Source organism: Canis lupus, chromosome 24 (genome assembly GCF_011100685.1).
Source record: "Canis lupus familiaris isolate Mischka breed German Shepherd chromosome 24, alternate assembly UU_Cfam_GSD_1.0, whole genome shotgun sequence".
Taxonomy (NCBI): Eukaryota; Metazoa; Chordata; class Mammalia; order Carnivora; family Canidae; genus Canis; species Canis lupus.
The window spans coordinates 40,468,030-40,887,164 of record NC_049245.1 but is presented as its reverse complement, the minus strand read 5'-3'; the positions used below and the strand labels follow the sequence as shown (position 1 = coordinate 40,887,164).

General features: G+C 41.2%; 2 protein-coding genes and 4 long non-coding RNA genes across 9 annotated transcripts; 2 read left to right on the top strand and 4 right to left on the bottom strand.

Moving 5' to 3' along the window:
- Positions 1–19,420: 19,420 nt before the first annotated feature.
- Positions 19,421–204,087, bottom strand: LOC111092033. 2 transcript variants are annotated; one of them, XR_005378003.1, is made up of 5 exons: positions 203,658–204,087; positions 197,742–197,984; positions 195,730–195,824; positions 194,815–194,891; positions 19,421–19,528 (listed from the first exon to the last, which is right to left on the bottom strand). It is a non-coding gene; the product is annotated as an uncharacterized LOC111092033 (long non-coding RNA). The 2 variants fall into 2 exon arrangements; XR_005378002.1 differs by lacking the exon at positions 19,421–19,528 and adding an exon at positions 112,585–113,004.
- Positions 204,088–206,821: 2,734 nt separating this feature from the next.
- Positions 206,822–285,256, bottom strand: LOC111092229. The gene is made up of 4 exons (XR_005377410.1): positions 285,169–285,256; positions 283,001–283,194; positions 208,622–208,724; positions 206,822–206,921 (listed from the first exon to the last, which is right to left on the bottom strand). It is a non-coding gene; the product is annotated as an uncharacterized LOC111092229 (long non-coding RNA).
- Positions 281,817–287,877, top strand: LOC119877456. The gene is made up of 3 exons (XR_005377411.1): positions 281,817–282,198; positions 283,713–283,874; positions 287,775–287,877. It is a non-coding gene; the product is annotated as an uncharacterized LOC119877456 (long non-coding RNA).
- Positions 287,878–304,379: 16,502 nt separating this feature from the next.
- Positions 304,380–316,806, bottom strand: PFDN4 (prefoldin subunit 4). Of its 2 annotated transcripts, none has more exons than XM_038572633.1 (4): positions 316,672–316,806; positions 309,169–309,276; positions 307,973–308,113; positions 304,380–304,775 (listed from the first exon to the last, which is right to left on the bottom strand). In XM_038572633.1, the coding sequence occupies exons 1-4, from the start codon at positions 316,693–316,695 to the stop codon at positions 304,644–304,646; spliced, it is 405 nt and encodes a 134-aa protein (XP_038428561.1). In that variant the 5' UTR covers positions 316,696–316,806; the 3' UTR covers positions 304,380–304,643. The 2 variants fall into 2 exon arrangements, with proteins under 2 accessions (XP_038428561.1, XP_038428559.1); XM_038572631.1 differs by lacking the exon at positions 316,672–316,806 and adding an exon at positions 311,977–312,021.
- A 25,863-nt stretch (positions 316,807–342,669) lies between these two features.
- CYP24A1 (cytochrome P450 family 24 subfamily A member 1) lies at positions 342,670–359,435 on the top strand. Its single transcript, XM_038572630.1, has 12 exons — positions 342,670–342,939; positions 343,121–343,311; positions 344,518–344,611; positions 346,474–346,570; positions 348,792–348,883; positions 349,535–349,646; positions 351,086–351,231; positions 354,593–354,759; positions 355,897–355,975; positions 356,454–356,651; positions 356,746–356,866; positions 357,976–359,435. Exons 1-11 carry the CDS (start codon positions 342,682–342,684, stop codon positions 356,854–356,856), a joined length of 1,545 nt encoding a protein of 514 aa, XP_038428558.1. The 5' UTR covers positions 342,670–342,681; the 3' UTR covers positions 356,857–356,866; positions 357,976–359,435.
- Positions 359,213–391,624, bottom strand: LOC111092236. 2 transcript variants are annotated; one of them, XR_005378001.1, is made up of 3 exons: positions 391,354–391,624; positions 369,038–369,623; positions 359,213–360,415 (listed from the first exon to the last, which is right to left on the bottom strand). It is a non-coding gene; the product is annotated as an uncharacterized LOC111092236 (long non-coding RNA). The 2 variants fall into 2 exon arrangements; XR_005378000.1 differs by lacking the exon at positions 391,354–391,624 and adding an exon at positions 386,407–386,656 and having other exon boundaries at positions 359,214–360,415.
- Positions 391,625–419,135: the final 27,511 nt, after the last annotated feature.

The window sequence follows — 419,135 nt, the reverse complement described above, 5'->3', positions numbered from 1 at the left end:
GCCTTCCTTGAGCTTCAGCCTGTCACTATGAGAGGACTGTTCCCTACCCTCCTGGATCTCTAAATGTACAGACAGATGGATTTCAGCTGAGTGAAATTAATCCAGCTGTGCTCAGGACACCCACGGCCAACCCACGCCCCTCATGTAACAAGGGCAGGAGATAAAAGATGTGTCGCTATAGGCTGCTAAGATTTTGGAACTGTTGTCACAGCAGACGTTGGTTAAGACACCCTCTGTTCAGTGTTCTTCTGGCCAGGAATTCCCATGGAGATTTTCTCTCAAATCTCACCGTAGAGTAACATTGCTTTTTGTACAAAGGAGACCAGATTTCCTAGCCAAACACATCATAATCAACTAGGACACCGGTTATCAACTTAAGTAGTCAAATCAGTTGCTTTTTAAAATCTTTCAGAAGAAAAGAAAGTATTTGTTAATTTAAGAAAAGACACTCTGAACTAAACTCATCTTTCCTACTTGGACCTTAAAGTGTTGAAGAGTACTCAGCTTTTTAAAAAAAAACACTTGCTTTTGTGCGGGTACATACGGCACCCTGGTTTATAACTTGGGCTACTGCTCAGTGCAGTTCTGCTTGAGACGCTCAGAGCAGGAATTCATGTATTAGGACCTGCGGATCAGACACACACAGTCAAGGACAGAAATCCTGAGAAGATAGCCCAGTGCATCTTTATGTGCACACACTCCTGTGTAACCCACCGCACATACCGGGTCAGAAAAAAAAAAACATTTTAGTCACTACCACCACTCCCCAGGTCAGTGCTGCCCACAAGTAAGATCACTACTCTGATCTTCATCACGGTTGGCTAGTTCCTTTTTTTTTTTTTTTTTGGTAGTTCTTTTAAAAACTTTATATAGATGGAATAATATTACATATTTTTCGGTGTCCAGATTCTTTTACCCAACCTCATGTCTGTGAGATTTTTTCCATGTTGTCTTCTATATAAGAAGTTTTGGTTTCTATATGATATTCCATTGTATGAATGACCTTTTTGTTTTTAAACATTTGGTTGGCTTTCATTTTAGATGTAGCTCTTATAGAAATATGTGATTTTGGGATACCTGGGTGGCTCAGCAGTTAAGCGTCTGTCTTTGGCTCAGGATGTGATCCCAGGGTCCTGGGATCGAGTCCTACATTGGGCTCCCTATGAAGAGTCTGCTTCTCCCTCTGCCTGTGTCTCTGCCTCTCTCTCTCTGTATCTCTCTCATGAATAAATAAGTAAAATCTTCAAAAAAAAGAAATACGTGATTTTAAGAAACATATAGTTGGAATATTCCATTTTTATTTAATCTTATCCATTGTCTCTTGGTATAGGTGTTAAATCAATGTAAATTAATTCTTACAATTGACATTTTGGGAATTAGTTCAGTCCTCTTCTACTCTTTTATTTTTTAAAGATTTATTTATTTATTATTTATTTATTTATTTATTTATTTATTTATTTATTTATTTATTTATTTATTTATTTATTTATTTAGCATGAGTAGGGGGCAGGGGCAGAGGGAAAAGGAGAGCATCTCAAGCTGATTCCGGACTGAGTGTGGAGCCCAATGAAATCAAGGCTTGATTTCACACCCGTGAGGTGAAATCACCTCACACCTGAGCCCAAATCAAGAGCGGGATGCTTAACTGACTGAGCCTCCCAGGAGCTCCAGCCCTTTTTTATTCTTTCTAATCCCCTTATGCTTTGTTTTTTTAAAACAAACGTTTTGTCTTTGCCCTTTGCTTTTTGCTCAGGGAATTTTGCGTTATCATTCTCTTTTCCAAAATAATACTGTGAAGATTTTCAAGACAGAGAAGCTGAAAGAATAAGACATTGGGCTCTGTCACCTGGAATCCACAATTATCAACATTTTGCCACCTGTATTTAGTTTGCTTCACCTCTCTTTACATTTAAATATGTGGGAGTGCAAGTGTGTGCGTGTGTACATGCACACTTGTGTACACATTTGGTTTGGTTTGAAGTATTTGAAAGTAAATTACAGACAGAAACACACATTAACCCTACAACTTTGCAAACCAATTTTAAAAATAGCAGGGTTCACTCACATCACATCAGTGCCATTTTTACAACTAAGAAAATGGGCAACAGTTCCTTGTATTATCTAATTTCCAGTCATCTTCAAAGTTCCTTAGAAGTCCCCAAAATGTCTTTTTAGAACTGTGCCCACATCCCTCCACCACCACCCAGTCTAGGACCCAACAAAGACTAAGGCATTGCATTTCTTCTTCTGAGTGTCTTTCCATTTGGAAGAGTCCTCACATTTTACAAATGATACTATCATTTTGAAAAGATGATGTCCGTTTTCTTGTAGAATATTCCATTTCTAGATCTGTTTATTTTTCCATGATGATCTTAATTTTTCTACCCCTTGTATGTCTTCTGAAATGGAAGCTACACTTAAAGGGTGAATGAGATTCAGAAACAAATACTCCGGAAGACATGCTGTGGGCTTTCCACTGCATCATATACATAATGTCAGAATGCCCCTCTTTTAGTGAGGTGCAGTTTGATCACTTGGGGGTAGCCACCATTTCTATCATAAAATAGCAATTTTTGGATTTGTATTTAAGCTGGGTGACACTTTGGCATCCTGTGAATATCCGGTTCCTTCAACTACTTCCAGGGAATTATCTTAGCATCCACTGAAGACTCTTACCTGCAACAAAATGCTATGCATTTATCGTGATGACCACATGATGTATAGAATTGCCGAATCATCATATATAAGCTACTATAACACTGTATGTTAATTATATCTCAATAAAAAATTTTAGAATGCTATTCTTTTTAATCTAATTAGTCTGTCAACCTAAGCCCCTATGTCTACGACTGCCAGAGTCAAGATAAATATTGACAGAGGATGATTTTAGTGTTCCCATCCCCATACTGCTTTTTATTAAAATAACCTGGAAGCACCACAAATACTAATAGAATTGCTATTACTAGTCACCTATTATTTCAAAATTGTGTAACTACTGCATTTGATCAGGTGAGCAAGTTCATTGATCCAGAATTTACTCTGTATGTTTAGCGGCTAGAAGTGCCTGCCACACACCCCTTATGGTATATGCACTTGGGTGCCCTGATCCTCACTCTTCCACCGAAATGTGCCAATAGGTGAGCTGCTGTACACAATCGGGTAGCTTACGTGGGAAGAGACTATGCCATTTGTGACTTGACACCATCATCAGTCTCTTCCCAGGTCTTTCTGCGGGGACAACTAGCTAACTGTTAGCACCACTGCAAGTCCTCACTGTAGTTAGTTAGGATTGAGGAAACCCACGTAGAGGTGAATGTGGGGGTCCATGGAGGTCATGCTTCCCAAGCCTGGTGAGAAGGGACATGGGTGATTCTTTGCTTCTCAAGCCTCTATTGGCACTTGCGTGCCATCTTATCGGGACTTCAATCTGCCTGCAACGAGGCAACCTTCCTTCATCAGAGACTCAAGGCAGATGGTGAAGGCGGTCCACCTCGCCCTTCCTGGACCAGCACAGGAAATGACAGAAGGCTACCTTGTTGGTGGTGTGCTTTTTGGCTCCTGCATGTGATTATGTTGGATGGCGTGGCCTGAAAAATCAATCTGAACAACTTCGATTGACTTTTCTCAAGATATATTCCAACCATGTGTTGTCCTCCCACAGATTCCAAATTCCTCTAAGAGAAACAGATTTTTTTCCGTAGCTGGAAGAAATACAGTTGCGCACTGAATTATCCATGTAGGTCCTGCTCATCCAATGGACAGTTCTTTGGAGCTTTCAGACTGTTTCTCTACACCTTTCTACAAATATGGTCTATTGTAGTGCTAGAGGTCATTATACTGAATGGTCACAACTCTCCTGAAATAAAGGCAATGCCCAATTTATTGTTTTCCTGAGCCTAAAAGCCCAATTGAAGATCATTTCATTTATATGGACTTTTACTTTTCAAATCCCTTTAAGCAGGACCACATGGCACTTGCTCTTCTTTGCCTAGAAACACTCTTCCTGTAGATACCTCCATGGCTCATTTCCACCCCCATCTCCTGCTACTCACCTCATCTCAATAACACCATTTCTGATTCGTCTATCTGAAATTGCAAACTCTCATTCCATACTTCCTATCCCTTTTCTCTACTTTAATTTCTTCCTTAGCATTTATCAGTTGCACCAACATACTATAGATTTTACTTGTATACTTCCTTTATATCTGTCTCTTCCCCATTCAAGTAAGGGCAGAGCCACACAGGTGGAGTGGATGAGAATGGCCCGTGGAGCTGAGCTGCCAGCAGCTGGCTTGCCCCTACACTGCAGTCTTAACCACAGGAAGGATGGGAGCATGGCATGAGGGTGAAGGTAAAAGTCTGGGGAGGTCAGCAGACAACCAGGTGGTAAGTGACTCCACCTTCAGACCAGGAGGAAGAAGACAAGGAGGCACCTGAGAGCTTCCCGACCCCTATGCAATTCCTGGTTTTTAGTTTTCTGAAACTCAAAAACACAAAGTACTATGTAATGCCACCAAAGGAAAGAAATATTCAACACTCCCCTAAATTTCTGATAAATCTTTAAGTATGCCACCCAATTAGGAACTACCCCCCCCCAAAAAAAAGACTGCCAAATTAACTTGGCTCTTTAAAGCCATGCTCCAGATGTGTTATTCATCATAAATGATAGCGTTCATTGAAATAAATGCTTAACAGCCAGCAATTAACAAAGTGGGCACACTTTAAAAGTTTAATTTGCTACCTATATAGTTTTGCATTAACAACTTGGAAAACAATTACAAATTGCACAATTCAATTTTCCAAATGGGCTATTTTGTAACCAGATGAAGAAACTGTTGAAATTTCTTCTGGTGTTTCAAGGGAAGATTAATACAATCAGGTTTTTAAAAACGTACATATATTCCCTTGAGGAATTGGTATATTCCTGTCAGAATTATGCAATTAGCCAGCATTATGTGGGAATATTAAGCATGTTTCTGGTGTGCTGCAAAGTCAAAAGCCATTTAGGAAAACAAGGATTTGATTTCCAATTTTTCTCCTTCTTTTGCTGAAGGTAATTTACAGATGATGATTTATTTATGTTTACAGAGTAAAAACAGACCACTACCTAAAAGGCAATTTTCTGCCTTGCTTTTGTAGGCTGTATCCTAATTATTTTCCCCTTGTGGGACTGAATGAATTAAGTAAGCAATTCACTTTGTATATGCAAATGGCAAAGCTCTGTGGAAGCTTCAAATTGCTTCATTCTCAAAAATAAATAAATAAATAAATAATTTAAGGCCATTATCTTACTGAAAATGAAGAGGCATAAGCCCCGTTAACGTCTATGGATTGTCTTTGAAAATAAAACAACATGGAAACAATCCATTTTCTGGGTCCCTAATGTTTCTCAAGTATTAATAAAATAACTATTATTATTATTGTGGTTATGACATTATTATCTGTTGAAAATGTTCAAAGTAGTCTAAAAATACCTTCATAAACATTTCTGTTAAACATTTCCAAAAAAATTCTTATGACATGTTCCAAACCTTTTAACTTTTTTTAATATTGTCTTTCCTAAAAAAGCACCAGTAGTTTGAAGTTACAGTGCCAGGAAGCAGGGACAGGCACATAAGAAGCGACATGCTCAGTTCTGTTCAAAAGTCACCACCCCAGACATCTCTGCCCACTAGCTGCCCCTCAGGATCCTGAACGTGACAGTTAAGCAAATGTTGTATAAAAGATTTCTTAAGAAAGAACCAGTCTAGACAGTTATATCCCAGTCCCCATATAGATGGTTTCATTCTTTCCAAAAATACCTACATGCCCTTGGTCACTTAAAATAAATTGGGCTAGTGCCTGTCTGAGTTTAAATTTGGATTGTCTCCCCAAAGAAAGGATCTTTATTTGTCCACGTGAAATAACTGAAATAATCCAATTGTTGCGTCTTCCTTAAAAATAAAAAGCTACACACACCAAAAAAAGGTGCTTACACTGAAAAGTCAGAATGTTGAAATTTATAGAGAGAATGGACTTTGGAGTGAAGGGCACTTTCCTACACTGTCAGTGGGTATGTAGCTTCATATAACCTATCTGGAGACAAGTTGGCAGTAACTATAAACATTTTAGAAGTGCAAGTTGTTATCTGAAAATACCACTTCTAAGACCTTTCTTCCAAAAAGATTAGCATGAGTGCATAAGATAGATGTACACGTTTTCCATCATGATAGAATCTGTAATAGCAAAAAATTGGAGACCATTTCATCCACTAATTTGGGTAGTTTTTAAACAGATTTGGGTCTATCAATATTAAAGCATACTCTTGAGCTATTAAATTAATGAGGTGTAACCACTAATTACTGACTTGGAAGTAGAGTCAAATGTGAGGGAAAGGAGACTAGTGTAATTACGTAACCCATTTAGTTTCTCTCATATACCAGAATATTCTGAATGGGAAACGAACTCCTACCAAAAGGTATGCAAGGCTGGAGGCTCACTGAGAGTGAATGTCCTTGGGGAAATCTGTATTTTCAGTCTCCTGAAACACAGTATGTATGGCATATAATGAATTATTCCATTTTTTGCTTTAGAAGTATCATCTGGGGATGTCTGGGTGGCTCAGAGGCTAAGCATTGCCTTCTGCTCGGGGCATGATCCTGGGGTCCTGGGACTCTCTGCACTGGGCTCCCTGCAGTGAGATGCTTCTCCCTCTGCCTATGTCACTGCCTCTCTCTCTCCTTTCTCATGATAAATAAATAAAATCTTAAAAAAAAAATCACCTGTGTATGTGTGAGAATATGCTTCTGTCTGTATAGGTAGAGAGAAAAGAGTCTAAAAAGTACACATTCTAGTAGTATTTTTTTCTGAGGACTGAGGCTAGGTTTAATAGGATTATTTTCTTTTATTTTACTCCATACACTTCAGAATTGTTTAAATTTGTTACTATGTGGGATCCCTGGTTGCTCAGCGGTTTAGCGCCTGCCTTCCGCCCAGGGCATGATCCTTTAGACCCGGATCAAGTCCCGCGTCCGGCTCCCTGCATGGGGCCTGCCTTCTCCCTCTGCCTGTGTCTCTGCCTCTCTCTCTCTCTGTATCTCTCATGAATAAATAAATAAAATCTTAAAAAAAAATGTTACTATGTGATGTTATAATTTTAAAAAAGAGAAAAATAAAAGGAAGAAATCTGCCAAAAAATTTTAGATGAAGGAAGTGGATCTTCATCCTTTGTTTAACATATTTCCTTCACTAGCGCTCACTTGAACAACATTTGGTGATTTCTTCCTAAAAACCTAAAAACCATTTGACTAGTTTTCACCAACTTGAGAAAATCCATTTTTTTCTCTTGACATCATTTGCAGAGAGCTTTTTAAGCGCTTGAATTCTAGTTGAGTGTTCCCACCTAGATCAAGTCCTAAAGATACATGCTTTTAAGGAATTCATATATGGCATGAGGATAAAAAAGTATTTACAATCAATGAAACTTTTGTAGCTAATTTTCGGGTCTCTTATTTTGGTAGGTGTTTATGTTTCTTAACAATATAACTAAGTCAAACAAACAGATGGTGATAGAGTAAGCAGATTTAAATTTTTCATAGACCCTCAAAAACTATGGATTCTTTCCAAAATGTAAGGATAACTAATCATTTCAAATGATAAGTCAAATAACTGTGGGATAAGAAAAAAGCCATTTAAACTATATTATTGTTTTATCAGGTCATAAGTCAAAAATGGTTTGCACATGTTAACTATTTAAAACAAAGGGCTCTGAACCTAATTGCAAGTAAATGAAAGAATCAGGCATAAAATTAATGAAACATGTGCAGGGGTATGAAGGCTGAACATTACAAAATACTGATGAAAGATATTTTAAAAGATTCAAAACAAGTGTGAGTGACATACCATGTTCATGAAGTGAGAGACTTGACATAAAAAAGATGTCAGTTCTCCCACAATTGATGTGTAAGTTAATATAATTCTTCTCAAAATCCTAACATGGGTTTTCTTGTAGATATAGGCCAGCTCCACTTAAAATTTATGAAAAGACATGAGAATAGCTACAACAGTCTTGAAAGAGACTAAGTGGAAGCATCATTTTATCCAATATTAAAGATTATTACGTAGCTACAGTAATCAAGAGGGTATGATATTCGCAGAGAGATAAATACATGGCTCAACGGGAAAGAATAGAGAACCCAGGAATAGAGTCATGCTAATATGCTCAAATGATTTTTTGACAAATGTGCAAAAGAAATTCAATGCAAAAGAATAACTTTTTTTTTTTTAACAAATGGTTTTGGGAGCAACTGGAAATCCATAGGTAAAAAGAACGAAACTCAACCTACCTCTGACACCTCATACAAAAAAACTAAACTCAAAAAGACTCATGGAGTTAAACATGTAACATAAGTTGATAAGATGTTTGGGGAAGAACAAATAAACAAACAAATGGAGAAAATGTTTAGCATCTAAAGCTAGGCAAAGGGTTTTTACATTTGATACCAAAAGCATATTCCATAAAAGTAAAAATTCAAATATTGGACATCATCCAAATTAAAACTTTTGCTCTGCAAAAATCCCTATTAAGAGGATGAAAAGACAAGCTGTGGAATGGGAGAAATTATTTGCAACCACATATATGATGAAGGAATATATCTAGACTATATTAAAAAAAAAAACAAATAAATAAAATAAAAAACTTCCAAAACTCAGTAGCTAAAAATTGGTGAAACACATGGAAAGATATTTCATAGAAAAAAAATATACAGATGGCAAGTTAACTGTACAAAAATATGTTCAACATCATTAGCCATTAGAGAATACAAATTAAAGCCAACATGCGATACTACTATCAGAATGACTAAAATAAAAAATTGTGACAACACCAAATGCTGATGAAGATGCAGAAAAAACTGGATCACTCATATGTTGCTGGTGAGAATGTAACATGCTACAGCTACTCTGTAACAACGTTTGGCAGTTTTCTTATAAACCTAAGACGCAGCCCCATGTGATTCTAGCAATTGCACCTCTTGGGAATTTATCCCAGAGAAACTAAAAGCTTTATTGTAATAAACAAAACTAGAAACCCAGATGTTCTTCAGTGGGTGAATATAAACAACCTGTAGTGATCCATACTAAGGAATATTGCTTAGCAATAAAAAGGGCTATTGATAAACACAAACTTGGATCAATCTCAAAGAAAATTATGGTAAGTGAAAAAAAGCCAAACTCAGAAGGTTATGTACTGCATGATTCTTGAAAAGAAACATCTATTAAAAAACATATTAATGCCTGCTGGGGTCAGGACTGGGAGATGTAATTACAAAAGGAACACATGGGATCTTTTTGCTGATGGAATCATTTCTGTATCTAAACTTAAAGGTGGTGGGTACAGACGCCCACAGGTGATAAAATTGCACAGGAAATAAATACACGTGAGTACAAGTTTGACTATTTGACTATTTTATTGACAAATTTGACTATTATTTGCCTATAACTAGGCAAATCTGAATGAAATCAGTGGATTGTACTAATGTCAGTATCCTGGCTGGGATTATTGTATTACAGATTTGCAAAATGTCCCAATGTGGAAACTGGATAAAAGATACACATTTTTTTCTCTGTAATTTCTTACCACTGCATATATATGTCTATAATTATCTCAAAATAAGATGAAACACTGAAGAATGTAAACAAATAGTTTTAAATGTGTTCCTCGGAATATCTCTATGAGTCTCTGGCAACGTGAGGACAAGTAGGAAAGGATAAACGTCCAGATCTCTCTTCTCCACTTCCAACCTCCATTTCTGCTCCTGAATTTCCTCATCTGTAAAATGGGAATAATACTGTCTGTGTTGTGTAACTGCTGTGGAATTTAACTAACATATCAGAAGTATTTTGTTCAGTGCCTTTTGGGACAAAGTAAGCCCTCCATAAATATCAACTATTACAATGATCAAAGGAAAATCTCTAGCTGAAATGGTATTGTCAAAAGCACATGTATTTTTTTTAAAAATATGTATAATTTATCCCAAAGGGCTTACAAAGTATAAAGTGCCATTTACATTATTTAAAAAAAAAAAACCTCGTGAGGCCAGTCTCACTATCTTTTTTCCCAATTTGTAGTTTAGGAACTTAAGACACAATTTAAATGTGGTGAACAGACTTTTTGTCCCAAAACCCATGGGGGTACTACTCTCCCTTCCACCACAAATTCAACCAACATTTAATGAATGCTTATTATATTCCGTATGCTGATAAAGATGCTAAGGGCACAACCCAGAATCCCTGGCCTTCAAGGGCTTACTGTTAACCAATAGTAAACAAGTATAGAAATAAATGAATGACCTACTTTCAATAGTGATAAGTGTTACGAATTTAATAAGAAATGTGATTTAGACTTGCACAGAGGGTCCAAGCAAGGCCTTTTTGAGGCAAAAATATTTGAGTTAATTCTAAAGTAAGAGAAGAAACTATGGGGAAAGGCTTTGCAGACCAAAGTTTACAGCAGATGCAAAGGTCCAGAGGACAGAACAAGTTACAGCAAGATGGTGGGTGGCCTGGGATAGTCTGAGATGTGTGTTGGAACAGAATCACTCAAAGCCCTTAATCTGTGGGTAATGGCAATGAGTTTAGATACGATTACTAAGGGTGATGGGAAAGCCTCAAAAAAGTTTCCTTTAGAGATTATAACCAGCTGGTTTTACAACTCAACAGATGATACATGACCCAATGCCCAGGACATATACCATGGTAAGTATTACAATTTGGATTGACACCACCTTCAACCTTGAATCGAGCACGGTTGTACTACCTGATAAACTTATTTCTTCTCTTTGATTTGGTTTGTCTGTGTCCTTCCTCTACTCCTGTAGAGGAGGCATCCAGAATAAATCTGTCTTTACCGTTTCAATGGGTGTTTTTGACTAAAATAGTACTCCGTGACGAATGTGTGTTAGCTCTGATGAAAATCTTACCGTAGCTGAGGTTGCTGGCGATTGTTTTTCATCACGATGCACACATATACACATGCATGCCTAATATAAATAACTGAAAGAAAATGAGATGCTAGGTTCATCACAAATCAAGTATTATGACAGTTGTGTTTGTGGTTTATACATGCTAAAATAGTCCACCTACTAAGTTTAGGGTCGCATGTGGATGCCTGCAAGATTCTCACTTTCTCCTTCTACTCTTGTTCAAGATGTAGCTCAGGGATTAAAAAGAAGGTTGGGTGGGAGAGCCTATGAGCCAGTGCAACCTAGAGAGAGGTTTGGTTTGGTCTATGCTGTTTTAAAAATATACTTAAACATTAGAAATTCTCACCAAAAAAAAAAAAAAAAGTGCATTTTCTAGGTTCTCTTGAAAGAGTGGAATGCCCGCAACAGCGGGCTCCAATTTCTACAAGGCAGCAAGAATATGGAGCCGGATAATATGAGAGCAAAGAAAACCTGACGATTTGGAGCAGAGACAAGTAAAGGGTAAAGGCAACAGTACTTTTATCATATGACGCTATTTGTCAGAAATAGTTCCTAACATGAATGAAGAAAGTGTACAGACGCTTAAGTATGTTATTCAATGCTATACATATAATCAGTAGGACAGTTCTTTAAAATATATATACACCAACATTCATAAGGAAAAGGAAGAGTTGGTGAGGGATTGTATAAATGAGCCACATCATTAGCTTCCTAAGATGGGTCAGAGGTTGGTAAAATAAGAGAGATAAACATATCATTTAGAGTCACAGAAACAACTACCAAGAAAATGAAAGCACATTAAAGAAGGTGATGATTAGGTCTGGGGTGTACGGGTTTCCTAGGGCTGCCATAACAAAGCATCACAAATTGGGCGTCTTAAACAACAGAAAAGTCTTTTCTCTGCAGGTGTAAGCCCAAAAATCACGAAGTCAGCAGGGTGGTTCCTACTGAGGGCTCTGAGGGAGAATCCGTTGTAGGCTTCTCCCCTAGCTTCTGGCAGTGGCCCACAATCCCTGGCATCCCCTGGTTTGTGGCTGTGGCATTCCACAGCCCCTGTCTTTCCCGTGTGTCTGTGTCTTTTCTTACCAGAACACCAAACCCAGTGACCTCATCCTAGATTGATGATGTCTACAAAAACCCTACTTCCAATGAAGGCTGTATTCACAGGCACCAAATGTTAGGATGTAAACATACATAATTCAGCCCACAATTGGAGGGGAGAGGTAAAGCAAGCAAAAGTTAATTTTTATCATAAGCCCTTCAATATCATTTGATTTTTTTTAACCTAGTGTGTATTTTATATAGATTTTTAAAATTTAAATATCTGTACAGCTGTGACAGAGTTGTCTTTATTAATAGTAGGACAAAAGCAAGCAGTAAGTTCCGATGACCGAGAATTTGGCAAGATTCTCACACAGCTCTTTTTATTCTCCATATATCAAAAGGTGTCTTCACATTTCCACTTTGCGGTACTATTGTAACTAGGCCCACAAATCCTTTCCTGGGCACCCTAAGTGTCCCTGGGATCCAAAGCAGCCACTGTGCCAGACACCATGCTGGGGCCCAAGGACACACAAAGATAAATAAAGTACAGTTTCCACCTTCCAGAAAATCACAATCCAACAGAGAGGATCATAGTGGGATACTCTGTTGTAGCAGAGTTCCATACCTAGAGTTCATTAGACAATGAGGAAAATGTATTCTATTGTTGCCACCAGTTAGGGTAAACTCTATCAGTTGTCTGCTGCACAGGAGAGAAAATCCAAGATTAGGAGGTTCGAATATGATAGAAATTATTCCTCTCGCATGAGAGAAACAGAGATAGTCTAGGGCTGACCTGGTGTTCTGTGGCACTGTAAGACCCAAGGTCTTTTCCATATGGTGGGTCAAAGATGGCTAACACCTATATTCTAATCAGCAAGAAAGAGAAAGAGATTAAGGACATATTACTTTTTCTGCTTACACTCAGGCTAGGATTTATTCATGTGGCCATACTTCACTACACAGAGGTCTTTTCTTTGGGTAGCCTTGTGTTCGGCTAAAAATTAGCCATCCACCATCAAGGAAGAAAGTCTATGATTAAGGGGTCAGCGCCAATCAGACACAATCTGCCACCAGCATAGCATGAAAACAAATCACTAATTTCAATATGACTGGTGCATCCAAGTAGAAGGGGCCCAGAAGACAGGCTAACTTGGAGTAGGTCAGGAAGAGTCACGGGGAGGTAAAGGCATAGTAGAGACTTTGAGGGATCAATTAATGTCTGCCACATGGACCAGGGAAGGATGTCCATGCAAGAGCAAGAGTATGAGCAAACGCAATGATGGACTAGACAGGAGAGATAAGGAAGAGGGTGAATCTAGGACAATTCCTTGGTTTCTGACTTGACAATAGAATGGATACCAGTGCCTTACACTGAGACACAGAACTCCAAAAAGGAACCAGGCTTGGGTAGGAAAGATAGTTAATTCAATTTTGAACATATTTCAGGAGCCTCTGGCACACCAATGCATACTTTTACCTCCTTGAGTACTTAAAACAGGAAAATGTGGTTTGAGTATCACAGTTAACCCCTTCACTCAGGTCATGATCCTGGGGTCCTGGGTTCGAGACCCACATTGGGCTCCCTGCAGGGAGCCTGTTTCTCCCTCTGCCTGTGTCTCTGCCTCACTCTGTGTCTCCCATTAATTAAATAAAATCTTAAAGAAAAGAAGCTACTACATACAGTAAGGTTTTGAAAAGATGTATTATAGACAGCCACATAACAAGAGGAAATATTTTAGAAGAGGGAGAAGCTGAGTAAAAAAGAATGAGTCATTAGTACAGAAAACATTAACACACAGAGACACACAAGTAATAAGCTGGTGGAAATTCCAGAGAAATAATTTTTAGGATGTTACCTTACTCTGAGGAACCTGGAATCCTACTTTTGCAGAAACCAAGAACAAAATCTGACAATGGGCTTGGGAGATGGAGAGTGTCCTACTGACTTAGGAAGGACAGAATGACAGAACAAGTAACTCTTTGGCAAAAATAATAATGGTGATTACTCTTTGCAGTGAGAGGGTCTCCCATGTTTCTGATACACTCACAAACACATAACCATTTGATACACAAGTCAATGATATGATTTTGGTGAAGTAAGAATGACCATCCTCAGATGCTCACTGTTGAAAAAAACAAGCCACGTGGACATTTCATAAACAAGGTGACACACATAAGCAGCATATCCAAAACTGTATTCCTTAGAATTAAATTTAATTGTTTCATGGAACATATGATTTAAAAAAAAAAAAAAAAGGCAGCTCAAGGCCCAATCGGTTTTGGAGATGCGGACTCAAAGTTACTCAGGTGTCCTAAACGTAGGCCTCCTCAGAGCCTCTGATAAACTATAGCAGATTATAAATCCCAGGAATGGGTGATATGTTACAGCTCCCAAATTTCTTCGACCACAGAACCCTGGTCCTCCTGGAACTCTCCTCTTCTAGAGTCTCTGACATACATTTTGGGAAACACTCTATTAATGAATCCATTGGAACTGTCCTTCTGGCCCAAAGTGAATTGAACCCTGCAGGCTCAGCTATGTGTGATGATGAAGAAGCCATGATGTGACTTGCCTTGGTGTTACATTCATTAAACAAGGAGACCATTGGACTGATGTGGCTGTAATGCCCTGAGAGCCTATGGAAGCAAACCAAATCCTGAGCCCGTACATGCCACAAGGTTATGAAGTCAACATGCTAAGGATGACCAATCACACCCAACTAGGTTTTAAACCATAGCCAGTCAATAACTGCCTTACTTTGCTTCCTCCATTTCTATAAAAGTTCCCTCCCCAACCCTTTTGGTGGAGGACTCCTATCACTTGCAGTTTGGTGCTGCATGATTTGAATCAATGTTTGCTCAAATAAACTCTTAGAATGTTCAATATACCTCAGCTTATCTTTTAACAGAGGTCACCCTTACACAGAGGTTAAGCAACCTATCATACATGTATGTTGGCAAGCCAGGATTAGGAAGCAGGTTTCCCAAATCTGGGTCTGGCTTACTTCCCACTCCACCATTCTCCTCAGTCTCAAAACAGTAGATGGTTCTTCCTCTCACTTAGATTGCCTTCCAATTGTTATTCATCTTGAAAAAGTAAAATTATTCATAGAAACGCTCAACCCCTTCTGGTTGGGTGAGCAACTTTGATTTCCTGATGAAAACAGTGAACTTGCCTTTAACAAGAAGGTCGGGAACTATATTTAAAGTCACTGGAGTATTAATATTGTTTGCAATTACAGTTAATCAATTTCACAGCCATCTCTGACAGCTGTGGTGCTTGAGGGGAACTTCTTGGAAGAGGTAAAGAAATGAAAATGAATTGCTCTGTGTGTGCATTATTCATGTATTTATTTTCCAATTTTTTTCATGAGATCAATCCTTAGCTACATTTTCGGTGAGGAAGGCACCATGCTTTAAAATTCTGTAGTCAATTTCCTGTTTTAAAACTTTTAATAAGAATCAGATATGCATAAGTGGCTTTTTTTTTTCTTAATAATATCTCTAAGAATGAAACGAAAGAGGCGCTGTGCTCTCATAAATGCTACAGATCTCCTCCAGGAGGGATGTGGCTACATATGCCACACCATCTCTGTACTGATCAAATAGCACAATGGACAGTTCCTCATTTCTTTCAGAAATTGCTTAATTTATATTCGAATAAATTCTGCAATCTGGTCACGGTGTGCTACTTATAACCTCAGTATTTTATTATCAAGATTCATAAATTACACAGCATTTAGATAAAAAATGCATATCGCAGAGTTCTTCTGGCTTTTTATATGCCCCCAAGAGATTAATACTGAATGTATCAGATCTGAGAGAGTAGGGAGGATGAATGGCTACAGGAACGCATCAAGAGCTTGAAGGCTTAATGTAGATAATTCTTCCATTCTAATGCTTTGAACTTTGGTTAATGATTATTATAGATGAAAGAGAATGTGGCTTACCACAGTCCCCAAAGATTTACATACCAAATTCCAAAGCCAGCAGGTAGAAGTCTGAATAGGACAAGTTTGTTCTTAATCTTCCTTTACTTGGCTCACATTTAGGGGGGACCATTACAATCCACTTTGGTTTACACTGGATTCTATCCTCTGAAAACTTCCCAACCCTGGCTTTTTTCTGACCCATCACTATCCACCTCCTATCTTCCAAATCAAGATTCCTTTTCCTGGTTTCAGGGGTCTCAAGCACAGATTTCTTTTGCTAAGCTAAATAAAAGTATGACACAAAGCCATCTGTACCTACTCTATCTCATCTATTGATAATACTCATTGATTCTCAATAAATAGTTTTTTAAAAATGTCTACTATGTATTAGGCAATGATAACGAAGAGTAAACCATGCCGTCCCCTTACCATCAGACAAATAAACCCAAAACTTGCTCTTGTGGACCTTATTTTATGGTGGTTGTGGGGAAGACAGTAAGAAAGAACTAAATAAATATATACATGTAGTGATAACTGCTGGAGAGAAAAATAGAGATGGGCAAGGTGTGCCAAAGAGATCAAGGAACAGCCTGTCTTAGAGGAGGAACTTGAGCATTGATCTGAACAATGCAAGGAAATGAGGTACATGGAGATTTGTGGAAAGAGCATTCCAGAAAAGGAAAAACACACACACAATGCTCTCAGGAAAGCAAAGAGTGCTGGGTGCCTGCAGCACACTAATGTGGGATGGGGAAACTGAGCAGATGATGTTACGGGGGACAAGGGGTCGAATCATGTGACTGTGTAGGCCATTATAAAGACCTGGGCGTTTTGCACAGTGTACCATGATGTGATGTAAGGGTTTTGAATAGACTGTAGAGGGCCAGGCATTAGGCAGCTGAGTGGCTTGGACCACCATGGCAGCAACAGGGGTCATAAGAATGTCTCGAGTCTATGCATGTTGAACACAGAGCCAACACCGCTTGCTGACAGCCTGGATTTGGGGAATTCCTATAAAGTATTCCTCACTTGTCTTATTTCTTCTCTTAGGTATGGGAAGTTCTATAAGCAAAACACTGCCCATTTCTTTATTTTTCTATATTAGCTATAGGGGATTGCGAGGAATCAGTTGTTTCTAGGCTCTATCTGGAACTCTACCAAAACAAGAAAGGACCAATCAATATTAGCAGTCACTCACAATGACTCGACAGGACAAGAATCTGATGGTGTCTTAGTCCATCTGAGCTGCTGTAACACACTGCCACAGATCAGGTGGCTTATAAACAACAGAAATTTGTTTCTCACATTTTAGAGTCTGGGAAGCCCAAGGTAGAGGCACTGGCAGATTCAGTGTTTGGAAGAGGTCCTCACTTCTCGGTTCACAGATGGCTGTGTCTTCACACAGAGCTTCCTGGGGTCTCTTTCATAAGAGCACTAATTCCAATCATGAGGGCTTCACCCTCATGACCTAACCACCTCCCAAAGGCCGCATCTCCAAATGTCATCATTTGGAGGTTAGTTTTCATCACTTGGGGTTAGTTTTCGACACATGAGTTTTGGGGGTGACACAAACGTGCCACCATATGAGGGCAGATGGTGAACTGTAAAGTTACAGACTGGCTGAGGTTCTTAAGAGAAGAGCTAATGCATAACCACAACTTCTGGCCTTTAGATGAAGAGGGGATGAAGCCTTTAGATAATCTTGTTTATAATGAGAAGGCAATGAAGAACAGTGAAGAAAATGGTCAATCATAGTAGGAAATGTGGTCACCAGGATTTGATGGCATCAATATCAATCAGTTAAAGAAGAGAAACAGGGAGAAAAGCTTCTCCCTTTGTCCTATAGGTAAACCAAACATCCCCTCGGGCATTTTGAAGCAAGCCATTCCTGCACCATCATTCACCATCTTATTACTAGGGAAGGTACTGGTACTTGAGGGAAATTGAGATATAATACATGTCCAAAATGTCTGGATGCCAGTAGTTTCCAGTGTTACAGAAATACTGAGATTGGTGAAGATTATTTGCAAGGGTTCAAAGGTGTGCTATCACTGGCTTCATGGATCACTGCCCCTAAGTAATAGATTTGCAACTCAACAACTCTTGCCTGAGGTCACTCTTATCCAAATAGTGGAAATCATGCACATGGAAGATAAATGGTGGAGGAAATTCTAGGCTCAGAAAGAGATTTCCTTGGGTTCTCCCATATGGAGAAGGTAGGCTGGGAATGAGGCTGACCTCAGAATATGGAACTTTGTTATAAGATAGTGAGGAAATAGAACACATGGAAGATACTACTCTTGACTCCCTTCCCTAGTTATCTCCAAGTCTTGCTTTGTGCTTTTCTTCCTTTATGTATGTGCAGATGTTCCTATAAAGCACGGCATATGTTTTATTTCTCTGAATTGCAAAGGAATACAGTCTGCCCTATTGCTTTTCATTATTGGATAAACCAAGGTGTCAACACCGGCCCTTAATAAGATGTTGTAAAGTCACCACCTGTGGAGAATTTGCATAAAAAGGAAAGATTATTCACTTTCTATCATGGAGCCAAATTTCTGTGCTAATGAATCTACTGGCTTCACATAAAATTTTAAAGGGCACGTAGCCCCACTCCTGATAAAATCCCACCAAATAAAGCTAAGAATCTCAAGATAGAAAACCAAAACAATTAAAATGTTCTATCATAAAAATAAACCTAATTCCTCCCTAGACAAGCATAGTATTTTCCCAATATGGAAATAACTAGCACCTGGGGGGAAAAAGGAAGTTAACATGCATTTTACATATTTTCATGAAAAGAGAAAAGACATAGGCTGCCCATTAACAAGAGCCATGAAAAACATTGCCCTGTGGAGGGAAAGACATGTCTAATTTGTAAATCCAAGTATGCCTAGTATTTTCCTTCATTTTCTACTCCCCAAGGATGTATTTTAACACACAATTACTATTTTTAGTGAGGAAAGCTGACTACCACTATTCAAACTGCAAGTCTGAATTAAATTTAGTCATCACGCTTAAAAAAAATAAACTAATGAGTGGCACTTTCTCTTCCTTCACCATTCACCAGCTTTCCAGGTACTTCCCACCTTCTAACCCCACATTCCAAGCACCGAATGAGAATCTAAACCTGCATCAGGTGTTGGATAAGCTATATACCTGGAGACCTAACCATGACTCTCACGGGTCTTCAATGTTGGGAGTTGGGTTTACTATGCAAATTGAAAATTTAAAAAGAACATGGTAAATTCTACACGAGAGACTGGAAAACAACAAAACAAATAGTAGGAAGTCAGAAGAGTAATATTATACTAGTCAATTATTTTTAAACAACTAACGAACAGTAATTTAGAGATGTTTTGTCCTTGGAAAAAGTATTATTTGTACTTTTGTTAAATTATCTAGACAAGTTCTCAGATTCAATGAACTCAGATTACCTATTTGCTAACAGATTTCTAGAAAGCCACAACAATCAAGTTTTACCTTATGATAACACCTAAAATATGCAGCACGTTCGTCAGAAAATTTCTCCAGTCTTTTTGGACCTTTGCTTGAAGCTTTCTTGAATACTAGCCAGCATCGCTGATATATCTGGAAGGAAATACAAAGAGTTCAGCATCACTGACTCAGATATTACTGACATTTGCATTTAAATGTTTTCTTTTTGATGTTTTCACCTGTAAAGTATTCATACGCCATAAGCATGATGCTACTTCGGGAAAATAAAATTTTAAAACCCAAAATTGTTCCCACAACTGGCATATTATGTCATTCAATTACTAGACTCAAATGAAATGAATATTTGAAGGCAAATTTCTTAACTTTTCAATAACAGTTATCAGTAGCAACATTTCAGAAAAATTTCCAAAGATAAAAATCCCAAATCAGTACAAATAATGCAGGCATCTATGGCACATGTCCTCATTTCAAATGGAAATAAATATAGAAACTATGGGCCTGATATATGCTGAAGACTTCACTGACTGCCCAAGAAAGAGACAGCCCCTACGTGTCACCTGACATTCCTCATAATTGAGGGCCAAGGATTGGGCCAGACACTAGACCAGCTAATAGATGACCGATCAAGACCAATCAGATTCCCCCTCATAAAATCTAACCCAGAGACTCAAAGATTAGTTTCAGACTGAGCGCAGGCTGAGTTGAGAGGTCAACACCGGCAGGTTATAAACTAAGATTGGCGACCATGTTGAATCACATGTCTAATAATTAGGCAGTGGAACCTGGTACAGAGAACTAGATAATTTCTACTCCGTGCAGAAGAGACATTTTAGTTCTTTGTCATCTTTCTATTGCTCACTTCTCCTGGTTTTCATGGAAATCATCTCTGTCCCTAGGAATCCACCGCCGTCATCACCACTCTTAGTTGAGTAAGGCTGAGTGGAGTTCTGATCCGAGTAACCAAAGCTACCCTGATTGGAAGAACCAATACAAACTAGACACTAAAACATTAATCATGACAAAGAGAGGAAAGTGCAAAGAGCTAATGAGTAAATGGAAAACAATGTTCTCCAAAAGCAAAATGAGATGTTTTAACATAAAAATTAATAAGGATTTTTATTAATGATAATATTCACTGATAGCATAGTTCTGAGTGGCACTCATACTCTGTTGGTGACCTCTAATGGCTGTCTGACAACAAATATGAAGAACCTTCAAAGAATAAGAATCTATCCTAAAGACAAAGCCCAATGCAGCCCAACATTGAAAGAGGAATTCTGAATTCAAGTGCAGACAGGTGGGTAACTATTCAATCACAATTACCTCCCTGATCCTTAAATCACCTTCTAAATACCATATTTATGTGGTTTTGTATAGTCAACCCATAAATAAATTTTATGCACTATAAAGTTTAAGAACCTCTGAGCTAGTAAGAAGAAACAAAAAAGTCCACATAAAACATGTGGCCATTCAAACCATACTCAATTTAAAATGCCTTCTACAACTTTATTAGTAACTGGCAAGTGGATGAGGAGAATTCAGATTTGCTACTACTTGTCTGAATAGATTCTGTTTTTCTCTTCTCACTCAGTAAACTAAACATTCATTAATCATTTTGTTTGAGGTGGTAAAAAAGAACATGAAATCCACTCCATGTTGAAGTTTTCGCTCTGAATATAGAGGGTAAGATTTGTGCCCCATGTTGCTAAATGTATAAGATAATTCTAGGGTTATTATTTATAATGATGATAAATGGAAATTACTAAAGCCTCAACAATAAGGACAAAGTTAATGATAGTACTTCTATTACATAGAGTAGTGTTGTATGTAACATGATATATAATACAATATAGATGTATGCATCTTCAAGATTATGTAGGCAATCATTTATTAAAAATGTAGTAATATGAATAGTATACAATATATATGTATTAAATTATGCTACACCAGTAATATATATGTTATCTATCTATAGGTATATTATTTGAAACAAATTTCAGAAGGAATTTCTAATGACATGAGAAAGTGGAGGTTTTTTTGCTTGTTTTTGTTTTGTTTCACAAAAATTAATACTGTAAATTAAATGAAAGAGAACTGCTATTTCTTAAATATCCAGAGGTATCAATAAAATACTACAATTAATATCAATTCTACTGGCTTTCATCTTGCATAATCATTAACTTATCAAGAAGTATAAAAGCATGGAGAGAGAAGCAGAAAAGCAATTCAACAGAGAAAGGATAGCCTTTCAAACAAATGGCACTAGAATAATTGCATATCTGTAGGAAAACAAACAAACAAACAAAAGCACAATAAACACCTTAACTGAAAAGGTTCATCTTAAACAAAATGGATTTAAATATAAAACAAAACTGTAAAACCTCAGGAAAAAATAAAAGACCACATTGGGGATTATGGTGTGGACAAAGAATTCCTAGACTTCATACCAAAAGCACAACCCATAAAAGAAAAACTTGCCAAACTGTACCTCCTCAAAACTTAAAAATTTTGCTCTGTGAAAAACTCTAGTAAGAGGATAAAAAGACAAACTACAGACTGGGAAGAAATGTTTGCAAACCACAAATCTGACAAAGGATTAGTATCTGGATACATAAAGAACTCCTACATAAAGAACTCGACAGTAAAGAACCAAACAATCCAATTACAAAATGGAAGGAAAAAAATGAATACACATTTCACTGAAGAGGATGTACAGATGATGAAGAAGCACAGAAAAAATGGTCAACAATATTAGCCAACAGATACATGTAATTTAAAATCACGAAATATCACTACACATCTATCATATTGGCTGAAATAAAAAATATAATACTACCACCAAATGCCTTTTTGAGAAGGATGCAGAGAAATTGGGTCTCATACTTTGCTGGTTGGACTGTAGAATGGTACAGGCATGCTGAAGCAGCTGTGCAGTTTCTTTAAAAACGCTGACCCCACAGTTGCTTTCTTAGGAAACTATCCCAGAGAAATGCAAACTCCCCCCACCCCATCTGAACATAAGTCTTCACAGCAGCTTGATCAGTATCAGTGCAAAACTGGAAACAGCCATATATTCTTCAATGAGTTAAGTACATCCATATCATGGAATACTACTTGGCTATAAAAACTATTTAACTATCAAGACTGCAACAATTTGAATGAATCCTCAGATAATTATGCTGAGTAGAGTAGGGGGTGGGGGGAGCCAAACCTAAAAGGTTACATACTATATGACCCTATTTGTAGCATTCTTGAAATGACAAATTACACAAATGGAAAATAGAAAATAAATAGAAAATAGAACTGTGATTGTCAGGGGTTAGGGACTGCAAGTGGATATGTTGACAAAAGGGTAATATAAGGGACCCCTGAAGCAATGGAACTGTCCTGGATCTTGGCTGCATTAATGTCAATATCTTGGTTATGATGTTGTGTTATAGCTTTGAAGATGTTATCACCAGGGAAACTGGGTAAAGAGTACGGAATCCTTGTGTAATATTTCTTACAACTGAATGTAAATCTACAACTATCTCAAAATACTTAAAAATTTTAGCGGAAAAATGTATGGATATTTATGCAAACTCTTAAAACTACAGCCTAATCTAATAACAGTTATTTACATTCTTCACCAGTCCTTCTTCTATCGCTATCAGACCACAGTCTAATTAACCAGTGGCCTAAAGAACTTTAAGAAGCCAATTTGTAAGAGCCATTGATAACAGTTCAAACATAAAATCCTTTTCAGGATAGAGACCCCATCATGAAAATTAGCATTTCCAGTGCTATGGTTGACACATAGAAGTCTTACCAACATCTCACTCCTGTCTGAATAATGGATGAGACAACTGTGTCCCTTAGAATTTGACCACCACCAGAGGACTGTAAATACAGTGGGACTAACTGTCACTCTGTTCACATAAAGAGTACGCAAAATAGGCTGGCATTCGACTATTGGCAACCCCTTTCTTTTGTACATGCCCCTGAAAATGTTTTAAAAATTGAGCATGCTAAAGGTTTGCAAAAATAACCAGTGTAGCAAAACACTATTTTCACTTAGGAAGATCATTTACATTTCCTAATTACGCCTCAACTTTCAGACTCACTCTCGAATGATATCATTTCCAACTTCCTTTTATACTTGTTCATTTTCTTCACAATCCAACCAGTCTGTTCGTGGCTGATGTCTAAAGGTTGTTGAAAGCAAGCTAAAGACGCCTCAATTTCACCATGCTTAATAATTTCCACCTTTAATCCATCTGTAGTGAGTTTAGGGGTTTTTGTTTCTCACTTTTCTTTTTCTTCTCTTTTATTCAGTAATAAGGGCAAAAGTGCAATGTTACAAGTAAGCTGCAAAAATGCTATTATATAAATTCCTATGCAACTATTGGCTGGGGCATCACCATGGAATAGAGTACATCATGTCGGTTGACCAGGAGATAAGGAAAACCAAAATTTGGTTTATGAAAAGGCTCAGGATATTTGTAACATACAAACACGTGGTACAAAAATAATGCAAAAGTTGGGAGCAATCATGCAATCAAAGCCATTCCTTATTCTGTCCTACATCCCACATCAGTGATCCTCAGTGCTGGTCCAGCATCACTCAAGATAATTGTTAATTATGTAGATTCTTAGAGATTAGCCAAGGTCTACTGACTCAGAACCTCCTGGGGTGGGGCCAGACAAATTTGCTCTTTAACACGTTACCCAGGTATTTTATTTGTAACTTGCAAACCCGGGCCATAAATATTCATAAAGATGCAAATAACACAGTGCTTTCCACTTGGGACTGCCAACAAAGAGCTCTCCAACCAATGCTCCACGATGAGATGTGTGGTTTCCCACAAGTGGCACACAGAGGGCTTTGAAGTGGAGCAGTGTGAGACGCTGTCCTGAGTAGAAGAGAGACAATGAGGCAGAAATAAATCTGTTGAGCTCCAGTGAACTCTCAACTTCACCCCAGACATTCTCTGTCCCAAGAACCCTGGAAGAGCCACTTAGTACCTGAGGGTTAAAAACTCACTCTAAATAGCTCAGTACTGTTTAAAGGGAACGACACAGGACTCCCTGAACGTGGTAATATGTGACTGACTAGTTGGGAGTAACACAGACGTTGTCAAAAAGATGACAATTTGAGAACAATCCCACTTGAGGGTTTACAGTTTTTTTCCCTTTAAATTAATTCATTCAACCATCTCCTTCGTATTTTATATAACATATCTACTTACCATCTGTAGTACATTTTAGTTAACATTTTTCTTTCAATTGTTTTTTTTTAAGATTTTATTTATTTATTCATGAGAGACACACACAGAGAGGCAGAGACATAGGTAGAGGGAGAAGCAGACTCCCTGCAGGGAGCCTGAAGTGGGACTTGATCCCAGGACCCTGGGATCACGACCTGAGCCAAAGGCAGGCGCTCAACCACGGAGCCATCCAGGTGCCCTCAATTGATTTTTTTAACTAATTGTTTTTTAATTTAAAAGAGGAACCTTTTATCCCAAGGATAATAGCTAAGTGTACTTCTCACCAGACATAAAGACTAGATAATCTTAATGATATACTGTTAAGAGAATTTGATGACGGACTAAATTCCCTTCTGAAATATCTCACCTACTGCACGTCAAGGTTCTACAACCTCAGGACTAGTGACATTTAAGGCAAGGTAATTTTTCATAGTGTGAGGGGGTGGGGTATCCTGTATGTTCCAGGATGTTTAGTAGCATCTCTGGCCCTTGCCAACTGAATGCCAGTAGCACACTTCCCCCACTCGGTTGACAACCAAAATTATCTCCAGACATTGCCAAATGTCTCCTGGGGGACGTTTGTCAGAACCACTCCTAGAGATGACTGTACGCTGATCTAAGATTGCACATTTGAAAAATATGAGGCTTTGTGAATATCTTCAAAGTCCCGGATTTGGACAAGTTAATCCGCACGAGCCACTGCTGAAGCTAAAAAGATAAGCACAGCACACAGTTCTGACAGCCTGGGTGGATAGACACCAGATTTCGCAGTTACATGAAAATTTTCTCCAGTGTACATTTTCTCTTGCTAGTTATGGGTGGTGGCTTTATTACATCTAATTTTCAGCCTTAAGTTGTCACCAACCCATAGATGATTTGTACTGTTATTTTTCCATCGTCTTTCTTTACAATTGGATACCCTTAATAACGGCTTAGCTCTGGTTTCAAATCGCTGACGCTTTTACTAGCTTCTTCTCCTAACAAAGAACAGTCTGGTAAATTCACTGAGATTTCCAGTGCCAAAAAGTAGCTGAAACAAGTAAGAATTTGTTTTGGGTTCCTAATTTTATTGGCAGTCCATGACAACAGGCTGCACGACAGAGTCATAAATTCAACTTCTGGAGAATGCATGGGCCATTATAAAGATAACAGAAGGCAAAATTTGGCCACAGAATTTCTGTTAAATGGAAATAATATACTCTCTCCATGTATACTCCAGAAAAAGCAGAAAGCTCAGTAAGATGTGACCATTGAGGTCTCTATGGTCCATTGCCAGTGTCAACAAACTTTTTCCGTAAAGGGCCAGAGGGTAAATATTTTAGTCTTTGGTGATCACAGGTCGTTGCTGGAGCTACCGAACTCTGCAGTCATAGCACAAAAGTAGTCACAGAATATGTATAAGTGAGTGGTGTGGTTATCTTCCAATAAAACTTAATTTAAAAAAAATCAAGCAGCAGGCCAACTTCTGATCGATGCCAGTATTTCTCAACGGTTTAAGCTCATGTGACCTTTTGATGAACAAAGAAATAGGTTGACATGTCCCTCAAGAGAGAAAATGAGGAGGGAATATAGCTCAGGTGAGAATCTCTATATATTCCACAACTCTCCCACAAGCCCAGATTTTACATATATAAAATTATATTATATTAAAATTATATTAAAATGTTGACCTGGGGCACCTGGGTGGCTCAGTGGTTGAGCATCTGCCGGGTCATGATCCTGGGGTCCTGGAATCGAGTTCCACATCAGGCTCTCCCTGCAGGGAGCCTGCTTCTCCCTCTGTCTTTGTCTCTGCCTCTCTCTGTGTGTCTCTCATGAATAAATATATAAAATCTTTTTAAAAAAATGTTGACGTGTGGGATCCCTGGGTGGCGCAGCGGTTTTAGCGCCTGCCTTTGGCCCAGGGCGCGATCCTGGAGACCCGGGATCGAATCCCACGTCGGGCTCCCGGTGCATGGAGCCTGCTTCTCCCTCTGCCTGTGTCTCTGCCTCTCTCTCTCTCTCTCGCTGTGTGCCTATCATAAATAAATAAATAAATAAATAAAATTAAAAAAAAAAATGTTGACGTGATGCTTTTTCTACACCCTCCACCACACTTCTGTGTCCTGTCCACTGTCCAGCATTCTCTACCATGAATTCAGATGCTGTCCTAAAGAGAGACCTCGCATGCACGACACAGATAGCATCCCATCTCCAGCCTTAGGACGTAGTTAGCTTCTGATTATTACCTTTTTCTACGAAGTCAAGGTGCACTTGGGAAGAAAAGGGAGATTTTCCATATTACCGACACCCCCTTCTCTATAATCACGTCGGCTCTTCTCAAAGCATTCTCCCCAGCTGTCAAGATATACCCCCGAGCACACAATACTAAATTAGCCTCACTGCTCACATGCTAACCTACTCTCCAAAACAAATCAAAAGCTCTTCTCATCCAGGAGGCTAATATCAACACCTACCACCGGCTGAACCTTCCTCTGTGCACTACAGAGTGCTGAGCCCTTTCTGTGCATTCTTTTCTTTCAATTAACCACCCTCCCTGCCACCACCACCCCCAGTCCTGTGAAGCACGTCCTGTCACTATGCCCATTTTATAAGGACATACAGCCTCAGCAAGGTTACTTGCTAAGATTACTCGAGGGCATGAAGGTAGCAGAAAAAAAGCCAGGATTTCACTTCGGTTTGCCCCACTCTGGAGAACAAGCTAACCATCACTCCAGGAGTTTCCCAGAAAAGTTGGACTCCTAGAGAGGCACAAACTTATGCCGAGGGTCGAGCCGTCTGTAAGAAGTTTATTTTCAAGCTTATCATAATCTAAAAAGAGACATTTCGTTGTAACCATATGCTCTTTCATCTGGACGAAGACTTTATAGCTTAGCTATTTCAGAGTGACATTTACATTTGTAATGTTAAATTCCCTGGCACCAAGTGTTCATCTCCAGTGATGGTTTTTAATGGAGTAGTTCTGCAGCCGGAGTCTTAACATCCTAGGCTAGGACTCGAAGGTATCCTAGCAGTTTGTCAGAAGTGTTTGCTTTTAAAAGAATTTCACAAAAAATTAAAATAAAATAAAATAAAATAAAATAAAATAAAATAATTTCACACTCTCTCTCCTTAAGAGACAAAGTATTCAGCACTTCTTGACCGAAGTCCAGAAACCCATACATGGAAAGTCTTTTCTTTTCTTTTCTTTTCTTTCCTTTTCTTTTCTTTTCTTTTCTTTTCTTTCTTTTCTTTCTTTTCTTTTCTTTCTTTCTTTTCTTTTCTTTCTTTCTTTCTTTTCTTTTCTTTCTTTTCTTTTCTTTCTTTTCTTTTCTTTTCTTTCTTTTCTTTTCTTTTTTTTTGTGGAAGGTATTTCTAATTACAAGTATCTCACTTTTTCTTTGGCCTCTCTTGCCTTGCCAACCCTCAGGTTCTTGTTCTCAATTAGTTATGGCTGCAGTAGACCAACATCCTGACCAGTGGCTTCCTCCTAGCATGTGTAGTCGCCTACCTGGGGCTGACCTATCTACCTCTCCTGAAGCGCCCGGTCCTCCACTTTGGTGGTGGACACAAGGTATCCAGCTACCTCCTAGAGTCTCGGACTCCTTTAGTACTTTGAGATGGAGGAAATGCCACTATCTAGGGACAGCCCAGTGGCCACAGAGAATGGGGCCAAACGATGCAATCTGGAGGTGGAGAGGAAGAGTCTTTAACGAAGACAAAACAAGAGGTAAGAATGAGCCCAGCAGATAATTCCACCTCCATCCTGTCTACCAGGGTCTGCAAAATTCTCCTTCTGAGCTGTGAGAGCTTTTACTTGGATGATCTCGGAGACCAAGGTGGTTGTAACTTTCCAGGCCTACAAATAACTCTACCGTTATGGGATTTCAGCAGATGACACATGAAGAGTAGACAAGGAGTTATTTGGCATCTTTGAATCATAACTTGTAGGCTGCTACCAATACCACTAACTAAAATAATGAGCTGGTTCAGAATTATTTATTTTATGAAGGGAAGAAATTTTTAATGAGTAAACAACATGATCCCACACCTATCATTTACATATATATACCTTTACTTGTAAGGAAAGAAATGCTAATTTCGAGAAGATTGCACAGTGGGTAGCAAGGTACATTTTAAATTCAGTGCGAAGAAAAAGACCAGCAAGAACAGGATAATTAATCATAAAATAAAATTTGTACAAAGAGGATTAAAAATCCTTAAAAAGCATCCACAGGCAATAAATTAGCTATGTCAATCCTTCGCTAAACGGTGAGGGAAATTAGCACAACCTTTTTAAAAGCAGAATTATGCCTACCCTTTGACCTGGAAATATTACTTCGAAGAACTGCCCCCCCCAAGGGAATAATTAAGGAAATATGCAGACATATGGGAATAAGGTTCTTCCACATAAAAACTGAAAACACTCTAAACGTTCCAGGAGACTGGTTTAATTAATTATGGCATATCTGTAAACTGGAAATTGCTATCATTAAAAATGATACTGTAACATAATATTTACACCATAGAAATGCTATTAGTAAATTAAGTTTTAAAAAGTAGGCTATTCTTGCTTTTTAACAGGTTTCTACTCCAATATATATACCCCTTCAGTATATAGGGCCCTGTTGCTTATGCAAGAAGACTGTGGGCCATATTTGACCCTTCGCCACCAGCCCTCCCTCAGACACACACACTCACACATGAAACTATTGGGGAAAAAATCTGTGCTTTAATGGAAAACTGTGCATTCCATACCATAGCACACACACTTCTAGGATTATCTGTTTCAGATTCTGTGGGAGCCCTTCTACTCCTAAATTGCAGACAACTCCTAGAAATGCAACATAATTCTAGTCCATGGAGAGGCAAATTCTGTCCCTGTCCCATGCAGCAGAGGTCCAACCAACTTCCCTCCCCCACTGCCAGTGAGGCAAGTTTTGCCTCCTTTCCAACACTCATTTCACTTCGCCAGGTATATAAATGTGTGGGTTCTCTGGGCTACCCTACTCATAATATTCTGCTTTGTTCTCTCACTTAACTAATGAGTTAAAGCAGAATTTGCAACGTGTTCATTCTCCATCTGTGAAGAGTCATGATTTTACCTGCTTTGGAAAATCGTCTAACGCAATCCAGCAACCTCATGTCCCCGTGTACTTTCCTTCTAGCTAAGCCTGGAATGTTCTTAGTGCTTCTCTAGGGACTCCCACCCTAACCTAACTCACCGTCTCCGGAGTTTCAGAGATTCCCTGCTTCCATTCTGGCTGCATTCTGATTTCTTTTCCTACAGTGCATCTGGGGTGATCTTTAAAACCCTAATCTGACCACATCAATCTGCTGCTTAAAGCATTTCTGTGGCTGCCTGAATTGCCTCTGGGGTAAAAACCAAAGTCTTAAAACATTCCAGAACCTGCAAGAACTGGCCTCTCCCTACCATTTTAAACCTTATTTTGCAACTTTCTTCCTTTATACGTTTTTCACTTGTAAATACATGGATATGCATATTTTAGGAATGTTCAAACAAGTAATACATATGGTTAAAAGGTCTCATGGAGTCAATATCTGCCACAAACGGTTCTTGTCATCAAGGGAAACCCTTTGGTTGTCAGTACAAAGCTGACCAGGGTCCGGAGAGCCAATGCTCTGAGAGAAAGTTATGCACCTCCTTCCCTCTCTCTTCAGATCTACAGGGTGGGAGGAAGCTGAAGAGTGAGGAAGATGTAGAACAAAAGAATCACCTCAAGAAGCCATTAGCAGTTACAGTCATTTATTTGGCTTTTATTTTTAACTAGCCTTTTAGGGGAAAAAAAAACAAACTATCCTTTAAAAATATGCTGGAAAATCTTAGCTGCTGTATGGGCACAACTGGGAGCTGATATCAATCATTAATTCATCGGGCAGATATTTACTGGGCACCTATCCTGTGCCATGGCTGTAAACAAACCAGAAAGAAGTCTCTGCCTTCTCTGGGCTTACAGATCATCCATAAGACACTAAGATTTGTGCACCTGTGTACGTGTGTCTTACAGGACGTGGATAATTTATCATGTGGTCTTTAGTACCACAAAGGAAAATAAACCAAGTTAAAGTGGATAGAAACTGCTGGTGGTGAGTATCTTCAGTGGGGTAACCAGGGAAGTTCTCACAGAGAAACTGCCATCTGAGCAACCACCCAGAAGGGGATGGAATCCAAGAAGGAGTGAACAGAGTAGATACATGGGGGGAGGGAGAGGAGAGGCTCCAGACAAAAGGAACAACAAGTAGGTCTTGAGCAGAGACATGCCTGCATGCAGAAGGAAGCAGAAGGAGGCCAGGGGAAGTCCAGAGAATTCTGGGATGGTGGATGGAGGTGGTGAGTGCAGGTCACACTGCATAGGTCTCGTGGGTCTTCCTGTAAAGTCACTGGCTTTTTCGCTGCATGAGATGAAGAGTTTTGAATGGAAGTAATAAAACCCGATGTATGGTCAACAGACTGCCTGGGTCCAAAGGCAGAAGGAGGGAAAGCAGTCAGGAGCGGCTGCAGTGAGCCTTGAAGGCCAAGATCCAGGCTGGACCCAGGAAAGAAGTGAGGGGGGTGGGGGGGAGAAGTGGTCAGAATCTGCATCTGTTTAGAGCAGAACCAGCAAGATTCACTGATGGGACTGGATGGAGTGGGAGGAAGGAAAGAGCCGAGGATGATTCCCAGGATTTTTAGCCCATGCAAGTGGAAGTATGGAGTTCCCACACCTTGAGTGAGCCTGGGCGACCAGGGTTTGTAGAGTTGACGTGGAATTTGGTGACGGATACGGTGAGTCCGCCATGCCCGCTGAACAGCTAAGCTCCTATAAATATTAATTATCAAACATAACAAGTAGGCAGTTATGTATACATTGGATACGTGAGCCTGTATATACAAGATTTCATTCTATTTTAAAATGAATTAATAATACTCAGAATTGAATGGATTAGTGCATTTAAAGTGCTTCCATTGCTTAGGAAGCCTCCAGAGCAGTCAGTGGCTCCCTACCACCCTGCTAGGTGGTGGTGACCTGCGTACAAACAAGGACAACACACATTTTGGTTCCTCGTTCACTCATTAATTTTTCAAATATTTACTGAGCATCTACTATGTGCTGGGCCCTATTTCAACAGTGAAGAAATGGCAGTGCGTGGAGCAGAGTCCACAAAGCATACTTTCTAGTCCACAGAGACAGATGATGAAGTCTCCCAGCCCCTAGCACAATGCCTGGCACACAGCGATAATAATTACAGACTATGTTTGCGGAACAGTATCCTTTGGTTGTATGTATCCAACTAAATATTTGGCAGAGTTAAAAAAGAAATGATCTCATTGCGGCTTCCAAAGCGACTTCCAGAGCATTCTTTTAATGATCACCAAACCCACATCACCAAGACTAAATCCCACTTTCATAGCCTGGCCCTACGTCATCTGACCTCTGCCAACTTGCTGGACCTCATCTCCCACCACTTCCTGCTTCACTCATGACACACCGGCCTCCAGAATGTTATATGCCTTTCTAACAAAGGATGACTGAACTTGCCAGAACTTTCTTCCCCTGGCTGTTCAGATGGCCGCCTCCTTTCATCCTTCAGGTCTTCAGTGACATTTGTCTTGTCATTTGACTATTGTTGCACAAAACTCACCGCAGAGCTTAGGAGCTTAAAACAATAACCATGAATCACTCCTCACAAATATGATGGCTGATCTGATCTGGCTTCATTTGTTAATCATGGTAGGCTCATCCACACATGAGCAGTCAAGTCACAGATTTTCTTGAGTGTGCAAGGGGATGACTCAGCTCCGTCCCATGTGGTCTTGGATTCTCCAACAGGTTGGTTGGGGCTTATTCTCCTGGAGCAAGCAGTAGCCCAAGAGAGTAAGCGGAAAAAGGTAAATATTTTTTAATCTATCTCTTCATTCGGAGATAACAGTCATATGCAGTTGAAGCAAATACTACAGAGAAATCTTGTATATTTTTTATCAGTTTCCCCAAAGGTAACAGCTTGAGAAACTTTGGTACAGTATCACAGCCAGGACGTTGGCATTTCCTTCAAGACAGGAATCCTCATGTTGCTCTTTTATGGCCATATCTACCTCCTTCCTACAAGACCCCCTCCTTAAACCCTAGCAACATCTAATCTGCTCTCCATTTCTATAACTGGCAAAATAAGAACGTTATGTAAATTCAATCATTCAGCATGTAACCTTTTGAGTTTGTCTTCTTTCACTTTGCATATTCTCTGAAGACTCATCCACGTTGTAGTATCCCACAGTAGTGACCTACCACAGTTTGTTCAATCATTTACTCATTTGAGGAACAACTGGGTCATTTCAGGTTTCTGGCTCTTACCAAAAAAGCTGCCATAAACATTCACGTACAGACTTTTGAGTGAAGAGAAGTCGTCATTTCTCTGGGATAAACCATATCACCCTCTAGGTACTTTCACTTCTCTGGTTTATAATTATCTTTAAAAAAATTTGTCTACATTTCATTGAGAACTATACCAGAGCAAGGTTAGAATTTTTGCTTCAATCAAAAAATATAATTTAGAAAACTTAAGAGGGGAAGGAAAGCCCATTATGTTTACCCATATTTTTGCTTTCTGACTTCTTCTTTCCTTCCCAATGTTCCAACATTCATTCTTTTAACTGTTCCTTCTTTTTTTTTAAGATTTAATTTTTTTATTCATGAGAGACACAGGGAGAGAGGCGGAGACACAGGCAGAGGGAGAAGCAGGCTCCCTGCGGGGAGCCCGACGTGGGACTCAATCCCAGCACTCCGGGATCATGACCTAAGCCAAAGGCAGACGCTCAACCACTGAGCCACCCAGGTGCCCCTAACCCTTCCTTTCTGTTTTGAAATCCTCCTTTAATTATTTTAGAGTAGATCCGCTGGTGACAAATTCTCCTAGTCCTCTTTCATCTGTGAATGTCTTGTTGCCCCTTCATTCCTGAAGGATACTTCGTTGGTGTAAGAATCTGAGTTGATCATCGTTCTTTTCTTTGGCACTTGACAGGTGTACCTCCTTGTGCTACTTCCTGTCAGCCATTCTTTCTTTCAGCACTCTTTTAGTTCCACCTTCTTTCTGGGCTAGGATGACATGAACGTTAGATCTTTTGTTAGAGTCCCACACATCTCTGAAACTCTGTGAATTTTTTCTTCAGCCTATTTTCTCTCTGTTGTTGAGACTGAGGATTTCCTATTGTTCTACCTCTCCCCTATCCTCTTCATCCTGCTGTTGAGCCCATCCACTAAATATTTTAATTATTGTATTTTCTGTCCTAAAATTTCTACTGGGTTCTCCTTCCTCTCATTTCTTTTGGGGAAACTCTTTCTTTACCGAGACATTCTATTTTTTCATGTGTTTCAAGCATGTTGGTAATTACTCTTTGGAGAATTTTTATCATGGTTCCTTGCACACCTTTGCCACATAAATCTAGCATGTCTGTCATCTCAGTGTTGTCAACCATTGTTTGAGGTCTTGATCCTTGGTACACCAAGCACATTTTGGTATGGAAATGTCGATATTTGGGGTGTTATAGGTTTCCAGATCTTAATTAAACCTTCTATTTTAGCTGGCTTCCTCCAACCCCACTCCAACACAGGAAAGGGTGGGTGGCAGAGCGTGCTTCCCTATTACTGCTGCTAGAAATCCAGGTTTCCCACTCGGAATCATTGATACCTGAGGGGGTCCATCATTACACCTGAGTTGGGATGAGAATTCTGAGTCATCACGTGATCTTCATGCATACTGCACCGGAGGTGGCCTCATTACCTCTGGGTGATAGTGAGAGCCCCAACTCTCCCACAGGCCTCCTCTGACACCACCCCAGTAGGGAAAGAGATGGCACCTCACTGTAGAAGTCCAGGCTCCCCACACAGTCTCCACGGACACCATGATGGAGAAAACCAATTCCTGACCAGTGGGGAAGAAAGTCCTGGCTTCTGACTTGGTCTTCATAGCATCAATTCACAAAGCACCTTGTTACAGATGAAGGGGATCACAATACACCACCCTAAAATACAACACCTTGGAAAAGGATTATTTTGAGTTGAAGGCAGCCAAGAAACAGCAGACACAGGAAAGCTGTCTGTGCTGCCCCCCTTCTGCCTAAGAGCACTCCTTTAGGTGACACAAATTTCTTTTTCTTTTAGGTGTTTCTGCATCCTGTACCAGGAAGAGCTGAGATGGCACTGAGGTGAGTCTGTATATTCAACCTTACTAACCCTAACATACTATACATTTCCTAGTCACCTTCCCACAATTTACCACCCCTGGCAAATCAAATCCCCTTTATTCTTAGTCTAGTCACTTCTCCACAATTTATCACCCTTGTTAAAATGGTATATAAAGAAGATTCCAAACCCAACCATTTCTTTGGATTTTTACTTCTTTTCTGTGAAGTCCCCATGCATGTAAAACTATTAATGATATTTGCATGTCTTTTCTCCTATCTCTGTCTTTTATCAGCTTAATTCCCAGTGCCCAGGTACAGCAGTTAAGAGAGTATAGGAGAAGTTTAAACTCTTCTACACATTTGCACAAGGGGTTAATCTAGGCTCCTTACTCTACCTTTGCTGGTACTGGCTGGGAAGTGGCGATAGTCTATTCTGTGGCATTTCACTAATGCAGAGTAGTTACATTCTAAAAGTTTTCTGTATTGCTAGGCTGCCTCATTTTCTGGTCCTTTGGCCAGAAAAAAAAGTTTTTTTTATTGGTGCTTTTTTGTCTATATGTATGGGCATTTCTGGCTTACTGGCTTCTTTAGCTCTCAGTCTGGCATATATAAGGCAAAAAGAAAGTCCAGGAAAGTCACCACTGGGTTGTTCCTCCATCCTAAGGTCCCTAGCTTGTCTACCTCCTTTCCACCTTCCAGGTTCTTAGGTCTCATTGACATGTAATGTTCAGGGGTCATAGGTATACTTAATAGAAGACTAGGAAAAGGTACCTGTCCCAGAGCAAAGATAAATCAATCTATCTATCTATCATCTATCTATCTATCTATCTATCTATCTATCTATCTATCTAAATGCTTTTAATAAGCCTCTGCATCAAGTTTGCTAATATTTCATCTCACATGGTCAAAGAAGGCAGACAAGGACAATAAAGTTTCAAAGTAAAGGTCATGGAAGTAATCAAGACCACCAATGTACTCACAATTGACCACGATGTCACCTGCTCAGAACACCTTCCCACCTTCCAAATCTACAGTACTCCCCACCACTCCCACACACTAACTTCAAATCAATATCTGAAATTATCTCCCTCATCGAGTGGTCTGCATATTTATGTTTTGCCTTCCTCCCTGGAATGCAAAAAAAATATTTTATCTTAATTACCTTGAATCCTCAAGGCCTAGGAGAGCATGAGGTTTTCATTTATTTTGAATGACTGAGTGAATAAATAAATGAGCAAATAAATGAATGAGGAAAAGTCACACTCAGAACTCAAGAGATTTCCAGAATTTCATAAGGAATCTGACATTTCCAGATCAGCCTTAACATCTTTATGCAAGAGACAAAAAAAAAAAAAAAAGCCCAAGTCATTTAGCATGCAAACATTAAAATGATATTGAGAGGCAGTCTTTTCAAAGAAACAATTATGTAATCACATTTTTCCTTAAAAAGTGCATTCCACAAAATGTTACTTTCTATGCCATGGAGAAAGACTCCAGTGACTATTTGTCATGTCAGTGTTTTCAAACATCAAGGGTTTTGTCCTAAAACCACAGAGCTCAAAATGACTATATTTCTCGATAGACCAAAACAAATATATTCCTATAATTAGAAACAGGCTCTCACCAAACTGGAAAGAGACCTTGACACTATGGCAAAAAATTTTTTAAAATTTAGGGTTTTTCATTAAAAAATGTCCATTCTGGAGCTAAGTTACTGTAATCATTTCAGAAGTTAGCATTTCAATGAGGCTTGCTCCTCCACATTTTTAGGGCAACACTGAGTAAAAGTTATTCTGTGAGAGAGCTCAGTACAGAAAATTAGAATGTCACTCTCCAAGAAAGGAAGAGTAATGAATTCCACAGTTGAGAAGGCACTCTTAAAAAAAAATAACCACCAAAAAACCCCACAAGGAACAGACCATTGCCGGAAAAGGGCAGAGGGGTGAAGCATAACATTCGTGTTATAAAAAATTCTGAGCCAAGAATTCAAGAGAAGAAAACCCCAAGTGGCCACTGAGAAATCCCTCATAGATTCTCACGGGCGATTGACAACAAAGAAATATATTTGCAAAAATTCTTGATGGGAGGAGATGTGAAATTGACAGCAGTTGTAAGGTTGGTTGGTTGGTTTGGGCTTTTTTAAATTTTATTTTGGTTTTGTTTTGTTTAGGGATGAGTGCGGTATTAAACACTTTCTATGACCATCATCTTCCTCATCATCATCATCGTCAACCTTCTGAGCCCTGGCTAACATGGCAGACAACCATTATTCCTGTGTCACCTATGCTGTATGAGCTAGGATCTAGTCAGGTCCCCTTTCCATGGGTGAAACACTATGGTCCAGAGACTGAAGCGATGTGCCTATGGCCACACTAAGCTATTAGCCAATGTAATATGGAGCCAACACTTGAAATCAGGTCTGTCCACCTCCCAGACCATGATCTATACCCTAAGCTCAAATCCCCAACATTGGAACAAAAACAACACTTGAGAACCATCTAAGTTTTATAGCTGGTAGTCCTACCATACTGGTCATTTTCTTTCAGAATCCATTCTTTAGGGATTGAAGTTAATCTTGACACTTAACTAAGTCGTTATCAGAGCAGTAAAAAAATAAGACGAATATCAGAAGAGAAGTTATAATACAGGTGCTATCCACAGACGCTGCTGCTAGAAAACAGCATCAGGGGCAGAAGGAGACTTACTTTTTCTAAAATTATAAAAGTCAATCAAAAATATAATTTTCATCTTTCAGTTTTGACATTTCTTTAGAAAAAATAACCGTTTATCTTGTGGAATAAATGTAATAAATGAACGATGACCAAAAGATATAAAATACAGGTTGTTGTATCACAAATTTAATATTCAGAGAGATACAATGGAAGCTCTAAAAATAGGAAGCCTAGCACAAATCGAGATTAATAGAAATGACATCAGTCCAACTTTGGGCAAAAAAGTCTACCTCTTTCCAGCTTAAGGGTTTCCATCTGATAAATGGTGACACTACTACTTACCGCACAGATTTGTGTTTTTTTTGTTTTGTTTTGTTTTTTTATTTATGATAGTCACACAGAGAGAGAGAGAGAGAGAGAGAGAGAGGCAGAGACATAGGCAGAGGGAGAAGCAGGCTCCATGCACCGGGAGCCCGACGTGGGATTCGATTCCGGGTCTCCAGGATCGCGTCCTGGGCCAAAGGCAGGCGCCAAACCACTGCGCCACCCAGGGATCCCTACTGCACAGATTTGTGAGTAAGGCCGCCCATACTTGTGTTTAATAATCATTATTATTATTTTGTTCTTTATATACTGATTTCCTAATTGTGTTTTATTATTTTATCATTACCATTCATCTTCATTTAATTATAATAGATGAAGAAAGGTATCCAAATCCCTGATTATTAAAATTCTGTGAAATAGATTTTTACTATATATATCACCTGGATTATAAAAAATATCTAGGGGCACCTGAGAGGCTCAGTTGGTTAAGCATCTGCCTTTGGCTCAGGTCATGATCTCAGGGTCCTGAGATGGGCTCCCTGCTCAGTCGGGAGTCTGCTTCTCCCTCTCCTGCTGCCTGCCCGCCCGCCCCCCCACCCCCCGCTCATTCTCTCTCTCACATAAATAAGTAAACATTTTTAAAAACCTATATTTGTTTAGATCAGTGGTTTTCAACCGGGGACAAGTTTACTCTCTGGGGGACACCTGACATTGTCTGGAGACATTATTTACTAGTCACACTTGGGGAGATGTTACTGGCACCTTGTGGGTAGAGGCCAGGGGTGTTGCCAAACATCTGCGAGAGCACAGGATAGGCCTCTACGACAAAGAATTATCTGGCCAAAGTGCCAACAGTGTCCAAATTGAGAAAAAGATGACGTTAGATGAAGGAAAGTATTCTCAAAAATAAAGCCTCGACCCTAGATTTAAGAGTATGAATTGATCAAAGTCAGGTCTGTTAGATAAGGCAACATACAGATCCAAAGTATCTTAAATAGAGTAAAACCAAGTATTTGTCACGTTGGAAACCAAGCGTCAAGATGACCAAACATTCCTGTTAATATGACACAATGCTTTAGGGTCACGTAGACATAGATCCCAACAAGCTGAGACATGTCTGTGGTCCCAGGACAAGATATTCAAAACTTCAAAGAATTTTCCAAACTAGGTGGCAGCAATTAGTTCTGGACCAGGAAGTCTGGACAAAAAGCCTGAGGAAATGCCACCCAGACTGCAGTTCTCCAAGCCTGCTGGCATCTTGCCCAAGCATGAGCCTGGCTAGAAAAGTCCCTGCAACCAAGATACGGAAAACAAGAGAAAAAGTAGCATGGTAAGGATTAATCAAAGAAAAGAAATACAACACCAGCTGTGAACAGCAAACATCTCTGCATAGAAATCCTTGGGGTGCAGGTGATGTTGAAGTTCTGTGCCAAGTGAGGCACCTACCCACCTACAGCCTTCCCCACCCTCAGGTTCCTCTCCTGGCCCCTTTCTTTCTTGTACCTGAAGAACAATCTTCCCATTTCACACTCTATCATTCCTTTGTCATGTGACTTCCTCTAGGAAACCTTCACTAATGCCTTCTCCCTGGCACCCCCAGGCCAGTATCCATACAGACCATACAAAGAGGCACAGACAACAGAAGTCAGGAGCACTGCCTCAAAAACCAACCTGCCTTAGCTCCAATGTTGATTCCAAGATGTACACACTGTGTGGCTTGGGCAAGTTATTAACCTCTCTGAACTTCATGGGATAACTATAACAGCACCCACCTCATTGGGCTTTCAAGAGGATCCAATGAGTTACAACATTTAAAGCACCTTGAAACAATGCCTAGAACACAATAAACCTTTGATAAGTGATAGACACTCTTACTACAGTGCAAGCTCCATTAGTAGAAGGTATTTGTTTATACTCTTGATTGTTTTATCCTCAGCTCTAGCACAATGCTTGCCACATTGAAGGGACTCAATAATTGCTAATAAATTGTCAGAGTCCTTTCTGATATATGCCCAGAGCACTCTAACTTTCCATCATCATAAACGAATGATACCGAAAGGTAATTTTTAATTCTGTCTCCTAGACTATAAGTTCTGGGAAGGGCAGTGCCTGCTTTATGCATCGCTCTAATTCCTGGATCATAGTGAGCCCACAACAAAATCACTCGCAAATGGAATGAAGAAATAAATGAATGCTTAAAAAATAAATAAGATTTGACAATCTTATTTACAGCTAGTAGCTTTCATACAAATTCCTTCTTTTTGCTTCCTTGGAAACTTGTCTCTACACAATTTTTCTAGAAATGTCTTTGCCTTTAGAGAATAGAAGAAAATGAGAGCTTTTCCACTAAAAAGTAATTGAAACCAACTTTCCCAAGACTGTCTCCAACAGTGATATGTGGAGGCAAGGCCTCAACTTTCATCTTCCTTCTACTCTAGACCAAAAAGAAGCCATGTAGGAAGCTGTTGAATATTCCAAGACCCTGGAAAGGCATTCCCACTCTGGTTCACTGTGAAATGAAGCAGAGTTGGCAATTTCTTTCTCTTATAATATGTTTATCCCCAGATGTCCTATTTGTAGTAGATGACACTCAAACTCACCCAAAATATATATCCTCCCTGGCCAATAAGGCAAGTTCTATGGCAGTTTCAATCTTTTGGAGCTCTAAGGTCCAGAGTTCAAACTGAAGGTGACTCATGATTGACTCATGATTCATCTGAATGAGAATTTTAAGATCCAAAGTACTGCTTTTGCAATACCATGAGATAGGCAAAAGAGAAACACTAATATAAAAATCTATAAAACCATTCCATATCCTTAATAATGGGCGTAATATAATACAAACTTGATGAGTTATGAGTCAACGCTCTATAAGATGAAAACAAACCAATAACCAAGGTAAGTCTGGATCTAGTATTAGATCCAGACAGGAATGTTTCCTCGGGGTCTTTATAACAGATGGAACTGCAGTTAAGCCAACTTCCATGAAAGCAATTTGGCAAGATCTTCCCCCAAAATGTCCATATCCTTTGACCCAGCAATTCCAGAAATTGAGCTTACCATTATACACTTATGTGTGAAATAATGGTCGCACAAAAATGTTCAGGTACCATTATTTGTAACAGCAAAGGACTGGAAGCGACAAGAATACCTATAAAGAGAGCTCTGGTCAACAAAACAAGAATGTCATGGAAGACCATGCGGTTGTCAAGAAGAGAGGCTACTCAGAATCTATCAAAATGGTCTCCTTCAGGAAGGGATGCTAAGTGAAAATGCAAAGTGAATGTCCAGGAGAAATTAAAACATATGTCTACCCAAAAGCTTGTACATAAATGTTCATAGCAACATTATACACGATAGTCCAAAGGTAGAGACAACTTGAATGTCCATCAACCGATAAATAAACAAAAGGTGATCTATCCATAGGATGGAATATTATTCAGTCATAAAAAGGAATAAAGTTTCTTGAACATGAATGAAAGTTGAAAACATTACAGTAAGTTAGAAGAAGACAGACACAAAAGATCACGTATTGTATGATTCCACTTATATGCAATATCCCAAAGGTGCAAATCCATAGACACAGAAAGTAGATTGATGGTTGCATGGGATTGAGAAGGGGAAAATGAGACGGGAAAATCAGGGACGAATGCCGACGGGTAGGAGATATCTCTATGGACCATACAAAGAAGCATGGATGCCATGACAACAGATGGTTCTCTAGAAGGAAGGGAGCTACCCCCTGCTTCTTGGGACCACCAGGTCTTTGCCAACGTTAAGAAGCCTCAAGAAATTCTAGGCCCAGGAACAGACAAACTGTATCTTCACTTGTCAAACCAGAAAATAGCTATTAAATTAAAATAAAACAAAAAAAAAAACCCTTCAAAGCTGTCTTTCCCTGAGAGAAGGCAAATTCTTCAACACGGGTCCTGAAGTTTGCCACTGGACCCTGACCTGAGGCTGCATTGTCAACACCCATCTCCTGTGTCATCCAAAGACCAAATCCACGTGTTTAGGCACGTTGCTCAAACCGCCCATTTTACAGAGAAATACCAATGAAGAAAGCTCTCTAGGTTGCCCTTTCGGCTCCAAGTACAGTTACGGCAGCGTCCTTATCAGACCTGTACAGAAACCATGACTATTTGGCATCACTTCACAGGAGGATAAAAGACCAGGCCAACTGTGCCTTAATAAACATGGCCTGTGATAAATAAAATCTCATTATTTCACAGACATTACCCATTTGTGGTAAGCAACTGATTTTTTAAAAACAGCTCTACCTTGGAATAGCTATGCTTGTCTGTCACACTGGGGTTTGGGAAGAAAGAAAGGCTGTTTTCTGAACCAGGCGACTGTCCTGCGCGCTCCGAGTTCAGACCCAGCCGTGTGTACGAGGAGATACCTATTATTGGAAGATGGAGCTGCTCCAGGTATTTCTGAAATAACACAGTTTAATTTAATTACATGGCTCGAGGAGGCATGCTGCAATTGGACATCTTTTCTTGTGTTTTCAAGGTTTTTTTTTTTTTTTTTTTAAACCAACTGTGCTCGGTTTCTGCCAAATACTCACTTGGTTTATAACTACGAGTCAACAGCAAGCAAGTTCATTCCTCAGGAGACAATCATTATTTCTAATGTTCTTAATACCCTAGTTGTCAGGCCCCACATTTCCTTTCACTTTCCAGGAGCACCCCTGGCAGCCAGCTCTGGATCAAAGGGAACAAATACATTTCTTTCCTGAATATTCACCAGTTAGGACTCCAGGAGTCCTGGCGCCAGCCTGTCGGGGTCCCAGCTTTGGGGCCTCTCCCCTCACAATGCAGAGAAAGGACACCCCTCGGACCACAAGTGCTCTTGAAACAGCCTGGCTTTATCCAACACCATCAACAGAGGAAGGAGGAAACTGGCCATTCTGAAACCTGACCTCTTCAAACCTACAAGAGAGGAATGTGGGGAACGGTTAAAAGGCTCCTGGTTGGCTTTTAGGCAGACCTCTGGGCTACAGATCAATCAGAGAAGGGGTGGCCTTGAGTCAGGAGAGGCAGCCAGGTTTCGAGTAAACCCCAGAGCAAGCGGTTGGAACAGAAAGGAAACAATAGGGCCTGTACAGGGAACTGGCCCAGAAAAAAAATCACACGCTGGAGCGCACACATTTAAAATAAAAAAGCAATTCGGTTCTTAGACTTTAACCCCAAATTTGCAGGCAGATCTTCAAAATAAATCAGATCACCAAAGGGGAAGCACAAGAGCTGAACACAATTTCTAACAGATCCCTCTATGATTTCACTCAAGATGAAAGGATGGCCTAAATTATGGTAATAGTAAGTTTTAAGATGCAAAAATAGGCAGCACTAGTTTTCCTCGTGGTTTAATTTCAAATGTGTAATAACGGCCAGTATTTAATGCGAGCCCCCAGCTCCAGGTTTTGACATAAACGGAGCCTATATTAACTCTGTCAACAGGGGTATTATGATCCCTGTCTCCACTTTATTAATGAAGAAACTCCCAAAAGGTTACGCCGTCGGCCTTGACATCTCGAAACCAGATCTGCATGGAGAGTTTTCTTTATTCCCTCTCACCTCACACTCAGAAAGGTGTCCCACAATTATTATAAGCCCCGAAGAAATAAAATAATAAAAACTAACTGGGGTATGTGTTAGCTCCTCTTAGGGGGCACTTCGACGAGTTTTTCCTCTGACAGTAATTGTTCCCTGCATAAATATGTTCAAAGGGAGCATGAAAATAAACTAAGAAATTTAATGCTGGAGTCCAAAAAAATCAATTTGGGTCCATTTCAGTGAAGGTCCCTATGTTCAGGCAATATTCCTCTGTACCCCACAGTCACCTGGAAGACTAATGGAAAGGTTTATCTCAGGAGTCTGTTAGCCAATCCCCCACCCTTGGGGAAAGTGCTTCCTTCAGGGCAAGGACATTCATAATTAGACCCACTATAAATAACTCGGGCATTCAGAGCAGTGCCACTTGGAATATTTAACACGTGAGCAGGGCAAGAGCTTGGCCTTGCTCTCTCACCAGACGGTGACCATCACCCACTCGGGAACATCCTCGGATAATGAATGTTCTTCTCCAAAGAGCTGAAAGCAAACTCCATCCAGGAACCACAAATTAAAAGCTATAAAAACCCAACCTTTTTCATTTCCTTATTAAGGTCTGATTTTTAAGCTGATATAGATGAATGTCAGCTACAAGCTCAAGAGCATGCTAATTATTATCTTAATGAAAATTAAGTTATTAGGAACGATAAGGTAAGACAGCAGAGGGGAAATATCAAAACCCCAAGAAATGACGTGTATTGTGAGTTTGCTTTCAGAAGGGCAGAGAGCAGGGACGCCTGGGTGGCTCAGTGGTTGACTGTCTGCCTTTGGCTCAGGGCATGATGCTGGAGTCCTGGGATCCCCATGAGGAGCCTGCTTCTCCCTCTGCCTGTGTCTCTGCCTCTCTCTGTGTGTCCCTCATGAATAAATAAATAAAATCTTAAAAAAAAAAAAAAAAAGAATGGCAGAGAGCTGAATCGGAAACCCTCACCCTCCTACTATGTGATCTTGGGCAAATAAATTCCCTAATTCCTTGGTATCCCAGTTTTCTCCCAATGGATAATGCAGAAAATTTAGCCAACCCCTTCCTTGCTACTCCCCAGGACAGTTACAGGAGGGAGGCATGCAGAAGACTACTTCGGAGTCAGTCACCGTGATCGATATTCCTAAAATCATATCATTTGAGGAGAGCATGTGGTCAGAAAAGCAGAATTTGGGATTTCTGGGAGCTGTAGGGGTTTCGAGGGCAAATCCTGTTAAGTTTCACTGCATCCAAATGAGGAGACTTAGCGGCAATTCTTTGCTTAGTTAGTGGACCAGACTGATACATGAGGACAAGTGGACAAAACCCCAAGGTGCATTTGCACCTGCAGCAAAGGTGCCCCTTGTGTCGTCTTGCTTTAGCATTCACCCCGCCTGTGGCTCTTTCTCTAGTCCCAGACTTACTGACTCCACCTTTTCTCCCCTCTTCCCACAAAGCTACACTCCTCCCCCCAGCCCTCCACCACCTCAACTGGAGTTGATCTAAGAGGTGCAGGGGGCATGGCTGAGAAGTGAGGGGTTGAGGATATTTCATTTGTTAGAAAAAATTCACTGAGCACTGATCACATGCCAGGTACATTTCTTTCACTCTTCGAGGCTTATGAGGGTTGCACTAGCCAAGGCACTTTGGCTTGCAACAAATGGAAAGCCCATTTACCTTGCCTAAGAAAAAGGGGGATTTATTTACAGGAGACAGGCATGGGACTTTCTAAGTTAAAGAAATTAGAATGTCACAAAGGACTGAAACTCAAACCAGAAAGCTCTTCAGAAAACCACTTCGTCCTCCACCCCCCCACCCCACCCCCGAATTTCAACTCTCAGGGATCATGTGTTTACTCATCTCTGCCTCCCTCTGTGGTCTTCCTCCATTGACTCCTGAATTAATTCACATTTAATTCAATTAAGGATCTCATTCAACATACTTATTGACTATTGACGGAGTGTCTATAGGGCATCAGGCACTGTGCTGGGTGCTGAATCTAAGAGCAGCAGCACAACTGGCGAAAGTCACCTGCTGTGGCGGAGTATAATTCCAACAGATGCAGACCTTCAACATCGAAGTGCAAGATGAAGCAGGCTGGCAGATGTGGTCTAAGCAACAGATATTTCATTTTTGCCCCCAGTTCTTGGCATAGAGTTTCTAAGAGAATTGGAAATTCCTGAGTGACAGGAAGGATGGGAGTTTTAGGGGCATCTTTTATTACCCATAAGCGGCTTCCTTTAACCACGCCTACATTTATGCTACTGGGGTGACTCCTGAGCCCGAGGAACCAACCAGGTGATGAGAGGCTTGCAACTCTCTGCTCCAACTCTCCACTCCCTCCACCTCTGGGGAGGGGAGAGGGCTGGAGACTGAGTTCAAGTACCAATGGCCAATTATTTAATCAATCATGTCAACATAATGAATCCTCCATAGAAGCCTCTAAATGACATACTTTGGGAAGCTTCAGGATTAGTAAACACATCAAGGTGCTGGGACAGTGGCAGGCTCAGAGAGGACGTGGAAGTTCCAGACAGCTCCCCTTCCCCCGCCCTACACCATTCCCTGTTCTAGGCATCTCTTCAAATTAGCTGTTCCTGAGTTATTTCTTTTATAATAATCTGGTAAATGCAAGTAAAGTGTTTTTCCTGAGTTCTGTGAGTTCTTCTAGCGAATTATTGAACTTGAAGAGGGAATCATGGGAGCCCCAAATTTGTAGTCAGCAGGCAGTTGTGTGGCTAGCCTGGGGCTAGCCCCATCTGCAGGAGGGGAAGTCTTGTGGGGTACAGTCCTCAGCCTATGGGGGTCTGTGCGAATTCCAGGAGTCAGCATCAGAATTGAATGGAACTGTTGGACACCCCACTGGTGTTGGAAAACTGGAGGATCAGTGTGGAAAAAGACATGAAGCCAGAAAATGAGGGATAAGGCCAATAGGAGAAGACATGTGCTACTTCAGAGGTTGCTCACAGGTCTCTCTGAGAGGTGTCATTCAACCAAAGGGCTAAATGATGTAAAGGAGCAATTTGAGCCATATACAGAAAAAGAACATTCCAAGTTGACATGAGTGCCAAGGCCCTGAGGCAGTGTGCATGACATAATTAGGAAAAGCAATGCTGCTCATAGAGCAAATGGACAAGTGGGTCGAGGAGACCAACGAAGGAGCCAAATGCATGATTATGTGAAACTTCAGAGGCCAGGGATGGACTCTGGATTTTACTCTTAATAAGACTTGAGACTTGTGGAATTTTGAGCAGAATAGTGGCATGCTCTAACTTACAGTCTCAACTGTCATCTCAACTAAAGAAGCAAGGAAAGCAAGCAAGGAAGCAAGATAGGAAGTTAGGCAGCTGTTGTCATTGTCCAGTAGATAATATATGGAGTTTTGACCTAGAGGGATAACAGTCGGGTATTATGAACTAAATCCTAGATATATTTTGAACATGGAGCTAACAGAAATTGCTAAGGGAGGACCAGTGAAATGTGGAAGAAAGAGAGGAGTTAAGGATGATGTAAAGTTCATGGCCCAGACAACTGGAAGGATGAAGGTGCCATTGGCAGAGATGGGCAGACCTATGAGGGGCATATCTGGGGAGCTGGGTTAGGAGATTGACTGAGGTGCCTTTGGTCCAACTGACCAGAAGAGAAAGGACCCAATGACATGAGCATTACAAGAGTCCGATGTTCAACAGAAACTGTAGGTCAATGAGCATCAGTTGGCAGGTATGTGCATGATAAAAGAACACACCTGATTTTCAAGGACAAAAATGTTAAAAAAAAAAAAAAACACAACAAAACAGAATTCTCTCTCTTAAGAATCTGAAATAGGGTGTTACTAAAAGCCCGTAAGTCAGATTTACCACAGATAATATGCAATTTCTAATGCATCACATCTCCCTGAAGCCAAAACAAGTATTAATTCAAAGATAAAATCAGACAAATTGGTTATTTCACAGCACAGAGCCAAATTCACAAATAGTTACTGAATGCACCATTCACTCTCAAATGAACTGGTATAGCATCATGTTTAAACAACCCATTTCTCTTTCCTAACCAAATCTCATGAGGGTGGTGTTAGAGACTTTATGATATTTGTTTAAAATACAAACTAGTTATTTGAAAAAATGAATGCAAGATATATTTCAACTTAAAACTAAGACCTAAATGAAGAATTTGGGTCTTTCAGTAGATACTATAGCCATCTTGTCACTCCTTCATCTTCACTGATATGAGCATTGCTAACTTTTGTGTCTCTATAGAGAATAAGTAATCTAATCATTTCAAGATGGTTTTTAATGTTAAAGGGAATACAAGTAATGGAATAAGGATTCTAATTGATAAGGAAACACAAAATAAATCTAATGTAATTAAATACTAGTATTTATGTAGCATTTAGTCTGGGACAAATACTCAACATTTAATATCTACTACATTTTTAAAAATATTCATACAAGAGAATGCAGTTCAAATTGCCAGAGGGCAATGAAAACAGAAAATGAGACACCGTACACAATAAACAGTCAAGTCTACCCTGAAGTCCTATGGGTGCTAATTCTTACATAGGTGATTCTGGACACGGACATGTTCATTAATGCCACTAAACCTTATTCTCCTTCCTTTCCATGAACATAAATGAGATTAAGGGTGCTTGGGTGGCTCAGTGGTTGAGTGTCTGCCTTTGGTTCAGGTCATGATCCCGGGGACTGAGGCTCGCGTGGGACTCCCCGCAGGGAGCCTGTTTCTCCCTCTCCCTATGTCTCTGCCTCTCTGTGTGCGTCTCTCATGAACAAATAAATATAATCTTAAAAAAAAAAATGAGATCGCGGTGCCTGGGTGGCTCAGTCAGTTAAGCATCTGCCTTGGGCTCAGATCATGATCCCAGGGTCCTGGGATAGAGCCTGGAGTCCAGCCATCTGCTCAGCGGGGGGTATGCTTCCCCCTTCCCTCTCTTTCTGCCCCTCCTTCCTGCTCATGGGCACATGTGAGCTCTTTCTCTCAAATAAATAAATAAAATATTAAAATAAAACAAAACAAATGAGATTATTATAGTACCCGCCATAGAAGGTCACTGAGGACACTATGAAGTGATGCATGCATAGTGCTCAGCATGGTACCTGCCAAAAGCAATGACTGTGAAGCATTACCATCAACATCATCACTTTGCCATCCCAACCAGCACCTTCATTAATCCTACAGGAAAATCTCTTCATTCCTGTTTTACCAAGAGGGAAACTAAAGCTCAGATATGTTAAACAAATAACCCAAAGCCACGCAGTTTGTGAATGTCAAAGCCAGATTTACTTCAAAGATTCACTCAAAGTCAAATTGTATGACTCCAGCACACACATAGGTGAGCCTGTTTTGGTACCACATGTTGCCGAAATGACAATGCTTCTAATTTACTTAATTTAAATCTGCTATGGCATTACTTTGTTTCATGGAACTCTTACAAAATAGCATTTGATCCTTGTAAGAATCCATAATTATGTCCATTAGTCAGGTGAAGAAACAGGCCAAGTTAACCCAACTGAGTTAACCAAATGTGAACAAAACCTTGACGAGAGACACAGAATGGGTCAGAACTCATATCTATTATACTCAGTGGTTTAACATTGCACAGAGGGTGGGAAGTCACATTTGAATCAAGTCAGTCCTGCTAATTCCTTAGGAACTTTGCAACATATATTTTAAAATTCTCAAACATCAGAAGAAATCGAAAGAATATTACAAAATAAGAAAATATGATATATGAATCTGATATATGTTATATTTAAAAGTGAGCGCATGGCTTTCAAGAAACTTGATATGGGAGGAATTTTGAGGCTGGGAAACAGTTCTGTAAAAACAGAACTTGCTTCTGCAAAAAAACCTGTTTGAAATTCAGTGTTGCAGAATAAATGCGAAGATGTTAAAGAATTAATTGCTGGTTTACAAGTGGGTTCCCCCTACCCTGTAAATTCTTTGAGGGCAGGAACTAAATCTAACTTTTACATTTCCGAGGCCAGCAGAAATTTTTATCTGCTGTATTGTGATATTGTGATAGAAGTGACACGTATTTGGTCTTCATCCCAGTTTCTGAATAGAGTTCTTAAAACCTTTCCTGAATGAAAGAGGTGAGGAGCATGTTTTGTTATTTATAATAAGTCCCTTTCAACCACACCTGAGTTTAGGTTAATGTGGCGACTCCTTCCTTTGGGAGCTGGTTGCCAGGAAACCAACTCTGTGATTGAAGTATTGGAATTTCAGCCCTATCCCCCTCTCCATCTCCAGGGAGCGGAGAGGGGCTAGAAATTGAGACAATTACCAATGACCAGAGAGATTAGACCAATAATGCCATGTAATGGAACCTCCACAAAACCTCTAAACAATGGAGTTCAACGAGCATTCAGTTTGTGAATGTATCCATGTGCCACAGGTCGGCACACTCCATATACAAACTCATGAGGACAGAAGCTGCTGGATTCAGGACACTTCAGGACCTTGCCCTACGTACCTTTTTCACCTGGTTGTTCATTTATCTTCTTTATAATAAACCAGTAACAATACAGTGTTTCCCTGAGTTCCAGAAGCTGTGTTAGCAAATCATCAAACCCAAGGATGGGTCATGGAACCTCCAGTTTGAAGCCAAGTTAGACAGAATTGTGGGTAATGTTGGTGACACACTACTGCAATTGGCATCAGAAGTGGTGGGCAATCTTGTGGGTGAGCCCTTAACCTTGGGTGGGGGGCGCTACACAAACTCTGGGTAGTTGGCATCAGAAAGGAACTAAATTCTAAAAAACTAGCTGATGGCCAGAGGGCTGGAGAACTGGTTGGTGTGGGAAAACCACACACACACACACATTTGTTGTCAGAAGTGTTCTGTGAGTAGAAACTGATCATAGTCAGTAGTAAGTGACTAGTTACTGAATGAATGCATGTGTTATTTTTTCCCCCCCGCTTACCGCTAGGCTAGATCTTGGGTCAGTGTAGAGCACAGATCTGGGTTCAAACCATCTGAGTTGGATTCCCGTCTCTATCACTTAGAAGGACCTGAGTTTTGTGAGAATAAAGCTCTTAGCACGGGACCTGAGAAGGAGAAGACCAGAGCTCACACACCACGGCCTACTCTATCGGACCCAAAGAAGACAAGAGAACGTCCCTAAAGCTACAGTATTCCCAAAGGGTTAAATGTAAATTATTTTCTTCCCTCACTTACAGCTTCCATCTGCTGTAAAAGCCTCTTTAAATAAAGCAGGGCTATAGATACATATACAAATACTGTCTCTCCTAGGAGGCAATCATTTAAACAACTCTGCTCAGTTCTTTTTAGACTGAATTAGAACCTTAATTTGAATAAAATCAACCCCCACACCATATTCAAATTTGTGGGGTTTTTTTCTTACAGTAATTAAATATGTATCTGTGGCTGACAATGGGTTCTCCACATGCGTATTTAAATATAGCTCCTCTTCCCACTATAACAGGGTTATATAACCAGACACACTTCTGCCCACTTAAGGAATTATATACAGGGAAATGAGCATCTGGGGGCTGGATGTGGAGACGCCCCAGGGTACATGACACACTGCAAGTGAACATTTTACTATTATACACACCTTTCTCTTTGTTTCCACTGTCCACTTTAAGAGTCAGAAGTAACGGGAGCTGGAAAGAGATGGGTTGTGTCAGGGATTGCTGTCAGCTGTGGCATCACCCAATTACTGCCGCATCGTGGATTGCATGAGAGCAAGCCCTAGACGTTTATGCCATCACCTGACAAAGCTGGCTCACAGCCAGCAATCTGCCGTCTCTGTGTTACTAGCATACGTTTTGGGTAACTAGCATCTCTTCAAGGGGTACGGAGCCCATCAGGGCACCCTCTCCTTGTTTGAACCATGACTCGTTGCACTGGCAACCAATAGAAGGAATGATCTATCTCCTTGGTAAATACATTAATTTTCAGAACTGGATTAAACAGAGAGAACCCAAGCTCAAAATTCTACGAATCTGCATCCCAAGTGACTTGAGTTGGATCTTCCCCCTTAGAAGATCTCAAAGGAAGACTTCAGTAATCACTAGCAACAAGATACACTAGAGCAGACAAGAAAGTATGCCCACAAAGATGTCCATGTCCTAATGCTGAGATCCCGTGACATTGTTGCCCTCCACGATAGAAGATACTCTGCTGATGTGACTAAGAGAAGGATTCTAATATGGGGAAATTATCCTGGATTATCTCGGTGAGCACCATGTAATTACACATTTCCTTACAAGAGACAGATGAGAGAGAGGGCAGAGTCAGAAAAAGGAGATGTGACGCTAGAATCAGAGGCTGGAGAGATGTGTTCTAAAGATGAAGGAAGGGGCCATGAGCCAAGGAGGGCAAGAAGCCTCTAGAATCTGGAAACGGGGATCCCTGGGTGGCGCAGCGGTTTGGCGCCTGCCTTTGGCCCAGGGCGCGATCCTGGAGACCCGGGATCGAATCCCACGTCGGGCTCCCGGTGCATGGAGCCTGCTTCTCCCTCTGCCTGTGTCTCTGCCTCTCTCTCTCTCTCTCTCTCTGTGACTATCATAAATAAATAAAAATTAAAAAAAAATTAGAATCTGGAAACGGCAGGAAAACAGTCTTCCTGACAGCTTCCAGAAGAAATATAGGCCTGCTGACCTCTTGATTTTTGCCCCAAAAGGCCCAATTCAAATATCTGACCTCCAGAACTCTAGGTTAATAAGTGTATGTTCTTTTAAACCACTAAGTTTGTGATAATGTGTTACAACAGCAATATATGATTTCTTAACAAAATTTCAGACATATCTTTTTGGACTTAATTTCCATTTCTGAAAATCAAATCCACATAGAACTATTTCGAACACTGAACCTGAATTATCGTCACTTAACAAAATTCTGATTCTTAGAACTGTACTTATGTCTTAGTTGCTCATTTATTTGTTCAAGTATAACACATTTATTTATTAACCCATTTAATATTTTTTTTCATTTGTTGAACTGCCCTTATTGAAAGCTCACTGAGCTAAAGATTAGAAAGACACAAATGAAAATGCCAGCTCCTACCCTCTTTTTTTGCTCTCAGTCTAATATAGCAAAAACACATGTCAAAAATTTCAGTATCCTGTCATAAATAATTTGAGGAAAACAGATATTGTGTATAGTATATAGAGAAAAATTTAAAATATATAGTGTATAAATATATATATATCTATTTCATTCTATTGCTCTCTCATTCTTTTTAAAACTATATAGAATTCCATAGTATGCATAATTAATAGCCATTTGGCTGCTCCTCTATTAATGGGCAGAGATACTGTTTTTAATTTATTTTTTGTTTGTTTGTTTGTTTTTAATTTATACCACTATACGAGCTATGGTGCAGTAGTCATCCTATTGTATCTCTGGTTATGCACATGTGTTTCTCTGTAGGTAAGTAAATAAAACATCCTGCAGAACACTCCATACAAGATATCATTTACATAAAAGAACACACATACCAAATAACTATATTTCTGGGGCGACTACATTTATGCATATGCCTAGAAACGATCTGTAATTATTTTATGCAAATTAATAACAGTGGTTACCCCTGGTAAGAAATTAAAGGCAGGATGATATTGCCAAGGGACACTAGCCTTGGCATTTATTTGTAATGTTTTAACTTCCTATAATGAGAATGTGCTTTGCATTATTCATGTAAGGTTAATAATAAAGTATTACAGTGGCATATGTTCCTGAAGCAGAGCAAGAAGACATCAATGGATAGATACTGAGGAAGAGTCTGCTAGACACAGAAAAGAGGAGGACGGGTGATCATGGCATGGGGCTTCAAGGGAACACAAGAAAAAATTCAGAAGAAAAGACAGAAGAGGCCGGCCAATGATTCACCCAATGCAGAGACTCCAAAGAACATTTAGTGAAAGAACGAGGTCATTGTCTCTGAAAGGTTAGATGGGAGCTGATGTTTCCTGGAAGGAACTGTGCCTACAGCATACCTAAAACCGCTGGGAATGAACCCAACCTTTCAGTCAACTATGAATTCATTTTCCCTTCCCTAAAAAACACTTCTTTAAAGTTCAGTGCCCTTCCACTTCTCGAAGACTGAGATTTAATCAACTGGGAAGGAATGTTCTAGGGGCACGGTTCTTGCTCGCCTTGCTCATCATACTATCCTGAGTGCGTCTTCCTGGCTCAGGGATGGCAACTACCAAATATTTCTTATTCGAGTCTAGGTTCCCAGCACTAAGCGTTCCCTTCACGTAAATTGCATTTTCCTTCAGTCTTCTTCCTTACAGGTCAAAGAGTTCCCTGTTCTGGAATATGGGAAGGGGCACTGGGACTATTGGAACTTCCTAGAACCCTCATCATCCCCATACAACTAACTCCGCAAAGTCCACTTATTTCAGCTCTTTGACAAGTCATTACAAACCCGTACTGGTCCAGTAAAAAAATCAGCAATGGTTCCATGGTACCAATTCTACTTCATCCTCATCGATGGTTAATTATCTCCCATCAGATTAAAAGAAGCAGAATTAAGGGGAGGGAAGTCAGTTATGAAATCAGTTATAATGAACTCATATCTCGGAGCCCGAAGTCAGGTCCACAGAACATGAACAGTATCCATGCTGTTTGTTATGGACTGAATTGTGTCCCCTCCCCTCCCCACCCTCAAATTCACATGTTGAAGCTTCAAACCCCAATGTGACTGTATTTGGAAATCAGGCCTTTAAGATGGTGATTAAGGTTCCATGAGGTCATAAGGGTGGGGCCCTAACTCAGTAGGACTGATGCCTTTATAAGAAGAACACCAGCGGTCCTTCTCTCCCCCCACACCCAGAAGAAGGGCCATGTGGGGACAGCTGTCGGCATGCAACAAGAGATGCCTCCCCAGATACCAAACCTTTCTGGTACCCTGATCTTGGGCCTCCAGCCCCTAGAACCATGAGAAAATAAATCTCTGCTGTTCAAGCACTATCCCCACCCCCACCCCTGCCACCCCATCTCTGGTTTTCTGTTATGGCAACTCAAGTAGACTAACACAATGTTTTAAGGAAAGAGGGCACCTGGGCGGTTCAGTGGTTGAGCGTCTCCCTTTGGCTCAGGTCGTGATCCCGGGGTCCTGGGGATCAAGTCCCACATTGGGGTCCCACGGGGAGCCTGCTTCTCCCTCTGCCTGTGTCTCTGCCTCTCTCTGAGTGTCTCTCAGGAATAAACAAAAAAAAATTTTAAAAAAAGGAAGTAAAGATGAACAAACGGATGGATGGAGGGACAGATGGAGAGAAAAAAGAAACAGAATATTTTCATAATTCAGCTCTCTACGATATATTTCACTCAAACCCTACAGCATAAACAGCGATAAACTGATATATGATTTCCTTGAACTTGCTCCTAATTGCCACAGACAGGAACCTGGTGTGACATATTCCCTCTCACATCAGTTTTGTGTGACCTCAAACCCCAAAGAGACACCTTATTTTCATTAATTCCTCAACGAACCCCATCTCCTGTTACTCTTCCCTGACTTGCCAATTCTGTAGGCACAAAAAAAGGAAAAAAAAAAGAAGACAAGAAAAAGCCAACTTCTCTGGCACAGCTAGCGAAGCTGTCGTTACTAGGCAACCCTCCATATATTTTAAAATAACTTGAGGTTCTTCAGCAAAAGGAAAGGGAATATTTAAGGCCCCGTGAAGCTTCAAATTTTTAAAGCACACCTGAACCAAAGTTAGGAAGAAAAGAGATCTCCTGCCATTTCTGGAATCCTTGGAATTCCTCTTCTGTCTGAAAACTGAAGAACGACCATGGACTCCTAAAACCTCCTGACATCTTTTGACAAGTGGAAAAGGCAAATTCTTATGCTCAATACAGTACTGGAATGAGGAGGGCTTTGCAGAGTAATTCAGAATAATAAAAGAGGCCAAAAATGTCAAGTTGGCACCTGTCAAGCTGGAAGATGTGGCTTCCCCGGGGGAAACTCCTTTTCTCAATCTCCAAAAGGAGCCCTGTATTCAAAGCGTGTGTCCATTAGCTGGAGTGGTTCTGGCATATGGGGTGTGCGTTGGGCGGGGGGGGGTGCAAAAGACCCTCTCGAGTAATCAGAATCCAAAATCACTCGGGACTGCACTTGCATTGCACTTGCAATCACTTCCCTTGCATTGCACCCCACAAGCAGTGAGTACAAAAAGTTGTTGGGTGCAGCTACTAGACCCCTCACAATTGTGAGGAGTCACAGCTTCACAATTCCAGATGGGGAGGAGGTCACTCCAAGGTCACCTGAACCATACTAACAAATCCCTCTGACCACCTGTCTTATTTTTAAAGCCTTTACCAAATTAAGGGTTCACAGTCTTTTCTCCTGTTTTATCTAAAACTTACTAACTCAAAAAAAATAAAAAATAAATAAATAAAATAAAACTTACTAACTCCAGTATCCAGAAACTTTTTCTCATAGCCCTTCACAATTTATTCTCCTTCAAAAAATAAACCCACTTTCTTTTTGTACTATTCTCTAGCAAATAAAGAATAATTAGCCAATATCAGCTGCTTAAAATTCCTTCATATTAATTAGACTACTCACAGCCCATTCCTCCGACTTGAATAATCGCTGTGTCTTTTATCTCCCTTTGAAAGTCTTATCCTCTGGCCCTTTTGTGACTCACTTCTGAATTACCTTCAACCTCCCCACACTTTGTGGAATAAATGGGATAAATCAATGATCAGCAGTGACAAAAGGGCAGCCTGCAAATGCGTGCGGAGAATTTTTTGCCCACAGAGCATTAAAAAAAAAAGAACCAATATTTTTATAATCAGTTTTCACATAAAATTAAAATTCGGATTCTGCTTAAAAAATTGACAAACCAGAGCCCAGATGATGGCCAGCTTCAAATCTGGGACAAAAGAATGTAACCAACCTCTCTGCTCTTTACCTGATTACACAGAATGTATGATTTCCATATTCTTCTGAGATGAAGTGCAGTCATAAACATTTCCTAGGAGGCAGAGTGTTTACTTATTTGTTTATTTAGCTTATATTTCATTCAGTTTTACCTACCAATGTAGGTACGGACACAAGCCCACTTATAAAAAGTTGGCTTACATCTAGCTTAAGAGCAGAAGCTTTGCTACAGAACAGACTCTTATTCACACTTAACCACTCAAGGACAAGCTACTTACAATCTCTCAGCTCAGTTCCCACATTTGTAAAACAGGGATACTATTGCAATTATCATTAACTATGTGGTTGGAGTAGGATTAAATGAAATAATGAATTTAAAGTGTTTGGCACTGTTCCTGGCAGGCAGCACATTCTCAATTAAAGCTCAATAAACCACTGTTCGTATTATTTTACTTATTAGGCACTAACTAACAGAAAACCAATTACTGTGGCTTGTTAGCTCGTGGTCCCAAGATGGGTGCTCAACCTCGGGTAACGTATCCTCGTTAACGCTCTGAGAAAAGTGCCAAGAGACAAGTGTCCAGAGGACTCTGCTCATTATTACTGAAGGGTTTTACTAGATGCCCTTTGGAGTGACTGAGCCCAAGCTGAGAAATGGAGTCATTTTAGCTGGGTACACCAGGACCCCAAACAAACCAGGGACTTGCTGGTAAATTAGGAGAAAAGAGTTCTCCATTGGATGGCCAACAATGTCTGCCAAACAAAGCCACATGGTGCCTTTGCTATGGAATAGTTAGTGGAAAACTTCTGAAACAGCCTTACGGACTCCACAAATCCATGCTCCTGCCTCCTTCCTTCATCCCCTTCCATTCTTGTTCTTCCATGTCCTCTCCCAGGGGCTCGTATGACCCTCCCCCTCAAGACCACGTTGACAGTAAATCCATGGCGACTGAGGCCAAAATCTAATAATCATCACCAAAACAGAGTTAGCCTTCCACAGCAAATTTCTTCTAAAGGTGTCTTTTGAAACAGTAGAGTAAGGTGCATATTTCAGTATGAAAGACTACTATTAAGAATGCCACACTTTCACAGCAAACCACTTTTACACCCTCATCGTCCCAAAGGTGAAGAATTGATGGCCTGCATTTAAATCATAGCCTGCTGCTACCACTGTTAAGTAAACAGGGTATAAATGGCAGATTCAAATTCCCAAATGGACCCAAATAACGATGAGATTCACAATTCCTATTTCTTTTAGAGTATATTTGTCCAAGTGAGTCACTTCCTTAGCATTTCTGCTAATGACCATTAAATGTCATGATAGTCTGAGTATAACTGATGTGCCACAATATTCAGGGGACCCACAGAAAAAAAGAAATGTTGCATTCCAGTTGGCTGTTTTCCCTGGAGGATGATAAATCTCTCTTTTTTCCTTCATTCCCTGAGTAAGCATAGTTTGCAGAAAGAAAAGTTTAAGGGAATTGGGCAGCCCGGGTGGCTCAGCGGTTTAGCACCACCTTCAGTCCAGGGCATGATCCTGGAGACCCAGGATCAAGTCCCATGTCGGGCTCCCTGCATGGAGCCTGCTTCTCCCTCTGCCTGTGTCTCTGACTCTCTTTCTCTGTGTGTCTCTCATGAATAAATAAATAAAATCTTAAAAAAAAAAAAGTTTAAGGGAATAGAGAAAAAAGAAGTAAGGAAATAAGTTTCTCTGAAAGTTTTTGGATGGGTTTCTCACTATTCATTCATTCACTGGTGGATTCCTACTGCATACGTCACTTGGCATCCATCCACTCCCACTAGTAAATAGCACTCAAATTCTCCCTGTGAAACCACCTCTGCTCTGCTGCTATGTGCAAGGTCAACCATGCTCAGGTTCAAGACAGGGTCCTGACTAGGACTCACATACCCCAGCACGTGAGCCACATGATTAGTCTAGTGATAAATATATGATCTAATTCTGGCCAATGAGAGCCAAACTCAGAACGTTTCTTCAACTGTTATGAGAGAAAGATACTCTCTCTCCCATTGGATAAGACTCTGAAAGGATATGAGCCATGCAACTGCCACCCTCCAATAACCACCTTCCAATCTCAAGAAGAATCACTTCCCATCAATGCCATCTGGCCTCTGCAACAAGCCACCCCTCCGGCTAGATGCAACCTGGCCTTTGAATCTTATGAGTCAATCCCTTCCCTTCTAATTGGATTTTCTGCCTACTTGCATCATAACTGATAAAAACTCCAGCTATGAACCCTCACCTAGTATTGGTCAACAGTTGATCAAGACAAAGACAAAGGCTGCTGAACTGTGGATAACCCAGCAGCACACTGGAAAAACATTTTTTTTTTTTTTTTTAAGTTATGAGCTACCTGGCACCTTTTTCTACTCCACTTTGTTTTGCTTTATCTTTTGGAAAAACCAGAGGAAATATTGGTTGTGTACGAACAAGTTAGACAAGTTGCTTCTCTTCTCTAGGCCTAAGTGTCCTTATTAGCAAAGCAAATTCAACAACTAACTCTTGCTGAGCACTTACTATGTACCAGGCACTACAATATCTTGCTAATACAGCAGTTCTGGATAGCTGCTGCTATTGTCATCCTCCTTTTAAAGATGGGGAACCATGTCCCTCCAGGAATTAGGCCATTCCCACAGGGTATAATAATGAAGAAACATTCAACCCAGCATTCACGGCCAGGACAGGCACAGTCATCCTCAAAAGTCATGCTACGTAGCTTTCAAGGTCACAGTAAGGCTTTATGAAGAAGTCTGCGAAAATGTTTAGCTTAGTGCTGGGCAGATAGAAAATACACAATAAGTTTCAGCTATTACTGTCAATGTTGTCATTGCTGCTGGAGTCTGGTGGCTCTGTCCCCACACAGAAATGCTATTGTGTATTGTCCCGTGTAGCGCAATGGGCAGCAATGAGCAGGTAGTGTGGATCAAGCCAGTTTTGCTGAGCTGTCTGGCTCATTCCCTTTCTAACGGACTGCTTTTTCAACTCCAGAGGCCCAGAAGTGAAATCCAGCAGATGCGTTGGTAGACAGGGTGTGCTCCCAGTGGCTGAACAGAGAGAGAGTCATCCTGACCCAGCAAGGGCACCAAGCCAGGCAGCCTTCCAATCCAGCCCAACCTGGGGCAATGTAAGTGAACTCAAGCGAAGCAGGACGGGGATGAGCTAACTGGATTTCTGGTAGATCAGGAAGGAGAAATGTTCTCTCTCAAACTAGGCCACGGGATCCCATGCCGAATCCATTTAGAAAGCCCACGTGACATTTCTCCTGACTGTCCTAACAATATTGTCCGTTTTCCCAATTAGTCATTAATGTAAAGTGATTTTCTGAGTATACATCTATGGCTGTGGTTTAAGATTAGCAACAAAACACCTCTCTTAACCATGACCAGAAGTTTAACATGAAAGGGTTTATTGCCTCTTTAATTCTGGTAAGAATCTAAAAATCATACAAGTCCAGAGTATAGAATAGACTGTTCCAAATGTTAAGATATTTCAAGTGCATGTATCTTAGGATTAGGTATAAAGCGTGACTATTCACTACTGAGTTTTTGTGGATAAACAGCCACTCCCACAGACACTCTGCCTAATGAAGGAAGGGAGAAAAGAGAACCCACAGCAAAGAAAAAGAAATAGCTTTGTTTCTTATGGCAGCATTGTTTCTAGGACATTGTGTGTGAACGAACAAAGAATGCAAAGAAAAGGAAATGTAAGTCAGTATTTTAAAAAGTATCCATACTCTTGCCAAAAGCTTCTGGTAGACATTTCTAAGTCTCCAGTATAAGTGGACAGTTTTTACTGGATCAGCCCTGAGGCAGCATTTTTCTCCTAGAGCCGTGGAGGTAGGGACAGGTCAGGGTGAGCTGGCGTGCAGGCTGTCCTGGAATTAAATCTTTCTCTGTGATCAAAACTATAGCCTTTCACCAGCACGAGTTTCCAACTTACAGGATTTAATTAAAGACATAGGGAAGAGGGGAAGGAAAATATTCTAGTCCGTAATAAATAATCTTGCCTCAAACCCTTTCATTTGTTCTCACTCTGTATATGTGAAAGACAAAAAGATGAGAACATGAATGTAAAGTGCTTACCAAAATGGCAGATACCTCTCTTGGCTGAAAGCCCACCAGTGGCCTCCCATCATATAGAGAAATGTCAACATCTTTCCAAGAGTATGTCTGCACTTCATGATCTAGCCTCTGCATAGCTCTGCACAAACAACCCTGAACACTTCCTCACCATCACCCACCCACCTCCCTTCTGACACTCTTCCATCCAGATGTGTTGAGTGGGTGCCATTCCCCACATAGGTCACAACTTTGTTTTAGCCTCACTTCACCTGTGCAATTCCTTCCACCCACAACAGTCATTTTTAGGTGGGGGCGCAGACACACAGAGGGAAACAATATTAAAACTTGTATTTGCCTGTGTGTGTGTGTGTGTCTGGAATAAATAAGAAAACAAGTTTACTAAAGTATAACATTATAATATATGGATTGATCATAGAGCACCTATATAATAAATAATTAAATATAAAGATAGTAGGAGTTGCTTTTTTTAATTGAATGGATTATGTCATTAAAGTTTGAACCCTATGAATCTAAAACATCCTCTGGCTTTATAATCCCATCTCAACCCAACTGTGCCTAGAGAAGTCCACTTTGTGATATCCTTCCTCCAAGCCATCCCTGAAGTTCCAAAGCTGGACTGGATGTATCTCCAATGCCTTGTTGCTCCCCTTCCTGTGTCTTACCATTCCTCTCTCCTCATGGTAGTAGGTGATAGCTTCATCATTTCACTTCCTACTTAGATCCTTCCACTGATTCTCAACACACTTAGAATTTATCCACACCCCTCACTGTTCACTCTAAATTCTGTAAGATCTGGACCCACGTATGACTGTTTCCTTTGTCCTCTGGGCTCTGGCTCCATTGGCCTTATTGATCTAGTCTCAGTTACCACCAGAAGCCCATTTTTGTCCTGGGCTCTTCGCCTACTTCTATCTTCTACACAGAGGGCTTCCCCCAAATCTTTGCATGGCTAGGTCCTTCCGATCATAAGGACTCACTTCTCCTCAAGCACTCAATCTAAAGCAGACACCCACTCACTTGAGATCTGCATTATCCATATGGCAGCCATTAACCACACGTAGTTTCCAAGTGCTTGAAATGTGGCTAGACCACATGAACTATGTTGTGATAAATAAAATGCCAGGTTTTGAAGACTTAGTAGAAAAAAAGAATGTAAAGGGCAGCCCGGGTGGCTCAGTGGTTTAGCATCGCCTTGGGCCCAGGGCATGATCCTGGAGACCCGGGATCGAGTCCCACATCGGGATCCCTTCATGGAGCCTGCTTCTCCCTCTTCCTGCATCTCTACCTCTCTCTCTCTCTGTGTCTCTCATGAATAAATAAATACAATCTTTAAAAGAAAGAAAAAAGAATGTAAAATGTCTCAATAATTTTTATGTTTATTATATGTTAAAATGATAACATTTTAGATATATTGGATTAAATAAAACATATTATTAAACTTCATTTCATCTGTTTCATTTTATTTTTTTAATGTGCCATCTAAAAAATGTAAAATTGCATACATGCAGCTCACAGTATATTTCTATTGGATGTGATGTGTAAGCTCTAGAATAGATTTAATTTTTCACGTGATTCTTAGCCCCATCTACCATTTTCATTTACTCCCCTTGTGTTCTCCACACCTGCCCCCTAGGACCTCCTTGAAGGGAGGTTTTCATCTGTCTTGTTCACACTATACCATTAATGTCATCCAAGTTCCTGGCATATGGTAGATACTCAACAAATATTTTCAAAACAAATGAATGATTTTATAGCACTTTTTATACTAAGCTAATGTTTACTGAGCACATGGGTGCATTATAAAAATAAAGTTGATGTCTCTATTTTATAGATGAGGACAGGGATATAGAAAGACTAAGAAAGCTGCAAATCACTTATCTCATAGAAATCATAATGTGGATCTATACGGAGCCTGTGATTCCCCCAAGCGGCACTGCCCCATACCAGTGAGCTCAAATAGAATTTCTGAGTATTTATCTGTCTCTGCAACAGCACCATGAAGACAGGGACAGGAACTCATTCAACGTTGTTTCTCAAGTGCTGACACATAGTAAATATATATATATAAATATTTATACTAAAATATATAGATTCTGAGCTCTCAGTAACAGTCATGGCAGCAATAACAGTGAACATTTACTGACTATTTACTAAGTGGCAGGCATCCTTGTAAGCATTTACATGCCCACCTGGAAACCTAATGGGCACCTCAAAACTAACATGTTCAATAATCAAATTCTTCATCTTTGCTCCAAAACTTGCTCTAGCTCCCATTTGTCTACATTTCAGTTAATGGCAGTCTCGTTCTTCCAGCTGACCAAGTCAAAATATGGAAGTCATCCCTGACTTTTTTTTCTTTCTTTCCCAGGGCATTTCAACCTGTTTGGAAGTCCTCTTGTTGTTATTTTTACAACATATCCAGAGCCTGACTGCTCCTCACCATGTCCAGTTATAATTGTGGTCCAAGCTGCCCTGAGCATGGCAGTAGCTGCCGTAGGAACTCCCAGCTCTTGCCCGTGCAGTCTGCAGGGCAGCCAGAGTGATGTTTTTGAAATGTAATCCAAAGCACACGCCATTCCCCAGTTCACCGCTATCCAGCGTCTTTCCTCTTGCTCAGAACAAAATGCAACATCCTTGCAATGGCCAAGGAAGTCCTACCCTACTGACCACATCTTCTGCTCCTCTTCCATGCTCACTCTGCTTCGGGTACACTGGCCGACCTGCTGCTCCTTGATCACTCCTCCCCATACTGGTCACCACTGGACATGTATTTTACCTATTTTTTGTTTTGGGGTGGGGGTTATTTTGGTCTTACCATCTGACTCCTCAACTTCATTTGCAAAAATAGGCAGGGCAGAGGTGCCGCTGCCCCATGGATGGACGCTGCCAGGCCCTGATTTAAATCTCACAACTACCAGGGCACCTCGGTGGCTCAGTCGGTTAAGTATCTGCCTTCAGCTCAGGTCATGATCGAGTCCCACATCAGGCTCCCTGTCCAGCAGAGAGTCTTGCTTGAGATTCTCTCTCTCCCTCTGCCCTTCCCCCATTTACTTGCTCATACTCTCTCTCTCAAATAAATAAATAAAATCTTAAAAATATGGCAGTCCGGGTGGCTCAGTGGTTTAGCACCAACTTCAGCCCAGGGCGTGATCTTGGAGACCTGGGATCGAGTCCCACGTCAGGCTCCCTGCATGGAGCCTGCTTCTCCCTCTGCCTGTGTCTCTACCTCTCTCTCTCTCTCTCTCTCTCTCTCTGTCTCTCATGAATAAATAAATAAAATCTTTTTTAAAAATCTTAAAAAAATAAAATAAATCTCACAACTACCCAATGATTTGGAAAGTATAATATCCCCCTGCTTAGCAGGGACTTGAAGTGGCTTGCTCAAGATCACATGGCTGGTAAATTCCAGAACCTATCTGAATCCTTGCAATCAGATGTGGATTTGAGGATTCTGGGAAATGAAAAGATGTCTAGGGAACACCAATGGGACAAATATGAAATGGAAGCATCTCAATGAGAAGCCAGTTCCTGGATGCTTCCATTCATACTTACAAAGGAGGCCTTCAGAATCTCAAAGTCATGAGGTTTTTTCCCAGCCACTCAAAGTTGTCCAATGAGTGGAGATCACCACCAAGTCCTCAGAGATCTGAGCAGATCTGTGCTTTTTTCCTGGCCACCAACTCAAAAGCCAACAAGATTTTGAGCCAATGACCTATGTACTCAGGTGTATCTCTGACAGGTCTTCAATGAGTTGGATCTACAGGTGATAAAATCACATCTGGAGCTTTGCTCTGTTCTCTCCAGCCTATCATACTGTCCTCCCCTTTGCTGTTTCCTTCACTTAAGAAGTAGACATGCAGAGGAGTGAGAGGAGAGCTTGGCATCATCTTTCTTCACCACCACATATTCCTTAAACTGTGGGAAGACTAGCTATACCGGCAAAGGCACTAACTAACATGGAATCTCACGGTGAGTAAGATTACTCATTTTGTCATATCATTCCTTCCAAACGAGTCAAGGAGAATGTTCCAGTCAGTTGCTAGTAATGATTTTAAATCCTCTCCAAAATTTGCTGATCTCCCCTTTCAACAAAGAGAAAGCCTTAGGATCAGTACCACCATGAGCGATGTGTCCAGTAAGAATTCAATAATATTGTTTGGTTTTCCATGCATTTACTTTTACAGTTATCTCTTGTGGTGGATTCATATTATGTCAACTCAGTTATGCTGGAAATACTTTTCAAAGAATTGCCTTCCCTACATATCAGAGTATGGATCACAAGATCTGGAAGGAGGAAGTAAAGCCCTGTATTTATTTTACACCTTGGGGATCCCTGGGTGGCGCAGCGGTTTGGCGCCTGCCTTTGGCCCAGGGCGCGATCCTGGAGACCCCTGATCGAATCCCACGTCAGGCTCCCGGTGCATGGAGCCTGCTTCTCCCTCTGCCTATGTCTCTGCCTCTCTCTCTCTCTCTCTCTCTATGTGACTATCATAAATAAATAAAATTTAAAAAAAAATTTATTTTACACCTTGGAAGCTTAGTAAAGGGTGCCACGTTGACACTCAGGAACATTGTCTGAGATCTGTTGGTTCACATGGCAGATGTGGGGCAACAGCTGGGCTGTAGTTTCTTCAGTCCCTACAAACTTCCTTCAGCTCCTCAGAAACCTGGGCAAGCATCTGTTTAGTTCCTTGACGACGGGCACCGTCTTCCCAACTATTCCTTGCAGGACACCCCCATTGTTGAAGATGGTGGAGGCTCCATCAGAGGCTCCCAGCCCATCCTCATAGGTGCCAGTCTGTTTTTGCTTCCTACTACTTCATGTCCATATTTACTTCTGATGTCAGGCTCCAGCATTAGGCACACCCAGACTCCGTAAATCAGACCCTGAAATTAATTAAGAATGAATCCTGAAAACAAATCCCTGACGAAGTACCTCCTCCTGGATCTGCTTCTCTAATGGAACCCAAAGTAATACAGCTTCTACGTATGGAAGGTGACATTTCACATTTGGTACTTCTGTAAAATTTAAGCATGAAGAAAAGTTAACCATTTAAAAGGAAAAATAATGAGTAATAGTCAAAGCTGTCTGCAATTATGATAAAGATTGTGGAGGGGATCTGTGAATCACTGAGATTTGGGAAATACTTCATTATCTTTCCATTGTTTTAAAGAGTCAGGGATGAATGCAGCCGATCTCTGAGTTAGATCCTACCAGTGAGCAAGATTCATGAGCACACGTACTTTGTGACTTCCTACATTTCACTTGATGGTAGTATGTTCCAATACCCCAGTCTTTAAAAAAAAAAACAAACACAAAGACCCACTTATATCCATATATTGAAAATGGCAGTATATTGGAGAATTACATTTCAATTTTTAACTACGTAGCTAAAATCGAAACTTTACTATTTTTATAAGTAAGATGTTCACATGGTTCAAAATTTTAAATGTCAGATGTATATACTGATGAGCCTGGCTCCTACCTCTCTGTGTTCTATCTCCTAAACCAGTCCCTGTCACCTATTTGCAACTACATTTATTAGTTTCTTATGCAAACACAAACACATACAGAGAAATATTAATATACAGCCTTCCCTCCCACTCCTTACACAAAATATAGTATCCATTACACACTGTGGATCAGTACCTCCAGGTGATAATTTAAAAAATATTTTTCAGTAGCACTAAAACCTCACTCCACTTTAAATTCACAATTACATACAGAAAAAAAAAAAGAGCTAAAGGAACAAAACCTACGTACAAAGATGTTCTTTGCAGTGCTATTTATAGCAATAAAAATGAGATAATAAACTTAAGAATTCAAAGTTAATATAATATTTAACACAGTGGAATAACATGCAGCCAGGAAAAAGAAGAAATGAGCCTGATCTTTAGGTAATGAGGAGAGATTCTCCAAATTTATTAAGCAACACAGGGTAGGTGCAGAATAATGAATATAGTATATTGGGCAGCCCGGGTGGCTCAGCGGTTTAGCGCCGCCTTCAGCCCAGGGCCTGATTCCTGGAGACCTGGGGTCGAGTCCCATGTCGGGCTCCCTGCATGGAGCCTGCTTCTCTCTCTGCCTGTGTCTCTGCCTCTCTCTCTCTCTCTCTCTCTCTGTGTGTGTGTGTGTGTGTCTCTCATGAATAAATATTTTTTAAAAATGAATATAGTATATATGCCATAGATGTGGGAAAATGGAGTATGCAACATAACACATATGTCCATCTATCTGGATGTGTATCAACACATAGAGCTGAAATAGAGCTGAAAAAATATAGTAAGAAACTATAACATTGATTGCCTACTTGGATAATACTGTGTAGCTGTAAGGAGAATTTTGTTTGGGTATCCTTTCTAACTTTTTTTTTTTTTTAAGATTTCATTTATTTATTCAGGAGAGACACAGAGAGAGAGGCAGAGACATAGGCAGAGGGAGAAGCAGGCTTCCCACAGGGAGCCGAATGCGGGACTCGATCCCAGGACCCTGGTATCATGACCTGAGCCAAAGGCAGACGCCCAACCACTGAGCCATCCAGGCAACCCTCCTTTCTAACTTTTAATTCTCGAATTTTCAGCCATGTGAATCCAATAAAAATTTTAAATCAAGTAGTATAAAACTGTTACAATAATATTAAAATTACTGATTAAATGGGGGTCCCTGGGTGGCTCAGCAGTTGAATGCCTGCCTTTGGCCCAGGGCGCGATTCTGGAGACCCGGGATCAAGTCCCACGTTGGGCCCCGGGCATGGAGCCTGCTTCTCCCTCCTCCCGTGTCTCTGCCTCTCTCTCTCTCTCTCTCTCTCTCTCTCTCTCTGTGTGTATCATAAATAAATAAATAAATCTTTTAAAAAATATTAAAATTACTGATTAAATGAATGCATTTATCATTAATCTATCTTCCAGTTTATTCTGGTTGACCACTTCTCTGTTGGCACTAAGACCTGAGCCTTGCACATAGTAGGTCCTCAAGAAAAAGGAGCTGAATGAATGTGTGAAGTGCAAGGACCCACAGATGCAAATAAGTATATGAAATCTTTTAAGCTACAAGAATGATTAGGTCACTAGTATAATGATTATGAAATAGGTCTCAATTGCTAATGGTTTCTGGTTTCTGATAGTGCTGTGCATATACCACTAATACCAGAGGCACACATCCACTCAGGACAAAGCTTACCAAAAGATAGCACGCTCTCACTTTCCCAACTTCAGAGTAGATGCAGATCGATTTATTGATGGAGTATAATTAGGAAAGGGCATAAGCCACAAAACCAAATTCAGTGCTCTCCACTGTTGGCAAGCATAACAAGAACATTGCACTTAGAGTATTAACTGAGGAACCCAGACTTTGCTCAAAATTCAGAAATAGATATCATGTCCTCTCTCCAGTTCTGGAACAAATGAAACCAAAAAGTTCATTGAGATCATTTGGCAGCAGTTATTAATGTGCTCAAGACAGCACAGCTCACCACTACAAAGAGCGTATTTCATTTGTCTCTGGTTATAAGAAAATTCCTAAAGGAGTTAGGGAATTTACAGAGGGCCTAAATTATAGAAGTCACAAAACACTATATGTATTCCTTTTAAAAAAATATTTTATTTCTTTATTCATGAGAGACACACAGAGAGGCAGAGACATGGGCAGAGGGAGAAGCAGGCTCCCTGCAGGGAGCCCAATGTGGGACTTGATCCCAGGACCCCGGGATCGTGACCTGAACCAAATGCAGATGCGCAACCACTGAGCCGCTCAGTCACCCCATATTCCTTTTTTTAAAGTATTTATTTTAATTTCAGTTAGTTAACATACAGTGTTATATTAGGTTCAGGTGTAAAATATAGTGATTCCACACTCCCATACATCACTTAGTGCTCATTATGACAAGTGAACTCGTACCCCCCCATCCCCTAACTCACGCACCCCTCCATCCCCTTCCCCTCTGGTAACCATCAGTGTGTTCTCTGTAGTGAAGAGTCTGTTTCTTGGTTTGTCTTTTTTTCCCCTTTGTTTATTTGTTTTCTTGCATTCCACACAAGTGAAATCATATGGTATTTGTGTTCTGACTTATTTTGTTTAGCATAATACTCTCTAGCTCCATCCATGTCGTTGCAAATAGCAAGATTTCATTTTTTGTGGCTGAATAATATTCCATGGTGTGTGTGTGTGTGTGTGTGTGTGTGTGTGTATACTATCTCTTCTTTATCCATTCACTAATCGCTTGGACTGCTTCCATACTTTAGCTATTGTAAATAATGCTGCTATAAAACTAAGATGCATGTGCCTATTTGAATTAGTGTTTTTGTATTCTTTGGATAAATACCCAGCAGTGTGATTGCTAGATCGTAGGGTACGTAGGTTCCTTCTTGAGGAAACTCCACGCTGTTTTCCAGAGTGGCTGCACCAGTTTGCATTCCTACCAACAACAGTGCACGAGGGTTCCTTTTTCTCCACATCCTTGCCAACACCTGTTGATTCCTTTGTTATTGATTTTAGACATTCTGACAGGTATGAGGTGATAACTCATTGTAGTTTTGATTTGCGTTTCCCTGACAGTAACTGATGATGAACATCTTTTCATGTGTCTGCTGACCATCTGTCTATCTTCTTTGGAGAAATATCTATATGTGTCTTCTGCCCATATTTAATTAGATTATTTGTATTTTGGGTGTTGAGCTTTATAAGTTCTTTATATATTTTGGATACTAATCCTTTATCAATATGTGACTTGCCAATATCTTCTCCCATTCGGTAGGTGGTCTTTTAGTCTTGCTGACGGTCTCCTTCACTGTGCAGAAGCTTTTTATTTTGATGTAGTCCCAATAGTTTAGTTTTGCTTTTGTTTCCCTAAAACACTGTGCATATTCTTATGCAAAGAGCCAAAACATGTACTAAGGACCATAGGTATGACTTTGTTTTATAGCTTGGGATCCTCATTCCAGCCCTATCAGCAGTGAATGCACGACTGCCAAGCAGTCAGCTCATCTGCAGCATACGGACAGATTTCTAGTCTTAAAAAACCCGTCTTCATCCCCTCAGACGTTGCTGACAGTGGTGTAAATTGGTGTGGCCCTTAGGGAAGCTAATTCACAGTGTATCAAGAGCCATAAAGAGATGGCTCCTAATCACCTCCATTGAAAGGGAACAATCCAAAACATGGTCAAAGTTAATATAAGCCTGAATGTTATTTGAATTAGAAAGGATTTAATGGTTTTAACTAGCAAGTAATGAAGTATAATATTCAGTGGAGTATAATAGACTTCAAAATTACGGTTTTAAAGTTTATGTAATCCTTTGGGAAATATTTACAATATAACACAATCCATTTCAGAATATACACAGGATATGACATTTTAAATATGTAATAATTGCAATGATGTGAAATTTTAGATAGGCATGGAAAAATGTAAAGTACATACACTAAAATAACAATTTTATGTTGGGGTATTTTTATATTGGGGTAGTTATATTATTACACAGGAAATACTGGAAAACCCAGTGAAACGGTAACAATAAAAAAAGGGGAAATATTTTATTGCCATTGATACAGTCTTTCCTATTTTCTTTGTGTCTAGTGCTCAAATTTAGTTTGAATGAGATGATCTTGGTTATTAAAATTCTTCTAAAGATTCTGCTTACAGAATCCATCTTAGTCTAGCAGTCTATTTTCTTAAAGGAATAAATAAACTCACAAAGAATGCTCAGACACCCCAGCTGCGCGGTCTTTCCATTGTCTTTCAAGCCAGTTGTAGGACATTCACTCTGTCATATTCAAATGAAGCTTTTAGTCCTTTTCCTCATTAGCAACTTTGAGGTTTCTTCTCATTTTCAGAGAATTGGATAAATAAAATAGGTCAAGAAAATATCTAAAAGAAGCAGTTCTCCAGTCCTATTTCAGCTTAGTCTTATGACTGATACTAAAATTACAAGGTCTGGGCATAAAGACCTGCACTAATAATAACAGGGATTAAGCGGAGAAAGGCATGGATCTCAACTTCTTGCTCCTTTGGTTCCTAAACTGAACAATCCTGAGTAGATTACGATTCTCTATAAACTCAACTCTTTATCTGTAAATTGAGGACAAGGACAGTATTTTCTAAGGGACTGAGGCTGAATTCAAACCTCAGAGGGGCACGATCCTATCCTTCCCTGTTTTATATCATAGTCCTAAACAAAATACGTTGTTGTACAATTTATACAGATCATTGGGACCATAGCTCTAAAATACTAATGTTAATTTTGCTATACAAGAGCAAACACCAACACTTGCAAAATAACACAGAAAACTAGAAGTGAACAAATTATTCCGGTAACTTGCAATTCCAAATCAGCTTGATTGGCTCTGAAAATCTGACCCAACCTCCTTTTCCCATTTTCTCAATCTGATCACTATCTCTCACTGCCAAATCTGCCATATTGAAATATTTGAGCATAAGTACCCAAATCCCATCTTTCTCCCGTGACAAACTAGAGCTGCTATTGTTCCCCTGATAATATGATGCATAAAAAGACCATTTAATCCTCTAATTTATGACAGTGAGTGAGATATGCTGAAACCCTGAGCTATCAATGCTCTTAATTAAAACGACATTAATAATGATCACTAAAGGAAAATATATTTCATTCTAATTAGGAAGATGTCTTATAATGTTTCTGACAAAGCCATAATAATTACGCTAAGGTGCAGAAGTACTGCTGCCTAGCTAGCTCTCTCACAAAGGAAAATACACAGTGAAAGTGACAAATGAATGGCTTTACATATGGATGAACCTGATCCATTGGTGTCTAAAGTCCTAACAGCCACGTAAGAGAAAAGACTGACGTCATTACTGGATGATGTCTTTTAGGACAACGCAATATATAAGTATATGCCCTTATATAAAGAATGGTTTTCAATATATTTTAAAATAAACTGAGTTCATAAAATGTCTCATCTCCCAACCAATATTCTTTGTCTCTAGCCAATTTAGGGTCATAATGTTTGTTTTTGTTATACTACAAAAAGTATGAATGTGCATTATAAAAAAATACATAAACAAATAGATACAAAGATAAAGAAATTGAAAAGCATGAAAGTAAAAAGCAGATGACCAAAAAAAAAAAAAAAAAAAAAAGCAGATGACCACTCACCTCACTTTACCTCCACCCATCCCACTTCTTAGAGGAGATATCTTATAATAGTTACTACCAGGAACCATTCCTTTCTTCATTTTTCTATGCCCATAGTAAAATATTACGTGCACACATTTGTACCAAAATTTCTCTTTTTTTCTGCCATTTGCTTTTTCTCACACATCACAAGATCTCAGGATAATTTTCCAGAAGATACAACAATGGAGTAAAGCAGAATAGATCAAAACATGAAGACTTCAAATTTTCAGTGGGCAGTTTTTCACCTTATCACAGATAACACCACCTTTCAACTGTCCATTCCTCCCTTTAAAGGATTCCCTTTACCAACACTTTAATTACACGATTTCACATCTTAATTATAAGAGTTTAGAAATACATATATTCAAAGAGTAAAATACCAGGTTTGTTCTTCCAATGAAGACTATTTAAATCAACTTTTTAAATGGACCACAGTTTTAGCCTTGGTCATTCCACAGTCTCTCCATATTTCGGCGTGTGGTGTCCATTCCTTGATTCATTAAGGATCCTTGATGTTTCTGGCAGTGTTTGGCTTATGAGTCCATGGGAACGACCAGCCAGGACCTCCAACTTCAAAATCTGCTTTTCAAAGTAACCAACAACCCACAAAATGCACTTCCTCAATTATTTTATGTAATTTTCACACACCCCTATGAGACAGGCACCATAATTATTAACTGAGAAAACAAATTAAGAGATTAAATAACATTAAACAAAATCATGGTAAGTCTGTGGCCTAGAAAGATCTGTGTGCCACCTGTCACTGAGGTTTATGCTCTCAATCCCCAGGTTGTGGACTTCACAGGTCAATTTCTGAGGGGCCAGCACTTTGAAGAAGTCATGAAATCTCTCTTGGCCTCAGTCTCCCCACCAGTAAAATACAAGGATCAGATGAATCAATATCAAATCGCTTTTGTTATGAATGTCTATTTATTCTGGCCCTTCTCTCTATCCTCTGGTTTCAAAACTTGAAGGCGTTACTCTTTTTATATGTTATCCCTTAAATTTAATATAACCTCCACTTGTGTGCCTCTCTAGGTCAGGGTCAGAGAACAGTAAGAAATATTTTTTAATGACCCTTGTATTCTCCTTATTAGTCATTTTTCCAAACAATATGCCAATGGCTTTTTCAGTTTGAACCTTTAGAAGATGAAACAAAAATTGGTAATTTTTAACTCCATGTGCCTAATGGCCATCTGAAATCATGGTTGCATGTTCCCTGGAATGCATGACCTGAACTTGCAGGAAGCCGACCCACCCTTTGAGTTAATATCAGAGCAATTAGTCTAACAAAAGGATTTTTTCATCTTTGAAATATTCAGCTTCATCTATCTCTGAAAAATAAGCTTCAAAGTTAAACACCAGTAAAAATGTCCAATCTTCTTCACACACACTTTATCCTGTATCCATCTCTCTCAAGTGGATTTAACTTAAGAAATTTATTTCTGTATGATAAAGAACTTTTTCAGCCCCATGTGTAAAACTGTCAATCTCATTAAAAGGTAGACCAGCAGCCTGGGGAGATGTACTTCTTTCTAAATCTTTAATCAACCTCGAAACATCTGCCAGTCAGCATATCTTCTATAACTCCATCTATTTTACAAATGTTCCCCAGAAATTCACAGTTGCCCAATGAAATTGACAGTTATGAAAAAAAAAAAAATCAAATCGTCTCCTCTCAGTGAGTGGGCTCCTTGATGGCCAAAGGCCCTGTTCAGGAATAAGTTGAATCAAATCCACACACAAAAGCATTTCTCTTCCCTCTGGCTACAAAGCTATAACCAGCACTCTCCTTTTATGATGGTGTGAACAGGTACACAGGGGGAAAAAAAAAAGAAAAACGTAATCAGGACTTTCAGGCAAGAAAAGCTCAAGTAATATGCATATAAATCTTGCCTATGGTTTATTTGGAGCCTCTTCCTCCCAGAAACAAACAAACAAAAACAAAAATCAAAATAAATGAACAAATAAGTCTGATACCAACAGTTTATGGAGTCCAGATTCAATGTAATAAAGTTGTGAAGGTATTTTCTTAATTCATTCATCAGATGATTCTACTGAAGAGGCTGGCGCATTTTCACAACCTAATAAATGAAATAAGCCACCGCACTTTTTTTTTTTTTAAGATTTTATTTATTCATGAGACACAGAGAGAGAGAGAGAGAGAGAGGCAGAGACACAGGCAGAGGGAGGAGCAGGCTCCATGCAAGGGAGCCTGATGTGGGACTTGATCCTGGAACTCCAGGATCACGCCCAGGGCTGAAGGCAGGCGCTAAACCGCTGAGCCACCCAGGGATCCCTATACCACTGCACTTTTTATGAAAATTAAATGAACGGATCATTTTAGTTTTGAGAACAGTGGGTAAAATACAGAGAATCCATGTACCAATAAATCAAGCAAAGACATATTCTTTCAGGGACCCCTGGCTGGCTCAGTGGTTGAGCATATCTGCCTTCAGATCAGGTCGTGATCCCAGAGTCCTGGGATCGAGTCCCGCATCAGGCTCCCACAGGGAGCCTGCTTCTCCTCTGCCTGTATCTCTACCTCTGTGTGTGTGTGTGTCTCTCATGAATAAATAAATTAAATCTTTAAAAAATATATATATATTCTTGCAAAAGATCATGCATCCTTCTTTGGAAGTCTGAGCTAAAGCTACAGATTTTCAATTACAGATCGGATCGTTGCAAGTTGAGTTTACTGGGAAGCAGATTCTAAGATTAGAATTCTGGGAGTTCAAAGAGGAGGGCTGGTACGCTCTCTACAATCCCTCTGAAGATTCCCCATCCACCCAGAGTCATCCCAAACTGGGCAGCTCTTGAGTGTGGGCTGCGCCCCAAGAAACAGGCTTGGCTTTTGGCCAGGTAACTCTCCTCAGCAGCAGTGTGGGGCTCAGCTGCAAGCTGTCTGTCTACACCACTCTAAGGGCTCCCAGCTGGAGAATGGAATGCTTTGGTCCCAAGGGGAGGGATCTCTGGGAGGCCCACTAAGATGCCTACTGCACAGGTCTAACCCAATCCCGGGCAACCTACAGTTAGGCAATGGATGCTGAAGTATCAAGCCCAATGGCAAAGGTCAAATATTCAAGGATCATGGTGGTATAAGAATTAGGATCCTGCTAAGTCTCCCAACTGGAATGTGAAGGACTGGGTAAAACCATGGAAGGTTCAGCACCTTCCCAGAAGGTCTACTGTTCAATGAAGCACAACCATAAAGTTAAGAGCTTGGAGGAATTCTTTAATTTGCTCATTGATTCAGTCATTGGTTGACTGATTCATTCACTCATTCACCAAACAGTCACAGAATTTCTATAAATGGGAAAAAGCAAGAAGCTGGACAAGAACAAGCTGTGCTCTTGTGGTGCTCACAGACCAGTGGGGGTAAAATCATCAAAGCCATATTCTCAAAACATGTATTTTGAAACAGCCACAAGTGTTAGGAAGAAACATGAGGCAGCACTGTCCAACAGAACTCTCTACAGTGATGGAAATACTCTGTATCTGTGCCACCCAGGATGGTAGCCACTAATTAATGTGGATATTGGACATTTGAAATGTGGCTAGTGTGACTAAGGAATTGAATTTTTTGATGTTTTATTTAATTTTACTTAATTTAAATGTAAAGGGATGCATGTGGTGAGCAGCTCCTCCCACCAGTGAGATGAGGGATGATGTTGGGCATCAGGAAAATCATTTCCAAATCAATGACATCCCAGCTGGGATTTTCAGGATGAGAGAAAAGTAGAGAAAGTAAAAGTAGGAGGGAGAACTTTCTAATCAATGAAACATCTTGTGTATGGGCAGTAATGAAGGAAGAGGCCAGCCAGCGGAAGAACTAAAAAGAGCATATTTGCCTTGAGTACTGATTTGGTGGTAAATGGATCTGAACACTGAGAGGGGCGGTATGAAGTATGGCAGGGTCTACATCACAGAGTGTCTCGAGTACATTACAGAATATTTATGTGTCGGGGGAAGTCATTTGAGAATATTTTAAAGTAGAGGTAGGGTAGGATTAGGTTTGATATTTTTTAGGTGATCAATTTGCAGTAAGCAGAAAAGATTTGGAGAGTGGAAGACTGAGCCGAGGAATGCCGGAGGAGAACATCCTTCAAGAGTCACACACACACACACACAGACACACACACACAAACACACACACACACAAGTCAGGACTGGTAGAAACAAGTACTGCACTCCTGAGCACTCTCAGTGGGAATACACCTGGTGCGACCTCTTTGAAGGAAAACTGGCTCTATTTACCAAAATTGTAAGGCACACCACTTTCCAAGAGAAACTCCTGTTTTAGGATTTGCCTTCAATACATAGTATCATTCAGACAGGTATGCACAAGGATGTTGACCGCTTTCCTGTTTATTCAGTAAAAATGAGATATGACTGTAAAGTGTCCGCTAAGAGTGTTCACTAGGGAAATTGTGAAAACAGCCAAGTAAATGAACAATGGGCATCCACAAAAAGTGCTGAGAAGTGCTCCAACGTAAATTAGAAGGGACAGGGTACACACAACAATATTAAATATGATCCCATATGTGCAAAGCGAACTATACAGGGACACCCAGGTGGCTCAGTGGTTGAGCGTCTGCCTTCAGCCCAGGGCGTGATCCCGGAGTCCTGGGATTGAGTCCCGCATCGGGCTTCCTGCAGGGAGCCTGCTTCTCCCTCTACCTGTGTCTCTGCCTCTCTCTGTGTGTTTCTCATGAATAAATACATTCTTTAAAAAACAAAACAAACTATACAAAAACACCTGCATTTTTATGTATGTCTATGCACACACGTCTGCATACAAATAGACTAGAATCTGCCCAGAATGGTATACCTGGGAAGTGAGACAAGTCTGGAGTAGGAGAGAAGCTGCCTCGTCATTGTATTCTTTTGTGCATTGTTTTATTTATTTGCCATGTACATGTAATGTAAAACACTAGTTACAAAGAACTGACACACGTACACACAGAGATAGATCATCACAAAAGCCATCTTTTGATGTAGATAGAGTGGATTCCCTCCCTCCCTCCTTTCTTCCTTCCTCCCTCCTTCTACCCTCCCTCCCTCCCTCCCTTCCTCCCTCCCTCCCACCCTTCCTCCCTCCCTCCCTCTCTTCCTCTCTTCCTTCCTTTTTTCTTTCTTGCCAGATTTTCAACTCCATATTTTTGAAATTCAGGATAAATAGTAAATTTACAAAGTTGTCTGGTTTTGTTTGGGGCCTGACCAAACAGCACAACAGAATCCGAGTTTTCCCTGCTATTTCCACTCAGGAGGCTGATGGAGGGGGCAATGGGGAAGACCTTCCTGGAACAAAACAGAGTATTTCGTGTGCTTGGGCATGCTCTTCCCATCCACAACTGCACTCTGGCTCAGTGGTGGACAGGTGTCAAGACAGGAAGGACAAACATTAATACCCCCATCTTGCAGCAATGGAAGCTGAAGTGTGAGAGGTTCTGGTCACAGCAGGTGCCTGGCAGCACAAAAGAAAGGACAGGACAGGACAAAAGAAAGGCCTTTTTTTTTTAATGCCAGCCAGGTTTTTCTCCTCCACATGTCTGGCCTGTGCTGAGGACTGGACTTTGAAAACTATAAAAACGGCTGCAACCAAACATCACACAATGGAACTCCACTAACCTCTTGGAGTTTCTTGGGATTTATAAATAGGTACACACAGTTTGCGTGAGGGTTACTATTTGCTTCATGATTTAATATACTGAATGTTATTGCAGGGTTTAACTCATACTTAAATGTCTGCTGAGCTCCTACTATGTACCCAGACGTATTTTAGCCACTGAGAATTGTGCCATTAACAAAACCGAAGATGCTACCCTCTTGATGCTTACAGGCAAAGTAGAAAAAAAGAGAGATAAATGAATAATTTAGAGAATTGTTACAGGGACGCCTGGTAGCTCAGCGGTTGGGCACCTCCCTTCAGCCCGAGGTGTGATCCCGGAGTCCTGGGATCGAGTCCCAGATCAGGCTCCCTGCAGGGAACCTACTTCTCCCTCTGCCTGTGTGTCTGCCTCTCTCTGTGTCTCTCATGAATAAATAAAATCTTAAAAAAAAAAGTTACAGTTGTGAGGAATATGATCCTGGATGAAACAAAAAGGAGATGAGACAGAGAATACCCGAAGGGGACCACCTGCAACTGGATGGTCAACAGTTTTCTGGGGAGGTGACTTTCGAGCTGATGACTGGAGCCAGAGCCAGTCACCAAAGGGCATTACAGATAAAAGGAAGCAGTAGGTGCACAGGATATGCATGCAAAGAGCTTGTTATGTGAGGAACAGATTAGAGAGGAAAGGAAAGAAGGAAAGAGAAGCTCAGAGTGCCTGGGTGGCTCAGTCGGTTAAGCATCAAGTCTTGGTTTCGGCTCAGGTCATGATCTCAGGGTCGTGGGATGGAGCACCACATCCAGCCCTACACTCAGTGGGGAGTCTGCTTGTCTCCCTCTCTCTCTACCCCTCCCCCTGCTTGGTCTCTCTCTCTCTCTCTTTCTCTCTCGGAAATAAAATAAATAAATCTTTAAAAAAACAGATTAAGAGAAGCTCAAGATACTTGCGGTTCTTAATACCCAGGAACCACATAAATGGAATATTCAAAACTGCACCTATCAGTATGCATCTCATCCCGCCTCTCAGCCAGACCCACCTGAAACATCCGACAAGACTGACCAGGTTAATGAAAATATTAACCACATTAATCAATATATATGGGCTGCATTAGTCAGTACTCATTTATTTGATTTGGTAAACACCTTGTTAACCAATTTTCTGATCAAAATTATCAATTTTATAATTTTGTTTTTAGAATAAAAATTAAAAACACAATCACAGTTAACATATGATTTATTGTATCTTCTAAATGGAAGATTTCTGTGTAGCATTTCCCAGGAAGGTGCTTCTCTAATAAAGTAAATCATCTCGTCCATGTTTCTAAATCCTAGTAACAGCTACTTTTTGAGTACCACCCTAAACATAAGAGAGGCCTACAAAACTGAAAAGATTCTAATTCTATAAAATGGCCAAGAACTCAACCTCCGACTGAATTCTCAGAAAATCTATATATAAATGCATCCATCTTTCACCTTGCTGGATTAGCAAAACCTTGAAAAAGCTCTCAAAGCATACTTTTGCAAGATGAGAGGAAACAGGCATTCTCATAGACTGCAGGGCAACTTCGATAAAACTTACATGTAAATACACTTTGGACACTAAGTCCCACTTCTAGGAATTTATTTACCAGTACACTCACCGCTGAGTAAGAGGAGGAGTCATCTGGGGCACTGCTTGTAACAGAGAAGAAAAAGAATTATTAAAATGTTCCACACAGACATAAAGCCTGGATTCAAACTCAGGCTCTGCTACGTACCAGCTGTGTGAGTTGGACAAAAACTTACCCACTCAGGCTCTCAGGCTTGTAATCTGTAAAGTGGGCACAAAAATACCTACTTTATGCCCATACTTAATAATAGATAAAGGAAGGAAGGAAAGAAGAATGAATAATCAAATAAATGTACACAATTTACACACTGGAATCCTGTCCAATTATTGAAAAGAATGATACATTACTGAATACAAAAACCAGAGCACAGAAGTGTATGTAATTATATACCGCACACACGTGCGCACACACATGCACACGCACAAAAAGCTACTTATACGTAGACTATTCTGGAAGAAACTATTCACGGTGGTTGCTTCTCGGAACTAGATTCCTGGGGACGAAGTTGAAAGGAAATCTTATTGTTCAATGTATAAATTTTGTACCTTGACCTGTACCATATATACATATTACCCATTACAAGAAGAAATCGAGTAAGATTTCATTTTAAGGGGGTCAGTCTAAACCTCCAGCATTAATTGCTCTATTCGCTGATACTGAATTTGCAGATTTCATACCAACAGCAATTATGAAAAATTCTAGAACATTCCAGCACTCCAGCACAAAATCTACCACAAAATTAGGTAGGATATAATTAGAATACCCCATTCTATTATTCTGACCTGCAGCAAATTCATCCATTCATTTGGCCAGCAAATATTGAACATTAACTGTGGGCAGAGAGCTGGGGTATACACCGTGAACAAGGTAGCTAAGGTCTTTGGCCTCATACAACTTACACCCTAGTAGGAGAAGAAATAACCTACAAAAATATTATGAAGAAAAATATCTGACACAAAAGTTAAGAAAATCTAAAAATCCTATGCATACTCTTAAATTAGAACAATACTCTAGAGGGATGTGAGGAAAAGACTTTTTAGATGTGGTGGTCATGGCAGGTTGCTCTGAGGCAGGAATTATAAAGTTAAAATCTGGAGACCAAGAGAGAGCGGAGCAAGAGAAAATCAGAGAGATGAAGAGCCATTAATGGAGATCTATTCAAACCCGTGAAGGCCTCTCAGGGCAAACTCCCCGGGAAATGTTCCTTTCAAACCTCACTTCACACCACATTTTACATCTGAATTCATGGATGTTGAGAACTAGACCAGTTTCATAACATCTAGAATTGGGGCCAATGTTGTTAGAATACAACTCAGACCCAAAAAGTGGTTCTTCTGCAAATTAGCCAAAGTATCCGCATTATTTACAGATGAAAACCTGGAACCCTAAAGAAATTGTTCCTGTGAAGAGTTAATTTTGCTAGGGGATTCAAAGAAGTATGATTTCTTGAAGGTTTTTAAAATACATTTCTTTTATTGATTTAACACGTGGTCTTAAGACAATAAAATGCATTTTATTGCTTACCTAAACAGCGCAACTTGTACTAAGGAAAAGCTCTGAAATCAAACTAGTGTTTTTAATTTGAGTTAGTCCATTCATCAGACCGCCTTATTTTTCTTTCTGTTAACCACTAAAGTATTCATTGTAAATATGAATGAAGAGAAGACAAAATAAACGTTTGGGCAAATTTGAGATAAATTTGTGGGAGTTCTTAGGGTGAGAATTGACATGTATACTGTGGTGATACCAGATGGAAGTTTCTTGAGAGGATGGTATTGAGGACATGGGATATTTTTTCTTAGGACTCAATTTTTAAAGTATTTTTATAAAATTGAGCCTAATGGTCACTGTAAGTTTTACATGCAAGGGCTACAAAACCTACTGAAGAAGAGAAGTACAATTGTCGTGAGTCTCCCAAGCTCAGCCATGCATTGGCCACCACTTGGACTTGTTGCCATATCTGAGTTAAACCACCTAACTTCATACTTTTGCCACTCTGTGCCACCTGCACTGTGAGCTAGTTAACCATTAAATAACATTACTTTTTAAATTAAATAAGCTTATTTAAAGAGAAAACTATACTTTTTTATCTTAAATGGAAAACCAATATCACGTGAAGGTAAATGTAAAATTTAATGCCATATAAAGTTAATGAACACAATAAAACATAAGATTGCTAGAAGAAGCCTCTGCACCTAAGTATGGATTTCTCTCTTAAAAGGCATTCAGGGAGTGCCTGACTGGCTCATGGGCAGAGCGTGAGACTTTTGATCTCGGAGGTGTAAGTTTGAACTCCATGTTGGGTATAGAGATTACTAAAGTTAACAGCAAAGGAAAGTAAAATGCCTTCTGTTTTTCATTACCAAAGCCATGACTCTTCTGCTGAGATGAGTAAATTAACTTCTACCAGCTTATTGTTCTTACAGATGAACAAAAAATATCACCTCAGTCTTTCAACAATACAAAAATAAAAATCAACATTCTCTCCCTCACCATTCATTAATTTCCTACAATCATGAGTCAGACACAGGATTAAGAGTTTGATATACTTATCTTTTATGAGAAATATATTACTACCCTCATTTTTGTACATGATGAAGTAAAATTTCAGAAAGAATATGCAATTTCCCTCAAAGCCATAGAGTCAGTAAGTGGTCAAGGTGAGATCCAAGCTAAAGTGTGAGTCTCAAATGTATGCTATTTCCATCATGGAAAAGATAATGCATCAATTCAATTATGAAAGGAAGAAAAAGAAGGAAGGAAGGAAGGAAGGAAGGAAGGAAGGAAGGAAGGAAGGAAGGAAGGAAGGAAGGAAGGAAGGAAAGAAAGGTAGATTGTGGTAGCTACTGTCAAAATTATCCTAAATTTCATATCAAAAGACAAAGGAACTAGAATACCTAAAACAATTTTGAAAAAGAAAAGTAAAGTAGGAGAAATCAGTCTACCCTGTTTCAAGACTTACTCTATAGCTACACATATAGACATATACAGACATACTACTGCATATATACAGGCACACAAAGCAATGGAACAGAATAAAGGACTTAAGAATAGAAACCTATAAATATGCTCAGTGTAGAGAAGATAGCCTTTCCACAAAGGGTGCTGCAGCAATTGGCCACCATAGGCAAAAAATGAACTTAAACCTAAATGTGCAACTTACATAAAAATTAACTCAAATGAATTTTGGGCTTAAATGTAAAAGGTAATACTCTAAAACATCTAGAAAAAAATGTTGGGGATCTTGAGCTGGCCAAAGTGTTAGTACCAAAACCATGATCCATAAAAGCAAAAAGGGAATAAATTAGATTTCACCATAATTAAAAACTTTGGCTCTAGGAAAGACTTTGTTGAGAAGATAGTAAAGAAAAAAAAAAAGAAGATAGGAAAGATAAACTACCTAATGAAAGGAAACATTTGAGAACCACATGTCTGAAAGGATTGATATCTAGAATATATAAAGAACATTCAAAACTCAACAATTAAAAGACAAATGTCCTAACTGGAAAATGGGCAAAAGACATGAACAGGTATTTTACCAAAATGTATGTCCAGATGGCAAATAAGACATGAAAAGATGCTCAACATCGCTACTTATTAGGGAAATGTAAATCAAAACCACAACGAACTATCACTACACATACATCAGAATGTCCAAAATAAAAAATAGCAAGGACACCAAAAGCTGATGACAACATCATGTGATGGCATGGACACAGAGAAACTGGATCAGATGTTCCTGGTGTGAATATCAATGGTACAAACACTGTGAAGAGCAGTTGGGCAGTTTCCTAAAAAAATTAGACATGCAAATACCCATATCATCCAGCCCTGGCACTCCTGAGCATTTACCTAGAGGAATGAAAACCTACATTCCTCTAAAATCTGAACACAGACATTTATATAGAACTGGAAACCACCCTAAATATCCTTCAATAGTTGAATGGCTAAGCAAACTTTGGACCATCCATTCCATGGGACACTGTTTAGCAATAAAAGAAGAAATGAACCATGATACCCACAACAATTATGACAATTCCAGAGAATTCTGCTGAGTAAAAAAAAAAAAAAAAAAAAGATCCAAATCCCAAAAGGTTACACACCATATGGCTCCATTATATAATATTCTCAAAATGATAAAACCACAGAAATGGACAACAGATTAGTGGGTTTTAGGGCTTTAGGGTTGTGGGAGGGGGAGCAGGAGGGGAAACTATAAAAGAACAACAGGAAGGACCTATGGTGAGGGAATGTTCTGTCTCTTGACGGTACCAAAGTCAGTATCCTGGTTGCAATATTCACTATACATTTGAAGGATGTTACCGTTGGGAGAAACTGGGTATGAGAGATCTCTCTGCATTATTTCTCACTGCATGTGAGTCTACTATTATCCAAAAATTTTTAAACTTTTCATTTAAAAAATGAGACAGTGGTTCTTAACCTTTTGGAAGTTGTAAGGCGAGGGAGGTGAGAGGCCTTGGGAGCAGAGCGTTCCGGACTTCCATGAGAATCTGATAAAAGCTATAAAGCATCACCCCAGAAAGGTCACTTGCGTTCTATCCCCAGAGCCTACTTAAAGGACTCCACTCAAGAACATAATACACACAAGCTAACATTTATGTTCTCTGGGAACTGGGGCGTGAAGAGAGACTTAGAACACTAGTAAAATAAAGACAACCCCCCAACTGCTTGGCAAAGATCAGCTTCCAGATACTTATTCAAAATTTAGCCATCTGCATCCTAGAAAGAAGCTATTTTAAAACTTCAACATTCACACATATCTGTGGCATTTCTAAACTCACAATTTCATTTTGAATTTCAAAGGAACAGGGGTTGCAGGAGGGAGGCATCATAATCTCTTCCTGGCTGAGAATCTCCAAAGGCTTAATTTCCACCCAACTGGAATCAAATTCCTGGACTTAAGAAGGAAATCAAATTTGACCTTCTTCATTTCACAAAAATGGAACAGGGAGATTTCTGCAGAGATCCTTGTCCTTTGGTATCTGATCTGTCACTCAGACTAACTCATCTTTAAGTATAGCGAACATTTTAATCTCATGTTAACAATACAAGTCCAAAAACAGACTGTCAATCCCTGGAGGACAGTGACTGGACCTGTCATTCAAGGTGGTTCACCCGGATCTTATACTAGCATGCACTCAATGAACATCTGATGAATGATAAAACAAATGGAAGCAAATATAGTCCACATCTTAAAATACCCAAGGTAATGATTTCCCACCAAAATTACAGTGCTGCTTAAGAAATAAGTATTTCTAGTCAATGAATGAATATGACTTAAAAAATACATTGGCAGATGTGGGGAAAATCATCCCATCAGTAATTTGGTTTATGTCTACACACGAAGTCACTAAATTGGCCAGTCTTTGCTTACGTCGGTTTTGGGAAAGATGATTAAAAGCTGGCTTTCTGCACAATTAATCATTATGTCCACACAGACCATCAAATAAAGATGACTAAAATACCAGCTGAAAAGTACTTCTGACATGGAAACTGGAGAAGTCGATTCACATGGGGCCAAGACACTGAGTGGTCTTGACACAGGCATGTGTATTCAGTGTATGTGACCATAAATTTCACCACTGCAAAATTATCCCCAAAGCCTCTTTGTCATGAGGAGGAAAAACAGTGCTCCATGTATCTTACTGAATAGTTGAATTTTGATGTTATGACTATAACTTTGTCAAGGTCCTATAAAAATGGTGGATCCTCTATGGCTCTTCTATGGATCCAAAAACCCTAAAGGGGAATACTACAGCTGTTTTGGCATCTGGGTCAGGTCAAACAGGGAAACAAAGGAGTGAAAAAAATACTTCTGCCTAAAATCTGGCCATTAACTAACCAATTTTTCAAATCCATTCTCTACCACCCAAGACAAAGACCCTCAAATTAACAGGAATACTTCCTAGTCTGATGAGCTCATTCAAACTGATGTTTCATGGAGATGAGTTTCTTAGTCTCTGATTATCTTTGTCATTTATCTAAGGATCATGAAAATCTTACAAAGGCTAATATTCCTCCTATACCCAGCATCATTGCCAAGCAAAATTTGTGCTTGTACATTAACTACTGAATACGTATTTTGTTTTCCTAACCAAACAGCAAGTTCTTCAAGGATGAGAGCTATTGCGGTAGAAGCAGTAAACATAATAACCACCTAAGCCTCATCATCCCTAACAGCCCTGGTAGTGAGAAAGGGCAGTAATGAACATGAATTGGGTTTCCAATGTGTCAAGCATTGTGTGGAGCCCTTTACAAGGATCATCTATTAGGTGGGTACCAGGAGTCTGCTTATTAGAGTAATGCTTACAAATGGTAAAGAGCTCACCAAAAAGCCACATAACTAGCTGCTGACCTAGGATGTTAACAGTCTCATGTCAGAGTGTATGCTTTTAAACCAGTTTGCAGTGATGGATTTATTCATTCACTCAAGAAATCTTCATCAGGAAGACTGTCGATTAAGTGCTGGGCACTGTTCCAGCACTGGGGTTCAGCTATAATTAAAAGATAGAGAAGTCACAGCCCTCGTGGAGCCTCTTGTGTTGCTACTTGGGGGATACAGGCAATCAACATGTAAAATAAACAGACCAGTACGTGAGGGGATGATAAGTCTAGAGAGAAGAAATGGAAGGGATATGGGGGAGGAGAAATAGAAGAAGATAAGGGGGAGAAGGAAGCAAGAAATAAAAGTAAGCATCTGGAAGGCCTCAGTGGGCAGGTGGCATTTGAGGAAAGACTGAAGAAGATGAGGGAGCTGGGTGGGAAGAGGTACCTGGGGGAACAGCATTCCAAACAGAGGGAACAGCAAGAAAAGGTTCTGAGTCAGCACAGGGCCTCTGAGCCCTTCTAAGGCTCTTCCCCTGAATTGCATGGAAAGGCGTTGGCGGCTTGAGCAGTCAGGGGGACAAATTAGGAGATTTTTTACAATATTACAGGTAGGAGATGATTGGCACTTGGGCCAGAATGGTAGTGGCAGCTAGTATGAAAGTCAGATTGTAGATATATTTCAAGGATAGAGCCCACAGGATCTCCTGATAGATTGGTTGTGAGGAAAGAGATAAGAACAGGCAGAAAGAGGTAAGAACAGAGGTTTGTTTGCTGTGTGCTTGCTTGCCTGATTAATTTTTACCAGGGCAACTAAAATGTTGGGACCTCTAGTGGCTGAGATGCAGACTTCAGGAGAAGCAGGTTTGGATGAAACAATCAAGGGTTTGGATGCATTAAATTTGAGATTGTTAGACAACCAGATAGGGATGCAGGCTAGACGGGAGAAGAGGCTTTTGTTGTGTAAGAGCATCGAGAGCAGTCGAGAGACTACATGTAGATGAAGTGAATAGGTCTGAATTTAAACTCTGAGACATGCATGGCAATTATTGATTAGAAATCCTCTTTGTTGCAACGGAGGAAACCAAGTGAGGACAGTTATATGACACCATCTAAGCCATACACTCAGTCAGGTTAATGATGTGCAAATCGTCTGATTCACCATCCGGCTAAGAATACATTTTTAGTGCCTTTTGTGGATTAGCTAGATGACTGCAGACAATTACTCCCTCCCCCCTCTGGCAGAGGCCCCCAAATTGAGACACAGACATTCCTGTATACTGCACCAAGGGCGCAGCTTGAGACTTTCATGAACCAATGGAGATTATGCTGGAGAATGCAGATGGAAAGATAGTGAAACTTTTGAGTTAAAGGAGTTGAATTCCATTCAGCCTTCTGATGTTTACAGAAAAAAGTAAGTCTCTAGGTAAAATGATTGCTTAATCACTTAAACTATATAGGATCTCGACTAAAAGTGACCATTTATCTTTGATTCATGTGAATGGAGATAGTCTTAAAATGTCTCTGTCCCACTGTAAAATCACTTAAACGTATAGAATTTGTAAAAACTTTATTCAGTGAAAACATCTAGATCTGAAAAAAAAAAGAACATTTATGCCATTAGACAGTCCCAGACAGAAAGATATCTATAATCCCCACAACCTTCTAAAAATCCTAACTCACCTTTGATTATACCAAACAAATAATACAATCGGAACCAATGCTCTGCTTTCACTACATTTCCACAGATACGATCTTAGTCAATACTTCCAACATTATGAAATAATGTTCATTGTACAGATTAGAAAACTGAGGCCGAGAGAGGTCAAGGTCACGGAGCTAACGAGTAACAGCAAAATTGGCTCTTTCCTCCTTTTCCAAGTCTGAGGGAGCATTCCTTGGCACAACAGCTGCTTACCACGAAATGTTGTTTTCTTGTTTAATTATAAACCCTCCCAAACATGGTTCTAATCCACAGACATTTGTCTGGATTCCATTAATAAAATGACTCTGTCATATTAGTTCCTCAAGAGGCTTAGGGACCTGCAAAGTCACACATCACCCTGTAGTTCAACGCACGCATGGGTGCCTACTCTGAACCAGAAGTAATGCCCGAGCCCTGGCTTAGACTGACACACAGCACATGTAGGTCTAGGCAACATGCAGCCTGGATTAACACCACGAACACTGCTTTCTTTGGACAGAGGGTCCCTGTGCCATTCGCTGAAGCGTTCTTTCCCATGACTTGGGGCCTCCATGAAAACTTCAGTCTGCAGTGTTTTCCGACAACTCTGCTATCAGCCCCTTTCATATGCATAAATCATTACATCAAAAGAAGACTTTAAAAAACTGGTTAACTGGTGATGAAACCTAGCGTTAATAAATAAGAGTAGATTTTGTTGATTAGGTCTTTGACCTTTCTCTCCATGAGCAATAACCATCATTCCATAGACGCTCTAAAATCCACTTGAGTATTAACACAAAGTGAATAAATCCCGAGAAAGTAGACTGCTCGCTGGCATCCAACATCCAACGCGTACAATATAAAATGAACACAAAGTAAAGTATATTTCCTTTCCTTCTGCTTCAAATATCTGTCTGTAAACATTGGCACACATATAGGACCATATTATGTCAGCTGTAATAATATAGAAAAATAATCTCAATTACCATAAACTAGAAAGTTATGGTAACTAGTCTTTCAAATAAATCACCACGTGTCACAATTTGGCATACACTCCGATCCTTATGAATAATTCACATTTTGTGCATTAATAATGCATGTCTTCTTCCTACTGGAATGCTCCCTAAGGCAGAATGGATGTCTCTTATCAATTTCCTCAATTGACATGATGGAGTAAATCTAAAATTAGAATGGTGTTTTTCATGCTCCCGTTAAAACTGTAACAGTTCAGCTGACCCATAAGGTTATCAAAAACATAAAGCTCCTATTATCTCTTGCCCTTTGCATGGGAGTCACTAGGTTAAGCACCCTAACAATAGTTGCTCCTGCTGATGAGAATATGTGGATAGCAGAAAAGATCAAAGAAACTTGCACAGGGCCAATAGGGATTGGTTTGCCCTATTACATTTCTTCCTAATTGTATACGTACCTATTCACAATAACACGGGACATAATTGCTAAAACACGGTCACCAGCAGGGACAAAAAGCAAGCAAGCAAGCAAAGGGTCCAAACAAATCAGGCAAGAGTTTCTAATAATTACAAATGTTTCCTGGCGTCCTCTCTAGCTGGTTACCACTGTGAGATTTCTTTTCAATTTTCAGGAAAATTACCCAGCACGTCAAAAAGTACAAAGAGCAAGGAAGAGGAAGGTGCCAGTGACCTGTATTTGTGGAGACAGACTTTCAGGTTGTCACCGTAACTGTACTCTCGGTGTGGTCACTGCACAGTGGTGCTGATATCATCACTAAAGTAAACTTTCCGCCCCCCCCCCCCAATCCGGACACCCAAACACACACCATAAACGAAAACAGCAACAACACTTGACACAAGGCAAAGAGAATGGAGGTAGGTTGGAATGGGGGTGGGTGGGTGGGAGGGGGGATCATTCCAGCATCGTCCCCAGTCTGGAGAATTCCTTCACCATCACTCAACCTCAAAGAGATGCAGAATGAGTTCTCTCTGAAGCCCTATCAATGAAGAGCAAAGGGAAAGGGGGCAAAAGAGAGGGAGTTTTCAGAGAGGAGCCACCCCTATGCCAGCCTCTGTCCCCTGCAAATACCCTCAGGTTCATTCATCCTTCCTTGCGGTACCTCTATTTAAGGGAGCATTTGCTCTGTGCCACGTATCCTGTTCCACCCTAAATAAGCTCCCAGTGGTATTGCAGCAGCAGAAATCCGCCACCCGGATGGGGACCAGAAGAGAATCAGGTCCGGGCATCCACCCCAACGGGCCTGGCCGGAGGCCAACACCTGGGACCGAGGTGGGTCATCGTCCAGGAGTCGGGCCCGAGACCTCTGGCTCTGCGGGCAGCAGTTCCAACCAGGGGTCAGGGGGTCACTGCCCTTGCGCCCCCCGAGGGCGCCTGGCCCCGGTTCTCGGCCGCCCCCCCCCCCCCACCATCCCCCGGAAAAGTTAAGTTGGCGGCGAGCGGGAGGAGGAGGCACCGGGGGCATCGGGCAGGGGTTCTCAGCTCCAACTCCCTCGGCTCCCGGGGAACATCTATCTCCAGGAGACGGGCTCCAGTGGCTCCAGGAGCCAACACGCGGCCACCGCCAGAAAGCCAAGTCATCCGAGAGATAAAGATAGATGCATGACGGACCCGGCGGTGTGGCCCGGGCGGGGAGCGCCCAGCGCGGGTGGCCGGCGCGGCCCGGGATCCCCCTGCAGCCTCGGGGATGCTGGCGACGGATGGAGACCATCGACCGCACCGGCAGAAGGGAAGAGGGGGGGAAAAAAAGGAAAAAAGAAAAAGGATCGATCCTTACCCCTAGGCGTCTGCTCCGGATCCTCACGTACCCTTGCTTCACTATGTCGTTAAAATTGGAAGCCATCCCGGGCGGGCAGCCGGTGACCCGGTCCCCCAGGCGCGCGCACCCCGAGTGGCTCGGGCGCGGGTTAAGGGCAGGGTCGCGGGACGACGCCGGGGTGGAGGAGGAGGAGGAGGAGGAGGAGGAGGAGGAGGAGGAGGGGAGGTGGGGGGTGGGGGGAGAAAGTTGAGAAGGCGGAGCTGCTTGGGCTGCGGCTCGGCGCGGCTTTAGGAGGCGCGCATCACTTTGCGCCCCCAAAGCCTGGAAGTGGGCGGCCGGCTCGCAGCCACTTTGGGGGAGCGCGGGGAGCGCAGCGCCGAGGCGAGGCTGGAGCGCGGCGTCAGCTGACTCATGGGCCTGCCTGCCGGGAGGAGGAGCGGCGGCGGCTCGGGGCTCCAGCCCTGCCTCTTCCCGGGGCCGGGAGCTGGAGGGGTGGGGAGGGAGGGGAGGAGGGGGGAGGAGGAGGGAGGAGGGGGTTGGAGGAGGGGCGCGAGCTGGAGGACGGAGAGGAGGTGGTGGCGGAGGGAAGAGAAGGAGGAGGTGCAGGGGTGGGGGAGGAGGTGCAGGGAAGAGGAGGAGGAGGGCAGCGCAGGGGTGAGGCCCCCCCAGGAGGAGGAGCCCCGCGCCTCCCAGCGCTGGGCCCTGCGCCCACCCCACCCCACCCCATGCAGACTCACAGGACCGCGCTCGCACCTCTCCCCTCCTCTCCAGCCCACCTGGCCCGACCCGCCTCCCCTGCTCCTGCCCCTGCCCTGCCCCTGCCCATTCCCCCCCGCCCCCGCACCCCGCGGCCAGCCTGCGGAGATAATGCCCCCCCTCTTCTCGCTCAGGTGGCTGATTTTAAGGGGGAGGGGAAATTGCACTTCTCAGTCCCCCCCCCCCCTCCGCAAAGGGCTGATTTTTACCTCTGGGCGGGGCGGGTATCTGGGGAGGCGGTGTGGCCGCCCTTAGCCTTGACCTTGGCCTGGGGGAGGAGGGATCTTGCCAGGCTCAAGCTACAGAAGAGTTCGTCCAGTTTTCTAGGCACCCTGCGCCCCAGCTCTCCGTGAAATCATCCGCTACGTTTTCCTTGTTTGAGCCTCTCTTTCCCGCCCCAACGTTAAATTTCCCAAGGGCTAACACTTGGCCTCCTTAAGATGTGAACCCCCAAAGCCTAGTCCAGAGCAGGTGCTTGATGAATTCTGAGTGCCCCCCCCCCCCCCCCCCCCGCGCAGGGCTCTAAGCCTCATGCCCGCATTAACTCACTTAAACCCCCCTGTACCTCATGAAGTGGGGCCTCCCTTATGTAAATACCAGGCCCATATTTATGCCCCGGGAGCCTAGCAGTAGAGCAGATCCTCAGAACCATGAAGGGATGCCACGTGTAGAATAAGATGAAAAGGGGCACAGATTTCGCACTCACTGCCCCTGACTGCACCCCGTCACCCCCAAGCATGCTTGAATTGATGCCCGCTGAACTTTACCGGGCACCAGGCTTCTAGGCATTGTCCTAATCCTGTTAAAACATAAGGAGATACCTACGATCACTCACATTTTATGGAAACTGAAGCTCCAACAAATTGAGACGTGCCCCAGGTCCCACAGGACAGGGACTGAAGGGAGATGGGTGTGATCACAATGTTGCTGGTCAACACCGTCCCATAGCCCTTCTGAAGAGCAGCTGTCATGAAGGGAGGGAGTTTCCTTCCTTTCCAAGGAAGAGCTTTCTAATCATCTGCTCTTATCCACAAAGACAGCAGCTGAAATGGATAGTTCTTGTTCACCAGAGGTGACCAGACCGAGGCTGGATGAGCAACGGTCAGAGAGATGGAGAAGAAAGTTCACTTGGGGAGTGGATTATTTGACCTGATGAAATTTGAAGACCTTTCAACTCTAAGATTATATAAATTTTTCCTTTCCGGCCAAGAATACTGGCCTTTCATTAGTTTGGTTTGGTGGGCATCAGTTAAAGAGAATGTCCCAAGAATGTGTCATAGGAGGGCTGAAACTAAATTGGGACAATCAAAAGGCAAATATTCTGGGAGGAGAACTCTTTTTGCTATATAGTAAATCATTAGCTCGGTCACTGTGTTGCCATTGGATATAAGTGATGTTTTAAGTTTAAATCTCTCAAAAATAAAAAATAAGTTTAAATCTCTCACCAAACAAAAATGAAATGATAAAAATCATTTGGTGAGTTTTTGAAGGCTTTGAACTTAAAAAAAGAAAAGAAAAGAAAAGAAAAGAAAGAAAAGAAAAGAAAAGAAAAGAAAAGAAAAGAAAAGAAAAGAAAAGAAGAAAAGAAAAGAAAAGAAAAGAAAAAAAGAAAAAAGAAAAATGCTGTCCATGGTTGCCATGAAACAGACGTGTTCTTGGAAGGCAGTTGTCCAACACATCTCTGTAGACCAAATCAACAGTATCACTGAAACAAAGGATGAAGGAAATGAGGCATAAGGGCCTACAAGTGAATGGCTCAAGATAAAAGAAATAATTACTGACAAAATCTGAAACTGAGAAATCCACCCCATGATAATTAATCTTGAGTATGATCCACATCCATAAATAATTAAGCGAGACGTGAGGAAACTAGAATCAAACTAGGAAATATCAAGCTAGGTTGTGAAAAGACAAGGGATTTTTTTTTTTTAATCGCAGGGCTGAACTCAGGATACAGTTTTATTTGTTTGTTTCATGTTAAATCAAACTGTTAAACTTGGAAAATACACAGACTGTACTATTCACGGGAAGGACAGCCACTTGCACTTGTCCAAATGTGTAATACACAACCATGGCAGGAGAGGAAAGGAGGAATTCAGAGATGTTCAAGGTAAGTGGTGCTTGTAGAGTTGCCCAGTGCACAACTCACACAACTATACACTGCCAAACAGACGTAATGCCGAATACAATTCAGTCTCCCTGGGGATAAATGTGACACACACGAAAAATCATTATTTTAATCCCTGTTTTAAACTCAATTTCTGACACTTCGAGCTTATTCGTAACATGCATTTCTGTTTCCTCAGCACCCAAACTCCCTTCTGCCAACAGTGGTCATCATGCTCATTTTGAGCGTACTTAATCCCCGGTTACGGGTCTAAGCTGGGGGAGTAAGAGTTGATTGTATTGAAATGAAATGAGCATGAGTTTAAAATGAATTACACGTAGTAGTACTTTTCTCTTACTTGGACATCTTGTTGATATGAAACAAAACTCTGTCACGAATTGAATAGGAGTTTCTAACTATCACATGGCAATGCCAGAAATTATTCCCAAGTTTCCCTACTCCGATATCTTCAAAGTGGAAACCCCCTCTAGCTTGAAACATGAATGACTCATGCCATTCCCTCTGTACTCCAGTCAACCAATTATCACCATCATCGCTATTATAAAGCCCTTTTGGACAGAAGATGATGTGCAGACGTCCAGGGGCTTTTGCACGTCTCCAGAGTGGCTGATGGGCTCCCAGGCTTCACCCAAGGAGGCTCTACTTTCCCCAAGCACCGCAGAGCACCAAGGCCGAGGCCGAAATGGCACTTGTCCAGTATCTTTACCAAAAATAGCTTGAGCCTTGGCCCCATTGCCTGCTGCTCTCAGTGGGAGAGTCACAGAAACAGGCAGCCTTCCCTCTGGCAAGGTGAGCCGGCGCCGATGACAGTGATTTGGCTCTCACCGAGGGCAGAGCTCGTTTGCTGTGTGGCCAGGTCCCCGCCACCAGTCCTTAGCCACCTAAAGAAGGATGGCTTCGAAGATGACGCAGAGATCAGGTGAGAGAAAACGTGGAGGCAGGCCTGCTCTGTCATTCCTTGCTTCCTTGCTTCCTTCCCCTTCAACAAATATGGACAGAGCACCTGCTGTGGGCGGCCACTGTCCACAATAAGCCTTCACTCACCCCTCCGCCCTCCCCACCCCCCACGCACAGAATCCTTGTTCCCATGGAGCTTAAACCCCAGGCAGAGAGGGGAAAAACAAACAAGCAGATAAACAGTTTAAATAACTATAGATGAGTGTTTAAAGCACAGGAAGTGGTGTGCTATGGGGGGGGGGGGAGTAATAAGCAGTGTTCCTTTCAGTAAGTCAGGGAAGACTTCTCTGAGGAGGTGACATTTAAGCTAAGATAGGAAAGATGTGAAGAACCTATGGGAAACTGGGGGAAGTGCATTCCACCTAGAGTGAACACTTGAGAAAGCCAAATGCAGGGAATTTTACTTATATGTTGTGTGTGTGTGTGTGTGTGTAATACATGTATAATATACACATACATATGTGTATATACACATATGTATATATTATTGTATTTTATTAAATATATAATTAAACTGTAATATATAATTTTAAATTTTTAAAAATTAAAAATATTATTTATTTCATTTGAGAGAGAGAGAGAGAGAATGGAGGGGGGCAGAACAAGACGGAGAGAGAGAGGGAAACTCTTAAGTAGATTCCACACTGAAAAAAAAAAAATTAAAAAAAAAATAAAAGATTCCACACTGAGCACAGAGCCTGACATGGGGCTCAATCTCATGACCCTGAGCTCATGACCTGAGCCAAAAACCAAGGGTCGGGTGCTCGGCCGACTGAGCCACCCAGGTGCCCCAGCAAAGTTATACTTTCAAAACATTATTCTGTCTAATGAATAAAAAATAGATTAGAAGGGACTGCACTGGAAATGGTGAGACCATGCACAATTCTACTTGTAAAGACCTGTACCCAAAAATCTTTAAGGAAAGAGAAATGAAGCTTCCACTGAGAATGTAAATTTATATCAATTGATACAACCGTTTTGAAGCATGAGTGATATCTATCAAAAAATGTAAGACTTTTATTACTTATCCAGTTCTGGAAATGTACCCAAAGGCAGAAAGATTTAGTTTCAAGAATATTCACAGTAGCATTATTTATGATAATATCTATACTATCTTCATATTGTATATATTAATATAGTATATATACAACTGTGTATTATATCCTAATATATAATATATATAATACTATAAAACATACATTTTACATGGAAGTGGGGACATACATGTAACCAAGTTTCTGAAGGAACTAGATCTATCAAGTACAAGCATTTCCCAATAAGCTTTGGTCATTAAAAAATTATTTCTCTAAACCTAAATGGAATCTCCAGAAGGTCTTTGACTTTGTTTGGTTTTACTAGGTAATAAAGAGTTATCCCAGCCTAATAGCTGATTAACATTGAGTATCATTCAATTTAGGTTTTATCCCTTACCCCCATTCAGGACAGGGAGTATGGGGGTTGGGATGGTTTCATCACTTGTTTTCTGGCTTCTGGCTTCCACAGAATTGGAGCTCAGGGGAAAAGGAAACTTTTACTTGCTCCAAATCTTGCCTTGGAGTCGATGCCCTGTTTGCAACAGGTATATAATGTTTGCTCTTTCTCTCAAGGAGTTCATTAGAGATGCACCTGCTAAGAGCTCTATCTTCAAGGCCCTTCTCTGCTTGCTGTTTTTACTCCTGTGAATACCCCAGGGTCTCATGTTCCAGGCCTGTGTTGAGTTTTTGCCCTTGCAGGTGATTCTCTTGGTGGATCTATTCTAAGGGAAGGCCTACCTGGCCAGAGGAAAAACTCACTCAGCATTGTCCTAGCCAGTGAAAGACAGTTCACTCCCAGGGCAGGCACTGTCCTTAGCTCTGCCATAAGTCAAGGCAACCAGTTGATCCCAGGCTTCCATCTTTAGAATATTAAGCAGTGGGTCTGACGTCAGTCCTTGTGTCCTTTGCACTTGCGGGGATTCATGGCTAGCCTTCTGAATGATTCTCTTGAAGATCACTCCCCTGCGATAAAGTAAGAGGAAATATCTCCCTTCCTTGTCACATGGGGAGGAGAAAATCAACTGTCTTCCAAATAACCTTCCTTCTTTAATCTCCTGAATTACAATGTCTTATTTAGGCTGTAGGTGGTTGGTCAACTAATGCAGACAAAATGGTTTTGAGCTGCTCTTTTTGCAATTTCCGCACGGATAGTCCAATACCCTGCTTCAGAAGGTTTCCTAAATAGTTCCCCCACTGGGCTTTTGAGGTTTCTGCTGAAAGTGAGTCAATAGGAAGAGTCACATTTATCATTCTGTTACACATCCATATCCAAACCATTAAAATGCATATAAAAGATATTCCCTCTCATTCGTTCATCCAACAAATATTATCTGAGCCAGGCTTGCTGGGCAATGAAGAGCCAGTGAAGCAGATAGGAAAGGACCAGACTGTGCTTGTCAGGGTGATGATCCATCAGGAGCACAGATGTTAAAAAAAAAACCTCAAATATGTATAAAATTATGCACAAAAGAAAGGTATATGATGCTGTTTGAGGAAGGTCAAAGAGACAGGACCTGGTCCCTTTGGAAGATAGGGTACAGAGAAACCAGGGGCCGGAATAGGAAGAAGGTGCTCTGACCTGAGTGAGGGTAGAGAGGATGGTAGGGAGAAGGCCAACATGTGCCAGTGTTCCAGACAGAAGAGCATGTGGTGCATCTAGAACAGAAGGAGGTCAGGGCACTGGGATTTGGAGAATGAGAAGTGGGTATTAGGAGATGAGACCTGAAGGATAAGACGGTTTCTCAAGATGTTATAGATGATCGATGATGTAGGGCCAGTTTTTTAAAAATGAGGTGGGTTTTTTTTTAAACTAAGGTTGAATATATCTACACTAAAATAGTAGTAGTGATTATTATTTTTTTAAATACTTAGAGTTTTTAAAACTTAAATTCAACTCATTAACATGTGATGTATATTGGTTTCAGAGGTAGAGGGCAGTGGTTCGTCAGTCTCATGTGATACCCAGTGTTCAGGTAACCGGGTGATGGACATTAGGGAGGGAATGTGATATAATGAGCACTGGGTATTATTTGTTGTCAGAAGTACTGGAGATGTCAACTTTCTCCTGTGTGCTTTTTAAAAAATAATAATACATTGTAAATGCAATTTTTAAAAGTAGGATGACTCCTTCTTCCTGCACGGATGGACCTCATGTCTTGAGCATTATAACCAAGGACACAAAAGCAAACATAAACTTCTAGTGAACTTGATTTGGAAGACAAAAAGAGGAGTCTTGTGATCATTAGGCTCTTGCAGATAATCGAGTTTCTCTTCTGATGAGAAGAGCCCTCCCCTCTGTAGGTGGATGCAGAGAGCCAACCCAGCAAGATCTAGGGCAACACATGAGAAAAAGACCAAGAGAAGTAAGTAGATGACAAAGGTACTTAGAATTTATAAAGGTACTTAGAAATTATAGAGGCCCCTTTTCAAAATGAAGGCATGTATCCAGGGTTGTCGCAAGAAGATCAGAAGGTCGATATTCCAGAGTTTTCTCAGGGCTGTTGTCCTAGTTCACTGAGTGACATTAATTTCTCCTGCCTCATAACCTGATCTGGAAACCAGAGATAATGGGATCAGCCTCGTTGGTACAGTTTGTTGACGTCCCTGGATAAACTGTGTGAAGAGGGCAACGTCTTAAGTTCAAAATGCTTTGCCAATGTTAATTAATCCTCACAGTACCCCCCTCAAGCCCTGTAATATTATCCACATTTCACAGCTGAGGGACTTGAAGCAAAAAGCCTGAATGACTCGTCTGAAGACACAGAAGAAGCCTGCGTCAGAATGAGGAGGAGCGAGTGACAGAAATGGCATCCGAAGAGGCACCATTCTCACTTCACCCATAAGATACAATTAAAGTAATTGTGTCTGGGGAGTTGTTTTTTTTTTTTTTTTAATACACTCTCTGTGTCGATGAATTCTAAGGCAAGGAAAAAACCAGCCACATTTACCCAAAAACATGACAGACAGATACGTTTGCAATTTTAAGGACTCCTTTCTTGGGCTGGTGACTGTAATTAGCTGGACACACCAATTCTACTTTTATCTCACTGACCAGAGCTCAGTCACATGCCCTTGGCTTCAAGAGATGGGGAAGTAGGGAAATGAAGATTTATTCAAGGCAACCATGAGCCAGGCTAAGTGCAGGAGTTGACAGCAAGGGCAGAGGGCTGCTGGCTTGAGGACTGGATCACAGAAAACCTATGGGTCAAGTAGTGACCCATAAAGAAGCTACCAGAGTCCCTAGTGATTCTAACATCCTAATATCTTAACATGGCTAAAAACAAATTCACAGTCTTCCTGACATTATCTCCCACTAGTATTTCCTATTTTGTCAGTTAGCATGTGTTGAGCTGAAAATAGCATGAAGCTCAGCCACGAGAATCTCAGACCAAAGGCATTTAATGCTGTAGTTTACGAAATCTAAGATGACATTAATTTCAAAGTGGACCGCCACTTTACGTGCTGGTGAGGAAGAAAAATCACTGCCACTTAACTTTTCACATCGATGACCCACCACAACAATTTTTAATAGATTTATTGAGGTATAATTGACATACAGCAGCCTGCGGATATGCAAAATGTAAAATTTCCTAAGTTCTGGCATATGTGAGCACCAGTGAAGTCATCCCCATAGTCAAGGCAATAAACATATCCTGCATCCCCCCAAATATTGTCACGCCCCTGCTGTCTCATGCCACCATGCTGTGGGCTCCGGTGGTAATCATTTTACAATATATAAATGTATCAAATCAACACGTGTACACCTTAAATGTACACAACATAAAATGTCAATTATATCGCAATATATCTTGGGGAAAAATCCTATTTTTCTATACCTGTTGTACTACAAGCTTCCCTTTCCCCCTCCTCGTTTTGTGGAGACCTGCACAGTTGATCTGTGTAGATCTAGTTCATTAAACTGCTGAATCACATTCCATCATTCAACAATAATATGTTTTATTTCTCTCTTCTTTACTGATGGACATCTAAATTATTTCCATTTTATCCCATTACAAGCACTAGGCATTAAATTGTTATGCCTAAAATACGAGAGAAGATCATCACCATAATAATATCTTCCTTTAAAAAAAATCTAAAACTCACTGACGGTCGTTGACACTCAATATCAAAATTCTTAAAAACTATAGGTGCTTGTGGGCTTTTTTTATGAAATCAAACACTCAATAGACCTTCTAAGGAGCAAGTGCAATAAAAAAGGCTGTTTTGCAGAAGCTCTGCAGGGAGAATAAGAAACTGAACTAATATATTTTAAATATTTCTTTGATTTCCCTTGTAAGCTTCAAACTAGAACTCTTACATCAGTCCATTTAAATAACCGCAGACGTATAAGCCTGAGTGGCAGAGGCAGGAACACGCAGAGGCAGGAACATTGCCTTAGTACGTTAGCTCAAAGAAGGGTCACATCTGGCTTCCTCTTGAAGTGACTCCAGCAAGATCCTATTCAGGTTGCACATGGAATACAAGCCACATTCCTCCTTGTCCTACAAGGTCAAACGTGCCCGTGGGTCCTCATCCACCTCCTTGGCTGTCAGCCACCTCCTGCCCCTGCACACCCCCTCCCATCGACAGAGGCCTTCTCACTGTTCCTGAGAGACACCAATTTCCCACCTCAGAGTCTCAGTGTTCCTTGTTCTCCAAACAGTCTCTTTGTTCTCTTGTTCTCACTTCAGTTTTTCCCGTGAACGACTCCTTCTTGTTACTACGCCTCGGCTTGTGTCACCTCCTCTGAGAAGCCTCTCGTGACCTCTGAATTCCAATTCACCTGCTCCTTCCAACCAAGTCACTTGCCCTCATCGAACTCTTTCATTCTTTTCTAAACACTTCTGACAAATGGAAATTCGTTGTTTAGTGATGTGTCAGCAGGTCTCCCATCTGTTCCCCACCCTTGATGAAACTGAGCGTGGGTAGGAACCCTTCTGACTTGCCCGCTGTGAGGCTCAGGGCCTAGGACAATGCCTGGCATTGATGGATGAGTGAATGAACAAATGAATGAGTGAGTGAATGAAATTAAAGCGACACAGCAGTGCCTGCAGGCTACTGTTTATCACTCCTTGTGTCTTGAGATATTGAACAAATGGTAGGAACCTACAAGAACGTCCGCATTGCCTTCACTGTGTCTCTTCGTCTGGTGGGAGCCCCGTGTAGGTAAACACACCTCCTCACTGCGCTGCCTTCAGTGCAGACAGGTACTCATCAAAGGAGAGTACCCAACACATACCTGTTCCTAGAGGCAGTACACTGACCAATGAAGTCCAAGCAAACAAGCGAAAACAACCAACAACTACGGCCATTGGAGTCAAGCAGGTATGGTTTGAATTCCCACCCACTACTTATTCTGTCTCTTATCACCTGGGGGATACTCGTCTGGAGACACTTGGGGTGACTGTGGGGGAAGGGGAGCTGCTTGCATCTAGTGGGTGGAGGCCAGGGCTGCTGCTGAACATCCTATGAGGCACAAGATAGCTCCACAACCAAGAATTACCCAGCGCCCGACGCCAAGGGCACCACAGTTGGGAAACCCTGCTCCAAACAAATTACTTAATCTCTGTCGTATTTCATTTTCACATCTGCAAGTTGGGAATAAATAATATCAGCCATATAGGATTACTGTGGGGATTAGTAAAAATGTGTTTAAGGCTCAGGTCTGGAGCATGATAAGTCAATATGTAAATATTGTGTTTATTCTGCCCATCGCATGGTAGATTGTTGGTCTTTCTCTTTGTTTCTAAGGCAGGTGGCTCCTTCTAGGGCTGGGGTTTTCCTTTTCCTTGATCCTCAGTTCCTAGCAGAGGGCCTGACAATGAGGAGATGGTTAAGGTGGTCTCAACTAATTAAATTCGATATTGAATTGACTGGGATGTTTGGGTGGCTCAGCGATTTAGCACCTGCCTTCGGCCCAGGGCGTGATCCTGGAGTCCCACATCGGGCTCCCTGCAGGGAGCCTGCTTCTCCCTCTGCCTGTGTCTCTGCCTCTCTCTCTCTGTGTCTCTCATGAGTAAATAAATAAAATCCTTTAAAAAATGATATGCCTAAAACATCTTATACTTTGCTCATCTTATACTTTGTCCCTCTCTCTCAAAATGAGTTTGGTCACTCCCATCAGTCTTGTCCCCTGTATGATCAATTTTTTTTCACTATTTTCTCATGAATCCTCTTGCTGGCCTCTTATGTCAAAGATTAAACTATAGGACATGGAAATTAATTATCTGGACCCTATCTGTCTTTGTCTGGCTTATAGACAGAGCGGATGCAGCACAACTGGGTTTCTTGCTATTTCTCGACAAGCCAATCAGGTATCTGCCTCAGGGCCTTTGCACTTCTTCTGGCTAGAATACTCTTCTTTCTAGATATCAGCATGAGATCTTAATGTTCCTTTCTCTGGTGACAGTGGGGTTGAGCATTATTGTATTTTTTATTAGTGTATTCTAGAAAACCAACTTTTTGTCAGTTGTGTTACAAAACCTTCTGGCCCAAAGTCGTCTGTTCTTTTACTTTATGGTGTGTTTTAAGAAATAGAATTTTTCATTTTTAATGGAGTCAAACTTCTTGATCATTTCTATCATAGTCTTTAAGGGTCTTTTTAAATAAATCTTTCAGTATCTCAACGTCATAACATCTTTTACAATACATTTTTCTACAAGGTTTAAGGTTTTGCTTTTCACATTTAAGTCTTTAATTCATCATGAATGACTGTGCCGTGGAAGACTGGAATCCAGTTCATTTATTTCCATGTGAAACGCCTGGCAGTAGCCCTCCTTCCACATAAATCTACAGGGTCTCACCTGTCATGGTTCCAGCTTCCCTATAGTGGGTCAGCTTCTGCATCTTCAATTATATGCTTGTACCAATGCCCACTCCCTTGTGATCACAGCTTCATTTCAATTTTCCTCCCTCATCTCAGGGCTCCTTCTTGGTTTTTTGGTTCGGGTGTTTTGTTTTTTTGTTTTGTTTTGTTTTGTTCGCCCCAGGACCTCAGATTAAGCACACCTCAGATGAATTCTTCTGTCTTGTACGTGTCCAGAGCAAGTGTGAACGCACATGACTGTAGTGAGGAGGGGCCTCTCATACTGCCCTAACCCCAAACTCCACACTCTCCCTTAATTCTTCTTCCTCCTACACTTCTGCTCTTAATACTTCCTGATTTATATATATATTGATGTGCTTTTATTTTGCACATACAGATACATGACTGAATTTCTCATTGAGTTGTGTATCACCAAAATGAAATGAACTTCCTTTACATCAATACTTTGTGCCTTCAAATCTCATGTCTTAGATTAATACATCCTCTTAACATTCTTGTGATGGTCTGAGACATCACTGCCCATCCTTTATTTTTCATCTATAGGTATCATTTTTTTTAAATTTATTTATCCATGAGAGACACACAGAGAGAGGCAGAGACACAGGCAAAGGGAGAAGCAGGCTCCCTGCGGGGAGCCCGGTGTGGGACTCGATCCCAGGACCTCGAGATCACGCCCTGAGCGAAAGGCAATTGCTCAACCACTAAGTCACCCAGGTGTCCCTATAGGTATCATTTTAAAGTATGTTAGTCTTCAGTTAGTATGTAACTGAATGCACCTTTTCACCAGATAATGTGATTTATTTTCATTTTTAACGTTTACAGGTGTGTTTGGCTTTCCTCCTGCCCTCTTAATTTTTGTTTCCTGAGTTTATGCTCTTTTTACTTTTCATCTTTCTCCCGTTTATACACAAGCTGTATTTTCTTTTTAGTTTTTAATAATGCTGATGTAAAAAAATGTTGATAATTGATACTATCTACATCAACTCAGTTTACACTCTGCATTAACATGACTTTATTATGCTAGGAAATTCTAGGTCAGAAAAATGAAATTGCAAATAACTTTATTGTTTGTTTGAGGAACTTGCTGAAAATCCACTTCTCTAAACAATAGACCATTCCCCTTGTTCCCTTCAGTACAAGGAACAATAGTCTCTTCTTCCTACTAAACAATAGATTGCTCAAGTGTATTCGTCAAATTATTGTTTATTCTTGAAGACTCACTTCAAGAGGTTCACCTTGCCACATCCATCATTCCTCAAGTACATCACAAACTCTGCCAAATCCCGATGAGATCTCTGCACTGAAAAGATCCACCTTAAATCAGACCACAAAAACCTCACAAACATCCACTTTTGACTTTCCCCCTAGAGATGGTACTGAGACTCCGCTGTCCCTCACTGCAATAAACAATAAACTTGGCTTTGCTTGGTCTGTAGGTTATTTTAATAATCTCTTTAGGGAGTCTCAGTCAACACTATCCTATTTTTATTACCCTTGGCAGTTAATTTTACAATTTTGTGAATATATTTAAATCTATTTTTGAAAGCCTAACTTTTTGTACATGATAAAAAAATTAAGCAATTTTTATTTCTTCTAGACCCTACCCCTTTCTGGCTTTTGTTAATATGATATAAGATTATAATGCTAAAGATCATAATGAGTTTACAACATACTTGATCTTTGAATAATTATTTTTAACCTCTGTATTAGGTTTTATAAGCATATAAACATCTATGATGGAAAATTTAGCACATTGTTTTATATCATTCCCATCCTACCACTTCTAGTGTCTATTATATAGTATCTGTATAGTCTGAGATTTTTAATTCACAGATCTATTATCCATTTTTTCTGTACCTTGTCAATCAAGAATTATTTTTCAGAACTTAACTATGTATATATATGTTCCTATATTTACATACATGGGCTTGAAATAAAAAAAAAAACAGATAACAGTAGTCATCAATATGGAGGAAAGTAGGACTAGTAAGCAGAACAAGACTGTTTCTTTTTACCTTATTATTATTTGAATTTTTAAGAGAATTATATAATTATGTGAATGTAAGTTTTAGTCAAACTACAAAGAAAGATTGACTGTATTTAGGTAAGTAGCATCGACGATATTCTAATAAAAGTAAATGTTAAAAGTTGGAGACTAATAAAATTCAAGTGCGACTATGAAAAATAAAAGAATTATTTTTCAGATGTATGAGACAGTGATTCAACAATTCCATACATCATCCGGTGCTGCCTGTTAACTAACTAGAATTTAAATAAAAACTTAAAAAAAATATATAATAATACAGGCAAGCAAAAAAAATGAATCCTTTTTAAAATTTGTGTTCAATATTACTATCACATTTAATGAAATCGCATCTGTTTTGATCAGATCAATGGCAGCTTTTTATACTGTCATTTTCCTTCTCCGAAATTCTTTGAAACATTCTTATGAATGGTAGGAGGGGGACTTTAATTTTATTTCTAGAAAAGGTACTTACATTTGCTGCATGAAATGACCTCATGAGTTTAAACGCAAATCATACAAAGGCCATGTGAAGTACATGGAATTCAACCGGATATCATGATCAACCTTTCCATTGGTGGTATGAATTTGAGAATATATATTTTAAAAACAAGCTCATCCAACTGACAAGTCTTTACCCTTGGGTAGAAGTTCTATTTCTATGTTTTTAAAATTCCATCAATGCATATAAGTCTTAGCAAAGATCAAAGTCAAAGTTTAAGATGGAAGGTAAAAACAAAAGCAAAATTAAATCAAGTGACAAACTTGGGTGAGAGTCACAGAGCCTGTGAATAGACATGAATTTAGTAAATGTGTGTAACTTGAATTTAGGGCAATAGGATACTCAGCCACATCCTGAAGTTATGAAACCATGAGGAGGAAACTAAAGGAGGATTTGGTGAGCCCCAGCAGGGTAACCACCAATTGCAGTCTCTGGGCAAAGCCTCTGCTCACAGATCATTCCACTTCATGGGGATGCTAACTATATTACTTAATTGTGAATAGATTTCTTAAACTTTAAAATTAAGTAAAAGAAATTTGAGAGTAACAAAATCATAGTATTGATAGTTTTCTGTAAATGATGAAATTGTATACACTTTATATGTATGCATTTGAAACATATTACAAAAATGAAAGCTTAAAATTTTTGTGAGTTTAAACTTTCATAAATTTCAAAGACTTGGTAACTATTCAGAAAGATGGTTTTTATTAATCCAGTCTCTTGGGGAACACTTAGAGAAAGCGAATATATTGAATTTATAAAAGCTGTTTAAAATATTTGTGGCATTTAAGCTTGTAAAAGAAACCAAATATTTGTCAAAGATCCCATAAAAGTGATTACTACTATATTTGCTGGATTTAAAAAGAGACAAATACATTTATGAGCTAAACTTAAAGCCTAGGAAAGAGTTCATTTTTCTTTTATAACTTCAATCATTTGAATACTATTTTTTTAAACATTTATTTATTTATTCATGAGAGTGACAGAGAGAGAGGCAGAGACACAGGCAGAGGGAGATGCAGACTCCTCGCAGGAGCCTGGTGTGGGACTCGATCCTGGACCCCGGGATCACGACCTGAGCCGAAGGCAGCTGTCCAACCACTGAGCTCCCCAGGCGTCCCAAGAATACTAATTTTTTATAAAATCTTATGAATAGTATTTTCTATGTGTACAAGCATCCCCTGAGGGCACCAAAAAACCTCACATTAATACATCCTTCCTTTCATACTGCTTCCTTAAGCATTTTTAAAATCATTAAGCAAAGATTTATTGAGCACCTATTATAATCCAGGTAATAGTCAAGACGCTGGGTATGTAGTGAGGTATGAGGGAGGGTTACTAGCAATATGTTTAGACAGACACATATTTTTGTATTTTTCTATATTTTGTGAGAGTGAGGTGTTTAAGCACAATTAAGTTGGACTGCTTCCTTCCCCGTCCACTTCCTGCTTGTTATACATCCCTGTCATCAGGTAGTATGAGGATGATTGGATCTGGCCATGGGAAAGATGAATTTAGGACACACTGATTTTGGTTTTAGTGGGATATAGTTAAGTATGTGATTCATAATCGTTGGTGTGTTCAGTTAACATTTTCCTCACTGTTCTGGTGTAGGAATTGCTTCCTGAGAGATTCTCAGGGTCTATTGGGTTGGCTCTCCCTCATAAAGACACAAGCACACAAGGACAGAAACGGTATCAAAGTGGGAACACGTTTCTAACCTCACAAGTCTGTGGGCCATGGATGGGAAACAAGGCTTGGAATGTTCCATAAGATGACCGTCTATGAAAGCTTCAGACACCAAAGGTGTCTACCATTGAGAATCCACTTGATAATATAGCATAAGTAACAATAAACACACACTTTCATTCTTCTTGGTGGGAATTCTGAGAAACAGCATTTCAGAATTCCTGAATTCATAGTGTATAAGACACAAAACAGAGTAGTGGTGTATTAAATCACATCTCAGCTCATCTGAGATGTCCTGTCCTGATGAAGTCTTATGGATCTAGACCAAACAGCACAGAATGCTGCTCTTCAAACAGAAATAACCAACCATTGTAGAAAAAAGACTGAATTATGTTTCCATTTCCCCTCCAGAAATAAAACTGTGAAATCATTACTACATGATAGAATGATCAGAAGCTAGGTCCATAAAAAATGTAGGGGAAAAGGTGTGCCTCAGCTAACAAGAAAATAAATTCTATGCTATTTTGCTGCATTTGGACATATGTGGCTTGTTCTTCATCAGCTTTTAAGTCATCTATGATTTATGATTTTTAATAATTGATTTCATATTCACTTTCTCATTCTAAGTAAATATTTGCTCTTAGATAATTCTGTATTCAAAATTTTATACACATTTTTAAAAGAGGGCTCTAGTAATTGTAAAAGCTTCAAGTCTCAAAAACTAGGGTTTGTTATTAATAGTGGATGTCTGGAAAAAACGGAGTTTACAATGTCTGTCTACTGCCCTCAAATAGTGATAGTAATTGTTTGGGCCTAGATTCTTGGGTTTTTTTTTTAATCTTTTTTTCCCCTCCTAAATCCGTAGATATCCTTTCATTGGATCCTGGATTTTAGTATTGCAAAAGACTGGCATAATGGAAAACAGAAGACAACAGGTCAGTGAGAGATGGATTTAGACACCATGACATAAAAAAAAATTGTGCTTCAGTCTGCTTGGGTACAGGCTTCATGGGTACAGCACAGTCTCTGAGTTATCAGAATCTAACTCTGTTACGATTCTGCAAGTTGTAGATCACTGAGAGGTGGGCGAAGTGTGTCTTCATGTGGGAGAGGTTCAAACTCTCTTCAGTCCCTTTGGAAAACACCAGTTTTCATCTTTGGCTACAGCCCATCTCAACATCTCTTTATTCTAGATACATTTCTGCTGTTTGGACTTTCCCTTTATGGAACCAGTCATAACATCAACATGGGTCCTTCACATACATAAAATAAAATCTTTCACATACGTTCATTTTGATATCTGTAGGTAAGTCCTGGTTTTACCTTTTCCTGAAAATTACATTTCAGTGATAGGCAATGCTTCATAATCTTTCCTTCCCCAGAAGGGAAGGTTGGAACTAACCTGATATTTTTGTTTCCTTAGAGATAATTTGGTTTTTCCTCTAGATACTCAAGGTTGGTTTTTTCCCCCCTTGAAGATATAAATGCCATATCATAGATGAATATTATTAGTTCACTGTGACATGCTGAATTTAAAAATAGTCGACAGCCTCTAATTTAAGACAAAATGAAAAATCATTCCGATTCTCTTAGCTGTGAACTCTCTGGTTTAGTGAAATTTGTGGATCTTATTCAATATTGTTGAAACTGCAGCAAACTACTGATTTTTCACATTAAAAGCACTAAACCATCTTGGAATTAGACAAAGCCTGGAGGACACTGTACAAGCCCACACTCTGGGGCAGAGTTTTTATTTCACATCTACAGGGCTTGTTTTGATCCACCCTAATGGTATTATTATTATTTCAAGGATAAATGTTAAAAATCTGATATGTACCATAATGTTATTTTGATCCAAGATTTTTCTCCAAATAGATGATTTGAGATTGTTATTATATTGTCAACCAAGCTTATGGGGCTTGTAATGATGTGGTTTGTAGCAGTCATAAGCCTAAAGCATCACAGAGTTAGCACACTCAGACTGTAAGTTTAAATAAAGAGAAATGCTTATTTTTAGAAAATACTCTGCTTAAAACCTGCCATTTATCCTCATCTCCATTTTCTTCCTCAGGAAACATTCTTCTTCATCTATCATTTAAAATATCCCTTCATAAAAATAAAGGATCCATTTGTTTTATTTCTGTGAATCACACAATCAGCTGAAACACATCAAAACTAATCAATTTGGCAGCGAGGAATGGTAGGAGTTCTAAGACATCTTGATGTTCTCCTAGACTGTAGAATCTCTGCTTGTTACCAGAGCACTAGAGTTTTAAAAATGTAGATCTATCAAAACACTATGTAGAAAAAAATTTCTCCCAGATAAAGTCCATGGTATAATGTTAAGTGAAGAAAGAGAAAGAGAGATGGACAAAAGGATGAGTATCTTAACATTATAATAACATTATAATAAAAACAAATAATAATAACATTATATTATGATATAATAGTCTTAAAAACATTTATAATGTGTATAAAACATTATAATAAAATCAAAATAAATACATTATATTGAATTCATTTAATAATTTAAAAGAAGACTGAAGGATATTCATAGAACACAAAAAATTCATCTCTGGATGTAGAGATTAAAGGTGATTTTAATCTTCATAGTATACCATCCGATGCTTTAGGTTTTATATAACAAGCTGAGATTCATTTTTTAAAAGATTTTATTTATTTATCTGAGAGAGAGAGAGCACGAGTGAGGGGAGGGGCAGAGGGAGAGGGACAAGCAAACTACGCACTGAACAGAGGGAGCCCGACACAGGGCTCGATCCTAGAACCCTGAGATAGATCATGACCTGAGCTGAAGGCAGACGCTTAACTGATTTAGCCATCCAGATGCCTCTAAGCAGAGATTAACTTAAATGAAGAAAAATTAGTATTAAGAAAAAAAAAGAAAATTATTACTCTTTGATGACTGAGTTCAAATATTTATGGTATGGCCCCTGAACACATCTCACACTCTACACTCCAGCCACACACAGGATATAACACAGGACCTACACCTCTTGACTTTTGCCCAACCACACTCACTGCTTGTACTGTTTCTGCTTCAAGAAAACCTTTCCTGATTTCTTTCACAGGCATCAGTTGTATTCACAGCATTTTGGAAATATCTCTTCAATGGAAATTATCATATTATCCTATTTCTTTACATGCTTCCTCCACTCACCTATGGGCTCCCAAGGGCAGAGACCAGATTTTATATAGTTTTGCATCTCCCTTGTCTCTGCCTGACATCCGGGGGTGGGGGGTCTATATTTGTTGAACAAATGAATAAATGAGCAACAAAACACAAAAGAAGATTATGGGAGCTTTTTTCCCCATCTCATGTTGACCTTACCTATAGAGAGGCCTGAGCATACTTTCTACATCTCCATAAAATTACTGTCTGAAGTGACATTGTTTTCTACAAGTTCAGTGAAAAAGCCAAATGTGGATGGTCCAGGCTGATGAAAACTTCCTTTCTTCCAGAACAAAGAGAAGAAACAATCTTTCACATCTCTGGGGAGAAACTGGTTTTCTCTTAAGAAGTATCCAGTCCATATATAAAGGAAGCAATTTCTGAAACTTGCTGTAGAATCACATGTAGGTCAGAAATTATCATCCTTTTGTGTATATCTCACTTATTTTGAAATGACTTATTATTCTGGCAAAAATACACCTTGGGGAGCTCAGCTCCTATAAAAAGGAAGTTAGTTGGGTGTGTAGTAAAAGAATTCTAGATTTCATAAAGCCTGTCCTATGAATATGCCCTTGTCTTTTCGATTAATCTGTCAGTGATATGTTTAGTAATTACAGAGTACTTTCCCTCAAAGGACTTGAATCTCATTATCCACCCTTTAGTATCCCTATGAAGGAAGCAATCTCATCACAAACCAATGAGAACATGGAATCCTGGTGTTGTGGGTTGAATTGTGCCACATGACAAAAGATATGCTGAGTTTCAATCCCCAGTACCTCAGAATGTGACCTTATTTGGAAATAAGGCCATTGTCAATGTAATTAGTGAAGATGAATCAAAGGAAAAGAGAGTGGGCTCTTAAGCCAATATGGCTGGTGGCTTTACAAGAAGAGAAGAGACTCTGTGACAGAAACACGGGGAGTAAAGCTATGTGTCGACAGAGGACAGAGATTGCAATGATGCTTCTGTAAGCCCAAGAATGCTAAAGATTGCTGGCAAACACCAGAAGCCCTGAAGAGGCAGGGAGGGATTTTCCTTTAGAGTCCTCAAAAACAGTATGGCCCTGCCAAGACCGCAACTTCAGACTTCTGGTCTCCAGAACTATAAGACAATAAATTTCCATTGTTTTAACCCACTCAGTTTGCAGTACGTTATCAAAGCATCCTTAGGAAACCACTACATATGGACAGATTCAACCCATTTCCCAGGATTTTGCACCTAAGTTATTGGTGAAAACAGAATGAAATCCATGTCTTCTATCCTCTGAATCAGTCTGTGGCCAAGTAGGAGACAATTACAAGCCTCTAGTTACAATTCTCCCAGTTCTACTATAAATATTGGCCATGAACCGTTGAGTCTTGTAAGTTGTAGAAAGTGGAACATGAATTTGCAGGGAGACAGACTTGTTTTTCCCTTAATTTTCCATTTAACCTTTTGTAAGTTTGGTCTAAAAGTCAAGAACAAACCCAGTAGGGTTAGAGGAGGCTGTAATTTTGCATTATCTTTCACAGAGTCATTTATCTCTCCTGATGTACTGTGAAGTCAAGATTCCTGCTTATTAACCTTTTAGCAAAAGCAAGCCTGACTTTTCAGTTAGAAGCTAAAGTATTAGGAACGATTACCTTAAATGGCACTGCATTTCACATCAAGAAAATTTGGCCTTGTGGCTGTTCTTTTTTAAGTGGCCATTTGTTACCTAATAGAGGGAACAGAGATGGGAACAAATGATGAGCTGAAATGAATGAAATGGATAGATTCAAACCTAGGAGTTTGTTTAAGTGCCTGTAAGTGACCAACTTGTAATTCTCGTGACACAAACACATGACACAGCAAGTAGAAGGGGTCCACTTGGAGAGCATGGAGTATAGATCCACACTGTCAGATTTAAAATCCTGGCTCCTCCATTCACCAGCCTTAAGATCCTGGGCAAGTCACATGACCTCTTATGTGCCTTGTTTCCTCATACATCAAGTGGGGGCAAGAAGAATATCTCCCTCTTAGGACTGTTGTTTAAGCATAAAAAGTTCTTAGGATCCAAACTCAAGAGAGGAAAAATGCTGATGGTATTTTGACCCTAGTACATACTAGGAACAAGTAATCACTGGAAGTGCTTTTAAATCCATCTCCAACTATCCATGGCCGCTCAGCCTCAGACAACTAAGCAGACCTGGAGAGCTGAAGCCAACCAACCCCTCAACTCTGCTTCTGAAAGCCCATCAATCCTTAAACTCCCCAGGTCCCCAAACCAACCATTAAAGGCTCAGCTCTCTCTGCTTGTTTAGAGGGACATAAAGCTAGAACAGTTCTCCCTTCCTAGCAATGGAGAAATTCAGCTTTTTATTTCAGATATTGAGTGTGGCTTCTTCCCTCAACACCATAAAGATCAAATCCCTGAATATATACATAGATATATGTATGTATTTGATAGTGCCTGGTGTGTAGGAGGCAGTCAACAGACGTTGATTACAGTTATTAAAAAACTGTGGTGGCCCTGACCTACTGGATGGGCCGGCAGAAAGGAGGGGCAGTAGCTGTGGAAATCTGGTATTTGAAACCTAGCATTCTTCGAGAATCAGGACAACCTGAGTTCAGACCCTTGCTGCCACTTAGCAGCTATCCAAATGCAGGCACATTTCCTTCCTTCCATGAGAGAGGTTGGCAAGCTGTAGCTGGCTAAATCCGGCCCGCTGCTTGTTCTGTAAGCAAAATTTTATTGGAACACAGCTACACCCATTTGTTTAGATGATGGCTCTGGCTGCTTCTGGGCCACAAAGTTAGAGCTGAAAAGTTGAAATAGACCTGAGAGCCCACCAAGCCTCAAATATGTACTATCTGGCCCTTTACAGAGAAAGTCTACCCTGCTCTGTAAAGCTCAAGACGCGCATATGAAAATCATGTCAATTCCAGTATCTGCTTCACGGAGCTATCATGAATGTCAAGTGTAAGAAAATACGGAGAGTGTGTAGGAGAGCATTTGGCAGAGAGAGCACTGCATCAAGGATTAGGAACCATACAGCTTTTGTTTTTATGTATTTATTTATGTATTTATTTATTATTATTTTTTTAAGATTTTATTTATTTATTCAAGAAAGAGAGAGAGACAGGCAGAGGGAGAAGCAGGCTCCATGCAGGGAGCCCCATGTGGGACTCGATCCCAGGACTCCAGGATCACGCCCTGGGCCAAAGGCAGGCGCTAAACCGCTGAGCCACCCAGGGATCCCATTTGTTTTTATTTTTTAAATTGAATTTGAATTATTTTAGGCGGGGTGCCTTGACTCTTGAGTTGGGCCACATCTCTCACTCTTTCTCCTGTTTTAAAAATGAACTTGAATTCAAACACTGTTTTCCCTGCCGGGCCCATTTAAACAGAGCACACCATCCCAGACATTACCCATCAATCACCATGACTGTGTTTCTTCCAAGAGATCAGCTCTAATCTCATGAGTCCTCTCTGGGTTTAATTATACACCTACATATTTTCTTTACAAGAGAATAATTTGCACGCAGTAGAAGCATAAGTCATGTGATTTAAATTAATTAACTACTGGCACCTGTTATGTGTTTGGTGCTGTTGCAGGCACGGGGCGGGGGGTGGGGGGGTGGGGTGGTGTCCTATAAGGGGGGTTGATACGAAGAACCTCCGTAGGGTGGAAGTGTTGGCTGAGACCCTCATGGAAAAGGTAAATAGGAGCACACTGGGAGTGGCAAAGCCTTGAAGCTCCATAAATTTGGCTCCTTCGATGAGACACAGTAAGGCAGATGGGGCCGGGGCACCTGCTTTGGCTCAGGGCGTGATCCTGGAGTCCTGGAATCGATTCCCGCATCAGGCTCCCCAGAGGGAGCCTGCTTCTCCCTCTGCCTATGTCTCTGCTTCTCTCTGTGTGTCTCTCATGAATAAATAAATAAAATCTTAAAAAAAAAAAAAAAAAAGACAGATGAGGCTGAAGCAAAGAGACAGGGATAGTGTGTAAAATAAGGACAAAGGCTTGCCGGCAACGTGGGGCTCATGCCCAAGGTAAGGGGGCAAGGATTCTTCCGATGCATGTGAGACTGCTGAAGCTTTTGAACATTTCAGAATGTTTGCGATCTGGACCTCTCTGGAGGATGGCTGAGTGAATGAATGAATGGTAGCAGCCAGTTTTCTGAGTTCATTAATAAAAAGTCAACAGGGGAGGGCTTACCAACTGCTGAAACCAGGAGGACAGTAAGCCCATCGGAACCTTCCGTGGGGTGAATGCTGGTGTCCTTGGATGTTGCTCGGTGCTGCCGTGTGCCAGACAGGGAAAGGGAAATGCGAACTGGGTGAGGAGCCGCTCTGGAATGGCAGCAGGTGGTACAACTGTCCTCCCCGAACGTTCTTGAAAAAGTCTGTTGTGCAAATATTTAACTCATGAGGTTCTAAAAAAATAAATACATAAAATAAACTCATGAGGTTCTGGCTAGAAATGTGCAGACTGACACACGAACATGTGGAAATCTTTCAGGCTCTGGTTTAAAAGAATCTAGATAAGGGGCCCTTGGCTGTTCATTTGTTTTGTGAATTCTGGTGGGGCAGGGCATAATTTAAAATCCTTCGCCCACAGCACCTTGTCGCTGCCTCTAAAAAATAGCCCAGAGTTCATTGGCAGGGTCCAGACACATCACTGGTCTGCTCCGTTTTGACTGACATGCCTAATTCATTTATTAAATTAATATTATTATGGCTAATACACATCTTAAAATATTTACAGCATAGGAAGTACTGGATTAGGCACATGTTGCATCTTATCCTCACAAACCATTAAAATTATTAGTACTAATAACAGTAAATGAGGGGCTCCTGTGTGGCTCAGCCGGTGGAGCATCTGCCCTGGCTCAGGTCATGATCTCAGGGTCCTAGTTTCGAGCCCCACGTCGGGCTCCCTGCTCACTGGAGAGTCTGCTTCTCCCTTTCCATCTGCTTCTCCCCCAGCTTGTGCTCTCTTTTGCTCTCTCACTCTCATTCTCTCAAATTAATAAATAAAATCTTAAAAAAATAGTAAATGAGTGAACACGGAAGTGCTTACAACAGTACCTCTCACTTAGTTACTACTAGCTGCTATCATCATCAGCCTTATAATTATTGCTATTAATATGACTCTTGTATTTGCTATTAACTCAATCTATAGATTAGCAAACTGAGGTTCAGAGAAATTCAGTGACTTCCCCAACCAAGGTCAAAGGACAGGGTGAGAATTGAAACCCCAGAGTCTGACTTTAAGAGCCATGCTCTGAGCCACCAGGCCACACCAGATTTATAATGATAATTATCTCATTGGAAATACGTTATGGGGGATCTCTGGGTGGCTCTGCGGTTTAGTGCCTGCCTTCGGCCCAGGGCATGATCCTGGAGACAAGGGATCGAGTCCCACATTGGGCTCCCTGCATGGAGCCTGCTTCTCCCTCTGCCTGTGTCTCTGCCTCTGTGTGTGTGTGTGTGTGTGTGTCTCTCATGAATAAATTAAATATTTAAAAAATAATAAATATTAAAAAAGAAAGAAAGAAAATACTTTATGACTTGAGCCAATATTTGAACCAGTTGCCTATAGGATCCATCTATGATATCTGTTTAAGTTTTCCTACACACACGCGCGCATGTGCACACACACACAGCTGTCCACACACAAACCCATTCATAGTTCTAGGTACACTTAGGACGGCCAATGAGTTATAATAATGACTCCTTGCGTGATAAATGTGCTGTGTTTGTCAAGTCCGAAAAAACGCCCCCACAACAACCAGAGTTATTTTTAAAAACCTTTAGACCATATATCACAGTCCTAATAGTGAAACCCAATTCTCAATGAAAAATATTCCATGATTATGATTCCAATCCCTAACAATAAATTCCCTAATGTTGCCATTGTCATTTCAATAGGTGTACTGCTTTCTGTGCAAGAGCCTGGAGACATTTCCAGAGATGTGTTCTGATTAATGCACAATTAAAAAAAAATTTCATTTACTTGTTGGCTGTTTTGCTTAGCTCAGGTGTTTCTTGAATGAGGTCTCAGGGAGGCAAAAAAAAAAAAAAAAGGATGAGTTCAGTGGGAATATATGAAGAACATAAAAACCTGCAAATGACTGTCAATATGGTGAATATTATTAAGAGGAGGAAATTGTCCCATTTCAATTCATTTCCCAAATAGCACCTGCGAGCAAGTGTCCCGGGCTATGTCCCGGGCTGTGTCACCCACTGAGAAATGTAGCATTCATTTTGCTTGTTTGGGATTTTGATGACAGGTCCCAGGCATACAAACAGCCTCTCTCTGCTTGCTTCTGCTTTAGGCCCATTGACAGCATATGCAAGACCTTCCCCTCGTTCTGTTCAGTGACTCAGGAACATGCAAGGCTGGAGTCAGATTACAAATTAATTCTCACGTGTCCTCCTTTCCGCTCTTTATTTAAAGTTCACTGAAGTGGAAGTTCTTTGCCAAATTAATCGGCAGGCTCTGTGTCCATCCCCAGACCGGGCTGGCACGAATGACAAACTCCCTCTTCATTGTCACCCCCCGGGGAAACCACCTATCAAGCCACTCCTTGCTTTAGTGATTGTGCGATTGCAGGGTCCTTCTTGCCCAGCGCCCTTGTCCAAATGCCAGAAAATAAATGGAGTGGAAGTGTGCCAGCCCAAAGGCCAACACCTCCTTCTTTCCTCACAAAAGCTCGATTGTATTCAAATATCTGGCACAGGCCTCTCAGGAGATAGAGGAGCAGACCACAATCCAGGGCTGGTCATGGGACCCAAGTGGTCATGGGACCCAAGTGTGGCCATTGAGATCGAAGTAGGAATCCCCTGGGGCCCCCTGGGGACTTGAGTTTTCACCCCTGACAAGAGGAGGGCACTGGAAAAGAGCTGCTCCATGCCACTGGCCCTCACTTTGGGAATAACTGGATGAAGGACACTGTGCTCTGAAGAGTCAGGTCCATCTTGTAACTAAGTTCAGAAGACTGCAGGGGGAATATAAAAATTAGTGAAAGGGAATAAAGGGAAAGGAGAGAAAATGAGTGAAAATATCAGTGAGGGTGACAAAACATGAGAGACACCTAACTCTGGGAAATGAACAAGGGGTAGTGGAAGGGGAGGTGGGCAGTCGGTGGGGGTGACTGGGTGATGGACACTGAGGGGGGCACTTGGCGGGATGAGCACTGGGTGTTATGCTATATGTTCGCAAATTGAACTCCAATAATAAAAAAAAAAAGACAGCAGGGATGCTAACCTGGAGCCCAGATACTGTGGAGCCACCAAGCCTTCACCAACAAATCCCGTCACCAGAACTTTTATTTTATGTGAGAAAATGAAACCCTCCTCCAAGATCCTGACAAGTCAGTATTTCCTTACTTGCAGCCAAAATCATTCAAAACTCTTAGACCAGTGCTCTGATTTCTTATGCATCTCCCCACCTCTTTCTGCAACAGCATAAGGGTTAAATTTGGGACTTTCTTTTTTTCTTAATTAAAAAAAAAATTTGGGTGGGGGGAACAACTTTCTGAGTCAGTCCAGAGGAAGTGACTGTTACAAAATGGCTCTGTTCCCACCAGGATGAGCTGAAGGCCTGGTGGGGGAAGAGGCAGTCATGATAGGGTGTGAGCATGCCCACACATTGCTGCTGAAAACAGTGACAAGAATGTAAGGCCCTGACTGCCTGGTCTTTACTCAGGTCACTTTTTAGGGGTCCATTAGTAGCATAGCAGCAATGTTGAGGCCCATGGTAACATCTCCCCCAGACAGCCAGCAGGCTTGCTTACAGTTTCCTATATTGGCAGCGCATTCCCTGAACTCACCGTTCCTCACTTGCAAACCCACTTAGACTCTAGATAAAAGAAAGCCTCCTTTTATCCTCTCTTGTGGGACTTGGAGGGCAAGGAGGGAGCCAAACCATACTCAAAGCTCAGGCTGCTCACTTTGCATAAAATGTCCTTTGTCTCTGACCCAGAAGCCTCATGTTTTCTGGCAGCATGGATGAAACTGTTCACTTCCAAGCAGGGTAAAAATCTCAGACCCTTCCCTGTTCTCAACAGACCTATGGAGCAAAATGTCCCCCTAGATGAGAGTCACATACTCCCACATCCTAATACTATGGCCTTCATTCCCATCATCCCTCCCATGAAAATTTATAGCAACTGCTTCCTTGAAGTCATGATAATATAGCATTTAAGAGCAGTCTTTGAAATTTGACTGGTTCAGTGTAGTCTGCTATTTGCAACTTTTTTAACCTCCCTGAGCTCCAATTTTCTCATCAGAAAATTAGAGTAATAGGGATCCCTGGGTGGCGCAGCGGTTTGGCGCCTGCCTTTGGCCCAGGGCGCGATCCTGGAGACCCGGGATCGAATCCCACGTTGGGCTCCCGGTGCATGGAGCCTGCTTCTCCCTCTGCCTGTGTCTCTGCCTCTCTCTCTCTCTGTGACTATCATGAATAAATAAATAAAATCTTTAAAAAAAAAAAAAAAAAAAGAAAATTAGAGTAATAATAGCACCTTTGCAAAAATGTTTTTGTTAGTTGTAACATTCTTGAAACGTGAAGGCAATGTCTAAGACATGAGCATACAATCCTCACAGCTCCTTGCAGTCCAAACCACTGCAGTCTCTTTCCTAGATGATAGTAACAGTCCTCTATCCAGTTTCTCCGCTTGGTACGCTTGTCCCATTTCAATTCATTTCCCAAATAGCAGCCAGAGCAACATTTCAGAAATCAAATCATGTTTTCTGTCCCTAACATTTTCAATAGAATAGAATCACATGTCAAGTCCTAATTGTGGCTGATAAGACCCTACATGTTTCAATTCCTGTGTACCTTTCTAATATCATTCATCAATCTCTCCATTTTTCACTGTGCTCCTTGAACAATTCAAGTTCATCCCAACCTCTGGGCATTTGCACCTGCTATTACTGCTACAAGGAGTGCTTTCTCTATGGATCTTTGCAGAGCTCACTACTGCTCATCATTTAGGTCTGCATGCAAATACACTCCTTTGGAAAGACTTTCTCTTATCGCTACACCAAGATGTGCCCCTACCAATTAGTTGATTCCTTTATTCCTTTTACTTTCATAGAACTACCTGACATTTTTATTTTTTTGCTTACTTAGAATTTTTATTTTGCTTTTCTCCTTTCATCGGGACATGAGTTACATCTTGCCTAATTGCTATAATTTTGCACCAGGAAAAAAAAATTTGCACCAGGCAGACTGCCTGGAATCTAATTATATTGTTGAATGAATGAATGGGGTGAGTGAGTGAATGAATGAATGTTACACTTATATCACTAGGATATTAAAGATGCAAAAGTCTGTAGCCTTTGAATGTCCTGATGTATGACTGAGTGATCAAAAAAAAAAATTATCACGCCTTTCCCAAACCCATGTTTATTTCTGGTAATTCAGTGGTTTGTGGTCAACTTTATATCTTAACTTTTTTTGCAATGTTCAAACTAAATAAATACAATTTTGAGGAAATTCTTTCATCTTTAAAGATCATCCTTGTGACTTTTGCAGAGCTTTCCCCAGAGATGGATTGTTTTTAGTCACAAATATTCTCTTGATAATCATGCTCACAAGGACTCAGTCTCCTTGCGGGAGCTAAAACATTGAAGGACATCATGGTAGGCTCATAAAAGCCTACAAAGTATGCAGAAAAAAGGCAACCTCATGTTGCTGACTTTTGGATATATGACTTTATTTTTGAGAATTTGGGCTTTTCTTAGACGTTTATGGTTCAAAATAACATTTCCTATGTATAGTAATATATTCCACAGGAAACGAAGAGTTTGGAGACAATCATCTAAAGTGCATTTTTCCATGTTGTTTGAAAATAGCATTTCTGGGGGGAGGGTGGGGGAAGAACTTTTAAAAGGTATGATGTTCTGTTGAAGCATATTTTAGGCTTGATTCTTCCCAAATATTAAGTACAGATAATACATAGCCATGATATCCTAGGGGAAGTCTGGCTAGGTCCTTTACAATTTCACTGCAATACTTAGGCTTTGCCTGCTGATATATATGAATATAATGAAATTGCACGCTGGATTGTAAATGCCTTGCCAGTTTATAAGCAATCTGAAAGACTGCATCTCTCACAATGTTTATCACACTTCTTGGCAGGTAGTATGTGTTTAACATATATTTATTAATTTGTTGGTTGTAAGAATAAGGAAAAGATTATTATTATAAAAAGGAAATATGTGAGTATAACTCATCACAGTCTAGGACTGGTCTGGTGACTCTAATGGTCTCAGTTTCCCTATATGTTTGGTTGCTTCCTTCTTAAGTTTGCTTCCTGATAACCATATGGCTGTTGCTGTTCCAGCCATGCAAGCCCAGATTCTGGCCAGGAAAAAGGAGAAAGGGCAAATAGGAATATGTGAGTTGAGGTTTTTTGTTTTTGTTTTTGTTTTTAATGTGCTTCCCAGGCAGTCCCACCAAGTAACTTCCATTTACATCTCACTGGCCTGAACTTGTCATAGCGTGAGCTCTCTAGTCACAGGATGATAGGAAAGGTAGACTTTTAGGTGAGCACATTGCTTTCATCATCAAAGTCATAGCCTCTTTTAGTAAGAAAAAAAGGTTGAAGACTTATTGGGTGGGCAACTTCTGCCTGAATAATGTATCATGAGCATCCATTTCTCTTGATTTTGGATGACAGTCATAGAAGATTGTACAGATTCAGAGATGAAACATATGGTTTTTGATATGGACTAGTTTAGTACTTTGAATCCATATTCTGATGGATCTAGTCTCAAATTCTCTGAAAATTTAAACACCCAAATTCAGGAGCTTTTTCTAAAATAGATGAAAATGCAAATATAGCAGGTCAAATAAAAATGTTATCATTTTAACTAGTGAGTAATGACGATCGTTGAATGCTAAGTGTTGGATAATAAGGTCTTAGGCTATAGCTGATGCTACTAGATTATCATAGATTATGATATGCCTGATAAGTTTAAACATGATCTTTAAAAAACCCATCAAATGATTAAATCATTTAGAAAAGTCCATTTTGAAAGCTGGCATTATCAATTCCATTACTGATAGGATGTTGCTGTTGCTGCTGCTGCTGCTGCTGCTGCTGCTGCTGCTGCTGGGGTGATGGTGAGGATGATGATGGTATTGGTGGGGGTCTGGTGGAAATAGTAGCTAATATAAAATTAGAGCCTCTTGTGTACCTAGCTCTGTTCTAAACACCGGATGTATTCCATTTGTTGAAGATTCACATCCATCCTATAAAATAGCTCAATATTTTTGACCCCATTTTGTAGATGACTGGATAGAATAACTAACAGTCTGAGTGCATTTCATTCATAAGAATTTGAAGTCTGATCCAGAGTCTGCCTTTTAATGATCACATTAGACTTCCCTAGGGATAAGAAGGAGGTCCAGCAAGACTCAGAAGATCTGAACCCTCACTGCAATGGAAGTCTGTTACCATTGGCTTTATATCCATCTTGTCCTGCTCTCATCTAAAGACCCATCCCCACTCCCTTGCATGTCTGTGATCCTGGAACAAGGGGAAGCCTACAGATAAGTAGATGCAGGAAGCATCTGTGTTAATGTGTCCACGCCATCACTAAGGATATAATGTAGGGAGAATTTTGTTCTGGGACTGAAACTGGTGAACAGTAGAACCCTCTTTTATTGTTTACAATAACTGATAAACAGATTTGGTTTCTTTTCTGATCATTTTTAGATATGAATAACATCTAAAAATCAACTTTCTATCAACCAAGACACTACAGCAATGAATATTGGGGTTGAACAGGGAGGGATACTTAAGCAAGGACTACTTTTTGAGGTAGCTTATTAATCAACAATTTTATATTACAATATTATTTTTAGAAAGAGAGTGTGCGTACATGCTCATGAGCAGTGAGGGGTGGGTAGGGGCAGAGGGAAAAGTAGAGAGAGAATCTTAAGCACACTCCATGTCCAGCATGGAGTCCCATGGCAGACTCAATTCTATGACCCTGAGATCATGACCTGAGCCAAAATCAAGAGTGGGATGCTTAGCCAACTGAGCCACACAGGCACCCCAACAGTAACTTTTAATTTCTTTTGAACCACAGGGTTGAGATAAGAAAATTTCAGATAATGGAGACCCCTCAGAAGTGGGATAATGTAATATAATAATATTGTTTTTAACTTGCTTGCTCACTTAACAATGTATCATGAATAGTTCCCATATCATTAAATATCTCTGTGCAATGTACTTGTAAATTGTATATATAATGTTCTATTGGAAAGACATACAATATCTACATGTATATATACTACTAGATACCTCAACTCTAAAAAATTGATAATTAATAATGATATATTATTTACATTTCAGTTAAATATTTGCACATATCCTTAACTATTTGAGATAATCAATTTCTAGGAGTCGGAGTGTCACATTGAAGGATTTACATATAGTAGGAAAAATTATAAATAAGTAGCTTTTAATTAGCATTCACCAAGAGGATGCCTTTGCCAACTTCCCTCCTTGGAGCCACATGAAAAGGTGATGTGGTCACACAGAGCTTGACTCCCACTTATATCCGTGACCTGTTCCACCCCGGCTATATATTGTCTGTACTGAAATATGGAAGCTCCTCCAGCCAGCTATTCTCCAGCAAATGTTTTTCATCTACCTGCTGTTCTTCTGTGTTTCTCTACCTCCTTCTGAAACTACTTCCCTCCCTTCCAAAACTTCCTGCTCTTTGGAAAATCAGTTTTATGGTTACCAGACTCCCCTCTAGCTTTTCCACATACGTCCTCAGGCTCTTCCACATACGTCCTCATCATGGGTGCTCTATCTCGTGGTGTCAACTAAACTCTTACTCTCCTCTGAGAGCACTGCTTTTCTTTTTTTTTTTTTTTAAGATTTTATTTATTTATTCATGAGAGACACAGAGAGAGAGAGAGAGAGAGAGAGAGAGGCAGAGACACAGGCAGAGGGAGAAGCAGGCTCCATGCGGGGAGCCTGATGTGAGACTCGATCCCGGGTCTCCAGGAACACGCTCTGGGCTGAAGTTGACGTTGACGCTAAACCGCTGAGCCACCTGAGCTGCCCAGCACTGCTTTTCTGTAGGGTAGTAAAGAGGGGTTATATGTTCTTCCATTCCTGTTTCCACAGGACAAGTGATGGCTTAACATTCTCCTGGATTCTGACCACTTCTCCTTAGCTCCTGCATTACATCCTGAAGTAAAATACCCTCTGCTTTGGGAGTCATGGCATCTGCTGTCCGCCCAGCTTCTCACCTTATCTCCCACCCACCCCCTTGTCTCACACAAGCAGCCAGGGTAATCTTTTTGAAATATGTAAGTCAGATCATGTCCTGGTTTGTCTAAAACCACATGGTGGTCCCCCATACACAGAAAGTAAGATCTGACATCCTTTCTATGGACTGTAACGCCCTAAAATATTTTGTCCCATTCTCATTTCTTGCTTCTCCCCAAGCACATCCCACCTCAGGGCTTGTAGGTCATGGTTCCATCTGCCTGGCATGTGGTTCCTCTCTCACCTCCTACAGGTCTTGGCTCAAGGCTCTTTTTATTATGGAGGCTTTCTCCAGCCAACACATCTAAAGCAGTGATGGTCTCCTACCCTGATCTGATTCTCTATGTCCTATGTTTTCTCTGCTCTTCCTCATAAGCTCATACCCCTCTCATGAATGAAATGGCATGCCATCCAATGGTCCATCCAAAGGTGAATCTCCAGTGTCTTCAATCTCTGGCACATAAGAAGTAGTCAATCAATATTTGTTGAATGAATGAAGAAAGCAATTATTACTACTTATCTTTAGTCACTCCCCCATGCCTATTTTCACACACTTTCCCTCTGTATAGTATAATGTGATTATCCCTATTCTTCTATCTTACAAACTCCCTGAAGGCTGGGCTTCATCCTACCTTTCCCTGTCTCACCTACACTAGGGAAGGACCTGACCCATAACAAACTCAGAAACATACTTGTTGAACTGGAACCTCCTCCCTTTCAGACCCCTTTCTTGTCTTTCCTGTTGTCCCCATTTCTCAAACAGGAAACAGGCCCAGAGAAGGTCAGAGAATTCCCCAAGCTAATGAATGGCTGAGCCATGATTTCAACTCATGTATTTTTACCCCAAGCCTAGTCCTCTCTCTCTCTTTTTTTAATCTTGTTTTTCCTACTAATGGCCTATCCTCCTCTTGGATTGATATATACAGAAGCTTCCAGCATGATGCACATGCTGTGAAAAGTTATGTTTGAGACCTTGGGATCCTTAATTTGTCAAATGTTTGGAAGAAAAATATACTGCTCTAATTATAGAATGCAGATGGCAATTTGAAAACTTATAAACTATGTCATTTAACAAAGTAGAACATGAGAGAATCATGCTTCATAAAGTGACCTTATTTTCTTAAAGGGACAATTTTTGAGAATCTTACTTTGAAAGGCATAAACAGGCTGCCTCCTCATTCTTGATTATAAGGATACTTAAAGTAAGCCCATTAAGTACCAGTTATAATAATTTTAACTATCAATTATAAAAGTGGGCCTTTCTAATTATAGGCAACATTTAGCATTTGGGACTGAGTTATTGCTGGTTATATAAGTTGCAGATCTAACTAAAGCCAAATATACCCTCGCTGGATTTTACCCCACATTTCTAAATTTCTAATTATATTGTGATGGCATCAGCACTACCCTCTGCAAAAGTTTAAAACCTCATGACTCAAAAAAAAAAAAAAAAATCTGCAGGGAAACTTCCAGAAGCAAGGGAAAAATGTGAATGAGGACATGGCCTAGTATCAAATCCAAATATCAGGAGAAACAAGCCCTTAAAAACAGAGGTAGTTATAACTGGCCAATTCAATTCTTATTCTCAAGTGATTTTTCTAGAAGTGACACAAAGTCCTCCATTCCACCATTTGTTTTACACAATGCACACTAACCATAAACCAGAATAACAAAACATAGTATGACAATTCTCGTCGTACCACCAGAGCATGGCATGAAAGAATACAGCAATTAATTAATTCTGCAAATATTTATGGAACAGTGAATAAGACCAAAGATCACACCTTTATGGATTCTATATTCACGTTGTAATTAAGACTGATTATAAAACCTATTTAAGAAGTCTTTGAAAATAAGCTTGTCAACCAACTATCTGAGGAGTAAAAAAGACTAAAGTATAAACTCATTAATGTTTTCCCAGATGTCGACATGACATGAATTCAAATGTTAAACTTTTTTAAAGTAACAATGCCTTTATTTGAACCTGTATCAGAAAAACATTGCTTCTCCATTTAAAACAGTGACATAGGGACGCCTGGGTGGCTCAGCAGTTGGGCATCTGCCTTCAGCCCAGGGTATGATCCTGGGGTCCTGGGATCGAGTCCCACGTCGGGCTCCCTGCATGGAGCTTGCTTCTCCCTCTGCCTGTGTCTCTGCCTCTCTCTCTGTGTCTCTTATGAATAAATAATAAAATCTTTTTAAAAAGTGACTTATTTTATATATGTATAGATAGGTATACAATATGTAAAGATATGTATATAATTATATATTACATAATATGATATATAATTATATATAATATATAAATTATAGATACTATAAATAAAGATTATATCAATATATATGTATAGAGATACGAAGACATTCTATGTAATGCATATTTATTTATTCCATATATTTATATACATATTTAAAGAAGAAGAGATTTTTCCATTTAAAGAAAAATACTACATAAATAAGAGAAATGGTACAATAACTATATGGCAAAAATTGTGAAGGTGACATGTGATCAGTTTTGCCAACACTAACTTCCTCAGAAAGTGATTTTTTTTAAGAGGGGCAAGGGGCAGAAGGAAAGGGAGAGAGAAAATCTCAAGCAGACTCTCTCTGAGCCCAGAGCCCAACATGGGGCTCAATCCCATGACCCTGAGCTCATGACCTTAGTCAAAATCAAGAGTTGGTTGTTTAACCAACTGAGCCACCCAGGCGCCCAGAAAGTGATTTTTTAACCCACATAATTCCAAATTGTAGATGTGAAAATGCTTGCTATTAAGAAGAATTGCTTAACTCTAGAACCTTTTGTCAAACATATGAATTAATATATATACATATGCATATATAATAACTAATAACTGTGCAATAACAATACCATTGATTGTGGCTTTATTACATTGCAGGCACTGCTCTAAGCATTTTACACATTTCTTTTTTCTTTTTGTACAAACCCTTGTGTCTAGGGCTGACTTTCAAGAGATCACAGCAAGGGAGCTGCTATGCTACGGCCCAAACCTGACCCTAAAGCTGGTGGGCTAGAAATTATGTTTAGCAACAGGTTCCCCAGGAACATGCATTGCAAACCAGGTGAGGGGCCGCCCTCTCTCCCGCTGCACTGCATTTTATACATTTCAGATCGTTTCATACATACAACACAATTATGAGATAAACTTACTGTTTCATCTTACACTCTAAGGCACTGTGGCACAATAAAACAATGTAATTACAGATGTAAGAATTAGGAAAAAAAAGAAGTGAAACATTCCTATTTTCATATGACATATTTATACATCTGAGAAACTTAAATCAGTGGAAAATTATACAAACAATAAGATAATCTAATAAAGTAGGAGGTATAAAATCAACATGCAAAAACCAATAGCCTTGACATATGTCTAAGAAAATGAGGTGTAGAAGATACAGTGGTTGGGAAGGAAAATAAAAAAGGGAACAAATTAATAAAATACTTAGATGTATACATGACAAGAATGGTTCAAGAATTATGAAGAAAACTATACATTACTCCTGAGGGATCCCAACATTTACATGGACACAAAGAAAGTCACTGTCATAGGAAGACGTGGCATCATAAAAATGTCAATTCTCTGTAACTTAACTTATAACATTGACATTATCTCACTAAAAGTGCAAAAGAGTTTTTTTGAGCTAGACAAGTTTATTATGAAGTTTATTTGCCAGAACAAAAATGCAAAAAAAAAAAAAAAATCAAGAAAATCCTTAAAAAAGTAAGAATGAAGGTGGGGAATAGCTACCATACCAGATAGTAACAAACACATAAAGCCTCAAAAATGCAAATGGTGTGATACTGGCACATGGATAGACGCAGGGAACTATGGATCAGAAAAGAGGTCTAGAGAGAGACATGGATGTATATGCAAATTTTGTATGCCATATATTCAGAATTGCAGTTCAATTGGGCAAAAATGGACATTTTAGTAAGGAATGTTTGAATTACTGGATTGCTACATGGAAAAAGAGAAAACTGACTATAATTCTCATACTGTACACAATAATTTCCAAATAATTAAAGATTTAGATATAAAGCAAAAAATGAAGTAATACAAGGGACGCCTGGGTGGCTCAGTGGTTGAATGTCTGCCTTCTGCTCAGGGCATGATCCCAGGGTCCTGGGATTGAGTCCTGCATCAGGCTCCCCACAGGGAGCCTGCTTCTCCCTCTGCCTGTGTCTCTGCCTCTCTCTGTGTGTCTCTCATGAATAAATAAATAAAACCTTTTTAAAAAAATGAAATAATACAAATATTTTTAAAAATTGATGAATCCCTCTGTAACTTGAGTTTGCTGAAAGCTTTCCTAGCCATAAATCAAAACCCAGATGCAATATAGGCAAGGACTGATGAATTTGACTACTTAAAAATAAACTTTTGCACCATAAGCAGAGTAAAAATGTAAATTACAAAACAGGGAAATGGCATTTGCAACGGATATGAAAGGATTAATATCCCTAAGACATAAAGAGCTTCTAAAAAAAAAGAGAAAAGTTCAACACTTCTGTTAGAAAAATAAGCAATGAATATGAACAGATGGCTCAGAGAAGAAAATGCAAATAGACCTTCAACAGAAGAAAAGGTGCTCAACTTTGGCTCACAGGCAGAAAGTGGGTAAAATCCCAAAAATCAGTGAGGAAAAGCATCTGCAGTGGACCTGTGACTCCCTCCTGCTCTTCTTGGGGTTCATTTCAAACAACCTCCCTTTCCAGCATTCCAGCTGGAAAATTTTTACCAGGATCTGTTTTCTTTGTCTAGGTTGCTTGTCATTAGCAAACCCCTGGAAATTAATGTAGGAGGCAGGGTTAGCTGGAAAATGGAAGTCGAGTCTCATAGAAGGGAAGTTGGTTTCTGCATGATCAACAGAGTTTAAACTAAAAAGTCCCAAACTGGGGCACCTGAGTGGCTGAGTGGTTCAGCGCCTGCCTTTGGCTCACTCAGGTCGTGATCCCAGGGTCCTGGGATGGAGTCCCACATGAGGTTTCCTGTGAGGAGCCTGCTTCTTCCTTTGCCTATGTCTCTGCCTCTCTCTGTGTGTCTCTTATGAATAAATAAATAGAATCTTAAAAAAAAAAAAAAAGCCCCAAACTCAGCTTCCTCAGCTGACTTGTGATGCAAACATCCACAAAAACATGTTCCAATGTGGGTGAAAGAGAGTTTCATAAGACACATCTCTTAGTATGGGGTCCCTCCAGAGAAGCCTGCTGTGTCTTTACCTCTACTTACCTCACTTTTTGAATTCTTGGTAAAGGCTAGTGGTAGGTAAGATCTAGATTTGCCTGAGTCAACTAAGACAATTTGATATTTTGCAGTGAAGGAGCCACTATTGTTTACCTATCAGACTCACAAAAATAATCTGTTGGTGGAGCTAGTGGAGAAAGAAGCCTGTTTATACATTACTGGCTGGAAAACAAAATAATATGTGGAATTTAGCAATGCGGAGAGCACCATTGCATAAGCATCTACTCTTCAATCTAGCTCTCTGCCTTCTAGGAGTCAATCCTAAAGATATATTAGCAAGTCAAAACAAAATAAGACCAAAAAAAAGGCAATTAAAAACTCCAAACTCGTACATGCATAAGGCCATTAATTGCCACCTTGTTTGAAATAGCAGAAAATCAGAAACAATACAAGTGCCCATCAGTAGAGAAATTATTTCACAAGTAATAGAACATTCACACAATGGAGTATTATGCAACTGCTAAAAAAAAGTAAGAAATATCTGAACATTAATATGCTGTTGTGGAGTGGTTTCCAGAAAATATTAAGTGAAGAAAGCAATATTAAGTACTAGAATAGTATATAAAGTATAGAATAGTATACTTAGTATACAATAGAATAGTACATTTTATCTAAGAAATGAGAAGTAGGGACGCCTGGGTGGCTCAGAGGTTGAGCGCCCGCCTTGGGCCCAGGGTGTGACCCCGGGGACCCGGGATCGAGTTCTGCATCGGGCTCCCTGCATGGAGCCTGCTTCTCCCTCTGCCTGTGTTTCTGCCTCTCTCTCTCTCTCTCTCTGTGTCTCTCATGAATAAATAAATAAAATCTTAAAAAAGAAAAGAAAAATTCTTAAAAAAAAGAAATGAGCAGTATACAAAAGTATACATACATCTGCTTATATTATAAATAAAAAATGGAAGAATAAACCAGAAATATTCAAAATGCAGGGTTATCCATAGGGCAAAGGAGAAAAAAGATTGAAGAGCAGGGATAGGTAGAAGTTAACATTCTCCGGCTATTTTTTGGTTTATTGATTTAACCTTTATGTAGTTATAAAACAAAAACAAAACAAATTGTTTAAAAAAAAGCAGTTCCTAAAATGAAAGCAAAATAAAATAAATCAATCTAATGGGTATTGATTAGTAGTTTACCCAAACAGACAGGATTTTTTTTTTTTTTTTTTTTTTTTTTAGATTTGGTTGAGAGAGAGAGAACGAGCAGAAGGGGCAGAGGGACAGGGAGAGAGAGAATCCCAAGTATACTCTGAACACGGAGCCCAATACAGGGCTCAATCTCATGACCCTCAGATCATGATCTGAGCCAATACCAAGAGTCAGATGTTTAACGAACTGTCACCTAGGTGCCCCAGACAGAAAATTATGTTAGGTGACTTTAAAGCACAGCGATCTGACTGTATATCCTTAATAGGATATATTAAAAGGACAAAGCTATTTTATTAATAAGAGTGGCATTATTTTTCTCACACACACATAAATACATGCATGATTAAGCATATATATGCAAATGATAATAGCGGTATTATTATTCTGACATACACATTCATAAATATGATTAAAAACCAAATAGGTAAAAAAGAAAAAAGCAAATGAGTAATTATGTTAATATCATTACTAGCCAAGATTTTTCAGCACCAAAGTAAAGTGATTCAAATAAAAAATTAAAGAAATGAAGTAAAAATCTTGTAACCATAGATTTAAATTGGTAATAGCAGGAGAAACTCATAGTTTACCTGTCCTTGAGAAACAAGCATATGTCTTATCTCTAAACACTGAAGAGAGACTTCATATGACGAGCTAACTAAATGCCTGGACTATTCTTCTCACCAAAACCATGGCTCTTGGGGAAAATGGCAGATTCCAGGTCTGAGGCAGGCAAAGGGATAGCAGGAGTTCTAGAAGCAGCTCACAGAAAGCTGTGAGAGACTCCTGAAATTGTGTCAAGAGGTCTCAGGAGCAAACTGAAGAAGCACTCTTGGGCAAAGATAAAAAGAGTTAAGTCTCAAGGAAAGAAGAGGGAAAAGAAAGAGAGAAGAAAATACTACGTAGAAAAACAAATGTGTTATGAATACATTCATGACACTACTAAAAATTAATACCCAGACCAACCAAACCAAAGAAATCCTTATGGGAGTCCTTGTGGAACTCAAGTAAATATGGGGGGGGGGGGGAGGCGGGGGAGGGGGAAACCAAGCATTGTTCCTGTCAGAGCTGCATGAACTGCATACTGCAAGGTGACCGTATGTTAGATCCGGGGAAGTTTCCAGCACAAAGGGTTCCGGGTAACACATGCAGAAGGACTGGTAAAAAGAGGCAATTTACCACATCCACCATCTATTGAAATTAATCAAAGATGGCTGAAGCCATTGGGTGGAAGCCAGTATGGAATTCTATAAAGGATGGGTTGAGCTAACACTTACCCAACTGGTCAGTCATGACATCACACAAACAGCACTGGACACTTTTTGACTCAATGCAAGAGGAAGCACCGCCTCCACCTCTGATGCATTCCTGGGGTGGCAGAGAGGGAAACTGACCCAATTTATAAAAATATCAAATGACACAGTGACGTCTTGCATGATACCATGGGGTGCGACCAACAATATCCACAGGGCAGCTTTACAAGCAATCTGGTTTCTCCAACAAATAGGTGGCAAGAGAAGGGAGAAAGGGGAAGGTGAACTTGCATCAATCAAAGGCAAGGTGTGGGCTTTGTTTGGATCCTGATTTGAGAGAAGGAGAAATTATCTATAAAGAAAATGTGTGTGATACAATCCGGGAAATTTGAACACCAATGGAGAGTTTATAAAATTAGAGTGATGGTTATTGTGTGTGTGGGATGATGGTGTTATGGTTACATTAAAATTTAGAGGCACCTAGGGAGTGCTGATAGATGAAAAGAATATGATATGCAGGATTGGTTTCAAAATAATCCAGCAGTTGAGGAGTAAAGGGAAAAGAAAGACGTTTAGATGAAAAATACGTTTGGCCATGGATTGGAAATCACTGAATCTTGTTGCTAGATGGCTGGGGACTCATTACAGGATGTTCTGTACTTTTGTGTGTTTGAAATGTTCCCTTAGTACATACACACACAAACACACGTAGAAACAGGCACAGGGATGTTAGCTACTTTGCCCATTGTCGCACAGCTAGTAAGTGATAGAGCTATTAACCAGTGCATAAATCAAAGTGTGTTAAAATTATGAAAAAGTTGGGGCACCTGGGTGGTTCAGTGGTTGAGTGTCTACCTTTGACTCAGGTCGTGATCCCTGGGTCCTGGGATTGAGTTCCGCTTTAGGCTTTTCACGGGGACCCCACTTCTCCCTTTGCCTATGTCTCTGCCTCTGTGTGTCTCTCATGAATAAATAAGTAAAAATCTTTTTAAAAATTATGAAAAGTTTGGGCAGCCCGGGTGGCTCAGCAGTTTAGCGCCACTTTCAGCCCAAGGTGTGGTCCTGGAGACCCGGGATCGATCATGTCGGGCTCCATGCATGGAGTCTGCTTTTCCCTCTGCCTATGTCTCTGCCTCTCTCTCTCTTGCTCTGTCTCTCATTAATAAATAAATATTTTTAAAAATTATGAAAAATTTGAGAGAGGGATTATGTCTCATTTTTTATGTCTCCAGCTCTTACCAGAGTACTTAGCATGTAGTTACCCAATAAAGCTTTGTTGCATGAAACATTTTTAATTTCTTATGCCCTATTTTGTTTCAGAAATGATTTAGAATAAATGAGTGAGTAAAGCCAATATGCAAAGCAGTATTACGAAATTAGGACATTTATTTAGATGGGATAGCCATATTTTGGGTTGATGTTCATGTACTCTATCTTGAAAACACACACTTCATTATTCAATTTTTACTAACATTGGCATTCAATAATATAATATGGATCCTACTATTTATTCAGCTTTTAATATACTTGAATTTAATAATTTATTTAGGAAAGTGCTTTTGCTGTGTAAAGTACAGAGCTCTGATGAAGAAACGCTATAGTGTCTAAAGCTATTATCTTTCTTCATGCAGTCATTTATTCTACAAACTCTGTTGAGCACCTATTGTATACCAGCATTTCTGCCATATCTTAAATACAAATATACAACAGAGTTGCAGTTAAGAAAAGTGCAATTATGTAAGTTAATCCATTTCCTTGAGATTCTCAGTCCCCTAAACTTATTATGAAATCCTATTTAGGGGATCCCTGGGTGGCGCAGCGGTTTGGCGCCTGCCTTTGGCCCAGGGCGCGATCCTGGAGACCCGGGATCGAGTCCCACGTCGGGCTCCTGGTGCATGGAGCCTGCTTCTCCCTCTGCCTGTGTCTCTGCCTCTCTCTCTCTCTCTCTCTCTCTCTGTGTGACTATCATTAATTAATTAATTAATTAATTAATTAATAAAAAAAAAAGAAATCCTATTTATTCTGTACCCAAACTCCAACTTCATCATCTTGGTCCACACCAAGACCTGCCTCCTACAGGGAGCCTGCCTGGACTGTCTCAAACTAAGTTCTTCAAGCTTAGCACAGGATGCCTTGTATAAGTTAGGTTCCCAATTCCTCACTGTGTGGATTCCTTGTCACTCCACACAGGTCCATGAAGACAGAGCCTGTCTTTCATGTTTCCACTTCCTACGCTACATAGGATAACACCTTGCATAGGGCAGAACTGAGAATAGCGATATATTCTTCAATTACTGATAAAATTCAAGGCAGTAGCATGAGCCTTGCCAAGCTTTCTCCATTTCTTACTTAATCTTCTTGACAACTCTGAGTTACAACGATTAACCCATTTTGCTGTTGAAGAAACTGGGTAACAGTAAGAGGAAGGAAATGGACAGGAACCTACAGAGCCACTTAAAGCATGCAACGAAATGATTTTTACCATCTAACATTTTTGTCACTGGAAACAAAACAACATAAAGCGACTTAGACCCATTGGCAGTTACTCTCCATTTCCCCTCAACCACCCAGGCCTTAGAAAAACCGCTAACCTAATTTCTGCCACTATAGGTTTGACCTATTTCAGATATTTCATATAAATGGAATCAGACAATGTGTGGTCTTTTTTTACTGGCTCCTTTCCTTTAGTATGACGGCTCTAAGGTTCATCCACGTTTCAGCATGTTTGTCCTTCACTCCTTTTTATGGCTGAATAATAGTCCATTGTATGGATAGAGCACATTTTATTTATCCAGTCATCAGCTGATGAATATGTGGCTTGTTTCCACTACTTATACATTACGATTAATGCTGCCATGAACATTTGTGGACTGGTTTTCATACAGACAACTTTTTTCATTTTATTTTTAGCCACAATGGTTGAATTATATATTATTATGTTTAATCTTTTGAGAAACTTCCAGACTTCCCCAAAGTAATTGCATGCACCATTTTACATCCCCACCAGCAGTGTGTTGGGGTTCCAGTGCCTCCATATCTTTGCCAGCACTCAGCATTGTCTGTGCTCTTCATTCTTGCCATTTTAGTGGGTGTGAAGTGGTATCTCATTGTGATGCTGATTTGCATTCTCAGATGGCTAATAATATTGAGCATCTTTTCATGTACTTAGGGGGTTCAACTTCATTTTTTGCATGTGGCGATCCAGTTGTCCCAGCCACCATATCATTATTCTCCATTTCATGTCTTGGCATTCTGGTCCAAAATCAGTTGACTATAAATGTGAGGATTTACTTCTGGACTCTTGGTTCTATTCCAATGACCTACATGAGTATCCTTACAGTAGCACCATACTATCTTAGCTGTGATAGCTTTGTAGTGAGTTTTAAATTTGGAAAGTGTGAATCTTTCAACTTGGTTTTTTTAAAGGTTATTTTGGTGTTCCACATCCTTTGAATTTCCATATGAATCTTAGGATCAGCTTTTTAATTTCTGCAAAGAAAGCAGCTGGGATTTTTGTTGTGAAGGTATGGAATATATAGATTAATTTGGGGAATACTGTCGTCTTAACAATACTCTTCCATTTCATGAACAAAAGATGTCTTTCCATTTATTTGGGTCTTCTTTAATTACTTTCAACAATGTTTTGTGATTTTCAAAGCATAGGTTTTACCCTTCTTTTCTTAAATTAGTTCCTAAATATTCTATTCTTTTTTGAAGCTGTCCCAAGTGGAATTACTTTCTTAATTTCCCCTTTGGATTTTTTTTTATTGCTAGTGTATAGAAATATAATAGGTTTTTGTGTATTGATCCTGTCCCCTGCAACCTTACTGAACCTGTTTGCTAATTCTAACGGTTCGCTAGTGGATTTTGTAGGATGGTCACCATACAAGATCGTGTCATCATGGTCTTTGAACAGGCTGCTACCTTTCTCAAAAACCCTTTCCTCCTCCTAATGGGGCCAACTCATTCTCTTCCTTCAGATCTCACATTAAAAGTCACTCCTGGAGACATCGCTTCCTGATCACTCAATGTCAGGATGGTCACCACTGCTACTTTATCTCAGTCCTCTGCTTCTGTCTCACATAGCATAATAAACAGAATTCGTATGTTTATTATGAAAATGCCAAAGGAACCAGAAAACTAGATAGATTATTATTATGGAGCCCTATTCATATACCTATCAACATGATTTAATATTTTGCCATATTGTCTTTACTTTTTTAAAGATTTTATTTATTTATTCATGAGAGACACAGAGAGAGGCGAGACATAGGCAGAGGGAGAAGCAGGCTCTCTGCAGGGAGCCCAATGCAAGACTTGATTCCAGGACCCTGGGATCATGTCCTGAGCTGAAGGTAGATGTTCAACCACTGAACCACCCAGGAATCCCTATTTACCTTTAATTATTTTATGATTACTTTTAAGCATATTTGCAAGTATTCTGACATTTTACCTAGATATTTCAGTATGAATCTCAAAAAACTAAGGCCATTTTCCTATATAACTGCAATACACATATAGAGGCACACATAAAAGTATTTCCTTAATGTCATCTAATACCCAGGCCATATTCAAATGTCTTCAATTGTTTCAAAGTCATCTTTTTTCAACTGGTATGTGAAAGCATGGATCAAATTGAGGTGCACAAATTGCATTTTATTATGTCACTTTAAGTCTAGAACAGATTCTTCTTTTTAAAATAACATCAAAGAGACTGGATCGGTTGTTCCAGAATCATTTTATGTATTTGCTTGTTTACTTGATTTTCATTTCAGTCTTGGGCTGTCAGCTCCAGGAGAGCATTGGCTTGGTCTGTCTTGCTGCCTGATGAGTCCACAGTGCCCAGAATGTGGGTGATACTCAATAAACATTTCTTAAACAAGCAAGTGAATGAGGGAGTGAATGAATTTCCATGATAGGAGTGTGGAGAGAGTGCTATAGAAACACTGCGGGGTCATTTTTATATAGGTCCCCCTTTAAGGCCCCAAAGGAACTGTAGAACATACAACAGGAACTGTAGATTTTAAAATCTACCCTGCTTTGAAGGAGAAGCATCTCTCTTTGAAATGTCCTCATTGACAATAGGCATATATCTGGATCCCTACTTAATTAGAAGATGAGCCATGGTATTAAATTTTAGGGTCACCTTCTTCTTTGATACTCAATTGGTCTTTTCATCTTTCTCAAACCTCTCCTTCTTTTGTATTCATCTTCCAAGAGAGAGAATTAAAATTCCAGCTTTGTGATATGGACACAAATCTTCCGGCTTTAGAATAAACCCTTTGGTTTCCGAGGTTCACAAGTATAAGATTGAGTCAGTATGGGGGAAGGGGAGGCATGACTTCTAGCTACAGTTTTCCTCCTGAAACATAAATGACATGATCTTGGTCTTTACTTTAGACGTGACTAATGTAAAATGGTTCCTATGGCATTTAGGAAGAACTTAAAGTCTGAATGCACTCACATTACTTTACAAGCTGTACAGCCTTATACCTCCTGACAGAGCCCATTACCCCAACATTAAAATTTAATACAGGCATTTCTCCTCTTTCCAATTTGATGTTTAAAAATGTAAGCACTCTTATATTCAAGCTCTCTTTAGACAATCCTTTCTAGTTTCAAAATGCTTTATGTGAACCCTGGAACTTCTTTTATTTGCTATTAGAATACTGAGGTCTGTCACTGGTACCTTTTAATTTTGTCATCAATAATAAAATGCAAGGACCCTGTAATAATTTTCAGTGTAAGGTGCATACTGAGTTGGGTTTTAGGAATCTCTTCTTCTTCTTTTGTTTTTTTTTTTTTTTTTTTTTTTTTTTAGGAACCTCTTCTGAAGGAAGATATTGAATAGAAGAAGGGAAGAGAAGATAAAGTGGCTTAATAATGCTCTTCCCCAAGGCTTGATATAGTGGTCATAGTTTGATTATTGTAGTAGAGATTCCACAAAAAGAAACACTGGGAATGTGAATGATTTTTGATGTCAGTGGTCTTCCCAACACCATCCCCAATAGACAAACATTTTTGTTTGTTGGTTGACTGATTTTTACTTGCCATCACTTATTCTCAGTTCTTTAGTAATAGCCCATCTTTTATCCTGTGGAAAGAAATTCTCCTTAATTCAGTCCTTACAGTTTATGTAAAATTGAATCTACACACTTTGCTCCAGCAGTGATCATATGACTCAGGAATGTACACAAGCCAAACCAGTAAGATACAGTCTTAAGATTTTGATTAAATCATTATTTTTTAAAAAATTCTAGAGTGGGGCTGCTATTCTAATTACTGGAAGCCACTTTGCTACAATGCCTCAAGAGACTGACTAAAATTAAAGTAGAAGAAAGCAAAGAGAAGAGATATCAATAGATCTCTAATGACAAAGTCTGAGCACCTGAATTCATCCATACCTAAAAATCACTAGGAACTTCTCTGTTATATCAGCCAATAAATTATTATTGAGGGTAGTTTGAATCACATTTTGTCTTTTGGAACTTCCAGCATATTCATAAACATACAGGATAGTTGTCTGATTATCACTGGCCCAGCTTTGGGATTCCAGGAAAAGGCCAGGCAATTCTCACATTGAGTGTTCTAAGCAAGGATCTTCATGGTGTTCATCCAGAGTCAAAGGATTTTTCAAGAAGATCCATTAACAACTTAGACTTTTAAGAAAGAGATCTAACAGGACACTATCTACTTTTTTTTCATGTTGCATTCTTGGTAGACATTCACAAAGAAATATAAGTCTAGAAGTAGTTTTCAATGAATCTAGTCCATATCCAATTCTTCAATGTTATTTATTTTCTTTGCTTTATTTTTTATTTTTATTTTTTGCTGAATTTCTGCCGCAGGTTCAGGTTTGCCAGAACACAAGATTGGAATATTGATTTAGCACACAGACAGGAGAGCCAACTTTTTGCTAGCATGGCCAAAGCACCATCTGTGGCAAATGAAATCTGATTGCTTTGCACAAAGTCCTCTGGATTCCAGTTATGGACAAGGTACAGAGTCTGTGAGGGTGAAAACGAAGTTAGACGCTCATCTCTCTTTAAATCACCCACATTCTTGGGACAATGAGGAAAAGAGAAGGAAAAGTCCACCTCCAAATGACAAATGATCAACATTGCTTGCTTGCTAAGTGAGGCTGACTAATCTATTACCTCTGAAATGATTTCAAGGTGTTACAGAATGAGCTTGGCTATATTTCACTTTTGCTAGGACATAAGGCAATAAATTCCAAGCATGCTTCATTGCCCTGTAATAAGTTACTCACATCATCTTCACTCTAGCTGATTACTGATCAAATCATCAGGAGCCTGTGATCGAGACTGCAAACACATTTCTGCCAAAGCATATGAACTGCAAAATGTTTTTGTAGCGGGAAGATTCAAGGAAATATACAGTTGGAAGTTCCTGAACCCTGATTTCAGTGAAATAACAACACTTGTTTTACTCAATTACAGCACCTACTTTGCAACCAGTGTAATTTGCATGTACTTTTTAATTTCTAAGGAATCCAAGAACATTCATGTTTTAACCTCGTGGATCTCCAATGTTCGTAGGTGGAGAAAAGACAGGTCTAGCTGCAAACCTGACTCAAATCATCGTGTTTTGCATATGGAAGACCTCACAGCATGAAAAGTTGGATTAGTCTGCCCCAGGGCCCTCACACACAAAATATAAATGATCAAGACTATATTGATTTTCTCCTTCAACGTTGAGTCTCAAAGATTCTGAAGTAGAAAAAGAAGCTAACCCTATTAATAGTTACCGCCACAACCATATTACATCTGGCGGTGGAAAAATTAATGTATGAAGACCCCTGCCCTCCAGGACCTGATGGGAGAAACATACAGTTAGTTAAATATATCAAAGTTTGGGTACTGCTGCTTCTTCATTTATTCAATAAACAAAAATAAAAACAAAGCCAAATGAGTAAACAGGGAGCAATTTCCATCTACTCACTGAAGCTACCATGAAAACAAAATCTGTATGGAATCTACCTCACTATTTTTTGTGCCCATGTAAATATATAAAAAACTGTGTAGACTTTTCTATTTTCTTTTTTTAAAATAATAAATTTATTTTTTATTGGTGTTCAATTTGCCAACATACAGAATAACACCCAGTGCTCATCCCGTCAAGTGCCCCCCTAAGTGCCTGCCACCCAGTCACCCACACCCCCTGCCCTTCTCCCCTTCCACCACCCCTAGTTCGTTTCCCAGAGTTAGGAGTCTCTCATGTTCTGTCTCCCTTTGTGATATTTCCTACCCATTTCTTCTCCCTTCCCTCATTCATTTGGGGAATATAAATAATAGTGAAATGGACTTTTCTATTTTCTAAATGGAATCGGGTGACATAATGTACACAGCAACCTGGTTTTTGTTTGTTTGGTTGGTTCAGTAATATCCCTTTAAGCATATGTGGAGAAATCTAATCTTTTAAGCAACTGTATAACTTATTTATGGATATACACATTTTATTCAACTTTCCCATAATTGGTAGACATTCAAGCTATTTTGTTTTTCCTCTAGTAGCTTTTCTCCCCCTTTCTCTTCCCCTCCTCCTCTTCTTCTGATTCTCCTTTTTTTTCCTGTGGTCACTTCCAGAGGAATGTGCAAGAAACACATGTGAGTTGTACTGTCATTGCCACTGAAATTTTCTCATTTCTGTGGAAAAGATTCATAAAAGTGGGATTTCCAAGACAAGAGGCATACTTAAAATTTTAATGTCAATATATACAGTTATTTCATCTGAATTACTTTTGTTTAAATAGCTACATTATAGTCTACTTGTTTATATTTATATCTCTTCTTTTATTATTGAGTGATTTTTGTAATAACAGGCCTGTTGTAACAGCCCTGTGATTTTTAAAATTATGCTTATTATGCTGGCAGATGCATCAGCACTTAACTAATGGCCCAGATGCTGCTCTAAAAGCTTTATTTCTGTCAGCTCATCTCAACAGCTATGCGCCATTCGTGACCAGCTTACAGAGAGAGAAACTGAGGCAGGGTTGGCTCAGTAATTTCCTGATGGTTGCACAGTTCCAGAGTGCAAGAGACAGTATTTGAAAACAGCTGAAGCCCACAGGACAGGCCCTGGGCTGCGCCAGGTTTCAGTAAGCAGAGGGAGGGCAAGAAACCAGATGGTAGACACCCTTACATTCAGCCGCTGACCCTTCCTGCTCACTAGTCCCAGAGCCTTGAGAAATCACGTGTTATTTCTGAACTCAGTATTCTTTCTTTAAAACGCGTCTAATGCCAGCCTCTTGGAAGGGTTGGCATGAGGACTGAATGAGGAAATGTCTGTCCAGTGTATAGCACACAACTGGCTAAATCTTTTTGTCTCTTGCCCCCTCTTCCTCTCTCCTTTTCTTCACAAATTCCTTTCTTTCTTTGTCTCTCCAGCTCCCTGTTCAGTTGCCTGGCACACAATATTCCCAAAACATGTTATTTCTCTTTTTCTCTTTCTCTTTCTCTTTCTCTTTCTCTTTCTCTTTCTCTTCTCTTCTCTTCTCTTCTCTTCTCTTCTCTTCTCTTCTCTTCTCTTCTCTTCTTTCTTTCTTTCTTTCTTTCTTTCTTTCTTTCTTTCTTTCTTTCTTTCTTTCTTTCTTTCTTTCTTTCTTTCTTTCTTCTTTCTTTCTCTTTCTTTCTTTCCTTGTTCACATCTCCTGTTCTCAACCTCCTGCTTTGTCACTTAGAATATGTGCCATGATTGAAGACTGAATTTAGTAAACTTTGGTCTTACATTCAAATCACTTGGAAAAATTTTAGAAGTGTGTATTTATATACAAACATATATATGTGGAGAAGCCTATCCCCCAACGACTGAGAACTGATTTCATTGCTTTAGTCTGAGCATCAGGAACTTCAACACTTCTCTCCCCGGGTGATTCCAATGTGCGGCCAGCATTGCGAACCCTTGGTCTGATAGGAAAGTCTCTGTACTCCCAGCTGTTTTGATGGATTAATGGGTCTTAAGCTTGAGGCACCTCAAAAGTACTCACCTGGAGGGATTATTTTTATTAAATTTTTTATTTTAATTCCTCCATAGTTAACATACAGTTATATTAGTCTCAGGTGTACAATATAGTGATTTAACAATTTTATCCATTACTTAGTCCTCATCATAGTAAGTATACTCTTTAATCCCCATCATCTATTTTGCCCACCCCCCTCTCACACCTCCCCTCTGGTAACCATCAGTTTGTTCTCTCTTTGTTAAGAGTCTCTTTCTTGGTTTGTCCCACTTGTTCCCCCCGTTGTTCGTTTGTTTTATTTCTTAAATTCAACATATTGGTGAGATCATATGGTATTTGTCTTGCTCTGACTGGTTTATTTCATTAGCACTGCACTCTCTAGATCCATCCATGTTGTTGCAAATGGCAAGATTTCCTTCTTTTTATGGCTGAATAATATTCCTTGTTCAACAGATAACATCATCTGTATACATTTATCTACCGATGGACACTTGTGCTACTTGCTGCTATAAACATAGCAGTGTATGTATCCCTTCAAATTAGTATTTTTTTTAATAAATACCTAGTCATGATATTACTGGATCATCCTGTAGTTCTATTTTTAACTTTTTGAGGAACCTCCATACTGTTTTCCATAGTGGCTGCACCAGTTTGCATTCCTGTCAACAGTGCATGAGGGTTACTTTTTCTCCAAATTCTCTAAACACTTGTTTCCTATGTTTTTTTATTTTAGCCATTCCAACAGGTGTAAGGTGATATGTCATGTGGTTTTGATTTGTATATCCCTGATGTTGAGTGACAATGAACATCTTTCCATGTGTCCGTTGGCCATCTGTGTGTATTCTTTGAAGAAATGTCTGTTTCTGTCTTCTGCCCATTTTTTAATTGGAATATTTGGGGTTTTGGGCATTGAGTTGTATAAGTTCTTTATATGTTTTGGGTACTAACCTTTTATCAGATATGTCATTTGCAATTGTCTTCTCCCATTCTATAGGTTTTCTTTTAGTTTTGTTGCTTGTTTCCTTTGATGTGCTGAAGCTTCTTATTTTGAAATAGTCCCGACAGTTTATTTTTGTTTTTATTCTCCTTGCCTCAGGAGACATACCTAGAAATATATTGCTATGGCCAATATCAAATAAATCACTGCCTCTGCTCTCTATAGGATTTTTATGGTTTTATTTCTCACATTAAGGTTCTTAATTCATTTTAAATTTATTTTTGTGTGTGGTGTAAGAAAGTGGTCCAGTTTTATTCTTTTGCATGTAGCTGTCCAGTTTTCCCACTATTCTTTGTTGAAGGGACTTTATTTCCCATTGCATATTGTTGCCTCAAAGATTAACTGACCATTTAATTGTGGGTTTATTTCTCAGCTCTCTATTCTGTTCCACTGATCTACGTGTTTATTTTTGTGCCAGTACTATACTATTTTGATTACTACTGCTTTGTAAGATAACTTGAAGCCTGAAATTGTGATACTTTCAGTTCCATTTTTTCTTTTTCAAGATTGCTTTTGCTTTTTGAGATCTTTTGTGGTTCCACACAAATTTTAGGATTGTTTGTTCTAGTTCTGTGGAAAATGCTGTTAGTATTTTGATGGGATTTCATTAAATTTGTAAATTGCTTTGGGTAGTATAGACATTTTAACAATATTTGTTCTTCCAATCCATGACCATGGAATGTCTTTCTGTTTCTTTATATTGTCTTCAATTTTCTTCATCAATGTTTTATAGTTTTCAGAGTACAAGTCTTTCACCTCTTTGGTTAAGTTTATTCTTAGTTATTTTATTATTTTTGGTGCAGTTGAAATGAGATTGTTTTCTTAATTTCTCTTTCTGCTGCTTCATTATTAGTGTCTAGAAATGCCACAGATTTCTGTATATTGGTTTTGTATCCTGCAATCTTACTTGATTCATTTACTAGTTCTAGTAGTTTCTTTTCTGGTGGAGTTCTTAGGGTTTTCTATATATAATACCATGTCATCTACAAAGAAAGTTTTACTTCTTCCTTACCAATTTGGAAGCCCTGCATTTCTTTTTGTTGTCTGATTGTTGTGGCTAGGACTTTCAAGACTATGATGAATAAAAGTGGCCAAGGGTGGACATCCTTCTCTTGTTCCTGACCTTAGCAGAAAAGCTTTCAGTGTTTCCCCACTATGATGTTTGCTGTGGGTTTCTCATATGTGGCCTATATTAGGTGGAGGGATATTCTCCCTAAACCTACTTTGTTGAGGTTTTTTTATTTTTTTATCATGAATGGATACTGTATTTTGTCAAATGCTTTTTCTGCATCAATTGAAATGATCATATGGTTTTTATCCTTTCTCCTATTGATGTGATGTATCATGTTGATTGATTTGCAAATATTGAACCACTCTTGCATCTTGGGGATAAATACTACTGATCTTTGTGAATGGCTCTTTTTTAAATGTGTTGTTGGATTTGGTTTGCTGGGGTTTTTTTTTTTTGAGGGTTTTTGCATCTACGTTCCTCAGATATTTGGCCTACCATTCTGTTTTTTTGTGTGTGTCTTTTTCCGGTCTAGATATCAGGGTAATTCTGGCCACATAGAATGAATTTGGAAGTTTTCCTTCCCCTTCCCTCTCAAACTAAAAATAGTTTGACAAAAATAGGTATTAACTCTTCTTTAAATGTTTGGTAGAATGTGCCTGCAAAGCCATCTGGTCCTGGACTTTTGTTTGGTGGGAGTTTTTTGATTACTAATTCAACTTCATTGCTTGTAATCAATCTGTTTAAATTTTCTATTTCTTCCTGCTTCAGTTTTGGGAGGTTATACATTTCTAGGAATTTATACATTTCTTCTAGGTTATCCAATTTGTTGGCATATAATTTTTCATAATATTCTAATTGTATTTCTGTGGTGTCAGTTTTTTTTTTGTGGTGTCAGTTGTTATTTCTCTTCTCTCATTTCTGATTTTGTTATTTGAGTCCTTTCTCTTCTTTTTTTGATGAGTCTAGCTAGAGGTTTATTAATTTTGTTGATGTTTTCTAATAACCAGCTCCTAGTTTTATTGATCTCTTCTATTGTTTTTTAGTTTCCATATCATTTATTTCTGCTCTAACCTTAATTATTTCCTTCATTCTGCTGAATTTGAGTTTGGTTGTTCTTCATGTTCTAGCTCTGTTAGGGGCAATTTTAGATTGTTTATTTGAGTTTTTTCTTGCTTCTTGAGAAATGCCTGTATTACTATAAACTTCCTTCTCTGAACTACTTTTTGCTGCATCCCATATACTTTGGATTGTTGTGTTTTGACTTTTGTCTCCATGTAATAAAATATTTTTACTTTGTTTTCTTGGCTGACCCATTCATTGTTTAGTAGCATGTTATTTAACCTCCATGTATCTGTGCTCTTTCTGCATTTTTTCTTGTGGTTGATTTTTTTTTAACAGGATTGTGGTCAGAAAAGATGCGTTGTATGACTTCAATCTTTTTAAATTGGTTGAGGTTCATTTTATAGCTTAATAGATCTATTCTAGAGAATGTTCCATGTGCACTTGAAAAGAATGTATATTCTGCTGTTGTAGAGTGAAATGTTCTGAATATATCTGTGAGATCCATCTGGTCCAATGTGTCACTCAAAGTCACTGTTTCCTTACTGAATTTCTGTTTGGATGAGCTGTCCATTGATGTTGAGTGGTGTGTTAAAATCCCCTACTATTATTGTATTACTATCAATTAGTTCCTTTATGTTTGTTATTAACTATTTTATGTATTTGGGTGCTCCTATGTTGGATGCATAAGTATTTACAATCATTATATCTTCTTGTTGGATTGTCCCCTTTATTATTATATAGTATTCTTCTTTGTCTTATGTTACAGTCTTTGTTTTAAAGTCTATTTCGCCTGATATAAGTATTGCTACTCTGGCTCTCTTTTGATATCCACTTGCATGTAAATGTTTCTTCATCCCCCTACTTTCAATCTGCAGGTGTCTTTAAGTCTGAAATGGATCTTTTATAGGCAGCATATAAATAAGTCTTTTTTAAATCCACCCTGTCACCTTATCTTTTGATTGGAATGTTTAGTTCCTTTACATCTTAAATAATCATTGATAGATACGTATTTATGGCCATTTTGTTACTGTTTTGGGTTGTTTTTGTAGTTTTTCTCTGATCCTTTCTTCTTGTGCTCTCATTCATAGTTTACTGGCTTTCTTTAGTGACATACTTGGATTTCTTTCTCTATTTTTTGCATATCTGTTACTGGTTTTTGACTTGTAGCTACCATTCAGTTGGTACATAATATCTTCTGCATATAGCAGTATGTTAAATTGATGTTTGCTTAAGCTTGAACCTATTCTTTACCTCTCTTCCCCCACACTTTTTGGCATATGATGTTCTACCTTACTTCCTTTTATTTTGTGAATCCCTTGACTGATTTTTACAGATATACTTATTTTTATTGCTTTTGTATTTCCTATCTTTCATATTCTCCATTATGATCTTTGCTTTCCAATCAGAGTCCCCTTTAACATTTTTTGTAGGGCTAATTTAGTGTTTATGAATTCCTTTAACATTTATTCATTTGGGAAATTCTTTGATTCTCAACAATAGCCTTGCTGGATAGAGTTTTCTTGGCTGCAGATTGTTCCCCTTCAGCACTTTGAATATATCATTCCACTCCCTTCTGGCCTGCAAAGTTTCCACTGAAAAATCTGTACATAGCCTTATGGGGTTTCCCCTTGTATGCTATTGTCTTTTTTTTTTTTTTAAGATTTTATTTATTTGAGAGAGAGCAAGAGAGAGTGCATGCACGAGCTGGGGGTGGGGGCAGAGAGATAAGCAGACTCCCACTGAGTGTGAAGCCCCATGCAGGGCTTGATCCCAGGACCCTGAGATCATGACCTGAGCCAAAGTCAGATGCTTAATTAACTGAGCCACCCAGGTGTCCCAGTAACTGTCTACTTTTGCTTCTCTTAAAATCCTTTGTCACTACTTTTTGCCATTGGAATCACTGTGTGCCTTGGTGTGAACCTCCTTGGGTGGATTTTGTTGAGGGATTTCTGTGCCTTGTGGATTTGAATGTCTGTTTCTTTCCCCCAGATTAAGTACATCTTCAGCTATTATTTCTTCAAATAAGTTTTTTGCCCCCTTTTCTCTCACTTCTTCTTTTGAGATACCTATAATATGAATGTTATTACACTTGCTGGAATTACTGAATTCTCTAAATTTATTTTCATTTTGCATATTTTTTTCTCTCATATGTTCAGTTTGATTACTTTCCATTACTCTATCTTCTAGGTTACTGATTCATTCTTCTGCCTCCCCCCGCCCCCGCCTCAGCCAGCTATTTATTTCATCTAGTGTATTTTTAATTTCATTTATTGTATCCATTTCTGAGTGGTTCTTTTTTTATCTCTTTGCTAAGGGTCTCACCAATGTCTTCCATCTTTTCTCAAGTTCATTGAGTATCTTTATGATGATTACTTTAATTTTTTTTTTTTACTTTAAATTCTTTATCAGGCATATTACTTATATCCATTTGACTTAAGTCTTTTGTTGTGGTTTTGTCCATTTTTTCATTTGGAACATATTCCTCTGTTTCCTTATTTTGTCTAACTCTCTGTGTCTGTTCCTGTGTATTAGGAAAATTAGCTATGTCTCCTACTCTTAAAAGTAATGGGAAGGAAGCACTGGGGTGGCTCAGTGGTTGAGCACCTGATTTTGGCTCAGGTTGTGATCTTGGGGTCCTGGGATCAAGTCCCTCATCAGGCTCCCCACAGGGAGCTTGTTTCTCCCTCTACCTATGTCTCTGCCTCTCTCTCTGTGTATCTAATGAATAAATAAAATCTTTTTTTTTTAAAGTAGTAGGAGGGTGCACACTTTTAACAAGGTAGTGTTGGTCCTCAGGGCTGGCCAGAGCCACTCCACAAAGCACACACAGGTAGCAGCAGGGAGGGTTGGGGAGGGATGCAGTTTTAACAAGGTGCATACATTCTTCCTGAGAGGTGACCAGCCACTTCTGCTGGGGTCGAGGCCCCATAAAGTGTGCAGTCAGGAGACACAGTGTTGGCAAAGTTTGCACAGGTCGTCTGGGGGAGTTACTCACAGTGCTGGTACTGAGGCAGGCCCAGCTGGAGTGAGCAGGGCACAGTGTAAGCAAGTTAGGTAGTGAATGCTGGTGCCATGTGGGTTCCTGCAGGTGGTCGTGTGTTCATGTTAGTATCAGGGGTGGCAAATGGTGCCTGCCAGCTCATTTGTCCCTGGAGAAGTCCCTCAGGTAACTGAGATGAGTACATAACTCTCCCTCCCTTATGCTCCAGGAATTTTTGAAACCGTTGCTTTTACACAGCATCTCTATGGGCTCTTTGTTGTGATATCCCTTTAAGGGCAGGGACTCAGCTCCCTCTCCCAGAGCTGAGGTGCTGATTTTTTAAATTTCAGATGTTAAGTCCCACTGGTTGTAAGAACTCATAAAATCCAGCCCCCCTTTGCTTTCAAAGCCAATGTTATGGGGATTTGTTTCCCCCATGTAGGCTTCCCAGTGTGACAGTGTTCTGTCTCTCCACCTCCCTACTCTCTTTGATGTAGCCTTTTCTGAACCTTTAGCTGTGGAGTTTGTTCTGCCAGTCTTCAGGTCATTTTCTGGGTTATTTACACCAAAGTGAGCGTTATCTAGCTGTATCTGTGGGACCAGGTAAGCTTAGGGTCCTCCTTCTCTGCCATCTTCCCAGCCTCCCCAAATCCTTGGAGGGCTTATTTGAACTCAGATTGCTAGGCCCTTTCCCCAGCATTTCTGGTTTATAACAAGTTATACTGCTGATCAGGGGACCATATTTTGAAAAGCACTTGTGCTATGTTTTTGGTGACAGGATGATGCTTCATCTTCCAGGAAATTCTGTGTTAAAATCTCAAGCTGGGTTATAAGCCTATTCTGTTTCCATACCGCCTGATAGATACACACTTAGCTTGTGCTTCCATCATAATACATAGCATATTTGTTTCCCCAACTAGACTACACTCTTCTCTAGTATTAGAACCATTATTTTTTCATTCCTGTAACCCCCAAGGGTTAGCCTAGCCCTTAAACACAGTAGGAAGTTATAAAATATTGAATAAATGGAAGATTTCTACAGAAAAGTGGGAGCAGTAAAAGAAGTGATTGATTCATCATCAAATAGTATCTCACTTGCATGGCACTAAATCCAGTGAACTTCCTGAGCTCAATTAGAGAGGCACATGCAGTGGACAGAATAAAAATACTTGATACTACATCACATCCATCCAATCTCTCATTTTCCTGGAATAGAACTATAGTCAGCACCTCTGGCTGGGGTTTTCATATAATGAAAATCAGTTTCACAACCCCACAACAGCAATGTTCAACTACTCCAGATTCCTTGTTTCTCCCACCTACCTCATTTTAATTTAGCAGGTGTTTAATAGTACATAATTATATCTCACTACTGTTTGGGATAGGGAAATTAGGAATCCAATTTGCATTTTAGGAATGATTTGGAAACATGAAAGCTAATTATCTACGATCAGATTTGGCCAAATGGAATAAGCGGGTTATCACTTGACAATAAACTCTGGCATTTACCTGCATAAATCCAAAAATTGGGCATTAACTCATTTATAAATTGGTTGTTTTTAGGTAGTATTAATAGTAGAGAACACTTAATTGTTTGCCTGCCCATTCTGATCCAATTCCTTTTAGGGATCTTCTCTCCACATTTGTATGGAGTCTTGGCAGGAGGATAATCCTAAGGATTGTCTCTTTCTAAGGAAGCTTGGAAGGGAAAAATTCTTTCATTGGCATGGGATAGGTCCTTGCTTGTGAGTAACCCCCCTCATTGGGCGCACTCTCCAGTATTTTAATTTGAATAACTGAGAAAAAGTGAGAAGAAAATGATGCGGCATCTTGAACCAGGTTGTTTCAGATACAATATCCTTGCTAACCTCCCTGCATCCTTTATTCTGGGTCATCCACAAACCTGATATATTTTACTTTCCTCTTAATTCTGTGAGTCAACCAACCCTATGGTCCCACCCTAGTTTAATCAATTCTTTGTTTTACATTTGCCACATTTGCTTTCTATTATTTACACTAATAAAACTCCTTCAAATTAGCTCGAGCACAGGCAATTGTTATTATCTCCTGCACATGAATTCTTCCAGTCAAACCCATTTTTGTCATTAGCTGAGACTTTGCTCCTACTTCCCACATTTAAATTAAATATCTCCAGTTCTTCCATAGGTTTTTCCTTTTAAATAAAATCCTCCATCCAAATTTTAGGTGACTTATTTTCACTGGCTATATTACTACATGTAAGAGTTAAGTGATTTATTTGTTTGTTTATTTGTTTATTTATAAAGATTTTATTTATTTATTCACGAGAGACACAGAGAGACAGAGTCACACACTGCTGAGCCACCCAGGCATCCCTAAGTTTTATATTTAAACCCTGTGGTCCATAGTATGTTTTAATAAGAATATCCTTATCCTGGCGTGCCTGAGTGGCTCAGTCCATTAAGCATCTGACTTTGGCTCAGGTCATGATCCCGGGGTCCCAGGACTGAGTCCTGCATGGGGCTCCCCACTGGGAGTCTGCTTCTCCCTCTCCCTCTGCTCCTGTTCCCCAGTCGTGTGCTCTCCCTCACTCTGCTCTCTCTCTCAAATAAGTAAATAAAAATATTTTTAAAAGGGAATATCCTTGTCCTCATAGAAATTACTTTCTTAATAGCAGTAAAACATATCCTATGTTCTATGTGAAAGAACACTTTCTTATTTCTAGAAAGTACATTTTATGGGAAAATACCTATGTCAGAGCAATGTTGGGCCCACACTCAAGGCATATTTTTTGACTGACTGAATATTATCTTGAGCAAGGATATCTGAAGGACATTAAACTCAATGATATAAACTGCTCACTTGACCATTTAGAAAATGTGGTGATGAATGATTGGTTTATTTGTTTGGGGATACCCAAAGCCATCTCTACAACCAACATAATCTGCAGGAGCTTGGACTTTGGGATCAGACATATCTAGACACACACTGCTGAAAACCTTACAGAATCAGTTCCCTCAAATTTATAAGGGGGAATGATCTCTTTTAAGGTATGAATGTTTAGCAGAATTGATCATAAAATGAGCACTAAGTAAATAGTACTGTTATCATTGCAATGAAGGCTTTAATCTTTCTAATATTTGATGCCTCAGCTACTTTTCTTTACTGCCACTGCTGCATCTTATTTTTCCAAATAAGAATCGACCAGCTATTTTATTTTGATGTCTTAATTAAAGAATTCTTAGAGATGCTGGTAGTTCTTAGAACTACAAAAGGATTATAGGCCCAGGAACATCAAAGCAAACTTTGCAATTTCAAAATATTACAACTGGTTGAATTACTTCAAAAGATGATTTTTTTAACTCAAAAGGTATCTGTACTACCACATTCATAGCATTATTGACAGTAGCCAAGACACAAAAATAACCTATGTGTCCAGAGATGAATGAATGAAGACTATGTGATATATATATATATATACAATGGAATATTATTCAGCCATTAAAAATGAGAAATGAGTGCATGGGTGGCTCGGTCACTTAAGTAACACACTGATTTTGGCTCAGGTCACAAACTCGGGGTTGTGAGATCGAGCCCTATGTTGGGGTCCACACTCAGCATGGACGTGGCTTGAGATTCTTTACCTCCTCCTCCCTGCCTGCTCCTCCCCTCACTTGTGCTCTCTTTATCTCTCTCTAAAATAAATAAAATATTTTTTAAAATGAAGAAATTTTACCATTTGCAACAACATGATAGACCTTGAGAGCATTATGCTAAGTGAAATAAGTCAGAGAGAAAGAAATACTGTATGATCTCACTTATATGTGAATCTGGGGAAAAAATAAACTTGTAGAAAAAGAGATTAGGGGATCCCTGGGTGGCGCAGCGGTTTGGCGCCTGCCTTTGGCCCAGGGCGCGATCCTGGAGACCCGGGATCGAATCCCACATCAGGCTCCCGGTGCATGGAGCCTGCTTCTCCCTCTGCCTATGTCTCTGCCTCTCTCTCTCTCTCTGTGACTATCATAAATAAATAAAAATTAAAAAAAAAATTAAAAAAAAAAAAAGAAAAAGAGATTAAACTTGTAGGTATCATAGGCAAGGGAGCTAGGAGAAGGGGAATTGAAGGAAGGCAGTCACAAGAGTACAAAATTCCAGTTATAAGATAGACAAGAACTAAGGTTGTCATGTACAGACAGTATCATGACTATAGCCAGCACTCGGTACAATACATAGGGAAGTTGTTAAAAGAGTAAATCCTAAAAGTTCTCATCACAAAGGAGAAGATTTTTTCTTTTTTCTTTTCTTATTGTTGTCTCTATATGAAAAGATGGATGTTAACCTAACCCATTGTGGTATTCGTTTCACAATAAATGCAAATAAAAAACCATCACGCTGTATGCCTTAACCTTAGATAATGACAGATGTCAACTATTTCTTGATAAATCCTGGGGAGGGGGGCAGTGAGATGATCTTTAAAGACACAAAGATGGCACAGGATACTGATCAAACTTAATATAAAGTAGGTATAGAAGGCATCTATTTCCCATACAGTAAAAATATAAAAATATTTTATCTCAGGCTGGGATAAAATAACATGTATTTTGCTTTATAGGAAATTAAATAGATCAGACATGAGCAAAGTATGGCTGTACAATCTGGCCTAGCACCTGCTTTTTGTAAATAAAGTTTTATTGGAACACCACCTGGCTGGTTCCTGAACATACTCTCTGTGGCGGCTTCCTGCAACAGTGGTAGAGTAGTTGGGTCAGAGATTGTGTAGCCTGCAAACTCTAAAATATTTACCAGCTGGCCCTTTACTGAAAAAGTTTGTTGGTCCTTGAGCTAGGTAATTTGCCCCTGTTATTGGTGTAATAAAACTTCAATAGCTGTAAAATTCAATTTCTGTGAAATATTTCGAGGCCTAATTTAAAACGGTTGCTTTTCTGCTGGGCCTGCATTCTGCCTTTTACAACAACACATACATCTATTTCCTCTTCTATACAGTTAATCTATCTTCTTACTTATGTATATATTTACAAGTCAGTTTCTTTTGTTCTGATGCTTGTTGAACACCCCATAATGGCTGGAAAAAAGAAGTATATTTGCAAACAGAAATAAGTGGAGAATGCCTTTGGGTTTAGGGTACTTGTCTAGCTGGGAATGTTGGTCGAAGTCATTATACACATGTAATACAAAACTCTGAGAGTGGTCAAAGCCAGGTCTCAGAAGAACCAGGCAAATTAGAAAAGTCAATCTGAAATTCACCTCTGGCAGTGCTATTGCAAGGGACTGTGGCTATTTCACAAGAGTTGCAAGCACAGACCATGCATTGAAGGGAATTATTTGGATGCTAATCACAAAGGCATGACAGTTGGAAAGAGGACACTTCCATACTTCCGCATAGTGACTACTGGAGTGGGACAGAAAGACCTCCAAGGTACCAACATGGAGAGAAGAGGCTGAACAGGAAGGAAGCACCTGGAAGGACAGAGGAAATGGTATAAGGCGGAGATGGCAAAGGGGAGGGCTGTAGACCATAGCCTAGAGGCTGAAAACCAATTCACCAAACATTCAATTTGCTGAATGACGAGTCTGCCCCAAACTCAAACTTTTGGAGATAAAAATCACAACATCAGGTTAGTAGCATTCAGGGCTGCTATTTGGACCTGGGGCATGGAGTAGGGAGCACTCCTCCCCTGCCTACCCCATGGAGTGTGTGTGCTCAGACAGCTGGTAGAGTCCTAGTAGTCTCTCAGCTAACCGGCAATCACATGGAAGGCAAGTCCTGGAGTCTGTTCTCTCTTGTTCAGGAGGGATGAGCTGTGATGGGGAAGCAGGTACAGCAGGATAGTAGGTGCCCACCGCTGACAGGAGCCAGGGCCCAGTGTGGTAGAAGAGCTGTAGCACTCCCACTGTAGGGCAGAAAACTTTGGGGAATAACAACAACAACAACAACAACAACAACAACAACAACAACAACAAAACATTCTAAAAGGCTACTAAAGCCATCCTGTAGGACACAAATTGCCATGAACTTTAATCGCTAATAGAAACCAATTTTGGTAGCAATCTGCTTCCAAGAAAGGACAGCCAAGGCCATTCATGAGGAGTGGCGAGACACCCCAGTGAGCCTGCGGGACCTGAGTGAACAATCTGCGGTAGGAATTTAGCCATTTGGCAGGTGGAGACTGACACCAAGAGCTTGAGTTTTCTTTTCTTTTCTTTTCTTTTCTTTTCTTTTCTTTTCTTTTCTTTTCTTTTCTTTTCTTTCTTTTCTTTTCTTTTTTCTTTTCTTTTCTTTTCTTTCTTTTCTTTTCTTTTCTTTTCTTCTTTTCTTTTCTTCTTTTCTTTTCTTTCTTTTCTTTTCTTCTTTTCTTTTCTTTTCTTTTCTTTTCTTCTCTCTTTTTTTTAATTTAGTTATTTATTTGAGACAGAGCATGAGCACACAAGAGGAGGGAGCCAGGGAGAGGCAGAGGGAGAAGGAGAAGCAGACTTGCCACTGAGCAGGACGCCCACAGGGGGCTCAATCCCAGGACCTCAGGATCATGACCTGAGCCAAAGGCAGATGCTTCACCAACTGAGCCACCAAGGCTCCCCAAGAGCTTGAGTTTCTAAAACTCAGACACTGGGCCTAATTGCTCTGCTTGTGACTCTACTCTACACCTTCTTTCTTGAGACACATCCTTTGGTGAATCACAGGAGTTCCTTAAAGGCCCCTGTCAGCCCTCTCCCCTCCTCTTTGGCTAAAAGTGACAGTTTTATCCTGCTTTTGACCTGAGTGCCTGTATGTCCATGCCCACATCTGGCTGTTGGGGTATATGGGCAGGAGGAAGCTCTCATGCTTTACAGCTGCAAGCAAACTACCAGCTCAGCTTCACAGACATGAATCAGGGGAGACTGAGCAGCCAGATGAGTCTGCAACATTTTACAGAGTCCCTGAGTCCTTGCAATCGGTAAGTTTGACCTTCACCCCACTTTTCCATGTATAAGGCCCAGACCATGCTTGTCTCCATAACAAGGCAAACAGGACCCACGCAGACGTGTGGGATCCTCTACTTCTAAGCCTTCCTTGAGTCAATTGTCCTCCAGCTCAAGTGGCCATGCTACAAATGTAGGAAGTGGACATGGGATGCGCACTCAAGTCTAATGAAACTGAACCTTTCTGACTCATTCACTTGTGCCCATGGGCCCCTCTGGACATCAAAGTCCACCTTCACTCCCCAAGAGCTCCATCAAGCCTCCTTCTCTCCCGAGTGCCATGTCAACATGTAGTCAGCAGCTTCTACACAATGCACATATGTGGTATAATCATAGGAAATAATGTATTCCCTATGAGCCAGGCACTGTACCGGGTCCTACATGGATTATGCTTACTGAATCTTTACAACAACCCTACAAGTTAGGACAATTAATGTCCCTATTTTACAAGTGAGACTGATACAGGTGCTAGGCATGATTTTTACATTTTAAATGGTTGGGGGGAAAATCTAAAAAGGACTCTGACACATGTAATTATATCAAATTAAAATTTCCATGTCCACAAATAAAGTTTTATTAGAACACTGAGAGGCTCACTCAATACTCACCGTCTGTGGCTGCTTCTGTGATCCCACAGCAGATTTGAGAAGTTGCAGTAGAGACCATCTGGCTAGCAACACAATAAATATTTACTCTCTGGCTCTTGACAAGGACCTGTGGTGACCCCTGCCCTCATCTGGACTGTGAAGTACAGTAAGGTCTCAAGGTCTCGGTAGGCTGCTGACCAACAGTCAGAACTTTGTGAAATAAAATCTCAATACTGATTAAAAACAAAGACATCATTCTTTGTCTTTCTTAGACTTGCAAAAAAAAATTATAACCACTGTATATGCCTACTGTTTGAGTCTAGGGTTGCCAGATTCTCATTTTGGGTTTAGAAAAAAATAGAGAGGGGGACACCTGGGTAGCTTAGTGGTTGAGTGTCTGCCTCTGGCTCAGGACATGATCCCAGAGTCCTGGGATCGAGTCCCACATAGGGCTCCCTGCATGGAGCCTGTTTCTCCCTCTGCCTATGTCTCTGCCTCTCTCTCTGTGTCTCTAATGAATAAATAAATAAAAATCTTAAAAAAAAAAAAAAAAAGAAAAAATTAGAGAGGGAGACAAACCATGAGAGACGCCTTACTCTGGGAAATGAACAAAGGGTAGTGGAAGGGAAGGTGGGCAGGGGGTTTGAGTAACTGGGTGACAGGCACTGAGGAGGGCACCTGATGGGATGACCACTGGGTGTTATACTATATGTTGGCAAATCAAACTTCAATAAAAACAAATTTTAAAAAAACATAAAAACAAATATATATCACTTGCTCCTGTTCTAAGCCAAGAGGAAGCAGCGAGACTGCTGCTCTGCTGTCTCCTCTCTCAGAGGGCTGCCGTGTGCGTTGATGGCACATTCACATCACTGCTACCAAAGCTGAGGCCAATGGCGCAATTAGCAGAAAAACTTAATGAACTGACACAGTAATGAGACTGACTCATCCTCTCAGTAACAGTGACAACAACAATGCAGCTGCCGAGCACGATGCTGAGATTTCCTCTTTGTGAGAACAAACAAGATACCTTAAAAACTGGTACCTTACAGCCATTTTTCATTTTTTTCTTCTGTTTCCATGGAAAAACTGCTTAACACAGAAAGTCTAGATCTATTAAGAAGTTATCCCTTTAAGGGAGAGTTACAATAAAGGTCAACATATCCTTTGAGTAGCATCCCTTCTGGTACTTCTAGGTCTGATTTTTTCTTACATCATGACTATTAGCAAAGTTGCTCCTGCTGTGTCATCACATTACCCAGGACTCTGCTAAGTGAATTGCCACTGACCAGCCAAGCCTACTGGAGCTCAGGTTCCAATGAGTACGAGGTGTTGGGTTTCGTCTTCCAGATAAATATTCTCTCTCACTTCTAGCTGCATAACGTCCACAGCCATGGCTCTTCTTTATTCCTGTTTTATTCTGTGTCCCCCTGAAAAGTTCTGCTTTTTGCTTTAAATCTGGATTTTTAAAAGTCTATTCCCAGGTATTAACCTTGTTGTTATTGTTATTACAGTGAATAGGGTCTTAAATTGTATCATATTTTCTGATAATTTTTAGCACATGAAATAACGATGGATTTTTTGCACATTTCTTTTACTGGCCATCTTTTGGAACTTACCTATGGTTAAGCTCCGTTTGTTTTTTCACTTGGAGGTTTAGGAAGAGAAAGAATGAATTTGTCGTCTACTTTCTAGTATTTTTTTTTTAAGATTTTATTTACTTATTTGAGAGAGATACAGAGAGTTGAGCATGACTTGGGGGGCGGGGGGAAGAAGGAGAAACAGACTTCCCGCTGAGCAAGGAGTTTGACACAGGAATTGATCCCAGGACCCTGGGATCATGACCTGAGCTGAAGGTAGATGCTTAACCAACTGAGCCACCCAGGTGCCCCAATTCTAGTATTTCTAAACTGTACTTCCTTCTCCAGTCCTGTTATAAATGTGGATATCCTTAAAATTGGTCTCTATTATATGAAGCTTAAATATGAACTCTGGTAGTAGTCTATGTCCTTTTTTAAAAAGCAAAGCCATGTAATAAAGCAGTAAATTCTGATTTGCAAAGTCATTTTGCTGACGTCATCTTCTGTGTCTGAGATTCAATCTTTGTAAACAGGAAATAGAAATTTCTGATGTTGTTTGTGGGTGAATAAAACAAAATAATGCATACAGCTTTGCTTAATACAATTATAGAAATGTTCATTCTATGGGAAAGATGGGATGTGCGTGGAATATTAAAATGACACTTTTGAAGTGATGTCATTAATGAGGTGACACAGACCATTCACGACCTCAGTCCCCTTCACAAGAACAGCTAGCAACTCCGAATGGACAAGACATCATGGTAAAAATCCCAGAACCTGGGGATGATGCTGAAACAATCCCTGGACCAGAGAACCCAGGAACGCAATACGAGGGTAGGAGGAGCAGCTACACTGTGACCACATCCCCACTCCCCAAGGTAGGCGTAGCACCACCCCTACAGGGTTCCTCCTAGGGGAAAAGAGAGCCCCAGGTGAGCACTTGCTGGGAGGTCCACTAGGTTCTTACTACATGGGGATCACTGGAGGAATCTGCAAGGCTCAGCAACCAGGGATCAGATCATGATAGAGAAGGGGCTGGACTTACACTCAGATCTGGGTGGACCACATTCCTGCTGGCAGTGGTCCCTAAAGCAGAGATCCCAGCCAATGCCTCTGCCCATTTGCAGGAAACAGCAGGGGCCCTGCCTGATGAGGGAGCTCAGTGGGCATGTCTGTCTGATGTGATCCCAGGCAATGGACTGTGCTGGCTGGGGAACCTGTTGTACTGACATACCTACAGAGGGAAACAAATCCACAGCTCAGCTCAACTGTCAAATATAGCCTCCAGTCCAGCCAGACCAGGAAGCCTGGTCTGAGAACCTGGGCAGCTATCAAGCCCATCCTACAGCCCCACTTACGCAGGAGCCAAGCCAGCAGCCCTGTCTCACAGTTGAGCATAGCCTCTGACCCCACATAGCCAGGGACCCTAAACAGTGACCCTGAGTAGCCTCAATTCAGCTTAAGGTCCTGTCAATTGCTGAACACAGCCTGAGGCTTTGCCCAGGCAATGACCCTGTCCCATAATGGAGCACAGTGTACCACCCTACCCAGTGTGGGGTCCTGGGCAGCGACCCTGCTTTAATGCAGAGAAAAAGTCTCCAGCCCCACCCAGCTGTGGCATATAGCTGGAACCCCTTCCTATCAGCCAACAAACTTGCCCAACAGTAGATCAAACCAGTGGTTTACCTAATTGCGAAGCCCAGGCTGTGGCCCTGGCCAAATTTGGGGCTATAGCTTGTGAACAGGCCTGATCACACAGGCTCTGGTCCAACCATGAAACCCTCTGACCATAGCCCTGTCTGAACACAGTCCAGCCAGCAGCACTATCCAGGTGAGAAGAACAGCCTGAGACCCCACCAGATTAGAAGAGTTTGAAGAGTTGATTGTTTTGGCTTTACCAGGTTAATTGTATTTCCCCATAAACTTTCTAATCAGATTGTCAATTCCTACAAAATAAAATCTGCTGGATTGAGACTGGATTTAATTTGTAGGTAAATTTTGGAGAATTTTCATCTTATCTATATTTCTCTATCCATGAACATAGCATACCCGTCTTATTTTTTTCCCTTTTAATTTCTCTTGGTATTGTTTTTATGTACAGGTTTTGCATATCTACCATTAAATTTATCCCTTGGTATTTTGTGTTATTTGATGTTTTGTAAATGGTACTGTTATTCTGAATTTCATTTCCTAATTCTCCATTGCTAGCATTAGAAATATATATTTGAAAAACAAGAGTCAAACTGGAAGATGGACATTATCTGCTCTCAAGACTTATTAAGACTTAAGACTTACCAAAGCCAGATTAAATGTGATATTTGTATAAGAATAGTCAAATCCATTACTGGAACAGAATAAAATTCCAGAAATAGATCTATATACATATTGTCAGCTGACTTTTGCAAAGGTTGCAAAGCAACTCATTATGAAATAGAAGGGATTTTCAATAGATCATGATTGGAATATCTAAAACCTTAATCTTTACCTCAAACCATAGATAAAATTAAATCAAACAGTCATGATGGATCCTATGCCTCTATATGAGAAGTAAAACTATAAAGATTTAAGAAAATATAGAATAATATCTTTACAACCCAGGGAAGGCAAAAATTTCTATGACAGGATACAAAACTCACAGATTAGACTTTATCAAAATAAAACACTTCCATTCATTAAAAGGTGCTATGAAGAATATGAATAGGAAAGCCACAGTGTGGGAGAAGATATTTGCAAAGGTTATATCTAACAATGGACCAGTATCTAGGATGAAGTTGTTGTATTCCTACAAGTCATTAATAAAAAGATAATCCAATGAAAAGATGAGAAAGAACTTCACTAGCCTTTTATGAAGAAAGTATATAAATGGCCAATAAGCACATGAAAAACTGCTCATTGTCAATTGTCATCAGGGAACCAAATGATAAGTACAGGGAGAGATTACCACACACCCTCTAGAATGGCTAAAACTAAAACAACAGACAATATGAAATATTAGTAAGGATGTGGAGTATCTAGAAGTCTCATAAGTTGGTGATAGGATGGGAAATTAGTTCACTATCTTGGCAAACTGCCTTTAAATTTCATAGAAATTTATACACACATCTACTGTATGATTTAGTAATTCTATTCATTTATATTTACCCAAGAGAAAGGAAAACATATATATGTAATAGATACAAAGAATATAATGTATATTATACATCATATATTATATATATGTCGCTGTATACCAAGTTAATGTAATCAAATTTTAACCTTTTAAAATATATGGATCATTATTTTACATTACTGACATTGCCTAAGTCCACCAGCATCCTGTGTAACTTTGCTCAGCTTTATACACACTGAAGAAAATACCTAATATTATAAAAGACAGAGTAAAGCATATTAACATGTAATCCACACAATAGTTTTTCATAAGATCAACAGAACCCTTTTTATCTAGCTCTTAATGGAATATTCTTCTTACAAAATCTTATCTGTTAACTTGATGGCAAATAAATATTATTCCACATTTTAGCATCAGTGTTGCACAGGTTTCAGTAGTGGCTTAGATGACGAGGCTAGCCTGGAATTCTGGAGGCTAGGGCTCCATTATCAATTAAGGATGGCTGCTCTGGGTATCTGGGCAGGTGTAGGGCAGACACGCATGCTTGAAGGTAGCATTTGCCATCCTGGACTTTGATAGTTAGAATTTAGGAAGTAATTCACGTACAAGTGCAGAACACTAGAAATACACTTAGCAGAGTCTGATCTTTCTTTGACGATTCAAAAGAACCTTTATTTATTCATTTATTTATTTTTGCCTTTTTTATCTTTTAGAGAGAGAGCATGAGTGGGGCATGGGGGAAGGACAGAAGGAGGGGGGAGAGAATATTTTAAGTCAGCCCCATGCTCAGCGTGGAGCCTGATGCAGGACTCGATCTCATGACCCTGAAATCATGACCTGAGCTGAAATCAAGAGTTGGATGCTTAACTGACTGAGCTACCCAGGCGGCCCTAAAAGGAACTTTAAACTATTACAAGACAGGGGATCCCTGGGTGGCGCAGCGGTTTGGCGCCTGCCTTTGGCCCAGGGTGTGATCCTGGAGACCCAGGATCGAATCCCACATCAGGCTCCCGGTGCATGGAGCCTGCTTCTCCCTCTGCCTGTGTATCTGCCTCTCTCTCTCTCTGTGACTATCATAAATAAATAAAAAATTTTTTAAAATTTAAAAAAAATAAAAATAAAAAAATAAACTATTACAAGACAAATGATGTTCATGATTTGAACATCAATCGTGGACCAACTAAAAGTTTTTGTTTGGTTGAGTTCTAGGTAAGCAAACATTTATTGTAGATCAAATGGCTATGTGTTTAAGTAAAAGTCCGTTAATTGAGAGTATATACAGAGGGAAACATCCCCACTATTTTAGACAGCATCTGGCACTCTTTTGTGAGATTTCAGTAACATGAGGCAAGACTTCTACAGGATGATAGGCATCCTAGCAGTCAAATTGAATCTCTGGACATCACTCTAAGCCTTAATGAGCATTACTTTATCTTCCAGGAACAGCAGGAGAATAACTTTCTTACTCCCCACATTTGCAACAGTTTGAGTTCCAGATGTCGGGGGCTGCTCAGCAGGGTTTTGGCAGCTCCACACATTTCTTAACAGATAGTTCTGCTTTCACTGCCTTAGAAAAAAAAAATGAGTTGGCAAATTTGCAATGCCATCTTTTCAAAGAAAATAAGAAGGAAAAATGACCTGCATATTTACTAAGCTGTTGGTTACAATTTTCATCATCTTTGCTCTGTTTTCAGGACCATGAATCACTGGGGAGGGAAGAGAATAAAGGGGCTGAATCCACAAAGCCCCAACAAAAATCTAGCATTTGGTTTTCTGACTTCCAGCCATCAAATGTAAAACTATACTATTGTATTGCTCCTCAGAGAGAAATCAGAACTCGGTTGTTTATCTGGAGGAGCCACATGTCTGCTGTAATGATGCTTGCTTTATCAGAATGTTATTTTACTTTTCTTTTCAGAAATTCATCCCAGTACAGAGCTGGGCTTGACGCATTAATAAAATCTTGCCTCCTTTCCCTCTCTCTTCTCTACCTAACTCACTCTTTGGGACTGAAATTATAGATAGAAAATCTTCTTTTCTTTCATACACTGCTTTGTAAGTACTACGAAACTGCTGAAAAATGACCAAATATTGCTGTATTTAAAATCCCTGAATGTGAAAGATCATTAAATAAACCTTCCCAGTAGGGTTCTTGTGGAGAAGACACACAGACTTGAAAGACAAGCCAGCTGATGATGGATGTGCTTCCGACACTGATTTAATGAACCAAAGATGTATCATAGATTCAAAAGTGGGGCTCTAGAATCGGAGACCCTGTTGAAATAGCCCAGCTCTATCACATCAGCCCTGTGAGCTAATCTGAAGCTTCTTCCTCTGCGGATTAGGAATATGCTATGGTTGCCTTATACGGTTGTCACAAGGATCAAAGAAGATCAGGCCTGGGATGCGCTGGCACAGGGCCCAGCCCAGAGTCAACATGGGGTAAATGTTAACCACTATTTGAGAAACTGAGCAAGTTGTTCATTCTGTGTGTGTGCGCATGTGCAGGAGTGCACACATGCATGTGTCAATGTCACTTTCCACATGTGCCTTGAGCACTTTTAGGGATGGTGGTGAACCTCTTAATGGCTAGAAAGGTTGGGGGGATGTGAGGCTCCCAAGAACTTCAACTAAAACAGCTCCCCCTTTGCATTTCTACCACCTAGGCTTCTGCTGAAGATTCCTTTTGAAGAGTGCTCTGTTGTTTTATTTTTTTATATATAAATTTATTTTTGATTGGTGTTCAATTTGCCAACATATAGAATAACACCCAGTACTCATCCCATCAAGCGCCCCCCTCAGTGTCCGTCACCTAGTCACCCCCACCCCCCGCCCACCTCCCCTTTCACCCCCCCCCCCAGTTTGTTTCCCAGAGTTACAAGTCTCTCATGTTCTGTCTCCCTTTCTGATATTTCCCACTCATTTTTTCTCCTTTCCCCTTATTCCCTTTCACTATTTTTTATATTCTCCAAATGAATGAGACCGTATAATGTTTGTCCTTCTCTGATTGACTTATTTCACTCAGCATAATACCCTCCAGTTCCATCCACGTCGAAGCAAATGGTAGGTATTTGTCGTTTCTAGTGGCTGAGGAATATTCCATTGGATACATAAACCACATCAGCAATGTCCACAATAGCCCAACTGTGGAAGGAGCCTCGGTGTCCATCGAAAGATGAATGGATAAAGAAGATGCTCTGTTGTTTTAAAAGAAGGCGGCAGCGGGTGGGGGAGCTTGCAAATCCAGTCTGTATTTTCTCCCAGCTTGAGCCTGCTGTTCATACCTTTCAAGGCTGGTTGCAGACCTACTGTGTGCCGGCCTCCGCAGCAGGCATTGTTTCTGAGGTGGCTGGTCCCCAGCCTCGTTCTTACCATGTTCACACCCAAGCGAGGAAACAAAGAAACAGAATTTCAATGGAAATGTTGGAACAGCTCACAGAAAGGAAGAGGTACTTCTGATTATGAAAATTCAGGACAAATTCATGGTAAAGGTGACATTGTAACTGTCTGTTATTAATAATGATGAATAACAACATTGAGGGCTAAGCATGTGTCAGACATCGAGGTTGGTGCTTCACATGAATTATCTTGTTTAATTCTCCCAGTACCTAATCATCCTCTCCATTTTAAGAATTAAGAAAGCGGAGGGATGCCTGTGTCTAACTTTTGACTTTGGCTCAGGTCATGGTCTCAGTGTCATGAAATCAAGCCCTATATTGGGCTCCACACTCGCAAGGGCCTGCTTCGGATTCTCTCTCTCCTTCTCCCTCTTTCTGCACTCTCTGCTGGTACATTCTCTCTTTAAAAAAAAAAAAAATCTAGAAAGGGGGATTTCTGGCTCTGAGTCTGGTTGAGTATTTACTTAGGTACACCATCTACCTAAGGCAGTCTGACTTGGAACAGTAAAGACCAGATTTCATAGATTCTAAATGCACATTTTTCTTCCCATTTTATAATTTCAAAATCGGGATGCATCTTACATTCAATAGCACGCCACTTTGGCAACATTCTTTCTTTCCTGGTGGCACATAAATAATGGCGCATCATAGATGTCAAAGGCATCTCAGATTTGATGAAGCGTGATGACATGTTGGCAGGAAGCTCAAGAGGTGGGACGCCCCACGTCGATGAACCAGTGTGTGCAAAAAGTGCAGAGGCATGCACCGGCAAGCTGTTGTCAAGGAATAGGAATCAACTGAGGGGACTGGGAGATGTGGCAAGAGCTGAAACTGTAAATGCAGAATCGGGTGACAACAGGGCTTCCTGACAAGCACTGGTGCTTCCCTGAAGGAAAGTGGAAGTACACGAGGCAGTTCTCGGTTGTCCCCAGTAATTGAGTTTCTATAAGCATTTAGTGAAGACGGGAGGCAGCTTGAGACGCCAGTGTCTTGCAGTGCATAAGATGGTCCTGCCACTGAAGCACTGTCTCTCCTTCTGCCTATGTTTTAAACACCATTCACAGTGAAACACCTGTTTACAACAAGCTGAGAATAGAACCTAAACTCCATTTACATAGGAACACGATGCAATATTCAATGACTTTCACAAATGTGAAACTACTATGTAAATGGAGGAAAGTCTCTACCTTGTTTTCTGAGATCTTTACCAACTTATTCTCTTTTGCAAAATCCCATGCTGGACAACTGTGGATCACGGGGTTTGAATGGCTTGTCCACACACCTGGATCAGCCTGTACCAGAAGCCACCAAATCCATGACGCTCTCATCTGTGGCACAAGTGTTAAGAGGTTTCACTGTGACAACCAGTGTAGTTAAACTCAAGCACTTGTGTTTTAACATACATGATATTGAGGTACCTGGGTGGCTTACTTGTTTGTGTCTGCCTTCGGCTCAGGTCATAATCCCAGAGTCCCAAGATCGAGCCCCACATTGGGCTCCTGCTCAGTGGGGAGCCCTGCTTCTCCCTCTGCCTGTGTCTCTGCCTCTCTCTTTCTGTGTCTCTCATGAATAAATCAGTAAAATCTTTTTTAAAAAATTTAAAAATAAAATACCTATTATTTTATTGTAATTTACTCTGCTTTTATGTCTTTTTAAATTATGGTTACAGCATTCTATCTATCTTACATGTATAGTTAGGTTATATTATTTATGAATTTAATTTCATGATAATTAAAATATTTTACAAATATTTGTTATAAAAAGGTGGAGAGGGACTTAGATCTGTATGGCTGCAAACTACAAGTGACATCAAGACTTGGACACTTGACAAAGATTCAAATCTGAGAGGTAAAGAGAAAGAATCAAAGAAATTTTGACAGATTTTAGAAATTTTGAAAAAAAACAGAAAAAATGTTAAGATTAAAAATCATCCATAAATTAATCATCCATAAATTAATAATCCAGAAATAAGCACTGTTAATTTGTTTATCCCTCTTTACCTCCCACACATATTTTCTTTTTTTTTTTTAAGTTGGGATTTTACTGCTTTCAGAATTCTTTCCTACACAATGATCATTTATTAACCAATTATTAATTATGATCCTGCATGTTATTTTTTTTTAAAGATTTTATTTATTTACAAGACAGAGAGAGATGCAGAGACACAGGCAGAGGGAGAAGCAGGCTCCATGCAGGGAGCCCAACATGGGACTCGATCCCCAGACTCCAGGATCATGCCCTGAGCCAAAGGGAGGTGCTCAACCACTAAACCACCCAGGTGTCCTGTTCCTGCATGTTATTAATTATTCTTTTAAAATACCTCTTTCAGTGGCTCCATAATATTTCATCAAAAGTAATTCCACCTATTTCCTTTAGGACACATTAGCAGAGCTGTTTGGTCTACCAATATGTTTTGTAAATAGTATATAATAATAGGATTGTAGTGATGAAAGGAGCTTTAGAATTTACCAGATAAGGAGCACCTGAATGGCTCAGTTGGTTAAGCATCTGACTCTTGATTTTGGCCCAGGTTATGATCTCGGGGTGGTGAGATCAAGCCCCAAGTTGAGCTCTGCACTCAGTGGGGAGTCTGCTGGAGATTCTCTCCCTCTCCCTCCACCTCTCACCCTGCCCGCACACTCTCTCTCAAAATAATAAGTAAATAAATCTTAGAATTTACCAGATTAATGTCCATACAATACAGGTGAAAAAAGGGAGAAGCAGAGAGAATAAGTCACGGAGGCACACAATAAGAACTAGAAGCCTGGTCTTTATTCTCAGACTGATGTTTTCCTTGTATTATTCTAAAGCTGCCTTCTCTGGTGCTCCCTCTTTAACGAATTGACCCATGACTAGCATCTCCATGCTGTATTTAATCACTTGTTGTAACTATTGATTTGGCTCTCAACACAAACAAAAGCTGGACGTTCAACGGGGTGTGCAGCTGAGAGGCAATGCTTTCTGCATTGGGAGCAGAACAGACACAGATAAACAAGAAACATCTCTCATTCTCAGTGCCCAGCAGCCACAGCAGGAACTCTACACAGGGGAGACTGAAATATTGCATTATTCCAAGAAAATTTTATTACCAGAAACATACGGGAGGATCGATTTAATGCCAAATCATTTTGAGCTATAATAAAGATGATAACAGCTTGACTTGAGACATGATATGTAAACACATGGCTCTTCAAAATCACAGTCAGCTTATGTGTTCAATGTAACGTAACCCACTATGCACATGTATAATGCAGATTCGGAGCAAAGAGCATCTATGCCATTGAATTTAAAGATAGGATATCCATTCTGCAGATACAAGATGATACCTGTTCTGGAAATGGTCAAGGGAGGTTCTCAGTAAGAGATAAATACAGTCTAAGTTATATGTAGGGAGTTAGGTAGGGGGAAGAGGCAGGGAATGAGGCCAAAGATGAAGAGAAATTAGCATTAATCTCAGGGAAAAGTGAGAATGGTGCCCCTGGCAAGGAAAATCAACCAACTGTGAAAAATCTGGGGCATTGATTACAGATCAAATCTTCTATCACCACTGTATCTACCTCAACAACTGCCATGGCTTCCTAGCTAGTTACCTGCTTTCATCCTTGTATCCCACAGCAGTACGTGTGACCCTATTAAAACCTAAGGCATGAACCTTGGAGTTGGGTTGGGGTAAAAGTAGAAGTGACATCTATAGTTGCCAGGCCAATACGAGTCAGAGCCAGTGTGCTCCCTCCATCTCTTTCTCTGCCTCAACAACCTGGGAGATCCCACAATCCAGAGGGCGGAAGGCTGCCTGACTGGCATTTGACTGTGACATGAGTAACACATATGCTTTCATTGTGTTAAGTCACCAAGACTTGGGATGGGGCATATTTGTTATTGTAGCATAACATCATTTGTCTAATCGCTTGACTAATACAGCTATCATTTTAGTAAGGCCATGGAAAGTCTTGGTGGAAAAATATCCACCTCGTGACAATATCTCATGTCCTACAAGGAAAGCTGAATTTATTTTTCAACTTATATTTTGTTCTGTAAGAAGTTAAATGCATTATGAAGAATTTGGGGAGATGAGTCAAGAGGGAATAAGTCTGTGACTGTGTCGAGAGCGTGGTACAAAAATGCATACAGTCAAGGTGGGTTTTTATAATTATCGTTATGGGGTGAACAGAATTTAAGGAACTGCACTCAGGATAATGAGCCCAGAGAAAGGAGAGCCTAGTTCGGGGCCAGTCCAATGAACAGAATCTAGAGAACTTTCAGGTACTTTTGCCAGAAGGATCTGCCTACAGCAGGACTGACAAAACCTCACACAGAAATGATCTTGCCAAGAGAATTGGAGGTAGTCCTGAGCTTGGAAGAAGGGGAAGGGAAAAGTACTAGAAAGGCAGAGCCTATAAGAATCCTTGTGAAGACAAATTTAACACCAAAGACATTATCCTCATCACTTAAGTCCTCTATAAGGAAAGTATCTACCAACAGTTTCTGTGTGTAAATAGTAAACCAATGACACAATCACAATATGTATATGTGTGTTTAATGTATTACTCATGCATTGATGCAGCATCAAAAACAAATATTCTGAGCTTCTGCTATGGGCCGGGAAATCATAGTAATGTTCTGACTTCATAGAACTTGCATTCTAGAATGTGGAGACAAATGATAATCAAATGAGTAAATCTGTGATTGTCAGATGGAGACATGTTTTGGAAGCAAATTCACCACAAGAGGAAAAAGGAGCATTAAAAAAAATTTTTTTAAAGATTTTATTTATTTATTTATTTATTTATTTATTTATTTATTTATTTATTTATAGAGACGGGGTGGGGGGTAGAGGTACAGGCAGAGGGAGAAGCAGGCTCCATGCAGGGAGCCTGACGTGGGACTTGATCCAGGGTCCCCAGGATCACACCCCAGGCTGCAGGCAGAGCTAAACCACTGCGCCACCAGGGCTGCCCAAGATTTTATTTATTTATTCATGAGAGACACAGAGAGAGAGAGAGAGAGAGAGGCAGAGACACAGGCAGAAGGAGAAGCAGGCTTCATGCAGGGAGCCCGACGTGGGACTCCATCCCAGGACTCCAGAATCATGCCCTGGGCCAAAGGCAGGCGCCAAACCGCTGAGCCACCCAGGGACCCCCCAAAAGGAGCATTTTAAATAGGATGACTCCGCAGGCCTTAGAGAGAAGGTAACCTCTGCCTGTACAGACCAGAAGCAAATGCAGTAGAAAGCTAAGAAGACGTTTGCAGAAAAAAACCACATTAAGCCAAGGAAGGAGTAATGCAAAGGCCCTGAGCAGATATGGGGCAGAAGGCAGCACATTTTTTTTCTGCAAAGGGTTGCATGGTAAATAATTCAGGATTTGCAGGTTATGCAGTCTCCATTACAACCACTCACTTCCAGTGCAGCCATACAAAAGCAGCCACAGAAAACATGTAAGCGGATGGCTATTGGCTGCGTTCAAATAAATCTTTACCCATAGATAGTAAAATTTAAACTTCACATCATTTCCACATGACACAAAATATTTTTTATTTTTTTATTTTTTCAACCATTTACAAATATTTAAAAAAAAATTTTTTTTTAAGCTCACTGGCTATGAAAAATCAGCAGTGGGGCTAGTTCTGGCTCTTGGGTAGTAGCTAGCCAAACCCTATCATTGGGGCCTTGTGGGTCCAAAGAAGGCTTTAGCTTTCACTCTAAGATGGGAAAGAATGGGAGGCTTGAACAGAAGAGCAGCACAATGTGACTTCAACCAGAGCAAAAGGGCTCTTCTGTCTTGTGTTGAGAGCAGGTGACAAGAATAGAAGAACAGAAACTTGTTGAGAGGTTTTGCACAAAAAAGGTATTAACTGTCCTTTTAATTAAGGGTATTGTGGTTGGAATGGCCAACCAAATTCCAAATGCGATTTGGAATTTGCGATTCCAAATGCATATATGCAATTTCCACTAATGGACAATGAGCCCGTATGATTTCAACCGATTATTACAGGGTTTAAAATAAACACATGTCATCAAGAAAAATATCAACAGATCAAACGAGCCACCAGGGCAAAAATCCCATTTATATTTATATTCCATAGCATTGAGATGGTGTTATCATTGAAAAAGGGAGCTTATCTCTTATTTTGCATGTGCTTTTTATCTCCAACTTCAAAGGCAATGCTCTTTGGTCATATTTTTAATATCATCATGTTTGAATTTAACTCAAAATCAAAGCTGACACGAAAGCTCTCGATTCCTTGGAAATGCATCATCGGTCTACCTCCTCTCTTCCAAGCACCTTCTTGGTTCTGGATTTTGTACTGAAAACTAGGAGAGCTGTTACGAACACGGATGATATATAATCGAATGATTTCAGTCTGAAAACAGAATTTACCACAGAGCTATAAAAATGGTGCTATTAGGGCAGGCTGTCAAGAAATGATTAATACTTGTGACTGGCTATCATTTCTTTAAGTCTTCACACACGGGTAGGCCATTAATCTGAAATTGCTACCACACCAAAGTGTCACTTGCTTTGTTTGCCTATAAGGCCCAAGATGTCTTCTTCAGAAAAGGGAAATATGACCGGATGAAGGTTTGGACTTAGATTCCTGCCTTACTGTACAGGTAATGTGTGTGCAGGTGTGCGCGTACATGAGCACACACACACTGTTCCTTGAGTGAGCACAGGGGCTGTTTCTGAGCAATTTAGTGATGTAACATTTTGTTAGTGCACTGATGTGGTAAGTGATTTATATTTCTGTTCTACTGGAGCAAGAATTGAAAAATGCTCATAAAAATTGAGCCTGAGGTCACGAACATTATTTTTAAATCTACTGTGAGTTAAGAAGAAAAAAAAAATCAAAGTTTATCTAAATATCTATGCTGACTTCCATTCAGGACTTTATTATTAAAGACTTCTATTAAAGATTTAACCCAAATATGAAATTGAAAAAAGCAGATATTGCTTTTTTTACCTTCCCTGTATCTTACATTTGTGTGTGTGTGGTGCTCTTCTAGGAGCTATGAGCACATGAGCTATTATGGAGTGTCTCAGAGGCGTAATCCCTATGGCAGGCTCCATGACAAGGAATAAATTGGCAAGGACGTATAGGCAGCAAAAGACATTTCAAACTTCCAGTATTTCTAATCCAAATGCAAGAAAATTCATAAGAAAAAAATGTCTAAGGTTAACCCCTTTCCTAATTGAAATATAATAAAAATAATAACCATACCATACTAAAATGAAATTACATATTTGCTTCTACCACTGTGAACTCTCACTTTTAAAAATGCAGTGCATTTGAATGACTTCTCAACGATGCAAAAATGAGTGATGATGTGGTTCTGATCCCAGAATATTTACTGAAAAGAATCACATGTCAATCATCTCTGCCAAAAGAACAATAAGAATAATCCGATTCAAAAGGTAGTAGAACAAAGTGATTTTTGTAGAGGTTGGATCTCGTTCATGTTTCTTTTTGTAATAATGTTTTGGATATCTAATATGCTTAATCAAATATTAAAATAAGCATGCTTTTCTGCCACAATCTGGCTAGTTGTTTGGGAAAGATGCTAAGAAGGAGTCTGGTTAAAAATATCCCAGGAGCAGACACTCATCGTCTGCTGAGAATTCTGGCTCAAAATGGCATTTAACTTTGGTCATAATAGAGTACCCAGCACTGGAGTTACCCATGAACTAGAAAACTGGGGAAAATATATGAAACCACTGTTTCAGATACCGCCAGCAGTCAGTGAAGGATTGATTTCTAACTACAAAATAGCAAGCCCCATCGGTGTCACAGCTCTGTGGCTTACAGACACACTCTAGACTGAAGTCCAAGAAGGAAAATGCAGAGAAGAGCATGGTGATCATTCAGAGTTGAGAAGATAGAAAGGAGCTGAGGCTGCTGGAAGATACTGGATAGAGTTCCCAAAAAGAGGCAGCTATGGAGAAAAAGAACTCCAGATGTCTGCACAGCAGTCTCATTAGTCTCTGCTGAATGAGAAGCTGGGCATGCACAGAGCACAACTCTATAAGGCTGAGCAAAGAATGGCTAGGAGCTGTACAATGAATAAGGCTAAAAGCTAACACAAGAGGCCCCAGACACGTCTGTTCTTTCTAGGAGCCCTGCCTCTAACAGGTGAACAAGCCTGGACCAGACTCCTGACAGGTAAGAGATCACATGGAAGAGAACCCAACTGTTCTGGCAAAGGCCCTTTTAGACCAATGTGCAGTCAACAAAACCCTGTCCATCTGAAAGAGCCTCAATGGAGCTACTCACTTGGTCTGTAGCCACTCCCTTGGTCACCGTGGTCAGCCAAATCCTGCATGGATCAGCAGAACCACCAAGCCAACCCATACACTCATAATCAATGTTGAATGCTCGCTGAGTCAGTGTATTTGAGAGAGGGGAGTTGTTACACAGCGGTAGCTAACTGATACATATAAATATACACACAAATACACACATATACACAAACACATATATACACATATATGTACACACATATATACACACATGCATATATACACACATAATAAAACATAATATTTAATGCATTCTAATGAAGTGATTTAATATGACATATTTAATTAAATCTCAAGTTTTCTTAACTACTCAAAAAAAATGAGAGAAGATAGGACTGTTGGAATCAATCTTCCCAATTATTTTCTTTTTCAATGACATTTAATAACATTAACAAATGATGCTTGGAGATCACCTTGTGTTTTTCTCTCCTGGCTTTACTAGCAGAACATTATAAGCAATCTTCCCTGTGTCTGGGGATTAGTGTGAGTGATGTGGGATCAATGCTTCAAAATCTTCCACGTTTAGGATCGAAACTTGGCATTTTGTATCACAAGCCACACTTTTCAGACCAAGAGGGTTTTTTTGTTTGTTTGTTTTTTGTTTTTAGTAGCAACTCAGAGAAATGCTTTCGGACTTGGATCGTGTTACTACGACAACAGTCCCACATGGCTCTTTAGCTCAAGTTCATTCTTTTAATTAGCAGACTGAGATTCCTCCTTTCTCTCCAACCTCTTCCCCTAGGAACATTTTCCAAACATCTCTGGCTCTTCTCTTTCCTTTGGGTGTTTGCATGATGCCATGAGGAATTTACTAATTAGAATATCTTAGTGTTGGGTGAGGGCTTTTATGATTTTAAGAGAGGCTTTGTAGAGTAGATTTTTCCTAAGAGGTATTTTTTTCTGAAGGGGATAATCTCATGATCTATATATGTATAACAACTCTCCTTCTGACTAAAAGGGAATTAAGAGTGGGCTTCTGATAGGGAGCCTGGCATTCTTGTTGGCATGATGGGGTTAAAAGTGTGGGAGTTTCCTTCCTAACTCTTATGAATTCATCTAACAGATTTTTGAGCATATTCCAGATATATCACCAAATATAATGGTGATGAATTTTTGTGAACCATGACAGGACAATGATGAACAAGGCCTTCTCTTCATGGAGCTTAAACTATAAACTATAGGATGTGATCCTTGCTAGGAAGACAGTATACAGGAAAATTAACCTACCTTTCTGGATTTTCTTTTTCTGACCTCTAGAATGTGTATAATCTTACTACTGCCATTTCTGTACTAGGTGAGGCTTTGAGGAAATTCACGTACATTTCAGTTGGGGTTGTATTCAGCTATGAGTAACAGAAAAGCCTAATTTGAAGTTTGTCAGTCATAGGTAATAACAGTCTGGAAGTAGACAGTTGCTGGTGTTATTCTAATGGCTCCACATGGGAAGGTCTCTTGATTTTTCCCTCAGACTCCAAACACAGCTGCTGTGATTCTAGCTATTACACTTGTATTCACAGCAAGATGAAGTGGAGAACAGCCAGCCTAAGCTATCACTTTTATTAGTAAAGTAACAGCTATCGGAGAACCCTCCCCACCAAACTTCAGATTAGACCTCATGAGCCAGAATGCATCACAGGGTCACAGGTGGCTGTAGAGAAGGCTGTGAATGTGGATACTTAGCTTTCCCAGCCTCTACAGAGGAGTGGGTTGAAATGGGTACTGGATCCACCAAACTAGAGTGCTGGCTACAAACACTTAACTCAAGCATGGAATAGTATAAGCACTCTGTGCCTGGTGGCTGTTTCTTCATGTTCTTAAGTTCTAGACACAAAAGGATTTTCTAGGTGAAGTAGGCTGATGCAGCCAGCCAGGAAATTGGATTTTCTTTGACCCAATCAATTTAGGACCAGCAAGCAATTTCCTGGGACCGAGATCACAGCTCAGAGAATTTTAAATAAAGAGGCAACTATATCCAGGTGGTATCAGAAAATGTCATTTACAAGAGAAGGAGCAATACTCTACAGAGATTAATGGTTTACAACTGCAGACTGAAGACACTAGAAGCCTTTAAAACATACTGGGATGTTGAAAATGTCCCTAAGTAACCTTTTTAATTTCATATTTTCATTTAAACAGTAACACCCTTTCTTAACTAATATAGTACGTTGTGGATGATTTCTGCATTAGTCAGATTAGATTAAGTTATACCGATGGAACAAAGAGCTCCAAAAATCACAGTGATTAATACAATCAATATTTATTTCTCTGTGCGGGACCATGACTTGGCTCAGGGATAGAGGCTGCTTCAGTCACTGGAAAGGTTATCAAAATGTGTCCCCCCAGTGACTGCAGCTGGGAAAGAGGACATGGAGTCCAGAGCACTGGCTCTTACTGCTCCTGCTCATATTTCATTGGCCAAAGCAAGCGCATCACTATACCTAGCTTCATGTACTGGGGAATTTGTAGTCTTCCTGTCTCAGAAAGGGGGCAAGAACTGCAAATGTGGTGGTACGTGTGTAACAGTTACCATGCCTCCCAGTACTGTTCCTCCTACTCAGTGCCAAAGTATGAATGTATGATTGAGTTGAATGTATGATTGAATGTATGATTGAGTTGAAGTCCAGTTATGCTATGGTGGTTTAATCTCAGCTTTGCAAAGGGAAGAAAATAAGTGGACCTAATATGTGAATGTTTAATTCATACCAGTGGATGGTATAAAATGATTTAAGGTCATAGGCTGTGGAACGTGTATAGCTCGAGCTCTGAAATTAAAATCTGCATTGAAATGCTGGCACCACCACTTATTAGCTATGGAAACTGGAGCAAGTTTTACAACTTCTCTGAGCCCAAATGTCCTTATTCTTAAAATAGGGGTATCAATGTAGTCCTACATCAGGAAGGGGCAGAGATTAAATGAGAGGACATAGGGTAGTCCCCGGCACACAGTAAACCCCATATAAATGGCAGAAGCCATTAGTATGGTTGCTGCTGCTATTGTTAAAAGTCTCAGCAAGATATAAAGCTTCTCAATGAGCTTTTCCCTGGATGACCTGAAACAACAGCGTTCCACTGAATGAATCCCACATCCTCATCCCCAGAAACACACCACCTAGATTTGCACCAAATAGATCAATTTGGTTCATACCGAAGTGGAAATCTGGCAGTTTTCTGAGGTACTTAACTAAAGGAGTGAGTCGAGTCATATAATTGACATGCAACATTCATAAGCAAAAATCATTACAGGAGTGGAAATATTAGCCTAGGAATTATACAAAGCGTGACATCTGTTTTGATGTTTCTGAAAGTTGGTTTTCAAGTCAGATCTGCCTAACGCTATACACAACTTGTCACTGAGCAAAGCCAAAGACTTTGATCTTACTGCCTTCTTAAAATTTGCTTTGTCCACTTTTCCTCTCTGGAGGTTTCATGGAGCTGGGAAAGGAAAATGCTACAAAGGAAAAATAGTGCAAAGGACTGGTCCTTGGTAGTGGGTTTTTTTGTTTGTTTGTTTGTTTGTTTGTTTGATTTGATCTTGGTTTTGTGGGGTCTTTGTTTTTGTTTGTTTTTTTGGTGGTGGTGGTGGGGATTTTTTGTTTTTGTTCTGCTTTCTGAAAACATTCTTTTTTTTTCTATATATCTACCTTATGGAGCCACTAAGAGATGTAATTCCACATAGGTATATAAATATTTATAACCCCGTATGCAGAACACTGCAATAATAAAATGTAGGAACATTTTTTAAAATGTCGATGACTTTAATTTGGTGTTGGCAATTAGAATTTTCAAAACACAGAGGCTATGAATATATGAGTGCCTAAATTGATCTCCAACGAACCATCTTTCATAAAACATATGCATCTTTTATGCTTTGTAAACACCAAAGGCCTTGGAAAGCAATTGCTCGACAAATAATTTTTTAATGCCACTTTCTCATTACAACAGCCCAAAGTCATCAGGTAATAGATAACTAATGAATTTCTTCCTCAGGTTAAAATTTTAAATGAAACTTTCCACGTCAGGAATTTTCTTCACAACATTAAAATTCAAATAGTTTTATGCATAAGTACAGCCTTCAAAAAGTAATTGGTAATAAATGTAGCAAATGCCTTGCATTATTCCCAACCTAATTTTCAAATTTGATTTTCCAGCATAAAACTCAAGACAAAACAATAACCAATCATGCAGCTAATTGCTATGAAATACGAAGGCATTTTTCCACCAATTTATTTTGTAATATGGTTTGGTTTTATTTACCTCTGATGCACTCAAAACATTACAACTTGTTTATTCTTATGAGAACTAATGATAAACAGAGTCTTAATTTGAGAACTGGAGAATCAGACTTCTTTTGGCTTGTTTACAGAATGATCTGTCTTTCTTTCCCGAACAGCAAATAAAATTGCTTCCTTATAGGCTGAGAGAAGGTAGGTAATCGCTCACATAACGAGGAGACCTGTCCTACTCAGTGGAGACAAGGAACCAAGCTTCAACCGTAATTGATCTTTAAGGAAAAAGGCAATATGGATTTGTCTCAGTATTTATATTTCTCCCTTGAAATTGATGAAATGTAACCAACTAGATATTCTTTCTTGTATCTAAAAATCTCTGTTTTCCTTGGTCACATGGTAATAATCCAAATCCTTTTTTTTGTTGTTGTTGTTTTTCTGGCTTCAATCAGCTGTTTTTTGCTTATTTATTTATTTTTTAATAATTAGCTTAGATCTATTGCTGACAAGCATTCAAAAGCCTATTTCTGCTGGGCTTCATAAATGCAAACAAGAGAAAAGTTTCCCCTATTTTTCCATCCAAAGTCATTTTAAAACAGCAAACTCTTAATGAGCTCTGTCGAGAGACTGCCAATCAAGTAACTCTTTAGCATTTCCCAGTTATGAAGGCCCTGTTTATATCCAGAGGCACACACAATTTTAAAAGGTTATGAAACCCCTAATCTAGTTTCCATAAATGCATTCACTTCCAACCAAATGCTAGAAAACCACTTAACCACCATCCTCTGTGTTGTCAGGTAACAATTGTTTTGTTATGGCAATTATCGCATTACATTAAAGACTATGTATGCTAGGGGTGGTATTCCTCAACAGTTTATGAGCCTTCTGAGAGAGGACCATGCCTATTAATCTTGATATCCCTGGCTCCTCACCCAGAATTTGACATAAAATGAGTATACAAAATCGTTTGTTGAATGAATGAGTCAACAAACATTTATTGAGTGTCCATTATATGTTAGTTACTGGAGAGATGGTAACGAACTCAGAGCCTACATTCGAGTAGGCATGACAAGCAATAGACAAATATTTACATGAACAAGAAAAAAAATACCAGTTAGTGATAAGTGTTATGAAGAGAATTAGAATCAGATAATATGGTTGGGATGATGGTGTGGTTCAGTGGTTAAGGGTCTGCCTTCAGCTCAGGTCATGATCCCAGGGTCCTGGGATCAAGCCCTGCATTGGGTTCCCTGCTCAGTGGGGAGTCTACTTGTCCCTCTGCTCCTCCCCATGATCATGCTCTCTTCTCTCTCTCTCTTTCAGATAAATAAACAAACAAGCAAACAAATAAATAAAATCTTTTTTAAAAATCAGATAACATGGTTGAGCAATAGTTCTTGAAGAATCTCCAGATCAGAAGTAGCTAAGAACTTCCTAGAAATGCTAATTCTTGCGCCTCGCCCCAGACCCAACTGAACAGAAACTCGGCATCAGGTAGTCTCTACCGAGCTCTCCAGGTGATAGTGACACATGATCAGGTTTGAGGACCATAAAGATAGAACTCCACGGTAGCTCCTTTAGAGAGACAAGCAAAGATCTCTAAGACAACCTCTCTAAGCGGTGATATTTCAACTAACAGCTGGATTTACAAAAGGAGGCAGCCATAGAAAAAAGATCAGGAGGGAGAGCATTACTCCAGGCAAGGAAATCAAAGATGGCACATTCTAAAACAAGAACAAGCTTGTTGAATTTAAGGACAAGAGAAAAGACCACCGTGGCTGGAGTCAGGCACAGAAAAGCTAGAGTGGGTCACTGGGTTTGATACACAAAAGGAGGAAACCCCTCTTACCTGTCTCATAGATCACGGTGAGGACTTTGAGTTTGATTCTCAGAGGGATACAACGTCAGAAGAGTATTGAGTAAGAGAACAGCATGAGCTGAAGAGACTAGACAAAGTACTTACTTCATAATGCATACAAAATGCATATATTAATACACACGAGATGTATTGTAGCATATATATATTCATAGCATCTATATATACATGATATATATGTTGTAGCAATATATACACATATAATATATATTTATATATATTATAAATATATATATGTGTATATATATATATATATTCCTCAAGCTTGTCTTATTGAAATGAGTAGTTTGCTTTTCCAAGAAGGAAAACAAATTGATTTGTTGGTTTGAGATAATCAGGTTGGAAAATGCTTTGGGGTGAAAACTTCCCATGCCATGACAGGTGAACCTGCTTTGGAGTAAGAGCTGCTTTGGAGTAAGAGATTTTCAGTGAAAATTATTCCTCAGGTTAGGTCGCCATGCCTTAGCTGCTCCAGGCTTTCATAAATACCACCTGCCAGGGGCACCAGGGTGGCTCAGTGGTTGAGCATCTGCCTTTGGCTCAGGGCGTGATCCCGGGTCCTGGGATCAAGTCCTGCATTGGGCTCCCTGTGTGGAGCCTGCTTCTCCCCCTGCCTATGTCTCTGCCTCTCTCATGAATAAATAAAATCTAAATAAATAAATAAATAAATGCCACCTGCCAAAGTGCTTCTTCCTAAACTGACAGCAAAAGTTGTCAATGGAGGGATCCCTGGGTGGCTCAGCAGTTTAGCACTGCCTTCAGCCCAGGGCATGATCCTGGAGTCCCAGGTTCGAGTTCCACGTTGGGCTCCTTGCATGGAGCCTGCTTCTCCCTCTGCCTGTGTCTCTGCCTCTCTCTCTATCATGAATAAATAAAATCTTAAAAAAAAAAAAAAACGTTGTCAATGGATAAAGTTTGGCGATGCCAAACCGAGGAAGAACAAAGATGAGAAATCTTTTGATCCCATTCATCTGGTTGCCGTAATGAAGGCTGGATCTTGAGCTTCACAGGCGAAAGAAGGCTAGCAGAGTCCCATTTATGAAAGAAAAAATATCTCGTATTAACAAGTATCAAAACCACCAGCTAATTACCACTACACTAGGGAAACTTTTTAAAATCACAAAAAAATAGCCGATGGGCCGGCCCAGTCCTCTGCGAATGCCAAAATAACTAAACATAGTGATTTGCTAGGAGCAAATCTATAACAACACTCGATGCCCTTATTTTTCTACCATCTGTAATTATATTTCATTAAAGTAGTTGCTATTCTTCCAAAATACAGCATCTCTCACAGTATTGAAGACAGAAGCATGGACAATTTATGAACCTAGAAATTCTAATTTTATTCTGATAGTTGCAGTAATGAATAATTTACATACTAATGTTAATTAGATGAATTAATAATTTTTCTCAAGTGGCAAGATTATTATTAAAATAGTTCATCCTTAAGGACACTGCCCCATTTCTTTGCAGTTCTAACCAGCAGTGGGATTGAGAGGCTATCCATTTTTACCTCTTGTCTCTTATCTAGATCTGCTATCTATTAAAAACAAATTCCAGCATGCGTTTTTTTTTTTCATCCACACATTTGCATGTAAATTAGAGCTCTCTTTTAGTAGTAGAAAATTTCTTCCTTTTCATTCTAAATTACTGGCCTGTTAATAGGTTTCTGCATATTTGTTTTCTGATTCACAGCTCCCCTCATTAAAAATAAAATCCTTTGAATGTTATTTGGTTAGAGATAACTGGAGAGAAATGTGTAGAAATAGCTCTAAATTTTAAAAGATCATTTGCTTGGATTGAAAGAAACACACCGGGGCATTGCAGAAAACCCTTTTTTTTTTTTTAAATAAAATTTTAAAAATGAAAATTAAGACCTACCTATTGGCATTCAAATGGTTCAGTTATTCCTATCACCACCTTTTCTATAGCATCCCATTAATTTCATCAGTATTTTACAAGGTTTCATGGAGTCAATCTAAAAAGAGTTTAGTGTACTAAGATCCATCCATCTATCAATCCTTACTATATAATGAATAAACGATGTCTGGCTCTTACCCACTATGGTAAAAAAAAATAACAATAATAATCCCTGCCTCTGAATTATTTACAAGCTAATTAGAAAGATGAAGTAATTTCTAAAAAGATAATGGATACCACAAAGGTGCATGTGCTAAATATCCGATAAATAAAATCTCTTGGATATTGACTTCTGAGCATAACCAACCATTGGAATCAACTGGAGACCTTCCAGAAATACAGATTCCAAAGCAATGCCCAAGATCATCCTTTCCTGAATCCCCTGAATCAGGCTCTTTGGTGGGGAGAAGCCCAGGAAACTGCATTTTTAAAGAGTTCCCAGATCATCATGAGACATACAGATTTGGCCCATTCCATGAATCACTGCTCTGGGATTTCAGGAGGCAGAAATCTCATTTTCACCAGAAATGGTCAAGGAAGTCATTGTACGCAAGATCAGATCAAGGGAGGGTGACAGTCCAGGTAGTGTGACCTGTCTGAGCAAAAGCAATGGTGGCCGTGAGCACACAGGAGAAGGACAGGGCCAGACATGTGGGCACCCCTCCGTTGGTCCAGGCTAGGGAATGGGCAATCCATTGGGGAATCCCTGAGCTTGCAAATCCTTTAAGAGCAGATGCTATGTGTGAGAAGCTAGGAAATAGCTGAGAAATATTAGATTCTATCTTCTCTACTCTATAAGAACATTCGTATTATACCTTGACTTCTTCAAATGTAATTACCGTGTCACAGGTTGCCAAGCCCAACCCCCACTAAAAAAATAAAGATCCATGTACTCCTCTCAGTTAAAACATTGTGAACCCGTTTCAATACATGTATAATCATTTATTTTATATTACATGATATATACTATGCTATATTATGTATTTGTAGCCCCTAAATTAAAAACAGAACTTTATAAAGAGAACTGTTTCAAGAACTGAATATCTTAATACTTGTAAATTTAATTTCATATACTCACAGTAAAACATCTTTTTTGTTCCATAAAAATCATTACAAATATTTTATGGAGAAAAGTATGATCGATTATGCTTTATTATGTTTTAAAATGTATATTGAGCAACAATTCAAAGGTATGGCTCTAAGCTCAATGTTGGCTCTTCGTGGCAGTCAAGGCTTACAAAGAGATCTAAAAAGATACGTGTATCCAAACAGAAGAAGGCTAGTGGTCATCCTAAATTTTTATGTTCATTTTCAGGTGGAACTGCCAATTTTGTAAATTAAAAAAAAAATCCTGCTTTCCTGATGTCGATTGGCTAGTTTTATAAATGAAAGATCGCTTTTTATTTTTAAGCAAATGAGTTCATATACCCAGTAAAAGCCTCCCTCTGTAATATTTTTTACATGATAGAAATTCTGTCCCCATGTTTTTACTTTTACTTATTTTTAAACTCCCAACCACCCACCCACAGATCCATTTTTAAAAGGCCTTTGCTACGAATTTCTCTTAAAAGTACTTTGCTTCTCACTGTTAAAACAACACCATTATCATGAATGGACAGTTTAAATGGCCCTCACACCCAGAGAACTGCATGGGGGTGGGAGTGGGACACATTCCATCAGATTTCACTTCACCTTGAAATATGGCCGGGGAATTGCAGATCTTAGGGGTAGGAGTGGTATAGCGCTAGCGTTTGCTTGCTATGTGCTTGTGCTATAATTATTCTATTTTCAATCTATATATTCTTTGTAGGAATCTTATTCAGTCTTTTGCAATTTTGTGAGGCTAAGTTTACTGAAAATCAGACAGCACTATCTATAAATCACTTCACAGTGTACATGAACTTTGCATTCCCTCAGCAGTGACCCAAGGAGCCTGGGCACAGCTATGGACACTCTGCATTGAGGACTTCCACCCCTCCCTCCCTCCCTCTTCCTCCCCTTGCCATGCACAGAGTGCTTGATGAATGACTGCCAAGCATAAGAATTGGGTAAAGATGCCAAAGTTGGTTTCTATAATAATTATTGGTAAAGATCAATTTCCTTCCTCTGTGCATAAACCTAAGTATAAAAAAAACCCTGTATAATTCTCCTAGGTCCCATTAGGATGTAGGCACCTTGCTGTGGCGATCACTGAACCAGGCTGGTTTGCTGTCACTGCTCAGAGAAGGCATGTGGCAGCAGACAACAGAGAAAATGGTCTCTTCCTTGTTTGGGAATTTCAAAAGTGACATCCTTGGGAAGGCAGTAAAGACTCAGAGCAGGAGCTATAAACCTGGGGAAATAAATGATGAATAAAAGGATTGCCTCCCTACCCAGCAGAGCAGAAAATACTTTTTTGGCGGGGAGAGAGGGAAAGAGAGAGGTGGGGAAGGGCAGAAGGAGAGTAAGAGAGGCATGGAGACTGATAGGGGGCTTGATCCCACGACCCTGAGATCACGACCCACACCAAAACCAAAATTCGGACACTCACTGACTGAGCCACCCAGGACCCCGTAGAAAATACTTCTTTAGGCTGGAAGAAGCGAGAAATTAAAGTGAAACAAACAAGAAGTCTTCAGGGACATTAGGGATCCCCCAGAGAAACCCCCTGCCTGCTATACAGGTAGATTTGTGGGATCCTAAAGAAGAGAGAAAGTGGGCTTGGAGAGACATGATCTCCACCTTAGCACAGATTGCAGAACAGGACCCCCGACTAACATGACAGCCCATTGTATTGCGATACATGCACATTAGCAAAATGTCCCAAAGCTTCCTTTAAAGATGAACTGGAATTTAACTCTCAATCCTTTCATCTGTGCCACAACAAATTCCAGGATTTATTAGGAAACATGTCCTAAACTCGAATGACTGTAGGCCACTGTAATAGGGAGGTGTTCAAAACACACTTGCTGAACTGTTGCCAATCGGAAACCATGTTGAACGTTAGCCACTTAGCACCTCTGGGAGTTCAGTGTTCACCAACACTTGCGGGGGGAACAATCCACAGGAAGAATAATCCAGGCTCCCAGGGAAGATGAACCATTGAGGAAAGACCATAAATCTACATTAGCGTGGGTGTTGTCTCTAAGTTTACAATAAAAAGCAATGAGGTCTTTCCTATAGACTTTTCCATGTGGCCATAAAAATAAACATGAGTACTCAAGTTTGGCCAATTAAAAGTCTGAACATGTAGTATGCCTTCAGTACACTGCTTTCTTAGGAAACTTTGGAAGTGCTATTTGCCTCGCAATGCAATTTTCGTCACTAATCTATCCTAGTTGTGCCATCGACCATGTAGCTAAACTGCCTGTGGACATATGTAATCACAAGATTCACCTGGGCAAATTGCAGGTTAATCATGCTCTGTTCCCCGCATGATCAGCCACTCCAATGAGGAAGGATGTGGCTGCACAATTCAATGCATCCTATTTCAGAAAAACTCAAGGATATAAGCAAGAACTCCTTTGGACAAATGCATTCCGTGTGGCAAAGACAAATTGCGGGGTAGGGAGACATTTTTAAAATATCTTGCATCTTTGCTAGAAGGTAATTGGAATGACCTAGCTGCAAAGATGCTCTGTAACTGCTGCTCTAAGAAGTCCAATAATACCCTCTCAAAGTACACCAGAGAGGGACGACGAACACCATCTGGCCTGTTTTCCAAAACAGTTGGTCATCACAGCTGATGTTAATTCTAATGTTCATTTCTTCTGAAATGAGGTGGGGGCTGGATTCAGTGGTCTCCAGAGAGGTCCTGAAGCTCTAGCACTTAATCATGAAAAGATCTTCTTCTGTTGCTGCTAACATTTGTTGTGCTTCAACATGGTAATAACGTTAGTGTTTTTTCCAGTCACAAAGTACTTCACGTTCATAGTAAAAAATTTGGGATAACAAAGGAAAACATAATAAAATGAGTAAAAATCACCCATCATCCCAACATTCAGGAAAAAAAGACTATTAACACTGTCCTTTTATATATGTCCAACAGATTGTGTATCTTTCTAATTTAAATAAAAATAAAATTATATTCACTCGTTTGACTTCTTTTTTTACCTAATACTAAATATCAGATATTTTGCATGTCAGTAAAACAACTGTCAGCAATTGTTATGGTTGTATAATTGGAGTGTGTGGATGGATCAGAATGTATCAGCCAATCTCTTATTGATGAACATTACATTATTTTTAATATTTTGCTATACTATTCTTTAAAAAAAATCAGCTCTCATGAGGTATAATTTAACATGTCATCAAATCTACTGGTTTTAAGGGAAAAATTCAAAGAATTTCAGAGATCCAAGCAAATATTCTTCTAGACAAAAATGTGTGCATGTGGCAAGTTACTTTCTTAACATAAATTCTTAGAAATGAAACTATTAGTCCAAAATGTGCATGTATTTCAAGATTTTTCTTAATAGAAAGGAGAAAAAATGAGTGGGAAATATCAGAAAGGGAGACAGAACATGAGAGACTCCTAACTCTGGGAAACGAACTAGGGGTGGTGGAAGGGGAGGTGGGCGGGGGGTGGGGGTGACTGGGTGACGGGCACTGAGGGGGGCACTTGAGGGGATGAGCATTGGGTGTTATTCTATATGTTGGCAAATTGAACACCAATAAAAAATAAATTTATTTTTAAAAAAAGATTTTTCTTAATACAAATTACTAAGATGCTGTCGAGAAATGCTGTGCTAGACGATAATTCTGTATGATTCCAGAACACTTTTTCAAAGACATAGTCATTAAGGTAACTTTGGAAAGATCTTCCAAGTAAGTTCACAAATTCCTGCATAATCTGGCCCCTGCATGCTTCTCCAGCCCAAGCATATGACTGCTCCCTTGTACACTCTGTTTCCCAGAATATAGTAGCTCTTTCCCACTCAGGGTGTTTGCAGGCTCTTGGCACCCCTGGGCTTTGCCTTTTGCAGTGCTCTACTCCAGCAGCCAGAATGGTGGATCTTTGCATCACTCAAGTCTCATTCTAAAATGTCACCTCCTCAGAGGGCCTTTGTCTAACCAACCCATCTAAAATGGACCTACCCAATGTTCACAATGCAGGTACCATGTTTATTGCCTCCAAGGAGCTCATCCAACTTACATAGCTATTTGCTGCTTACTTTTTTCTTTTGTCTTGTCTAGAACAATGCACCATAAGGGTAGGGAAATTATACGTCTTTTCTACCTCTGTAATCCTGGGCACCTACCCTGAAGTCTATGTGACACATGTCATATATATTTTGTTGAAAAGAAAAAAGATAAATGGAGTTCCTGGGTGGCTCAGTGGTTGAGTGTTTGCCTTCAGCTCAGGGTGTGATCCCGGGGTCCTGGGATCGAGTCCCACATTCAGCTTCCCACAGGGAGCCTGCTTCTCCCTCTGCCTATGTCTCTGCCTCTCCCTGTGTATCTCTCATAAATAAATAAATAAATAAAATCTTTAAAAAAATAGAAGATAAAGGAACATGTGTAAGATATTTACTAGCATGTATTGTGCATGTATGAAATCAGTTGGACAAATTTAAATTTGATTATTAGTGTCTTAAATCTGCTAGTATAAAATATTACCGATATAAGAAAGTCTAGAGTGCTGATGGATGACAAAAGACAAGTATTACTTTCTAAGCAAATTTTTCTCATGTCTCATCTCATCTTCAAACAATGCTGACCAGGGCTCCTGCCATAAGATGCTATAGAAATTGTTTGACTGAGTTCACTGAAGACTTCCATGTTGTGAAAGCTTCTGGATCTTTTCTTGTCCTTCCACAGCAGTGGACATAGTGTGTCCACCTATCCTTCCTAAGACATTCTTTATTTCTCTTTTCTTGCTACTTCTCTAGGGCTTCTTTCTCAATTTCTTCCTCAAGCTGATCTCTGAACATGACAGTGCCCTGGAAATTTATCATCAACCCACTAGCTTTCAAGCTAGAAAGGTCTCGTCCAAGCCATGTTCCTAAATGTTGTGTATATGATACAATGTGCCAAATACCAGTCTCCTGCCCACAGCGCTCCTCTGACCTCCAGACACACCTATGTACCTAATTACTATTTGGCATCCAATCACTGTCTCCACTTAGTGCATTTAATGCAGAGTTTCTGATTCAAGCCTCTACCCCATCCCGCATCGCACGTAAACTCAATGGTTGTTTCCTCCTTGGGCTTCATCATCTTGTTAAATGAAATTTCTCTTCACCCACCAGTCATATCATTCTTGATTCCTTTTTATCATCCATCTTGTTGATCTGTAAATGTATCTTGGAAATCCTCCACTTCTCTCCATCTCCACTGCTGCTCCTTCAACCAAACCATCATCGTTTCCCACCTGGATTGTGGCGATAGTCTCCTGACTTCTCAGTGCTCTCACTCTTGCTTACTCACTTGTACTTTCCCCAGAGGGACCTTTACAAACAGCAACTCAGACCACACTGTTCCTCTGCTCAGAGTATAAGTGCCCTTCTTTCTTTAGAAAATAGTCACACTTGTTATGGGTTGGGACAAGATAACTAGAGTACACGTTTTCTACTAAAAAAAAAAAAAAGTGCTTGAAAGAAGAGTACAGAACAGTTACTAATCTACAACAATTCTAAAACCCAGATGATCATGTTGTGCAGGCTCCTCATTCAGGAGACAGGGGATGCTCTTGATTAGAACCCATTTATGGTCCCTCGACGTGGTCCCCTCAGGCACTGGTCCCTTCCACTTTTGCTGAGTCATTCTCTCCTACACCCTTCTAGATCATTCTTGGTTCTTGCTATGGCACTCAAAATATTTTATCGTGAAAAATATGTATATGTGAGGGTGCCTTGTGAGCAGGAATGATAATTCCTTCTTGTATTCCCCACCCAAAATGGAATGTAGAAACTTTACTGGAGGAGATACCCAATATCTATTTGTTGAATGACTATTTTTACAAACAGTCCATAAATACTAAAAAAAAAAAGAAGAAGAATAAGCTATCTGTGACCTGGAAGACCCACCCCAGACCATAGTTAGCATTTAGAAAAGACAAGAGAAAACATCAGTTTCAAGTCTTCATAAATAAATCATGAAAACATTTGTCTATCCACAAAATTCTTAAACTGTTGTTTCAGAGCAGGTTCTGAACTCTGTTAACTCAATAGCAGAGAAGAACTCCCTGAAGAATGGGTATTTTACAGTTAAGAGCTTGAAACAGGGCACCTGGGTGGCTCAGTCCATTAAGTGTCTGACTCTCGGTTTCGGCTCAGGTCATGATCTCAGGGTCGTGGATCGAGCCCCACATCAGGCTCTGTGCTCAGCATGGAGTCTACTTGAGATTCCCTCTCTCTGCCCCTCCCACTCATGCTCTCTCTCTCTCTCTCTCTAAAATAGATAAATAAATCTTTTTTTTTTTTAGATAAATAAATCTTAAAAAAAAAACAAGCTTGAAATACAGGGTTTTTTTTTTTTTTTCTATTGGCCAATATAAAGATATACACAAATTGACTAAGTCCAATTGTAGGCATCTTTTACAGTAGACCCCACCATCCTTCTCTATTTACTATGAAGTATTCCCATTATGCCTCTGTGTGTTACCAAATAATAACAGCTGAGACCAACAATGATAAAAAAAAAAAAGATAATAAACATTTGTGTAGATTTTCTATATGCTATAGATTGAACATGCCCACTGCCCCATATACTGAAGCCCGTCTCATCTGTTTAGGCTTCTGTAAGAGAATATCAAACACTGGGTATTATAAACAACAGAAATGTATAGCTGATTCTGGAGGCTGAAAGCCCAAGATCAAGCCATCAGCAGGGTCACATTCTCTGCTGAGGGCCCTCTTCCTGCTTCATAGCTGGCGCCTTCTCACTGTGTCCTCACATGGTGGGAAAGGTTAGGGAGCTCTGTGGGGTCTCTTTTATAAGGATACTAATCCCACTCATGAGGGCTCAATCCTTACGACCTAAGCAATCCCCAAAGGTACCACTTGCTAATATCATCACCTTTGGGGGTTAGGATTTCAACAGAGGAATTTGGGGGAAGACAAACAATTCAGACCATAGCAAAGTCCTAATCTCCAAGGTGAAGAATGGAAATAGGGCCTTTGAGGGGTAATTAGAGTTAGATGAGGTCATGAGGGTGGGGTCCTCATGATGGAATTAGCACCCTTATAAGAAGAGATACCAGACAGGTTGCTGTCTCCGTCTCTCTTTCTCTCTGAGTACACACACCTAAGTGAGCAAGAAGGCAGCCATTGACAAGCCAGCAGGAGAGCTCATACCAGAATCCAGCCATGCTAGCATTCTGATGTCAAGCTTCCCACCTCCAAAACTGTGAGAAAATAAATTTCCGTTACTTCAGCTACTCGGTCTATGATATTTTGTTATGGAAGGCCAAGCTGATTAATACACAGTGCATATTATTTGGCCCTAAGTTAGCTATGTGAATAGGTATTCCTATTGGCATCTCAAGTATATACGATAAATTCCAGATCACAAGGACCTGTGGGGAGGGACCCTTCTGTGTTGTAGCTGGGCCATTCTATGCATTGTAGGATATTTATCACCATCCCTGACCTAGATTCCAGTGGTCCACCTCGTTCAAGTTGGGATAAGCAAAATATCTCCGGACATCGCCCCATACTCCTTGAATGGATAAAACTGTATTAGGTTGAGAACCACAGATCTAAACTCTTTCCTGGCATCAACCCCTTTGGGGAACACCAGTGTAGTTAATATCTTCTTGCAGCTAACTCATGTTCTTTGATGTTTCAATCTGTAAAAATGGCAAGTGCCTTAAAAAAAAAAAAGTTGAAGGACTCAACACTCTGACAAGTTTCAAGCAGTCACCATTTCAATGGAAGATGCAACTTGCAAACAATGTTCTTTATAATTCAATTTTTTTTTTCAATCTGAGGCAGCAGCAGCAAATCCACGGGTGGCCCTATCCTTGCTGGTGGCAGACTTCCAAACTCAAAGAAATCTATATGTGGCACCATGCCTTGTTACTAGTGCCCTTAAGCAAAAGAAAATTTAGACTGGTGGCATTTTGTGACAGTCTCTCAAATGTCTGATTTCACATATTTTTTAAAAAGAGTCAGTCACAGTGGACTCACAGTTGGCAAATAATTATATGGTAACTGTTGCTACTCTTGATAAATATGACAACTTCCATTATACGGATCATCTTTGACTATCGGAGAGCTCTGCCTAGTAGGATTGCAGCTATTCTTATTAATTTAATATTTAGAAGAAGTCAGATATAAAGCCCAGGTGTGCCATTGGACATTATAGATTTCCCTGAAATTATAAAACTTGCTTCTTTCTCAAATGCCTACCTTCTTGGTATGGGTAGGACTTTATAGGATATCTGATCAGATTAGGGGGATTAGGTCTTTGACACAACTATCTCTTCTCTTTTTAAAACTATTTTATTTATTTATTTATTTATTTATTTATTTATTTATTTATTTATTTATGAGAGAGACACACAGAAAAAGAGAGAGAGCATGAGCAGGGAGAGGGGCAGAGAGAGAAGCAGGCTCCCCACCAAGTGCAAGGAGCCTGATGCGGAGCTGGATCCCAGGACCCCAAGAGCATGACCTGAGCTGAAGACGAACTCTAACCCCCTGAGCCACTCAGGCACCCCACAACCATCTCTTCTTAAGTATCCTGCATTAATCCATTCATGTGCTGTCACTGGGACCTCTGTGAATCCTTGGAGGACAGAACGTGTAAATACATCTGAGAAAGTGCAATTTCATTTCGCGTGGCCCCCAACATACACTAGAAGGGCAATTTCTGAGATCCTGAAAGTATTTCATCTTCTACCTCCATTCTGACTGCTGTCAGGGGAAGAGTTATTGGAATTTGCTCCCCTGAAGGACAAGGCTCTAACTGCAAATCAACAGCACCCAATTTTGTTCTCGGTGACCACAGAGACAGTGAAGGTTTTGGATCAAATATAGAGATAAAAGATTGCCTTTCCCCAAACATCCTACATTGGGCAACAGGAAACCAAATTCTGAAGTAAACCTTGACAATGGCCCTTCTAAGCACAGACGCCTGCCTTGTGGGGCATGGGGTTAGTTAAGGTCTTTTTTTTTTAAGATTTTATTTATTTATTCACGAGAGACACACAGAGAGAAAGAGAGGCAGAGACACTGGCAGAGGGAGAAGCAGGCCCCATGCAGGGAGCCTGATGTGGGACTCTGGGGCCAAAGGCAGGCACTAAACCTCTGAGCCACCCAGGGATCCCTAGTTAAGGTTTTCATTAAAAGGTCTTTAGAAGCTCAAGAAGGTGAATATTTTTCTTTTCTGAATATTTTATCCTTCTCCTTTTACAAAAAAAAATAATAATAATAATGAAAAGCAATGAATGGAATGTTTCCCGGGAAACAAAAAAACTGCAAAAACTAACCGAGTTAAAACCTGAAATTTCCCTTTCACGCCCCAACTCCAATTTCCCTTCTCAGAGGAAGCAACTGTTCTAATTTGATATATTTAAATTTCTTTAAAATATGAAAATAGCGTATTTGTGTGTGTATATGCATTTTTATAACTCAGGAATTTTACTATCCTGTTGCTATGCATCTTGATGCTTTCATGCAACTCTGTAACATAGAAATATTCTTAAAGCTCACTTTTGTTATTTTATTGAACGAGTATGCTGTAATTGTCTTTAAACGGTTACCCTCCAGATAGACAGTAGGTACTTTATAAACCTTGGCGTCTCCACCTACAGTTATATCCAGTTCTGACTATTTTTTGCCACCTCCAACTCTCCTATCTTTGTTCCGTCCCTGCCGGAGGTTCACAACAGCCTCCTCTCTGGTCTTCCAGCTCTGGCCCTCGCCTCCCTGCAGTCCAATCTCCACTCAGCAGCCTGAGTGATCTGATTAAAATGCAAGGCACATCATGTCACTCCTCTGCTCAGAACCCTCCTCTCTATCTCACCTCACTCCAAGTAAAAGCCAAGATCATCGCCAACCAGCCTCTGTACACCTTCCTCATTTCCCCTGGTTTTCTGTGTTCCAGTCTCACTGGCCTCCCTGCCGTTCCTTGAACATGCTAGGTACACCCTACCTCAGGGCCTTTGCACTTGCTGTTCCCTCTGCTGAGATCATCCTTCCCTAGATGTCCACATGAACCCTTGCCTCACTTCCTTCTGCTTTTGACTCAGATGTCGCTTCTCAGTAAAGCCTTTCCCACAACCATATTTCCATCACACATATATCCCCTGCAAATTTCCCATTCCCTTCTCACAACTTAATATTATTTGTTTACTTATTCTGTTTATGGTCTATCATTCCCAAGGACAGCATAAGCCCTATAAGGGAAAGATAAATAGATTTAAGTATTTGTTTACAACTGATTCCTATGGCTTTGAACAGTGAATACTTTAAAAATGCATGAAATGAACAAATAAGTTATAAGTAATGATGAAATAGATATCATTATAGTCTATTCTACTATACTGCTTGGGCAAAAATAAAAATTTGTGGAATAATTTCTTAGAAAAGGAATTGCTAGTTCAAAGGGTAGACCGTTGTATATTTACAGGATATAAAGACTCCAAAGAATATCAGAGATATCTAAAATATTTTAAAACCAGGGTGAGCCTGAGAAAAGTTTGTGGCATGAGGACATGTAAAGAATGGTTGTTGGTGAGGCGCCCCAGCTGTGCTCAGGGTAGACAATTGCATCAAATTATGTAATCGAATTCTCATCCTGGGGAGGACACTGATGAGTTTAACAGCAGGAGTCATTTCTGATATTCATTTCCTCAATTCGCCCAATATCAGATGACCGGGCCAAAAAATAAACCAGAAAAAAATCAAATGGTGAAAAAGTATAAGCAGCGAAGGAAGGAAGGGTGGGCCTAGTCCTGAGGGCAAGGCTGCCACAGCCGAGAGGTGAGTGGCGCTCTGATTTTGAACCCTGGAGCCATCAGGGAGGTTCCCGCAGAAGGTTCTCAGGGCTGTGGTGGGGCCATGCCCATCAGCTGCTGTTTCTATCTCAATCTTGCCAAGCTGGGAAGACACGGTCCACCCTTCGCACCTTCCATTTCCAAGCAACTGATGTCAAATCCAGGGCTGCGCGATTAAATAGAATTAGGAGGAGCCCAACTCCAAGCTATTCCCACGACTCCAATGTCAGCCTCGTCATTGCCATGGCATTGGTCAAGGTGACTGTGTGATGAGGGCTGCTTCAGGTCTGTGACCAGAGTATACACCCACAAGCACACACGCACTCACACACACCACATACATATGCACATGGGCGTATACACAGTCACATGTACACGCACAGGTGCACACAGAGGCACAGGCACATACAAACATGGGCATATACACATTCACATCCACATCCACAGGTGCACACATATACATATTCACACACAGGCACACAACACACACAGGCACTCACATACACACACACACACGGGCATATACACAGGTACACACACACATACACACATAGGCTCATACACACCCGCAGGTGCACACATACACATACTCACACACAGGCACATTCACACACACACAAAGGCACAGGCACATACACACTCATATGCACACATGGGCACACACAGCGGTACATACACACACTCACATACACACATGGGCATGCAAGTACACACACATACACACTCACAGATGGGCACACATACACATACGGGCACATACACACTCACACACACACTCACATACACAATCACATGTGAGCACACACACACACACACACACACACACACACATGCTGTGTGCTCTTCTTAATTGTGCTAGGCAGCCTACGGACTCATCTCTCCCTGGAGGCTCTTCCAGGGAACACTTGAAGGAAGCTCCAATAAGAAGGTCCAGGCAATGTGACCAGAGCACACATGCTTCTCGTGACTCCTGTCTGCTGAGAACTAGTTCTTGGTGGAAACACTGACACACCTTTTGCTGTTTCTCCGAGGGCAATTTTCCAAGTGTGAGATGTGCCATTTACGGTATTTGAATAACCTGATGCACCCACTGGAGACCTGAGAACCCATTCCTGTGATGTCAGCAAGAGTGGAAGTGTAATAAATGGCAAAATCAACCTAAAATGTAGATCACTGAAGATACAGTGTAGGGGAAGCCTTCTTCAACAGATAGGTACTGGGTCCTTATATATGCCAGACACGCTTCCAGGACGAGGCTTCCCAAGTGGGCTCTGGAATTCGACCCAATTTGGCTACTCACGATTTGTGGGAATTTAGACAACTCACTGAATCTCTTTCTGACACAGTTTTCTCATTTCTAAATGTTCTCGTCTTTAAATATCTCCCTTCCACACAGTTTTTGTGGGGATTATTCCAAATTGAATGACCTCACATCTCCTGGAAGTGTATGCATCAGGCACTGCGCTGAATGTTTTGGAGACTTTATTCTTTTGAATTTTCACAGCAATCCCATGAGGCATATATTATTACAGTTCCCATTTTACAGATTAAGACATAAGTGGCAGGAGGGAAAAATAAATTTCCCAGAATCTCACAGCTGGTAGGCAATAGGGCTGAAGTATAACTCCAGACCCAAAGTTCCTTCTCATCTTGCTCTACTGCAGCATGTAACACAGAGCCCAAGCTTAATAAACAAGAGATGTTGTTGTTCGTATCATTATTCCCCAGAATTTATTTTCTCTGCCTACCTCGCAGGGTTGTTTTACCAACTGATGAAATAATTCTGCCTAAATGCAATGGGCTCTTCTTATTTTTAGTGGAATCTGGGTTAATTAGGATCTTTGTCACTAGTCAGTGCATTCAAGTATTTTAAAACGACTCATTAAAAACATTCCAAAGCTGAATATTGGCTCAAGGCATATTTTCATAAGGCTGCACCCGTCTGCACTGGCCCTGCTGTGCAGCCAACGCACCCCAGGAAGTATAACAGATTTGGACTCCCTGAAAGGATCTCGCTCCCCAGTCCTCAGAGCCAAACCGAGCCACTTGACTGAACCCCTTTCCAAACTCTGAAAATAATTTTATAAATCGTTTATCCTCAAGAAACATTGACTCCAACAGAATCTTCAAAAAGTCACATATTTTTTAAACCCAAACTCAAAAGTTGGGATGCTATTGATCATTCTCTGCTGTGGGCTGTCCTTTGTACCGGAGGATGCTCAGTGGCCCCCCTGGCCCCTACCCACAGAAGCCCGAAATGTAGTCTGTTGCCAACCATCCCCACACTTGTAACAACTGAAAATGACTCCAGATATTGCTAAACGTTCTTTGGGTTGGGTGGGTGGCATAACTGTCCCTGGTTGAAAACCGCTGATCCAGGGCAACATTTTGAAATGATCATCTCTAGGGCCCTCTGGGATGTGCTCTCCACTATTGCCCTGATGTTTCTAGCCATGCTGGGTGGGGCTGAGGATGAGGGACAGAGATTTATCAACAGTGTGACCTAGTGCCATGTTTGCATTTTCGACCCAGGGCCCACATTGATAAGTTAGTACATACCATTTACACTGCAGAGCATCTTGTTATATACTACTCTACCCAAGGATTTATTCTATTTGACCCAATTTGACACAAAGTTTATAGCCATAATATTACTATTTAGTGAATGCTTACAACATGCCAGGTGCTGTGCAAAGGTGTTTGACACACACTGTCTTAACCAGTCTTTGCTCCCAATCTGTCTTAGTGATCGCTGTCTCCGCCGTAGAGATGAGGAGGGTGGGGTTTAGACTCAGTAACTTACACAAAGCCACACAGATGGGACAGGCTTGACCCTGACCCTCAAGGCTCCCTGACTCTGTAGCCAGTGTTAACTATGACACTGTGCTACTTAGTCATGACATAACTGAATACAACTCCATAGGTAGAGGGGACACGTGTCCATGGTTGAAGCCACCTCTTTGAAGGTATCTATTTGTTCCTCAAAGGAGCAATGACTGAGCACCTACTGTGTGCCCACCATCCTCCTAGGCACTGGAACCACATGGGTGGGCCACATAGACAGACGCTCACATTATGGTGCAGAATCTGCTTTTACGTCATAGATCCTGTTGGCATCATCCCCCAGTTATGCCTCATTTTTGTAAGGCACCAATTATTTCCCCCCTAAATATGAAGACATGACTATATTTTACCCTAATGCCCATCACCATTAGGACCCTACAAATGTGCATATTATCATTTAATTTAATGATTGCCCAAGAGGCTAAAGAAAATCTTGCCCAAGCAGCAAGATGTAAGCCTTAGAAAATGGTCCTCCTTGACCTAAAGTGTAAGCTTCGAGCCATTCTTTATACTCTATGAGATTTGTTTTTCCTTCATGTTCAATTTCCAGCTTCATTTATAGATGGAAACATCACTGCACTTCTAAATGTTGATGGATGTGTGAAACTTGATCTATCTATCCATCCATCCGTCCATCCATCCATCCATCCATCCATCCTGAGATTCACTCAGGCACAGGAGTCTGGAGAAAACCAGAATATTTTGGACATAAAGAATAGGACCTCGTCCATTTGCAGGTAAAACTCCTTTGATGTCAAAGAGTTAAACTGTGGGTAATGCATTTCAAGTAATTACTTAGCCAATGACATAGAACAGGATTTTTCTAGATTTTGGTGCTTCACATGGCAGTGACTGAATGAGTTTCCATTTGTCCATCCAGAGGCAAGACTGCTGAGAAATAGGGAAGGGGGGAGAGCCAGGGAAGGAGGGAATAAGGGAGGGAGAGTGAGAAGGGAGAGAGAGTGCTCCATCTGAGTTCCCTGGGAATATAGTTAACAGATTGCAAGCACACAAAAGAAAAAGTCAGCTAGATGGCTTTAAAAAGCTTTGTCAACAGATTCAAACCTGTTTAGGGACTCTGTGGTGGTAAAAGGGGGAAAATGATGCCCCAGCCATATTTGGAGAAAATGTGTATTTGCATATTTATTGCTGCAGGAATTCAAATTTCTTTGTATGGTAGTTGCTAACATTTACAGACAGAGCAGAAGTGTGAACAGTGGGGTGGCAATTTGTTTCTCCCTCGTAGGCTGCAACTCAATTTTGGGGGAAAAATTCTGCTTTCAAGAGCAAGTAGATTACATCCCCAATGGCCGCTTTGGGCAAGTTGGATTGTCTGCCGTGATCACTTCCTGTGCCACTTGGCAAGTGGCCGGTAACACAGCTATGCCATCACTTCTCCACAGTGTTTTCTGAATAATCCTAACCTCATATTAATGTGTTTTGTTTTCAAGTAAATTAGAAAATTCTGCTGCACTATTTGCCTCTGGAAAGTCACAATGCATGACTTGGTTATGCTCTGTGTATGTATGTTAAAGGCTCTGAAAAGTCCTGCAAAAAAAACACATAGCAGTTTGACTTTTGTTAAAGTTTCCCCAATTCAGGGACACCCGGGTGGCTCGGTGGTTGAGCGTCTGCCTTTGGCTCAGGGTATGATCCTGGGTCTGGGGATCAAGTCCTACGTCGGGCTCCCTGCATGGAGCCTGCTTCTCCCTCTGCCTATGTCTCTGCCTCTCTCTCTGTATCTCTCATGAATAAATAAGTAATTAAAAAAAAAAGTTTTCCCCAATTCAATTTGACTAGAAAACATGTTCCTGATGACCCATTTTGTTACATTTGTATGGTGGGCTAGCACTCTAGATGCATTTTAGGAAATTGTAGGTTATATGATTTGCTCTGCTTTCTGGTCCAACTCTTATATTCATACAAACCAAACAGACCTGCAGATTAAACAAGCCAGTAATCATTAAGCTGCTTTAAATGCATTATAGAGTATTTGTTTTAGGGAGCACAAATGAGTCAACCACATAAAATGTTAGTTGCCAAGTCCTAATGGTTACAATTTATTGAGAACTCACTATGTACAGGAAATAGACACCTCAAGTGTCTCATCTGATCCTCAAGATCACAGTAAGGAATAGATATTTCAGCCCTATTTTATAGATGAAGAAACTAAGGCTCTGAGAATTTAAGCAACTTACCTGCATTCACGTGGCTGGAATAAAGCAGATTTCAGATTTGAACTTCAGGTCTCAGCCTGCAACTGCCTTGCCCCTTTCTCTTCTGCCTACCATTGCCACTCAATTAATTAAGTCATGGAGATGAAAATGCAGCAGAGGGAAACAGTCTATAATATTGTAATAACACTGTATGGGGACAGATGGTGACTACACTTATCATGGTGAGCATGGAGTAAAGCATAAAATTGTCAAATCACTATGCTGTACACCTGAAACTAATATAGCACTGTATATTAATTATACTTCAATTAAAAAAGAAATTAAAATATTTTTTAAAAGGAGCATAAATGAAAAGCACTCACATTTGTTGGATGCTGCCCACGTGATCTCTGCCAGAAGGTTTGCACACTGCAGTTTGCATTTGGTATGTATTTCACATCTGGAATGAGAACTGGTTTCACACCGAGGATACACAGGTCTGCCCAACCCCAGGAGCTCATGTTGTTTCCACTGCATTACAAAATCTCAACCAAAGTCACTTGTGGGGAATATGACTAAAATAGACCTAAACATCCATATTTTAATTAATAAGGTAAAAATAAAATCATGATCTCATAACTACAGCCCAAATCCATGTAATATGCTACTGAAGTTAATGAAATCAAGCGTTTGGGCCATAATTAGATGTGCCTTTGAATAATTTGATTCTAAACTTTAAGAAATGTGTTGCTAAGATTTGCATCATAAAGAGATGAACTCAAATTTTCCCGGGGTCTGTAAATACATGGATGAAAGGAAGTGATTTCAATAGTCTACATTTTTCCCCCCACTGGTGAGGGTATTGGATAGACTTTTCAACTACCTGAAAAATGAAAGAAGGTCTGGCCAACACAGTGATTACTGCCTTGAAATGGGAGACCAACTTTTTAGTAAGAAGCAAAACGTAGAAAAGGACCCCTATGACAAGTATAAAGAAAGCTATCTAGGCAGAATGTAATGGAATTTACTTCACATTATAACTCTAGACACCTATCAATCACTCATCTCTTGGATGTCATGTAAGAAAACTGTAAATCCAACTCTGTGCTTTGGGAGATGATGCTATAGGAAAGATCTTCCTGCAGAACACGGCCCCTGGTCAGATAACTTTACATTGTGGAATAAACAAACCAATTATCATCCAAAAATCCAAGAGAAATGTTGTGTTATTTTTGCTACTTAGGATCCCCTTCCTCTGGCCATGAGAGAACTGGGCCTGCCTTGCAGAGAGCACTTACCTTGCTGGAGAGAGTCTCTTGCCTTTCTTGATTAAGGGATGGGCCTATGAGCCGACATAAGCTTATTAGACACTTTTTCCTTTGAGTATGGAATCCTAAAGCAAATGATTCAGAAACAAACAAAAAAGAACAAGCATCAGCTGATTAACTTCATTGGTGGCATCCTAAAGTAAGAGCCCATCAGTTCTGGCTATGACTCCCCTCTCCCCATGAACTTTGTTGCCTTCTTGTTTTGTGTTTGTTTGTTTGTTTGTTTTTCCCAAACCCATTCCTAGAACTTTCCTTTGGAATCTGTTAGGTCCCTTCTTTCCTTTCAATGAATTATTTTTCTGCTTAAGACTATAAGCCATACATTCTGTTGCCTACAAGCAAAGACCTGTAACTGGTGTAGTTCTAGATGAGGAACTTCATAAAAGTCTAATAGTGAACTTGATGAAAGACCAGAGTGAAATAAAACAAAGATGGCTCCATAATCATTCCAATGAGCATCATAGAGTACCCACAGTTACACAAGCGGGCAAGTACATTAACTGAGCAAGGAGGAGTTAAGTCATAAGTTCCACCTTCCTCCCTTTGGAGATGGCAAGTCCAAGGAGCTTGCTTGCTTCATGTGTGGGGAACTCCAAGAAGGGAATGTGTACAAAGAAGGAAGTAGGAAGGTAAGGGAGGGCCCTGACTCTTCTTTTTGTAATATTTCCACATCTTGGTGTTTACATAGAAGTACACTTCGTAAAAATATTAGAACAGAAACCTTTTAAATAAGTAAAAGTCCACCCCCTCTTTCTAACTACTTCCCAGCATGAGTTTTCTAGGGCTTCCACAGCAAAGGATCCCAGATGAGGTGGCTTCCATAACAGAAGTTTATTTTCTCACAGTTATGGGGAAACCAGAAGTCTGAGATTCAGGTGCTGGCAGGGTTGGGCTCTTCTAAGGGCCATGAGAGAAGAATCTGCTTCAGCCCTCGCTCTTTGGCTTGGAGATGGCCATCTTCTCCCTGTGGCTTCACATCACCTTTCTTATCATATGCGGCACATCCAAATCTCCAATTTTTACGAGGACACCAGTTATACTGGATTACAGTCCACTCGAGTGACCTCATTTTAACTTAATTACCTCTGCAAAGATCCCTTTCCAAACATGGTCTTATTCTGAGGTACTAGGGGTTAGGACTTTGACACATGAATGGGGGGAAACTCAGCCCATAATCTACCTGTTGCCCATTGCCCATCCATGGTTTCTAAAGGTCCCCTCTGCTCTACAAGTTTGTTCCTTTCCATGTAATAATTATGCGTGTATATGTCCACAAATATATACGCATGTGTGGTTGCTGAAGAAATTATACAAACAGGATCATACTATACATATTCTATGCATCTTTGTCTTTTTACTGAAAGCTCTATTTTGGAGGTTTGTCCTGTCTAAACACATGCAGACTCATGTCATCCTTTTTGAAGGTTTAATCTTCTTGACTCAACCCTTGTGAAAGGTCTTGATCCAGCACACATCCTTCTTTGTTTTCCAGTGAAAAAGGGGTAGAGCCCTGAGGTTTCTTTGAGTGCAAGTAACAAGAAATTACAGTAGCAGCCTAAGCAAAAGAAACTGCATTCCAGGCTGCTGGAAACTTTCTGATTTGTTCTTGTCAGGAGGGGGGACACAGTGGAGAGGGCTCCCCCAAAGACTGGGGAAGCTCTGAAGGGTCAGGAAGCCAGCCCTGCTGTTAAGAGCCTGCAGAAGCTCAGCGTGCTGCTGCTAAAATGAATGAACTTGCATCCCACCTTCTCCAACACAGTAACACCCCACCTGCGGCAATTGGGTGCCAAAATATGGCTGATCCAAAAAAAGATGCACTGTAAGTGTACAACACACATCCGATTCCAAAGACTTAGCACAAGGAAAATAATGTAAAATACTTTGTGAATAATTTGTATGACAATAACATGTTGGTGGTATTTTGGATATGTAAGGTCAAATAAGATATATAATTAAAATTAGCTAAACCTGTTTCTTCTTACCTTGTTTGGTAGCTATTAGAAAATTCAAAGTTGTATGTGTAGCTTGCGATGGTGACTTGAATTATATTCTGTTGGGCCACTAGTCGTTTCCTCTTTCCTTGCTGAAAGGCCAAAACACTGGTGTAGCGAGTCTACTTGGCCAAGCTTCGGTCACATGCCTGGTCTCCTGGCAGTACCCTATGCGGTACTGGCTTGTGGATTCACTGTCCCTGCAGGGTGGCCCACAGCTGGGAGCAGAAATACCTGAAAGGAAATTAAAGTGGTCAGAAAGAAGAAATTGATGCTGGGTGGCAAAAAACTATAAGTGCCCAACATGAGCAATTAATGCCTGGCACATATTCGGCAATTAAAATATATCTGTTGGGAGGCATGAACACATGAGCGAGTGAATAAACATAGTACAGTTGTGATTACTCTCTCCTCTCACTGTGACCCTCTTCATCACTTCCATCCTGGACCTAAAAGAAGCCACATTTCATTTGTAAATAACTCCAGATTGTTGCTTTCATGAACTCCGTATCTAGTGCTATTTATTTGAGTTACCATTTTGTGGGCACTAAATGCTGTTATGACTCATTCATCTTGTTTATCCATTCCACTTTCACTGAGCTAGTCACAAAGTCACTTCTGAGACCTCTTGTTTCTCTATCTACACTCACGCCTATAGGGATCTCATCCAGGCTCATAGCTTAAATATCAGATATCAGATGATATTTAGATTTAAATATCAGATGTGTTGATAACTTCCAAATTCATATCCCCAGGCCAGACCCCTCTCTCTCAAATTCAAGATTCTGCCAAATATCCAACTACCTACTTGGCATCTCGGCTTGGATGACTAACAGACACCTCAAACTCAACTTGTCCAAAATGGAAACGATGCCATTTCCTCTTGCAGCCCTCCCCCTGTAGGGAAACCATAGCTTTATCCCTCAGTTGGTCAGGCCAAAAACCCTGGAGCTCTCCCTGGCTCCTCCTTTCTGTGACAGTGCTCATAGACTCTGCAGGAAGTCTTGTTGGCTCTAGGGTCAAACACAGCCAGTCTGATCACCTTCCACCATCTCCAAAGCCCCACTTGGTCCAAGTATCCTCATTTCTCCAGGACTGCCAACATAGTTTCCTTGCTGGTCTTCCTGCTTGTCTCCTGCCTGCTAACAGTATATTTTCAGTCAGTGTCCAGAGGGTTTTCTGATATATAATTGTCACATAACATTGTGTTTGTTTTAGGTGTACAACATAATGACTTGATACATGTATATACCATGAAATGGTCACAATAAGTCTAGTTGCACATCCAACACCTCACACAGCTACAGTTTTTTTCTTGTGATGAGGACTTTTAAGATCTACTGTCTTAACAACGTTCAAACTTACAATACGGTTGTGTTAACTATAGTCACCATGCTGTACATTAAATCTCCAGAAACTATTTATCTTTTTAACTTAGAACTTTTGAACACCTTCACCCATTTCCCTACCCCCTGCTCCTGAGCTCTAGCAATACCAATCTGTTCTGCTTCTATGAGTTTGGTTTGTTAGATTCCATATATAAATGAGATCATACAGTATTTGTTTTTCTCAATCTGACTTATTTCACTTAGTATAATGTCTTCAAGATCCATCTATATGTTCTCAGTTGGCAGGATTTCCTTCTTTTCTGTAGGTAACTAATATGCGAGATATATATCACATTTTCTTTATCCATTCATCCACTGGTGAACACTTAGGTTTTTGCTATGTCTGAGCTATTGTAAATAATGCTGCAATGACATGGGGGTGCAGATGTCTTTTTAAGAGAGTTTAAGTCATAAATTATGCCATGTCACTTCTGTACTTAAAACCCTACAAGGTACCCATTTCACTCAAAGTAAAATCCAAAGCGCTGACAATGGCATTCGGTGCCCTAAATGATTCAGCACCACCTACTCCTTTCCTCTCTGCTTTCTTTCCCTCCTCCCCTGCTTGCTCACACCTCTACAGCCATCCTGGCCGCCCTGCTGTTTCTCAGACATGCCAGGTACACGCCCTTCCCTATGTCTATGGCTCATTCCCTTCGAGTCACTCGAGTAGCCCTCAAGTAGCCTCTTCTCCAAGAGGACCTCCCTAATTACCATATTATTTACATTTTGGAAAAGTAGTCCTTGATAAGGAAATTTTTTATGACATAGGGTTGATTGACTAAAAGGAAGCAACAATGCTATGTATTCACCAGAAGCTATCATTATTCAAAATATATGCATGGGATCCCTGGAGGGCTCAGCGGTTTAGTGCCTGCCTTTGGCCCGGGGAGTGGTCCTGGAGTCCTGGGATCAAGTCCCACGTCCGGCTCCCTGTGTGGAGCCTGCTTCTCCCTCTGCCTGTGTCTCTGCCCCTCTCTCTGTGTGTGTGTCTCTCATGAATAAATAAAATCTTTAAAAATATATATATGCATGTGTAGGCACTGTAAAATAAAGGTCTGCAACATGCATATTAAAATAACTGGAATTGGGATGCCTGGGTGGCTCAGTGGTTGAACATCTGCCTTTGGCTCAGGGCATGATCCTGGGGTCCTGGGATCGAATCCCACATCAGGCTCCCCATGGGGAGCCTGCTTCTCCCTCAGCCTATGTCTCTGCCTCTCTCTGTGTGTCTCTCATCAATGAACAAATAAAATCTTTTAAAAAAAAAATAAATAGGGATCCCTGGGTGGCGCAGCGGTTTGGCGCCTGCCTTTGGCCCAGGGCGCGATCCTGGAGACCCAGGATCGAATCCCACGTCGGGCTCCCGGTGCATGGAGCCTGCTTCTCCCTCTGCCTGTGTCTCTGCCTCTCTCTCTCTCTCTCTCTGTGACTATCATAAATAAATAAAATAAATAAATAAAAAATAAAATAAATAAAATAAAAAAAAATAAATAAATAAAATAACAGTAATTATTACCTAGAGGACCCCATGCCTCACCCCAGCCATCTTGATCACATTGAATCTGCTTTACTCTTTTTCCCTATTGCACTTTTCACTTTTGAACATACTTCGTACAATAACATACTAATTTACTTACCTATTTTATCTATTGCTTTTTTGCTTGACCTATCCTGTTTAAATGTGAATTCCCTAAAGGGACTTTTCCCCCCTATTTTGTTCATTGATTTTGTTCTAAGTGTCTAGAGAAATGCCTTACATGGAGTAGATATTCGCTAATCATTTGCTGAATGAATGAACGACCCTGAAATCAAAGACTAAGAGTCCACCCTCAAGGAATTTGTGATCTAGTATATTTGCCTTCCTAGAAACCAAACCTCTTATTAAAATTACCCTTTGCTAATAATGAATTTCCATTGTCATCCAGGGTGGACTGTTTCTTGCTCATCACAAGAAAGGAATTGGCCAAGGTCATTTAAAGGAGAAAATAGGAAATATATATTTATTTTACCAAAAGGAGCTTTGCTGGCTGTTCTCAGCCTCTTTCCTGCCAGCAGAAGCCTCAGTCCCTTCCCTATTTATTTGCTATGTTAAAGTACCTGATCTTCGTAGAAACTAGATAATGACCTATAACGTTATCAGGACTACACTGCTGCATCTCTAACATGGAGAAAATGCATTTGCATTTTATGATGCCGAATGCTCACCCACTTCATGACCTTACCATCTGTTTCCATCTGTGGAATATTCCAAACGACCAAATAACATTAAAATCACCTAAAAGAGTTTCTTTATTAGTGATAAACTTTTACAATTCAATTTAAAAAGTTTATAGTCCTGAACGCTGTGAGAACTACCATTTTCCAAAGCACCATCTTGCTCTTTATCACTGGGGTCTGACAGCAGCTCTGACCTTTCCTAATATCTTTTACTGAAAGAAGAAGATTTGAAAAGTAGATAATAAATGACCAAAGCTTTATTGATATTATGATGTGTAATATTTAAAACTGGTTATGGTTATTAGACCACAGGAGATGATGCCTTATTACATAATCATCTGTTCCCTGTAGGCCAGCTCCTTTTACTGATAAAACATCTTTTATGAGTTTTAAAACTTCAGAGCCAATAAAACTGTGCAGGAACAAGCAGGATTGCATGTTGCTCAGCACATCATCAGAATTCTTGGCCAGATTCAAAGGCTAGACAGGTTAGACCTGCTGATCTCGGAGAAGGAGAGTCCAGCTGGGTGCATGAGCTCCTGGAGAACTGCTAGGGAGGGGGCTCCCTCGTAGGTGCAAAACTAAATCTGTGATCCCACAGAAGATTCATATTCTTCTGGTTGTGATAAAGGGAGTACTAGTCTAAGGATTTGTCCAAGGACATCCTATTTGTTCACAATCAAGAATCTTAACTAACAGAGGAAGATGGACATCTTCTCCCTGCCCATCCCAACACACGGCCCATCCAGTTGGCACCAGCAGCACTTCCAGCATTGATAAGTTTAACTTCATCATACACATCTGGGAGCTAATGCCTTGGACAAGGAGAGAGCTAAGGGATGCCTCAACTGTCCACTGCCTCTAATTATTTTCTGCTCTACTCATGTCCTCAAACCCTCATATAGCTCCGCCTATTCCTTCCAACATCTACAGCATAAATCAGTTGCAAGAACAATTTTGGAAAATTTGACCATTAAGCTATTTGTTTTAACCATTTAATTACTATACCTTGCAACAAGATTGATTCCAAGTAAGGGAAATTCTTCCCTTCTCATTCTTTGTCAAATTGTTCTGGACCTCTTTTATTCTTCCAAATGAGTTTTATAACATATTCAATGGGAAAAACCCTGTTCCATGTGATTCCAACTAACATGTCAATTTATAGATTCACTCGGGGTAATTTGCATCTTCATAATACTGAGGTTTCTCATTTACAAACATGATCTCTCTCCCCATTAACTTCAGGTGTGTAGAGCTATCAACTATCTCACTATATCCAAAAATTAAATCCTGTTATCACAAATTAAAACAAACATTATTCAGACATGTGCACTACACAATGCAATAATGAAGTCAACAACAAGAATTGTCAAAGAAATTTTTACTACACATATATCTTACTATCCTGATAAATGTCTGAAGTGAGATGGGGATCTGAGTTGTTATAATTTAGCTTCCTTTAAGTTAAATTATAAGCAAAAGGAGGAGTGATTAGACAAGACATCTAGACCTCTTCAGCAGTAAACATAGCTATAAACGTAAACAGATACAGTGCTTGGCAATCACTACTTTAAAATATAAGAAACTGTATGGCTAAGGGATAATAGTTTTATTCATTTGAAAATGATGCTAGATTCTACAAATGGCAAGGTTCTTGCAAAGTATTCTGGTTGTTTTTCTAACATGATCACTCTAAACTCATTTGTTAATCTTATCAGCTATTGGAATCACATATTTTTAATTTTTTAAAAAACCATCCTGTTTATTTCCTGGAGCAGTAGATGTTTCAGATCTGTGCTGAAGAGAAATTTACATAAAACAGCTCCAGAAAAAGTTTATTGGAGCAAATAATCTCTGAACTAGATCTCTAATTCCAGAATCTCATAGGAGTTGAGATTTATATCTGTAGTTCAATAAGCAATGGCATTTTCATTTTGTTTGTTTATTGGCCTTGTTCACCCAAAAGAAGAAAATACAAAATTTAATACCTGGGTGATCCAAAAATTTCTAGTAAATAAAAAATGGAAAGCCATAAGATCACCAATTATGAAAACAAATGCAAGATGAAGCAATGTATGAATATAAAGATCTAGTCATGCACTCATATTGTAAAATTTCATTATATTACTTGATGAAAACCTGTAACACCAACACTGGCTTAAGGACTAGCTTTCCTCTTGCCTTTCTGGACTTCACACAAACAATGCTAGCTGTTCCGTAACAAATAATGAGTGACAAATTATAGGAAGATGACTACACATAGAAAGAAAGAGAGAATAGGATTTGGGAAATATCTTACTTAAAAATCGACTGGTGTAGAAATCCATCCTATTGGTTCTATTTCTCTGGAGAATGCTGACTGGTACAGGTACTGAAAAAAACAGGGCCTCCTGGGAACTTTAGTAGAAAAAAGAGTCAGGTGCAGGCACAAACTCCTTCTATCACACGGAATGACGACGTGGCGGGTAGAAGCCCATCTTATCTGTATCTTAAGCAACACAGTGACTTCCGTTGACTTCTGGGTTCTACACATTTGGATTTACATTTTTGGAATACATTAATCTTTGATCTCCTTCCACCTACTCCTAAATTATGGAAGATGGTGTCAGAGGACAGCATTTTTAGAGGGGTTTTCTTTATCCAATTTGTTTACCCCAAACCCTGGAGGAAGTGATCTCATCAACCTCATCCAGAGAACTTGAAAGTGGCTCTTCCACCCCGTGTAAACAACATTTATATTTGAACTGTTGACATTAATAAACACTTTATTCCACCTTCCCCAGACCATTCCTTTATTTGTTCACTTGAATTATTCATATACATTGATCTCCTCAATTATATTGCCTCTCCTTTGAACAGGACTGTAGCTCTTCCCTCAGCCTCGTTCACTGTCACACAAGCAACATGTATTAAATCAACTAATTATACCCATGAGCATATTTTGCTGCAGATATTCTGGCTACAGTTATGAGTGAGAGATGCCCAAATTTTTCCACCATTATTTCCACATTGATACCTCTACTTTGGTTCACTGTGCTTACAAGAATCTTCCCTCCATATGATCCACTGGGTCTTTCTATCACATCATGAGGTCTCTGCTCCAAATCACATGCTTAAGGAGATCTCTGCCAAGCCCTGTATCTAGGGGAGCTCCCCTCTTTCTGCTTCAGGCCTACTCTATCCCTGCAAGCTATTTTATTTTCCTCCCTCTCACTCATTACCACTTGAAATTATGTTACGTACTTATTGGCATACTTGGTTTATTGTCTTCCCCTATACTGCAAGGAAAGCCCTATAAGGTCAGGGATTTAATCTGATTATTCAACTGGGGCACAGCAGGCAAGCAATGAACACTTGCTGAATAAAGGTCAGATGCCCATGTCACTAAAGGTTTTGTTTAGTTGGCCTCTCTGGACAGGTTATGAATCTGAGAGCAACACCCATGTAGTGGAAACCTATCATGTCAGGCAGAGAACCAGGGGCTTTACACATTTATGTGGATATTTTTAATCTTCACAGCAACTGCATGAGGTAGATATATTAGCCACATTTCATAGATGAGAAAATTCAGACCAGAAGGAGAGGCAGCTAGTAAGAAGCAATGCTGGGGTTTGAAGTCAAATCCCACTGGCTCTGCCTCTGCATCCTATATAAACAATCCTACTGGTCCTACAAAGTTCATTCTCTCTCCTAGAAGCAATTCCATAAGAGAAATGGCAAAATAATTTTGAACAACCCTTACGTTGTTAAAACAAGCATGGCTGTATAATTTGTGAGCCCCCATGCAAAATGAAAATAAAGTCCCCCCCCCAAAAAAAAGAAAAGAAAGTCCCATGTTAAAAGGTGATTAAAACTTTGAAGCAGGTGGCAACAGGGCACTAAACTAAGCATTGAGGAGTATTCCACAGGCCTAAGTGACCATCCACGTTGCATTCCCAGGAAGACAGCCCTGGAAACATGAATATATACTTTCATGGTGATTAATTTGGAAGGGATGATTCTCTTGTTAGTTTGGGAGTGTTCATCAGAAATTCAGCAAGCGTCCACCTAATAACACTCTGCACTGTGTTTTCTCCTTAGCCCTATGGCCATATTGGCCATAACTGAAGAGTGATTTCAGGCACAGCCTTTCTGTGGCAATTAGGCTCCTGCAAATTCCATTTGGTTTCCAGTTCATAAGAGGAAGCAGGAAAATTTGATTATGGACTCCTCAGGCCTGAGCAGGTGTCAAAATAATTTTTCCAAACCAGGAGGTAAAGCTTCCTGACAAGCAGACTCTCTTGGCTGCCGTGTTAGAGCTCTTGGCTGTTGGATTGATCCCTGCCTGGGAATATTTAAGCTATGGGCTCTTGGCATTGAAAGAAGGCATGTGAACACGTGGATTTATCTCTGCCCATGGGCTCTCTTTCTCTTTACTCCCGTGTGGCTGCTGCTGCTGGAGGGCCTTTTGCAGGCTCTGCTCCTAGAACTTTCTGCAGCTTCCTCACATGCAGGCTGATATACCTCGACCATCATCCATATGCTGTGGTGCCTGTGGTACAGCTCAAAACTTGATTTCTCAGCATTGGAAGACCTCCACCAGAATGTCCCCCAGAAACTATAAAGCAAAAATGTATACCCAGCTCCTTCTTAACCTCAGTACACAATAGGTTCTGCATGGATGTTTGGGAAATAGAACTGAACCCCAAAATGCCCAGCTCCACTGATCTTCCCACTCATCCATTCAACAGATATTTGTCAAACTCCAGTGAGTTGCCATAGTGGGTGGAATAATGGCCCCTTCAATGATGTGTCAATCCCAAACTTGCAGACATGACCCTATTTGGAAAAAGAATATTTGCAGATATCATTAAGTTAAAGATCTCAAAATAAGACATCCTGGATTTGGGTGAGTCCTAAGTTCAATGACAGGTAGCCATTGAAGAAGGAAAAGAAAAAAAAATTACAAAGAGATACAGGGAAGGAGGCCATGTGACAATATAGGCAGGTATTGGAGTGATGTGACCACAAACCAGGGAATGCCAGGAGCCACTCAAAGCTGTAAGAGACAAAAAAAGATTCTCCCCTCGAGTCTTGGGATGGAGCACAGCTCTGCAGACATCTTTATCTCAGACTTCTGGCCCTCACAACTGTGAGAGGATAAACTTCTGTTGTATCAAACCACCAAGTTTGCGGTAATTAGTTAGGACAGCCCTATGAAACTAATATGGTCATGTGCTCTTAGGATGAGGCCAACAATAAAATAAATAAGCAGATAAATGTATTATATAATGTCCTGTTGTGCTGTTATGAATAGAGTTGCCAGATAAAATTGAACACACTCAGTTAAATTTTAGTATCAGATAAACAACAAGTAAATTGCATGGAACATGCATTTACCAAAAAATTATGTGTGCTTTGTCTAACATGCAGAGTTAACTGTATTTTTATTTGCTAAATCTCTCAATCTGAGTTACCAAGAAAGATGGGCATAGGCCAAGTTCTGGGTAGGCCTGAGTGGGGAAGGGCTTTAATCAGCGTGGTTGCGGAAGGCTTCTCTGATGAGGGATCCTGGAACAGAGACCTGCATGAAATAGGAAAGTGAGTCATGCCAGCATTAGGACAATAGTCTCCCAGACCCAGGAAACAGGAAGGACAAAGGTATAAGGTGGGAATATGCTGGCTCTATTCAGCTTTATTCAATAATACAGACAGCAAGATAGCAAATCTCATTGTCTCCTGAAATCCAAAATGTTCCTAAACCAAAAACAGGAAATCTGTGTTAAAGCATGTACCAAGCTATTGATCTCAGCTTTTAATGAGCTGGACTTAGATTATTTAGATGTCAAGTAGGTCTGGTATCCAAGTTTTATGATCCTCTTAAATAACCATAGGCAATCCAGCAAGTAATAAAACAACACAAGGCAGCATAGAGTTGCCATAGTAGGAAATGTTGGCATATAATTAAAGCAGAGGCCAATATTTATGTGCTTTTTCTCTGCAACAGATTCATTAAGAGTATCTTAAGCTATCATACAGACTAACATTTCGGGTGCTATTGGCATCCATTCAGAAAAGGAGGTTTTATTTAATTTTTAAAGGTTTTTCAAAATTACAGAATGCATGCGCATCCACACAAACACTTGCAAAGAAATGTTCACAGCAGCATTATAATAATTATTTTAATAGCCTACAAGTGGAAACTCCAAATGTAAAGTGGCTAAATTTAGTAAATAAAAACATAAAATGCGTTGTTACACTTGAATTTCAGATAAATAATGTTTAATTTTTTTAGCATGAGTATATCTCAAATTATTTGGGATAAATTAAATTGGGCATTCTGTATTGAATCTGGCAGGCGTATCCAAACATTCATTAACTGGTGGATGGATAAACAAAATGTATTCTAACCATACAATGGAATTCTCTTTGGCCAAAGAAAGAATATAAAGCAACAAAACATGCTACAGCATGGATGAATCTGAAAAAACATTCCACTAAGTGATAGAAGTCAGAATAGAAGACCACATAAGTGGGAGGGTCTACTTATAAGAAATGTCCAGAAAAGTCAAATTTGCAAAAGACAGAAAATAGATTAGTGGTTGCTTTGGGGCTGAGGTTAGGAGTAGGAATGCATTGTAATCAGGCACAGGCTTTTTACTGGGATGGTAAGATGTCTTTGAACTGGATTATGGTGATCATAGCATAGTCATTAATGTCATAGTCATTAATGTCATTAATACTTGGGTTTTATGGTCAATTATGTCTCAAAAATGTTAAAAAATATGTGCTCATCGCAACAAGTCAAGTAATATAGACATAGGAGAAAACACTGAGCATCTTTGTCTCCTTTGTCTTTGAGTTAAACGATGTTACTCCACGGTTTGTCTCTTCTTCCATACATTCGTAGCTCATACAGACAGGAGAAAATATATTTGTATATCCTATACATACTACTCTGTAGCTTGTATTTGTCATTTAAAATGTCATGGACACAACTTCAGGTGAATCTACAGAGCTCTACAGCATTCTTTAATTTTTCTAAAAAAATTTAAGTTCAATTAATTAACATGTAATATATTATTGGTTTCAGAGGTAGAGGTGAATCTTATATAACACCCAGTGCTTATTCCATCCCTTAGCCCCTCCCCTCCAGCAACCCTCAGTTTGTTTCCCATGATTGAGTCTCTTATGGTTTGTCTCCCTCTCCACATCACTCTTGTAAATACTTGCATGATATTCCACGTGAAGATATCTTACAATTTATTCAAACATTTTACTTACTGATGAAGATTTGGATCAATTTTTTCTTTTCTTTCTTTCTTTCTTCTTGCCCTTTCAAAGTATGCTTCAATAAGTCCTCTTGAACGTATATTAGAGGGAGCCACTTAAAATTAGCAAAAGGTTTTGAGATGAATAAAGAATGTCAAGATACTGAAGCATCATTAAAGGTCAAACATTTTACCTCATGTTGATATTGTGCTCTTAGATTAATTTAGACTTCACATCAAATGATGAAAAGGTTAAATTATGCATCCACCATCACAAACATTTGTTCTTTATTTTAAACGCACAAATACGCATTTGTGGCCTACACACCAGATGAGGTATATTTCTCGAGTACAGCAGGCATGTACTAAGCTACAATTGAAGTTCTACAATACAGTGTCAGGGTGCTGTGGGATCCTAATTCTTTTGTCAAAAGCTAGATACAGAGGTAAATCGAAGATTTTTTTAAGTATGCAATTGTTTATCATCTCTCCAGACACACATCCCTAAACACATGGGAGAAAGCTAATGAACTATGAATGATGACAGAATTTATCATGAACCAGGCAATTTATGTACATCATTACATAATTTGAATAGACAAGAGGTAAATAGTTATTTTTGCATCCATTTTCCAGATGAGGGATCTCAGGCCTGTGGCGTCTTGCTCAATATCGTGTAAATAATAGAAAAAGGATTAGAACACACGCTCTAAATGTCAAGCTCTTGGTGACTACACACTGCTGCCCCATAGAAGAAATATTTTGGCTAAATATTTCCAATAATCTGCTCTGCTCACAGCTGTAATGGGTGTCTTGGGACACCAACTTAAATAGACCATCCTTCCTATCCTCGAGGAGCAGAGCCTAGTGAGAAAATAGGCACATGAACAGAAAATCAGAGCCAGTATGGCAAGACCATGGTGAGAACTGAGTAACATAACCTGGATTATCAAAGACTCTTCCAGTAACTTCTGAGTTGAGTTTCTTTAAAAATATTTATTTATTTATTTATTTATTTATTTATTTATTTATTTAAGAGAAAAAGAGAGAGAGAGAGAATATGAGTGGGGGAAGGGGAAGAGGGAGAGAGAGAAGCAGACCCCCAGCTGAGCAGGGAGCCCTATGTGGGGCTCCATCCCAGGACCCCTGAATCATGACCTGAGCTGAAGGCAGACATTTAACCCACTGAGCCACCCAGGTACTCCTTGAGTTGAGTTTTTAAAGACCCTTGCCATATGCAATGGGAGCAAGGAGGATAGCATTCCAGTCAAAGGAAGCCACATGGAGAAAGGCTCAGAAGCCAGAAGCATACCAAAGAGCAAGAGGAATGACATGCAGATGAGCTTCTGGAGTGTAAACCATGAGGCAAGAAGAGACAGGAGATGAATGAATCACTGGGGAGGCATGCAGCTAAAAGTACAAGGAAAACCTAATCAAACATGGGGCATACATAAGGAATTTATTATTTCACTGAACAAAAAGTCTGAAAGTGGAGCAGTTCCATGAATGGTTAACTTGAAGTTCCAAAACTGTCTTCAAAGACTCTGTTTCTTACTGTCTTTCTGCATGACCACCCTCAAGATACTAGTCATCTGGCCTTAAACTTCTAGGTCTCAAGATAGCTGCCACAGTTGCAGGCATTCCTACCTTTCATCTCTATATCCAGGGGAAAATAGGAGAACTTCTCTAAATGGATAAGAACCATACAAGTAGACTAACCTTGTGTCCATTGGGTGGAATGGGTTACACCCTGCTGCTTAAACCTAGTCATCCAGCAAAAGGAGTGAGACCATCACATCACACTTGGTTTGGAAGAGTCAAGCTTAGCTTAGCTTCCCCTAATGGGTGTGGTCAACTGGTGGAAGGAAAAGATAGGGTTCCATTACTGAGGATAAAGGTGGAGAGTGGCTTTGCCACAATGAAGTTAGGGTACAGCCAAAGGCTAATAAAAATAAAGGAGCTTGGACATTACCATATAATTCAGTTTTCTTTACTGTCAGTATATGAACACTATCTTTGCAGCTTTTTGCCGTATTCATACATTACTAAATTATAGTATATCTCCTTTTTAACTCTTGCCATATTTCTAAACTGTATCTGTAGCATTGTGACATACCTAACCTCTATCTATAATGTTGCTTACTTGATATTTTAAAAAATATTTTATTTGTTTAGTTGAGAGAGAGAGATAGAGAGAGAGCATGAACAGAAGGGGCAGAAGGAGAGGGAGAGAGAATCCCAAGCAGACTCCATGCTGAGTGCGGGGCTCAATCTCACAACCCTGAGATCATGACCTGGGCCAAAACCAGCCAGATGCTCAACTGACTGAGCCACCCAGGTGCCCCAAGATTTCTTTTTAAATTATCCTGTTTTATACATAAATAGGTTTGAAAAGAAAATTTTACAGTCTTCTCCAAATGAAAGTCCACATATAACTTTCCATAAATCAAAGGTATGTATATTTATAGCATGCATAATGTATATTTGTTTATATTAATATTTATATCAATATATTGCTATATATACATATATATATACACATATCAAAAAATTGTAGTAGTCTCAAAGAACACTTAGTAGAGACTAACCATAAACATACATAGTCCATCTATTACAGCTTTGGGTGCTTTATTTCTTCATGCAAATGCCTATAAAACAAAGGCTTCTGCTTTATCCCCAGAGCATGAAAAAATATTAATCACTATCAGAGAGGCCAGGGCATAAAATATGTATTATCTTCATCCCCCTTTTATATTGAATCTAAATCTTAATCAGGAAATAAAGGGGTTCTCTGAGTGCTCATTTGGTCCTTTTAGACAAAAGGGAAATGGCTGAATTTCACAGAAGCTTCTCCTTTGTTTATCTACTTCCACGAAGCGAAAAATTCATTTACTATCTCTAGTCTTGAACTTTCTGGGGACACTGACCTGTACAGCCACCATCTTCTTGGAGATTTTGCTATATTTTCTGATACTTCAAGCTCAAAGCGTTCAAAACCAAATTCATTTCCTGCTGATATGGCTTCTCATTCAATAACAATTATGACACTACTGGATGATATGTAATAATAATATATAATTACTTATTCTGTGCAAGGTTCTGTAATAAACGTCTGGCAATTCTTATCTCAATTACTCATAGCAGATCCACTGTAAAAATTACCCTCTGATAGAATAGTGATGTTTAATAAAACTTGTAGAAAAGACACTCATCCAACGAAGACCACAAACATTGTTAAGTAGTAGGATATGTGACTCAAAGCTTGAATCTAATGAAATTTGTCATATTTTTTTTAGCTTCGGTTCCTTGGTTCAGGAAATGTTCCCTACCTTATGAGCCAGAACTTTCTTTCCATTATAGAAACTGAAAATGCCAAATACTCACTTTCTCAGATTCTGTTGCAGCTAAGACGTACTAGAACACCTGCTCTAAGCTCTGCCATTCAAGCACATCTAGTCCAGATTTTGAATTAAGATAGTAGTATTAGGAAAGAGTTACACAAGGAAGACAAGTGAGCTAAAGAGCAGTAGTAACACCCATCCTCCAGGGGGCAGCAAATAGTGGCTTTAAACCCCTGCTCAAGCAGCTATGACAAGTATGTCTCCAAAAAACTGGTTTGGGGAGCACTGTTTCTGACTGCATAGTCTCCAGCCCTGTTTCTCTGACCCTCCCAGGGACTCTGTGAGCTATCCAGTGTCTCCTACTAAATGCCTTTCTGTTGAAACAAATAAGTGATAATCTCTGTTGCTTGCAACTAAAAATCCAGTGATAACAGCTCTTAATGCTTGCTCGGTATCATTTGAAGGTTACCTATTTAATTCCTTCCAACTTCTTAATATCTATTAAAAGTACATTTTTACAGAAAGAGGAAGAAATGATAAATATTTAGATAAATATAACTACTTTTTTCCTCTAATGCTCTTTAAAGTATGTCTGAATGAAGAGAAGAAAATTATGACATTGTCTGATGCGGTTTTTAATGTCTGTAAATCCTACACATCAGGCACCCAAAACCTAAAATGAAGAGGTCCAGGAACCTATCTATACAGGTGTCAAAATTTCTACATTCCATGTGAAGTGGTAAAAATTGATTTTAAGTAGATTGCTAAGATTATATATATATATATATATATATAGCAATTCCTAGAACAACCACTAAGAAATTACATGAAAATTTTTTTCCACATGTGGGCTTTACTGATTAGATTTTATTTTCTTTTATCTGATAATGTAGCAAAAACAAAATGTAAGCACTGCTAAGATTTTCTTGCTGTATGTGTTACAAGGGTGAACTTAATTTTATGCTCCTTATCATTCAAATATATTTCTTTCCTCAACAGCTGGTTGAAGGAATTAAGCCATCTGCTATTGGGGAGGGAGGAAATGAAAATTACTGAAAATGGTTTTCAATAGTTGATGATGAATTCATCCTTATTACTACACAGCTTCTTGCCTCTTGCCTTTCTTACTAATATTTCTGATAACATACAGAAATATTCATTGAATCATGATCCACAATAATTCCTTTAAAATATAAATATGACTCAAATCAAAACAAGTGCCAAGTTGTTGAATCTTTTCTAATCTGTGAGCTAATTGAATGGTATGAGATATGATCTGTACCAGAGGAGAAGATACAAAAAAAAAAAAAAAAAAAAAAACCTGTGACATCATGGCTAGTCTCAAATAACTACATCAGGAAGCTTGCATGTCAAATGACTTCTGGATTCATAAAGTAATTACTAAATGTGAGAGGACGTTAGGATAAAACAAATCCAATCTCTGGAATTAGATTGCATGAGCTCTCTTGTACCTGACACTTAAAAATTGTCTGATATACATTTTGGCAACATATTCCCAAAGATGTAAAAATGGACACGCCCTTTCAATTTTGCTTTATTCAGCAAGTCTAAGCAAATGCACAATGCTCCTAGTATGTACCCAGCACTATTATGGATGTAGCAGGAAATAATTAGACCAGTCCCCAAAGGTTCTTATTGGAATCTAATATCTAATATCTAAGGCTTTATCCTAAAGAAAACTTCATGAATATTGGGCTCAAATATCTGGCTATGAGAACATATACCATGACAGTATATTTAATAATCAAAAGCTGGAGGAAAACCTAAAAGTCCAAAACCATAATCAGAGACCAAACAATAAAATAATGTACACCCATCAAAGGAAGTATTATGAAACTTAAAATTGTATTACAGAAGAAGATTAGGTGACATTGAAAGAGGATTTAAATGCCTTAACTAAAAGAAATAAGCTACAAAACAGTCCACCCTACACAATATAATATCTTGTTTTAAAAATCTCTATGTATAGACAGTTTCACTTTCTAGACTCAGGAGGGCATCAGGTGTTTAGATTGGAAGAAATAAAAGAAAAAGAATCATTTAGGGTGAAATTTACTTAGGTCATGGTTGATATTCTTGACTCAACCTGTTCATACAGCCACTCTGCACTGAGCAAAATGACTAGAAGGAAGAACTCACCACAAAGGAAAGAATCAGAAACAGTACTCTCTGCCACAGAGTTACAGAATATGGATTACTATTCGATGTCAGAAAGCCAATTCAGAAGCACAGTTATAAAGCTACTGGTTACTGGTGGCTCTGGAAAAAAGCATAAAGGATTCAAGAGACTTCATGACTGCAGAATTTAGATCTAATCAGGTCAAAATTAAAAATCAATTAAATGAGATGCAATCCAAACTGGAGGTCTTAATGACGACAGTTAATGAGGTGGAAGAGTGAGTGATATAGGAGAAAGGCTGATGGCAAAGAAGGAAGCTGAGGAAAAAAGAAAAAAAACAATTAAAAGATAATGAGGAAAGGTTAAGGGAAATAAATGATAGCCTCAAAAGGAAGAACCTACGTATAATTGGGATTCCAGAAAACGCTGAGAGGGACAGAGGATCAGAAAGCATATTTGGACAAATCATAGCTGAGAATTTCCCTAATTTGGGGAGGGAAACAGGCATTCAGATCCAAGAGATAGAAAGGTCACCCCCCCAAATCAATAAAAACCGTTCAACACCTCGACATTTAATAGTGAAACTTGCAAATTCCAAAGATAAAGAGAAAATCCTTAAGGCAGCAAGAGATAAGAGATTCTTAACTTATATGGGGAGAAATATTAGATTAACAGCAGACCTCTCCACAGAGACCTGGCAGGCCAGAAAGGGCTGGCAGGATATATTCAGGATCCTAAATGAGAAGAACATGCAGCCAAGAATACTCTATCCGACAAGGCTCTCATTCAGAATAGAAGGAGAGATAAAGAGCTTCCAAGATAGGCAGAAACTGAAAGAATATGTGACCACCAAACCAGCTCTGCAAGAAATATTAAAGGGGTCCCTGTAAAAGAAAGAGGAAGCCCAAAGAAATAATCCACAAAAACAAGGACTGAATAGGTACTACAATGACACTAAATGCATATATTTCAGTAGTTACTCTGAACATGAATGGGCTAAATGACGTCATCAAAAGACACAGGGTTTCAGACTGGATAAAAAAGCAAGACCCATTTATTTGCCGTCTACAAGAGACTCATTTTAGACCTAAGGACACCTCCAGCTGGAAAATGAAAGGTTGGAGAACCATTTACCATTCAAATGGTCCTCAAAAGAAAGCTGGGGTAGCAATCCTCATATAAGATAAATTAAAGTTTATCCCAAAGACTGTAGTAAGAAATGAAGAGGGACATTATATCATACTTAAAGGATCTATCCAACAAGAAGACCTAACAATCATGAATATTTATGCCCCTAATGTGGGAGCTATTAAGTATATCAATTAATAACCAAAGTAAAGACATACTTAGATAATAATACACTAATAGTAGGAGACTTCAGATGGCACTTTCTGCAAATGACAGATCTTCTAAGCACATCACCAAAGAAACAAGGGCTTTAAATTATACATTGGACCAGAAGGGTTTCACAGATATATATAGAACTTTCCCTCTGAATGCAACTGAATACACATTCTTCTCAAGTGCACATGGAACTTTCTCCAGAATAGACCACATACTGGGTCACAAATCAGGTCTCAACCGATACCTAGAGATTGGGATTGTCCCCTGCATATTTTGAGACCACAATGCTTTGAAAGTGGAACTCAATCACAGGAAGAAATTTAGAAGAAACTCAAACACGTGGAGGTTAAAGAGCATCCTACTAAAAGATGAATGGGTCAACCAGAAAATTAGAGAAGAATTAAAAAGATACATGGAAACTAATGAACATGAAGATACAACTGTTCAAAATCTTTGGGATACAGCAGAACCAGTCCTAAGAGGGAAATACATTGCAATACAAGCATCCCTCAAAAAATTGGAAAAAAAACTCAAATACACAAGCTAACCTTGCACCTATCAGTATCAAGGAAATACAATGATTTTAAAAACATATTATGAGCAGCTATATGCCAATAAAATAGGCAATTGAGAAGAAAGGGATGCATTTCTGGAAAACCACAAATTACCAAAACTGGAACAGGAAGTAATAGAAAACCTGAACAGGCCAATAACCTGGGAGGAAACTGAAGCAGTCGTCAAAAACTTCCCAAGACACAAAACTCCAGGGCCAGATGGCTTCCCAGCAGAATTCTATCAAATGTTTAAAGAAAAAATAATATCTATTCTAGTAAAGCTGTTCTGAAGGATAGAAAGGGATGGAGTACTTCCAAACTCGTTCTATGAGGCCAGCATCACCTTACTTCCAAAACCAAAGACCCCACCCACCAAAAAGGAGAATTATAGACCAATATCCCTGATGAATACTAATGCAAAAATTCTCAGCAAAATACTAGTCAGGATCCAACAGTACATTAAGAAGATGATTCACCATGACCAAGTGGGATTTGTCCCCGGGATGCAAGGTTGGTTCAACACTCGTAAAACACTCAACGTGATAGATCACATCAACAAGAGAAAAAACAGGAACCATATGATCCTTTCAATAGATGCAGAGAAAGCATTTGACAAAATACAGCATCCATTCCTGATCAAAACTCTTCAGAGTATAGGGATAGAGTGAACATTCCTCAGCATCTTAAAAGCCATCTATGAAAAGCCCACAGCAAATATCATTCTCAGTGGGGAAAAACTGAGAGCCTTTCCCTAAGATCAGGAACACAACAGGGATGTCCACTCTCACCATTGCTATTCAACATAGTACTAGAAGTCTTGGCCTCAGCCATCAGATAACGAAATAAAAGGCATTCAAATTTTCAAAGAAGAAGTTAAACTCTTCCTCTTCGCAGATGACATGATACTGTACACAGAAAACCCAAAAGACTCCACTCCCAGATTGCTAGAATTCATACAGCAATTCAGCAGTGTGGCAGGATACAAAAATCAATGCCCAGAAATCAGTGGCATTTCTATACATTAACAATGAAACTGAAGAAAGAGAAAATAGGGAGTCAATCCCATTTACAATTGCACCCGAAAGCATAAGATATCTAGGAATAAACCTAACCAAAGAGGTAAAGGATCTATACCTTAAAAACTACAGAACACTTCTGAAAGAAATTGAGGAAGACACAAAGAGATGGAAAAATATTCCATGCTCATGGATTGGAAGAATTAATATTGTGAAAATGTCTATGCTACCCAGGGCAATTCACACGTTCAATGCAATCCCTATCAAAATACTATGGACTTCCTTTGGAGAGTTGGAACAAATCATCTTAAAATTTGTGTGGAATCAGAAAAGACCCCAAATAGCCAGAGGAATATTGAAAAAGAAAACCAGAGCCGGGGGCATCACAATGCCAGATTTCAAGTTGTACTACAAAACTGTGATCATCAAGACAGTGTGGTACTGGCACAAAAACAGACACATAGATCAATGGAACAGAATAGAGAACCCAGAAATGGGCCCTCAACTCTATGGTCAACTAATATTCGACAAAGCAGGAAAGACTATCCACTGGGAAAAGGACAGTCTCTTCAATAAATTGTGCTGGGAAAATTGGACAACTACATGCAGAAGAATGAAACTAGACCATTATCTTACACCAGACAGAAAGATAAACTCAAAATGGATAAAAACTAAATATGAGACAAGAATTCATCAGAATCCTAGAGGAGAACATAGGCAACAACCTTTTTGAACTTGGCCATAGCAACTTCTTGCAAGATACATCTATGAAGGCAAGGGAAACAAAAGCAAAAATAAACAATTGGGACTTAATCAAGATAAAAAGCTTCTGCACAGCAAAAGAAACAGTCAACAAAACTAAAAGACAACCTACAGAATGGGAGAAGATATTTGCAAATGACGTATCAGATAAAGGGCTAGTATCCAAGATCTATAAAGAACTTATCAAACTCAACACTCAAGAAACAAACAATCCAATCATGAAGTGGGCAGAAGACACGAACAGACATTTCTCCAAAGAAGGCCTCCACATAGCCAACAGACACATGAGAAAATGCTCTGCATCACTTGCCATCAGGGAAATAAAAATCAAAACCAGAATGAGATACCACTTTACACCAGTGAGATTGGTGAAAATTAACAAGATAGGGAACAACAAATGTTGGAAAGGATGTGGAGAAACGGAAGCCCTCTTGCACTGTTGGTGGGAATGTGAACTGGTACAGCCACTCTGGAAAACACTGTGGAGGTTCCTCAAAGAGTTAAAAATAGAGCTACCCTATTACTCAGCAATTGCACTGTTGGGGATTTACCCCAAAGATACAGATGCAGTGAAAAGCGGAGACACCTGCACCCAGATGTTTCTAGCAGCAATGTCCACAATAGCCAAACTGTGAAAGGAGCCTCGGTGTCCATCGAAAGAGGAATGGATAAAGAAGATGTGGTCTATGTATACAATGGAATATTACTCAGCCATCAGAAAGGACAAATATCCACCATTTGCTTCAACGTGGATGGAACTGGAGGGTATTATGCTGAGTGAAGTAAGTCAATCGGAGAAGGACAAACATCATATGGTTTTACTCACACGGGGGATATAAAAAAGCAGTGAAAGGAATTATAGAGGAAAGGAGAGAAAATGATTGGGAAAAATCAGAGAGGGTGACAAAACATGAGAGGCTCCTAACTCTGGGAAAGGAACAAGGGAAGTGGAAGGGGAGGTGGGCAGGGGTATGGGGTTACTGGGTGACAGGCACTGAGGGGGACCCTTGATGGGATGAGCACTGGGTTTTATACTATATGTTGGCAAATCGAACTCCAATAAAAAAATATACATAAAATAAAATAAAATAAAAATAAAATCTCTATGTATAGATGATTTCCTAGTACTTCCATGATAAATTACTACAAACTGAGTAACTTCAGGACTACAAAAATTCACCCTTTCCCATTCTGTAGACTAGAAGTACAAAGTCAAGGTTTTGCAGGGTTGATTTCTTCTGGTCTTTGCCTCTGTTTGCATTCTCCAGAGAAAGAGAACCAGTAGGAGATCTATCTGTCCATCATAAGGAAAAAATATATAAAATATATATTGGAATATATTGGAATTGGCTTACACAATTAGGGAGGCTGAGAAGCCCCAAGATCTATAATCAGCAAGCTGGAGACCCAATGGTCCAGTTCTAGTCCAAGTTCGAGGTCTGAGAACCAGGAACACTGATGCCATAGATTCCAGTCTGAACCTGAGTCCAAAGGCTACAAAAGATTGATGTCTCAGCTTAAAGACAGGCAAAGAGAGATAATTCTCTTATTCTCCTTTTTTTGTTCTATTTAGACATTTAACAGATTGGCAAGGCCCATCCACGTTGTGCAGGGCCATCTGCTCTACTCAGCCTATTGATTCGAATGTTACTGTTACCCTGAAACACACTCGTGGGCACACTCAGGATAATGTCCAACCCAATATCTGGGCACCCTGTGCTCCAGTCAAGTTGGCCTACATACTTTACCCTCACAGAAAGTCAGAGTCATTTTATTTAATTTCATTTAATTTTATTTACATCCAATTAATTAACATATAGTGTCTTATTTGTTTCAGAGGTAGAGTTCAGTGATTTGTCAGTCAGAATCGTTTTAAATGACTCTTGTTTAATTTGTAAGGGAAATTCTAAATTAACACCATAAAGGGAAAACAAGGGTCTCTGGTCATAAATAGCAGTTTTAAAAAACATTTAACTTAGACACTCTACCTGAAAAATCGTTGTGTAAACCATCCATGAAGCACTAACCTATTACATAGAATGTGTTATTCCAATTACAGGCGGAAAGTCCTAGAAAGGCATAATTAAATCTCCCCGGTCACACATCTAAAATGCAGATAGTACTGACCCCAAGCCCTGGGCCACTGGGAAATCAGAGCAGTGTTTTGGGGGAAATAAACTGAACAGCAAAACATGAACTGGATGGAAAAGAGAGAGAGAAAAATAAGAAGCAGAGAACAACGAGTGTAAGATGGAATGGTAGGATAAAAACAGAAGGAAAAAAAAAATCTAGAAACCTAGATGTTGTAGGCTGAATTGTGTCCCCCTACCTGCCGCCAAAGCCATATAGTGAAGTCCTAACCTTTAGTACCATAGGATATATTTGAAGACACAATCTTTGAAGAGGTAATTAAGTAAAAATAAGATCATTAGGGTGGACTGTAATCCAATATGACTGGTGTCCTCACAAGAAAGAGTAGGACACAGACCCACACAGAGAAGAGAGACCACTGGGGACCCAGGGGGAAGATAGCCATCTACATGCCAGGAAAAGCCAAACCTTCTCACACCTTCATTTCAGACACCCAGCCTTCATACCTGTGAGAAAACCAAGTTCTGTTGTGTAAGTTCCCCTAGTCTGTGGTTCTTTCTTACGGCAGCCTGCTAAACTAATTTTGAGGAACGACCAGATTTGGAAATTCATTTACCAGGCAGGATGGTGAAACGGAGGTGAGGGAAGAGAGGGATCCACCAGCACTTGGAGGTGTACAGACTTCCACCCCCACATTGGCCTTGTAGTGAAGCACAGGAGCGATGAGATATTTGAGAGCTGCCAGCTGCTTTTCTTTATGATTACTCCTAATTTCTAATTCCTGCTGGGCCAGAAATTATTTTTATGGCTGATGTAAAATTCAATAGCTTACAGAACATTCTTTCATGTTATGACTACAATTATTAGAAAGTTTGGGGGTAAACTGTCTACTTTCCAGAAGTTCTGTAATGATAATGTGTGTTAGTCTTCCAACATTCACAAAATTCCCTTGCAAACTGCTGGGTTTTTCAAAAAGTCTTCATTATAAAAATGGTGATGATTCAGAAAATAGTTTTGTAACCGTATACACAGAACCAAGATTTAATAGTAGTTAATATATTTTTATATTTTCTTTACAGTTTTTTATCTTTCTCTTTTAAAGAAAATAAATGAAAAAATACAGAAATTAAGTGATAGATTTGTCTTGTCTTATTTTTTATTTTTTTCCTCCTTCTTTCCCCTGAGATAATTACTATGCATATTTTTAGACTTTGATATATATACATACATACACACACACACCTTCATACACTTTATCTCTCTCTCTCATATATATATATGATATCCATATATATATATCCATATCCTTAGGAACATATAATATGGTTTCCTGTACTTTAAAAATATAGATAAATGGAAAAACTAAATACATAAATAAATGGTAAGCTTTTTTTTCTAAATGTTACGTTGTTGTGATTTATCCTTGTTGCACATGCAGAACTCACTCAGACCTGCTGAAGCATAATCCACTACACGAATCCGCTGTGGTTTACTCATCAGTTCTTGTTGATGGAAAATGAGGATGTTTCACTTCTTTAGCGAGGACAAAGGGCGGCAAGAAACATCTCTGCATTCATCTCCTTGCGCACAAGCAACTTTCTGCTTTTAACTCTCCTCCCCTCTGCCTCTCCTGGGAGCACCTCTGCTTTCCCTTGGCGGCAGTGTCAACCCTATGATGAATTTGCTGATAGGACCTAGACAGAGACTATTAAATCCACTTTTTTTTTTTTTTTTTTTTGTAATTCCAGCTCGGATTTGAATCCAAGTCTCCAGATGTTGGGTGGCATGCATCATTTAGTAGGAAATCATATTAAAATGGTACTGAGTCCTTGGGCAAATGGGTTGATAATGTGAGAAGGCAGTTAAACATTCCATTAATCATTACATTCCTGGAGGGAGAAAACATTCAACTTTTCTTCTTTACCTATTATCCAAAGGAGTCACAGATTCTGACTCCATTAGCAAAGGAAAACTGATGCTAGGAATCTGAATCGCAAAATATAGTGAGATTTCCTACGAAATTCACCAAAGCTGCAAGCATCTCCCATTAAAGAAAGTGCTTTATGAGGATAAGAGTTAATGTCTTTAAAGTATAGTGTTATTATAACAATTCAAGCTTTTTTATTTTTATTTTTATTTAAAGATTTTATTTATTCCTTCATGAGACACATAGAGAGGCAGAGACACAGGCAGAGGGAGGAGAAGCAGGCTCCATGCAGGGAGCCCGACGTGGGACGTGATCCTGAGACTTGATCCTGAGAATCCAGGATCAGGCCCTGAGCCAAAGGCTGACGCTCAACCGCTGAGCCACCCAGGCATCCCAATTCAAGTTTTTTTTGTTTTTTGGTTTTTTTTTTTTAAAGAAAATCTTTGTGTTAAAATTCAGGGCTTTCCCTTTGAAAGAGGGCACTACCATGGAACCTGTTTCCTTCATACCTCAAGAGAAGCGGCACCAGGGCAATTACATGGTTAATTTAATCGGGTTCACTGAAGCAACAGGTTGAGAATTTACTATAATGATAGCTGTTGATTATTTTATTAGTGCTTATGATACAAGAGATACAATGATGCTCCCTTCACATACACTAACTTGTTGGATATTCAAAGCCAGCTAAGAAGATAGGAGTTATGATCTCCATGGTAGAGATGAGGACACTGAAGAACAGAGAAGTCTAGCAACTCACCAAAGTGCCCACAGCAGAACTGAAGTGGAATCCAGCTCTGCCTAAATCGGACCCTCTGCTCTTACCTCTTTTTTTGGGCCACACCATACATTTTAGAGATACGATGAACCAGACACAGACTCTACCTTTAAGAAACTCGTGATCTAGTGGCATGAAAGATGAGCCCCTCAAGGGAAGAAGCCTGTTCTGTGTTCCTACCCTGTCCTCGACTCTTCACACTGCATGGAATACAACAGGTGCTCAGCAATGAATTAATGAAGGAATGAACCAGTAATGAAAACAAGCATGGTGGAGGCTTCACAAAGGATTTGAGATGAAAGGTCAGGGTCTGCAAACACGAAGACGGTGTGTCTGGCAAAAACACTCCTGGCAGGGGCACATCCATAGGCCTGGGCTGCCAGAAGGCACAGGATCATGAGGAACGAGGGGAAGGAAATCACACCAATGGGAGCAAACTAATAGATGGGTGGGCAACAAGGCTGCAGATGCAATTGGGTTCAGACTGAGAAGGATCTTTTGAGCCCTGCTAGGAAATAGGAAAATATAAAAGTAAGACATTTTTCACCTGTAGTGGCAAAAATCTAGCTTGCAGTGCAGATGGAGGAACAGCTGTTTTTCTTGCTGGCCTAGCACTATTTTCTTTTCTGATTTGACACCCTGGTTTTTCTTGAGAAACAAGCTTTTTCCACACTCATTCTAAGTGAGTCAGGTGGTATCAGGGTACCACTGCTCAGCTCAGAGGTAGACCAGGGACCCAGGCCTGGGCCCTCAGCACATTTCATTCTTCTCACCTTGAGGATCTAGTAAGGGATTAGTACACAACCCAAGTAAGCATCTCAGAGTGAATCTTGGGACCTCTTTTTGAACTATTGAGAAAGGGAAGTTCTCTTCTCTCTCCTCCCACTGGAATTACTGAGCTCAGACAAGATAAACCCAGAGGGTTACTTACTTGAAGAGGATCTTCCTGAGAATAAAGCCAAAGCAGATGAAGAAAGAGATGGCATTCTAATCACATCTCTGAGCCCTGGATCCAGCCATGCCTAAAGCTAGAGCTACCCTCTGATTATCCAAATATATGATTCAACAAATTCTTTTTTGAAATATTTGCAGTCACTACAGCATAGCAGTTCAAAATCTAAGCTCTGGAGTCAGACCAGTTGATTTCAAGTCCCCCCTCTGCCATTACTAGCCGTGAGGTTCTGGAATGAGATAACACTTATAAGTGCCATATAACTAACCCTCAGTGCATGTCAGCCATTATTATGAAACTAGTTTTACTAGTTGTCTTGTAACTTAAAAATCAAAGATCCTGTGGTGCTTAGTTCTATGTCAGTGTGGCCATGCTTTAGTTCCCAGTTAGCCAATGAAACATTAATCTGAGTGTTTCTATAAAGATATTTTGTAGATGTGCGTATATCGTTGCCAATTAGTTGACTTCAAGTCAAGACCATTATCTTTAATAATCTGGGTGAACTCCATCCAATCAATTGAAAGGTCATAAGAGCAAAACTGAGATTTCCCTACAAAAGAGGAAACTCTGCCTCAAGATTCAAGACATCAGCCCCAGAATTTCCAGTCTGCTGGCCTACTGTACAAATTTCAGACTTTCCAGCCCTCAGAATCATGTAAGTCAATTTCTTGAAATAAGTATCCATCCATCCATCCATCTATCCATCCATCATCTATCTGTATCTCCTCCCATTGGTTCTGTTTCTCTGGAAGACCATGACTGATACAGATCCTACCTAATACAATTTTTAAAGATAGAAAAGAAAAACAAATCAATTAATTTTGAGCCCAAATAGTCTACACTGATAAGCTAGACATTCCAAAGAGACTGTTAGCAAACTACCTTGATTAATACTACTACTCCCCACCCCTAAATCTAGCATAAAATGATGTAGAAGGCGAGAAGCATAGAAGGCAAAAATGACCTGAAATAAAATTATTGTTAGGGTTTAAGTGGACATATTGTATGTTAACAGTAGTTGGAAAGCACATTGTGTTTTTCTGGGCCCTTGGTAATTTTCTTGGTTCCAAAACACCGTCCATGTTTTTTAAACACTATAAAGTGTCTCCCTTCTCCCTTTAGCACATGGGGAATGTCATCACATAAATGATCTAACTACATATAACTACACCAGAGAGATTGGGATTTATATTCATGCGGAACACACAGACACATAATTCACCAACGATGCTGACATAAGTGAGTAATCAAAGGGCCTCAGTGGACTATAGATCAGTTCTAAATCTTCGATATATTTAGTACCTCGTTGAGTTATACAGCTCTTCATCTTGAAAACTGTCATTGAATGGATAGCACTCCAGGCTTGTAACTGCTGAACTATAGGGGCCCCATTTTATGGACATGCATGTGGCTTGTGTTTTGTTGAATTCAAATGCAATGTTTTACCAATAATTCTGTAGTGACCTCAGTACTTGGGGCCTTGAATTGATTTATGGGGTATTCCAAATTCCAGAAGGAAACTTCCCAATTCCAGAAGGATTTGACTGAAAAGACACATTATTTTGCTGCTGGCATAAGTGGACATAAATCTCTTCCTTCCTGTATGGAAGTTTATTAGGTACTATTAAGCTAGTTACTGATCCCATGGACTCAATGTTGCCAAGTGTTTTGAGAGAAGGTAAACAGATAATTAATTTATGTTGATTATCCCTGAAAAGACAGGGCCTTCTATCTCACCCCTAGATGTAGGACCATTGCATGAGCTGAGGATGAAAGCCACATCTAAGCAAACTTCTTTATTAATAAATTATTAAATGGATCCTCCCAAACATAAGTTGAGATCTGGAAGGAATATAACTCACTCACTCATTCCCCGTTCACCCCACCACCCTTACATACTTTGTTCTCTGCCCCAGGGGCCCTAATAAGATACCTATAATAATAATTTAATATAGATTCTCCACAGTTTTCTTAATTAAAAATTAATCAGTGAAAAACATTATAAACCTCAACAAGCACACACAGGAGGAGACTACTGCTACTTGTGTCTGATTATCTAATCATTAGGCAATAATTCTCATTCCTTTCTGATTATTCAATAAAATTAGTAAGAGGTATTTTTTGTTATTGGAAGAGATAACTGGTTAGACGGTTCCAAATTAGTTTTTTAAAATAAGATTGACATTTAATATGTATGCCAATTGATATCAGGCAGTTCATAGGCATATAACCATTATTTCCTGCAATAATGTCCAAATAAGATTTTATACTCAGGTCTTGTCTAGGGGGCATGTGGTTGGAGATAAGTGGGTTGGAGGGCTTGATTTTTATTTTTAGTTTTTTTAAAGATTTATTTATTTATTTGAGAGAGAGAGAGAGAAGAGAGAGAAAGAGAGAGAGGATGAGTGAAGGGGGCAGAAGGAGAGGGAGAGAGAATCTCAAGCAGGCTCCACACTAAGTGCGGAGCCCCACACCAGCCAGGCTTGATCTCAGACCCTGAGATCATGACCTGAGCCAAAATTAAGAGTTAGTAGCTCAACTGACTGAGCCACCCAGGCACCCTGAGGGCTTGATTTTTAAATCACCTTTTAGAGTATCTGGGTAGTACATGTCACATCCTTCAGGTTTGGAAAGAGCCATTTTACCTTCAAGTGAGATTAAAACCCTGGCCTCCAGCATAACAGATTGGTCCAGGGGTGGCCATATTACCAAAGCTGTGCTAATCAGATTCTTCTTCCTGAGGATCTGGAAAGGGGCATGGAAGAGTTGCTCAATTTGAGAGCAAAAGCTGGGAAATGATTTCATTCCATCATAAGGAGACACAGAAAAATAAGAACCACCATCCTCCCTGTTTCTTGGCAGTTTTCTCGTTCCTTATTCTTGTTCCTCAGGAAACATAGCTTTACCTTTCCCTTGAAGTCTGAGACAGCCAGGTATAGTATGACAAATTCACTACCCCCTCCATCCCAAACTAATTTGAAAGGATATCTGTTACTTTCAAACAAACAAGACCAACTCAAAAACAGAGCAATATAGGGAAGACTTTGATACCAATCAAAGAGAAACATTGGATACATAAAGAAAAAAAGTCAAACTTGTGCTTAAAGTCATCCAATGGATGTGGATACAAGGAAATCTAGAAGTAAAAATCCAGGGGAATAAGCTCCTCCTAGGTGAGCAAGGGTCAGCAGATGTTTTCGTACCACAGGCCAGTTGTTGAGGTTGAGGGCAGGGCAGGTAGGAGAGCGATCATACTGAAGGTACACTAGTTTTGCTTGAACAAATAGAAAACAGCTAAACTTGTGATGAACCTGTGGGCTGACACTTAAATTTGAGTCAGGAGGAGCCACAAATGCAGAGATGATTCTCTCACCCAAGTCATATTCTTGGAAATTTTGATGAGTAAACACAGGTGAAGGGTAGGGTTGGACTCAAAAAGAAATCTCATGTTCTTGCACTGGAGCCTGTTGCCATCCTGAAATGTGAGTATTTCTAAGGGTCATGGGTTTGTAGTCTCTTGTCCTCATGGTCTCATGCTCCCCCAACCTCAGCATCCAGCTGACTGGTGACTCCAGTCCTACTGTCACAGTTTCATGGTCTCCCTTTCTGGCCACCTGCCAGTGTTGCTGAATCTGGATCTTGTCATCAGAATGTCTTGGATTTTTGAGGTCCACCAGAGCTGAGGTCTAGAATTCTGGTAGTGTCTGATCTGTGCTCTACTTAAAGGAGGGGCCTAAATTCAGATTCAAACTATTTGAACCCTGAGGTAAACTGAGTCTGACCAAACTTCTGATAGATCAAGGATATCACCACTCTGGCTACCCAATAAGCTGAGTGCTAGGCTCAAAAGCAAAGGAGCCACCTCACACCCATTTGGATGGTCACTAGACAAACAAATAACAGCAAACAGAAAAGAGAAATAGCAAATGTTGGGGCACCTGTGTGGCTTAGCTGGTTAAGTAACTGCCTTTGGCTCAGGTCATGATCCCAGGGTCCTGGGATCGAGCCCCATGTTGGGCTCCCTGCTCAGCGGGGAGTCTGCTTCTCCCTCTCCCTCTGTGTGCTTGCTCATTCTCTTTCTCTCAAATAAATAAATGAATGAATAAATAAATAAATAAATAAATAAATAAATAAATAAAATCTTTTAAAAAAAGAAGAAATAGCAAATGTTGGTTAGGATGTGGAGAAACTGGAACCTTGTACACTAGTGGTGGGAATGTGATATGGTGCAGCCACTGTGGAAAAGTCTAATTTTCCTCAAAAAATTAAAAACAGAATTGCCATAGAATGTCTATTCTCAAAAAGACAAGAAACAACAAGTATTGGCAGGGTGTGGAGAAAAGGAACCCTTTGGGACTGTTAATGGGAATATGAATTGGTGCAGCCACTATGGCAAACACTGTGGAGGTTCCTCAAGAAATTAAAAATAGAACCACCCTAAGATCCAGCAATTCCATTTCTCGGTATTACCTGAAGAAAATAAAACACTAACTCAAAAAATACATGCACCCCCATATTCACGGTAGCATTATTTACAACAGTCATTATATGAAAGCCCATTAATGGATGAATAGATAAAGCAAAAGTGGCAGATACATACAGTGGGATACGATTCAGCCTTAGAAAAGGAGGAAATGTTGCCATCTGTGACAACGCGGATGGACTCTGAGGGCACTATGCTAAATGAAATCAGTCAGAGAAAAACAAGTACTGTATAATCTCACTTTTATCTGGAATCTAAAAAACAAACAAACCAAAAAACAAAAACCAAGTTCACAGATACAGAGAACAGATCAGTGGTTCCCAGAGGCTGTGATGCAGGGGGGGTGGGGGCGGGGGGAGGCGGGGAAGGGGCCCACAATGAGTGAAGTAGGTTGAAAAGTATAAATTTCCAGCTGTAACATAAGCCATCCCAAGGATGTAATGTACAGCATGGTGACTATAGTTAATACTGTATCATATATTTGAAAGTTGCTGAGAGTAGATCTTAAGAGTTCTTATCACAAGAAAAAAATATTATAACTCTATGTGACCATGGTTGTTTGCTAGACTTACGGTGGTGATCATTTTGCAACATATTCAAATACCAAATCATCATGTTGTACAACTGACACCAATAGAATATGTTATATGTCAATTATATCTCAATTAAAAAATAGAATTACCATATGATCCAGCAATTCCCTTCTGGATCTATGTCCCAAAGAACTGAAAGCAGGACTTGAAGAGATATATGGATGCCCACATTCATAGAAGCATTATTCAGAATAACCTAAAGGTGGAAGTAACCCAAGTGGCCACCGACAGATGAATGGATAAACAAAATGGTCTTTACATTCAGTGGAATAGTATTCAGTCTAACACATGCTACAATATGGAGAACTCTTGAAGGCATTGTCCTGAATGAATAATCTAGTCACTAAAAGATAAATGCTTTAGATTCTACTCTTACCTAGAGTAGTCAGAAACATAGAGGTAGAGAGTGGTGGGTGCCAGGGGCTGAGGGAGGAGGAGTAAGGAGTTAGTACTTCGTGGGCAGGAAGTTTCAGTTTTGCAAGATGAAAAAAGTTCTAGAGATTTGCACAACAATGTGAATGTCCTTAACACCAATCAGTTCAACAATTAAAATAGTTATGATGGTAAATGTTGTGTCTACTTTACCACATTTTTTTTTGAAGCAAAGTATTTTGCCTCTAAGTACTTTAATCCTAAGGTGCTGATAGATGATAAAAGTCACAAACATTCCCTAAATCTACTCAACACTTGATTTAATCCCACTGATGAACACCTTACATTAGCTGGCTAAGAAAGGAGAGGGCATTTCAGCCTCTACTGTTCTTCTAGGTCCAATACCCTCAATACAATTTTAAAAAATTATAATACATGCAAAGAAGTGACAAGTCCACAGAGTCAAGACAAAATTCAGTCAATAGGAAGAGATCCACACCTCTCAGCCAGAAGCAGACACCTAGAGGTTCTAGGACCCTCCCTTCTTAGAAATGACAAGTGCAGGTGCAATATCTGTTGTATCTATAAGCAATGTGATCTAACAATTGCATTTTCATTTGTTTGTGTTTATTTTTTCTTATAAGAATTACCCAGATTTGCAACCATGTCGGGGATTATGAGTGTGAAGATATCATACATTGTCAATGGTGAGTTGCTTTCCAGCTGAATCAATATTTATGACGAGTTATTGCTAATCCCTAATCACTCCAATCGGTTTTAGTGGATGCTTACTATATACCAGCATACCAAAAGCAAAGGATGGGCAGCGTTGACAAGATCTGGTACCTGCTGTTGGGAAGCTTGCATGAGTTCTCATGGGTTTTACAATTACAAATAGCACAATTTCTTCCACTCATCCTAATAATTGTTAGTATGATGATGAAGGACATCAATGTTTTGTACTTACTACATCTCAGTTTTCAGCACATTTCATCCCTACACCAGCCTCCTGAAGGCAGCTACTATTATTCCCTTTCTACAGATAAAGAAACTGAGGTTTAAGGAAGATAAACAATTTGGCAAAGAGCATTTAAGCAGGAAATGAAAGAACTTCTGTATAGGAAGAACCAATTCAAACTCCGCTTGGCAAGTATACTAAATCATGGTGTTCGATTGCTTTTTGTTCCCTAACATTCTAAGAAATATTTGAAAATCTCTATATACCTTGACATATTAAGTTGACACCTACACTTTTTCATCGCAAGTTGAAAAGGAAGTAATTTCTGCAATATTGAACATTCTGACTCTAAAAAAGCTACTTCACTCTTTTATATTTATTTGAAGAATATAAATATCATTCCAATTTGACATCCACCATCATCCACTTCAAATATATAAGAACAAGAACATGCCTCTGGAGTCAGAAATTGTAAATGTCCTCTTGTGTTTTCCCTTGAAATTGTTGTTACTTCACATCCACCACAGAATCTTACTCTAAAAGAAGATATTCTGATGCTTCAAAATAGTCTATTGATCAACCGATTTCTCTGCAACAAAAATATGTAAGGCAAACTAAAGTATTAATGCTTTGCTTAAATTTCTTGGGACCATAAGCCCCTTGACATTAAACTGCTTCACCCAGTTGATTTGTTATCACAATTATTATTAGCACATGACTAAGCAAATCAACATACATGTTTGGCAAATGTTAGTAGGAAATTTATTCCACATTCATCTCTTTAATGGGATCGATGGCTGAATACATGGTGACGACAATTGGCCCTGACTTGGTTAAAGGCTGCTTTCCCTTATACCAATTTTCCATTTCTTTTCTTTTTTAAAATATTTTATTTATTTATTTAAGAGAGAGAGTGAACAAGAGAGAAAGCACACAAGCTGGGGGAGAGGCAGAGGGAGAGGGAGCCCTACAGAGGGCTGGATCCTGGGACCAGAGCCAAAGGCAGACCAGACACTTAATGGACTGAGCCACCCAAGTGCCCAGATTTTCTTTGTTCCTTTTGTTTGTTTGCTTGTTTGTTTAAGAAGTGTGGGGCAGCCCAGGTGGCTCAGCGGTTTAATACTGCCTTCAGCCCAGGGTGTGTTCCTGGAGACCCGGGATCGAGTCCAACGTTGGGCTCCCTGCATGGAGCCTGCTTCTCCCTCTGCCTGTGTCTCTGCCTCTCTCTCTCTCTGTGTCTCTCATGAATAAATAAATAAAATCTTAAAACAACAACAACAAAAAAAGAAGGGTGGAATTTTATTCTGCAGCACAATACATAAGACTAAGGTTCTGGATGAGCTAGGCCTTTCTTTGGTAAAAGGGTGATTTGTAAAAGAGGCCAGAAAGAAGAACAAGGATGACACTTGAATGAAGGCACTTTCTCAGTTGTAAGAAAGAGAAGAATCGAAGTGGAGGTCCTTGAAAAAGATTCCCTTAAAAGTAGTCATGCATACAAATGCCTTGTGGAACCCCTTTACCCATTTTGGTGACTTTTTCTTTAAATGACCTCATTCTTTTGCCAGACTTCTCAACACAGTCTGCCCAATTAGAACCACTGGGAGAAATTAAAGTACTATTGTCTGGCCTCTACCAACACCAAGGACTGTAATGAATGGATCAGGAGTGAGGCCAGAGCTTTAGTACTATCAAAACTCTCCCCGATGAACGTAATGTGAATCCATCAGGCCATCCTTCCTCTGAAAGTGAGGTTAGAGTCAAAATTCTTCAGTTGCAAAATCCAAAATGGCAGCCACGAGCCACATGTGACTATTGAGCAGTGGAGAAGTGGCTAATCTAACTTGGGATGTGTTACAAATGCAAAGTCCACATAAACTGGACTCTAAGGGCTTACTATGGACAAAAAAATAATGTAGATAATTTCATTAATATTTTTGTATTCATTACTTTTTGAAACTATACTCAGAACAGATAATGGTAATGGCTAGGACGTGAGATCAGCGGGGTCCACGTTTTAAGACATAGATTTAAAATTACATAGATGGCCTGTATTACATTTCTATTGGATAGTACTGATCCAGAGCACAGAAAAAATAACCCTAAATTATCCCTTAAATCACGCATAAGATACAGCATTTTTCCTTATATAGTAAGTAATTCTTATGCTCAAAGAGCAAGAAGAAATGTTGCAGATGTCTGGGTATTTATGCCGTTCTGCCTCTAAGGTAACTATAAAGTCCCTTGGGTAAACAGGAAAGGGTGGAAAATTATGAAGTGTTTGCTTGTCAACCAGGTTTGCACATCTGGCTCAATATTAAGCTGAATATATGTTAGTAGTTTGTAAAACTATGTTTGTGGAGGCCAGATGAGTGTTATGAGGGGGTTGATAAATAGGTGTATGAGACGGCTCTTCTGACAGCACAGAGCCCAAGGTATGTTCTCATGTACCTGATCTCATTTAAGAGTCTTGACAAATCTGGGAGACAAGCAAGCACTACCCTGAAAAGGTAGACTGAGAACATTTTTCTCCACTTGCATCCCCCACACATTCACACATTATCTCCATCGCCTTTCTCCCAGGCTAATGTGGGAGTATTGTTCCACCTACTGCTGGGCTGAACTCAGCCCTGCTTGATTCCCTAGGACCCTCTTTTCACCCAGCATCCTCAGTGATTCCTTTAAACCCTAAATCAGATCGTGCCACTTCTCTCCTCAGAGTCCTCCAGTCCTCTCATATAACTCATAATAAAATTCAGAAACTTCATGATGAAACACAAAAAGCTCCCAGGATCTCATCCCCAGGCCCCTTTTCTGTTTCCATTCACATCACTCACTCAATTCAAGTTACACTGAGGTCCTTCTGTTCCTCAAATGCATCAGGGACAGCCTTGCCTCAGAATTTTGCACCCACCATGAGTTTTCCTTCAACACCCTTCCTCTGGTTTTCTGCATGGCTCTGTGCCTTCCTTTCCTCAGATCTATGCTCTCAACAGGACAGCCTTGTCTAATTTCTGATCTGAAATTGCACCTCCTGTGACCCTGCTTATCTTACTTCCTACATCGCTATCATCTGCTATGTATCATGTCTGTCTTTATTTTCTGTGCCCACCCCCCAACTAAAATGTAAAAGCCATGAGAGAGGACACCTTGTCCCACTTGGATATCTCTGCATCATCAGCTTCTAGAATTTGCAGGAAACCCATGGGCACGAGTACATATTTGTGGAATGCCTACAAGTGAATGGACATCACTTATGAGAAAACAGATTTGGAGGGGTTTAAATGATTTGTCCAAGACCGTTTAATTTGAAACAAAGTCTTATGACTCTGGGTTTAATTAATCTACTATAAGTAAAATAGACAATTTATTACAGTAGCAAATGGAAAGATTAATGGCCCATGAATAACTGCATCTTTTGATCATATCCACACCTAGTGGTTCCATGTACAGACTGCACAAATTGCCCGTGGATAATTCAACAAAGCTCATGTTTAATGCTTCAGAAGATATATTCCCAAATGTTAAAGGGAGGGAAAGTTTTAGACAGTCCAGTAACAAACAACAATGTCGAGAATTAGATGGTTGCCGTAATCTGCCATCCTTAGAAAATTAAATGGCTTCTTGGATGCTCACCAATTGAGAATGCAGAAAAGTACCCATTTGCCAGTGCATTCCAGAAAAACTAGAGTGATTATTTTCTGTTTTATTCTCTTGGCCAGAATTAGGTACTTGTTTTTCTGAAGCCAGCACATTGATTATTTAGAACTAGTAATTGCTTTTATTACGTCTAGCATTGGTGCATTTCAAGGTCAGTTAAAAGCTTGTCTGATGGTAACCAGTTTACTTTTAAATACTTAGATACCACATTTCTTCTAGAATTGATTGATTGCCAATTTAAAGATCCTCAGAATTGAGATATGCTTTATAACCTATTTTACAAGAAACTTGTAGTAGCCAGTCTCCAAGATGTCTTCCCTCAGTCATCCCTGCCTTCTAGCATGTCACGCCCTGTCACAATGAATAGGGTGACCAGGATATCGCAGAAAAGACAGAGTGTGATTTCCAAAGCTAGGTCATAAGAAACATTATGGGTGCCATTTTCTTTTCTTGGATCACTGGCTCTAAGGAAAGCTAGCTGTAATAGCTCAAAGAATGACCAAGCAGCCTATGGAGAGATCTTAGTGTTAAGGAACTGAGGTCGTCCGTCAATAACCAGCAACACTTGAGTGTGTCGTCTTGGACATGGATTCTCCAGCCCCACAAAAGCCATCAGATGACTCAGCCCAGCTGACATCTTGAGCGCAACCTCAAGAGAGCCTCCTACCAAAACCATCTGGCTGAGCTGCACCTGCATTCCTGACTCAAGAAATCATGTGAGATATGAAATGTTTGTTGTTGTTTTCAGGCACTGTAATTTGTTAGGATCAATAGATAAATAATACACTATAAGCAGCTTAGAAGAGAGGCACTTGTCATGACTCCCTCTTTGACAGGGACTAAATTCTTGTTACTAACTATAAAGTAGCTATAATTCCTATAATCCTTAAGAAAATATTGTTTTTCAAGCATTTCAAGATAGTCAAACCAAAAACTAGAGACTCAATTGATATTGAAAAGTTAAGCTTGGTTTGGTTGCTGTGTTGCTTCCCAAGCACAGTTTGAGCACAATAAATCATTCTCCAGGCTGATTTAATAATCTATGAAAACCCAGAAACCAGAAGTCAATATTTCACTAAGCCTAAGTATTAACCCACAGCCCACTTTTCGTTTACACACATGAATTAGCTCTCTCTTTCCTAGATAATTTTGACCTTCGTGGCAAGTTCTATTACTAGATTTTGAAAGGAATGATTTGCTTTGGTGTGATTTCTTTTTTAAAGTCTTCAAATTGCAAGACATTAAAATTATACTCTATTGGAAGAACAAGTGTGGTTAATACCTGATTACATTTTTCTTCTGTGAGCCGTGAACAAAAGATAAATGCTAATTTGTCATAGTAGATCCATATTGAGTGGATATATGCACTTTCTCTTGGAGAAAAAAAATGTCCTACAGAACTAGAAATTAACTGAGTGAATGCATTCTTATTGACAACATTTTTTATTTTTAATCTTATTAATTGACATACAATATTGTATTAGTTTCAGGTATATAATATAATGATTCAATATTTATATGAATTATGAAATCATCAGCATAATAAGTCTAGTTACCATCTGTCACTAAACTATATTCCCTATGCAGTATATTACATTCCTATGTCTTATTTATTTTATAACAGAATATTCTACCTCCTAATCCCCTTCACCTATTTCAGGGATCGCCCTCGTCCCTCTGGTAACCACCAGTTTGCTATCTGCATCAATGAGTCTGTTTTATTTTCTTTGTTCAATTGTTTTTTTAGATTCTACTTATAAGTAAAATCATAAAGTATTTGTCTTTTTCCATATGTGTTATTTCACTTAATATAATACCCTATAGGTCCATCTGCGTTGTCCCAAATAGCAAGACTTCATTCTTCTTTATGGCTGAATAACTATTTCATCTTTTTTATATATTATCTATTACAGACATTTAGGTTGTTTCTATACCTTGGCTGTTGTGTTGCCACTGAACATAGTGGTGTGTATGTCTATTTGGATTAGTGTGTTCTTTTTCTTCAAGTGAAGCAAATGGAATCACTTGACCATATGGTAGCTATTTTTAAATTTTGGGGTAGCTTCCATACTGTTTTCCATAGTTGCTGTACCACTTTACATCCCTACCAACAGTACATGAGGGTTCCCTTTTCTCCACATCCCTGCCAACACTTGTTGTTTCTTGTCTTTTTGATACTTGTCATTCTGACCGGTGTTAGGTAATATCGTGGTGACAAAATTCTTTACTTATGTCCATCTAAACAGGTGCTAAGAGAAAGAATCAACAGGAGCAATTTAATCATGTCATTATTCTAATAGAGTAATCTAATACAACGTGTACGTATAAGATTGACTTTATATAAGGTAAAATGAGTTTTTGCATCCCATCAGATCCAAATAACATTTTGGAGTTAAGTGTCTACAAACAGGGGCAGCCCTGGTGGCTTGGCGGTTTAGTGCTGCCTTCAGCCCAGGGCCTGATCCTGGAGACCCGGGATCGAGTCCCGAGTCGGGCTCCCTGCATGGAGCCTGCTTCTCCCTCTGCCTCTCTGTCTCTCTCTCCGTCTTTCATGAATAAATAAATAAAATCTTTTTAAAAAGTGTCTACAAACAGGAAAGAGAATATAACTCACATATTTAAATTCTCAAAGTTCACCTTTACCTGAAAAACCATTTAAAAAACATTGTATTTGATTTCAGCTGTTAGAGCCAAGAGCTGCTTTAATCCAACATATTGTTGCTCTCAAATTCCCTCTGCTGTACTTTCTTTTCAAATCCTTTGTTTAGGATCGGCCTAAAAATATTATTCTCAGGTGTTAAATTGCAAAACTTTGTCCCATATCCTCTTCCACTTTTTCAACAAAATGTAGCCCTCTTAAAACCCTTTTAATAAGGATTATTGTCCAAAACAACCTATCCTTATACTTATAAAAGCTGTAGTTCTGAAAAAAACCTCAGAGGTTGGGACATTCTATAAACAGACTCATGGCAGCCTATAAAAATTTATCTTTAAAAAAAAAAAGTTGATCTTTTGAGGGACACCTGGGTGGCTCAGTGGTTGAGCATCTTTGGCTTCGGTCATAATCCTGGGATCCTGGGATCAAGTCCTGCATCAGGTTCCTCACAGGGAACCTGCTTCTCCCTCTGCCCATGTCACTGCCTCTTTCTGTGCCTATGTGTCTTTTCTTTTTTTTAAAGATTTTATTTATTTATTCATGAGAGACACATAGGCCAATGGACCAGCATCAAGAGCTCAGAAATAAACCCATGAATATACAATCAACTGATATTTGACAAGAAGGCCAAGAATACTCAATGGGGCAAGGATATAGGAAACTATAGATTTACATGCAGAAGAGTGAAATTGGACCCTCATCTTATGCCATTCACAAAAATTAACACAGAATGGATTAAAGATGTAGAATATAAGACTTAAAACTGTAAAATCCTAGAACTTTACAGGAGACAGACACAGGAAAAAAGCTATTTGATGTTGGTCTTAGCCACAATTTTTTGGATATGACACTAAAACCACAAGCAACAAAAGCAAAAATAAATAAGCGGGACTACATCAAACTAAAAAGCTTCTGCACAGCAAAAGAAACAATTAAGAAAATGGAAAGGCAACCTTGGAATGGGAAAAAATATTTTTAAGCCATCTATGGGATAAGATGTTAATATCCAAAATATATATAAGGAACTCATACAGCTGAATAGCAAAACACACATATACACACACACACTCCAATCTAAAAACCAAGCAGAGGACCTGAATAGTGATTGGGTGACGGGCACTGGGGGTTATTCTGTATGTTGGTAAATTGAACACCAATAAAAAAATAAAAAAAAATAAAAATAAAAAAAAGAATAAATACAAATCGGCAATAAGTACATGAAAAGATGCTCAACACCAATAACCATCAGGAAAATGCAATCAAAACCACAAAGAACTATCACTTCACACCTGCTAAAATGGCTACTATCAAAAAGACAAGAGATAACAAGAGCTGGGGAGGGTATAGAGAAAAGGGGACTTTGTGTACTATTGGAGGGAATACAAATATGTACAGCCACTATGGGAAAATAGTGTATATGTGTGTATATATCACCCCAAAAAATACCATCAGGATCTCAAAGAGATATCTGCACTCCCACATTCACAGCAGCATTACTCTCAAGGGACAACATATGGAAGTAACTTAGGTGTCCATTGACAGATAAATGGATAAGAAAGATGTGATATAACTCAATGGAATAGTATTATTTCAGGGAAGAAGGAGGAGAAGGAGAAGGAGTGGAGGAGGAGGAGGAGTGGAGGAGGAGGAAGAGGAAGGAGAGGAAGAAGAGGAAGAAGGAGAAGAGAGAAGAAGAAGAGAAGAAGGAGGAGGGGGGAGGAAGAAGAGGAGGAGGAGAACAGAATATTATAATAGAATGGCTAAATTATGAAATATTATATTATTTAGCCTTGAGAAATGTCATCTGTTTTCTACACACACACACATACATGTGCATACACATACACACACAAAGATAGTTGTGTGAGGTGATATAAGTGTTAACCAACTGTTGTGGTGAATAGATAGCAATATATACATGTGTCAAACCATCACATCATACACCTTTAACGTACACAATATTACATGTCGATTGTATCTCCATAAAGCTGGGGGAAACAAATGCTCTACTTTGGGAGGTTTCTGACATAATCAAGACAAAGAAAAAAAAGGAAGGGGTGTGTGACAGAGTACAGAGCACGCATATACTGGAGATAAAATTGGGGAGAAAGGAAGGGCACACATCACAAGGTTTAGTGGCCACACTAATGTGGTAGGATTTTTATGCTGAATATGATAGCAAGCCAACATTCCCCATAAAGGATGTGTCTTATGCTGAGGCATAATTAAGAAAAGTGAAAGATTTCTAAGCAAGAACAAAAACAGATTAGTGGGTGCCCTACCTAAGTCATGCCTATGGATTGTCTCCACCTTTAATTGTCTTTGAGCCAAAAATTGAAAATAAAAAAAAAATTGAAAATAACGTAAATGATTCTTGTCCATAGAAATGTCAGTTGTGCCTGGTGATGTACAATCAATAATTTGCTTTGCGGATACCAGCCAGTTTTGCATCTAGGAAGCAAATCCATTTCAGCATTTCTGATGGACCATGTATTTGGCCTTTGGATTCTCCTTTGAACCATTAATTAATCAGTTAAATAAAAGGCGCGTAAAAAAATAAAATAAAAAAATAAAAGGGGCGTCTGGGTCACTCAGTCTGTTAAGTGCCTGACTCTTGATTTCAACTCAGCTCATGATCTCAGGGGTCATGAGATGGAGCCCTGCATCAGCTCCGCATCGAGAACGGAGCCTGCTTGAGATTCCCTCTCTCCTTCTCCCTCTGCCCTTTCCCCCCAGCACTGCATGCTCACTCGCTCTCTCTCAACTAAAGAAATAGAATCTAAAAACAAACAAAATAAAATCTTTGACACATCCTCATCTTATATTTGAATGACAGTGAAGATTTTGTCTTCTCAAGACACCATCCTGTAATAGCACAAACACTCCCCCAAGGAGAATCAGATGCCATCAAACAAACATTCAACCTGTCACCCAATCACAGCTTCCATTGTTGGAGTTAATTAAACCAATCCCACAACCACACAGCTAATCCTAGAACCGAGCACACCAGCAACCCCGAGAGCATTCTGTAAACCGGTCTTTGTTAAAGGTATGAACTGCAGAGCAAAGATGCAACAACCCCACAACATTCCCTTTTGCGGGAGATGCTTTGTGTCTGCACACCACTGCTGAGTCATTCTTCACTATCCACACCACGCGGTCTCCCCATTTTCCCCTCTTGAGGGACTCAGCAGAGTACATGAAAAACATAACGAGAACAAATGCGTGCAAACTCCCAGAAAGCAGTGTCTATGGAAGATGGTCATGCAGAAGGCTGTTGACACACACTCAAGCTTCCTTTCTCAGTTTTCAGAGAAAAAAAAAAGTGATGAATAAAAGATGCTTGGTACATTTTGATAACCAAAATCCCCCTCCCAGCTCCACTCTCACTCGACCTTGTGTCCTCCGCTCAGTGAGCTTTCCTGACCAGCATCTGTAACATGTAAATGACCCTGCTGAGATAGGATGATTTTCCAGTTTTACCTTTTTAGAGATGACTTCAGAAACACCTTGACATGTACCAGATGTTCATTAAGCCTGCAAGGACGTTAAAATTCCCATGACAACTTTTTAGTGTGTTTTGCAGCCACAGTGTTTTCGCTAGAATTTCTGAACATAGGTATCTATATAGTATAGGTATAAAGAAATGGGTTAAAAAAAAAGAAATGGGTTATAAAGAAATGTGGATCATAGCCGATTATAAATATTATTTATATTTATATAATTATATAAATTATAAATTTTAGATTATAATTATATAATCTAAATAATATAATTATTTATATTATAATATAATTATAAATCTATGTATTAAAAATGTGATAATCATGATATGCAGCAAAGATATGCTTGAATTATTGTCTTCTGGGTTTTTTCAAGACCTTCTCCTGAATCAGGTCGACATAGGCTGGTGCTGTGTGATCTCAGAACCTTTGATTTTTACCTTTCTTGCACTCTGCTCACACCTCAAGTTGTAATACTGAATTGGATTTATGATAACGTTCTCTTTTTTTATGAGAACACGGTACTTATACAAAATCTCCTGTATTCTCTTACTATCAAAAGAGATGCAACAATTCCTGAGCATTGGATAATTTCTATATTAAGGTAATTTGTTTCATTTTTTTTTTTCATTGCCTGTTGGAAGCTCAGAGCCAGATTTGTACCTTGGCTCCATATTTGTACAAGTATATTGATCAATAATAATAATTGAGTAAGTGTATGTAAAACAATACGTTCTAGGGCTTTTTGCCTTTTTTTTTTTTTTCTGGCTTAGTCTTTACCATAGACTTTTTGGTTTTGCTACCTTGTATTGCTCTTTGCCCTTTTACCTTATGTCTTTTCTGCAATATGGAAGTGCCTAAGGAAAAAAGGCAGGGAGGGATAATTAAAATATTAAATAAACTGACAAATCACCAGTCTTATTAAGTAATGGTCCCGTTTCTGTTTGCATTACATAATCTTGCAAAGCATATGATGTTATTTTAAATACTAATTAATATTATTTTAAATATTAAATATTATTTAAATTAAAATTTCAGGTGGATTTTTTAATGATGGAAGTACACGGGCTAGCAGCACATATGCAACATTTCTTTTACTATTTGATTTTTTGGGCTGAATTAGCTCATGTGTGTAAAATGACAGGAGCAAGTTATATGTTAAAAAACATATTAAGAAGGACTCTTGATGGCAAGTAACAGATATCTAGCTTAAAGTGGCCAAAGCAGTATGACTGGAATGTTTGGGCTCATGTACAAGAAACAGTCTGCTTCAGGCATGGTTATATCCAGGGGCTTAAATTTCATCATCGAGTATCATCTATCACAAAGCTCTGCTTTGCTTACATTGGCTTCAGTCACAAGAAGGCTCTTTCTGTCTAGAAATAATAAGTTTGCCAGCAATTTCAGGTTTATGTCTCACCCACTAGTTTAACAACCCCATTCCCAAACACCAACTACTAGTGTTAGAACACATTTGTGGAATCTCATAAATTAATGTAACTCTATCTGAGAAGGCAACAGTTTTGTGATCATTAAACATTGTCTTATGATTATTAAATGAATATAATTGATCAGATTAACAGACCAAAATAAAGCATCCACAATGTCCTTTCCAAACTAGAAGTCTTGAGAGAGAAGAGGCTTCTTTTGGAAAGCTTAGAATCTCTGCTGAAGTCCTGCACAGATTAGATAGGACTTCTTTTTTCTTTAATTCAGTTTCACTTAACCTCCAGGCATTTGGCCACCTCTACACAATCAGTGCTTTTGTTGTTCTTATACTTTCAGTTTCAAGTCACTGAGCCAAAGCCCATGATAAATGACTATTCTATGACTTCCTGACTTCAATTTTTCATAGATAAACGATACTAGGATTTATGGTTAATATACCTAAAATATTACAGGAAAGCACAACAACATAAGGAGGGCCAATGAGTTCTGACAATAAAAGGTGAAACAATTTGGCAAGCTCATTGGATCCTGGCTAGGAGGTATTTGGCTCAGAGTTGGAACTATAAGTGCCACGCTAAATCAGGGCAATCATAGTGATGCATTTATTTTTTTTTCTTTTTCTTTTTTTTTTATAGTGATGCATTTATAACAGCAAGATCAGTTTCAATTCACAGAACAAAATCTGGGAATACACATTGCCCCTGACAATAACAATTTATAGTTTCCATTCTCACTAGGTGCCTACAGAACGAAAAAAAAAATTTCTTTGTATGTATCTATGTTGATTCCATTTTTTTTCTTGGCATTGAGGTTAAAAAGGTAGTTTAGAGGGAGGGAGGGAGGGAGGGAGGGAGGGAGGGAGAAGCTCTATAATTATTTATTCTCTGAATTTTGACCACATCTCCCAAAGCTGACCATGCCTGCCTCTTACCAAGACCCCTAGCGAGAAATAGTCCTATTTTGGAGAACACGAAGAGAGAAGGAAGAGAAAGGAGAATAGAATGCAAAGATGAGAAAGAGTCAACAGAATTGTTTGTGCTTCTCAAAAATAGGGGAGTGGAACTGAAGCTGCCAAGGCAGCACTGAGCAGGCACATTGCTGGCATTTGGGGGCGCTTACTACATATCCCGCTTTGTAAGCATGACTCTTTGGATCCTCATGGCAACCTGTGACAGATGTTGCCAGCGCTCCATGTCACACCCCCTTGGCTTCTGATTTCACAGGCTGTAATGGCCACTTCTACTCAGGCCCAGATTCACCTTGTGCCAATAGTCCAACCTGAAGCATACCACAGGTTTCACTGCTGCCCCTTGGGAGTGGGCTCATCTTAATGTAAGCCCCCGCAAAAGAGTTAACACTGCTAAAGACACCCTTCGGAGACCCAGCCTCCCATCCTTCCAGTGAACAATTCTGGGAGCTATCCCCTGTGTTTCTCAGGAGATCCTTGATCAAACAGCCTTCCAATGACTTTAAGAACTCTTCTGCTTACTTTCCTACCGCCTCATTTCCAATACCAAGAATCCACTCCCACATAAACTACCTTCACCCAAGTCTGTGCCTCAGGCTCTACTTTCAAGGGAATCTAAGCTAAGATAGAATTTTATTACAGCCTCCACTTTACAGCTGGGAACACCAAGCCTCGGAGAAATCCAGTCCAATGTTACAAAGCTGGGGGGGGGGGGCCCTACCAAAGTTTTGAGCTTAAAGCCAGGAAAAACCAAATACTCTGTGTTCACCCCTGCCTAAGGCTGCCTCCTGAAACACAGTAACCCTGTATTTTGCACTTTCTACTTTCTCTAATAAGCCATAAAAAAAGATAGTAATTCATTAAGTCCCTGTGCTGTAATTCATATATTCCCCATCTATATCTTTGAGGAGCTTTGTGAGAAGCTGCTTGCCCTGTTGGAAAATCCAGTTCAATGTTGGGGTCTACAGAGCTAATGATGTTAGGAAATTCAGATCCATTCAGTCAACCAATATTTATCAAGAGCTCACGCTATTCGCCACAGTGCTAATACTAAGGGTAAATTAATGAAGGGTGCCCTCCACCTCCACCTACTCCCTCGCAAGGAGATTGCAAAGGGGAAGAGACATGTATATATCAACAATACCGAGTGCTGTGCAGAGCTAATGTATACAACAAGCAACTAACACAGCTAGAGATGGCTGGAGGTGAGGTAGGGAAGGGTCATCAGGAAAGATTTCTAGAGCAGTACTTCTCAAACATTTCTGTACAATCAAATCACCTGGGGATCGTGTGAAAATGCAGATTCTGATTTAGTAAGTCTGGGCCAGTACCTGCGCTTCTGCTTTTCTAACAAGCTCCCTGGCGACGCTGATGCTCTTGAAACTGAACCACACTTTGAGTACTAAGGCTTCGAGTGTCCTCTGAACTGTGTCTCTAATAGCTAATTATATTCACCCAAGGAAACATAGTTAATCTTGGTTTTTAGGAAGAGCCACTGTATTATCAAAAACACTGGGCAGGATGAGATTAGGATCTATGAGAAGTTAATTCAAATAGGTCATGATTGAGTATTAGCTTGGAAATAAATTTACAGGGAAGATAGAAACCTAAATATAATTCTCATGCTAAGCACTTCTTTATAAGAAACAAACACTAAGAGGGGCGTGGATTGCATTTGTTTCTTTGCTTACTGTGGTATTTCAAATTGATTTGCAAGTGGAAAATTTCCCAGAGTAGTCACCAGACTATAAGTTCCATGAGTCCAGAGATCACGTATATTTTGTTCCCTGCCTGATGTTAAACACAGGGTTGTAGTTCCATAAATGTTGATAATTAAGAGGATAATAGCACCTATTTTTTTCAGAGCTTACTATGTTCTAACTCTTTATATACCGTATATCATTTAATCCACACAATAACCCTACTAGTTAGATACTTTAATTATCCTTGTTCTACAAATGAAGAAATGGAGGCTCATATTTAGGTAGATTCCAGCTTGATAACTAAGCCCACTTAAGTAAATGGGAGACCCTGGCAACTAGCTTTAAATCCAGGCAATTAGACTCAACAGTTGATGCTAGTGTTCAAGGACAACCTCTAAAGGGGATGTAATTGTGACACACAATGAATAAATGAACGTGTATCAAAGATTTTATTTAACTTATTAAGGAGAGAACCATTAGGTTCTACAATGGTTCAAAAACAAAGTACCACACATTTATAGTCAGATAAGGAAAGCAGAAATGAATTTATAGATGGTTGCAAAGCTAGCAAAACCAGCCAATATCCACAGAGCAATAATCATTTACATTCTACCAAATACAAGTCGCTCTTCTATGGACAGAAAGTATTTGCATTGCCATGAGCTTTCCTGCAGAGAAGGGAAGTTGACAACACAAGAGCAGACAAAAGCAGGGAACCTGGATGGATGAGCTTATTGGGACACCCACTAAATTTCAGTCTTTTACAATTTTCCTTAAACTAATGATCGGATTGCCATAAACTGTCTCTCTGAAGAAGAGAATGAAAAACAAAGTGGCACATATTTAGAATACAGAGCTCAGAATTCTGATGGGAATGTTCTTAATCTGGAAGACTGTTTCCAGCACATGGTGAAGCAGGACTGTGCAACCTGAGGTCTCCATAGATACCCACTGATGATGCTTTGTTAATTCAGAAAGTGACTGACCAAATACCCCAAGCTATAAGCTCTCTGCTCCGGGAAACAGTATAAGGAAATATAAGGAAACAGTAATTGTGGTGATGGAAAAACTGTGCATAACTGGCAACTTCACAAATATTTTTGGCTCACATATTAATTAGTGGCAAATTTCTAATTAACTGTTCTTGGTGGCATGCTTTGCTCATGATGAAACTCCCAAGTTAGCTTACACCTTTCAGTTCCATTTACTTTTTAAATCTTGTTAGAATACAAGGAACGTGTGCAATATGCTAGTGAAGGTCAGAGTTTGGTGTTGCCCCAATGGACACCCACCTGCAGTATGGCTTTGGCAAGAGATCTTCCAAGTTAAAGGGCCACAGTACAGCAATATCCCTTAGAATGCCTTTGCTTCCTTGGCCCATTTAAAGATCTGAGCAATCTGAGCTATTAGAAGCAGCACCTCCCTTCCCTGTAAGGCCCCAAAAGAATAGTTTTCTTTCCATGAACGTATTACTTTCTGCACCCACAAGCAAACATGGCTCATTAACAGTCAAGTATTTTTAGACCACTGATCTCTCAAGAATGGAACAAAAAAATTCAGGTGGCTCTCAACCTTCTCAGACATGGCTTGGTAGTGTTTCCTATTAAGTAGCCTATCATTGGACACAGTTGTTAGATGTTATAATTAGTATTTTAAAATGCCTAACTAGGTGACAAATTACCCAGCTTGAACGCTTTTCATGTACAACCCATACGAACTACTTAAGCACAAACAGATGCAGCAGAATTCGATGGGGATGGGCCAAGTACTGTCTCCATACAAGATTTCAGATGATATTTGCATGGCCCAATTGTATTGAATTAACTTCAATATTTACATTGAAAGTAAGAAATATTTCCTGACACAAATGCCAGTTTATACTGTCCTGGAATTTACAAACTGTAACAACTGAGTCACTAAAATGTATGACAGGGATGCCTGGGTGGCTCAGAGGTTGAGCGTCTACCTTTGACTCAGGGTATGATTCCAGGATCTGGAATTGAGTCCCTCATCAGGCTCCCTGCGAGGGGCCTGCTTCTCCCTCTGCTGTGTCTCTGCCTTTCTTTCTCCGTGTCTCTCATGAATAAATAAATAAAATCTTTGAAAAAATGTATGACAAAAATCAATACCTTAAGGGTTAGAAATTAAGGAGAAAATATTTCAAAACTCTAGCTTAGGCTAAGGAAATAATCATAGACCAACAGAAATCTTCTAGTCTAGTTATTATTTTTTAAAATACTTTATTTGTTCATTTTAGAGAGAGAGATTGAGAGCATCAGAGGGAGCAGAGAGCACAAGTGGGGGAGCTGCAGAGGGAGAGAGAGCAGATTCCTCGCCAAGAGAGAGTCTGACGTGGGGCTGGATCTCAGGACCCTGAGATTATAACCTGAGCTAAAGGCAGACACCTAGCCAACTGAGCCACCCAGAAACCCCACTAGTAATTATATTTTTAAAGATTTTGTTTATGTATTTATTTGAGAGAGAGCCTGAGTGGAAGGGAGGGACAGAGGGACAAGCAGCCTCGACCCTGAGATCATGACCTGAGCTGAAATCAAGAGTAGGATGCTCAGCTGATTGAGCCACCCAGGTGCTCCTACTCTAGCCATTATTTTTTTTAAAGATTATTTATTTATTTATTTGAGAGAGAGAGAGAGAAGCAGAGACACAGGCAGAGGGAGAAGCAGGCTCCATGCACGGAGCCTGACGTGGGACTCGATCCTGGGTCTCCAGGATCAGGCCGTAAGGTGGTGCTAAACCGCTAAGCCACCCGGGCAGTCCTCTAGTCAGTATTTTGATGCAGAAATTCCTCCTGTAGTAGTTTCCCAGGTTAGTTAGGAGACTGGCTATAGGAAGTGCTATGTGTATGGGTGTGCATATTGGCAAGGGTAAAGAAGAGTAACTTGTACTCAAGTTGGGAAAGTTTAATATGTCTTGTGACACATTGTTATACAGATTGGTCTACTGCTTAGCTCCCCAGAGCCTTTGTTAATAAGCTGCACAAATCTCAAAAAGGGACTAGGATACCAAGTATTGCCCAGACTAGTTTGGTCTGTGAACCTTTTGTTGGGGCCATTCATTAACTTTCTTCCACTGGAATTAGTGTCCTTTGGAACACATTTTAGGAAAATATCCCTCAGTATACCCAATAAGAGGAAACAGGTAAGGGGGCTCCTGGGTGGCTCATTGGTTAAGTACTGAATCTTGATTTCAGTTCAGGTCATGATCTCAGGGTTGTGAGATCGAGTCCTACATTGGGCTCTGTATTGGATGTGGAACCTGCTTAAGATTCTCTCTCTTCCTCTCTCTCTACCCCTTCCCGCTCTCTCCCTTCTCTCTCTCTAAAAAAAGGGGGGGGAATAGATACGGGTTATTAAGATATGATATATGGTTGGATGTCACAGAATATATCCAAAAAGACACTGTCATTTTATGTTCCTACCACAAGGGTATAAGAGTACCACTTTCCAAACCCTCATCAACACAACAATTGGACATCTTCCAAGAGAATAAATCAAGCACTCTAACACTTCAACCTACCATGTTCACATTGCCTTTACTTTTCTCAGCTCGTCAGGCAAATCTACTTTTCACTGGAATAAATATGACAATTAAAAATTAACCTAGCCACCTGGTGAGCTGCTGCTCCTCGTGTGTCTTTCCGACAGGAACAGACTAGCAGAACTCATCTTGGAAGAAAGAGAAGGTATTTTATTAGTACTGGTAAGTTGTGCTCACTGGCTTGAAGGGAATGGAGAATTTATCCCCTATCCATGATGGTGATGTCCAGGTAGGTGAGCTCTAATTTAGCTTTACCTTTGACAAAGGTAACCATACCAAATTAGGATCAAATTTAGGTGCTTGCTTATATTTAGTACCTACCTACTTGTTGTTAAATAACAAAATAGGATCCAATGTGATATATGAAAAAGAGCCACACATTCTTTGCAGCAACTCTCATCAAGACCATGGGTCTCAAAAAAAAAAAAAAAAAAAAAGACCATGGGTCTCTTTCCCCACCTTCTTGAATGTGGCCTGTTTCTGACTTGCTTTAACTAGCAGAATAGAACTGATACAGAATTGCCTGACTTTTGAGCCTGAGCTCAAAGAAGACTCAGTTTCTGCTCTCATTTTCTTGGAATACTATTGCTGTGTGAAGAAGTCCAAGAAAGCCTGTAGGTGAGGAAACACAGATGGGATTGGAGGAGCCCTAGTCAACTGCCAGGATGTGACTGTGTGTCATTCAGAGGCCGTCAGGGAGCAAACAGCACCTGGCTTACCTGCCAGCTAAAGGCACATGCCTCAGTGAGCCAAGCCAACACCATGTAGAATGGAAGAAAACCATTCCAGCTGAGCCCAGCAAAAATTACTAGCCCACGGAATACAGAGGGGAAAAAAAACCACTGTTAAGTTTTGGGGTGGTGTGTTATACAACAAAAGGTAACTGATAAAAGTAGATTTTAAGTCAATTTGAACATAACCCTACTATAAGTTATCCTACCTAAAGTTTCAAACATTATTCTATTACTATAGAAATGTTTCTAAGTTTCCAACTAATCACTCAGCTAATAGTTGTGAATTCTGATTTTGCAACTGACGTTTCTTGTTTATTTGTAAAATAATTCTCATTTCAATAAAAATGTAAGCCACTGAGTCAAGTCCAGGTTGGTGTAAAACATCAATTTTCTCCCCTACATTTCAGCGAGGGCAGTTCACGTGGAATTTTCCTTTAATTCCTGTGTAACTAGAATGCAATTTCTTTTAGGATAGGGACTTTTGTCTGTTCTGTTTACGGCCATAACCCAGGGACCTAGAACAGTGCTGGGCACAAAGCAAGAATGTAATACTTACTAAATTAATGTGACTGGTGTTTTAATGTTTAAATAAACACCTGGAAATTATCAATTCACAGCATTTCCCATCAGTTCTTTGTCTGGAGAGTGATAAAATGATATTCGATCTATAAAAGCAAATTCATTGGTTTCATGGTGGTTATAACTTCTTCTACAGGTAGTTACACAGCTAATAACCTGAGGAGTAGGGTGTAATTAAGGTATATCACTCTGGGGAGGAAAGTGAGTATCTTTTTCTATCTCTGCGTCTATGTTCTAGTCATTAAAACCTTACAGTTCATTAGCCCATTAAAAATCACAGGGTGCAAACACAGTGATGTATAGGTTATTCAGTATTCCATATCGCTTTCTTTGTGAAAGCATTTACTTATCAAAGTGACAAAATACTCAGTAACTACAACACCAGAATGCTTGTTAAAAAAGAAAGCTAAAAAATCTGGCTTACAGTTAGTTATTTGCATGCTATTGCATCCAGAAAAATACTAACACATAATTAAAAGATGTGATCAAGAGCTAAAATAGTCATATTCTATTTTCTTATGTGTTTTCATGGCTGTTGTTACAATAAACACAAAGATACGACAATTATTTTAGGTCACACACATTTTTTTGCATTGTTTTAGTGATATTTTATAGGATTATTCTTTGAGAAACAGATTTTGGACATTTGCCATTTTTTTTACTTTCTAAAAAAGTTTAACCCATATTAAAATTGAAATAATTTCATTGTACAATACTTGATAATATTAATTCAACAATCTGAAAAGTAAAACAGACCACTTAAAATCATCTTAATTTACTTTCTAAGCTTAATAATATACAAACTCTTGCCCTCCAGGAGGAAGCAAAACTCAACAGTGAAAGTGGAATATTTAAGTTAATACAATGTAAGATATTTGGCCAAAGGGATTTTTTAAAAAAGTAAACTCTACACCCAACATGGATGGGGCTTAAACTCACAACCCTGAGATCAAGTCACATGCTCTACTGACTGAGCCAGCCAGGCGCCCTTGGCCAAGGTAATTTTTAAAACGAAATTTCATCTGGCAATCTCCTACAACTACCAGTGTGTCTACAGTAGATAGGAATTCAAAACAAAACAAATGCAATCTGATCAAGTCCACAATTAACTGAAGTTTTCATTCTATTTTCTGTGAAATGAACAGTTAATGCTAATTACCATCCCTAAAGGATACATTAACTAGAAAATATGACCCAGCCATTAAAGAGATTGGTCAAGATCCACAGTTTGGACAAAGACATACTACCAAGTGAAAAAGGAAGATGTCGATGATTATGAGGAATATATTATACTTATTGTAAGAAATTTAAAAGTTAATAATTATAAGGGGGAAAAAAGAAAGGGTATGTGCCACACTATTGTTGATGATCTTCTTTGGAAAGTATTTACAAGAGACTATCATATTCTGTATTATGAATCTTAGCAATGAATTTCCTATTACACACATGGATTTTTATTTCAATAGCTGTATTTTTTTCATTATTTTTCATCTCTAAAATATCTGCCTCTTCTTATTCTTTTAAAGATTTACTTATTTATTTTAGAGAGAGAGCAAGCAGAGGAGGGGCAGAGATAGAGGGTGAGAGAGAATCTCAAGCAGATTCCCTGCTGAGCGTGGAGCCCAACATAGGGTTTGATCTCAGGACCCCGAGATCATGACCTGAGCTGAAATTGAGAGTCTGACACCTAACTGACTGAGACACCCAGGCACCCCTTATTTAGTAATCCACTTGTTTCAGTTATGATGCTTTCAATAAATGCAAAGACCCTACCAACAGTTTCTTAAATAAGAGGAGATATCCAACCAACTTTTCATTCCTCCTTTCCTTCCATCTTTTATTTCAGTAACAAAAAATTTGTAGCCAGGTGGTTTGAGGGTTTGTTTGTGGTAGAAGGTTGACCAAACATGTCCTCAAGCACACATGAGCTCTTCTTTCTTCCCCTCTGTTATCCTGTGAGTTTTGGATTTTCAGCCTTGGGTTTCTTGTTTATCTATACAACATGGCTGCCATAACTCAAAGCTTCAAATTCTCATATGACTAAGTTCAAAGTGGAGTGTATGAGTGGACAGTAATTGAACTCATGTTTCATGTTTATTTTTTCTTGTATCAAGGAAGAAAGTATTTTTCAGAAACCCTTTCCATGCTGAGCCTTGTGATATGTGCCATCTCAACCCACCAACCACAAAGGGGACAAATTTCCAAGACTTCATCCATTCCCCAATGCTAGAGGTTTCATCAGCACTGAGAAAAGGAAATTGCCTGCCATTCCTCTTCTCATTTTAAGAAGGTTAATTCCCTCCTTTGTTTATTTGATTGTTTTAAACACACTTAAATCAATAAACCCTTTCGAGTTAAGTCATTATTTCTATTTCCTCAGTTGTGAGTTCTGCCACTGTGAGGAATTGTTGAGTGCCTTTCATGGTGGTGTATTTTCTCATGGTCCCTGTAATGTTTATTTGAGAAATATCTCCCTGACCTAGTCATTCTCTCTAAAAGCCTAATTTATTATAACCCCTTTAATTTTCCTATTTGCTGTCCTCACCACCTCTCTGTAATGACCCATCTCTTTCTTAATTAGAAAACACAGGAACCTTTGCTTAACTCCACATGAGTCTGATGCCAAGGGACTTTCTAATACATGAGTCTCATTTTTGTAGAAGCAGTTTCAGAAATGAAGTGAAGGTAAAGGCTAGTTTGCACTGGGTATGAATGAGTAGAAGGCAGGAATGTCGAAAAGTGAGTGTGGTTGCCGACACTTCACTCAGTGGCCTTTAGAAATGGTGATTTTAGTTTGTGACAATGATGTGGGAAGTGTGAGTAACTGTGGTCTGCTTACCCTCAACTGGGCTGGCACAAACCAAAATATTTAAATATTTAAATCCTAGCACCTGAAAAAAAAATTTAATGATATTACTTTGACATTAAAAAAATAAACCAGAGGGTGTCTGGGTGGCTCAGTTGTTTGGGCATCCAACTCATGGTTTTGGGTCAGGTCATGATCTCAGGTCATAGGATCAAGTCTTTTATTGAGCTCTGCATTCAGTGGAGAGTCCGCTTGAGATTCTCTCCATCTCCTTCTGCCCCTACCCCCATGCTTGCTCTCTCTCTCTCTCTCTCTCTCTCTCTCTCTTAAATAAATAAATAAATCTTTAAAAATAAATAAATAAGTAACATAGGGGCAACTGGGTGTCTCAGCTCTTGATTTCGGCTGAGGTCATGATCTCATGGGTTGTGGGATTGAGCCCCAGGTCAGGCTCCACACTCAGCAGGGAGTCTGATTCAGAGTCTTCCTCTCTCTCTCCCTCTGCTTCTCCCCCTACTCACATTCCTTCTCTCTCACTCTCTCTCTCTATCAATCTGTCCCTCCCTCCCTCCTTCTCCCTAAAATAAACAAATAAATATTTTTAAAAAAATAAAGTAAAAAGGATGCAATCTTACCAGAGATAAAGTTGTGCTTTCCAAATATCTGCATGTCATGGTACACTAGAAAGTGATAATTTTGGGGTGGCACATTGGGGCAAACTAAAGGGGATTTCAAGTCCTGCATGAGGCTACTATGGCTGGTGTTGAGCACCCCAAGGGCTCCAGCCACCCTAGATCTTTCCCAGTGCCCACAAGAGTGACCCCAAGAGCTATCCCCTTTCCACAGAACACTAGCATTTTAGTTTCAAATCCTGGCTTCTCAGCTCCCTGTTCTGGGCAGTGTAAGCTCTCTGAGTCTCAGTTTCCCCATCTGTGTAATAGGAACCAGAATGAAACTTACTCTAGTGGCTGCTGAAAAGATCAAATAATAAGATAGCTAAGATGTATGTTAAATAAATAATTGGCACTCTGTTTACTTTTTGTTGTTGCTGTTATGTCCTGGAAACTGAGACTCAAGATGACTCTTTATTGCAAGAAATAAAGACTCTCTGAAAGTGAAAGGATGCTTTTTGACATTCCAGCTTTCTAAGACCTCAGTCTTAACATTTCCCATTAAATGCATCTGTAGCACAGAAGTATTTCATTTCTCTTGACAGAGAAAACAACAGCCTTCATCTGCCAGAGGCTATCGTTCTGGTATGACTTCAGACCCTTATGGCAACACAAATTAGATCTTCCTTGTAGATTTTAGGAAACACTTAACTGTCTAATTTGCCTGCATCATGTTTTAGCTCTGGCCTCCTTCTGCAAGCTGCCCCTTGCCTCTTTCTAAAAGCTATTTTTTCTTAAAACCAGCTGTGGGATTGTAATAGGAACAGCAGCACCCCAGTAGCCCATCCCCTGGTTCATGGGTTCAGGGGGTGGGCTCTTGATCCAGAATCCACCAACCAGAGACCTCCTTGGGAAAGTGAGAGCTAGAACTGAGAAAAAGAAGACAGGTGCATGTTCTCGACCACAAACTCTAAAGCCAGAGAAGCTCCCAGAGGCCAATACAGAAAAGGCCAGGGCTAGCTAGCAAAAGGGAGACCAAGAGAAGACTAAAGTAGATGCACCAGATGTACAAAGAGAAGCAGGACAAAAGAACAAGACAATGATGCCCAGGGTGTATGTCTCTGAGTTCAGTTACCCCTATCCTGTAGCCATATCCCTAGCCTGAGATTGGGGGAGATAGTTCAGAGTCCTTACAATAGACTCTTCTTCTCACTCAAGCTTATCTGTGATACTTTCTGTCATTTACAACTAAAAGAGACACCAAAGCTGCTGCAAATCTCAGAACCATTATTTCCCATTAAATACATCTGTACGTCAGAGATTCCATTTCTCTTTATAGAGAAATAGCAGCCACCATCTGCTAGAGGCGATATATTTTAGGCAGGACTTCAGATCTTCATAGCAACACAAATTAAGTCTTCTTGGTGGATATATTCAGTGTGTGAGAGAGAATTAAAGCCATCGTGGAAAAAAAATAAAGCCATCTCGGTGCCTTCATAAAAATCAACTGCCATACAGCCTGCTACCTTCCAAAATACATACCACATTTGAATGTTTGGATTTAGCAAATGAAAAATTGGAGGATGGGTGATAAGTTTGTGTGTGTGTGTGTGTGTGTGTGTGTGTGTGCGTTGAGAGAGAGAGAGAGAGAAAGAGACGGGTAGGGGTTGGAGGGAAAGATGGCAAGTTCAAGTTCAATGCAATGTCCTGCTCATTGATTTCATGGATGATGGTGCCAACACCAGAGAAGAAGCAGTCTTAAGGAAGGTCAAGAGTAAACAGAAGAGAAAAGGCTGATTTCATTCACTCACTCAGGATATGTTCACTGAGGGCCTCCTTCCCCATCCCAGGGACTATACTAGATCCTAGGCTCATCCATATCCTCTTTTTCAACAAATATTGTAGATCTCTTTTCATGTGTAAGATGACCATACGAGCTTCCTGAGAAAATAAAGCTTTGGAAGGGGGAACCCAAGGGCATGTTAAGGAGGAGAAGAGGCAGAGAAGGACTCTTAGGAGTTATAACTAGAGTTCCCATATATTCGGTACAGATCATAACAGCTCTCCCACCTTAATGAAAAGCTGTAGCACATAAACGAAGGCTTCCATGTATGGAGCCTTACCTGAATTTCTCTGCTGCCCTAGTAAAAGACGAGTGGCATAATGAGCTAAGCACAAAAGCTGTTAGTTATGGTTACTTACAGTTTATAGTTCTTTATAATCATTTATCGGCTATGTGCAATTGGGCTAGTTACTTGACTCCTTTGTGCCTCGGTTTCCTCATCTGCAAAATGGAGATAGACAGCGATACAGCTGACCACAAAGAATGAAGTGAGTTCCTCCATACAAAGCCATCAAAATGTTGCCAAGAATATTGCTGGCACTTGTGTAATACATACTAATTATTCAGTGTTGCTGTTGTTACTATGACAAATACTCAGTGCTGGGTACAGTGCCAGTTATTCCACATACACCATTTTATTTAATCTCAACAGTCCAAGAACGGGGAGGGTATTGTCCCTACCCTGAGACACGGACTTGCCTGGCAACATACTGCTGCTAACTGCAGAGCAGAGATACATACCCAGATCGTTTAAAACCCAAAGAACATAAACTTCTCCCAAGCAAACACATTAATCAGAGAAACAGCCCAAGCTGCAAAACAACAGACAAGAAGCCGAAGATTGTTCTAGAACCTATGTAGATATCTGAATCATCTAGGATATTTAACTTATGAATTCCTAATCCCCACCCAGACATCTGATTTGGCACAAAAGAGTTAGCTGCAGAAATGTACAATTTGAACAAGCATCCCAGAGTTTTTGTTGAAGGTTGGTTTGCAGTTTGATTGATCCAGATTCAGATCTGAGATTGGAGGCTGGCCTGGTCCCTCGGGGCTTCTTGGAGGTAACAGGGCCAAACTCCAATCTGAAGGGTGTGAACAACCTGGAGAATGGATAGGCGGCACACATTAGGCAGGATCTGAGCAAAGGTGAGGGTTAGAAATGCGTGGGATAGACAGGGAGTGTTGAGTGGCCTTCAATGACTGCAATGATAAGAAGCAGCCAGAAATCAAGCTGAAAGGGAGGTAGAGGTCAAACTGCAAGACTTCACACTATAATAAGGTGCATCCAGTATGATAATCATGCTCAGCTTTCAGGCAGGCATTTCCATATTGGGGCTTGCATCGTGGATTGTTGCAATAATGCATTAGCTTCCTAAGTGGTCCTCCCATTTGGTCTCTTGATTCTCTGTGTCCCTTCCCCAAACAGTAGCAGTAAAGTCAATTTAAACAAAATAAGCTAAATCCCATCACTCACCCCTAATGGCTCCCCATTGCCCTAGGAACAAAATCCAAAGTCTTTATCATAGTCACTATACATCCAGACTCTTCCTCTCTGGCCCAACTCCTCTCTCAATACCCTCCTCTGTCAATAGGCTCCAGTCTTTGGCCTGATCTTTCTCTTCCTTAAACCCCCATCCTGTCCCTCGTACAGGGCCCTTTCCCAACCATTCCTTTCTCTCACAAAGCTCTCCATTCAGTTCATCATTTGAGTCAGAGCATAAATGTCACCTCCTCAGAGAGTGGCTACCCACTTACCCAATCTAAAAGTTTATTCACATGCCTCCCAAACCCTCTTTATCACACACCTGCTTTTTCCCTTCAAGGCATATACTATTGCCCATCATGATCTTGTTTATCTGTCTCATAATTGCCCCACCCCAGGATGGAAGTGCCACGTATATTTCACTCACTGCACTATCTCCAGCACCTAGAATGACACGTAAACCCAGCATCTTAGTAGGTATCTACTGCATGTACACACAACAGTGGTGACAGCAAGTACACTACAGGAGTGATGGAGTTGTTTCAACAACAAGAGTTTTCCTAGCTGCCAACTGCTGTCACTATGATTCTCCCCATGTAGGACCCTTTCTAACACTGAAGAGTCCAACTCTGTTTTTGTTATGTTAATGGAATTTAATTAAACTAATGATGTCTGACTTCCTACTATCTCTGGCTAGTCTGCTAACCTTTTCTCGGCAGTTTAAATAGCTCTAAAATATGAGAATGCGTTTACAATTATTCTGGCAAAAAGAGTTAATTAACAGCATACTTAATCACACTTCTTGAGTGCTAATATATCAGCGCTGGATGTCATTTTCATTAATATGCTGCAATATTTATATTTCTTAAGACTGAAAGGATGTTGCTAATGGGGTAGACAGGAAGAGATCATTTTCTTGCTGAACAATGTCCATATGATTAAGTACTCAGACTGTGGTAAAAAAAAAAAAAAAATGAATGCAGCAACCCTGAAATCCTTTCCATTCAGACAAATGAATGTGTTTTTCACAAAAATATTATGGCAACTCGAGGCAGCCTAGTGGATGGCAGAGATTTCGCCTATGAATGTCAGATTTACAATGCAATGTGTTGATGTTCTGACACATTGATAAACAAGCTCAAGTCATATCATTTGCACTGCGTCATTCATTCATTGGCAGCCTACAGATCATTCCAAAAATTACCCTGACTAAATCCATTATAAGTCTGAAAGGAACTGTATCAGTACACTGAGTTCTGATTTCATCTGATTCTGGCTAGTAATGTGTAGCGAAGGGTTTTCCAGACTAGCACGGAGGGAGGAAGATCTCACTCTGATTCTGATTGGAGGTACTGACATTTAAATCTGTCACCGGCCTGGAAGCTTCACCCTAACTGCACGATTTCTTCTGCTTTATTATGTTTAAGTCTTAATTACATATTTAATCATAGGAATGGCAAACAACGTATGGCAAGGCAGACAGAACAATGGGAGCATGCTCAATGTGTCCAAGAGGGACAAACAAAAATTCAGCATCTCTTTAGAAATGCAGAGAAGATAAAAACTTGGAACCAATAAGAAAAAAGAGCGAGAGAGAAGGCCAAAGCTATTTGTTCCTCCTTCCTGTTGTGATTGCTACCATTTCTTCTGCATTGCTTTTTATCAAGAGAATCCTAAAGCAACTTTATACTGAAGCTGTGCCTGAATGAAATTAAATTCAGGTAAAAGCCATTTAAGCAAAAGGCCATTTGTTTCATCTGCCTTTCCCCAGCAGGCAAATTTACTAAAGTTTATAACCACCCAGAAAAAGAATCTGATTTTTAATGATGTTTAAGAAAAAAATCCCTTAAACTGCAGGTATCTTATCTCTCAGTGCTCTGAACTTAATCTCCTACAATGTCCCAAGTCTAGAGTAGACCTGAGCTGGGATGATAACAAAACAAACAAACAAAAAACTAAACATGGATGTTTCCTTTAAATCATAATTAAGCCAGACAATTGGGTTTTTCTTCATTTATGTTTATTTATCATTTTAACACATTTATGAAGTCCCTATTTTTCTTAACTTATGTTTATCTGCTTATTATTTCAACAGACATTTATTAAGTCCTTATTTATGAGGCACTGAATATGTAACAGTTAACAATACAAATTAAAACCTCTACCTTAAAAATAAATAAATAAAACCTCTACCTTTGGGGAGGGAGGACAAGATGGCAGAGTAAGAGGACCCTAAGCTCACCTCATCCCACGGATACAACTATATAATACTCATGTCAGTGTAAATAACCCAGAAAGTGACCCAAAGATTGGCAGAACAAACTCCATAAACTAAAGGTAGAGGAGAGGCCACATATGTGAAGGTAGCAGGGGTGGGGATACAGTGTGAGAGCTAAACAGACTGTTGCCTTCTGAGATCAGGAGGGAGCCAGGGTCATAGAGAAGGCTAAAAAACAGACTATTACACCAGGGAGCCCACATGGAGAAGATAAATCCCCATAGCATTTGGTTTTAAAAACTAGAGGAGCTAAATTTCATCAGATCTTATAAACAGTGAGTCTTAAAGCCTGGAATTTTAAAAATTAGAGGGCTGGGCCCTGAGAGAGCCAGGAGGACCAGAGGAAGATGAGTCTCACCCTTAAAGAGACAGTGCAAAGAACAGCCTGCAGAACAGCACAGAAGCAGCAGTTTGAAAAACACTCTGGGCCTATGGGAGGGGGAGTTATTTATGCATCTCAGAGGCTTCACATAGGGGCAGGGATCCTAGGAAGACTCCTCTAGAAACAAAAGAGCTGGCAGGCACTATTTCCCTCCCCTGCTCCCCAGCATAAACACAGGGCCACCTGCAGGAACCAGCATAGCACAGGCATTCACTACCTAACTTGCTGACACCAAGCCCCACCCCCTCTAGCAGGCCTTGCCTCAGTCATTGCAGTGGTGGTGGTAGGCCCTGCAGAAGCGCAAGGTCCACCTTGTTAGAACTGTAAACCCCACCCTAGCTGGACACCAAACACTGGTCACAACAGGCAGAGAACCTGTGCAGTGACTGGACTGAATGACAAAATGGCCACAACACAATAGCTGGGTGCATGTAACACATATAGGAGACACCTCTGATATACCAGGTCCTGGTGAACAGGGGGCACTACACTACAGAACAATATAGGACCTCTTCTTCACGAGGCCACTACTTTCAATAGCAGGAGATGTAGCTGATCTCCCTAACATAGAGAAACAGACAGAGAGTTAGATAAAATGAGGAGACAGAGTAATAGGTCCCAAATGAAAGAATAGGTTAAAACCATAGCAAGAGACCTAAGCAAAACTGTTATAATAGGCTTGATAGAGAATTTAAAATAATGATCATAAAGATATTCACTGGACTTGAAAAAGAGTGGAGGACATTAGTGAGACCCTTAACAAAGAGATCAAAAATATTAAAAAGGATCAATCAGAGATGAAGAACACAATACATGAAATTAAAAATACACTTGATGGAATAAACAGCAGGCTAAATGAAGCAGAGGAATGAATTCGTAATTTGGAGGGCAGAGTAATGGAAAAGAATCAAGCTGAACAGGTGAGAGAAAAAAAATATTATGCAAAATAAGAATACACTTAGGGAACATGGCAACTCCATCAAGTGTAATAACATTCACATTACAAGGATCCCAGAAGAAGAAAAGAGAGAAAGTGGCAGAAAATTTATGTGAAAAAATAATAGCTGGATACTTTCCTAATTTGGGGAAGGAAACAGACATTCAAGTCCAGGAGGCACAGAGATTCCCCAACAAAATTGACCCAAGGAGGTCCCCATCAAGACACACAGCAATTAAAAAAAAAAAAGGAGACATACAGTAATTCAAATGGCAATATTAGTGATAAAGAGAATTTTAAAAGCAACAAGAGAAAAGAAGACAGTTACATAGAAGGGACACTCCATAAGGCTATCAGCAGATTTTTCAGCATAAACTTTGCAGAATAGAGTGGCACGATGCATTCAAAATGCTGAAAATATACAGCCAATAACACTCTATCCAGTAGGGCTATCATTCAGACTAAAAGGAGAGATAAAGAGTTTCCAAGACAAGCTACAGGAATTCATGACCACTAAACCAGTTTTACAAGAAATGTTAGAGGAGACTCATTCAGTGGAAAAGAAAGACCATAAGTAAGAGCAAGAAAAGTAGGAAGCAAAAATCAGTAAAAATAAATATATCTGTAAAAATCAGTATAGGGACTCACAAAATAAAAGAGTGTAAAATATGATACCATATACCAAAAACATGGGTGGGGGGAAGGGAAGAATAAAGAATGGGTTCAAGCGTAAGAGAGACTATCAACTTAATATAGTCTGCTATATGCAGGTGTTACATACAAACCTAATGGTAACCACAAATCAAAAAATAGGTATGCAAAAAATAAAAAGAAAGGAAATCCAAGTATATCACTAAAGAAAGTCAACCAACTGAGAGAAGAGAGCAAAAGAAGAAATGATCAGAGAAAAACTTAAAAAAAAAACCCAAACAAGTAACAAAATGGCAAAAAATACATACTTATTAATAATTACTCTAAACATAAATGGTCTAAATGCTCCAATCAAAAGACACAGGGTGACATAAAAAAATAAGACCCATCTATATAGTGACTACAAGAGACTCATTTCAGACCTAAAGACACCAGTGAAAATGAAGGGATGGAGAATCATTTATCACACAAATGGATGTAAAAAGAAAGTCAGGGTAGCAATATTTATATAATACAAAATCCATTTTAAAACAAAGACTGTAATAAGAGACAAAGAAGGACACTGTATCATAATAAAAGATGATCCAACAAGAAGATATAAGATATGTAAATATTTATGCACCAAACATAGGAGCACCCAAATATATAAAATAGTTAATAACAAACAAAAAGGAATTAACCAATACCAATACAGTAGTAGTAGGGGATATTAACACCCCACTCTTATCAATGGGCAGATCATTCAAACAGAAAATCAATAAGGAAACAGTGACTTTGAATGACACATTGGACCAGATGGATCTCACAGATATATTCAGAACATTCCACCCTAAAACAGCAGAATACACATTATTTTCAAGTGTGCATGTAACAGTCTCCAGAACAGATCACATATTAGACCACAAAATAAGTTTCAACAAATTAAAAAAGATCAGTCATACCAGGCATCTTTTCTGACTACAATATGAAACGAGAAGTCAACCAGAAGAAAAAATCTGGAAAGACCCAAATATGTGGAGGTTAAATAACATTCTACTAAACAATGAATGGGTCAACCAAGAAATCAAAGTAGAAATCAAAGATTACATGGAGATAAATGAAAATGAAAATACAATGATCCGAAACCTTTGGGATGGAGCAAAAGCAGTTCTAAGAGGGAAGTTTATAGCAATACAGGCCTACCCCAAGAAGTAAGAAAAATCTTAAATAAACAACTGCACCTCACATCTAAAGGAGGTAGAAAAAGAACAAATGAAATCCTAAATCAGAAGAAGGAAGTAAATAATAAAGACTAGAGCAAAACCAAATGATATGGAAACTAAAACAAAATCCCAGTAGAACAGATCAATGAAACCAGGAGCTTGTTCTTTGAAAATATCAACAAAATTGATGAGCCAGACTCATCAATCACTCATTCATTCAATCAATCAATAAAAATGGGAGGGAGAAAGAAAGGATTCAAAATCACAATCACAAAATCACAAATGAAAGAGGAGAAACAACAAGCAATACCACAGAAATATGATTATAAGATAATACTATGAAAAATTATACACCATCAAATTAGACAACCTAGAATAAATGGATAAATTCCTAGAAACTTATAACCTGCCAAATCTGAAGCAGGAAGAAACAGAAAATTTGAACAGACTGGCTATAAGCAATGGAATTGAATCAGTAATCAAAAACTTCCCAACAAACAAAAGTTCAGGACCAGATGGTTTTGCAGGAAAATTTTTACCAAACATTTAAAGAAGAGTTAATAATTATTCTTCTCAGGCTATTCAAAAAAAATAGAAGGGAGGGCCAGCATTACCCTGATACCCAGATCAGATAAAGACACCACAAAAGAAAGAGAAAGAGAGAGAGAGAGACGGAGAGAGAGAGAGAGAGAAAATGAGAACTACAGGCCAATATCTGATGAACATAGATGCAAAAATCCTCAAGAACACCACGGCAAAACAAATCCAACACTAAGATCAAGTGGCATTTTTTCCCAAGATGTAGGAGTAGTCTAATATTTGCAAATCAATCAACATGATACATCACATCAATAGGAGAACGGATAAAAACCATATGATCATTTCAATTGCTGCAGAAAAAGCAGCTGGCACAATAGAGCTAATAAAAACCCTCAACAAAGTAGGTTTAAAGGGAACATCCCTTAATATAATATAGGCCATAAACGAGAAACCCACAGCAAACATGCTACTCAGTGAGGAAACACTGAGAGGATGTTCATTCTTGCCACTTTTATCCTACACAGTCCTGGAAGTCCTAGCAACAGCAATCAGACAACAAAAAGATATAAAACAATCAAATCAGTAAGAAAGAAGTAAAACCTTTACTACTTGCAGATGACATGAGTCTATATACAGAAAGGACTCCACCAAAAAACTACTAGAACTGGCAAGTGAATTCAGTAGGTTGCAGGATACAAAATCAATAAACAGAAATCTATAGCATTTCTAAACACTAATAATGAAGCAGCAGAAAGAGAAATTAAGAAAACAATCCCATTTCCAATTGCACCAAAAATAATAAAATACCTAGGAATAAACTTAACCAAAGAGGGGAAAGACCTGTACTCTGAAAACTACAAAACACTGATGAAAGAAATTGAAAACAACACAAAAAAATGGAAAGACATTCCATGCTCATGGATTGGAAGAACAAATATTTTTAAAATGTCTATACTACCCAGAGCAATCTACAGATTTAATGCGATCCCTATCAAAATATCAACTGTATTTTTCACAAAACTAAAACAAATAATTATAATTGTGTGGAACCAGAAAAGACCCAGAATAGCCAAAATAATCTAGAAAAAGAAAACATTCTGAAGGTATCAGAACTCCACACTTCTAGTTATATTGCAGAGCTACAGTAATCAAAATAGTATGGTACTGGCACAAGAATAGACACATAGACCAATAGAATGGGATAGCCCAGAAACAATCCCACAATTACATGGCCAATTAATCTTCAGAGAGAGCTAGACAATAAACATAATGAATAAATAAATGTTAGAAGGTGCCAAATGCTATAGAATAAGAAATAAGGGAGGTGGGGAGAGAGCATAAAATAGCAAAGAGTGTAAGGCAGCTGGGAAGGTCAAGAAAAAGGCAGTCTGTCATAGGTCATGAGGTATTTATTGCTACATAACAAATTACCCCAAAACTCAGCAACTTAAAGCAGCAAGCACATATTATTTGTCAGTGTCCAGGAGTCAAGAACCCATAAGCATCTCTGCTGGGTGGTTCTGGCTCAAGATCTCCCACACAGTGGTTGGCAAGCTGCAGGGGGACTGCAATCACCTCAAAGCTGAAATGGGACTAGAAAATCTGTTCCCAAGTTCTCTCACATTTTTGGTGGTAGGTCTTAGTTATTTGTCGGCTCTTAGCCAGAGATTTTGTGCCATAGAATTATTTTGGGGTCTCTTCCCTATTATCCTTTTCAGGCACTGATTCACAATGGAAAGAGTGAACTTTCCTAGAGAACTAGAGCATATGTTTTCAAAAAGGTTGACTGATACTCGGGATGTAGTCTGTGATCACAGTCCACACCAAGAACTGTAACAGCTATCATTTATTGAGGGCTCATGTTGGCCAAACACTATGCCAAGCCATGTGTTAATTCTAGTGAATTTAATCACAGACACCTTTGGAATAGAACAATGATTTCATTTTATGGTTGTGCAAACTGAGATTTGTAGATGTGAACTTTTGCCCAATGTCCCATGACTAATAAATGTTGGTGCTGGAACTCTAAAACCATTCTAAAATACCTCCTTAAAAAAAAACAAAACCTATCTAGTTTCCATAGGATGAGACTGCTTTTTCCTTTAGCAATTCAGCCCAATGGGATCATTTAAGCAAACAATAATTGCTTTTGTTTTGTTTTGTTGTTTTTTACCAAACAATAATTGTAATAAAAACAACAAGCAGCAAAATAAAACTCCCACAATTAATGCATGTGTATATACATATATAAATTTAAATATCACATATATAAACAATCAGCAGAGATTCAAGAAGATAAAGCAAGATATTAGAATAGCCTGCAGATGTTAAAAAAAGTCCTGCAACAAGAATTTCCCAATTAAAAAAGCTCAAGCTTGAAAGAAATTGAGCTCATAATTCATTGTGAAAGAAGAGATATGAAACCCCATAGCATTTTTAAAAACTGCTTTTCGGGTGACAAGCACAATTTAAAGGATCTTATTGATGATGAATTATTCTTGTTGATGAGTAAGCCTGCCTTTCTAAACAGTTGGCTGGGGCCTTCTACCATATCAGGTAATTGATTTAATTATGCAATGTATCTGGGTTCAAAGTGGCAAAGGGATACATAAAAGGGGGCCAACTCTGGAGACACCTTATTTCTATCTTTATTGAGACCTCCCCATAAATCATTCATAGTTCTGCTCATTCCTGACACGTGAGAGAATCAATAACGTGTAGAGATAAATCATTTCTCCGCATTTACTCCCATTGTACCTTCAATGTTTACGCAACAAAGCCTGCAGATAAATAACCAGTATCAAGCTTCTGATATAACTTTGCTTTTAAATCACTTTTTTTTTTTAGTAGTTACCAATCAAAGATACAATTTACCTCAATGCAAAGATATCACTAGAAAGCCTTGAATTCACCAGGAGGGTAGTACCAGGACATACCGGCCACGCTTGGGTCAATGAACAGGCCACTTGGAAGTCTCTAGATATTCACTATATATAAGCTCTCGACCCAATTCTGTGAGAGATCATGTTAAGTTAGCATGACGGAAAGGGAGCAGGTGTTGTCACCTGTAAGAGTTGGCTCCAGTTCTTGTCCAGCCACTTCCTAGCTGTACGTAGCTGTAGTAAATATGCTTCTCTTCGATTGGGCTTCTCCGTATGTCAAACAGTATTAATATAAACAACTTTACTAGCTATTGGTGAGCATTATAAATGGACGAGAGACAGAGCCTGGCCTACAGAATATGTGCAATAAATGCAATCACGGTCACTGCCTCCATCATAACCATCAACATCCTGGATCTGGATATTCACCAAATATTTTTATGGCCAATTCTGCACTGAGCTACAAGCTACATGGTGGGGAGGGTTAACAAGGCAGAGAACATCTGATGTTCCAGGTGGAATGCAGCTTATAGTCCAGTAAGAGAGCCTTGACATCCAGACAGAAATGTCAACTGGAGTCCCTTGCCCTCAGCAACCTGGAAGGGTAAAATTATATATTTTTTAAAAACAAGGGAATAATAAGCAAAACATTCATATGGTAAGTAAATTGGACAAAAGTAAAGAGACCAAAGAGGAGTATCCAAAGAGTCTAATGCTATGGGTGCTTCCATACTTCTTCGGTTGAGTGGTAAGGGCAAGGTTGTTCATTTTATTATTGTGTTTCACAATTCACATATATTTTTCATATATGTTATTCTGTGTATTGTATCTACCAATTCCCACAGCTTCTTTGTCAGGTTGGCACATCTCAGGGGTATATACTGGTAGCAAAGTGCCAGTTGGGCTTCCTTACTACTTAAGGGACTTATAAGCCACTCCCCATCTTTACCGCATCACACACCAGAAGTGCAAGACCACGCCCAGGTTCAGCCCATGATTTTTTCCCAAACCCTTCATTACCCTCTTCGGGTATGGAGGCACAAAAGTTTACTGTCTGAGCAGTATCCCATCAGGAGCAACCGTACTATTAATGATTCCCTTGAAGAATTGACTTGTTTGGATCGGGGAAAGAATATGATGGGTAAGTGGCATCTCTTGTTTTCACTTTGGATCTTAGGCAATGGTGTAGGAAGATTGGAAAAGTCAGTTTCCCTTCCTGTGAAATGGAAGACAATAAAGTCACTTTCCTCGTGGAAAGGATATATGTAACAAAAGAAAATGCTTAGCAAATTTCTCACATGTAGTTAACTGGGGGTGATGATGATGATGATGATGACAGAGATTGGCCCCAAAAGCCCAAATTCAGCTCTGTTCTCTGTCTTCCTCAAATAGCTGCAGATCAACTGGAGGTGAAGGAAATCCTGTTTTTGCATTCTGCACCACACTAGTAACTATAATTGTAACGTACTTCCTCCACACTTCCTGCCTCACTGGTGCAATCTCATTTGCTACACATCAGTGTTGACGCTGAACTCGGGAACTGGAAGGAGAGTTCAACGCATAGGATGGGAGAACAACACACACACACACACACACACACACACACACACACACACAAAAGGAAGGGAAATAAAAGGTGGGAATACCAGAAGAGGCAGAGAGAGAGGTTTGTTGAGGACGCTCCCGCATCCGTAAGCATTGTAGTCGTAACTGCACTGCAAATGATTGAGAACAAGGAGAAAAAGCCCATCTCTGTGTAAGACGCCCACGTGCAGGGATCTCTCAGCAACTGGCTGCTTGTTGTGATTAAAGAAATGAACTAAAGTGAAAGAAAAACACGTGTGTCACTTTTTATCCTAAGAGCAATCTTTCCCTTTTAGCAAAAGAGTATATTCAATTATCTCATTCAATAGATAAAAATGATCTCCACCTTGAAAATAAATATTTGCTTCTGAAGATCACATTACTGAAAATCAGATTACATGCTTGTTTTTATTATTAACAAGAATAAGTTCCAAAGCCCTTTATGCATTGCACCTGTCACTCTCCATATCCTACAATCAAATTTCCCTTTAAATCTCATCAAATAACTCCCAAAGTCATTGAAGAGGCAATAAAATGAGGTTATGACACAGTGCTCACAGAGAGCTAAATGTCTTTCATATATCTTTAAGTGGTTATTAATCTCTGAATTAGTTTAGAATACATTAACCTTCAAGGTAAATTAGATCAATCAGGAAAATGACTTACAGGAGCGGGACTGTCTTTTTTGATGTTGTTGTTTTCATATCCAGTTTATGTGCCAAGATGTAGCCATGGCACTGGTTCTATCAGCCACTATTAACTACGGGGCTCCAAGTTAGGGAAGTGAGGTGGGGTGAGGAGAGGGTATTGTTTCAGGTCTTCTTCCTCCTGGATGGGTGTCCATCTAGACAGGGACACAGGATGAGCAGACATGAACAACATCATCACTGTAGAATAGGCAAGATAATTTGACTACTGCCATGGAGGGACAGTATATCCAGTCCCTTATTTCCCTTGCTAGTGGCATTTTAGAATTCTCTGCCTCATAATTGCAGAGTGCAAGAAAGCACAAGAAGTGACACCTTTAAAAAAAAAATCTAAGTAATTGCTCTTTAAAAGCCCTGAAGCAAAAGAATCTGCAATTGTCAACCTTTTCTTCAATTAAAAAGAGTGAAAGAGAGAGAGAACCATCTCAAGAAAGTAATTAGAACTGTAGAAAAATAGTAGAAATATATGCCTATTACTTTTCTATACAATGGAAGCCTAATGATGGTGATAATCATTTTAATAATTATTCTATCTTGAGTCGATATGGTTGGTGCTTTGGTTCATCATAATTCAGAATTCTCAATTACATTGCTCAATGAATAAAAAAGATATGGGAAGCAAAACTGGGGCATGGGAGGGCACTCTCCCAGTTCCTAATGACTTGAATGATACATTTTGGAGAGGCCAGGAGCCCAGTATTAGGGATTCTGTGTAATGACTTGTTTGTGGGTTGCTCCTTTTGGGCTACATATTATTCTAGAGCTACATATTATGTGATTCACAGTAGATTTAGCCCTAATGAATATTATTGCCAGGTGTCATTTTGAGCTGTTGCATTGCCACCAAACAACTCAAGTATGTATTGAAAAGAAAATCACAACATACCTTGCCAGAGATTTTTTTTCTCTCTCTTTTCTCAAAAATCATAGCCAAAAAATCATAAAAAGGAGAGTAAAACTGCTGAAGAATATCTGTGGATGATTTTCAGGACAGGAAAAAAAAAACAAACCTCTCCGGTCAGTGCCTCAAAGGATCACCTAGAGTCAACCATTAATCCTTCAAAAAGGTATAAAATACTGGTAAAATAAGCTTGAGGTTTATTAAGTTACATACATTTTGGAAATTTACATTTTGGGAATGATGATTATGTCAACCCATGTGATAGACTCTTCCCCATATAAGAATGATTACTGAAGTTCATTTATAGTCGTTAAAAGAAATTTAAAACAGAAAGAGAGAATCATAGTTAAATGAATAAAGTTCAAGAGACATTTGAGAACTGGTACTTCTTGCACGCTACGCTGATCAGTCTGAAAGAATCATATAATTACAATATCCAACACAGAAAAAGGCATGGAGATAAATCTTAAGTGGAAAGATAGTGAAGTGGGGCCTTTTATTAATCTCTTCATGAAATGTTTCTTTTTCTTTTGTAAAAATGAAGCAGCAGTTCACAAAAATGAGAGCCATTCAAATAGCCATTCTTAGATGAACCTCCACTTTCTAGAAGATAAAATATCCCATTATTTTCTTTTCCCCCAGCTCCTCTAAAATTAGAGAAAATTTGTGAGTTGGGGCCTTGCCTTTTTTAACAATGTATAAGACAAATAATCCCTTAATGATTTCATTTCCAATATAAATTCAGTGACTGACAGAGCATACTGTAATTAAAGATAAATAAAACACTTACTTGAAATAAATCATATTTTAATTGGCACTTTAATTGAAGGGATGTTAAATATAATGACAGGATATTATCCCAGACTGTACTCTTTAGGCAAAATTTTACACTAGTGTTTATTGTTTGTCTTAACATTTGAGCCAATGAAGATGTTTTTACATTTGTTTTTATTCAAAAATAACTGTCAGTGCTTCACATTGGAAATAGAGGCATGAGTTGCAATCTTAGTAAATGAGCCTTGCCGACTTCTTTCCTGCAACTGTTGGTTTCTTACATTTCTGCAAATCCTGTGGAAGCTTTAGTTCCAGACCATCTTTTCAAGGATGTTTATATAGCAAAGGACTTAGAAAATAGGCATAGTATCTCCCTAGGACTAAGGGCAGATCTGTTTCCTGACCAGTAAAGTAAGATAATTTCACTTTCTAGGCAAAGTTTGGACACATTTGCTAGCAACCCCCTTATAAAAGATTGGGATCCGGGTTCCTGGGTGGCTCAGTCAGTTAAGTGTCTGCCTTCGGCTCAGGTCATGATCTCAGGATCCTGGGATTGAGCCCCACACCCAGTTCCTTGCTCAGTGAGGAGTCTGCTTGTCCTTCTGCCTCTCCCTCTGTTAGTGCACTCCCTCTCTTTCTCAAATAGATAAAACCAGTTTTTCAAAAAAGGTTGGGGTTTCCTAAGCTGGGGTTTCCTCAGCTGTGTGTGCAGCATCCACCTGGCCTGTTTCCCATCACATGGAATCTGGGCTGGGGAAAAGGATGCGATGTGAGCATAAGGCTCGAGCTGCCTGTTGCGGCGCTGTGAGTAATAGCAGTCCTTTGTCTCTGGCCCAGCAGTCTTGTGCTTTCTGCCAGCAGCTAAGCAGCTGTGGCAGGCTCAGTTGTTAGCTTGTAGGCCGAATAAAATCTCAAACTTTTCACAGTTCTTGACATAAATGAGAGACTTTTGCAAGAAAAAAAATTTTAAAAAAAGATACTGTTGGCTAGTCTGAAAAGGTTACTATATCAAATATCCAATCTTGGGAGCCAGCAGTTAAATTTCCTCAAGGCCGGCAAAAGTTATAGGATGAAATATAATTGTGTTTCTTTTCTGTTTCTTTCTCTGATATCTGCAGAGCACACATCCTAATTCAGCACTCTCCAGCTGTCAGCAGAGCTATGCACTATGGCATAAAGGTTCTTCTTGAGAGATGAAACTCTTGACACCGCAAATGGATGGACACTACATCCTATTTAGAAACACTCTGGCCAAGACCGAGATGCTCATCCGTTAGACACCAATTCTCTCCATCCTGCTCTGAGAATTAGTTCCTGACATTAGTAGCTGAGATTACAAGACGAGTAAGGAAGCTGGAGAGAAGGGGGGGGTCATGTAAATGAATTAATGAACTTATAACCTTGTTCCCACAGCTCTCGAGAATATAAGGGAAGATGTATGGCCAAGTCTCTCACTCAGGGAAGGAGAGTCCATGGGTTACAAATCTTGACTCACGGGATTGTATGTATTTATCAGTGCACTGGATGCTCATTGGGGGTCATTTTCCAGATTTATGTATCTCAATGTCATGGGGTCCTAAACCATGAGACCGATAGCACTAATGAGTTTCTTCCCACTGCATGACTGCCCTTCCTCCAAAAGCCATAAATTCCATAGACGGTCAATGGAAATTCATGAAGGGAAAGGACCTCAACCAAGTTACAGAAACAAGTTTTACCTTTAGCCTTGATTCTACAAGAAACAAATCATCTCAAGGATTTCCCTTTTTGGTCCAAAAAAAGTCTTAGCTATAGTCTTTGGTAATCTTAGCTATAGCTACCCTGTACCCCCAAACAAGCCAATCCCAAGGCTTTATAGACCCTTGTCCTAAAACAGCATGAATAGGATATCACAGAGCAGTGTCTGGGTACTTTACAATTCTGTCCCAAATCCAGTTAGGAGCATGGCTTAAGATTTAAGCACATCTCTGCAAAGGGATCCAACTCACAATGGCTTAACAAGAAATGTATAGTTTAATGAAGATGTCATAGGAAGATGAGGAAGAGGAGTAAATTCACCCAGGGCTTAACTGAAAATTTAATAGGACTTCTCAGTTCTCCCCACTACCACCTTTCCCTCAACCCCAATGCCAGCTACCTCACATCTCCTTCCTCTCTTCCTTGCCACAATCTCTCAAAAATGCCTACTCTTGTCTTGAAAAATAGCTCTGTCCCTCATCTTGAATATACACAACCAGCACAAAGCAATATAGTGACAATACAGTGTCCCCATTAAGCATGCTAGCCCTAGAGCTACTGCTCAGCTTTGCCATGATGTCACTAACAACCAACAAAATCCCTCTGAATTTCAGCTTCCTCACCTAGTAAGAGCTGACCAGAGTAGAGCCTCCCTCATAAGCTATAAGGTACTAGCACATGGAAAGTGTTCAGCATAGCTTTGGCTCCTAGGAAACACTTGACAGATGGTATCATTTGAGCTCTAACAGATATGGGGGTGCTGGGGTATGATTCAGTTCTCCCACCAAACAAACTAAAACCTTACTTTGCCATTACACCTGACTTTTTTAAAGATTTTATTTATTTATTAATGAGAGACACAGAGACAAAGAGGCAGAGACACAGGCCGAGGGAGTAGCAGGCTCCCTGCCGGGAGCCTGATGTGAGACTCCATCCCAGGTCCCCTGGATCATGCCCTGAGCCAAAGGCAGACGTTCAACTGCTGAGCCACCCAGGTGTCCCATCACCTGATTTTTAATACCAGATGAAATCACCATGAGCAAGAATATATAAAGTCCTCTGTATTTTTTCTAAGAATTTGTGGGGGTGCCTTCCAGTGGTACAGAAAGTATGCCATGGTCAGAAAGTTATCTGTGCTGCCTGCACTCAGAGCGAAGCACAGTTCTCAACGACTTGAGATAATCTGCTCACCCAGTGTCCTCAATAGCAGCAGCATTTTCACTGCCACCCCTCCCCAGCATGAAATGCTTCATGCTCTCTGTAATTAAGAAATCCACTAATTATAGCATAGGTCTGGGATGAAAGTCGCTGCATTTCACTAAGGGAATTTCAACTGTTGGCATTTGAAATAATTTAGAACCTGTAGAAGCTGACAAGTACCTTGGCTGGTTCTTCTGAACGCCCAACCCCCACATGCAAGCATGTGTCATCCCAGCATTCTGGTAGAGGCAGTGGATGACTCATAAATGTAAAAATTCAAGGGACAGGACATCTGTTTCATTTTATAAAATAAACACCTGAGAAAGTGGCCCTACATTGACCCAACACCAAGGCTTTAAGTGAGTTGTCTATAAGCATTTTTTATTGTACATCCATCAGTAAGAAAATGTTTGATGCACATCCAAGAAAAGGCTACTTTTATTTATAAACTATATACATGTTTCACACTACTAACATATTACACACTTGATAAAATACAGACACAAATTATGAAAAAGTGAGATGAAGAATAAATTTTTTTCGTAAAAAACCAAGTGTGAATGAATCTGCTTTCATCTTTTTGAAACTCTTGGTTTCACACTTTGTGATAGAGCAATCCCAAGGTCTCATTCTAAATTTGATTTGTTTTACTATTTACTTTAATGCCTGTCATGTGCAAAACAGTTCCAAAGATAAGAAGGGTATTATTAACTATACTTAGTAAATCATGAAACTTAATTTTCAGTCCCATCCACCGATTATGCATGCCTTTTTTTGAAATACTTCTGGGCTTGCATTGATATTCCCCTCAATCCATGATTTCCTGGCAGGAATATTTTTAAGCCACTTGTTTTTTTAAGGGTTAAAATAAGAGCCTAACTGGGCATGTTCATTCATAGACACATTTAAACAGGTTCATATAAAGACTTTGACCTGTTTTTGATCCCTGATAGATCTCCAGGTTCTAAATCAGCCAGGCAAATGGTGGGTAGTCAATAAATATTTGTTAAGTAAAGGTTTCAAAATAATCACTTCAACTTCCATACAGAGAATGGATTTCAATGAGAGTAGGAATATAAACTCAGAGAAAAGGTAGTAGGCTACTGTAGTTGTTCTGGCAAGACACAATGGGATTTGGCCTAGGTAGTTATGATGGGTAAGAATGAAAGAATTCAAGCCATGATTTGGAAGAAGAATCAACAGAATTTAGTGATGGATTATACAATGGAGCTAAAGGAGACACTACGATGGTGTCAATGATGCCAACTGTATCTGTTGGAGTAACTGGTTATAGTGGTAGCATTAGCTGAGATTTAGAAGAGTGGAGAAGGAGGAAAGGATTTATATATCATCATAAAATCCTAACAGCTCCACTTTAAAACTTTTCCCCAAGACCAACTATTTCTCACCCAAATCTCTGCTACCAACCTAGTTCAAACCATCACTGGATTTCATCTGATTCGTCCTTCTATTAGGTGGACTATTAGTCCTTCTCCTAATTAGTCCTTCTATTTTCACTCTGGCCCCCCTAAAACCCACACAGCACTTATAGGGAACATTTTTAAAGTCAGGGTTCCTTAGCTATAATTTACATACGGTGAACTTTACCCTTTTCAAGTGTACATTGCCATGGTTTTGACAAACATGTACAGCCATGTAACTATCATCACTTCAAAATGTACCAGAAGGAGTATTTTAAAACATAAATCAGATCAAGTAACTAAAAACCCAAAACCCTCTACAGGCTTCCCATCCCTCGAAGATTCAAATCCGTTGCCTACAAGGCCCTGAGTATACGGCCTTGCCACAAGATCTCTCTCTGCTCTTGACTCTGATGGCTTTCCTTTTTGAAAACTCAGCATCAGTCAAATTATCCTCCTTGATATTCCTGGACCTCTCACACCCATTTCCTACCTCAATGCCTTTGCACCACTGCCAAGGATCTCCTTCCCCCAACCCCGCCCCGCTGGCTCCAGGTAACCTCAAGCTTTTCTTCCTAACTTCATTCTGGTTTCTGTTGTGATAGCATACACACACACACACACACACACACACACACACACACACTCACTCCATCAGGCTTTATTACCTTAGCAGGTTTTATCTTCCTTCTTACAATTTATTCTTACCCAATATATCATATACTTATCTGTTTGTTCATTATCCCTCTCCATTCCAACCTCCACTAATATGTAAGCACCATGTGAACAAGACCTTGTTCATGTTATTCCCTGCTTTATCTCCAGCACCTAAAACAGCACCAGAGACATAGCAGACATTCAATAAACATTTGAATGAGAACATGGACAGGTGAGTAGATAGATGGATGGATGGAGAGACAGACAGACAGAAGGTGAACTGACTGTAAGCAACAGAGCAATCATCTACTTTGTTCATTAACATGGCTCAAAAGCACCCCCACATTCTCCAACCCAGTGACGAGGTCATACACCCACTTTGAAATTCTCAAGCTGTTAAATAGCAAGCCTTCAATATTATTAAGACTCACATAAAGGATATTAGATGGGTAATGTGGATCCAAACATAGCATCTTCATCGTGAAAAAAAAATTCAATTTCATGTGTCTGCGGTACCAGATATTGTAGCTGCAGAAAAAAATTATCTTTAACACTAAATATGCTTCCACTTCATTTATCTGCTCTTCCTAGTAAACTCTTTTGCTTTTTAAATTTATCTCCTTTTAATATTGTACTATCTGGAGTTTGCACCTCCAAAACAAACAGGCTCCGTTTCCCCAAACTGCCATTATGAGGTTCATTTTATTGAATATTTTGAAAATAGCCTTCATAGCAGTCTGCTTAATTAGGTCATGTGGTATAGTTTGCATTCAGCATTTCACAGATTATGCCTTTTCATTTTCCCCAGAATTATTTCTGTTGAGCTTTTAAGAAAGACATTCTGTTGGCAAAGGGCTGTGTGCTGACTATAATTACCAGATCTCCCTGCCGCCTGCCCCTCTGAGCCGATGTGTTCAATTCCGCAGTGGTTGTCATTATGGGCCAGGTTTATTATTTCTATTCAGGAATTTTGAAAGTTAGGTAGCTATAAGATTTACAGGAATTGTCCAATGCTCAACTCTTTTAAGGAAGAGGAAATGAGTTTTTGCAATAAAATTTAAACAATATGACTAATGATGCCTTAGGAAGAAAAAAAAATGAAGAGAAGTATTTCTATCCACTAAGTACTACTGGGAGAGAGCCATGCTGCTTTTTCCTCATCTACTGAGCACAGAAGATGTCCAGAGGAAAAGGTTAGAAGAGAACAAAACTGGGACTCATGGTTTTGAGCCAAGACTTCCACATTGCCATTCCGAACATCCAACCTTGAGGCCTGAGCTCTGAGCTCAGTTTCTTTGGAGTTGTATTTCAGATGCTATCGAAATGGAAAATTGTCACTTTTCTGGGACTCTTAATACCTCTCTACTCTAGAAAGATATTGGAAATGTTCTTACTTTCCCCCTTTATGATTGAATATTTCTGGAGAAGTGAACGGCCTGAATCAGGTTCCCAGTTGATATAATTACTACATCCAGATAATTAAGGCCATGACTCAAAAAAGGAAAATCTAAGTAATTTATTTGGCATTTTCCAACTGGAGTAGAATTGTTGGTTTTTTAAAATTTCCTAGTGAAATATGAAAGAGAAGAAAGTGGGGAGATGAAGAAAAACAATGACTTGTCATTTGGAAATTACATGTGAATCATGTTCAGAGCATCCTTTAAGACATCCTTTAGAAATCACACTCCCACTATCACATTGTTAGTGATAAGTTTAAATTTATAGATCGATTTCATTTTTACAGGTAAAGGTGGAGGTGGACCCCTGTCAAACACGTACAAGCACATACTCTTGAATGAATAAATTCTACTACTAAGAATTTATTCTTCAGGTACACCTGTGCAAGTTCCCCAAAATAACCTAACATGCATTATATTCAAAGATGTCCACTGCGAAATTGTTTGTAATTAGCAGACCACTGTGAACAGCCTAAATACCAGACAAATAAATCCTGGCACATCGAACCCAATAGCTGAAATATAGAATGAGATCACCTCCAAGTGCTAATGTGAAAATAGATCTAAGATATATCATCAAGTAAAATCTAGCAAGTTGTGGTTCACACTGCAAAGTGTGAGTGCTACTGGCTTCAAGTTCTGCAGCTAGACTGGCTTCAAAACCAGATGTCCCATTTATTAGCTGGGTGACCTTGGACAACTACTTTCATCTCCTTTTGACTTAGTTTCTTTTCTGTAAAACAGGGATCATATTATTTCTTTCAAAAAGTACTGACTGAGGGGGGCACCTGGGTGGCTCAGTTAGTTAAGCATCTGACTCTTGATCTTAGCTCAGGTCTTGATCTCAGGGTCATGAGTTTGAGTTCTGTGTTGGGCATGGAGCCTACGTAAAAAAAAAAAAAATACTGGCCAGGATTAAATGGATTAATATATGTAAAGCACTTGAACATGGTCTCAATAAATGCTAAACACACTGAAGATATCTTTCAAAAATGAATATGAAATAAAGACATTTTGAGACACACAAAAGCAGAACCCATTCACCACCAGCATACCCATACTACGAGACAAATTAAAGGACATCCTTTCAAGCAGAAGGAAAATGTTGCCAGGTTGAAATTTCAATCTACACAAAGGAAATAAAGTTACTAGCAATGGTAACTACATGGATAAACATCTGAGATTTTTTTTATTACTTAACTATCTTTTAAAAATCATTGTTTAAACAAAAATGAAAACAATATAATAATTATGGTATATATAGGGTTTATAACATATACGTAACTTAAATATATGACAATATCAGACTGTTGGCAGGAGGGGAGCTAGAAGTAGACAGTGGAAAGTTCTCACCTGAGTGGTTTTACACTACTTGAAACCAAACTGTGATAAAGGTAAAGGTACCTGCTGTAACCCCTAAAGTAACCACTAAAATAACAAAACAACTGTGGTGGCTAATAAAATGACACAGGAGACAAAAAGGAGTTATATAAATACTCAGTTCATCCAAAAGAAGGTGGATAATGAGAGAAAAAAAAGAACAAAGAGAAGATGAGAGGAATAGAAAACAAATCTCAAGATGATAGATTTAAATAAAAGTGATACCCAAGTATCTGCTGTCTATGAGGAATAAGCTCCAAATATGATGATGCACACTGGTTAAATACAAGAGTGGAAAAAATGTACTATGTTAACACTAGCCAAAGGAAAGTTCGATGATTGAGTTATTATAAGAAAAAGAGAATTTCATAGTAAAGAATATCTCCAGGTATGAAGAAAGCCGTTCTCAAAATGAGAAAGGGTCATTTCATCAATAGGACATAACAATCCAAAATATATATGCACCTAATAATAGAGTTGCTAAATATCTGAAGCAAAAATTGATAGAACTGCAAGAAGAAATAAAAATCCAGAATTATATTCAGACATCAATACCCCTCCCTTAATAATTGATGGAACAAGTAGACAGAAAACCAGTATGGATATCAAAGATCTGAATGACACCATCAACCAATATGATGTTGATCCAACAACAGAGTACACGTTGAGCATTTACTAAAATAAATTGTATTCCCAAGTACAAAGTAAATATCCACAAATTTGAAAGCTTTAATTCATATAAAATATTTTTTTTGGCCATAACGGAATCAAATTAAAAATCAACTGAGAAACAGATTTCTGGAAAATCCACAAATATTTTGAAATTTAATACTTTGAAATATACCCCCAATATAACCCAAGGGCTGAAAAAAAAATCAAAAGGAAAACTAAAAAGTATTTTGAATTAAATGGAAGTGAAACAAAAAACAACACAACAAAAAATATTTGTGAGATGTTGCTAGAGGAAACTACCTATATTCAAAAAGACGAAAATCCTCAAATAACAGTCACAATACAGATGGATTTCAAAATAATTACACTAAGTGAAAGAAGACAGACCAAAAAAGCTAATACACTGTATGAGTCGACTCATCTGAAATCCTTGAGAATACAAACGACTCCAATAGTGACAGAACATAGATCAGTGGTGGCTGGGAGCCAGCCGGGGTGTGCGGACGGTCAGAAAGGACTGCTTACAAAGGAGCAAGAGGAAATCTGGGGGAGCATTAAGATAAGTTCATTATCTTAATGGTAGTGATGGATTCGTAGGCGTATATATGCCAAAATCTGTCAAACTTTATGCTTTATATATGTGCAAGTTGATTGTAAGTGAATTATACTGCCATAAACTGTTGTTTTTTTTTTTTTAAACATACACATTTGATTATTAGCCTCTGCTTCCTAGGACTGGGACAGTGCTGATATGTGAGGATGGAGGACTCAAGCCACAGAGGGAAAGAAAACGATGGAACTAACATGAAAACATACACATGAAATATTCACATGTACGAATTTGTGTATAATCGATAAATGAATATCTGTTAATGAAGAAAAACATCATTAGTCCATTTTGTTCTAAGAGTGTCTAAGCGTGCCTCCAAATGCCATTCCCCTCCTAAATGACTGACAATATAATAATGAAAGCAAAATTCCAGTGCCTTTTATAAAGCGGGTTCTGTGCTATATGCTGGATACACACGTGTCCACATTTTCTCTTCCTAAGAATCTTATGAGGTAGGCATTAATATTATCCCCATTCCTTAGGTGGAGGCAGCGGCTCATCAGCCCAGGCTTTTCTCAACCACTGACCTCCAACCTACTTCATTTTGCTGTCTGTTCATGGCTTACAGAGAATCATCTATGTTCACAGACATCAGTCCCTAAAGGGGATATACTATGTGCCAGAACATAACAGGTCCATCCCTCAAATAAAGCAAAACTCCATTCCTTGTGAAGGAGTTCAAGAGTAAATAAATGGCGGTGCCTGGGTGGCTCAGTCGGTTAGGCATCTGCCTTTGGCTCAGGTCATGATCTTGGGATCCTGGAATTGAGCCTAGCGTTGGGCTCCCTGCTCAGTGGGGAGTCTGCTTCTCCCTCTCCCTGTGCCCCTTCTCTCTTTCAAATAAATAAATAAAACCTAAAAAATAAAGGTAAATAAATAAGCACTTTGTCCAACTGGAATATATCAACTTAAGGATATAAACGGTCCAATGTCTACTCATCTATTATGTTAGCCACCAGTCCATTTTAAATCACACATGTAAAATAATAAAGCCTATGTGAAATATCTCCACTCTGTTGTTGCATAAAATAAACTCTCCTCATATCAGAGCCACATTTTGAGTGATCTGACTCCTTGCTACACAAAGCAGCATTTCAGGACCAATTCTGGAATCCCCTGGGAGCTAATTAGAAATACTGATTCTCTGGCCTCACCCCAGACCTATGGGATCAGAAACTTCATTTTTATAAAATCCCCAGATGCTTTCTGTGCACATTCAAGTCTGAGAAGCACTGATCTCACACAGTGATACAGAGTAGATGATCTTCATTTTTATCTGAGTGATGCTCTCACTCAAGGTGGGATCTTGAGTCACACAAGTAACCAACCATATAACATTTAGTGGAATTACTTCTTTCCGTTATCCTGCAGGTGGAGATTCATAACCACCACAGAGTCACTGCTCTGCCTTTTAAAGTAAACTTTAAATGGTTCATTTACATCAGCCACTAATTAACAATGGAGAGCTCATACCAAGAACTATAACTAAACGTGGTTCAATGTCTCCTTTTCTGGCAATTACATCAAGTACCCAATACATGCCTGTCCCACTAGCACGACAGCAAAAGTTTCAGACAGCAGTGAATCTCAAGCCTAGCTGCACCTGGAAACACTGAAAAAATTGCCACCTCCCAAGCCCTATCCCAAAAAGATTCAAGGGGACTCTCTAAGGACGGGGCTTGGACAGCCAGAGATAAAGGAAATGAAGTGATTCTGGTACAAGCCCAGTTGTACCAGAATCACTACCTGGGCTTGAAAGCCAGTTGTACTTTGGCTGTACAGCAGAATCACGCGGGGAACACCCTCAATGTCCAGGCCACACCTCAGGCCCAATTCACCAGATTCCCTGGAAGTGTGGCCTGAGCATTCATCATTTACAAACAGAAAAAAACTCCCCCGAGGATTCTAACCTGCAGCTGAGGTGAACAAAGACTTGTTATTCAAAATAAAATAGGGGAATGAGCTCTCTGGAACATGAGACACTTTGGGAGGCCTTGAAAATGACTCAGGGTGAGGAGAACAAGCATAAACATTGTCTGATCTTTGGACATAAATGATAGATGTATGTGCCCAGAAAAGTCTCTAGAATTGAATCAAACAAACAAACTAACTAACAAACAAAAAACCCAAACTTATCAATTCTCCTTGGAGCAGTGGGGAAGTTTAGATGACTTTTACTTTTTAATTTCTACTCTCCTTTTCTGTTGACAGTTTAACCATGAGTATGTACTCTTAATACATGAGTATGTACTCTTAAGGCTTTAATCTTAAAAAGAAAAGGAAAGAAGAGAAAAAAAAAGAAAAGAAAAGTCACCTGAGCTAGTCAGCTGTTTCCTTCTACACATCCTTGTCGCCCAGGGCTTAATCTTCCTTACCAGCTTTTGAGCCTTGGTTCTTGCCCAAAAGAAAATCAACGTGATCCAACATTTCTGCCACCCCCTGTGCCATGACATTCCTGACCATTGGGAACTGACTTCAGCCTCTGTCCCTTAATTCCCAGTCGAGATAGTGACAATTGTCACCTGGCTGGTTGAGACCTCCGGTGTGGCCTCAGGGGTTGGGACATTCTATAAACAGACTCATGGCAGCCTATAAAAGTTGATCTATTGAAATCTGGACCACTATGTGCCAAAATGAAGATTCAAAGGCACCATGTTTTCTTGGTTTTTAATGGAAACAGCCTATGCCTTCAATGTGATCTAGTTGTTGATCAGTCATCGGGAGTCTTTCACTTGGGGGATGATGCCAGTGGTAGTGGTTCCAAAAAGCATCATGTTCAGAAAGTACCTATTTGGTGCATACTTTGTACATTGGCTCATTCATTCATTCATTCATTCATTCTACACCTCGATGGAACATGTTTTCTGTGGCTACCATCAGCCAAGGGCTCAAGCCACAAAGCTAAGAGACACATTCTATACCCTCAAAGAGTTTACCACCTAGTAAGGAGTTCAGACAACCCAACCAACAATTATCCTGAAGGGTGCTCCACAATGAGAGAAGAAAATATAAGCTAAGCTCCATCAATTATTGGCTGTGTGACCTTGGGCTATCTACTTAACTTCTCTGTGCCTCAGTTTCCTTGTTAACAAAATAGAATTCATAAGAGCCATTCGGGTTGTAATGTGTAGTAAAAGAGTTATTATCTGTAAAATGTTTGAATCGTGTTCGGTATATATATATATATATATATATATATATGCTCAAGAAAACAAATTTTTTTTAAAAATCTGTTAACTTTTGACAGTGATGCAGAGGTAATTCAATGAAGAAAAAGTTGTCTTTTCACTAATTGTTGTTGGAATAGTTGGTTACGAGGTACCAAAAGCTGGGGGCCTTGACTTAACACTTTCTCTCTGTGCACAAAACTCAAAGTGCATCGTGGGTCTAAACGTACACTCTAAAGTCATAAAACTTCTAGAGGAGAACTTAGCAGGAAACTCATGATGCCCTTGCTGTATGCGATAATTTCCTACAGAAGACACAAAAAACACAAATCCTAAAACACTGAAAACTCTGGACTTTGTCCAAAGTAAAAACATGCATGTTGGAAAGACCATTAAGAGAAGGAGCTTCTGCCTTCGGCTCAGGGCGTGATCCTGGGGTTCCAGGATCGAGTCCCGCATCGGGCTCCCTGCAGGGAGCTTCTCCCTCTGCCTGTCTCTGTTCTCTCTGTGTCTCTCATAAATAAGTAAATAAAATATTCAAAAATAAAAGAGAGAAAATGGTGTACGGGAGCCACCGCTAGGACAAAGTGCAGGCCGCACGGAGGCGGGGAGGGCGGGAAGGCAGAGGCCGCCCGCGGGGGCAGGTGGCGGCTCTGCACAGTGACGCCCTTGCAGCCGCGTCTCGGCCCCAGCGAGGTCTCCGCGCCGCCTGCCAGAATCTTAGTTTACAGAGAGGCCTCGTGGGGTCCGGTCCGCACACCGTCCGGGCGGGGTTCAACGGCAGCCTCCTCTCCGACCTCGCTCCCCGAGGCTCCGGACCTTGAGAAGGGCTCTGGGGGCGGGAGCTGGGGGGCCCGAGGCCACGCCCACGGCGGAGCTGGGAGGAGCCCGAGGCCACGCCCACGGCGGAGCTGGGAGGAGCCCGAGGCCACGCCCACGGCGGGAGCTGGGAGGAGCCTGAGGCCACGCCCACGGCGGGAGCTGGGAGGAGCCGGAGGCCACGCCCACGGCGGGAGCTGGGAGGAGCCTGAGGCCACGCCCACGGCGGGAGCTGGGAGGAGCCGGAGGCCACGCCCACGGCGGAGCTGGGAGGAGCCAGAGGCCACGCCCAGGGGCAGGAGCTGGGAGGAGCCGGAGGCCACGCCCAGGGCGGAGCTGGGAGGAGCCAGAGGCCACGCCCAGGGGCGGAGCCAGGAGCCTCCAGGGCCGGGGCAGCGGGCGGTCTGCCGGGTCTCCGCCCCTCCGCGGCCTCCTCTAGCAGGAAGGGCTGTGGGTGGCAAATGGGCACAATCCAAGTGCTCCTTATCATTAGCCATCGGGGAAATGCGAACTAAAGGCACGTTGCCACACTGCCACACCTTAGCCATCGGAAAGGATGCACACCCACCATCTACATCAAGGTGGATGGAAGCCGAGGGTAGTACGCTGAGCGAACTAAGTCAGTGGGAGGAAGACCATCATCATATGGTCTCACTCGTATGTGGAAGATAAGGAACAGTGCAAGGGGCCCTAAGGGAAGGAGGAGAAGAAGTGGGGAAAAATTAAAGAGGAAGACAAGCCATGAGAGACTCCTGACCCCGGGGAATCAAAGGTTTGCAGAAGGGGAGGGGAGTGGGGGGATGGGGTGACTGGGTGACGGGCATGAGGGTGGGCAGGTGAGGAGATGAGCACTGGGTATTATATTATATGCTGGCAAATTGAATTTAAATAAAAAAATGTTTAAAAATTGGGCAGCCTGAGTGGCTCAGCAGTTTAGCGCAGCCTTCAGCCCAGGGCGTGATCCTGGAGACCTGGGATCGAGACCCTGATTCCCTGCATGGCACCTGCTTCTCCCTCTGCCTGTATCTCTGCCTCTCTGTCTCTCATGAGTAAATAAATAAAATCTTTAAAAAAAAAAAGTTTAAAAATAAAAAATCTGAAAATTAAAATAAAGTGCCTTTAAAGAAAGCGCCGAAAATGACGTGTCAAGGATGTGAAGCAGGTGCGACTGGCGTGCAGTGCGGGTGGGAAGGCAAAACAGTGCCCCGCTTTGGAGAATGGTTTGGAAGCGTGTTAGAAACACACGCTTACCGTGGGACCCACCCATCCTGCTTCTAGTAGTTACTCAGGAAAAATGAAAGTTTATGGCCACAAGAAACCCTGTTTGCAAATGTTTGTAGCAACTTTTCGCATAATTTCCAAAAGCATTAAGCAACTCAGATATCCATCCACTCAAATATCCATCAGCTGGGAAGCAGATAAAGCCGCTGTGGGCCTGCCCTACCCTGGAATGAAAAGCAGTAAAATTAACACACCACTGACAGATTCTCTAATGGATGCATTTCAAAAGCATTTACGTTAAATGAAAGAAGCCAGATATAAGATACCACCGACCACTGTGGGATTCCATTTACCTGATGTTCTGGAAACAGTGGAAGTGCTGGGACAGGAATCCCATCAGGAGGCGCCAGGGCTGGTGGCTGGGGAGGATGGAGGGCTGCCTGACTCCAGGCCGGCATCAGCGGATCATCAGAGATAACAGAGATGTTCTTTATCGTGATTGCAGTGGTGGTCACGTGACTGTATACACGTGCATAAACTCTTAGAACTGCAAAGGGTACATTTGCCTGTCCGTGAATTAGACCTCAAGGATCAGAAGTGCTTATAAAAATAATATGTGCTTTTTTAATTAAAATAATAATAATAATAATAATAATAATAATAATAATAATAATAATAATTGTGTGTGTGTGTGTGTGTGTGTATGTGGTTTTGCTCTGGTAACACCACTGTATGCATTTGTTGAACTAAATAGAACCTTGGACTTTAAAAGGATGAGTTTTGCTGTATGTAAATAAACCTGACTTTAAAAAATTATAAGAATACCCTACTGAGACGTAAAGAAAACAGAAACCACCCCCCTGAGAGATTTAGCAACTGGACAGAAGGTTTGCATTTTAGGAACAGACAAATAACTCTTTGTGGTTGGAAATTTACCGTTTAAATTCTATCCCATTACCTACAGAGCCACGGAAAATCCACAGGATTTTTTTTTTTTTTTTTACTTTGAAATATATCCTAGAGCTTTTTAAGAAACATATTGTGGCCTAATTGTGTCATTCTTAGGTTACCACCAGCACTCCCCGATTAGGGCTGAAGAACCAAGTGGTGAAAGAAGAAGTTGGTAAAATAAGCCAATATTTAACTAGGATAAAAAAACCAAACTGCCTGAGGATGTCAGAGGGCTTCCAGGAAGGGATGGATGGTGCTTGGACTGGGTTTTTAATGGTAAGTGGAAGGTTATCTTTTGGGAATTGTTATTTGGTGGAGGTTCTTGATATATGATTTGAAACTCATTCCACAAAATACAGTGAGCACTCTCGCCTTGTTAACCATTATATTAGGGCTGCGTTCCTCAGCCTCACCGCTTTTGACACTTGGGGCTGTGTAACTCTCTGTTGTGAGGGGTTATCTTGTGCATTAACAGCATCCCTGACCTCTACCCACCCACCCAGCTATGACAACCAAAAATGTCTTTAGACATTGCAAATATTTCTTGGGGAGCAAAATCAATACCACCATGCCCTGAGTCACTGCACTAGGGTCCTAGGGAAAAATGATGAGTGAGACTTCCTACCTAAAGAAGCTGGCCATCTCGTCACAGAGTAAACAGGATTCATTCTGAGCTGGTCCGTGTTACAGATTGTGTGTGTATGTGTGTGTGTGCGTACACACACACATTTTAAATAAGATAGGCCTGCATGGGCTGGTGCTTAGCTATCCAGGATCTAGAGAACTGAAGACAGGCCCCCATGGTCTAAATTTGAGCTCTACCACTTAGAAAATATGTGAACTGGGAGACAGCTCACTTAAGCTACGTATGCTCCAGCTTCTCTGTGGAATATGGGGCAGAAACAGAACTTACATCAGAGGATTGTCAAAAGCATTGAATTACTAGAGATTGAAAATATGGTGTCCGATGGGACGCCTGGGTGGCTCAGCGGTTAAGAGTCTGCCTTCGGCTCAGGGTGTGATCCTGGAGTTTGGGATCGAATCCCGCATCGAGCTCCCTGCATGGAGCCTGCTTCTCCCTCTGCCTGTGTCTCTGCCTCTCTCTTCCTGTGTCTTTCATGAATAAATAAATAAAATCTTAAAAAAAAGAAAAAAGAAAAAATATGGTGTCTGAGACATGGTAAGGACTCAATAAAAGAACTCATAAATGTTAGTTGTTGCTCATTTCTCCCATCAAAGGCTGAAAGGTGGCAACAAGTTGTGCATGATATGTCTTAAGTACAATAGATACTTCATAAATACTTGAGGGAAGGGGGAGGGAATACATAAATAAAAATATTAGCTGGTTATAAATTACTCTTTTTTTGTTTTTTGTTTTTTGTTTTTTTTTTATAAGTTACTCTTATAACTCAAGCCTATGAGTATCTACCTAATAGAGTGACCATGAGAACGAAATCTCTGGGAAGTACTAGTCCCAATGCCTGATACTGATAAGTGTAAAGTGAATTTTCAGCTGTGGTTATTAGCAGTAGTAGTGTTATTTTACAGTCAGTCATCAAGAGATCCTAACCTGGTGAGGTTCCTCTGGAAAAGATTGTTTGACTCTGAACTTCTCTTCCTAGACCTTAATCTTTCAAAAATGTACCAGAAAGATTCCCTTGTGCTTACCAGCTGGGGCGGGCGGGGGGGGGGGGGGGGGGGGGGGGGGGGGGGGGCGAGATCACTGTGACGTCATTAATTGAAGCTGAGAGGAAGGAGCAAGTGTGGGAATTGATGGCAACTGTGTGGCATTAAGCTAAAACACTCGCCCACTCAGACCATCTGTCTGCTTATGATCTGGTTTCACTGAGCATTATGGAGATGAAGAATCAAGAAAATAAAGAAAAATAAAAACACGCGGAACTTCCATGTGGAGGGCTGTCACTCAACCCAAGCATACGCTTGACATGTCCGAAGGTCATGTGTTTCCTCAGCTGAGGTCAGGGATGGAGGCAGGAGCACGGGTGGAAAGAGAAGGTGGAACAGTGAGAGAGGCTGTTATCTTTGTGTGTTGTGGTTGCTGGGTGTGAGCTGCAGACCAGAAAGCAGATGGTCTCAGGCACAATCAGAGAAGAGGGACGATAGGGAGAAAGAGAAGCACAGACTTCCTTCCTGGAAAACTGCCTCTTCCATCCTCCACTTCATTTCCATGAACACTTCCCATTGTGGACTATATGTCTGTGTCTTCCCAAAGTTCATATGTTGAAGCCCTTGGTCTCCAGTGGGTTGGTATGAGGAGGTGGGACTTCTGGGAGGTGACTGGGGTTAGGTGAAGTCATGAAGATGGGGCCCTCATGATAAGATTAGTGTCCTTATCAGAAGAGACACCAGAAGGCTTGCTCTTTTTCTATCCCTACCATGTGAAGATATAGCAAGAAGGTGGCCATCCGCAAGCCAGGAAGAGAGCTCTCATCAGAAACCAACCATACTGGCACCCTGACCTTGGACTGCCAGCCTCCAGAATTGGGAGAAAATAAATTTCTTTTGTTAAGCCACCCATTCTGTAGTATTTTATTAAGGTAGCCTGAGTCGACAGAGAAATCTCCTTCTATAGATCTCAGCTCAAGGAGCTCATTCTTAAGGATTCTTTTTTACCTCAACAGATTAGAAAAGGGCCTTCAGCTATATCCTCTTGCTAAACCCTGGCTTTTTCCAAAGTAGTTCTATATGATGTGTGGGAATGTTCCATGGACATCTCTTCCTCACCCCCACCTCTACTGACCTGCAATCCCCCTGAGGACAGGACTGCATATGTTTGGGATCAACCCCTCTATACCTAGCGTCAGCATACCAGATTAATATATATTTGCTTGAGGAACTCGGAGAAGCAAAAGACTAAGATATATTGCCCCACAAAGATGTCCAGCCTCGCTTACCCTCTTTCAGCTGCCGAATCAGATGCTATTTTCACATTACAACATGGCATTCTGGGTCATATTTGCAGTCCCCCGTCTTCTACTGCTCTTACCTCAACCCATTTCACACTGCTTTGCACTTTCCATGTCAACCAATGACACTAGAATTCAAACCCTCATTTCTTTCCTCATATCACTCTTGATACCTGATTCATGTGATTGTCCTCCATTTTTTCAATACTTGATTTATTTATTTAAGAGCGAGCAGAGCAAGAGAGATCAGAGAGAGAGAGCATGAGTGGGGATGAGAGACAGAGGGAAAGAGACAAGCTGACTCCCTGCTAAGTAGGGAGCATGATGCAGGGCTGGATCCCAGGACCCTGAGATCATGACCCAAGCCAAAGGCAGATGCCCAAACCACTGAGCCACCCTGGCACCCCGTGATTGTCTTCCCGAACACTACCTGGAATCTGGCTCTATGTGAGAAGCTGTCCTTCAACTCAAACATTCTAAATGTGTGTGTCTAATAACAGAGCTTCAAAATACATGTGGCCAAACTGATAGAGCTGAAGCTAGAGAAATACACAAACCTGTATTGTGGCCAGAGATTTCAATATCCCTCTCCCCAAAATGGATAGAATAAGTCGATGGAAGATCGATATGGATATACATGACTTGAGTTAATCATCAACCAACTTGCCCTCATTGACATTACTGACACTCCCTCCAACAGCAGAAGAACGCACACCCTTTTCAAGGGCACATGGAACATTTTCAGAGCACCCAGAAGTTCTTGAGGAAGTCAAGGAAAAATTCAAAAGGTCCAAGCTTGGGCCACCAGCTGCATTTGTTTTCACAGTCCATGTACACTCATTTCCAATCCCACTCTGGTTAATCAAGCAGCGATTAATAAAGCAGTGATCGCCTTTAGTAAAATAAATAGCAGCTAATGAAGGAGGTTTAAAAGGGAGATAAAGATGAAGACAATGAGAAACGAAGCCCACAAGCTCATTATCACTTCCACAAAGAGACAGAGAAATCTACTTATTATAATTACAAATAACAGTTTTCTCTGAATTAAGGTATTCTTCAAGAAGTCATTGCATTCCTAAATATCCAATTAGACAAGTGATACTCTGAAGCATCTTAAAAACCTTTCAAGGCTTTGAGAGCTAAACAAAACTCCGTGTAAACATCCAGAAAGAGGATGGTACGTGTATTCCTATAATTCCTGGCTCATCCTAGCTTGTCAATAATTCCATATTTCTTGTTTATTTCGCAGATGGGCTCAGCCAAACAGCACACATCCAGATTCTTCGTGTGTATCTGAATGTGAATGGATTCTGTTCCTTGGAGAAAACCATTTGGGGGAAAATAAAACTTGGAAATAATAAATTACATATCAGAAATAGATGTTTATGTGTAAATCACTTTTCATATATTTTTCCCTCTTTCTCTCTTTTTCAATTTCCTCTCTCATCCACTCACCTTTGCCCTCCAAAGATGCAATCAATTACTGCTTTTTGTCTTAAATCAATATGACTCACAAAAAAAGGAAAATTGGTTTCTCGTATGGACTACAAACCAATCACATTATGCTATGTAATACAAGGTGTTCACATTCTGTTTAAATGTGTTGTTTAAGGGATCCCTGGGTGGCGCAGCGGTTGAGCGCCTGCCTTTGGCCCAGGGCGCGATCCTGGGGATCCGGGATCAAATCCCACGTCGGGCTCCCAGTGCATGGAGCCTGCTTCTCCCTCTGCCTGTGTCTCTGCGCCTCTCTCTCTCTCTCTGTGACTATCATAAATAAATAAAAATTAAAAAAATAAAATAAAATAAATGTGTTGTTTAAAAGACTCTATTATAGGTAAATCTTGAATAACTAGAAAATGTAATAAAATACATTTGCGTTTTGTGAGTTTGAGCCAATGATTTCTTGGTGAACAACGAAAAACCTCAGATTCATTCTGCCTCATGATCTTCTCTTCTTAGGGAACATTCTTCCTAACGTCAGAGACATTCTAACGAAAGTAAAGATTTAAATGCTTTGTAGAAGCATGGTGGTCATTGTCACCTTCCTGGCCTTTCTGTCCATTTCTGGGATTGTTTGTGAATGTACTTTGAAAACACTGATGACATGGGAACCATAAACACTCAATGATGCCTCCTTTTCTTCCTCTTCTATTTCCCTACATGCCTCAGCCTATCTTTTTGTTTTTAGTTCACATTTTAACTGGAAATGACTTTTCATTTCCTAAGCCCTTTTTGGCATTTTAAGCTCTATTAAGAGTTCTCCTTAAACTTCAATGCATTTCATTAGAAGGAAAAAACTAAAGCAATCTTACCATCCTTTATGAATAATTAGTGACTTAGAAACAAGCCTTGAAGCCAGTGAAAATTTCACTGTAAGGTAGTGAAATGATAAAAATACACTGAAGCCTATACTTTGATGCACTTTAAAGAAATCATCATAGACTAATAATATGGTATCTCAAAGGAACAGATCAGACTGACAGGAAAATTACTTTTCAGGAAACAAAGTAGCTATGACATTTATAGCAACCTTTATAAAGGTTTGTAGCATAAGAAAAAGAAGAAATTTAATTCCATTATTTCCATGTGTCTTACAAGTAACCCCAGTCAAAAGGAAAACTCGCACACACACGTGTGCACACACACACACACACACACACACACACATCTTTAGAAAGAAGAACATATTTCCTTTTACTCCTAAGCCATAAAGAAGAATGAGTAACATTCTATCTGCTGTTACTCCTTCCTTTCCTAGAAAAAGTAAACTTAGAATAGAATCAAAACCATGTTAACATGCCAAAGTGAAAAATGTCAGTTGCCACATACTGGTCCATTTATATGGTATTTTTCTTCTCTATAACCCTACTTTCTACAAAACTTAACACAACAGTGTTTTCTTATGTTGTATAGCTTTTGTTAATTCATTCAGACATTTCCAAGTTGCTTCAATTTTTCTTCAAGATGATTTATTTGTACACAGCCATAAAGTGGATCTTGTGAAATTGAAAGCCATTTCTTCAGTAGGTGAATCCACAGCTCTGTGGGTTTTTTTTTCCTATTCCCAAAGTATAACTAGAAGTCATCAGATATTAAAGAGTCTTTTCAGATGAAATCAATAAATAAACTAGTATATATACATATTTTTTTAACTCAAACTGGGTCAGTCTTGTTGTCTAGACAGGAAAAGAATGTCAATCCACCTTGGAAAAATGAAGGTTCATACACTCAACATAGGAATTTTGTAGAAACATTTACCTATCAGGCTAGTGTCTTTGGTTGCCCTAGAGATCAAGTTGTCCTATTACACAACCCTCTTAGAGAGGTGAATGAGTAGCATTCTCAGAGGGACCTCCAATGAGCCTGTCTCTGGTTTCCTAATATTTCTTTCCATGGGTAATCACCTCTCCTGGAGCATGAACTGGACTTACTGACCTGCTTCTAATGAACAGAATATGATAAAAGTGATGGAATATCATTTCTGAGACTAGATTACAAAAAAAACCTAAGGCGTCTAAATTGGAAGCTCTCTCTCCCTCTTTCTTGCCTTGTTTGCTCCGGGAGAAACTGGGTGCCAAGCTGGGAGGCCAGACCCATGGAGGGGTCCACGTGAGTAAGTGTGGGTACATATCTTCTGAGGCCTGACAATGGCCACAGCTGAGCCCTGTGATGGCTGTATCCTTGGCTGATGATTTGGTTTATGGTCTTGGGAGACACTGAGCCTGAGGCAGTTAGCTGAGCAGTTAGCTGCTCCCAGACTCTTGACTTACAGAAACTGTATGATAATAAATGTTTGTTGTTTCCAGTGGCTAAGTTTTGGGGTGATTTGTTACACAGCCCTAGATTACTAGTACAAGATATAACTGAATCCCTTACACGATGTCTAAGATATGTCAACCTTATAAAAGATTCAACTATGAATTGTGTCGTGGAAAGCTGCAGTGTGGTTATTCACTGAACTGGCTTCTAAGCTGATGTAATTTGTTTAGGTATCCACTTCTTCCTTATGCCAAGAATTCACCTCATTTTTCTCTTGCTTCAAATAAGATATAAATATAGGAGAGAGAGCTGTGAGACACTTTAAAAGGTTAAACAAGAAAACTAAGGGATAATAATAATAAAGTCTATGTATCTGCATGAGGCACATTCCCAGAAAACATAGTCAATTCTTTACCTTGCAGGTCTACAAAAAAAAGGACTTGCTACAATAACTTATTGCAAGAATAAATAAATACCTGCATGAATACATAAATAAAATAACTTATATAAATACAAAGTCATATCAGAAAGCTGACTGCTAAGAGTTATGATCAAAAGAGAATACACAGACCAAAAGCAAGGATCGAAATGATTCAAGACTCGTATATTCAGTATCTAGAATGCATTGGTCATCAAATATATAGATATTTCGAGGCTTTATCGCTTCCTAATGAGCGTTCACCATCTGCCTTCCTGACACTAATTCCCACTTTGTATCCCCCTCTGTGCTCTCAATTCCTGCGTCTGGGCTTGGCTTCACCTACACCTGAGCATGAGCACAGGACCCAGACCAGCCAAGCAAACCACCATACAGCCCTGCTATTGGTCAGTGATGAGCATGTGCCCTAAGCCTGCACAACTCAAAGGAATCTATCTCTGTTTCCTCTGAGTGCTACCAAGGAGGCTTTCAGTGTCACAGGTGGCTTGAACCTAGAGATACGCAAAGGTAGAGCCACTAAAGCTGTTGGTAGGGGGTGACAGAAGAGAGTGGATGAGAGGCACTAGGTGCTATTGCCTGTATTCATAAAATAAAACCAACAGAAGATGACATCAGGAATAAATCCAAATGACACTATGAGCCCTGAATCCACCCTGCCAGAAGCCAGTTCTGCCTCTGAATGCTCAGTTATTACGCACCCATAAATTCCCTTTTTAGCTTAAATCAGTTAGGGGCAAAATTTTGGGCTGGGTAGTTGTTTGGTGTTTTTGTCTTTGTTTGTTTGAGATCATTTTTGAAAGAAAATTTCTTAATACCTTCAGGTCCAAGCAGTTTAAAAACCTTCACCTTTTTCAGACTTGATGGATATCCTCAAGGGTTTGAGTGCTTTGGGTCAGCTTTCATTAAAACATCACAGAATCTTTGTTATATAAAGGATCTGCTGCTACCAGCCATGCAACAATGAAAGTATAATGATCATTATAATAATTTTTACAATAATCATTTTTATAATAATCATTGTCTTTCATAATAATCATTGCCACCACCACCACTCTCATCATCATCATTATCATATCAGCCACATACTGAGCACTTAATATGCATCAGGTACTGTGCTAAGGACTTCACATAGATTATCCCATTATTCATTTTTCTAGAAATTGGACATTCATTAAAATACAGACTCTAGAACCCAAATATCCTATATTTAAATTTTTTTCCTGCTAATTTCCACCAATGTGACCTTGTTTAAAATCTCTGCCTCAGGGTCCTTTTCTGTAAAATAGATGCTACTCTTTTCATCATAAAGTTGTGAGGATTAAAGGAATTAATACCTACAAAGTGCTTAGCACGGTGCTTGGCACACACAAAGCACTACTTCTATTAACTTTTCTTGTCTCTTACCATAGTCCAATAATGTGAGCATTATTATATTCTTTTTCCCAACAAAGAATTTGGTCTTTATTGGTCTTGACAGATGTCTTTTCATATTCTACACAAAATGGCAACTTAAAAATTTGATTCCTTTACTGAAGCAAAGTTCTATGAGAATAAGAACTCTGACATTCTCATTTTTGTATGTTGGGCATTATTAGCCTAGTACAGTGTCCTGCTAGTGATTATTAATAGGATGTGGGCAAGCAGGGGTGCCTGGGTGGCTCAGTCAGTTAAGTGTCTCTAGATTTTGGCTCCACATTAAGTGGAGAGTATGCTTGAGATTCTCTCTCTCTCTCTCACTCTCTCTTTCTCTCTCTGCCCCTCCCTACTATGTTTGCTCAAAATAAATAAATAATTTTTTTAAAAGGATGTGGACAAAGTAATTGAAAAAATATATACAAAGAATATAAAAGCAGCCAACTGGACAAAGAATAGTGGCCTAAGAATCACTTCTCAGCCTTTTGGCTAAGATCAAGTGAAGAATAGTGGCCTAAGAGTCAACAGTCCTGGGACATTGTATTAGTTATCCACCGGTGTGTAACAAACTTCCCCCAAAACTTAGCAGCTGAAAATAGCATGCAGAGATCATCTCCAGTTTCTGTGGATTAGACATTCATCACTGGGCTGTGTGTCTCTGGCTCAGGACCTCTGATGAGACTACAACCAAAGTGTTGGCTGGTGATGCAGCTTCTTCTGAAGGATCCACTTCTAGGCCCCCTCAGGTTAGCTGGATTCAGTCCCTCTAGGACGATGGACTGAGCACCTCAGTTAGAGACTCAGTTCCAGGTTGTTGGTAGCTGGCTTTTCTCAATTTTTTGTCAGAAGGCCCTCTCTAGCTGACTTTATCAGAGCAAGCAAGGAAGAAGAGCCTGAAAGGAAAAGAGAGAAAGGGAGAGAGGGGACCAATGAGAAAGCAAGCAAGCAAGATGGCACCCATGGTCTTTTGTAACCTACACAGAAATGATATCCCATCCCTTCTGTCATATTCTATTCATTAGAAGCATGTCACTGGATCCAACCCATGTTCAAAAGAGGAGGGTTATACCAGCAAATGAATACCAGGAGGCAGACATTGCTGGGAGTCCATTTAGAAGGCTGCCTGCCACAGACATGGAACTGAAGTTGATTTTGTTTTGATCTTTGACCCTGACCAAGTCAGACATTCCATGCCTGATGGAATTCTTTTATCCATAAAACTTGTATTATAATTCCCTAAGATCCCTTTAAACTCCAAACTATAATTCTAAGAGGTCTTGAAAAGGATCAAAAGTGCACTTTAAAGTCACATTTGAGGGGTACCTGGGTGGCTCAGTCAGTTAAGCATCCAACTCTTGATCTCAGCTCAGGTCTTGATCTCAGGGCCATGAGTTCAAGCCCTATGTTGGGTTCCATGCTGGAAGGAATAGGCCATGGAGCCTATTTAAGAGAAAAAAAAATCCATATTTGATTTTAAAATGGTTTCAGAAGTTCACCTGCGAAAAGGGCTTTAACCTCTCCCCTTTTTTAACATCACATCTTGTAAACTTCTGTGTCAAAGACTGTAATGAGGAAAACACTGGAATGTGCCATTAGCTCCACTTCCCACGCCAAGAGGAGACTTGAGAAAAAAGGAGCTGTTGCAGTTATTCGCCTGTTTGAAGCATTTGAGGAAGAGGGAACATGAGTTTCCAAAATTTAATTGAAATGGAGAGTTTTATTAGTTTACCCTGAAGTGTCAATAAAAAATGGTGCATGGCAGATGGTTTTCCTGTGATCCCAACAGCAAGTCCATCTTGAGGTTAATAACCCTTTTGTTTTATTGACTTATTGGCAAACTCTCTCTGGTGGTATTTAAGTTTGTTTAGATGTTTTCTTGACCGTTATTAAAAAAAACAACTCTGCCCACGACTGTGTTTTCGTCTATCGAAGAAACTTCATACTGCTTTCCTTTTGAGTGATGTATTGAAATCTCTCTTAACCCATCATAGCAACTAACATATAAACTAAAACCACATTTAGGCCATTTATTGATGTTGTAAAAAATATCCCTGCCATATATTTATTCATTTTTCCTTTGGGTTGAAGATAGAGAACACATTGGTGGATTGTGTCCTTTGATTAAAAAACTCTAAAGAAAAGATGAGATTTTTTCTTTCTTTCTTTCTTTTCTTTTTCTTTTTTTTTTTTTTTTTTTTTTTGTTGTTGTTGTTGTTGTTGCTATTAATTAAAAGGCGTTTGTCAGCCTTGACAAATTATCTATGATGTTCTCATTCCTACATGGACTTGACTGGGAGTTGCTGGCGTATGAACTGGAGTGTGCAGACATTTGTTGTTTATCCCTTGGTGTTCTGTTCTTTTCAATGTCTTTTAAATCTTTTAATGATTTGACAACATTTAAAACTTGGGAGATTTCACCCTGAAAGAAATTCGGCTTTCTGGCTTTCTTTGAATAACCAGAAGATTCAGCAAGTCTTGACCACATTCCAACACAGCAACAGCTCGGTGAAGCCAAGGAGTTGTTCTTCCTTTGGAAGGGGCACACCCTTGCCTGTCTCCACCATCTCCCCACTCCCAAGTGTTCTAAAAAACAAACAAAAAATGCTTAACCAGAGACAACTAGAAATCCCTGTTCCATGAATGTGACTTTATCATTGAAGAAACACTGAGGGCAGGTATAAACTGTGGTGAACTAGAGATATTTAACCCTTCCAAACAGGGTAGCTGCTACTCACTCAGCCTGCTTTGTTCACTTATGTGAGCTCCACGGTCACAGGAGGGGGACATCTGCGTTTGATCCAGGCATAGCATTTCCCGCCTGAACGTATCTTACTTCGGGGTAAGATGATCTCATTCATCGTGATGAAGGCCAAAGGCATCAGAAAACTGTGTTGTGCCTTAACCCATTTTCTATGCATTGACAATGGCTTTCCTGGTGGTTCCACATTCATCTGTTCTCCCATTCCTTGGTCCTTGGAGCAATCACACCCGCCACTCTTGACAGAGTGGGAAGGTACGTTATTGTCTTTGTGCTGTCGTGGTTTTGTGTTAATGGCAGCTATAATGCTGAAGTTAACCCATATTTTACACTTACCCATTGTCCTGCGTGGCACACAGCTACCATTAAGTGCACAGAATGGAGATGTGTAAGCATCCTGTTGTGGCCTATGTAAAATTTAGAACTTGCTCAGTGCATTACTTCTGTTCCCCGTCCCTATGTGTTTGTTTGCTTTTAAAGACCTCCATAAAGGGTCACAGACATCAGTTACTAGCTAAAAGCTATTCAAATCCCATGAACAAACACCATCTAAGTTGCTTGAGGGATTTTTTTTTTCCTTTCAGTGCTTTGTCGAAGGCCTTCGAGAATGGTTCAGACTCAAGGCAAATAGGTAATTTAAAACTTTCAGGGAAACACGTATTCTATGTGATGTTTGGTGCCATCAGGCTCCACATGTATAGAATGGTTCCAGCAGACAACTGTTTAACTTGAGACTAAAATTGTGTATTTTGAAAGCCCAAAAGCATGATTCATTATTTACATCAAGGCCTATTTAAATTCTAGCATTTTATAGCATTTCATCAATTCCTTCTTCCCACCCCGTTCCAAATCAGGTAAAATGACACAAAACACCATTTCCGCGAATTGCAGTCTCTTTTTCTGGATTGTTTTCTGCTTTTTCATTAAATCAAAAAGTCTTCACTATCATTTGAACTTCAAATGTCATTTCATGCTGATGGCTGAATCTTTTATGGTAACTATGGCAATTTGAAAAAGGATATGAGAAGTAGAATCTCTTCCCATCAAAAAAGAATTTTGTCTTCAAAATTCATCAAAGAAGAATTGTGTCTTTAGTTGCGTTTTTCAAGCACAGGTTCTCCCGCAACTCACTCAAAGAAATCCACCACCTTCATCGCTGGCATCTGACAATCCCACCTGCTTTCAGCAGAGCCCACTTGTCCATTAGGCCCAGTGGGCATAGCGCCTATAGCCCATGGTACCTCAGGAGCCCATGAAGATGTTTTCATTTCTCTTAAAAGTAGAAAAAACAATGACTATCATCCGGCTTAGGTTACATTTGTCTCTATGCCAAGGGAACCATAAAATATACTTTGTAATATTTGCCCTATGGAGGAAGAGGCTCAGAAAGGCAAAAGCGCTCTGCACCCAGGAAAATCATAACACGGTGCTGCATTCAGGCTAACTATGAAAGTCACTTAGAACCAATCCACACAATAGAATTCATGGTCAAACTGCACAAATGCAATGCTACTTCATTGTATGGCCTTGAGCAACGTTGTTGAGCCTCCATTTTCTCATAGGTCTAATCCTAATAGACAATAGTTACTGAGTTCTTACCGTGTCCCAAGCCTGCTGGGGAATGCATTGCATGGGTTATCATCTCCTGCACTCTTTGTCATGGCAGCCCGAGGGGCAGTGGTTCTTGTGAAGCTAACTGTCCAGATACAATGAGGTCACAAGGAGCCGGAGTGGATTCAGCTCTTCTCTTACCAGCAGTGTGACCTCAGACAAAGATTTTCCCCTCCCAGCGACTTACTTTCTTCACCTGACAAAGGTGGATCACAACAGAATCAGTCACAGGGTTTTAGGAGGGTGTGTTAGGGTGTGTCAAGCACTTTGGAGAGGGTCTGTGCTTGAATAATTGCTCTATACATGGTTTATGACTATCCTTCCCAAGAAGGTGACCTCCCTCATGTTCCACTATTTCTGAACTTCTTGCATGTGGAGTCATACAGAATATCTTCGTTTGTGTCTGGGCTCTTTGCCTTAACATTATGTATCTGAGATTCATCGATTTTGTGGGTGTGCATCCTAGTGATTTCTTCTTTTTTAGTGCCGTATGCTGTTCTATTACATTCATTTCTTATTGATGGAAATCGGGTTGTTTTCAGGTTTTGGCTATTAAGAATGATGTTTCTATGAGTATTCCTGAATATGACTTTTGATAGATACGAACTTCATGTCTGTTGGATACCCACCTGTGGATCCTAGTAAGTATTGAGTACTATGTGTGCTGGACTTCGTGGTGGGGCTGGGAATACAAGAGGCAGCAGTACATGGGTATGGTCCCTACCTTCAGCCTAAGGAGGAAGATATGGCAATAAATATATATGGAATGGCTGTATACGCCCGAAGGACAGTGATGGGGGTGTGGGGAGGAGGTGGGGAGCTGATTTAGGAAGGGCACACAGGTCCTATGAAGGGAACCTAGCAAATGTGGGGAACTGGGACAAAGGAAGTCTGGTTAGTGCAGAGAGGAAAGGGGAAATAGAGAGGTTGGCAGGGTTCAACCCAAAAGGCCATGTGATGAATTTTCCACTAATCTCACCAAGAGAGGGACATTGACTTTTTGAAAGGGAGGAAGAGTGCTGGTAAGAGAGTGATCTAATCAGATTTGTAGTCTGAAAACATTTGTCTGGATTAAAGGAAGTGTGTGTAAGCAAGAGAGGAGGCAGGAGGACTCATTAAGAGACAGGAGCCCTAGTCCTGATGAGCAATCATGTCAGGCCAAGGTGGAAAAGATGGAGATGGAGAGATGTGGACCATGTTAGGGGACATCTACACCAGCTTCACCATTTTTTTTTTTTTTTTTTTTTTTTTTGGTGCTGGTTTAATTGAATTACAGTCCTTTTGCCACTGGCCAGCTCTTGTAATCCGGACAGGACAAATTTAAGCTGCATGACTTAAACCAATAATTGGTAGATTATTAATGAAATCCAAGTCCTCTTCAGGATGATTAATTTCCATTGCAATCACATCCTGAGGAGAATTCAGTTCAGTTTCTCAGTACATTTTCTCATCCACATCCCTGTTATTGCAGGTTTTATTGACACCAGTCAGACAAACTCCTAGCAATGATTCCAACGTTACTCCCAACTGCAGTATGATTGTGAATGTCAGCGATATTATTACAAAACAAATGAGAGATTATGACTAGTATTCATTGTCCCTTTCAAATAGAAATGACCTTTCCCATGTCCCTCATATTGCTGTGCACAGTGGTATAGAAAGCCAAATTCAAGATTCCAGATGTTCTGTGGGTATAACCAGATGCCTCCTCTCATCTCACAGGATCAAATTGAAATGTGTTCCCAGTAGGAGGGGTCTTTTAAGGCGGCTCCTAGACCAAGGCCATCACTGCTCTGCTCTCTAACTCTAAGGGATTTGAAGTTACTATGGACTCCCATTAGATCAAGGGGAATTGCCAGAAGATTCCACACTTGCACATTAGTATTGCAGTGGGGTGATTGTGTGCACAGCTGTGAAGCCCTGCTGCCATTTCCTCATCTGTAAAACAGAGATGGCAATAATGGCAGCATTGTTCCTTCCAGAGTTGTGAAGACCAGATTAATATACGTATGACCAGTGCTCAGGCTGTTCCTGGATGTTATGGTAATAACCAGCCTCTCTGATTTGCTTCCATTGGACGGAGGTTAATTGTTGTGTTGCTACAGGGACTGGCCATGTGAGTTCTGTGCTCCCATGTGCTCTGAAGCAGTGCTCACTGGACTAGTGGTGCCCACTGGGCTAGTGGTGCCCACTGGGAGGAATTTTTTCAGTTTAATCTTCTGAAAACATTGCTTTTCTCCTGAGATACTGGCATATACCACTCATTGTAATATGGTATTACTTATTTTTTTCTGTCTTTGCCTCCGCTACCCAGAAGCTCAGCGCACACTCCTGGAGCACGTTGACTCTGTGGTCAATGTATTTCCTATCCCCTTTTTCAATCAACTCCTCTCCGTTCTTTGCCTTCTCCTATTCTGTTAATATTTTTATTTCATCCATATACACCATACATTTATAAGCATTTTTAAGAAACTTTCTGAAATTCTGTTTGGTAACTAAAAAGACGCAAGTGAAATCACGAAACGAAATACCTCTCAAAGTACAGCGTGCACGTTCATTAATAGCCTGTTTGCAAAGGAAGCTGTGAGAGCAGGGGCGAGTTTAATCTCCACATCTGTACAATGAGGGGTGATGAGAGACTGTACTTTAAGGGGTTAATACAGGATAGGAAAGGATTAATCCATAAGAAGCATTCAGAACCATGGCAGCTAGCATAAGCATTCCGCACTGGTCTTTGGTGTCACAGTCACTGGAGTGATCCATTGACGTCACAACAGAGGCTCATCCCAGACAACAACATACTGGGAAGCACCCAGCACAAATAAGCCCTAGTTACCGTTCTCCAAATATTTTATACCAGCCTTCTAAATTCTGTTCAGTACATGCACATATGTGTGATATTATACATTATTTTATACTCAAAATAAAGACTCTTATTTTGAGTTGCTGTTTTCCTACCTTCAAAAATGGAGAGTCCCAATGCTCCACTTTATGTCAAATGACACGAAACAACGTTGAAAGCGATGCACTTAAATACTAGCAACAACTCCACAACAGGCACGCTTCTCCAGTTTAGATTTGTGCCATAACTAACGGGACTTTGTAGACGCGTCCCGTCGTTGACGGAGCTCATGCACATACATGATCCATGTACTGAAATGTGACGCCGTGTGCCCCCAGACCAGCTCCCTGCCTCTGCCTCCCCAATCTCATCTTCTTCCCCCTCCACAGTTAGTCACTGATCTGAATCTGCACGTTTTCTATCATTTATTCTCAAGGGAGAGTTTTATAAGTAATACATCCAATGTTGAGTTTCTCCAGCATGCTGTTTGTCAGAGTACGGTGGATATCTCTCCTTCACATGGCTCTTTCCCGTGCTGTGCTCCACCATGTCGTCTCCTGCCTTTTTCTCATCACTTTCTCTCCCAGATTCCTCCCCATCCACTCTATGTGTACTCATACATCCCCCGATCTCAAAAGTAAAACAAGCCCCCAAAAGATCCTTCCATCTACACTGCAATGGCATTAATGGTAAGTCTGTCTCCTTCCCTCCCGTTAACTTTCTTGTAAAACTACTTTCACTTCTGCTCCGAATCTCACATCGCCCACTGTTTAATCTTTTATAACCTGTTCACCACCAGCAACAACACGACCCCAGTAGCCACCCACCACCCCTAAGCTGGATGGGTCACTCTCCTTGGTTGCTCCCATATCTTGTTACTCTTCTCATCATTAGGATTGTGCATCAAGAATTCTCAGTTGGTGCTCAGTCTCCTTCCCCGACCCCCAGACAGACTGAATTATTTGAGGCAGGCTAGTTCTTTAGCTGAGTCAGAATCACCTGGAGGGCTTGTTAAGACACTGGGCTCCGCCCCCAGTTTCTATGAAATAGTTATTGAAGGCAACATCCACTTTATCCCACAGCATCACAACTGATGGGGAAAATCCTTTTTTGGGGGTTGAGTCCAGTGGAAGATGCTGCATTCTAACCTTTCCAGGATCCTGTCCTCCCCCCGGGTCTCTCATCACAATTGCAACCACTGTTTCCTTGGCCAGTCCTATTCCCTCACACCTGTGTTCTCTCCTAAGTCCCCTGTCGTGACAGGCTACCTTAGCTGTCCTATGCACAGCCTGTGACCAGTGCAGGATTAGCATCATCTGCAAGCATGTTGGAAATGCAGACTCTCAGGCCCCAACCCAAACCGGCATCTTAACAATACTGCCCCCCTGGACCCCGTGATGTATATGTGCCTTTAATGTTAAGCACTTCTCCCTAGGGTGAGAGTGATCCTTAAATAAATCTCCCCAGTTCTGCTTGGAGTGGAGACAGTCCCAGGCTCACACGGGGGCTGGGAAGTGGGGATGCCAATGTCAATTCCTTGCCCCACAGCCCTGTTCCCTTCTGAGCCCATAGAGGGCAGGGTGGGCACTGTACTCCAGGGTCCTGGCTGCAAGCATCCTCTGGGAGACCCAGGGCAGGTCTCACTGCCTGGAGATTCCAGAGCCCACTCTGGCTCCCTAGGCCTGGACCTCAGCTGCTCTGTCATCCCAGCCTTGACATTTTGCCACCAAATAGGGACAGCTCTCCTGGGGGCAACCGCACCACCAGTCTCCTGCCCCTCCTGTCCCAAAAATAGAGGAAAGTTTCTACCCACCTTTCCCAGAGCCAGTTGCCCGTCTCCATGTAGATGCCGTCCTAGCAACTGCCAACGTCCAAGGCCAGACTCCTCCTCTGTCATCCTCCTCTTCCCTTCCTTGTCCTTCCTGGGCCAAGGAGACACTTCTGGCCGCCCTACCTGGGTAACTGCTCCAGCAGGCTGCTGGGGCTCGGAAGGGACAGGTGCTGCGCAGGTGGCATAAATGAGGGGCGTGAGCTCAGGCTGCATCAGAGAGGGCCTGCCTGTCCCCGGGTGAGCAGCTGCAGACTGTCCTTTGGAAACACAGCCCCAATGTTGCCAAGTTGAATTTTTATGTGAGATCTCCTACTTTTACTGTGGCAAGAAAATTTTTCAAACTTTTTTAAACTATGAGAGCCCATGAAAACCTGTCATAGGCTGTATTTGGCCTGTGCTCAGAACCAAATTCTTTGACTCTGCCCTCCTCCCTTTCCCTGGTCTCTCCACAGCACTGTCCGCACCTGTACACCCCACCTGCTCTCCAGCTCCCGCGTCTTCCTTTCTAGTCCTCCGCCAACTGATCCTTGTGCACCAGGGGAAGTGTGAGAGTATCAGGTGTCCCTACCTCCATCTTTGTGGTGAAACTACCTACCAACCGCCAAATTATTCTAAAATACCTCTCTAGGGGATCCCTGGGTGGCGCAGCTGTTTGGCTCCTGCCTTTGGCCCAGGGCGTGATCCTGGAGACCCAGGATCGAATCCCACGTCAGGCTCCCAGTGCATGGAGCCTGCTTCTCTCTCTGCCTCTCTCTCTCTCTCCCTGTGTGACTATCATAAATAAATTTTAAAAAAATTTAAAAAAATATTAAAATAAAATACCTCTCTAATCATGTAGCTCACCTTTGCACTCAAAGCCCTTTAGAGGCTCCTCCTTGGCCTCCAGCTGTCAAATTATCCCCATTGGCACAGCCTTCCCCGACCACCCCGTTTGCCTGCTTTTGACTAGAGCTCTTAAGACTTGGTCAAGCCTGGTGGTGGTTGTGGAGATGGGAAGAAATGGACAGGTTCAAGAGGTATTTAAAAATTAAAGTTCAGTAGCACCAGCTCCTGTGGCTTTCAGTACAAATAACCTATTTCCTACTTCCTATCAAAGCCTAGATAAGATGCAGCCTACGGTGCACGTGAGTTTGCAAACTGTCTGCCTGATGGTCAAATCTGTTTTACAAGTATCTTCTGTTTAACCCGCTTTAAAAAAAAAAAAAAAAAAAAAAGTTGCAGCCTAGAATTAATGATCGAGTGATTGCATATAAAAATCACGGTTCTTGGGGTGCTTGGGTGACTCAGTCAGATAAGCATCTGACTCTTGATTTCAGCTCAGGTCATGAGAGCGAGCGGCGCATCCGGCTCCACACTCTGCAGAGATTGCTAGGTTCTCCCTCTCCCTCTGCTCCCCACTCTCTACTTGCCCACTTGCCCTCTAAATAAAATGCTTAAAATAATAATCGGTCTCCCTGTCAAAAAAGTTAGTGGTGACAAGTCCAGACCAAACTTCTACGTGGCAACTAGTGGCTACAGTTGAGGTTAGCCACCTCCTCTGATGCAGGACATGCTGTTTACATCTTCACCTAGCCCTCCCTACTGGCAAAAATCAGGCATATGGACACTTCAGAAATGAGTTTAAAATGTCAATTAAATATTTTTTGTCCTAGAACCTTACAGGTAAATAAAGAAAACAAAGTAATAAGTTAGCAACAAAATATAATGATCTCCCCTGCCCCTCACCTCACCCACATTGGATGTTTTCTTGTATTAGGCTTACTTGCTCATGCATTCACAAAATTTTAAGTCCTGGTCAGTTACATAATTCAGTTTCTGGCATGTGAGATAAGCCTTTGTTGTTAAAATTTCTAAATGGCTCGGCCATAGCCACCATCCTGTGCTAGATCTTCCACTGGCCTTCCAGATGCATCCATGTACCACCCCTCTCCACCGGAGATAGACCGCCTCCAGCCAACTACCCCTGGATTCCAACTGGGTTTGGCCAATGGTGGGCACCGGCTGGGTTTTGGAGGGAGAATGAGGCCGGCTGTCTAGTCTCTGGGCTGTCTCTGTAGGGATGTCACAGGTTAGGTCTGTCCTGCTTCAAATGAAGGCAGCCCCTCCCTGAGTTCCAGAGTGAAGAGAGTGGCTGCTCCCTCCTCTGGCTCCGAAGGTACATGGCCCTCCTAGTGGTTACCTTCCACCTTTAGAATCTTGGTGAAAATGTTCTCAAACTCCTCTAATTTGAGGGGGTGACCTATCCCCTACCATACCCTCATGATAGATGCCTCTAGTCTCACCCCTCTGAGTACCAACCAAATGCATGCAAGAAAAGTGTCCTTGTAAGGATTATTTTCTAGAATCTGAGTAGGACTATTTGGGAACATTTCACAGCAATTTAAAGTTTGCTTTTATGTCTTTTAGAATCTTAGACTTACATATTTTATCTTTAAGCCTGATTTGCTTCTAAGTATTTAACCAAAAACATGACATATGCAATGTCTAGCCTTGAAGGTTAAAAAGTGACTGCCTCTAAAATTATGTATACCTAATCCTAGAAATAGCCTCTTTTTATGATCCTTTCATTGGTATTTTGGTGTATCAGTGCCACCTGCTGGAAAGTCAATAAAATTAGGTCCTTCCGAATCCCAAAATGTGTATGGGGGTGGTGGTGGCAGGGGTAAGTGTATTCTTGAAGAGAAAAGCTTAATCTTTAAATACATAGCTGTTTAACATCATCATTATCAGTATAAACCCCAATTAAAGCTCTGTAATAAGGTCTGAAACTTATGATTAAAAAATCCTAAATATTTCTTCCTCTTGATACATTTCTTGGTTTCTAAAATATTCTTCTGTCATTCTGCTCTATGTATGAAGCTCAGCATGCCCCAACATATCTCAGCACTACCTGGTTCTTTTACTAAGATCTAGGACATTGATACATACGTAAAAGACTTGTGAAACATTTATGTCCAGATATAACATGATATATGTATATTTAAATAAAATATATACTTTTTTTTTTTTAGCATTTGACTAAGTTTTGATGGTAGAGTGAGTAAAGTGGACAGATGTAGGATGGGATCTTTCTGTAGTGCTTTCACCACCTCTGAACAGCAACTGGAAGAGATGTATATAAACAACATGACACAACCGTGAGACTTCCTTATAAATAAAAACTGCAACACATATTCTGAATGATAATATAGAAACATAAAAGGTTGCTTAACCGATTTTAATAACATGACATAAAGCCCCTACACTTGATAGAATCGTTATGCAAAATACATAGATGAATACTGTCTTCTTTTAAAAATATAAAATAAATAAGCAAGACATGTGAAAATAGGCAAGTTTCCATTAAATAAATGAAAATTTTAAAAAAGAAAGTTTTGCTTTCCATATCATTTGAAGAAGGGAAATTATCATTTTAAACAATATTCAAGTTTATTAAACAAATTAAAAAAAAGTATTATAAAATGTTTAACTGTCATCAGCTTCGAGGTTTATGTTGCTCCCGAATTTTGCATATAACTGAACTTTCAGATCCGCTAACACTCGCTGAATTGATTCCACTCTGGCTTCTAAGGCGTCAATTTCTTCTTGCAAATTTTTCTGGGGAAAAAAAATAATTTAAATTAATTCTATTCAATGGATGGTTACTGAGCATCTGTGGATGAAATATTTGGGAAGAATTTTAGGTCAAACTTTCTAAACTTGGGACAGGCAGCTAAATAACACTGATAATTAAATCTAAACCAAAAGTCTGAATGTGGATACTTTTAATTCATAATTTATATTTGCTTATTATAGAATGAATCAAATCAATCTTCTCAGTTTTTGCTGATTTAAAAAACAAAAGGGATAAAAAAGAAAATTAATTCCCAAATTATCATACCCTAATAAAGAACCTCTATACAAATACTTCTGGTAAACAAGTTTTATCACAGGCCTGGCTTCCAACACAGCCTCTTCCAACTTTCTCAAGAATAACTATGAAACGAGAAGAAATGATAAAAATTCACACTAACACCAATAATTAAGAATAACAACTTATAGTCAGAATCTGGAAGAAATTTTCACCAACTGCTGGGCCCCTGGAGCCACTTTGAGAGACAGTAGTAACGGGTGCCTCATTTCTGACACAGAGCAGTGCTGCTCACATGAAATGCATGGAATGTCAGAAGTTCCTTACTGGCCAGAATCAAAAAAAGGATTTCTCCTGAACATAACCAAGAAAATATGAAGTTGCACAAATGGCATACCCATTAATATTAGGAACTGGGGAAGAATGCCTAGTATTGACAATGTTATTCATTTCGAAGCCTGGCCACTGAATCTCAAAATACGGCCCCCAGAATGCTTGGAAACTTCTGGGGCTGCACTCCAGGCCTTCTGATTTGGAAGTTCTTGGGATTTCAGTGATTAGAATTTTCAACAAGCCCTCTGGGGGACTCTGATGCCTGCTAAAAGTTTGAGAACCACAGCTATGAGAAACAAAGATGACATACAGCTATTAGAAAGGAGATAAAACTTCTCTACCCTGAAAACCTAGTTCATAGTGAAATTATGACATGCAAGAAAATTATTTTAAAAGCCAAGTCCTATCATGTATCACTCATTTCTTAAAAGCCCCTGAAAGGCTCCGCTTCGCCTTAGGGCCAGGTGAGCAAAAACTACAGCCCACGGGCCTGATCCAGCCGGATACCTGTTTGTGCAGTTTTACTGGACTGTGGCCCTGGGCATGCATTTACACATCCTGCTTCCATGGCAATTGTGAGAGAGCCTGGATGGCTCACAAAGCCCAGGGTATCTGCTATCTGACCCTGCAAAGAAAGTCTCCCAATCTCCGCTAAAATAAAGTCAATTTATCAACTCATCGGACAGAGTTTTTTTTTTTTTTTTTAGGACAGAGTTCTTCAAAGACAAAGGCACAATTTCAGAGGCTCCCAAATCTCCAACTAATCAAAACTTCTCTTAGTGGCCTTTTTGCACCATGATCTTTTTATGATCACTTTAACAAACGACCATTCCACATTGGTCTGGAACATCCCGTCCCCTCTTCTAGTGAAGACCCACTTCGTGTTGCGTTGTCTCTTTCCCAGGGAGCCCTCCTGACCCTGATACCTAAGCAGACACACTCCTCTACTCCGTGCTCCGACAGTCACCTCTCTGCCCACACCACCTTCCACTCATTACTAGTTTTACTTGCTGAACTTTCTCTTTACATTTACACTATATGCTCCATGCAGGCAGGAACCAGGCATATTTCATTGTCTTCCCCGTATCGGGGTTCATGGCAGAACCTGATACAGAGTAAGCACTCAACAAACACTTCTGGAATGAATGGATAAATGAATGAACAACAGAATAAAGGTTCACTGTCTGTGTGGGGTACAGGGAGGGAAGTGCGTTCACAGCAGTGACAAAAACTATAACCTATATTCCACAAGAGTATCTGAGGATGGTGGGAAAAAAAAAGAACAAAACTATAAAATTTTACCGTGAAAGAAAAAGGTTTTATACATAAGGGAAAACACCAATGTTTCTGCATAGAAAGATTCAGGAATAGAAATGTTAGTTCTTCCCAAGGCTTATTAAACATGAGTTTAATTCAGAGGAATTTTTGCTTTCCAGGACATTTGAAGAACAGAGACTAATATTTTAAATAATATTCATATTAATTAAGCAAACTTCAAAAGAATGAGAAAATGTTTGATAGCTACCAGTCTTAAGTGCACGTGACTGCTCCTCTCACAGACAGCTGGAGGGCGTGTGAATTGGAAACTAATTTCATACCATGTCTCAAATGCCTCAAATTTTGTCCATAAATCCATACTCTGACCAGTAATGACACCTGCCTGATTATTTCCTAAAAGAATCCTAAACGTGAAAAAGACTTGAGTGTAAGAATGTTCACTACAACATTACTGTAGGAAAATACTGGGAACCAATTCATGTTAACACCAGGAGGGCAGTGAACTGAATCAGTGTCCACCCGCATGATGTGAGACAGTCATCAGAAATGTTTTCAAAGCACGTGGGGATCCCTGGGTGGCGCAGTGGTTTGGCGCCTGCCTTTGGCCCAGGGCGCGATCCTGGAGACCCGGGATCGAATCCCACATCAGGCTCCCAGTGCATGGAGCCTGCTTCTCCCTCTGCCTGTGTCTCTGCCTCTCTCTCTCTCTCTCTCTCTCTGTGACTATCATAAAAAAAAAAAAAAAAAAAAAAAAAAAAAAGCACGTGTGCTTGGCCCTGAGCAGGCCCTCAGTGAAGATGTGCTGGACAAATGAACACTAAATAGAATGAGAAAGTACTTCTGGTAGAATGTTAACTGACCAAAATGTGAAGTAAACTTACGCAGAGAAAAGAGTAGATGAAAACATAAGAACCAATGAAAATGTCCACTATGGGTGCTTATCTCTGGGTAGTAGGATTATAGGTGATTTTTGTCTTCTACCCCGTAATATTCTATAGTTTCCACACAGTGAGTTTAGAGCATGGGTTCTGGGGTCAAAAGGCTACCTAGGCCCTCCATGTCACTTTGAGTAAGTCCCATGACCTTTCTCAGCCCCGACCTTCAATTCTAAGTTGGGACGAAGGCTCTGCATCTCCCAGAGCCCTTGTTGGGATTACGTAAGATCATGCCTCCAAGGCTTTCATTTCATGGCATGCCCGGGATGTTGTAAAAACCCATGCAGTATCACCTAGGCCCCGTTATTTCCCTACACCTAGAATTAACGTGTTCTTCATAACAACACACACCCTAAAGGAAGTCAGCCTCCCTCACCCAGGGAAAGACTCCAGCATACCTTTGCTTCTTCTAACATTTCCTGTGTCTCTTCTTGAGAATGGCTAATGAAAACATCACCAATTTGATAAGGTATCATTAAGCAATCATCATCTGCAAGCATGATGTCCTCACAAGCATCTTCTAAATTCTGGAGTTGTTTCTAGAAACACAAAAGTAAATGGCAATGAAAAGCACACTCATAATTAAAATTCCCTGACGGAGGTGAAGAGCCAACTTTAATCTGGGGACACCAACTCTGTGAGAGACCCTTTCACAAAGGTATCACCACACTCACATAAGACTTTCTTACATTTCTCCATGGCATTTCCTAGGGAAGCGCTTAAAAGCTAACTCACTGCCTCTAGCTGTTTCCAGAATGCTAAAAGCATCTGTGGGGGACGGCGGGCATCTGTGGCCACGCAAAATGTGTCCTACTCCGCCAATTTCCACCTAGTGAGTTCTGCCTCCTGTGGTAGAATGAAAACAGTGCAAACCTCCATTTCTCAGCCTTGCTCGATGAGAGGATGAAGGTAGCTATGAACCCACATTCCACCAGTCAACTGGCCTTGAACTGGAGCTCAGCTCGGAGGAGCACATAGGAGCTGCTGAGCACAGGCCCGAGTTGGGAGTGGGCAGAGGCTGGGGCGAGGGCCGGGGGTGCCACCCAGCACTCCCAGGTCTGCAGCGCAGCTTCCCGTGCTGGAGGACGCGGCTGGCTCTGGGATCACTGGAAACAATAGCAGCTCCAGCACCAGCCATGTTCTCAGGAGACGCGGTTCTGGGGTCTGCTCCTGGAGCGCCAGCCCAGGCTCACCCCCTCAACACTCTGGAAGTTCTCACACATCCCTTAAGCAAGGTCTTTTTTTCTTCAACTAACTAGAGTGGGTTATGTCAGATGCAACAACGGGCCCAGAGAAATAGAATCATGTATTACTGAATTCAGTTTTAAAAAGCTATAGCAGAAGCACTTGGGTGGTTCAGTGGGTTAAGTATCAGACTCTTGATTTCAGCTAAGGTCGTGATCTTGGGGTTGTGGGATCAAAAGCCACATTGGGCTCCATGCTGGGCGTGGAACCTGCTTAGGATTCTCTCTCTCCTTCTCCCTATGCCCCCCAAAACCCTGCTTGCACGCGCTCTCTCTCAAACAAAAAAATACAAACAAAAAACACCTATAGTATAAAGATCTTTCATTTTTCTTAAATATTTATTTAATACCTTTTTTATTTCTATTTCCTCCTTCAGCTCTGTGATTCTACTTGTATTCCGTGCAAATTTGTTTATCTTTTGTTGATCTTCAAAAGTAACGTTGACATCTTCTGCAGCCTGAGAAAATATTTCAATATTTTATAATTTTACTGGAGAAGTTATAGGTTAGCTTCTTATATAACTCTGAAATAATTCAATAAACTATCTGCCCTCATACAGTCAAGAATCGCAAATGGTACAGAAAATCACAAAGGCCTTATAAGTATTTGCTCCACAAGCTCCAGATCTGTTCATACATCTATAATCTCTTCCGATAGTCTATGGAATAATGCCTAAGCCTAAAAACATTTCAAATATGAACAACAATTAAGAATAAGTCCTGAACTAAGTAAGTCAGCCAACCTTGGTCTAGAGCAGAATTTCTCGAGCTGGAACATTCTTTCATCAAGATAACCCAGGAAGCAAAAATGATGTGGTAATGAGTTCTGGTAAAGGCTTCATACCAATTTCTTCTCTCAGAGTTAAAACCTACACAAGCTTATTGGAGCTGTCAGGAACCTGACGGTTTCTAATGCTTAATGCAATTGATACACTGGCTAGAGAGTTACTATGCATTTCAGTGGCTGTATTCCACACATGGTAAAAATTATGTTTCTTTTAACGCGGACCCTATTTACATGTCATCATTAAGAACAGGATATGAGGTACTATAAAATGATTAAAATTGAATGTCTAGAAATAGTGTGATTACATTTGTAAATAAAATTATAGAGTACTTAGATGACAAAGTATAAAATAGCTAACATTGACTGAGCTCTTACTATGTATCAAGAACTTTCTAGTGCTTTATCATCATTGCAAACCCTTCAATGAATCTTATTAAGTATGACCGTTAGGAAGTAGCACTATTTTATAGATGGAGAAAGTGTGGCACAGACAGGATAATGTCCCCCGAGTCACAAGCCAGTATTAAGTGGTGGAATTCGATTTCAAATCAGGTAAGTATGACTCCAGAGTCCAGACAGGTCCACCAGCTCTTAGAAACTGAATGTAAGAGATACTTGGGTGGCTCGGTGGTTGAGTGTCTACCTTTGGCTCAGGGTGTGTCCTGGGATCGAGTCCTGCATCGGGCTCCCTTCATGGAGCCTGCTTCTCTCTCTGCCTATGTCTCTACCTCTCATGAATCAATAAATAAGGAGAGGGACATGAGCCACACTGGGTCTTGTCCTACACTGACTTTGGCTATCACCGGCAGAATGTGGGCTGACAGCTGAGTCCACCAGTGTTCTAAAAGCCCAGAAGGAAACTCTGGCCAATTTCTTTAAAAAAATAAAAAGAAAAGAAACTGAATGTAAAAACACATGTGGACACGCAATCATGCACATTTGTCAGAGGCAACAGGAAGTCCTTGGTTTTCACCGGGTTCTCAAAGGGGTACCATATATTAAAAAAGAAAGAAAAGAAACAAAAAGAAATTAAATACTAGATTCTCCTTGGAGCTTCCCCTCATTTATAAGATAAGAACAAGAGCCCTTGATTAGAATGCGATGGAGGAGGGAAAGAAAGAGCAAGCGAGAGTGAGCTTCAATCAGGCCTATTTTTGCTCTTTTGTAATGATTCACAACAACCATGCCTCCTCCCTTCACCTGGTCTCCTGTGACCTGTCACATAAGAGATGCACATTTTTATTTCCCCAGAGGTTGAAAGGCAACCTGTTGTGTCAAATGAGATTGGAGCTTGATGAACAGAACATGGAGGCAGATGCCTAGAACTCAGCCCGCCCCTGGCCTGGGCTCTCATCACAGAACTGACACTTTCACATGCATCAGGCTCAGCATCAGAGACCCCCAGAGGGTATCTTGAAAAACTCCTTTAGATCACGATACACAGAGCTTTGAATGGCCAACCTTGTGCATGACTTAGGAATACAGAAGTTGGGAAACACTGAGCTGCACTACAGACACCAAAGGAAAGCCCATATTTAGGTATCTTGGGATTTGAGGGGTTTTGCCTACGTAAGAACTAGCAATTCCCAAAGCAGACAGGGAACGGAGAATTCTAGAGAGTTCCTGCTTGCCTGAAGAGTTTAAAATACTGAGCTTCTCAAAACTTCACCATGTATTTATTTATTTATTTTTTTTTTAATTTTTATTTATTTATGATAGTCACAGAGAGAGAAAGAGAGGCAGAGACACAGGCAGAGGGAGAAGCAGGCTCCATGCACCGGGAGCCCGATATGGGATTCGATCCCGGGTCTCCAGGATCGCGCCCTGGGCCAAAGGCAGGCGCCAAACCGCTGCGCCACCCAGGGATCCCATACCATGTATTTATAGATGCATTTGTCATCTTGAGGCTTGAACGGGGTCACTCTCATGAGAGCAACTACCGCGGGGCTGGCCTGACACACAGCTGAGGCTAATATATGGGTCTCTGAATGTGACTCTGAATCCGGCTTGATCAGACTCACATACACACCGTTTCTTACAGGGTTGTGAAGGAATTTGGCCACCTGTTTCTATCTTTCCAAAGCAGGTGTTTCCTTTCCTAGCAGCCCCCAGCATGTACTTGGGGCCTGGAGTCCGTTTCCTTAGCGGTGGTTTCCTCACTGGGGCCTCAGGGCCACAGTCACTGTGTAAGGCAGTGTGTGAAGTCCGTGGTTAAACTGTACACCACCCAGCGGAGTTCTGTTTACAGCAAAAAGTGGTAAGTCAGCACCTTCCAAGACTACTGGCAGTGGCTTCTGTTTTCATCTCACTGTTGTGGAACACTCCGACATTGCGTGAAGCTTCACTTTGGCAGGGAAGGGCTGATTCTTACCTGGGGATCCACAGACACTGAACAGTCCATTTACCCCCGACACTGTGCAGCATGGCATATCCTGTCTGCGCATTCCTCTGAAGGGCCTTCACAGTTCTCCTGATTCTCAAAGGGAGCCACACCCCGTAGAGGTTAGGGACTCCTGCATTCAGGAAAGCCAAATGTGCTCACTGCTTGCTCACAAAGCCATGGGAACTCAAAGAGGAAGGACTTATTTTTTATTGGGGGCAGAGTGGTCAACATAGTAAGAATGGATTCAAATCCAAGCAGGCGGGACCTTGGACAAATTATTCCATTTTTTGGAGCCACCTCAGGCTTCTTCCTGTAAAACGGGGAAGCCAGTTCCTCCTACCTTGCAGAGGTGATAAACTGAGGACCTGCAGATGGAGCTGCCTTTTAATAAATGATAACTAAATGTTTTATTTCCTGAACAATGCTTACCCCCCAAAAAAATCATTAGAGAGGAAGAACAAAGATCTAAAAGAAAATTCTGCTAGGCCAGAGAGAAATAGGACTACTCAAGATTCAAAGTGGAAATTAAAATTCCCTGGACCCCGACTGGGCCCTTTTCTTGAGACTCAGCACCTTGCAGGATTAGGAGAGGGACATGAACCACACTGGGTCTTGTCCTACGCTGACTTTGGCTATCACCGGCAGAATGTGGGCTGACAGCTGAGTCCACCAGTGTTCTAAAAGCCCAGAAGAGGGATCCCTGGGTGGCGCAGCGGTTTGGCGCCTGCCTTTGGCCCAGGGCGCGATCCTGGAGACCCGGGATCGAATCCCATGTCGGGCTCCCGGTGCATGGAGCCTGCTTCTCCCTCTGCCTGTGTCTCTGCCTCTCTCTCTCTCTCTCTCTGTGACTATCATGAATAAATAAATAATTAAAAAATAAAAAATAAAAAAATAAAAAAAATAAAAAAAAAAAAAAAGCCCAGAAGGAAACTCTGGCCAATTTCGGTCTGCCTTTATTTTTGTTTTTTAAAGGTGTCTGCCAAATCTCCACGATATAAAATTTTGCATTGTATTTTTACTCACTTTTCATGCCCACAGTCATTCATTTAACAACTACTTGGTAAATGGTTCCCATGTGCCAGGCACAGTGGAAAGGGAGGCTGTCCCACCCCCCTATAGTCCCACCCTCACAAATACCTGCAAGCTTACATTCTAGAGAAGGAGGTGGGCAAAAGGCAAGGTGGGCAAGATGATGCTAGATGATGATGATACACGTGGTGGGGAAAACAAAATAGGTTAGGGGCTGCAGTGTTGTGGGATAAGGAGTGAAGGGGGCTTCCTTGGCCTCTCTGGGGGAGGGGACAACTGTACTCAGGATCAAGGACAGAAATCAAACACAGTCCTCTGAAGGCCAAGAACCAGATCTTGGAAAGCAGACCTTTGGAGAGGACTGAATTACCTCATCCAAATGCTCTCACCAGAAAAGCCATGACCCACTGGGACATAAACATGTTACAAAGGTAAAGCATTCCGAATTGCAAAGTTTTTATTAAACTCAAGGGGCTATCCCCATGATATTTCATGCCCACTCACTGACATGCCTGCTTGCTCCCAGAGTGGGCAGAGGGCCAGAGTGTACATGCAGTTAACCCATCAGAAATGCTCACAACGCTGGAAAACACCTGCAGGAGGCTGCTGCACATATCATGTCAGTCTGACTAAGATAATGAAGAAAATCCTCCATGCTCTGGCCACCACCCACCCCTCGATATGTTCATTTACCATCTTGGCTCAACCTCCCCCGATTCTCTGCCATCCTGGGCACCCTTTCCTTAAACACATCCAGGGGCTCTGCAGCTGATACTCCCTCTCTAGAATGCCCCATCCCTTCCCAACTTCCTTTTCCTCTCCTTAGGTCATTGCATAGATCACACCTTCTCACGAAAGCCTTCTCTGGTCACAAAGCAGACCTTACTCCAGCCCTCGTGTCACAAGTCCTTTCTGTCATAGTTCTTCGCAGAGCTGGGAATTTTAGTCTTGTGTGACTACTGAGTAATGCCGGCCTCTCCCCGCAGAATGTAAGTTCTACGGTTCTACGATGCTATGAGGGTAAGGGTGTATAAGCATTATTATTGCTCATCACTGCTTATCACCGAAAAACTGAAATTGTGCCACGTTACATGCTGAAAAAGTTTGCTGAATGAATGAAAATATGTTGGCAATGAAGTTTTGCCAAGTCCAAGGTTCAAATCATTTCCCTACCATTCTCTCAACGTTTACTTCGTCTCTCTGCCCTTTGGTCTGCACACCTGTCAAACGGGGTGGGGGGGGGGGTACAACTAGCATCTTCTATGGAAGTAAAGACCACACCTAACAAAGGGCCCCTGTAAACTACAAAATAGAGATGGAGGGAGTCTCACAAAGTTTCATACTCCTCTGAATCACCCTAACCCTGAACCCTACTCTGACACTCAGTAAGAACTTGTGGATGACAGACCAATAGAGTGAGCAAATCGCCCCTGGTTTGCCTGGGGCAGTCCTGGTTTTAGCACCCTACAAAGGAGGCAGGTGGCTCAGACAGAGCATATTGCTGAGTAGGGGAGCCAAGGAATTTGCAGTTGAATGCAAGCAAATCCCTTTAGCCAGGGGACTCCCATCAGACACCAAGGAAATTTGAAAACATGGGCTCTAGAGAGTTGTGCTCACTTTAATGCTAATTTGCTGTGGACCAGTTGCCTCATCTGTAAAATAAAGATAAAAGCAGCCTCTGAAAATGAGTGTGAGATTAAAATAATGCGTGGGGCTCGCTCAGAACCGAGCCCACCTAGCCCATCATACAAAGGAGGGCCTCGGTAATCACCAGGCATTATTAGCATCCCCCCCTTCCCCATTTTATTTGTCTCCTGTCTAGGTATTCCTAGACACCTGAGGGGACTCCGGGAATTAGAAGCTGTAAACAGGGAGCTCACACTCGCTTAGTGGGATAAAAGGTGGGCTTCGGGAAGAACAACATAAAATCGGAGCTTGAACTGCAGCTCTGCTCATTAGCTGAGTCATTTCGAGGCCACCGACTGCTCTGCTAAGTCTCTCCATCTGTAAAGTGGGAGGAAACCGTGTCTTCGCTAAGTTCCCGGGAGGATCGGGTACATCAGCCGCCGGCTTCTGGGCCCGGGGCCGCCGTCCGCCGTCGGGACCCAGGGTCTCGGGCGGGAGCCGCGACGTCCGGCGGGGATGCGGGCGGGCGCGACCCGGGGCTCGAGACTCCGCCTCTCTGGGCCTCGGCCTCCTCACCGGCCAAGGCGGCGCCCGGGGCACCCCCGCGGGGCTCCAAGGCCACGAGCAGGTAAAAGGCCCGGCGTGATGCCAACCGCGGTCCACGCGACCCGCGCTGCTGCACCGCGAGGGCGAGGGCGAGGGCGGGGCCGGGACCGCGGAGGGGGGGAGCCCGAGGGTAGCAACCCGGCTGCCCCCGGGGGGGGGGGGCGCGGGGGAAACCCCGAGGGTCCCGACCCGGCTGCCCCGGGGGGATGGGGGGACCTCAAGGGTCCCGACCCGGCTGCCCCAGGGGGATGGGGGGAACCTCAAGGGTCCTGACCCGGCTGCCCCAGGGGGATGGGGGGAACCTCAAGGGTCCTGACCCGGCTGCCCCGGAGGGAGGGGGGGAACCTCAAGGGTCCTGACCCGGCGGCCCCGGGGGAACCCCGAGGGTCCTGCCCCGGCTGCCCCGGGGTTGGGGGTAAACCCTGAAGGTCCCGACCCGGCGGCCCCGGAGGGAGGGGGGGGAACCTCAAGGGTCCTGACCCGGCTGCCCCGGGGGGATGGGGGAACCTCAAGGGTCCCGACCCGGCTGCCCCGGGGGGATGGGGGAACCTCAAGGGTCCCGACCCGGCTGCCCCGGGGGGATGGGGGGACCTCAAGGGTCCCGACCCGGCTGCCCCGGGGGGATGGGGGGACCTCAAGGGTCCCGACCCGGCTGCCCCAGGGGGATGGGGAGAACCTCAAGGGTCCCGACCCGGCTGCCCCAGGGGGATGGGGGGAACCTCAAGGGTCCTGACCCGGCTGCCCCGGAGGGATGGGGGGAACCTCAAGGGTCTTGACCCGGCTGCCCCGGGGGGGGATGGGGGAACCCCGAGGGTCCTGACCCGGCTTCCCCGGGGGGGCGGGAGGGGACCCTGAAGGTCCCGACCCGGCGGCCCCGGAGGGAGGGGGGGAACCTCAAGGTTCCCGACCCGGCTGCCCCGGCGGGGGGCGGGAACCCCAAGGTCCCGACCCGGCGGCCCCGGGGGGTGGGGAGGGGGATGGGGGAACCCCGAGGATCCCGACCCGGCTGCCCCGGGGGGATGGCGGGGACCTCAAGGGTCCCGACCCGGCGGCCCTGGGGAGGGGGGGATGGGGGAACCCCGAGGGTCCCGACCCGGCTGCCCCCGGGGCGGGGGGAACCTCAAGGGTCCCGACCCGGTTGCCCGGGGGGGGTGGGGGGAGGCCCCCGAGGGTCCCGACCCGGCTGCCCCGCCTCGGCCGGCCCTGGTGGGGTTGGGGGTGGGGGCTGAGGAGACGCCCGGGGGAGCCGGCGCGGGGAGGCCTCGCCGCGGGGCCGCCCTCGGGGTCGGCAGCCTCGGGCCCCCGCGCCACGCCGGCCGGCGGAGCCGCACCCCCCCCGCGGCCTGCGCCCGGCCCCGGCGGCCGCCCCCCGCCGCCCGCCCCCCGCGGCCCGAGCATCCCGCACCCGAGCGCCCCACTCACCGCCTTCTTCATGGTGGCCGCCATCTTGGGACTGGACTACTGCGCGCGGCGGGGAGGGCGGCGAGGGCGCGCTCCGGGCCGGGGCGGAGAGTCGCTCCCCGCGGGCCCAGAGCGGCGCCGCACACAGCGCTGCCCCCGCATCCCCTCCTACCGCGTCTCCGGCCCGCGGCCCCCAGCGCCCGGGACTCGCGGAGGAAATGTGTCCTGGAAGCACTTGGTACGTGCCAATTAAAGGCACAGGCAACGCCCTGTGGGCCGACAGAAAGTGGGGGGTGTGGCGAACCGCCCCGGAGTCCCCGCGGCGGACGGCAGGGGGCGCGCCTCGCGGGGGGCGGGGCCTGGGCGGGGAATGGGCGGGGCCTGGTGTGGATGGGGCGGGGCCACGAGCGGACGGAGGGGAAGTTCTCTTGCATCAATTCCACAAAACTTGTAAGAAGTAGGCATACCTTAAAGAGAGCTAAAAACAAATGACCTTGGCTCTGGGACGTGAGATGTCTGTGCCCTGCCAGTTCACACGGTGTAAGGAAGGAAGTGCTCCTCCATTAACCTACTCAACAATGCTCACCCAACAATTACCCTACACCTACACCCACCTACACCTGTGCCTCCCAATTCTTTTTTTCTTTTTCCTGTGTGTGCGTGTGCATTCCTTTACACTCTTAACACTTAAGGAACACCCCAAAGCTCTTCTGTTTACGTAGGTTATATTCATCCATATTTCCCATATTAGAAATGAAAATGGAGAATTCTTTAAAAATTTATTTAATAAATAAACCCATTCCATATTCATATAAGTGACGTTTCAAATTATGCAAAATCATAGGAAACTGGCATGGGCTTCTGAAAATGAGGAAGAGGAAGAAGGATGTACGCACTGTTGGGCCAGCTGCCAGCAGCGTTTTGTGCATGGGGCTCTGGGTGGTGGGGCTGTTCACCGAGGCAGAGTCTTATGGCCTGGGGCAGTGTGGTTTGATCTGGACAGGTGCACGGACAGGGGGCTGACCCCTGGCCACCTTGGTACTGGCTCTCCTCCTGACTCTGTATCCCACCATCTCTATCCCCCTTCACTCCCCTTCCCTGGCATCCTTCAAGCTGATCTCTGTCCCAGCAGGAGGACCAGTTCTGTAAGTACAAATGGGGACTTTCATATCTTCTGTTAAGCATCCTCTCCTGTCCTTAAACTTGAGCATCTCCAACCTCGTTCTTCCCCTACCTATCTAGACAAACAAAAGAAAGCAGCTTGTGGTGCAAATGGAAATAATTGGAGACCACAGGTCAGGAAGGAAAATCACCACTTAAGAATACTTTCCCCACTAAGGGTGACTGAACTCATTCCCTTACACCAGGTTGAAGACTGGCCGGCCATTGACTGGATCCATGCTGTTTTGGTTCATTCATTTCTTTGGGTTTTTTTTTTTTTTTTTTGCCCACACAGTATTTTTCTTTAATTGGACCAACATTTGAAAATTAGGAGACTGCACTCAACAATATCAGGTTTTTTGTTCTGCTTTAGCTTGTAAAACCCAAGTCCTGGTGGCCTCGAGTCTACATTCCTGCCTGACAGCTGTTGCTGGAGATGATTATGGAAAGCCTATTGAACTAACAGGCCCTCTCAGGGTCCCCGTGGATCCCCTCCTGCCTCATCCTTGGGCTTACCTGTCAGAGCCTCCAGGTATATGCACTTGTCACCAGCCAGACTTCTCTTCTCAAAGATCTAAATGAGACAGTTTGTGTGTGCATTTGTTTGTTTGAAATCTGTACCATGCTAGATGCCATTGCAAAAAGAGAGATGAATTAGACAAGGTGCTTCACATCAAGAAGCTTACAGTTGGCACACATATATCGCCACAAATTGTAGCATCTGGAGCTGTAGCCCTGAGACCAGTGCAGAGGGGCTCTAGGGAGCAGGAGCTGGTGTCTGACTGGAGTAAGTAGCCCATGAAGATTCTGGAATTGGTGACATGAGTCATCAGTGTGACTCACTGACCATTGACCATGGTCAAGCAGGGCAGGTGCTGGGCCAGCTGCTTAAGCACCTGACTCTTGGTTTCGGCTCAGGTCCTGATCTCAGAGATGTGAGATGGAGCCCCACACTGGGTTCTGAGCTCAGCGTTGGGGTCTGCTTGGCTTCTCTCTCCCTCCCCCTCTGCCCCTGTGTGTTCTCTCTCTCTCTTTCACTCTGTCTCTAAAATAAATAAATAAATCTTTAATTTAAAAAAAAAAAAAAGACAGATGCTAAAAAACATAGACAAAATTCCTTAGCCTCATGCAGTTTACTTTCTAGTGAGGGGAGACAGGCCATATTCAAAAATATATGAATGAATCACGTACTATGTCAGAAGGCGAGCCTTATTACTATGTGTTATTAATAGCTGTAAGAACACTTAGAATAGTGACAATAATAAAAGACTGTGTAGCTACCAGTATGAAAACTTCATGAGGAAGATACAAGAAATGGTAAGTATGTTAACTGGAACACCGAGGGGGGGAAAAACCATCTACCCAACTATTTGGCTTGACATATAAGCTACAAAATTGTCCCGACACATGCAGGTTTCGGATCCTGTCACAAAGCAATAATGGGCTCATTTTGTAGCAGTACACCCATGAGTGCCCTCCAAAATCCTCACCATGTGCACCGTGCTCCTGGTTCTGAGACTTAAACAGGAAACCTCGATGGGATTACCCCCTTCACCTTGGCCAGGAGGGGTCAGGGGCAACAGAGTCAACCCAGTATCACGTAGTAATTAGTGCCCATGTTAGGGCAGCCTGTTCAAGGCAAAGTCAGTAATGTTTTGCCATAATACATACAGGACTATTATTTTCCTCATTTGAAAAATATCTACTTTTAAAATTTAGAACAAAAATATTTTAAAGGGGCATTTAAAAATCTCTGACTTAAAGTGAAAACCGATCTCACTTGCTGTAGGAGCAGATCTTAAGTGAATTAAAGAGAACTCTATTCTGGGATGGTCCTTGAGAAATTATGTTTCAACTGAGATTTGATCCAAGAGGGGGAAGGTAACAGGCAAAAAGGGAGCAGGACCAGGTGCTGCACCTGAGTGCCCTCCTTACAGGTCCACTGCTGGGCACCTCATCTGCTTGCCTCTCATCCCAGCTCAGTGAGTAAGGGAGAGTGAAGAGAATCTTTAATACCAAAGAAAGGTAGGCAATCATGGTATATTTAAAGAAAAGTTTAGATAGGAAAGAGAAGGAGGAGAAGGACAAGAGATGAAAGCTGGCCATCCAACTGTCCAGCTTACCCAGCTCCTCACCTCCAAGGGAATAGGGGCCCGGTGCTCAATTCCCCTTTTTACAAAAAGCCAGGAATCTGGATTTTTATTTTTTTTTTAAAGATTTTATTTATTTATTCATAAGAGACACACAGAGAATGAGAGAGAGAGAGAGAGAGAGAGAGAGAGGCAGAGACACAGGCAGAGGGAGAAGCAGGTCCATGCAGGGAGCCCCATGTGGGATTCGATTCTGGGTCTCTGGGATCATGCCTTGAGCCGAAGGCAGGTGGTAAACTGCTGAGCCACCTGGGCATCCCGGAATCTGGATTTTTAAAAAATGTGGAGTCTCTTGTTGAAACCTTCCCTCAAAACTTCACATATGCCAGAGAGATGGAAAGCAGGGTCCACCCACTCATCTGTGACCTCCAGTAAACCTCCCTGTAGGTACATATTTTGGAATATTCTGATGACTGAATTTTTCTCCTAAACGAAATCAGAAAAAAAAAAAAATTGCCTGGGTTTACTGAAGTCAAAAGCTGATGCAGGGCAGCCTGGGTGGCTCAGCGGTTTAGCGCCGCCTTCAGCCCAGGGCCTGATCTTGGAGTCCTGGGATCGAGTCCCACGTCAGGCTCCCTGCGTGGAGCCTGCTTCTCCCTCTGCCTGGGTCTCTGCTTCCCTCTCTGTGTCTCTTATGAATAAATAAATAAAATCTAAAAAAAAAAAAAGCTGATGCAAATTAGGAACTCTATCTCTTACTGAAAAGTTTCATCCCCAACAGCTGTCCTGTTACTTTCTCCCCTGTCACCTCCTCCCCATGCTTGTACCATGATCGCCAGAACTTCCTCTGTGCCCCTTCATCACTCTTGACCTCCAGAGGTGCCTTTAAATCTAACTCAAGATTTAATCTGTCCTCTAAAGACGTCCTTGGTTCTCAATATCCTGTTCCATCTTTAAATTCTGCACTTGCCACACAATTTGGTACGTTTCTAAGCTACCACTGCATATGCCTTACCATCTCTCTCCTACTTCGTTTGAATATTCTTACTGAGACGGGCAATGTAAAGTAGTGTGAGTTTCTATATGGAGCAACAATTTTGTACATGATTTTGTTATGACCCCCTTTGAAATTCTTCTCTGTCTTCCCATTGCACCTTGGGTATAATTTAGATTTCTTACCAAAGCCTACTCTCAACCTCTGACATTATTTCATACCATCTTTCCCCTCCATATGCTCCATCTTCTTGAGTCTCCATTTGTGAATAATACCTGCTCCCTTCTTCCCCAGGCCCTTTGCACCTGCTTATCTTGCTATTCAAGATGCCCTTCGCCTGTTATTCACCTGGCTAAGTTCTGCCCACCCTCAACACTGAGCCTCTGTGTCTCTCCATCAAGACATCTTCCTTCAACACATCCACCACCCAGAAAGAGCACTCTCCTCTTCCTTGAAACACTGTTAAAAGTCTCTCTAACCCATTTTCTTTTAAAATATGTCTCTTCTGTTACACTGGGAGTACCAAAGGGGACAGATCATGCCTGCTTCTTCATCTCTGTAATCACAGCACCAACTGGGAAAATGGGTGATTGACAGACACTAATGAATAAATAAATGTGGGAATGAATGTGTAATTAGAGATTAGTACAGTAATATATAAAACAACCCTGAACAAGAGTCTATAGTGTATTTCCATTCACTTTGTGTGTGTTGGGGGGCGGGGGGTGTGCTGGACCTTGCACTAGGTGCCTCACACAAATAGTGATCGCGTGGACTCCTTGCCTGAACAAGCCTTCTCTTCACCAGGTGGCGCTGTGATTCCAGGAGCTGACATTTTCATTTCCTCTTTGCAACCTCTCAGGAACTGTCTACACTCTGAAAAACAACATTACACAAAATCAAGAGAGGTTTCTCTTTGGGACAAAATACAATCATTTCTCACTAGTTTGAATTCTTGCCTTAATTTTTACTGGGCAAAAAGCAAAGCATTTTCCAAAGCCCTCAAATGTATACATTGGGTTTGGGCCTTTATAAGATAGACCATTAACGAGTCTGTTTATTTCAAGGGTACATGCTTATAGCAATTTTGATATTGAGAAACAAGTCAGAACTTGTTTATAAGTAACAATCATAACATATCTTCAAATTAAAATATAAATTCCCTACTGTGATTTTTTTTTTAATATTTGTTTATTCATGAGAGATGCAGAGAGAGGCAGAGACACAGGCAGAAGGAGAAGCAGGCTCCCCATGGGGAGCCCGATGTGGGACTCGATCCCAGGACCTTGGAATCATGCCCTGAGCTAAAGGCAGATGCTCAGCCACTGAGCCACCCAGGCATCCTCGATGTGATTCATTTAATAAGAATCTCATTTATAACTAGCACGGAGCCAGGCAAACTCTTCACCATAGATGCTGCTCATAAAAAGATGTTTTATGCTGGGATCCCTGGGTGGTGCTGGGATCCCTGGGTGGCGCAGCAGTTTAGTGCCTGCCTTTGGCCCAGGGCGCGATCCTAGAGACTCGGGATCGAGTCCCACGTCGGGCTCCCGGTGCATGGAGCCTGCTTCTCCCTCTGCCTGTGTCTCTGCCTCTCTCTCTCTCTCTCTCTCTCTCTCTCTGTGACTATCATAAATAAAAAATAATAAAAAAAGATGTTTTATGGTAAAATGGGCATCTCTTCTCTTTTGAATACTTTTCTCCATAGTTAAGGACATTTCCAGGACTTGAGTGTCACCCTTCCGTCCTGGAAGTCAGAACTCAATTTCCTAGCATCCTTGAAGCTTGGAAGCAGGTCTATGGATCTGGGTCCAGCCAGTCAGATTCCCCAGTGGCAGACTGGTGACCAATGAGGAGAGAACAGTGGAGGGAGGTGCCAGGGGCCCAGGAGAATCCACTCCTGATGGTGAGACCAGCCTGGCAGAGGATGCTCGGGTGTCCTGAAGCAGCAGGGAGAGATGCCCTGGCCTCAGTGACTCAGACCCACGGGTGGTGAGATTGTAGCAGCGAGCAGTCCTGCAAGGTCAACTCAATGTCATCCATAGCTGTTTGCCTCTCCTCTGAATCCCTGGTCACCTCACAGAGGGTCTGTGCACATTTCAACTTCCTTTTTCAAATTCTGCTCTATCTAGCTACAGAGTCATGTTGTCGGAAACAAGAACCTCAAAGAGATGTTTCTTCTAAAGGAAAGTTATTCCCTTGTCATTGGAAATTCAGCCCTGATGATCAGGAGATAGAAAGGCAAAAATGCCTCAGTATCCCTGAGGCTGCCGTGGAGGTGGAGCTGTCTGAAGAAAAACTTCCCTGCTACATTGCCAGGGCACAGGCCAATGCCAATTATGGATGCTGAGCTGACTCTCAGTGCTTTTTATTTTATAAATCACATACTCAGGTAACCCGTAGAGTGCATTTGTGTCAAATTGACACAGGCTTTCATGAAGAGGCATCAGCTGAAGACAACCCCTCCCCGAACCAGCACAACCCATGGCCCCAGAATCCTAGTAAGCTGGGAGGGCTCCCACATGTAAGTGGGAAAGCCATTGAGGGAGAGAGAAGGGGTGCTGATGAGAAGTGGTTGCTGCTTGGTGCTTGGAAAGGCGGCAGGATGAGTCTCTGCCAAGAAACCCAACCTGGCTCATTTTTGACAACAAACAAAGGACCGGATTGAAGATGTCATGGGAATCAGTGTTGTCCATCATGAATGCTTCTGTGGTCTCCAAGCAAAACATTTGAAAGACATTGAGGCCGAAGAGGGGAATAAGCAGCAGCCCCTGCCCCACACCCATTCACTGCCCCCAGAAGAGAAATCAGTGCTAAGAAATGTGTAAAAAGCAATTAAATAACATGAATAAACATTTTTATCGTTTAAGAATAATTCCACTGGCCACCTATTCTGAGAAAATAGGTCTAAAAACCATAAACAGACTATCTATACAAGAGCGCTTAGGAAAGCGGTATTTATAAAAATGAGGCATCTCTTAAGAGTTTGGCAAAAGAGACCAGCTTAAGAAGCCTTGTAGGGTGCTCCCCTTCATAAGCACTTGTCACAATATTCATTCTAAAGAGTAGTGGCAGGGGGAAACGTGGAAAACAGGTCAGGTGCAAAATTACAATTCCAGTTTTGTTTCTAAAAATCATATCTATATAATATAGATAGAGACACTTAGTAACATATAGGAATGACATATATAAAAATGTCAATATAATTGACAATTGACATTTGTATGATTTTGTATCTAGATATCAAGAGTTGAATATAACTTTTTTTACTTCCATCTTTATAATTTTCCATATTTAAAAAAATTTTAAAGCAAATATGGGTTAATGTTTATTCAGGAAGAAATTAATGCCAAGGTAATTGATATGTAATCATGCAAGATGTAATGAAACCTGATGCAAGCTATAAGGGGAACACACCATGATTCTAGCTAGAATCTAAAAATCGACCCACAGAATAATAGGAGGAAATATACAGAACTATTCTTAGCAGTTGTCACTGGGTGGTAACATGAAATCCAAATATTTTATCTGATTTGCACTTTCTTAAATTTCTTTTAATGGTTATACATTGCTTTAATAATATCTGGGAAACTTCTTTTTTCAAGATATGACTATATTATTACCCTTTTGAATAAAGAAGGCTAGATAATTCTGACATCCCACTAATCGCAGGAGCTCAATCATCAGAAGCAAAGGATTTAAATCCAAAGGATTTAAGTCCTCCACGTTACTGTCCTAAGTTTCTGAGAAGGAACAGGAAGCTCCCTGAGATATTAAATATTTAACAACAGTTTTAAATTTTTTTAGAAATTCAATCTTTAATGAGCACAAATCTTATATAACACGGTTGCTGTAAGAAGTAGCATTCATTGCATCTATAAATATGTTTGTTATAAGAAATTATTTTGCAAACTTAAGCTTACCTAAATATACTTTTTTATAGTTCATGCAATATTAAATAGGTATAAAGATATATAGAGATCTCTCTCTTTCCCTCTCTCTCAAATATATATAAAGATTACAATTTTAGTATATGTGCAGCTGAAGCAAGCACATATATATGAAGATTACATTTGATTTTCTGCCCAAGAAGAATTATTCTTCCTAAATATTTGGCATTTGTTTCCCCGTATCCAATACCCCTCCTAGCAGCAACCCTGATTTTAGTTCAGAGATCTTCCTCTTACTCCCTCTAATGGTCAATACTACACGTAACTTGCAGAGACATTTGGCCAAACATTGTTTTGTGTGTGTCTGTGAAAGTGTTTCTAGATGACGTTAATATTTGAATGGTAGACTGAGTAAAGTCCTTCTTAACATGGATGGACCTCATCCAATCAATTGAAGATCTGAATAGAACAAAAAAGTAGAGTAAGAGTGAACTCCTCCTGCCTGGCTGCTGAGCTGAGACACGGGTCCTTTCTAGTTTTCAGGCTTGAGCTGACATCAGTTCTGCGTTCCAGCTTGCCAACTGTGGGTCTTGGGGTTTACCTCTGTAATCATATAAGCCATTTTTAAAAATAATATCTGTCTATGTAGGTATCTATCTATCTATCCATCCATCCAGGTTGCTATTCATCCATGTTCTATTGGTTCAGTTTCTCTGGAGAACCCTGACTAAAATACTCCCAATTGGTCTGTGTGGTCTGGCTGGGCTCTAACACTGTCCTCAAAGTGAAGCATAAGAACAAGTTTCATCCAATCAGTAAGCTGTGGCCACAGGATTGTTCAGGAATCAGCACATGGCCAAACTTAGGCCAATCAGAGCCCGGGCTTCCGATTAGAATGAGTTCCAGAAGCTCTCTCTTCCAGCTAGCTGTGAAACTGTAGGAAAGCAAGTTCTAGAACAGTAGCCAGCATCTTGCCATATAAAAAGTGAGCTCATTTGAAGATGGATCCAGCACAGAAGTGAAGCTGAAGAGTGGAGAGAGACGAAGTAGGGCCTGAATTTTATTTTATTTTATTTTATTTATTTTATTTTATTTTATTTTATTTTATATTTTTTTAAGATTTATTTATGATAGGCATAGAGAGAGAGGGGCAGAGACACAGGAGGAGGGAGAAGCAGGCTCCATGCTGGGAGCTTGATGTGGCACTCGATCCTGGGACTCCAGGATTGTGCCCTGGGCCAAAGGCAGGTGCTAAACCGCTGAGCCACCCAGGGATCCCGGCCTGAATTTTAAAGTGTTGCCTTGGTCCCACTGTGCTAAGCTAGCTCTCGTCCTGAACTTTTCAATGACAGGAGTCAATTCTTTATTTGCCTATGGGATTTTGGCTTAATTTCCTGTGACTTACAATTAAGAGTGTTAACAGATATGTTCCAGCCACGACAATGTCTCGACAGAGTCTGAGGCAAAGGCTTGCCAAAGGGAGTCAATATTGGGAAATGACTCTGGGAACCTGAGCAGGGGGTGGAGGATGCTAGGAAAAGTGCAAAAGGGGGAGGACAGGAAGCTGTTCCGAGGGCTGTTTACTGAGCCAGTTGCACACAGGGAAACTGGACTTATCCTTCCTGGGAACTCTTTGGGGCACTGTCGACTACGTATCACAGAATTGTTCTCACCGCAAAGACAGCACCTGTTCACTCATCCGAGTTCCGTCAAGGGTTGCCCTCGGGTGTTAACCTCTTTGCACTTCCACATTTGTTCTTGTACCCGAATGGCTGCTGGAGCTACCTGAGGCCAACAGCAAATCCCCGAGAGGTGAGGCATAGCTAAGTGACGTGTACCTTTGCACAGCTGTTCATCAGGCCAAAGGGCAGGTTGGAAAGATGAGTCTAGGGAGGGTATCAGACCAGGCACTAAAGATACCAACACCATTAAGTATCAGCTACCAGCAGAACAGATCTGTTCTCTAGGATTGAACTTCACCATTTTTTATTTATTTATTTATTTATTTATTTATTTTTTTTATTGGTGTTCAATTTACTAACATACAGAATAACACCCAGTGCCCGTCACCCATTCACTCCCACCCCCCGCCCTCCTCCCCTTCTACCACCCCTAGTTCGTTTCCCAGAGTTAGCAGTCTTTACGTTCTGTCTCCCTTTCTGATATTTCCCACACATTTCTTCTACCTTCCCTTATTTTCCCTTTCACTATTATTTATATTCCCCAAATGAATGAGAACATATATTTATTTATTTTTACGTACTTGGAAAAAAACTCACAGGCTGACTCCTGTGGAGCCCAACCAGGACTCAAATACTGACATCTCCCATTGTTCTTGCTTAAGACTAAGTAATCCCCTTTCGGAATTTGCTGAATCAAAGTCTAAGGAAATCCTTCAGATGCAGAACAGGGTCAGACCAGTTGTGCATAGGTAGGGAAGGGCTTTCCCCTGAAATGAATGAATGGCCCCACTGTCATTCATCACTGGAAGAGATCAGTCTGGATCTGACAAGTGAGGGAGGTGAACTTTAGATCAAGTAAAGAAAAAACTTATTTTTTTCACCCTGATCCAGAATTTAAGGAGGTCAGGGGAGAGGGACCTGCCTTGTTCACTCAGGCATTCATGCAGCATCTTATTTATTGAATGTTACCAGAACCAGCCACATAATCTGCAGGGCCGAGTGCAAAATGAAAATGGTGGTGGTGGGGGAGGAATTGTTCAAACATTATTAACAATTTCAGTATGGCAACAACAGACCACTAAACCAAGTCTGGGGATCTTCAGAATAAGGAGCCTGAAATGTCATCTGTGTGTCAGTCACTGGACTAGGTTTCGGGCACACACCAGTGAAAAAGACACCTCTGGCATCTGTCCTCATAAGGAGTCTAGGCTGGGATTCATGCCATCCCCTCTCGCAGTCTCCCTTTCCAGGTGTCTTGCACAGCATGAGCACTTGCTCGAGTGAGTTTGATTCTATATTAAATAATTTTCCATGCCACCTCCTCCCTAAGCCTCTGGAACTTAACTGAAGAATCAGTGATATATTCCAGTGAAGAGTGAGGTGGTCTGGCTATGTTGAGGGACATCAGGTGTGTCTCCAGGAAGCACATTTGTCCCAAGGGGGCAGCTTCCTAAGGTACTGTCAAATATAATTTTAATTATTAGCCACAGTTGATGTATACTCTGATTTAGACCCTAACTGCTAAATAATCTATGGCCTCCCATGCCCTGGAGTTCCCACTTTACCCCACAGGAAGTTCCCACTCTCCCTATCCTCTTATATCTGACTGCTTAACATAGCTACCCTGTCTGCACAATCTCTGAAGATCTTTGAGTCCAGGACTGCTGAAATCCATGGTACTCACTAGCTAAAATTTACAGTATCCCTCACATCTACTTTCAGAGAACATCTCTGCAGCCTCTAAAGCTTGCCAAACACCAACATCTGCAAGGGGGAAGAAAGCTGCCAGACCCAGAACCAACCAACTAGTTCTCCTAAGTTGGGGAATGAGAGCAGGTGCCACCATGAGAAGTGTGAAGGGGGCTCAGGTGCAATCAGGACACACTCAGGTGTTCTTAGTAGGGGATTTTCTGTACTTACCTTGCCATGGATAAAACTGTTTACATTACAGGAATTTATATTTCTTATCGCTGGGTTATATGAATTACTCTTATCATAGTCTTACGCTTTCACTTTAGCTTATGCTGTGATGGGTTCAGTAAATTAATGACTAAAGTCGTAGGAATCCTGTGAAGATCATAATTCTGAAAGAGGCATCCCTGTCTGCTGAAAATGCCACGGCATGGTTTTATTTCAAAGAAAAGAAAAAAAATTGAATCCTAAGGTACCTTTCATTAAAAAAAAATCTCTAATTCACATGAAAGTGTGATGCTTTATGTTCAAGTTTACCATAGTAAAGACAGTCCCTGATTAAGTAGTAGATATTTTTAAATTCCAAAAATGATCCCTTTTTTATATGTATATTAAACTGCAATAAAAGTTTTCTTTTTAAAACAATTCTTTAAAAAAAATTTATTTATTTATTCATGAGAGACACAGAGAGAGGAAGAGACATGCGGGGAGCCCGACACTTGACCCTGGGATCGCGCCCTGAGCTGAAGGCAGATGCTCAACCACTGAGCCACCCAGGTGGCCCCTAAAACAATTCTATTGTTTTTTTTTTTTCCTGGGTTGTATGATTGTAGGTGATTCTTGTTGGCTTATTTTAAAAATTTTTGTTGCATTTCCTAAACTGCAGGGATGAGCTGCTCAAGCCTTAAATCTTTCTCTCAATCCCACTTTTGTCCAAAATCGATGATTACCTAATGAGCATTTGGTAATACAAATGTCATCCACCTGATACTCTAGGCCAACTACTTTCCAGACCAGAAAGGAGATGCATACCTAGCCCCACACACTGAGATAACATTGTTCTTCTGAGCCAAACAAATCAGTTTCAGAAGTTTCCAAGTTACCTAGAACAAAACAAGGAAGTTTAGCTGAGATCATTTTAAAGAAAAATGCTTACTCCTTATAAACCCACCTCCACTTAATTATTTCCTTTGTCTTGGCTCCCTAAGAAGTTTGGTGTATATTCAGAGGAGGTGAAGTCCGTGGCATCATGGGGATCCAACTGCAGAAAGCCATTTATTCGGAATGAGAACCAGGGTGATTTCATCAACTATCTTGGGTATCAAATTCAGATGCCTGAGAGGGACACCAAAATGTGGGAACACCCAGTTGTTTGAGAAATAAAAATGTCTAAGCACTTTGAGTCTCAAGATTTTGAAAGCAGGGGTACCTGGGGGGGCACAGTCGGTTAAGCATCCAATTCTTGGTTACAACTCAGATTATGAGATCAGGCTCCATGCTTAGCACGGACTCTCTCTCTCCTCCTCCTTCTGTTCCCCTCCCCCAAGGTAAGTAAATAAATCTTAAAAATAATAATTTGAAAGCAAGAATACTAATCAAATATTCCGCTGGTATTCAAATGACACCTGCTGCATGTCACTCCGGGTCTCGGTGTCCTATAGCCCTGGTACTGATAATTCTTTAGTGGTGGGTTTCTATTTTGGAATCCTTCCACATCCTAACCCTGATCGTCCAGCCACACTTTTGCAAGCCTCTGTCCTATGCCAGATAAATTCCCTCATTGATTAGTGTAGCCAGCACCAGTTTCTGTTGCTTACAATGAAAAGAATCTAAATTGCTACCAAATCCAAAATTTCCATCTCCACCAGGCCTCAAGAAAGGCCTGAAAATAGGAGCTGTTAAACCATCAGGACCCTCTCTGCACTTCTTTCAGATCAGCTGCTCCAACCTTCTTTATATCTGAGAACTTTCTTCCTGTACTGCTTCAGTTATAGGGGTACAGGAAAAGATGATCTCCCCGTAATTCCTGATCAAGAGACCAGTTCACACTAATGAGTGGGTTATTTCCCAAATCCCAAATCAATGCTTGGATGTAAGAGCCAGGTGGCCCGTTTGAATCAGTTGTCCACCTGTCTTGGTTAATGTATGGCCAGAATCCATGGTCATGTGCCATCATGGCTGTCAAGAGCCCAGGCCAGTGGAGTAGGGAGAGAAGCCACTTCTCACTAACTCACTTTTTTGTCTTTCACATGGGCTCCCTTGAATCATGATTCTGGGAAGCTCTGCACTGGAATCTGTGATCGTTGTCTGGTATCTAGCATGAACCTCTCCGTGTGTTTCATGAGACTGGTCATCAGCAGAGGCCATGATTTTATAAGGGTTGTGGAAGGTAGTTCCTTGAAAGTTTATTAGTAATAAAATAGTAGGGGATAGTCACTTTAGAAACAGAGTTTGATCTTTTGTGCCTTATTCACTGTCCTAATTAAAATATCCCAGTTGATTTTATAAGACAAAAAAAAATGGTCTATTTACATCTTCTTGGTCATAGGCATTAAGGCAGCAGAGGGACATAGAAGAACACTACTCTTGGGGATAACAGGGAGAATTGCTTGATTATGATAGGAATAGTTCTCAATCATTTGAATTTCACATCCCCATACATTTTTTTAAAAATATGGACTGGGGAGAAGTATCACCAGAGAGGTGCCAACTTTTTCTTTTGCTAAGGAAGGACATTAAACAAAGGAAGCTTACATCTAAAACCAACAACATATAAACAAAGATTTTACCATTAAAAAAAAAGGCTGGAACAGAATAAAAACCACCTTTCCCCATATAAATTTGCTCTTCTAAACTTGTTCCAACTTTATAAAAATCCCTAGCCACTGAAGCAGTAGACCACCCAGAAACCCTTTCCAGTGAACTTGCATTTGGAATCCACTCCACAACACAATCTACCTTACCAGAGAGTAAAGTTTAAAATGGGACCAAAGACAATACCACTTCCATTAGAACTATTTCCTCCTACAGCCAAGGTTTTCAACAGAAGTGAGGGTGTGGTCTCCCATCTGAGTGTGGTGTCCTGTGACATGAACTTCTAGCTGGAAGCAAAACAGAGCCTTATATTACCCACTTGCCATGTGTCAGGCCCCCTGATAAGTGGTATCCATACAACACCTTTACCTATACCTTTTCACTGATGAAGAAGCAGAGGCTGGGAGAGATAATACCACTTGCCCACAGGCACATAGGCTGATCAGTTCTGGAGCTGGGATTTGAACCCAACTGCATCTGCCACGCAAGTCCACTTTTCAGATCGTGACTTTTCTCCTTGAAGATTCAAATGAAGATTTTGACAACCAGGACACACACATTCTCATTTTAGAGAAGAGCTATTCATGAAACAACTCATTTTATTTTGGATTCAGACTTGAGACTTCAGAAAAATGTTAATAGCTCTCTTGCCTGAGTCATGGTGGTCATCTTGTTGAATAACAAAATATCTGAGTCACTTAGACTTCATGTAGGAAAACACACACACACACACACACACACACACACACACACATAAGGAGCTTTATTTGTGATTGAATGGTTTTGAAATCAGGTCACAAGCTCAGGCATGAGGATAACATATTTATGTTGGTGAGATGTCCTGATTGTAAGTGTTATGTAAGGAAAAGTGAACAGGTTGGCACCCTCTGAGACATGTCAATGGTGAAACTCTATGGACTCATTGATCACATGTCTTCAGAACAGGGCAAGGGAGACTTTTTGTTGCATTCTATCAAATGGTTATTTATCTCAAGGATAAAAAATAACTTCCCTTCATCCCTATGTCTTTGGATACATTTCAACATCTGAATTTAATTCCTGTACATTCACTTGCAGCCCTGACCTTATTATGTTGGTGGAATTGCCATTGAGTTCTAGTAGAACAGACTCTTCTGTCCCTGAAACTATCCCCTGACCTCCTATAAATATCTCCAATTCCTTTACCAGGATTTTCAGTTAGAGAAAAGGCTTCATTTGAGGCTATCTCAGTGAAAGAAACAAAGTCAGACTGAGATCCATACACCATAGCAGATTCTTTTCTGAAAGCCGGTTTTGATTAAAGACAGAGTAGCAGAGTAAGTGTGCATTAGATGTGATGAAAATATATAAAGAGCTACCCTGGCGTTTACTGCGGGTCAGATGTTATTCTAAGTGCTTGACATGAATTAACTCATTTGATCATGTTCATAGCATTAGGAGATAGGTACCATCATAATCCATATTTTATAGATTAAGAAACAAACACAGAGATGCTGAGTGATTTGCCCAAAGTTGCATAGCTAGGAAGTATGAGAGCTGGATTTAAACTCCGTTGGTCTGATTTAAATTAGTTCCTTTTAACCACTACCCTAACTAGGCCGTTGAGATGGAGTGGGGAGCGGCCGGGTGGTGGTACCACGGAGAGAGTGCTGGTTCCCAGAAAGGACTCCAGACTTCCAACCCTACTGAGGACACCTTGCTCTGTTAATATTTATTAAGATTTGAAAAGAAAATAGACAATTCTTTATTGATTCAAAACGAAAAATGCAAACATTCAAAGAGTCTTTTTGAAAAGTCTGTTTACCATCCTGGCTTGGCAAGTCCTAGGAACGGGCTGCTGCTCAGGATCCTTGCAAGGTTGCGGAAGACGCCTTGAAACATTTGAAGACAATATGGCCTTTTTGCTCTATCCTGTGGTCACAGTTGGTCAGATTTCTTGTTTTACAATAACAAATGCCCAACGTGGTTAACCTGAGCAGAAAAAGGAATTTGTTGATGGCTACCGTGGAGTCCACAGAATTGATAGCAAAACTGGAGAACCAGACCTGAAAAAGTAGGCAAGCCTCAAGGGAGATTAAGCACCCAAACTGTTGCCAGAATTATACCGAAAGGAAAGTCTGGTTAGGTTCACAGTCCCTGAGACCGCCACAAGCCCTGCTGGCATAGCACATTGAATTCCCCAGCTGCCACAACCCAAGGAAATCTCAAGTCTACAGGCTTCTCATTGAACCCCCAGCCAGAGCATCTGATAGACTGAGGTCAGTCACATGCTCTCTCAGTTGTCCCACAGCTGAGAGAGGGGCTTTCTTTTTAATTCCAGTATAATTCATGTACTGTGTTATATGAGTTTCAGGTGTACAATATGGTGATTCAACACTTCTATCTATTACTCAGTGCTCATCATGATAAGTGTGCCCTAGTTCACCCCTGCCTCCACCCACTTCCCCTCTTGGAACCATAAGTTTGTTCCCTATGGTTAAGAGTCGGGTTTTTTGTTTGTTTCTTTTTCTTTGTTCCTTTGTTTTGTTTCTTAAATTCTGCATGTGAGTGAAATCATATGGTATTTGTCTTTCTCTGACTGACTTATTTCACTTAAACTAATGCCCTCTAGATCCATCCTTGTTGTTGCAAATGGCAAGATTCCATTCATTTTATGGCTGAATAATATTCCACTGAATATATATACCACCTCTTCTTTATCTGGCAGTGGACACTTGGGTTGCTTTCATGTCTTGGCTACTATAAATAATGCTATAATTAATATAGGGATGCATGTATCTTTTTAAAATAGTGTTTGCATTTTCTTTAGGTAAATAGTAGTGGAATTATTGGGTCATATTCCTATTTTTTAATTTTTTGAGGAACCTCCATACTGTTTTTCACAGTGGCTCCACCAGTTTGCTTTCAAGGGGGACTTTTCTGAGCCCCTTTGGCTTCTATAGTGGTGCAAATATCCCTATTCTAGGGTTCCTTAAAATATTCTATGTTCGAATGCTGAGCAGAATGGTGTATTTGCCATCTAGATTTAAGGAAAATGCAATACTTTTTAAAAAGATTTTATTTATTTATCTATGAGAGACACAGAGAGGAAGCAGAGACATAGGCAGAGGGAGAAACAGGCTCTCTAGTGGGGGGGAGCCCAATGTGGGATTTGATCCCAGAATTCCGGGATCACGCCCTGAGCCAAAGGCAGACGCTCAACCATTGAGACACCCAGGCATCCCAAGGAAAATGCAATAATTACCAAAAGTATGGAAAGAGATATTCAAGATGGGACATGGGAGAGTATGAATAAAGCTGGATGAAGACATGCTCTGAGTCTCAGCTCTCCCACAAACTTACTATGTGACTGTGGGAAGGTCACTCAGAGTTTCTGAGCCTGAATTTCCTTGTTTGTAAAATGATAGTCAACATGGAATTTACCTTCTGGATTTGCGGTGATTCCCAGAGACGGTGAGAGCAGGGAAATTCACAGCATTTGCAAACCCGAACACTTTACATACTAGTGTATATTGATTCTCTACTTCCACTAGAGGCAAAATTAGCAGGAAGAGAGTCCTGTAGGAAAGGGACTTTAAGTTAGGGGGCGCCATGAGAGATGCAGGGTTGAATTCTGGAGAAAACCTGAAAAATCACCTCCCCTGTTAACATGTATAGAAAAGTCCATTCACATCTTCTTCCAACACCCTTGAGAATGTAATCCCTTAGGTATTTTTTTCCCCTACAACTAACCGGATGGCCATGATCATGGGATGTTCCTTCTAGATGGGCACTTTTCAAGATGTCTTGTAAAAGTTTCGCTTTAGGAATCTTCTCTTTGTTCTCATGTGACAGAGGCTTCTGAAGATAGGATTATAGACATAAAAAATGCCACTGGGCCCGAAAATGCCACCTCAGCTATACCCACCCAAAACATCAACCAAAAGCACTCCTTATGAAATCAAGACAATCCCCTGTCTTTGGACTCGGTTAATAATAATTTATCTGGTATTTATTTGCCAATATTTATCAACTACTTGTTACATGCCTCATACGCGTTGTCTTCTTTAATCCTTGAAATAAGTTGAAGTAAGTTTACAGAAGCAGAAATTGAGTCAGTTTGGGAACTAGAGAATGTCGCTTGTTCAAGGTCATGCTTTATTTTTATTTTTTTAAAGATTTTATTTATTTATTTGACAGAAAGAGTGAGACAGCACAAGCAGAGGGAGCAGCAGAGGGAGAGGAAGAAGCAGACTCCCTGCTGAGCAGGGAACCACATGCGGGCTCCATCCAACCCGAGATCATGACCTGAGCCAAAGACAGACACTTTACCAACTGAGCCACCCAGGCACCCCTCAAGGTCATGCTCTAAAACCAGGTTTCTCTTCCTCTAACCTTAACCACTACACTATAGATGATGTATCTGACAGGATGAGTGAGCAGCTGGGGTGCATATGGAGTGTGTGTTGTGGGTGCATGTTCACTAGTTGGGGGGTGTGAGGGTGTGACCACAGGGGCTATGTACGGGTGTACAGCTACAAGTGTGTGGGCAGGTGCATGAGTGTAGTGGGGGTGGGGATGCTCCATGGATGAGCCAGATTTCCTGCAGAAGAACACACTGGGTTCCTCACATCATTGTAGAACTGAGATTCTGAGCTTTGAGATGCAAGTTGGAATTTCAACTTGCCATATGAGATGTTTGGAGGCCTGTCATAATTTTACTCGCCCCCCCTGGGAAGGCCACTATAGGCCCTTTACACAATCACTGGGAGATGCTCTCTACTGAAATGCCCATTTTAAGTCTCTAGCTAATAAAGAAGAGTTTTTCTGATGACAACTTGTTTTCTACTAGGTTAGGAAAATCAGAGTCTCAGAGAACCCAGGAGTTCTCCTGGAGGAGCCATATGAATGACCTTAAATGAAGGATGGTTGTCAGACATTTCTCTTTTTGGACTCCACTTTTGAGGGAGTGTCTGACTCAAGCTCCCCAGTGTCGAAGCGTCCATCCAGCTTTCCTGCTGGCTGGGCAGAAATGTGATTTCTGGAATAAGAAGTGTGGGCTTTTTGTCTTTTCTCTTAATGCCTCAAGGTAAGAAATTGTTACATATCTACCACTGACTTTTAAGAGAACATAAGGACACATTAACAATGAAAAAATAGAAAGGAAAAAGGAAAAAAGAGAAAGGAAAGAAAAAGTGCCAGCATGGAAGCATTTGCACCCATGGGGGATCACTTATGTTTTTAGAGACAATAAACTCATTTTTGGTCAATGATGCAGAGTAACTTTAGAGTCAGACAGACTTGGGTTTGAATTGACCACTTTCTAACTTGGACAAAATACTTACCCTGAGTTTCATTTATTTTTCCTGTAAAATAAGATAATACGCACATTTCTCAAACATACATGCACATGTATGTTAATGTGCATACAAATCACCTGGAGGTGTTGGTAAAATATAGATTCTGGGGGAATCCGTGAGTATTCATGCAAACACACAAGATCCCAAATTATCCTATCCAAGTTGCAAAAGGATCAGATTCTGGTCGACTTCCTCCTTGTTGCTGTAAACACCGTCATTTGATATTGCGCAAGAACCAGATCACAGGGGTTTGCATAGCTGTTCTCTAGTGTTCTCTCTCTCTCTCTCTCTCTCTCTGACATTTGCTACTAAACGTTGTTTTTCCTAGGGACAAAAGAACTCTTCCAGTGTTTTCTTGTTTCAGAACAGTTCACTTGGCCCACTTCATGAATATTGATAAACATCAGATAGCCATTTCCGTTCATCGTGGAGTTGACTCACCTGGACTTCAGAGGTACTTTCCACCAGTTCCCTTTAGGTGCTTATGCCCCATGGAAGTATGCACTGGTGGTTCATATTAAAGCTTTGGCAAAACACAATCAGAGCTCAACAATGCTTCATGCAAATCAACAGCCATAATAAGGTATGTCAAGGCAGGCTCTTGACATACAGGAGCAAAACAAAATGTATTTTACACCCAAAATAATGAGCAGTAACACCTCTATCATGGAATTTCTCTGATTTTCATCCTGATGGAATTAGCCAAGTTATTATGCAAGAAAGTGTAGAATAGGTATGTATGGGATGATTTTAATGATGATGTAATTTTAAAAGTCAGTTATGAAATATACAGTATCAATGAAATTTTTCAAAATCAATGGATTGCTTCATTAGGCAGCTTAACTTGACCCTAGATCTAATAGTTACACCTGTATCTTCCAAAACTATTCGTGATAATAATAGCTAATATTAATTACCATGGAACAAATACCATTTATCATGGTAACTCATTTAACCAATTATTTCCATTCTCATGTGCAGTTGGTTTATTAAAGAGTGTACATCTTCCTTGTACAGGTTTCTATTTTTTCAGACATTTCAAAAAAAGAAAATATGAAGAAAATGTTCCTTTATATATAAGATTTGTAACCAAACACATTATTTACTAGGAACTGTGTTTCACAATCAGTCAACTCAAAAAGTACAGCTACAGCAAATAAAACATTTGCTCTCTGCAATCTTGCAGTATATTATTTAACAAATATTTATTAAGCACCTAAACTGATCCAAGCATAGTTATAGGTACTCAGAACAGAGCAGAGAACAAGACAAACCATCTTCCTGCCTACGGGGAGCTGACATCCTAAAGCAAGCTAGAATTCAAGTTACAAGATTGTAACTATATAATACTATTATAACCATAATTTATAATAATATAGAATAGGCACTATTATTTCCATGTTATAGATGAGGATGAGGTGAACTAACTAGGTAATATGTGGTGGGGTAGATTTAAACTCAGGTCTGGCTTAAACTCTCTAAGAAACACGTTTTCTCCTATAAAAAGGAAAATAGTACTTATTTTACAGTATGACTGTGTTGGTAGAGACACTAAAACATCTGGCACACACACAGGAGCTCCTCAATAAATTATAATTTGTAATAAGAGGAAAATGATTCATGAACTTGAGTGTGCACACTGTGTTTTTCATCTCCTTCAAAGCAGACAGCTCTTTTAATGAGGAACCTTCTCAAAAGTTCTTCCCATGTAACTCTGGTTTGGAGGATTTAAGATGCATTTTTCCATAATAGAACTTTACCAACAGGACCAAATTCTACTCAGAAATCGTTAGCAAATGGGATCCAACGAATGCTTGCGAAGATAGAGTTTAATTGTGTTTTACCCATTTCAAGTATTCATCTTAACCTTTCTGAGATAGAGGCATAGTAACCACCAATTTTATGAATGAGGAAACTAGGTTCACAGAGGTTAAATACCCTGCCCTAGGCCACACAGCTTGTGAGTGGTGGATCCATGGCTTCATCCCAATCTGTGGAGACCAAAACTATTATTCATACAGAACTGCTTCCTATATGACACACAAATAAAGACCTCCAGGATTTACCAACAACTTCTCCCTCAGAACACGGAGAATGCATTGATACTGATCTTTCTCTTTTCACTGAGGAATGAGGAAATAATCAATAATCAATGGTCTATTATTTGCTTACTGGGTGCTGGCCAAGGTAAACACCACTGGTGTCCTAAGCTCCAGGAGAGACAAAACCAAGAGAGACAACATCTGCAATTTCAAGGAGGTTTTTGTCTACTCGGGGAGAGAACTCTGAGACAAATGTAACAGAGATAATGACCTTAATTTTTTGACAGCCTAATTCCTGTACTTAATAACTTTAATGCTAAACATTTTAGAGCTTTAGTATATGCCAGGAACTTCCAATGCTTTGTCATCCTCAGAAAAACACCACTCGGTAGGTGCTGCCATTATCCACTTGGAGATGAGGTCCTCGAAGCTTACAGTGATAAGTAAATCATCCCTGGTTTATCTGCCTGCTAAGTGCTGGAGCTGGGATTTGAGCTTAACAGCATTTCTTTGCTAATATTCCTTTGGCTTTATTCAATTATACAGTTTCCCAAATCAAAATTGCAATATTAAGTTGAACACAAGGTGTAATAACTGAGACATTACAAATTGCCTCTTTTGTATGTAGTTCTCAAAAACCAAGGCATGCAATATAGTAATGCCATGAGGTAATACTTACTGAGTGCTTTCCTGTGCTAAGAACTATATATACATTGTTCTCACAGCAAACCCCATGAGATCGGCTATTACTATTATTACTGTTATCATTATTGCTGTTCCCATGAAGTTTGGGCTTTACTCACTGTGAGGTTGGTTCTAACACCATCCATGCTACAGATGTGGAGGGTAAGTCCTCTGTGGATCACAATCAGAAAGCAGACCTAGACCCTATACCAAGTTTAGTCAAAGCTTTGAAGCACAAGACTATATTATTACCATTTAATATATTTGAAAGAATTTTGTGTTTTTCAGTAGTGAAATCAGCTACTGTCCTTCCAAGGACTCTTCCACTCTACCCTCATCACACATGCTCACACACATGCACACACACACATATAACCACACTTTGTCATCTGTGGTAGCCTGGTGTGAGGGCTGGAGTATAATTATCCATTCAGGACTTGGTATGATTTCCCAGAACCAAACAGAGGACCTGGGCCTGTCTCGGTAATGATGGTGGGCATTTATGAGATGCTTCAACATCCCTCATTAGTAATTCCCAGAAGGATCTCGGGCAGGATGACTCATAGAGGCTAAGTAATGAGCTTGGGATGAGGCCCAGTTAGGAAGAGTTTCTGGGACTGTGCTCAAAGTAGTCATTTTGAATTTAGCTGCACCTTGTCAAGGATGGATATGTGTTGATGTCAACCATGCTTCCAAGAACCAATCTTCTTCCCTCTGCAATCCAGGATAAAAATTACTGGTGACTTTCTCCACTGGACATGAGAAACCAATTTCCCTGAAATAAGAATGTTCTTGTTGGCCGTTATGACACTAATGACTGCCTACACTTCCAAGTCTCTACTTGGAGTTTATAAGGAAACAGAGGGCTAAACTCTTGTGAAAATCTAGAAATTATGAAGTTGTTTCCCTTTCTTCTTGAGTGCACCTGCAGAAAGAGAAAGAAAACACAAGGAAAGAGGATAACTCAATGTCTGACTTAACAGAAGAGTTATTTATTGATCATTCACTATGTGCCAAGCATGTGCCAGAAGCAAGGTACACAGTGTTCTACTAAATGTATCTTCTGGGCAACCTAGGTGGCTCAGGGGTTGAGCACCTGCCTTCGGCCCAGGGCGTGATCCTGGAGTCCCGGGATCGGGTCCCACATAGGGCTCCCTGCAGGGAGCCCGTTTCTCCCTCTGCCTGTGTCTCTGCCTCTCTCTCTCTCTGTCTCTTGTGAATAAATAAATAAAATCTTTTTAAAAAATAAAATAAATGCATCTTCTATGTGGGGCTGTTTTTTTTTTTTTTAAATCACTATCAGCATATAAGCAACCTCGTATCACACAGCCCCACACAAATCGATCCCATTACCCTCCTTTTGGTGAAATTCCCACTTAGGGAACATTTCCAATATTCTGAGATGTTCTTGGTTTAACAAAAGGCGATGTAAAATGCATAATATAAGTGGATGTATACAATAAGGGCTAGAGTCAGAAAATCTGGGGTCTGAATCCCAAATGAGCCATGTGTGAAATTGAACTCCCTAAGCTTCAGTCTTAGTGATTCATTTATTTTTGTCATTGGGCTAAACTCAATGGGAAAACTTTCGTAAAATGTCTAGCTTACCTGCCTGGTTTATCATAAGTCTAGAAAGCTCTCATTTGTATACTCTGTAAGATGTATACATTAGATATCATATATAATCTCTAATATATGATATATAATATGGACTACTGAATGTATATATAAATAGATATCTAAGTAGCTATAATGCATTACACCAATACATTGTAACAGTAGATATAATACATTATATTAATATAAGAAACATTGTAATAATATAGTTATTTTTATTAACATTAGCAATCATGAGCATTTCAGGACAAATCTGAAATGAGTGCGAGCTCAATTTTGACTGCTAAAGGATCTGAAGAAACGAACTATAGAGATTTACAATAAACTCACCAAGGAGGAGTTGCTAACTCTAGGATGGGGAAAAAAAAAAAAAGGCCGGTCACGTGACTGGAGGGGGGGAAAGGGGTGAGGGTGGGAGAAAACACGCAGCCGGCTGTCGTTCCAGTGCTGGGTCAGAATGACAGAACGCGAATTACTTTATTTTTTAAAAGATTTTATGTATTTATTCATGATAGAGAGAGACGGGGGTGCGCAGAGACACAGGCAGAGGGAGAAGCAGGCTCCCTGCAGAGACTCGATCCTGGAACCCCAGGATCACGCCCTGGGACGAAGGCAGGCGCTGAACCGCCGAGCCACCCAGGGATTCCCCACGAATTACTTTAAAACTATCAACAAAAATCTCCAACTTCTCCTCCTGAGTTGGCAGGACAAGTTCTACTCTTGCCAGCCACGACGGCTCTAGAGGTTGCCTGCGTGCATGGGCCCCAGCGCGGGCCTGGGATGCACTCTGTAGGGGGGTGGGGGGACTGGCGGGCACCCGAGGCTGCACGTGCGCATCTTTGCACAGGGCTCCGGGTGTGCAAAAAGGAAGGGGGCCTGTGGACGTGGGCAAGGGAGCCCAGCCTCAAGGGCAAGCCACGCTCTCCCCGCGCGTTCCCTAACTACCCACAGGCCTACGGACCCTGCGGAGCGCTGACTACGGACGAGGCTCGGCGGTTGGCGCCTCGCCCGCTGTAACTCGTTACCTGGAGCAGCCAGGGACCAAGCCACGACGCCAACCGGCTCGCCTGGCCCACGTTCAGAGCCCCAGGTGAACCGCCCTCCTGGGGTGCATTTCGCTACGTCTCCAGCCCCCCACCCGGGGAGGCGCAGAGAGCCAACCCCGCTCCAAAAGGACTTCCGTCCGGGCTGGCAGGCGCTGGCTCCCGGGAGGCGCGCGGACCCCGGGCCCCCGGAGGCCGCCGGCTGCCTTCCCAGGGCCGCCCTCGGAGACCTCGCCCGCCCGGCAGCGCGATTGTGCAAGCGCCGGGCTGCAGCCGCGGCCGCCACTGCCGGCTCCTGCCCGCCGGGCCAGGGCGGGGAGCGCGCAGGGCGCACCCCCGGTGAACTCCCGCCCGGGGAGCAGCGCACCCGCCACCCGAAGGCCGGGCGCCCTCGCTCACCTCGCTGACTCCATCCTATTTCCACCCCCAGCCCTGCTCCCCCCGCCCCCCCGCCCCGGGTCCCGCGTCCCTCCCGCCCGGCCAGCCGGGGCCCGCTCCGCCCGACCCAGGGTGCTCATTGGCCACCCGGGGCCTGCCCCGTCCGCATAAATACATGGTCCCTGGGCATGGAGCATGGAGACGGATAGGTGGAGACCGCAGCGCCTCCCAGCATCTGTCGCCCCTCCTCGACACCTCCACTTGGCGGCTCCAGACCTGGACGGCAGCCGCGCGGACCCACAGGCGGGCCCGTATCCCTTCGCTTCCTCTTCCAAGAGACACCCAAGCCCCGAGGACCCGCGCTCGGCCGGCACCCGCGCCCCGAGGCTGCCGTGCGGGGCAGCGCCGAGCATCCTTGCCGAGGTCCTTTCTTCTCCCGGTTCCCCTGCCGCCCGCTGCATCACACCTGCTGGCCCTCTTCGCCCCCGTCCCCCGCCCCCACCTCCCAGAATCGTCAAGCCCCCACATCCCGCCGGCGCCACTTGAGCAGAATCGCGTTTCCCGGTCCCCGCGCCCTCCCACGAGCCCGGTGTCCCCCGGCTGCCATGAGCTGCCCCATCGCCAAGAGCCGCTCGCTCGTCGCCCTCCTCCAGCAGCTGGGCCACCTGGGGCAGCCCCCCAGACCGGTGGCGTCGGCGGCGTGCGCACCCCCCCGGCCGCGGGAGGTGCCCCTGTGCCCGCCCGTGGAGCCGGGCGAGGCGCAGAACGCGGCCGCCCTGCCGGGCCCCACCAACTGGCCGCTGCTGGGCAGCCTGCTGGAGATTCTCTGGAAGGGGGGCCTCAAGAAACAGCACGACACGCTGGTAAATGCCTCGCCGCGCCCCCATTCCCTCTCCGCCCCCTGCGCTGGGCGAGGCGCGCGGCCCCGGGCGCACCGGGCGCTCCTGCGCGACGGCAGGTGCGGCCCCGGGGGGCGGGGAGCGGGGGGCGGGGGTGCGCCCGGGGCTGCGAGGGACGCGCGCCCACCTGGTCTGCCCGCCGCAGGCCGAGTACCACAAGAAGTACGGCAAGATCTTCCGCATGAAGCTGGGTTCCTTCGACTCGGTGCACCTGGGCTCGCCGTGCCTGCTGGAAGCGCTGTACCGCACGGAGAGCGCGCACCCGCAGCGGCTGGAGATCAAGCCCTGGAAGGCCTATCGCGACTATCGCGAGGAGGGCTACGGGCTGCTGATCTTGTGAGTCCAGGAGGCAGGCGGGGGGGAGGATAGTGCGGGGGGGGGGGGGGCTCGGAGAGGGTTTCCAGCGGCCGTACCCACAGTACGCACGGAGGGACACGAAAGCCCCTTCCCGGAGCAGCCTCGGGCTCTTGCCTAGACCAGAGGGGGTTGAGAAGAACCCAACACCTGTGCTGTGCACCCAACACCTGCCTTCCCTCTGGCCCCTGGGCAGCGCCCTGCCTTTCCGCCAAAGAAAGACCCAAAGCTTTGTAAAGATTGTGGTTTCAGACTCTTGGGCGGGTCGAGGTTCGCAAGTCAGAGTGCCCGGCCAACGTATTCTATACGAATTATCCCTTCCCATCATCTCCAATCCCTTCTTGTGAGCGCAGACGCCAGAAAGCAACTTCTTTTGCTTCTGAGAGCTACCTTCCTTTCCGGAGGGGGATGGAGGGTTATGATCCAGGTCTAGTCAGAAAGGTGGGTCAGGGTCAGATTTTTTTTTTTTTTTAGATAGATAAAAGCCATAATGTGATGACATTTCTCTGCTTTTTAATTATTAGCGTCTGACAAGTTAGCACCCTTTCTTTTTTTACTCCCAAATCGTAATGCCAAATAGTGGTATTTTTCAGGATGTAATTACTGGAATCAGAAGCCACAGTGATGCATGATGCCTCATAGGCTGTGTGGTGCGATGGGGTGAGGGAAGAAGGTGGATGACTAGAACAGGCTTTTACAGCTCCAGTGAACCTCTGACTGTGTATTATTTGGAGGCAATGATAGAATTCTCGGATTGAGATGTTCTGTGAATGTGACTTTCAGCCCAAGTCAGTGGATTATTAGAGGAGACAAAATTTTTCTCAAACGGATCTGGGTTGCTGATGAAGGGGATGTTCGGGGCCCACTCTAACTGCTGAGAGTGGAGGCATCTGGCCTCCCAGGTCAGCCCCAGCAAGGGCACCTCAAAAGCCCTGAACCCAGGTTACCTGCCTGGACGTCACCCCCCTAGTGTAATCTTTGGCCAGAAGGAGAGGTGACTTTTTCACTCTGTTGTCAAACCAGGCCCAAATATTCCAACGCTGACATTCTCTGGGTAGTTCTTGGCACGATTCTCAGCGTCCACTTGATTCTATAGTTCACACAGTTGCAGAGCTGGAGATGTCTGTGCCTCTCCCTTCTTTTCCTGTTGATTTGCTCTGAGTGTAATTAATTCTGCTTCGCTCCCAGGGAAGGAGAAGACTGGCAGAGGGTCCGGAGTGCTTTTCAGAAAAAACTAATGAAACCAGTAGAAATTATGAAGCTGGACAACAAAATCAATGAGGTTCGCAGGCTGGGAACAGCTTTCCTGGGTCTCCTGGGGAGGGAAGGGATGTTTATGAAGCTTCATGTCATGGCTACAGAGTACAGGCAACCTGGATAGTTCGGGAGTCTTCCTTTTCTCCCTACTCCTCTCCACATCCTCCTCCCCCAAGCCCTTATTCCTCCTTCCTTCACTTTCTTGTAAACAACATCCCAATGAAGGAATGATTATAAGCAGAGACTTTGGTATTTCACAGTCTTGGATTGGAACCTCAGCCTCCACCCCCTAGCTCTGTGACCTGACTATACCTTTAATTTCCCTAAGCTTCACTTTATCAATCTATGAACTGGGCACGCCACAAATTTGCTGGCAGGAATAAGTGAGATAATGCTTATAAAATTCCTAGATCACACACACACACAAAAATTCCTAGGTCGTGACATTTGAGCTGGGTTTTGCAGGATGAATAGGAGTCTTCAAGCCAGAGAAGGTGGAGAAAGGCATTCAGGCAGAGAGAATAGCCTGCGGCAGATAGGGAGGCATGACATAGCGTAGTGCGTTCAGAGAATAGTACATTCAGTGCAGCCGAGGGGAGGCTTTCTCTGAAATAATGCTGGACAGAGGGCGGGCCTTCCCAAGATTTTTGTACCATGATAAGGCATTTAGACATTATCCTTTAGTCAACACAGGGCCAAAGAGGGAAGGATTTAAGCATACAGTATTCTCTTTACTCCCAATCACTTTGGGTGTTTTGAACTGAACCCTGGACCAGAGAGGATCATATAGGTGCAAGATTGCAAACCCAGAAGGTTTCAAAGGCCAGGAAATTAATATAAATGTGTAAGGAAGGCCTAGCAGGGATTTTAGCAAACAACAGTGCATGCCCTTTCTAGAAGGGACAGCTGCCCCAGCTGCAATAAACAACTGCCATGTGGGAATGCAGACTCAGTGTCTCCAGATTATGTCATAATCATTATTACTATTGATAAGTAGTGAAAATTCCATAAGTTTATGTGAAATTTCTGGATTTTTTTTTATGGTAACAAATTCAAAGTCCTTCTTAACGCACTATGTGGACAAGCTCAGAATGCCCATTGGTCACACGGATGGGTTTGTGGTCATACATGCCTTGTTGCAGGTCCCAGCATGGTCACTTTCCAGTTAGATGTTCAGAGGGTGAGCTCCTTAGCCCTGCTCGAAGCCCTTCTCTCCTCTGTCACAGAGGAAATGGGAGTAATGACAGTACTTTCTACCTCACCGGGTTGTTGTGAGGATCGGCTAAGATAATACCCGACGTGCAGTGCTTGGTACTATACAACCTTGTTAAAAGTGAGGCGTTAGTCATCTAAAACCCTGATTTGGGCAGCTGGCATCTAGAGCCCTTCTGTAACTTGTCCCAGGGCACAGAGCTATTTAGTGAAGGAGCCGTGTCCTAAATTTGCAGACTTTTCTGCTGCCAAGTTCCAAGTGCTTAACACAATACCAACCAGTAAGGAGATGCTCGCTGGCGCATTATGGAAGCAGCAAACCTCATAGTGCTTGGCATGTGCCAGCAGGGACACTTGGCTCATTCCTCCTTCATGGTTTATTCCCTATTCTGATTAGAAGAGATGTTTTCCTTTTCTTAAATTTAGATCAAAAGCTGAAACCTAAGCTTTAGGGTGGTTTCGGGGAAAAGCTGAGAAAATAACCCTGGGCCGAGGTTGTTAGGGCAGAAGGTGAGCCCCCGGGGGGAATATATAATTACTGTTGCTTCAGAATGAATAACATCACGGGCAGTGAATACACAGGGTAACAAAACCTGAAGTTAGCTTACTGAGCTTTTAAACTTTTGTTTTCCTTCAATGACTGCAATGTGTCTGTTGTGGTTTCTCTCTTTTAAGGTCTTGGCTGATTTTATGGGGAGAATAGATGAGCTCTGTGATGAGCGAGGCCGCATTGAAGACTTATACAGTGAACTGAACAAATGGTCATTTGAAAGTAAGTCGTCCTCACAGTCTTGTTCGTTTGATTCGCAAGTGGCTCTGTCGATAACTCTTCTAAAATCCTATACTGTCGCTGACAAACCAGGGCCATTCAGGCAGTCTTTTCAAGCTTTTGGGCACTCATGCTTTGCACTATGGGTTGCTTATGTAGTCATTCAACAGACGTTTATTGAACACCGACTATGTGCCTAGCACCGTGCTTGATATTAGGGACACAGCAGTGGATAAAACAGGCGATGCCCATGTTCCCACGGAGCTTAGAGTCTAGTGGGGTTGACAGTCAACAAGTAAACACACTTTAAGAGATACATGACCCAGGGGTCAGGGATTCAAGAAAGAACCCAAGCGCCTAGATGAGGCAAGTCTGCTTTGGGAAGGAGACAATTGAGGTGAGGTCTGAAGCAATAAGCCACAGGGCATCTGTGGGGAGATTGTTCCAGACCTTGGAGACGGGAAGGGCAAATACCCCCGACATGGAAGCATGAGCGATGTCTCTGTAGCTTCAAGGATGCTGGTGTGGGTGGATGATAGGGAAAGGGAAAGAGGGGCTGAGGAAGACCAAGCCAGGGGCTGTAAGGTTCTGGCCAGATCTTGAGCTTTTAGTTTGAGTCAGATGGGGAGCCACGGAGGGTTCCAGACAGAAGGCAGGGGGATGATCCCTTTCTTTGTGGAGCACTCCAGGAACAAAAAGCAGAGCTCCGCCTGGACCGGAATGCTGCTTGGGGATGCAGGCAGGGAAGCAGTTTCTAAAGAATAGGTAAGGCTGAAACCTACTGACTGAGGAGGTTCGAGGCTGTGGGAGACTCTGAGAGAGCTACCTCAGCTGAGCTTGGTCAGGTGGTGCTTCATGGGGTGGCGAATACCTGCTGAGGCCCGGCAGAGGAGAGGGAGGTCGCCGGGGGAAGGCCAATGACGGAGCAGAGAAGATTCTATTGAAGGAACAGAAAGGTGTTTAAAAAGACTGGAGCATGTCCTACAAGGGAGGGGTCCTCTGTTGAGGGCAGAGGATATGAGGAAGGCAGTGACCAACACCTGTAGACCAGGGATGGGAATTCGGTTCTGAGCTTGGGAGTACCTGGGAGGTACTCCCAGGACAGTGGCTTGGATGGATTTGCTGGAAGGATCACTCTGGCTGCTGATGTGAGGGACTGGAGAGGGCACCACAGGCTGGAAGCTTTTACTGTGATCTGTCCCTCCGTCAGCTCAGCCTCACTTTAAAGATAGCGACCCTTCGCCTAACTTAGCACATTCGAAAGCGCCACGCGAAGGAGAAACCCACAGAAGGTGGTAAAGGAAAGGAGAGAAGCATAAAGTGAAGGAGTGATTACGGAGGAGAAAGGAAGTGTATGCTTTGGAAATTGTCCACTGGAAATACCCAAATGAAGACATATCAAATGCGTGTCTTTGCAAGTCAAAGAAGATCTGACTATGATGGTTTAAAAATTATTGTCCAGCATTATGAGAAGTCTGGAGGCGGGCGGTCCACAGCTGGCACTCAGCAGTGTCACTGGGGGCTCTATCCTTTGCTCATCCATCCTTAGCTTGTTGGCTTGTTGTGAAATGGTTACAGCCCCTCCTGGTCTCACCTCCGCATTCTAGGCAAGAACCGGAAGGAAAGAGGGAAGAGCTCAGTCAGCTGCACTTGCCCCTTTTATCAAGAAAGCAAAAGAGTATTCCCCTTAAATACCCTCACTGGCCAGACTGGGGCCATGTCAGGTGGGAGCTGCTACAGAAAGCCTGGGGAATCAGGGAACAGGATTGTCACCAGAGTGTTAGAGCAATCCAGATTTATTGCCTGAGAACGGATACATTGACACTCTCAAATCGGGGTCCTCTTAGAGAAGAATTTGGGGAGAATGAGTATTGGGTAGGCCATTAACAGTATCTACTATACATGACATCAATGATAAACTGTGACAAAAGCAAGGCATTGGCAGGAGATATTCATTCGTGTATAAACTGGCAATATTTTCACTTTGGCTTTTCTGACCAGGAGGTTCTGCAGGGGATGGGGCATTGGACATGGAGACAACTTCTAGAAAGTGAGGAGAGTATCATGCCCCCCTTGCTCTCAGCCTTTTTGCTTTCCCTCTCTTCCTAAAAAAAAAAGGTTTTGACCTTGAGTTTGCTAAAGAAAGAATCGAGCCTTTAATGGCCAGCTACTTGTAGACTCCAGTGCTGCTGTGATGTTAACTGTTGATTATTTTAAATGACAGGCATCTGCCTTGTGCTCTATGAGAAGAGATTTGGACTCCTTCGGAAGAATGCGGGGGATGAAGCTCTGAACTTCATCATGGCCATCAAAACAGTAAGCATCCCCTTGAGGAGAGCGATTTTCCTGATTTATAGAACTTAACAACCATAACTTAACAAGCAAACTCCTGTTTCCCCAGGAGTGGCACAGCCCTCCCCCCCCCCCCATTTTATTGCACTAGTTAAGGGTTCGGCTCCAGGTGTCACGTGTTTGCACGTACGTATGTGCATGTATGCTCATAAACCAGGAGCACGCCACCTCATTGTTTAGGCAACTTCAAGTAGGTGTTTCAATTAAAGGTCAGTCAATTAAAATACTATTTGAAAAAGAGTCTGAAAATTTTCCAGGGTAGTATTTTTGAATCGTTTAGATCACATGTGGATGTCATAGATGCTGTGAAACTTGTGTAGAAATGGCTGAAGTTGGGAAATTAATGGAAATTGAAGTCGATATGAAAGTGATGGGTTTTCCTTTTTTCTACATTTAAAAAAAAATTTAAGTCATAAGATCAAACTTTTTTTTATTAAACACAGCCAGTGGAAGGTCATCCCAAAGACCATTTTGATTGTGCCATTGGGGCTGGGGAGGGTTCTGCTTCCAGGATTGGAGGCTTTTGTGGAAGCGTGGAGAATGCTCCTCTTGAGGGTGACAGTTGTCTTTGAGAGAGGTAGATACCAGAATGAAAAGTCATTGTGTTCCTCACAGATGATGAGCACGTTCGGGAGGATGATGGTAACCCCGGTCGAGCTGCACAAGAGCCTCAATACCAAGGTGTGGCAGGCCCACACGCTGGCCTGGGACACTATTTTCAAATCAGGTAACCTGGCCACACACCACGACCCCCAGCAGCCCTATCTCTGGAGCTGCTGGCAGAAGGCTGGAATGGTCTTCTTGGCCTGACGACCTTGATCCTTTGATAGAGTTGCTCCTCCTGATTGTTTCAGGCTTCGTAAACACGAGTTTAGAATCACCCTGGCATAGACAGATTCTAAGGAAAAGACAGCTTTGTGTCATCTTTGGGAGCTGGAAGTGGTTAAAAGCAAGAGCTTTGGAGTCAGAGATGGAGAGACTCAAACTCCACCTCTGTCATTGGTGCAGCAGGTTGACCAGAGGTGCTATATCTCTTTCAACCTCAGTAGTCTTGTCCCTAAAATGGGATAACAACAACAATAATAATACTTCCCTCAATGCCACTGCTTGTAGGTCTAATCTAGATAATGTAAAAACCTGGCTTATCTCAATACCCAATGGATCAGGCTATTTCTGCTACAATATGTGGGGAATATTGGTGCTATGAGTATTGTTCTGTGAGTATATATACTTACCAATACGTACTAAGAGGAAGATCCATAGCATGTCACACCATGTCATATATTTTATACATACACATAAAATGTAAAATAGGTCCTTCTATTAGCCCTGAGTGACTGCACTAAAGCACGAAGAATTAATTTGTCGGGATTACATGCTAGGTGATGGTGAAGCCGGGGTTGGAAGCCAGACAGAAGGGCTCCCAGAGCTAAGCTCTAACTGCTGTACTGCTTTCGCTCATCATTATTACTGTCATCCTCACCATTATTATTATTCTGGTGGTGGCTTGCATAGTGGGTTGAAACGAAGGGATACATGCCTAGGATGCTCTTTACAAGCATTGGAAATTTCTGCTATTATTGTCAGCAGGCACAGCACTACACCTGAGTGTGTGTGTGCATGTGTGTTTATGCTTGAAAACATTGGGGGAGGCTCTCTTCTCCTCGATGGCCCAGCTTCGGGAGCCAAGTCCCACACTGCCTGTATTAGTGAACAAGCCAGCAAGATGACTGGATCTAGGTGCCAGTTCTGATTCTGAGAGTGGACCCAAATTCCATCTCTGTCTCATGATGATCTCTTCCAAACTCTAAGCTCTTACTACTCAAAATGTGATGTGCAGAGCAGCAGCAGCAGCCACCGCAGCAGGAGCCTGTTGGAAATGCAGGTTCCCAGGCCTGCCCTAGACCCCCGAATCAGAATCTGCATTTTAGCAAGATGCCTGGGTGATTCTTTGGCATGTTAAAGTTTGAGGAGCCCTGCTCTTCTGGGTGCTGATCAGTCCTTAGTGACTTAATGACAAGGCAACGTTAGCTCATTGAGCAAATTGTCAGTGTCCCCAAAAAGGCCCTTTAGTGTCACCGGGAGGATTTTTACCAGGGGCTCTCTTGCATTCTTTCTCCTCCTAATCTTCCCCTGACTTTCTTCCTCTCTTCTCTTCTCCAATAGTCAAATCTTGTATCGACAACCGCTTAGAGAAATATTCTGAGCAGCCCAGCACGGATTTCCTCTGTGATATTTATCACCACAATCAGCTTTCCAAGAAAGAATTATATGCGGCTGTCACGGAGCTCCAGCTGGCTGCCGTAGAAACGGTAAGGGTGGGCCTGAGGTTAGTTCACTGAACGAACAGGCTGGGAAATCTTTTTCATGATGAATTGTAAATAGTCATTCATCTCATTCATTCCACAAGGATGATCTGAACACTGGTTCAGCAAAAATAAAAAGTCTCGTACGAGATGCTGCAAAAGACTCAGGGCCTAGCCTCGGTCTTTAAAGGTATGATAGGAGGTGAATTCATGTGCTCTGGAGGGAGGGAATCAAATGCCATGCCAGATACACAAGCTGCTAGGGGAGTTCAGAGGCGATAAATCCCACACCACAGAAGGATAGATAATCTAGATTTTAAAAAATAGAGTAAGTTCTAAGAGGTTGTGCATGTTACCCCAAAGTGCCTGACTGTGGTTGTTACTCTAATAATATTGGAACGCTCTCTGCCAGTCCAATTATTTTTTTCTGATTAAAAGCATAAACATAGTGAGTTAGGGAAAACTTGACTTCAACTTGCATGAAACAACCACTTTTAAATACCAAAATTCTTGGGGCACCTGGGTGGCTCAGTGGTTGAGCATCTGCCTTTGGCTCAGGTCGTGATCCTGGAGTCCTGGGATCAAGTCCCACATCGGGCTCCCTATGGGGAGCCTGCTTCTCCCTCTACCTATGTCTCTGCCTCTCTCTGTGTGTCTCTCATGAATAAATAAATAAAATCTTTTAAAAAATAAATGCCAAAATTCTCTCCCCATTGTGCCTAATATTCATGGTAGGTACACCATCCAGCCAGACTCCAAACCCAAATTCTGACAGGTGTTCAGGTTTAATTGTCTTCGATGCAGTCTTGGCCCTACCCCTGCAGGATGCATATTAATATTCCTCATGGCTCACCATTGCATACACCTATAATCTCTAACAAGAATGTGTCCCAGTTCGTTTCATTTCCATGTTTCCCCTTCTTTAGTGTTTCTCTTCCAAAGAAAAAGTAGAGTTTTCTCCATCCTAGGGAAACAGCAGGGTTATAATTTCTCCTCGTGCTCCAGCAGGCTGTTGAAGAATTCATTTTGCTCACTGTCAAACTGCATGACTTAACCTAAGAGGCTCCTTAAAGTGATAAAAATAAAGCTTCATCCATTATCTTTTGTTTTCAGCTGGAATGAGAGCTCCATAAGGGTGATGATTGGGTTTGTGCCCTGTTGGGTTCCTAGGATGTAGAATAGTACTTGGCACAAAGTAGGTGCTCAGCGAATACTTGATGAATAAATGAAAGGATTCAGGAACTACTGAAGGCCTACTATGTGCCAGGCACTATTCCAGATGCTTGAGGGACCACCATGAACCAGAGAACAACGTCTTAGCCTTCATGGAACTTAACTGCTGGGAGGGAAGACCAACCAGAGACCCGTAAACACACAAATACATGTGATCATTTCAGATAGTGGTAGGAGACATGGGGGAAACCATCAGAGAGATGGGAGAGAAGGAGATGGGGCTGGGTGGGGGCCGGGGTCTCTCTCTGAGGAAGTGATCCTGGAGCCCGCTGAATCGGTGAGAGCGAGCCAGCCAGCCAGGGGAAGTCTGGGGGAAGAGCTCTCCAGGTAGAGGGAACAGCATGTGCAAGGACCTTGGAGCAGAAAGAGGGTGGGAGCTGGAGACCTAGTAAATGTGGTCAGGTTGACATTGGTGAAGGCAAGGGGCCCTGTGAACCAGAAGCCTTAGTAAGGCTTAGTAAGCCATTTGGATTTTATGACACCTGTGATGGAAGACCCTTGGGGTATTATAAGCAAGAGAGTAGCCTGATCAGATTGATGATTTGAGAAGAGGCCTCTGGCAGGTGGGGTGGAAGATGGAGCTAGAAGAGGAAATGTGGACGCAGGGAGGCCAGCTACAAGAGGGAGCTCCTCCACGGAGGTCAGGCCGGTTACTTAGGGCCTGTAAGGTTTCCCAGGCCACTCTCACTCCTGCCGTTACCCTAAAAGGCCCAGGCTGTCTTACAAGGCTCTGGCGAAAGCGCCAGTCATCTGCCTTTTGGAAACTCTATTTGGTACTTGCGGTAAGGGACCCGCTGATATGGTTAAATGTTTCTTTTTTGGTCCTGGCAGTTCTGGAAGTCACTTTTGGAAAATCAGAGAAGTTTGAAAGTGTATCTAATTTGGTGGCTACGCCCTCTTCCTGTTTTGTAAATTGGACTCTTGTAATGCCACAGTTTATTTGCAGCTGAAGCTGCCAGTCCTCTGACATGAAGAAGCCTGCCTTGGAGGCACCTTCTTCCCAAAATAGTAAATGCCATTGGCCCCGAATCGTCTTGCACTTTGCTCGCTTATGTGAGTGGCACATGGCACTTAGCAAAAGCGTCTTCGTGTCTGCAATGACCATTTTTACAGGAATATTTGGCTTACATTAGCTTAAAAAAAAAAAAGGCCTAAAAACAAATACATATGACTACCAGTGGTGAATATGATGAAGCTAAAAGCGAGGCTGTCTGTTTCAGCCAATATTTTTTCTCTTCTTGTTGCCTTTGGAAAGGAAGTAAAGCATGCCACTTAAAAGACCATGAGCCTTTGTCAGAAACTGTGGCTGGTTCCTTGAAATATTCAACTCACAGTTAGAATTTCTTATTTTGGTGTTGGCACCCTCCCGCAAGCGTTCTTTGCCTGTGGCTGAAACCCAGGGTTTGATAGGTAATGCATTTTCATTTTTGTTGTAACTTTTTAGGGGGTGTCCCCCCCCCAAAAAAAACCCTCTCTTCTAAATCCCAGAAATGCAGCTTCTTGTGCGTTTGCACTATAAAATTAAAAAGAAAAAAATCTCATTAGCAACGCTGCCGGGATCTCCATCCCTCTCTCCCACCCAAGTATTCTATCCATTTTCTACATTGAATAATTTTTAATTAGATGCTTTTTTATTTTGAGATAATTATAGATTCACATACAGGTCTAAGGAAAAATAGAGAAGGGTCCAAGGATCCTTCCCTCGGTTTCTCCCAGTGGTAACATCTTGCAACAATACAACCTTATCCAAAAAAAAAAAAAAAACACACACACACATCTTATCACAACCTGGAAGTTGACACAGATACAATCCCAACCAGCTTGGTTTTCCTTCACCTGCTCTACATGGTTCATTTGTGTTCAAACAATTTTTGTATGTCAAATTGTAAGTGTCCTAATGCAGCTGATTATTTAAAAGAGTCTACGTGGATTAAGCTATCCTTAATTGTCATTATTTTATAAAATAAATCTCACTTTTCATATACTGTATTTGTGTAGTGCACAGCAAATAAGGACACATGAAAAAGTCTCACTAATACATTTGCAGAGCAAGGTGGGAGGCATCAGCTTTTGTTCCTCTTATGACAGTTTGTTTATTTGCAGAAACTCAAGTTCATGTCCACTTGCCTTTCAGACGGCAAACAGCCTAATGTGGATTCTCTACAATTTATCCCGTAATCCCCATGTGCAACAAAAGCTTCTTAAGGAAATTCAGAGGGTATTGCCTGAGAATCAGATGCCCCGGGCAGAGGATTTGAGGAATATGCCATATTTAAAAGCCTGTCTCAAAGAATCTATGAGGTGAGAACACTTGCCTAAGCCAACATGAATATGCTGGGAAGCATAAATACACAATGAGGGGTCTCCAGGCCCACAGATGGCACCTATAGTTGACTTAGAAACATTTATCAAATTGCAAAAAAAAAAAAAAAAAAAAAAAGAGCCTTGGGGCCATGTTCTTTTTCTTTTTTCTGTTCTTTCTTTCTTTTTTTTTTTTTTTCCATATTCTTTTTCTATTATTCATTCCCTAAAGTGTTTGGGCAAATTCTACTAAATCTCTGAAAAGTCAGTGTCCTCCCCTTTCAATCAGTAATAATAATAGTCAGTAATAATAATATTCTAATGAATGCTGTAAACTCTAAGATTAGGGGCATAATTGAAGAATATGAGAAGTTCAGCAAGAAAACCGTATTATTATTATTATTATTTGATAAGACAAAGAGACATCTTAGTTTTTGAGCCTCTGGTATAAAATGTCCTTGAAAATTCTTTTTACACCCTTTTTGGAAAACCAAACTCACAACATTTCAGCATTCGGAAAGAAAGAGCTTTCACTTCAGGAAGGGCAGATAGGAGAAACCTAGAACAAAAGTCAAGCTTCAGAGTGACATGGGAAACACACACATTTGAAGTCCAGGATGAAACAGGAGAAAACTCCTATTGACAGCCACTCAGCAGTCCTGGGTGGGGCGGGGGGCGGGGGTGTGGGGAGGGTAACAAACACAATAAGGAATAAAAACAGGAGGTATAAACATCAGGAAGAAAAGACAGAGATTCTTGGGACACCTGGGAGGTCAGTTGGTTAGGTGTCCGACCCTTGATTTCAGCTCAAGTCATAATCTCAGGGTTGTGAGATCAGGCATGGAGCCCACTTAAGATTCTTTCTCTTTGCCCCTCCCTCCTAAAATAAAATAAAATAAAATAAAATAAAATAAAATAAAATAAAATAAAATAAAATAAAATAAAATAAAATAAAATAAAATAAAACTTTCTTTAAAAAAAAGAGAGACAGAACTTCTTTATGAGTTGCGATCCTGCTTTTTTGAGTATGAACTTATGCAGGAATTACTTATTTAACCAGTATCTGCATTCCCATTGATATTTGATCTAGAAATTGGTCTGTGCTCACCTCTATGTCTTTAATTTTGTTTGTTCTAGGCTTACCCCAAGTGTGCCATTTACAACTCGGACTCTTGACAAGGAAACGGTTCTGGGTGAATATGCTTTGCCCAAAGGAGTAAGTAGGATTTGTGCAACCTGTACCTTATAGAGCTTTGAAAGATACACTTTCCAAATATTCATCAGATGTCCATGAACACTTTTCCTCAGAAAGCGTCACTTTGGAAATATGTGTATTTTAATATATAGCTGACATGTTGCATTGTATGGTGTTTGGATTAATGGTTTGGGGAAAAAGAGACCTAGGTTCAAGCATAGCCTTGAGTGAGTTGCATAACTTTTGTGAGGTTGAGCTTTCTCATCTGTAAAATGGTGATAATAATGGAACATCTCACATAGGGTTGTGTGGGAATGTGATGCAAAATCTTAAAGTTATTTCCCTATATATTATCTGGTATATTTCTAGTACTAAACACAGGCTGGCAATCATCATATTATGCTTTTACATTTGTAAGGTGATCCCTTGTGTGAATCTTGCTGTTCAAATGTTTTCTTCTAGTTATTTTAAGTGCTTTTGTGTTTCTGTGTGTTTTTAGACAGTATTGATGCTAAATACCCAGGTGTTGGGATCCAATGAAGAAAATTTTAAAGATTCAAGTCAGTTTAGGCCCGAACGATGGCTTCAGGAGAAGAAAAAGATTAATCCTTTTGCACATCTTCCATTTGGCATCGGGAAAAGAATGTGCATTGGTCGCCGACTAGCCGAGCTCCAGCTCCACTTGGCTCTCTGCTGGGTAAAACTCTGATTTCTGCAGTTGTGCTCTGTGGCATTCCACAAGGCAGGAAAAGAGGGGGTAATTCTGTCTCTTTTGTGCATGTGTGTTCCAGATCATCCGCAAATATGACATCGTGGCCACGGACCACGAGCCTGTGGAGATGCTGCACCTGGGCATCCTGGTGCCCAGCCGGGAGCTCCCCATCGCTTTCCGCCAGCGGTAAGAGCCTCAGGTGAGCATCTGGGGTGCAGTGGATGACCAAGGGGGGGTCTGAGCTCAGAAGTCAGCCAGACTCGGGTTTGAATCCCTGCTCACCACTGATTGGCTGGGTGACCTTGAGCATTTTCTTAACCTTTCTACCTCCCATTTTGTTTTATCATTTGTAAAATGGGGACCAAAATCTTATCTCTCTAAAAAACTGATATGATACTAAATACTTAGCTGGATCTTGGCATCAATTAAGTGCTCGGATAATCACACATAAGACACCATGTGATTATCAAGGGTGGACAAACTTTTTCTGTAAAGGGCCAGTTGGCAAATATTTTAGGCTTTTCTGGCCATGAGATCTGTCCCACATCCACTTGACTCTTCCTTGTAACTTGAAAGCAGCCTTACAGGATTCATCAACAAACTGGTGATGTTTGCTTTCTATTGCGATAACAAATTACTAAAACACATTACTTACCTGTCGCTAAAACTTTTATTACATAATAAATTTATTTTCCTGACAGTTTTTTTAGGTCAGGAATCTGACCTAGCTCTTACCAGGCTTAAGTCAAGGTGTTAGCAGGGGTATATTCCTTTCTGGAGGTCCTAGGGGAGAGTCTATTCTCTTGCTAATTTGGGTTGTTGGCAGAATTTAGTTTCTTATGGTTGTAGGACTGAGGTCCCTAATTTTCCTGCTAACAACTAAGAGCTAGTCCCAGCTTCTAGAAGCCACCTACATTCCTTGGTTCATGACCTCTTCCTCCATCTTCAAAGCTAGCCAGAATGACCTGAGTCCCTCTCTGGGCTTCGAATCTTTCCTCCTTCTGCCATTCAGAATAATCTTCCCATCTCAAGGTCCATAAACTTAAATACATTTGCAAAGTTCCTTTTACCATGCATTCACAGGCTCTGGAAATTAGAGCCTAGATGTTTTCTTAGGGCCATTATTCTGCCTACCACAACTGTACCAATAAAACTTTATTAATAAATACAGGTGGTAGGCCTTATTTGACCACAGGGCTTTGGCTCACTGACCTTTGGAATGTAAGTGTATATGTTTACTAGCCTGTGTTAAATACTGTTCAATTATATTTCTTTAATATATAATTGTGATTTACTTTATTTTCCAGGATTTTTTTTTTACCATGACCAAGAGCAACAATTTTTACCCTCCAATAAGAATGTGCTCATTGCTTCTGCGTTACTGGAAAGCAAACTTCAAAGACCAGAACATGAAATAGCACATGAAGAACAGTTAGATCCAGGTGTTTATACTCTTTCTTCAGTACAATTGTTCTAGAAGGCACTATCTGTGTAGGTGATGGTACTTAATAAGATTATATCTTACTCAGGAAAGCAGATTGAGTGTTGGAATACAAGGTGCTCTACAGGGTATACTGCTGGCTTACTTGAACCAATGTTAGCACCATCTTGGCTACATAGAATTACTAACAATCCTGTTTTCTCTTGCATCTTCCATGACATGGCAGGGAAGCTGGGCATTCATCAGTCCAGTAAAAGTCACTAAATGTACCTGTCCCTGCCCTACCTTATTCACTGCTTGGTTCTTTACTTCTCAAAAGTAAGTTTACATCTCACAATGAAAGACCTATGGTATGGCAGCTAAATTGTCTGTGGCTTGAGGTCATAGTGACAGTCCATTTATTGTAACTCTGTTTAACCTAATATCTGGGAAAATACTGGTTTATAACGAAAGTGAAGCTAAATGTTAAAATTATGAGGTCTCTGTGAAACTGCATTTCTCCTGTTTTGAGACTATAGCATTATTGGGAAACTCGAGAATAACTCTATTTTAAGAAGTGCTTTGATGAAGTCAGAACTTCTTATCTAAGAATACCTTAATGATTCACTGTGGCATTTTTTATGTCAAAAGATCCTGAAATTATTTATTTAGCTAATGGATTTCCTCTATGGCATTAAGAAGTAGATCAGTAGCTTTTAAATTTTGTATGTGTGCATGTGGGTGTAATGTAATGACAAGTTGCTTAGATCATCTTGAAATATATATATATATATATTTCTTATTTAGGATCTGATTTATATCTGATTTAGAATCTATGATTTAGGACAATGTCCTAAAGTCCAGTTACAGTTTAAAAATATTCAGTGATTTCCCATGCTTTAATTTCCCCCTTTGTAGGATAAAACAGTAGGAAAGTGGGCACTATAGATTAACTGTATAAACCATATTATGTGATTTGAACTCTTTGAGAAAATACAGAGTCATGGTAGAAAATGCATAGAGTTTTGTACAGTACTTAAAACTTTGGAAAAAAATTGTTTACACACTGTTTATTTTTACATATGTTTACTTCTATTTTTCCTAAAAATATACTATATATTTCTGTATATTTGATAAAGATTTCCCTTTTTAGGTTATATCTTTAGAGTATTTCAGAAGTATACATTTATATCATTCTATTTGAATGAATATGTACATATCACTAAAACAGGTGCATGGTTTCTCCCTACTGTGAAATTAATTTTAGAATCACAAAGCCACATGTGTTGTCAGATCTCATCTATTGTCTTAGAATTCTCTGAAAATAAAAGTTTTGAAATATTCGGGAACTGTTGCCTCTTCATTGCATTTGTTACATCAAAATTTAAAATTTGCAACTTTGTCTCACTAGAAAACTTTTTCTCGTGGCCATTTTACAAGCCCGGTATCATGAAATCTGCTCTTACAAAAAGCTGGACTTCCCTAAGTTTTACAGGAAGATGATCATTCGAGTGGCAAAATAACTTTCCATTTTCTTGCTGTTTAAATTTTTTTTTATTTTTTATTATTTTTTTTTGTTTAAATATTTTTCAAGCCCATTTAGTACCAGCTGAACCACCACCTCCCTCCAGATGAGCACAGAAACTCCCAGCTGATCTCGAGTCTGTTCTTTGCACCCTGGCCATTTTGGCCTTCTCAAAATCCAAACCCGATTGTCTCATCCCTGCTTCTGTGGTATCCCGTTGCTTTTATGTAAAGATCCAATTTCTGAAGCCAGACGTCAACATCCTGGAAAATATGGCCCCACTGAACCACAGGCCTCAGCCCACATCATCCACACCCGATGCCTCCAGACCCCACCACACTGGCTTCTGCCTGCCAGTTTCTTTGATTCCTTCAACATTATTGGCCCACAAGGCTGTGCACCTGTGGTCCCTCCTCCTACCATCTTCCCTCCTGGCACATTCCTTCTTTACCTGTTCTTCTCCCATGCACCAGTCAGAGCCCAGCTCAAGCCTCCTGCAGGATGGCCGAGATGCCCTAAGGCTGGCCTTGGCATCGAGGTTCATTCAGGAAGTGATTCCAGATGAGACCGTGAGGGACTGAGGGCCACAGGGTAGAGAGAGGAGCCAAAGGAGGTGCGATGTGGGGGGGCACTCCAGCCTCAGTCTGATCCCCTGGGGTGACCTAGGCATGTAGCTTACAGAATGGTTGGTGTGATCTCCTCATGACGTCGCTCTTCAGGCTGCACCTTGCAGGTGTCCTCTTCAGGTATCTCTAGCTCTTCGTGATGCCTACACAGAGTGGCTTATAGAAGTCCAGATTCAACCTGTTGGTAGGAGTCATGCCAAGTCATAAAACCTCTCCTTTCAGGCCTGGTTGGTTACTGTAAAGTATGGTGCTTGTCACAGGGTGAATGTAACTCAGATCCACCATGATGGTCACTGATAACACATACTGTTCAGTGCCGGTGGCCCTTAAACTACATCTTCTCCAGTCCCTTTTCTGTCTACCTGGAGGCCAACTCAAGTCTTCAACTTGAACAAAAGTCTAATGGATGCTTATAAGAAACCAGCTCATGATGACACGTGGAGAAGGCAGTCTATTACATTGTGGTGTCCAGATAATTTTTTTGAGAGTGGGAGGGAAGACAAAGCAGAAGGCAAAGACAGGGAGGAAAGGAGAGAATCGAGAGACCAAGAAACTTCCTCAATGTCTGAGACAAAGATTCCACAGACTGGCACTGCTCCTCTGAAGAGCAGAAAATTATTTACGGAGTAACTACTTACACATAGGTGGTGGGGTGGAGTTGTGTCCATTTAACCCATGCAAGCTCAACCACTCAGGCTCAGAGTGGAGGGCCGACTGGAGTCGGTGACATGGGGGTTCCAGCAGCCTCATTCCACGAGGGGATATGTGGAGCCAGAGACCCACTCTTGTCTCATTTCTCATGCACATTGCAAAGTGTGAGCTTCTTGCTCCCCTCCTTGTGGTCCTAGGAGTTAAGGGTGTGCATTTTTCATGTGACATGAATGACAGACATGAAGCAAAACACTTCATGGTGTTTTCATCCAAGAGAGCTGAAATGCTTTCCAGCGCTTGAGAGAATGCTAGCAGTGTGGAGGGATAAGAGACGACATTTTGTCTTTATGATGTAGCTTGTGGATGGTTTTAGGGATGTGAAGGTAACTCTAGGCAATTCTTTGCACTGCTTACTTGATCTGAGAACCTAAAGCTCCAGTGTGCCTCCTCTCTAATGAAACGCCTCTGAGTTCCAGGTTCTGTAAACTCCACTTTGGTGTACTAGGAAAAACATGGACTTTGCGTTATTAACTTCACTTGGGTTTCCATCCTAGAGAAGCCATCTCCTAGCTGTGTGACTTGGGTCATGTACTTATAACCTCCCGGTGCCTTAGCTATTCAACGGAGGCTAACATGCCTCATGCAGAAGTCTTCTTGTAAGGGCTAGAAAATCTGAAATGTGCCTAGCTCAGTGCTTGGCACAGAGCAGGAGCAGGGTCCAAAGTCATATTTCTGGATCAAAGAGGCAAAAATGAAACAGCTTCACTTATAAGCATTCCTTACAAAGCTTGTCAAGTGAAATGTTCCAGATCCAGATGGGAAAAGATGGGACACAATATCTAGAAATTCAGTCACTTTTACCTTCTTATGGAACAGAACTTAGGACATGGGGAGTGAAAGGAATTAGTACTATGGTTTTTATTTCTGATCAGGGTTTTCATGAGACTAATGAAGAATTACCAGGACAATAAAAAAAAAAAAAACACCATTTATTCCATCAGACCAATAGTCTAACCATGGGAGATTCTGTGCTAAATACTGGAAACTACAAACTCATGGATTACATTCGATCCATTCCATTTGGTCAACACTTGGCCACGAAATACTGATTATTCTAATTCCATTGATCTTTCTATTTGTATTAATTGACATTCTGTCAGGAAGAATTTTTGTTTGTTTGTTTGAAATGTTTATTTAAATTCTAGTTAGTTAACATAAAGAAGAATGTTTCTTCTGAATGTGTTTATGTATATAAGCATGAGCTTGTGAATTTTTAAAATAAATTATAATTTTTCACTATCATTATTTATTTTGATGTTCAATTTGCCCCAGATTTGGCAGGTGGAAGCCTTTTCTGATAGGTTCCTCTGTGTGTGTGTGTGTGTGTGTGTGTGTGTGTGTGTGTGTGTAGAGAGAGAGAGAGAGAGAGAAAAAAAAAAAGCAAAAGTAGTGAAACGCCAATGCTTGAGAGATCTGGGTGAAAGGTACATGGGAATTCTTTGTGCTGCTCTCGTACATTTGAAACTATGTCAAAATAAAAAGTTTAAGAGGTGGTTGAGTGTGTGGTTCAGAACCAAGCACTGAAAGGTTGATTTGGTTCAAATCCCTGCTTCTCTGCCAGCTGTGTAATATTTAGGCAAATTATTTTACCTTTTTGTGCTTTAATTTTCTCCTCTACAAAACAAGGGTAATGATCACAGTGTACCTCATAAAGCTGTTGAGAGAATAAATTGAAACCAGGCATTAAAACTCTTAGAAAATATCTGACCCATTCTGAGTCCTCAATAAAGAGAAAGTCTTTAAAATGCCCCAACAGGGCTGCCCGGGTGACTCAGTCAGTTAGGCGTCCAATTCTTGATTTCTGCTCAGGTCATGGTCTCAGAGTCATAGGAACCCCACATCAGTCTCTGCACTCAGCAGGGAGTCTGCTTGGGATTCTCTCTCCCTCCTCTGCCCCTCCTCCACCTACTCCCACTCCCTGATCATTCTGGAACATCCTCTCTCCCTCAAATAAATACGTCTTTTTAAAAAAAAAAATGCACTAGCATCAGACCCTTGTGATATTTAACATATGATTTCAGATGTCTAGCTTCCAAGGATGCCCAGGAGGCCTGGTCTGCAGGACCTACAATCACACAAGGCAATCAGCAGAAGGGCTTCTCGCCCAGAGGCAGAGCATGTGCCTCTGGCCCCACCACTGCCCCCACCCAGCCTGTGCCTGTTCCTAGTACATGCCACACCTCAGTTCCCAACTCCATTTTGCACATCCTAGGAATCACCTGCATTTCCCCCTTGGTCTTTAGGGAATCTTATAGGATTTCATTGAAACTGTAAAGCCCAAAGACCTGATTAGAACAACCAACACTTACTGAGCATATCCTGCACCTTATTCTTACATAGGCCTTGCCAAGAAGTCAGGAATCTACCTATTTCTTAAATAGGCTTTGAGAAGACAAGTATCTTGCTCAGGAAGACACAGTCAGCAGGAAACAGACTCAGACCTGATCTCTCGGACTCCATGGGCCTTACTCATTCCCCCCTTACTTTGTGGCACTCACAGAACCTGTAAATGGGTCATTCAATTAATCTATCAGCAAGTATTTAGTATAAACTTGTTGAACAACATTGGTTGAAAGCCAAGGCTCCATTTATGGTTCAATCTAATTTGTTGAACTTCCCCTAATCTCCTTGATTGGACATTGATCCAAATGACATAATCACTTATTGCTGTCCACGATTGTTCTGTCCTGCAGAATCTCCCTTTATCAGCAAAAAAATATTTGTGGAACTCTTAATCATCACCTTGCACCTGGGGCCTTCCAAGTAGCATCAACTCCCAAGCACTGATGCCTTCTAATTAATTTGAAGATTTGCACAGTGGACACTTTTCCTCCAAATTTGTTTTGCTTTAGTGAAAAAGGATGTGAAGAACTTTCTGCACATGTTGAGCAGAAAGGTGAAATGAAGAGTGGAAACAAGGTCTGGCAGTCAGTTAATAGTGAGCCAATCGCTGACGGCACCGACTTGAATGACGAATACCTTGTCATTGTTTTTCATCTACATTTGCTTTTTTAAAAAATAAGGACATTTCCTCCCTCAGTTCATTCTCCTTCAGTTATGTCCTTGCTTCAGCAGCACATATACTAATTCTCCCTTAGTTATAATTTGCCCAGACCTCTTGACACCAGGTGACATCTATTGGAGGCCAATAGTTGTCTCTGGGGAGTGCCAACACCAACTGGTTGGTGGTGGCTGTCCGAAATACAATATTGAGAAGGATTCTAAAGTTGAGTCCAGAGACAGAAGGAAGAAAATCATGATTAGCCTGCAGAGATTCACACCCTGTGTTCTATATTTACCCACCAAACAATATATTCTGGATACGAAACCTATAAATATGTAATAAGAACAGTTAACCTTGATTAAGCACCGTCTCTGTGATTGGTACTGTGTTAAGTGCATTACATTACATTGATTCCCACCTCCCAGTGTTTTTATTAAGGGTGCATATGTATATATATATATATATATATATCCCCTGCACAAGTTATGCAGGATGAATTTTGAAGGTATGCAGACGGATGCTTTTCATTACCGATAATGTGTATGTTTATAATTATCTTCTGGGAATACTAGTTCTTTTCAAATTTCTAGTGGTATTATTAAATTTGCCTTTTAAATGAGTTGATTTACATTTTAAAGAGGGGATGATAATAGTAAATGCTATTTCATGAGGCATACAAATCAGGCAACAATCATGAAAACGGCGCAAGAGTAGCTGGAAATTAGGAATTGCTGGAAGCTAATGAGCCTGCGATGAACAGGTGAATAGACTTTTCATTTGATGGTTGAGGAAGCTGAGGCTTGGAGATTACTGATGCTCAACATCCATGGAACTAGCATGCGATAGGGCCAGGATTTGAACCCAGGAAATCTGATTGTGGAGGTCAGGAACTCAGGGGGTCCATGGCTTCCCCACCTCCTGGTAATCTCATCTTTGTGATTACAGAGCAAGTCCTGTAACTTGCTTCTAACCAATGGGATATGTCAACAGTGGTGGAAAGATGTCACTCCCTTGATTGTGTTACAGAAGATTTAAACATAATCTGCCATCCGAGGAGACTCTCGCTTGCCGGTTTTGATGAGTAAGTGGCTATGTCGGAAGGCCAACATGGCAAGGGACTGAGGGCAGCCTCTATTAAAACGAAACATCCAAAAAGGAAATTAATAAATCCTAAGTTAATCATCAGAACCAGCATCATGCATTAGTTTACCCAACAAATATCTGTTAAAGCCTGACCTACTAAATTGCATACTTGTTAAGGATAATGGAATTCTGTTCTCATATTACATGAGTTGTTCCATATTCCCACCTTGAAATTCTGTTCTCCACAGTATAATTCACGTAGGGACAAGCTCATCCCACCTTTCAAGCTTGACTTTATTAGTTCTGTTTTAACACCTGCATTGCAGGAAATTGAGATCACTGTTCTCAAATAATTTCCAGGTCAGAAAACCCCACATATGAGTTATCTCACTCCTCACTGGAAATAAATAAGTAGGGGGTGCCTGGGTGGCTCAGTGGTGGAGCATCTGCCTTTGACTCAGGTCATGATACCAGGATCCTGGGATCAAGTCCCGCATCTAGTTCCCTGCATAGAGCCTGTTTCTCCCTCTGCCTATGTCTCTGCCTCTCTCTCTCTCTGTATCTCATGAATAAATAAATACAATCTTTAAAAAAAAAAAAAAGGAAATAGGTGAAAGCAAGTAGGTAAACATGAAAGTGAGCAAGAAGAGAAGCACTGATGTTTTTAGGATATCACTGAAGTGATACATCAAGGCTGCCTTCTGGAGCTACGGTGTTGGCTACCTTGAACCATAGAAACAGAAAAAAAAAAAAGCAACACACAAATATGTTGCCACCGTGTTGTTAATGAGATATCTGAGACTAATTCCATTTTTTTTTTCTTTAGAGTTTCCGGAGTAAGGTGCTGAGTCAGACTTGGGACAACCATTAAATGAACTTGCCAAATCTTTCCAAAGTTCATGAGCAAGTGACCTGGAAAAAAATTTACATCAAGGCGTTAAAAGTGTACAAGTGCCGGAAGAGCTTAAAATAGTTAACTTATCAACCTGCCCAGAATGAACTTGGGATAAGCTTGTCTTGCATGTTCTTTGTTGGGACCAGAAAAAAAAAAAAATCAGAAAATAACTTCATTTGAGGAAAGGACAGTTCCATTGTATAGGTCAATATCAAACTTCTTAGGTAATGAATGACTATGATAGTTACTCATATTCTGGCAGATTTGATGAAATCACATTTTATCCCTTAATTTCTAAGTGACTGGTCAGGAGATCTTGGAAGTTCACTAAGCTACACTACTCTTCTAAAAGGAACTGCATAACTTGCCTTCCACCTTTTTTTTTTTTTCCAGAAAAGCTTTGTATTATCAGTGCCTTAAAAGTTTCTTCTAAAACTCAACTATATAAAAAAAAAAAAAACTCAACTATAAAACTATATAGACATGGACAGGACTGGCTACATAATTTGCAGGGTCCAATATACCAAGAAAATGAGGAGGTCCCTGTTAAAAAATAAATAAATAAAACAATTAAGAATTTCAAGATAGTAGCTCACAAAGCATTAAACCAAGCACAGGGTCCTTGTAAGCAGAGGACCCCTTGTACCTGCTGGGCTAAGGTCCCACATGCGTGGGGTCAGCCCTGATGTGGGCACAGAGATGTTTGGCCATAGCATTAATTCCTTTAGTGGTTTACTACCTTATTCAGATTTTCTTATTTTTTGGGGGGGAGTGGAGATCAATTTAAGGAATTTAACCCCTGGTTCTGGTGAGTGACAAAAGCTGCACAGGATACCCCAGGAAAAGGAAACGGAGTAATCAGTGACTTCCCTGGGGCCTGCCTTGTGAATTATATGATTCTAATTCCATCTTGGAGACCGCTGCCACTGTCATCTACATAGAAAAGCTAATAATAATAACATCTTTTAATAAGGCGCTTATTTTTTGCCAAGAAGGTACTCCACACTCTGTATACATTATTTCATGTTAAGCATACAGCAATAAGTCATTACTATTACTAACCCCGGGATACAAATGAATATTACACTCAATCTTAGCCATAAAGCCAAGAAGCAAGAGGGTACAAATAATAAACAGGTTGGGATAAATTAAGAAACTTGTCTGAAGTCTTCTGTCTAGAAAGGAAGAGCCCAGATTTGGATCTTGGATTTGATTAAAAAACCCAAAGTCATAAGAACTGCATTTTATCACCTCATTTTATATATGATTTAAAAAAAAAAAAAAAACAATTATCCAGACCAACCCCAGTGGATCAGCGTTTCTCAGCCTCATCATTTGTGATATATAGAGCTAAATAACTTTTGTTCTGGTGGTGTTGTCCTGTGTATTGTGAAATATTTAGTAGGATGCCAATTGCATCTTCTCTCCATTGTGATGAAAAGATGTCACCAGACCTTGTCACATGTCCCCCATGGGGAGTGGTGGTGGTAGTGAAATCGCCCTGGCTGAGAATCACTGCACTAGATCTCCCTCTCTCACTAGAATTTTTTAAAAGATTTTATTTATTGAGAGAGAGAGAGAGAGAGAGAGCAGGAGCAAGATCAAGTGAGGGAGAGGGAGAGAGAGAATCTCAAGCAGATGACTCCCGCTGAATGTGGAGCCTGACCCAGGGCTCCCTCTAACGACTCTGAGATCATGACCTGAGTCGAAATCAAAAGTCAGATGGCCAGCTGACTGAGCCACCCAGGCACCCCGTCACTAGAATTTTTCTCAAGATACTATTTTAGTGCAAATTTCAAGAGTTAGAGGTAAATTCCATTCATTACAGTGAGAATTTTAAAAGGAGCATGCATTCATTCCACAAGCATTTACTGTTTCCCAGAGTCCTGTACACACAACTTTTAAAATACCTACGTTGGCAGCATGAACTTTCCAAGATATGTAGGAATGAGGTATTAATTGTCAGAGATTACAATCTGCAGTATGGATTAGCAATGGAACAAAAAATTGGCTTGTCGGGCCCGATTAGGATGACCAATTTATGAACCACAGGAGCAACTGAGTTAATTGTAACACAAGGTGCAGTTGACAGAATGCATTCCATTGACCCAATTCAGAAAGAATTTCACTTGCCTTTGAAGAAAGTTTAGGGAATGTATAAATTTCCGTGCCAGTGTTGAAATTGCTTTGGGAATCTATTCATTACTAACATATTTACCTCGCAATACAAACAATTCCCATGGATCTTGTATCAGCCCTCGGAAAGCCAACTGAGAAAAATGACTTGTAATCATGATATTATTGCTCAAACCATGTTGTCGGTAATTCAGTTCTAGGCAGTGGCTTTGGGAAACACATTTGTCTCAACAAGTTAATGCATTTGTATCTATTATTGAATAATTGGGCCGCTAATTAACTGGGTACAAATGTTTTATGGGAAAAAAAAATTAAGATTTTTTTTCCCTCCTGCCTACCGCTAGTGCTACTCATTTAATATATAGATGGTAATCCCTCAAGCTTCCAGCCATCTCTGGTAACTTGCAAAAACTTAAGCCATTGGGAACCCTGGGTGGCGCAGCAGTTTAGTGCCTGCCTTTGGCCCAGGGCGCGATCCTGGAGACCCTGGATCGAATCCCACGTCGGGCTCCCGGTGCATGGAGCCTGCTTCTCCCTCTGCCTGTGTCTCTGCCTCTCTCTCTCTCTCTCTCTCTGTGACTATCATAAATAAATAAAAAATTTAAAAATAAAAAAAAAAAACTTAAGCCATCAAACAAAATAATAAGGGCTATGTGCTCGGTCTGGTCTTCTTTGAACACTATGAACGTTGGGGCTTAGGCCGTTTGTTCTCATCTGCTTTGCTAGAACTTTGTCTGGTATCTGGTATACAGTAAGTGCTCAAAACCTTAGTTGCAAAAATGAATGATCTTTAAAAGTCCCTTAGCTTCATTTCCTAGAAGACTCACCAAAAAAAAAAAAAAAAAATATATATATATATATATATATATATATATATATATATATATATAATTCGAGGGTGAATATGAAATCCCTTTTCTCATCCCCTGCCATGTTCCAAATAATCTTTTAACACCCTTTAATATAAATACCTGAATCATCAGCTCATTCTTCGGCTTTGAGAGTTGATTAGATTTTTGCATCGGGATTGAACTTAGGTGCTCCTGGTGCGCTGACCCAACGCTTGACTCACAGCACAGCTGAGGATGAATGGAGACACTTCCAAATTCTACCATGTTGAGGGGGAATTTTTTTTATTACATGTCTGAGCTGCTGGCATCCTGAGTACGCATTCCCAGGTCTCATCAGAAGAAGCAGATTTACTCTGCCTCCGATCCAAACTGACTGCATGCTTGGCTGCCCAGAACTGTTTTCCGAACTTTATGAAAGACTTCAAAAAGCAGCTGTGTGCTGTAGTAATAGAAAAGAGAACACACACCGAAAATGCGTGTGCCAGTCCTTATGGCCGTGCGCTGTAAGAACTTTCTCGCTTTCATCTTCCTATCGATCATGAGCTGTGAGGTAGGATTATCTTGATAAGGGGACAGAAGCTTGGAGAGGTTAAATGTGCCACAGGTCACAGAGCTAATTGGTAGCCTTGGTTTCTGAACCTAGTGTTCTTTATGAACTCAGAGCATAGGTTCACAACCACCATGATTCACGTCCCCAAATGAGTATCTGCAAAAAAAAAAAAAGTAAAAAAATACATCAAAAAAGCAGATAACACATGAGTTTGATTTCATACTTAAAAGGGGTGGAAAGAAGTTCACTTGGTGCTCTCTTGGGTCACTCTCCACGAGGACACTCGAGAAGTCCTATGAAGAGATCCATGTGACAAGAATCTAAGTCCTCTTGCCAACAACCAGGACTAACTGGTTGAGTGAGTCAACTTGGAATTAGATCCCACAGCCCCAGTCAAGCCCTCAGGTATCTAGAGTGCAGGCTAACATCTTGACGGCAATCTCAGGAGAGACTCTCACATAGAACTGCCCCAGTGAGCCACCCGGGATCCTCGATCTACAAACACTGTGTGAGATTAAAAAAAAAAAAAAATCCCTCCCGTTTGAATCCATTAAATTTTTTTGTGTGAAATTTGTCACGTGGCAATAGATAACCAATACAGCAGGGGAAATGTTTTCAAGGGAGTGACCATAACGATGAACCATGGACTCAAAGATGGATAAGTAGGGACGTGAAGAGATGCAGGGTGTGCAAAAACAGTTGATGGGTATACTTGCCATAAAATCCCAGCTCCTCATTACGGTCTAGATAACCCAGCCCCTGATGCACTCTGACGTAATCTCTTACATCTCACCCTCTAGCTCACTAAAATAGCCACACACTGACCCGTTGGTGTGATTTATCATAATTTTTTCAGTGAACCAACCTCATTCCTGCCTGACAACTTTTTGCCTTGACAATTCCTTTACCCAGGACACTTCTCTTCCAGATCATTACATGGCTGGCTTCTTCTCTTTCTCCACATAAAAATCACTTATTCCAGAGAGAACCACCTCATCTAGTGCTGCCATCCCCCTACTCTTACTGAGCCACTCTACAATGTCACCTGATTTTAGTTCCTTCAGATTTCTTAGCCTTATCTAAAATTTGTATTTGTTTGCTTGTTTGTTTACTTATTTATTTCTTCAGCAGGAATATAAGAGAACAGGGACTTTATCTGGCTTGCTCACCGCCGAATAGTATCCTGGCCATTGGGGGATCGTGATAAACAGCTATGGAATGGATGGATGGATGGATGGATGGATGGATGGATCAAAAGAAGCGACTGGAGACAAAAGCTTGAATCCTGGCTCAGACACACAGTACAAAGTACAGAGACACCCAGGAAACACAATTACTGAGACTACTGAGAGGAACAATGGAGAAGCTGGACAAAGACACTGTTGGCCTTGGAGGATTCTAAACCACTATTCGTGACTCAATTCTGGGAAGGAAGCCAAGCAAATGAAACCAGATCCTGGCTTTATTGAGTGGAAATGGCACATTAGCCACACTAGCAAGGGTATAGACTTGTCAGGGAAGAGCTAGGAAGGAATCTCGCGTGTGTGGTTGACCCTCCATCTTCCTACCCTGTAGCTAATCCTATCTTGGGAAGCTTCTGAAGCACCACAGAGTCATCACGACTCCTTTGGTGCTCTGAATACGGCCACACGGTGACTGAATCTGGAAAGCCATTCCTCCCATTTCATAGAACATACTGCAGCTTCAAAACATGAGTGATCTTGTATTCATTTGCTACCACACAATGTTTTACGTTCCACCCTAATTGGACACCCCAAACCTGATATTAACACATTATTGGCAACTAGAGGCCCAGTAGCCTCACCCCAATTAGGAAATTACAAGCCATTGACACATCTCATGTGGGCATTTTTAATCATTAAAGACAAACCCGGGAAGAGTTTAGATTTTATGCCCAACTGCATGTTGCTCAATACCTACAATTGGGCAACTTGAGACTTCAAAGGATGTGAAATCCAATTCCTTGTCTTCATGAGTCACCAGCCTTCAGAGGAGACCTCAGCACATTGTAGGACCGCTAAGCACGTGTTTAATATCTGAACCCAGAAAAGAAATGCCTGTTTTGAAAGGGAAATGGTTTTCCCTTCTTCTGATAAAAGTCATAAGTTTGTGTTTGGAAAACAGTTACCAGAACAATAATGAAATCATCCTTGTATTTGGGAACTGGGATGATTAATAACCAATAATTCTTAATAAGAGGCTGATTTGTGTGGCATCTTTACCAGCCCACGGTAATTGTGTGGAACAACCGAAGTGGATTCATTTCACTGAAGCCTGACACACAGCCTTGGGATGGGTCCCCAGAGTCTCTTGAGGGGCATCGCCCAAAGCTCAGCATAGAAACTGAAAACAGCAAACACAAAAATGTTGTGTAAGGCAATGAGGAAATAGCAACGATCTTCTTCTGGGAAAAGATTTATGGTATTTATGATGTTTTCCCTTTATTTGGGGGATTTTCTATTCTCTTGCTAGAGGAGTTAAGTAGCACTCATGCATCTGAAAGAACTCTGCTGAAAGTCTTGGTTCCTTTTGAAGGTCAAGACCAACGCTCATCTCCTGAAGGAGAATCCCTGAGCAATGTTTCCAGTTTCAAAATTATAATCGTCCTACTGACTCCTTCTGCCTCCCTGGAAAAACAGAGTTGATAAAAGAGATTGTTGGTGGTTTCCAATGGAAGTTTATGATCTTGGTTAGGCAGAGAAAAGCTCCGGGTATAGGAGAGATGCTGAGCAGAAGAGACAGAGCAGGAGAAAAGAGGAAGAGTAGAAAACTAGAGAAGAAAATGAAGGGTAGGAGATGCTGAGCAGAGAGGAGATTCACTGGGTGGAAGCAAAACTAAGTCAAAGAAGGTCATGTGTCAATGGGCACGGGTCCTCTGTTGGTGAGAAGGCATGTAGCTATGGCTGGGGCAAAGGTTTTTTTTTAAGATTATATTTATTTATTCATAAGAGACACAGAGAGAGAGGCAGAGACATAGGCAGAAAGAGAAGCAGACTCCCTGCGGGGAGCTCAATGTGGGACTCGATCCCAGGACCCCAGGATCATGCCCTGAAGCTGAAGGACAGAGACTCAACCACTGAGTCACCCAGGTTTCCCTGGCAAAGGCTTTAGGAAAAGGATGCCCAAGGTGGAGGAGCTTCTCTGGGGTCACATCCCCCTTATCCATCTGTTTGCCTCTCCACCCAGATCCATCTTCACCTTCCTCTATTCCTAAGAGTCTGGAATGGTACCTCTATGGTACACACCAGCTGGACTCCAGATCCTTCACCAGTGGCTGCATTTGGGTTTAGCCAATGAGTGACAGCCAAGAGCAGGATATCAGAGGACAGTAGAGAAGGAGGTCAGAGTATCACTTCTATCACTGCTCTGACCTCATGTCCGGCACTGGCTTCATCCCTCTAGATGACGGCTCCCTCCAGAAGGACTCTCCTCCCCTGATTCAACTCTTTTGCACCTGCAAGAAATACTTCCTCTACTTGCTCCTTCTGGTTATCACCCTAGACCTCAGCACAGATCGAGTTACAAAACAATCTCTCAAATGAATGGAAGAAATGTAAGAAACAAATGTTTGTTTCTGATAACCAAGGGGAGTACATCCCATCAGGTACTCTTTATTGAACTCCTTTCCCACTGAAGGGAAAAAAAGAATTAATGCCCTTTTCCTGAAGTGGCAGGTAAATGACATCATTCCTTTGGTTTTTAAGTAAAGATAAAGCATTCTTCTAAACAGAAGAACTTCAATTCTTAAAGCATTTCTAGAAATGACCTCTAAGAAAAAAGAAATTACTTTTGATGAGGAAAAAAAGAAAAAAACAGAAACGCAGTGAAGGAGTGAACCAGAACCCCAACTTTACTTATTTATTTTATATTTTGTTTATTTTTTATTCATGAGAGACACAAAGAGAGGAAGAGACACAGGCAGAGGGAGAAGCAGGCTCCCTGCAGGGGAACCCAATGTGGGACTCGATCCCAGGACCCCAGGATCACACCCTAAGCTGAAGGCAGATGCTCAACCGCTGAGCCACCCAGGCGTCCCTAGAACCCCAGCTTTAAAGGGGTCAACTAGATGCACTATTCCATGAAGCTTACGTAGAGCCCTAGGACCCCCTCTGGACCACATGTACAGCCCAACATGTTAACCCATTGCTCAAGCCAAGAAAAGAAGCAATCTAGAAAAAGAAACCAAAAGATTTGAACTCCCCTGCTGAGCATTTTATTGCCAATATCCATAAAACAAAGGTCTTTAGTCTTCCCCATGAGATACTTCCTCCCATACATGGTGGCCCATGGCCAGTTACAAACCCCCTGAGTTCAATTATGGCCCAGTAAGAATCACCATCCCCACCAGGGAAGTAATAAAATCATTGGGTGAACTCATCAGGATTTCTGCATATAGAGAAAAAAAAAGATAAAATCGGGAAAATAATGTCCTGTTGGGGAAGGGCCAAAATTCTTTCTTGTGGGCATTTTATCACCTGCTTTTCCATCAGCCATACCCCCAACTAATACGGGCTTGAATGCTGGGGTTCACAGCAACCAGATTTAGGAATACTTTATGCCCCATGCTGGTAATTTTGAGGAAGACTAACAAAAATAACCAATTTAAAAATGGCCAACTGGCCGAAAATAAGTGGCAGAGAGAATGCAGGAGAAATATGAAGGGAAAGCACAGTAACTACTTTAGGCAACCATCTTGTAAAGACCAAACATCCCTCTCTGGGTTGAAGACTTCTCTGTGTCAGACAGAAAAAGCATCCAAAGGCTTGCAAAGATTCTGATTTGACAGTAATAATATTTCTCTTGAAGAAAAGACTAATGATACACTGCTGCACACAGGAATCTTTGAGACCTACTTGCCAAAGCCAGTCATTATCTGCCGTAAACTGAGACCGTGGGGTAATGTCAGGGCTTCTTGTGCTGCTTTTCAAACACAGATTGGGATAATTACAGAATATTATGGGAGTGCCCCAAAACACCTCAAGTAAGGAATGCGCTGCATATAAAACCAGCTCTTCCAAGGAAATCCATATAAGTTCATCATGTCTGGTGTCCAGACGTCAAGATTCCTTCACCCCTTTCTGTCTCTCTCTCCTTCAGCACACCTGGGCCAAGTCTGTAATATTTGTGTGGGGAGAGGAATTCATTCTTGACCTAAAGATGATCAGTGCACAAGATGAGACTATGAGATGAACATCTCTGAGTTACTTCATTCCCCTTAGCTACTACCTTTGTAAACAACCACGGATGATGTAGCCTTTTCCCAGATGCGCCCCAGAGCACTTACCTCCATGACCTTCTGCTAAACTCCCTTCAGTTGGGTGCCATTGCGAAGCCTTTTTCCTTTCCTTTCTCCTCTGAGTATTCTTCGACTTTCTGGCAGATATTGGCAATAATTAAAACCTGTACATCTGTTTTCTGTGGCATAGGACCTAGAAGACACTGGTTTAAACTCTTGCTTCTCTTTCTCCTCCCTTGTGGAGAGTGTTGGAATCTCTCCAAAATCCCATGCTGCTAAAGACATGACCACGATACAGTTTTCACATTGCTAACCTAAAATGCAAACCTCTTTCCCCAAACTAAAGATGCGTGAGCCACAAATAGTTAAAGCTTACCTTGACATAGCAGCAAATTTTTAAAAATCGCACTCACAAATACTCTTTTTCCTTGGTCCAAATTACCCAACTGCTTGCTTATGATGAAGAAAAATAACCAAAATCACCAATACTATACTGTGACATGAAGAATACAGAGTATAGTGCATGAAAACATAATTAAAAGCATTAAGTCAACAAGAATTAGGAAATATTCCAGTTCCAAAAACTGCCACAAAAACAAAAGGAGGTAAAATCTCTCTGAAGGACTTATTTTCATTATGTCCATTTTACAGATGAGGAAACCAAGGCACAGGAAGGAGTGACTTACCCAAAGATAAGTGACAGAGATGGGCTCAAACCCTGGCAGGCCATTAACACAATCCCTTGCCACACATATAATGACTACGCTATGATACCTTACTCCAGAAAAGGGGTAAATAAGAGATTTTATTGAGAACTTACTATGTGCCTGGCAATGGGTATAATATGGGAAGCAAAAATAGGCACAGTTCCTACTGCTAGGAAGCTCCCAGTCTGGTGGGAGAGAAGAAGGGCATTCCATTAGACATTGGGGGCGGGGGGGGGGGGGCGGGTGCCCAGAGACGCAAGTGGCTTGAGTGGTAGCATGGTTCCAATCACAGGTGAGGGTCTTTGGTCATTGAGAACTGCTCCTACAGAGACCCCCTGATACATTGCCTTCCCTTGAGGATGACATTTCTAAGAGCATTTGATTTGCTCAAATTCAAATTATTGAAAGCATACACTCCTCTCAGCTCAAAATGTCTCTTTCCAGTCCTCAGTGCACACAATGGACCTCCTTTCCACGGGTCAAAGACAGCGTGGTGTCCAGTCAGCCAGCCCCAGGGCACCACCGAGATTTATCAAGTCTATGAACTGAAGACCTTGGGCATTGTCTAGCCTTAGAGGAAACTCCAGAGTGAGTTTCTGTATTGATGAGGCCATAAAACCTCTATTTCCCTAAGGTCATTCATCTCAGCTACATTAGAACTCTTTGAATTAGGGTCAGGTTTCCACAGGATCTAGGTTGGGACTTAAAATGAAGAAAAAAGGAATTGTGTGATAAAAGAAACATCAAAATCTCATGCAATCGATATTTAGCTAAATATGTACAAAACAATTCCCTTGTTCCTCAGACCCGTGCGTATATGGGGTGTACATATGTGAGGGTGTACGTATGTACAACACGAGGGTGTGTGTATATATAAACATGTGAGCTAGTGTGGGATGTGGTTGAGGTCGCATCTGTCGTAGCATGTGGTATAACAATCCAGATTTGTGGGAAAAAGGAATTTGTGAAAAATCGTGGGGTCGAAGATTTAACTTCATTTTGGATTAGGCTTCCGAAGAGTGACCCAAAACAATTTTTTTTTTTTCTGTTTGCTGCTGGTCTGATTTTTAAAATATTTCTTTCACTTAATTGTCTGAATCGAGTGGCCCATTTTTGGTGGCAGTGGTTCCCTTGAATTCATGCCCCAGGTGTTCATAGAGCGCCCACTGCCGCTGAATGACCGTCCCTTTCCTCCTCAACACTTAACCTAATCTGTGTCTTCAAAGCTCTCTTGGGTTGTGCTTTGGCACCCAGACACAGAGACAGAATCAACAGTGTCTTTTTGCCTGACTCTGGCAAGAGACAACATGACTCCCCTTCCCGGTGAGGGTGAGGAATGTTGCCCCATGAACCTGTTCACCTCGACTCTCTCCACCTGGCGAGTGATTCAGAGGGAGACCTGCCCTGCTATGTCTCCTCACTGGATTTGGCCAGCCCGATAAACAGGCAGCTTGCTTTTTGATGTGTCTAGACACAGAAATGATTCAGAAAGTCCCTCTCAGGAGCTCCTGCAAGAGGCCCTGAGAAACTCAGGCTGCCTTCATGCCCCCCTGCTGCACTGGGCAGCCCCCAGCAGGGCCAAATGCTCCTCAGTTACTCCTTCTGCCCTTGAAGGAACCAGAGGGTGAATCAGTGGCCTGAAAGGTCCTATTCTTTCCTCCCTAAAAAACAAAAATAAAACTTTCAAGTGCCAGTAAAACGTTCCCTCTAACAGTCCCTGTTTTCCTATTTATGCCGCCACGGTGCAGGGAAGACTGTGCTATCCTGACAGAGACCAAAGTGGTTTGCGTATGTAAACCTGACTTTGAGGTGTTTTCTAGACAGATGTTCTGAATCTGGAGGCTAGGGGGTGGGTGTAGAGATCTGTGAACCCTTGAAAAACCATCAAAATTGGGGGGTGCATGAACACTTGGGGGGATGGGGTCCCTCGCCTGGGGCTCGGAGGTTCAGAACCTGTTAGCTCTCTGGAGAAACTAGTATTGCCCGTATTTCTTGAATTTGTACTCGAGGCCAGGCATTGTTCTGAGTATTCATTGAATCCTCCAACCAGCTTATGAGTTCTTTTCATTAAGCAAACCCCAAATCCACAAGCCAATAAAAGTGGCAGGACCAGAAATCAGATGCAGGCACCCTGGTTCTAGCATTCGTGCTCCTCGGTGCTGACCTGTTCCGTCTTGCAGAAGTGAAAGGAGGCAAAGTGACTAATTTATTCCCATTTTAGCTGTACCAGGTCTGAGTGGGAAACTATAGAGATAAAGTGGATCCGACAAAGAAATGCTGAATTATCTGGGTGATTTTTTTTTATTAAAATACCACACTATTGGACTGTCTGGGTGGCTCAGTCGGTTAAGCATCCTCCTTCGGCTCAGGTCGTGACCTCGGGGTCCTGGGATCGAGCCCTGCATTGGGCTCCCAGCTCAGCAGGGAGTCTGCTTCTTCCTCTCCCTCTGCCTCTCCCCCTGCCTGTGTTCTTTTTCTCTCGCTCACATACATAAATAAAATCTTTAGAAAAGAAAAGAAAACATCACACTATGTAGCAAACTGTCCTGTGCCTTAGATGCATGGCTTCTATAAGACCTCATGAGGAACAGCCACCTGCAAAACTCATCTAATGCTTCCAGAACTATGTTTCTTCCCTTGGGACTTCAACGTCCCCATAGAGATACTACTGGCTCTTACAGAAAGCCACAGAGAATATATGCCTCATCGGGAGCCCTACAATGAGCCATATGGGCGTTTATAGGCACAAACACTGTCACAATTAGTGAGACAAACATTGCCCAATATTCTCTGCTTTCCTCTCCTGCTGTGATGTGGGAAGCTGGCTGGGGTGGTGATTTCTGTAATCAGGTAACCTGCTCATGGGCCTTGACAGGAGGTGTGCTCTGGATTTAGACAGCTGTGTCTGCATCACTTAATGGCTGGAGGCAAGGGACCTGTAAGAACATCAGTGGTGGAAAGATTTAGTAGCACTCTGGCAGTTCTTACATTTATAATGTTTTGCCTAGGCGCCAGCTTTTGGGCGATGAGCACTACGTGTTTTATATCATTGTTATTTTCACAACTCTCTGATGGGAGGTACCAGTACTATGTATATCTTACAGACGGAGATCAGAGGCAAACTGAAGTTGACTAAGACTACAACCTCACAGGTAGTGAAGCTCAGAGCCATGAAATGAGCCCATGTGACTGACTGGTCACACTGAATATTTGCTCACAATCTTGTGTCTCGAAAGTGTGTGTGCAGGTGTGTGTGTGTGTGTGTGTGTGTGATTTGTAAGTCAAATTTTAATAGGTGAAAACTCAGATTTCTAACCCCAATTATTTTATTCTAGCGTATTTTTCTATTCTAAAGTGCTTGAAGCTGGTAAGTGTTCTAGCATTCCTTTGAAAGATGATGTCTGTGTAATGACTTGATTGATAAGTATTTTAAAGTGAATGCATTTGGAAATATGTCAATCGGAGAAAGAGAATTATGGTCATATGGTATCCCTCATATGTGGAATATAAGAAATAGTGAAAGGGACTATAAGGGAAGGAGGAGAAACTGAGTGGGGAAAAATTAAAAAGGAAGACAAGCCATGAGAGACTCTTGACTCTAGGAAACAAACGGAGGGTCTCTGGAGGGGTAGGGGAGGGGAGGATGGGGTAATTGGGTGATGGGCATGAAGGAAGGCAGGTGATGCGATCAACACTGGGTGTTATACTGTATGTTGGCAAATTGAATTTAAATTTTTAAAAAAGGGTAAAAAGACAACTCAAAAAAAGAAAAAAAAAAAACATAGGACCCATGGAAACATTTTACAGTAAAAGAAATGCAAATGGTCATTTCACATATAAAGAGGTACCTATCTTCGATGATGGTCAGAACAAGTAAATCTTACATGAAATTTAAATTTAAATTTAAACAAAATATCACATGTTTGTTGTGTGACCACAAGCTTGTTTTAAGAGTTTGCTGAGATGCCTGGGGCTGTATTTGTTAAGTGTCTGACTCCTGATTTTGGCTCAGGTCTTGATCTCAGGGTCATGAGTTCTAGCCCCACATTGGGCTCCATGCTGGGTGTGGAGCCTACTTATAAATAAAATAAATAAATAAATAAATACATACATACATACATACATAAATGAGTTAATGAATTGAAGTAAATACATTTGTTCACTAAATAGGAAAAATTATAACCTGGGGAAATTGTTTTGTCTTAAATGAAGAGAATAACTGGAAACCGAAGTTCCGGAAACCAAAGCTCATGAGTTGATGATTCGCATCTGACTCACTTTCCAGGTTTGCATGGAAATCCAGGAGAAAGACTTATAATTAGCCAGGTGAGGTGTTAAGCTGCTGTTTTTCTTATTATTGTCTTGTACATGCTCAAGTGGCATCAAGAAATAGAATCAAGGGGCGCCTGGGTAGCTTGGTGGGTCAAGTGTCTGACTTTGCCTCAGGTCACGATCTCTGGGGTCCTGGGATCGAGTCCCACATAGGACCCCTCACTCAGTTCACAGTCTGCTTGTCCTTCTCCCTCTGCCCATCCCCCCACTCATGCTCTCGCTCTCCCTCTCTCTCAAATAAATAAATAAAATCTTTTTAAAAAATAAAATCGAGAGTACGTGAAAAGTGGAATTAACCTCCTGGTCAGTGTCTCGCTTCAAGTACAGAGGTGGAAACCAACCGTTCCAGTGGCTGCTTTAATGCAGGGAAGGAGTAGTATTTGGGCATTAAAGATTTACCAAATTATATCTTTGCAGTTCTATTTTGGGGCTCTGCTGATCAAAAACCCTGCACCTTATGAACCTGGACTCTGAACATCCTCTCTCTAGTTTACTATAAAAAGAAGATTGTTTAATAAAAAATAGAGCTCAGATGGGAGTTTACAAGGTTCTTCAGTTCTTAGTTTCCTTTGCAGGTCCTGTATTTCCTGCTGAACAAGCAGAACCCGGTGGGTGGTGGGAAGGAAACAAAAGTGAAATACTGCCTTTATTTGAGGTCCTTACTCAGAATGAAGAGTGAAAGAAATGATCAAAACAGGGGTTCCCAACTTAAGGGGACAGTGCTTCCTCGGGAGAAAAAAAAAAGACTTGGCAGGAAGTGAGATGAGAAGTACGTTATCAGGAAACTAGTGGGGTGCTGGAAGATTCTCAAACACAGGTCACAAACTGGCAGATTTTGAGCCAGATGTGGACCTCAGGAATGCTTTGGCTTCCATGGGGTGTTTTAAACTACAAATTAGTTGACAACTTTTAAAAGTCAGATTTCCTTCTCAAAATTGGGATTTGCAAAATTGGGATTCTCTTCAAAAGTGAGAACCATCTGCAGTGGAGCTGCTCCTGGCTTGGCACAGCGGGTAGCACAAGCCCCTGTGGGTAGGCCAGGCCCTCTCTGGTTCACCCAGGCTCCTCCATTCCCTAATGCCTCCCCCTGGGTCTGTCTCACTCATTTGAATCTCTTGCCTTGCCCTCATGCATTTGGGTTTCGAGCATGTGCATGGGACAAGTCCTTTATCCATTCCAATCTCCATTTTATTTACATTCAGAATGAAAAAAAATAATAAAGTTGAAAAAGTAAAGTTTTTAAGGGACACCTGGGTGGCTCAGTCAGTTAAGTATTCGACTCTTGATGTTGGTTCAGGTCATGATCTCGGGGTCCTGAGATCGAACCCTGCTTCGTCCTATGTGCTCAGCAGGAAGTCTGCTAGAGATACTCTCTCTCTCTCTCTCCCTCCCTCCCTCCCTCTCTGTCCTCCTCACATTCTTGCTTTCTAAAAATAAATAAATAAATCTTAAAAAAAAAAAAAGGTAACGCTTTTAGTTCTTTAGTTCTGTTCAGCTGTAAAATTCTGTAAGAGAAGTACTTCCCTATACTCATGAAAAATCTCACTGAGGATGATAGGAAGACAGACTCAACATTATTTTCCGGGTGATTCCTGGCTTTAGGAATTTCTCTAGAGAGCTCTGATTCACACGTCTGATTTTTCTTTCTTCTCCTATTTCATCCTCCTTTATTTTTTCACCTAAAAAACATCAGTCTGTTCTCCGGATCCTGCTTGATCCCTCACACAGCTTGGCCTTCTCTTCCTACTGACATCTTCAGGTTCCCAGCCCGGCAGTTTCAGCAATGATGTCAGACTAACTTACTGAAAACTCCTTTCTTGGCCTACATGAACTATGTCCCCAAAGGAATCTTTAACATCATCCCTAAAAGCACAGAGATTCTTGTACACACGCTACCAGGGCACCTACCAGCCAGGCAGATGCTGACTGGACATTAACTTTCCATTTAAAGCTGATTATAGGGGCCCCAGGGTGGCTCGGTCGGTTAAGCATCTGCCTTGGGCTCAGGTCATGATCCCGGGGTCTTGGGATCAAGTCCCACATCGGGCTCCCTGCATGGAGCCTGCTTCTCCCTCTCCCTGTGTCTCTGCCTCTCTCTGTGTGTCTCTCATGAATACATAAAATCTTTTTTAAAAATCATAAAATAAAATAAAGCTGATCATAAACTAGTCATACACACGCACACATGTGTACGCATGCACGTGTGCACATAGGGCCATGCCCAGCTTTGTAGATGTGTTTCACTTATTCCATTTTGTGTTTTAAAACAATGTACTCTATTGCTAACAAAAGAGACGTTTCACATAAAATCCAGATATCTGGCCACTGTTTAAACAGAAGGTACATCGAATGTGTGGGCCTATGCCCCCAAATGCCAAGAATGGGCCAGGCTGCCTAGCAGCTGCCCCCAAAAACAAGTCTGCACTCTCCAAGCTGCCAGAGGCCCATTCGAGCACTTTTGCCCACTTACCCACTTTTCCAGTTCCAGAAAGCAATGGAATCTGATCTACAAGCTCCTGTCTGGATCTCTATTGTACTCTAAGGATAAGATGCAAGCATCACTTTGGAGGCTCCCTGGCCTCTGCCTTTTAGATGCTCGAAGCCTCTCCTCACATCCCCAGCTGTGACAAACCAAAGTGTCTGCAGACATTGGCACCTGTCTCCTGGAGGGGATCCACTCGTCTAACACGTTTCATGTCCTTAAATAATTAGCCTCAGTCATCAACATTCCAGCATCTTCTTGTCCTTCCCTTACCAGGAGTGCAAAGAGAAAAACGACTCCCCTCATTAGATTGTGGTTCACTTTCCCACCTGTTAGCAGGCAGTGTTCTCACTGATGGAGGTTGTGATCGAGCTCCCCTCTCTTGTGTTATTTCCCATTATTAAAAAGCAGTTATTCATTAAGTTCTCACCTCATGAATACAAAAGGGTCAGGTTTTGTGTTTCCCCCCTGAGAAGCCCCCTGGCATCGCCACTGTCCGAGCACAGTGACAGAACTTGAGAGGGACTGAGAGGTCAGCCAGCTGCCCCAACACAGAGAGACCTCCTTGTCTTTCATGCCTTTCAAATGTGTCCTAGGAATAACACCTGAATCCACACCAGGCGGATACACAAACCGCTGGTTCATCATACCCTGGGGGAGGGAAACAATGGTCCCACGGGGCACGGGCTGCTGATTCACTTGCTCTTCCAGGTACATTCTCTTTTTTAAAGATTTTTTATTTATTTATTCATAAGAGACACACATACACACACACACACACAGAGACAGGCAGAGGGAGAAGTAGGCTCCATGCAGGGAGCCCGACGTGGGACTCGATCCCGGGACTCCAGGATCAGGCCCTGGGCTGAAGGCGGCGCTAAACCGTTGAGCCACCCAGGGATCCCCTCCAGATACATTCTTAAAAAGATAACTAGCGGCGGTACAGTAGAGCCGTGAGGGGCTCAGCTCCCCAGTGGGAAAGATGAACAAACGGGCAGACAGCCTTGAACCCTGGTCTCAACCTCCTAATGGCTTCTCAAATGGGAACAGTCCTAAGAGCTTAAAACAACCAGGCACGCAATGCACTTATCTCAGACCTTTGAACATGGCTAATCACCATGATAAGGTAGCAATAATAACAACCAGTATTCACTGAGCGCCTACTATGTGCTAGGCTGCTGATTGCTTTCCATCCATGATGACATTCAGCCCGCACAAACAGTTCAATGCAGCGGGTACTGTTGTTCCCAGGCGTGGCCTAAGAGATCCAGAAACAGATCCAGAGACGCTAGGTGATTTTTCCCAAGGTCACACAGTAAGTAAGTGTTGGTTTCCACAAGCTGAATCTAATGTTTGCCATTCTAATCACGCCACTGTTTATTCATTTAATGTTCATGAAAACTTCACCAAGTGGATGCTATTAATAGTCCCATTTTACAGATGAGGAAGCTAAGGCACAGGAAAGTTCATTAACTTGGTCACCTAAGTCAGACATTCCCTTATTTGCTGCCCTGGGTGTCAGGCACCGCGGAGAGTCCTCGGTATATAGGCCCACTTGACCTTTGCAAACACTAGAAGAAAGGGATGATTGCCCCACCCTATAAAACAGCATACTGAGCCTGCAAGGCACACTGTAAATTCTGTAAATTGCTTTTGGCTACACAGCAATTATACAGGGTCATTGAGATCCAAATCTGGTTCCGGCTGACCACAGAGCTTGAGCCCTTGTCACAAAACCCAGTGGCCTCTCCTCCCTGTCCCAATGGCCTAGATCTCATAGGGACACTTCTTTTCCTCTCCTATGTCTCTTTCCCCATAAATCCCTCCCCCCCAAAATTAGGATCCTCTAGATGTGGCCTGAAACGGGAACTGAACTTTAATCTCAGGAACTCAACTTAAAAGTCACAGCTCCCAAACAGAGAAGCCAGGGGCCTGCCAATGATTGCCAGCTGAACTTGATCACCTCCACGACTCACCGCGGAGTCATTCCGTTCACGTATTGCAAAACTGATTCAGAGACACATTCTTCCGTTCCTCTCAGACAAACAACTAAAAACAACTCTGACCAAGTATCTACACACCCCACGAAGAACCATGTTGATCCATTTGAAAGCTCTTTTTGTGTATTTGAATAAGCATTGTTAGTTGCAGAGGAAATGAGATTGATCAATTATATTCATAAACTTATCTTAAATAATTATAATAACTTATCTTAACTAATAATTTTTCTCTAAAACTCATTAAAGGTCAAGAAGCTTCAAGATTGATAAATATTCAAAATCAGCCTGTATCCTTTAGGGGAGGTTTGTTCAGGGGAGCATAGCCATGATGGGGGGGTACAGAAAAGGGATTTGTTATGGGATTAGGCCTCATGCAATTGTGGGAGCTGAGAAATGAGTCTCAAATGCCCTGGTTCTGGTGCTAGACCTGAAGTCAGCAGGATTGGTGGCTGGGAAGATGGACAGGAAGTAGGGGAGCCCAAAGACCATCTGAGATCTCCAAGATACACCCGAACTTTGTCTTTTCCCCTTTGCCTCTGATCTCCATGATGTGGGTGGCTTGCAGGAGCAGTTGACCCTTCTCACGAGGGAGTTACACACCTGCCTGGGGGGCTGCTGGAGACACCACCCCACACGGACAGGTTGAGCCCATAGATCAGCAACAGCTTGACAGCGCTGCAGGAGTGTCTGCTATCCTAACCTTCAGAGCCCTTAAGGAAATGGCTGCTCCTTCATTTCCCCCTTCTGAACCAGGGGCAAATATTTCTTGCAGCCAACCCCCTTCTGGAAATCTACATGAAAGCCAATTTTAGGGGAATGTCGCTAAACCGACCTAGCGCAAATCTGCCATCCATCTGATGAGCTGCTAATGCTTGAAAATTAATAATCATAGAAACAAATGTATTGTTTCATTCACTCAGCCGGCCAGCCAGCAAGCATTGAGCATCCCTTGTTAGGTACGGGGACACTCAGGCGAACAAAAGGAGCTCACAGTCCTAGAGACTACTCCTTTCATCTGGATACTAGTGTCCCCGTGTCCTTGGGCACAGCCTCGCCCACAACCCCACACTGGGCTCTCTACAAAATCGCCCAAGTGACACTTTTATTTTTTTTAAGATTATATTTATTTATTCATGATAGACGTAGAGAGAGAGAGAGAGAGAGAGAGAGGCAGAGACACAGGCAGAGGGAGAAGCAGGCTCCATGCCAGGAGCCTGATGTGGGACTCGATCCCGGGACTCCAGAATCATGCCCTGGGCCAAAGGCAGGTGCTAAACCTCTGAGCCACCCAGGGATCCCCCCAAGTCACACTTTTAAAACATGGATCACGTCGCTCCTTGCTCTTAGCCTACCAATGGCTTCTCATTGCAAGAAAGATAAAACTTGAATCCTCGCCATGGCCTAGTCTCCACCTAGCCACCCCTGGATTGCCGTGTCCCGGGCTGCTCTGTGCACCGCACCTGCACCCCACCTGTTGAGGCCTCCTGCTCTCCCTACACCTCACCAAGCGGGGCCCCATATACGGGTCTGCGCACGCACCGTGCCCTCGGCCTGAACCCCACCCCCAGGGCCTCCTGGCACTGGCCTCATCTCCTTTCAGTCTCCATCAGATGTCCGCTCTGCAGCAATGTCCACAATAGCCAAACTGTGGAAGGAGCCTCGGTGTCCATCGAAAGATGAATGGATAAAGAAGATGTGGTTTATGTATCCAATGGAATATTCCTCAGCCATTAGAAACGACAAATACCCACCATTTGCTTCAACGTGGATGGAACTGGAGGGTATTATGCTGAGTGAAGTAAGTCAATCGGAGAAGGACAAACATTATATGGTCTCATTCATTTGGGGAATATAAATAATAGTGAAAGGGAATAGAAGGGAAGGGAGAAGAAATGGGTAGGAAATATCAGAAAGGGAGACAGAACATGAAGACTCCTAACTCTGGGAAACGAACTAGGGGTGATGGAAGGGGAGGTGGGCAGGGGGTGGGGGTGACTGGGTGACAGGTACTGCGGGGGGCACTTGACGGGATGAGCACTGGGTGTTATTCTATATGTTGGCAAATTGAACACCAATAAAAAATAAATTTATATATAAAAAAAAAAGATGCCCACTCTGCTCCCAGTATAGACCAGACCGCTCCCGGATGCCCTCCACTTACCCGCCTTGTATCTCCCCATGACTCACTATGAGCTGGTTCAGTTGCTTATCCCTGGGCTTCCCCACTGCCAGGGAAGGGAAGGCCCGGACTCTTATCTGGAGTGACTTTGTCCCTGCCTTCCTCTCTGTCCCATTGCCCGGTTTTATTTCCTCCACAACACTTATCACAACTTCAACTGACTCATTATTCACAGCACTTGCTTGCTGCCTGGCCCTCCCCCAGCAGAAGGTAGCTCTGGAGGCAGAGGCTGGCGGACACTCAGCTCTCTTCGGTAGGGCCCTCCTGAAAACAGACATCCTCTACGGCAACTTTGATGCTCAAGCGACCAATCATGGCAATAAACTTTCCAGTGAATTACATCTGAAAAAATGCTAAAGGCCCCACCTCACCAACACCATCAAAATTCACATCGCGGGCCAAGGGACAAACCGATGGCATGTGCTTTCTGGTCCAAGGCCCTGACACACCCACAACACTCCTCATGGAGGCTTCCGTTGAGTGCTTTAAATAGCACTCGGGGGTGGGGCACAATTGAGAGATTTGAATGTGGACCATACTGATACTAGCTTTGTATCAACATTCAGTTTTTGGAATTTGGTAATTGCATGGACCCATAGACAGAATGCCCTTGCTCTTATGTGAGACTCACCAAGGTTTTTAGGAACAAAAGGAGGTGATTGATGTCTGCAATTTGCTCTCAAATGACTTAGCAGAAAAAAAATTCATATATATATTATATTATATACTGTAGCTGTTACATGATACATAGTGCATATACTAAAGAGAGGGAGAAAGCAAATATGGCAAAATGCTAATAATTTGAAGAATCCGGATGAAAGGTTTAAAAAAATGCATTTTATGGTGCTATTCTTCCAATGTTTCTGTTGCTTGAGATTTTCAAAGTAGAAAATTGAAACATTTTTGACAAAATGGACAAATGGATAAAGAACATGTGGTCTATACATAAGAGGGCACACAACATTGGGCTTATCGATAACAATCTTGCATAACGCACTTAAAATATCTGCTAAGGGGGTAGATCTCATTTCTCAGTGTTCTTACCTCCATAAAAAAATTTTTTCCCCTTAATCCAGCCTACCACAAGCCACCCCACAGAGAATTCTTTTGTGTTTCCACCTGGCTTCCTTGGAGTATAAGCTCTTGAAGGGATACAAAAGCCCTCCTGTCTCTGATGAGTCGTTACGGTGTTTGTCAGTTCATGGTTAGACATTTTACATATCACAGTGGGCTGAGTTGGGAATTTATAAGCTATTATATACCAAGTTTTTTACATTAGATTTAATGCATTTATTTTAATGCACCGCTTCACTTATTCACACACACACACACACACACACACACACACAGAGTCACCCGGTTGGATCTGTCCTCATTGACACTGATCTCATCCATGAACTCAATGCCTCACTTGACCTGATTGTCCTCTTCACCTTCCATGGGCAAAGTCACACTTTGACCAGAAAGTCAGATCTCCTTGGCCTCTCTGAACCCTCCCTCAGTAGGTCAGTAACAACTCCACAAACACCTGACTCCCTCAGTAGGTCTCATCTGCGTTGTTGTCCGGTTGAGGCAAGCAGCAGAGACGCTGACAGGTGACCAGGAGGGATGCTATGAAGCCGGCCTTTTGTTCTCCCCTCTGCAACCACGGTGGGTGGAGGCGGCTGTCAGAACAGCTCCCCGAGCTCCCACACGCCAAGCGGGAACCGTGCTAAATAATTAACTCAACCCCGACCCCACTTGCACTTACCACTTCTCATCAGAACACAGCAGAAAACAAGCCCTAACACTTGGCACTGAAATCTAGAAGCCCAGAGCCTTTTTACAAAAGGTTCGTAGCAAGAAGAAAACGCTGTTCCCAAAACATGCACGTTAAAGCATAAGGTTGCTAAAGCCACTGAAACCCTAAGACAGACAAAGAGGAAAAAAATCCAGCTGAATTGCTTGGATTTCTTTTCGGCAAATCTAGCCTTATCTCTTCTTTCCCAGAAATTATTGCTACCCCGAATTCCTGAATTTGGCGGTCACGGTGTCCGAGCATGTTTCACACGATTGCCATATAGGAACATACTCATGATACATAAAGGGCATTGTTTGCAAGTTCCATGAGGCACATATCTTTCTGCAAGTTGCTTTTTATCTTTGAGATCTTACCTTGCTGATACTCAGGGTTCCAATTCATTGGTTTTAACTTCAATATAATATTCCCCAGAAGGGCTTTATCCCAATTTATCTACCCGCCACCTTGTTGCTGGACCTTCTGGGTGTCTCCATGTTCTATTATTTCACATCTCCGCACGGTCACCATTCCCATCTGTCTCTTTGTGCACATTGAGGGGGGCTCCTCCGGGGTAGGGTGGGATCTCTGGGTCACAGGGGTGCACATCCTCATCTCTATTAGCCCTTGCCACAGTACTTTCTAAAGTGGTTGCTGCACATTGTGGCCCCCACCAGTAATCTCTGAGAGTTCCCACAGCTGTACATTTCAATATGATTTCTGTTCCAAGTGTTTAGAGCACATAAAACTGTTCGGGAACACTTTTAATACACTGGGGGGGAAAGTATATAAACTTATGACCTAAAGGAGCATAACTTTTATCCCTCATCCCATGTACACCGAATTATATTTGCATTTTATATGGAAAGCACTTACCTGAGATAGAATAACAGCCTTGTTAATATAGTAATAATAATGATGATTTAATAATACTGACATATATTGAGTACTGACCATGTGTCAGGGACTTTCTGCAATCACCCTGATATTTAGATACTATTATGATTCCAATGTTGCAAAGGAGCTAACAGAGCTTCAAGCAAATAGACAACATCCCCAGGGCCACATGGCTAGGAAGTGGTGAGCTCAGGTTTTGGACCGTCCTCCTAATATTGGAAAATTGACTCAGTTACTCTGTCTCCATTTCCTCACCTGCAAAAGGGCGGAAAGTAATAGGACCTGTCTGGTAAGGACAGAACCGTGGCTGGGTTGCAAGTAGACAAAATAGTACCGAGCACACAGTAGGCACTTAGTAATTAGTAGCCATCGTGATTTTTCTGCTTAGCAGTTCAGTGATTTAAGAATATTATAAATAAGACAATATTAAAAGGAAAAGCTAAAGTGAGAGATGTTTGTTGTCACAGCTGTCCTGTTCTGACTCAAATAATTCTGACCACTCGACGTCTCAATATGTCTTAATCTGCGTGACAGGGCCCATGTTGGGGCTGGCTTGTCATCATCTTCACGGTTACTCAGAACACCAGGAACCACTTTCCCCTGGACGCTAATGTAGAGTTCAATCCTTTATCATCTACAGGAGCACGTGATACAATTACAGCGTCTATCCAGGTTAATGGGGGGCGGGGGCGGATAACTAAATAATCGCATCTGCCTTCAGAGATAAAAGAGAAAGAGGTCTTGCCTTATCAACAACCTTGAGTCATAACCAGAAACATTTTGTCGCTGTCCTCTAAAAAGAACCAGCCATTCGGGGCACCTGGGTGGCTCAGTCGGTTGGGTATCTGACTCCTGATTTCAGCTCAGGTCATGGTCTCGGAGTTGTGAGATTGAGCCCTGCATCAGGCACTGCGCTGAGTGTGGAGCGCTTGAGATCCTCTCTCTCCCTCTCACTCTGCCCCTGCCCATTAACATGCTCTCTCTCTCTCAACAAACAAAAACAAACAAACAAAATCCCAGCCATTCTACATGGCCCAAATATTAAAATCACAGAATTTCAGGTCCAGGAGGGCTTCACGGATGATAGAATAAAATGATTCCAAAGTGTCTTTCAAACAAGTGTGGGAAATACTGTCCACCACATGCCGTCTTGGTGCCATATACATGGGTGCATTAAAGGCTCTGAGAAGTCCCATAATCATAATTTAAAGTCTATTTAATCTGCTTAGCACATAATTTCCCTAAATAATTGGATCACAGCATGCTGTAATTATTAAGACCTCTGTGCCCATCCCTGGAAACCAATACCCCACAGACCTCATTCTCCTTGGAGGTCATCCATCTAAAGAAACCTATTTTATGCCATGAGGACAGCGTGGCCCAGAGGCAAGGGGGCAGATGGCAGACGGGGTTCTAGACACGGAGTTTAGTGCCTTCTTCATCATCCCACACGTCCCCCTTTCCATAAATTAAGAATCACCTGCCTAACCCTCCCTCATCCACTGCTCAGAGAAAACAAGTCCCCTTTTCTTACAGAATTCAGCATCCCTGGTTGGAGACAATTGCTTTCCTGTCTCCTCTTCTGCACGAATGGTGGTCATAGAGTCACCATCTATTGAGTTTCTACTAAGGACTGAACTAAATGACTTAAATCATTTAATTCTCTCAACCTAGACATTATTGACACCATGTTCCAGATGCGCTAATCGAGGTTTCATGAGAACACTAGCAGAGCTGGCCTCTGCCTCTTTGAAAGCCCCGCTCCTTCTATGTCTGGTGGAAACCTGACTTGGCCTGTTCGTTAGTGATGGACGGGAAGGCTTACGATGTACTCTCGAAAAGACAGAGAACTTTACAATTGTTCGTTAGTTATGCTGCCAAGCAAAGAGTACATCACCACTTATACGTGAGCTAAGGGTTCAGAGAGATTAAGTCAGTTTCGTGGTTTCAGAAAAGGTAAAGGCATGGCCCACTTCTGGCTCAAAAGTTCTACTTTTCCAGTATGATGGGGACATCTAAGCTATATTATTGTCATCCTCTTGGCCAGGCCTTAACCTCACCCAATGGGAGCAACTGGAGTTTGGTGTTAGGTCGAGACCTGTATCCTGGTGCCACCGTGTCCTAGTGGTGTGCCCTTGAGTGAGTTCTGGCACTACTTTGAGACTACTTTTCACATTTCTAAGAGGAGCACCTAGCACAACACTTGGTACACAACTGGCCTCCAATAAATGGTAGTTATTTCTTTTCTTACATACCTGGTGGTTTCTTGCCTCATTGTATCATCTGCACGTCATTGCTTGCCATGTCCCCATACGCGCCACTGTCACCCTTGCGTGTGAGCGCCGACAATGGGGATGTTTTCCCATCACTGTCACTAGGGACCAGCTCCAGGCTGGGGCATCCCACCACCTGTGCCTTCAGTGACCTGAAAGCAATTATTGCTCAGAAACTCCCAGTGACCCTGCCCGGAGATTTGCCTCGCTCCAGCTGGAGGACATCCATTCTCAGGAAGTCCTAGCTAGACTTGCAGCTCGGCGCCCTGCAGAAGGAACACAACCTGTCAACTACCATCCAAAGGTCGAAGGAAAGCTCAGCGGTTGTCAAGTGCTGATCCTGTTGCTTTGCTAGTCGCCTGCCCAGAATTTCCAAAAAAAAAAAAAAATCTGCTCACTCTCATCTTTTAAGTTTATCCAAGTGATTAATGCCACAATGTATGACTAGTCACATTTGCTCTCATTCACTCAGCTTGAAGCTTGGGACAAATCCAACTGCATGTGGCACTTCTGCATCCTTGGATGAGGCTTCCCTCAACAATGGGTCTTTTCATTTTGTTAGTTGTGCGATCCCCAACAAAGCCCCGGGGCTTTGTTGCATCTTTCATGAAAAGGGAAATGGCAGAGAGGAAAAGGAAATATTTATTGGGGGACATCCCTGGGTTTGGGGGCTAGGCTGTATTACAGTTCATTGGGGTGGGTATTAGTGTCCTCATTTTGCTCAGAAGAGTCAAGTAAGGTACCCAAGCACACAGCTAGTAAGCAAGGATTTGACCCAGGCCCATGTGACACAAAGCACAAGCTCTTTTCACCACGTGGCACAGTCAATATCAGAGAAAGTCAATTATGATGGAGTTCCTACAACCTATAATGATGGTGATGAGGAGGAGGAGGAGAGGGAAGGAGGGTTGAAAGAGTACAACCCCATTAAATCGTGACCCATGTGGCTCAGTCCCAGAAAGGAGTTCACCATAATAGAAACACAAACTGCCATCAAAAAATAATTCTATCTTAAGTCAAGGTTTTTAATGTAGATTTCTCCACAACAGTGAGGGAATTCACAAGCAAGAGAAGACAGGGCAGCCCGGGTGGCTCAGCAGTTTAGCACCCCCTTCAGCCCAGGGCGTGATCCTGGAGACCTGGGATTGAGTCCCACACTGGGCTCCCTGCATGGAGCCTGCTTCTCCCTCTGCCTGGGTCTCTGCCTCTGTGTGTGTGTGTATTCTCATGAATAAAGAAATAAAATCTTTTAAAAAGAGAGAGAGAGAAGAAGAAGACAGATGTGAATTGGACTCAGCATCATCAATGTTACAACGAGGGGCTGACAGGGACAGGCCAACAGAGAGTTTGGAGAGACTGGTCCCTTGTGGATGAAAGCAGAAGACCTGTAAGCAAGAGCCTGCCTCATCTATCCCATCTGCTCTCTACCTTCTGACCTCACCTACTGCAGTCTTTCTCTTGGCATCCCCTCAGAATCACAGGGTGGCTGCCGAAGTCCGAGAAATACAGCATCCCATAGCAGCCAGGGAAGACCTTTCCCAGAAGCAACTAGAAGATTTTCCCATGTATCCCTTGGCCAGACTGGGTTGTCTGGCCATGCCTAGACCAGTGAACCGGATGGCTTCCATTTGGCCCCCAGATCAACACTGTGCTCTTCAACATCCTATGTAGACCAACAAAGGACTACCTGTAAGGACCTCAAGGTCTCATCTTCCCTGACTGGTTTCAGCCAATGGGGGATCCCAGCAGAAGGTTGGAGGGAGAGAGACAGTGGTGGGGAAAGGGGGCAATCCCCCCGACATCTTTGTCTGACTTCAGGCTGGCTGTGGACTTTGGTCCTCTCAAGAGGGTTCCTCCTACCTGACTCTCTCCTAGAATCTATAATGACTTTCCTGATCCCTTTGGCCGAGAGAAGGGAGCAGCTCTGTTGCTGCTAGTCTGTGGTTACATCACTATCCCTTGAAATTGCCATGCGTGCCATGAGCCACAGGCCCTGAGGATGGAAGGACCCTTTGGGCAGAAGCATCCAAGTCTGGAAGCTTCAGAGAGAGGGTGGCAGCTGAGCAGCAGCTAGAAACGCCTATGGAGGTCGTTCTTCACTCCTCTCCATCCTCTCCCTCTTTTTCTACTTCATCAGTTTTCACTTGTGGGCAGTTTATTCTCAGGACGCAGCATCACCAGGATGATTTAGAATCTGAAAGATGTACCAGTGGCTCTCAGAGTGTAGTCCCCGGATGAGTAGGCTCCAGCATCGGGAACTTGCTAGAAACATGAATGTCCAGGCCCCCTCTAGACCTACTGAAGCAAAAACTGTGTTTAACGAACTCCCTGGAAGATTCTGGTGTGCGTTATGGCTAGAGAATCACAGCTTTGAGTGGTGGCCGGTGCCGCTGGTCACCTGCTCATGCCACTGGCAGCACCCTGTTTGCTGGTGGCATCGGCTAGTGTTAACTTTCTGGTGAGGAACACCATTCTCAAGCAAGTTATTTCGGGGCAGGAGGTGGAGAGGTCTTTCTTCCCCTCCATCCTTTGGTCCTTTTCCTTCTTAGCACTCAGCATGACTGGGGTTCACAGAATTGCTGCTGAAGGGGCACCTGGGTGGTTCAGTGAATGAGTGTCTGCCTGTGGCTCAGGTGGGGATCCCAGGGTGCTGGGATCGAGTCCTCTGCCTGTGTCTCAGCCTCTGTGTGTCTCTCATGAATAAATAAATAAAATCTTAAAAAAAAAAAAAAGAAAGAATTGCTGCTGGAAAAGTCAGAATTGGGGATAGCAAAAGGAAGAGGAGGAGGGGGAGGAAAATGAGGAAAAAGAAAGATTGCACAGAATCTCTGGGATCTGGCTAGAAGGCACATTCTGGTCCAGCTCGTCGGGGTAGACCCTGAGACTGCATTTCTAACCCCCCCCCACAACGTGGCTGGCAAAATTGCTGGTCCCCAGACTCCCCAAACACCCCTTCTTTACCTACTTACATCTGGAGTCAAAACCGAGAGCTGGAGGCTCTCCCACCCGGTGTGTGAGTGTCCCACAGGGGCTCCTGAAAACCCCGATCCAGGCTCACCCTCATTCAGCCCCAAACAGGTGGGGAGCTGGAGAACCTGCCTTTCAAACAAGCCCCCCCCAGGTGATGCAGGCAATCCCCCCCCCCCCGCCTTTTGAGAACCAGGCTCCCACAGAACTTAGTCTTTGATACTTCACAGCCTTAAGTGCTAAAGACAGCCTTTATTTAGTCCAGCTGCTGCTGATTCCAGGTGTTGACAAGTTAAAAAGACCATGATTTCTTGCCTCCTGAAACCCTCGGCCAAGGGAGCGCCGGGCCCTGCCCGCCTAACATGTAATCCAACCTCACCACCTGCTGGCTTCCTTGGGAAGCGCACAAGGTGTCCGAGCGCATGAAAATGCATCTTGGCAAACACAATAGGACACGAGGCACCAACCGCCACCTCTCTCTTTAGGAACAAGGGGTGGTGGAAAGGGAGGTGGGGGTGACTGGGTGACAGGCACTGAGGGGGGCACTTGATGGGATGAGCACTGGGTGTTATGTGTCTCTGCCTCTCTCTCCCTCTCTCTGTGTATCTCATGAATAAATACATAAAATCCTTTTTTAAAAAAGATCTCTCTCTATTTTGAGAGAGAGAGAGTGCATGTGAGCAACCGGGAGGGGCAGAAGGAGAGGGACAATCTCAAGCCGACTCCACATCGAGTGTGGATATATGTTGGCAAATTGAACCCCAATAAAAAAAATTCTTTAGGAAGTAAATAGGATTCACGTAATTTAAAAAACAGTTCCTCGATCCTCACCTAAATGGTGCCTGGCACATGGTAGTAAAAGTGCTGGCTAACACCTCCTAGCATTTGCCACGTGCCCAGCATCCGCACTTTGGCAACTGGGGTGTGCGAACTCTGCTGTCCTCACGATTCCTATGGGAACCAGAGGTGCAGGGCATCCAAGGAACTGGCTGAAAGTCACACAGCAAAAATTGATGGAGACAGAATTCAAACCCAGAGATCCCTGCTCAGGATCTCCATGCTACGCTGTCTCACAGTTGGAAGAAGTGCCCAAGAAATACGTTTTGAATTAGTTAACCCACCTGTCCCAGAAATAAAGCACTAGAATGTGCTTTAGATGCAGACTTTCTCCATCCTTTGAGTTTTATAAAGAAAAAAAAATGGGGCACCAGGTGGAGAAGTGACTTGCCTCTGGTCACACAGCAACTTGGTGACGGATCAGCAAGGTCACCGGGCTCCTTCAGCTACACCGCACATTCAGCAGCATTTACTGACGGGAGATTGCCAGGTGGTCCAGCCCCGCCCCTGGACAATTAGGGGCTGATAATATTATACGATGATTTTAGGGACAATGACTTAACTTAATCAAGGGCCCACTCCATTCTCTATTCCACCATTAAACAAAAATTTTCTCTAGGGGCCCCTGGGTGCCTCGGTCCATGAAGCATATGGCTCTTGATTTGGACTCAGGTGATGACCTCACGGTGTGAGATTGAGCCCGGTGTGGGGCTCCACACTCGATGTGGAGTCTGCTTGAGATTGTCCCTCTCCTTCTGCCCCTCCTGGTTGCTCACATACAGTCTCTCTCTCAAATACATAAAATCTTTTTTTTTAAGATTTTATTTATTTATTCATGGGATAGACAGAGAGAGGGAGAGAGAGGCAAAGACACAGGCAGAGGGAGAAGCAGGCTCCACGCAGGGAGCCCGACATGGGACTCGATCCTGGAACTCCAGGATCACGCCCTGGGCCGAAGGCAGACGTCAAACCACTGAGCCACCCGAGGATCCCCCATAAAATATTTTAAAAAATTATTCTCTAGCCATTCCAATAAGCTATTAACATTTTTGACACATGATATCTATATTATTATTTACTCAATAATTTTCCTATAATCCATACATTTTGTTTTTATGCGTCCTTGTCCTAAGCAATAATATTTCTCAATCATGTGTGTAACATGTAAGTTTGTTGTTGCATTTATTCATTTAAAGCACCCAGAATTCCTTTGTGTAACGTCGAAAAGCATCGTGCTCTCCACCGCTGACAACCTACCATGTTTTGGGGAGAAGTGGCTGGGTCCTTGGTAGCCCTGGGACATGCATTCCTGTCTTGGCAATGACATCTGCAGGCTGTGTGATGGGGGGCATCACCCTCATTAAGACTTATCCCCCTCGGCGGGGCATTAACCTCAGTGATGCCCCTGGTTTTATCACCTGTAAGTGGGGTTATTATCATTTCCTCTCTGATATGGCTACCTTTGGGATCAGGTGAGATAATCCAAGCCAGAATTTCACAAGATGCCCCACACCTAGCAATGATCCAATCAATGTCAGCTATTATAATGAGCTATAGTAATTGCTCTTATGAAGTATTACATGGTATTTTTTTAAATGAAGATCCATGAATCTCCAGGCTACTTATACATCTGGCACTTCCTCATTTTCTTTGAGAATGTAGGTCTCTCTCTTTGTTTTATTTATTTATTTATTTATTATTTATTTATTTATTTCTCTCTTTGGAAGAAGGAATTGTGTTACCCATGTAATAGCTGGACCCAGAGAGGTATGAAAAAGTCATTATGTGAATTCCCTAAAGTTTTTGTACAATGCAGTGGGAATGTGGGTATTTTCAAGTCCTGAAATTAGTAGGAGATTTTCATTCTTATTTATTTTTGAAATCGGTGGGTTGGGAGTTTTTGCTGTTAAGGAGGTGCCCACATTTTCCATATCAAGAAGCAAACCATGAATTCTTAATGCTTAAGGAGCTGGACTCTATTTATGTGAGGACCTTCTCCTCTCTGATTCATGAAGAAACCACTTAGAATTCAGAAAGTCTTCAATCTATTCGGGAGGAGAAAACTGAATTGGACTGTATTCTTTGGGGCTTTTGATGCCACAGTTATGAAAATAAAGCAGTCTTCCAACTTAGAGGGGGACCTTACGACCCAAGGCGTTGCAATAATTATATGCGAACAGAAAAAGACGAAATTCATAAAGCGGATTCAGATTCAAGCCACAAATTCTGTTCAATGGGAGGTACTGTTCTTCTCTCCTTGCGGGAAGGTTGAGCGAAAGTGGATGGTTCCAGACCAAATCAGGAAAGCCTCTCCATTTTTCCCTTCCCACAGCTGGTTGTGCGGTGGAATTACACACTTGTAAGCCAGCTGGGGGAAGAGGGAAACAATACTGCAATTGAAAGAACACGGTGTTTTGCACACATGCTTGCTTTAATGACACGCTTGGTGTTTCTGCCTACATATATGATTTGATCTCTGGTTATAAAATGCCCCCAGCCAATTAGCAAAGCGGCTAATCTCTGCCCCCACCAAAATAGGAAGAAGTGAGAGCCTGACACAGCTCCTTCTTGCAGGGATTCTCATCCTGGATGTACATTGAAATGACCCGAGTCACCTTAAAATAAAGTACCTCCACCCATGTCCATCTGGGCCCTTTGGGAACTTAGTCCCTGGGAGAGCAGCTCCAGGTGTGAGCCAGCCAACAGGTGGCAGGGACTAGACCGCTCTCCATCACCAAGCGAGCTGATCTCCTCAAGGAGGAGGCTGCGGGGCTTGGCGTGAACACCGGGCATCAGAGCAGGACTCGCTCCAACACCAGCCCGACTCTGGTCAGCTGCCTGTCTTCAGGCCTCTTCTGTAAACTGCCTGAACCTCCCCCAGATTTCTGTTCTGTGCATTGAGCAGAAGAACTCAAATCTACTAATGTTTCACTAAGTCATTATTGTGGCTCACAAGAAGTATTTGTTTGAAGACCAGAATCTGATACAGTAAAATATAATTTAAATAAAATATATCACTTGGAGTAAATGGAATCATTTTTTTCCTGGTGTGTGTGTGTGTGCGTGTGTGCACAAGCACACATTTCTAGGAACAGACCTCTAATGAAAAATGTATGTCTTTTTTAAAAAAAGATTTTTTTAATTTTTTATTAATGATAGAGAGAGAGAGAGAGAGAGAGAGGCAGAGACACAGGCAGAGGGAGAAGCAGGCTCCATGCACCGGGAGCCCGACGTGGGATTCAATCCCGGGTCTCCAGGATCGCGCCCTGGGCCAAAGGCAGGCGCCAAACCGCTGCGCCACCCAGGGATCCCAAGATTTTTTTTTTGTAGGGAGAGGGAATGAACTGCGCCACCCAGGTGCCCCGAAAAATGTATATCTTAATTGTCAGCGGCCATCAGGAAAGTTTGAAAGCCTCTGATCTCACCCACAGGGTCTAGGTGAGGGTTAAATAAGATAATCCTGTGGGCTGTGTCACGTACGAAGCACTGCATAAATTAGGTGGGCCGATGGGTCGACAGGTGGACTGATTGAAAGGCAGGCAAGTCTAAAGCACAGCACGTCTAAGTCAGCGTACAGACGACAGAAAGAGCAGGATGAAAGTCTGACCACTGAAGCTGGGGTACCGGGAGCAGTAGAATGGGGAGGTCTGGTTCCTAAGAGAGTACGATTTCCAAAGGGACTCGAACCCTCGATGAATTCCCTAAAGTAATGAATTTGCTTCCTCCTCCTCCCCCCATTTAGATTCAAGAACTGTCACATCCCTTCTTTTCTTCTTTTTCAGATGACTCCAGCTGCAATTCTCCACCAATTGATGACCGAGAAATTCAATCTCAATCCTGATTCTGGAGTCTCTTTCTTTCTTTTTTTTTTTTTTAATAATCATACAATATTAGAAAGCAATAATAATAATACTATGTTAGCTACTATTTATGAACTTTCTTAGATGCCAGGCACTGTGCTAAGTACTTAAACATACTGTATTGTTTAATCCGACCTATAAGATAGATACTATTTTAATCCCTCTTTTATAGGTGGGAAACTGGGGCTTTGGTGTCCCCAAGTATTCACTATGAGGTCACAATCACTGTTTCTGCTAATTGTCTCTCTTCCTGACCTGCTCTTCTTCCATCTACAGAGCTCAGATGCTTCAAGTGGTCTGGAGGATGCTCTTTTTGGCAAATCCTCCCCCTGACCACAGGCTCAGGGTTTAGACCCTCATTGCCACTCTTAGAACCTCTGCTCCAGGGGATTCCACTGGCATCCCAAAGTCACCCCCCAACCGGAACAGGAGAGCAAGGATGGGGCTGGTCTCTGGCACTCACAGAAACAGCAAGCCCTCAAAAGAAGGGTTGTCCTTTTCTTGGTATTGGGCCCCAGGGTAGAAATACTTCCCCCTTCTCAACCACCAGCCCCTGCTTCCCTTCTCTGACCCTCTCTGCACCTCCATCTCCCGAGAAAAACCTAAATGCTGTCCTTTGAATGTTTAGAAACCCTTCTCTCTGATCTTGAGACACAAATGCTTCATCTCAGGAAAGTGCAAACCAACACTAAACACAGATAGTTTGACTAATGTCTTGGGAGACCTCCCATGATTTTAAAACTCGTACATCAAAAATAAATATCTCAATAGTTGGGATCCCTAGGTGGCGCAGCGGTTTGGCGCCTGCCTTCGGCCTAGGGCGCGATCCTGGAGACCCGGGATCGAATCCCACATCGGGCTCCCAGTGCATGGAGCCTGCTTCTCCCTCTGCCTGTGTCTCTGCCTCTCTCTCTCTCTCTCTCTGTGACTATCATAAATAAATAAAAATAAATAAATAAATAAATAAAATAAATAAATAAATATCTCAATAGTTGAGATATGCCATGGTAACAAAAAACTTGCAGCCGGCACTGTTGATTCCTTACTTCTTTGCAAACAGAACCCAGTTTATTTTTGCAGACAATGATGCATCCAACCCTGGGGGATGAGCCACACTTGCCTTGAGCCAATAGCAGCTCCCGGCAACATGTGACAGTCTGCCAGTGATTTGTCTGCAGATGGACAACTGACCCATTTGGCTCAGGTCTGACCAATGAGGGAAGGGAAACCCTGCTAGAGGTTCTTGGAAATATTTTCCTCTCATCCGAGAGAACGCACCAGGAAGACAAGATGTCCCTTCTTGTTTTGGATGTGCCCTGCCAGAGTATGGTATTTAGATCAGTACAACCATGAGATAATAAGCCCAAGGAACAAAAGTCAGTGTTTTGAGGGTAGTTCAATGGAAAGACAGTAAGTTTTTCTTTCCTTGATGACATTAGTAAGCCACAGTATCATCCCTAGGGCTGCAATTCTGTGGGCTTGTTAAGCCATAAATAAGTCTACTTATGGTTTAAACCACTGCTTTGGGGGGCATTCTGCTGCTTGTGGCCAAGTGTATTCCCTGCAGATACATGAATCTTTCAGGCAAAGAGGAGAAATAAGTCATTAGAATGAAAAATCTGTGGGACTTCAGGGTGGCTCAATAGTTGAGCGTCTGCCTTTGGCCCAGGGTGTGATCCCAGAGTTCCAGGATCGAGTCCCGCATCGGGCTCCTGCATGGATCCTGCTTCTCCCTCTACCTGTGTCTCTGCCTCTCTCTGTGTCTCTCATGGATGAATAAATAAATCCTTAAAAAAGAAAAATCTGAACTTATGGTATCAATATCCTTGACCTAACAATATCTTGACCATTTCTGCCTTTGCTTATTTCCTTATTCATATTGGTTGCTAGCCCTGCTTAGCTCCCAAAAGCTCCTTCAGGTTTAAAGAGTTTGCATAACATGTTATTAGGTATAAATACAAAGTCGTTGGGTCCCTTTGTGTCTCAGAAAATACTCTTCAGAAACTTTTCAGATAATTCCACAGACCTCTGTGGATCACTTAGAATGTTCCAGAAGATGCTGGGCAGTGAGGGGACCAAGATACCTGAGACATGGTCCCAGTCCTCGAGAGCTCGCCATCTAGTGGAGAGACAGTGAGGAAGACGATTCCACCTATGCAGCGAGGAGGGACCATCTTACTCAAAACTTTCTCAGGTCCCTTGGAGAATTTTGCTATAAAGCAGTAAGGGTCAAAAAAAAAAAAAAAGCAGTAAGGGTCAGAAGTGAAGAGCATGTCCCATCCCTAGTAATGTCAAAAGACCAATGAGGGAATGTTTCCAGAGGAAGGGGCACGAGAAAAATTTGGGGATAAGGAAAATGATGTCGGAGACTCTAGGAAATTACCAACGTGTTAGCTGAAGTGACTTTAGCAGAAGCTTCACTCTGTTCTTGAAAAATCCTTCCAGGCAAGAATTTTTAAGGCCTGGCTATTGGCTTGAACTGGGGACAAAGGGAAAATATGTGCCTGCCATAAATTATAAATAGGTCTTTCTAGATTCTTATGGTTTCCCTATCATACACTGTTGCCTTGTTCATAGTTGATTTAACAGCAATCGTCTTTTTTTTTAAGTTGGCTTTTGCTAGTTCCCCACACCCCAAGGAACTTAACTAATTTTTTACTGAATCGACAGTTCCCTTTATTTTGATCCTTATCTTTTAGGAATTATAATCATTTACTGAATTATTTACCATTCATTTCACTTATCACTAATAAGTATGACCGGCATAAGCAGGTATAAGTGCAAACACAACTGGATCCTGGTGAGTATACAATCCAACAGGTGGGAACAAAGGGTGCCCAGAGTCCAGCAAAACCAACTCCTGTGTACTGTCAGCTGCTGGAGGCATCCTCAGAGCGTTTTATGGGCTGTGTGTGTGTATGTGCAAACAAAAGAATCACATGTTGGCAGAGGAAGTGGAGAAAAAGTGAGTCCAGAGACAGATAATAAGATCTATTTTACTTCAGTCAAACTTTCTGTTATCTGGGCTTTGCAATATGCTCCCCCAAGAAAGACATGGTATTGGGTTGGGATGCAGCATATTCTTGTTTTCAAAGATTTGCCCAACTTTCATTGGTACCTGGAGTTGCGATCTCAACGGTCAATCAACAATGCCATTGGTCTTACAGGACCAGCTTCCCCAATACCTTCAAATCCACATGGCCCAGGACATCTGGGTGGCTCAGTGGTTGAGCATTTGCCTTTGACTCAGGGTGTGATCCCGGAATCCTGGGATCGAGTCCCATATTGGGCTCGCCGCAGGGAGCCTGCTTCTCCCTCTGCCTGTGTCTCTGCCTCTCTCTGTGTGTCTCTAATGAATAAATAAAATCTTAAAAAAGAAATTCACATGGCCCATTAGCCAGGGGCATTTCTTCTGTTTGCCCCTCTCTGCCTACCTCTGACCCCGCTCCATCTGCTCTCTGCCTCCCAAGGCCAGGCCAATGGACTATGTCAACACACAGTTGATGTAGTGCTGTGCCCTTGGGCTTCCAGTTGGGTTTGGCCAAGGCAGATATTGGGCAGGACATTAGAGGAATAAAAGAGAGCGAGGTGACCCCAGGCTGGCTGTGTCCTTCCATGAAAAGTCACGGCTCCTAAAGCAACCAACTTTATCCCATTCTCTTTCTTGCTAGGTCCGTCAATGTTACCCTGTGGGTTATCATTCTCTTTGTCCTTTGCCAAGCCATGCCCATACCTCGGTAATCCGTCTCTCAGGAGATAAATCTTCCTTGAATTGTTCCCATTTGAGTGTGCCATCTGTTTCCTTTTGACTCTTACTGAGGTACTAGCTGATGGTTCTCTTGGATTCTGGCCACTGACATGATGCCAGAGTCACAGGAGGCGAAAACCAATGGGGGAAGATTCAGTTACTGAAATTCTTTCCCTGTAGAGGAGATATTATCAAGAATGCAAAACTGCTCTTCAGAAAACACACTTGGTGGCAAGGGTGGAGGATTGTTTGAGAAGCTCCTTATAGCACATGCTCTGCCAACAGCTGTTCTCAGCTTTCAAACAAGGCAGTGTCCTTTTGTGAAAGTTTACACACTGTAACTTAGACAAGAGAAAGTATGATTCCCGGGAAATTGGTAGCAATAAATGTGTCATCATGGATATGGCATGATAAGGAGAGGAAGCTGTAGCCCCTTGTTTTCAAAATCTTCTCTCCTTTGGGAGTTCAGAGTTGTGTTAAAAGTGGGCTGATTCATTAGAGTAGTAAAAATTACGGTATATTAGTCATTACAGGCATTGAGCGCTTACTGTGTGTGAATCATTGCATGCATTCTATGCCTTGTCTCACTTGGTTTTCGCCCATGCTTTAAGAGTAGCTGCTTTATTCTTCAGGTTTTACTGATGAAGAATTTGACACAGAAGGAAGTGAAGTGACTCATACTCGGTCACCAAGCTTCAGAATCCACACTGATAAAATTAGGCTAATATCACTTGTGTCCCAGGACTGTCATTAAGACAAATCAAGGTCTTCTCTGCCTCCCACCAGAAGTCCCTGCTGGTGGACACTCGAGGACACGCAGAGAGGCAGGAGGTTGAAATGGCAAGCGCATGGAGTTTGCTTTGCTATTGCACATCTGATCTTATAACTCTTTTTTTTTAAAGATTTTTTAATTTATTTATTCATGAGAGACACACAGAGAGAGGCAGAGACACAGGCAGAGGGAGAAGCAGGCTCCCTGCCGGGGAGCCCGATGTGGGATTTGATCCCGGAACCCCGGGATCACGCCCTGAACCGAAGGCAGACATTCAAACACTGAGCCACCCAGGTGTCCCTGATCTTATTTGGCCAATTTGGCTGGGATTCAAACTGTGGGATAATAATAATACTGAACCAAACAACCACCCTTTATTTTATGTCAGCATTTTACCAAGGGCTTTGTGTGCACCAACTCACATCAACCCTACATAGTCCTAAAAGGAAGAAAGTGCTATTGTGTCCATTTTTGGTAGTGAATAAACTGAGTACCAGGGAGATTCAGTAACTTGCTCAACTAAGGGGTGCCAGAGACTCACATTAGGACCCAAATCTGCCTGGCTCCTGCACCTTTGCTCTTAATCATCACCCAATACTCTATGACTATTTTTTATTGTATTTAACAAACACTTCTGTGCTTCCTCTAGGCTAGAAACTGTTCTGAACACTTCAAATATTAACTTCTGTAAAGTCCTCATAAAAACTTCATGAGGTAGGCACTGTTACCATCTCATTTTTATAAGTGGAGAAAACCAAAGCCCAGAGAGGTCAAGTGACTTGCCCAAGATCATACAGCCTTTAGGATTCCAGGCCCATTTTTTCTCGATCTTCAAATGAAGTCAATGCCAAGCACTATGGTATTTGGGGAGTGATAGATGTGGGTTGTCCACAGATTTATTGATGTGTGCCACTATGCTATAAAGTTGTATCCTTTGCAAAAGACTGAAGGAAACATACTGGTTTTCAACTCTCAACTTTACAGTAGAACAAGTTGGGTGCATCTTGGTCTCGTGGGATGCCAAGAAGAGGAAGAAGCAGACTCTGTACTGGTTTAACCTCAGTTGTCTAAGAGAATCTCCACATTTGTCTACAGACAAAATAATTCTGCAACAAATGTCTACCAACAGGCAGCCTTAGGCCAGGAGAAATGAGCTGGAGAAAAGCCCAGTCTCTTGTTTGACAGGGACATGGTGGATATGCTGGGCCGAACACTAAAGGTCAATTGCTCTGAGTAATACTGTGGCATTTAATCCTGGTGCCAAATGAACTGAGACAATATTGACCAAGATTCAGCCAACATCAGAATGCAAACACAAATGAAAATCCAAGTCCTTAGGCAGAAAGAGTCCAGGCAAGAATCTGAATAACCATGAAGATCAAGCAAAGGGGAGATAGTTTCCTTAAAAGCTCAAGGGCCTTATACACCCCTCATATGCCTGCACTAGAAATGCTATGTGTGCAGGGCCTTTGCATATGCAACTCTGTGCTAAAAACAACTTTCTCTTCCTGACCAGGTCCTTGACTTTCATCTGACCAGTGTCATTTTTAATTCTACTCTCATGGATAAGATGCTTCCTTCAAAGGTTTTCTCCCCCACACTGGGCTGAGATAGGGCATCTCTTCCTCACTTTGTATTCCCCCTTTGCTGACTGCTGTTTGAGCATTTTTTTTCAGACCATACACATATGTTTCTCCCTGTTATTCTGTGGCCCAGAGAGTGACTATATTCATTTATTTTGTGTCCTTTTATAATCTCAACATGTAGTACAGACCCTAGCACATAAGTACTTGATAAATGTTGAAGCAGAAAGGATAGGTGGATGGATGGATGGATGGATGGATGGATGGATGGGCGGATGGATGGAAGAAGAGATGAATGGCAGCCTACCTGGCTGGTTGGAGGGCGGGCTGGCTGGCTAGATGATGACTGAATGGATGAGTGGATGGTTAGATAAATAAACAGTTGAGTACTTGGATGGATGGGTGGGTAGGTGGGTGGATGGATGATTGAGTGGATGGTTGAATGGAAGGATGAATGGATGAGCACATAATGCCTCTTAGAGGCAACTGATGAAGGAGTGACAGGATCTTCCATCTTCTATCTTTTGGAATTCAAAGAAATGAAGTCTCCTCAACTATAATTAATCTAGAAAATTCGGTGAATCCATTCCTGTAGAAGAAGGCACAGGCCATGCTTCCCTTTTCTCAGAATGTAAGTTGTATCATTTTTGGACTTCTATTCTCCTTTGAGATGGTCTAGTTGCTTTTTTTTTAAAGCAGATTCCATTTGGATAAAAATATAGGCCAATGTGGGTCACATCTGTGATTGGTCCCAAGAGTCTGAAACCACACCTGCACTCGTTCCTAAGGAAGAATAACAACTGGAGGGAGTTTCCTACCCTAGCCTCTGGCAGGGGAAAGCTATTGGAACACCACTGGTTACTTAAGTTGTGGGGAGTGGGGGTTTGAGAGGTAAAACCATAGTGATGTTGGTAGCTGGTCTATAGGTGAAAAACATCAACCTATTATAGGTAATATCAGGTCTGCATTTGAATTTCAACTCTATTCTCTTACTGGTTGTGAGAACTTAGCTAAGTTTCTTAACCTCCCTAAGCCTGACTTTGCTTATCTATAAAATGGGAAGTTGGAATGATTGAAGAGGACTATGAAAGAATAGCTCAAAGAATTGTGTCCAGATTTTAAAAAAAAATAGCACAGTGTAGTAATTGTTCAACCAACAATAGGTTGGCATAGTAGCTGGGAGGTGGAAGTAACTGAAGTAGTAATACAAACATTCTCACTTCAATTAACAAATGATTAATAGTTCACTAGAAGAGCATTTCACAAGTTACAGACTATGTGCCAGGGATGATAGAGAAGAAAATCTTACACGGTATATAAAGTGAGCTTTAAGTAACATTAAATCACCAAGAAAGGGAGAACGTTATGCCCTGTGCAACTATCTTGCAGTTATGAATTAGTGCTTCTCATTGTATCAAGGAGAAAGTCTTGATGAAGAGAAGCCAGAGTTTCTTTAACATGTTTTAATGACATGGGTGGGACTCGGGTGCAGATCTTGGGCAGGCAAGAGACTCCAGCTGGAATGTCAGGCCTTTCTTTACTGTTGTTGCATTATCTTTTAACGTTCCTTTTTATTTGTGGGAAATAGTACTGGTTTTCCTCTTGTGGTGGAAAACACACTAAGTAAGATTTGAGTCAGTTTAAAGAAAATATGTACATAACAGTTTAGGTGGCATGGAGTTACGGTAAGAAACCATCAGTTAATAACTCATCTGTGGAAAACCCTGGATAGGACAAAGAAAACGTAATTCTGGTTTTACTGAGAATATCCAAACCCACAGGTGAAACACTTGCTATCTTTTTTTCTAGGTTTCTGTTTAAATCTATCTGAGTAGTGAGTGGTATGGCTCCACAGACATGGTTTCTCATTTTCTAAACTGTAGCTCTCTAGAGAGGCTAAGATAACCCAGATGCCCCCCCCCCCCCCCCCCCCCCCCCCCCCCCCCGCCAATCAGTGAGAGGAGTTGGGAAATCTCATTCCCACAAGGGAATCAAAAAGACTCACAAAGCTCCCCTTAGGACATCTCCACAAGTGCAAAGGGAAGATATATGGACATCACTTGACAGCCTGGTCAGGACTCAGTCTCAAGTGTCAAAAAGACCCAAGGCACACGATACACACTTTGGTATAAACTTTCCAACTACAAAGGCCTTGAGGGACCCTTGGGGTGGCCCAGTGATTGAGCATCTGCCTGGCTCAGGTTGCCATCCTGGGGTTCCAGGATCGAGTCCCACATCAGGCTCCCTGCAGAGAGCCTGCCTCTCCCTCTGCCTGTGTCTCTACCTCTGTCTGTGTGTCTCTCATAAATAAATAAATAAAATCTTTTTTTAAACATTTTTAAAAATAAAAAAGAACTTGATGCCAGGGCATTTTTTTCAGAGTTTATGTAGTTTTTTAAAAATATAAAAAAATAAAAAAATAAAAATAAATAAAAATATAATAATTAGGTGTTAGGTGAAAAAAAAGTCATACTTGTGGTTTTAAATACGGACACACCTTGCATGTTAAGTGTATATAATCATATTTATATACATACGGATATAATGTATTACATATTAGATTACACAACTTGTGGCAGCTCCAGGGCAAGGATAAATGGCAAATGATGCTGGGACTCAGGGCCAGACAGAGAGAGAGAAGGAGTCGTAGAGACCCAAATAAACTGGAGAACACGTGCCCTTTTAGAAAGTACAGTTAACATCCAGTCCTGATCAACTGTGATAAAAGAATATCGCCAAACCCTTGTATTTCTTAATAAGAAGCTAAAACTGTGAATTTTTATATGCAGTTCCCTGCTTCTTAAATGTCGGCAATTAATTTCTTTTAAAATACACTCTTTCTGGGGGCTCTTGGGTGGCAAAGTCAGTTAAGTGTCCGACTCTTGGGTTTCAGTCAGGGTGGTGATCTCAGGGTCATGAGATCCAGCCCCGTGTGAGCTCTACACTCAGCACAGAGTCTTCTTAAGACTCTCTCTCCCTCTCCCCCTTTCTGTCTCTCTCCCTAAAATAAACACATATTTTTTTAAAATAAAAATAAATAAAAATTAAAAAACTTAAAAACACTCTTTCCTCTGCAACATCATGGAGAATGAGTCACTAAGATCATTACCCTCGTGCAATTTGCTCGTACTCTACCTTGGATGAGTAATGAAGCCCGATCGGTGCGGAGCTTGAGTGCTGGCCAAAGAAAGAAGTCGGGTGTCAGGACTCAGTTGTGTGGGCAGCTGACAAAGAATAAAGACAAATGTCCAGTAAGCACATGACAACACATTCAACCTCATGTTGCCAAGGGAAAAACTCACAAGACAATACTGATGAGAGATCATCTTTTTTTTACTAACCAAATACAAAATAATCTTTTAGCTGCTAATGCCCAATTTTAACCTGTACACAAAGAACAGTCCTTCTCACACACTGATGTGTTTGTTTACCCATCCATCTGCCTGTGGAAATACAGGTTTGAGTATAGAGACCCAGCCCCTGGCTCCCAGGAGGTCATTTGGTTGGAGAGTTATTTGGTTTTATATATATGTATACATACATATAGGTACATATATACATACATATATATATAAAACCAAATATATGCCTGATATATAATATATAAATATATATTTACATATATTATTTATATGTATTATATATTATAATATAATAATATATAACATATATTTATATACACATATATATTTGGTTTTATATATACATATATATTATATATATTATTATATATTAATATATTATATATACATATATGCATTTTACATACATATATATTATATTAATATATTATATATGTATATATAATATATATGTATATATAAAGCCAAATATATGTATACATATAAATATTTATATATCAGACACTTTTATAATATATTATATTAATATATATTATATATTATATGTATATATATAAAACCAAATATATGTATACATATAAATATATAATATACATATAAATATATATATACATATATATCAGACACTTTTATTTTTTTTTTTTTTTTATATCAGACACTTTTAAAACATTACTACTCTTGGAATGCCTGAGTGACTCAGTGGTTGAGCATCTGCCTTTAGCTCAGGTTGTGATCCTGGAATCTGGGATCAAGCCCCACATCAGGCTTTGCTGTGAGGCCCCTGCTTCTCCCTCTGCCTGTGTCTCTGCCTCTCTCTATATATGTCTCTCATGAATAAATAAATAAATAAAATCTTTTAAAAAATTACTACTCTTTGATCCAACACTTTAACATCTGAGAAATGCTTCTAAGGGAAAACTCCAGAACATGGTTGCATTAGTATTGCTGCAAGGATGTTCATCTCTGCCGTGTTTATAACAGCAGAACATGTAGTGTGTCAAACATTTAAATGTCCAACATTTAAATAACCCAGGTGGTTAATTTATCTGGAGCACAGCCCCTCAAAGAGACACCTGACCCTATTTTAAACGGCATATTTGGCATTGTATAGAATGGTAAACAAGCAAAGTGTTGGCTTTCATACAGTTTTTCAGAATCATTAGTATACATGTGATATTGATATGGAAAAAGAGAAATGCTAAAAGAGAGAGTATTTCTCAGTGATAGGATTATAGATTATTGTTTCTTTTATATGTTGTTCCCTGTATATTTAATAAGGAACATCTATTCCCTCTGTAATGGGGAGGGGGAGGGAAAGGAGTCATTTTTTAAGTTTTGATCTTCAGAACTCTTCACACTGTTAAAAATTCTTGAGGACTCCAACATGCTTTTATTTATTTCCGTTAGAGCTATCGATGTCAACCATATTAGAAGTTAACACTAAGAATTTTAAAACATTATTTCATTTTAAAATAATAATAACCCATTCCATGTTAACAAAAGTAACATTTTGATGAAAAATAGCTATTTTTCCAATAGTTTCCAACAAAGCTATTTGGTTGGTTCCAAAATAGAGGGGGGGAAAAGGCGAAGAAAATATGGCACGGCTTTACATTGTTGCAAATCTCTTTAATTTCTACCCTAATGGAAAACAGCTGGATTCTCATCTCTGCTTCTGCACTCAGTGTGTTTCCATAAGTGGTTTGGGTTCAAGTACACGAAGAAAATCCAGCCCCATACAGTTCTGTATATGGAAGTGGAAGAAGTATCTTAATAGCCTTTTCAAATAATGAAGTGCTCCATGATCCTACATTTGACAAGTGGTAGTTTCCTAAAGTCAGTTGCGGTGTGAAATCTGAAACCTTATCGATGAACTTTTAGTTCTGTCTACACCTGTAAGGGGATGAGAGCAGAAAAGACAAACAGCCAGTCAGAATCCTAACGAGGACTGTACGACTTCATGGACTCCCTGAGAGGGTCGAGGATATCCACGGATTCCTGGACCCCACTCTGAGAATCCCCGGCTACCTTATACACGAGCAAGTGTGCAGCCCTCAGGGGGTGGCCTGGGCCAGCTAACTCCACTGTTGTTGTTTGTTTGCATTTCTTTAGATGACCTTCCAAATTATTCTAATTTTCTCATGCTCGTTTCAATGTAAAAAATCAACTTTCCGAAGGCCGTCATCACAGAGTGATCCCATGGGCGGTAGATTCTGAGATGGGGGTTGGTCTGCAGGGAGCTCATCCGGATACGCTGTCGTGAACCACCTTGAGAGGGAGAGAAGAAAGTGGGATTGGGCAGCGGGAGAGACACAATGGTCACACCGTGCCCTCAATCAGATGGGGAGCTCCAGGCCGAGTCAACCCTTGACAACTGCGCCCACTGAAGCAGGGTGACCGGGTCTTTACATCTCTATCCCAACGAATCACTGGAAGCCAACTGCCAGAGGAAGGAGCATGGTCTGGGGAGAGGGCTGGTACCCAAGAGAAAGAGCCATCTACAGCCGAACCCTTCCAGAAGCTGGAGAATGAGCAGCTGGCCCTGAGGGGTGGTCTGGGCAGGGCACCACGGCCACATGGTTGTCAGTGACACAGTTGGGATTAGAACCCTGTCCCTCTGTCTGTCCCCTGAGCCTCTGTAGAGAGACCCTTTAGAAACTCGCTTCATCTAGCGTAGGCTCTGTTCACTGCTACGTTGTCGATGACCATGACACCAGGCTGATCTTAAGTCAGCAGGAACTCTTCTTCCCAGGAGGAAGGGATGGGGTCTGCACACCACTCAGCCCTGCATGAAGACAGCTGGCGCTCCGCTCTCTGCTCCCCTCACCCTGAGACTCGGGTCTACGGGTCCCATGCAAATATGAAAATCAGGGTCCTGTGCAATTCGCTCTGGGCTCTCATGGGATGTATTCTGGGCAGAGTGGAGGACGCTTCCTGAAGATGTTCTCACTTTCACTACAGTGATGGGAATAAGCTAATTGATCAGGAAGGGGAGAGAAAAATGTAGAAGCTGTGCCTTGGGAAGATCATCTTGGATCTGAAGCGCTAATATTAAAAAAGTGAAAAAAAAAGCGAAGTAGTTGACATAGAAATCCTTACCCATATTTAAGACTCGGGGTGGGGGGGGTGGGGTCACAGCTCCTAGGGTTACAAATACCCCTTCCGCTCACAGAGCCACAGTGAGCACAGTGGCTGCCTGTGTCTCTCTGGCACAGTAACCTCCTCTCTATTCTGGAAGCATCTCCCGGCAGCTCCCATCATGTAGCTCACGTTTGCTCTAAAATGGAGAGGAGAAGACCAAGGATGTCAACTGACACAGATGCTCAGGAAATCCCACCCACTTTCCTGAAAGCAGGAAGAGAAAACACAACAGACCCTGCCTGCCCTCGTGTCTGTGCTTAGTGCCCCTCGTTTCATCCAGGGCAGGAAGGAAAGCCTCCCGAGAATCCACACGATGAGGGAAAATTATTAGCACCTCATCATACCGTATTTCCAGCTCTATGTGCAGGAGTATTTACAGATGCTTCTAATCTAAAACAGCTTTCTGACCCACGTCTCTTGCCGCAGAGCGCGTCACCAGCATTGCAGTGGCTGCACAGTTTTACTTTATCCCGTGTGCACTGGGGTGAAGCCTTGGAACAAGCTAGAAAAATGGCAGAAAACAGACTCCACTCCTCTTGCCACCCCCAAGAATACAATTTAGCATGGAAGCCATTCATTCTGATGATTGGAAGAGAGAGGCCGATGCCTGAAGTCGTGGGAGGGCTCTAACACAGGCTGATTTCCTTGCCGGTTCATGCCAATCTGTGCACTTTGCCGGTGGCCTCTCCAGGCTGTGCTGTCCCTCCCGTGGCCTTGACCTCCCTGGAGATGGAGTCAAGCACAGGGGTGGGGAAGCCTTGGAGCTGGTGTGGGAGCCCAGTCTCGTCTTGCAAAGTCACACGGGTTAGACTGGGTGACCGCCCAATCGGTTGACACTCAAATCTAGTGCCCAAATCTAGACTAGGACCCGTGAGATCTAGATCTCCTTTCTGGACAGCGCCGTCATAAGGATGCTAACGTGGCCCCTCTCTTTCGGAACGCAGAACCCTAAGTGGCAAGGATTCCGTCTCCACGGAGTGCTGGATCACGTGAAAGTGAGCCACACTTCACAAAATTATCAGCTAACATTTATTGAGACTCTTTCCTAAAAGCCTGAAGATCCTGCTGAACTGGTGAGCCAGCCAAGGAAGCGCCTTCCTCTGGATTTCCTGTTTACGAAGCCAGAAGTGTCCTTGTACCTAAGCCACTGTCAGTTTCCTGCTCCTGGTGGCTAAATGCATCCTCGCTGGGTTGCCAATCATCGTTCCCTCTCCTCGGGTTCCTCCTCGGGAATGGCCCCAAATTATAGTCGCCACTTTTGGCAAATAAAAATATAGGACACTCAGTTAAATTTCAAATACAGATAAACAGCAAATAATCGTCTAGTGTGAGCACACCCCACACGGCGCACGGGACACACTCCCACTACACCCATGCAATGTTTGGGATATACTTTTAAAACTTCTAGACTTCTATCATGATCGTTCATTCATGTTCTTATTTTCTTAGAAATTCAGACTTAACACCCGTTCTGTATTTTCTTATTGTGATAAAATACACGGAACACAAAATTTACCATTTTTACCATTTTTAAGTGTACCGTCCAGTGGTGTTAAGTACAGTCGCATCCCTGTGTGACCCTCACCGTCATCCATCCCCAGGACTGTCTTATCCTCCCAAACTTAACTCTGTCCCCATGAAGCAAAAACCGCCCACCTCTCGTCCCCAAGGGCCAGCCGCCACCATCCGCGGCCTCTGTGAATTGGAGTGTCCTAGGTGCCTCGTGTAAGTGGCATCACACAACGTTTGTCCTTTTGTGGCTGATGTATTCTGCTGAACATAATGTCTTTAGGGTTGTAGCAGGTGTCACAATTTTATTATTTTAATCTGGCCGACACTATCCCAAGTCCCTCTCCAGTTTTTTTTTTTAATTTTTTATTTATTTATTATAGTCACAGAGAGAGAGAGAGAGAGAGAGAGAGAGAGATGCAGAGACATAGGCAGAGGGAGAAGCAGGCTCCATGCACCGGGAGCCCGATGTGGGATTCGATCCCGGGTCTCCAGGATCGTGCCCTGGGGCAAAGGCAGGCGCTAAACCGCTGCGCCATCCAGGGATCGCCCCTCTCCAGTTTAAACACCTCTGGTCGCCCTTGAGAAGAAAGCCCAGACTGTGAGCATGAGGGTCAAGCTCTCCCGGTCTGGGCACGTTCACACCCTTATTCTCTGGTGTGACTTGGGATGCTAACAACCCTAGTCGTCATGTCCTGCGTTCCCCCTGGGTGGCCAGATAACCCCAGAGCCTATATACCTCCCTGCCTCTTGCCCCTCTCCAGAATATCTATCCTCCATCCTCTGGTCTGGTTTCAAGAGATAGTACATACTCTGCAAAGAGGTCACCAAACTCACCCACCCTTCTGCCCAGTGGTTCTCAGCTCAGGCGATTTTGCACCCTGGGGGTCATTTGGGAATGTCCAGGTACATTTTGGCTTGTCACCGCTGGGGAAGAGAGATGCTACTAGCATCTGGTAAGGCCAAAAATGCTGCTAAACATCCCGTATTGCCCAGGAGGCCCCCGCAACGAAGAATGATCTGGTCCCAAATATCACTGAAGCTGAGAGAGCCTGCCCTCCCTCCAGCCACACAGGTGGCTTCTTCCTTTCCGTAGTGCTTGTCCCCAACCTCAGTGATATTGCTAATAATAATACTAGACAGGAGCTGCCCTCTGCTGATAGATGTCACAAGTTCTGTACCAGGCGCTGTGATAACATTTTACATACGCCAGGTGTTCCTCTATCCCATCGGGGAAATAGTCCCAGGGAGTTTAAGAAACTCGTGCACGTTCACATGGCAAATCTGAGGCAGCACAAGGATCCACCCCTGAGTGTGGCCCACACCATATTGTACTCGGCACACCACGATCCGTTGAATAAGGGAGGCGAGCGCTGACTCCTGGCTGGCACTCAGCTAAGCACGAGGCCTACGGGTGTAAGCAAGTAAGAGGCTAATTTTGCAATGAAAGGAGGTGCGCAGCAGTGGGAAGACTAGTTGAGTCTCTGAATATGTGGCTGCGTCGTGGTCTTGTCCATCTTAGTCACCTCTGTGGGCTCGGTGACAGATGGTGACAACAGGTAGCTCTGATGCGGCCGTCGCGGGGGCCAGCCCCAGCTGGTCCACTCCACACGGCCCGGGAGCAGGAGCCGGGAGCCAAGCTGGGCATCTGATGCCAGGGCCCTGCCCCCTTCACCCCCTGCTCATTGCGACCCCCTCCTAGAGGCCAGGAAATAACACTAAATCACGCACGGTAGGTTCTGGATGAGGGGAAATGGCAAAGATGGTCTTTGCAGGTGACATCAGTGTGGCACTGTCACGGGGGACACTGTCACGGGGCCAGAGACGGGCTGAATGAGAAACCTGTGCCTTGAATGGGAATGTTGCCCTGGCCTGTCCTTTACGACGCGTTCTCACGCTCCAGTGGGGATTAGAGACCCCCAGGGGGCTCAGCAGTTTAGCACCTGCCTTTGGCTCAGGGCGTGATCCAGGGGTCCTGGGATGGAGTCCCACATCGGGCTCCCTGCATGGAGCCTGCTTCTCCCTCTGCCTGTGTCTCTGCCTCTCTCTGTGTCTCTCATGAATAAATAAATAAAAATCCTTAAAAAAAAAAAAAAAAAAAAAGGAGTCAAAGCATTAGATAGGAGGATGCATCCGGTGTGGTTCCCCAAATCGCTCACCTTCAAAGTTTGATCCAGACACAGATTTCATATGGTCTCACACATATGCAGCATATGAGAAATAGTGCAAGGGACCATAAGGGAAGGATGGGGAAACCGACGGGGGGGAATCAGAGAGGAAGACAAGCCATGAAAACTCTGGGAAACAAGCTGAGGGTCGCTGGAGGGGAGGTGCGTGGAGGAATGGGGTGACTGGGTGACGGGCATTAAGGAGGGCATAGGATGGGCTGAGCATGGGGTGTTATATGCAACTTGTGAATTATTGAAAACCACATCTGAAACTAATGGCGTAGTATGTGTTGGCAAATTGCATTTAAATGAGACAAAAAAAACAACCAAAAAAACAAAGACAGAGATTTCACACAGACGAGCACAGTCAGGTGATCAACATTCACGGCAGTCTGCATGTGGGTTTTGGATCACGTGTGGGCTTTGTTACTATTTTTCCCTTCCCTTTAATCATATGTGTTCGTGCCTTTTTGTTTCTTTAAGCATGTACGTATATATTTTTCTATATGCATGGTGAAAATCTAGCTGTTAAAGGGCACCTGGGTGCCTCAGTGGTTGAGCATCTGCCTTTGGCTCAGGTCGTGATCCTGGGGTTCTGCGATCGAGTCCCGCATTGGGCTCCCCTCTGGGAGCCTGCCTCTCCTTCTGCCTGTGTCTCTGCCTCTCTCTGTGTCTCTCATGAATAAATAAATAAAATCTTAAAAAAAAATCTAGCTATTAAGAGCACAGGTCCTGAAGTCAGATGCATGAGTTTAAACCATAACCCTACCCTTTAGTGACTATATCATTTTATTAAGCGTACTAGGTACTAGGCATTGTGCCGAGTATTCTCTGTGAATTATCTCATCTAAATCTTACAACATCTCTGTGTCTTGGATGCTGCCAATATCTTCATTCTACAGATGATCAAACTGAAGCACAGAGAGGGTAAGTCACCTGCCCAAAGTCACACAGCTCATCAGCTACTGAAGCCAGGATTCTTTTTTTTTTTTTAAGATTTTATTTATTTACTCATGAGAGACACAGAGAGAGAGACAGAGACACAGGCAGAGGGAGAAGCAGGCTGCATGCAGGGAGCCCCACGTGGGACTCGATCCTGGGTCTCCAGGATTACACCCTAGGCTGAAGGCAGCACTAAACCACTGAGCCACCCAGGCTGCCCCAGAGCCTGGGTTTCTAACCAAGGTTGGGCACTGGGTTTTGCCTTGGGAACTTGACTACAGCCTCATTCCATGGTTTGATTTGGGACAAGACATTATTCTTCTCCGAGCCTGTTTCCTCCTTACCCAAGTAGATAGTCACCATGTCAGGATTATAAGGAGCACAATGGATAATATATGAAAAATACCCATTGATAGGTGGATGCAAAAAAACAAAAACAAAACAAAAAAAAAACAAAAACAAAAGTGCATATTAGATTTCCTGTCTCAGCCGAAGGAGGGTGGGCACTCATGACCACACTGTAGTGTCTGGGCCATGCCTCCGCTCTGGCTCTGTGATCACAGACTTGGCTGAACTTGGCTCGGAGTGTGAAAGGCCTGCACAGAGGAGGGGGTGCTGGCAAGGCTGGAGGGGCAGAGGCCTGGAAAGGGCACTGGACAGGCTCCAGATTCAGATTTCCAGGGGACCCTTTGGGACCCAGCGACCAACTCCAATCCAGATTCTGGGAAAGCAGTTTGATTTCTGACAACCTTATGAGTCTGTCAACATTTGAAGAGGGGTGGAGATTGTAAAGCAAGAAGATTAAGAGGCAAACCGAGTCAGGAGATGTGATGGTGAGCACCCCCTGAAGTATGTCTGGCTGAGGACAACCCTTTTCCAGTGAATGAACTCCTGCGGTGTGGACACTGGAGAGCAAATGCTTTCACCAAAAATTTATACTTCTGAGGACTCGCTGCTACCTCCAGTCAGGACCCCGAGCTTGGCTTCTTGCTCTGTGGTCAGCGTTTTGAACTTCTTAATAACTTTATCTTTGAACTTGTGTCGGGAAAGCCAAATCTGATGGGACACCCTATGAGAACAGCCGGACTCAGCACCCTGACGGGACCACATGCTGGCGAGGGTGACTCTTGCCCGCTGCTAGGGTGAGAGCAAATGGTGCAGACGCTCTGCAAGACGAGCTGGTGATTTCTTATAAAACGAAACACACTCTGACCACAGGGTCCAGCTTCTGTGCTCCTCGGTGTTTGCCCAAAGGAGTTGAAAGTTTACGTCCGCACAAACACCTGCTCGTGGATGTTTATAGCAGCTTTATTCATAATTGCCAAACCTTGAGCATAATCAAGAGGTCCTCAGCAGGTGAATACTACAATGATTATATTTGTCATTTGGCATTAAAAAGAAACGAGCCATCAAAGCCATGAGAGGCATGGAGAAGACTTAAATGCAAATTACTAAGTGAGAGAAGCCAGTCTGGAAAGGCCGCATCTTGTGTGAGCCCAACTATCTGACGCTCTGAAACAGGCAAAAGGATGGGACGTTAAAAAAATAATGATAATAATAGTTTCTGGGGGGGTTTGAGGGGAATGCATAGGCCGAGTACAGAGGATCTTTAGGGCAGTGGCGTTACTCTGCATGGATCAAGAGCAGATCTGTGTCGTTATACATTCGCCCAACCCCACAGGATGTGTAGCATCAAGAGTGAGCTCTGGGAGGCACCTGGCTGGCTCAGTCAGTTAAGCCCTCAGCTCAGATCATGATCCCAAGATCCTGGGATCGAGCCCCACATGGGGGCTCGGTGGGGAGTCTGTGTCTCCTTAACCCTCTGCCTGCTGCTCACCCTGCTTATGCTCTCTCTCTCTTTTTCTCCCAAATAAATAAATTAATTAATTAAATTAAAAAAAAAAAAAAGAGTGAACTCTAATGTAAACTCCGTGCTCTGGGTGATTGTGATGTGTCCAGGTAGGTTCATCGTCTGTAACAGAAGTACCCCTCTGGTGGGGGATGTTGATGGTGGGGGCGGGTGTGCATGTGAGGCCTGTGAGCGCTCAGGATAAAGGGAAAGTCCTTTTAAAAAGCTGATGGTCGGCAGCCCGGGTGGCTCAGCGGTTTGGCGCCGCCTTGGGCCCAGGGCCTGATCCTGGAGACCTGGGATCGAGTCCCGCATCGGGCTCCCTGCGTGGAGCCTGCTTCTCCCTCTGCCTGTGTCTCTGCCTCTCTCTCTGTCTCTGTGTCTCTCATGAATAAATAAATAAAATATTAAAAAAAAAAAAGCCGATGGTCCCTGAGGTGTATCTGTGAGCAGAGAAGTCACGTTGCAATGCACAGGCCCACCGTCCAAGGCCGTCCCACTCGTGACACCCCCGGCAGAGAATCCTAGAGGACCCACGACGGGTGGGTGACCAGCCAGCCTCAGAGTGAGGACGAGATCAGTGTGTCACATCCACAACTGGGTTTGCAGGGCCAGTGACAGCCCTGAGAAGCCGTGCTTTCTATTCCAATCAGAAATCGTCTCAAGGGATCCCTGAGTGGCGCAGCGGTTTAGTGCCTGCCTTTGGCCCAGGGCGCGATCCTGGAGACCCGGGATCAAATCCCACATAGGGCTCCCGGTGCTTGGAGCTTGCTTCTCCCTCTGCCTATGTCTCTGCCTCTCTCTCTCTCTCTGTGACTATCATAAATAAATAAAAAATTTAAAAAAATCGTTTCAAATGCGCAAAGAGGGCAACACATTCTTGAAAAGGTGAACAGCAAAAGAACCCTCGCCCATCTTTTCTTCCTCGTGTCACCTCCCTCCAACAGCCAACGTGCTGAAAAATGCTGCCACCGAAAGGGCAATCCAGGGCTTCTTTCCCCTCTAAGCCTTCCTGTATTCCGCAGC

What these genes read in the sequence shown, in the direction of transcription:
- PFDN4 (XM_038572631.1), bottom strand. Translation starts at nt 312,006, where the DNA reads ATGGACTGTTCAGTGTCTGTGGATCCCCAG. An exon ending in AGGAAATAGAAATAAAAAAG is followed by an intron (nt 308,114 to 309,168) that starts GTATTAAATAAA and finishes TTGTGTTTCTAG; the next exon opens with AAACAACTCCAGAATTTAGA. An exon ending in AAATGTTAGAAGAAGCAAAG is followed by an intron (nt 304,776 to 307,972) that starts GTATGCTGGAGT and finishes TTTTTTCCCCAG; the next exon opens with AAAAATTTGCAAGAAGAAAT.
- CYP24A1 (XM_038572630.1), top strand. Translation starts at nt 342,682, where the DNA reads ATGAGCTGCCCCATCGCCAAGAGCCGCTCGCTCGTCGCCCTCCTCCAG. An exon ending in TCATCATGGCCATCAAAACA is followed by an intron (nt 348,884 to 349,534) that starts GTAAGCATCCCC and finishes TGTTCCTCACAG; the next exon opens with ATGATGAGCACGTTCGGGAG. An exon ending in TGTCTCAAAGAATCTATGAG is followed by an intron (nt 354,760 to 355,896) that starts GTGAGAACACTT and finishes TGTTTGTTCTAG; the next exon opens with GCTTACCCCAAGTGTGCCAT.